We start from the raw sequence: 576716 nt of genomic DNA on the forward strand, positions 1-576716 counted from the left end.
ATGAAATAATAATATATAATATTTAATGCTATATTTATTACATATGTAATGTATGTATATGCAACATGCATAATTTATAATATCTGTAACGATAGTGTCATATAATATATGATGTTTCACAGTGATAAATGTGGTCTTTCCCATTTGTTGAAATCTATTTACTTAACAGATTTACTTTCCCCAAGAGGGAAGCTTCCACTAAGTTTAATCATCAGAAATTCTGAAGCAGAATAATCTACAAGATCAGTATTTTATGACTGAAAAGCAGCTTTGTTTTTGCCTTCAGAAGAACATGAACACAAGACCCAAGTTCTTACTTAACTCAAGACCCTAAAACTGTCCCAGTCTAGACAAATCACATACATGATAGGCAGACAAGACCCTTATAGACCAGAGTAAACCTGCAGAGAAGGTGAAACCAGTTGATGTAGCACACCTGCAGGATATTTGCTATCAAGAGCAGCTTGTATGAATACTGGCTCCAGTATATGGAGTGCCTGATAAATGTTATAATCAGCTCCATTGTGTCTATGCTAAGATTTCTTTATACCATGATATGGTGGAGCATAATTTAATAGATTTAAGAATTTGAGCCAGTTAAATAATATACATACACTTACAAATTAGAAGATAAATTGGGACAAAGGGATAATAAGAGTATCAAAGAATACTTTTGCTATTTGTGGGTCCTATTTGTTTTTATTTTTATTTCCATTGTTCTGAGAAGGATCCAAAAAGACATTGCTGTGATTTATGTCAAAGAATGTTCCTCCTATGTTGTCCTCTAAGAGTTTTATAGTGTTCAGCCTTACATTTAGGTGTTTAATCCATGTTTTCATTTATTTTTGTGTATAGTATTAGAGAATGTTCTAATTTCTATAGAACTGTCTAGTAGCTGCCTAGTTGTCCCAGCACCACTTATTGAAGAGACTATCTTCTCTCCATTGTATATTCTTTCCTCCTTTGTTGTAAGTTAATTGACCATAGTACATGGGTTTATTTTTGGACTCTCTATTCCATTCCATTGATTTATGTGTCTCTTTTTGTGCTGGCACCATATTATTTTGATTACTGTAGCTTTGTAGTATAGTCTGAAGTCAGCATAATTCCTCCTCCAGTGTTTCTCAGGATTTTTTTTGGCTATTTGGAATCTTTTGTGTTTACACTCTAATTGTAAAATTATTTTTACTCTATTTCTGTGAAAAATGCCATTTGATAGGGGCAGCATTGAATCTGTAGATTGCCTTGGGTAGTATAGTCATTTTAACAATATGGGTTCTCCCAGTCCAAGAACACAGTATATCAACTTTCCATCTGTTTGTGCCCTTTTTGCTTTCTTTTATCAGTTCTTATAAATTTCAGAGTATAGAAAACATCCTATCCATGAATGGTGAAGCAAACAGTATAAAATATCTTTGCATTTCTTATACAATAAGGCAAATGGAATTCATTTATTTAAACTTCATAGGAAAAGGCATAGCTGAGCCTTGGAAACAAGTGGTGATAAATGGAAATTATTTTGGTTCTATTACTACTTTGTTATGTAAATATGTTTTATGTTCTCTTTAGTTAATATCTTTATTGATTTTATTGAACAAAATGATAACATTTCATGGTAAGAGTAATGACCATGGTCCCTTTGGCTGAATATTTTCTATACAATCTGAAGTTCTTTAGCCTTAATGTTCCTTTATTGGATGTGTTCAGGCAACTAAGCCTTACTGTTGGAGAAGAATTACTGTGTTTGGAAATTACAGTGTTGTTTAATGGGGAGAATAGTATTCAATAGGTGAAATTTATTTGTAAAATTTATATGCATAGAGCATATGAATCCCATGTGATGAATGTAAGAGGAGATAACAAGGTGGTTTTGACTTCTTGTCCAGGGTTTTCTGTCACAAAATAATCCAGAATTTTATGATGAATCAGTAATTGTGTATAAAGCATTTTACAGAGAATAAAATTTCTTATATAAGAACAAAGCTGTGAATCATACAATGGATTTCTAATTTTTTATACTTTTGGCACAATTTTGTGATTAAAAAGCTTTCTGCCTTGCCTCAGTTTACCATATTTAAAATGTAGCTAGTTCTGGTTCCAACTCTACTGAGCTCCTACTGAGTTAGTGAATAGAAAGAATGAGATGAGATAGATGAAAGCATTTAATTTACTTGAGATGTTGCATTAAGAACCTTCTGCTTCACTCTGTATGACAGTCTCTCAGTCCATCCATGTCTCCAGATGACTCAATTTTGTTCCTTTTAATGACTGAATAATATTCCATTGTATATATGTACCACATCTTCTTTACCCATTCATCTGTTAATGGACATCTAGGTTACGTCCATGTCCTAGCTATTGTAAATGCTGCTGCAGTGAACATTAGGGTACATGTGTCTTTTAGAATTGTGGTTTTATCAGGGTATATGCCCAGAGTGGGATTGCTGGGTTGTATGGTAGTAAGTCAGAGAAAAACAAATATTGTATATTAATGCATATGTGTGGAATCTAGAAAAATGGTACAGGTGAATCTATTTGCAGGGCAAAAATAGAGATTCAGATGTAGAGAATGGATGTTTAGACACAGAGCGGAGGAAGTCGGCAGAGGGTGGGATGAATAAAGAGAGTAGCATTGACATACATATGCTACCATGCATAAAATAGATAGCTAGTGGGAAGCTGCTGTATAGTGCAGGGAGCTTAGCTCAATTCTCTGTGATGACCTTGAGGGATGGGATGGGGAGGTAGGAGGGAGGCTCAAGAGGGAGGGGATATATGTATATGTATAGCTGATTCACTATGTTGTAAAGAAAAAATTAATATAATTTTGTTAAGCAACTATTTGTTATTGTTGTTTGTAGTTGCTAAGTCATATCTGATTGTTTGTAGCCCCATGGACTATAGCCCGCCAGGCTCCTCTGTCCATGGGATTCTCCATGCAAGAATACTGAAGTGGGTTGCTCTGACCTCCTCCAGAGGATCTTCCCAACCCAGGGATCAAACCCAGGTCTCCCCCATTGCAGGTGGATTCTTTACCACTGAGCCACCTGAGAAGCCCAGAGAGCAACTATACCCCAATCAAGAAAAAAAAAAAAAGAATCTTATCCTTAATTCACATGTCCAAAGCAACTTGGACATATTTCTGGCTTCTGAGGATGTTTGGCTGTGCCTCTGTGACAAAAAGACTCAATGTTAAAGTGGCTTAAAGACCAGAAATGTTTATTTCTCTCTTAGTAAGCAGCTTGGTAGCTCAGCTGTTAAAGAATCTGCCCACAATGCAGGAGACCACATTCAATTCCTGGGTCAGGAAGATCCCCTGGAGAAGGGATAGGCTACCCACTCCAGTATTCTTGAGCTTCCCTTGTGGCTCAGCTGGTAAAGTATCCACCTGCAATGCAGGAAATGTGGGTTTGATCCTTGGGTTGGGAAGATCCTCTGGAGAAGGGAACAGCTACCCACTCCAGTATTCTGGCCAGGAGAATTCCATGGACTGTATAGTCTGCTGCTGCTGCTGCTAAGTCACTTCAGTCGTGTCCCACTCTGTGCTACCCCATAGACATCAACCTACCAGGCTCCCCTGTCCCTGGGATTCTCCAGGCAAGAACACTGGAGTGGGTTGCCATTTCCTTCTCCAATGCGTGAAAGTGAAAAGTGAAAGTGAAGTCGCTCAGTCGTGTCTGACTCTTAGCGACCCCATTGGACCGCAGCCTACCAGGTTCTTCCATCCATGGGATTTTCCACGCAAGAGTACTGGAGTGGGGTGCCATTGCCCTCTCTGTTGTATAGTCTATGGGATCACAAAAAGTTGGACACGGCTGAAGGACTTTCACTTTCAAGCAGTCTGGAATGAATAGGCAGGCTACTCTGCTCCATTTGGTCCCTTCAACACTTTGGCTACTCTCTTCTTATTTCTCTACTATTGTCCCTGATCATTGTTCTCATTGGCATAGTTGAAATTGGATGCAGGCATGTTTGTGTTCTGGATCATAGGAAGAGGAAGAGCATAGAGAAATTCACATGTGGTGTTTTAATGTTCAGACCTAGAAGTGACATGCTTTTCCCTTCCACTCACATGCAATCCCAACCCTACAAAAGAAGGGCAAAATGGCTGGCCTGGTATAAGGTGGGCAAGAGTAGATGAGTGCAGATAAGAAAAAAAAAATGTTAGGGAGGAAAGAGAGCAATTTTGCACTTGTTCACAAAACTGCTTAGGGCCTGGCTTAGTCATTCTGCTGTGCCATGGATACTGTCTTCCTTCTCTGAAGTGATCGTAAGTGTATAAGTGTTAGTCGCTCAGTCATGTCCTAGTCTTTCCCTTCTGTCCATGACATTCTCCCAACAAGAATACAGTAGTGGGTTGCCATTTCCTTCTCTAGGATTTCTGTATGGGAAATTAAAATTGGAGGCTTCAAGTTCAAGGAAGCTCCCCAGGCATGTTCATTATCAGAGTTCCTCTCCTTTGTAATGCACTTCTGATTGTCAGTTTGCTTAATTGTGAGCCATTCAGAGCCATTGTTCTTCTGATCTTAACATATCTGATATGCTAATCATAGATTATTTGCTCTCAAGTGCAGGTATTCTGAATTTTCTTCTTTAAAAACAGCTCTCAATATACCTGCAATATATTTTTAAAATCTGGAGGGAAAATGTATTTTTCTTTTCTGGTGAAATGAGTCATTTTCTCACTCTGGTTCTTGCAAGTTTGCTCAGTCCCCCTGTACATTTCCTGAGCAAACATATTTACAAAATGTTCAAGATTCTCACTGCCTCAGTTGGTTATCCTATGATGAAGTCAGGCAACGGAAGCTATTGTTTAATTAATGTTCCAAATTGTGGGTTATAAATTTTATGTTTCTCAACTATCATCCTAGTGGCTTTTACCATAAATATATTACAATATTTACATAAATTTAAGCTTTAAATTTGTGGGATTGCTGAAAATTTTGGAAGCCTGTATATTTTAATTGAAGTGTAGTTGATTTACAATGTTTCAGGTATACAGCAAACTGATTCAGTTATGTATATATACACACATATATATGTATGTAAATATAGGTATTTCAGTTTCTTTTCCATTATAGGTTATTAAAAGATATGGAATATAGTTCCCTGTGCTATATAGTAGGACCTCGTTGTTTATCCATCCTATATATAGTAGTATATATCTGTTAATTCCATACTCCTAGTTTATCCCTTCCACTTTCCCCTTTGGGAGGTGTTTGTTTTCTATGTCTATGGGTTGGCTTCTGTCTTATAAATAAGTTCATTTGTATTGTTTTTTAAGATACCATATATAAGTGATATCATATGGTATTTGAGAAGAAACTTTATTTTTAAAATGCTTATGCTCTTAAAAAATGGCTGATTTACAATAATAACAGCTTGAATTTTTCGGGTACATCAATTTAAATGCTATCCCACGTTGTAATGTTAGTTCAGCTTGACACTATCATGTGAAATCAATAATAATGTGTTGCTGATCTAGCAATATGGTGTAATGTCTGAGAGAGCATTGACAGCTTTCCAAAACCTTCCAGATCATACTTTTATTTTTTAAATATGCCTCTGCTGTCTGAGTTTGAAAGGGTTCTTTTGGCAGTTTGGCCATTAGTTTTCAAACTTTTTCCATGGACTATTTCTTCCTGCATTTCTTCCAATGCCTTGGTTCACAGCAGGAGTTAGTATAATTTGTCCTAATGTGTTTTTAGCATTTGCATGTTTATGAATTTTATCTTTTCAACTAGATGGTAAGGTCTTAGAAGTCAAAGGTTTATTTTTGTCTTTTTTTCTTCCTGTAGCATTTAATATATCCCTGAACATAGATCATTAAATGAACATATTTTATGTACCTGGGAATAATTGAATGAGTTAATAACCATAACCCAGGATTGTGCCTAGATATAGCAGACTGAGTCTATGAAGTCAGGCTTCCCTCTGCTTCTAAAAATATAGTCAAAATGAAGTTCAAATATACAACTGAACATCAAAGGGAAATCCACAAGTGAGAATGAGAGGAAGAATAAAACCACAACAGAGTAGGGGAAAGGTAATGATACTATAGTGACTCTTGTGACCTCCAGACATGCTGAAGGCTTTAGACCTAAGATGATGGGACCAGAGACTCAAATGACCCTGTACTGACAAGGAAAATGTCAGCATGCCTCTGTGAGAATAAATGGTTCTTGTTTGTTATAACTTGGTCAGAGGATTTTCCCTTCTGTGTTCATTTCTACACAAGGTGTCACAGAACTCCACTTTCTATTTGTGGGGTTTACATGCATGGAGAAGTATTAGGTGGAACCCTCTGCATGTAATGGCCTGGTGGAACCTGCATTAAGGTTAGCTTAATGCAGAGTCCTTTATACAGTATGAAATCACATATTTCATGAGGGTATGGGATTATTTTGTGCCTTCCCCAGTGGCACGGTGGTAAAGAATCCACCTGCAATGCAGGAGATGTAGCTTCGATCCCTGGGTCGGGAAGATCCCCTGGAGGAGGGCATGGCAACTCACTCTGGTATTCTTGCCTGGAGAATTCCATGGACAGAGGAGCCTGGCGGGCTATAGTCCACGGGGTCACAAGTAGTCAGAAACAACTGGGTAACTAAACAACAACAACATGGGATTATTTATTGATCATCTCCATTACTGCAATGTGAGATTCCCGAGATCATCTATATAAAAATTTGCATATAATTACAGGGTACAAACACTCTCCCAAGGCCATCCATTCACTGAAGAAATATCAAGTAACCAGGCACTATGTGGCAGGCACTCCATTGGGCAATGGGGTATAGAAGTCAACAAGTCAGGCCTAGTTCCTATCCTTTTGTCATTTCCCTTATTCTTATCTTATTAGATATAATTTACACACCATTATATGTCCACCTGTGATATGAAGAGTTGCTTGAGAGTTTTAATCTAGACCTGAAAGTTTCCTTTGTGGTTTGAAGGAAGGGGAAAATTGAGCTTTATTGTTTTAAAATTAGATTTAGTAGACTAATAAAATACTGACATTTCAAGTATATTAGCTATTTTTCATTTCCTGTGTGACATAAACTCCCCATCACACCCAGATGAGAAATGGGTGGTGTAATTTACTGCCCAAATAATTTAAGAAATCAGTGATAATGAACCATCCCTCTAAGAAGGTAGAAACCTATTTACATATCAACCTAGAAAACAGAGACCCAACAACCACACAATCTCACAGTGGTTGTCAGGGTGATAAAAACAAGGAAAGTTTTAGGATAGTACTTCACTGCAGAATTAGAGATTATAAGAAAAATAAGGAAGAAAAATATGTAAAATAGCAGGAGAAAAATGAATTTTTATGAATTAGTAAACAGTCATGCAATTTAACCAATACACAGATAGCAAAGGAGCAAGCAAGAGAAAGTGAGAGGGAGAAACTTATAGAGAATGCACCTTCTTGTCAAGCACTTCTGGGCACTGGCACAAACAGAGTATATATCAGGCCACCTGGGATGGTCAGTTATTTCCAGAGAATTGACATCAGATCAGAGCATAATTTTTTTTATTTTTATTGGAATGCAATAATATTAGATGTGAATAGTAAAAAGACAGCAGGAATAAAATAGGGATTATAAAATGCTTAAGAGTGATGATGAAATCATTCCATATAGAAATGTGTGAGATGCAATATGAGTTGTGCTTAGTGGGGATTTTTATGTTAACAAAAAATTTGAATACTAAGAAAAGGGCTTCTCTAAAAAGGTTAGAAAAATGACCACAGAAGAATACAAATAAAGTACAAGGGAGGAATAAATATACATAACAAGAATAAATGAATAAATTTCTAGAGAACATCAACAAAACTCAAAGCCTATTATTTATTTAAAAGAAAAACATTCTGATTTTTTTCTATGAAAAAATAAAGTAAAAATAAACATTAGGAAATAAATATAAACAAATACAGATATGCTAGGAATATTGTGTCATGATAATACTGCAAAAATTTGAAAAGTTACATACAAAAGATGTATTTCTAGAAAACATACATAACCAAGTATAAGAAAAATAGAAAATCTGAATAAATCTATAAATTATATATATTTAATCTGTAGTTAAAAATACTCCAGCAACCAGTACCACAACTCCTTGTAAAATAAGTGAAAAAAACAGAGTTTTAAAGTTGTGTTTTTGCAGATGTTTGAGGAACAGAGAATTTTTTTCTAACACAGCTCTTTCAGAGAAGAAAAGCTGCTCTATTCTTTATGAGAATGGAGTAACCTTGACATCAACACTTGATAGGAACAGTGCTATAAATAAAAATTATAGGCTTATCTCATTAATTAGAATACATAAATTAACCTCTATAAAATATTGATAAATCCATCAATGCATAAAATATATCATGCAGTATAATAAAGTCTTGTTTAACCAAGCATCATGAAGATGATTTCATATTAGAAAATCAATGATCACAATTCAAAATTCAATGCCAATTCCTGATGAGGCTATTAGAGAACTAAGAATGTAAGATTTTCTTTAATTCATAATGCATGTATTTTGCAAACCTGTAAGAAATATCATATTTAGTGTTATCACTTTCAAGGCTATCATATAGAAGTCAGGATCAAGTCAAAAATGCCTTTTATTATTGGTATAGTTAATTGTAGTATCAGACACCCTAGTCCTAAAGTAGGACACAAAAAATAATGATAAAATGATTGTAAAGAACATAAGAAAGTGGTAGGAATTTATAGATGATTTGATTGTCTAGATAAAAAAAATTTAAGAATATATCTATGCAAATAATTAGAATTAATAACAAATCCATTACATTCATTCTGTGCATGAAGATAATCATGTACTTTTACTTTGTCATTTCCATATACTTCAACTACAATTTAGAAATTATCATTAAAAATTGTCCATTCACAGTAGTAACAGCAGCAACAACAAAAACAGACTACTTAGGATTAAATATAGAAAAATATGTACAATACTTTGAGGGAGAAAGTTGCACAACTTGTTTTTGAAGGACATATAATTTGACCTTCCAAACTCCATAGAATGTAAAGCACTAAAAGTGAACCTTAAGGTAAATTATAGACTTTAAGTGATTTTGATTAGATTCATCCTTGGTTTAAAAAAGAAGAGTACTATTTTAGCAGAGGCTATGCAAGTGTAGGGGGGTAGGGAGTAGATGAGAAAGAAGTACCTCTTTCTCAGTTGTGTTGTAAACCTAAAACTGCTCTAAAAAAATAAAGTCTTAGGAAAAAAGGCACCCTGAAAATTAAAACTGACCTTAAAAATAAGGATCTTAGCATGTTTGTGTGAAAGTCTCAATATCATACTGATGTTAATTCCCTCAAAAATGATCTTCAATATAATGCTCTTATAAGAAAATTCCAGACAGGATTTAATGGAATTTAAGAAGCTGAGTTTGAATACAGTAAGAGTGGTAAGAATGACTGATATAATTGTGAAGAAAATATATGAGTTGGGAAAGCTTGCTCTACCATAATGAAGATATTAAAGAGGAAAAGCCACTAAAAGTGTATGATATAGCACATGCATAATTAGGTGAACCAGTGGGAAAAATATAAACTCCAGAAATAATTTTGTATATACATATATAAGAAGTGTCATTGAAGAGTGGTAATAAAACATGTAAAGCACTTTGCATACTGCCTAACATCTCATAACCCAAAGTAAATGTTATTATTAGTAAAGTATTGATATGAATAAAATATACTACTTTCTACATAAAGGTCACAATGAGTACAATTAGACTTAAATTTTCTGCAATGTTTTATTACAAAAATTCTCACATTGCAGAATCTTTACATTTGGGTAACAGTTAAATGGGTGTGCAATATTATCATTTGGATATTTCTTTATGGTTAATGTATAACTATAGAAAGAAAAGACAAAGTCAGTGCAAAATTTAGAATGTCTAACAGGTAATAGGGTTATATCAAAATGGTAAAACAACCACAATTATCAAAAATCCAGATTTTAATGTGGAGCTCAGCTCACTTCTGCAAAGCTCTACTCAGAGTCACAGAAACCATTTGAGGAACTTGAACTGGGTTTTAAAAAAAGGAGCAAAGCATTATGCATTGGGCCGAAAGTTGACAATAGATTCCAAGTTTACAAACCCAGTCATTTAATCTCTATGAGGGAAAAGGAAAAAAAAAGGCATTTTATCCCCTTAAAGAGACCTGAAGTGAAATTTACTTCAGTTCTCAATGAACAGTGAGAATTGGAACATATCTCTCTGTAGAGCAGATGAGGGTTGGGGAAACAGTAAAATGCAAATGTGTATATGTGGTGTATGTGTGATAAAACTGAGGAGAAAAGATATTCCTTTGGCAAAAGTGACTTGAGAAAGAAAGTATATATGTGGTCCATTCAGGTAGTTGGCTATGTTTGTTTCATCTTCCAATTCAATTTTCCTACCTCAGCATTACCCATTTTAAAAACAATGTGCATTATTTTGAGTATCACAATCATAATATTCTTCTTGTGTCTGAAATTCATGGCCTCAATTATGTAATCACTGTGACAAAAGACAGTGCAGTTTATCATCATTATTAAATATTTTATATTTCATGCACTTCTATAGACACTTGAAGCCAATAGTTTAACTAGTGCTTACTGATAGAATATATTGTAAAGAAAGATCATGAATTTATAAAGGAACATGCACATCCCATTTCAGCAATAGGGAAAAACCAGAAAGAAGGATGGGGAAAACAAATGAATTATGTTCACAATGAAGGAACCATGTGGACCAAGCTCTTTGATGTTGGCAAGGTGTTGGGGCCAAATGAATTTCATTCTTCAAAGAAATAGTTATGTCAACCATAAAATCCCTTTTAGTGCTCTCAAGATTAGAACAGGGGGGAAACATAGAACTTGTACATTAGCACTGATGCTCAGAGATACAGTTATATAATCTTCATTCTTAAATATGTTTGAAGGCACATAGTGGAATCAGCAATTGATGTTTGGAAAATTTATACATTTTTCCACAGTCTAAGACAGCAAAATCTGGTTGATCATTCCCTTTGCTCTGACCTCAGTCCCTGGCAAATATGGAGACCCTCTTTCCCAGAAAGTGAACTAATGACTGTGGGAACAGAGGTCTTTGCTGGTTCTACTTAACTGGTTCTGATCTCTTGAGTGCCTCAACCTGGAATCAAAGGAGAACAGAAATATCTTCAGAAAATTTCCTCTCCAGGAAAACACACAGAATTGTTGCCACTGAAATTATATTTGGGATTTATAGATGGAATTCATGTTGATTTAATTTTTTTTTATTTTGTATTGGGGTATAGCCAATTAACACTGTTGTGATAGTTTCAGGTGAACAGCATAGGGACCCAGCCATATATATACATATATATATATATATATATATATATATACTCCCCTCCCATCCAGGCTGCCATGTAACATTGAGCAGAGATTCCTATGTGATACAGTAGGCCCTCGTTGGTTATCCATTTTAAGTATAGCAGCGTGTACACGTATATCCCCAACTCCCTGACTCTCCCTTCCTCCCACAATACACTTCATTTTATTCTTTAAGTCTCTGAGTCTTTCTGTTCTGTAAGATTATGTGTATCATTTCTCTTTATATTTCATTTATAACAGATGACATATGATATTTGTCCTTCTCTGACTCCCTTCATTCATCCTGACAATCTCTAGGTCCCCCTATGATGCTGCAAATGGCATTATTTCATTCGTTTTAATGGCTGAGTAATATGCCAAAGCCTTTGACTGTGTGGATCACAATGAACTGTGAAAAATTCTGAAAGAGATGGGGATACCAGACCACCTGACCTGCCTCTTGAGAAATCTGTATGCAGGTCAGGAAGCAACAGTTAGAATTGGGCATGGAACAATAGACTGGTTCCAAATAGGAAAAGGAGTACATCAAGGCTGTATATTGTCACCTGCTCATTTAACTTATGCAGAGTACATCATGAAAAAAGCTGGGCTGGATGAAGCACAAGCTGGAATCAAGATTGCCAGGAGAAATATCAATAACCTCAGATATGCAGATAGCACCACCCTTATGGCAGAAAGTAAAAAAGAACAAAAGAGCCTCTTGATGAAAGTGAAAGAGGAGAGTGAAAAAGTTGACTTAAAGCTCAACATTCAGAAAACTAAGATCATGGCATCTGGTCCCATCACTTCATGGCAAATAGATGGGGAAATAATGGAAACAGTGGCTGACTATTTTTTGGGGCTCCAAAATCACTGCAGATGGTGACTGCAGCCGTGAAATTAAAAGATGCTTACTTCTTGGAAGGGAAGTTATGACTAACCTAGACAGCATATTAAAAAGCAGAGACATTACTTGCCAACAAAGGTCCATCTACTCAAGGCTATCGTTTTTCCAGTAGTCATGTATGGATGTGAGAGTTGAACTATAAAGAAAGCTGAGTGCTGAAGAATTGATGCTTTTGAACTATGGTGTTGGAGAAGACCCTTGAGAGCCCCTTGGACTGCAAGGAGATCCAACCAGTCCATGCTAAAGGAGATCAGTCCTGCGTGTTCATTGGAAGGACAGATGTTGAAGCTGAAACTCCAATACTTTGGCCACCTGATGCAAAGAGTTGACTCATTTAAAAAGACCCTGATGCTGAGAAAGATTGAAGGCAGGAGGAGAAGGGGACAACAAAGGATGAGATGGTTGGACGGCATCACTGACTCAATGGACATGAGTTTGGGTAAATAAACTCCAGGAGTTGGTGATGGACAGGAAGGCATGGCATGCTGCGGTCCATGGGGTTGCAAAGAGTCGGACATGGCTGAGCGACTGAACTGAACTGAATATTTCATTGTATATATGTATCACATCTTCTTTACCCACCTCTCTATCAATGGGCATTTTAGGTTGCTTCTATGTCTTGGCTATTGTAAACAGTACTGCAGATTAGAGAAGAATTAAATGAAATAGAGACAAAGAAAACAATAGCAAAGCTCAGTCACATTGATTTTTCTGAGCAAAATTTGAATCAGTAACTGCAGACATTTTTGCACGATGCTTCTTCTATCTGAAATATCCTTTGCTACAGAGTTCATATCTTCAAATTCTACACATTTTTAATAGACCACTTCCTTGGAAAGGTTATGCCTGATCCCTCCTTATTTCCCATTCTCTGGCTTCCCAGTTTTTCCTCTGCTACAGGAGCAGGATGGGAAGGAAGAAGAAGAGGAGAATAACAACAATATCAAATAGCTCTATTTACTGAGCATTTATTGTGTAGGAGAGTTGTGCTTCATAACTATGATCTAGTTTTAATTTTTACCACCATTCAGAGGAGGGAAATATTATTTATATTTTACAGATGGACAGACAGGCTCATCCTAGACTTTAATTATCCAAGGTCACTCATCTAATGAGTAATGTGATCTAAGTTCAAGCTCCAGGTCTGTTTGAATTCACTGTTCTAGGCTGCTTTACTATACTTTTCCTGAAGGTAGGGCCTATGTCTCATTAATCTGTCTTATCTGCAATGCTTTGCAAAGGATAAGTGCTAAACCCTTTTGAGGGGATAACTATATGCATGCATGTCAGGGAACAAAAGGAAATATGATATCATTTTAATATTAAAAAAATCAAGCTTAAAAAAGACTGTATTACATATGAATATTTTTTGGTTAACAAAAATAATAGTTTTCATAAGTCCCATCTTTGCAATCCGTTCCAATTCCCAAAAAAATCTTCCAATGGGATAAAAGATATTAAAAGCTCAAAAGGTAGGCCATTAGTTTAATTTTGATTATTAGTATACCAGTAGCTAGAAATTAAACATACTCTACTTTAAAATAATTTGTTAAAATAGTTTGCCTTGACATAGAAAATATAAGCTTTATATGTTAGGCTTCCAGATACTCAAATTGATATTAAGAGCTGTCTAAAACTCTAAAAACCTTTATGCTCTGGAAGTAACTCAGCTCAAAAGGGTACCTACATTAGTAATATCCACAATTATATGATCATTATTAAATAATAAGAAAGTATGCCAAGACAGAAATGAAAGATGTCACATAGAAAACCATCATTTTTTTCTCATTCGGTTCTTGTATTTCTCTCGTCCAGTTTTTGCCTTTGAAGAGAAAAACAGCTATTCAGTATATACTAGAGAAAAATAAAAAAAGTACTATTGCTTCAACAGCTGCTGTTGCTGTTTTCATAACCCAGCATCTCCTTGGCAGATACACAGCTGATCAGATTTGCTGATAAAATGTGAGGCATTGTAAGTTGTTAATTTATTGAATACTGTTCTTTAGTTCTTAATAGTTCAATCTTTAGTACTGAACACTGTACAATACTATCTTTAGTATTGAAAATGGAAGACTTACTCATACAAGTAATATGTTGAGTTTTAAAAATAATCGAAAATGGATGAATAACATTGAATGTTAAAGAACACCAATATTTTAATTGCTAACCTGATATTATCAGTTCTGATGTGAACAGTTGCACTTTTTAAACTGAATAAAGAAACTGACACAACTGAAATGAAAAAAAAAAAAAACAACACTTGGCACATAAGATCACCATTTAAGACAACAATATCAGCAAAGATAATTTAGATAAGAACCACTGAAATGGGATAAAATTCAAGGAACATTCTTAAGAGCTACACAAAGACTTTTGCTGGGGTTTTAGAATAGGGAAACAGATGGGGGGGAATAATTGTCTGATGTTTATGTTAATGTACCATAAAACCCCGATTATCTAGGCTGCTTGGGGAAATCAGGTGTTTGACTCCCCCCCCCTTTGGTTAGCTGAATGTTACTCTAAAACTCAATTGTATCTCAGCCACCATTGTTGAAAATTGTTCCAAAGTAACTGAATAATGTCTAGGGATTATAACTGCATTTTTCTTTGTGGATCATGAAATGCTTCAAGGTCATTATTCTTTGTGGATCTTACAATATTCTTCAATGTCATAAATTCCAGTTGTACACCACTATAATAATACATATTGAGTAACGGGTGAACATAGGATACTCTGGGAATAACTTTTAAAAATTAATATTTAATGTTAATTTATTTTACATTTATTTCCCTCTTTTAAAGCACTGCCCTCCTGTGTCGACAGTAATGGCAGTTGTCTTCTGGGAAAGGTTTGGGGGTTCTTATGGAGTCTCCTGACTTCCAAAATGCCCCTAGCCATATCTATCGTGGTTGGAGATATACAAATTTGAAAGTATAAATAACCATTTTAAAATACAATTATCACTGGAAGGGCTGACAATTGATTTATTTACACCACAGTTTAATCTGATGAAATTATTTTCTATCACATTTTATCCCTGAGTTCTCTAAACATATGGAATGGGAGTTTTAATTGGGAAACAAATTAAAGAATATATAGGATTTCCAGGGAATCACACAGTGCCTACATATTAATTAATGAAAGAAAAAAAATTCTTACTGGGAAGTATTTTTAAACCTCTCATCATTATAGATAATGTTAAATTATCACACTATTGGGTGACTGCCCTTTCTACTCAACATCATCCTTTAAAATACTACATATTCTATGTTGGTCGGGACTGTCTTCTTCATAGTGCTCATCATACTTGTATGATTAATTCATATAGTTAGGCTTTACCATTATATTCACTGTGCTTAGGATAGTTCCTGCTTCAGAGTAGACTTTCAATAAATATTTGTTGCAAGAATCAGTGTATGAATGATGTGAAACTATTTGTGAACAGTAAATGGAGAGAAGTGGTTTTTATGAATAGCAGTTGGTATTATGTGAAATGTACTCTGAATATTTGCAAATGAGGAAATTGAGACTCAGAGATGTTATATATATTCACAACACCCTGAACTTTTCCTTCATAAACATTTTTATACATATTATTTAATAATGTATGTTCATAATTTTTATGCTACACTCCAGATTACAGGTTCTAAGAAGGCAGAGACCATTTTAGATTTTTATGCTTCATCACAAAACCTAACTGAATACCTGCCATATAGTAACTGACAAATATGTGTTGAATAAATCAATGGTTACAATTTCATTGACAACATTTATCATTTTATTCAAGTTTTAAGAGTAAAAGGCAGAAATGTTTTAGGATGTGCAATGTTTATGATTAAACTGTCCATTTACAGATGAAAGTTTGATCCCATCCAACAGCAACCACATAACTGGTTTCCTGAGATGGTACTCTGTCTATAAGATATAATATACATTAGATGATTGATTGATGCATGAGGTTAATAATCATAAATTTTGAGCTACGTTGGAATATATATATCCTATACTTTGGAATATTTCAGCATTAATTTTACTCTATGTACAACAGACAGATTCTTCAATTCTTCACAAGGTATATATCTATTTACACCTCCATATTCTCACCACATGAAAGAGTTTATATATTTGGAGGAGTTATAGGAGATTATGGAATATGTACTACTGTGGCCAAGTTTTGAAGGGATATCAAGCTAAGAAGTTTGGACTTCATCCAAAGGCTATTGAAAAGTTACTAATTGTGTGAAAGCCAGATACTGACATAATCAGCAAGTTGTTTTGGTAAGATTACTCTGATAGTGTGCAGGATGGTTTGGGGAGGAGTGGAAAAACTGGATGGAGGACATCAGTATCCAGGTTCAATAACACAAATGAGAGATAAGCATTTAAATTGGGAAAGTAGCAGTGACAATAAAGAGGAAAAGAGAAATTAAAGATGTGAGAGTGTTTCAGTAGTTTCTAGAGATGGTTTCATTGGTTTCACTATAGTCAGGTCATATTTTATTCTAAATTCTGTGTTATACTATCTTTCAATTTAAATTCAATAAGCATTACTAATGGTTAGCTAATTTACTAAATTAGTTAACTAACTAATGGTTAGCTAATTTAGCTAAATACAAAGTTCTATGCATAACTGTAGGTAAATAGGCCAATAAAATGCACTTTGCCCTCAAGAAGCTCAAAGTACACTAGAGACAAACTATACAGGAGATAAACTGGAGGCCACAGTTCATATTGATCTAATAAATAAATGATATTCAGTAGAGTGTTTACTATAAGTTATGGTGACAGATGAAATATAGCAAGTAATCAGTTCAACTTGGGCTATCAGAGAATATTTAAAAAAGAAAATGCTTAAATTCCAGGAGTCTCTTGGGGAGAAAAGTTGAGGATGGCATTCCATACAGTTAGTGTAAAGAAGGAATGAAATAGATGAAGGTTCAGGGACATATTTTAAAAGACTTGTATTCCATGCTCAGGAATTTTGTTAACTTGCTATGAAAAATTGATGACTTTTAAGCATAAGATAGATTAGATCGGCTCTGGTTTTCAAAATATCTTCTGATTGGCGGGTGGAGTTCAAACTGAAGAGGTAATAATCCTGGAAACCCTGAGACCATCTAGGCAGTGGTTTTGGTGTTCCAGAAGAGAGATGATGAGGACTAGGATGTACACGAAAGGATGAATTAGGAGTTTAGAAAGTAAAAACTACTAGATTTGATATGGAAGGTAAGGGAGAAGGAACATTCTAGAATGACTCCCAACACCACAGATTTTCTAAAAATATGCAATCCTGGAGGCACCAACATGAAAGGAAGCCAAACCAGACTCAGAATGTATCATAATCTGTGTGTACTAATGGGTACAGTTTCTGTGAAATGACTCCCTTCTGTGGAATATGGCAAGCAGGCATATGACAAAATACACTGAAATATTATTTCTAAGTAGCATCATGATTGTGGCACCCAAACTGGACTTTCAATCTGAATCAGGCTATAGTCTGTGGATAATTTGTTGTAGCTGACAGACACATAATAAACAAATTTTTTACATATATTTGCTGAAATCAACTTCTTTGTTATCTTTCAGTTGGGTGTGAGATACCTAAAATAATGGGACCATCTACAGGACCTAAAATAATGGGGCCATTTATAGGAAATCTTACACAAACATTAAGTAGAGAATTCAGTTGACACGCTTACACTAAAAATGTCTACCACAAGTTGGTTCCTAAAATGCCACTTGTCATACAAGTGGCATAAGATAGAAGAAGAGATTCAGTGATCAGGAGTAGATATCTCTGAGTTGAGACCAAGGACTCTGCAGTTGCATATGCCTGGGTTTGGTGATGAGTTTGGGCCTTTGGCAAGTTACTTAGCTTGATATTTTTTAAAAGTATATTTTGTTAACTTTGACTTTATGAGCTTGATCATCCACATATACAGATTAGGATTGATGATGATGATTCTGTATCTAGAATTATAAGAAAACATTGTGGGGGGTACTTGTCCTGTTGTCATGTAAAAAAGCACTGAGACATAAGGAAAATGGGAGCACATACTCCTCTGGAGTGTGAAAAGAAGGAAGGGCACAGCAGGGCACTTGAATGCCCCTTTGGTCACAGGGGTAGGCAGTCTCCCAAGGAGAAGTCTCTTGCTTTGCCAATTCCCTTGCTGCTGGGCTATGGGACACATGTCTGTTCACTCTGACTGTGTCCATGACTGAAATCAACAAAGGATCATAGAGGGGTGGAAATCAATCTTTCAGGGCTCAGAAAGTGCTTTCCATAGCTGAATATGACTTATTTATCTTAGTCTTTCTGTGGTATAGATATGAAAGTGAAAGTGAAGTTGCTCAGTCATGTCTGACTCTTAGCAATCCCATGGACTGTAGCCTACCAGGCTTCTTCGTCCATGGGATTTTCCAGGCAAGAGTACTGGAGTGGGTTGCCATTTCCTTCTCCAGGGGATCTTCCCAACCCAGGGATTGAACCCAGGTCTCCTGCATTGCAGGCAGACACTTTACCCTCTGAGCCATCAGGGAAGGCATTGATTAAAGACTGAAGATGTTAAAGTCCAAAAGAGAGGGAGGGAGATAGAGGGAAAAAAAAAAAAAAGGAAGGAATCCAAATATCCTTGAATCTCAGTCCAGATTTTCTGAGGATGAGATAAGGGTAGTTTATCTTATTAATCATGAGATTAATGGGAAGTTAAAGGAAATAGGGAAAGTTTGGGGAAAGTTCTCACAGGGAACTTTTATGCTCTTCACTGGTACTACCTAATCCAGTCTTTTCAATGATGTTCCAAGAAAAATTCAGCTGAACTTCATTATGTGAGTGAAATGCATGGATTGCATTCCACAGGAGGTGGGTTTCTCCCCTCTCTCATGTAGGACAGGACCTGTGTCTGTAATCATGATGTACTTGACTCATTTGGCTTCTTTGACCATGTAGTAGCCAATACAAAACAGTTAGAAAGCTGATAATTGTGCCATAAAGATAGGGATATTGAGGATGTTTTATGTTTTATGCCTTTGGAAGACATCACCTGGATCAAGATGCCAGGATATTAGAATTCCTAATAAGTACTTGGCAAATTCTCCCTTTATCATTATGTTGTCTCATTCTAAACTGCACTGATTCAATCTGCCAAGCACTTACTCAGACTCTAGGAGACTTAGGGCTTCCCTGGTGACTCAGATAGTAAAGAATCCACCCACAGTATGGAAGACCTGTGTCCGATTACTGGGTTGGGATGATCCCCTGGAGGAGGTATTATGTTGTCTCATTCTAAAATGAGACAACATTTTAACTTAGACAAAATTTTAATTTGCCAAGCACTTACACAGAATCTAGGAGAGATGTTACACAAATGTTACTTCTACCATTTAAACATGATTCCAACGAATATTAAGCCCCTCTCATGTACATGACATTTTGGTTAGATTCTGGGTTTAGAGGAAAGTGAGAGTATGCCAAGGTCAGCAGGTATACATAACTATAAATATGATTAGTATGCTTACAAGAAAAATACTAGTATGTATGTTAATAAGTCAGGAGTAACCACTAAAATTGTAAAAAAGAATCTATAATTTTTAAACCAGCAAAATAAAATTTGGTGTTTCCAGTGGAAGGTATGGAAGAAAGAAACTGAAGTGGAAAAAAAGTAATTGAACAAAAAAAATATTAAATGTGTAGGTAAATTTCAAGCTACAATGATTACCTAAAGCAATAACACTGTTTTTTTTAAATTTATTTTTTTACTGAAATAGTGCTGTGTTAATTACTGGTGGCAATAATGATAAAGAATCTGTCAATGCAGGAGACACAAAATATGGTTTTGATCCCTGAGTCAGGAAGATCCCCTGGAGAAGGAAATGGCAACCCACTCCAGTAATTCTTGCCTGGAAGATTCCATGGACAGAGGAGCCCAGTGGCCTACAGTCCATGGGGCTGCAAAGAGTCCAACACAACTAAGTATATGCACACACACACACACTGTACAGCAAAGTGGCTCGGTTGCACAAATATGTATATAAATTCTTTTTTACAGTTGAGTAGTGTTCCACTACTGCCTGAAGAACTATGGACCGAGGCTTCTGACACTGTACAAGAGGCAGTGATCAAGACGACCCCCAAGAAAAATAAATGCAAAAAGGCAAAATGGTTGTCTGAGGAGGTTTTACAAACACCTATGGAAAGAAGAGAAGTGAAAGGCAAAGGAGAAAAGGAAAGATATACCCATTTGAATGCAGAGTTCCAAAGAATAGCAAGGAGAGATAAGAAAGCCTTCCTCAGTGATCAATGCAAAGAAATAGAGGAAAACAATACAATAGAAAACACTATTAGAGATGTCTTCAAGAAAATTAGAGATACCAAGGGAAATTTTCATGCAAAGATGGGCTCAATAAAGGACAGAAATGATATGGACCTAACAGAAGCAAAAGATATTAAGAAGAGGTGGCAAAAATACACAGAAGAACTATACAAAATAGATCTTCATGACCCAGATAATCACGGTGGTGTGATCTCTCACCTAGAGCCAGATACCCAGGAATGAGAAGTCAAGTGGGCCTTAGGAAGCATCACTATGAACAAAGCTAGTGGAGGTGATGGAATTCCAATTGAGCTATTTCAAATCCTAAAACATGATGATGTGAAAGTGCTGCACTCAATATGTCAGCAAATTTGGAAAACTCAGCAGTGGACACAAGACTGGAAAAGTTCAGTTTTCATTCCAATCCCAAAGAAAGGCAATGCCAAAGAATGTTCAAACTACTACACAATTGCACTCATCTCACACACTAGCAAAGTAATGCTCAAAATTCTCCAACTCAGGCTTCAGCATTATGTGAACCGTGAACTTCCAGATGTTCAAGCTGGTTTTAGAAAAGACAGAGGAACCAAAGATCAAATTGCCATCATCCGTTGGATCATTGAAAAAGCAAGGAAATTCCAGGAAAACATCAATTTCTGCTGTATTGACTATGCCAAAGCCTTTGGCTGTGTGGATCACAGCAAACTGTGGAAAATTATAAAGAGATGGGAATACCAGACAACCTGACCTGCCTCCTGAGAAATCTGTATGCAGGTCAAGAAACAATAGGTAGAACTGGACATGGAATAAGAGACTGGTTCCAAATCAGGAAAGGAATATGTCAAGGCTGTATATTGTCACCCTGCTTATTTAACTTATATGCAGAGTATATCATGAGAAATGTTGGATGGGATAAAGCAAAAGCTGGAATCAAGAGTGCCAGGAGAAATATCAACAAACTTAGATATGCAGATGACACCACCCTTATGACAGAAAGCAAAGAACTAAAGAGTCTCTTGATGACAGTGAAAGAGGAGAGTGAAGAAGTTGGCTTAAAACTCAACGTTCAGAAAACTAAGATCATGGCATCTGGTCCCATCATTTCATGGGAAATAGACAAGGAAACAATGGAAAGAGTGACAGACTTTATTATTTTGGGCTCCAAAATCACTGCAGATGGTGACTGCAGCCATGAAATTAAAAGACGCTTATTCCTGGGAAGAAAAGTTATGACCAACCTAGACAGTATATTAAAAAGCAGAGACATTACTTTGCCAACAAAGGTCCATCTAGTCAAAGCTATGGTTTTTCCAGTAGTCATGTATGGATGTGAGAGTTGGACTGTAAAAGAAAGCTGAGTGTCGAAGAATTGATGCTTTTGAACTGTGGTGTCGGAGAAGACTCTTGAGAGTCCCTTGGACTGCAAGGAGATCCAACCAGTCCATCCTAAAGGAAATCAATCCTGAATATTCATTGGAAGGACTGATGCTGAAGCTGAAACTCCAATAGTTTGGCCACTTCATATGAAGAACTGATTCATTGTAAGAGACCCTGATGCTGGGAAAAATTAAAGGTGGGAGAAGAAAGGGACAACAGAGGATGAGATGGTTGGATGGCATCACCAACTCAATGGGCATGAGTTTTAGTAAACTCTGGGAGTTGGTGATGGACAGGGAGGCCTGACATGCTGCAGTCCATGGGGTTGCAAAGAGTTGGACACGACTGAGCGACTGAACTGAGCTGAACTGGGAGAATGACCTAAGAAAACATTGGTACAATTTATGTCAGAGAATGTTTTACCTGTGTTCTCTTCTAGGAATTTTGTATGTTTAAGTCTTTAAGTCATTTTGAGTTGATTTATGTGTATGGTGAGAGGGTGTGTTCAAACTTTATTGATTTACATGCAGCTGCCAGCTTTCCCAACGGAACTTGTTGAACAGACTGTCTTTCTCCCATTGTATATTCTTGCCTCCTTTGTCATAGATTAATTGACTGTAGGTGTGTGAATTTATTTCTAGGCTCTCTACTCTGTTCCACTGATCCATGTGTCTGATTTTGTGCCAATACCACATGGTTATGATTAATGTAGCTTTTTAGTACTGTCTGAAGTCTGGGAGGACAATGACTCCTGCTTTGTTATTTTTCTTCAAGATTGCTTTGGCAATTCTGGGTCTTTTATGGTTCTATATGAATTTTAGGATTATTCTAGCTCTGTGAAAAAGGGCGTTGGTAATCTGATAGGGTTCTCGTTAAATCTGTAGATTGCCTTGTGTATTATGGGCATTTTAAGAATATTCTTGTAATCCAAGAGCATAGGATGTCTTTTCATTCCTTTGAATCATCTTCAATTTCTTTTTTTAATGTGTTATAGTTCTCGGCATATAAGTCTTTCACCTCCTTGGTAAGGTTTATTCCTAAGTATTTTATTTTTTGGGAAGCGATTTTAACAAGTATTGTTTTTTTTACATTCACTTTCTGATATTTTATTGTTGGTGTAAAGAACTTCAACCAATTTTTGTATGTCAATCTTATATCCTGCTACCTTGCTGAATTAATTTATCATTTCTAGTGGTTTTTGTGTGGAATCTTTAAGGTTTTCTGTATGTAGTAACATATCACCTGCATATGACAATTTTACCACTTCACTTCCCATTTGTACACCTCTTATTGCTTTTTCTTGACTGATTACTCTAGCTAAAACTTCCAATATTACGTTGAAGAAAAGTGTTGAGAATAGGCATCCTTGTCTTGTTCCAGATTTTAGAGGGAAAACTTTCAACTTTTCACCATTGAGTATTATACCGGCAATGGATTTGTCATAAATGTATCTTCTACTATTTTGAGATATGTTCCCTGTATACCAACTTTGTTAAGAGTATTAATCATGAATGGATGTTGAAATTTTTTCAAATGATTTTTCTGCATCTATTGAGATGATCATATGGTTTTTGTCTTTTATTTATGCAGTATATCACATTGATTGATTTGCATATGTTGAGCCATCCTTGTGAACTTGGGATGAATCCCACTTGGTCTTGCTGTACGATCTTTTTTATACGTTGTAGGAGTCAGTTTGCTAATATTTTGTGGATAATTTTGTCATCTGTATTCATCAAAGATATTGTCCTTTAATTTCCTTTTTGGTGGTGTCACTGTCTGGTTTTGGTATCAAGATGATGGTGGCTTAATAGAATGTCATTGAGAGTGTTTCCTCCTCTTCAACTTCTTGGGAGAATTAGAAAAGGATTGATATAAGTTCTTTGTATTATTGGTAAAATTCACCTGTGAAGCCATCTGATCCTGGACTTATGTTTGTAGAAAATTTTTAAATTACAGATTCTATTTCACTTCCAGTGGTCTGTCTGTTCAAATTATTATTTGCTTCTTGATTCAGTTTTGGTGGGTTGTATGTTTCTAGAAATTTGTCTTTTCCTTCTAGGTTGTCAATTTTGTTGGCATATAATTTTTCACAGTATTGCTTTATGGTTCTTTGTGTTTCTGTGGTATCAATTGTTATATCTCCTTTTTCATTTATTATTATTATTATTTTTTCTGTTCTCTTTTCTTTTGGTGAACCTGTCCAGAGGTTTGTCAAACTTGCTTATTCTTTCAAAGAATCAGATCTTGGCTTTCCTGCTGTTTTTTAATTTTTATTTATTTCCTCTCTGATCTTTATTATTTCCATCCTTCTGCTGACTTTCAGTTTTTATTTGTTTGTTTGTTTGTTATTCTTTTTCTAATTCCTTTAAGTGATAGGTTAGTTTGAGGTTTTTTTTTTTTTTTTGGAGGGTTTTTTTTTTTTTTTTTTTTGAGGAAGGCCTGTATTGCTATGAACCTCCCTCTAATTGTTTTTGCTGCATCTCATAGATTTTGTATGGTTGTGTTTCCATTGTCATTTGTCTCAATGTAACTTTTAATTTCCTCTTTTTTTTCATCACTGGCTGATTAGTTTTATCATAGCATGTTGCTTAATCTCCATAAAATCTTTTTTTTTTTTTTCATTACCTTTTCGGTGGTTAATTTATGGGTTCATGCCTTTGTGGTCAGAAAAGATGCTTGAAATAATTTCTATACTCTTTAATTTGTTGAGCCTTGTTTTGTGCCCTAGTATATGGTCAATCTTAGAGAATGTTTCATGTGCACTTGAAATGAATGTGCATTTTGTGGGGATTAGTTTTTGGATGTAATGTCCTAGAAATATCAATTAAGCCTAACAGTTCTATGGTATCATTTAATATCTTTGTTACTTTATTGATTCTATGTCTACAAGATCTGTCCACTGATGAGAGTGTGGTATTAAAAGTCTCCTATTATTCTTCTTTTCTGTCAATTTCTCCCATGTCTATTAGTATCTCTTTTATATTTAGGTACTCCTACAATAATAATAATATTACTTTGAAAAGTTAAAATATAGAATGAAAGTATAAGAAAACAATAAAAAAAGAAAATAAGCACCAGAAAATAAAGCAAAAAAGAAAAGAAAGGAAGCTTGTGATTATAGTGTTCTACAGATCTAGTTTTTTCATAATAAAGCAGTAATTCTTATGAACTTTAAAATTTACATATTAATATCAAAACATTATTGACCAGGGGGTTTTTGCAGAAACTAATGCATGTGGCCAGTGATTTTTTATGTGGTGAATATTGAAACATCTCTGCTCAATAATGTTTGGGTGACAAAAGATATGTTAATATATCTCTCTGGTCAATAAGTTGTTAATATATAAAGGATAATTTTTCAAAGTGTATAAGTAGACTGTGTGACTTCCAAAAGTTGCAACAGTGGGGAAAATGAAGCTTAAGAAACTCTCAAGCCATCACAATATAAAAAGAAGGGACAAGTAGTAATAAAAGCACTTAAGCACTCAAACAAATGCTAATAGAACACATTCCTGGGTAAAAGACAAAATATTTTAAGTTGCATTTAAAAATTCAGCCATACGCTGTTTATAAAATACATACCTAAAGTATAAGTTTTAAACTTATAAAAGAATATATGCATGTATTCTTATACACATCATACATATCTGTGTGTGTACATGTATATGTGTATGTGTAGCAAACACAAAGGATGAAGCCAACTACCTACAGACTTTATATTATACAGGATAAAAATTGAACCACTATTTGGTTTCTGTTACTTGCAGCAGAATTTAATCTCAGTGGATATATTAGAATTTTTTTTTGTTTATGGTATCAGATAGAGGCAACTTAGGTGTCCATTATGTATATAATAGATTACAGATGAATATGATGACATACTCTATAAAGCCAAACAGTTAAATTAGATGTTCATGCTACACCATGGGTTAATTATACAAATATAGTGTTAAGTGAAAATAATAAGAAATACAATGTCACCTATAGGACTATTGTTCATATCATTTAAAAATTCATGCTTACACAGAAGAAAAGCAAGCATTTATTGAGGACTTACTGTGTGCCTGGTGTTTTCCCAAGGGCATCATTATGTTCATTAAATCCACACAATAATACTAGAAAAGTGAAGAGCAAAGAGGTTAAGCATTTTTTTACAAGGTTATGTAGCTATTTAGTGAAAGACCCAGGATTTCAACTGAAGCAATCTGTCTCCGTATTTTTTACTCTTAACCATTATGAAATACATATGCATACATGCATGCTAAGCAACTTTAGTTGTGTCCAATTCTTTGCGATCCCATGGACTATAGCCTGTCAGGCTCCTCTGTCCTTGAGATTCTTCAGGCAAGAATACTGGACTGAGTTGCCTTGCCCTTCTCCAGGGGATCTTCCTGACCCAGGGATCGAACCTGTGTCTCCTGCGGCTCCTGCATTGCAGGCAGAATTCTTTACCACTGAGCCACTGGGGAATATAATGTTGCAAAGGGACATACATATCCAAGGACATATATTAGAAACATTATGACAATGGGGCAGGAACCAGAACAAAATGATAGAATAAGACAGTAAACTTACACAAATCAATAATGAAAGAGTATCTTGTCCTGGGGATTATGATTAACATGGAGTTCTCCATCTAAGGTCAAAAAACAGAAGCAAAAAGAGGGGAAGAGGGTACAGCCCATATTAGTGTAATTTAGAAGCTGGAATTGAACTTGTCATCTGTCTTCTTGCTGACAGATCAGCATTCAAAAACATTTCCATGATTATTACAAATGTTCCCCTGCTTTCTTAAATGTGTCTGATGTGTAGATACATCTAGAGATTGCTTGGAATATTCTTTCTGTTTTGCTGGTCACACTGCCAATATTCAACTGACAGGTAATAATAGAAATATGGTGACAAGCTCAGTGCTATAGCCACTATATTGGTCTTCTTCTGATGTTATTTTTATGTCTTTTGAGTTTTCTCTGCAAAAAGTGTAGCTGAAAACAAGCACAAAGTCAGGAGAGATATGAAATATTTTGAAATAAGTTTTACATAAGCAAAAAGCAAGGTTATAATTTTTGATAATGTCACTTACCAGTTCACTACAAATTTTATCTACTCAGCTACCTGTTTCAAAATAAATACAAAAGTGAATAAGTGACTAGTCCCTTGTCCTAGACCCATATATTATCTTTGTCAATAATAAAGGATCAATAATGCCAGAGGCTGCCAGGTCATTACATAAGAGTATACTGAAAAGGAAGAAAGGTCTAGATTGATGATCATATAAGGACTTTGAATGGCCACAGAGTAGCACCAAGTCTTCTGGGAGATAGGAGACAATGTGCACCATTCCTTGACTTGTTCAAACATACAATGTTATTCAAGGTCTTCTGAATAGCAGATATTAAGGATATTACACATAAAATAAAACTTAGTATAAAATAATTTTATATTACACATACTAAAGAAATTACACATAAAAATAACTTTAGGGGTATTGTGAGGGAAAATGGGGAGAGAATACTGGAAGAACCATCAGACAACACAAAGGTCTAACCCTTATGAAGAAGATAAGGAAAAAAGGAAGGTTGCATGGATGTGTCTTAGACTTACAGAGCAGTCCTAAGAGAGTTCAGCAAGGCGAGTGGAGAGTCCTTGAGGCAAAGTCAGTCATCACTGACTGAGAGCAGCCTAGAGGAAAGGAGGACTTCCTATGTTAGTCTCCTGGCGGATTCAGGGTTTAGTAGTGGGAACTGCTGGTCAACCAGTCAGAAACCTGAGAGCAGTTGGGTATCTGAAAGGTTGAATTTCAAGCTTCCAAGACTGTGACATACTCAACACTGTATCAACACTGTGCTAGACAATAAAGGACAAGTGGACAGGTGTTATGTATGGAATTCGTGTGTCCTCCCAAAATTGATATGGTGAAGCCCCAACTCTCAATATGATGGGATTAGGAAGTGGGAGATAATTAGGTTTAGATGAGGGCATGAGGGTAGGACCCAATGATGGGATTATTACCCTTATAAGAAAAGGAAAAGATTCCAGAGCTTTTTATCTCTCCTCTATGTGAGGACACAGGGAGAAGATGGCCATCTGCAAGCCAGAAAATGGACTCTCACAAGAAACAAAATACGCTAGCATCTTGATCTTACATGTTTCATAGTCCAGAGAAATAAATGAGAAATAAATGTGTTATTTAAACCTCCCAGTTTAAGATATTTTGTTATAGAAGCCCAAGAGCAGACTATGACACATGTCATGCAAAGGTAGGTAAGGAAGATACAAAGGTGAGGAAGATGCTCTAAAGATGCTAATATAATAACGAAAGCAGGTATAATCAGACAATAAGATACTGTACAAAAGTGAAAAATAATTTTAATAACATATGCATTGTGAAAATGAGAGCATTAATAATTTCAAGTAAGTGGATCAAGGAAAGATTCACAGAGGAAGTGATGTTTGGCTTTAGTCTTGGTGAAAAGTTTTTTTATAGGTGAAGTGCAGAAAGATATTCCATGATGCAGGAACATCATAAGCAGACAAAAGAAGACTTGGCACAGTGTAGAACTGGCAAATGTTAAGGCAATCCTTATGGGAGCATAGGTTATCTGGGGACACTAGGAGCAGATGGAAATATAGATTGGGGTTAATTATAAAGGCTGATGGGTTGTCCTGCTTAAGAGTATGTGCCTGTGCGTGCGCAGGCGTGTGTGTATTTTGTTTCTTCCTGCTGCTGCTGCTGCTGCTAAGTCGCTTCAGTCGTGTCCGACTCTGTGCGACCCCAAAGAAGGCAGCCCACCAGGCTCCCCCTTCCCTGGGATTCTCCAGGCAAGAACACTGGAGTGGGTTGCCATTTCCTTCTCCAATGCATGAAAGTGAAAAGTGAAAGTGAAGTCGCTCAGTCGTGTCTGACTCTCAGCGACTGCATGGACTGCAGCCTACCAGGCTCCTCTGTCCATGGGATTTTCCAGGCAAGAGTACTGGAGTCGGGTGCCATTGCCTTCTCCGTTGTTTCTTCCTAGAATACAGTAAAGAGTCATTGAAGATATTGCTTATGAGAGCTAGTGTGGCATGATACAATCAGACTTGATTACCAGAGAGATCCTTTAGACTGTAGTGGAGGGTGGATTTAAAAAGAATGAAACTAAAGATAGGAAAGATACTGAAGATAGAGAAAGCAGTTAGAATGGCATTGTTTCAGTTCAGGGGAAAACATGATGAATTAAGGAAATAGTAAAAAATTCAACATACATTTCAGCAGTGAAATTGACGTGACCCAACAAGTAATTAGGTGGAAGACAGGAACAGAATAAATGTTACTGTTATAGAAAAGTGTGCTTCTCCCCATAAGCCTCATTGTGATTGTATCTACAAAGTTATCTCCTTGCATATTAGCAGGGAAACCTCTGTGCAGATAATTGGATCCTGTTCTTGAGCCAAATATATACATGTGGATTCCTAAATTGGCATTCTGTTTTATTATTATGAGTTTGGTAAATGTTTTTCAGCCACATATAAATTGAACAATTCTGGCTAAAATACCATTGTTTTCCTAGACTGTGATATCCTTCCTCCAGCTTACTGCTCCCTTTTAAAACCCCGCCTGCAGCCAATACCTAACATATTTTTCAATGACATAGAAACTGAGTAATGAAAATGTGAAACATGTTTGTGAGCCTTTATTCTGTGTGCAAGGTCAAATCTATGTATAAAAAAATTGATATCTGTTGGAAAATAGAACAGATTAGCTCTATGGCTCCTCTCAGTTTATCCTGGTGTTCCAATCACTGTATATCTAACTTGGTAATTTTGGGAGCACTGGAAAGTTTTTTGTTTTTTGTTCTGAAGACATCTCAGAATAAGAGGGATAGCCAATTCAAACATGACGGTACTTTCATTCATTTGACAATTATTTTTGGTGCCTGCCATATGCCAGACACTATTGAAAGGTTGTTGCCTAACCACACAAAGACGCCAGGAGTCTTGGCCTCTGGAGGAGAAGAATTCAATCTGGGGCCAGAGACGATGCTTGATCGCACAGAGCTTTTGTGTAATAAAGTTTTATTAAAGTATAAAGGAGAGAGAGAAAGTTTCTGACATAGGCATCAGAAGGGGGCAGAAAGAGTACCCGCTTGCTAGTGTTAGCAATGGAATTATATACTCTCTAATTAGTTATTACAGTGGATCAAAAGAATGTCTGGAGGTTGCAAAGACCTCACTAAACCTACTCCATAATTTACACCTTAAGATAACAGGATTAACTACAAGGTTTTTTTCCAGAGACTGTTCTCAAGCAGTATATATTATTGTTATATAATCCTAAGGAATGTAGAGGAAAAAAAGTTTGTCCCTTTCTTCCTCCTTGAGAATTCCAGACCCCTCTCTCCTTGGGGACCCCTGGACTTCTTATCAATCTGCCTAGGAATTGACTCTCTCATTCCCCACTTTTCTTTTAGGAGAATTATGTTGCCAAGGGAAAGGGACGTCATTTTCTTTCCATAACTACTTCCTGCTGTTTAGGGGCGTGGTTCCTACATTGTTAAGGCAACATATTCTCCTAACCTTCATATTGAGGGTCTCTGATCCAGGGGCCCCAAGTAATAGTTGGAGGAGGCTGTGGCACTCATAGGAGCTCGGACAACCATCTGTAACTTAAAAGCCTTCGTGCGACTAGAAACAAATCTAATTACACAATTACAGAAGCAGGGAGCAAACAGCAAAAATAGAACAATCAGAATTATTGTAATTAAGACAGCTTTTCACCATGGGGAACTAGTTAACCTCTCCCAAAGTGAGGCAATTGAGGTTTCAGGAGTATTCATAGCCCCAGTCATCTTGGTCATGTGTTCAGTAAAATGAGTAACATTAGTGCTCATATTAGGTATATAAGTACAGCATTGGGTATGAATAATGGCACAAGTTCCTCCTTGTCAGCTGTCAGAATATCTAAAGCTAATCTGTTTTGTAAAACCACCTTTGCTAATTTGTGCTTGTTCAGCATTAAGAGCTGAAATCACTTTTTGAGAATCTTGTAATGCCTGTTGAGTAAAATTAGTCAAAGCATCCACTTGTAGCATAACATCTGTAGTTCCCAAAGAGGGAACAAACACTGCAGCCAAATAATCATACCAGTGAAATACAGACCTTGCCCACCGAGTTTTAAGGTGGGGTAAATTAGCAGGCTTTTCTGGAAGCTCTGAAAATATAAAGCCATGAGTAAAGGCTAGACCTAGGGTGCATCTCCCTATCCAACAGGGGGGAAGCCATGCCCATAGGTAAGAGCCACATATCCAATAAGTCCTGTTTGGAGCAAGCCAGCATGACTGAGATATACAGTCCCAATCAGTGTCTGGCCAGACAAAGGGAAGACCTGAATTGGGGTTGGAAAACATGGGAATGATTACATTGCATATTTCCTGAGGCAAAAATCCCAAGTGTTTCCAATCACTATAATTAAGTTGTTGACTAACTTCTGGGGATGGCTCTATTTGTTCTCAACATATAGGGGCAGTAGATATTAGACGTCCTTTTTCAGGAGTTAACCATATAACCTCATCATATATTTGATAAACGTCAGGTAAAAAAACCATTCGATCTAGACCTATTTGCCTTATGTGTAGCAAAATAGTCGTTGAACCGAGACAATATATAATCAAAACTAAAAGTCACATTAGGTCCATAGTTAAAGTACAATATGTTGCACCAGTCCATTTTAGGGTTGTTAGATGTCATCAGATGAAGAAGAGGCATCACATATGATTGTTGTCGAAGGTATTCGCAGACTTATAGAAAGTCTTTTCCTTGAAGTGGAGATGTCCACCATGGGAAGCCTTCCATTGATGAAGAGGGGAGCACTCCACAGACCCAGCAGTTAGGCTGATTGTGAAATGCTGTGTAGGAGTGAGCCCAGGACAGGAAGGCATTGTCTTGAGGATCAAACGGCAGACTCAGGATCTTTGGCATCAGCAGAAGTAGGCTCACATAGATTATCAGGCCCATCTGAAAAGTACAAAGTCAGAGCATAGAAAGTAAAGACATAAAATGAAGTTCCTTAGTTCTGGTCAGGGTGCCACCTCTTAACTTGAGTGTGATGTACCCACGAATCAATCCCTGGCACTTTGACAGCTGTGGGAGAAGAAAGAATAACGTGGTAAGGGCCTTCCCAGAGGGGCTCAAGGGGTGGGCCCCCAGACCCCAATGTTTTTATGAGGACCTCGATTCCTGGCTCTAAGAGAGGCTTGCTTGACTCAGAGGCTGGGTCAGGAGTCATCTCCCAGAGTTCTGTTAATGCCTGTTGAAAAGCTGAGAGCTGAGTCACATAATTAGTTAATTCCAAGGCTTCAGGGTCTATAACAATGTCTGTGTGTAAGAAAGGCCTTCCATAAATACACTCAAAGGGGGACAGTCCCTCCTTTTTGGGGGCAGTTCGAGCCCTCATTAAAGCTATGGTTATGACTTTAATCCAATTGTCCTGTGTCTCTTGAGTTAATTTGCGCAGATGTCTTTTGACAATGTCATTAGCTTTTTCAACCTTCCCTGAGGATTGGGGTCTCCAGGAACTGTGTAAGTGATATTCTATTCCTAGAGCTTTAGACACCCCCTGAGTTACAGCAGCTTTAAAGGCAGAGCCATTGTCACTCTGAAGGCTCTATGGCAGTCCAAACCTGGGGATAATTTCATGGATTAAAATCTTTACGACATGGAAAAGCCTCAATCCATCCAGTAAAAGTTTTCATTACATTTTTACCTTCAAAAAAACGAGAAGCCATCTGGTAAGTACTCTTTGCACCCAAATGAAAACTCTGGTGTAAACCCTTAAGGATTTTCCATTGAGCACTTTCAGGAGTTATTAATCGTCCATCCTCAGACTGTAACCATCCTTTATCAGTAATCTTTGCTACTCTTTTCTCATATCTTTCTAATATTGTGATTTTTCCTGTTCCACAGGACCCGTCCAGATCAAAGGCATCTGTAGTGAAGGGGTTTGGTAAAGTGCTGCTTTTCTGGCTTGACAGTCAGCAAGCTGATTACCTTCAGCTACTTAACTCCCATCTCTGTTGTGTCCTTTGCAATGCAAAACAGCTACTTCTTTAGGACAATAAATAGCAGTTAAACGTCTCTCAGTCTCTCTGAAATGTTTAATAGGTTCTCCTGTTGCTGTTTTAAACTGCATTTCTTTCCATATTGCAGCATGAGCATGTAAAGTCAAGTAAGCATACTTAGAATCAGTGTAGATATTTTCCCGCTGTCCTTTGCTTAACTCTAGAGCTCGGGTCAGAGCCACAAGCTCCGTTAACTGAGCACTGGTTCCCTGGAGGAGAGATTTTGCTTCTAAAACCTGTTCAGCAGTCACCGTTCAGCGTAACCTGCTTTACGCTTTCCATCCCGAACAAAAGAACTGCCATCTGTAAATATTTCCATGTCAGGATTGTCTAATGGGGTATCCATTAGATCTTCCCGAGCTGCATAGTTTAAAGTTAGGAACTGGGAACAATCGTGATCAGGTGTTTCATTTTCCTTCTCAGGAAGGAAAGTGGCAGGATTTAAATTTCCACAAACTTTAAGCTTAGTTACTAATCCTTCTAACAACAATGACTGATATTTAAGAAGCCTACTGTCTGTCATCCAAATATTAACCTTGGAATTTAAGATTCCACTCACATCATGAGAAGTCAGTACATTAAGGTTTCATCCATTAATTATTTTTAAAGCTTTATGTGCTAATAAAGCTGCTGCCCCAATTACTCTTAGGCAGTGGGGCCACCCACGTGAAATTACATCTAATTCTCTGCTTAGATAAGCAATAGGTTGCTGGTGAGGCCCTCCGGGTTGTGTCAAAACTCCCAAGGCCACACCTTTTCTTTCAGTGACAAACAAATTAAATTCTGACCCTTTGGGCAAGCTCAGAGCGGGAGCTTGCAGGAGAACAGTCTGAAGAACCTTAAAAGCCTTTTGAGCATCTGGAAACCCAACCAGTTTGTCAGTTTGAGTCTGCTGAGTTTCAGCTATAAGTTTATATAAAGGCTGGACAAGTTCCCCATAACCGGGAACCCAAATGCAACAGTAGTCTGTGATTCCCAAAAATCCTCTCAATTGTCTTAAAGTTATAAGTAGGGGATGGTTTAGTATAGGTTTAATTCTCTCGGGGCCTATGGCCCTAGTCCCTTCTGATATGATTAGGCCCAGATATCTAACAGATTGCTGACAAAGCTGAGCCTTTTCTCTTGATGCCTTGTAACCGCAGCCTGCCAGAAAGTTTAAGAAGTTTTCTGAGGTTCGTGAACAAGCTTCCTCTGTCTCAGCACAGAGCAAAATATCATCTACATAGTGTAGCACCACCACTTCGGAGCTATTAAAGTTTTGTAGATCCCGTGACAAACTTTGTCCAAATAAGTGAGGACTGTCACGAAATCCCTGGGGCAAAACTGTCCAGGTTAACTGAGAAGTTGGCTGCATAGGGTTCTCAAAAGCAAATAGAAATTGACTTTCCTCTGACAAAGGCACTGAATAGAAGGCATCTTTCAAATCAATTACTGAGAAATATTTGGCTCGTTCAGGAATTTCAGACAATAGAGTATAAGGATTAGGCACCATGGGGTGTAAAGGAACTACAGCCTCATTTATTATTTGTAAATCTTGAACTAGTCTCCATTTACCATTTGATTTCTTTATACCCAAAATAGGAGTGTTGCATGGACTGTTACAGGGAATTAAAATCCCTGCTCCTTTAAATTCTCAATAATGGGTTTTAACCCTTCCTTAACCTCAGGTTTCAGTGGATACTGCTTCTTATGTGGAAATAAGTGCGGGTCTTTGAGCTTGACAACTACAGGAATAGCATTTTGTGCTAGACCCACAGATTTTCCATCAGCCCATACTCTAGGATTTACATTTTGTTCAATTAAAGGGAGAGAAAAGAAAGGCTCCATATTCATGAAAATAGAGGCAAGGACCTTGCTCAGTATATCCCTCCCCAAAAGGGGTGAGGGAGACTCGGGCACAATCAGAAACTCGTGTGAAAGTAGCATTGAATCTCAGTCACAACTGACAGAAACACTGAAGTAATACGTTTTGGCTCATCCAGACAGTCCCATTATGGGAGCGGATCAGGAAGAAAGTGGATCAGGGGCTTCAGTAAGCATGGAGTAAGTTGCCCCAGTATCTAAAAGGAAATCGATGGATTGGCCCCCCACAGTTATTAATACCCAGGGTTCCTCAGGTGTAATTAGGACGAGAGCTTGTGTGGGGACCCCCGGGCACCTTCAGTCCTGATTTTCTTGAGAGTCCGACCCCTGAAACCTATGCCTCTGGGGGCAGCCTCTCTTCCAGTGTGGTCCTTTGCAGACCAGACATAGAGCAGGGGGCGGCTTAGATGCCTGAGGGCAATCCCACTTGAGGTGCCCCTCCTTTCCACAGCAATAGCAAGCCCATCCCTTTTCACCTGGGTCCCTCTGGGCATTTTCCTCAGGCTGTTTAAGAACGGTTTTCATAGCCATTTCGAGGGCTTCCCCCTGTTCCTTTGTCCTTTTCTGCCTTTCCTTTCTTCACATTCCCTACCATAATAGACTGTCTGAGCCAGTTGTAACAGAGTATCTAAAGACTGATTTGGCCCATACGCCCATTTTAATAGCTTACGGCAGATACCTGGAGCCGACTGAGTGAGAAATCTATCCTTTAAGATCACTTTTCCCTCTTCACTTTCAGGATCAATCTCAGTGAATCTGCGAAGGGCTTCTCTCAGTCTATCTAGGAATTTACCAGGAGCTTCCTTCTCCTCCTGTTCTATGTCTGCCAATTTGCCATAGTTTAAAGGCTTAGCACGCGCCTGCCTGAGTCCTTCAAGAATACATCTGACAAAATGACTCTGATCCCATCTTCCTTTAGCTGTGTTGTAGTCCCAGTTTGGTTCTGTAGTTGGGACCGCCTGATTCCCAGTAGGGAGGGCAGTTATCTCGTCCTCCCTCTTCCCTACTGATTCATTACCAAACCATTCATTTCCATAAGCAACCACTTTTCCCAAAACTCGAGTCTTTGAGTCAGGAGTCAGCGTTTGTCCCAAGATATACATCACATCCTTCCAAGTAAGGTCATAAAGCAGAGTAACACCTTTAAAGCTTTAATATATTTTTCTGGGTCCTCTAAATAGTCTCCCAGATCCTCCTTAATTTTTTGTATTTCTTGATAAGAAAAAGGCTTATTAACCCTCATAGACTGATTATTTCTCCCAGTGGGTGCTTCATGAAGAGGTAAAAGCTTGTGTGTCTGTTCCTCAGCCTCTCTGGCTGCTCTGTGCATATGATCCCAGGGATAGATTGGAGAAACCTGATTTTCTTTATCTCTTTGTCTCCTGTCCTCCATCCCATCTAGCAAAGTAGGAGGACAGGAGGGAGCTGAAGGTGTCACACCCAAATCTATACCCTTAGGACATAAGTATGGCATATTTTGCAGAGAGAAAAAGGGCAACACATATGCTACTTCTACCCATTTTCCTTGTTTTATACAGAATCGGTCTAATTGTAAAACAGTATTATACTTAAGAGACCCTCCAACTGGCCACCATTTACCATCCTCCAATGGATACCATGGCCATGCAGTATCACATAGGAAGACCAGGTATGTCTTCCTTAAGCCCTGGGGATCAAATCTACCCCAGATTTTTCAGGATACAGTTCAAAGGAGTGAGGCTGGAATTGTTAGCTCCCATCTGTAAGAGAGGAAAAAAAAAAAAAAAAGCGACCAGCACCCTCTTTCTACCAGAGGCATCCCTCCCTGCTCTAGATGGGGGTGTAGACAGACTTTACACCAAATCTTTTCTTTCCTGGTCGAACTTAGTCTGTCCCTTACTGATGCAGGTGACATACTCTTCCCTCCCGGTTCTACCACCAAGATGGGGTGGAGATGCACCAGGGGTAGACCTGATGGCATCCCTGACTGACGTCCAACTCCTCACCATTAAAACCTTGCTTGCCTCTGATGCCACCTGGGGTGCAATCAGAGTAACCTTCCAGAATGCCTCCCAGGCTAAGACTGCTGGGGGAAACATTCTCATCACCTGATGCATGACCCTGACCCTGAGTATATTTTTGACCACAATAAGACCGATATGAACATAAAACTGAAATGTTTTATGTTCCATCCAAGCATCACCACACCAATATAAGAGCCTCCTCTGGTCCACTAAGAGCCAGCATTACCAAAGGGAAGAAAAAAAATAATCCATTGTAGTTCCAATCTGAGTAACCTTTAACCTCAGAGATGCTCTTGCAGCTAGAGCTCCATCTAGCTTCCAAACTTTCCATGCCTAGCAAGGCTAGGCACTACTTGACTACCAATCCAAGTTTGGGACCTAAGGCATAGTACGCAGTAACAGCATAGATCACAAGTCCCTTGAAAGTCTATGATCTGACAAATCAGGTTAGTACTTCTAATTCCAAGGAGTTATAAAATGGTCAAAGAGACTGAAAAGTTTGACCAAGAAAGGAGAGTTTGGTCCACACACTTTTCCCATTTCTGGTCGGTCCCTGAAGGAGACATTGGGTGCCTCTTGGCATTGGCAGGTCGGTATAAACCCCTGACAGGTTTCTGCCATAAGACATATGTGGTCAACGTGGAACTGCTGAGCAAGGCTCCTCACTTGCTTTGCACAGGGCATGTTATTCATTCACACAAGCACACCGTAGAGTTAGTAAAGTACAGCAGAAAACGCGTTCACTAGGAGAACAAAGAACTAGAGCTCCAAGCATCCTTACCTTGTCCTGAAGAATCCCAGCATCTTTGTGTGGTTCAGCAACAACCTTTCACTATCACTACTACAACTACTATTATTACTACCACTAATAATGAAATGACTATATAAATGTAATGCTATTGATCAGATTATATCTCATTCCATTTTAAATGTCTCTTAATGCTAGGATACATCAATCCCAGGTATCCCTCTCTGACTTGAAGACTAAATTAACTTCTTTGGAAACCAAGATTATTAGGCATTCTCTAGAAATCTTCAATTCCTATAAATATTAGAGATTCATAAGCAGGTTCCAGCTCATTATAAAAATGGACTTACATAACCTGACCTCAAACACTGAATAGATGCACATGTCCTTCTAGAGGGCCTCTCTCACCATGCCAACAATTGGATTTTTCATGCGTTTGTTTTTTGTCTTACAATTTATAGATATACCAAGTTCATACTAAAATTTACTATCTCATTTAACAGATATATACTGGATCAACTATATGCTAGGCATTATTTGAGGTGCCCAGAATATACCTCTACACAAGACATACATAGTACCTTTACTCATGGAATTTATAAACTAGTAGGAGAGAGAGATAATAGACAAGTAAGTAGATAATTATTTGGAATGATACAACTCACAGATATAATAAAAGAGGAAAGGTGATGGAGTGTGACAAGTACAAATGCTAGACTCATAGACCAATTCTTCCATAAAATACTTCCTTTCCTTCTTTTTAGACATATCAAACTCATGAAACAATTAATTTATTTATTTAAACAACTATTTATTGAACACCCATTCTATTGAATTATTCTGGGCTATAAGGATAGAGAAACCACGAGAAGGTCATTGCCATGGTGGAACTTATATCCAAGTGGACATGGCATTTCTTGTCATTGGTTCCACTAATACTTAGTGTGTCCAGAGTTCACAGATAACGTGGTATCTATATCAGATCATTCAACTCACAGAGACATGTGGAGGAGGTGAAAACTCTGATGAGAGCAACAAATGTGATGAACCCTAAATTAATTTACATATAAGAAACCATTAGAATGCTGAAGTTGTATATTCCTGCTTTGTAAATATTATATTTGTAAGCTACGTGTAGCTTTTTACTATATACAACACAAAGCAAGGATCACAAGAAAAATTTTCTTCCAAATTACAGTTACTATAAAACAGATTATCATTTGGAAAATGGTTTAATTAGAGGAGAAAACTTGAACAAAAGGTTAATAAAGGCATGAGGCTGTTACTTGCCTGAGTATTGATTTTTTTAAATAGTAAAGCTCTACCCAGAATAAAATACATCATAAACATAAAAACAGAGCAGCTTTCTAATAAATGGCTTTTGAATTTCATTGGGGATGGTTTAAAGCAGTATCACAGAAGCGCCTATACTGAGAAATATGTTTGCTGTTGTTTTTTAAAAAAGGAAGTTAGTCATTTTTTTTTCTAGAAGCAGTGGAAGTTGAAAACACTGCACCATATCCTTGTTGCATTTCTGAGCCCTTACTACATGCAGAAGAACACTGAGAAACACAAAGATATACAACACAGCCTCTGCCAAGATTTCTGAATGGTCAACAGAAACACACAAGTCTAGGTAATGTTACAATTAGCAAGTTAACCACAAAGATATCCAGAAAAAAAAAATGTTAACATTGAATTAAGCAAGAGTGAGAAAATAATTATTTATAATCATGCCACTTGTAAACATCTAACACTATTAGCTTTCATAATCAGCATATTCAGTGGTAAATTCTCTACAACTTGTCACAAAATTTAAATTTACTGGCTTTTACACAAAATTAAGTTTTATCTGAAATTGCTTCCTTTTTTGAAGGTTATTTTCAATCATATCACTGTGCTTTATTAATGTGACATCAGATTACTTGTTTAATGACGTTTCCATTCTAGCTTGTTATTTAAATGGCATTATGCACACATAGCCACATCAGTGCTTGTAACCAATGCATGTCAGTTCTTTTAGAGAGTGCAAGCCCAAGCCGCTTACCATCTAATAAAACACCATGACCCTCTTACATGAAGAATTTACACTTCTTTGTGTATTTCATGATCTTTATTGTTGATAAGGATGCAAGTGTTTGATAATGAGTTTAACATTAATAAGCTTGTACTTAGAGGCATCTAAGATGTTGCTAATATTTTGACTGACTCTTCATTCACCATTATCCTGGTCTGTTAATCTGCACACAATTTTAATTTGTGATACCCTATGGTCATTAGAACATTAACTTGAGTTGTTTATTAATGTTGTTAAGAACTATGAAGTGCCTGGGTTTTCATCATGCTTAAAAGATAAAAGTTAGCCTGCCACAATTTCATATATGTCAACAGAAGACATAAGATTCCTGGGTCAGAAACAAAGGACTTATTATAAACTGAAGAGCAGGCAGAACGAGTTTCATACTTGCTTTAGTTCCTCTTGCCCATCCCAAGTCCCATGGGGATGACACACAATGGCCCAGATGGATGGTATCCAGACAGAAGGTCTGGGCCCCAACTGAGGAACCCTGTGCTTAAATAATTTTATAAAAATGCTGCTAATATTTGCCCCAGACAACAGCATTATTTTCACTATCCTGCTAAGAAAGCATACCTGTTCTCTGCCCTAGAGGGAGACACTGTCTCTATCTTCAAGGCAGATTGCTACACAGACATCCTTGAGAAGAGTCTGCAACAAAGATGTTAATGTTGCTCCATCAAACAACTTAGTGAATGAGAGACACATGGAGACATGTCTCCCATTATTTGAATGTGGATTGTACTAATTTATCTATGTATCTACATTTAAGTCAACAATTAACCTTGCAAACTGCTTGATAAGAGACTGCCAGTCCTCTGAGATTCTCTGCGGCCTGCTCATCTAAAGGTAAGTGAGCACGGGACATGCATTCATTTATCATTACATTTCTGAATATGGTTTCCTGGGTATGTTGTCAGGGTCCATATGTTTGGTAAAAACTGAAATGGATTCAATGGAGATGCACAAATAGATGTAGTCATGTATACTATCTTCATTCATACAATGTAAACTTAGAATGACTGAAATCCACGTCTAGACATTCTTTGATTTCCATTTCCTTTGCTAATAATAGGAGAGTGACAATACTATTTGAGGAATGTGATAGCATACACATGCAATGCTTATACTTGTGCCATACTTGTTACTAAAACATTCCATTTCAGGAGAGAAGAACTATACATATATACATTGAAAAGATTTTTCAGCTATATTGTCTAAAGGTTTAACTGTCAACTAAGGATATTTGCTAAGATTTTGAAAGGGAAAGGCTAATCAATTAACTGACCATATTTACTCACCATCAAAAGTTTACTAATGGTCTTTTCTTGACTGAGGCTTTGATATTTGTGTCAATAGATAATATTGACTCTTGGAATTGTGATAATTCAAAAGTGACTATAGTTGGTGATGGATGAACATGTACTAATTTATGTGTAATGTGTTTGAGAGCCTAATCAGCAAGAGGCCTGAGAAATTCAATTTCTATATTAATGGCAGTTACTCAAAAGTTACAACCTGGGAAAATCTTCCCAAAGCAGATGGACAAATTCACTCAGATTCCTGTGACCCATCAGAGGATAAAAACAATCTGGAGTCAAAGAAGATACACCATGGTTATAATTTAGAATGGGGATATTTCCAAAAAAAAAAAAAAGAATGGGGATATTTCAGATAGAAGAGAGACTGCAACTTTTGGAAAGAATACAACATGGATGTAAATGAGCTGTACCAAATATTGCCTCTAATAGGTTCTCAGGTATCCACATGAGGCCAATTTTGTCCTTGAAAATGTACAATATTTCATGACCAAAGTCACCGGTTCCTGAACAGGAACAATTATGAGCCCTAAGATTTGTGAGATCTTTGGAAGCATATAGAAGGCAGAAATTGTGTGTGTCTGTGTGTGTGTGTTGTATTTTTAGTATTTGATGAGTTCATGGAGTGAGATAAATTTGTGAGTGCTTTGGAAAGTGAACTTTTTATGAAATTGCAAGCATTTTATACAACATATGCATATTTTGACTTTAATATTACATTTTAAAATGGAACAATGATAATCAGTTCAAATTATTTTGTAAAGCAGGTAAGATAGAAGCTGATATATTAATATGTGAATAAAATATCTTTGGCATCATGGATTGTACAACCTCAGTCCTTATTTCATACAGTTTAAAAAATGTTCAAACATTCTTAGCGTGGCACACGACAACTCACAAGGTGATTTTGACTTATTTTCAGTCTCCTGCTACTTCTTCATATGCTTACCAAGCATTCATTTACTGAAAACAGCACACTTTTGCATAGCTCCATGAATTTACACATTTGTATGAATCTCCTATTCTCTCTTCTCATCTGCTGAAGCCTGCTTCATTCTTCAAGATTGACCACAAATATCTCATTTTTCATAAAGACATCTTTGGAACAACCCCCGTCCCCATTCTTCTCTTCTAGTTCCAATCTAGTTTCTCAAAAAAAAAATTTAAAAATATTACATGCATTTCTCATAACACTTGTTACATTGCTTTTCATTTTGCAGAGTAACTTGTTTTTTTACTTACCTGTAAAATTCTCAGGGGTGAGGAAGTGTTGTAGTCTTTACTGTGACCCCTAACACATATGTTGAAGGCCCAATTAACACTGAGTAGAGAAGATTATACATTTCTTGTTCCTTGTCTTACCTAACCTTTGACCAATCCATAAACACTCCCTTCTTTGGACTTCTATAATATCACTCATTTCTGATATTTCCCTCCACCTCTCTAGAAAATATTTCTCAGTCTCTTTGGTACTCCTTGGTAGGTTAAACCTTAAATATCATCATTCTCAAGGCTCTGGCTCTTCACTATGCTCTTCTTAATATTTAAGATTCCTGCATAGTCCTTGTCCTCTCACGATTTTCTTAACACCCACATACACGAATCCAAAAGAAATCTCTAGCTGAGACTATTCTCTCCTCCACAGGCAACCATACACAACCGCAGTGGTGGACCAAGGAAGGAGGAGTGGGGCAGGAGATAGGAAGAGTCAGCTCCAGTAAAGGAGAGTACTTTGTCTCTGGAATTGCTCGACATTACTAGCACACGGTGATAATAAAAAGCAGGTCCATTTTAGTAAATTTTATTATTGCTTACAAATTCCCTAGAGACCACTCGGAGGACAGCTTTTGAGGTCCCATTTTTGGTATGTGTACTAGTCTATTGACACATTTTGCTTAATTGTTTCCTTGATAACTCACACTTATAATGTCTGCAACTGGTCACAACTACATCCCAAACCTATTCCTTCTCGTGTGTTCTTTTTTATTTATTTTTTTTTATTCGTTGGAGGCTAATTACTTTGCAATATTGTAGTGGTTTTTGCCATACATTGACATGAATCAGCCATGGATTTACATGTGTTCCCCATCCCGATCCCCCCTCCCGCCTCCCTCTCCATCCCATCCCTCTGGGTCTTCCCAGTGCACCAGCCCTGAGCACCCGTCTCACGCATCCAACCTGGGCTGGTGATCTGTTTCACCCTTGATAGTATACTTGTTTCAATGCTGTTCTCTCTGAACATCCCACCCTCGCCTTCTCCCACAGAGTCTAAAAGTCTGTTCTGTATATCTGTGTCTCTTTTTCTGTTTTGCATAAAGGGTTATCATTACCATCTTTTTTAAATTCCATATATATGCGTTAGTATACTGTATTGGTCTATATCCTTCTGGCTTACTTCACTCTGTATAATGGGCTCCAGTTTCATCCATCTCATTAGAACTGATTCAAATGAATTCTTTTTAATGGCTGAGTAATATTCCATAGCGTATAAGTACCACAGCTTCCTTATCCATTCATCTGCTGATGGGCATCTAGGTTGCTTCCATGTCCTGGCTATCATAAACAGTGCTGTGATGAACATTGGGGTGCATGTGTCTCTTTCAGATCTGGTTTCCTTGGTGTGTATGCCCAGGAGTGGGATTGCTGGGTCATATGGCAGTTCTATTTCCAGGTTTTTAAGGAATCTCCACACTGTTCTCCATAGTGGCTGTACTAGTTTGCATTCCCACCAACAGTGTAAGAGGAGTCCCTTTTCTCCACACCCTCTCCAGAATTTATTGCTTGCAGACTTTTGGATAGCAGCCATTCTGACTGGCATGTAATGCTACCTCACTGAGGTTTTGATTTGCATTTCTCTGATAATGAGTGATGTTGAGCATCTTTTCATGTGTTTGTTAACCATCTGTATGTCTTCTTTGGAGAAATGTCTGTTTAGTTCTTTGGCCCATTTTTTAATTGGGTCATTTATTTTTCTAGAATTGAGCTGCAGGAGTTGCTTGTATATTTTTGAGATTAATCCTTTGTCTGTTTCTTCATTTGCTATTATCTTCTCCCATTCTGAAGGCTCTTTTCACCTTGCTTATAGTTTCCTTTGTTGTGCAAAAGCTTTTAACCTTCACTAGGTCCCATTTGCTTATTTTTGCTTTTATTTCCAATATTCTGGGAGGTGGGTCATAGAGGATCCTGCTGTGATTTATGTCATAGGGTGTTTTGCCTATGTTCTCCTCTAGGAGTTTTACAGTTTCTGGTCTTACACTAGTGTGTTCTTGATTTTGGTAATCATACCAATGTCCACCAGGCTCCCAATACAAAAATACAGAAGTGACTACGGATCTTTACCTTACTTTACCTCCTCTCCCTACACCCTGATAGTTACAAAGCCTTGCTGACTCTACCTCAAAAATAAGTTATCTACTCATCTACTTCTCTCCATTCTGACTGTTTCCTAGTCTAGGATATTGTGGTCTCTTTCGTGAGGAGCTACCCCTCGCCCAAGGGCAGGGGTGGCGACCGAGAGCGCCAGGCTACAACAGCACAGGAGCTGTACAGAGGAGCTTCCCCACGTCCAAGGTCAGGGGCGGCTGCCGAGAGGAGCAACCTCACCTCCAAGGAGCGGCGGCTGTATGGGCACAGAAGGGCTGAGAGGAGCTACTCCATGTTCAAGGTCAGGAGGGGCGGCTGTGAGAAGATACCACTCATCCAAGGTAAGGAGCAACAGCTGCACTTTGCTGGAGCAGCCGTGAAGAGATACCCAAGGTCCAAGGTAAGAGAAACCCAAGTAAGACGATAGGTGTTGCGAGAGGGCATCAGAGGGCAGACACACTAAAACCATAATCACAGAAAACTAGCCAATCTGATCACACGGACCACAGTCTTGTCTCACTCAATGAAACTAAGCCACGACGTGTGGGGCCACCCAAGATGGATGGGTCATGGTGAAGCAGTCTGACAGAATGTGGTCTACTGGAGAAGGGAATGGCAAACCACTTCAGTATTCTTGCCTTGAGAACTCCATGGACAGTATGAAAAGGCAAAATGATAGGATACTGAAAGAGGAACTCCCCAGGTCAGTAGGTGCCCAATATGCTACTGGAGATCAGTGGAGAAATAACTCCAGAAAGAATGAAGGGATGGAGCCAAAGCAAAAACAGTATCCAGTTGTGGATGTGACTGGTGACAGAAGCAAGGTCTGATGCTATAAAAATCAATATTGCATAGGAACTTGGAATGTTAGGTCCATGAATCAAGGCAAATTGGAAGTGGTCAAACAGGAGATGGCAAGAGTGAATGTCGACATTCTAGGAATCAGTGAACTAAAATGGACTGGAATGGGTGAATTTAACTCAGATGATCATTATATCTACTACTGTGGGCAGGAATCCCTTAGAAGAAATGGAGTAGCCATCATAGTCAACAAAAGAGTCCGAAATGCAGTACTTGGATGCAATCTCAAAAACGACAGAATTATCTCTCTTCGTTTCCAAGGCAAACCATTCAATATCACTGTAATCCAAGCCTATGCCCCAACCAGTAATGTTGAAGAAGCAGAAGTTGGACTGTTCTATGAAGACCTACAAGACCTTTTGGATCTAACACCCAAAAAAGATTTCCTTTTCATTATAGGGGGCTGGAATGCAAAAGTAGGAAGTCAAGAAACACCTGGAGTAACAGGCAAATTTGGCCTTGGAGTACAGAATGAAGCAGGGCAAAGGCTAACAGAGTTTTGCCAAGAGAACACACTGGTCATAGCAATCACCCTCTTCCAACAACACAAGAGAAGACTCTCCACATGGACATCACCAGATGGTCAACACCGAAATCAGATTGATTAAATTCTTTGCAGCCAAAGATGGAGAAGCTCTACACACTCAGCAAAAACAAGGCTAGGAGCTGACTGTGGCTCAGATTATGAACTCCTTATTGCTAAATCCAGACTTAAACTGAAGAAAGTAGGGAAAACCAGTAGATCATTCAGGTGTGACCTAAATCCAATCCCTTATGACTATACAGTGGGAGTGAGAAATAGATTTAAGGGACTAGATCTGATAGACAGAGTGCCTGATGAACTATGGATGGAGGTTTATGACATTGTACAGGAGACAGAGATCAAGGCCATCCCCATGGAAAAGAAATGCAAAAAGGCAAAATGGTTCTCTGAGGAGGCCTTACAAATAGCTGTGAAAAGAAGAGAAGTGAAAAGCAAAGGAGAAAAAGATATTCCCATTTGAATGCAGAGTTCCAAAGAATAGCCATTAGAGATAATAAAGCCTTCCTCAGTGATCAGTGCAATGAAATAGAGGAAAACAACAGAATGGGAAAGACTAGAGATCTCCTCAAGAAAATTAGAGATATCAAGGGAACATTTCATGCAAAGATGGGTTCAATAAAGGACAGAAATGGTATGGACCTAACAGAAGCAGAAGATATTAAGAAGAGGTGGCAAGAATACACAGAAGAACTGGACAAAAAGATCTTCATGACCCAGACAATCACCATGGTGTGATAAATCACCTAGAGCCAGACATCCTGGAATGTGAAGTCAAGTGGGCCTTAGAAAGCATCACTATGAACAAAGCTAGTGGAGGTGATGGAATTCCAGTTGAGATATTTCAAATCCTGAAAGATGATGCTGTGAAAGTGTTGCACTCAATATGCCAGCAAATTTGGAAAATTCGGCAGTGGCCACAGGACTGGAAAAGGTCACTTTTCACTCCAATCCCCAAGAAAGGCAATCCCAAAGAATGTTCAAACTACCACACAATTGCATTCATCTCACACACTAGTAAAATAATGCTCAAAACTCTCCAAGCCAGGCTTCAGAAATATGTGGATTGTTAAATTCCAGGTGTTCAAGCTAATTTTAGAAAAGACAGAGGAACCAGAGATCAGATTGCCAACATCCACTGGATTCTCAAAAAAGCAAGAGAGTTCCAGAAAAACATCTACCTCTGCTTTATTGACTATGCCAAAGCCTTTGACTGTGTGGATCACAATAAATTGTGGAAAATTCTGAAAGAGATGGGAATACCAGACCACCTGAACTGCCTCTTGAGAAGCCTGTATGCAGGTCAGGAAGCAACAGTTAGAACTGGACATCAAACAACAGACTGGTTCCAAATAGGAAAAGGAGTACGTCAAGGCTGTATATTGTAACCTTGCTTATTTAACTTATATGGAGAGTACATCATGAGAAGCGCTGGGCTGGAAGAAGCACAAGCTGGAATCAAGATTGCCAGGAGTACTATCAATAACCTCAGATATGCAGATGACACCACCCTTATGGCAGACAGTGAAGAGGAACTAAAAAGCCTCTTGATGAAAGTGAAAGAGGAGAGTGAAAAAGTTGGCTTAAAGCTTAACATTCAGAAAACTAATATCATGGCCTCTGGTCCCATCACTTCATGGGAAATAGATGGGGAGACAGTGGAAACAGTGTCAGACTTTATTTTTTGGGGCTCCAAAATCACTGCAGATGGTGATTGCAGCCATGAAATTAAAAGACGCTATTCCTTGAAAGGAAAGTTATGACCAACCTAGATAGCATATTAAAAAGCAGAGACATTACTTTGCCAACAAAGGTCCATCTGGTCAAGGCTATGGTTTTTCCAGTGGTCATGTATGGATGTGAGAGTTGGACTGTGAAGAAAGCTGAGCACCAAAAAATTGATGCTTTTGAACTATGGTGTTGGAGAAGACTCTTGAGAGTCCTTGGACTGCAAGGAGATCCAACCAGTCCATCATAAATGAAATCAGTCCTGGGTGTTCATTGGAAGGACTGATGCTGAAGCTGAAACTCCAGTACTTTGGCCACCTCATGCGAAGAGTTGGCTGATTGAAAAGACCCTTATGCTGGGAGGGATTGGGGGCTGGAGGAGAAGGGGACAACAGGGGATGAGATGGCTGGATGGTATCACCCACTCGATGGACATGAGGTTGAGTAAACTCCAGGAGTTGGTGATGGACAGGCAGGCCTGGCATGCTGTGATTCATGGGGTCGCAAAGAGTCAGATGTGACTGAGTGACTGAACTGAACTGACTGATGATTAAGTCTCCCCTCTTCTCTCCTATCTTCACTTTTGATCCCTCCAATCCATTCATCTTTATCACACTTTAGCCATTGTGATGTCTTAAACATATAAAACTGACACTGTAATTTCACTGCTTTGTTGTTGTTCAGTTGCTCAGTCATGTGTGACTCTTTGGAACCTCATGAATTGCAGCACGCCAAGCTCCCTGTTCTTCACCATCTCCCAGAGCTTGCTCAAACTCATGTCCATTGAGTCAGTGATGTCATCCAAACATCTCATCCTTTGTCATCCCCTTCTCTGCTTAATTTCACTGCTTAACATGCTATAATGTCTTCTCGTTGCCCTCAGGGTTAATTACAAAAGCATAAGACCCTGTATGATGTGTCCAGGATATCCCATACTACCCTTTCAGCTTCTTTCTCTCTTCACTAGCATACCACCTTCATGAGGGAAGGATTCTTTCTTAGTCACTACTGAATCCTCAGTGCCCAGAACATTTAGCATATAGGAGCCACTCGATAAATACTTTCCAAATAAATGAATTTTTGTGATCTTACCCTTCACTTCTTTCTGTTGGATTTAACCATATGAATATCTCCATTCCATCTGCTATAGACCTAATTTAGTTCCCCTAAAGGCTTCTGGTTTTTCCTGCCTTAGAGTATTGACAAATCTTCCTACAGTCTTAAGCAGCCTCCATGCTTTTCCAGCTCTTACTTACCATGTAGGTCTCACATAAATATCACTTCCTTCAAGTTTTCATGACTTCTTGGTCTAGATTAGGTCTTCCTATTGTATTTTTCTTTGCCTTCCTTATAATTTTCCTTATGTGACATACTGTTATATGTTTACTACCTGTAGGAAGCACTATAAAGACAGGGCTTACTTTATGTCCAGTAACCTGAAAGTATTCAGTATATGCTCAATACCTCTTGACTGAATGAATGACTTAATGAAGGGATATAGGTAGTATATGGAGACAGAGACCAGGGTTGGACATGTGTGTCCCTTTGATTTTAAGTATGTGAAGTATGTTTCATACTGAAGATAAAGGAGAAGTATAGAAAAGGAATTTAAAATGCGATAGAGGGGATAAACAGTAGAATAAGGTCCTTGAGAAGGGGGAATGGGATTCAGAGAGATTAAACAGCTATAGGCCTGTATAGCCAGCTACAGATTGGACGTTTCCACTTGGATAGCCCAGAAGGCTCTAAAGCTCAACACATCTAAAATGCAGTTTATATCTTTCCCTTGCCAAGCTAGAACACCAAAGCGACAAGTAAAAGATCTACCCTTCCTCTAGTACACCTTATCTCAGTGAATAGCAGCACCACCCACCCATTTGCCCAAGTCAGAAGCCTGAGTCCCACATAACTCCTTACTGTTCCTTAGTTCCCATATCCAATGCATCAACAAGGCCTTTTAGGTGCCTCCTCTATCAAACTTTGTTCTCAGTGAGGAAAAGAACCATGTTGGTCTTTTCATTACTGGGTCCACAGAACATAGGACAATGCTTAGTATATAATAAGCATTGAATAAATATTTGTTAAATGAATGAATAAAAATGCACCTACATTAAGTAAGGAGGAGATAATTAGAGGAGGCAGAACAGAGCTAGCTTCTACAGATAACAAGGTGTAACATAGCCTACAGTTAAATCAGTAAATAGTATCAAAAAAACTGGGCCTTTGCATACTCAGTCTGGTCATCTGAATGGCCAGTGTATATTGATTGTATTGATATATTACAAAACTCCCAAATATTTCTGTATAAACCATGTTGTTATGGATCCAATGATGACATTTAGAAGTGGCCCTTCTTGTTGCCAACCTAATCCGTTTATATTTAATCTAAATCCAACTGTGGGATTACTGACATCATGATCTTTGGTTAATGAATTTAGTCACATTGAATAGGGAAATGTGTTTTGTGTTACCTTTCTATGCAAGTAGGTCTCATATCACTAAATATCAATACTAGCTTACCTCTGTGACCAGGTCAGCTCACCTCTCTGCAGGCTCAATTTCTTCTTCCAAAAACTGGAAATGAATACAATAAAACAACCACCATAACAATATTCTGCTTGGACCACTCAGAAAATTATTTAAAATATATGCTAAAGCATGTATTAGCCTAAACTGATGTGAATTATCTTCACATGGAAAAAACATACTATATTAAAAGCAAATACTCCTATTTCTAACATTCTACCCAGAGAAATACATTGTTTTTCCCTGCTGCTTTAGTAGCAATATAGAGATCAATTCAAGGTTCCACCACACCATGGGTGTATTCTTCTTATATTTTGTTTGGAGAAATGTAAATCTTTTCTTTTTCCTTACATTTTTCTTAATAATATAAAGTCTGTAAAACTTAGAAATATTACCAGCTTTAAAGTTTCTTTGTTTTCCTTATGAGTCTAATAAGTGAATGTCAATAGGTTTAATTTTTTTAAGAGAAAGTGCCTAAGACATGAACTTCTAGCAGTCTGATTTCTAGGGTACATTTCAGTACACTTTCCATAGATTTCAAATGGTTCAGTTTCTCCTCCTTCAAAAGGCTGTACATGGAACCACTCAGTTCTCTTAAAAAGACATGTGTGTTCATCTACCACTAGAATGAGGAGACTACCCTCCCACACACCTAACCCCACTCTTGTTCCCAGGAGCTCTAGGTTTTCAGAAGTATTATTACACAATTCAAGGCATACTCACCAAACCATTGTCGATCTTTGCAGGCTTGGTTTCTGGCAGTCATCTTCCAGACTCAACTCACCATATGTTTACTTACCATTTTATAGATGCAAAGGACTTTCTGAAGCCTTTTACAGGATTCAAGAACTCAGGAAGTTGAAACTCTAGTATCATTCATGAAAGCTCTAAGTTATTCTCTCAATTGTGAGATTAAGGTAATCGCCACAACTTCAATTAGTAGCTAAGAGAAGTAATGATATTGCATTGATTCCATGGGGTTGTTATGAGGATTCAATGAGCTGATTCATGTAAACTTCTTGGAACAGTGTCTGGCATGTTGTCAGTCCTAAATGTGAGCCAGTGATTATCTATCATCCTATTTTACAGAGAGGAATCTGAGAGTCTTACAGCTTAAGGATCTTCCTGTGAGCCACATAGCTTTTAAGTAGCAGATTTAGGATATAAATTCCAATTTATCATACTCAAAACCTGTGTTATCCTTATTACCACACAACTCTGCACCCTGACCAATTAGGACATTTCTTAAAGATCCTTTTAGTAAAGATGAATTGAAGGAAACTTGACCTGTACTGTTACATCCATAAATCTTTAGTAAGGAAGATTGTACTCACACTAGATCATGTACTTTTCATGACATCCTGATGCTTTAGGAACTCTTTTTGTGCCCTTTGCACAAATGAGACAATTGAGGCACACAAAAGTTAAATATCTTCCCCAAGATCTCATAGTAAGTGATGAAGCTGGGGTACCAACTCAGTTGTGTCTACTTCTGAGAACCACATTTTGAACTGAAGGTTCTATGGCCTTTGGCTGTAATTCCAGGAGATAGTTGTATCTTGTGCCTCTCTCATGAAAGCAAGAACTGGTGTGTGCTCCCAGTAACAAAACAGCCCATTCTTCCTTGGCTCTTTACAGTTTTACACTCTACTCTCACACATTCTAGTTGTAATCCTGTGTGTATGTGTGTGTGTATACATATACTATACACATGTGTATGTATAGTATGTTTATGTGTGTATATACATATGCTATACATGTGTATACATGTATACATATTTGTACATATAGACACATATACACATATACTCACATATATATGTATATATACACATATACACACAAGATATGAGTTAGAAAAATCTTGGAGTGCATTCTATTATGAATGGTTCTACTCATTTATATCTATATGCTCTACTAGGTTTCTTTTAATATATATATATATGTTTTTCTTCCTGCTTTCCTTCTTGTTTTTTTCCTTTCTACAAATACTCATCAAGCCTTCCTAAAACACTCACTAAGACCCAAGAATATTAAGCAGTCATTCTGCCTCAGTGCTTTATGCCTCGAAACCTCCAAGTCTGACAGCAGAAGTCTGCTACCATGTTTCATGGTTATGTTATTGTATATTTACATGGACAGTGAAAGACCCATCGTGTTGCTCAACACATCCAGGAAGGACTGATCAGTGTGCCACCCTGTGTTGATGGATTAAGTAATCCCCATCACTATAGTTTTTGTTGTTGTTGTTGCTGTTAAATTGAGGTATAGTTAGTTGATTTACAATATTGTGTTAATTTCGAGTGTACAGCAAAGTGATTCAGTTATACATATATATATTTTTCATACTCATTTCCATTATGGTTTATCCCAGGATATTGAATATAGTTCCCTGTTCTATAGAGTAGGACCTTGTTCTTATCCATTCTATATAAAGTAGTTTGCATCTGCTAACCTCAAACTCCCAATCCAAACCTCCCCCCATCCACCACCCCAGCAATCACAAGTCTGTTCTCTATGTCTGAGAGTCTGTTTCTGTCTGGTAGATAAGTTCATTTGACTACTACCATAGTCTTGATGTGAGGAAGCCAAATTTCTGGAGCCCTCAGGTGAAAACTGTATGTTCCTGTTCTTTGAAAATGGTGTGTGGCTGCTGGAGTTAATTACCTAAAGAGGTTTGCACTGAATCCATGTAGCTGTGTCATGCTTCTCTTCTAAACTAGAACAATATAATTGTAACACATAAGAATAAGTCTTTGTATTTACTCTAATAAGCTTGCTTCTCAGTTTTGCTAGTGACATGAAAAACTAATAGCAGGGTCGATATAATGTCTCTATGGTAATTATCACGCCACTTCTCCTCTCTTCCTATATTCTTCTCATGTTACATTTTAATGTGTTTCTGCTCAAGTCAATTCAGTTTTATCAGTAGACAAGAGGCATGAAACAGGGCTGATTTGCTCTGTATCTACTTACAAGTAAACTGTAAAACTCAATTTTCAAGTTTGTTTTTCAGTCAGATACACATGAGAAGAATAGTAACTGATTTGGGGGATACCATTATTTAGAGGTTTAATCTGATGTAAATACAAAACAAAAATATGAAAGGGTGAGGCATATTTTCATTTGTGAAATCTCTGTGTTTCCTTCTTTCTTCCCCATTACAAAAGGATTTTAGGTTTCTAATGCATAATATGATAACCTACAAGTGATCACAGAATGATAAAATGTGAAGAGACCCAAGAGATCCTCCAGTGCAGTGGTTTTTTAAACTAGGGCATGCATGCATGTGTATAGATGTCCATAGAGGCTTTTTAAGGGATACCTGGGTGTGGTTAGTTCTGAGAGAAAGTGTTTTCAGTTCCCTAACTTCTACATGTTATCTTTTGGAAACTGATCTGCCTGGAAGCACCTTGAGTGCAGGCTCCAAGCAGGTCGTCCAGTCCTTTGGCCCATCTCTCACCATAATCCTCTTGCTTCCACTTTACAAAAGCATATCAGTGCTCCCAACTTGTCCCTAACACCGAAGCACCAGGTATTTCCCTGGGAGAGAAACCCCCAAGGCACCAGACACGGGCTCAACTTAAAACACTGTTGTAACTGTTGACAACATAAATCAAACTACTACTTGGTGACACATTCCTTGTCATTCATGTGGCTTCCAGTTCTTTCCTTCAAGCACGTTGGAGGAAGACCTAAACTAGTTAACAGCTGACAAATGTTTGACATATCAGTTCAAATGAGTGTGAAACATTACTACATTTCACAAAATGAAACTAGTTTCCCATCTCATAATGGTCACAAATAAGTTTTCAGGCTGAACATATATGCAAACACACACATGGAACAAAAGATTCTCCATGAATAAACTTCATTCAACCACAAAATAATATTTATCAAGGGGCAAAAAAAAAAACCCTCACTACAAAAATTATTCTTGTTCAATGCATTTAAGAAATAGATGTCTAAGAAATTAACTTTATGTTCTTAATATTCAAATGTGTAATGTATTTTATTTTGATCAATTGGATGCTACTAAATAAGTGTAATGATAACTCAATCCTGGGTTTTTTTAATCTGTAGAAATGTGTGGTCACAGGAAATGTTTAAGTGAACATTTTTATGTATATACATATTTTTGTGCCCAAGAGATACTATGATTCATAAAAGATTTAAACATAAAATATATTACACTAGAATAAAATACTGTGGAAATGGCTATATGAATTACAAGACAAAGGAACAAGGTTAAATTTCTGGCAGTTATAATACAGATTGTTCAAGTCCATTTTAATGAATAATGGTATGTATCTAATTGTTTGATAGATACTACTAGATGAACGTAAAGGAATGATGAATTATTTTTATTTTTAAAATTATATTTTAAAATGTAATGTTTGTAATATGCTCTAAAAGTACACTCTTTGTTATCATTTAAACATATAGTGAAAAATTTTAGCTTTCAATTTATAACTTTAAGGGAGTAAGTATAATGAAAGTTTTTCTTTTATAGTCTAAGAAAGCAAAAATATTTGAAGACTGTTCCAACACAGTGAAAGTCGCTCAGTCATGTCCGACTCTTTCAGACCCCATGGACTATACAGTCCATGGAATTCTCAAGGCCAGAATACTGGAGTTGGTAGCCTATCCCTTCTCCTGTGGATCTCCCCAACCCAGGAATCAAACCAGGATCTCCTGCATTGTAGGCAGATTCTTTACCAGCTGAAGTACCAGGGAAGCCATTTTTATAGTCTAAGAAAGTAAAAACTGTTTGAATACTGTTCCAATACAGCAACTGTTAAATAATTCTTACACTGGAAATCTTTCTTTCAGTGAAATCTTGCAAGGTATCTCAATATATACAACAGATGTGTTTGGAACAGCCGTGTAACCCATGTTCATCCCACCCAGACCCAAACCCAGTGGCAGTCCCTCCCTGAAGTATCTTCTTTGTGCCTCCTAGAAGATTTTCAAATAATTGTACGAGTATAACCTCTTATTCCACAGTTGGGAAGTAGTGGCTCAGAGCAAGTGAATAACTGAAGTGTAACAAAACCCAAGCTATCTGACTTCAAGGCAAAAACATAACATCACAAGATGCTATTCTGCTACCATAGGTCAACCCAGCCATAATAAATCATTGAGAAACAGATACTTAATACATAATTTTTGTTCAGTGTTTTTAAACACAGTGCTTTACCTCATTGTGAAAGCCTATATCACAGTTCTCTTTTCATTAAGAGATTTAGGCAAGCCAAAGGATAGAAGCAAACTTGAATACTGGTGTATTGTAAATGAAAGGCAAGTTTGATTAAGTGAATGTGCTAATGTTATAAAATGATTAAAGAAGTGAAGTTTTACTACTATTTAATCTGGGATTTGATATAAGTTAGAGCAAAATTAGTAAATTAAGTGTAAACAGAATTTGGTCTATTTTCAGGGTTCTGTAGCCTAAGCCCAGATCTTTCTTAGTGTAGAAGAATGAACTCCTAGACCAGAAGTAATAGGGAAGATGAATATGGCTCTAATTTCTTGCCATTGAAGTTTACAAAGCTTGATTTTCTACTAATATATCTACATATATATATTTGCTTAACACAGCTCATTTCAAATAATTGAATTTCAAGACATGTATATTTCATTTGTATAAGATGTGATGTTTTGACAGATTCATTTCTTTGTTGTTCAACAAGTCATTTTGATATCTTACTGAAAAGACTTTTCTTGGTGGGAATTACAGAAAACATAGATGACCCTCTTTAATACAGAGTCATCCTAAGCTTATCTCTGCACAGAAAGTTATGCCATGTATTTCTGATTTATTATACCAGTACTAACTTGAAATCTTCAGCTTTATAGAACAAAACATTAAATAACAGGCTACTTGGCTCAATAATAACAGTCAAATGAGCTAATCCCATTGCCTGCACAAATTGTCCAGTTAATTGGATGAACCCATAGTGTGGAGGCACTTACCCCTCTGACCTCTTCTACTACTTTCCTCCTTGCACACTCTTAGGCTCACTGGCCCCATTGCACTTCAATGCTACCAACCTACCTGCTTGGTGAAGCAGGCACACTCCTGTTTCATAACCTTTGCACTGATGTCCACTTTGCCTTCAATACCTTTGCCCCAGGTAAGTGTATTAGTCATTTTCTCACTTGCTTCAAGTCTATTTTCCAAAAGTCCCTTTGCCCATGAGGTCCACTGTTACTGTTATCTTGTTTTGTCCTTTTGGACTTATTACCATCAAACATACTGTATAATTTCTTTGTTTTATATTGTTGTTCTCTCTGCCCTCCAAATATAGCTTCCACAAAGGCAATGATATTTTTTTTTGTCTGAAAGAATACATGAATCTTGATTTCAAATATGGCAGAATGTAAAAAAAAAATCAATTTCAATATTCAAAGTTAGAGTATTAGATGGCTATGGGACCTCCTGCTTATGCAGGACACTAGTTTAGGAAATAATAATCTAGGAAGACAATAATAGTAACTGTATACAGGGGAATCTTTTATAATGATTACTTCATATTAACAAGGCAAACAAGAGAAAAGAAGTGGAATGAGTGCAGGCAATTCAGTACAGCTGGATCCAACATTATTTTGTAAAATACAACTCAAAACACAATGCTGCCTGCATGATCCTTTACTGTGACAAACTGAATTTTATCATCTGTGGTGCTTACTGGTCCTCAGAACCAGAAATAAATCTAGTGCTAATAGAAATACTATATCTTCCTTACAAGTAAAACTTGAATGTTACAGACAATGGAGAACTCGTGTTTTAAAATGTATTGTGTATTATCAGCCTAGTAGCAGTATTTAAATTCAATTCACAAAACCACTTTAGATTAAGGCAGCATAAAAAGAGGAACCTGTCAATGGCAATGCTGAGGAGCAACCCAAATTAAATTTTACTGTGAGCTCCAAATTTTAAGGTGGCCGCATGCAGTTTAGTAAGATAACTATATTGGTTTGTTACACAAATTCTTGTGCTAAGTGGGCTTAGTTGCTCAGTTGTGTCCAACTCTTTGTGACCCTCATGGACTGTAGCCTACCAGGCTCCTCTGTCCTTGGGATATTCCAGGCGAGAATACTGGAGTGGGTTGCCCTGCCATCTTCCAGGGGATCTTCCCAACCCAGGGGTCAAACCCAGGTCTCCTACATTACAGGAAGATTCTTTACCATCTCACCCACTAGGGAAGCCCAAGAATACTGGAGTGGGTAGCTTATCCCTTCTCCAGGGGCTTTTCCCAACCCAGGAGGTGAACCAGGGTCTCCTGCACGGCAGGTGGATTCTTTACCAACTGAGCTATCAGGGAAGCCCATACATCCTTATATGGTGTTAATTACTTGTAAATATGCTATATGTTCTCCATTAGAATGCTCTCTCATCACATTTTCACTTCCTAATACTGACCTAGATTTTGGGACACTGATGATACACGTGAGTAACAGAAAAATGTCAAACTACATTTACCCTTCAATTTAGGCTCACATATTCTTTCCCTTTCACAAGGGCTTCCCTTGTGGCTCAGCTGGTAAAGAATCTGCCTGCAATGCGGGAGACCTGGGTCTGATCCCTGAGTTGGGAAGATCCCCTGGAAAAGGGAAAGGATACCACTCCAGTATTCTGGCTTGGAGAATTCCATGGACTGTGTAGTGCATGGGTTCGCAAACAGGTGAACACGACTGAACGACTTTCAGTTTAATTCTTTCCCTACAGTACACTCTGAAAAGTGCTCTGAAGTAAATGTAACTTGCTTTGAGAATGTTAGTCTGTATTTGATATGATCCTGCAAAAATTTAACAGAATGCTTCCAAACAAGGATAAGATCAGCAGCAGCAGATAGATAATGAAAACCCAGAGTCAGGTAGGAAAACTGTAAAATTCAGATAAAGTCATTTCTTTCAATGAAGACAAGCAGCTGCTCTCAGGAACAGATTGCATTTCCAATTGGCAGAAGGGCTACTGTTCTAATAATGCTAACACATGGCAAACAGATCCTTGGATAAAAACTACTTTCTCAGAGAAGGAGCTGTCAAATTAAAGAACCAAACTTTACCTGTTTAAAAAGACCAATCACAGAACATGCATTAATGAATCCAGATCCAAGCAGCTTAGCCCCAGCCGGCAAGAGTACGAAAAAGTGAGAATGAAGCCAAGAGTCAGATTCACAGCAACAATCACTCACTACTCCTCTGTGTGCCTAGTGTTGCACTCACTTGTAAACAGCTATATTCCCTGCCCTGACACACTCACACTTCTCCTTCCTATCTGCTATTTTCTATATATTTTTTATTAATTTACAACTTCCCAGAATTGGATTCCAATTCTCCCTGCCTCCAATTTCTCCTCTTTTAATCTATTTTTTTTAACTGGCAAATAATTGATTTACCATGTTGTGTCAGTTTCAGGTGTACAGCAAGGTGAATCAGTTATACATATACATACATTCATTCTTTTTTTAGGTTCTTTTCCCATATAGGTTATTACAGAGTATTGAGCAGAGTTTCCAGTGCTGTACAGTAGGTCCATATTAGCTATTTTAGCTGTTTTATATATAATAGTGTGTATGTGTCAGTCCTAATCTCCCAATTTATCCCACTCAACTCCTTGTCACCCAGTAACCATAAGTTTATTTTTTGTATCTGTGACTCTATTTCTGCTTTGTAGATAGATTTATTTTTACTATTTTTTAGATTTCACTTATAAGCAATATTATAGGATGCTTCTCTTTTAACCTTTATTTTTAGCTTTTGTTCTAAAATCCAAATGTGACCTCACATTTAACCTTGCTTTAACCGTTCAGTGACTCTCTGCCTACAAATATAAGCTTCTGAAGCCAGGGGTCTTGTTCTCAGCTGTATCTCCAGTGACTAGAAGAATATTTGCAATGAATAGGCATAAAACCCTGGTGGCTCAGACGGTAAAGCATCTGCCTTCAGTGCAAGAGACCTGGGTTTGATCCCTGGGTTGGGAAGATCCCCTGGCGAAAGGAATGGCAACCCGCTCCAGTACTCTTACCTGGAAAATTCCATGGATGGAGGAGCCTAGTAGACTACAGTCCACAGGATCGCAAAGATTTGGACAACTGAGCTACTTCACAACAACTATTTATTGAATGAATTAACTACTTTGTTATGGTGACAAATTATATTTCACTTGGCCGGATAATGTCTTTAATAATCTAGTCCTAAACCACCTTTTCAGGCTCTTTCCCCATAATCTCTTCTATCCAATACTTTCTATGCTCAAACTTACTCTCACTATCCCAATAAGCACCATGTTCCAGAGGCTGCCCACAGTTCCTTGTGACATGGGCCTTCCCAACATGGCCACTTACTTCATCAAGAAAGCAAGAAGATTTTCTATAGTGACTTGGCTACCAAGACAGAGTCATATGATGTGACATTATTACAGGAGTAACATCCATCACTTTTGTCATGTTCTTTTAGTTAGAAGCAAGTCACAGATCCTGCCCATACTCAAGGAGAGGTAATTACAAAAAGGCATGGATATGAAGAAGTAGGTATTAGGCCCCATTAGAGTCTTCACAATGGTGACATTTTAGCTGAGTGAATGGTGATTCTGTTAACAAAGATTAGGAACAAATGAGGACAGACCAAGTTTATAGTGGGGCTAGAGAAAGATGGGTGAAGCTCATGAGTTTGCTAATGGAAATCTTGAATTTGAAGAGCCCCTGAGGCATCCATTTTCAGATATAGAAAGTAGGATATACAGATCTGAAATTTGGAATCGAATTTCAGGCTGGAGAAATAGAGATTGTCAGCATATATTGGCAAATGAAGAATGAGAGTATAAGAGATCACAGAGGGAGAAGAGGTCAGTGTCCAGAAGAACTACAGTATTTAAAGCCTTTGAACAAGAGAAGTATTCATAAAACAAATATTCAGTGTCTATTATGTGTCAGGCATTAAGTGTTGCCTAGTATATGTGTCTTGTGCTCATAAAAAATGTTTCTGCTGGGACAATAAATAGACTGAATTCTTTTTGAAGCAGTACCATATCTTAGTCATCACTGTATCAAAAAACATTGTTTGCATGTCAGTTCAGTTCAGTCACTCAGCCATATCCAGCTCTTCACGAGCTCATGAACTGCAGCATGCCAGACCTCCCTGTCCATCACCAACTCCCGGAGTCCACCCAAACCCATGTCCATTGAGTCGGTGATGCCATCCAACCATCTCATCCTCTGTTGTCCCCTTCTCCTCCTGCCCTCAATCTTACCCAGTATCAGGGTCTTATCCAGCATCAAATGAGTCAGCCCTCCACATCAGTTGGCCAAAGTATTGGAGTTTCAGCTTCGACATCAGTCCCTCCAATGAACACCCAGGACTGATCTCCTTTAGGATGGACTGGTTGGATCTCCTTGAAGTCCAAGGGGCTCTCAAGAGTCTTCTCCACATCATCCTGCCTTCTCCCTCTCCCACAGAGTCCAAAAGACTGTTCAATACATCTCTGTCTCTCTTGCTGTCTTGCATACAGGGGGCTGGTGCACTGGGATGACCCAGAGGGATGGGATGGGAAGGGAGGTGGGCAGGGGGTTCAGGATGGAGAACACATGTACACCCATGGTGGATTCAAGTCAATATATGGCAATATATAGCAATATAAGTCAATATATGGCAAAAACCAATACAATATTGCAAAGTAATTTTTTTAAAGCGTTTCTCCCACACCACAGTTCAAAAGCATCAATTCTTAGGCACTCAGCTTTCTTTATAGTCCAACTCTCACATCCATACATGACCACTGGAAAAACCATAGCCTTTTCTAGATGGACCTTTGTTGGCAAAGTAAGGTCTCTGCTTTTTATATGCTGTCTAGTTTGGTCATAACTTTTCTTCCAAGGAGCAAGCGTCTTTTAACTTCATGGCTGCAATCACCATCTGCAGTGATTTGGAGCCCAGAAAAATAAAGTCAGCCACTGTTTTCACTGTTCCCCCATCTATTTGCCATGAAGTAATGGGACCAGATGCCATGATCTTGGTTTTCTGAATGTTGAGCCTTAAGCCAACTTTTTCACTCTCCTCTTTCACTTTCATCAAGAGGCTCTTTAGTTCTTCTTCACTTTCTGCCATAAGGGCGGTGTCATCTGCATATCTGAGGTTATTGATATTTCTCCTAGCAATCTTGATTCCAGTTTGTGCTTCATCCAGCCTAGCGTTTCTCGTGATGTATGCTGCATATAAGTCAAATAAGCAGGGTGACAATATACAGCGTTGATGTACTCCTTTTCTTATTTGGAACCAGTCTGTTGTTTGATGTCCAGTTCTAACTGTTGCTTCCTGATCTGCATACAGGTTTCTCAAGAGGCAGGTCATGTGATCTGTTATTCCCATCTCTTTTAGAATTTTCCACAGTTTATTGTGATCCACACAATCAAAGGCTTTGGCATAGTCAGTAAACCAGAAATATATGTGTTTTTTTTTTTTTTTTTTTTGGAACTCTCTTGATTTTCAGTGATCCAGCGGATGTTGCAATTTGATCTCGGGTTCCTCTGCCTTTTCTAAAACCATCTTGAACATCTCGAAGTTCACGGTTCATGTATTACTGAAGCTTGCCTTGGAGAATTTTGAGCATTACTTTGCTAGTGTGTGAGATGAGTGCAATTGTGTGGTAGTTTGAACATTCTTTAGGATTGGAATGAATACTGACTTTTTCCAGTCTGTGCCTATTGCTGAGTTTTCCAAATTTGCTGACATATTGAGTGCAGCACTTCCACAGCGTCATCTTTTAGGAATTGAAATAGCTCAACTGGAATTTCATCACCTCCACTAGCTTTGCTCGTAGTGATGCTTCCTAAGGCCTACCTGACTTCACATTCCAGGATGTCTGGCTCTAGGTACGTGTAAGTGATCACACCTTCATGACTATCTGGGTCATGAAGATCTTTTTTGTACATAGAGCTTAAATCTACTATAAACTAAGGAATTAACTTCACTTACCTGTTATAAACACACATACACATACACATTCATAAACTAGTCCTAGGAATATGAAGCTATGATGTTCTAAATTGTGGTTCTTTCTCATTCCCTTTAAGATATTTAAACAGACTGGTTCCAGATTACAGAGTTAACCTTTCAGATTTAACCAAATCACAGACTTTATATTTATAAGGAATAAAACAAACAGTGCTGTAAAATCAATAAAATAACTCACCATGGCAAACATAAAATATAACTTCCAATACAAGCTTTGTGCAAACATAATTCTTTCTGGTTTTTTGTAACTTGTATGGTGGCAAAATTCAATACATAATTAGAAATCAACAGTTTCTCTCAAAGTTATCCATTCCAGAAGACATTTTTTTTACTTAACAGGAAAATGAATGTAGGTTACTGGGTAGTGACTGCCTAGAAGTTAAAGAGTGAAGAAAATAAAAAGATACTTTCTTAGGTGTCTCACTGAAAATATGTCTGAAGGGAATACATATGCTCAAGAAAATGCACTTAAAAATAATTCTAGATGGGTCAAAAATAATAGAAAGACAGCTAAACTAGAATAGTGCTTTAAATTCATTGTTTTCTTTACATAGTTGAAAAAGATACATTCAATAGTAGGAATATCTCAGCAAATTGTGAATGAAAAATGATCACAACATAGTAAATATTAATTCCTAATGTCTAAAGAATTCAGTTCAGTTCAGTTGCTCAGTCCTGTCTGACTCTTTGTGACCCCACGGATTGCAGCATGCCAGGCCTCCCTGTCCATCACCAACTCCCAGAGTTTACTCAAACTCATGTCCATTGAGTCAGTGATGCCTTCCAACCATCTCATCCTCTGTTGTCCCCTTCTCCTCCCACCTTCAATCTTTTCCAGCATGAGGATCTTTTCAAATGAGTCAGTTCTTCACATCAGGTGGCCAAAGTATTGGAGTTTCAGCTTCAACATCAGTCCTTCCAATCAGGACTGATTTCCTTTAGGATAAAGGAAACCAGTCTAAAGAATTAGAGGAGGCAAATAAAACTTGCAGATCAGTAACTCAAAGGTAAGTGAAAGAATAAGCCTCAAAAGTCAAAATAACCTGAGCTTTGCCTGCATTGAAATATTGACATTTCATGGATTCCAGACCTTGTCACTTTACCCTTCTTAAATGCAGTTTGATGATACATAAATAGATTTGCCATAATAATGAAAGATCATGTTCAACAACTTTTTGGGAGTAAGAGCTAAGTCTTAAGAGCTTCATGAAACACTTAGTTGACACTGGTATATGTTTTTCTCTAAGAAATGCAATATATGCTTAAAAAAGTCGATAAATCTTTCAGACTCATAATGTTTTATCTAGCACTTCATGAGCAGTGTTTTCAGCAAATTACATAGAGAAATTATATTTTTCTTGTTTCTATATAGAGCATATGGCTGGTTGGCTTGTCGATGCCAGAAATGTGAGCTACCATGAAATTTATTCTTCCTCTCTTTAGTCACAATTTTATTGCTTTTTTTTTTCTTTCTAAGGACTGTCACTTTCTTATACTCCACTGTTTGCTCCCTCCCTCCTTTAATCAAGAGAAATATCAGCTAACTTTCTTTCAGAGTCATTTTTCCCACAAAGAAATCACTGTTTAACTAGTTTATGGGAATTGGAGCATGGGTGTGAAAACAAGGAAAGTAAAGCCCGCAGAAATGCAGATACTGAGACTGGCTGCTCAAGTTCACAACCCATCATCATCAGTGTGAATCCTGACCTACTCTGGACTTTGTAGATACCTCCAAATAGCTGAACTTTAGTATATAAATGCTCCCAAAAGACACAGCTGACTGAAATTCTAGGGAAGAAGTTGATGACCTGATAGGTACAATTACATGCAGTGAGAGAATTTTTGTTGACTTTAGAATATGACTCTCTAGGAAAGAATATATCCTATGACAAATTAAAAATAGATAATAATATTTTAGTTTAAAAATTAAACTCTCATGTTAGGCACTAGAAATGAGTTCACAATTACCAGTCACTAGGAACACCGAAGAATTGATGCTTTTGAACTGTGCTGTTGGAGAAGACTCTTGAGAGTCCCTTGGACTGCAAGGAGATCCAACCAGTCCATCCTAAAGAAGATCAGTCCTGGGTGTTTATTGGAAAGACTGATGCTGAACCTAAAACTCCAACACTTTGACCACCTTATGTGAAGAGTTGACTCATTGGGAAAGACCCTTATGCTGGGAGGGATTGGGGGCAAGAGGAGAAGGGGATGACAAGAGGATGAGATGGCTGGATGGCATCACTGACTCGATGGACATGAGTTTGAATAAACTCCGGGAGTTGGTGATGGACAGGGATGCCTGGCATGCTGCGATCCATGGGGTCGCAAAGAGTCGGAAATGACTGAGTGACTGAACTGAACTGAACGGAGTAGAGTTTTCCTTTAAAGAGAAAATGCATGCTAATGTGTGATATATGTTTAAGGCACTAACAGAACTAAGTATTGCTATCGAAGGCTGGTTGGTTGGGATCTGTTGAAAACTTATTGCTTGGGAGCTATTGAATGCTGATTGGTTGGGAAGCTAAGCGATGAGCATAGATAACATATATAAGGCAGAATATGATAAGGCATGATGAGAAAGCATCACAAAATGCCATAAGAGGACAGAAAAATGGGACAGTTCTATGACTGAGGATGTTGAAAAAAATCTTCAAGAAAGACAGCTGTTTGGGTGGGACCTCATATGATGTGTTGAAATGGGAGTAACTGCATTCCAGAAGGAGAGAACTTTGTAAGTGAAGGTAGCAAGGTAGAAACATGTACACCTCAAACTCTTCAGTGTGGTTACAGCAAAAAGAGTAGAGAATGGGAAGTAATGAAAGATAAAGGCTACACAGGTAATATGAAATTGAAGTACAATTTAAATCATTTCTACCCTTTACCAATGCAGTGAACTTGGATAATTAATTTGAGCCTCTGTTTCCCTATCTCTACAACATGGATAATAGATTTTTTAAGTACAGTTGATTTAAATATTATGCTAGTTTCAGGTATACAGAATAGTTAAGTTACTTTTTAAGTTCTTTTGCATATTACATTCCATTATAGGTTATTACAAGATATTGGGTATGATTCCCTGTGCTGTACAGTATATCCTTGTTGCTTATCTGTTCTACATATACTAGTTTGTTAATCCCATAGGCCTATTTTGTCCCTCTCTCCCCACTCCCCTTTGGTAGAATTTCTTTAATATTAACACAAAGAATACATATGATATGCCTAGCATTACTTCTTGCACAGGAGAGTGAGTAAAGGTACTTACTTATCCACTTCTTTAGTTTTCTGTCCTGAAGCAATACTGTATCCAATTATCATTTATATAGATACAACCTACTCTGCATAATATATATAATTCTGAAATTTTCTATGTATACACTCACATTTTATAGCTAATATTTCATTTAAAATATGCTACTGTGGGTCAGTATTTAAAGAAATAGTATAGATAAAACTTCAGAAAAGAGAATAACTTCACCCCACTGCCTCAATTTTCCCCATTCTATAAATTCAGATTTTCAAACATCATGTTTTCTTTAACAAGGAGTATGCCTATACGAACTTGCCCTTCAAATGAACTTTGACCTCAGATAGATGTATGCAAATTCAGTCCCACAGCCTAGAATTTTGCTTCCTTATCAGAGATGTGTGATAAAAGGTTCAATTTGTAGCCACCACCAGGATACTTCACTGACTATGGGCGAGAGATAAAATATATAGGACAGTGTGAATTTCTAAACATTCATATCACTGGCAGGAGAAAGAACAGGTTAGTAGGCATGCAACAGTGTGTACTTTTTTTTTCTCTTATAATGGAAAAGTGAATATTGACATTTTCACACTTAGAACTCAAGCAGAAGAACCTAGTAACCTGCCTGGAATTCAACTTGGGGAAAGTCATTTTGAAAACACATCTAATGTGTCCCTTAGTCACTGTGGGAAGACAGCTTAAGAAAATATCCAAAATGAAGTTACTGAAACTTGGTAAGATTAAAACCTAGAGGCAATGGAGCCCAGGCTATGTTAGAGACACCAATTAGCTCTGAGGATTAAACATGGCGGGAGTACACTGACCTCATTTGCAACTTCAATTTCTTGACCCAGAAAGTATTGGATGAAGGAAGGGTAAAGAAATGTGATAACATTTTGTTGTAGAAAACAACAAAATTCTGTAAAGCAATTATCCTTCAATTAAAAGATAAATTAAAAAAGGAAATGTGACCAACTTGGTATTCAACTTGCTGAGAGGATGAAAGAAAAATATGGGCTTGAGGAAAATAGGGGCTAAAATGACACCTCTAATTATACTTTGTTAGAAATGATCAAATAAAGGAGATTTCAGTGCTCAATCCATGTGACTCAGAGACACAAGAAGAACTTGAACTACGAAGATAATAGTATATTTGTTCAGAAGAAGGAGTTCACAACATGTAGCCACCAACAAGGACTGAGGCTGTACATCAGACAACACAGTACATGCCTTAAAACCATCTGACCATCTCCATGAAATGGAGATTACCATAGTTTTAATGTTAGAAACACCAGGCTGACTTTTGCATTAGATAGACAGATAGATAATGCTTTACCATTATGTTAGAATGCTCTCCCACAGCTATTATCTGCTATGCTTTCTTTGTTATCTTATGTTGGTTGGGAAGGACCTATATTGGTATTTTACAAATAAGAATAAAGTTCAGAGGAAGTGGATAACTTTTCAACAGTTACATATCTATTAAGTTGTATATCTATCTCAGTTACTATTACTGTGAAGCTAAATACTTTAAAACTGAGTGGCTTAAAACCACAACTGTTTTATTACATTTTACATATACTGTAGTTAAGGAATTTAGGTAGATCTCAGCTGAATGATTCTTTTGCTATTCGTGGCATTGCCTGAGGTTAGATAGTGGTATTCATCTGGTGGAAGCATGTTCTGTAGGGTCCAGGACTGCTTTACCCATATTCCTGATGCCTTAAAAGGGATGACTGGAAGAAATCTGGGATCATCTCAGACTTTTGACCAAAGTGTCTACAGGTAATCCTCCCCCTCCCCGCTGCCTGCCCCCAGTATGTTGGTCTCAGGAAAATTACATGTCTTTTACTGTGGTTGACTTCCCCCAGAGAGAGGGTTCAAATAGAACCAGACAGAAGATGTCTGACCTTTTCTGACCTAGCCTTGGAAGTCACAGGGCATCCATTCTGCTACAATTTAGCAATTATAAGCAAGTTCTATCCAGTCTGAAACGGAGGGAAATTACACTGCCTTTTGATTGGAGTGTGTTAAATTGTAAGAGAGAAATTTAATGGGCCTTCTTTAGAAAATACAATGTATTTAAGTGCTAAGATTAAAACTAGTGTCTCATGTCTCTTAGAGTTTCCTAGTTCTTAAATTTCTATGTTTTCTGTAAGTGTAAGTGTGTAACCACAAACATAAACACAGACATAATGTTTATGCACAGACATAAACAGTGGCAAACACAATGTCCACATTTCACTGGATTTGTAAAATGAGTAGATCAGCCAGTGTGAGAATACTGAATGTGGGGAAAGTATATCTAGTACATAATTCATTTTCTATATAATATAAAAGATGATCATTTAAATTTGTATTCTAATTAGTTTAATTATAGCTACTTTTAGTTGCATTTTAGAAATTAGTTTGGCTAGTCTTGATTGATATTTCCATGCAATAATAAACAGAAATAAATTGAAATTCTAGAAAGTGGAAAATGATTGAGTACCTCTGCATAAAAATAGTCCAGGCATTAAATCTAGGCTGGGGTTCATTTACAAGGTAAAGATTTTGATGAATAACCTCTATGACCTTGTATAAGTGGTTTCCTCAATTTTCCTCAAAGATACATGTGTCCATGTGTATAGTACTATAAAGTCATTTATGGATTTTCCTAGAATTGTCACAACCCACTTTTTCCTTTATCATTGGTTGTGTGTTATGATTTCACAACACATAGTAATTCTCTTTGTATAGATTTTAAAGTTGTCTCCTAAACTAAATGAGAAATACCTGGAAGATAGCTCAGCTTCATTCATGATGAGAAGAGAAATATATATCCTGCCTTTTCTTCTAAGTATTTTTCCCTTGACTAAAAATATTCCATTTTGAAACTATAAAGTAAATAACGGACTGAGGGCAATACTGAAATAATTAACAATAAGCAGGTGTGCAAATACAGTGATTTCTTTTAGGGGAGAATTTGTCATTTATGGTGAAATTTGTGGATTATGTTTTCTAGGAGGAATAATTAAACCTGGCCTATATCCAAGATGCATATTCTTATACCAAGAACACATATGTCAGTTTCACAAATGAGCAATGGTCATTTCAAATGCACAAGAAACAGCTTCAAAAGGGCATACGTAGACAATGAATATGCATCTTGATTAATTTACTACAATTAGGTTCTTTGAGGCTTGAGTCAAACTTTTGTTCACAACTCATTCTGGCCCTTGATATACAGTACAGTAGTCAGCATGTTTGCAAGAGGCATGAAAACTTTTAGCTTATGAAACTTTGATGACACTGAAAACTCTAGAGTCCATGATCTCAAATTCCTAAGACTTGAATTTCCAATACGCAGGGGAAACATGGCATGGGGAGAGTGATTTAGCATTTATGGTCCCCAACCCATATTTTTCCAGATAGGGAAACCAGCTCAAACGGAAGTGACAGTCTAGGAAAATATAGCTAATTGGAACCACAATGGAGCTCATGTTTCCAAATTCATTCTGGGCTTATCTCGAGTCTGTCCAAACTAAAACAAGCTTTTGAAACCTGCTAAATTTTTCATTTTAATAGAGTGATCTCAATCACAGTAACATGGATTTCAATAATAATATGTTTGAAATAAGAAAACACTACATTGTGAAGTATGACATATTTTGTCAGTGTTTTGTTTGAGGTTTTGGTTAAAACTGTGACCCAGGCTTGTGGTTCTTTTCTGCTTATGCCGTACCATTAGAAGCATGAATGTCAGTGACCTAGGCAGCATGAGGGAGATGAGCAGCTGGCAAATAGGACACATGACAAGAATTATTGAACTGCACCAGACCAGGAAGGACTGATCAAGAGGAGAATGATTATTTATGAGCCAGCTTCCAAGTGCTCCAACTCTTTACCTACTGGTAGTAGAGTGTGGATTTGCTTGAATAGTTATTCAACAAAATGTATTCTAAGTTTGTGTCCCACAGACACTTTTAAAGGAGATTATAGGAGAGCTTCCTAAAAAGACTGTTATAAATAATTTTGTGTTTTTGTTTACAAAGGTAACAGCTGTTTATCATAAACTTAAAAATATACATATACTCACAATAAGTAAGATTGAGTTATTAAGCTTAATCATATTTTGGAGAGTTTATTTCCAGGCTTTTTTTTTTTTATAATATATACATAGAGATATGCATGAACACTCATGTGCTCATAAACACACAACATTTATATATCATTAAAATTTCATAACCTGCTATAATATCTAATATCATTGCATAATAAGCATTTTCCAGGTCACTGGAAATTCTTTCTAAATAATATTGTGATGACTATGTAAGAGACTGTACTGTGGATGCCACAGGTTCTTTAACCATTCTTCTGTTGAATATCTAAGTAATTTCCAAGTTTGCTATTATGAATAATATAGTGAAAAATTTGGTAGATTGTTTCTGATTATTTCTTTAGGTAGCTTCTTAGTGAATTATTGGATCAAACGACATCAATAATTTGAAGCTTTTCACACACTTTATTTTCACAAAAGCAAACACTGGTCAGTTTGCTTTTCCCAAATTGCTGTTGTAAACTTGGCACCTGATCAAACATTCTTTTACCTTTTCCTTAAATTATGATATTCACCATAGCCCAGCTCATACTATAGCAACAACAACAACAACAACAAGCAAGGGTTCTCTTTAAATAAATTAAATGACCCCGGAGCACACTTTTCTTTGTTCTGGTAGTAGCATATCATATAATTTAGTAAACTACTGTTCATCAGTGCTTAGTTGCTCAGTCATGTCTGACTCTTTGCAGCCCTGTGGACTGTAGCCTGACAGGCTCCTCTGTCCATGGGGATTCTCCAGGCAAGAATACAGGAGCAGGTTGCCATGTTCTCTTCCATGGGGTCTCGCCAACCCAGGGATTGAACCCAGGTCTCCTGCATTGCAGGCAGATTCCTTATCATCTGAGCCACTAGGGAAGCCCAAGAATACAAGATTGGGTAGCCTATTCCTTCTCCAGGGGATCTTTCCAACTGAGGAATTGAACTGGGGATTCCTGCATTGCAGGTGGATTCTTTACCAGCTGAGCCACCAGGGAAGAACAAATGAGAGCCTGCCCCCTCTCCAAGTCAAATGGAGTTGTTAAGTTGCCTATGGATTATGCAGGTGGCTAATGGCATTCCAGGAGCCAAATATGTGAGCAATATTGAGACCAACTTTTCGACTCCTGCCCAATTGCAGAAAGAAAGAGGGATAGGACTAATATCAGTGAGACTAAAACAAAGTCTGCATAAGAAAAAGTTGGTCTCTTAATATTGCTCACATATTTGGCTCCCAGAATGCTAACAATCAACTGTATAAGCCATAGGCAACTAAACAACTCCATGTGACTTGGGCATGCCACTAAACCTCCCCAAACCTTATTTTTCTGATATTTAATAAACAAGCGGATTTTATATTATTTTTTCCAGTTTAAAGTAACTTGATTAAATTCAGTATGATAAATATTTATTGAGAATGTATCATATGCTGCTGTAACATCAAAAATGGGGGCAGGGAGACAAGGATACATACATTCTTCATCTCTCAACATTAGAAATCTAATATAATATTTCAAGAAAGTGATGATATGCATATCAGAATACAGCATAGGAGCAATTCAGAAATATTTTAAACAAACATGTTTTCTAACAGTCAGAGGTGATTTTATCTAAATTAGGATTTGAGCTCAGCCTTGATGCTTGGTGTAAGATTTAGTGTAGATGACACAGAGGTAGAAATATGCCAAGTGAACCTAGAAATTAGCCTCAGTGTGGGTGAAGCAGAGGCTTCAGAAGTAAGAAAATCATTGGGAATCAGTTTTAAATGGTAGGTTAGCAAACAAGAGTCCATTATGTACCAAACTCAGACCCAAACAAAAAAATTTTGCCCAGAGTACCTAGAAGATTGATTGCAGGAGAGTAGGATTTCACATGATGAGGAACCTTTTAATAAGTAGGTTTGAGTAGACTTTGAAGATTGAATGGGTCAATCCATAACAATACCATACCCTCCTCCAGGGGATCTTCCCAACCCAGGGATGGAACTCGCATCTCTTAAGTCTCCTGCATTTGGAGGCAGATTTTTTTACCATTAGTGTCATCTGGGAAGCCCATCAATAAACTAACTGAAAGTGGTGAAAGTGAAAGTCACTCAGTTGTGTCAGTTGTGTCAGACTCTGAAACCCCATGGACTGTAGCCCGCCAGGCTCCTTTGTCCATGGGGATTCTCCAGGCAAGAATACTGAAATGGGTTGCCATGCCCTCCTCCAGGGGATCTTCCCAACCCAGGGATTGAACCCAGGTCTCCCGCATTGCAGGTGGATTCTTTACCATCTGAGCCACCAGGGAAACCCAGCAATAAACTAGTCCCTTATATTTGAGCTAACTCTGCTATTTAAAGTGTCTACCAATTTGTATCAATATGAATAAACATTTTCACAACGTTAATAATAGCTAGCATTTATCAAGTATGTCAACAAAGTTGGCCCTCAAAGCAGGTTTTCCCCATCCACTGCTTTGGCACAGAAACCCTGTGAAATGCTCCCTTCTACCATGGGTACCACTGATCTGCAGTCTCACAAGCTCCAACTTATTGTTTATTCAAACTGTGCATTTTGTCTTGTCTGTCCCCTTTTGCAGGATCACCACTGAGATAGCTTTTCTAGTCTCTTTCCTCCTTGGTTTAATGCTCTGATCTAGTCCCTGGGTCTCCAGTGTGGCTTCACTGAGGGTATTACAGTATTTTTTCCCCTTTGTCTTATGCTCAGTTCCTAGCTCAGTTCCTACTCTCAGCCCAAGAAAAGCCCCCTTACTCCCTTTGCTTGTGGACATTCAGACTACGACTACATTTTTTAGTTAACACTAGGCCTTCCACTAGGTGCTTTATGTAAATGATTGGTATTCATCTTCACGAGAGTTATTAATTTTATCACTTCCATTTGCCAGATGAGGAAATGAAGGTACAGAGAGATGAGTTAATCATTTGCCCAATCACACAGAAAGAAATAGGTTCCAAGTGAAGGTTGTCACACTCCAAAGCTGGACTCTTTTTTAAAATTATTTTTAATTGAAGGATAATTGCTTTACAATATTGTGTTGGCGTCTCTATATGTCAACATGACTCAGCCATGGCTACATGTATGTCCCTTCTCTCGGGAACCTCCCTCCCACCCCCTAACACCCCTCTAGGGTGTCACAGAGCACCAGATTTGAGCTCCCTGCATCATACAGCAAATTTCCATTGGTTATCTAATTTTACATCTGGTAATGTATACGTTTCAATGCTACAAAGTTGGACGCTTCCAATACATCACATTGCTTTAACATGCAAGCTCTTCCAACTTTAAGAATACTCATCTGAATTGTCTCCCTGGCCCAGTAGGCAGCGTGTCAGTCTCTTAAAGATGCTGATCATGTTGTCTTGTCCTCAGCTTAAGCCACTGGAGTCACTTCAACTACCTATCTTGGAATATGATTTCCTGGAGGCTTCCTATTTAGTTGCTCTCCTCTGGTTATGATCCATTATGACTATTTTATTTCTACACAGTGATAGATATATTTGGCTCTACATATTGTGATTTATGGGGAACTTAATATTGACTTTGCTAAAGTAACAGTGCTAGCAATTGTAATCGGTAACAACAGTATGGCTTATCTAAGGTACACAATGGTAATTTGGGACTATGAGTAAATAGGGAATATTTTAATGTAAGCATAATTCCCTCTAATGTTATCTTGATTGCTATGCTTTGGAATCAATGTGAAGGGAAGCAAACAAATAACATACAGGGTGCTCCATGGCAAAAAAAGACAAAATGTGCTATCAGCAAAGATTGCATATTTTAAAGCAGGGTGAAGGAGGCAATTTTCTTTAAAAGCTAATAATTTCCTACTAACTACTAAGGGAAGAAGCTGTTCCTTTGTTGGCCCGTCTTCATTGCCAATCTATTTATCTAAAATTGCAAGTACTTAAATAAAATTAAATACAAAATAGTTCAGGAACATTTTTGGGTTTCAAATCCAAAAGATAGCTTCTAATTTATATAATGATTTTTGTCCTGCAAGGTCACCCTGTAATTTTTTATTTTAGTTTTAAAATTTTAATTGAAAAGAAGCAGTCAGACTATTGAAAGACCTCCACTAGGCAAAATCTCTTTGGAAATTTGGCCATAACTCACAGCATGCAGCACAGTCTGTTTCAGACTGTCAAGAAAAGAGACCAATTGAAAAAAAAATGCTGATCAGATGCATGTTATGGAATACTCCTAATATAGAGGGGGAAAAATAAGAAAGAAATATACAAGGAAAAGGAAATCAAATCATCTAACCACCTACAGTCTAAAAGCTAGACTTTCTCTTGCTTAGAAACCAAGAACAAGGGTTTTGTACTTTATTTTGCTTGATATTATTTTATGAGAGAAATAAAAATCAACACAGCTGATGATGTAGTTAAGAAAAAGAAAATAGCATTGCAGTTCATCTTGTTTATTATAGACAACAGGAAACAAAGATCCTCTCTGAAGAAGGCATTTTACGAGGAGCATAGTTATTTAAAAAGTACCCTTGATAGTGAAGTCTGGCTATATCGAGTATCATTTGAAGACCAGAGCACTGGATTGAAATTGAGTTTAAAACCACCAGATTTGTTTTGACATTATTAAAGGTTGCAAGATGCAATATATAAATATTTCATATGATTCATGTCCTTAAGTAGTGGTTAATCTGTTTTTACTACTTTTTAACAATACAGTGTATTGTTTCTGAAATTATGTTTTTCCTCAAATGCTATAAAATAAATTTTGCATAATTGTTTATGAAATCTCATCAGGGGAAAATATATCTTTTCCCAACATGTTAAAGATCACTCCCACAAACTAGAGTATACCAATTACTGCCATGGTGTGTTTTGGTTTTTCATTATTTATCTTTAAAATTTAAACATTCAGCAATATAGTTCCCTTCATAATATAAACTTTTCTGACCTAAACACAGATTTAATTTGAATGTCATCCATTTCCAATATGAAACCTATTAATATAAATATATGCTGAATGAAGTTTATTGAAAATGAACTTTTACAGTACTTGATTTTTTTTTTTTTAATTTCCATTGTTTAATTGGAAGTAAGCCTTACTGGAATGCAATGCACTTGTAATTCACTGAAATCTTGGGGTCTTAAGTGATGAAACTTACTAACTTGTTGTGTGACCTTGCATAAGTCACTTAAACCCTCTGGGTTTCCATAGAAAATATTTAATATGTAAACCTTGATAACCCTTGCAGCTCTAATAGTCTATCTCTTCAATCTTGAGTACAAAATATGAGCTCAGAATTTCCTTCAGTTCAGTTCAATTCAGTCACTCAGTTGTGTCCAACTCTTTGTGACCCCATGGACTGAAGTACGCCAGGCCTCCCTGTCCATCACCAACTCCCAGAGTTTACTCAAACTCATGCCCATTGAGTCAGTGATGCCATCCAACCATCTCATCCTCTGTCGTCCCCTTCTCCTCCCACCTTCAATCTTTCCCAGCACCAGGGTCTTTTCCAATGAGTCAGTTCTTCACATCAGGTGGCCAAAGTATTGGAGTTTCAGCTTCAGTATCAGTCCTTCCAATGAATATTCAGGACTGACTTCCTTTAGGATGGACTGGTTGGATCTCCTTGCAGTCCAAGGGATTCTCAAGAGTCTCCTCCAACACCACAGTTCAAAAGCATCAATTCATCGGCTCTCAACTTTCTTTATAGTCCAACTCTCACATCCATAGATGACTATTGGAAAAACCATAGCTTTGACTAGACAGACCTTTGTTGGCAAAGTAATGTCTCTGCTTTTTAATATGCTGTCTAGGTTGGTCATAGCTTTTCTTCCAAGGAGCAAGCATCTTTTAAGAACTTCCTTGCTAAGTCACTTCAGTCATGTCCAACTCTGTGCGACCCCAGAGATGGCAGCCCACCAGGCTCCCCCATCCCTGGGATTCTCCAGGCAAGAACACTGGAGTGGGTTGCCATTTCCTTCTCCAATGCATGAAAGTGAAAAGTGAAAGGGAAGTCGCTCAGCTGTGTCCGATTCTTAGCAACCCAATGGACTGTAGCCTACAAGGCTCCTCCGTCCATGGGATTTTCCAGGCTAGAGCACTGGAGTGGGGTGCCATTGCCTTCTCCAAGAGCTTCCTTAGATATTGGTAAATAAAATGGAACCCATTCATTTTTAATTCTAGTACATTTATGTTTCTACCTTCAGTTAAAATGTACTCTAGGAAGAAAAGGAAAATGTTTATACAGTCAACCACAAAACAAAGGAGCACATGTGTTAATGGTACTGATAAAGAGCCATAAGAAGGTAGAATACAGAAACATCATACTGCCAAGGATGATGATGTCAAAATTACATGGAGGAAGTTGCACTTAGTGCTCAGTCTTTAAGAACAAAAAGCTTCAATATGAGGAACCAATAAAGGTAATTGTGGTGGTTCATTTTCGGTGTCAACTGGGCTAAGAGATATCCAGAAAGTTGGTAAAAACATTACTTCTGGGTGTGTCTGTGAGAGGGTTTTTGGAAGAAATAGCATTTGAATCAGCAGACTGAGTAAAGAAGATCCCCTCAATCAATGTCCGTGAGTATCATCAAATCCACTGAAGCCAAAAGGCAGAGAAAAGGTGACTTTGCTTTCTGCTTGAACTGCCCTTAGACATCAGTGTTCCTGGTTTTCAGGCCTACCAACTAGGGCTTACACCAGTGGGTTCCCTGGCTCTTCAGCCTTCGGAATTGCACTGGATGTACACCACTGGCTCTGCTGAGCCTCTAGCTTGCAGATGGCAGGACTATCTCAGACTCAATAATAGCATGATCTAATTCCTCATAATACATCTCCCATCTATTGATATATCTATCTATCTATCTATCCTGTTGTTCTGTTTCTTCAGTTGAACCTGATTAATACAACAGTGACATAGGCAATAATGCTGCCAACAAAAAAAATGCTGCTACATGTTTGTAGAAGGAGAGGATAAAGACAGGCATTCATTAAGAAGGCAATTCCAGTAATCAACACAAAAATTAGAAGAGGTGTTGATAGTAGAAAAGCAAAGAATATGGATGGTTCCATGGATATTTGGAAGAGAAGAAAAGATGAGTTTTGGTAGGAGACTGGAAAAAAGATCACTGAGAGAAGAATCAAGGATGTGTCTTAATTTTAAAATACATGTGATTTGGAAGCTGATAATGGCATTAATGAGCATAGGAAATCAAGAAGAGGATAAAATGGACAAGACAAAAAATGAAATGTGCTTGTATGCCATAATACAAGGAAAATTTGTCAGGATTTACAGCTAGAAATGTCTAGTAGGCAACTAGAAATGAGAGACAAATAGACACATGAGAAGAACTAGGTCAGAGCTTTGGAATCTGATACATATAAATGTTTACAGAAGGCATGGGAATAAATGGTATTCATAAGGGATAGGATGGCAGGAGAAAATAGTAGAGGCTTGAGGCCATTTGCGGGTATGTCTTGAAGTGATGCAATACATAACACTACTGACTATGCATATACATTCTCCTTCATGACTGATGGTAAATTAGCCATCAGTTAATTTGTTCTTTTGACAATCTGGTTAACCCAGTTAGGTAGATAGCAAATTAAATACATATGTGATAAAAGGAATTTGATCTTTTCATACTCTTTGCAATGTTCTTTTTTTTTTTAATTGAGATATAGCTGAGGTATGATATTAAATGTTGCAGGTGTACAACATAGTGATTAGTTTTTAAAGGTTATACTCCATTTACTGTTACTATGAAATACTGGCTATATTGCTTGCATTGTACAACATATCCTTGTAGCTTATTTTATACAAAGTAGATTTTGCCTCTACCCCTTTCCTCTCCCCCTCTCCTTCTCCCCCGTTGTAACAACTACTTTCTATTTCTGTGAGTCTGTTTCCTTTTTGTTATGTTCACTAGTTTGTTGTATTTTTTTAGATTCCACATATAAGTAATATATCAAATATAAAGCCTCAATAACAACAATACAATTAACTAATTTATACCTTTAAGATTGACTCAGTGAAATTCCATCTGTGCTAGGCCAAGCCCTAAGGAATACCAGGTAAATCATGGTTGTTGTCATCAAGGAGCTTATCTTCCAAGGAAAGGCAAAGGGATCTCTCTGCAGAACAAAAACCAAAATATTTTTTTTTCTTCTGAATCCCTTACTAGATATTTGATAGTCATAATTTTAGCATGTTTAAAGTAAAAGTAAAAACTTGCACCAGGAATCATGTCTTCAGCTATTTTGAATGTAACTAGATATGGATATAATAGAAATGTTCAGAGTAAAAGGGTCAAGAGGATTGGATTTTGCTTTGTTGAATTTTGAAGTTAAAATTTGGGGGAAAAGATTCATTTGTATTATTTTTTAGATTCCACAAATAAATTATATCATTTAGTATAAAATAGATAAGCAAAAAGATTTACTGTATAGCACAGGGAATTATAACCCAATATCTTGTAATAACCTATAACTGAATATAATCTGCAAAAGGACTTCCCTGGTGGCTCAGTGGTAAAGACTCCACCTGCCAATGCAAAAGACCTGGGAAGATCCCCTGGAGAAAGAATTGGCAACCCACTCCAGTACTGTTGCCTGGGAAATCCCATGGACAGAGGAGCCTGGTGGGCTACAGTCTATGGGATCACTAGAGTCAGACATGATTTAGCAACTAAACAACAACAACAAATCTACAAAATACTCAAATCACTATGCTGTACACCTGAAACTAACACAATACAGTAAATCAACTACTTCAGTAAAACACACACATACACACCAAATTCTAAAAAAAAAAAAAGAAGAATCCTAATTTTAATGGGTCTTAACATTATCCTAAGAAAATATATAATTCAAACTACAAACATTAAGCATCCCATGATAATTCTCACAATTTTCTAAGCAGTATCTGTATTGATACTATTTTATTGTATAAAATGTTCTCACAAATTCCATATTGCATTGTTATTAGAAACATAGCAAAAGTAGCTTAAAAAGTATTATCTTGGTTGAGAAAGCAGAAAATAATTAAACATTAGAGATTTCAGCCAATGAATCAGGTGGGTGCATAAAAATATCCCCAGGAAATTAATGTTGCTTTCAAAGAATACTAAAATATTAAATCCACTCCAATCTCTGAAAGAGAAATTCTCCTTATGCATTTTTTTAAAATAAAGACTTGGACTATATTTCTGTCTGCAGAGGAAGTAAAGAATTTGATGGAGTTCTCCAGCCCCCAAAGCAAATAAGACAAATCATTTCCTGCAATTTTTCTCATTTTGGCTATAAAACAACATACTTTTTCCTTTAAAAATACAGTCTTATTAAATCCACACTTAGGACCTGAACTGTGTGAATACAAAACCATTACTTTATATTTAAATCTAGTCCAATTATAAGACTGTGCAATCTTGTTATAAATCTTGCTCCCTTGTCTTCAAGATAAATGTTGATTTAAAGATTACAGTAGAGAATTAAACAAGAAATGATCCGTGTAAATTGCCCATAACTTTTATTTTTATTTAAGGACAGCTGTAAAAGAAGCCACTTTCAGTTATCCCCAACTCTCCATAATTGTTTAAACTCCCTCCTGTGTTTTGATGACTATGTGTCAAAAAGTTTGCTAAATAAGAATAAAAGAAAAGGTGGAATTTGACATCAGTATTTTAAGTTTCCTAATTAATTGTGTTATATTTATTGTTTATTCCTTTTTGTCTAATTAACAATTAGAATGTGCTATAGACTGAAATGGCAACCCACTCCAGTATTCTTGCCTAGAGAATCCTGTGGACAGAGGAGCCTGGTGGGCGGCTGTCCATAGAGTTGCATAGAGTCAGACATTAATGAAGTGACTTAGCATGCATGCGTGCATAGACTGAATATTTGTGCCCCCCTTGTATTGTTCATATTGGCATCTTTCCTCAAGTCAACCTTTCCTTTTTATTCATTTGCTGCTCAATTCTACATGTACTGAGCTCACCTCATATTATTTAGTGGGAAAGAGGCCTAGGAAAAGTCCCTCATCTAAGAACTTCAATGTATCCTGAAGATAGTTTCACACAGAATTAGGTATTTTGTAGGTGCAGGGACCTTCAGAGAACATTTTCTCCTATACCTGAAGTGAAAGACTACTGATTCTATATAATTTTCATTGATGTATATATAGTTGATTTTCTTGATGTATGTATAGTTGGCCTTATATTATTTTTTTCAGTACTATGTATATTTTCTCCCTCCATAATTTTTGAGCATATTTCAAACAGAAAACTTGCAGTCTACTTCAATTTTATTCCCATAGTACCTGTGATACACTAGGTTTTTAGTAAATATATGTTTAATATATACAGGAATCCATGCTCTTTCATTCTTATGAATAGTTTATATGATAAAGACTAAGAATGAACTGTTAGATGCTCTGAAAAGTAAAAGAATCCACAGATATGAACTTATAAAGATGGAAAGTTAATCTTCCCCTTTTGTGAAATTCTGAGTCTCTTTCATTTTATGTCTTTTCCTCCCTACACTTCTTTGCCTTTGCCATCAGATCCCTAGACAGCAAGAAGATCAAAAGCATCGATACTATCTTATGACATACCCTGCAAAATACAACAGGTATAAGGTTGAAATACTAATTTCTTTTAAATACAGCATATAAAAGGCTATGATACCTTTAGTGAAACAATATCATATTTACTAATAATGCCTTCATATATAATGGGACCTTAAAGGGGGATAAAGAACAATTCTACTGTGATGGTTATTTGGTGATACAAGACAATAGAATTATAAGAAATAAAGTTCTGAAATAACAGTGGTAATTAGAAGAGTAGAGAAAAATGTATAGTCAAAGCTTAATTATTTCAGGACCAGTAATTCAAATTGTGTGCTCCCTCATTCTCCATGGCTGCCTTTTGGTTACTTGCAGGAATCTTTGTCATCTTCACTAGTAGGGGGAAAGAGAAAATTACAGAGCAGAGTCTACTCTACACATGCCGGGAAATTTTAACCATTCTGATAAAGAATAGAGGGAGAAGAAACTGAACCTTTTGTTTCAAAGGAAGCCTGTACATTATGTATGCTGGTTTTCTCTGTTCACTAATAAACAAAATTACTAGGAGATACAGTACTGACACTTGTGTTGATCCTTTTATGTTAGAGTCAAAACTGGAGGAGTAAAGACCCTGACCAGTGGTTCACATTGTTCACCCATCCTGGCCAAAGCCCTGAAATGAATCTTCATTTTCAAACTGTAAATTCAAACGTTGCCTAAATAGTTCTGAACTGCCAGCAGGGCCCTGTCCAAAGAACAAAAAAATATTGGCAGTAATATAAAGGATATCATTTGTGAGTTCTTCCCCAAATCTTCCTCACATTAGCTTTCCACAGCAAGTGAAATTGGTAAAATCATGTTTGAAAAACGACAGCTTTTATCCATTAGGATATGAGTACCATTGACCCAAACAAAGCTAGTAGTCTGTTAGATTACTTAGCTGTCATGTTAGAAAGGAGGAAGCAGAGGGATAGCTAAGGCTTTTATGGAAGCAGATACAGTGACTATGTAGACTCTCAAACCTACAAGAATCTAGATGTGCTTAGTTCAGTTGGGCATATTTTCAAAGATTTACTTCCCCTATTTTAGTTTCTCATAGTCTATCAGTGTGCTGTAAACAATGACTTCCTAATATTGCAGCACCAGGCACCAGTCTAATGAGTTGTACAGTGATTAAAATTTCTGAACACTAAATTATTAATATTTAGAATATGTAAAGAATTAACTAATATATTCATTTAAAAAATATTACTATATTTACTTTCATACTCATTACTGGTGAAGAAAGTTGCTTCTGTGCTCCTCCTACTACCTCTTAAATTCTGCTGATACTTTGATTTCAGCAGTCCTGAACCCATGATTGAGGCAAGGCAAATAACAATGTACTCAGGCTACTGAAATATGGTACAGTATATATTTAAGAGCATGGGCTTAGAAATTAGATGAACTTGGTGTTGAATCCTTGGAATGTCCTTTGTGTGTGTGCTTTGCTAAATCATGTCTGACTCTTTGTGACCCCATAGACTGCAGCTGGCCAGGCTCCTCTGTCCATGGGATTCTCCAGGCAAGAACCCTGGGGCAGGTTGCCATTTCCTCCTTCAGGAGATCTTCCCAACCCAGGGCTCAAACCTGAATCTCCTGCATTTTTAGGCAGATTCTTTACCACTTAGCCACCTGGGAAGCCTCTCTATCAGTTTCTTTAATTTGGGGTGGGATAATAATAGTATTTACATCACAGAGTTCATATGAGGATTAATTAAAATAATCCATGTAAAACATTTTTCACAGTACCTTAACATTTGTTATAGTTATGGTTAAGATTCCAGTGGGGCAGGAAAAACTGTACCTGGGAATTTGTTATCTGGTCCTCTAACATAAGATATCACTATATTCAAGATATCATGATTAGGCCACCTCCAGGACCGCCTGTCATGAAAAGTCAAAGCCCCACATTATCTTGCTCTATCCTGGTCAACATAACTGTATATTTCTGTAGAATTTGTCCCTTGTCACTCACAAAAATCAGACATGTTTTCTATAGTTTTACCAAGTAGACCATGTTGTTCAATCCGAATTGAGGTACACTTTTAAATATATGATCAACATGTTTCGAGTTTAAGGCATGTTAATGTGTCACGTTAATTGAATTCTCATTCTGAATTAAGTTAAAGTAAAACACTAAAGTATAATAGAGAAAAATGAAAGATCCTGGTGCTAAAAACAACAGGTATAACAGTGATCATATTTTCAAACTGACATAGCAACGGTGGAAGAATATGTAGCTGCTGAAGACTCATGGCAATCTGAGCCTGCAGAATCCTTTTACTAGCTGCTGTAGCAGTATCCAGAAGGGCAATTAGGGATTTGAGCGGCATCACACAGGGTAATAGAGGGGGCTAGGAGGAACCACAGCATAGCACAATAGTATGTGCCAGTCAGAGAAAGGCTGTGCATTCAGTTTGAAAAATCAGTGAAAGGAAGAAAATGCTATTAGTGCCTGTGATTGTTGAAGGGCTGACTTCAAGGTGATGGGTGAAGCTGAATCAAGTTGCTGTGAAGGAATAAGAGGCTCACAAATCTTTACTTCCAAAAATACCATTTCAGGTCTGCCCTGATTTGCAGATCTACAAAATTTCAAAGGGACTTTGAATTGCATAGACATCCAGTTTGAAAATAGGCACTACTTTCCCTTCTGAGTCCCCACAGGTACCCTGGTAATAGCCTCCTAAATCACATATTAGTATCAGGCTATGGGTAAGCTATAAAAGTAAAGGAAAGGTTTACTAATAATCCAGAATAAGATGAATAAAATATTTAATAAAATTAACCACAAATAATAAAGGTAAAAGAATCCATTCTCATTTTTTTTCAGCATTTATTAAACACTTAATACATACACTGGTTTCCCTACTGGCTCAGTGGTAAAGAATCTGCCTGCCAATGCAGGAGACCCAGGTTCGATCCCTGGGCTGGGAAGATCCCTTAGAGGGGGAAATGGCAACCTACTCCAGTATTCTTGACTGGGAAATTCTATGGACAGAGTAGGCTGGTGGGCTAGAATCCATGGGGTGGCAAAGAGTCAGACACGACTGAGCAACTAAGCACAGCACAGAACTAAGCAATGTATGAGATACCAAGAAATCTGATAGTCGTAATATGAGAGAAACTCATGAAAAATAAATGACATTGTAGAAGATCATAAAACAAACAAGAATGATAGGTATCTTGCCAAAGGATATATGTAAATGTCAGTGATTCAAAAATTGAAACAAACAAATGCTCTGAGTGTAAGTTTTCAGAATTTAAAAAAATGTCATGGAAATTGTTAACTTGAAGTGGTTATCAAAATTTAATTTTAAAATGTATATGAAAGTCACTCCTTCCTCTAGAATATAGAATAGATATAATTTTGCCTCTTTATTCTGCTAAATACAACTAAAAGTGCTGGATATTATATATAAAACAAACATAAGAACATTTTAAAAGATTGGAAAAATCAGACTAGCTAGGGAGCTCAAGATACAAGGAACAATATGACGGGGAGTTCCTAGGTTTAATTGTTTTTATTCATCATGCATCCTAGACTTGCAGCTAAAGAATCCAGCAAATGACAATAGACAGACAATAAGAGCTCAAACAAATTCTGCTCTTTGTAATAAATGGACCAGGACAGAGGTAGCCTAGGAAGACAGCTTTTATAAAATAACCACTCTACTGCAACAAACCGTCACTGCCCTCAGAACAAACACACATACCTGTTCTTACACCCACCCATGTCACCTGAGTCTGAGTATGGATCCTAGACTTCTACCCTGACCAGGCTGTAACAAGGTGCCCCAATACGTGGGTAGATGTGGTATTAGAAAAGGTCAAGGAGCCAGTAAGGATTTCCGTTCTTGCCAGGTGGTACTGAACTCCAGCCCCTGGATTATCAAGATTACATTGAAAGTGCGGTTTTATATTCCCACTTGGCAGTAACAAGGCTCCTTTCAGGGATGTTTTCAGAAGATGCCTACTGGAGTGTGGGGACTTTTACCATTACCTAGAGGTAATGAACCACATCACTTCAGTGTTGTTAGTAGAGGTAACATAAGGAGCAGTAATAAGGCACTCTAATTCCCAAGCCAAGGAAGTGTTAGTAGAGTCCTAGTGACAAATTTATTTTTATTTTATTTTTTTTTCTAGTGACAAATTTAAACTCCAAACTCCACTCTTATCCCAAGATACATTCCCTCTTCAGTTGGCAATGGAGGCTGAGTAAGCCACCTGTATATCTGTGCACACCATAAGGAAGAAATGCCTGCACCTTTTCCTGCCAGACTAGTGTCAGAGAAAGTCCATTTAATCAAAAGGTTTAAATAAGGTCTAAAGTCACACAACACAATATATAAGATACCAATACTTTGATCAAAAGTCATTCATCATATGAAGAACTATGAGAAGCCCAAGTTAAGTGAAAATACATAATGAATATCATCACTATGAGGACAGAAATGCTAGAATTATCTGACAAATGTTTTAAAGCAGCTGTTATAAAAATGCTTCAACAAAAGTTTACACCCTTGAAACAAATGAAAAAAAAAAATGCCTTATTAAAGAAATAGAGGATATAAAAAAGGACCAAACCAAAATTTCAGAACTAAAAAATACAATAAATAAAAAAGCAGGATTAGTGTTCAACAGATGAACAGATAAAGAAGTGTAAATAATACATATAAATACAATGGAATACTACTCAGCTATAAGAAAGAATGAAATTTTGATCTTTGCAGCAAAATAGCTGGATGGACATGGAAGGCATTATGTTAAGTGAAATAAATCAGAGAGAGACAAATAATGTATGATTTCACTTATATGTAGAATCTAAAAATACAACAAACTAGCTAATATAACAAAAAAAGAACCAGACTCACAGATATAGAGAACAAACTAATGGTTACCACTGGAGAGGGATGGGACAGTAAAGGGGTGAGGGAGTGGAAGGTACAAACTTTTAGGTGTAAGATAGGATACAAAGATGCAGTATACAACATGGGAAATATAGGCAATATTTTGAATAACTGTAAATGGATTGTACCTTTAAAATTGTGTTAAAAAAAGAATGAATGGGCTCAACAGCAGAATGGAGGAAACAGATAAAACACTCTGTTCATATTAATACAAATTAATATGAACAGATAAAATAGACTAAAAAATGAAATAAAGGCTCAAAAACCACAATAAAAGACAAGGACAGGGAAATAAGTTCCTAAATTTGACAAAAGACATAAATAAACCTATAGAACCAAAAAGGTAAGCAAATCTCAAACAGGATAAATCCAGATAAATTCACATTATAGTCAAACATCTAAAAATGTAAGACAAAGAATGCAATTTCATAGCGGCCAGAGAAACAGGACACCATAAGTATACAGAAAAAAAAATTGTATGACAATGGATTTCTCATCAGAAACCAGGTAGACTGGAAAGATGCAGCATAGAGTGCTTCAAGTGCTGAGAAAAAAAAGAACCGACAACCCCAAAACCTGTGCGCAGTGAAAATATTCAGACACAAATTACAAACATAAGGAAGGAAACAGGTGATATTATTACAGAATGGAAAACACCAAAGATATAGTAAAAGAATATGAAAACATAAATTTGACAACATATATGAAATGGATTAATTCTACAAAAAAGTTAAAACTACTACCACAACTCATGAAAATGAAGTAATCTGAATAGCTCTCTAAACATAATGTATATTGAATTTATAATTTAAAACTACTCAAAAAAGAGACCTTCAGACCCAGATGGTTACACTGGAGAATTCTACAAAATCTTTAAAGATGATTTAACACAATAAAAAGAAAACGAAAAGTGGAAACTAACCAAATGTGCATCACATCATAAATAGAAAACAAAATGGTATATCCATATTGGAATACTATTCAGTCATAAAAAGCAATAAAATACCAGTATATGCTACAATATAGATGAACCATGAAAACACTATGTCAAGTAAATAGAGAAAGAAAGAGAAGTTGCTCAGTCTTGTCCAACTCTGTGACCCCATGGACTATAGTTGACCAGACTCCTCCGTCCATGGGATTTTTCCAGACAAGAATACTGGAGTGGGTTGCCATTTCCTTCTCCAGGGGATCTTCCCAATCCAGGGACTGAACCGGGTCTCCCACACTGCAGGCAGACTCTTTACCATCTAAGCCACCAGGGTAGCCCTATCAGATAAATAAAGTTAGGCACAATTTTCCAAATATTATATAATTACATTTATATGAAATTTTTAGAATACACAAATGCAGAAATAAAGTAGATTACTGGTTTCCAGGATTTTAAAGGAGGGCAGAATTAACAGTCACTACTAATAAGCACAAAATTTCATTTTTGAGTAGTGAAATAGTCTAGAATTACATAGGTGTTATGATTGTACAACCCTGTTATTAAATTATGTTACACATTAGATGAGTGAATTTTTTGGTGTACAAAATATATCTCATTTTTAAAATCCTAAGCTAACCTCAAGATTAATGTTGAAATTGATTTTTTAACCCCTATAACTGGGAACAGGGCAAGGATATCCACTCTCCCCAATGTTATTCTAAATACTATTGGATATTCCAGCCAATACAATATGAAAAGGTAATGAATGGCATATAGGTTGAACAGGAAGATATAAAATTGCCCCTATGTGCAAAACAAACAACAAAATAAATTAGAACAGCAAGTATGGTCAGTAAGGTAGCAGGAGATATATATATATATATAAACACTATATTATATATATACATATATATATAAACACTATATTATATATATATAATAAATATTAAAAATACAAAGATAGAAAACATACAAAAATATTTCTCTATTCCACAAAAACCCATGGATACTGAAATCTAAAATGCAATATCATTCTCATTTATAATTACTCAAAAAAAGAAACACTTAGGTAATATTTGTAAGTCTAAAAAAAAATCTGTGATGATTAAATTTATATCAACTTGGTAAGGCTATAGTTGCAAGATGTTTGACCAACTAGAAATAGTAGCCTAGAAATTACTGTGAAGGTTTTTTTTTTTTTTTTAAGATGTGTTAGTATTTAAGTCAGTACACTTTGAGTAAAGTAGATTGCTCTCCATAATGTGGGTGGGCCTCATGTACTCAGTTTAAGGCCTTAAGAGAAAAGACTGAAGTCCCTTAAAGAAGTAATTCTGCCTCCCTACTGCCTTTAGTCTCAAAACTGCAACATCCATTCCTTCCAAAATTTCCAACCTGTCAGCCTGTCCTGCATATTTCAGACTTGCCAGTCTCCAGTTTCTTCTTCCTTCCCTCTAGTCCCACATCTACCATATCACCAAGTCCTATCAATTATGCTTCTCAAATGCCTCTGAATCCTGTCATTTGCCTCAATTTCCCGTGCCTGCACCCTAACATCAAGATACCAAGGTAAGTACTGAACAGTAAGTAATTTGCAAGACATAACTCTCTGAGGCATATCACACAGAAAAGACTTTAAATTGAGTTTAAAATAAATATAGTAAAATAAGTTTTCTGGCAAACCAACCTCCACTCTAAACATGGGTTTTGTGAAGGTATTTGAAGCCTATGGTGCAATAAACATAGGCATAGCAACAATATATCCTAAACTTGTATTTATGTTAACTCAAATTCCCATAATTAAGACCTAAGAGAAGAAAATGCATCCTCCTTTTCAGACATAAAATGTTGTTACCTCAGTCTTTACTGTGTTATACAAGTTAACTGGCTTAAAAAAAGAAACACAACAAAAAAAAATGTAAAACACACTCCCAAGAGATAAAGAAATCATCAGGACCAGACACTAATACCTCACAGATGATTTTGGAAGCATCAGAAATGGATTTTAAAATAACTATTGCTGATATGCTAAAATTTCTAAAGAAAAAGTTGGACAATATGTAAGGTCAGATGGGTAGCTTCATGAGAGAAAATGGAAATGATAAGAAAAATGAACTGTCAAAGCTAGAAATTAAGAGAACAGTAACATCACTATATATAACACAATCAAGGTAAGAAGCCGTAAAATTGAAGATAGAGCTATAGAAATTACAGAAACTGAAACATGAGGAGACTATGGAACAAAGAAAACAGATCATCCAAGAGCTTTGGGACATATGCATATTTAGGAATAAAAATTATCTGAAAAAACACTAAGTATTCTATAAACTTAATGACATGCACAAGAGCCCATATCTAAGAAACTTAGAAAAAAGCAAATACAATACACACACATTCATACACCTGATTCATTTAAAAATTGCTAAAAAAAAAGGACAAGAGGAAAATATTAAAGGCAGTCAGTTTATAAAGAAATATTACATTATTACATACAGAAGAACAGGAATTAAACAATACCCTTTAGAAACTAAGCAAGTTAGAATAAATAATGAAATTAAAATAAGAGTATATTTTTTCCTATTTTAATTGGTCTAAAAGATAGTTGGATATTTAAAGCCAAAAATAGCAGCAAAATGCACCATGTTCATAGCATGTGAAAAAGTGATATGTTTGAAAACATGAACAAACATGAAGGATGGAAAATAGGAGTTAAGTTTATAGTGTAATTGGTTCCTCTTATTTCATGTGAAATAGTATAATATCATATGAAGATTAACCTTGATATTATAAATGATGTATACTGCAAACTCTGAGTGAGCCACTAAATTTTTTTAAGAGATATGAATAATAAGTCAATAGGGATTGAAAAGTAATGAACATGTTCTTTTTAGTACACATTTTAAAAAAATAGTACAAATCAAAATAGCTAGCAAGATGGTAAATTCTAATCCAATCACATCAATAATCACATTAAGTGTAAATGGTTTCAACTTGACAATGAAAAAAACAGGTATAAGATTGGGTAATGCTCAACATCACTCATTATTAGAGAAATGCAAATCAAAACCACAATGAGGTACCATTACACGCCAGTCAGGATGGCTGCTATCCAAAAGTCTACAAGCAATAAATGCTGGAGAGGGTGTGGAGAAAAGGGAACCCTCTTACACTGTTGGTGGGAATGCAAACTAGTACAGCCGCTATGGAAAACAGTGTGGAGATTTCTTAAAAAACTGGACATAGAACTGCCATATGACCCAGCAATCCCACTTCTGGGCATACACACTGAGGAAACCAGATCTGAAAGAGACACGTGCACCCCAATGTTCATCGCAGCACTGTTTATAATAGCCAGGACATGGAAGCAACCTAGATGCCCATCAGCAGATGAATGGATAAGGAAGCAGTGGTACATATACACCATGGAATATTACTCAGCCATTAAAAAGAATTCATTTGAACCAGTCCTAATGAGATGGATGAAGCTGGAGCCCCTTATACAGAGTGAAGTAAGCCAGAAAGATAAAGAACATTACAGCATACTGACACATGTATATGGAATTTAGAAAGGTGATAACGATAACCCTATATGCAGAACAGAAAAAGAGACACAGAAATACAGAACAGACTTTTGAACTTTGTGGGAGAATGTGAGGGTGGGATATTTCAAAAGAACAGCATGTATACTATCTATGGTGAAACAGATCACCAGCCCAGGTGGGATGCACGAGACAAGTGCTCCGGCCTGGTGCACTGGGAAGACCCAGAGGGATCGGGTGGAGAGGGAGGTGGGAGGGGGGATCGGGATTGGGAATACATGTAAATCCATGGCTGATTCATATCAATGTATGACAAAACCCACTGGAAAAAAAAAATAATAATAATAAAAATTAAAAAAAAAAATAAAAAAAATAAAGACCCAAAAAAAAAAAAAAAAGAACATTACAGCATACTGAAAATAAGCTAATATTTAAACTACATGCTTTTCCCTTTTAAAATGTTGTTCAAGATCCATTAAACTGTTTTCAAAAGTTAAACAAAAAAAAAAAAAAAGATTGGGTAAGAAATTAAGTTGCCCACAAGCAACCCACTTGAAACATAAAGATATACATAGGTTAAAAATAAAAGGATGGAAAAAGATATACTTAAAACACTAACCAAAAGAAAGCTAGAATAGCAATATTGATAACATACAAATTAGGCCTTAATTTTAAAAACATTTAACAGAGAAAAACAGATCACATAGTGATACAGAGGTCAACTCTCCAAGAATTATCCAAATAATTCTTTATGTGTTTTCACTTACTAGAGCTTCAATTTATACAGAACAACCTGATAGAAAGGAAAGTAATAGATATATCCAAAGTTATAATTGGAAGTTTCCACAGTCCATTCACATTAACTAATAGAATAAGTAGGACAAAATCAGTAAGGATATAGACAATCTGAACATGATCAACCAAATTGGCTTAATGAATATTTACAGAACATTCTACCTAATGACAACACAGTGCATAGTTGCAAATGCTTATCTCAAATTTGCAAGATATACCATATTCTAGACTACAAAATAATAGACTTAAAAGAATAAAGATAATATTAACTATGCTCTCAGAACATAACAAAATTAAACTAGAAGTCATAATAAAAGAGGAAGTCTTAATAGAAGTCTAAAGTAAATAAAGGAAAATACAACATATGAAAATCTGTTGATACAATTAATGTGGTTCTTAAACTTATAGCATTAAATGTTTAGATGACAAAAGGAATACAATTCAAAAAATTCAGTGATTTAATTTTCTACTTTAAGAAACTAGAGGAAGAAAAACAAAAGAAAAAAATAGAAGGAAGGATATAATAGAAGATGAGAGCAAGTAGGTCCTTCCCAGGTGGCACTAGTGGTAAAGAACCTGCCTGCCAATACAGGAGACGTAAGAGACCCAGGTTTGATCCCTGGGTCAGGAAGAACCCCTGGAGAAGGAAATGACAACCCACTCCAGTATTCTTGCCTGGGAAATCACATGGACAGAGGAGCCTGGCGGGCTTCAGTCCATGGGGTCACAGAGTCAGACATGACTGAGGGACCGAGTACGCACATGCACTCTGCCCTATAGAAAGAGCAGAATGCAATGCAGGAGACATGGGTGCGATCCCTGGGTTGCAAAGATCCCCTGGAGAAGGAAATGGCAACCCACTCCAGTATTCTTGCCTGGAGAGTCCCATGGACAGGAGCCTGGCGGGCTACAGTCCTTAGTGTTGCAGAGTCAGACACGACTGAGGCAACTTAGCACACACCCACAGAGAACAAGTATCAATTAAATTGATATATAAAACCACAAACAAGTCAAGAAAAAGCAAAAACAGGTTCCTTGGAGAAAACAAACAAACAAAAAAATTGGTGCCGTTAGATTGTCAAAAACACTAGAGAAAGACACAAATTATTAATATTACAGATGAAAGGGGCCATTACTATTGACATTCTAGATATTAAAAGAATAATAAGGAAATACTAGGGACAATTCTATCTCCACATATTTGACAACTTGGATGAAATAGTCTAATTACTTCAAAAGACAAAAACTACCAAAACTTAGTAGAAAATAGGTAAGCTGAATAGTTCTACATTTATAAATTCATCAATAGTTAAAACTTTCTAACAAAGGAAATCTCAAGGATGCATAATTTCTCTGGCAAACTTTACCAAACCTTCAAGGAAGACATAAAACCAATTCTACACAATCTCCTCTAAAGAGTAGAAGAGGAGGGAAAACTTCTAAACTCATACTGTGAGGCCGGGATTCTACTAGTAAACCCAAAGACAATTAAAGGAAAGAAAATTGTACAACACTATCCCTTATGACAGTAATTGCAAACATCTTCCACGAAAAATTAGCTATTAAATTCCACAATATAGTAAAAGGATAACACATCATGATTAAATATGATTTATCCCAGGAATACAAATTTGATTCAATATTGGAGAATGCAGCCAATATAATTAATCATATTAACAGACTCATGAAGAAAAGCCATATGACTGTATCAATAGGTTAGCAGAGTAAAGATACTCAGGCAACTAGGAGTAAAGGGGAAATTCTTCAAACTGATGAAGGGCATGTAAATAATCCTGGTATAAACATATAATGTAATGCTTTAAAGAAACAATGCTTCTCACTGAATTCATGAATAATGCAGTGATGCTCTCTTTCACTACTCTTATTCAAGAATTTACTAGAAGTCTTAGATAGTGACAGTGCAGTATGGTAATCAATCAATAAAGTGAAGGAAATAAAGTTTGGAAAGGAAGACACAAAACTGTTCCTCTTTGCAGATGACATGCTTGTATAAATAGAAACTTAAAGAATTTACCAAAAAAACTTCTAGAAATAGTAAAGTAACCTTTTCAAGGGCATATAATACAAAATCAATATACAAAAATCAACTATGTTTCTACTTACCAGCATTGAACAATTGGAACTTGATATTAAAAACAAACAAAAATGCCATGACAATAACACCCCCAAAATTACTCGTTTTGTATCTTACAAAACAAGTGCAGACTCTGTATTCTGAAAACTACTAAATATCAATGAAAAAAAATATAGAAGATTATCAGTTCTCCCCACTAAGATCTGTTTAAAGCAACCCCAATAAAACCTCAGCCGGCTTTTAAAAATAGATATCAACAAAATGATTCTAAAATTTTTATGGAAGGGCAAAGAAATTTAGAAAAGCCAAAACTATTCCAAAAAAGAACAAAGTTGGGAGACTTAGAACACATAAATTCAGAATTTACAGTGAAGCTACAGAAAGTAAGACAGTGTGGGTTTGGTGAAAGGATAAATCAATGTAATAAAACAAGAATCTAGGAACAGATCCATAAAATTATAGTAAAGTTTATAGACTACTTATCTTCTATATGGAGATATGATACAAGCATTTTTTAATTGAAGTATAATTGACATACAATATTATTTGCATATCAGCATTTATGTACAACACAGTGATTTAATATTTGTATATATTATGAAGTGATCCCCAAGATAAGTCTAGTTACTATCAAAGTATTTGTTTCTGACAGTAGGAACAAGACTCTAAAATTTCATTTTTTTAAGTACCTTGGGATGCACATCCTTTTGAAGGCAAGAACTGTTTCTTGTTCATTACTATTCTCCTTTGTTCTCAGGATAAAATTAATTCATCAGATTCCAGTTTTGCCACCTACTATGAACTTGAGGAGAGAGATTTCTAATTCTCAGTTCCCTCACCTGTAAAATGGAGGTAATATTACATACCCCGTAAGATTGTTCTCCAGGGTAAATAACATCATGCATAGAATGCAATCAGGAGCCCAAATGGCATGTCAGTAACGTCCTTAATTGTTAGCTGATCCCCCTTAGGCTGGGTGTCCTAGAGGGCATGACTGTTGAGGAAATGTTCTCAGAAAAGAAAAGGGGGGAATAAGAGAAGCAGGATAGGGCAGAGGAGGTTGCTAAACAGGAATACACTCTAATATTTAGAACAGATTCACATGATCTGAAGGAGAGCTCAGGAACACAAGCTGCACTGTAGAAACAGCCACACAGTAAGTGAGTTTCTTTTTTTTTTCTTCATTTATTTTTATTAGTTAGAGGCTAATTACTTTACAGTATTGTAGTGGTTTTTGCCATACATTGACATGAATCAGCCATAGATTTACATGTATTCCCCATCCTGAACCCCCTCCCACCTTCCTCCCCATCCCATCCCTCTGGGTCATCCCATTCCATTACACGTCAGTCAGAATGGCTGCTATCTGTAGGTGAGTTTCTTATATGCAGAGTCCATTCTTAGCTGTGGGTTTCTTGGGAGTGTAATTTGAGGTGACTTCTGCACTGCAGACAGGAATTCATTGGAGAAAGGGGTCAGCTCTGAGCAGCAAGCATTTACAGAAGCTGGAGGAAAACATGTGCCTGCCAACAAGAGGGATCTGGGCAGGGCACTGAAAACATCCTATAAATGTTGTCATGATCATCTGATTATTACACCAAGATATTAAATGTAAACTAAGACTTTAAAAGTAATATAATGTAATTCAGCCAACTATAGAATCTCTCTCCTGCAACTGTAACAAAAAGACCACATTAGCAGCAATGAAGGAGCATAATATTAAGTACTTCAAACACTCCGGGCAAAAGTGACACAGATTTAAGGAATTGGCCTAGCCTATAAAAATACTCCCTGTTCACTTTCTGTACTCTCAGATTTCAAAGTGCTATTATGGAAAATAAAAGTGAAACCACTTTTTTAGACAAAAGACACTCAGTGATGCCTTCCACTGTAGAGAAAATTTAACTGTGAGGTGTTTGGTCAGATGCAGAAAAGAAAGCAATGGCAAGGTTTATCACTTTTCTCCAGCTAGGAGGAAACCTTGAGAGTGAAAGTTGAACAATAAACACTAGTAGTGTGCTTCAATAAACAACGGTTAAGTAATTGAGATGAAAAATTAAAAAAAAAAAAGATCTCTCAAAGAACTAGTAAGTGTGGGAAAATAAAGGGCTTCCCTGGTGACTCAGCTGGTAAAGAATCCGCCCACAATGCGGGAAACCTGGGTTCGATCTCTGGGTTGGGAAGATCTCCTGGAGAAGGGAATGGCTACCCACTCCAGTATTCTGGCCTGGAGAATTCCATGGACTGTGGGGTCACAAAGAGTTGGACCAACTGAACAACTTTCACTTTCTAGTGAAGGCTGGTTGGAGTTCTGTTCTTCCTACCACCCACTACAGATTAATAAAATGGTTGCCAAACCTGCATATTTTGCTTTTTACTGTCATCAAGTGGGGTAGGATCGTCACTAGTGATTTGCAAGTGAATAGTGGGGAGTAAATCATTTGAGCTTGGGCCTGATTCTCTTAATTCAGAACAACTGCCTTAAAAATCAAAGTATAATTATAGATTCTACTTCTACCAAAAGCTAAACTAGTTTTAAAAGTTATTTCTATCTCCTTAGCTTTCAATCATTCTTGAATTTGCCATATCTCTTCCATTACCTTCATGCCAGTGAAGCTGCTCTTTTTAAGGGCAACATTAACTTTCCAGTCCCTAAAGCCAATCTTTGACTTCAGATAACTTGTCCTCAAAGCAGCAGTGGACACTGGTGACAACACCCTCCTCTTTACAAGCCTCTCTTCCAGTGTTTTCCATTTTAACATTCTCTCTTGATGTCCCTCCAGTCTCTCAGGTGCTACATGCCAGGTACTTTAAGCATTTTTTCTTCCTTTCCCAGAACCTCAGATCCTGGGAATTTCTCTGTGTTCCATCCTAAGCTCCTTCTTTTCTCACTGTCACATCAGGCATTCCCAAGGCCTCCATGTCCAGCTGAGATATAAAGTGTGGGTAACATGAGGTAGATTAAGAGCAGAAGGAAAGAGCAGTCTAAGAAGAAACAGCATGTGAAGGCAGCAAGGCATATTTGAAGAAATTAATTTATCGTAACAATCATTAACATTTACTGAATACTTAGTATGTACTAGGCATTATTCTAAACCTTTTCAATATATTAAATAGCTTATTTTTAACAATGATATAAGTATTACTTTATTATTTCCATTTACATATGAATAAACTCAGGCACAGAAAAGTTATGTAATTTGCCAAAATTATGCTTCCTGTGAGTGAGGAAAACAGGATCTTAACCTAGGTAGTCAGGTTCCCAAACCCTATGATTCCCTGTAGCTCCACCACTGGGGATGAGGGAAGAGTGGTTAGAAAGGAGTCTGGATAGGTCAGTAAAGCCCACAAAAGCCATCTCAAGAATATGGATCATATGTCTCTTCCTCTTCCTCACATTTCCTCCAGTTCCCCCTTCAGGTCTAGGTTCACATTTGATTCACTTAAGGAAGCACTCCCTGGTCACCTCAGGCTTGATTAACTTTTCACTGTTATTCATTCCTAAAGTTTTTTTTTTTTTTTTAATCTTCCTAGCAAACTACTTATCCTCTATAGAAATGTCATCTCTGGGATGCTTTCCCTGATCCTCTCCCAAATAGATTAGATTTCACAGCAACAACCTTCATCCCATCTACACCCCAGTTAGTGTCTGTTCCCCACTCAGTTCTATGCCTGAGTCAGGGATTTACTCTGGCTGGTTCACCATGCTATCATCAGCACCTAAATCATGACTTGAAGCAGATACTCAATAACTTCTTCTTAAATGAATGAAGTTCAACTAAGATACTAGTAGTAAAACAACATGGTTGCTATCATTAATAAGTACCTAATATGTGCCAGCATAAAGCAGAGAATTTTCATAACGCATTACTAAATTTCTTGCCTATCCAACAAGGGTGTGTCATGAATTCAATATTAAAAGAGAATAAAATGATACTCAGAGAAAGTAAATGCTTGCATAGATCAATAATAAAGATAATAGTTTCCAGCCATTTTGTGCTTATGTGCCATGCTCCAGACTAGACATAATTGTCATTTCTTACCTATGACAAAAATATTGCTATTGTCATATTACAGATAAAGAAACTGAAGCTCAGAAGTAAGGCAACCTGCCTAAGATCACACATTTGTGTATGTATCTATAGGAACAAAGAAATGAATCCAGGGTTCTCTGATCCTGAAACCTTGGCACTTTCCACTGCACAACTATTGTTACTTTTCTGTCAGTGAAGGAAGCTTAACAAGCTACTTTATGCTGATCAGTGTATATGGGCAGTTAGCTAGGTCTTTGATAAATTTCCTTTCCCTTTTTCTCCTAATCAAGACATAATGGATTAATGTGATATTTTTGTAAAGTATTTCATGACATGGCTACATCAGGCAAAAGTAATATGCTGCTACTGCTAAGTCGCTTCAGTCGTGTCCAACTCTATGCGACCCCATAGATGGAAGCCCACCAGGCTCCTCCATCCCTGGGATTCTCCAGGCAAGAACACTGGAGTGGGTTGCCATTTCCTTCTCCAATGCATGAAAGTGAAAAGTGAAAGGGAAGTTGCTCAGTCGTGTCCAACTCTTAGCGACCCCATGGACTGCAGCCTACCAGACTCCTCCATCCTTGCGATTTTCCAGGCAAGAGTACTGGAGTGGGGTGCCATTGCCTTCTCCAAAAAGTGACGTAATAGGTATTAATTAAAAAAAAAAAAAAACAACTTGGTGATCATTGGAGTAGGGGACAACTTTTCTACTGGGGAACTCAAATTTGTAATTTGAAATCTTCTTGAAAAGCCCACATCTCCCAACCAGTTGATCTTTAACAATGATATTTAACAGGAATCATTTGTCATATATACTGTCCAGCTACATAATTTCTTTGTGGATGTTATTTGCAGACAATTATGTAGTAAAAATAAATGTCACAGAGTATATATAGTATTAGAATATGTTGTTCATAACATACCTAGCAAAAGTTTTGATGAAAATGTTATGATTAAAGTTTTTAATCATTTCTTTTATAGATGATTACCTAATTATCATTCTCAAAGTCTTTGCAACGTTTAATTTAGCCTTATGCATTTTTAAAATGACAGCTAAAAGAAATCACCTGCCCCAGATACTAATAATGAAAGAAGAATATCAACTATCTTAAATAAAATGAAAATGAGAAAATAATTTACATTTTAGTATATTGTAAATGAGTGACAGAAAATTGATAGGAATGCATGTTTTGTCATTTTTATCTTCAAACCCAGAAAATATGTTTTCATTCAGTCAGGAATGACAAAAATGAAGTTGACAATTAATAAGAATAGCCGTTAAACTAGTAATGGTATGTATGTCAAATTGTAGAGGAGAAATTAAAGATTAATTAAGGTAGAAACAGTTCTCACCAGGGAATAGGGACAAACATGCATTTCCTTATCTATCAAGCATTTGTGTTTGTGTGAATATTAAAGAGGAAAGTATTTTAATGTGATGCTCTGAATCTTAGGAAAAGAGTCTCCAAATATAATGAACTATACTGATAGTTGGCAAAGGTGCACCTTGAATCACAATAAACTCTATCTGTTCACACCCACAATATCACCAGTAATTAAGTGCATGATATGCAGTTAGCTGTCTCCTAGCAACTCTTAGTTATTTAATTAACTCTTCTATAGGTTGATCAATGAGAGTGTAAGATTCCGGGGCAGAGAAGGTAGTGGCCATGCCTTCAGCACACAGCCAGAAAATTAGCTCAGTATTTGATAGTTAAGATAAGGGGGGAGAAATTCTTGCTGAAATGAAATATTTTATATATCTATTGACATTTGGAATTAGTTTCCTTCTAACCTTTCATGAAAGAATGAATCCAAGGAGCAAACAGGAATGACACACTCCACTCGTGTAACCAAATGAGGCTAACCAAATGGAGAAGCAAGAATGTACCCTAAGCAGTACCTATAGTGGCACAAATTCCTTATATAAACTGAGTTTCCTCAAAGAGGTAGCTACCAAGAGAGTGGATAAGGTCTCAGGCAAGTTTCTGGCTTCCATGTGTGTTAGCAGAATGATTCCATTGACGATATCTGGTGTTAACAAACAAAATGTAGGAATCTTGAAGCTTGTATCTTATCAAACCCTCTTGAGCCCCCCAACATACATGTGCACATACACACACACACACACATACACACACACACACACATTCTTTCCCTTACTCCTGCTAATTAACATTTTCCCCTTCTTTCTCTGAATGTCCTCTTCATTAGACATAAGTAAGAGTGGTGTCCTTATTAGGATAGATAGAACATGTAGCTCAGTTCAACACATTCTTCCTGATCAACTTTGGTGTAGCACAGGTGTTAGACACACATAAATAAAGTATGGGGGGGGGGGGGCGCTGGTCAAAGTCCTCTGTTCTTTCTGCTACAACGGGTGTCAAAGCAAAGCACTTTTGCCACAGTTCTTTAGGAAAATGCAATTTACTACCATCATGCTCACTCATGGAGCCTTTCTGTCTTCATTTAGAGGTCTGTATCGTCCCCAAGTGACCTGCATCAGACTCACCCAAGAACTTGTTAGACATGCCTATTTTGGACCCTAGCCAGACTGACTAAGAAGGTAGAGTTCATCAATCTGGAGTTAATCATGCCCTCCTGGTGATTCTGAGGCATACTCAAGTTTGAGAACCGCCATCTTGTTTCACAGTCTTAGGCATATTTGGTTACATCTTCTCTCTTTTAGTTCTCATGAACAGCCAAGGAGGTCTGGTGCTGAAGCAATTCCAGGTCCAGCTTCCTTAAGGATGAAAGACCACAAGGGATAAGGTCAAGTGATCCTAGCTTTCCTAGCTGAGACCAGCCTCAAGTTGATCCAGCAGCTAAATGTAGCCATAGGAATAAGGCCAGGTTAGAACAACAGAATTGCCCAAGCAACCCACAAGATCATAAGATAATATATGTGCCTTTAAGCCACTAAGTTTGAGGGTTCTTTTTAATGCAGTGTTAACTAAACCAGGGCACCTGGACTATATACTGAAAAATTATGAGGGAGCCATTGAAGAGTTTTAAAGATAGAAATAGATCAGATTACCTGGTGGCTCAGATGGTAATGAATGTGCCTGAAATGTGGGATACCTGGGCTGGATCCCTGGATTGGAAAGAACCTCTGGAGAAGGGAATGGTGACCCACTCCAGTATTCTTGCCTGGAGAATTCCATGAACAGAGGAGCCTGGTAGGCTATGGTCCATGGGATCGCAAAGGGTCAGACACAACTGAGAGACTTTCACTTTACATTGTTAAAATATTACTCTAGCTACAGTATATAATAAAGTTTGGAGAGAAAATAGATAGAAGACAGAACAAATATATACAAAGATATCAGGCCCTGAATCAGAGCTATATATGCCATTTACTTTTTATTGTATTACATAAGATCAAGGTGTTTTTTGCCGGGAGTCAGGAGATCCCTCCCATGACAAGGTCACGAGGAGAAAACCTGACAGGCAAGGTAGATCAGGTTTTCAGGGATTTCAAAAAGCTGCCCCCAGCACTCACCTTAAAGATATCTGTCTTTCTGATGCTTGCTTCAATAGACTACTCCCTAATTTCTGTGACACAGACAGAAGGCCTTCCCCGATCTCTTTCCAATTAAGAATCAATTTAGAAATTCAATCAATAAGTTTCCCGGGTGGTGGTATTTTATGAGATTGTCCAGGGTGAAAGGAGTGTTTTAATTTAAACTCCTTTGCTGGTATTTTAGTTTGTTTGGCAAATGCGTTTATGCCCTTGGTACTAATGTGCATGATTACTTATAATACCCTAATCATAAAACAGCATAAAGAACCTGATCATATAAATGCCCTAATAGACACAGAGCCTTTTTGAGGGGTGAAGGAGTCCTATTAGAAAACATAAGAAAAATTATGCTAAAGGTGGTTATTGGGTTAACATTTGCTTGCTGTGTTTTTATTCTTAATGTGCTAAGGTTGTGTTATAGAAACCATTGTTAATATAGTTATAGATCTAGAAAAATAAGAGCTTAGCCCTAGTATAGTAATAATGAGATCATTGTTAACTGTCAGCCAGGAGTGCTAGGCAGAGGCTGCCTCACCAAAGTCGTAGAGTCAGTGTGGGGTAAACTTCTTAGATAAACTCAACTGACAACTTCTGCAGAAGGATTAATTTTTGTGTTAACAAGGATATACTTCTACTCTGTACTGTTGCCCTGTGAGACTGCTACCTTTCAGTTAAGGTCACCATAGAAACAGAAAATAGGTTTACATTCACCTGACTTGCATAAAATGTTAATAGGCCCCAAGGCCAGAAGATAATATACAAGACCCTCATAAACAAAGAAGTATGCAGAAAACACCCTGGTTTCATGAAGAACAAGCTGATGTAATGTTAAACTATCTTCCCCTTAGAAATGTACTAACTTAGGGTATAAAAGCTATGGTAAAAAATAAAGCATTGCCAGACCCTGCCAGACTCTGCTGCACCACCCCCGCCCCCCCGGTCTGGTCACTCTCTCTCTCTCTCTTTCTCTCTCTCTTTCTCTCTATCTCCCACGCAGACTTGGCCCTATCAAGGCTGGTCTCACGTGTCTTCTCTTGCCGACGCTGTTCATCCTGAGGGTACCCCCTGGATCCTGCCGAGGCTGGACCCTGGCAGTTTTTATAACTCAAAATAACTGAAAAACGATGGGATGGGTCCATAAAGTTTGCTGAGGCAGGAAAGAGCATGTTCATCCCGTTTAAGGAACTGATTGCATCTTCCCTCCTGTTAGGTCGCTTAGGAAACTACATGGGTATTACCATGATGTAATATCTTTTACTTATTCATCCAGTTTTTCAAAGAACAGGTGTCAGTACTTTTATTGGCAGAACTATCTCAAAACCAAAGAAGAATTGGTTGATTTTTTTTTCAACACAGCCTATAGATTTGTGTTTCTTCTATCACATACTCTATATGTGAATTTCTTGAGTTAAGTGTGTAAACCCAGATAGTTATTGTGTTTCTCATAATTCAACGAGTAAAATAAATCAGTGGTGACATGGGGGAGAGCATTGTTGTTGTTGTTCAGTTGCTAAGTTGTGTCCGACTCTTTGAAACCTCATGGACTGTAGCACACCAGACCTCCCTTTCCCTCACCATCTCCCAGAGTTTGTTCAAGTTCATGTCCATTGAATCAGTGATTCCATTCAACCATTTCATCCTCTGCTGCCCTCTTCTCCTTTTGCCATCAATCTTTCCCAGTATCAGGGTCTTTTCCAATGAGTTAGCTATTTACATCAGTTAGCCAAAGTATTGGAGCTTCAGCATCAGTCCTTCCAATAAGTATTCAGGGTTGATTTCCCTTAGGATTGACTGGTTTGATCTCCTTGTTGTCCAAGGAACTCTCAAGAGTCTTCTTCAGAACTGCAATTCAAAAGCATCAATTTTTGGCATTTAGCCTTCTTTATGGTCCAACTCTCACATCCGTGCATGACTACTGGAAAGACCATAACTTTGACCACACAGACTTTTGTTGGTAAAGGGGAGAGTATAGTCAAGGAAATAATACTAGTCTGGTCTGGGCAAGAGATATATCATAATGACCCTAGCAGAGGCTCTGAAATAAGACAAACCCAAGCTTGACTCACAGGTCTGCATCTTTAAAAACTGTGTTACCTTGGGCAAGGTAAGCCTCTTTTAAGTCTTCATTCCCTGTGTGTGATGGAGTTAACAATAAGATAAAATTCTTTAAAGTATCTTGGCACAGTGCCTGGAAAAAAGTCAGAATATAGTCAACAGCATATGCTATTGAGAACTGTCTCTGATAATACACAATATTGTACAAATCATTTTTCCTCTTTGGCCCATAATTAACTTACCTGTACCTTGAGGATTTATGGGCCAATATTATTTTAAGGATTTAAGAATGTATTTACTTTGGGTCATTTTCTAAATTTTAATTGTTTCAAAATAAAGTGTAATACTTCACATTTCACAGTGAATTGCCATGTGAATAACAAGGGAAAGATAGAAACAAGTAAAATTGCCACATTTCTTTGAAAGCTTTTTAAAATACAATTGCAAAAGTTATATAATGTTTTACAGAAAATTTACTCACTGTTTCTTTGGACTGTAGTTTAAGTTTGCTTTGTTTCAAGAGCATTTCTGGGCTAGACATGATTTACTCTAGTGGAAAAGGTAGTGGCAGGTCCTAAAATTTATACTGAACAAGGTGCTTTTTAGAGATTTTCCTTATCTACTTTTACTAATACCAAAGACAGATGCCTAATCTACAATTCCCACATTCAGTCCAGCTTACTTTTTAAAAAATATCAGTAGTCAGCAAACATCCAAACCAATGCCTGAGTTGCTGTGGTAATAATATGTTGAATCTTTCTGTTAGGAGTCCAGCTGGGTCCCTCTACAGAACTTCACAATGAAGGCCATCTGATGCTCACACTCTCCTTGAAATTTAATTTCTTAAAATTGTCATCACTTGTTTTCAATAGACTTGCTGTATGAAATAGCAGTTCTCTACAACAAAATAGTCACATCTGGGCAGTTACTGTTAAACTTGAATGCATGGAACTTCTTCTAAATGCCTGTGATATCTGTAAATGCCTTGAAAGACCATAAAATTCCAAGACTTGGACCCCATATACAGGGTATTATATATCAAGAATGAAGAGTAATCAAAGAGGATAGTGCCTTAATCTATAGAAAACTCTTCAGGGAAACAGGATTTGAATTCTCTCTTTGGAAGACATTTTGGATTTATCACTTTGGTAACAGGGGATGTGTCTTATTTATCTTGGTGTCCCCAGCACCACAGGTAACCCCCAAAAGAAGTAATGAAAAGACCCCACATAAATTAGAATTGTTCATGAATATCCTAACAAGCTAGGGCTTATGAGAGTATACAGGGATAAGTACCAGGGAGGAATCAATCACAGAAATAAATGAAATAGAATAATTATAGATGGAGAATAAAGACTATGTGGAAACTAGAGTAGCAGATGTGGTTAAAAGGCTGAGGTTGGAACAACAATTAGTATACTAAACCCAGACATTAAACAGACAGACAAACCTTACTTACCTAACATGAATTTACTCAACATGGATCATAGGCTTAAATTCAAATCTCTTAGAAGATAATATAGGAGAACACCTAGATGAACTTGAGTACAGCAGTGACTTTGAAGATACAACAAAGATAGGATCCATAAAACAAACAACTGATAAGCTAGACTTCATTAAAATTAAAATCTGCTCTGTGAAAATGAAAATTAGAGGGGTGGTCCTAAGATGGCAGAAGACTAGGATGGGGAGACCAGTTTCTCCCCCACAAATTCATTGAAAGAACATTTGGATGCTGAGAAAATTCCACAGAACAACTTCTGAATGCTGGCAGAGGACATTAGGCACCCAGAAAGGTAGCGCATTGTCTTCGAACAGATGTAGGACAAAATATAAAAGATAAAAAGAGAGACAAAAGAGGTAGGGATGGAGATCCATCCCGGGAAGGGAGTCTTAAAAGAGGAGAAGTTTCCCAATACCAGGAAACACTCTCACCAGCGGGTGTGTGGGGAGTTTTGGAATCTCAGAGGACAACATAACCAGGAGGAAAAACAAATAAATAAATAAATAAAACCCACAGATTATGTACCTGACGGCAACTCCCATTGCTCGAATTCAACACCAGTAAGCGGGGTCTGAACAGGGAGGCGCAGGCTGCATTACTTAGGGTAAGGACCGGGCCTGAATGCCTGAGGGCAATCTGAGGGAACTAATGTGAGAAAGCAACCCAAACTGTCGGATAGCCAGAGAGAGAAAACAAATTTAAAAAGCTAGAGAGAGAGAGAGAACTATCCCATGAAAAGCCCTAACCTAAGGTACTGCCAGGCCCGCTCACAGAAAAAAGGAATAAGTGAATACCAGAGGAGAGCTAGCCAGCTGCAGACCGGCCCATCCCCTGCCAGAGACAGGGAGTCAAGTACGGGGGAGGGAGGGGCAGACAGAGCAGGAAAGGGGCAATCTCAGCCCCAGAGAGGCATCCTCTATCAAACTGCAAGCAGGCTCCCAGTTGCTATCCAAGACTTCTTGGGATTCTGGATGGTTAACATCTGCCAGGAGACTTGCAGCCAGAGATCAACTCACCAGAAGAGACACACAGCACACCTGAGACGGGCACGCTGGCCGCCACCCAGGAAACCTAGCAGATGGGACTGGGGAGGTGATCAGATGCACTCCCCACCTGGGGAGACTGCGCTTGCCAAGCACCTGGTCGCCTGAGCTACTCGGACCTGGGAAGGGCACAAAACGTAGGCCCAGCCAGGTCTGCGTCATTGTGGAGTACCCAAGAACCTGAGCCAGAGTGGTTCAGACCTGGGAAGTGCACGCAACCCAGGGCCAGCGTCAGAGAGTTCCCTGGCAGAGCAACCTAGAGACTGAGAAGTGTAGACTGGGAAACCGCACACACCGTGAGCGGGGCAAACCCAGTGTGGCTGAGACACTGCGAGCGCTCCCCACACACGCCATTGATATTTGTTTGCAGTGTTCCTCCCTCCCCAGAGCATGACTGAACAAGTGAGCCTAAGTAAGTGACCACTTTCGCCCCCTTGTGTCAGGGCAGAAATTAGACACGGAAGAGACCAGCAAACAGAAGAAGCTAAAATAAACAGAGGGAACCGCTTTGGAAGTGACAGGTGCAATAGATTAAAACCATGTAATTAGCACCGACTACATTGGAAGGGGCCTATAGATCTTGAGAAATATAAGCTGGATCAAACTATCTGAAACTGAACTGACCCCACACTGTCCGCAACAGCTCCAGAGAAATTACTAGATATATTTTTACTAGTATCATTCTTCAAACTTTTTAAATTATTTTTTTTTATTTTTAAGTCTTCTATTACTCCTTTAATTTCATTTTTATAACCTACTATTACCTTGCAAAAAAAAAAGACCCTATTTTTAAAGCAAATTTCATATATATATTTTATAATTTTGGGGACTTTGTATTTTTTTAATATTGTATTTTTGAGAGTCTAACATCCACTCTATATTTTTAATCTTTGCTTTTTGCTATTTGTTATCAATTTTGTCCCTTTAAGAACCCAATCTTCAGTACCCATTTTTACCTGGGAGTGTGATTACTGGCTTGATTGCTCTCTCCCCCTTTTGAATCCCCTTTTTCTCTACCAGTTCGCCTCTATCTCCTCCCTCCCCCATCTCTTCTCTACCCAACTCTGTGAATCTCTTTGTGTGTTCTGGGCTGTAGAGAACACTTATGGAACTAATTACTGGTTGGATCTGTCTCTCTCCTTTTGATTCCCCCTTTTCTCCTCCTGGTCACCTCTGTCTCCTTCCTCCCTCTTCTCTTCTATGTAACTCCATGAACCTCTCTGAGGGGTTCAGACTGTGGTGAGCACATAGGGATTTGATTACTGGCTAGCTTGCTCTCTCCCCTTTTGACTCCCCCTCTTCTCCTCCTGGTCACCTCTATCTCCCTCCTCCCTCTTCTCTTCCATGTAATTCTGTGAACCTCTTCATGTGTCTCTTACTGTGGAGAAGCTTTTCATCATTAACCTAGATGTTTTATCATCAGTGCTGTAAAGATGGAGAAGTCCTGAGGCTACTGGAAGAATAAGACAGAAAATCAGAGGCAGGAGGCTTAAGTCCAAAATCTGAGAACACCAGAGAACTCCTGACTCCAGGGAACATTAATCTATAAGAGCTCATACAAAAGCCTCCATACCTTAACTGAAACCAAGCACCACCCAAGAGCCAACAAGTTCTGGAGCAAGACATATCATGCAAATTCTCCAGCAACACAGGAACATAGCCCTGAGCTTCAATATACAGGCTGCCCAAAGTCACACCAAACCCGTAGACATCTCAAAACTCATGACTGGACACTTCATTGCACTCCAGGGAGAAGAAATTCGGCTCCACCCACGAGAACACCAACACAAGCTTCCCTAACCAAGAAACCTTGACAAGCTACCCGTCCAACCCCACCCACAGTGAGGAACCTCCACAATAAAGATGAACCACAAACTGCCAGAATACAGAAAGGCCACCCCAAATACAGTAACATAAACAAGATGAAAAGGCAGAGAAATACTCAGCAGGTAAAGAAACAGGATAAAGACCCCAAACAACAAACAAAAGGGGAGGAGATAGGAAATCTACCTGAAAAAGAATTAAGAATAATGATAGTAAAAATGATCCAAAATCTTGAAAATGAAATGGAGTTACAGATAAATAGCTTGGAGACAAGGATTGAGAAGATGCAAGAAATGTTTAACAAGGACCTAGAAGAAATTAAAAAAAAAAGTCAATCAATAATGAGTAATGCAATAACTGAGATAAAAAACACTCTGGAGAGAACCAACAGTAGAATAATGGAGGCAGAAGATAGGATACGTGAGGTAGAAGATAGAATGGTGGAAATAAATGAAGCAGCGAGGAAAAAAGAAAAAAAGAATTAAAAGAAATGAGGACATTATCAGAGAAATGCAAATCAAAACTACAATGAGGTACCATTACACTCCAGTCAGGATGGGTGCTATCCAAAAGCCTACAAGCAATAAATGCTGGAGAGGGTGTGGAGAAAACGGAATCCTCTTACACTGTTGGTGGGAATGCAAACTAGTACAGCCACTATGGAGAACAGTGTGGAGATTTCTTAAAAAAACTGGAAATAGAACTGCCATATGACCCAGCAATACCACTCTTGGGCATACACACTGAGGAAACCAGATCTGAAAGAGACATGTGCACCCCAGTGTTCATTGCAGCACTATTTATAATAGCCAAGACATGGAAGCAACCTAGATGCCCATCAGCAGACGAATGGATAAGGAAGCTGTGGTACATATACACCATGGAATATTACTCAGCCGTTAAAAAGAATTCATTTGAATCAGTTCTAATCAGATGGATGAAACTGGAGCCCACTATACAGAGTGAAGTAAGCCAGAAAGATAAAGATCATTACAGGATACTAACACACATATATGGAATTTAGAAAAGATGGTAACGATAACCCTATATGCAAAACAGAAAAAGAGACACAGATGTACAGAACAGACTTTTGGACTCTGTGGGAGAAGGCGAGGGTGGGATGTTTCGAGAGAACAGCATGTATATTATCTATGGTGAAACAGATCACCAGCCCAGGTGGGATGCATGAGACAGGTGCTCGGGCCAGGTGCACTGGGAGGACCCAGGGGAATCAGGTGGTGGGGGGGGGGGGGGAGGTGGGAGGGGGGATCAGGATGGGGAATTCAGGTAACTCCATGGCTGATTCATGTCAATGTATGACAAAACCCACTGCAATGTTGCGAAGTAATTAGCCTCCAACTAATAAAAATAATTGAGAAAAAAAAAAAAAAAAGAAATGAGGACAACCTCAGAGACCTCTGGGGCAATGTTAAATGCCCCAACATTTAAATCATAAGAGTCCCAGAATAAGAAGACAAAAAGAAAGGCCATGAAAAATACTTGAGGAGGTAATAGTTGAAAACTTCCCTAAAATGGGGAGGGAAACAGTCACCCAGGCCCAAGAAACCCAGAGAGTCCCAAACAGGATAAACCCAAGGTGAAACACCCTAAGACACATATTAATCAAATTAACAAAAATCAAACACAAAGAAAAAAATATTAAAAGCAGCAAGGGAAAAACAAAAAATAACACACAAGGGGATTCCCATAAGGATAAAGACTGATCTTTCAATAGAAACTCTTCAGGCCAGAATAAAATAGATAAAATGCAATCCTTATCAAGCTACCAACGTTTTTTTTCCAGAAAACTAGAAGAAATAATGTCACAACTTGTATAGAAATACAAAAAACAAAACAAAACAAAACAAAAAACCCTCGAATAGCCAAAGCAATCTTGAGAAAGAAGAATGGAATTGGAGAAATCAATCTGCCTGATTTCAGGCTATACTTCAAAGCTACAGTGATCAAGACAGTATGGTACTGGCAGAAAGACTGAAATATAGATCAATGGAACAAAATAGAAAGCCCAGAGATAAATCCACGCACCTATGGACACCTTATCTTTGACAAAGGAGGCTAGAATATACAATGGAGAAAACACAATCTCTTTAACAAGTGGTGCTGGGAAAACTGGTCAACCACTTGTAAAAGAATGAAACTAGAACACTTTCTAACACCATACACAAAAATAAACTCAAAATGGATTAAAGTTCTAAACGTAAGATCAGAAACTATAAAACTGCTAGAGAAAAACATAGGCAAAACACCCTCCAACATAAATCACAGCAGGATCCTCTAGGACCCACCTCCCAGAGTAATGGAAATAAAAGCAAAAACAAACAGATGGGACTTAATTAAACTTAAATGCTTTTGCACAGCAAAGGACACTATAAGCAAGGTAAAAAGATAGCCTTCAGAATGGGAGGAAATAATAGCAAACGAAGCAACTGACAAAGAATTAATCTCAAAAATATACAAGCAGCTTATGCAACTCAATTCCAGAAAAATAAACGACCTAATCAAAAAAATAGGCCAAAGAACCAAACAGACATTTCTCCAAAGAAGACATACGGTGGCTAACAAACATATGAAAATATGCTCAACATCACTCATTATCAGAGAAATGCAAATCAAAACCACAATGAGGTACCATCTCAAGCCAGTCAGGATGGCTGTTATCCAAAAGTCTATAAACAATAAATGCTGGAGAGGGTTTGGAGAAAAGGTACCCTCTTACCCTGTTGGTGGGAATGCAAACTAGTACAGCCACTATGGAGAACAGTGTGGAGATTCCTTAAAAAACTGGAAATAGAACTGCATATGACCCAACAATCCCACTGCTGGACATACACACTGAGGAAACCAGAATTGAAAGAGACACATGTACCCCAATATTTATTGCAGCACTGTTTATAATATCCAGGACATGGAAGCATCCTAGATATCCATCAGCAGACAAATGGATAAGAAAGCTGTGGCACATATACACAATGGAATATTACTCAGCCATTAAAAAGAATGCATTTGAATTAGTTCTAATGAGCTGGATGAAACTGGAGCCTATTATACAGAGTGAAGTAATGCAGAAAGAGAAACACCAATACAGTATACTAACACATATATATGGAATTTAGAAAGATGGTAATGATAACCTTATATGCAAGACAGCAAAAGAGACCCAGATGTATAGAACAGTCTTTTGGACTCTGTGGGAGAAATCGAGGGTGGGATGATCTGAGAGAATAGCAATGAAACATGTATATTATCATATGTGTAACAGATCACCAATCCAGTTTCCATGCATGAGACAGGGTGCTTAGGGCTGTTGCACTGGGATGACCCAGAGGGATGGGACGAGGAGGAAGGTGGAGGGGAGTTCAGGATGGGGAACACATCTACATCCATGACTGATTCATATCAATGTGTGGCAAAACCACTACAATATTGTAAAGTAATTAGCCTCCAATTAAAATAAAAGAAAAGGAAAAAATGTCAGACTGTCAGGCTTCCTTCCTGAAGGGAGTATAACAGTGCCTGTAACAGAGAATAAAACTATTTCTAAAAAATAAATAAGATAACAAATCCTTGTGAGGATGTAGAGAAAAAGGAACACTTTGTGCATTATTGGGAATGTACAAATTGGAATGTAAATTGGTGCAACCACTGTGGAAAACAGTATTGAACTTCCTCAAAAATTAAAAGGAGTGTTACCACATGATCCAGTGATTCTGCCTCTGATTATATACAAATGAAGTAAAATCACTGTCCTGAATAGATGTCTGCATCCCCATGCTCACTGTGGCATTACTTAAAATAGCCAAAACATGGAGGAAATGAGTGAAATTGGTCAAAAGGTACAAATTTCCAGTTATAAGATGAATAAGTCCTGGACATTTAACGTAGATCATGGTGACTATAGTTAACAACAATGTACAGTATACAAATGATTCTAGTTATATAAAAATTTAGAAAATACAAACCAGTCTCTTGTGACAGAGAAAAGATAGAGCAAGAGTGAGAAGGGAGACAGAAAGGATAAGGAGGGTGAGATTGCAAAGGAACATGAGGATAATACTAATAATTAAGAGAGGACAGGAGGAAATGGCTAGTGGGAAGCTGAGGTGAGCTCCGTTTAGTGCTCTGTGGTAACCTAGAAGGGTGGGATTGGGCAGGGAGAAGTGGAAAGAAGATCCAATTGTTGCAAGAAAGGGGACACCTTCCAGGGCCTGAAACTTGGCTCTTGTCTAACACTCGGAAATGAATAGTCTGAGGAGACACATCTGCTGGCAAAGCAAGAGATTTTATTGGGAAATGGCACCCGGGTGGAGAGCAGTAGGGTAAGGGAACCCAGGAGAACAGCTCTGTCTCATGGCTTGCAGTTTCAGGTTTTATGGTGATGGGATTAGTTTCTGGGTTGTCCTTAGCCAATCATCCTGATTCAGAGTTCTTCCTTGTGGTGCATGCCTTGTTCAGCCAAGATGGATGCCAGAGAGAAGGATTCTGGGAGGTGGGAGGACAGGTGGTGTCTCCTTTTGACCCTTCCCAAACTCTTCTGGTTGGTGGAGACTTATTGGTTCCCTGTTCCTTACCAGGACCTCCTGTCATAAAACAACTCACGCAAATGGTTACTATGGTGCCTGGCCAGGGTGGGCGGTTTCAATCAGTGTGCTTCACCTAACAACTCCCCCCTGAGAGATTTCATACTCAAGATACTTCTTGGGAATTGGGGTGGAGATCTCTATCATTTGTAACTTCTTCCTGCTGTGCATGGGCATAGGCCTGCCTAGCAGAGCAGAAGTCTCTCTCTACCTGATCTATGTCAAGGTGTTGGGTTTTTTTTGCCTTGACTGAAACCAACATTCACCCTTGTAATAACACCACTTTCGTTTGAAACTGTTGGCTCCTCTCAAAGATGAAAGAAGGGCCAAACAGGAGACCTAATAGGATGGTCATCACTGGTCCCCAGAAACAGGAGGCAACATTTGGGGTGAGGGCTGCAGGGTTTGTGAATTTTTTTATTGGTTGGTGGTGAAGCAACAGAGCTGTGTTCCAGGAATCTTCTGTTTAGTCTGAAGTTACCATCTTCCACCTGGGTGGGGGCTTCAGTTCTGTAGAAGAACTCAAAGACATTGTTATGCATATTTCTTTGTGTTGGAACCAGGACCTTGCCTCAAGGCTGTACCACCATTTAATTGTTTCTCCTCCTTTTCTGTATCCCCTCCCTTCCCTGATTAGCAATTGCTTGAATCCACCCTTTGGAACTCAGGGAAGGTCAAGGAGGCTGAATGAAGCCTATATCCTACAGACAAGAAGTGGAGAACACAGAACAGATCTGTATTTCAGAGCCCCACAGAGTCCTGTTCAGTTTTAATTTAGGGAACTGGGCAACTATGACTGTGATAACTTCCTGTCAAAATGGGGCATAGGACTGCCTCAGCTTGTAGAATAGACACTGAATTGGAAGTATTCCTGAGTTCTAAGTCCTAGATCTGAGCCTTGTATGATTAAAATCTCAATCTCTTGGTCTGTCATTTTGTTGTAACAGGCCCAATTAGAAGTAGCTGGAGGAGGGATAACTGGAACTTTAATAAACAAAATAAATCTCATTTCTTTTTAGAAGAATAGGCCTGAAACCCAGTCTGGACCTGATACTTCGGGGAGACTTGTAGCCAGGTAGCCAGTTGCCTAGTTTTATAAAAAGTAAGGTTGCAGTTGCTAGCTTCCAGCAGACAGTGTTTTGAGAATGGTGGCATCTAAGCCTGACACAACTCAGAAAACTCAAGTGTTTAGCAGTATAACATCTAATCTGAAATTACACCCATAGTATCACCTAGTTACTTCCCAGGATGTCTGAACCATAGCTACTTTATTTTGACTTTTAATTGTAAAATTGTCCTTAATAGTCAAAGCAGATATCACCATTAATGATGTCAGTGTTTCTCTAGGTATGAGAAGATGCAAGAATTGGAACTCATAAAATCTTCTCCTGAAAAGATCTAACTATCTGAAGGCCTGTTCTGTCAGTTTTTCCCAGAGCACAGAGTTCCTCATTCCTGGTTTTCACCCTGAACTCCTTTCAGGGGCGTTGAAAGTCAGCAGTTGCTGTGGCCATGATTTGATCTTTGTACATGTAGATGGCAAATGTCTGTTTTCAGTTGGCAGAGCCCCTTTTTGCTCATAAACTTGAACATGATTTTGAGGGGGGCATTTCATGACTATTTTATCCCATGGACCATTCTCTGGACCACCTGTCCTACTAGTTCTTGGTCCAGGAAAATATTCTCTCTTGTTGCTTTTTCTCATATCTAGAGTTACACTGTTACCATCATCAATCTCATATGGGACTATATATTATTCTATCAGAGGCCTCAGACACACATTTGGCAGTGTAACAAACAGCAATTTTATAAAACAGGTAAAATACAAATAACATAGCCAGCAGTATTAGAAAAGTCACAAGTAAGACTTAAGAGCTTCCATTAGATGTAGCCCAGTATATCTCAGGTCATCTTAGTCTACTCTGTAGAATCTTTATCTTTCAGGGAAATTATATATTGGCACCGTCTATAAGGTACATAGCCCAGTTTTCTAGTGTTACTACACTGATTATCTTTGGTATGATTTAATCATTTCCAACAGAGGAGACTTTAAACCTAAATTACCATAGCCGGGTGTTATCTATGTAAATCCATCCCATAATTGTGGGGGATTTTTTCCCTTTTTGTTGAAACTTTGCTTGTTGCTCTGATTGAGCTTGAGTAATAAAAGAAAGCTCAAGTTTATGGCCAGAGTCAGAGCAGGCATTATTAATTGGCCCGGTGAGGGGATCTCATCTAGTAGTATCACAGTGACATGAATATGACTATAATTGTTTTTTTAAGTAAATTTTCTCAGGACCAACAAATTAGAGTCTTGTAGTAGAGAAATTTGCCAAGGTAACCCAGAACTAGACACAGGCCACAAACCCAACAATTGGATTGATTTCTAAAACTAGCATAGGATCAGGCCTCTGATACAAAAGCAGTTGATTTATATGCAAAGGTCTAAGAAGTCAAGAAAACATTATAAATGATCACACGAATCAGGTCCAGCATCTTGGCAAGCTGTCTACCTCTGATGTCATCGTTTTCTCATCCTGGTGTAGTGTAGTTTCTCCTCTGAGCATCATTTTAAGGTGAGATCAGGTCAGCTGTCTTCTCTATAAACCAATCCAGTGTAGGGGCCTTTGGAAGTGGGAATTAACCTAAGAGTTAATTTCCCTTCAGTTTCATTGTGCATGAGCTAGTTAAGAGTGCCTGATTAAAAAGTCCTTCCATCCAGATTGGAGACAGTCCCTTAAATTATGTCTTTTTCCAGTCCTGGTTGCAGGTCATGAGGCATCTGATCTTCATCCAAAGATAGATTACTGAGATAAGCTTCAGAAACAAACTTTGGGTGTTCTTTAAGAATTCAATTAAATTTTACATTAATATCACATAACAGCAAAGAACTATCCAAGAAATGAGTCTTACTACATGCAGACCTCCTTTAACAAACTGGGATTTAACATTTATTGAAACATCTTTTTCTCCCTAAAATTACCCTCATTTTTATCAAATATAACCAAATTAAGGCTAGTTTGTTTGCAAAATAGGTCTGTTCTCGCTAATTTTGGTCTGACGATTTATATAACCATAATTGATCATAGACTTTATTTTGCTGAAATGTTTATAGAGTCTCAGACTGAACTTTTAAAATAAAACAGGGCTGGGAAACTCACACCGAAGGCTTATCACAGATTTTGTCTAACAAATCTAGGTGAATTCTTCCCTTATTAAGGTCTCAAAACTTCCTTGAGATTTTTGTACCTGCTAGTGAGATAGCCTTTCTAACTCATTTGATAAACTTACTGGAAACCTAAGAGTTTCAAATTTCTGGAGGAGTCAAATAGAGAGAAAACATAACTGTTTTGTTTATAACATAAAATTTTACCAAAATATTGTCATCATTAGTTTGAAGGGAAGGTTTTTCCTACTCCCAGAAAACATAAGATTCAAATCCATAATTTTTCAGATAGAAACCATAAAAGTTATAAGCATATTCACTGGTTCATTCAGTCCTTTTGTTAACTTTTGTGAAATCATCAGTTTTTCCATTAGAATACCAGGACATATCAGAATGTTAAGAACTCCATATAATTTCTAGGATATCTGCATTAGTAATTTTACTATACATTATAACATGAGTGGATTTATTACTCATTTGATAATCTTTTCACGTACTTTAACCAACCAAATAAACACAGTTTAATATCTCTCTTTGGGATGTTTCAGGGACCCTCTGAAGCACCCCAAAGTTAGCTAGAGGTCAAAAGAACTTAAAAAAATTTGGTTTAGGAAGTTTTATCAAAAAGATCAATTAAAAGGGTTTAGAACATTTGGTCAGATTTAGTCAATGTTGATGGGTGTATCATTTAGTTTGTTGATATGTCAAGACAGGCATATATATCAAGTGATAATTTCTAAAACCCTTGCTTTCTTAAAACATTTTAGGATGGAACCAAACATTCATTTATAGTCCCAAATCTCTTTAGTTTTTCTGTAAAAGGAAATCAGTGTTTAGTAGTAAATGTTTCAAAATCTTATTTTATTTGGAAATGACCTAATTATTCAATAGACTTCCAACACTTAGTTTAACACTACCCTTAGAAATTCAAGTTACCCCAATCTGGAGAGATGGAGAGACTATTTTAGACAGATATTCCTAAAGCATAATTATTTGTAATAGAGCTTATCTAAAAGCTCATATCTCATTTACACTTTTTTAGAAGTTTCTGTTTGTCCTTGTTGACAAACTTGTAACAAATATGATAATATTTAACTTATATTAAACCTAGGTACAATGAAAATATTTCCCTTAATGTTAATTAATCTAGACATGTCTATATTATATAGGTTAAGAGATAAACATTAATATCAGGTATCTAATACTGAATATTTACCAGTTCACATGAACCTGGAATTTATTGTTTAATTTAGAATTATTTGATTTGTAAGCACTTACCTTTCTTTAAGCCAATTAAACAAAGCTCATTTACAAATTAACCTCAAAAATGTTACCCAGATACAAAGACATACAAAGACATATTTAGACCGACACGGTGCAAGATCTAGCTCCATTTTCTAAGTTTAGTCATGAATTAGATATTACTATATAAAATTTACTAGTTTATAAAAAACAGTTGGAATAAATAAAAGTTTTAAAGGCTTTTTCCCATTCTCCCTCAGTCTCAGGAGTTACAGATGGTCTAGATACGTGTTCCTGAGAGCCTTGGTCTCAAGGCACAGGGAAAGAAAATCAAGTTCTAACAAAATGGCAGCAGGTCTAAACCAAATGGTGGTCAGACAAAGCAAAATGGCCATCAAAAATCATAACACAGAACACGGAGTTAATACATACATATAGACCTGGCAGTCCTCATCAGACACTCCCTTAAATACAAGAATACAGACTCTCAGAAAACCTCCTATAGAGACACAGAACTTCAGATCCAAGTGCTAACAGTAAATGAAAATATCTCAGGTCTTCAGAATTTCAAAGGGAGGAAAGGAAGCCAGGTTGAAAGAAGAAGGGGGAGGAGGTGGGAGAGGGGAGCAAACAGGGTGGCCTTATAGACGTCTCCTGCCACCTGCAGATACCCAGGCATTATGGGACTTTACCCTGGGCCTCAAGAGAAGGGAGGACTGGAACTCGGCCCTACCAGAAATCAGACCAGACCAGAACGAGAATTCGAGTTCTCAGCCAAGAGGAGGTGGTCAGTCTCCAACCCTCAGCTCAGGCTGAGGTCCTTCGACCAGATTCCTGCATCCAGGACCAGGGGACTAGAAAAACGGGGAAGGATAGGAAGGGTTAAGGGGAGGAAAGAGAGAGGGAAGGTGAGAGAGGTCAATAAAGTCTCTTTGTTCCTTACTGGTTGGGGCACTCTGGCCAGTTGTCTGTGTCAGGAGGAGACCAGGGACAAAAGGGTCCCAGTTTCAGCTGCTGGGTCTGGTCCATTGGCAGGCAAGCTGGCCCCTGAGTACCCCGAGTGGTCAGGATGTCAGTCTCAGTGAAGAAGAGTCCCACCAGAATCACCATTTGCTACAGGAAAGGGGACCCCTTCCATGGCCTGAAACCGGGCTCTTGTCTAACACTCGGAAATGAATAGTCTGAGGAGACACATCTGCTGGCAAAGCAAGAGATTTTATTGGGAAATGGCACCCGGGTGGAGAGCATTAGGGTAAGGGAACCCAGGAGAACAGCTCTGTCTCATGGCTTGCAGTCTCGGGCTTTATGGTGATGGGATTAGTTTCTGGGTTGTCCTTAGCCAATCATTCTGATTCAGAGTTCTTCCTTGTGGTGCATGCCTTGTTCAGCCAAGATGGATGCCAGAGAGAAGGATTCTGGGAGGTGGGTGGACAAGGGGTGCCTCCTTTTGACCCTTCCCAAACTCTTCTGGTTGGTGGAGACTTATTAGTTCCCTGTTCCTTACCAGGACCTCCTGTCATAAAACAACTCATGCAAATGGTTACTATGGTGCCTGACCAAGGTGGGCGGTTTCAATCAGTGTGCTTCCCCTAACACAATAGGGAGGGGATATATGTATATACATATAGTTGATTCACTTCATTGTACAGCAGAAAGTAATGCAATATTGTAAAGCAAATATACCTCAACAAAAATAAATAATTAAAAAAAAAACAACATGAGGAAACTTTGGGGGCTGATACATATGTTCACTGTCTTGATTGTGGTAATGATTTCAAAGGTACAATATGTCAAAAGCTATTAAATTGTATGCCTTTGAAAAAGTATAGTATAGTTTATTGTATGCCAGTTATATGTTTTTAGATGTGGAGAAAAGATCAAGGAAAACAATGAGCCACAGATCATAGTCACTATTGACTGAGTCAAAAGCTCATCTGATACTATCCAGGAGACTCACAAATTTCTGCTGCCTAGGACCTGCCCACAGGCACCACTCTCCCTGAAATCCACTTTTCTGTTCTTATGAGCCTGCTTTGTTCCTCACAGCTACATGTAATCTTATAACAAGGCTTTCTCCATTATCTAGAAAAAAAAAAAACAATGAAAATTAAAAAGAAAACAATGACAATTAGAAGACAAGCTACAGATTGGGATACAATATGTATCTGTGCAAAAGAGACATCTGATAAAGGACTGGCATCCAAAGTATACAAAGAACACTTACTACTCAACAGTAAGAAAATAACTCAGTTAAAAGATGGGCTAAAGGCCTTAACAGACACCAACACACCTAATAGGATGGGCAACACCCAGAACACTTACAAAACTGAATGCTTGCAAGGATGTAGAGCGACAGGAGTTCTCACTCATTGCTGGTGGAAATGCAAAATGGTACAGCCAAGAAAGTTTAGTGGTTTCTTATAAACTAAACATGCTCTTTAGTATATGTGCTGTAGAAAAAAGCACTGAGTTAAATATACTGTTAACATATGATCTAGCAGTCATGCACCATGGTATCTGCCCAAAGGAATTGAGAGCCTGTGTGTATGTGTGAGTCACTTAATCATGTCCAACCCTTTGATAGTCCATGGGCTGTAGCCCATCAGGCTCCTCTGTCCATGGTGATTTTCCAGGCAAGAATACTGGAGTAGGTTGCCATTCCTTTCTCCAGGGGATCGTCTCTTGCATTGCAGGTGGATCCTTTACCATCTGAGCCACCGGAGAAGCCCCACTGAGAGCTTATGTCCACACAAAAATCTGCACACAGATGTTTATAGCAGCTTTATTCATAATTGCCAAAGCTTGGAAGAAGCCAGTATGTCCTTCAGTAGGTAAATAGATAAAGAAGCTATGATATATCCAGGCAATAGAATATTAGTTCATCCCTAACAAGAAATGACCTATGAAATCCTGAAAAAACATGGAAGGACCTCCTTAACTGCATATTATTATACTAAGTGAAAGAAGCCAATCTGAAAAAAGCTACATACTATGTTTCCAAATATATAACATTCTGGAAAATGCAAAAGTATGGAGATAGTAAAAAGATCACTGTTTGCCAGGTGTTAAAAGCACAGGAAAAGATGATTGACTAGGTGAGGACAAACAGAGAATATGTAGGGCAGTGAAAGGATTCTGTATGGTACTATAAAGGTGGATACACGTCATTATACATTGTCCAAACCCACTGAATGTACAACAGCAAGAATTAACTCTGATGTAAACTATGGACATTAGGTGACAATAACAGTTCAATGTAGGTTCATCAGTTGTAACAAGTGTACCACTCTGGTGGGGGAGACTGATAAAGGGGGAAACCATGCACAACTAAGACCATGGCATCCGGTCCCATCACTTCATGGCAAATAGATGGGGAAACAGTGGAAACAGTGGCAGACTTTATTTTTTGGGGCTCCAAAATCACTGCAGATGGTGACTGTAGCCATGAAATTAAAAGACTCTTACTCCTTGGAAGAAAAGCTGTGACCAACCTAGACAGCATATTAAAAAGCAGAGACATTACTTTGCCAACAAAGGTCCATCTAGAAAAGGCTATGGTTTTCCCAGTGGTCATGTATGGATGTGAGAGTTGGACTATAAAGAAAGCTGAGTGCCAAAGAATTGATGCTTTTGAACTATGGTGTTGGAGAAGACTCTTGAGAGTCCCCTGAACTGCAAGGAGATCCAACCAGTCCATCCTAAAGGAAATTAGTCCTGGGTGTTCATTGGAAGGACTGATGTTGAAGCGGAAGCTCCAATACTTTGGCCACCTCATGCAAAGAGTTGACTCGTTGGAAAAGACCCTGATGCTGTGAGGGATTGGAGGCAGGAGGAGAAGGGGACGACAGAAGATGAGATGGTTGGATGGCATCACTGACTCAATGGACATGAGTTTGAGTAGACTCTGGGAGTTGGTGACAGACAGGGAAGCCTGGCATGCTGCAGTTCATGGGGTCATAGAGTCGGACACGACTGAGTGACTGAACTGAACTGATGCACATGTAGCAACAGGGTCTACATGAAAAATCTCTGTAATTTTCTGTCAATTTTGTGGTGAACCTAAAACTGCTTCAAAAATATAAAGCCCTTAACAAAAGACAACAACAACAAAAATATTAGTTGTATTTCAAAAATTAATCATAGCATATATTCCAATTTGGGACATGATAAAATAGAAACATCCAATCTATAGGAGACAGATTAGTCAATAAATTAAACACTAAAACAAAGGAAAGGTTTAAGAAGGAAATCCAGTTTTATTATATTTTTAGCATATTTTAATAGTTTCTATGCAAATCATATATAACTCCTATAAACAAAAAAAAGAAGTATTTCAAATGTTTTGTCCAGTCTTTGAGTTCTTTTCTTTCTGATTCTGTCCTGTTTTCACCATGTTCAGTGGAACCCTACATGTCCATACTCAAGCCTGTTGAGTACTCTGATAACTTCTTGTAAAAATTAAGAGGATATGTGTTTCAATTTTCAGTTACCTCATTTTTTATTCTAGTGAGTTAAATATTCTCTCCCCCAAATATTAAGATTTAACAATCATTGTATTTTGTATTTATGGAATTTAAAAACTTTTTCTAATGATAGCTCTTTTAATGTTTTCAAAATCTTTTGTGCAAGAATTTGAGAGACTAATATGTAGTACAATGAAATGTACTAGAGGAATAGAAAAATAATATATGTTCTCATGCCAAATTCTGGTGAAGAAAACAGCTACATTCACAAATACCTATAATATAGCACTAAAATAGAAATTACCACTGGACCCCAGGATTTGACCATTTTAGACATTTTTGGTAGTACAAAATATTGATTTAATAACATATAACAGTAAAAAAATGAGCTACATGTAAAAGCTGCTATATTTCTATTAGTTCCCTTGCAAGTCACTAAAGGAATCCTTTCTTCTTTTTGGTTGATATTACCTATTTGTCTTATATAATGTGATAAGAAAATTAAATGTGTCTCTGCTACATGTGACATTATCAAAGCCACTTCCCTTAGTGCAGTCCTGATCTGAGAATAGAGCAGTATTCCAGAGACTCAGTTCAATTGCTCCCTGCTCTCCGAAGACTCTGATTAAGCATTGAGGGATAATTAATCACTCTAAGGACTCTATACTAACTTTTATAAAAGTCCTAAAAATGTGCACATCCTTACCATCTGTGGCTTTGCTATCTTGGAAACTGCTGTCCACTTCTATGCATCCTTTCTTCCCTGAGAAATGTGGTCTTCTCACACACCATGGACTCTGATGCTCTGTTCTCCAGAGGATCCTCATGCTTATTGTCTTAGTTTCTGGAGCTCAATAAGGACTCTCCCTTTTAGAAGATAAATAGTGTTCTCCTTTGTTTAAGACATGGTTGATATTGTTGCTGGTTGCAGAGTAAGGGAACTTGGTCTGGTGTGAGACACTTCATGTGTTTGAAATCATAGGGGAACACTGACTCACTCAGGCAAGTACAGTAAAGCCTGACCCAAACTCTATCTGCTCTACCTGGCTTCAAAGTGCCTTGTTGGGGCTGTCAACTGTCACCAGGGCAGCCGACCTGGCCGCTTTGCCACATAACCTGTCCTTCCATCTCCTTTCCAAAAAGTGGAAGGGAATGGACATTCTGTGAAACTGGATGATTCCCTAGCCTCAACACACAGGCACAATGTGTGTGCATGTATATAATTCTCACTGACAGCTCTTTGTAAAGGTAATCACTGCTGTACAAAATAAGGAAACTGAGGCACAGAAAAAGGTGTGATGTAACAAGTCATGTGCCCTAGTTCTTATAGTGAGAAAGTGGTAGAATTACCCGTGTTAACCGGGTCTTTCTGACTCCAAAACCCTGTTCCTTTTCAAGGACAACTCACTCACCACTAGTTTACGTGAGGTGTCACAGAACAAGTGTAACAGTGAGTGCACAGGTGGGGGGGGCGGGGGAAGGCAGGGCTAAATAGCTTCCTGTCTCTTTTAGCATCTTGTGAATTTGTGGATGAATTTGCATTAGCTCTCATGGTTTTTCTCTCACACATCCGAACTATTTATTTTCCCGTGTAAATTACTTCAAAAAACTGAGGTGAATTCTGTGAGGGATTAGCCTTTGCGGCTTCCTCTTAGAGTTTCAAAGGACTCCACAACCATTAATTACTCACCTACATCTGGAAGGCAAGGCAAGAATTATTGCCTTCATTGAACCAAAGGAAACCGAGAGGTCAAGCAGTTCCCTGCAGTTCCCACAGCAAGCAAATGATGGAGAGAGTCAAGAATTGGAAAGCATGCTTCCTAATTTCAACTCTATATTTAGATATTGACTTAAAAAAAAAAAAAAAGAAATTCTGGTATAAAGAAGGGCAGAGCTGCAAACGATGCTGAGCTGTTATTCTGCCCATCACTCAGAGGAAGATATGTTTATTAGAGACAGGAAAGACAAGTAGCGAGGAAGAGAGACAGACAACACAGATGGGGCCGGAGAGATAACTTTTGAATAAAAAGAATGAACTGCCATATTCATCATGGGAGAGCTTTGTCAAGAAGAAGGAAAAGCTCAGGGTAAACAGGGAGAATACCAGCGGCAGTCCAGAATTTTCTTCATACCAGAGGTGCTGCTCCCCAGCAGACTTAAGCATAAAAAGGGATGACTGAGTAGGGTTCCCTGAGCTATACAGTAGGTTCTCATTAGTTATTTATTTTATACATAGTACAAATAGGTGACCTAAATGGGAAGGAAATCCAAAAAATGAGGGGATATATGCATATATATAGCTGATTCACTTACACTTAACTGTACAGCAGAAACTAACACCATATTGTAAAGCAACTGTGTCTGTCAGTCATTCAGTCATGTCCAACTCTTTGTGACCTCATGGACTGTAGCCCACCAGGCTCCTCTGTCCATGGAATTTTCCAGGCAAGGATACTGGAGGGATTGCCATTTCCCTCTCTAGGGGAACCTCCCGACCCAGGGATCAAACTTGAATCTCCCATATTGTAGGCAGACTCTTTACCATCTGAGCCAGCAGGGAAGCCCAAAGCAACTATACTCCAATAAAAATTAACTTTTAAAAGAAAGGGTAACTATGCAAAAAAGGCACAGATGTGAGATTTCAGAATTTTGAGTCAAGTACATCTTTGCTCATCATACCAGAGTATTCTTTGAAAATCTTCAAGATCTTTCCATAAACAACAATGAAAAAGATTCAACACTTAAGAAGGGAACAAATGATTCTGAGGGTCTATTCAGCAGGAAACAACCTGGCCACAATTAGGTAAAACTTAATTAGCAAATATGCAGAAAGATTATAATCTTCTTTAAGAGCTTATTTCAATGTCATTTCATAGTCTTTACATTCTTTCAGACATAAAGTGATTATTTCATATTCTAGAGCTAACTCTTGTCTAAGTGGTACAGGTTCATAGTATTCACTCATTAAACAGATTTATAACATGAAAGAATGTTTGAAATATTGAATAAATGAATCATTTTTGATATCCCCACATAAACCATATCCCAGAGTAATAGTTGCATTCTCAATTTTTTTCCATCTTCCCTGACTCCAGAAAATGGTATAGAGATAAATTTTGGAACTGTTTCATTGCAGCCATACTATGCAATGCAATGCAGCTACTAAATAAATGTGGTAAATCTGTATATATCTTGGGGGAAATGTCTGAAATATGCTGAGTTTTTTAAAAGTAAATTGTAAATTGTACGTTTAGTATGAGCCTGTTTGTAATTTTAAAGAATCCATATTCATTTTATGGATAGAATATGGTGGGCAGTCTATGTATGTAACTCAAATGGACATCCTGCACTGGCTGAAAATCCTACTGTACTTGCCTTATGGATTTGTTTATTAATATTGATCTTCAAATCAACTTTTTGACACTGAATCTCCTCAAGTATCTTATAATGTCTCACTGAGCTAATGACTTGACTTCATATTTTACTGAGAAAATAAAAGCCCATAGATGATATCTTACCCACAATCTTAGCTCACAATTAAGCCAATTATGTAGCCTCTCTGCACCCATTTTGTCCATCTTCCCTCTGTCTATTACAATGGAGGCAGTGTCCCTCTCACTTTCAAGCCTATCTTTAGCACTTGTGTACTAGAGTTCATATCTTCTTGTTTCTCAAAAATCGTATTTTTACTGTCATTCATGTATATCCTTTCCCTCTCCCACCCTCCCTACCTCCCTCCCTCACTGTCTGTCAGTCTTTCTATCTCTCAACAGTGAGATGAACCCTATATATGTGCTGATCTACCCAATCCTCAGTCCAGCAGACAATTCCATGGGGGGCAATGGAACATGGGGAAGTTTAGCTTCTTGCTTAAACTATGACAGCTGGTGACTAAAGATTTAGACTGTTACTTCTGTTGTGGTTGTTGTTTTAATCACTTACTCCATACCTGATAGTTCATCTCTCTCTAGTTGCCACACATAGAGTGATGGTCATAGCCATTATCATGTGTATGTGCTCAGTTGTGTCCAGCTCTTTGTGACCCTATGGACTATAGCCCACCAGGCTCCTCTGCCCATGGGATTTCCCAGGCAAGAATACTTAAAATTTCCTCCTTCAGAGGATCTTCCTGACCCAGGGATCCAACCTGCATCTCCTGTGTCTCCTGCATTGGCAGGCGGATTCTTTACCACTTGAATCACCTGGGAACCCCTAGTTCAGCTGAGTTCCTAACAAAAACATTAGATGGAATACAAGGGAAATAGAAGAACCAAACTACTTTTAAAATGAAGAATAAAGTTGGAGGGTGTAAGACTTGACATAAAACTATAGTAACCCATACAGAATGATATTGGTTATGGGAAAGACACATAGATCAAAGGAGCAAAAAGAAGAGTTCAGTAATGACAGAGTCTCTTTCCTTAACCAAGGTCAAGTCAGGCTCCTCTGAGCAGTTCTCCATTAGGCTTCAACCTTGATCTATAAGACTTGAAAAAATACTAACATAGTTTCTAATAGCTCAAGGCTACATCCCTAGGAATACTCTGCTGCTGCTGCTGCTGCTGCTGCTAAGTCACTTCAATAGTGTCTGACTCTTAGCGATCCCATGGACTGCAGCCTACCAGGCTCCTCCATCCATGGGATTTTCCAGGCAAGAGTACTGGAGTGGGGTACCATTGTCTTCTCCGAGGAATACTAGATCCCTTAAAGTACCTGCCTGCATGAGAAACTCAAGATAGCCCCCAAATTTACTACTTATTTTAGCCATACCTGAAGATAGAGCCCCTGTCTCCCAGCCTCTGTGGGAGGGTAGGAGTCTAACTTCAGTAAGCACCAGTCAGCAAACCCAGATGGGTATCACATATACCAATCCCTCTCCATGCCCTCTACTGAGGGCCTACTCACACATTTCCTGGTCTCTCACTCTTGCAAATGCCTAGTCACCTCTGTATAAATCAAGCTGAGTTTGTGTTGGGCTCTTTTCCCTATTGCAGTAGTGTATTACTGAATAAAATCTGTCCTTACCACTTTAATGTCTGGCTTTGTTTATTTTTGACAATATAGGCCTACAGGGATATGACAAATTATTTTTCTACAAATACACAAAAACATTTTAATGGAGAAAGTGTTGAAAAATGGCACTGGAAATATGAGACACCCATATACAAATCATGAACCTTATACTTTATATAAAAATTAACTCATAGGTTGAAATATAAAATGTTAAACTATAAAATCTCTAAAAGAAAACAAAATCTTTATGACTTGTTATGCAAAGAGTCTTTAGGGATGACAATACAAGTAAGATCCCTAGAAGAAAAAAAATGCTAAATTAGACATACTAAAATTAAGAACTTTTGCTCTGAGAAAAATACCATTAAGAAAATTAAAAGTCAAGTTACAGAAAAGTATATCACATATATATGACCAAGGACTTGTATCCAAAATACATAAAGAACTCAGTATACTCAAAAGTAAGAAAAAAAGTTAACAGGCAAAACACTTGAAGGGACAAGTCATCAAAGAGAAAAGCTGAAACAAGCACATGAAAATATGTTCAACTAGTTATTAAGGACATGCAAGTTAAAACCATGATGAGACAGTCTTACACACATATTAGAATACCTACAATTAAAAATTATGACAAATTCTGGTGAAGGTATGGAGAAACTGGACTTCTCATTTATAGCTAGTGGGAATGCAAAATGATACAGCCACTAAGGAAAACAGTCTGGCAACTTATAAAAAGTTGAACATGAATTTATCATATAACCCAGATATTTCATTACAAGATATTTACCCTAAAGAAAAAAAAATATGTTCACATGAATTCCTGCACTCAAATATTTATAGAAGTCTACTTATAATTTACAAACACTGGAAATATTCCAAATGACCTTTAAGGGGTAAATTGGTAAACAAATCACAGCATATACAACAAAATACTACACAGAAGCAAAAAAAAAAAAACAACAAAAAACAAAACTATTGATACACTCACACAGAACATATGTAACAATTCAGATAAATATCAAAGGAATCATGCTGAGTGAACAAGGCCAACCTCAAAATAAAACACATGTGACTCCAGCTATATAGAATTCTTGACCACACAAAGCTAGAGTGATGTAGCACAGATCAATGATTGCCAGAGGGTAGGAGCAAGAGGGGGATGTGACTGCAAAGGAGGAGGAAGAAGGAATTTTGGAGGTGAGAGCACTGTTCTTTATCCTGCTTATGCTGGTGGTTACACAAATTTATATGCACTTTAAAACCTATAGACATGTATATCAAAAATATTTTTATTGTATATTAATTTAAAAACAAAATATTAAAAGTGAGTTTTAAAAATGGTCTTCCTCATTCAACCAATATCAGTTAGATTTTTAAAATTTCTTTATCATGTTGTGTTAGTTTCTGCTGTACAACAGTGTGAATCAACCATATGTATACATTTATCCCCTCCCTTTTGAGCCTCCCTCCAACCATCCTCATCCCCCTGCAGGATGTTTCAGTATCATATTTAACCACCAATTATTATAGAACTCATTTTTTTCATAAATTCAGCTAAAATGAGCCAAACTCATGCCAGACTCATTCAGATCATTATTATATTCATTCTAATGGATTTTTAGGGAATAAAATCAACTAATCATATGAGCTTCCTTTTGAAAACTAGAGTCATTTCAGCAACTCCACACACAGTTACCACACAGCTCAAGCCAGAGTTGTTGGTCAGAAAGTATTAGTTACAAGGTCTCTTCTAAGAGTTTTGCATAGATATTTCACCACATAAGCATTTTTAAATCAATTTTCACCAGTAGTTCTTTGGCCTTCTCATTGTGCTATAAGCCCATACAGGCACTTGAGTGAACATAGTTTTTGTTTTTTTTGTAAACTTGAAGTTAACTGCCTCACAGCTTTCTCTTCTATACTACTGACTAGATAGTATTCTAAATTAAGGCTCACATTTCAAATTACACAATTTCTTCCCTTTGCATGAAATTCACATACCTAATGAATGGTTTAAAGTTAATAATTAATTCAATGAACATTTACCAATACCTACTAGCTGTCAGTTACTGTGTTAGGTGATCAGGATATAAAGATGAACAAGACATGGATCCTGGCCATAGGGATATCAAAATCTAATAGAGGGCATGAAAAATAGTGATATTAACAGAAACCACCAGTGAGTAAGCTATTCTTTGGGTATAATTTTGTTGCTAAGGGAAGAAATATTACCTTCTTTGAGTCTGAAAGGTCACTGGTGAGTATACCTATTAAATGCTTCTTGATGGAGTGTCTGTCAAATTCAAATAAGTTGTTCACGTGCTAGTTTTTACCAGGTTCATGATTTTTAAATCAAACTCTTCTGAAACTTATTACAACAGGACAGCACATCCCCAAAGCCCAGTAGGATGAACAAGTGAGAACAAAATGTCAATATAGTGCTTGACATATTGTCCCTTTAGTTTTGGACTCCTCCTTTCACCCATTTTGTTTTGTAAGCATTAGGAAATGCATAAATAGTAGTGCTATTTATTTTTTCTTTAGAAAATCATGTCCCAGAGTCAATTTCGTCTATTGACACATAAAGTGAACATAATTCATTTAAGATGATTTCAATCAGCCCTCTATTACATACCAAGCACTGTGCTTAACACTAGGGACATACAGAGGAACAAAATGAGAGATTATCCTTCAGATGGCTCAAAATCTAGTAAAGAAAGTTAGACACACATGTGGTTTATGACGAAGGAGTAAGCGTATGTATTACATGTTGTTGCTGTTTAGTCACTAAGTCATGCCCAACTCTTTTTGTGACCCCACTGACCATAGCCTGCCAGGCTCCTCTGTCCACGGGGATTCTCCAGGCAAGAATACTGGAGTGAGTTGCCAGTTCCTCTTCCAGGAGGTCTTCCCAACCCAGGGATATAACCCATGTCTCCTGCATTGGCAGGCAGATTCTTTACCACTGAGCCACCAGGGAAGCTCTATGTATGATATGTAGACATAACATAGAGGAAGTTGGGATCAAATTTGTTGGGTGAGAGGGACGCAAAATATGGTTAAAAAATTTACAGTCTAACATATTAAAAAAGGTTGTAGCACTTGACATCGTGGATCTCTTTATCACTGAAACTTTCTTTTAGTTTCTAGGTATCACAATCACCTGGTTTTTATGATTTTTATTGATACTCTCAGTATTCTCCTTTTCTCTCAGTCTCTGAATCATAAATGCTACTCTCTTGTACTGTATGGACTGAAATCTTGTGTTTCCCCAAAATTAGTATATTGAAATTATACAGACACCCCCACACTGCTAAGGTGATGGTATTAGGAGGTGAAGCTCTGTGGAAGATGACTAGGACATGGGGGTGGAACCCTTGTGAATGGGATTAGTGCCCTTAGAGACCCCAGAGAGCTCTCTTGATCTCTCGGTCACATGAAGATAATGTGAAGTCAGCAGTCTGCAACCTGAAAGAGGATCCTCACCAGAACCTGACCATACTGGTGCCCAAAAGTCAGATGTTAGCTTCCAGAACTGTAAGAAATAAATGTCTGTTGTTTATCAATCAGTTCATCTATGGTGCTTTGTTATAGCAGCTTGAAATAAGACATGCAGGGTTCCATCCTTTGTCTTGTGCTTTCCTCATTCCATAGGAATTTCCTTGGAAGCCTCAGCCAGTTCCATAGCCCACATTAGCACATCTATTACCTCCATCCCTAGATCCTCCATGAATTTCAGGTGTATATCTAATTGCCTGTTATATATCTTATACATTCATTCATTTATCTATTTGTCTGACATTATATATCTTAAGTGCCTACTATGAATCAAGCACTTTCCTAGATATGGAGGAATATGTTGCCTTATGAAGTTGTGTCCAATTCTTTGTAACCACATGGACTGTAGTAGCCCTTCAGACTCCTCTATCCATGGGATTCTCCAGGAAAGAACACTGTAGTGGGTTACCATTTCCTTCTCCAGGAAATCCTCCCAACCCAGGGATCAAACCTGTGCATCTGGCTTGACAGGCAGATTCTTTACTGCTGAGCCATCCGGGAAGCCCATGGAGGGAATACAGTGATGAGCAAAAACAGATCTTGGCACCGTCACATGGCAACCCCACAGACATCTAAATCTCAGCATAGTCAAACCTGAACAAACACATTTTCTCTCCTAAAGGAACAATAACAGTTAACATTTATATAGTACTTATAGAGAACCACCTTTCTGAGAATTTTATCTTCAGTAACTTATTCAATCTCAATAGCAAACCTACGAGATAGATACTATTATCTCCCTTTTAGAGACAAAGAAACTGAGGCAAAGGTACATTAAATGTCTTACCCAAGTTCACACAGAAAATAATTGGTACAGCTGGACTGTAAGTCAAGATGGTCTCTTTTTGGAGCCTGAGCTTATATCTGCTACATTATACCTCTTCTGGAACTTCATCCAGTGTTCTTTCTCAGGGACACCATTAGCCATCCTGTTGTTATTGAACTCTCCCTCCTACTTTCCCTTACCTTTTCCCTCTCCCTGTCCTTCTTCCTGTCTTCCCTCCCCCTTGCTTTCTCCTCTCTCTCTCTCCCCTATGTCACCCAAGCAATCAATCACAAAATCCTATACATGTGACCTCTCAGTAGTTTGTATCATCATATTGCACAGAGTCTATATTTCTACTGCATGTGCCACTTAACAGTCCTCATGATTTTTGTCTGGGACACTGCAGCTGCTTCTTCACAGAGTTTACAACATTGAGCATTTCTTATTTTAAATTCAATTTTCATGAAGTTGGTATCATAATTTATCTAAATAGTCACAATTACAGACCATACCATTCATTTGTTTTAAAGCCTCTACAATTTTCTCTTTCTCTGTAGACCCTCGGGATATAGAGGGAAGTCCCCTTGCTCCCCCTCCTGCCCCACCCCACCACTCAATCTGCTCTCTGACTTTCTCTCTAGCACCATCTTCTCCCAACTCCATCCTTCCAGGTCATCCATTCACAACTCTGAAATGACAGCAACTCCCCCTACAAGCCATGTAATCTCTGAGCCCTACCTTTTGGCCCATGCTCTCCTCTCTGCTTGACATGCTTTCTCCATGTAGTTCATTTCTGTTCATATTTTGCAAAGTTAGCTAAAGCATTCCTTTCTCTGATAGTCTTCCCTGGCCACCAGAGTGTTTGGTGGCTTCCCTCTGGGACCCGGCAGCATCCCATGCTTTCCTCAACCCTCAACTTATCACTGTGTCTCATGATTGTCCTTTGACCTGCCTTAGATTAGAAGCTCCTGAAGGTCAGAGATATATTATCTTCTAACCTTAACATCCCTACTTCATAACCCTTTCACACTGCAGTTTTAAATTCATCTGTGACTATTTAATTAGTCTCCCTGTTTGGATGTAAGGACTATCCGTGACAGCAAGAATTGTGCCTATATCTGCATCACATCATGTTCCTCGCACCTAATACAATGTCTGGCCTAGAACAGATGAAAGACATAATGGAAACTTCACTTGAATGCCAACTTTCTGCCAAATAGAGAGTCAAGCACTGGGAACCCAGAAGGAGCAGAAGTCATGGTTCCTGTCTTGTGGGAACATATTATTGGGGATATGAAACCAGAAGTATGTGAAACTAGAGCAAATATCTAAGTGGTAAATACTCACATATCCAATACTTTGGTACAGTCCATATACTCATTATAGGTGACAGGAGTGGAGAATACAAAGTAAAGGTAATACTTGGGTGCTGTTAGAGAGGAAATACTGAAGGAGCTGAGTCCTTGTATGGCACTCATTAGTATATGCTGAACACTTAAGCCCAGAGAAGACAGTGAAAGATTTTAAAGGTTATGTGAGATAACATGGTCCTTGCACTTCTACAGCCTGTTATGTCAAGCAGAGGAGTAAGAAAATACTATTTATCTTCTTTTTTCTCCCCATTTTCTCTGGCATCCTTTGTAGGCAAGAGGTGTCAGCTCTCCAAATTGGCCCTAGGTCACATGGCATTCCAAGACAGGCATGCATTTACATGTTGTAATGTTGTACTAAATGGTATATCTACAACATTTGTACAGCATTTCAACAGGTTTTCTAGTGTTAACATATTTCCCTGTATATTTTCTGTTCAGATAGTTAATGTGGTTTGTAAGTCCCTGAAAACAACCTTTCAAAAAGAGATGACATGTTTTTCTCCAGCCTCTTTACCCAGATTTCTACAGTGTGGGGACTGGCTGATTCCGTAGGATTCCATTCAGAAACAGCAGTCCAGATAGACTGAGCCCATTGACCACAGTCACAAATGTAGTAAGTAGCAGAGCTGTGATTCAAAAGGTTTGAGGACTGGAAAGATATTATGTGGGAAATGCCTGGTACACAGTAGGCACTAGATACATGCTAGATATTACTCTAATTAATCCTGCCTGGAGATAAAAGGCTGAACAATACAACCCTTTGAGGTCCCCTTCTGTGCTTTGAAATGTGATATTTTCACAAATAACAAAGGGTTATTAGAAGGATCATGGTTTATCTCTCTAAATAGAGCCTATTGTAAAGGATGAGCCATCCATGTGTTGGAACTCTTTTTCTCAGTTTTTGTGGAATAGATTTAGCACAACATAATGAGTCTCAGCATAATTTTTAATTTTTACTTTTCTTTATGATTTAATTAGCCTCAGTCTTTTCTGTTCTTTGTTTTGACTGGGGGCCTCTCAATCTCTACAGCTATTTATTATGAACACTTAGTAATAGACAATACATATTCATATGGCTGCCAAGCTTTGACCTGGGATATTAGAGCTTATTTTCCTTTCCTTATGCATCATAAATAAGAGATTACAGTTTTTATGATACTTAGTTGGGGGCTTGAATTTCATGTGCCAGAGTAAGAATTGTACAGATTTGTAAAACTACTTATTTTATACTTATGATACTGGAATATAATCATTAATGATTTTTTTACTCCTGTTATTTTTATTGAATTCTACCTTCTCCTGGGTCTGGGTACTATAAGTTTGGGTTTCTACTCTTATGGTTTAGTCCAGGGGTTGGCACATTATGTTACATGGGCCAAACCTGGCCAGTCACCTGTTTTACTAAACACAGTTTTATTGAACCACAGCCACAGCCATCATTTTCATATTCACGATGGCTGTTTTGTGTTGCACTGACAGATTTAAATAGTTGTGACAGAGACCTTATAGCTCACAAAGCTGGACAGGTTTGTCACCTAGACCTTTACAGAAAAAGTTGGTTGACCCTTGGTCGAATCCATACCACTTTTCCTCTCAGTCAATAGCATATAATCTTGTGTGAAACTGGAGAATTGAAACATTTTCCATTCTTATGACTGAGACCAATATTCTTACCACTTCAAGTGACCCATGTGCAAAATGACACAACATTCCATACTGGGAATCTCCTGAAGCTCTATTTTCCAGACATTATACTGAGGAAACTACCCGGTGCCTGTCTGGAAAATCCCAGTGCTGGACATTCCTGCAATAACTGACTGTTATTAACTGTTTTGCATTATGTCACCACATTTCTAAAGTCACAGAGTTATCTTGAAAGAAACCAAGGTTTCTTGACCTTCACTGAATTATAGAAAACCGGACTTCACTACTTCTCTATACTTTGCTGTTTCTGCTAGTTTGACTTTACTTTGAAATGTTATACATATTTCAACAAAAAGATTCAGAAAGCAGTTGCAGATGAATTTAATGAACCCATGAGGGAACATTTCAAACTTGTATTGCATGTGATAAATAAAGTCCAATACTGACTTTGAAAAGAAATCTAAAATTCTTAGATTAATCAGAAGACTTTTGGAAAATGTAAATAATAACTAGATAATAATTGTTTTCGTAGAAGTGAAAGGTTATGAGCGTGTTGACATGTCATATCTATCATCAACCTGTATTTTCTTAAGTTCACATTACCTATTACCTCAAACACTGCCTCTTGCTTAAAGTCTAGGAAAATATTTCCTTTATGTTGAGTCATACAAAGGTATAAATCTATAATGCACTTCCCTTCTAAAAAGAACCTTGGATAAGAGATACGCCTTTCTCTTAGTGCAGGTATATAATTCATGGTAATACTATACATACAGGATAATACACCTTCAGTTCAGTTCAGTTCAGTCACTCAGTCATGTCCGATCCTTTGCAACCCCATGAATCGCAGCACACCAGGCCTCCCTGTCCATCACGAACTCCTGGAGTGGACTCAAACTCATGCCCATCGAGTCAGTGATGCCATCCAGCTATCTCATCCTCTGTCATCCCCTTCTCCTCCTGCCCCCAATCCCTCCCAGCATCAGGGTCTTTTCCAACGAGTCAACTCTTTGCATGAGGTGGCCAAAGTATTGGAGTTTCAGCTTCAGCATCAGTCCTTCCAATGAACACCCAGGACTGATTTCCTTTAGGATGGACTGGTTGGATCTCCTTGCAGTCCAAGGGACTTTCAATAGACTTCTCCAACACCACAGTTCAAAAGCATCAATTCTTCGGTGCTCAGCTTTCTTCACAGTCCAACTCTCACATCCATACATGACCACTGGAAAAACCATAGCCTTGACTAGACAGACCCTTGTTGGCAAAGTAATGTCTCTGCTTTTTATATGCTATCTAGGTTGGTCATAACTTTTCTTCCAGGGAGTAAGTGTCTTTTAATTTAATGGCTGCAATCACCATCTGCAGTGATTCTGGAGCCCCAAAAAATAAAGTCTGACACTGTTTCCACTGTGTCCCCATCTATTTCCCATGAGGTGATGGGACCAGATGCCATGATCTTAGTTTTCTGAATGTTAAGCTTTAAGCCAACTTTTTCACTCTCCTCTTTCACTTTCATCAAGAGGCTTTTTAGTTCCTCTTCACTTTCTGCCATAAGGGTGGTGTCATCTGCATATCTGAGGTTATTGATATTTCTCCCGGCAAACTTGATTCCAGCTTGTGTTTCTTCCAGCCCAGCGTTTCTCATGATGTACTCTGCATAGAAGTTAAATAACCAGGGTGACAATATACAGACTTGACGTACTCCTTTTCCTATTTGGAACCAGTCTGTTGTTCCATGTCCAGTTCTAACTGTTGCTTCCTGACCTGCATACAGGTTTCTCAAGAGGCAGGTCAGGTGGTCTGGTATTCCCAGCTCCTTCAGAATTTTCAACAGTTTATTGTGATCCACACAGTCGAAGGCTTTGGTGGAGTCAATAAAGCAGAAATAGATGCTTTTCTGGAACTCTCTTGCTTTTTTGATGATCCAGTGGATATGGGCAATTTGATCTCTGGTTCCTCTGCCTTTTCTAAAAGCAGCTTGAACATCTGGAAGTTCTTGGTTCACGTATTGCTGAAGCCTGGCTTGGAGAATTTTGAGCATTACTTTACACCTTACGGTTAGGTATTCTGAGTGAGATAATTACACCCAAAATTATCTAAATTTCCTCCTGTTGCCTTAAATTTATAGGTTCTCCTATCTAGTTACATGAAAACTCACAATTCCTTAAGGTTAAACATTTTAAATAAAAAAACAGAACCAGGTTTTATTTATTATTTTTTTGGTCTGGTTAAGAGAGATGGAATCTCAGGAGTCAGCTTGTATAGCTTTCTCGTTTTCATTTGTTACCTTTATTGGGGTGGTAAGGAATGATCCAGTATAGCAGAATGATTCTAAGTTTAAAATACATTGTACACTTGATGCCAGCATACACAGCTGACCTGCTTTAGGTACTAAAGCAGTTAGGTGCATTTCCTCTTCCCAAAGCATGACTTACTGTTTCTGCAAAATAACAGGCTAGGCTACTCTTTGGCACATACACCATGTTGCCTTTAAAATAGCAAGCTTGTTTCAGATCTGGTTTCCTCATGTGTATGCCCAGGAGTGGGATTGCTGGGTCATATGGCAGTTCTATTTCCAGGTTTTTAAGGAATCTTCACACTGTTCTCCATAGTGGTTGTACTAGTTTGCTTTCCAACCAACAGGGTAAGAGGGTTCCCTTTTCTCCACACCCTCTCCAGCATTTATTGCTTGTAGACTTTTGGATAGCAGCCATTCTGACTGGCGTGTAATGGTACCTCATTGTGGTTTTGAATTGCATTTCTCTGATAATGAGTGATGTTGAGCATCTTTTCATGTGTTTGTTAGCCATCTGCATATCTTCTTTGGAGGAATGTCTGTTTAGATCTTTGGCCCATTTTTTGATTGGGTCATTTATTTTTTTGGAATTGAGCTGCAGGAGTTGCTTGTATATTTTTGAGATTAATCCTTGTCTGTTGCTTCATTTGCTATTATTTTCTCCCATTCTGAAGGCTGTCTTTTCACCTTGCTTATAGTTTCCTTCATTGTGCAAAAGCTTTTAAGTTTAATTAGGTCCCATTTGTTTATTTTTGCTTTTATTTCCACGTGCAACCCAATGTTCATCACAGCACTGTTTATAATAGCCAGGACATGGAAGCAACCTAGATGCCCATCAGCAGACAAATGGATAAGGAAGCTATGGTATATATACACAATGGAATATTACTCAGCCATTGAAAAGAATACATTTGAATCAGTTCTAATAAGATGGATGAAACTGGAACCCATTATACAGAGTGAAGTAAGCCAGAAAGATAAACACCAATACAGTATACTAACACATATATATATGAAATTTAAAAAGATGGTAACGATAACCCTATATGCAAAACAGAAAAAGAGACACAGATGTACAGAACAGACTTTTGGACTCTGCGGGAGAAGATAAGGGTGGGATGTTCTGAGAGAACAGCACTGAAACAAGTATACTATCAAGGGTGAAACAGATCACCAGCCCAGGTTGGATGCATGGGACAAGTGCTCGGGCCTGGTGCACTGGGAAGACCCAGAGGGATGGGATGGGGAGGGAGGGGGGAGGGGGGATAAGGATGGGGAACACATGTAAATCCATGGCTGATTCATGTCAATGTATGGCAAAACCCACTACAATATTGTAAAGTAATTAGCCTCAAACTAATAAAAATAAATGAAAAAATAATAAAGTCTAGAAAATGCTAAAAAAAAAAAATCATGCTTGTCTATTTTGACCTAATATGCATTAATACCTACTGATTCCCTCTTGTACTAGTTGGATCTTTGGGAGTGTAAAAAGTCTAAATCTAATAATTTGAAAGTTATAACCTTCTTATGATTTGATGGGTAACCCATCTTATTTTGATGTTTTGTGTGAGGTAAAGATATTATTTGGTTTTGTTTCAATATGCAGCAAATATCCCAAAACTACTTTTTAAAACAAGTCAGATATTTGCTGTTTTCGGATCCATTATTGAATATTTTCACTTTATTTATTAATATATCAAAGACATAAAAGGTACATATAGCATATGTACAGTTTAAAAATAACTTGAATACATGGACAGTTATGTACCCACCCTTCAGCCTAAGAAATAGCACATTAGCAGCGGCACATTTGAACACCTTTGGTGTCCCTTCTCAATTGCACAGTTTTTCCTTCCAATCCAGAAGTAACTGCTGTCCTGAGTTAATTAAGCACTTGCTTGCTAACTTTATGATCTGAATGTATTTGTATTACCTACTCCAAAAAGATATATGTTGATTGGTTTTGTCTGATTTGTTAAAAAATATTTAAGTAAAAATTGTATACACTTTTCTGGACCTTATTTTTCCACAAAACATTATTATATATATATATATATATATATGTGTGTGTGTGTGTGTGTGTGTGTGTGTGTGTGTGTGTGTGTGTTAGTCACACAGTTGTATCCCACTCTTTGCGACCCCATGGACTGTAGCCCACCAGGCTCCTCTATCCATGGGGATGCTCCAGGCAAGAATTTTCTGTTACTTTCACTACTGTATCAACAAGATAGACTTCACTTAACAAATTCAATGAATATTAAATATAAATATGAATTAAATTCCTCCAGACATAAATTTTTAAGATTTATACTTAAGATTTGTACTTAAGAAACAGGTATTTCACAGATTTCAGTAAATATCTTTTTATAAACTGTTCAAATCAACATTAGCCATTACAAAAAGGAAATTAAAAATCACAGTAAAATTCCTTTCCAAACCTAAAATTAAAAATGACAAGGCAAACTCACATACTACTGGTGTAGGAATTTAGATTAGTACAACAACAACATTGGAAAACATTTTGGAATTATCTAGCAAATGGGCAGATAAACATAATATACCCCACAATTCCACCTCTAGTTATGGGCTCTAGTTAAACACATGCCAGGTAACAAGTATAAAGAAGCTCATATCAGACTGTCTTTTTCAATTAAAAAAAGAAAACCTTACAATAGGAATAACACATATTTTATTCATTTATTCAACAAGTGTTTCTGATCACCTACAAAATATTGCTAAGCACTCCAAATATATTAACTCATTCAGCCCTCACAACAATCCTGTAAGATAGATACGATTAATATCTCCAGTTTAAAGGTGGGTAAAGTGAGATTTAGACAAGTTGCATACGTTGCACAAAGTCACAGCCACTAAGTGGAATAGCTACGACTCCCATCCAGGAAGCTTTAACTCTAGAGTCCAAGTTCTGAAAGATAATTTCTGAGCATGACAACTCCCAACAGTGTTTGTGAGAGAATTCCAGAGATAGCCAAGATGGCCTGAACTGTGATGCTTGAGTATTGAGTGAATCACTTTCAGTATATTTATCTATTATCTCACTGATATATTTTTATTTATCACACAATTATATGTAACGTGCTTTTTCAATGGCCCAGACCATCTGATTGTTCTTTGTTTAGGCACAATCTGAACTGAAATTCTCCTGCCAAGTAGGGTAAAGGACTGAATTGTCTCTAGAGGGCTATTCCAGCCTGAAAGTTTTGTGATTGAAGTTTTATATCAAGCAGATTCTTTATTCCATCAAAAATGAAGAAAGTGTATCTATTAACACCCTGCAACATCCCTCAGGCTATTTCAGTTTAAAAAATCATGAAATCAACTGTAGCTTCTAGCAGAGTCCTCATCAGTTTAGGTTTAGCAACTGAAACATAGGTGTGTCTCAGGACACATCAAAAGAACAATTTCCCTAAAAGGAAAACAAAATTCCTTTAACTTTTTCAACAATCATTCATCTTTGCCTGGTTAGACATGGATATGTAATGACTACGAACACATTTCACTATTATTGATTATTTCCATTTACATTTAAAATGGATTACAAAGTTTTCACAGTAATTTCAGCTGCATTAGCCCTTGAACCTCACAAAAATTCTACTAGCTTTTGAAAGGTTGCCGCTATGAGCCATGAAAGACTCCAGGATTCTTGGCCTCTGGAGGAGAGGAATTTGATCCAGGGCCAGTGACGGTGCTTGATTGCTCAGAGCTTTTGTGTAATAAAGTTTTATTAAAGTATAAAAGAGATAGAGAAGGCTTCTGACATAGACATCAGAAGAGGGCAGAAAGAGTGCACCCTCGCTGGTTTTTAGAAAGAAATCACATACCTATTAGCAAGCTGCAGTCCCTTGGACTGCAAGGAGATCAAACCAATCAATCCTAAAGGAAATCAGTCCTGAATATTCATTGGAAGGACTGATGCTAAAGCTGAAACCCCAATACTTTGGCCACCTGATGCTAAGAACTGACTTCTTAGAAAACAAACAAACAAACAAAAAAACCTGATACTGGGAAAGACTGAAGGCAGGAGGAGAAGGGGCAACAGAGGATGAGATGGTCAGATGGCATCACCAACTCTATGGACATGAGTCTGAGCAAGCATCGAGAGTTGGTGATGGACAGGGAAGCCTGGCTTGCTGCAGTCCATGGGGTTGCAAAAAGTCGGACATGACTGAGTGACTGAACTGAACTGAACAGAAACTGCTAATTAGAGAAAGGAAATGTCTCAAAACTGAGAGAGTGGCACCAGGCCCCTCACTCACATCATGCATTTTGAGATAGCATTGGCACAAGGTGAGTCATCCTGGGCCATAAAACAATTGACAGGAATCTTGAAGAAAGGCAGATTTCCAAGCAAATACATGGTTCATTAACATAGCTTAAGAAAAATATTTCCATAAGAAAAACTCATTGGTTAGCTCAAGGTTTGAGAGAAGTTAAGTTCAGGTGGAACCAGGTGGCAACACAGAATTTTAAAAGAAACCTTTTATTTTTGTATAGAAGGGGGGGGGGGGAAGTATGACACTTGTAGTTTGTTTCCTCCTGCCACTTAAGAGAGAGAAAAAAAAGTCTGACTCTTGCAGTCTATTTCCTCCGCTTGGGGACCCCCAGACTTGCCTGTTACCCTCTCGCTTTTCAGGGCAGGAGTTTTATATTTTGCTGTGTTTCTCACATAAGTATACTGAAATCCTTCATCTCATACTATGGACATCAGGAAGACTTTTATTATGATTTAATTATTACTAAATCACTAAATTGCAAAAAGAGTTCTAGGATCTTTCCAAGACAAAGGAGCTGAAAAAATATCTCCCCATTGGGCTGACAATCTAAGATAAGATAATTAAAATCTAAATCACCAGGTGATGCTAGGTGACGGACACTAAGGAGATATATTTGCACCTGGTGTTATTTTAATTACCACATCCTACAGAGCACACACTATTCATTCAGAGGGCAGAGAAATTGATGGTCCCAGAGGGTACAATGAAAGATTGTGTTTGAAGCAGGGATTTGCTCTTTGGTGATGATGGAACAGGTAGGCAGGGGTTAGTCATGAAACCGTGGAAGAGAGCAAAAACAGGGAGTGGGAGAGGGTCCAAAAATGGTTGACAGGGGGGTTCATTTGTGTAAAGATATATATATATATATATATATATATATATATATATATATATGGGTCTCTAATTATATATATATATATATATATATAATCTTTTGAGAATAATAATGACACATACATTTATACACTGCTGTTGAAATTGGCAAAACTATAGCATCTCTTATTTGCTCCTCACAAAAGCCTATGTGGACAGAAAAGTTTCTATGGTCAGATTACCAAAGAAGTTACACTGTAAAAGATCAATTTCACTTGGCAAGTGTCACAGAGGTCCTGATTGATGGGGTAGAGACTAGCATTCATGCCATCTGAATGCTTTTTCTGGGCAGTATCCACTCAACTACATTATTCAGTGTTCATTTTTTCTCTTGGGTTTTCAATTCTATAAAATGGCAATAACATCATCAACTTCATAGGGTTCTTATTAGATTTAAATAAGTTTAAAAACAACTATGTTTCACTCTCACACACACAAATGCATAGTACATTTGACTTTTTGTTCACTTAGCAAATACTTGTTGAGTATATACCAATGAGCTGGGCATGAATCCAAAGTTCTAGGAAAACAGTACCGAATAACAAAATTCTTTAAACGTAGAGAGAATATTGTGATGGGGGAGGGGAGTGAATGTAAATAAACAAGCAAAACATATGTTAAAATGCTCCAGAGAAAACTGAACATAGCAAAGTGAATCAAGAGAGCACTGGGGAGGAACGAGGAGCTATTATTTTCTATATGATTGCCACTGAAACAAAAATCAACGTACAGAGACTTAAAATCAAGAATTTTCCAACTAGAGGAAAAAGCATATTCAAAAGCCCTGAGGAAGGACCATTCCTTGGGTGTTCAAAGGACATCAACCAGGTCTACATGGTGAGACAGAGGGATGAAGTGGAAGTATCGTGGGAGATGAAATCAGGGAGGCAGATGAGAACTAGCGGCTTGTAGATCCTGCAGGACCATGTTCTTTACAGGTAGGACTGTGTCTGTTTCTGTCAGTGAAGTGTGGAGCCATTGGACAGTTATGAACAAAGCTGTGACAGGATATTCCCTAACTTTCTAAATGGTCACTGTTTTGTCTGTGTTGAAAAGAGACTGCACGAGTCAAAGGTCTGAAAGCAGGGGCAAAGCTGAGATGAGAGCTGATGGTGACTGGGACAATTTGCTCTCAGTGGAGGTAATACATCCAGCCTTGGATGCATTTAGAAGGAAATGCTACTGTTTCATACCAAACAGCAGACTTTTAAGCAAAACAAATGCTGTTATTGTTGTTCTAATGTTTTGCTGGCAGTTTAGGTGTGGGCTGTGAAAGAATGTGGAATCAAGAGTGACTCCATTGGTGTTGCCTGAGTGGCTAGAAGGATTGAGTTACCACTAAGATGGGGACGCTTATGAAAAGCCAGGTGTGGGGGATGGAAGGTAAAATAAGAAATCAGCTTGGTACAAATTCGGTTTGAGCTGCTGAAGACCTATTTGTTTCAATTATCTACTTTTAGGCAACAAACCATTCCATCTCTTTGGGGCTTAGAACAACAATAACAGCATTTGTTTTGCTGACTTTTAGTCTGCTGTTTGGTATGATTTGATGGGCACAGCCAATCTCTGTTCCACTGCATTCACTGGGTGATTAAAAAGCGGGACTGGAATGATCTAAGACTTCACTTACTCACGTGTCTGGTGCTTCTTACTGTCAACAAGAATCTTGCCTGTGAGGATTGCCTAGAGCTCTAGCAAGTGTCTTCTTCATGGGATGGAAGTTTCCTCACAACATACTTGCTGGGCTTCATGGACAAGCATGATGAAGAGACAGAAAGGCAAATCTCAGATTGCCTTTTATGACCCAGCCTTGACAGCTACATAGTGTCAATTAGGCCACATTCTATCACAGAGGGTATCACAAAAGCCTATTCAGGTTTAAGTAGACGAGAAACAGACGCCACCTCTGGATGAGGGAATGGCAAGATTCTAGCAGAGTGTGTGAGATTGCAACTATTGCTTATTACCATTTCTTTCACAATGTTCAAGTGGAGATTTTGAATAGGTAAATGAACTTGGGAGCCTGGAATTCAGGGTGATAATATTGCCAGAGATATAAAATAGGAATTCTCCAACAAAAATATATTTAAATAAGAAGGATTAAATGAGATCATCTGGGGAATTACTATGGATAGAAAAGAAAAACAGTGTAAGGACTGAGCTCTGGAGAATCCAATAAACACGGGTCAGAGAGATAGCAGTGAGGTATCAAAGTATGAACAAAAAGAGTGAGAAAAATGAAAAGGAAGGGGGGGGGTATCCTGGAAGTCAAGAAAAGAAAGTGGTTTGAGCAGGAGTCAAGTAAAATGAACCTGAGCATGTGGTGTTGGTTTCAGAAAGGTTTGTTCTTGTTGTTCAGAGCAAGTCTGGTGGAATGATGGGAAGTAAAGTCAGACATATGATCCCTGCATGTGACATGTGAGAGAGAATGAGGAGGGTGCTTGGTGTGGTGTGTGCAACATGCAGAAGCAGCCTCAGTATGTTTTCTGGGATTCAAGCATGAATGCTCTACAGGTGAGAATAAGAGTCAGAGAAGTTCAAAATGGAGAATAAAGATTTTTTTTTGAGCAATAACTTACTCTTATTGTCTAGAGAAGCTAAATTCAATTTTGCTAAACTCTTTTTAACTTGAAGTGCAAGTTGATATAAAAAGTTGTGTTAGTTACAAGTGTATAGCAAAGTGATTCAGTTATATATTATATATATACACACACACACACACGTATATAATATATATATATATATGCTTTTTCAGAATCTTTTCCCTTATAACTTATTATAAGATATGAATATAGTTCCTTGTGCTATACAGTAAGTCCTTCTTTATTAGTAGGTAGTAGTGTGCATCTATTAATCTCAAGCTCCTAATTACAAATATTTTTTTCTATAGATACATCTTAATCTTTTCCTTTATTTTCATATTATGTATTCCTTTCCTTGAGATGTTGCCTTACAATGTGAGTTTCCTATTGCCATTGTAACAAATGTCCATGCTTTTAGTTACTTAACATGATAGTGGTTCATTCTCTGGAAGTTCCTAAGATCAGCAGTGTGAAGTAAGACCTCCAGAGTCCATTTCCTTCTGGGGGCTTTAACAGGGAACATTGTTTCCTTGTCTGTTCCAGCCCCCAAATTCTGTGATGCAGCCACAAACCAAAGAATGCCAATCCCTGCTTCCATCATCATATTACCTTCTCTGTCTGGCCTTCCTGACTTGCTCTTATAAGGTCAATGGTGATTTAATGGGGCCCACCTGTGTAATCCAGGATACACTGCACATCACAGGAGTCTTAACTAATTGTGACAATAAAGAACAGTTTGGCATGTAAGGTAACAGTCACAGCTTCCAGAAACTAGAAGATGAACATTGCTGGAGAAACATCATTCAACCAACCACATTTATAAATTTTAAGTCATTTGCCTGCAGAATAAAAATGTCCTTTCTTTATTGGAAATTGTTTATTCTTTAAATTGTGAGATTTCCAAATATATACCCTTTTCTCTGGACATGGGACAACAGACTGGTTCAAAATTGGGAAAGGTGTATGTCAAGGCTGTATATTGTCACCCTGTTTAATTAACTATATGCAGAGTACATCATATGAAATGCCGGGTTGAATGAAGCACAAGGTGGAATCAAGATTGCCCGGAGAAATATTAATATTTGTTGATGTGTTTGATAACATCAGATATGTAGATGACACCACCCTTATGGCAGAAAGTGAAGAGGAACTAAAGAGCTTCCTGATGAAAGTGGAAGAGGAGAGTGAAAACTCTGGCTTAAAACTCCACATTCAAAAAATGAACACCATTCATCTGGTCCCATCACTTCATGGCAAATAGATGGGGAAATAATGGAAACAGTGACAGACTTTATTTTCTTGGGCTCCAAAATCACTGCAGATGGTGACTGCAGCCATGAAATTAAGACACTTGCTCCTTGAAGAAAAGCTGTGACCAACCTAGACAGCATATTAAAGAGCAGAGACATTACTTTGCCAACAAAGGTCTGTCTAGTCAAAGGTATGGTTTTTCCAGTAGTCATGTATGGTTGAGAGAGTTGGATCATAAAGAAAGCTGAGTGCCAAAGAATTGATGCTTTTGAACTGTTGTGTTGGAGAAGACTCTTGAGAGTCCCTTGGACAGCAAGGAGATCGAGCTAGTTGATCCTAAAGGAAATCAGTCCTGAATATTCATTGGAAGGACTGATGCTAAAGCTGAAACTCCAATACTTTGGCCACCTGATGCAAAGAACTGTCTCCTTAGAAAAATACCTGATACTGGGAAAGACTGAAGGCAGGAGGAGAAGGGGAGGGCAGAGGATGAGATGGCTGGATGGCATCACCGACTCGATGGACATGAGTTTGAGCAAGCATTGGGAGTTGGAGATGGACAGGGAAGCCTGGCATGCTGCAGTCCATGGGGTTGCAAAGAGTCAGATACAACTGAGAGACTGAACTGAAATGACCCTTTTCTCTAGTTACTTTCCTCTTGCTGGAAAGATAAATCACTTTCACATCTTCAATTTTTTTCCCTACTAACAGAAAAGAAAAAGGTCATCACTATAGGGCTGTTTAAAAGAGCACATGTAGTGACATCTTTGCCTTCATGAAGGCTTAGATGCCTGCATGTAGATGTCTGCAGAGAGAGAGGAGGCAGACCAGGCTGTGCCAGGTGCAAAGGCAGCAGGAGTGCATGTCTCATTTGACTGGAACATGGCCGCACTGCAGGTGACAGCAAGTGTTGACACTGGAAAACAGGGCTTTCCTTCCACACACTTCAGGTCAGTGTTAATGACAGCAATATGACAGGGTACTGCAGCCATCCTTCAGAATCTCTTTGCAATATGAAAACATCTCAATTGATTAGGATACATTTTAAAGGTCAATAAAAATTATGGCATGCATGACTGGAAGGTCTCTATTGTGCCTCCTCCTATAACGTTGTTGAAAATTAAACAGTGAGGTAAGGAGCAGCTCCTCATGTTACAATCGGTACTGCAAGTTACAATCAGTAAAGCATATTTGCACCTAGCAATATGGGAGGTCATTTTAGTTCAGAATTTGGAGGACAGATGGAGAAGAGTAAATCCTACCCAAATATAACATATGCCATGAAGTTCTATGATATATATTCAATGCATGCTTGAAGATATTCTCAACACTTGACCCATTTCAACAAAGTTAATCTTCACAACAACCCTATAAGATAGGGACCACTGTATGAACTTCAAGTATGAGGAAAACTGGCACTCAGGTAAAATAACCTAACTTCACAGGAAATACCAAGTGAAACTAGAGAGCAAACCAAAGCATTCTGAAATCAGACTCTGTGTCTTTAGTCACAATATTCTATAGTTTCCTTATCTTGTGCTAAATTTATTTGATTGCTTTGGGATATTTGATTCTAGGTTGATTTGTGCAAATTCCTATGAACAGAATGGGGGTGATTCATTACCTGAGTTGGTGTCTACACCAAACATAGGATTAAAACTACTTCTGACCATGGATCTAAATAAACATTTTTTTTAATGATCCACAAGGGCAACTACTGGTTAATAATTAAAATATTTTGTATTTATATCGAGATTTGTGATTTGCTATCACCGTATGCAATACCTCATTTATCCCTCATAACCACATGTGAAACGAACAGTATGCTCTTTTGAAAAATGAGTAACTGAGGCTTAGATAATTTAAGAAATTTGTTCAAGGTCATACGATAGATGGAAGTGGCCTCACTGCAAACTGAGTAGACACCAGTTATGAATCTTAGTATCTTAACGGAAGTTCTCCTCTACTATTTCTTAAGCAGCCTTATTCCTGACCTTGGCCTTACAGTGGCAGTTACATCCCCTAATCAAGATGTGTGTGCTTTGAGGTGAGATAAATGACTAGGTGACTATAAATGTTCATGCCTGGAGTTCTATGATTTTCTGTTCTCTGAGGATGTGACCTGATTGAGCACATGAATAGACGATATGAACTGTATTTTCCAGAAGCTCAATTAACCTTGGGTTTTCTATGGGGAAAACATTATCGGTGATGCATCCATCTGAGTTTTTATCAAGGATAGGGCTCCAACAATATAGCATAGACTATGAAGTTTGAGCATTTATATTCATCAGAGTAATAAACAGTATTTGGTGTAACAATCTAAAAATGTGTCTTAACCTAACAAATTTTCTCTTTCCCTCAACACAGATTCAAGGCTGTTCCTTGTGGGCAGCTCTTCTGAGTGGTAACTCATAGCTCTGCCATGTCAGACCCTTTACTTCCAGTCACAAGGAGATAGAGTTGGTGGAGAATGAAAGCATAGGAGGTTACACAGAAAGTTTTAGAAGCCAGAAATGGAAGTGGTGCACATCACTGCCATACATATTTTATTACCCAAAGTTCAGTCACATAGTCCCTTTTTAGAGCAAGGGAGGAGGGGGATGGCGTTCTGGATAGCATTGTCTTCCTGTGTTATAAGGAAGAAAAGAAGAATATGATGAAGCCCATGGCATTCTCTATGCCACCAGAGAGGTACATCAAGGGTTCTACCAGCCCCACATGTACCTTATACCAGCCCTTCCCACACGAAGGCAAATTTCCATGTTTAGAGTCAAACGTGGTTGAATAAGAGCATATATTTGTGTGATGGACCTGGTAGAAATCATCTTGGCTACCTCTGCCACCACTTTGGCTTGCTAGAGAAAACTAGCCATAGGACATTTATAACACTTATTGAAAGTGACCCCATATCATCACTGTTGCTGTGGTCCTCTTCCATCATCTTTAACAGTAGTACCCGAGGGCCAATACTAAGATATGGTATCTTACAATCCACAAAGAACTTGACCAACTTGATATCATTTAAATTTCACCATCTTCTGAAATGGTCAGGCAGGAAGCAGTTTATAGAAACCAGAGTTCAGAGAAGTCAGAAATTTTGCCTTATTGTTTCCCTGGTGGCTCAGATGGTAAAGAATCTGCCTGCAATGTGGGAGACCTAGGTTCAATCCCTGGGTCAAGAAGATCCCCTGGAGGAGGGAATGGCAACCTATTCCAGTATTATTGCATGGAAAATTCCGTGGACAGAGGAGCCTGGTGGGCTACGGTTCGTGGGGTCACAGAGTCAGACATGACTGAGCAAGTAACATTTTCACTTTTAGGAGGCATCCAAGTGGAAATTAGAACCTTGATCTCAGATCACTTGCCTCTAGTAAGGTCCTTTCCATTCTGCTGATTCTCCTGTCACACTTCTAGCATCTGTAGACAGATTCCTACATGAGGTCTAACCAAGAAGGAACTCTGAAGCAAAAATACTGAAATAGATTTTCTTTTTTTTTTTTAGTATGGGCTTCCTCACAGAGTCAAAAACTCTGTCAGTCAATAAGTGTTTACTGAGTACCCACACAAGGGAATGACACTGTTATGCAATGCCTTTGAAAGGAATTTATACTTTGTTAAGTGTTTGAAAATTGACTTTCACAGGGTGAAAAACTTTTGCCTTACATTTGAGCAGAATATTGATTTGAGAGCAACAGCTCTTTGGACAAATTCAACACAGCAAGATTTTATGCTGTTGATAAATCAGGCCAGGTTTTCTTTGAGCCTGACCTAGAGACAGTGACAAAAGAAAAAAAAATTAATTAGTGTGTTGGGAGAAAACTTCTACTGTCCACAAAAATAATCTTATCCTAGACTGTGATAAAAATAAGAATTCAAGTACATATGTTAGAAATAAGCAGATGAAAACAACTAGAGATGGTCAGCCTTGCATGACTATGATGCTTCTGGACTAGCATATGTTGGCAGTGTCATTCCAATGGAAGATCTCCCTGCACACATGGCTTGAAGATGAGTATGAATTGCCTACTCTCTGTCTCTGTATCCAGGTCTTACATATGAGATGATCTTCTGTGAGTTAAGCTGTGTAACTCCAAAACAACTTGCAAAGATTAGCAGTCTACAGAGTCACCTGAACAGAATAGATAACTAATACAAGGTTTGCAAGTGTTTTACTGTCAGAAGGAAAATGTGTCAGCTATATTATCAGATAACAGCTACATCATTTGTACACCTACAATGTGCCAGGCATATGCTAACCATGTTCCATGCATAGGTTTAGTCAGTCTTGGTGTGAGACCCAATGACTGAAGTATATCCCTTATATCATCTTCATTTCACAGATTATGCAACCAAGGCTTAAAGTCATCAAGTGATCCTTCCAAGGTCATGTAGCTAGTGAATTACAGAGTCAAAAATCAGGATTCAGATACATATGGGTCAGATTTCAGAACCAGAACAGAAGCTCAAGTGGCCTGCCAGCTACCTGCTCATCAGAATCACCTCTGGAGCCTGAAAAGAGAAATGGTTCTGTTCTGCCTTATATATGGCCTCTGAATTCTGAGCATTGGGTTTGAGAATCTGTAATTGGAAAAATCTTTAAGATGAGTCTATTCTGCAGTGGAGAAAAAACCACTCCACTAAGATATGCTGCCCAGAGAATGGAGAGTTACTATGGTTGGAAGAACACTAAACTGGCCCACATATTATACCTTTTCATATCATATCATACCTGAAAGTACGCACACCATCTAATCTCCTCCCTTGTGTATGAATGGAGCCTGTGAATATCATCAGAAGTGTACAACTTGATGAACTGACATGTCAGAGATGATGGAATAGTCACCTCTGTGTTTGTTATTTTATACAGACTCTATCTTAGATTGGATGAGAGATTCTGCTATTGCCTTGTAAAAGCAAAACAGTCATGTTGTGAAGGACTAGTTGCTGAGAATGGTCCTTGGCTAACAACCACTGAGAAAAGGGAAACTTACTCTTACAACCTGAAGTAACTGATTTTGCTACCATGATGTGACTTTAGAAAAGGACCCTGAGTTCCATAAAGGAAGCCAGATGATCCAACTTGCAGTTTTCAGCTTTGTAAGACCCTGATTTGAGGACCTAGTTAAGCTGTGCCCAGACTCCTGACTCATACAAACTCTGAAATAATAATTGTGTGTTGTCTTAAGCTACTAAGTTTGTATAGTTTGTTATACTGCCATAGATAACTAGTACACTTGTCAAGGAAAAATTATGTGTCATTCAAGCATAGTTCAGGAGAAGAGGCTGCACTGGTCCAAGAAGGCCAGCAGTGGTCGCTGTATTTGCAGTGAGAAGCTCATTGCTGATGGAGCTCTCTAGCTATACCCCTTCTTCGGATGCTATGCTAGCCACATATACTTCTGAATTGTATTTGAGTTTTCCCATAGGTGTACGTAAGATGTATGTTAACTAGGGGTGGGAGAGCTTTGGTCCCTTGACAATGTCATGTAACATGGCAAAGGAATTAACTGGCATTCTGGTTTCCACCTCACTGTCCGTGACCTTAGTTAGTATGTATCTCCTGGTGAGAGAGCAACCATTTGGGGTACAAGTCCAGCTTCTAAAGCTGCTTCCCCTGGAAAGACCCCTGTGCATCATAGCTCCTCACCTGAATAAAAATCAATGACATGCCTGCTATGTCCTAGACTCTATCAGCTCCCATTGTGGGTGTTCTAATTGAAACGTCTTCATCAAGAAGCTTCTTATTTGATAAAAGCAGCCAAGCAACTAAACAAGCAAACATACCAAGTAGAGTGGTATATAGAAGCAGAGAGATAAAAAATGTTTTGGGGGTGTATTGCCCCAAATGTAAAGCACCTATTTTCTTTCATGATAGAAATCTGTGCAGCATGGCATTCACAGGTTTGATATTTACTGTGTTTTATCTGGGATTTCCTCGCTGGTAAAATCATCTCAGCGAACATTGTGTACTGGAATTCTGTCTCCATTTGTTTTAATAGCCGGTATAATAGTGGAATGCTGGTGCCAACGTCCTCTAGTTGTCCTTTACTGTAATCTTACCTGGCGAGCCGCAGGAAGCAGTACAATAGCTAATTTCTAGATAAGTATATCTTAGGACACCACACAAAAATCAGCTGCAGGTTTGGACTGCCAGATTGAATTTTCTAAACATAATAGCTTAGCTGCAGCAGCAATAGAGTAGATATTTCTTCTCTGATGCATTTCTATCCACTGATACTGAAGATGGGCAGTTAAAGGAATGGAGCCTATTATTACCATCCTTTTGCAAGCACAGATTTATCACAGATTCACACATTTTCCTGCCTATCTTACGCTCAGTTACTGAGATGTTTACGAAATGTCCCTAAAGGAAAAGGGAGGTGGTTGAGTAAGGAGGAACTGGGGCTGTTTTTTCTCAAGCTTTGATTGATAACAAGTTCTACAGATATGAGTTCCAAGATTGTGCTGCTTGCTATAACAATGCTGCTGCTCTCCTTGACAATTATAGTTAAATTTCATAGGGAGCATCGGACCCAGATCAGCTCCATGTTAGATGGTGGGCAGACAGTGATGAACTCAAGTTAACACAGCTTCTGTCCTCATGGCAGCTAGAGTTACTTGACGAGACAGAGAAATAAAAAATCAGGTAAATACCATTTACCCTAAAATATGATAAAATTCTTGGACAGGACAAGTAATAATAAAAGACAAAAATTTGTAATTGCTCATATTTATATGATTCTTTTTAGTTTATCTTTATAACTCTAGAGGAAGTTGTGATTAACCTCCATATTAGCTCTGAGGTAAGATTCAGAGAGGTTAACTGACATGCTGAAGACCACTTATAGGGGCTTCCCTGGCAGTCCAGTGGTTAGGACACCAATCTTCCAATGCAGGGGGCACGAGTTCCACCCCTGGTTGGGAAACTTAGATCCACATGCTGTGTGGTATAGGCAAAAAAATAAAAAATAAAAATCACACACACTTTTAATTCACTAACTCAATGTTGTTCTCTTATACTTTGAATCCAGGGCAACTTCATCAATTCTCAAAGCAGAAACTTTCTATAGAGACAATGAATTATCATGTGGAAGAGGTCTCATGTGAATGAATGTAATGAGGGGAAATGAATGATCAAAAGGAGAACAAGGTGAAAAGCTCATAATTAGAGACCTTCTACTGTTGAAATGGAAGCCAAAGAATGAGTTAACTTGGGAGCGGGATACAGAGCTAAGTCAGCAGCATTACCAGTAACAAAGAGGCCCTAGCAGAATCTAACATACCCTCTGCTTTCACTGCATAGCCCTGTGTATAACTGTAGACCCACCTTCTTCAGTTATTTGAACACAGAATGCAATGCAGGAGACCCAGGTTTGATCCCTGGGTCAGGAAAATCCCCTGGAGGAGGGCATGACAACCTACTCCAGTATTCTTGCCTGGAGAATTCCATGGACAGAGGAGCCTGTTGGGCTGTGGTCCATGGGGTCGCAAAGAGTCGGACAAGACTGAGTGACTAATGCTTTCACTGCATACCCTTCAAGTAAAAATAAAGTTTATGGAGTTTGACGAGTGACAAGTGTCCCTCACCTGGGTCCTTTTGTCAAAAAGATAGTGTTTACAAAAGAGAGACAGTGTTTATCTCTCTTCAAAGGTACTATTATCTCTATGCCACGCACACTGTCATCTGGCTTCCACAGAGGCCCAAACGTGCTGAGGAATTGAGTCTGTGCCACTTGTGCTAGCCTATTAGCGATCTTAGTATGGGAAAGTATTAAGGGTCAAAGAACAGGGGGAGCACTCCTCTGTTTCTATACCCCATCTCCTTCCTGGCTGTGCCCCCCTATGGTGGGGGTGGGTAGCAGAAAGTATCACAGAGATAGTCCAAGGAGACAGACTTCACCTATTCACATGGGACTTGAAGGTGATGCTTATCTCTTATCTGGCCCTGGCTCAGGAGCAAGCAATATGCTTGCTAATGGTATGCTAAAGCATATGCTGCTAATGGGCCTCCATAAAACTCATCTTCTGGATCAAGGGTAATGCAAGAGAAAAGAAGGAATGTGTAGTCAGCCTTCCTTTGTGCTTCCCAGCTACAGGGAAGGATGCCAAGTCCCAACAATCCACAGACACTTATGAAATTGTTTTTAAAATATGGTAACACATGTATTGAGGGAGCTATTTTTTAGCATCAGCTTCTCATGCTGGACATTGCTCATGGCATCCGCATGGTCCATAAAGTCATTGGTGATACATTGGCTACACTGGTTTGGCATCTACTTTAAAGAAAAATATCAAGAATAGCTCTGAAATAAATATGAGAAGAAAAGCAAAAGATTACAGTTTCCTTAGAAGTAAGGGTTTAGACTATGTCATAGGAAAGTGGAAAGGTAAAGAGTAGTAGGAAGATGTACTAGATAGGGTCCCAAGAGAGAAAAGAGAGTATACTCAAAATGAGATAATTGAACTCACCCCAAAGGGACACTTCACTAATTTGTGGGTATAGGGGAACCTTGAGAGAGGACACAGTAGTAAGGGGAGTTACCAGTTGTAAGCAGTTACCAGAACTTAAAAACAGAAACTGTTATATATTTGCCTTAGGAGGCATAGTGACCTCTGGATTCAGATACACTTATTCAAGGTGACTCCTTAAGGGGAAGACGGGTACCGAAGAGAATTAAACTCTTCCTAGCAGAAGCATTTTTGATTTTTTTTTCCCAAATAGTATTGCTTAGCCTCAGGAAGCTTTTAAGAATATATTACTTTTAATCATTAAAAACATGAAATTTGAAATATCAATAACCTCAGATATGCAGATGACACCAACTTAATGGCAGAAAGCAAAGAGGAACTAAAGAGCCTCTTGATGAAGGTGAAAGAGGAGAGAGAAAAAGTTGTCTTAAAACTCAACATTCAAAAAAAAAAATGAAGATCATGATATCCAATCCCATCATTTCATGGCAAATAGATGGGGAAAACATGGAAAGAGTGAGAGACTTTATTTTCTTGGGCTCCAAAATCACTGCAGATGGTTACTGTAGCCATGAAATTAAAAGACACTTGCTCCTTGGAAGAAAAGCTGTGGCAAATCTAGGCAACATATTAAAATGCAGAGACATCACTTTGCCGACAAAGGTCCATATAGTCAAAGCTATGGTTTTTCCAGTAGTCATGTACGGATGTGAAACTTGGACCACAAAAAGGCTGAGGGCTGAAGAATTGATGCTTTCAAATTGTGATGCTGGAGAAGACTCCTGACAGTCCCTTGGACAGCAAGGAGATCAAAACAGTCCATCCTAAAGGAAATCAGTCCTGAATATTCATTGGAAGGACTGATGCTGAAGCTGAGACTCTAATACTTTGGTCACCTGATCCAAAGAGCCAACTCATTAGAAAAGACCCTGATGCTGGGAAAGATTGCAGGCAGGAGGAGAAGGGGATGACAGCGCATGGGATGGTTGGATGGCATTGCCAACTCAATGGACATGAGTTTGAGCAAGCTCTGGGAGATGGTGAAGGACAGGGAAGCCTGGAATGCTGCAGTCCATGGGGTCACAGTGAGCCGGACATGACTGAACAACTGAACATCAACAATTTATTGGTAAAGTACAGTATTTTGAGAGTATTGAAACTCACAGGTACATATTTGTAAGATTTCATAGTTTACTGAGGTGCTATGGTTTGAATGTGCCCTGTTCCTAATTCATATGCTGAAACCTTAATGCCAAATGTGATGGTACTCTGTATAGGGCATTTGAGAGGAACTTAGGTCATGAGGATGGAGGTTTCACAAATGGGATTAGTGCTCTTTTAAAAGAGAACCTACAGAACTACCTAGCCTGCTTCTATCATATACAGACACCAGTTATGAACTAGAAAGAGGGCTCTCATTGAAACATGACCATGCTGGAGTCTTGAACTTGGACTTTCCAACCTATAGAACTGTGAAAAAGAAATTTCTGTTTTTATAAGTTACGAAGTCTGTGGCATTTTGTACTAGTAGCCTGAACAGATGAAGACACAGGCTTAGGAAACATTTTTAAAACATCTACAACCCAACAGTATTAGTTTTGCACTTTGGGATTTTGAACAAGATGGATTCATTGCACAAAAGAGCACCACTGGTAGCCATTTAGAATTGGCAATGGCCAGAAACAGCCTGGAATATTCACATTAGGTTGTACAGTATCTCCAAATATTTCTTTCTTAAAAATTCTAAGGATGAAAAGAGAGTTCAAGTTAGATGACTGTTCAGTCCCAGCTGCTCTACAGAGAATGCCAATTAAGCCCAAATCACATCATGGAGGTGCAGCATGTGGGCCTCTAATCATTTATCTATCCCTAATGATGACCAGCTTTTACCAAGGAGCAGTTTCTCCTTACAGTCCAATGTGAATGATTGAAATCAAACCCTAGTTTGAATGTGATTATGCCAATGAATTGCACACTTCCTATTGGCTATAAATCACAGTAATGCTAGAAGTTTTGTTCTCGGTACAGTCTTAATTTGAAGCTTTTGACTTCCTGGATATGGGAAGTTAGGCCCTTTCAGTGCAAATTTAGGACGTACCATGCCTTTGAGAGTCAAAATCAACAATATGCCTCAACTTTCCTCCTTGTCTGCCAGTCTCCTGTGGGCAAATTTCTGTGGCAGCAGCTGGTGTGATTCAGCCCATCATAGAACCAACTTAGTCCCCTTCCTGCAGAGACCTTTCCTACAAGTTTGTACATGGTGATCAGGGTTACATTCTTTGAAAAAAGCTGCTCTGAATCTCCAAGGGCAAGTTCAAAACCTGGAAGCTCCACTTGGAAAGATTTAGATTCCTTGTTGAGGAATCATTCACTCTGAAACACCTTTACAGGGCTCAAAAGCTCAGGAAGTACCAAATGTGCTGGTGGTAGTTTGTTTTAATTTTATGCTATATTCCAGAACCTGTGTCCTTCATAAAATGAGAGTTCTGTTATGAAAACATAATATCCACCCAAAGCCATCTGAGCCCCACTCCTGATTGGTTCAAGTATGGCTCATCAGGATACAACCAATGATGAGAATCTGGCCATTGGGCTGATCTTTCTTTTACTTAGAAGAATGTGTGTAATAGATAAACATTATCCCTTCATTTCCATTTCTGCTCCTAAGTTGGACAAAGCTTCAGCTGGGTTATATGGTGATTCTACATGATTCCCTCCCCCTCTATGTACCTCTGTTTAAGAGCATACAGTCTATGACTCTAGTAGCTGCAAACCCTAGGAACTGTACAGTATCATATGATCCATGGCAAGATAAAGCAACAGACCAAGAAACCCAATGCTTTTCTTCAGTTACTGTCTATTCCACAGTGATTGCAAACCAAGGTTTGGAATATCATTTCCTTAAATCTTATGTGGTGTTGAGCTTCTTAGATTTGAAGACAAGCAGAATTTATTATAAATGAGGACTGTAAAACTGTGGGCACTATAGATATGACTTATACTCCAACCCACATTTGTAATATCATTGTGAAATGAATTGACCTGTCTTGCCATTCCTGATTGCCTATGAGAAGGAAACTATGATCAGCCCTGAATATTCACCTCAGAAAAAAAAAACAACCATCAGAAATGAACTAGCCACACCCTACATCACTGTTCAGGGCTTTATAAAGAGTATACTTTTCCCAGGGAATCCTTCAATTATCCAGATGTTACTCCACATACAACTCTGCCTGTCTCTAAGTCTACCTTACTTTCACATTCCTTTGCAACTACCAGGGACTCACTGTTTCCATTGTATCATTCAGGCTTTGTCTCCAAAGGCGGCTTGTCTCCAAATTGACCAATACATGCACACAAACCAAACAGATCCCAGTTGGCATTTTTGTAGAACATGACAAGCTAATTATAAAATTAGCATTGAAATGAAAAAGATCTAGAATAACCAAAATGATCTGCAAATAAAAAAGTTTGGAGAATTCACATTGTCTGATTTCACAACCTACTTTAAAAACTATAGTAATTCAAATAATGCAGTAGTGGCAATGAAACAGATGTGTAAACCCATGGAACAAAAGGGAGGTCTCAGACACAGAGCCACACATATATGGTCAGTTTATTTTCAATAAGTGCTTAGATAATTAATTTGGAAAGGGATTTTTTTAAGCAGCCAAAAACTATGTATCTACATACAAATATTTATACATATAAGTGCATATACAGATAGATACACATATGTGTATATACATATATGGATATGTGTATATATATATATAATAACATATATATATACCCCAAGCCATACAGAACAATCAAATTGAATTATGTCACTGACATAAATACAAGAATTAAAACTATAAAACTTGTAGGGAAAATATGGGGGAAATATATTTGTGACCTTGGATGGGTAACATTTCTATACGAAGTAGGAAACATTTAAAATAAAAACTTTTTATATAAACTGTCAAGAAATGAACATGCAAGCCAGAGACTAGGAAAAGCCCAAATATTCACCAACTAATGAATAGATAAAACAGTTGTGTGTTCTATACAATGGAGTACAATTCAGAAATGGAAAGGAATAAACTACTGATATATGTAGCCATATGGCTGAATCTCAAAAGCAACATAAGTGAAAGAAGCCAAACACAAAACTCTAACCACTGTATGACTGCATTTATATAAAATAATAGAAAAGACAAAATTATAGTTGCAGAAGGCAGATCTATAGCTTCCAGGGCCTGGAATTGGGAAGAGGAAAATGGCTACAAAAAGTCTAGAGGGAACTTCAGGAGACAATGCAAATATATTTCTGTTATGGTTGTGGTCAAAAGAGACTATACATTTGTCAAAACTCAGCGAATTGTATAGTTAAAATTGGTGGATTCATTTTATGGAGATTATATCTCAATGAAACTGATTAAAATATACTTGATGAAAAAGATGCATATGTATATTTGCACATATTTGATATATACATATATATTTTTTGTATGTGTATATACTTGATTTTTAAAAAAGATAAATGGCAGCTTTGTAGCCCCTTATGTATCAGTGGGTATAATAGCTAATAATTCAGCTATACAATAAATACCACTGGAATGAGTAAGTCAAAGTACTATTAATTAAAATACTAATGTTTAAAATTAAAAGTACATATCTACAAAAGAACATATGATTTGCATGAATGCTTTTTATTTTGACTAGTAGAGGCCCACTCCTCAGCACCCCTTTCATAAGAACAATTGTCAGCTGGGGCTTGGGAGAAGCCCTGTAGGAAGGGCAGTCATGTGCATAAGATATAGGTGAAGCAGGCACTGGTTGGGCAGGGAATGTACTGAGAAACCGAGGACAACTATGTTGAGTGGCTTGACCATACATCCCACCCCTATACACCCTGCATGACCCTTACAATCTTGGTCCACCCCTCTTTCACAATATCCCTGGGGTCAGGTATGTAGGGGGTGCTGCAACCAGATTCAACAAATATAATACAGAAAATAGCAGCCAAATATATTGAGGGTAAGAGACCTAGTGTGCTCAGAGAAGTCATTTATTTGCCAGGATGTGTGGGCCAATTTTTGAACCAAGCACTTACTGGGTCAATGGAGAGGTGGTCAACAGCAGCAGTGCCCTGTCCAGTTATAAGGGAGGTAAGGCCACACCTGGTTTTCACCAAACAAGGGGAAAGGAAGGCTTTAAAAGAAACATTCTCATGGCCTAGCCAGGAGTCAGCAGACATAGTACAGATATATCACCCCATGTTATGTTGAGTGCCGTTAGGGGTGGAATCATTAGGTCTTTCTAAACAAAAACCAGACTAGACAGCATATTAAAAAGCAGAGACATTACTTTGCCAAAAACTGTCCATCTAGTCAAAGCTATGGTTTTTCCAGTAGTCATGGATGGATGTGAGAGTTGGACTATAAAGAAAGCTGAGTGCCAAAGAATTGATGCTTTTGAACTGTGGTGTTGGAGAACTCTTGAGAGTCCCTTGGACTATAAGGAGATCCAACCAGTCCATCCCAAAGGAAATCAGTCCTGAATATTCATCGGAAGGACTGATGCTGAAACTGAAACTCCAATACTTTGGCCACCTGATGCAAAGAGTTAACTCATTGGAAAAGACCCTGATGCTGGGAAAGATTGAAGGTGGGAGGAGAAGGGGACGGCAGGGGATGAGATGGTTGGATGGCATCACCGACTCAATGGACATGAGTTTGAGTAAACTCTGGGAGTTAGCGATGGATGGGGAGGCCTGGAGTGCTGCAGTCCATGGGGTCACAAGGAGTCAGACACAACTGAGTGGCTGAACTGAAACTGAAACAAAAAAGCAGTCACTCCCACTAGTTGGACTTGGGTGTCTGAAGCCAGCCTATTCCACTCAACAGAGCATAGCCCAGGAGGGCTCATGGGCAGTTAGTTGTAATGTTTACCAACGGGCTCCTTCTGATGTTATTGGCGCGTGAGACAGGAAGATGGTGAGAGTCTTCCTTCCCCATTGCCAGTAGTCCCAATATAGTCACAGTAGCCAGGTCAATTTTGCCTGAGTGCATTTGTCGATTGATCGATTACCAGTGTGCCTGAGTGATTACCTTGAAAACAGATCTAGTTGTCTGAAGGTCATGCCATATGCAGGAGTTCCATGCTTACAAAATGGACAATTAAAATATCAATTAACTAAAATTCACATTCTACATGAAATCAACTAGGAATGAGCAGAAGTGACAGAAACAGAAGTTCAATCAATAGTTGCCAGAGCTTGAAATACAGCCAAAAGAAAATAATTAAAAAACTATAGAAGACCCAGGCAATAAATATGTTCAAATGTCAGGGAAGAAAAATAACATTAAAACTGTCTAAAGCACCCACACATGTGCACAACCTCATTTTACTTTACTTCAGTGACCACTGACCAACCAGTTATATTAGTTATAATCACTACGCAAGGATTTTAGCAGTGCATACCTGTGTTATAATGAAGCGTCTGTTTCTTCTTAGTCCCAAAAGATCTGCAGCTTGCAAAGACTCTGCCATATGGAAAATTGTGAAGCCAGCTGCCTTAAGGACTCCAAAGAATATGTCAGACTAAAAAATATAAATGATAAAACAAACAAATCAATGGTTATCCTAACTCATACGGCATGAGAAAGAGTTTATCAAGCCATATATTGTGGATGAAGAATGTCATGAATTAATCTGCAATCTCTTACTGCTCATCTATCAATAGCTCCTTTTAGCAGCTGTGTCCCTATTTGCCATATTAGGTAAACATTTCACATAAGGAGCAATGCTTCTCACTATCCATAAAACCACTTTCTAGATGATCTAACCAGACTTAACACCTTATACTTCCCTAAATCGAACTCTCCAAACCACCAGTTTCACAGTATTTTCTCTTATATAATTCTTACCATACCCCTGCCATGTAGTATGAGGTATCATCTTCTTGGTCTTAATGTTGGCTCTTCTCTAGGATGTTCTATATCCTACACCCCAGTGCTGCAATTTTGGGGAAGCACAGGTAAGGTTATACTCAACCTAACTACATAGGACGAAGGCACACAATTAGAGCAATTTTCTTTGTAGCTCAGTCAGCTCCTACAATGGACATGAATTACCGTGGTTTAAAGCCCTGTTTATGCTCCTCATAATGTAGTAGCCCAGGCTTAGAAGTAATAACTGTTCGACAGTCTAACAAGTACCTTCATCTAGTAAGCAGTGAAGTGGTACAGAAGTATTAATTCTTCGTAAAAGAAAAGCATGATATCACTGCCCAAAGAGGATTTGAAATTCTTCTTTCATTTGAGAAGCAGATATAGCTTGATGTAACCTATGTAGCTGTCATGTTGAACAAACACAGTGTAAACATAAAGCACATTTATTACTGTTATTTTTGGTTTCATTGAACTCATATTTATTTAGTTTGGCTATTTCTTTCTGTAGCTCTAGAAAAAAAAAAGATGCTGTAGGACTCATAGATCTTTAAAGTTATTTTTATGTAATACAGGTCCTCTGAGAACAAATTAAAATATTCAGCCTCATGTAATAATTAAAACTTCATATTTGTTAGGAAGTGAGAGTCCCTCTCCTCCCCCCTGACATAAGTGAAAGGAATGTTCCTTTCACACCTTGTCTCTCAATTCCTCTTCCCTCAACCTGGTAATTCAGGTTTATATTATAACTAAGGGAAGGAGGATAGGCTATGGAGTAGGAATATCTCTGTATGACCAAGACTAACCTGGGAATCTAAGTCTGCCTTTCTGGTAGGGTGATTCATGGATTCTGAAGCATGTCCAGAAAAGTGGCATGCCTCATCTGCAGTGTCCTTGATGAAGGCTGTACCCATCAGAGTCCCACAGGATACATACAGATGACATCCTCAGATCCAGATCACTTGAAGAAGGTTTACATTAAAAGGGACTATTTACAAAACTGGAGGTGGAGCATAGGCAGATGACAAGGGAAAGTGAAACTGGCTGGGGTTATTGACAGTGGGAGGTAATACCTCTAGGCCTGAGTGGATCAGGGGACGGAGTGATCACCAGAATCCCGAAGAAGAAAACCAGAGACCTCTGGTAAAGGGCTATGGCATATTGACGGACCTCAGAGAAAAAGAGCCAGGAAACAAATATCTGATCTGATCTCCTCCTACCCTCAGATGTTCTGATGTGGATCCCCATGGGGAAACCCAACTGCAAGCCAAAGGGCAAGGGAGCATCAAGGTTAGCCTTTCAGAGCAAAGAGTATATATAAAAGGGAAGAGAGAGGATGCAGAAGAGCTGATGGATGGCAGCCAAAATAAGTGCCAATTAATCTTTCTTCTGGCTCCTCTCTAACGCTGTCTTCATTCCCTAGCATTTTGTAAGATCTACGGTTTCCCTCTGCTAAGGTCTGTCACTACTATAGGTGTCCCGTCTTGCTCAAAACCAAAGATACTATGGACATAACCCTTTAGGTCTATAGGAAACTCTCATGGATTTTCACAACAAACTCAAGAAGTATCAGCAGCCATATAAAATGCCTTTAGTTTGGTTTACCAATGAGTAACCATCTTGTTTCATGCCTTTTAGATTGCTCTGGCATGAATGAAAATTAGTCCAAACTATAAGGGGCAAAAATTAAGACATCCATGTGATCCTCTTAAACTCTTTTCCATACACTTGAGGTGAGGGACAAAAGCACTCCTCATTCTGTTCCAGCTTGAATATAAAGAACATCATGGATAACCTTAGACTCACACTTTCAAAGTTTAGTATCTTCAGCTGAGAAAGACAACATATTTATTTTTTTCTGAAAGAAAAAATGTTGCTTACACTAATTGTCCCAGTTAGGATATACACTTGTAGCTTAGCAATAACCAGGGATAGAAGTCCTATGATTGGTCCAACTTGGGGGATGCTCTCCTTTCTGGCTGGACTTGAGGATTCATATAATTGAAAGAACTACAAGTACCACTGAAGATTCTCAAAGAAACGAGTCATATAATGATGGTAAAACCTGCTCATTAGACAAAAGTGTAGTTATTATTTCTTCCATTATATGAACCCAGAATCTTATAAATGAACTTGAGAATATTCCAAGATCAATAAAAATTCTAAACAGAATCCTGAATGGATGACATGTAATACATAATGCTACTTGACATGGGAGGATACAAGGGCATGCATAACTGAAACGCATGGTCAAGGACAAGTATAGTGCAGATCAAAAACTACAGGAGATGATTTACTGAAGGTGCTAGACAAAGACATTGCTTTAACACCTTGATCACAAAACCCCTGTGGTTCTCACAATTGCACTTTACAATAGACTTTGACACTTGGAAAAGTGACTCATAAGACTGAAAACCCCTGTCCACTTTATTATAAAGCAGTATTTTTCAAATTTTAGTCCTCCTAATCATCACCTGAGGGACAGGTTACAAAAATCTTTGGTCTTCCTTACAGAAATTCTGACAGAGTAAATATAGGGTGAAGCTCAGGAGTCAACATGTCAAATAAGTGTGAAGTGATATTAAAAGATGGCCCATATACTGATAAAAATTAAAAAAAAAATCACATCAAAAACACTTTTAAATTATTTGCCTTTGAATCAAGACACATTTTTAGCTTTCTAGAAATAAGTGCAGCTTATTTCTACTGCACTTCCCTTAATTTTCTATCTGTATAACCCAGTTTAGAAATCTCTTTATTTTCAGTCTCCATCAAAAGCCGTCTAACAATATCTAGAACACCAGCAATGGTAAACTTGTTGTCTGTAGTCACGAAGTAATGTCTGACTCTTTCGGGACGCCACAGATTGTAGTAGGCTCCTCTGTCCATGGAATTCTCCAGGCAAGAATACTGGACTGGGTTGTCATGCCCTCCTCCAGGGGATCTTCCCGACCCAGGGGTTGAACCCACGTATCCTGCGTCTCCTGCATTGCAGGCAGATTCTTTACCCTCTGAGCCACCTGAGAAGCCCCTATACTCTGACTCTTTGTTGTTGTTTGTTTAGTCACTAAGTCGTGTCCAACTCTTTGCAACCACGTGGACTGTAGCCCAGCAGGCTCCTCTGTCCGTGGGATTTCCCAAACAAGAACACTGGAGTGGGTTGCCCTTTCCTTCTCGAAATGGGAAACTTACTGCATATAAAAGCGGTTTATTGCAGAGTTCATATTAATTTATGCAATCTTGAGTCTGCAGTGCGTTTTACCATTTTCTTTTCTAGTTTCCACATAAGATAAAGCACTGGGTTTGTGAGGAGATGCATATTTGGCCAGATTATTCTGTTCTAGGTAATACTGCCATGCTGATACAGAGTATGCCCAATACACTCTGGGTGGGGGGGGGGGTCTCACCATTTATTTGCATGTGACTATCAAGTTATGCCTGTGTGCTGTGTGTGTGTATGTGCTCAGCTGCATCTAACTCTTTCCAACTCCATGGACTGTAGTCCACCAGGCTGGAAAACTGGAGCATGTTGCCATTTCCTACTCCAGGGGATCTCCCCAACCAGGGATCAAACCTACTTCTCTTATGTCTCCTGTACTGGGAGGAGGATTCTTTACCACTGTCCTTTGAATGACCTTGACATAATTATCTAAATTCAACTGAACACAGATGAGGCAGTTTATTTCTTGACTTTAAATTCTATTTCAGTAACTGATATTTTTTAATCTCATGCTAGTACCATACTGTCTTGGAAACTGTAGCTTTGTACTAAATTTTCAAATAGGAAAGGGTGAGTAATTCAACTTTGTTCTTTTTCAGGGTGACTTTGGCTATTCTTGGCTTGTCAGTATCTGCAAAAAAGGCAGCTGGATTATTGATTGGGATTGCACTGGTTCTGTAGATCAATATGTGGAGGATTTCCATATTAACAGTACTGCCTTCTGATCCATGAACATGAGATGACTATTTGTTCAGGTGTTCTTTAATTTCTTTCAACAATATTCTGTGATTTTTTAGAGTACAAGTTTGGGGCTTCTTTTGTTTAAGTTATTCCTAAGCATTTTATTAATTTTGATACTTTTGAAAATTGGACTAACATTAAGTTTACTTTTGAAATGTTCACTGCTAGTGTATAAAAATACCATTGCTATCTGTATATTGATTTGTATCCTGCAGTGTTAATGAACTTGTTTATTAGCTCTAATAGCTTTTTGTGGATTCTAAGTATTTTCTACATGCAAAATCATGTCATACATACTCTAATAGTTTTACTTCATCCTTTTTGTGATATAATAAAGAATATATTTAGACTTTGTCCCAGTTCCTGGCATAGTGCTCTTAAAACTTTTAGAATCTCTGGAGTGACAAGGAGTCTTTTATATGCTAATGAGATGACTAGTTGCTGAGGGATCTTAAATAGCTTCAGATGGGGGCTGGTTACCAGAAAAATCAAGTCGTGATTAGAGGGTTGGAACTTTCAGTCCCACTCCCTGATCTCCAAGGAGTATAGAGGGGCTGGGGATGGAGTCAATCACCAAAGGCCAATGATTTAATTATAAATATAATGAAACTTCTAACAACCCCTAAATGATGGGGTTCTGGAGCTTCTGAGTTGTTAAACACTACAAGATGCTGAGAGAGTGGCACACCCAGAGTGTGCCCCTTTTCCCACAATTTGCCTGATGCATCTTTTCCATTTGACTATTTGAGTTGTATCTTTCATAATGAACAGTAATAGTAAGTAAAGCATTTTCCTAAGTTCTGTGCACACGCATGCATGCTCAGTCATGTCTGATTCTTTTTGACTCCCGTGGACTGCAGCTCACCAAGCTCCGCTGTCCACGAAATTCTCCAGGCAATAATACTGGAGTGGGTTGTCATTCCCTCCTCCAGGGGATCTTCCTGACCCAGGGATCGAATCTGCATCTCTTAGATCTCCTGCATTGGAAGGCGAGTTCTTTACCATTAGCGCCACCTAGGAACCCTTAAGTTCTGTGCTATGTGCTTAGTCGCTCAGTCGTGCCTGACTCTCTGCGACCCCATGGACTGTAGCCCACCAGACTCTTCTATCCATGGGGATTCTCCAGGCAAGAATACTAGAGTGGGTTGCCATGCCCTCCTCCGGGGGATCGTCCCAACCCAGGAATCGAACCCAGGTCTCCCACACTGCAGGTGGATTCTATACTGTCTGAGCCATCAGGTAAGTTCTGTAAGTTGTTCTAATAAATTAGCAAATCCAGGGAGGGGGATTTATATCTGGTCAGTCAGAATCACAGGAAGTAACCTAGGACTTGAGAAGGGAGTCTGAAGTAGGAGCAGTCTTGTGGGAATGAGCTCTTAACATATCTGTGCTAACTCTGGCTAATCTGTATCAGAATTAAACTGAACTATAGAACACCCAATTTGAGTCTGAAGAGTTAGACAATTGGTTGGTATGGAAGAAAATATCATAAATTTGGTGTTAGAAGTTTTGCAGGTTAAAACAGCTCAGACTTTCCAATCTGGAGGCCTTTTATCACTTTTTCTTGCCTGAATGCCCTGAATAGAACTACCAGTACAATATTGAATAGAAGTTGTGAGAACATACATCTTTGTCTTGTTGCTAAGTCATACTGTTTGCTGTTTCTTCTTCCTCGAAACCCATTTTTCCTCCAGGTGTTTGTAGCACCAGCTTCTTCATACCTTTCAGATGTCAGCTCAAATATTCTTAATGGGAGAGTACCCATCCATTTCTAAAATAATTTTCAGTCTCTGTTCAAATTCCAATCATTCTCTATTCCATGCTCTTTTATAAATATGTGAAATTGTTGTACTTAAATTGTCCAATCCCCTTTCCACACTGTTGCTAGAATCTTAGATCAATGAGAGCTGATTCCTTCTCTAACTTGTTCAGTGTTGTGTCCTTCATGCTGATAACAGTATCTGACACATGATAAGCATTAAATATTTGTTGAATAAATGAACAGATAAATAAATGAATTAATCAATCAATACATTAGTATGTACTTGAAGCAGAGCTTCTCAACCAGAATGACACAGAATATCAGATGGTCTAAAAAGGGCATAGCTTATATATTGATGCTCTTGGCAGTGATCCTCCCCATCTTAAAGGCCAGGCTTTATCTTTCTAGGTAAATTGTACAAATAATATCTATGCATACCATGTTAAAAAAAGTTTGGGAATATTGGTAGGGATGAATTCTTTTGCTCTCTTTTTCCCCCTCCTTTTTAAAAAATAGAGGCCTTCATCTACCCAGGTGGAAATGACAGAGAGGCTTACTACTGACTACAAGAAAGGAGCCCAAATAGCCATTTCAAGGCAAGAATTAAATTTAATGTAACAAATGTTCCATGCCTGTAAAGAAAAGAAAGTATGTGTGGGCAGGTGTTGTGGTGGTGGTGGTGGAGGGGGTAGGGGTGACTGGCTGTGTACATGCATTCAGTGAGCTGGTGTTCCAAAACACCCTGGCCTAAAACATGTGGACTTTGTACATGTGTGTTCGGTCCTGAATGACTCTGTGACCCCATGGACCATAGCCCATCAGGCTCCTCTGTCCACGGGATTTTCCAGGCAAGAATGCTGGAGTGAGTTGCCATTTCCTTCTCCAGGGGATCTTCTGACCCAGGGACTGAACCCATGTCTCTTTCGTCTCCTGCACTGGCAGGTGGATTCTTTACCTGTGTGCCATCTGGGAAGCCTGGAAACCCACATACTCACCGTTTAAAACTCAGCTGAAGCATCTCTTTGCTCAAGAAGTTTTCTCTGAACTTCTGAACCACATTAGGTCAAATTAATCCCACTACATTTTTAGTGCCCCTGCTCCCCAGTGCTCTGTAGTTTCTCCATCATTGTAATTGTGGAATTTATAGAAATTATCTGTTTACATATCTATTTGTCCAACTAAACAGACAGTTCTGTGAAAATGGAGGCTTCACATTTGTTCTCTTCATTTCCGCAGGGTAACTAGCCCATTGTTTTCTTCTTAGTACATCGATAGTCAATATTTATTACTCTTTCTTAATGTTATGTTGGTATATAATCTGACTCTGGACTTTCTCAGAATTACTGAGGAAAATTAGATCATATTCTTAATGACCATGGGAATGTTTGGCCTTGGCAGAAAAAACAGCCAGGAAGTAGCATTTGCACCTTATTCTCAATGGTATATCCAGCAAAGCTAAAACCATGGGGAACTAGTAAGCTGACCTTTGGAGAGATGCCAAGATTTGGGGGTGAAGTAGGGTATTTTTGTACAAGCTAAAGAAAACCATGTAAATGAGGCTATTCGGACCTATGGGTTAAAGTGGGATAGGGGCAGCAGATGACAGAAGGAGAGGTCATTTAATATGCCTGGCAAAGGCCCAGGAAAAAGTTTTCAAATCCAGGAAAAAACATATGGGGTAACATTGATGTGAGTACATGCATACAGCATCAAAGTAGGTAGACAGGCATTTATTTTGCCACTGTTGGGGACTAGCCACTAAGACTGCTCTTGGGCATTGTTTTCTCTTAGTATACCTATAATTTCTCTCTGTATAGCTATCTTTCTCTTTTTTGTCCTCCACCCTGTCCCTCTGATCTCAGCTGCTTTGGGACTCTAGCCAAATACATTACTCTTTCTCAGCAAGAGCTCTCTTTTCTCTGTCTAATGTTGTGATAACAGTGCCTTTGTGTTCGTAGATCTCAACATGATATGTATCACATAACGTAAGTAGTGGTTACCACTTACTGGGCTTAGTGGGTGAGGGGAACTGACCCACTGGATGGGGCAGCAAGTGGAATAAAACAGGGGAGAGTGATAAGAAAAAAAGTTAAAAAGACTAGATAACTCAATAGGCTGATTTAGGGGCAGCAATTTTATACCAGAACCCTGCATTCTTATAGCAAATGGCTTGGTGATGTGAACATGATAGGTTTGGTTATGCCCTCCAGTTTAGTGGCTCAGTTGTGTCTGACTCTTTGTGACCCCATGCACTGCAGCACACCAGGCTTCCTTGTCCATCACCAACTCCTGGAGCTTGCTCAAACTTACGTCCACTGAGTCAGTGATGCCATCCAACAATCTCATCCTCTGTCAGCCCCTTCTCTGCCCACCTCAATCTTTCCCAGCATCAGGGTCTTTTCAAATGAGTCAGTTCTTCACATCAGGTGACCAAAATATTGGAGTTTCAGCTTCAGCATCAGTCCTTCCAACGAATATTCAGGACTGATTTCCTTTAGGATGGACTGGTTGGATCTCCTTGTTGTCCAAGAGATTCTCAAGAGTCTTCTCCAACACCACAGTTCAAAAGCATCAATTTGGCACTCAACTTTCTTTATAGTCCAACTCCCACATCCATACATGACTACTGGAAAAACCATAGCTTTGACTAGACGGACCTTTGTTGGCAACAAAGGTTATGCCCTTAGAGCATTTATTATGAGGTTTGCATAACACCTTGCAAAGTGCAAACAGATTTTAGAGATATTCTCCTATATTTCCTAAGGCATCGGTTCTGTAAGCCTTTGACTCCTCATCCATGACTACCCATGACTCAAGTCCAACTTTACTCTATTGCCTTTTCATTGCAGAAGTAGGCCTGAAGAAAGTAGTAACTTCACGTGTTCCTTCTGGCCCAAAGCTATTCAGGATGGCCATTTCCTATTTCCCCAATCATGACAAAGGTAATTATAGGTACAGGAAATCACAAAATTGCCCAAGTTGACAAAAATGTAGCTTCTCTAACTTGTGACTTTCTAAGGAGTAACCCCCTCTTACACACACACACAGCTCTCCCTACTACATAACATGGAAATATCTCTTTAAGTTACAAGTATCTACTCAGATGGCTTAGACCTGTTGTGATTTTATTCCTCCACCCCCTCCCTGCTCACGGGGAAACCAAACTTACATGACTTGGGGACTGCAGAGAAGAGATAAGCCCCATATTCTCAGGGATAATGTCTTCCACTGTCCAGGAGCTTCTTTTTACCCTTAAGTATATTTCTCATTTCCCTGAACATGTAGTATCATGCTATTCCCGAATTCTAAAATGTTTGGCTCATGCCCTCACATCCTGGCATTTTGGTTCTCGGTGACCATTTCTAACTTAGTAATTGGTCTGCCCCTCTGTTTGCACAGGTGGCTCAGACCCTTGAGTTAGAGATGGCACTCTGACACAGTCAATCTGCCCTGTAAGCACTTAGTTTCACAGCCACATCACCCCTACCTCTGTAGCCTTTTATTGCAAATTCTCTTGGAAGTACCGTTCCTTACTTTTTTGATACCCTATAAGGAAATTGCAAAGTTTTACATACTTTCTGCATGTGGGGACTGCAATTCCTGACCATATTGTACTACACCCTTTTCTCTGTCACAGCCTCCCTCCAGACTGGGGTGATACCAGTATGCAATGTATTGTCAGAGAAAATCATGGGGCTAAGCTTATCTGAATCTGGTATTCCTTTAAAATGATCTATTTATTTCAGAATCACACCCTCTCTATCCCCAGATGTGGGACTGAACATGTGAGGCAAAGACCTGATGAATCATCTCTTTGTTCAAATTCTATCTTCTCCTTTTTTCCTACAATTCTACAGGACTAGAAGGGAATAGATTTTTTTCTTAAACAAACACTGCTTTTCAAGCTGATTGGCTTCCTATTTTCATAATTAGAATCTTTATATCCAAACATTTTGTTTCTATTTTTGCCACAATTCTAACCGCCTCCCCCAAACTTAAGAACAAACATATTTTTGAATGACTAGGAAGAAGGTTCTATACATCGACAGACTTAAGAAATATGATCTCTATACTATGTGTGAGTGCTAACTTTATAAATGTTTTGACTGAAGACAAAGATAACATGTTGGAATGAGTACATACTGGTTGTGTACATCTCTTCCCAACTCTGTTAAGTCGAGTTGTTAATTGGACATCAGCCATGTCTGTTGTATTTACACAATGGAAATTAACAAATGCCACAGATCAGGTTTTTTTTTTTTTTTTAATTAAAGAACATCATTCAACATTTACCAGCATACCACTGTATTGGGTATACTGCAAAAACAAGTTTATATCCAGCCTTACCTTATGTGGACTAGTTACCAATCAGAATACTCAGGTCAGGCAGCCTAGAGAGTCCCAGATGTACCCTCCCCATCTCCTAAAGTCAAAGAATACTGTATGCAAGCTCTCATTGTCAATGCCAGTTTGACAAAGGTAATGGCAAAGTCCACAGGTACACCAGGCTCCTGGTATAACAACATTCCAGAATTAGCAGTACCACCTTGGAAATGCAATAGTTTCTCCAAATTTGCCCCAACACTGGTATCAGGGGCCTTATGTCTTCACCAATCCTTCAAACAAATTATGTTTTTACCATTTAAATTAGAAAGCCAGATTCAGAAAGAGTGCTACAGTTTGACATTGAAAAACAATGGCTACAGTGTATTTTTCCCAGCTATGTCAGGCCATAGTTTACATCATATTTTAAGGTCACTCCTGACATATGGCTAACAGCAAACAGTTTAATGAGAGTTTTTAAAGGATTGTTGGGGTTTTGTAGAATATATAAAAAGCCCTAAATTTATACTTCATTTTTAATCTTATGTTTTTCCTCTGTTAAAACCTAAAATACCTTATTGGTCATAGCTATGGGAGTGCTATGATATTAACAGCAGATTCTTCCTAACTTTTCCAATTTTATTAGACTGTGTACTTAAGAAAGGTCAGTAGCAACAACAGGAAACAACATTGATCCAAGACCAAAATTATAGACAGGATCATCTCAGAAGAAGATAAATGCTTTAGAGTCTATTATATCTCCCTTGTTTGATCAGTAAAGGTAAAGAAAAGATTTATTCTGGAACATTGCTTTTATTTTATCTTGGTTTGAGCATCTATATTATTTCTAGTGTGTTTCTTTTGGACATAGAGTATGAAATTGGAAAACCAGTTAGTTAAAATAACAATAAAAAAGAACAAACAAGCAAAGATTACTTGAACATGTATTGTTCAACTTATTATCCATGTGGATGGGGGAAGATAGTATAGAGCCCACAGTAGTGATGTGATAAAGGAGACTCATGATATGGTTTCAGAGGGATACATCTTAACTCAAATCTATCATCCTACGTAGCCCCACATGATCCCATGTATATGTGTGTGTATGCATGTTTTCAACATTTCATAGAAAAATATGTATTTCCTAAAATAAACAAGTAGGAGCTATTCACAGTAGATCATAAAAGGCCAACAGTCAAAATGCTGAATTCTCGTTTTAGCCAATTAATGTAACTGGAAATCTGTCAGCCACTTCAGCAAAGGATTGAGGTGCTTTGTCCAAAATCCAATCTTTTTCTTCAATGGCATCTCTTTAGGACAGGGTTTTTCACCTTCATCACTGTTGACATTTTACATTGGATAATTCTTTGTTGTGTGAGGCTATGCTGTGTATTGTAGGATGTCTAGCAACATTCTTGGCCCCCACCCACTAGATTCTATTATCATGCCCTCTTCCAGTTGTCACAACCAAAAATGTCTTTAGACACTGCCACCTGTCCCTTGGGGGCAAAATCTGCCCCAGTTGAGTATCACTGATTTAGTGGAAAAGAAAATAAATTCTTATGTCACATCAAGGAGATAAAATAATTCCAAGTGGATTAAATCTCTCATATGCTTAAAAAATCAAAACTACTAGAAAATATAATAGTTTCATAATGTTGTTTAAAATGTAGCCTTTGGGAGTTAACTAATTGAAGATGTTGTTCTTAAACAGGACATGACCTGCAAAACCTCTATGGGATTGGACTGTATGCAAATTTAAAACTTCTATAGGGTAAAAGATGCTAGTAGTAAAGCTAGATTATAAATCACATGGTAGGTGAAAGTATTTATAACATATTGTATATTCCCAAATATTAGATAAGGCTTATTTTGTTCACAGAAGAAATTACTGCTGAGAAAAGGAGAATCCATGTATGTGAGGCCAGATATAGCTTTCTTCTATTAAGAGTGTTTCTCAATGCTTTATTTAAAAAAAATAAAATGTCATTTTGAGAATGTACCAGAATGACCCTTATTCAGAGTTAATTTAAAATAATTGTAGGATGACTTGATATAATTTTCCAAAATTAAAAGGAAAAAAAAAACATGAATGTATTAATTACTGTGACTTAACTACCAAAACAGTTAAACACATTAAAAAAAAAAAAAACTCTTAAAAATTATATTGCAAACAAAAATGTGCTCTTGCTCTCTTTTCCACTTCTGTTCCCTTTTACCTTCTTTTATTTATATACTAATTCACTTTATATATTTTTTTTCTTTTTTTATGCTTCATTTTATTTATTTTGTAATATAAATTTATTTATTTTAATTGGAGGCTAATTACTTTACAATATTGTAGTGGTTTTGCCATACATTGACATGGATCCTCCACGGGTGTACATGTGTTCCCCATCCTGAACCGCCCTCCCACCTCCCTCCCCATCCCATCCCTCTGGGTCATCCTGGTGCACCAGCCCCAAGCACCCTGTCTCATGCATCGAACCTGAACTGGGGATCCATTTCACATATGATAATATACATGTTTCAATGCCATTCTCTCAAATCATTCTACCCTCGTTCTACCCCATGGAGTCCAAAAGACTGTTCTATACATCTGTGTCTCTTTTGCTGTCTCGCATATAGGGTTATCATTAACATCTTTCTAGATTCCATATATATTCATTGGTATACTGTATTGGTGTTTTTCTTTCTGGCTTACTTCACTCTGTATAATAGGCTCCAGTTTCATCCACCTCATGAGAACTGATTCAAATGTATTATTTTTAATGGCCGAGTAATATTCCATTCTGTATATGTACCATGGATTTCTTATCCATTTGCCTGCTGATGGACATCTAGGTTGCTTCCATGTCCCGGCTATTATAAACAGTGCTGCAATGAACATTGGGGTGCACGTATCTCTTTCAGTTCTGGTTTCCTTGGTGTGTATGCCCAGCAGTGGGATTGCTGGGTCATATGGCAGTTCTATTTCTGGTTTTTTAAGGAATCTCCACACTGTTCTCCATAGTGGTTGTATTAATTTGCATTTCCAACAACAGGGTAAGAGGGTTCCCTTTTCTCCATACCCTCCCCAGCATTTATTGCTTGTAGACTTTTGGATAGCAGCCATTCTGACTGGCATGAAATGGTATCTCATTGTGGTTTTGATTTGCATTTCTCTGATAATGAGTGATGTTGAGCATCTTTTCATGTGTTTATTAGCCATCTGTATGTCTTCTTTGGAAAAATGTCTGTTTAGTTCTTTGGCCCATTTTTTGATTGGGTCATTTATTTTTCTGGAATTGAGCTGTATGAGCTTCTTGTATATTTTTGAGATTACTTCTTTGTGAGTTACTTCATTTGCTATTATTTTCTCCCATTCTAAAGGCTGTCTTTTCACTTTGCTTATAGTTTCCTTCATTGTGCAAAAGCTTTTAACTTTAATTAGGACCCATTTGCTTATTTTTGCTTTTATTTCCATTACTCTGGGAGGTGGGTCATAGAGGATCCTGCTTCGATTTATGTCAGAGAGTGTTTTGCCTATGTTTTCCTCTAGGAGTTTTATAGTTTCTCGTCTTATGTTAAGATCTTCAGTCCATGTTGAGTTTATTTTGTGCATGGGGTTAGAAAGTGTTCTAGTTTCATTTTTTGACAAGTAGTTGACCAGTTTTCCCAGCATCACTTGTTAAAGAGATTGTCTTTTCTCCATTGTATATTCTTGCCTCCTGTATCAAAGATAAGGTGTCCATAGGTGGGTGGATTTATCTCTGGGCTTTCTATTTTGTTCTATTGATCTGTATTTCTGTCTTTGTGCCAGTACCATACTGTCTTGATGACTGTAGCTTTGTAGTATAGCCTGAAGTCAGGCAGGTTGGTTCCTCCAGTTCCATTCTTCTTCACAAAATTGCTTTGGCTATCCAAAGTTTTTTGTATTTCCATACAAATTATGAAATTATTTGTTCTTGTTCTGTGATCTCTATAGAACTTTCAGAATTTGTCCTCAGTCATGACAGAGCAAGTGAAGTGATGAAATGTTTTCCCTTCTTACTAGTCCTCAATTCCATTTGTCATTAAAAGGCAATTCATTTCTGAAGAACTAGCATGACTAAAATGGAAGACAGATTTCTAGTTTGTGATATATAATGTAGACATCAATATTTTTTTCTGCAGACTTCAGTCTGTTTTTAATTATACTGATACAACTACTGATGCATAATTTATTTTTCTATGTAGATCAATACTAAGAGTGATATTGATCCTTTCCATAATCTCATCCCCAACCTTTTAAACACTGCAGTTCTATACAGTATTGATAAATGTCTGCTCCAACCTGCAATTACACCAATATCATCAGTATATTCCATGATTTTCTGATTGAATATTTCTCCAAAGCTCTTAATGTAGGAATTTAATATGTGATAGTACTTTCCTATTTATAGAAGCTCCATAGCTAAACATTGATTTAAAAAAAATAGCTTTAGGTTTATAAAATGCTTAGATTCAGCTGTACAATGATACCAGTACTTGACAGACTTTGGACTGGCTGTCTTACAAAGAAACCCTGTCTATTCTGTAAATCAATAGTCGACTTCCCTGTATTTCCTTTATTAAAATTATTTTTCAGAGATAGGGTCCTTCTCAGAGAGCAAAACAAGTAGAATATTTTCTATAGATGTATCCTATATATAGAATGTAGTCTATGTATACTATTATGACTTACACAGAGATACTTATAAATTTATATATTGGCATATATGTGGAAAACCAAATGTACATAGCAAATGTAAAAATATCATATATTTCTAGAAGAAAGCCATACAAAAACTAATATTTCTCAAATTTAGGCTAAATTCATTGTATCTGAATGTGTAAACATAAAATATTAATAATTTGACATGTGCAAAACTCCAATAAATATAATTGCATGGAAACTAATTGGGAAGGAAAACCACTTATGTAAAACTCTATAAAGTCATCAAGTGAAAACAGACACTCATTAGAAAATGATCAAGATAATTGAAAGACTTGAACAAAAACGTGGCCAAATAAGTTACAGCAATGTCAAATAAGCACAGGAAAAGTTGTTGAGCATATTAGCTATGATGGAAATGCAAATTAAAACTATAAAGAGTTCTAACCACTCTATATCTATCCAAGTGGCTACGCCTTTTTAAAAAGTGACCACACAATAAACTGGCAAGGATGCAGAGAAACTGGATCATTCATACATTTCTTGTGAGAGTATAAAATGGTACAGCTATCCTGGAAAACAGTTTGACACTTTATTATACAACATGCTATAAACACACAAGTATATTTTGACCCAGAAGTTGTATTCCTGCATATTTATTCTACAGAAATGAACATAAAAGCTTTTACGTGAATTGTCATTGAAACTTTGTTTGTAATACCTAAAAATGTAGACAGGCTAGAGGTCCTTCAATGAGTGAATGGTTCAACTGTGGTTTAACCATAGTTACATAACCATACCACCATACCAGTCACACAGTTAACCATACCAGTAACACTCCTCATCAATAAAATGGAAGAAAATATTAATATATGTAACAGGCAGACAGCAAAGAGGAACTAAAGAGCCTCTTGATGAGGGTGAAAGGGAAGAATGGAAGAAGCTAGCTCAACTCAACATTCAAAAAACGAAAGTCATGGCATCTGGTCCCATCACTTCATGGCAAATAGATGGGGAAACAATGGAAACAGTGACAGACTTTATTTTCTTGGGCTCTGAAATCACTGCAGATGGTGACTGCAGCCATGAAATTAAAAGACGCTTGATCCTTGGAAGAAAAGCTATGACCAACCTAGACAGCGTATTAAAAAGCAAAGACATTACTTTACCGACAAATGTCCATTAGTCAAAACTAAGTTTTCCATATAGTCATGTATGGATGTGAGAGTTGGACCATAAAGAAAGCTGAGCACTGAAGAATTGATTCTTTTGAACTGTGGTGTTGGTGAAGACTCTTGAGAGTCCCTTGGACTGCAAGGACATCAAAGCAGTCAATCCTAGAGGAAATCAGTCCTGGATATTCATTGGAAGGACTGATGCTGAAGCTCCAATACTTTGGCCATCTGAGACAAAGAACTGACTCATTGGAAAAGACCCTGAGGCCGAGAAAGATTGAAAGCCAGAGGAGAAGGGGACGACAGAGGATGAGACGGTTGGATGGCATCACTGACTTGATGGGCTTGAGTTTGAGCAAGCTCTGGGAGTTGGTGATGGACAGTGAACACTGATGTGCTGCAGTCAAAGGGGTCTCAGAGAGTCAGAAACGACTGAGCCATTGAACTGAACTGATTGCAATAGGGAGAATGCTTTGACCAGAGTTCCTCACATGTCTCAAACTAGAACAGAAAAAGATGTTTCTTTAACATGGAAGGATGAGCAGGGCCAGCAGGAACCGAGTGTGTGCGTGTGTGTGTGTGTGTGTGTGTGTGTGTGTGTGTGTGTGTGTGTGTGATGGGACAAGTGGTGGGGATGGTTGAGCAGACTGCATGATGGAGCAGTTTAACAGGAAATGTTTGTCTCTGCAGTGAGCTGATTCTCAGAATGAGCCATTAAGGGAGACCGAAATGCTTGAATCTTAGGGCTTGCTCAAGCTTGGGGGAAAGCTGAAGTTCAGAGGAGAGAAGCTTGGCTAAAGTTTAGCCAAGTCAAGTCAGCAGGTATCTTATGGATAATTGTGAGCACTTGGCCAGTCTCTGCTGTTGTTTAAGAGAGGCAAAGTCTGTCCTTAGACAATACTCTTTTTACTGAAATTGCAAGTCCATGTGCCTGACACAGAATGAGGCCCATCAAACCTAAATGTTAGTGTTTGGAACAGGGAAAGGTTTGTTAAAGCTTCATATAACAGGATGGGTAGCTCATGCCCTAAGAAGCCAAAGTTCCTGAAAGTTTTCAGTAAGTGCGTTTACAAACAAATGTTAGAGTTGTGGTAAGTTGCTACAGACTTCTTGGTGTCACACGCTTTGTGCTTAAGGTTAGGTCATGGTCAGGTAATGATGTTCTTATGAATCTCAACAAAATGGATGTTATTCTCTGTTCTGACAAGGAAGGGCAGTCTCAAGCCACAGCTTTCACACTGCAGTGTCCCAGTCCTGATTAAGGGGAAGCAGATCTCAGTCAGCAGCACCTTCAGGGCCAGGTTCCCACACTCTGCCCAGCTGTCATCCCTGACGGACACAGGCATCCTACACAATAGGTCCTCAGTGTCCTCAGGGCCTCCAATGGGGAGACCAGTTCTCACAGACTGAGACCCAGAAAATAAACCACTGCTAGAAGGTCGCAGAGACACGGATGGGGGAGAGGTACACTGCTTCTCAAGGCTTCGGCCAAGGGTAGTGGAGAGCCTTAGTGAGGGCTCTGGAGTGCTACAGCATGTAGTCCCCAGTCTATTCCCTGAGCCCTCTAGCTCACCCACTGGCCCAAGTCTGCGTGAGCTCCAGGGCCTCCGGAAGAAGGCCTGAATCTGCCTCTAATCTCAGTCTCCTCCTGATTACCACCACACCACCCTTGACTTAATCACTTCCCCAATGGTCCCTCACTGACAGTAACCTGTGGGCATTGCCCACTGCAGTGCTGCCCAATAGCTAAGCAGGACAGCTAACAGTCACTCATTTACAACTGTTTGCTTGTGGATGGGGCCCTCTGAGGCACCAAGCAATGGTTGGGCAACACCTGTGGCCAAGGAACAGGGTGGGTTGAAAGGGAACACACCAATAGCTACCTGTTAAGGCTGTGCTCATCCTGCTCTGTTACACTGTAAATAGAAAAAGCATCACTGTGAATTTAAAGTTTGTGAAAGTAGTTTTCAACGTGGGCTGGCCTGCACATTCTTGTTGGCTTTGAACTATTTATACTATATGCTGAACATATGATCAAGTGGCAGCGGTTGGAGGGGCATAGAGATAAGTGCTGGTGAAAGGAATGCCTGGGAATATAACCAAAAGAATGATAGGCAAAAGTTAAATAAGTATGTGAAATAAAAATCTGAGGTTGGAAAGGAGTCAGTCCAAAAGATGCCGGCACACTGGACCCAAAGTGTCCTCATGTAACAGAGCAACATGGGCAGAGCCCTTCGTGGGTAGCCATTGCTGTGCCGTATTACTCCGCCTCCTGTTACTAGGCAACAGGACTTGCTCAGCCATTGGTCAGTCCCTCACTGGCCCCACCCACAAGCAACCAACTATCAGCGAGCTACCTACAGATACTTCTCCTGCTCAGCTATTGGTCAGCACTGCAATGGGCCCTACCTACTGATAATAGTCAAGGAGGAGTGACTGGGGAATTGATCCAGTCAAGAGTCAGTGGTGCACTGGTGAACTGACTCTTGACTTTGAGCAACTTCCTTTAAAAAAAAAAAAAAAAAATCAGGAATTGATTTCTGCTAGATGGGGCAAGTTGAGTTTCCCTACTCAATATGAGAGTTGAAGTGTCCCCAAAAAATTTAGTGGAGGAGACATTTAAAACTGTCTTTGCTCTGATGTGTAATCTTCTGGAGACTGTGTATTGAACTTTGGGCAACAGAGAGGATTCACCAAGTCTGGGGGTCGCTAAAGCTCATCACAGTAGATAAAACATCCAACCTGTTCTTAATTACCTTTGTCCACTTTAAGTGCTTGCTCTTAAGTTCCTTAAGCCCCTCAGGAACCCCCAACAGGCAGAAGGTGATCTAGAGATGAAGTGCTTAGAGGACTCTGAAGGGATGAAGTGGGACAGAAAGGGTTCGGCAGATGCTCATAGAGGGATGAAAGCGGCAGGAGTGTTGAAGTGGCACATATAAGTCAAAGGATAAAGAGAAAAGAAAGGAAGTTTGAAAGTCATGAGGAGAAGCACCATGCCCCTGAATCACCACTCCCCAGAATCAGACACACAGACATGTCAGCAGTGGGAAAGTTATATCACAGCCTCCCTCAGCATCCACTAGCCCATGCTGATGGGCACAGTGGTGCACTGTGATGTCTAAGCCCCCCAAGCTACTATTGGCTGGCGCAGTGCCTAACGGACCAATCAGATTGAAGGGTGTGGCTCCTCATTGTCCTCTAAGGGTATAAATAGGGAGGTCAGAGGCAGACAGTCTGGGTTAGGCCACTTCTTGGCACCATCATGACTAAGGCAACCAGGAAGCCACCGCAGTCAAGAAGAGTTGCAACGCGGTTTGCTTCAAGGAAGAATGGAAAAAAGAAGACCCTTTGTCACAGGAGGTGCAGAGGCAGTATGAAGGTAAGATGACTCCAACTAAGCTTCCCATGTTCTCCACTGACTTTGCTGCCCAAGACCTCTACCCTGCCCATGTCTGGCACAAAAGCCCTCATTAGCCCACATCCCTTTCTCATGAAATCTCCCTTCCATCTCAGTTTTTATGTCCTTTCCTCAAAACTAAGACACTTGTCTTGTCTTGCAGGCACGAAATATGACCATGAGGGTCAGAAGACCTCTACAAGGTGCCCTCAGAAAGAAAATCCGATCGTATGCCACTCAATCGACGAAGGTGAAGAAAACAAGAAAAGCAAACTGTTTCTTCTCTCGCTGTGGACGAAAGAAATTGAATCGAAGCCGAAAAAGGTACCAAAAGATGAGGCAGAGACAAGGAAGGAGGCAGAATCAAAGGAGAAAATAAGCTCAGCCGCCCCAAAAGAAGAGACTCTGGAGAAGTACAACCTGGGCAGCCAGTAAGTGAATAGCAAAAGTCAGACAGTTTAGAAATGTGCCTCCAGAGGTCTGCATGCTTAGCAATGGCCAACCAAGAAAAGACTCTCACACGAACATAGTAAGCTGATGGCTGCAAATAAAAGAAACATCAAATGGTGAAAAGATGATATTTGTGTGTGTGTGAATTTTCTGATGGAAGGGAGGGAGAGAAGAGAAGAGGTGGGCACTGGAAACGGGAGGGTATGGGGTCCCAAGAGGTTGGGGAACAGACCCTCAGGTCCCCAGTTGGCCAGAGAGTAGAGGTGTGGAGTGGGTCGGGAGTCTGCACTGAAGATGGATAACCCTGCTTAACACTTGATTTCAAGGGCCAGGAGTAGTGGTGTGGTGTTCCTGCCTTTGTCTGGGGTGTGGAAAGACATTAGCGTCTAGATGCCAGGCCCAGATGGGAAGGGGTTTTCACATGGGGGTGGAGAATGTGAAACTGCCCCTGAGACAGGCAGACCGAAATCACCTCCTGGCCACCTACCTCATAATGGGGTTTGTTGCATCACTCACCTATGCTGTCAGCTAAAGGGGCTCAGAAGGCACAAAGTGCTGATACAACTAAAACCCACAACCAGCACTCCCAGGGACTCAAATAATGTTTGGAGGGAACGAATCAAATATTGTTTAGGCCACCTATTTGCTGAGAAATTTTTGGGAGCATTGTATTCCCAAAGAAGGGCAGGTGTAGTGGCCCAATCCTGGTGCACATTACAAACGGAATCACCCTGTACATAGAATTTTTTTTTTTTTTTTTAGACATGAGGGGCACTATGTAGGTTGAAATGTGTAGTTCCCTGAAGAGGGGTTGAATCCGCGTCATTCTAATGTACCAGAGTTCTATCCATTGGACAGACATGGAAGTCTGTACAGAGAATTTTCACATAAGTACTAATATAAGACTGAGTGAAAATTGGTCTTGTAATTATCACCATATCCTAGGATTTCTAAACAACCACAGTCGTAAAACTTTCTTCCCCAATAAAGTCTTTTGTTAGTCCAACTTCTACAAGTTTATCATGGTTTAAAAGAAAGAGTATGCAATATCTAATTTGGTGTTAACTTTCATTTTGAAATATTTTAAAAATTCCAAGGAGAAGTTAAACAAATATGGAGATATATAAGTCAGAGGCTCTGACGATGAGAATCCTGTGTGTCTTCAGAAAAGTTTTTAGAAGCAACCAAAACACAGAGTTTCACCATCAGCATCCAAAGAGTTGAGTTCAAATTTTAACTCAATGATATGTTATCTTTGACCTGGACTGCAGCTCCCTAATTCAATCTTTCTAGCACTGTAACGCCGGGGAGACCCCACTGATGATTCAAAGTCAGTCACTGAATGTGATTTAAAATCGATAAGAGTGAAAGACCCCCTGGGTGTGCTGCCCTTTATTTTTTTTAAAGTTCTTTTATTTTAATTGATTTATTTCAATTGGAGGCTAATTACAATGTTATAGTGGTTTTGCCATACATTGTCGTGAATAAGCCGTGGGTGTACATGTGTTCCCCATCCTGAGCCCCCCTCCCCCCTCCCTCCCCATCCCATCCCTCAGGATCATCCCACCGCAACTGCCCTGAGCACCCTGCCTCATGCATCCAAGCTGGACTGGAGATCTGTTTCACATACATGTTTCAATGTTATTTGCTCAAATCGTTCCACTCTCGCCTTCTCTCACAGAGTCCAAGAGTCTGTTTTTACCTTTGTGTCTCTGTTGCTGTCTCACATATAGGGTCATTGTTACCATCTTTCTAAATTCCATTTATATGTGTTAATATACTGTATTAGTGTTTTTCTCTCTGACTTCCTTCACTCTATAATAGGCTCCAGCTTCATCCACCTCATTAGAGCTGATGCAAATGCATTCTTTTTAATAGCTGAGTAATATTCCATTGTGCATATGTAGCATGGCTTGCTTATCCATTCGTCTGCCCATGGACATCTAGGTTGCTTCCATGTCCTGGCTATTATAAACAGTACGGTGATGAATATTGGGGTACACGCGTCTCTTTCAATTCTGGTTTCCTCAGTGTGTATGCCCAGCAGTGTGATTCCTGGGTCATAGGGAAGTTCCATTTCAAATTTCTGAGGAATCTCCACACTGTTCCTCTCCAGCATTTATTCTTTGTAGACTTTTTGATAGGAGCCGTTCTGACCAACGTGAGATGGTCCCTCATCGTGGATTTGATTTGCATTTCTCTGATAATGAGTGATGTTGAGCATCTTTACATGTGTTTGTTAGCCATCTGTATGTCTTCTTTGGAGAAATATCTATTTTGTTTCTTTGGCCCATTTTTTGAATGGATCATTTATTTTTCTGGAATTGAGCTGCAGGAGCTGCTTGCATATTTTTGAGATTACTTCATTGTCCATTGCTTCATTTGCTATTAGTTTCTCCCATTCTGAAGGCTGTCTTTTCACCTTGCTTACACTTTCTTTGTTGTGCAAAAGCTTTTAAGTTAAATTAGGTCCTATTCATTTATTTTTTTGCTTTTATTTCCATTCCTCTGGGAGGTGGGTCATAGAGGATCCTGCTGCGATTTATGTCAGAGAGTGTTTTGCCTATGTTTTCCTCTAGGAGTTTTATAGTTTCTCATCTTACATTTAGATCTTTAATCCGTTTTGAGTGTATTCTTGTACATGGGGTTATAAAGTGTTTTAGTTTCATTCTTTACAAGTAGTTGACCAGTTTTCCCAGCACCACTTGTTAAAGAGATTGTCTTTTCTCCATTGTATTTTCTTGCCTCCTTTGTCAACGATAAGGTGTCCATAGGTGGGTGCATTTATCTCAGGGCTTTCCATTTTGTTCCATTGATCTGTATTTCTGTCTTTGTGCTGGTACTATACTGTCTTGATGACTGTAGCTTTGTAGTGTAGCCTGAAGTCAGGCAGGTTGGTTCCTCCAGTTCCATCCTTCTTTCACAAAATTGCTTTGGCTATCCAAAGTTTCTTGTATTTCCATACAAATTATGAAATTGTTTGTTCTAGTTATGTGATCTCTATAGAACTTTCAGAATTTGTCTTCACTCATGATGGAGCAAGTGAAAGGATGAAATATTTTCCCTTCTAACTAGTCCTCAATTCCATTTGTCATTAAAAGACTATTCATTTCTGAAGAGCTAGCATGGCTAAAATGGAAGACAGATTTCTAGTTTGTGATATATAATGTAGACATCAATTTGCTTTTTTCTGCAGATTTCAATCTATTTTTTAATTATACTGATACAACTACTGATGAATAATTTATTTTTCTATGTAGATCAATACTAAGAATGATATGGATTCTTTCCATAATCTCATCCCCAACATTTTAAACACTGCAGTTCTATACAGTATTGATGAATGTCTGGTCCAACCTGCAATTACACCAATATCATCAGTATACTCCATGATTTTCTGATTGAACATTTCTCCAAAGCTCTTAATGTAGGAATTTAATATGTGATAATACTTTCCTATTTATAGAATCTCCATACCTAAACCTTAATTAAAAATAGAAAAGCTTTAGATTTATAAAATGCTTACATTCAGCTGTACAACCATACCAGAACTTGACAGACTTTTGGCTGGCTGTCTTACCAAGAAACCCTGTCTATTCTGTAAATCAATAGTCAACTTCCCTGCATTTCTGTATTAAAATTATTTTTCAGAGACAGGGTCTTTCTCAAAGAGCAAAACAAGTAGAATATTTTCTATAGATGTATCCTATATATAGGATGTGGCCTATGTATACTATCTTGACTTACACAGAGATACTTATAAATATATATATTGGCACATATATGGAAAACCAAATGTACATAGAAAAAGTAAAAATATCATATAGTTCTAGAAGAAAGCCATGCAGAAACTAATGTTCCTCAAATTTAGGCTAAATCCATTGTGTCTGAATGCGTAAACATAAAATATGAATAATTTTACATGTGCAAAGCTCCAACAAATATAATTGCTTGGAAACTAGTTGGGAATGAAAAACACTTATTGAAAACTCTAAAAGTCATCAGGTGAAACGACACACTCAGTAGAAAATGATCAAGATAATTGAAAGACTTGAACAAAAACTTGACCAAAGAAGTCACAGCAATGGCAAATAAGCACAGGAAAAGATGCAGAGCATATTGGCTATGATGGAAATGCAAATTAAAACTATAAAGAGTTCTAACCGCTCTATATCTATCAAAGTGGCTACACATTTTGAAAAGGTGACCACACAATAAACTGGCAAGGATGCAGAGAGACTGGATTATTCATACATTTCTTGTGAGAGTATAAAGTGGTACAGCTATCCTGGAAAACAGTTGGACACTTTATTAAAGAACATGCTATAAACATTCAAGTATAATTTGACCCAGAAGTTGTATTCCTGCATATTTATTCTACAGAAATGAACATAAAAGCTTTTACATGAATTGTCATTGAAACTTTGTTTGTAATACCTAAAAATGTAGACAGGCTAGAGGTCCTTCAATGAGTGAATGGTTCAACTGTGGTTTAACCATAGTTACATAACCATACCACCATACCAGTCACGCAGTTCGCCATACCAGTAACACTCCTCATCAATAAAATGGAAGAAAATATTAATACATGTAACAACGTGGATGAATCTCAAGTGCATGCCAAAGTGAAACAGAGGCCAGCCTCAAAAAGGCATGTACTTGATGATTCCATGTACATATTATTCTCAAAATGACAAAATTAGAGACATGGAAAAGAAATCAGTGGTCATAAGGGATTATGGAAAAAGAATATAAGACTGTGGTATTAGGGAATTCCTTTAAGGTTACAGAATAGTTCTCTATCTGGATGTGGTTATGCAAATACACATATATTTTACATCAATATTCATAGAAAATATATTATAACCATAATACATAAGAGCTCTTAAACTCACTAATAAGAGAACAAATAAACCAATTAAAATGTGGGAAAATATTTGAATAGCAATTGTTGACATAAGATATGACATAAGTTGTACAGATGACACATAAACACGTAAAATTAATTAAAATAATTAGTAATTAGTACTGAAGGCATATTAAGTATGCAAATTGTATCTTGGATGAAAGGAATAAAATAACTGAGAACATAAACAACTCTCAGGAAAAGAGAGAAACTTAAACTCTCCTCAGTGACTCATAAGAATGCAAAATGATAAAGACACTTTGGGAAATGTTTTTCATCACTCATAAATATCTGCACACTGGAAAACTGTGTGATCCCATTCCTAAGTAACTCCCACGTAAAACATGAATTTCTGTTCACATAAAACCCTTCATGCCAATGTTTATTGTGGCTCTATTAATAATAGCCCCAAACTGGCAATAACTCAGATGTTATTCAACTGGTAAGCCAATATACAAATGGTGCATCCATCCGATGGAATACTATTCAACAAGGAAAAGGGACATGCTATTGATGATTGCAAGAACTTGAAAGTTTTTCAACTTAACTTAAAGAACCAGATCAGAAAGACTACTTACTGTATGAGTTAATAGGCACATGGAAAAACACTGACCATCACTAATACTTAGAGAAATAGAAATGAAAATCACTAGGAGATATCCCCTCACAGCTGTCAGAATGGCTATCATCAAGTCAAAAAGTCTGAAAATAACATATGGCGGCAAGGATGTGGACAAAAGGAAGCCCTTGTACATAATTGGTGGGAATGTAAATTTGTGCACTCACCTTGGAAAACAACGTGGAAGTTTCTTAAAAACACTAAACATAGAACTACCATGTGACCCAGCTATTCCACGCCTAGCTATACATCAGAAGAAAATGAACACTAATTTGAAAAGATACATGAACCCCAAAGTTTATTACAGCCTTGTTTATAATAGAAAAGATATGGAAGCAACCAGTGAGCAAGATGCACATGGTTCCTGTCTTCTTAGCACTTGCCTGGAGTATGAGATAAGCAAGCATTTGAACACCACAGTAATCCTCAGAAATACTGGTAGTTACATGTTTGTTGAGGTGGAAACATTCTCCCAGCATATGATATAGAAAAGGAAGGCTACAATACAGCATATAGATTGATTCAATTTGTATAAATTTAAAAAAAAATCACTGATGTACATATGTTCATCCAAAAATATATGTATTATATATATACCTTTAGCATTATATAACATATGTAATATATATGTCATAAACATTTAGCTAGAAAAACAAAGACAGAATATGAACAGTATATATGTCTATTGACACACTTATTGGTGTTCTCTAATTTCATTTGTATACTCCTTTTTGCAATTTCCATACTGCTTTGCCTTGAGTATATATTTACAATTAGAAAACATTAATAATGCTCTTTTGAAGCAGGGTAACCCAGACATTAAATTAGCATATGCCCAGGTGTCCCATCAAGTTCTTCCCTCTTCCTCCAAGGCCACGTTTCTTCACAGTTTTCCCATCATACCTTAGAATCCAGTTATATGCAAGGCATGTATAACCAGCTTTCTTGGGTCTCGGTGCCTTTGCAGGTTCTCCCCCACTGTCTGGGAAACACTTTCACAGCTTTCCACTTGGTGATCTATCTACTTTAGGTGGCTCAGGATTCATCTCAGGTGTCTTTACTGAAATGTACCCCTCCCCAAACTCCTTGCCATCAGGCTATGACAAATGCCTGTCCTCTTTACCACCACAGCCCAGTGTGGTTTGTGTATGGTGAACCAATTCATCATGTAAATGGAAAGATGTTTACTATTACATTCCTCCTTTTCCTGCCCTGTTCTCTCTCATCAGCAGCTCATCACTTTCTAGTCTTGTCCTCACTCACCTGGGCCCACTTGCACCAGCCTCCTTGTTTTATTGAAAGGACATAGACAATGCCTTTTGGGGGCTTTTGCCCTGGCCATTTCCTCTCCCCAGTCTTTATTGCCCAAGATAGCCACAAAGTCACTCCCTCTTTTCTTTAATTAAGTCTTTGCTCAAATGTCCTGGATTCATAAGGCCTTCCGTCATTATCCTCTGGGGAGGAAAAACTCCCCATTTCTCAAAACCCATAAGGTTCTCTCTATACTGTATAATTGACTATTTGTGGTTAGTATTAACCTTCCATCCTCACTGACTAGAATGTAAGCCCCATGAAACCAGGGTCCTGTGTATTGGCTCCCGATGCACGCCTAGCAACCACAACAGTGCCTGAAATTCCGCAGGGGGTGAATTAATACCTGTGAAGTGGGAAATAAGCATTACACCAAAGAATTTATGTCCATTTTTGCAATTAAATAAAACAAATCCAGACTAATGTAAGAAGGAACTTGATTTGACATGACTATGGGGATAGGGACATCTCACACACTACCTAATAAATGCTGAGAATTCTCCAAGCTAGGCTTCAACCATACATGAACCAAGAATTTCCAGATGTTCAAGCTTGACTAAGAAAAGGCAGAGGAACAAGAGATCAAATGGACAGCATCCGTTGGATCATAGAAAAAGCAAGACAATTCCAGAAAAGCATCTGCTTCACTGACTACACTCAAGCATTGTCCTGTGTGGATCACAACAAATTGTGGGAAATCCTTAAAGAGATGGGAATACCAGACCCTCTTATGTGCCTCCTGAGAACTCTGTATGCAGGGAAAGCAGCATTAGTTAGAACCGGACATGAAACATCAGACTGCTTCCAAACTGGGAAAAGGGCATGTTAAGGCTGTATATTGTCATCCTGCTTATTTAATTTATATGCAGAGTACATTGTGAGAAATGCAAGACTGGATGAAGCACAAGCTGGAAGATTGCCGGGAGAACTATCAATAACCTCAGATACGCAGGCGACACCACCCTTAAGGCAGACACAAAGAGGAACTAAAGAGCGCTACAGCATGTAGTCCCCAGGCTATTCCGTGGGCCCTCCAGCTCACCCACTGGCCCAAGTCTGCGTGAGCTCCAGGGCCTCCGGAAGAAGGCCTGAATCTGCCTCTAATCTCAGTCCCCTCCTGATTACCACACCACCCTTGACTTAATCACTTCCCCAATGGTCCCTCACTGACAGTAACCTGTGGGCATTGCCCACTGCAGTGCTGCCCAATAGCTAAGCAGGACAGCTAACAGTCACTCATTTACAACTGTTTGCTTGTGGATGGGGCCCTCTGAGGCACCAAGCAATGGTTGGGCAACACCTGTGGCCAAGGAACAGGGTGGGTTGAAACGGAACACACCAATGGCTACCTGTTAAGGCTGTGCTCATCCTGCTCTGTTACACTGTAAATAGAAAAAGCATCACTGGGAATTTAAGGTTTGTGAAAGTAGTTTTCAACGTGGGCTGGCCTGCACATTCTTGTTGGCTTTGAACTATTTATACTATATGCTGAACATGTGATCAAGTGGCAGCGGTTGGAGGGGCATAGAGATAAGTGCTGGTGAAAGGAATGCCTGGGAATATAACCAAAAGAATGATAGGCAAAAGTTAAATAAGTATGTGAAATAAAAATCTGAGGTTGGAAAGGAGTCAGTCCAAAAGATGCCGGCACACTGGACCCAAAGTGTCCTCATGTAACAGAGCAACATGGGCAGAGCCCTTCGCGGGTAGCCATTGCTGTGCCGTATTACTCCGCCTCCTGTTACTAGGCAACAGGACTTGCTCAGCCATTGGTCAGTCCCTCACTGGCCCCACCCACAAGCAACCAACTATCACTGAGCTACCTACAGATACTTCTCCTGCTCAGCTATTGGTCAGCATTGCAATGGGCCCTACCTACTGATAACGGTCAAGGAGGAGTGACTGGGGAATTGATCCAGTGAGGAGTCAGTGGTGCACTGCTGAACTGACTCTTGACTTTGAGCAACTTCCTTTAAAAAAAAAGAAATCAGGAATTGATTTCTGCTAGATGGGGCAAGTTGAGTTTCCCTACTCAATATGAGAGTTGAATTGTCCCCAAAAAATTTAGTGGAGGAGACATTTAAAACTGTCTTTGCTCTGATGTGTAATCTTCTGGAGACTGTGTATTGAACTTTGGGCAACAGAGAGGATTCACCAAGTCTGGGGGTCGCTAAAGCTCATCACAGTAGATAAAACATCCAACCTGTTCTTAATTACCTTTGTCCACTTTAAGTGCTTGCTCTTAAGTTCCTTAAGCCCCTCAGGAACCCCCAACAGGCAGAAGGTGATCTAGAGATGAAGTGCTTAGAGGACTCTGAAGGGATGAAGTGGGACAGAAAGGGTTCGGCAGATGTTCATAGAGGGATGAAAGAGGCAGGAGTGTTGAAGTGGCACATATAAGTCAAAGGATAAAGAGAAAAGAAAGGAAGTTTGAAAGTCATGAGGAGAAGCACCATGCCCCTGAATCACCACTCCCCAGAATCAGACACACAGACATGTCAGCAGTGGGAAAGTTATATCACAGCCTCCCTCAGCATCCACTAGCCCATGCTGATGGGCACAGTGGTGCACTGTGATGTCTAAGCCCCCCAAGCTACTATTGGCTGGCGCAGTGCCTAACGGACCAATCAGATTGAAGGGTGTGGCTCCTCATTGTCCTCCAAGGGTATAAATAGGGAGGTCAGAGGCAGAGAGTCTGGGTTAGGCCACTTCTTGGCACCATCATGACTAAGGCAACCAGGAAGCCACCGCAGTCAAGAAGAGTTGCAACGCGGTTTGCTTCAAGGAAGAATGGAAAAAAGAAGACCCTTTGTCAAAGGAGGTGCAGAGGCAGTATGAAGGTAACATGATTCCAACTAAGCTTCCCATGTTCTTCGCTGACTTTGCTGCCCAAGACCTCTACCCTGCCCATGCCTGGCACAAAAGCCCTCATTAGCCCACATCCCTTTCTCATGAAATCTCCCTTCCATCTCAGTTTTTATGTCCTTTCCTCAAAACTAAGACACTTGTCTTGTCTTGCAGGCACGAAATATGACCATGAGGGTCAGAAGACCTCTACAAGGTGCCCTCAGAAAGAAAATCCGATCGTATGCCACTCAATCGACGAAGGTGAAGAAAACAAGAAAAGCAAACTGTTTCTTCTCTCGCTGTGGACGAAAGAAATTGAATCGAAGCCGAAAAAGGTACCAAAAGATGAGGCAGAGTCAAGGAAGGAGGCAGAATCAAAGGAGAAAATAAGCTCAGCCGCCCCAAAAGAAGAGACTCTGGAGAAGTACAACCTGGGCAGCCAGTAAGTGAATAGCAAAAGTCAGACAGTTTAGAAATGTGCCTCCAGAGGTCTGCATGCTTAGCAATGGCCAACCAAGAAAAGACTCTCACACGAACATAGTAAGCTGATGGCTGCAAATAAAAGAAACATCAAATGGTGAAAAGATGATATTTGTGTGTGTGTGAATTTTCTGATGGAAGGGAGGGAGAGAAGAGAAGAGGTGGGCACTGGAAACGGGAGGGTATGGGGTCCCAAGAGGTTGGGGAACAGACCCTCAGGTCCCCAGTTGGCCAGAGAGTAGAGGTGTGGAGTGGGTCGGGAGTCTGCACTGAAGATGGATAACCCTGCTTAACACTTGATTTCAAGGGCCAGGAGTAGTGGTGTGGTGTTCCTGCCTTTGTCTGGGGTGTGGAAAGACATTAGGGTCTAGATTGCCAGGCCCAGATGGGAAGGGGTTTTCACATGGGGGCGGTGAGTGTGAAACTCCCCCTGAGAAAGGCAGACCGAAATCACCTCCTGGCCACCTACCTCATAATGGGGTTTGTTGCATCACTCACCTATGCTGTCAGCTAAAGGGGCTCACAAGGCACAAAGTGCTGATACAACTAAAACCCACAACCAGCACTCCCAGGGACTCAAATAATGTTTGGAGGGAACAAACCAAATATTGATTAGGCCACCTATTTGCTAAGAAAATTTTGGAGAGCATTATATTCCCAAAGAAGGCCAGTGGTTGTGGCCCAATCCCGGTGCACATTACAAACAGGATCACCCTCTACAGAGAATTTTTGTTTTTGGTGGGGAGGGGTGGAGGGTACTATGTATGTTGTGGAGGCATAGTTCCCTGAACAGGGATTGAATCCATGCCCTTCTAGTGAAAGCATGGAGTTCTATCCACTCGACAGTCATGGAAGTCTGTACAGAGAAATTTACATAAGTATTAATATAAGACTGAGTAAAATTTGGTCTTGTAATTATCACCATCCTAGGATTTCTAAACAACCACAGTCGTAAAACTTTCTTCCCCAATAAAATCTTTTGTTAGTCCAACTTCTACAAGTTTATCATGGTTTAAAAGAAAGAGTATGCAATATGTAATTTGGTGTTAACTTTCATTTTGAAATGTTTTAAAAATTCCAAGGAGAAGTTAAACAAATATGGAGATATATAAGGCAGAGTCTCTGACGATGAGAATCCTGTGTGTCTTCAGAAAACCTTTTAGAAGCAACCAAAACACAGAGTTTCACCATCAGCATCCAAAGAGTTGAGTTCAAATTTTAACTCAATGATATGTTATCTTTGACCTGGACTGCAGCTCCCTAATTCAATCTTTCTGGCACTGTAACGCCTGGGAGACCCCACTGATGATTCAAAGTCAGTCACTGAATGTGATTTAAAATCGATAAGAGTGAAAGACCCCCTGGGTGTGCTGCCCTTTATTTTTTTAAAAGTTCTTTTATTTTAATTGATTTATTTCAATTGGAGGCTAATTACAATGTTATAGTGGTTTTGCCATACATTGTCGTGAATAAGCCGTGGGTGTACATGTGTTCCCCATCCTGAGCCCCCCTCCCCCCTCCCTCCCCATCCCATCCCTCAGGATCATCCCACCGCAACTGCCCTGAGCACCCTGCCTCATGCATCCAAGCTGGACTGGAGATCTGTTTCACATACATGTTTCAATGTTATTTGCTCAAATCGTTCCACTCTCGCCTTCTCTCACAGAGTCCAAGAGTCTGTTTTTACCTTTGTGTCTCTGTTGCTGTCTCACATATAGGGTCATTGTTACCATCTTTCTAAATTCCATTTATATGTGTTAATATACTGTATTAGTGTTTTTCTCTCTGACTTCCTTCAATCTATCATAGGCTCCAGCTTCATCCACCTCATTAGAACTGATGCAAATGCATTCTTTTTAATAGCTGAGTAATATTCCATTGTGCATATGTAGCATGGCTTGCTTATCCATTTGTCTGCCCATGGACATCTAGGTTGCTTCCATGTCCTGGCTATTACAAACAGTACGGTGATGAATATTGGGGTACACGCGTCTCTTTCAATTCTGGTTTCCTCAGTGTGTATGCCCAGCAGTGTGATTCCTGGGTCATAGGGAAGTTCCATTTCAAATTTCTGAGGAATCTCCACACTGTTCCTCTCCAGCATTTATTCTTTGTAGACTTTTTGATAGGAGCCGTTCTGACCAACGTGAGATGGTCCCTCATCGTGGATTTGATTTGCATTTCTCTGATAATGAGTGATGTTGAGCATCTTTACATGTGTTTGTTAGCCATCTGTATGTCTTCTTTGGAGAAATATCTATTTAGTTCTTTGGCCCATTTTTTGAATGGATCATTTATTTTTCTGGAATTGAGCTGCAGGAGCTGCTTGCATATTTTTGAGATTACTTCATTGTCCATTGCTTCATTTGCTATTAGTTTCTCCCATTCTGAAGGCTGTTTTTTCACCTTGCTTACACTTTCTTTGTTGTGCAAAAGCTTTTAAGTTAAATTAGGTCCTATTCATTTATTTTTTTGCTTTTATTTCCATTCCTCTGGGAGGTGGGTCATAGAGGATCCTGCTGCGATTTATGTCAGAGAGTGTTTTGCCTATGTTTTCCTCTAGGAGTTTTATAGTTTCTCGTCTTACATTTAGATCTTTAATCCGTTTTGAGTGTATTCTTGTACATGGGGTTATAAAGTGTTTTAGTTTCATTCTTTACAAGTAGTTGACCAGTTTTCCCAGCACCACTTGTTAAAGAGATTGTCTTTTCTCCATTGTATTTTCTTGCCTCCTTTGTCAACGATAAGGTGTCCATAGGTGGGTGCATTTATCTCAGGGCTTTCCATTTTGTTCCATTGATCTGTATTTCTGTCTTTGTGCTGGTACTATACTGTCTTGATGACTGTAGCTTTGTAGTGTAGCCTGAAGTCAGGCAGGTTGGTTCCTCCAGTTCCATCCTTCTTTCACAAAATTGCTTTGGCTATCCAAAGTTTCTTGTATTTCCATACAAATTATGAAATTGTTTGTTCTAGTTATGTGATCTCTATAGAACTTTCAGAATTTGTCTTCAGTCATGATGGAGCAAGTGAAAGGATGAAATATTTTCCCTTCTAACTAGTCCTCAATTCCATTTGTCATTAAAAGACTATTCATTTCTGAAGAGCTAGCATGGCTAAAATGGAAGACAGATTTCTAGTTTGTGATATATAATGTAGACATCAATTTGCTTTTTTCTGCAGATTTCAAACTATTTTTTAATTATACTGATACAACTACTGATGAATAATTTATTTTTGTATGTAGATCAATACTAAGAATGATATGGATTCTTTCCATAATCTCATCCCCAATATTTTAAACACTGCAGTTCTATACAGTATTGATGAATGTCTGGTCCAACCTGCAATTACACCAATATCATCAGTATACTCCATGATTTTCTGATTGAACATTTCTCCAAAGCTCTTAATGTAGGAATTTAATATGTGATAATACTTTCCTATTTATAGAATCTCCATACCTAAACATTAATTAAAAAATAAAAGCTTTAGGTTTATAAAATGCTTACATTCAGCTGTACAACCATACCAGAACTTGACAGACTTTTGGCTGGCTGTCTTACCAAGAAACCCTGTCTATTCTGTAAATCAATAGTCAACTTCCCTGCATTTCTGTATTAAAATTATTTTTCAGAGACAGGGTCTTTCTCAAAGAGCAAAACAAGTAGAATATTTTCTATAGATGTATCCTATATATAGGATGTGGCCTATGTATACTATCTTGACTTACACAGAGATACTTATAAATATATATATTGGCACATATATGGAAAACCAAATGTACATAGAAAAAGTAAAAATATCATATAGTTCTAGAAGAAAGCCATGCAGAAACTAATGTTCCTCAAATTTAGGCTAAATCCATTGTGTCTGAATGCGTAAACATAAAATATGAATAATTTTACATGTGCAAAGCTCCAACAAATATAATTGCTTGGAAACTAGTTGGGAATGAAAAACACTTATTGAAAACTCTAAAAGTCATCAGGTGAAACGACACACTCAGTAGAAAATGATCAAGATAATTGAAAGACTTGAACAAAAACTTGACCAAAGAAGTCACAGCAATGGCGAATAAGCACAGAAAAAGATGCTGAGCATATTGGCTATGATGGAAATGCAAATTAAAACTATAAAGAGTTCTAACCGCTCTATATCTATCAAAGTGGCTACACATTTTGAAAAGGTGACCACACAATAAACTGGCAAGGATGCAGAGAAACTGGATTATTCATACATTTCTTGTGAGAGTATAAAGTGGTACAGCTATCCTGGAAAACAGTTGGACACTTTATTAAAGAACATGCTATAAACATTCAAGTATAATTTGACCCAGAAGTTGTATTCCTGCATATTTATTCTACAGAAATGAACATAAAAGCTTTTACATGAATTGTCATTGAAACTTTGTTTGTAATACCTAAAAATGTAGACAGGCTAGAGGTCCTTCAATGAGTGAATGGTTCAACTGTGGTTTAACCATAGTTACATAACCATACCACCATACCAGTCACGCAGTTCGCCATACCAGTAACACTCCTCATCAATAAAATGGAAGAAAATATTAATACATGTAACAACGTGGATGAATCTCAAGTGCATGCCAAAGTGAAACAGAGGCCAGCCTCAAAAAGGCATGTACTTGATGATTCCATGTACATATTATTCTCAAAATGACAAAATTAGAGACATGGAAAAGAAATCAGTAGTCATAAGGGGTTATGGAAAAAGAATATAAGACTGTGGTATTAGGGAATTCCTTTAAGGTTACAGAATAGTTCTCTATCTGGAGGTGGTTATGCAAATACACATATATTTTACATCAATATTCATAGAAAATATATTATAACCATAATACATAAGAGCTCTTAAACTCACTAATAAGAGAACAAATAAACCAATTAAAATGTGGGAAAATATTTGAATAGCAATTGTTGACATAAGATATGACATAAGTTGTACAGGTGATGCATAAACACGTAAAATTAATTAAAATAATTAGTAATTAGTACTGAAGGCATATTAAGTATGCAAATTGTATCTTGGATGAAAGAAATAAAATAACTGAGAACATAAACAACTCTCAGGAAAAGAGAGAAACTTAAACTCTCCTCAGTGACTCATAAGGATGCAAAATGATAAAGACACTTTGGGAAATGTTTTTCATCACTCATAAATATCTGCACACTGGAAAACTGTGTGATCCCATTCCTAAGTAACTCCCACGTAAAACATGAATTTCTGTTCACATAAAACCCTTCATGCCAATGTTTATTGTGGCTCTATTAATAATAGCCCCAAACTGGCAATAACTCAGATGTTATTCAACTGGTAAACCAATATACAAATGGTGCATCCATCCGATGGAATACTATTCAACAAGGAAAAGGGACATGCTACTGATGATTGTAAGAACTTGAAAGTTTTTCAACTTAACTTAAAGAACCAGATCAGAAAGACTACTTACTGTATGAGTTAATAGGCACATGGAAAAACACTGACCATCACTAATACTTAGAGAAATAGAAATGAAAATCACTAGGAGATATCCCCTCACAGCTGTCAGAATGGCTATCATCAAGTCAAAAAGTCTGAAAATAACATATGGCGGCAAGGATGTGGACAAAAGGAAGCCCTTGTACATAATTGGTGGGAATGTAAATTTGTGCACTCACCTTGGAAAACAACGTGGAAGTTTCTTAAAAACACTAAAAATAGAACTACCATGTGACCCAGCTATTCCATGCCTAGCTATACATCAGAAGAAAATGAACACTAATTTGAAAAGATACATGAACCCCAAAGTTTATTACAGCCTTGTTTATAATAGAAAAGATATGGAAGCAACCAGTGAGCAAGATGCACATGGTTCCTGTCTTCTTAGCACTTGCCTGGAGTATGAGATAAGCAAGCATTTGAACACCACAGTAATCCTCAGAAATACTGGTAGTTACATGTTTGTTGAGGTGGAAACATTCTCCCAGCATATGGTATAGAAAAGGAAGGCTACAATACAGCATATAGATTGATTCAATTTGTATAAATTTAAAAAAAAAATCACTGATGTACATATGTTCATCCAAAAATATATGTATTATATGTATACATTTAGCATTATATAACATATGTAATATATATGTCATAAACATTTAGCTAGAAAAACAAAGACAGAGTATGAACAGTATATATGTCTATTGACACACTTATTGGTGTTCTCTAATTTCATTTGTATACTCATTTTTGCAATTTCCATACCGCTTTGCCTTGAGTATATATTTACAATTAGAAAACATTAATAATGCTCTTTCGAAGCAGGGTAACCCAGACATTAAATTAGCATATGCCCAGGTGTCCCATCAAGTTCTTCCCTCTTCCTCCAAGGCCACGTTTCTTCACAATTTCCCCATCATACCTTAGATTCCAGTTATATGCAAGGCATGTATAACCAGCTTTCTTGGGTCTCGGTGCCTCTTCAGGTTCTCCACCACTGTCTGGGAAACACTTTCACAGCTTTCCACTTGGTGATCTATCTACTTTAGGTGGCTCAGGATTCATCTCAGGTGTCTTTACTGAAAAGTACCCCTCCCCAAACTCCTTGCCATCAGGCTATGACAAATGCCTGTCCTCTTTACCACCACAGCCCAGTGTGGTTTTTGTATGGTGAACCAATTCATCATGTAAATGGAAAGATGTTTACTATTACATTCCTCCTTTTCCTGCCCTGTTCTCTCTCATCACCAGCTCATCACTTTCTAGTCTTGTCCTCACTCACCTGGGCCCACTTGCACCAGCCTCCTTGTTTTATTGAAAGGACATAGACAATGCCTTTTGGGGGCTTTTGCCCTGGCCATTTCCTCTCCCCAGTCTTTATTGCCCAAGATAGCCACAAAGTCACTCCCTCTTTTCTTTAATTAAGTCTTTGCTCAAATGTCCTGGATTCTAAAGGCCTTCCGTCACTATCATCTGGGGAGGAAAAACTCCCCATTTCTCAAAACCCATAAGGTTCTCTCTATACTGTATAATTGACTATTTGTGGTTAGTATTAACCTTCCATCCTCACTGACTAGAATGTAAGCCCCATGAAACCAGGGTCCTGTGTATTGGCTCCCGATGCGCGCCTAGCACCCACAACAGTGCCTGAAATTCCGCAGGGGGTGAATTAATACCTGTGAAGTGGGAAATAAGCATTACACCAAAGAATTTATGTCCATTTTTGCAATTAAATAAAACAAATCCAGACTAATGTAAGAAGGAACTTGATTTGACATGACTATGGGGATAGGGACATCTCACACACTACCTAATAAATGCTGAGAATTCTCCAAGCTAGGCGTCAACCATACATGAACCAAGAATTTCCAGATGTTCAAGCTTGACTAAGAAAAGGCAGAGGAACAAGAGATCAAATGGACAGCATCCGTTGGATCATAGAAAAAGCAAGACAATTCCAGAAAAGCATCTGCTTCACTGACTACACTCAAGCATTGTCCTGTGTGGATCACAACAAATTGTGGGAAATCCTTAAAGAGATGGGAATACCAGACCCTCTTATGTGCCTCCTGAGAACTCTGTATGCAGGGAAAGCAGCATTAGTTAGAACCGGACATGAAACATCAGACTGGTTCCAAACTGGGAAAAGGGTATGTTAAGGCTGTATATTGTCATCCTGCTTATTTAACTTATATGCAGAGTACATCGTGAACAATGCAAGACTGGATGAAGCACAAGCTGGAAGATTGCCGGGAGAACTATCAATAACCTCAGATACGCAGGCGACACCACCCTTAAGGCAGACACAAAGAGGAACTAAAGAGCGCTACAGCATGTAGTCCCCAGGCTATTCCGTGGGCCCTCCAACTCACCCACTGGCCCAAGTCTGCGTGAGCTCCAGGGCCTCCGGAAGAAGGCCTGAATCTGCCTCTAATCTCAGTCTCCTCCTGATTACCACACCACCCTTGACTTAATCACTTCCCCAATGGTCCCTCACTGACAGTAACCTGTGGGCATTGCCCACTGCAGTGCTGCCCAATAGCTAAGCAGGACAGCTAACAGTCACTCATTTACAACTGTTTGCTTGTGGATGGGGCCCTCTGAGGCACCAAGCAATGGTTGGGCAACACCTGTGGCCAAGGAACAGGGTGGGTTGAAACGGAACACACCAATGGCTACCTGTTAAGGCTGTGCTCATCCTGCTCTGTTACACTGTAAATAGAAAAAGCATCACTGTGAATTTAAGGTTTGTGAAAGTAGTTTTCAACGTGGGCTGGCCTGCACATTCTTGTTGGCTTTGAACTATTTATACTATATGCTGAACATGTGATCAAGTGGCAGCGGTTGGAGGGGCATAGAGATAAGTGCTGGTGAAAGGAATGCCTGGGAATATAACCAAAAGAATGATAGGCAAAAGTTAAATAAGTATGTGAAATAAAAATCTGAGGTTGGAAAGGAGTCAGTCCAAAAGATGCCGGCACACTGGACCCAAAGTGTCCTCATGTAACAGAGCAACATGGGCAGAGCCCTTCGCGGGTAGCCATTGCTGTGCCGTATTACTCCGCCTCCTGTTACTAGGCAACAGGACTTGCTCAGCCATTGGTCAGTCCCTCACTGGCCCCACCCACAAGCAACCAACTATCACTGAGCTACCTACAGATACTTCTCCTGCTCAGCTATTGGTCAGCATTGCAATGGGCCCTACCTACTGATAACGGTCTAGGAGGAGTGACTGGGGAATTGATCCAGTCAAGAGTCAGTGGTGCACTGGTGAACTGACTCTTGACTTTGAGCAACTTCCTTTAAAAAAAAAGAAATCAGGAATTGATTTCTGCTAGATGGGGCAAGTTGAGTTTCCCTACTCAATATGAGAGTTGAATTGTCCCCAAAAAATTTAGTGGAGGAGACATTTAAAACTGTCTTTGCTCTGATGTGTAATCTTCTGGAGACTGTGTATTGAACTTTGGGCAACAGAGAGGATTCACCAAGTCTGGGGGTCGCTAAAGCTCATCACAGTAGATAAAACATCCAACCTGTTCTTAATTACCTTTGTCCACTTTAAGTGCTTGCTCTTAAGTTCCTTAAGCCCCTCAGGAACCCCCAACAGGCAGAAGGTGATCTAGAGATGAAGTGCTTAGAGGACTCTGAAGGGATGAAGTGGGACAGAAAGGGTTCGGCAGATGTTCATAGAGGGATGAAAGAGGCAGGAGTGTTGAAGTGGCACATATAAGTCAAAGGATAAAGAGAAAAGAAAGGAAGTTTGAAAGTCATGAGGAGAAGCACCATGCCCCTGAATCACCACTCCCCAGAATCAGACACACAGACATGTCAGCAGTGGGAAAGTTATATCACAGCCTCCCTCAGCATCCACTAGCCCATGCTGATGGGCACAGTGGTGCACTGTGATGTCTAAGCCCCCCAAGCTACTATTGGCTGGCGCAGTGCCTAACGGACCAATCAGATTGAAGGGTGTGGCTCCTCATTGTCCTCCAAGGGTATAAATAGGGAGGTCAGAGGCAGAGAGTCTGGGTTAGGCCACTTCTTGGCACCATCATGACTAAGGCAACCAGGAAGCCACCGCAGTCAAGAAGAGTTGCAACGCGGTTTGCTTCAAGGAAGAATGGAAAAAAGAAGACCCTTTGTCAAAGGAGGTGCAGAGGCAGTATGAAGGTAACATGATTCCAACTAAGCTTCCCATGTTCTTCGCTGACTTTGCTGCCCAAGACCTCTACCCTGCCCATGCCTGGCACAAAAGCCCTCATTAGCCCACATCCCTTTCTCATGAAATCTCCCTTCCATCTCAGTTTTTATGTCCTTTCCTCAAAACTAAGACACTTGTCTTGTCTTGCAGGCACGAAATATGACCATGAGGGTCAGAAGACCTCTACAAGGTGCCCTCAGAAAGAAAATCCGATCGTATGCCACTCAATCGACGAAGGTGAAGAAAACAAGAAAAGCAAACTGTTTCTTCTCTCGCTGTGGACGAAAGAAATTGAATCGAAGCCGAAAAAGGTACCAAAAGATGAGGCAGAGTCAAGGAAGGAGGCAGAATCAAAGGAGAAAATAAGCTCAGCTGCCCCAAAAGAAGAGACTCTGGAGAAGTACAACCTGGGCAGCCAGTAAGTGAATAGCAAAAGTCAGACAGTTTAGAAATGTGCCTCCAGAGGTCTGCATGCTTAGCAATGGCCAACCAAGAAAAGACTCTCACACGAACATAGTAAGCTGATGGCTGCAAATAAAAGAAACATCAAATGGTGAAAAGATGATATTTGTGTGTGTGTGAATTTTCTGATGGAAGGGAGGGAGAGAAGAGAAGAGGTGGGCACTGGAAACGGGAGGGTATGGGGTCCCAAGAGGTTGGGGAACAGACCCTCAGGTCCCCAGTTGGCCAGAGAGTAGAGGTGTGGAGTGGGTCGGGAGTCTGCACTGAAGATGGATAACCCTGCTTAACACTTGATTTCAAGGGCCAGGAGTAGTGGTGTGGTGTTCCTGCCTTTGTCTGGGGTGTGGAAAGACATTAGGGTCTAGATTGCCAGGCCCAGATGGGAAGGGGTTTTCACATGGGGGCGGTGAGTGTGAAACTCCCCCTGAGAAAGGCAGACCGAAATCACCTCCTGGCCACCTACCTCATAATGGGGTTTGTTGCATCACTCACCTATGCTGTCAGCTAAAGGGGCTCACAAGGCACAAAGTGCTGATACAACTAAAACCCACAACCAGCACTCCCAGGGACTCAAATAATGTTTGGAGGGAACAAACCAAATATTGATTAGGCCACCTATTTGCTAAGAAAATTTTGGAGAGCATTATATTCCCAAAGAAGGCCAGTGGTTGTGGCCCAATCCCGGTGCACATTACAAACAGGATCACCCTCTACAGAGAATTTTTGTTTTTGGTGGGGAGGGGTGGAGGGTACTATGTATGTTGTGGAGGCATAGTTCCCTGAACAGGGATTGAATCCATGCCCTTCTAGTGAAAGCATGGAGTTCTATCCACTCGACAGTCATGGAAGTCTGTACAGAGAAATTTACATAAGTATTAATATAAGACTGAGTAAAATTTGGTCTTGTAATTATCACCATCCTAGGATTTCTAAACAACCACAGTCGTAAAACTTTCTTCCCCAATAAAATCTTTTGTTAGTCCAACTTCTACAAGTTTATCATGGTTTAAAAGAAAGAGTATGCAATATGTAATTTGGTGTTAACTTTCATTTTGAAATGTTTTAAAAATTCCAAGGAGAAGTTAAACAAATATGGAGATATATAAGGCAGAGTCTCTGACGATGAGAATCCTGTGTGTCTTCAGAAAACCTTTTAGAAGCAACCAAAACACAGAGTTTCACCATCAGCATCCAAAGAGTTGAGTTCAAATTTTAACTCAATGATATGTTATCTTTGACCTGGACTGCAGCTCCCTAATTCAATCTTTCTGGCACTGTAACGCCTGGGAGACCCCACTGATGATTCAAAGTCAGTCACTGAATGTGATTTAAAATCGATAAGAGTGAAAGACCCCCTGGGTGTGCTGCCCTTTATTTTTTTAAAAGTTCTTTTATTTTAATTGATTTATTTCAATTGGAGGCTAATTACAATGTTATAGTGGTTTTGCCATACATTGTCGTGAATAAGCCGTGGGTGTACATGTGTTCCCCATCCTGAGCCCCCCTCCCCCCTCCCTCCCCATCCCATCCCTCAGGATCATCCCACCGCAACTGCCCTGAGCACCCTGCCTCATGCATCCAAGCTGGTCTGGAGATCTGTTTCACATACATGTTTCAATGTTATTTGCTCAAATCGTTCCACTCTCGCCTTCTCTCACAGAGTCCAAGAGTCTGTTTTTACCTTTGTGTCTCTGTTGCTGTCTCACATATAGGGTCATTGTTACCATCTTTCTAAATTCCATTTATATGTGTTAATATACTGTATTAGTGTTTTTCTCTCTGACTTCCTTCACTCTATAATAGGCTCCAGCTTCATCCACATCATTAGAGCTGATGCAAATGCATTCTTTTTAATAGCTGAGTAATATTCCATTGTGCATATGTAGCATGGCTTGCTTATCCATTTGTCTGCCCATGGACATCTAGGTTGCTTCCATGTCCTGGCTATTACAAACAGTACGGTGATGAATATTGGGGTACACGCGTCTCTTTCAATTCTGGTTTCCTCAGTGTGTATGCCCAGCAGTGTGATTCCTGGGTCATAGGGAAGTTCCATTTCAAATTTCTGAGGAATCTCCACACTGTTCCTCTCCAGCATTTATTCTTTGTAGACTTTTTGATAGGAGCCGTTCTGACCAACGTGAGATGGTCCCTCACTGTGGATTTGATTTGCATTTCTCTCATAATGAGTGATGTTGAGCATCTTTACATGTGTTTGTTAGCCATCTGTATGTCTTCTTTGGAGAAATATCTATTTAGTTCTTTGGCCCATTTTTTGAATGGATCATTTATTTTTCTGGAATTGAGCTGCAGGAGCTGCTTGCATATTTTTGAGATTACTTCATTGTCCATTGCTTCATTTGCTATTAGTTTCTCCCATTCTGAAGGCTGTCTTTTCACCTTGCTTACACTTTCTTTGTTGTGCAAAAGCTTTTAAGTTAAATTAGGTCCTATTCATTTATTTTTTTGCTTTTATTTCCATTCCTCTGGGAGGTGGGTCATAGAGGATCCTGCTGCGATTTATGTCAGAGAGTGTTTTGCCTATGTTTTCCTCTAGGAGTTTTATAGTTTCTCATCTTACATTTAGATCTTTAATCCGTTTTGAGTGTATTCTTGTACATGGGGTTATAAAGTGTTTTAGTTTCATTCTTTACAAGTAGTTGACCAGTTTTCCCAGCACCACTTGTTAAAGAGATTGTCTTTTCTCCACTGTATTTTCTTGCCTCCTTTGTCAACGATAAGGTGTCCATAGGTGGGTGCATTTATCTCAGGGCTTTCCATTTTGTTCCATTGATCTGTATTTCTGTCTTTGTGCTGGTACTATACTGTCTTGATGACTGTAGCTTTGTAGTGTAGCCTGAAGTCAGGCAGGTTGGTTCCTCCAGTTCCATTCTTCTTTCACAAAATTGCTTTGGCTATCCAAAGTTTCTTGTATTTCCATACAAATTATGAAATTGTTTGTTCTAGTTATGTGATCTCTATAGAACTTTCAGAATTTGTCTTCAGTCATGATGGAACAAGTGAAAGGATGAAATATTTTCCCTTCTAACTAGTCCTCAATTCCATTTGTCATTAAAAGACTATTCATTTCTGAAGAGCTAGCATGGCTAAAATGGAAGACAGATTTCTAGTTTGTGATATATAATGTAGACATCAATTTGCTTTTTTCTGCAGATTTCAATCTATTTTTTAATTATACTGATACAACTACTGATGAATAATTTATTTTTGTATGTAGATCAATACTAAGAATGATATGGATTCTTTCCATAATCTCATCCCCAATATTTTAAACACTGCAGTTCTATACAGTATTGATGAATGTCTGGTCCAACCTGCAATTACACCAATATCATCAGTATACTCCATGATTTTCTGATTGAACATTTCTCCAAAGCTCTTAATGTAGGAATTTAATATGTGATAATACTTTCCTATTTATAGAATCTCCATACCTAAACATTAATTAAAAAATAAAAGCTTTAGGTTTATAAAATGCTTACATTCAGCTGTACAACCATACCAGAACTTGACAGACTTTTGGCTGGCTGTCTTACCAAGAAACCCTGTCTATTCTGTAAATCAATAGTCAACTTCCCTGCATTTCTGTATTAAAATTATTTTTCAGAGACAGGGTCTTTCTCAAAGAGCAAAACAAGTAGAATATTTTCTATAGATGTATCCTATATATAGGATGTGGCCTATGTATACTATCTTGACTTACACAGAGATACTTATAAATGTATATATTGGCATATATATGGAAAACCAAATGTACATAGAAAAAGTAAAAATATCATATAGTTCTAGAAGAAAGCCATGCAGAAACTAATGTTCCTCAAATTTAGGCTAAATCCATTGTGTCTGAATGCGTAAACATAAAATATGAATAATTTTACATGTGCAAAGCTCCAACAAATATAATTGCATGGAAACTAATTGGGAATGAAAAACACTTATTGAAAACTCTAAAAGTCATCAGGTGAAAAGAGACACTCAGTAGAAAATGATCAAGATAATTGAAAGACTTGAACAAAAACTTGACCAAAGAAGTCACAGCAATGGCGAATAAGCACAGGAAAGAAAAGATGCTGAGCATATTGGCTATGATGGAAATGCAAATTAAAACTATAAAGAGTTCTAACCGCTCTATATCTATCAAAGTGGCTACACATTTTGAAAAGGTGACCACACAATAAACTGGCAAGGATGCAGAGAAACTGGATTATTCATACATTTCTTGTGAGAGTATAAAGTGGTACAGCTATCCTGGAAAACAGTTGGACACTTTATTAAAGAACATGCTATAAACATTCAAGTATAATTTGACCCAGAAGTTGTATTCCTGCATATTTATTCTACAGAAATGAACATAAAAGCTTTTACATGAATTGTCATTGAAACTTTGTTTGTAATACCTAAAAATGTAGACAGGCTAGAGGTCCTTCAATGAGTGAATGGTTCAACTGTGGTTTAACCATAGTTACATAACCATACCACCATACCAGTCACGCAGTTAGCCATACCAGTAACACTCCTCATCAATAAAATGGAAGAAAATATTAATACATGTAACAACGTGGATGAATCTCAAGTGCATGCCAAAGTGAAACAGAGGCCAGCCTCAAAAAGGCATGTACTTGATGATTCCATGTACATATTATTCTCAAAATGACAAAATTAGAGACATGGAAAAGAAATCAGTAGTCATAAGGGGTTATGGAAAAAGAATATAAGACTGTGGTATTAGGGAATTCCTTTAAGGTTACAGAATGGTTCTCTATCTGGAGGTGGTTATTCAAATACACACATATTTTACATCAATATTCATAGAAAATATATTATAACCATAATACATAAGAGCTCTTAAACTCACTAATAAGAGAACAAATAAACCAATTAAAATGTGGGAAAATATTTGAATAGCAATTGTTGACATAAGATATGACATAAGTTGTACAGATGACGCATAAACACGTAAACTTAATTAAAATAATTAGTGATTAGTACTGAAGGCATATTAAGTATGCAAATTGTATCTTGGATGAAAGAAATAAAATAACTGAGAACATAAACAACTCTCAGGAAAAGAGAGAAACTTAAACTCTCCTCAGTGACTCATAAGAATGCAAAATGATAAAGACACTTTGGGAAATGTTTTTCATCACTCATAAATATCTGCACACTGGAAAACTGTGTGATCCCATTCCTAAGTAACTCCCACGTAAAACATGAATTTCTGTTCACATAAAACCCTTCATGCCAATGTTTATTGTGGCTCTATTAATAATAGCCCCAAACTGGCAATAACTCAGATGCTTTTCAACTGGTAAACCAATATACAAATGGTGCATCCATCCGATGGAATACTATTCAACAAGAAAAAGGGACATGCTATTGATGATTGCAAGAACTTGAAAGTTTTTCAACTTAACTTAAAGAACCAGATCAGAAAGACTACTTACTGTATGAGTTAATAGGCACATGGAAAAACACTGACCATCACTAATACTTAGAGAAATAGAAATGAAAATCACTAGGAGATATCCCCTCACAGCTGTCAGAATGGCTATCATCAAGTCAAAAAGTCTGAAAATAACATATGGCGGCAAGGATGTGGACAAAAGGAAGCCCTTGTACATAATTGGTGGGAATGTAAATTTGTGCACTCACCTTGGAAAACAACGTGGAAGTTCCTTAAAAACACTAAACATAGAACTACCATGTGACCCAGCTATTCCACGCCTAGCTATACATCAGAAGAAAATGAACACTAATTTGAAAAGATACATGAACCCCAAAGTTTATTACAGCCTTGTTTATAATAGAAAAGATATGGAAGCAACCAGTGAGGAAGATGCACATGGTTCCTGTCTTCATAGCACTTGCCTGGAGTATGAGATAAGCAAGCATTTGAACACCACAGTAATCCTCAGAAATACTGGTAGTTACATGTTTGTTGAGGTGGAAACATTCTCCCAGCATATGGTATAGAAAAGGAAGGCTACAATATAGCATATAGATTGATTCAATTTGTATAAATTTAAAAAAAAATCACTGATGTACATATGTTCATCCAAAAATATATGTATTATATGTATACATTTAGCATTATATAACATATGTAATATATATGTCATAAACATTTAGCTAGAAAAACAAAGACAGAGTATGAACAGTATATATGTCTATTGACACACTTATTGGTGTTCTCTAATTTCATTTGTATACTCATTTTTGCAATTTCCATACCGCTTTGCCTTGAGTATATATTTACAATTAGAAAACATTAATAATGCTCTTTCGAAGCAGGGTAACCCAGACATTAAATTAGCATATGCCCAGGTGTCCCATCAAGTTCTTCCCTCTTCCTCCAAGGCCACGTTTCTTCACAGTTTTCCCATCATACCTTAGATTCCAGTTATATGCAAGGCATGTATAACCAGCTTTCTTGGGTCTCGGTGCCTCTTCAGGTTCTCCACCACTGTCTGGGAAACACTTTCACAGCTTTCCACTTGGTGATCTATCTACTTTAGGTGGCTCAGGATTCATCTCAGGTGTCTTTACTGAAATGTACCCCTCCCCAAACTCCTTGCCATCAGGCTATGACAAATGCCTGTCCTCTTTACCACCACAGCCCAGTGTGGTTTGTGTATGGTGAACCAATTCATCATGTAAATGGAAAGATGTTTACTATTACATTCCTCCTTTTCCTGCCCTGTTCTCTCTCATCAGCAGCTCATCACTTTCTAGTCTTGTCCTCACTCACCTGGTCCCACTTGCACCAGCCTCCTTGTTTTATTGAAAGGACATAGACAATTCCTTTTGGGGCTTTTGCCCTGGCCATTTCCTCTCCCCAGTCTTTATTGCCCAAGATAGCCACAAAGTCACTCCCTCTTTTCTTTAATTAAGTCTTTGCTCAAATGTCCTGGATTCATAAGGCCTTCTGTCATTTTCCTCTGGGGAGGAAAAACTCCCCATTTCTCAAAACCCATAAGGTTCTCTCTATACTGTATAATTGACTATTTGTGGTTAGTATTAACCTTCCATCCTCACTGACTAGAATGTAAGCCCCATGAAACCAGGGTCCTGTGTATTGGCTCCCGATGCGCGCCTAGCACCCACAACAGTGCCTGAAATTCCGCAGGGGGTGAATTAATACCTGTGAAGTGGGAAATAAGCATTACACCAAAGAATTTATGTCCATTTTTGCAATTAAATAAAACAAATCCAGACTAATGTAAGAAGGGACTTGATTTGACATGACTATGGGGATAGGGACATCTCACACACTACCTAATAAATGCTGAGAATTCTCCAAGCTAGGCTTCAACCATACATGAACCAAGAATTTCCAGATGTTCAAGCTTGACTAAGAAAAGGCAGAGGAACAAGAGATCAAATGGACAGCATCCGTTGGATCATAGAAAAAGCAAGACAATTCCAGAAAAGCATCTGCTTCACTGACTACACTCAAGCATTGTCCTGTGTGGATCACAACAAATTGTGGGAAATCCTTAAAGAGATGGGAATACCAGACCCTCTTATGTGCCTCCTGAGAACTCTGTATGCAGGGAAAGCAGCATTAGTTAGAACCGGACATGAAACATCAGACTGGTTCCAAACTGGGAAAGGGGTATGTTAAGGCTGTATATTGTCATCCTGCTTATTTAACTTATATGCAGAGTACATCGTGAGAAATGCAAGACTGGATGAAGCACAAGCTGGAAGATTGCCGGGAGAACTATCAATAACCTCAGATACGCAGGCGACACCACCCTTAAGGCAGACACAAAGAGGAACTAAAGAGCGCTACAGCATGTAGTCCCCAGGCTATTCCGTGGGCCCTCCAGCTCACCCACTGGCCCAAGTCTGCGTGAGCTCCAGGGCCTCCGGAAGAAGGCCTGAATCTGCCTCTAATCTCAGTCTCCTCCTGATTACCACACCACCCTTGACTTAATCACTTCCCCAATGGTCCCTCACTGACAGTAACCTGTGGGCATTGCCCACTGCAGTGCTGCCCAATAGCTAAGCAGGACAGCTAACAGTCACTCATTTACAACTGTTTGCTTGTGGATGGGGCCCTCTGAGGCACCAAGCAATGGTTGGGCAACACCTGTGGCCAAGGAACAGGGTGGGTTGAAACGGAACACACCAATGGCTACCTGTTAAGGCTGTGCTCATCCTGCTCTGTTACACTGTAAATAGAAAAAGCATCACTGTGAATTTAAGGTTTGTGAAAGTAGTTTTCAACGTGGGCTGGCCTGCACATTCTTGTTGGCTTTGAACTATTTATACTATATGCTGAACATGTGATCAAGTGGCAGCGGTTGGAGGGGCATAGAGATAAGTGCTGGTGAAAGGAATGCCTGGGAATATAACCAAAAGAATGATAGGCAAAAGTTAAATAAGTATGTGAAATAAAAATCTGAGGTTGGAAAGGAGTCAGTCCAAAAGATGCCGGCACACTGGACCCAAAGTGTCCTCATGTAACAGAGCAACATGGGCAGAGCCCTTCGCGGGTAGCCATTGCTGTGCCGTATTACTCCGCCTCCTGTTACTAGGCAACAGGACTTGCTCAGCCATTGGTCAGTCCCTCACTGGCCCCACCCACAAGCAACCAACTATCACTGAGCTACCTACAGATACTTCTCCTGCTCAGCTATTGGTCAGCACTGCAATGGGCCCTACCTACTGATAATGGTCAAGGAGGAGTGACTGGGGAATTGATCCAGTCAAGAGTCAGTGGTGCACTGCTGAACTGACTCTTGACTTTGAGCAACTTTCTTTAAAAAAAAAAATCAGGAATTGATTTCTGCTAGATGGGGCAAGTTGAGTTTCCCTACTCAATATGAGAGTTGAAGTGTCCCCAAAAAATTTAGTGGAGGAGACATTTAAAACTGTCTTTGCTCTGATGTGTAATCTTCTGGAGACTGTGTATTGAACTTTGGGCAACAGAGAGGATTCACCAAGTCTGGGGGTCGCTAAAGCTCATCACAGTAGATAAAACATCCAACCTGTTCTTAATTACCTTTGTCCACTTTAAGTGCTTGCTCTTAAGTTCCTTAAGCCCCTCAGGAACCCCCAACAGGCAGAAGGTGATCTAGAGATGAAGTGCTTAGAGGACTCTGAAGGGATGAAGTGGGACAGAAAGGGTTCGGCAGATGTTCATAGAGGGATGAAAGAGGCAGGAGTGTTGAAGTGGCACATATAAATCAAAGGATAAAGAGAACAGAAAGGAAGTTTGAAAGTCATGAGGAGAAGCACCATGCCCCTGAATCACCACTCCCCAGAATCAGACACACAGACATGTCAGCAGTGGGAAAGTTATATCACAGCCTCCCTCAGCATCCACTAGCCCATGCTGATGGGCACAGTGGTGCACTGTGATGTCTAAGCCCCCCAAGCTACTATTGGCTGGCGCAGTGCCTAATGGACCAATCAGATTGAAGGGTGTGGCTCCTCATTGTCCTCCAAGGGTATAAATAGGGAGGTCAGAGGCAGAGAGTCTGGGTTAGGCCACTTCTTGGCACCATCATGACTAAGGCAACCAGGAAGCCACCGCAGTCAAGAAGAGTTGCAACGCGGTTTGCTTCAAGGAAGAATGGAAAAAAGAAGACCCTTTGTCACAGGAGGTGCAGAGGCAGTATGAAGGTAAGATGACTCCAACTAAGCTTCCCATGTTCTCCACTGACTTTGCTGCCCAAGACCTCTACCCTGCCCATGTCTGGCACAAAAGCCCTCATTAGCCCACATCCCTTTCTCATGAAATCTCCCTTCCATCTCAGTTTTTATGTCCTTTCCTCAAAACTAAGACACTTGTCTTGTCTTGCAGGCACGAAATATGACCATGAGGGTCAGAAGACCTCTACAAGGTGCCCTCAGAAAGAAAATCTGATCGTATGCCACTCAATCGACGAAGGTGAAGAAAACAAGAAAAGCAAACTGTTTCTTCTCTCGCTGTGGACGAAAGAAATTGAATCGAAGCCGAAAAAGGTACCAAAAGATGAGGCAGAGTCAAGGAAGGAGGCAGAATCAAAGGAGAAAATAAGCTCAGCCGCCCCAAAAGAAGAGACTCTGGAGAAGTACAACCTGGGCAGCCAGTAAGTGAATAGCAAAAGTCAGACAGTTTAGAAATGTGCCTCCAGAGGTCTGCATGCTTAGCAATGGCCAACCAAGAAAAGACTCTCACACGAACATAGTAAGTTGATGGCTGCAAATAAAAGAAACATCAAATGGTGAAAAGATGATATTTGTGTGTGTGTGAATTTTCTGATGGAAGGGAGGGAGAGAAGAGAAGAGGTGGGCACTGGAAACGGGAGGGTATGGGGTCCCAAGAGGTTGGGGAACAGACCCTCAGGTCCCGAGTTGGCCAGAGAGTAGAGGTGTGGAGTGGCTCAGGAGTCTGCACTGAAGATGGATAACCCTGCTTAACACTTGATTTCAAGGGCCAGGAGTAGTGGTGTGGTGTTCCTGCCTTTGTCTGGGGTGTGGAAAGACATTAGGGTCTAGATTGCCAAGCCCAGATGGGAAGGGGTTTTCACATGGGGGCGGTGAGTGTGAAACTCCCCCTGAGAAAGGCAGACCGAAATCACCTCCTGGCCACCTACCTCATAATGGGGTTTGTTGCATCACTCACCTATGCTGTCAGCTAAAGGTGCTCACAAGGCACAAAGTGCTGATACAACTAAAACCCACAACCAGCACTCCCAGGGACTCAAATAATGTTTGGAGGGAACAAACCAAATATTGATTAGGCCACCTATTTGCTAAGAAAATTTTGGAGAGCATTATATTCCCAAAGAAGGCCAGTGGTTGTGGCCCAATCCCGGTGCACATTACAAACAGGATCACCCTCTACAGAGAATTTTTTTTTTGGTGGGGACGGGTGGAGGGTACTATGTATGTTGTGGAGGCATAGTTCCCTGAACAGGGATTGAATCCATGCCCTTCTAGTGAAAGCATGGAGTTCTATCCACTCGACAGTCATGGAAGTCTGTACAGAGAAATTTACATAAGTATTAATATAAGACTGAGTAAAATTTGGTCTTGTAATTATCACCATATCCTAGGATTTCTAAACAACCACAGTCGTAAAACTTTCTTCCCCAATAAAGTCTTTTGTTAGTCCAACTTCTACAAGTTTATCATGGTTTAAAAGAAAGAGTATGCAATATGTAATTTAGTGTTAATTTTCATTTTGAAATATTTTAAAAATTCCAAGGAGAAGTTAAACAAATATGGAGATATATAAGTCAGAGGCTCTGACGATGAGAATCCTGTGTGTCTTCAGAAAAGTTTTTAGAAGCAACCAAAACACAGAGTTTCACCATCAGCATCCAAAGAGTTGAGTTCAAATTTTAACTCAAAGATATGTTATCTTTGACCTGTACTGCAGCTCCCTAATTCAATCTTTCTGGCACTGTAACGCCGGGGAGACCCCACTGATGATTCAAAGTCAGTCACTGAATGTGATTTAAAATCGATAAGAGTGAAAGACCCCCTGGGTGTGCTGCCCTTTATTTTTTTTAAAGTTCTTTTAATTTCATTGATTTATTTCAATTGGAGGCTAATTACAATGTTATAGTGGTTTTGCCATACATTGTCGTGAATAAGCCGTGGGTGTACATGTGTTCCCTATCCTGAGTCTCCCTCCCCCCTCCCTCCCCATCCCATCCCTCAGGATCATCCCACCGCAACTGCCCTGAGCACCCTGCCTCATGCATCCAAGCTGGACTGGAGATCTGTTTCACATACATGTTTCAATGATATTTGCTCAAATCGTTCCACTCTCGCCTTCTCTCACAGAGTCCAAGAGTCTGTTTTTACCTTTGTGTCTCTGTTGCTGTCTCACATATAGGGTCATTGTTACCATCTTTCTAAATTCCATTTATATGTGTTAATATACTGTATTAGTGTTTTTCTCTCTGACTTCCTTCACTCTATAATAGGCTCCAGCTTCATCCACATCATTAGAGCTGATGCAAATGCATTCTTTTTAATAGCTGAGTAATATTCCACTGTGCATATGTAGCATGGCTTGCTTATCCATTCGTCTGCCCATGGACATCTAGGTTGCTTCCATGTCCTGGCTATTACAAACACTACGGTGATGAATATTGGGGTACACGCGTCTCTTTCAATTCTGGTTTCCTCAGTGTGTATGCCCAGCAGTGTGATTCCTGGGTCATGGGGTAGTTCCATTTCAAATTTCTGAGGAATCTCCACACTGTTCCTCTCCAGCATTTATTCTTTGTAGACTTTTTGATAGGAGCCGTTCTGACCAACGTGAGATGGTCCCTCACTGTGGATTTGATTTGCATTTCTCTCATAATGAGTGATGTTGAGCATCTTTACATGTGTTTGTTAGCCATCTGTATGTCTTCTTTGGAGAAATATCTATTTAGTTCTTTGGCCCATTTTTTGAATGGATCATTTATTTTTCTGGAATTGAGCTGCAGGAGCTGCTTGCATATTTTTGAGATTACTTCATTGTCCATTGCTTCATTTGCTATTAGTTTCTCCCATTCTGAAGGCTGTCTTTTCACCTTGCTTACACTTTCTTTGTTGTGCAAAAGCTTTTAAGTTAAATTAGGTCCTATTCATTTATTTTTTTGCTTTTATTTCCATTCCTCTGGGAGGTGGGTCATAGAGGATCCTGCTGCGATTTATGTCAGAGAGTGTTTTGCCTATGTTTTCCTCTAGGAGTTTTATAGTTTCTCGTCTTACATTTAGATCTTTAATCCGTTTTGAGTGTATTCTTGTACATGGGGTTATAAAGTGTTTTAGTTTCATTCTTTACAAGTAGTTGACCAGTTTTCCCAGCACCACTTGTTAAAGAGATTGTCTTTTCTCCATTGTATTTTCTTTCCTCCTTTGTCAACGATAAGGTGTCCATAGGTGGGTGCATTTATCTCAGGGCTTTCCATTTTGTTCCATTGATCTGTATTTCTGTCTTTGTGCTGGTACTATACTGTCTTGATGACTGTAGCTTTGTAGTGTAGCCTGAAGTCAGGCAGGTTGGTTCCTCCAGTTCCATTCTTCTTTCACAAAATTGCTTTGGCTATCCAAAGTTTCTTGTATTTCCATACAAATTATGAAATTGTTTGTTCTAGTTATGTGATCTCTATAGAACTTTCAGAATTTGTCTTCAGTCATGATGGAACAAGTGAAAGGATGAAATATTTTCCCTTCTAACTAGTCCTCAATTCCATTTGTCATTAAAAGACTATTCATTTCTGAAGAGCTAGCATGGCTAAAATGGAAGACAGATTTCTAGTTTGTGATATATAATGTAGACATCAATTTGCTTTTTTCTGCAGATTTCAATCTATTTTTTAATTATACTGATACAACTACTGATGAATAATTTATTTTTCTATGTAGATCAATACTAAGAATGATATGGATTCTTTCCATAATCTCATCCCCAATATTTTAAACACTGCAGTTCTATACAGTATTGATGAATGTCTGGTCCAACCTGCAATTACACCAATATCATCAGTATACTCCATGATTTTCTGATTGAACATTTCTCCAAAGCTCTTAATGTAGGAATTTAATATGTGATAATACTTTCCTATTTATAGAATCTCCATACCTAAACATTAATTAAAAAATAAAAGCTTTAGGTTTATAAAATGCTTACATTCAGCTGTACAACCATACCAGAACTTGACAGACTTTTGGCTGGCTGTCTTACCAAGAAACCCTGTCTATTCTGTAAATCAATAGTCAACTTCCCTGCATTTCTGTATTAAAATTATTTTTCAGAGACAGGGTCTTTCTCAAAGAGCAAAACAAGTAGAATATTTTCTATAGATGTATCCTATATATAGGATGTGGCCTATGTATACTATCTTGACTTACACAGAGATACTTATAAATGTATATATTGGCATATATATGGAAAACCAAATGTACATAGAAAAAGTAAAAATATCATATAGCTCTAGAAGAAAGCCATGCAGAAACTAATGTTCCTCAAATTTAGGCTAAATCCATTGTGTCTGAATGCGTAAACATAAAATATGAATAATTTTACATGTGCAAAGCTCCAACAAATATAATTGCATGGAAACTAATTGGGAATGAAAAACACTTATTGAAAACTCTAAAAGTCATCAGGTGAAAAGAGACACTCAGTAGAAAATGATCAAGATAATTGAAAGACTTGAACAAAAACTTGACCAAAGAAGTCACAGCAATGGCGAATAAGCACAGGAAAGAAAAGATGCTGAGCATATTGGCTATGATGGAAATGCAAATTAAAACTATAAAGAGTTCTAACCGCTCTATATCTATCAAAGTGGCTACACATTTTGAAAAGGTGACCACACAATAAACTGGCAAGGATGCAGAGAAACTGGATTATTCATACATTTCTTGTGAGAGTATAAAGTGGTACAGCTATCCTGGAAAACAGTTGGACACTTTATTAAAGAACATGCTATAAACATTCAAGTATAATTTGACCCAGAAGTTGTATTCCTGCATATTTATTCTACAGAAATGAACATAAAAGCTTTTACATGAATTGTCATTGAAACTTTGTTTGTAATACCTAAAAATGTAGACAGGCTAGAGGTCCTTCAATGAGTGAATGGTTCAACTGTGGTTTAACCATAGTTACATAACCATACCACCATACCAGTCACGCAGTTCGCCATACCAGTAACACTCCTCATCAATAAAATGGAAGAAAATATTAATACATGTAACAACGTGGATGAATCTCAAGTGCATGCCAAAGTGAAACAGAGGCCAGCCTCAAAAAGGCATGTACTTGATGATTCCATGTACATATTATTCTCAAAATGACAAAATTAGAGACATGGAAAAGAAATCAGTAGTCATAAGGGGTTATGGAAAAAGAATATAAGACTGTGGTATTAGGGAATTCCTTTAAGGTTACAGAATGGTTCTCTATCTGGAGGTGGTTATGCAAATACACACATATTTTACATCAATATTCATAGAAAATATATTATAACCATAATACATAAGAGCTCTTAAACTCACTAATAAGAGAACAAATAAACCAATTAAAATGTGGGAAAATATTTGAATAGCAATTGTTGACATAAGATATGACATAAGTTGTACAGATGACGCATAAACACGTAAACTTAATTAAAATAATTAGTAATTAGTACTGAAGGCATATTAAGTATGCAAATTGTATCTTGGATGAAAGAAATAAAATAACTGAGAACATAAACAACTCTCAGGAAAAGAGAGAAACTTAAACTCTCCTCAGTGACTCATAAGAATGCAAAATGATAAAGACACTTTGGGAAATGTTTTTCATCACTCATAAATATCTGCACACTGGAAAACTGTGTGATCCCATTCCTAAGTAACTCCCACGTAAAACATGAATTTCTGTTCACATAAAACCCTCCATGCCAATGTTTATTGTGGCTCTATTAATAATAGCCCCAAACTGGCAATAACTCAGATGTTATTCAACTGGTAAGCCAATATACAAATGGTGCATCCATCCGATGGAATACTATTCAACAAGGAAAAGGGACATGCTACTGATGATTGTAAGAACTTGAAAGTTTTTCAACTTAACTTAAAGAACCAGATCAGAAAGACTACTTACTGTATGAGTTAATAGGCACATGGAAAAACACTGACCATCACTAATACTTAGAGAAATAGAAATGAAAATCACTAGGAGATATCCCCTCACAGCTGTCAGAATGGCTATCATCAAGTCAAAAAGTCTGAAAATAACATATGGCGGCAAGGATGTGGACAAAAGGAAGCCCTTGTACATAATTGGTGGGAATGTAAATTTGTGCACTCACCTTGGAAAACAACGTGGAAGTTTCTTAAAAACACTAAACATAGAACTACCATGTGACCCAGCTATTCCACGCCTAGCTATACATCAGAAGAAAATGAACACTAATTTGGAAAGATACATGAACCCCAAAGTTTATTACAGCCTTGTTTATAATAGAAAAGATATGGAAGCAACCAGTGAGCAAGATGCACATGGTTCCTGTCTTCTTAGCACTTGCCTGGAGTATGAGATAAGCAAGCATTTGAACACCACAGTAATCCTCAGAAATACTGGTAGTTACATGTTTGTTGAGGTGGAAACATTCTCCCAGCATATGGTATAGAAAAGGAAGGCTACAATATAGCATATAGATTGATTCAATTTGTATAAATTTAAAAAAAAATCACTGATGTACATATGTTCATCCAAAAATATATGTATTATATGTATACATTTAGCATTATATAACATATGTAATATATATGTCATAAACATTTAGCTAGAAAAACAAAGACAGAGTATGAACAGTATATATGTCTATTGACACACTTATTGGTGTTCTCTAATTTCATTTGTATACTCATTTTTGCAATTTCCATACCGCTTTGCCTTGAGTATATATTTACAATTAGAAAACATTAATAATGCTCTTTCGAAGCAGGGTAACCCAGACATTAAATTAGCATATGCCCAGGTGTCCCATCAAGTTCTTCCCTCTTCCTCCAAGGCCACGTTTCTTCACAGTTTTCCCATCATACCTTAGATTCCAGTTATATGCAAGGCATGTATAAGAAGCTTTCTTGGGTCTCGGTGCCTTTGCAGGTTCTCCACCACTGTCTGGGAAACACTTTCACAGCTTTCCACTTGGTGATCTATCTACTTTAGGTGGCTCAGGATTCATCTCAGGTGTCTTTACTGAAATGTACCCCTCCCCAAACTCCTTGCCATCAGGCTATGACAAATGCCTCTCCTCTTTACCACCACAGCCCAGTGTGGTTTGTGTATGGTGAACCAATTCATCATGTAAATGGAAAGATGTTTACTATTACATTCCTCCTTTTCCTGCCCTGTTCTCTCTCATCAGCAGCTCATCACTTTCTAGTCTTGTCCTCACTCACCTGGTCCCACTTGCACCAGCCTCCTTGTTTTATTGAAAGGACATAGACAATTCCTTTTGGGGCTTTTGCCCTGGCCATTTCCTCTCCCCAGTCTTTATTGCCCAAGATAGCCACAAAGTCACTCCCTCTTTTCTTTAATTAAGTCTTTGCTCAAATGTCCTGGATTCATAAGGCCTTCCGTCATTTTCCTCTGGGGAGGAAAAACTCCCCATTTCTCAAAACCCATAAGGTTCTCTCTATACTGTATAATTGACTATTTGTGGTTACTATTAACCTTCCATCCTCACTGACTAGAATGTAAGCCCCATGAAACCAGGGTCCTGTGTATTGGCTCCCGATGCGCGCCTAGCACCCACAACAGTGCCTGAAATTCCGCAGGGGGTGAATTAATACCTGTGAAGTGGGAAATAAGCATTACACCAAAGAATTTATGTCCATTTTTGCAATTAAATAAAACAAATCCAGACTAATGTAAGAAGGAACTTGATTTGACATGACTATGGGGATAGGGACATCTCACACACTACCTAATAAATGCTGAGAATTCTCCAAGCTAGGCTTCAACCATACATGAACCAAGAATTTCCAGATGTTCAAGCTTGACTAAGAAAAGGCAGAGGAACAAGAGATCAAATGGACAGCATCCGTTGGATCATAGAAAAAGCAAGACAATTCCAGAAAAGCATCTGCTTCACTGACTACACTCAAGCATTGTCCTGTGTGGATCACAACAAATTGTGGGAAATCCTTAAAGAGATGGGAATACCAGACCCTCTTATGTGCCTCCTGAGAACTCTGTATGCAGGGAAAGCAGCATTAGTTAGAACCGGACATGAAACATCAGACTGGTTCCAAACTGGGAAAGGGGTATGTTAAGGCTGTATATTGTCATCCTGCTTATTTAACTTATATGCAGAGTACATCGTGAGAAATGCAAGACTGGATGAAGCACAAGCTGGAAGATTGCCGGGAGAACTATCAATAACCTCAGATACGCAGGCGACACCACCCTTAAGGCAGACACAAAGAGGAACTAAAGAGCGCTACAGCATGTAGTCCCCAGGCTATTCCGTGGGCCCTCCAGCTCACCCACTGGCCCAAGTCTGCGTGAGCTCCAGGGCCTCCGGAAGAAGGCCTGAATCTGCCTCTAATCTCAGTCTCCTCCTGATTACCACACCACCCTTGACTTAATCACTTCCCCAATGGTCCCTCACTGACAGTAACCTGTGGGCATTGCCCACTGCAGTGCTGCCCAATAGCTAAGCAGGACAGCTAACAGTCACTCATTTACAACTGTTTGCTTGTGGATGGGGCCCTCTGAGGCACCAAGCAATGGTTGGGCAACACCTGTGGCCAAGGAACAGGGTGGGTTGAAACGGAACACACCAATGGCTACCTGTTAAGGCTGTGCTCATCCTGCTCTGTTACACTGTAAATAGAAAAAGCATCACTGTGAATTTAAGGTTTGTGAAAGTAGTTTTCAACGTGGGCTGGCCTGCACATTCTTGTTGGCTTTGAACTATTTATACTATATGCTGAACATGTGATCAAGTGGCAGCGGTTGGAGGGGCATAGAGATAAGTGCTGGTGACAGGAATGCCTGGGAATATAACCAAAAGAATGATAGGCAAAAGTTAAATAAGTATGTGAAATAAAAATCTGAGGTTGGAAAGGAGTCAGTCCAAAAGATGCCGGCACACTGGACCCAAAGTGTCCTCATGTAACAGAGCAACATGGGCAGAGCCCTTCGCGGGTAGCCATTGCTGTGCCGTATTACTCCGCCTCCTGTTACTAGGCAACAGGACTTGCTCAGCCATTGGTCAGTCCCTCACTGGCCCCACCCACAAGCAACCAACTATCACTGAGCTACCTACAGATACTTCTCCTGCTCAGCTATTGGTCAGCATTGCAATGGGCCCTACCTACTGATAACGGTCAAGGAGGAGTGACTGGGGAATTGATCCAGTCAAGAGTCAGTGGTGCACTGCTGAACTGACTCTTGACTTTGAGCAACTTTCTTTAAAAAAAAAAAAATCAGTTATTGATTTCTGCTAGATGGGGCAAGTTGAGTTTCCCTACTCAATATGAGAGCTGAAGTGTCCCCAAAAAATTTAGTGGAGGAGACATTTAAAACTGTCTTTGCTCTGATGTGTAATCTTCTGGAGACTGTGTATTGAACTTTGGGCAACAGAGAGGATTCACCAAGTCTGGGGGTCGCTAAAGCTCATCACAGTAGATAAAACATCCAACCTGTTCTTAATTACCTTTGTCCACTTTAAGTGCTTGCTCTTAAGTTCCTTAAGCCCCTCAGGAACCCCCAACAGGCAGAAGGTGATCTAGAGATGAAGTGCTTAGAGGACTCTGAAGGGATGAAGTGGGACAGAAAGGGTTCGGCAGATGTTCATAGAGGGATGAAAGAGGCAGGACTGTTGAAGTGGCACATATAAGTCAAAGGATAAAGAGAACAGAAAGGAAGTTTGAAAGTCATGAGGAGAAGCACCATGCCCCTGAATCACCACTCCCCAGAATCAGACACACAGACATGTCAGCAGTGGGAAAGTTATATCACAGCCTCCCTCAGCATCCACTAGCCCATGCTGATGGGCACAGTGGTGCACTGTGATGTCTAAGCCCCCCAAGCTACTATTGGCTGGCGCAGTGCCTAACGGACCAATCAGATTGAAGGGTGTGGCTCCTCATTGTCCTCCAAGGGTATAAATAGGGAGGTCAGAGGCAGAGAGTCTGGGTTAGGCCACTTCTTGGCACCATCATGACTAAGGCAACCAGGAAGCCACCGCAGTCAAGAAGAGTTGCAACGCGGTTTGCTTCAAGGAAGAATGGAAAAAAGAAGACCCTTTGTCACAGGAGGTGCAGAGGCAGTATGAAGGTAAGATGACTCCAACTAAGCTTCCCATGTTCTCCACTGACTTTGCTGCCCAAGACCTCTACCCTGCCCATGCCTGGCACAAAAGCCCTCATTAGCCCACATCCCTTTCTCATGAAATCTCCCTTCCATCTCAGTTTTTATGTCCTTTCCTCAAAACTAAGACACTTGTCTTGTCTTGCAGGCACGAAATATGACCATGAGGGTCAGAAGACCTCTACAAGGTGCCCTCAGAAAGAAAATCCGATCGTATGCCACTCAGTCGACGAAGGTGAAGAAAACAAGAAAAGCAAACTGTTTCTTCTCTCGCTGTGGACGAAAGAAATTGAATCGAAGCCGAAAAAGGTACCAAAAGATGAGGCAGAGTCAAGGAAGGAGGCAGAATCAAAGGAGAAAATAAGCTCAGCCGCCCCAAAAGAAGAGACTCTGGAGAAGTACAACCTGGGCAGCAAGTAAGTGAATAGCAAAAGTCAGACAGTTTAGAAATGTGCCTCCAGAGGTCTGCATGCTTAGCAATGGCCAACCAAGAAAAGACTCACACGAACATAGTAAGCTGATGGCTGCAAATAAAAGAAACATCAAATGGTGAAAAGATGATATTTGTGTGTGTGTGAATTTTCTGATGGAAGGGAGGGAGAGAAGAGAAGAGGTGGGCACTGGAAACGGGAGGGTATGGGGTCCCAAGAGGTTGGGGAACAGACCCTCAGGTCCCCAGTTGGCCAGAGAGTAGAGGTGTGGAGTGGGTCAGGAGTCTGCACTGAAGATGGATAACCCTGCTTAACACTTGATTTCAAGGGCCAGGAGTAGTGGTGTGGTGTTCCTGCCTTTGTCTGGGGTGTGGAAAGACATTAGGGTCTAGATTGCCAGGCCCAGATGGGAAGGGGTTTTCACATGGGGGCGGTGAGTGTGAAACTCCCCCTGAGAAAGGCAGACCGAAATCACCTCCTGGCCACCTACCTCATAATGGGGTTTGTTGCATCACTCACCTATGCTGTCAGCTAAAGGTGCTCACAAGGCACAAAGTGCTGATACAACTAAAACCCACAACCAGCACTCCCAGGGACTCAAATAATGTTTGGAGGGAACAAACCAAATATTGATTAGGCCACCTATTTGCTAAGAAAATTTTGGAGAGCATTATATTCCCAAAGAAGGCCAGTGGTTGTGGCCCAATCCCGGTGCACATTACAAACAGGATCACCCTCTACAGAGAATTTTTTTTTTGGTGGGGAGGGGTGGAGGGTACTATGTATGTTGTGGAGGCGTAGTTCCCTGAACAGGGATTGAATCCATGCCCTTCTAGTGAAAGCATGGAGTTCTATCCACTCGACAGTCATGGAAGTCTGTACAGAGAAATTTACATAAGTATTAATATAAGACTGAGTAAAATTTGGTCTTGTAATTATCACCATATCCTAGGATTTCTAAACAACCACAGTCGTAAAACTTTCTTCCCCAATAAAGTCTTTTGTTAGTCCAACTTCTACAAGTTTATCATGGTTTAAAAGAAAGAGTATGCAATATGTAATTTGATGTTAACTTTCATTTTGAAATATTTTAAAAATACCAAGGAGAAGTTAAACAAATATGGAGATATATAAGTCAGAGGCTCTGACGATGAGAATCCTGTGTGTCTTCAGAAAACTTTTTAGAAGCAACCAAAACACAGAGTTTCACCATCAGCATCCAAAGAGTTGAGTTCAAATTTTAACTCAATGATATGTTATCTTTGACCTGGACTGCAGCTCCCTAATTCAATCTTTCTGGCACTGTAACGCCTGGGAGACCCCACTGATGATTCAAAGTCAGTCACTGAATGTGATTTAAAATCGATAAGAGTGAAAGACCCCCTGGGTGTGCTGCCCTTTATTTTTTTTAAAGTTCTTTTATTTTAATTGATTTATTTCAATTGGAGGCTAATTACAATGTTATAGTGGTTTTGCCATACATTGTCGTGAATAAGCCATGGGTGTACATGTGTTCCCCATCCTGAGCCCCCCTCCCCCCGCCCTCCCCATCCCATCCCTCAGGATCATCCCACCGCAACTGCCCTGAGCACCCTGCCTCATGCATCCAAGCTGGACTGGAGATCTGTTTCACATACATGTTTCAATGTTATTTGCTCAAATCGTTCCACTCTCGCCTTCTCTCACAGAGTCCAAGAGTCTGTTTTTACCTTTGTGTCTCTGTTGCTGTCTCACATATAGGGTCATTGTTACCATCTTTCTAAATTCCATTTATATGTGTTAATATACTGTATTAGTGTTTTTCTCTCTGACTTCCTTCACTCTATAATAGGCTCCAGCTTCATCCACATCATTAGAGCTGATGCAAATGCATTCTTTTTAATAGCTGAGTAATATTCCACTGTGCATATGTAGCATGGCTTGCTTATCCATTCGTCTGCCCATGGACATCTAGGTTGCTTCCATGTCCTGGCTATTACAAACACTACGGTGATGAATATTGGGGTACACGCGTCTCTTTCAATTCTGGTTTCCTCAGTGTGTATGCCCAGCAGTGTGATTCCTGGGTCATAGGGAAGTTCCATTTCAAATTTCTGAGAAATCTCCACACTGTTCCTCTCCAGCATTTATTCTTTGTAGACTTTTTGATAGGAGCCGTTCTGACCAACGTGAGATGGTCCCTCACTGTGGATTTGATTTGCATTTCTCTCATAATGAGTGATGTTGAGCATCTTTACATGTGTTTGTTAGCCATCTGTATGTCTTCTTTGGAGAAATATCTATTTAGTTCTTTGGCCCATTTTTTGAATGGATCATTTATTTTTCTGGAATTGAGCTGCAGGAGCTGCTTGCATATTTTTGAGATTAATTCATTGTCCATTGCTTCATTTGCTATTAGTTTCTCCCATTCTGAAGGCTGTCTTTTCACCTTGCTTACACTTTCTTTGTTGTGCAAAAGCTTTTAAGTTAAATTAGGTCCTATTCATTTATTTTTTTGCTTTTATTTCCATTCCTCTGGGAGGTGGGTCATAGAGGATCCTGCTGCGATTTATGTCAGAGAGTGTTTTGCCTATGTTTTCCTCTAGGAGTTTTATAGTTTCTCGTCTTACATTTAGATCTTTAATCCGTTTTGAGTGTATTCTTGTACATGGGGTTATACAGTGTTTTAGTTTCATTCTTTACAAGTAGTTGACCAGTTTTCCCAGCACCACTTGTTAAAGAGATTGTCTTTTCTCCATTGTATTTTCTTGCCTCCTTTGTCAACGATAAGGTGTCCATAGGTGGGTGCATTTATCTCAGGGCTTTCCATTTTGTTCCATTGATCTGTATTTCTGTCTTTGTGCTGGTACTATACTGTCTTGATGACTGTAGCTTTGTAGTGTAGCCTGAAGTCAGGCAGGTTGGTTCCTCCAGTTCCATTCTTCTTTCACAAAATTGCTTTGGCTACCCAAAATTTCTTGTATTTCCATACAAATTATGAAATTGTTTGTTCTAGTTATGTGATCTCTATAGAACTTTCAGAATTTGTCTTCAGTCATGATGGAGCAAGTGAAAGGATGAAATATTTTCCCTTCTAACTAGTCCTCAATTCCATTTGTCATTAAAAGACTATTCATTTCTGAAGAGCTAGCATGGCTAAAATGGAAGACAGATTTCTAGTTTGTGATATATAATGTAGACATCAATTTGCTTTTTTCTGCAGATTTCAATCTATTTTTTAATTATACTGATACAACTACTGATGAATAATTTATTTTTGTATGTAGATCAATACTAAGAATGATATGGATTCTTTCCATAATCTCATCCCCAACATTTTAAACACTGCAGTTCTATACAGTATTGATGAATGTCTGGTCCAACCTGTAATTACACCAATATCATCAGTATATTCCATGATTTTCTGATTGAACATTTCTCCAAAGCTCTTAATGTAGGAATTTAATATGTGATAATACTTTCCTATTTATAGAATCTCCATACCTAAACATTAATTTAAAAAAAAAGTTTTAGATTTATAAAATGCTTACATTCAGCTGTACAACCATACCAGAACTTGACAGACTTTTGGCTGGCTGTCTTACCAAGAAACCCTGTCTATTCTGTAAATCAATAGTCAACTTCCCTGCATTTCTGTATTAAAATTATTTTTCAGAGACAGGGTCTTTCTCAAAGAGCAAAACAAGTAGAATATTTTCTATAGATGTATCCTATATATAGGATGTGGCCTATGTATACTATCTTGACTTACACAGAGATACTTATAAATGTATATATTGGCATATATATGGAAAACCAAATGTACATAGAAAAAGTAAAAATATCATATAGCTCTAGAAGAAAGCCATGCAGAAACTAATGTTCCTCAAATTTAGGCTAAATCCATTGTGTCTGAATGCATAAACATAAAATATGAATAATTTTACATGTGCAAAGCTCCAACAAATATAATTGCATGGAAACTAATTGGGAATGAAAAACACTTATTGAAAACTCTAAAAGTCATCAGGTGAAAAGAGACACTCAATAGAAAATGATCAAGATAATTGAAAGACTTGAACAAAAACTTGACCAAAGAAGTCACAGCAATGGCGAATAAGCACAGGAAAGAAAAGATGCTGAGCATATTGGCTACGATGGAAATGCAAATTAAAACTATAAAGAGTTCTAACCGCTCTATATCTATCAAAGTGGCTACACATTTTGAAAAGGTGACCACACAATAAACTGGCAAGGATGCAGAGAAACTGGATTATTCATACATTTCTTGTGAGAGTATAAAGTGGTACAGCTATCCTGGAAAACAGTTGGACACTTTATTAAAGAACATGCTATAAACATTCAAGTATAATTTGACCCAGAAGTTGTATTCCTGCATATTTATTCTACAGAAATGAACGTAAAAGCTTTTACATCAATTGTCATTGAAACTTTGTTTGTAATACCTAAAAATGTAGACAGGCTAGAGGTCCTTCAATGAGTGAATGGTTCAACTGTGGTTTAACCATAGTTACATAACCATACCACCATACCAGTCACGCAGTTAGCCATACCAGTAACACTCCTCATCAATAAAATGGAAGAAAATATTAATACATGTAACAACGTGGATGAATCTCAAGTGCATGCCAAAGTGAAACAGAGGCCAGCCTCTAAAAGGCAGGTACTTGATGATTCCATGTACATATTATTCTCAAAATGACAAAATTAGAGACATGGAAAAGAAATCAGTAGTCATAAGGGATTATGGAAAAAGAATATAAGACTGTGGTATTAGGGAATTCCTTTAAGGTTACAGAATAGTTCTCTATCTGGAGGTGGTTATGCAAATATACATATATTTTACATCAATATTCATAGAAAATATATTATAACCATAACACATAAGAGCTCTTAAACTCACTAATAAGAGAACAAATAAACCAATTAAAATGTGGGAAAATATTTGAATAGCAATTGTTGACATAAGATATGACATAAGTTGTACACATGATGCATAAACACGTAAAAATAAGTAAAATAATTAGTAATTAGTACTGAAGGCATATTAAGTATGCAAATTGTATCTTGGATGAAAGAAATAAAATAACTGAGAACATAAACAACTCTCAGGAAAAGAGAGAAACTTAAACTCTCCTCAGTGACTCATAAGAATGCAAAATGATAAAGACACTTTGGGAAATGTTTTTCATCACTCATAAATATCTGCACACTGGAAAACTGTGTGATCCCATTCCTAAATAACTCCCACGTAAAACATGAATTTCTGTTCACATAAAACCCTTCATGCCAATGTTTATTGTGGCTCTATTAATAATAGCCCCAAACTGGCAATAACTCAGATGTTATTCAACTGGTAAAGCCAATATACAAATGGTGCATCCATCCGATGGAATACTATTCAACAAGAAAAAGGGACATGCTATTGATGATTGCAAGAACTTGAAAGTTTTTCAACTTAACTTAAAGAACCAGATCAGAAAGACTACTTACTGTATGAGTTAATAGGCACATGGAAAAACACTGACCATCACTAATACTTAGAGAAATAGAAATGAAAATCACTAGGAGATATCCCCTCACAGCTGTCAGAATGGCTATCATCAAGTCAAAAAGTCTGAAAATAACATATGGCGGCAAGGATGTGGACAAAAGGAAGCCCTTGTACATAATTGGTGGGAATGTAAATTTGTGCACTCACCTTGGAAAACAACGTGGAAGTTTCTTAAAAACACTAAAAATAGAACTACCATGTGACCCAGCTATTCCACGCCTAGCTATACATCAGTAGAAAATGAATACTAATTTGAAAAGATACATGAACCCCAAAGTTTATTACAGCCTTGTTTATAATAGAAAAGATATGGAAGCAACCAGTGAGCAAGATGCACATGGTTCCTGTCTTCATAGCACTTGCCTGGAGTATGAGATAAGCAAGCATTTGAACACCACAGTAATCCTCAGAAATACTGGTAGTTACATGTTTGTTGAGGTGGAAACATTCTCCCAGCATATGGTATAGAAAAGGAAGGCTACAATATAGCATATAGATTGATTCAATTTGTATAATTTAAAAAAAAAATCACTGATGTACATATGTTCATCCAAAAATATATGTATTATATGTATACATTTAGCATTATATAACATATGTAATATATATGTCATAAACATTTAGCTAGAAAAACAAAGACAGAGTATGAACAGTATATATGTCTATTGACACACTTATTGGTGTTCTCTAATTTCATTTGTATACTCATTTTTGCAATTTCCATACCGCTTTGCCTTGAGTATATATTTACAATTAGAAAACATTAATAATGCTCTTTCGAAGCAGGGTAACCCAGACATTAAATTAGCATATGCCCAGGTGTCCCATCAAGTTCTTCCCTCTTCCTCCAAGGCCACGTTTCTTCACAGTTTTCCCATCATACCTTAGATTCCAGTTATATGCAAGGCATGTATAACCAGCTTTCTTGGGTCTCGGTGCCTTTTCAGGTTCTCCACCACTGTCTGGGAAACACTTTCACAGCTTTCCACTTGGTGATCTATCTACTTTAGGTGGCTCAGGATTCATCTCAGGTGTCTTTACTGAAATGTACCCCTCCCCAAACTCCTTGCCATCAGGCTATGACAAATGCCTCTCCTCTTTACCACCACAGCCCAGTGTGGTTTGTGTATGGTGAACCAATTCATCATGTAAATGGAAAGATGTTTACTATTACATTCCTCCTTTTCCTGCCCTGTTCTCTCTCATCAGCAGCTCATCACTTTCTAGTCTTGTCCTCACTCACCTGGTCCCACTTGCACCAGCCTCCTTGTTTTATTGAAAGGACATAGACAATTCCTTTTGGGGCTTTTGCCCTGGCCATTTCCTCTCCCCAGTCTTTATTGCCCAAGATAGCCACAAAGTCACTCCCTCTTTTCTTTAATTAAGTCTTTGCTCAAATGTCCTGGATTCATAAGGCCTTCCGTCATTTTCCTCTGGGGAGGAAAAACTCCCCATTTCTCAAAACCCATAAGGTTCTCTCTATACTGTATAATTGACTATTTGTGGTTACTATTAACCTTCCATCCTCACTGACTAGAATGTAAGCCCCATGAAACCAGGGTCCTGTGTATTGGCTCCCGATGCGCGCCTAGCACCCACAACAGTGCCTGAAATTCCGCAGGGGGTGAATTAATACCTGTGAAGTGGGAAATAAGCATTACACCAAAGAATTTATGTCCATTTTTGCAATTAAATAAAACAAATCCAGACTAATGTAAGAAGGAACTTGATTTGACATGACTATGGGGATAGGGACATCTCACACACTACCTAATAAATGCTGAGAATTCTCCAAGCTAGGCTTCAACCATACATGAACCAAGAATTTCCAGATGTTCAAGCTTGACTAAGAAAAGGCAGAGGAACAAGAGATCAAATGGACAGCATCCGTTGGATCATAGAAAAAGCAAGACAATTCCAGAAAAGCATCTGCTTCACTGACTACACTCAAGCATTGTCCTGTGTGGATCACAACAAATTGTGGGAAATCCTTAAAGAGATGGGAATACCAGACCCTCTTATGTGCCTCCTGAGAACTCTGTATGCAGGGAAAGCAGCATTAGTTAGAACCGGACATGAAACATCAGACTGGTTCCAAACTGGGAAAGGGGTATGTTAAGGCTGTATATTGTCATCCTGCTTATTTAACTTATATGCAGAGTACATCGTGAGAAATGCAAGACTGGATGAAGCACAAGCTGGAAGATTGCCGGGAGAACTATCAATAACCTCAGATACGCAGGCGACACCACCCTTAAGGCAGACACAAAGAGGAACTAAAGAGCGCTACAGCATGTAGTCCCCAGGCTATTCCGTGGGCCCTCCAGCTCACCCACTGGCCCAAGTCTGCGTGAGCTCCAGGGCCTCCGGAAGAAGGCCTGAATCTGCCTCTAATCTCAGTCTCCTCCTGATTACCACACCACCCTTGACTTAATCACTTCCCCAATGGTCCCTCACTGACAGTAACCTGTGGGCATTGCCCACTGCAGTGCTGCCCAATAGCTAAGCAGGACAGCTAACAGTCACTCATTTACAACTGTTTGCTTGTGGATGGGGCCCTCTGAGGCACCAAGCAATGGTTGGGCAACACCTGTGGCCAAGGAACAGGGTGGGTTGAAACGGAACACACCAATGGCTACCTGTTAAGGCTGTGCTCATCCTGCTCTGTTACACTGTAAATAGAAAAAGCATCACTGGGAATTTAAGGTTTGTGAAAGTAGTTTTCAACGTGGGCTGGCCTGCACATTCTTGTTGGCTTTGAACTATTTATACTATATGCTGAACATGTGATCAAGTGGCAGCGGTTGGAGGGGCATAGAGATAAGTGCTGGTGACAGGAATGCCTGGGAATATAACCAAAAGAATGATAGGCAAAAGTTAAATAAGTATGTGAAATAAAAATCTGAGGTTGGAAAGGAGTCAGTCCAAAAGATGCCGGCACACTGGACCCAAAGTGTCCTCATGTAACAGAGCAACATGGGCAGAGCCCTTCGCGGGTAGCCATTGCTGTGCCGTATTACTCCGCCTCCTGTTACTAGGCAACAGGACTTGCTCAGCCATTGGTCAGTCCCTCACTGGCCCCACCCACAAGCAACCAACTATCACTGAGCTACCTACAGATACTTCTCCTGCTCAGCTATTGGTCAGCATTGCAATGGGCCCTACCTACTGATAACGGTCAAGGAGGAGTGACTGGGGAATTGATCCAGTCAAGAGTCAGTGGTGCACTGCTGAACTGACTCTTGACTTTGAGCAACTTTCTTTAAAAAAAAAAAAATCAGTTATTGATTTCTGCTAGATGGGGCAAGTTGAGTTTCCCTACTCAATATGAGAGCTGAAGTGTCCCCAAAAAATTTAGTGGAGGAGACATTTAAAACTGTCTTTGCTCTGATGTGTAATCTTCTGGAGACTGTGTATTGAACTTTGGGCAACAGAGAGGATTCACCAAGTCTGGGGGTCGCTAAAGCTCATCACAGTAGATAAAACATCCAACCTGTTCTTAATTACCTTTGTCCACTTTAAGTGCTTGCTCTTAAGTTCCTTAAGCCCCTCAGGAACCCCCAACAGGCAGAAGGTGATCTAGAGATGAAGTGCTTAGAGGACTCTGAAGGGATGAAGTGGGACAGAAAGGGTTCGGCAGATGTTCATAGAGGGATGAAAGAGGCAGGACTGTTGAAGTGGCACATATAAGTCAAAGGATAAAGAGAACAGAAAGGAAGTTTGAAAGTCATGAGGAGAAGCACCATGCCCCTGAATCACCACTCCCCAGAATCAGACACACAGACATGTCAGCAGTGGGAAAGTTATATCACAGCCTCCCTCAGCATCCACTAGCCCATGCTGATGGGCACAGTGGTGCACTGTGATGTCTAAGCCCCCCAAGCTACTATTGGCTGGCGCAGTGCCTAACGGACCAATCAGATTGAAGGGTGTGGCTCCTCATTGTCCTCCAAGGGTATAAATAGGGAGGTCAGAGGCAGAGAGTCTGGGTTAGGCCACTTCTTGGCACCATCATGACTAAGGCAACCAGGAAGCCACCGCAGTCAAGAAGAGTTGCAACGCGGTTTGCTTCAAGGAAGAATGGAAAAAAGAAGACCCTTTGTCACAGGAGGTGCAGAGGCAGTATGAAGGTAAGATGACTCCAACTAAGCTTCCCATGTTCTCCACTGACTTTGCTGCCCAAGACCTCTACCCTGCCCATGCCTGGCACAAAAGCCCTCATTAGCCCACATCCCTTTCTCATGAAATCTCCCTTCCATCTCAGTTTTTATGTCCTTTCCTCAAAACTAAGACACTTGTCTTGTCTTGCAGGCACGAAATATGACCATGAGGGTCAGAAGACCTCTACAAGGTGCCCTCAGAAAGAAAATCCGATCGTATGCCACTCAGTCGACGAAGGTGAAGAAAACAAGAAAAGCAAACTGTTTCTTCTCTCGCTGTGGACGAAAGAAATTGAATCGAAGCCGAAAAAGGTACCAAAAGATGAGGCAGAGTCAAGGAAGGAGGCAGAATCAAAGGAGAAAATAAGCTCAGCCGCCCCAAAAGAAGAGACTCTGGAGAAGTACAACCTGGGCAGCAAGTAAGTGAATAGCAAAAGTCAGACAGTTTAGAAATGTGCCTCCAGAAGTCTGCATGCTTAGCAATGGCCAACCAAGAAAAGACTCACACGAACATAGTAAGCTGATGGCTGCAAATAAAAGAAACATCAAATGGTGAAAAGATGATATTTGTGTGTGTGTGAATTTTCTGATGGAAGGGAGGGAGAGAAGAGAAGAGGTGGGCACTGGAAACGGGAGGGTATGGGGTCCCAAGAGGTTGGGGAACAGACCCTCAGGTCCCCAGTTGGCCAGAGAGTAGAGGTGTGGAGTGGGTCAGGAGTCTGCACTGAAGATGGATAACCCTGCTTAACACTTGATTTCAAGGGCCAGGAGTAGTGGTGTGGTGTTCCTGCCTTTGTCTGGGGTGTGGAAAGACATTAGGGTCTAGATTGCCAGGCCCAGATGGGAAGGGGTTTTCACATGGGGGCGGTGAGTGTGAAACTCCCCCTGAGAAAGGCAGACCGAAATCACCTCCTGGCCACCTACCTCATAATGGGGTTTGTTGCATCACTCACCTATGCTGTCAGCTAAAGGTGCTCACAAGGCACAAAGTGCTGATACAACTAAAACCCACAACCAGCACTCCCAGGGACTCAAATAATGTTTGGAGGGAACAAACCAAATATTGATTAGGCCACCTATTTGCTAAGAAAATTTTGGAGAGCATTATATTCCCAAAGAAGGCCAGTGGTTGTGGCCCAATCCCGGTGCACATTACAAACAGGATCACCCTCTACAGAGAATTTTTTTTTTGGTGGGGAGGGGTGGAGGGTACTATGTATGTTGTGGAGGCGTAGTTCCCTGAACAGGGATTGAATCCATGCCCTTCTAGTGAAAGCATGGAGTTCTATCCACTCGACAGTCATGGAAGTCTGTACAGAGAAATTTACATAAGTATTAATATAAGACTGAGTAAAATTTGGTCTTGTAATTATCACCATATCCTAGGATTTCTAAACAACCACAGTCGTAAAACTTTCTTCCCCAATAAAGTCTTTTGTTAGTCCAACTTCTACAAGTTTATCATGGTTTAAAAGAAAGAGTATGCAATATGTAATTTGATGTTAACTTTCATTTTGAAATATTTTAAAAATACCAAGGAGAAGTTAAACAAATATGGAGATATATAAGTCAGAGGCTCTGACGATGAGAATCCTGTGTGTCTTCAGAAAACTTTTTAGAAGCAACCAAAACACAGAGTTTCACCATCAGCATCCAAAGAGTTGAGTTCAAATTTTAACTCAATGATATGTTATCTTTGACCTGGACTGCAGCTCCCTAATTCAATCTTTCTGGCACTGTAACGCCTGGGAGACCCCACTGATGATTCAAAGTCAGTCACTGAATGTGATTTAAAATCGATAAGAGTGAAAGACCCCCTGGGTGTGCTGCCCTTTATTTTTTTTAAAGTTCTTTTATTTTAATTGATTTATTTCAATTGGAGGCTAATTACAATGTTATAGTGGTTTTGCCATACATTGTCGTGAATAAGCCATGGGTGTACATGTGTTCCCCATCCTGAGCCCCCCTCCCCCCGCCCTCCCCATCCCATCCCTCAGGATCATCCCACCGCAACTGCCCTGAGCACCCTGCCTCATGCATCCAAGCTGGACTGGAGATCTGTTTCACATACATGTTTCAATGTTATTTGCTCAAATCGTTCCACTCTCGCCTTCTCTCACAGAGTCCAAGAGTCTGTTTTTACCTTTGTGTCTCTGTTGCTGTCTCACATATAGGGTCATTGTTACCATCTTTCTAAATTCCATTTATATGTGTTAATATACTGTATTAGTGTTTTTCTCTCTGACTTCCTTCACTCTATAATAGGCTCCAGCTTCATCCACATCATTAGAGCTGATGCAAATGCATTCTTTTTAATAGCTGAGTAATATTCCACTGTGCATATGTAGCATGGCTTGCTTATCCATTCGTCTGCCCATGGACATCTAGGTTGCTTCCATGTCCTGGCTATTACAAACACTACGGTGATGAATATTGGGGTACACGCGTCTCTTTCAATTCTGGTTTCCTCAGTGTGTATGCCCAGCAGTGTGATTCCTGGGTCATAGGGAAGTTCCATTTCAAATTTCTGAGAAATCTCCACACTGTTCCTCTCCAGCATTTATTCTTTGTAGACTTTTTGATAGGAGCCGTTCTGACCAACGTGAGATGGTCCCTCACTGTGGATTTGATTTGCATTTCTCTCATAATGAGTGATGTTGAGCATCTTTACATGTGTTTGTTAGCCATCTGTATGTCTTCTTTGGAGAAATATCTATTTAGTTCTTTGGCCCATTTTTTGAATGGATCATTTATTTTTCTGGAATTGAGCTGCAGGAGCTGCTTGCATATTTTTGAGATTAATTCATTGTCCATTGCTTCATTTGCTATTAGTTTCTCCCATTCTGAAGGCTGTCTTTTCACCTTGCTTACACTTTCTTTGTTGTGCAAAAGCTTTTAAGTTAAATTAGGTCCTATTCATTTATTTTTTTGCTTTTATTTCCATTCCTCTGGGAGGTGGGTCATAGAGGATCCTGCTGCGATTTATGTCAGAGAGTGTTTTGCCTATGTTTTCCTCTAGGAGTTTTATAGTTTCTCGTCTTACATTTAGATCTTTAATCCGTTTTGAGTGTATTCTTGTACATGGGGTTATACAGTGTTTTAGTTTCATTCTTTACAAGTAGTTGACCAGTTTTCCCAGCACCACTTGTTAAAGAGATTGTCTTTTCTCCATTGTATTTTCTTGCCTCCTTTGTCAACGATAAGGTGTCCATAGGTGGGTGCATTTATCTCAGGGCTTTCCATTTTGTTCCATTGATCTGTATTTCTGTCTTTGTGCTGGTACTATACTGTCTTGATGACTGTAGCTTTGTAGTGTAGCCTGAAGTCAGGCAGGTTGGTTCCTCCAGTTCCATTCTTCTTTCACAAAATTGCTTTGGCTACCCAAAATTTCTTGTATTTCCATACAAATTATGAAATTGTTTGTTCTAGTTATGTGATCTCTATAGAACTTTCAGAATTTGTCTTCAGTCATGATGGAGCAAGTGAAAGGATGAAATATTTTCCCTTCTAACTAGTCCTCAATTCCATTTGTCATTAAAAGACTATTCATTTCTGAAGAGCTAGCATGGCTAAAATGGAAGACAGATTTCTAGTTTGTGATATATAATGTAGACATCAATTTGCTTTTTTCTGCAGATTTCAATCTATTTTTTAATTATACTGATACAACTACTGATGAATAATTTATTTTTGTATGTAGATCAATACTAAGAATGATATGGATTCTTTCCATAATCTCATCCCCAACATTTTAAACACTGCAGTTCTATACAGTATTGATGAATGTCTGGTCCAACCTGTAATTACACCAATATCATCAGTATATTCCATGATTTTCTGATTGAACATTTCTCCAAAGCTCTTAATGTAGGAATTTAATATGTGATAATACTTTCCTATTTATAGAATCTCCATACCTAAACATTAATTTAAAAAAAAAGCTTTAGATTTATAAAATGCTTACATTCAGCTGTACAACCATACCAGAACTTGACAGACTTTTGGCTGGCTGTCTTACCAAGAAACCCTGTCTATTCTGTAAATCAATAGTCAACTTCCCTGCATTTCTGTATTAAAATTATTTTTCAGAGACAGGGTCTTTCTCAAAGAGCAAAACAAGTAGAATATTTTCTATAGATGTATCCTATATATAGGATGTGGCCTATGTATACTATCTTGACTTACACAGAGATACTTATAAATGTATATATTGGCATATATATGGAAAACCAAATGTACATAGAAAAAGTAAAAATATCATATAGCTCTAGAAGAAAGCCATGCAGAAACTAATGTTCCTCAAATTTAGGCTAAATCCATTGTGTCTGAATGCATAAACATAAAATATGAATAATTTTACATGTGCAAAGCTCCAACAAATATAATTGCATGGAAACTAATTGGGAATGAAAAACACTTATTGAAAACTCTAAAAGTCATCAGGTGAAAAGAGACACTCAATAGAAAATGATCAAGATAATTGAAAGACTTGAACAAAAACTTGACCAAAGAAGTCACAGCAATGGCGAATAAGCACAGGAAAGAAAAGATGCTGAGCATATTGGCTACGATGGAAATGCAAATTAAAACTATAAAGAGTTCTAACCGCTCTATATCTATCAAAGTGGCTACACATTTTGAAAAGGTGACCACACAATAAACTGGCAAGGATGCAGAGAAACTGGATTATTCATACATTTCTTGTGAGAGTATAAAGTGGTACAGCTATCCTGGAAAACAGTTGGACACTTTATTAAAGAACATGCTATAAACATTCAAGTATAATTTGACCCAGAAGTTGTATTCCTGCATATTTATTCTACAGAAATGAACGTAAAAGCTTTTACATCAATTGTCATTGAAACTTTGTTTGTAATACCTAAAAATGTAGACAGGCTAGAGGTCCTTCAATGAGTGAATGGTTCAACTGTGGTTTAACCATAGTTACATAACCATACCACCATACCAGTCACGCAGTTAGCCATACCAGTAACACTCCTCATCAATAAAATGGAAGAAAATATTAATACATGTAACAACGTGGATGAATCTCAAGTGCATGCCAAAGTGAAACAGAGGCCAGCCTCTAAAAGGCAGGTACTTGATGATTCCATGTACATATTATTCTCAAAATGACAAAATTAGAGACATGGAAAAGAAATCAGTAGTCATAAGGGATTGTGGAAAAAGAATATAAGACTGTGGTATTAGGGAATTCCTTTAAGGTTACAGAATAGTTCTCTATCTGGAGGTGGTTATGCAAATATACATATATTTTACATCAATATTCATAGAAAATATATTATAACCATAACACATAAGAGCTCTTAAACTCACTAATAAGAGAACAAATAAACCAATTAAAATGTGGGAAAATATTTGAATAGCAATTGTTGACATAAGATATGACATAAGTTGTACACATGATGCATAAACACGTAAAAATAAGTAAAATAATTAGTAATTAGTACTGAAGGCATATTAAGTATGCAAATTGTATCTTGGATGAAAGAAATAAAATAACTGAGAACATAAACAACTCTCAGGAAAAGAGAGAAACTTAAACTCTCCTCAGTGACTCATAAGAATGCAAAATGATAAAGACACTTTGGGAAATGTTTTTCATCACTCATAAATATCTGCACACTGGAAAACTGTGTGATCCCATTCCTAAATAACTCCCACGTAAAACATGAATTTCTGTTCACATAAAACCCTTCATGCCAATGTTTATTGTGGCTCTATTAATAATAGCCCCAAACTGGCAATAACTCAGATGTTATTCAACTGGTAAAGCCAATATACAAATGGTGCATCCATCCGATGGAATACTATTCAACAAGAAAAAGGGACATGCTATTGATGATTGCAAGAACTTGAAAGTTTTTCAACTTAACTTAAAGAACCAGATCAGAAAGACTACTTACTGTATGAGTTAATAGGCACATGGAAAAACACTGACCATCACTAATACTTAGAGAAATAGAAATGAAAATCACTAGGAGATATCCCCTCACAGCTGTCAGAATGGCTATCATCAAGTCAAAAAGTCTGAAAATAACATATGGCGGCAAGGATGTGGACAAAAGGAAGCCCTTGTACATAATTGGTGGGAATGTAAATTTGTGCACTCACCTTGGAAAACAACGTGGAAGTTTCTTAAAAACACTAAAAATAGAACTACCATGTGACCCAGCTATTCCACGCCTAGCTATACATCAGTAGAAAATGAATACTAATTTGAAAAGATACATGAACCCCAAAGTTTATTACAGCCTTGTTTATAATAGAAAAGATATGGAAGCAACCAGTGAGCAAGATGCACATGGTTCCTGTCTTCATAGCACTTGCCTGGAGTATGAGATAAGCAAGCATTTGAACACCACAGTAATCCTCAGAAATACTGGTAGTTACATGTTTGTTGAGGTGGAAACATTCTCCCAGCATATGGTATAGAAAAGGAAGGCTACAATATAGCATATAGATTGATTCAATTTGTATAATTTAAAAAAAAAATCACTGATGTACATATGTTCATCCAAAAATATATGTATTATATGTATACATTTAGCATTATATAACATATGTAATATATATGTCATAAACATTTAGCTAGAAAAACAAAGACAGAGTATGAACAGTATATATGTCTATTGACACACTTATTGGTGTTCTCTAATTTCATTTGTATACTCATTTTTGCAATTTCCATACCGCTTTGCCTTGAGTATATATTTACAATTAGAAAACATTAATAATGCTCTTTCGAAGCAGGGTAACCCAGACATTAAATTAGCATATGCCCAGGTGTCCCATCAAGTTCTTCCCTCTTCCTCCAAGGCCACGTTTCTTCACAGTTTTCCCATCATACCTTAGATTCCAGTTATATGCAAGGCATGTATAACCAGCTTTCTTGGGTCTCGGTGCCTTTTCAGGTTCTCCACCACTGTCTGGGAAACACTTTCACAGCTTTCCACTTGGTGATCTATCTACTTTAGGTGGCTCAGGATTCATCTCAGGTGTCTTTACTGAAATGTACCCCTCCCCAAACTCCTTGCCATCAGGCTATGACAAATGCCTCTCCTCTTTACCACCACAGCCCAGTGTGGTTTGTGTATGGTGAACCAATTCATCATGTAAATGGAAAGATGTTTACTATTACATTCCTCCTTTTCCTGCCCTGTTCTCTCTCATCAGCAGCTCATCACTTTCTAGTCTTGTCCTCACTCACCTGGTCCCACTTGCACCAGCCTCCTTGTTTTATTGAAAGGACATAGACAATTCCTTTTGGGGCTTTTGCCCTGGCCATTTCCTCTCCCCAGTCTTTATTGCCCAAGATAGCCACAAAGTCACTCCCTCTTTTCTTTAATTAAGTCTTTGCTCAAATGTCCTGGATTCATAAGGCCTTCCGTCATTTTCCTCTGGGGAGGAAAAACTCCCCATTTCTCAAAACCCATAAGGTTCTCTCTATACTGTATAATTGACTATTTGTGGTTACTATTAACCTTCCATCCTCACTGACTAGAATGTAAGCCCCATGAAACCAGGGTCCTGTGTATTGGCTCCCGATGCGCGCCTAGCACCCACAACAGTGCCTGAAATTCCGCAGGGGGTGAATTAATACCTGTGAAGTGGGAAATAAGCATTACACCAAAGAATTTATGTCCATTTTTGCAATTAAATAAAACAAATCCAGACTAATGTAAGAAGGAACTTGATTTGACATGACTATGGGGATAGGGACATCTCACACACTACCTAATAAATGCTGAGAATTCTCCAAGCTAGGCTTCAACCATACATGAACCAAGAATTTCCAGATGTTCAAGCTTGACTAAGAAAAGGCAGAGGAACAAGAGATCAAATGGACAGCATCCGTTGGATCATAGAAAAAGCAAGACAATTCCAGAAAAGCATCTGCTTCACTGACTACACTCAAGCATTGTCCTGTGTGGATCACAACAAATTGTGGGAAATCCTTAAAGAGATGGGAATACCAGACCCTCTTATGTGCCTCCTGAGAACTCTGTATGCAGGGAAAGCAGCATTAGTTAGAACCGGACATGAAACATCAGACTGGTTCCAAACTGGGAAAGGGGTATGTTAAGGCTGTATATTGTCATCCTGCTTATTTAACTTATATGCAGAGTACATCGTGAGAAATGCAAGACTGGATGAAGCACAAGCTGGAAGATTGCCGGGAGAACTATCAATAACCTCAGATACGCAGGCGACACCACCCTTAAGGCAGACACAAAGAGGAACTAAAGAGCGCTACAGCATGTAGTCCCCAGGCTATTCCGTGGGCCCTCCAGCTCACCCACTGGCCCAAGTCTGCGTGAGCTCCAGGGCCTCCGGAAGAAGGCCTGAATCTGCCTCTAATCTCAGTCTCCTCCTGATTACCACACCACCCTTGACTTAATCACTTCCCCAATGGTCCCTCACTGACAGTAACCTGTGGGCATTGCCCACTGCAGTGCTGCCCAATAGCTAAGCAGGACAGCTAACAGTCACTCATTTACAACTGTTTGCTTGTGGATGGGGCCCTCTGAGGCACCAAGCAATGGTTGGGCAACACCTGTGGCCAAGGAACAGGGTGGGTTGAAACGGAACACACCAATGGCTACCTGTTAAGGCTGTGCTCATCCTGCTCTGTTACACTGTAAATAGAAAAAGCATCACTGTGAATTTAAGGTTTGTGAAAGTAGTTTTCAACGTGGGCTGGCCTGCACATTCTTGTTGGCTTTGAACTATTTATACTATATGCTGAACATGTGATCAAGTGGCAGCGGTTGGAGGGGCATAGAGATAAGTGCTGGTGAAAGGAATGCCTGGGAATATAACCAAAAGAATGATAGGCAAAAGTTAAATAAGTATGTGAAATAAAAATCTGAGGTTGGAAAGGAGTCAGTCCAAAAGATGCCGGCACACTGGACCCAAAGTGTCCTCATGTAACAGAGCAACATGGGCAGAGCCCTTCGCGGGTAGCCATTGCTGTGCCGTATTACTCCGCCTCCTGTTACTAGGCAACAGGACTTGCTCAGCCATTGGTCAGTCCCTCACTGGCCCCACCCACAAGCAACCAACTATCACTGAGCTACCTACAGATACTTCTCCTGCTCAGCTATTGGTCAGCATTGCAATGGGCCCTACCTACTGATAACGGTCAAGGAGGAGTGACTGGGGAATTGATCCAGTCAAGAGTCAGTGGTGCACTGCTGAACTGACTCTTGACTTTGAGCAACTTTCTTTAAAAAAAAAAAAATCAGTTATTGATTTCTGCTAGATGGGGCAAGTTGAGTTTCCCTACTCAATATGAGAGCTGAAGTGTCCCCAAAAAATTTAGTGGAGGAGACATTTAAAACTGTCTTTGCTCTGATGTGTAATCTTCTGGAGACTGTGTATTGAACTTTGGGCAACAGAGAGGATTCACCAAGTCTGGGGGTCGCTAAAGCTCATCACAGTAGATAAAACATCCAACCTGTTCTTAATTACCTTTGTCCACTTTAAGTGCTTGCTCTTAAGTTCCTTAAGCCCCTCAGGAACCCCCAACAGGCAGAAGGTGATCTAGAGATGAAGTGCTTAGAGGACTCTGAAGGGATGAAGTGGGACAGAAAGGGTTCGGCAGATGTTCATAGAGGGATGAAAGAGGCAGGACTGTTGAAGTGGCACATATAAGTCAAAGGATAAAGAGAACAGAAAGGAAGTTTGAAAGTCATGAGGAGAAGCACCATGCCCCTGAATCACCACTCCCCAGAATCAGACACACAGACATGTCAGCAGTGGGAAAGTTATATCACAGCCTCCCTCAGCATCCACTAGCCCATGCTGATGGGCACAGTGGTGCACTGTGATGTCTAAGCCCCCCAAGCTACTATTGGCTGGCGCAGTGCCTAACGGACCAATCAGATTGAAGGGTGTGGCTCCTCATTGTCCTCCAAGGGTATAAATAGGGAGGTCAGAGGCAGAGAGTCTGGGTTAGGCCACTTCTTGGCACCATCATGACTAAGGCAACCAGGAAGCCACCGCAGTCAAGAAGAGTTGCAACGCGGTTTGCTTCAAGGAAGAATGGAAAAAAGAAGACCCTTTGTCACAGGAGGTGCAGAGGCAGTATGAAGGTAAGATGACTCCAACTAAGCTTCCCATGTTCTCCACTGACTTTGCTGCCCAAGACCTCTACCCTGCCCATGCCTGGCACAAAAGCCCTCATTAGCCCACATCCCTTTCTCATGAAATCTCCCTTCCATCTCAGTTTTTATGTCCTTTCCTCAAAACTAAGACACTTGTCTTGTCTTGCAGGCACGAAATATGACCATGAGGGTCAGAAGACCTCTACAAGGTGCCCTCAGAAAGAAAATCCGATCGTATGCCACTCAGTCGACGAAGGTGAAGAAAACAAGAAAAGCAAACTGTTTCTTCTCTCGCTGTGGACGAAAGAAATTGAATCGAAGCCGAAAAAGGTACCAAAAGATGAGGCAGAGTCAAGGAAGGAGGCAGAATCAAAGGAGAAAATAAGCTCAGCCGCCCCAAAAGAAGAGACTCTGGAGAAGTACAACCTGGGCAGCAAGTAAGTGAATAGCAAAAGTCAGACAGTTTAGAAATGTGCCTCCAGAGGTCTGCATGCTTAGCAATGGCCAACCAAGAAAAGACTCACACGAACATAGTAAGCTGATGGCTGCAAATAAAAGAAACATCAAATGGTGAAAAGATGATATTTGTGTGTGTGTGAATTTTCTGATGGAAGGGAGGGAGAGAAGAGAAGAGGTGGGCACTGGAAACGGGAGGGTATGGGGTCCCAAGAGGTTGGGGAACAGACCCTCAGGTCCCCAGTTGGCCAGAGAGTAGAGGTGTGGAGTGGGTCAGGAGTCTGCACTGAAGATGGATAACCCTGCTTAACACTTGATTTCAAGGGCCAGGAGTAGTGGTGTGGTGTTCCTGCCTTTGTCTGGGGTGTGGAAAGACATTAGGGTCTAGATTGCCAGGCCCAGATGGGAAGGGGTTTTCACATGGGGGCGGTGAGTGTGAAACTCCCCCTGAGAAAGGCAGACCGAAATCACCTCCTGGCCACCTACCTCATAATGGGGTTTGTTGCATCACTCACCTATGCTGTCAGCTAAAGGTGCTCACAAGGCACAAAGTGCTGATACAACTAAAACCCACAACCAGCACTCCCAGGGACTCAAATAATGTTTGGAGGGAACAAACCAAATATTGATTAGGCCACCTATTTGCTAAGAAAATTTTGGAGAGCATTATATTCCCAAAGAAGGCCAGTGGTTGTGGCCCAATCCCGGTGCACATTACAAACAGGATCACCCTCTACAGAGAATTTTTTTTTTGGTGGGGAGGGGTGGAGGGTACTATGTATGTTGTGGAGGCGTAGTTCCCTGAACAGGGATTGAATCCATGCCCTTCTAGTGAAAGCATGGAGTTCTATCCACTCGACAGTCATGGAAGTCTGTACAGAGAAATTTACATAAGTATTAATATAAGACTGAGTAAAATTTGGTCTTGTAATTATCACCATATCCTAGGATTTCTAAACAACCACAGTCGTAAAACTTTCTTCCCCAATAAAGTCTTTTGTTAGTCCAACTTCTACAAGTTTATCATGGTTTAAAAGAAAGAGTATGCAATATGTAATTTGATGTTAACTTTCATTTTGAAATATTTTAAAAATACCAAGGAGAAGTTAAACAAATATGGAGATATATAAGTCAGAGGCTCTGACGATGAGAATCCTGTGTGTCTTCAGAAAACTTTTTAGAAGCAACCAAAACACAGAGTTTCACCATCAGCATCCAAAGAGTTGAGTTCAAATTTTAACTCAATGATATGTTATCTTTGACCTGGACTGCAGCTCCCTAATTCAATCTTTCTGGCACTGTAACGCCTGGGAGACCCCACTGATGATTCAAAGTCAGTCACTGAATGTGATTTAAAATCGATAAGAGTGAAAGACCCCCTGGGTGTGCTGCCCTTTATTTTTTTTAAAGTTCTTTTATTTTAATTGATTTATTTCAATTGGAGGCTAATTACAATGTTATAGTGGTTTTGCCATACATTGTCGTGAATAAGCCATGGGTGTACATGTGTTCCCCATCCTGAGCCCCCCTCCCCCCGCCCTCCCCATCCCATCCCTCAGGATCATCCCACCGCAACTGCCCTGAGCACCCTGCCTCATGCATCCAAGCTGGACTGGAGATCTGTTTCACATACATGTTTCAATGTTATTTGCTCAAATCGTTCCACTCTCGCCTTCTCTCACAGAGTCCAAGAGTCTGTTTTTACCTTTGTGTCTCTGTTGCTGTCTCACATATAGGGTCATTGTTACCATCTTTCTAAATTCCATTTATATGTGTTAATATACTGTATTAGTGTTTTTCTCTCTGACTTCCTTCACTCTATAATAGGCTCCAGCTTCATCCACATCATTAGAGCTGATGCAAATGCATTCTTTTTAATAGCTGAGTAATATTCCACTGTGCATATGTAGCATGGCTTGCTTATCCATTCGTCTGCCCATGGACATCTAGGTTGCTTCCATGTCCTGGCTATTACAAACACTACGGTGATGAATATTGGGGTACACGCGTCTCTTTCAATTCTGGTTTCCTCAGTGTGTATGCCCAGCAGTGTGATTCCTGGGTCATAGGGAAGTTCCATTTCAAATTTCTGAGAAATCTCCACACTGTTCCTCTCCAGCATTTATTCTTTGTAGACTTTTTGATAGGAGCCGTTCTGACCAACGTGAGATGGTCCCTCACTGTGGATTTGATTTGCATTTCTCTCATAATGAGTGATGTTGAGCATCTTTACATGTGTTTGTTAGCCATCTGTATGTCTTCTTTGGAGAAATATCTATTTAGTTCTTTGGCCCATTTTTTGAATGGATCATTTATTTTTCTGGAATTGAGCTGCAGGAGCTGCTTGCATATTTTTGAGATTAATTCATTGTCCATTGCTTCATTTGCTATTAGTTTCTCCCATTCTGAAGGCTGTCTTTTCACCTTGCTTACACTTTCTTTGTTGTGCAAAAGCTTTTAAGTTAAATTAGGTCCTATTCATTTATTTTTTTGCTTTTATTTCCATTCCTCTGGGAGGTGGGTCATAGAGGATCCTGCTGCGATTTATGTCAGAGAGTGTTTTGCCTATGTTTTCCTCTAGGAGTTTTATAGTTTCTCGTCTTACATTTAGATCTTTAATCCGTTTTGAGTGTATTCTTGTACATGGGGTTATACAGTGTTTTAGTTTCATTCTTTACAAGTAGTTGACCAGTTTTCCCAGCACCACTTGTTAAAGAGATTGTCTTTTCTCCATTGTATTTTCTTGCCTCCTTTGTCAACGATAAGGTGTCCATAGGTGGGTGCATTTATCTCAGGGCTTTCCATTTTGTTCCATTGATCTGTATTTCTGTCTTTGTGCTGGTACTATACTGTCTTGATGACTGTAGCTTTGTAGTGTAGCCTGAAGTCAGGCAGGTTGGTTCCTCCAGTTCCATCCTTCTTTCACAAAATTGCTTTGGCTATCCAAAATTTCTTGTATTTCCATACAAATTATGAAATTGTTTGTTCTAGTTATGTGATCTCTACAGAACTTTCAGAATTTGTCTTCAGTCATGATGGAGCAAGTGAAAGGATGAAATATTTTCCCTTCTAACTAGTCCTCAATTCCATTTGTCATTAAAAGACTATTCATTTCTGAAGAGCTAGCATGGCTAAAATGGAAGACAGATTTCTAGTTTGTGATATATAATGTAGACATCAATTTGCTTTTTTCTGCAGATTTCAATCTATTTTTTAATTATACTGATACAACTACTGATGAATAATTTATTTTTGTATGTAGATCAATACTAAGAATGATATGGATTCTTTCCATAATCTCATCCCCAACATTTTAAACACTGCAGTTCTATACAGTATTGATGAATGTCTGGTCCAACCTGAAATTACACCAATATCATCAGTATATTCCATGATTTTCTGATTGAACATTTCTCCAAAGCTCTTAATGTAGGAATTTAATATGTGATAATACTTTCCTATTTATAGAATCTCCATACCTAAACATTAATTTAAAAAAAAAGCTTTAGATTTATAAAATGCTTACATTCAGCTGTACAACCATACCAGAACTTGACAGACTTTTGGCTGGCTGTCTTACCAAGAAACCCTGTCTATTCTGTAAATCAATAGTCAACTTCCCTGCATTTCTGTATTAAAATTATTTTTCAGAGACAGGGTCTTTCTCAAAGAGCAAAACAAGTAGAATATTTTCTATAGATGTATCCTATATATAGGATGTGGCCTATGTATACTATCTTGACTTACACAGAGATACTTATAAATGTATATATTGGCATATATATGGAAAACCAAATGTACATAGAAAAAGTAAAAATATCATATAGCTCTAGAAGAAAGCCATGCAGAAACTAATGTTCCTCAAATTTAGGCTAAATCCATTGTGTCTGAATGCATAAACATAAAATATGAATAATTTTACATGTGCAAAGCTCCAACAAATATAATTGCATGGAAACTAATTGGGAATGAAAAACACTTATTGAAAACTCTAAAAGTCATCAGGTGAAAAGAGACACTCAATAGAAAATGATCAAGATAATTGAAAGACTTGAACAAAAACTTGACCAAAGAAGTCACAGCAATGGCGAATAAGCACAGGAAAGAAAAGATGCTGAGCATATTGGCTACGATGGAAATGCAAATTAAAACTATAAAGAGTTCTAACCGCTCTATATCTATCAAAGTGGCTACACATTTTGAAAAGGTGACCACACAATAAACTGGCAAGGATGCAGAGAAACTGGATTATTCATACATTTCTTGTGAGAGTATAAAGTGGTACAGCTATCCTGGAAAACAGTTGGACACTTTATTAAAGAACATGCTATAAACATTCAAGTATAATTTGACCCAGAAGTTGTATTCCTGCATATTTATTCTACAGAAATGAACATAAAAGCTTTTACATCAATTGTCATTGAAACTTTGTTTGTAATACCTAAAAATGTAGACAGGCTAGAGGTCCTTCAATGAGTGAATGGTTCAACTGTGGTTTAACCATAGTTACATAACCATACCACCATACCAGTCACGCAGTTAGCCATACCAGTAACACTCCTCATCAATAAAATGGAAGAAAATATTAATACATGTAACAACGTGGATGAATCTCAAGTGCATGCCAAAGTGAAACAGAGGCCAGCCTCTAAAAGGCAGGTACTTGATGATTCCATGTACATATTATTCTCAAAATGACAAAATTAGAGACATGGAAAAGAAATCAGTAGTCATAAGGGATTGTGGAAAAAGAATATAAGACTGTGGTATTAGGGAATTCCTTTAAGGTTACAGAATAGTTCTCTATCTGGAGGTGGTTATGCAAATATACATATATTTTACATCAATATTCATAGAAAATATATTATAACCATAACACATAAGAGCTCTTAAACTCACTAATAAGAGAACAAATAAACCAATTAAAATGTGGGAAAATATTTGAATAGCAATTGTTGACATAAGATATGACATAAGTTGTACACATGATGCATAAACACGTAAAAATAAGTAAAATAATTAGTAATTAGTACTGAAGGCATATTAAGTATGCAAATTGTATCTTGGATGAAAGAAATAAAATAACTGAGAACATAAACAACTCTCAGGAAAAGAGAGAAACTTAAACTCTCCTCAGTGACTCATAAGAATGCAAAATGATAAAGACACTTTGGGAAATGTTTTTCATCACTCATAAATATCTGCACACTGGAAAACTGTGTGATCCCATTCCTAAATAACTCCCACGTAAAACATGAATTTCTGTTCACATAAAACCCTTCATGCCAATGTTTATTGTGGCTCTATTAATAATAGCCCCAAACTGGCAATAACTCAGATGTTATTCAACTGGTAAGCCAATATACAAATGGTGCATCCATCCGATGGAATACTATTCAACAAGAAAAAGGGACATGCTATTGATGATTGCAAGAACTTGAAAGTTTTTCAACTTAAATTAAAGAACCAGATCAGAAAGACTACTTACTGTATGAGTTAATAGGCACATGGAAAAACACTGACCATCACTAATACTTAGAGAAATAGAAATGAAAATTACTAGGAGATATCCCCTCACAGCTGTCAGAATGGCTATCATCAAGTCAAAAAGTCTGAAAATAACATATGGCGGCAAGGATGTGGACAAAAGGAAGCCCTTGTACATAATTGGTGGGAATGTAAATTTGTGCACTCACCTCGGAAAACAACGTGGAAGTTTCTTAAAAACACTAAAAATAGAACTACCATGTGACCCAGCTATTCCACGCCTAGCTATACATCAGTAGAAAATGAATACTAATTTGAAAAGATACATGAACCCCAAAGTTTATTACAGCCTTGTTTATAATAGAAAAGATATGGAAGCAACCAGTGAGCAAGATGCACATGGTTCCTGTCTTCATAGCACTTGCCTGGAGTATGAGATAAGCAAGCATTTGAACACCACAGTAATCCTCAGAAATACTGGTAGTTACATGTTTGTTGAGGTGGAAACATTCTCCCAGCATATGGTATAGAAAAGGAAGGCTACAATATAGCATATAGATTGATTCAATTTGTATAATTTAAAAAAAAAATCACTGATGTACATATGTTCATCCAAAAATATATGTATTATATGTATACATTTAGCATTATATAACATATGTAATATATATGTCATAAACATTTAGCTAGAAAAACAAAGACAGAGTATGAACAGTATATATGTCTATTGACACACTTATTGGTGTTCTCTAATTTCATTTGTATACTCATTTTTGCAATTTCCATACCGCTTTGCCTTGAGTATATATTTACAATTAGAAAACATTAATAATGCTCTTTCGAAGCAGGGTAACCCAGACATTAAATTAGCATATGCTCAGGTGTCCCATCAAGTTCTTCCCTCTTCCTCCAAGGCCACGTTTCTTCACAGTTTTCCCATCATACCTTAGATTCCAGTTATATGCAAGGCATGTATAACCAGCTTTCTTGGGTCTCGGTGCCTTTTCAGGTTCTCCACCACTGTCTGGGAAACACTTTCACAGCTTTCCACTTGGTGATCTATCTACTTTAGGTGGCTCAGGATTCATCTCAGGTGTCTTTACTGAAATGTACCCCTCCCCAAACTCCTTGCCATCAGGCTATGACAAATGCCTCTCCTCTTTACCACCACAGCCCAGTGTGGTTTGTGTATGGTGAACCAATTCATCATGTAAATGGAAAGATGTTTACTATTACATTCCTCCTTTTCCTGCCCTGTTCTCTCTCATCAGCAGCTCATCACTTTCTAGTCTTGTCCTCACTCACCTGGTCCCACTTGCACCAGCCTCCTTGTTTTATTGAAAGGACATAGACAATTCCTTTTGGGGCTTTTGCCCTGGCCATTTCCTCTCCCCAGTCTTTATTGCCCAAGATAGCCACAAAGTCACTCCCTCTTTTCTTTAATTAAGTCTTTGCTCAAATGTCCTGGATTCATAAGGCCTTCCGTCATTTTCCTCTGGGGAGGAAAAACTCCCCATTTCTCAAAACCCATAAGGTTCTCTCTATACTGTATAATTGACTATTTGTGGTTACTATTAACCTTCCATCCTCACTGACTAGAATGTAAGCCCCATGAAACCAGGGTCCTGTGTATTGGCTCCCGATGCGCGCCTAGCACCCACAACAGTGCCTGAAATTCCGCAGGGGGTGAATTAATACCTGTGAAGTGGGAAATAAGCATTACACCAAAGAATTTATGTCCATTTTTGCAATTAAATAAAACAAATCCAGACTAATGTAAGAAGGAACTTGATTTGACATGACTATGGGGATAGGGACATCTCACACACTACCTAATAAATGCTGAGAATTCTCCAAGCTAGGCTTCAACCATACATGAACCAAGAATTTCCAGATGTTCAAGCTTGACTAAGAAAAGGCAGAGGAACAAGAGATCAAATGGACAGCATCCGTTGGATCATAGAAAAAGCAAGACAATTCCAGAAAAGCATCTGCTTCACTGACTACACTCAAGCATTGTCCTGTGTGGATCACAACAAATTGTGGGAAATCCTTAAAGAGATGGGAATACCAGACCCTCTTATGTGCCTCCTGAGAACTCTGTATGCAGGGAAAGCAGCATTAGTTAGAACCGGACATGAAACATCAGACTGGTTCCAAACTGGGAAAGGGGTATGTTAAGGCTGTATATTGTCATCCTGCTTATTTAACTTATATGCAGAGTACATCGTGAGAAATGCAAGACTGGATGAAGCACAAGCTGGAAGATTGCCGGGAGAACTATCAATAACCTCAGATACGCAGGCGACACCACCCTTAAGGCAGACACAAAGAGGAACTAAAGAGCGCTACAGCATGTAGTCCCCAGGCTATTCCGTGGGCCCTCCAGCTCACCCACTGGCCCAAGTCTGCGTGAGCTCCAGGGCCTCCGGAAGAAGGCCTGAATCTGCCTCTAATCTCAGTCTCCTCCTGATTACCACACCACCCTTGACTTAATCACTTCCCCAATGGTCCCTCACTGACAGTAACCTGTGGGCATTGCCCACTGCAGTGCTGCCCAATAGCTAAGCAGGACAGCTAACAGTCACTCATTTACAACTGTTTGCTTGTGGATGGGGCCCTCTGAGGCACCAAGCAATGGTTGGGCAACACCTGTGGCCAAGGAACAGGGTGGGTTGAAACGGAACACACCAATGGCTACCTGTTAAGGCTGTGCTCATCCTGCTCTGTTACACTGTAAATAGAAAAAGCATCACTGGGAATTTAAGGTTTGTGAAAGTAGTTTTCAACGTGGGCTGGCCTGCACATTCTTGTTGGCTTTGAACTATTTATACTATATGCTGAACATGTGATCAAGTGGCAGCGGTTGGAGGGGCATAGAGATAAGTGCTGGTGACAGGAATGCCTGGGAATATAACCAAAAGAATGATAGGCAAAAGTTAAATAAGTATGTGAAATAAAAATCTGAGGTTGGAAAGGAGTCAGTCCAAAAGATGCCGGCACACTGGACCCAAAGTGTCCTCATGTAACAGAGCAACATGGGCAGAGCCCTTCGCGGGTAGCCATTGCTGTGCCGTATTACTCCGCCTCCTGTTACTAGGCAACAGGACTTGCTCAGCCATTGGTCAGTCCCTCACTGGCCCCACCCACAAGCAACCAACTATCACTGAGCTACCTACAGATACTTCTCCTGCTCAGCTATTGGTCAGCATTGCAATGGGCCCTACCTACTGATAACGGTCAAGGAGGAGTGACTGGGGAATTGATCCAGTCAAGAGTCAGTGGTGCACTGCTGAACTGACTCTTGACTTTGAGCAACTTTCTTTAAAAAAAAAAAAATCAGTTATTGATTTCTGCTAGATGGGGCAAGTTGAGTTTCCCTACTCAATATGAGAGCTGAAGTGTCCCCAAAAAATTTAGTGGAGGAGACATTTAAAACTGTCTTTGCTCTGATGTGTAATCTTCTGGAGACTGTGTATTGAACTTTGGGCAACAGAGAGGATTCACCAAGTCTGGGGGTCGCTAAAGCTCATCACAGTAGATAAAACATCCAACCTGTTCTTAATTACCTTTGTCCACTTTAAGTGCTTGCTCTTAAGTTCCTTAAGCCCCTCAGGAACCCCCAACAGGCAGAAGGTGATCTAGAGATGAAGTGCTTAGAGGACTCTGAAGGGATGAAGTGGGACAGAAAGGGTTCGGCAGATGTTCATAGAGGGATGAAAGAGGCAGGACTGTTGAAGTGGCACATATAAGTCAAAGGATAAAGAGAACAGAAAGGAAGTTTGAAAGTCATGAGGAGAAGCACCATGCCCCTGAATCACCACTCCCCAGAATCAGACACACAGACATGTCAGCAGTGGGAAAGTTATATCACAGCCTCCCTCAGCATCCACTAGCCCATGCTGATGGGCACAGTGGTGCACTGTGATGTCTAAGCCCCCCAAGCTACTATTGGCTGGCGCAGTGCCTAACGGACCAATCAGATTGAAGGGTGTGGCTCCTCATTGTCCTCCAAGGGTATAAATAGGGAGGTCAGAGGCAGAGAGTCTGGGTTAGGCCACTTCTTGGCACCATCATGACTAAGGCAACCAGGAAGCCACCGCAGTCAAGAAGAGTTGCAACGCGGTTTGCTTCAAGGAAGAATGGAAAAAAGAAGACCCTTTGTCACAGGAGGTGCAGAGGCAGTATGAAGGTAAGATGACTCCAACTAAGCTTCCCATGTTCTCCACTGACTTTGCTGCCCAAGACCTCTACCCTGCCCATGCCTGGCACAAAAGCCCTCATTAGCCCACATCCCTTTCTCATGAAATCTCCCTTCCATCTCAGTTTTTATGTCCTTTCCTCAAAACTAAGACACTTGTCTTGTCTTGCAGGCACGAAATATGACCATGAGGGTCAGAAGACCTCTACAAGGTGCCCTCAGAAAGAAAATCCGATCGTATGCCACTCAGTCGACGAAGGTGAAGAAAACAAGAAAAGCAAACTGTTTCTTCTCTCGCTGTGGACGAAAGAAATTGAATCGAAGCCGAAAAAGGTACCAAAAGATGAGGCAGAGTCAAGGAAGGAGGCAGAATCAAAGGAGAAAATAAGCTCAGCCGCCCCAAAAGAAGAGACTCTGGAGAAGTACAACCTGGGCAGCAAGTAAGTGAATAGCAAAAGTCAGACAGTTTAGAAATGTGCCTCCAGAGGTCTGCATGCTTAGCAATGGCCAACCAAGAAAAGACTCACACGAACATAGTAAGCTGATGGCTGCAAATAAAAGAAACATCAAATGGTGAAAAGATGATATTTGTGTGTGTGTGAATTTTCTGATGGAAGGGAGGGAGAGAAGAGAAGAGGTGGGCACTGGAAACGGGAGGGTATGGGGTCCCAAGAGGTTGGGGAACAGACCCTCAGGTCCCCAGTTGGCCAGAGAGTAGAGGTGTGGAGTGGGTCAGGAGTCTGCACTGAAGATGGATAACCCTGCTTAACACTTGATTTCAAGGGCCAGGAGTAGTGGTGTGGTGTTCCTGCCTTTGTCTGGGGTGTGGAAAGACATTAGGGTCTAGATTGCCAGGCCCAGATGGGAAGGGGTTTTCACATGGGGGCGGTGAGTGTGAAACTCCCCCTGAGAAAGGCAGACCGAAATCACCTCCTGACCACCTACCTCATAATGGGGTTTGTTGCATCACTCACCTATGCTGTCAGCTAAAGGTGCTCACAAGGCACAAAGTGCTGATACAACTAAAACCCACAACCAGCACTCCCAGGGACTCAAATAATGTTTGGAGGGAACAAACCAAATATTGATTAGGCCACCTATTTGCTAAGAAAATTTTGGAGAGCATTATATTCCCAAAGAAGGCCAGTGGTTGTGGCCCAATCCCGGTGCACATTACAAACAGGATCACCCTCTACAGAGAATTTTTTTTTGGTGGGCAGTGGTGGAGGGTACTATGTATGTTGTGGAGGCATAGTTCCCTGAACAGGGATTGAATCCATGCCCTTCTAGTGAAAGCATGGAGTTCTATCCACTCGACAGTCATGGAAGTCTGTACAGAGAAATTTACATAAGTATTAATATAAGACTGAGTAAAATTTGGTCTTGTAATTATCACCATATCCTAGGATTTCTAAACAACCACAGTCATAAAACTTTCTTCCCCAATAAAGTCTTTTGTTAGTCCAACTTCTACAAGTTTATCATGGTTTAAAAGAAAGAGTATGCAATATTTAATTTGGTGTTAACTTTCATTTTGAAATGTTTTAAAAATTCCAAGGAGAAGTTAAACAAATATGGAGATATATAAGTCAGAGGCTCTGACGATGAGAATCCTGTGTGTCTTCAGAAAACTTTTTAGAAGCAACCAAAACACAGAGTTTCACCATCAGCATCCAAAAAGTTGAGTTCAAATTTTAACTCAATGATATGTTATCTTTGACCTGGACTGCAGCTCCCTAATTCAGTCTTTCTGGCACTGTAATTCCTGGGAGACCCCACTGATGATTCAAAGTCTGTCACTGAATGTGATTTAAAATCGATAAGAGTGAAAGTCCTCCTGGGTGTGCTGCCTTTTATTTTTTTTAAAGTTCTTTTATTTTAATTGATTTACTTTGATTGGAGGCTAATTACTTTACAATATTGTAGTTGTTTTACCATACATTGTCTCGAGTATGCCATGGGTGTACATGTGTTCCCCATCCTGAGCCCCCCTCCCGCCTCCCTCCCCATCCCATCCCTCAAGGTCTTCCCACCGCAACTGCCCTGAGCACCCTGCCTCATGCATCCAACCTGGACTGGAGATCTGTTTCACATATGATAATATACATGTTTCAGTGCTATTTGCTCAAATTGTCCCACTCACCTTCTCTCACAGAGTCCAAGAGTCTGTTTTTACCTTTGTGTCTCTGTTGCTGTCTCACACATGGGGTCATTGTTACCATCTTTCTAAATTCCATATTTATGTGTTAATATACTGTATTAGTGTTTTTCTCTCTGACTTCCTTCACTCTATAATAGGCTCCAGCTTCATCCACCTCATTAGAACTGATGCAAATGCATTCTTTTTAATAGCTGAGTAATATTCCATTGTGCATATGTAGCATGGCTTGCTTATCCATTCGTCTGCCCATGGACACCTAGGTTGCTTCCATGTCCTGGCTATTATAAACAGTATGGTGATGAATATTGGGGTACATGTGTCTCTTTCAATTCTGGTTTCCTTAGTGTGTATGCCCAGCAGAGGGATTCCTGGGTTGTAGGGAAGTTCCATTTCAAATTTTTGAGGAATCTCCACACTGTTCCTCTCCAGCATTTATTCTTTGTAGACTTTTTGATAGGAGCCATTCTGACCAACATGAGATGGTCCCTCATCATGGTTTTGATTTGCATTTCTCTGATAATGAGTGATGTTGAGCATCTTTACATGTGTTTGTTAGCCATCTGTATGCCTTCTTTGGAGAAATATCTGTTTAGTTCGTTGGCCTGTTTTTTGAATTTGTCATTTATTTTTCTGGAATTGAGCTGCAGGAGCTGCTTGCATATTTTTGAGATTAATTCCTTGTCCATTGCTTCATTTGCTATTATTTTCTCCCATTCTGGAGGCTGTCTCTTCACACTGCTTATACTTTCTTTGTTGTGCAAAAGCTTTTAAGTTAAATTAGGTCCTATTCATTTATTTTTTGCTTTTATTTCCATTCCTCTGGGTGGTGGGTCATAGAGGATCCTGCTGTGATTAATGTCAGAGAGTGTTTTACCTATGTTTTCCTCTAGGAGTTTTAGAGTTTCTGGTCTTATGTTTAGATCTTTATTCCATTTTGAGTATATTTTTGTGTATGGTGTTAGAAATTGTTCTAGTTTCATTCTTTTACAAGTGGTGACCAGTTTTCCCAGCACTACTTTTTAAAGAGATTGTCTTTTCTCCATTGTATATTCTAGCCTCCTTTGTCAAAGATAAGGTGTCCATAGGTGTGTGGATTCATCTCTGGGCTTTCTGTTTTGTTCCATTGATCTATATTTCTGTCTTTGTGTCAGTACCATACTCTCTTGATGACTGTAGCCTTGTAGTAGAGCCTGTACTCATTCACTTTAAATTTGAAGTATAATTGACATATATACAGCCATGATGGAAGACAGTATGGAGATTCCTTAAAAAACTAGGAATAAAATCACCATATGACCCAGCAATCCCACTCCTAGGTATATACCTTGAAGAAACCAAAATTGAATAAGACACATGTATCCCATTGCTCATTGCATCACTATTTACCATAGCTAGAACATGGATGCAACCTAGATTTCCATTGACAGATGAATGGATAAAGAATTATGGTATATATGCACAATGGAATACTACTCATCTATAAAAGGAAACACATTTGAGTCAGTTCTAATGAAGTGGATGAAGCTAGAACCTCTTATACTGAGTAAAGTAAGTCAGAAAGAGAAAGATAAATATATTCTAATGCATATATATATACAGAACCTAGAAAAATAGTACTGAAAAATTTATTTACAGAAGAGCAATGGAGAAACAGACATAGAGAATAGACTTATGGTCATGGGGAGAGGAGAGGAGAGGGTGCAATGTATAAAAAGAGTAACATGGAAACTTACGTTACCATATGTAAAATAAGTAGCCAACGGGAATTTGCTGTATGCCTCAGGAAACTCAAATAGGGGCTCTTTATCAACCTAGAGGGGTGGGATGGGGAAGGAAATGGGAGGGAGTTTAAAAAGGGAGGGGATATACGTATACATATGGCTGATTCATGTTGAGGTTTGACAGAAAATTATAAAATTCTGTAAAGCAATTATCCTTTAATTAAAAAATAAATAATTTTTTTAAATGCAAAGAAAAAATGATATGTTATCCTAACATAAATAAAATGCTTGAGTACAAAAATACTAGTTTTAGGAGTAAGATACAGTGATTTGAAATTTATCTCATCAACATGATATAATTACCATCTGTCACCATTTAAAGTTATCACAGTATTATTGACTATATAACCCTTTCCATGTATTAGATCTCCAAGATTATTTCATGAGTGGAAATTTGTGCTGCTTGATTCCCTTCACCTGTTTCACTCACCCTTCTTACTCATCTCACCTCTGGCAACCACCAGTGTGTTCTTTGTATGTATGAGTCTATTTCTATTTGATTATGTTTATTTGTTTTGATTTTTAGATTCCATATAGAAGTGAAATCATACAGTATTTGTCTTTCTCTGTCTGATATTTCACTTAGCACAATACCCTCTAGGTCCATCCATGTTGTTGCAAATGTCAAGATTTCATTCTTTTTTATAGTTAATTCATATTTCATGAATATAGGTTCCACGTTTTCTTTATCCATTCATCTACTGATAAGCACTTATGTTGCTTTTACATCTCCAGTTCAGTTCAGTTCATTTCAGTTGCTCAGTCATGTCTGACTCTTTATGACCCCACGGACTGCACATGCCAGGCCTCCCTGTCCATCACCAACTCCCGGAGTTTACTCAAACTCCTGTCCATTGAGTCAGGGATGTCATCCAACCATCTCATCCTCTGTTGTCCCCTTCCACTCCCAACTTCAATCTTTCCCAGCATCAGGATCTTTTCAAATGAGTCAGTTCTTCACATCAGGTGGCCAAAGTATTGGAGTTTCAGCTTCAGCATCAGCCCTTCCAATGAATATTCAGAACTGATTTCCTTAGGATGGACTGACTGGATCTCCTTGCAGTCCAAGGGACTCTCAAGAGTCTTCTCTAGCACCATAGTTCAAATGCATCAATTCTTCAGTGCTCAGCTTTCTTTGTAGTCCAACTCTCACATCCATACATGACTACTGGAAAAACCATAGCTTTGACTAGATGGGCCTTTTTTATATCTTAGCTATCATAAATAATACTGTCATGAATGTAGGGGTACATATATCTTTTTGATTTAGTGTTTTAATTTTCTTTGAATATATACCCAGGAGTGGAATTTTTGGACTTCAGAGTAGTTCTCTTTTTAATTTTTGGAGTATTCCCCATACCATTTTTAATAGTGGCTACACCAATTTACATTCCCAATAACAGTGCACAAAGGTTCCCTTTTCTCCACATCCTTACCAAAATTTGCTATTTGTAGACATTTTGATGATAGCCATTATGACAGATGTGAGGTGATAGCTCATTGTGGTTTTTATTTGCATTTCTATAATAATTAGTGATATTGAGCATCTTTTCATGTGCTTGTTTTCTAGTCTTCCCAACACCATTTATTGAAGAGGCTGTCTTTTGCACATTGTATATTCTTGTCCTTGTTTTAGATCAATTGGCTACATAAGTGTGAGTCAATTTCTGGGATCTCTACTCTGTTCAATTGGTCTATTTTTGTCCCCATACCATACTGTTTTGATTACTGTAGTTTTATAGTATATTCTACAATCAGGGAGCATAATACCTCATAGCTTTATTCTTTCTCAATATTGTTTTTGCTGTTGATATCTTCTATATTTCCATACAAATTGTGGAATTATTTCTTCTAGATCTGTGAAAAATATGATTGGTATTTTGATAGGGACTGCATTAAATCTATAGATTGCCTTGGATAGTACAGTCATTTTAACAATGTGAATTCTTCCAATCCATGTGCACAAGCTGTCTTTCCATTTTTTGTATTGTCTTCAGTTTATTTAATTAGCATCTTATAGTTTTCTGAGTACATGTCTTCTGCCTCCTCACATTTCTTCCCAGACATTTCATTCTTTTTGATGAAATTATAAATGGGATTGTTTTCTTAATATCTCTTTCTGATTGTTGTTAGTATATAGAAATTCAAGATTTCTGTATATTAATTTTGTATCCTGCAACTTTACTGGATTCACTGCTGAGTTCTAATAGTTCTTTAGTGAGAACTTTAGGTTTTTCTATATATAGTATCATGTCATCTGCAAATAATGACATTTTTACTTCTTCCCTTACGATTTGGGTGCCTTTCATTTCTTTTTCTTGTCTTATTTCTGTGGCTAGGACTTCCAATACTATGTTAAATAGAAATGGCAACAGTGGACATCCTTGTCTTAGTCCTGATCTTAGAGAAACTAGTTTCAGCTTTTCACCTTTGAGTAGCCAAGTATTACATTAGCTGTGGGCTTATGTGAAGGTTGCCCATTGCTGGTGAGTCATCTGTATGGCCCAGGACACCCTGTGTCTGATGCCAGCCTGCTAATGAATAAGGCTGGGTCTCAGGGTGGCTGGATGCAGGTTCCAGAGCTGAAGTGGCTCTGCTGGTGAGTAGGACCTAAACCCAGATTTACAGCTAGCCCATAGGTGGGTGGGGTTGAATTCAGGGTAGCTGTATGAGGGGTCCAAGGTGACCCAGAGTTACTCCCCATGCACAGATAGTAGAGGCTGTGTCTGGGGCTAATGCTAGCCTACTGGTGAGTGGGGCTGGATCCCAAGGTTTCTGACCATAGGACTCTGGCAGTCCTGGAGCTGGTGTCACCCTGCTGGTGGGTGTGGCCAAATCTCCATGCCAATGGCTGCAGGGGCCATAAGGGTGTGTCCCAGGGCTAGTGCCAGCCCACAGGTGGATGGGGTCAGGTTCTGGGCCCTCTGGTTGCCAGGTCTGTGTTCAGGGATATGAGGGGTCTCAGGGGGACATATGGAAGCTGGCCTACTAATAGGTGGAGCTTTGACTGGTAGGTGGGGCCAAGTCCTAGTGATAGTTCAAGGTGGCATTGGCCAGCACCAGTATCCTCATGGTAGAATGTGCTCCCCAAAATAGATGCCACCAAAGTCTGTGCCCCCAGGACACCAAAGTCTGCCTCCTACTTCTTTGGTCTGTCTCCTCCCTATGTCTCTTAACATCCTCTTTCCTCTTTGTGTGGCACTGTGACCAAATGCCCCCCTTTTATAAGGATACCAATTATATTGGATTAGGACCCACCCTAATAACCTCAGTTTAACTTGATTAACTCTATGAAGACCTAATCTGCAAATAGGGTCACATTCTAAGCTACTAGATCTTAAGACCATCACTTATGAATTTGGGGGGTGGAGGCACAATTGAACTTTAAGAGTACCCATCAATTTTTCCCTTTCTTTTGTTACAATAAAGTACATATCTTTCCTGCTATCTAAGAGTGATCATCTTATGATGTTCTGGACAAATGCCATCCTGCCATTTTAATAGGATTTATCATGTCCTTTCTTTTTTGTATTTTTATGTATTCCTTCCCAACTGGATTGCTTCCATTTTTATTTAAACATAGTCAATCTCCAGTGGCTAGTTAGATAAGAAAGAAGGCCCCTATTTAACTTTTTCTTAGAAATTGAATTACTTTTTTTTTTTACTCCTTTGCCACCATTCAGGTCCAAGCTACTGTTAGTTTCACCTGCATCATTGAAATCCCTCCAACTGATCTCTGATCCATAGTGTCCTATCCATCCTAAAATAGGTTCTCCATGAGACATCTAGAGTGATTTTTCCAAAACATAATTTTGACCAACTCTCTCCCCTGCTTTAAGCCCTAAAACTATTTCCCATTGCCTTTACAATGAAATTGCAACTCCTTAACATGACATATAAAGCTCCCCGCCCCTTGCTGCCATGATCTAACTCTTGCAAACCCCTTCAGTTTCATTTCTCACTTCATTTCCTTTACATTCTATATGCCAGGCAAATTAAGCTCTTTCAGCTGTTGACTGTATCCATTTTTCTGTCTCCTCTTAAGGCCCCTGAACGAGCTGTTCTATCTGTTTGGAATAGAAATCGAATAGAAATCCTCCACTTTTCACCTAACTAACACCTATTCATCTCTTGGATCTCAATGTCACCATTATGTCCTCTGAGAAACATTTCCTCACTCCACAGACTGTTTGGTTTCCTTGGTTATATGCTTTCCTATCACTCTATATGAAGACTTATCACACAGTTGTAGGTAACTATGTATTGGTGGCATACTCAGTGTCTGTCTCATCCACTTATCTCTAAGCCATATGAGCTTAAGGAATGTGTCTGGCCTCATCACTATGTGCTCCAGTTCTTAAGTCTAGTATCTGGCCCAGAAATTAAACTCAGTGAATTGTTGTTGTTTAGCCAGTGAGTTGTATCCAACTCTTTTGCAACCCCATGCACTGTAGCCCACCAGGCTCCTCTGTCCATGGGATTTCCCAGGCAAGAATACTGGAATGGGTTGCCATTTCCTTCTCTAAAGAAGTCAATGAATACTTACTCAATAAATATCACAACTGCAATTACATAATATTAGATTCTTCTTTAAGCAGTTTGCAAAGTACAACACCTGATATAGATGTTTAATAAATATCTCTTGAATGAATAATCAAGTAAATATTACTCATAATAGTGATGTTAAAAGGGAGGCATAATAAACACAGAAATTTGGACAGCATATTTTAGGATAAAGAAACAGAGGAAAAAGATACTTGTTCAAAAATGCACTCTGTCATATGAGTTTCACATATTAGCCCCCGGATTGCTTTTGCTCTTCTCAGTTTGTCCATGGGAGCTTTAGAACTCAGAAATGTCTAAATTTTGTGTAATCATATTTAAAAATACTTTTCTGCATAAGTTCAGGAACTGAATATTAATCAATTTCAAATTCTTCTTCCACAGAGGAATCTATATACCAAATTTGGTAAGAAACTAAGACATTCCTTAAGAAAGAAAATTTCTGTACTCTGATATTCCAGTTGACATGGGCTCCAGTTTCTGTCAAACGGATAATTAAGAGGTCATAAAATCAGGAGGATGTCCATGATTATCATTATTTTTGTCCTCAGGACATTCTCATATTACTGGTACTCCCTGTTGTCTTCAAGCATTGTGCATATTGCCAAGCAGCAATCCCTTCAAAGCAGAGAGCAGTGGAAGAAATTATGATGCTTTGTATCCCTTTCAGAAGTCAGAGCAGTGCTATGAATTAAGGCCAGATATGAAAAAAACCTAGAATCAATTTGTGTGATACCTGACCAGTTGCAAAACATGTTCACAAAGAAGCAGCAGCAGCTTTCCCTAAATAATGATTTCTAGCATTCCTGAGTAAGCTGTTGTTTTAATTAACACAGATATATAAAGGAAATGAACAAGGCCAATATCTTCTTTTAAAATCTGCAAGTCTGCTGCCAGCATAGAATTAAACTGCAGAACAAATTTAAATTTACATGCTGCTATTCCTTAGTATTGGGACACATTTAATTCACTTCTTTATCTATGTATCATGGCAACCCATTCCAGTATTCTTCCCTGAAGAATCCCATGGACAGAGGAACCTGGCAGAATACAGTCCCTAGGATCATGAGGAGTCAGACACAACTGAAGTGACTTAGCATGCACGCAGTCCATTTTTTGTTTATAAATGATCTCATTTAAATTCATTAAATTCACCTATCTACACACACACACATATATACTGGGAATAAAATCATGTTACCCTAATATCCTAGGCCTTCTATCCCTTCATTACTGTAAGTCAAGGCCAAGTTGGGGCTTACACAGCCAGAATAATATTTGACCTCCCTTGATAACCTTAATTCCATCAATAGGTGTCAAAAAGAGAGCCACACAGACTTGGAATAAATCTGCTTTTCCTCTGATGAAAGTGTTAGTCACTAAGTCATGTCTGACTCTTTACGACCCCATGGACTGTAGCCCATCAGGCTCCTCCATCCATGGGATTCTCCAGGCAAGAATACTACAGTAGGTTGCTGTTTCCTTCACCACGGGATTTTCTTGACTCAGGGATCGAATTCAGGTCTCCTGCATTGCATGCAGATTATTTACTGTCTGAGGGAAAAACTTTTTCTCTGATAGGGATACATTATGAGCTTTGCCCAACATGACTTTCTCACTTTCACTTGTAGGAATCCAAAGACAGCCCCAGATACCCCTGCCTTGGAACCCACACTCTCACCTGCCTTGAATCCACTCAGTCTCACTGAGTCCCTTATCTGTGTTTATGTCAGTTACTGCAAGGCCCTGGGCAAATATCACCCCTAATCAGTGAAAGTTGGACCATAAAGAGGGCTGAGCACCAGAGAATTGATGCTTTTGAACTGTGGTGTTGGAGAAGACTCTTGAGAGTCCCTTGGACTGCAAGGACATCAAACCAATCAATCCTAAAGGAATCAGTCCTGAATATTCATTGGAAGGACTGATGCTGAAGCTGAAACTCCAATACTTTGGCCACCTGATGCAAAGAACTGGCTCATTAGAAAAGACCGTGATCCTGGAAAGATTGAAGGCAGGAAGAGAAGGGGATGACAGAGGCTGAGATGGCTGGATGGCATCACTGACTCAATGCACAGGAGTTTGAGCAAGCTCCAGGAGTTGGTGATGGACAGGGAAGTCTGGAGTGCTGCAGTCCATGGGGTCGCAAAGAGTTGGATATGACTGAGTGACTGAACTGAACTGAATCTGCACTAAATCTTTGCACATCTCTTATTTTAGCTTTGTTAACTCCTCCTTTACTTCTGAAAAACAGCCACTGGGCCTCGTCTGTCAGGCCCAAAATGTCTGACATGCTCAGTTTCTCTGACTTTTTCCATCCTCCAAGGAAACTGCAGCAGCCTTTTCAAGAAATGGCTGGTTCCTCTTCTATACCTATCTTACTGCTGGTGTTGGAAGTGGAATAGGTGTCCTCCTTGTTCCACATCTCTGGTTCCTAACAGATCATTCTGTTTAGCTCTATTAGCCCAGCTTTGCATTTGATGTTACACTATTGTGTTGCCTACAGCATCTTCTTGCTGCTGTCATCCAGTCTCTTACTCGTTTTAGATGGTGATTCCCTGATACGCTCTCTAGCACTACTCCTGCCTTAATCAGGGCAACTTAAATATGCATGTACAGAATTCTTCCAGGCCCTTAGCTTTTAACTTCCTTTTCTGCAACAATATTACCCATCAACCTACCACAATACCCTCCTCTATGATCATACATGTGACCTGTGCTGTTGCATATGTTGGTCACTAGACACATGTGTGTAGTGCTGAAAAAGTGGCTAGTTCGAATTGAGATGTATTCAAAGTATAAAACACACGCTGGATTTCAAAAATTTAGTATAAAAATGTAAAACATCTCAATATTTTTATATTAATGTTTAAATAATAATACTGGGATATTTGCAGTAAATAAATATTTCTTTAAATGCAGGTAGTAGAAGTTTGACAATTATCTATCTGACTCATATTTCTAATGAGCAGTTCTGTTGTAGATATGCCCATGACCAATAACTGCGAACCTTCTATGGTCTCAGTTTAACACTTGATCTTCTCTGACAACCACCCACTACCTGTCCAGCTTTGTCCCTCTAATATACCACCAGGACCTCTGATCCACTGATCCTATTCCTTTCCCACTTTTTTTTTTTTTTTTTTTTTGCTGCACGGGGTCTTAATTGTAGCCGGTGTAATTCTAATTCTCCAGTCAGGCGTCGAACTCTGGCCCCCTCCATTAGGTCTGCTGTACCCATGTACTTTTCCTCTAGTCTATGTTTAGAGATGAATTTTCCTTTCTCCTACCTAAAACCAGTTCTTTTTCATATGAAACAAGTCCTATTTTTTCTCATTCCTTAATATATGGTTTCAGCCATTCCTCCTTTTTTTTTTTTTATCAACAAGTCTCCTTTCTTTTCCCAAGAGTATACAAATGTACCATTTTTCACATACTACAACAAATACCTCTCTTTATCCCATTTTTCACCAGCTTCTGCTCCAGTTCTCTGTTTCCATTTATAGAAAAATCTCAAAAATGATTGCTTATATCCATTGTCTCTATTTTTTCCCTCTAACTACTCTTAAGCTTACCTCAGTAAAACTTCCCCCCTCCATATACAACAACTATTTTGTCAAGATCATCAATAACCACCAACATTCACTTTTGGGTCCTTATGTTACTTGACCTATCACCATCATTTGACTCTGTCATTCATTTCCTGGTGACTTGATACAAATTCTGTACTTCTTTTTCAGGACTATACACCTTCTTGGTTTTCTTCCCATCTTACTCATTGCTCCTTTTCAGTCAGGTTGTCAACATGAAGTACCAGAAGGGTCATTTCTTGGTGTTCTTTTCCTTGCTATCTATACTTAATTCCTTTGTGATCTTATCAGTTTCCATGATTTAACTGCCATCTAAATGTTTGTGACCCCCAAATTCATAACAAATCTTCAGCCTAAATATCTTTTCTGAATTTCATAAACATTTCTCTAACTGCCAAACTGACATTTCCTCTTGGATGTCTAAGAAGCATCTCAAACTCAACATGCCCAAAGCCGAATTTGTTATCTTTCTTCAGCCAAAACCTATTCCTACTACTGTCTTATTATGAGTTGATGATGACTTCATCCTTTAGATTTCTCAGACCAATAATGTTGGTGTCATCCCTGAATCTTTTTTTAAATCTTCCATCCCACATTCTACCTTACTGGAAATTTTATTGCCTCTACTTTCAAAATGTGCAGAGAAGCACTACTTCTCAACACCTCCACTGTCCCCCCACTGGTTTAAGCATCATCATTATTTGCTTGATTTACTACCCTGTCCTAGTAACTAGTAACTGTCCTGCCTAGTAACTAGGCAGTACTCCCCTGCCTCCACACATATCCCCATGTAGTCCATTCTTTACAGAGAAATCAGACTGAGACTTTTAAAATACCTAGTATGCATTATACAACTTTTTTACCCCAAATCCTTCAGTGACTCCCCTGTTGATGCAGAGTGAAAACCAGCATTCTTATAATGAACTAATGAGAACCTATGTGTCAGAGTGCTTCCCTAATGCCATTACTTATTCTGTGACTACATTCCCTACTCCTTGTCCCCCATTTTCACTGTGTTCCAGCCACACTGACCTCTTATTTGTTCCTTAAAAAATCCAGGTATTTGCTACTCCAGCAATTTTGTTCAATCATATCTCAATCAGCTATAACACCTGATGCACAATAAACACAATAAATATCATTGTGTTATAAATATATATATATATGTATGTATATATGTATATAAATGAAGAGCTGAGTTAAAAGAAACAGCATTCTGAAAGTTTTTAAAGCCAGGAAATAGCTTGGCTTTTCTAAAAGGGCAGGTGGGAAGAGATGAAATTGTAGTAACAGATCTCTAATTTAAAGGTTCTCTTAATTGGTTCTCATTGATTAATAGAGTTTTTGAAGTGACTTGGATGAAATTATTCCTGTCCCAATGAGCCATTTTTTAATCATTTCAATTCCTACCATATTAGTTAACTGTAGAATAAGGACTGTACTGATTTTCCAATGTAAATGAAGTCCAATATACAGTTTTATTTTGAAATTATTCTGGGAAATGCTTTAAAACTTTCACCTGTTTAAGACTGTGGGAACTTTCTTTAAATCTGCCCTTCTTCACTACACAGAATCTCGATGCCACTGAAGGTTTTGGAAGAAAATAGGAGCGATTTCCTCCTTCTGTATAATAATAGCTACCACTTATTTAGCATTACGTACCAGGTACTGTGTGCACTTTACTTTTATTATAACATCTACTTTTCTACCACAGCTTTATGGCATAGGTATTATCACTATCAACATGTATTGGACAAAGAATCTAAAGCTCAGAGAGAATAAGTAACTTAAACAATCTAGATGGTGGATTTGTGATTTGAATCCAACTCTAACTAGGACTGTTTTGTTCTCACAATGGACATCTTCATAAAATATTACAATTCAAAAACCTTTCCTTAAGTATACTTTCATGTATATGGGAAACATAATTTATCTAAATTAGAAGGAATCATCATATTTTGTAGCTTCCCTCTGTAGATCTTTCCTGGGCAGATAGCCACCTATCCTAATCTTTGAAAATATTATCTAATGCATTTTTCTCTCTTGATACTGCCTTACTCCCCTGTGGTTCTTTCATCATTAAAATTAGACTTTGAGACCAAGGGTGATTTTTCTATGGAAGGAAGAACAAGAATGAACTCAAATAGAATAAAGAGTCAAAATCTTTCTGCCCTTTGAAGATTTTCCAATTATTCAAATGCAACAGAATGAAAGATGCCTTCCTTCGATAATCTTAAGTCATGTAATATATGATAGATACCTAGACTCTCCTTGCCGGTTATATCATAAGAAATAGCAATTGTATCAGTCTAAATTCTACTATCAATTTTCAACATAATATCATCCACTAGTGGTAGAATGAAATTTATGATGGTATCTGAAAAATAGAAGGAAATACTTATGAGCCTGTATATGGTCATAAGGTCAAACCAAACCCTAGCAAATTAATAGCCACTGAGGGTGTGTGAAACCCCAAATCAGATATAAATTTTACAGTATATTTATTTTACTCAAGTGATTAGCAAAAAAGGATAACCATTACATTGTGATCTAACTATTAGTTTCAATTTTGAGGTAATTTTGTAATACAATGATAAAAATCTGAATGGAAATTGGTAACCTAGAGTTCTAGCTGGAGTTCTAACACAGAATATCAAGTCAATCAAAACTTCCCTGAATTTCAACTGTTTCTAATGGATGGTGTAAAATCCCTGGTGGAAGAAAGGACAATTCTCTTGAAACTTTTTGAAGGAAATATACCCTATAAAAATATTGTCTTATATCAGTATTACTTTTTAAAAATATTTGGTAATGCAGAATAATGTTAGATTTCCAGCTGCTAAATTTCAGAGCACTTTCTGAGAACTATAATCAATCAATATTTCTTTTCAGGAAGAGTATTCATTAGCTACTAATCAGTTAAAATGGCATCATCTTCCAAACAAAGTTTAAAAAGGCACATATGCCAAAAGTTCTTTAGTTTTCTCTTTTTACTGGTGGCATTACACATAACATGTAAGAATGTTGGGTAAAGAATTTTTTTCAGACAATGTCCTGTTCATCATAAACTGAATTCTAGTTCACTTTATAAACTCTATTTACAAAAATCTATTATTTTGAACAGCATGCTGCAAAATTAATCATAATGGGATTAACTACTTTTCTGGGTGGCTATTATAATTATTTCTCTTATAAATATATTCACTAGCTTGATACACCAGTGTTTTATTCCTCACCATTGCTGTCTCTTCAATGTATATTGGACATAAATTGGAGAACCAAGGATATAGGGACCCATGACCTGTACTGTCACTGGCCATATTGCTGAAATTTTATACCTGCTCTTCTATCTTTGCACCAGAAGTGAGACATGGCAGTTCCTACAGTCAATTGCCTAGAACTAGTTGTATAACCCTGCCTAAATTGTTGAATTTTGAAAAGTATGTTGGATGTTGAAAAGTATAGTATTACATATGTCACAAAGGAAACAGGAGCTGAACATTAGTGAACTCTGTGATGTCTATCACAGGCACCTTTGACATATTACAAAATCAAAGTAATTTCTCCAACATTTAGTGTGTACACAACCTAAAGTATAGCCCGTACTACTGCTGAAACCACGAATGCTGCAACATCTCACACTCACTCATTCAACAAATTCTTATTATTCAACAGTTACTATGTGCCGGGTGTGGTGCTGTGTGATAGGGATACAGCAGTGGAAAAACACAATCCTTATCCTCATGGAACTTAAAGTATGGGACGTGAGAAAATGAAAAACCATTACATGGGCCTGTGAAAATTCTGAAGTGAAAGGGATGGGTATTTTGTGTTTAAATTTCAGAGTGCAAATTTATTGAGGAGAAAATTTTAGATGGCATCCACTAGATAAATTGACATTTCAGTAAATGATGTAAATGAAAGATGAGCTTAAAAGAGAAGAATTGAAGTGGAATTAGATGAGGCAGACAAGATGCAAAGATAGCTGAGGAACTTCTGGTTTAAAATGGTACCTGCCTAGCAAATTTGAGGCAGCCTCTCAAATCTCTTTACTCAAATACATATGAAATGTCTCCAAAAATCCATAAAAATCTCAAAACAATACTTAAGCATAAGATTAATGGGCAAAGGATTATTACGCTTACAGGAATTTTCACCAACTATAAGTCAGATGGACTCATCTTAGAACAAAAACAATAAAACCTAACCAAGTTTTACCTCATAAAATAGTGTCTGCTTAATGTGCTTAATAAAACATAGAAAGCTCTTCTTCCCTCCATGAATGACTGACCCTTGTTCAGAATCATGGGGTCTGTACAACCAGCACCTTAAGCCACAATCACTTTATTACACAGAAAAAAATTTGAGGCAATAAGGAACATAAAATATCAATCACATAAACCTACCAGCCATGTAAAACGCAGGATAAAGATACTCAAGTCTGACTGCAGAAGAAAAGGATGGAGGAAAAATTATGGAGAACATAGTAGACATGTGAAGTAGAGGACAGAAATATATCCTACAGATACTGTTACTAAAGAAGCAAACAAAAACCCAGGTACCAGGTAAAATGGAAAGGAATTAACAAACAATAAAAAAAAACCCACAATCCAAGTAGAACACTTTCTGAAGTCACAAAAACAAGCAATAAAAACAACAAAAGCAGAATATAGAGATTGAAATGTTTAATCAAGTTTCTGGCAAAATCAATGTAAAGGTTCTGCACATAAACAGAGTTTGACATGAAGCTGAAATTGAAATGCTTCAGGAAAAATATAGGTTGCCCACAATTGGACATAAAGCACACACATTCCACCTCAACAAGCTAGGGATATTTCTGAATAGTTTGAGGATAAAGCTTTGTGATCTAAGAATTAAATATATGATTAGGTTTTGTTCCATGACTGAGGGGGAAAATGTTTAGATAAATAAATGCTCAGAAATCATGCTCCTCATATACACACTGGAGAAAAGAAAAAAAAAAAAAAAACAAAAACTCAAAGGTGTGCTACACCTGACCTAAATGTGAAACAACATTAAGAGTGCAGAAACTAAAAAAAAAAAATAATAATAATAAGGGTTTCCAAGGGGCTGGTTGTGAGCTCCAAAGCCAGAAAATAAGGAGGAAAGTCTAAACTGATGTAAATCTTTTTTAAAAAGTTAGGTATAAATGTTAAACATTATCCTCGATAATATAGATGGTCCCCAACTTATGGTGGTTTGACATGATTTTTCTAGTTTATGATGGTGTGAATGTAAGATAAATTTGGTAGGAACCATACTTTGAATTCTGAATTTGGTATTTTCCTGGACTAGTTATATGCAGTCAGATACTCTCTGTGATGCTGGACAGCGGTCCCACCTCCGCTCAGTCATTCATGAGATCATGAGCATGAACCACTCATTTGCTTACAGCCATTCAGTATCACACAACCATTTTGTTGTTCAGAATTCTACCTGATAACCATATTGCCATATTCCAATATGCCTTGCTCTGTTTTTAAGTGATTCAGACCTATCACTAGCACTTTATTCACTACATTCCTAAAGTGCCTTTCTTTTCTGGCTGTGAGACAACAAATATGTCTGGTTTTTTATCTACCATATGGAACTTGATTTGTTTTCTAGAGCTGCCATGTAAAATATCACAGCCTAGGTGGTTTAAACAACAAAAATTTATTTTCTCACAGTCTGGAACCTAGAAGCCTAAGATCAAAATATCATCGGGTTTGTTTTTTTCTGAGGTCCTTCTCCCTGGCTTACAATTTGCCATTTTCTCACTGTATCCTTACATAGTTTTCCTTATATTGGATTAGAGCCCATCCTAATGGCCTCATTTTAACGTTGTTGTTGTTCCATTGCTGGGTTATGTCCGACTCTTTGTGACCCTGTGGACCACAGCACACCAGACTCCACCGTCCTCCACTATCTCCAAGAGTGTGCTCAAATTCATGTCCATTGAGTTGGTGATGCTCTCTAACCATCTCATCCTCTGTAGCCCCCTTCTTCTCCTCCCCTCAATCTTTCCCAGCATCAGGGTCTTTTCCAATGAGTCAGCTCTTCACATCAGGTGGCCAAAGTGTTGGAGTTTCTGTATTAGTCCTTCCACTTCTTAAAATGTCCTATCTCCAAACAGAGTCACAATCTGAAGTACTCGAAGTTAGGGCTTCAACATAAGCATATTGGAGGGACACGAATCAGTCCACTACGGAGAATGTTCTGCTCTCAAACTTTTTTGCTACTTTTTATTAATCTTTCATACCTATAGGTGCTAAAGTGCTTTAGAGTTATTATTCATCTGCATTCATTCCTTAGATGACTTCATCTAGTCCAATTACTTTAAAAAGCATCTGTATGCACATGATAACTCAAATGACATCTCTACCATATGCCTCTCTCTGAAAGCCCAACTGCCTAATTTTTGTCTACATCTGGATATTTAATAAAGAGTTCAAAATTAATACAGCCAATGATCATTGAAGAAAAAACACTAATATTGTGCTTGTGTGCATGCTAAATTGCTTCAGTTGTGTCCAACTCTGCAACCCTGTGGACTGTAGCCTGCCAGGCTCCTCTGACCATGGGATTCTCCAGGCAAGAACACTGGAGTGGGTTGCCATTTCCTTCTTGGGGGGATCTTTCTGACCCAGGGATCAAACCCACACCTCTTATGTCTCCTGCATTGGCAGGCAGGTTCTTTACCACTAGTACCACCTGGGAAGCTAATATTGTTCTTACCACATGCCAATCACTTTTCAAAGACTATACATAAACTTATGAAGCAGTTAGCATTTTTCTCACTTTACATTTGAAAATACTGAAGCAACAGCTGGATATATAAATAACCAAATTCACACAGAAGATAAATAGCATCCCAGATTTGAATGAAGGGATATTGGTTCCGGAACCCACATACTTCACAGTACATCAAATCACCTCTTCTAATCAGTCTATGTTTTCATTATCTGGGTATATATCGACTCCCTTTTATTAGAAGAGAAATGTCTTGAAGGCATATTTACCCCCAATCCATCTCTAGAACAATATAAATTGTAGAGAGAAAAGAACATCAGACTGAACACCTCCATTTTCTCTGCCCTGCCCAGCCCTCTACTAGATTCTTAAAACATATTGTTGAATAACCTTAAGAGGAATTTTATGCAATGTTTGGAAGTTCATGTTTATCAATAGAAACTGATGTTTATCAATTCCTACCTTTCTCCTGAATGCCCACTTTCTAAAGAAACCTATAAAATCTTAAAATAGAAGAGTATAATAAGCAATCTTCTTTGGATACAATTTAAACATGCTGACTCCCAACTGATTCAACATGGAGTGCTAGAACTCAGGATCTAGCTGATATCAGTGATCCCTTTTGTTTGTTGAAAGCACTGAAACTAGAGACATTTGAGGCCCTTTCTCTATCACTCTTCCTTTTTAAGAATCATGGCATGATATAACTGCAGGCTTTCAAGATGTCATTCAGTTCTTTATATGTGCCAAGATCTCTCCCACCTATAAGTTGTTTCCCAACTTCTCTGTTGCCTAGAATTCTCATCTTCTTACTCACAGGGCCAACTCTACTTAAACTATTTTTTATAATTATTGGCTATGTTAATCAGTAACTTCAGGTGTTTATTCAAAGTTTACCTTGCCAGATGACCTTATCTAAAGTTTCAATCCAACTCCTCCTCATGCCCTCAACACCAATATTTCTTATGTCCCTTTCTGGTTTAATTTTTATTTTTTAGTAATTATTATACTCAAACCCATTAAATTGTTCTTTCTTGTTTGTGGTTTGCTCTCCACACTTTGAAGTAAACACCATGATGGCAATGCTTTCTATTTCCTCTGTTTCTACTGTATCAAGTGTCTAGTACATAACAAGTATGTTATAAATATTTGCTGAACTGAATATCAAATACATTTCTAGCTCATTCATTTATTCAACAAATATTTAGTAAGCATCTATTATACTCCAGACAATATTCTAGGTATTGAGGATACAATGGAGAACAAGACTGATATTACTTCACTCAAACCACTTATATTTACATGTGCAAATAAGTCAGGTAAACAGACATTTACAGGATAATACAATATAAGAACATGATAGGTAGTAGTAAACAGAAGTAACTGTGGAGGTGCATTAGGGGAGAATTTGATCCAGTTTATGGGATCAAGGGACACTTCTAAGAGCTGAAGTTAGTTAGTAAAGAAGTTAAGCACGTGGATTTCTAACGTAGATCATGTGAATTAGAGGTCAGTCAACTTTTATCTGTGAAGAGCCAGAGAGTAAATATCTTAAGCTGGTGAGTCACATATGGTCCCTCTCACAACTATTCAAATTTGCCTCCTAGCAAAAGCAGTCATAGACACTGCAGGGACAAATGGGCAGGGCTCTTCGCCAATAAAACTATAATGACAAAAACAGGTGGAAAGAAAAACTGAATTTTGATGACTTCTAATCTGAAACCCATGGATTTCAAACTATTTTTTTAACTAATAGAAACTTTTTTTTAAATACAAATTTTATGTGGAATACCAATAACTAATGAAACAAAATTGGAGTGGTTTTGATTGAAACTAGGTTCAGAATATAAAGACCTTTATCTTCCTTTCCAGGTGAATAGAGAAATAAGAGTAACTCCCAGCTACAGGATAAGAATTATCCACTTCATCTTTTTTCTTGCTTGACTTCCTCCCCATCTCTTACATAAACAGTTGGGGCCAGTAAGGTTGTTCTCTATGAAATAATCAAACCTAGTAAATTTGATGTTCAAAAAGAGTAACCTGGATCAACTTACCAGGATATTAAAGATGATGCTATGGATTGAGTTGTGTCCCCTAAAATTCATATGTTGAAGATCAAACCCCAAATGTGACAGTATTTGGAATACAGCCTGTGAGGAGATAATTAAGATTAAATGAGGCCATGAGGGTTCGGCCCTGATTAGTGTCCTTATAAGAAGAGACACATGTCCTTAAGAGACACATGAAAGAAAGGCACATTAGTGTCCTTATAAGAAGAAGACACACTTCTTTTAAGTTTCCTTATAAGAAGAGACACATATAGAAGAGACACTCTTTCTACCTGTGCATTCACCAAAAAAAAAAAAGCCATGGAAGCATACAGCAAACTAGGATGAGTGGTCTCACAAGAAATTAACCATGCTGGCACCATGATCTCAGACTTCCATCATCTAGCACTTTGAGAAATAAATTTCCATTATTTAAGTCAACCAGTCTATAGTCTAGAGTTACACAAACCTAAGTAGACTAAGACAGACACTTGTCAAAGAAACACTGAGCTGGAGTTCTCTGTCATTTCAATATCAAAGTCCATCTTTGACTTTTCACAAGTCTTTTTTGTCCAGCTGCTCCCTCAATACCAGAAACTCTTTTCAAGGCAGCACTTACTGTTTTTATTTTCTTGCTGAGTCGTTCAATTAACCCAAATGGTTTCTGACTACTTACTGCTGCTCTAGCTTTGGAGGGGAACTTGTGTAAAAATGAGCAAATGTTACCTCAGGGATCACCATTACTCATCCTGATGTCGTAAGAGGTATTCTTAGTCAAGGAAGTCATCCTTAAACTACTGCCTCTCCAACATGTCTCTCTTCCCTGGGCCCATGCTGTTATTCTCTGGGGAAGGTGATATAATGAACAGGCAAGGCACATGCATGACTGCTGGCTCTGACTAAGAAATTAGCAGAGCTGAACGCTAAGTAGAAGTATGTAGCAGAAGAGCTTTTTAACAGCCCAGAAGTCACACAGAGGACGCTGTGAGGACTGTCTGGGAGTTGCTTGGTAAGTATGCACAGCCTCTTGCTTGTCTTGACATTAGAGCTGCTGTGAATGATCCACTTAATAATACTCTTGGGGAGTCTTTGATAAGCATCCTGGGCTCTCTAAGGGTTACCTCCATTAAAACTACAGAAACATTCTCAGCCAGATCTGAATGAGTGGGAGATGCCTTTTCTCTGTGATCTGAAAAGTGTTTATTATAAAGTCATTCATCCAAGGTCCTCATGACACATAATTTCTTCACAAGAGGCATGGGATATGGGTAGCAACTTTGATGACAACATAGAAATCCAGATTTCCCACCTCGGCTTGTCCTGTTCAGGGTAGGAATTGGAGACCCATTGTCCTGGCCGATGCTGAGGAATAACTACAGGAAGGTACAACTGTGACCACCAACTCTTTTTATAATGGGTCCTCAAACTGCTGAGGAATTCAAAAGTTGAAGGTGGCACAAAAGACCTGGTGGTAAGGTTATAACACAGAGTGCCTACCAAAAATGAGAAATCACATGCCCAAGTAAGGTATTTCCTTTTCCAAAAGCAGTCTCCTCGAAGTTCAGACTTCTGACACCAGTGTTGAAAGTGCACAGATAATTTTCTGGAATCCCTTTTGGAAATTAACTTACATTCTATTGAATATTCTCCATGTTAGACATATGTCCTTCTTAGCTTTCAATTAGATTGTTTGTAGCAGCCAACATATAATTGGAGCCTTTTTTCAATGAATTTGTCAGCTAAGCTAATTAATAATACTTTAGAACTCAAAACCATATGAGACTGGAAAGTAATGAAACATTTACTACAGGGTCAGAGAATTCACTTTGATGGAACTTTCCAAAGAGACATCCAAGGAAGTTTGGAGCAAAAGCAGTATAACCAAGATGTATTTGACCTTGAGGTCTTGTCCAAGTAGTAGATCATGTTGGGGAGATTAGAAGCAGCCAAATCTAATGACCATTGAGGTCACAGTAGGGAATTTAGATTTATTCTGAATATAAAGGAAGCTCTTGGCATGGTTTATGCAGAGGAGTGGCCTACCATGGATTACTTTTATGCTCTGGTCAAAATGGATGAGAAGGGAGCTGAGTGATTCTGAATCACACAGCTGTTGCCATTGCCCAGGTAAAATGTGGACGGTAGTTGGGTTAGTGACAACAGAGACTGAGAAAAGTGACCAGAATTAAGAGCTATGTAGGACATAAAACTAAGAGGTAACACAGGCTAGCATTTACAGCACTCCGGCTTATATGTCCCTCAGTATATACTTGTTGCATTATGCCAAAATGCAGATGAATTTGCTGATTAGCTGGCTTAACAGGGGCTTCCCCTGTGGCTCAGCTGGTAAATAATCTGCACATAATGCAGGAGACCTGGGTTCGATCCCTGGGTTGGGAAGATCCCCTGGAGAAGGGCAAGGCTACCTACTTCAGTATTCTGACCTGGATAATTGCATGGACTGTATAGCCCATGGGGTCTGAAAGAGTTGGACACAACTGAGCAAGTTTCACTTTCTCTTTGGCTTAACAGAAGGGTAAACCCAAGAGAATGGTTGAACTGCATAAACTGTATATTTCTAGGATTAATGTACTTGTTTATACCCAGTGGTGAACAACTAGTGATTTTACAACAGTGATTCCTAAAAGAATATGACTTAGGATATTCTTATCTGAGCGCTGTAGTTATATCTGAATAGATGGAGCCCGTCATTCCTGATCATTTATGTGTGCAGTCAGATTCAAAGTGAGTTTCAGCTTCCATCTGAGCAGAGTGCTTTTTATAGTGATTGCTAATTTGGCAGGACTCACTTTTTGGTGGGAGTGCTTGATAAATTGTTTCTTTGAATGGAAATGGTCCTAATTAATTTCTCTGTGAATTATTCTTCCCTGGTATCAGCTGTTGCTGTGGCACTGATTCCTTCTCATTACGACACACTGACCTGTTATTAATTATTTCTAGTTAGAAATGCTAACGCTATCTCTTGGAACTTTGTTCTGGAAGAGGGAGCCCCGGTTGGAACACAAACCAGCAGATGAACATGTCATCTGCATTGGAAGATGTTTTGGAGAGGCCCCAGCAGCACGGGTCTCATTGTCTATGGGACAGACCCATATGCCTCTGTACCCTGTCCACACTGGCCAGCTGCAGCGCCAGAATGAATCCTGTCCCTTCAGAAAGCAGCCAGGCTCAGTTGCTGATTGGAAGGGTATTCTTAGAGATATCCTCCACAGCAAGGTCACTTCATATTAAGACAAAAATCAATTCCAAGGTTGAAAGGACCTTCACAGGGAAACCCACTTGTGAGATTTCAGCTGAGTGCTACATCAAAGATGACAAAACTCTTGTTTGATTCCACGGAGAAAGGAAATGAGGTGAGATAGTCACTTGCAACTGGATAACAGAGCAAGTGGTTATTATTGCTGTTGTATAGATATCTACTTGATTATCAATATAAAGAAACTATCTGTGGCAGGAAAAAAAAAGTATGTTTTGAGCCCACCCTTGCCTCTTCCTTGACATGAAAGAAGAATACATTTCCCCAGTCTCCAAGGAGTTTGTGGGGACCATTTGGCTGAGTTCTGGTTAGTGGGAATACGTGCAGAAGTGATGAGATGTTTCTACTGTGATGCAGATAAGAGTGAAGGCGTCCTTCTCTAGGCTGTCTCTCTCTCACAACTTTAGGCAAAAATGGAAACAAAGCACTCAGTGATGACGGTAGTGCAAAATGGTCATGCAAAGGTGTCTCAGTCACTAATTAAAAGTGAACCATTGAATGATGGTGTGAGAAACATCTCTTTGAACCACTGATATTTGGGAGGCTGGTTTTTTTTTTTTTTTATCTTAGCATATCCTGGGTAAAACAGTACCTTTAAATAATCATAATGCTATTAGTAGCAGCACCATTTGTAGACCACACAATTATGTGTATGCATTGTGCTGAGCACTTGACAAAAGACATTTCATACTATCCTCACACAGAGAATTTTCCAGGTCAGTATTACACTCTGCATTCCATAAATTAAAAAGTAGACAAATAAAAGTTTTGGTTCAAGGTCTCACACCTAGTAAGCATGTCACAATCGACTTGCCTGGTTCTAAATATCATTTTCATTATACTATAGTTGGCCCTGAGTGCTCACATTTCAACTGGTCGCTACCATATTTTATAGGCACTTTTGCACTGTTGGAACTTCCTAATGGTAAGGGTTCTCATAGCCTTAGGAAGATAATGGGAATAATTTGAAATAAATTAATGGATTAAAAAATACTGATCCAAATATAAAGGAACATAGTACCATATATCTTTCCAATATAAATGCCACTAAAATCCATTTCAGAAACCTATGACCAAGATCAAAATTCTGGATGGTTCCCTCAGCTATTTTCATCTTAAAAACCACAGCAGCCCAAAGCAGCTATTCTCAATAGACTGAAGACCCAACAGACCACTTAATTTCTAGGAAGCCATCATAAAGGCACGTGGTTGCCAAATTAGCTTTCTGGTGTTCTTGTCACGTAGATGAGATGTGTACAAGTAGTACAACAAGTCGAAATGGATTTTTAAAAATTCACATTTTTCAGAAAGGGCTATTGTTTAATTTAGATAATATTTAGTATTCACAATGGTCATCAACTATAGAAGATATTAATTTTTCAGCCTGTTTTAAGAGAAAGCTCATGGGGTGTGAGTAATTAAAAAAATGTATCTAACTAGAATGTTACCTTAAATTGTGTAGATGCCGTCTAAAGAGATTTGTTTTTATACAAAGTGTGACTATAAACTAATAAAATAGAATTTCTTGTATGGTTTTTCCAAATCTGTTTTAGAAATCACTTCCCATACAAGAGTTCCTAAGGCACTTTGAGCAATGGCACCATCAATGGAGTATAGGTGTATTCTCCCAGGGGGGCCACCTAGAAGGATAGCACTCATTTAGATGTATAAATTCTAGTTTGTTTGCTTTTAAAATGTCCAATTATTTTTATTCTGCCTCGTCTATGCTCTTATATATCTTTGTAATGCCTATCCACAGATTTTTCTTAAAATAAATGTAGTGTTGGAAAAATGCCTTTGAAAGATCAGGTTGGAGATAGTCTTTTCGAATTAATGGAAAGCAGAGTATTAAAAGTTCCTGCTTATTAGAAGTGTATAAGTAGGATTCATGCTGAGTGCTGGCAGGCTGATATAATGGAAAAAAAAAGTTTATTTTAGGACTCAGCCACCTTGGTTCTAGAATTGGTTTGGCCATGTAATATTAATAAAATATGAATATACCACTTAATGTCATTCATTCATCCATTCTTCATTCACTCATTCATTCACTTACCATCCTTTTTATTTAACAATGTGAAATCCTCACTAGGCTCCAGTCACCTTGGAAGTTATAAAAATTGGTAAAATGTAGTTCCTTCCTCAAAAGTGTTTTCAATTAAGTAGATAAAATTCCCAACTTTTTAAACCTAAAAAATCTGCCCTATTTACCTCACCAGTGTATTGTGAGAATTTCATGAAAGGGCTTATTTAAAACTTTTATCAATTTGCTAAGCTGTTATAGACATATACAGATATTAAAATGAGATCCTCTATAAAAACATGTATGGCATTGAAACGGCTACATTGATATAAATTGTTTTTTCCTTAAATGGGCATTTTGTTAATTTCACTCAAAGTACTTGGCAGCATTGAGGTGGGACAACAGAAAAGCAGAAATCAAAATTTGAAACAGAGGCTGTGGGTGAAAAGAGAGGATTGGGGTTGAGAGGGAGTCACATTGAAGTCTAGAAGAGGAGTGCTGTGACAATCAGGAGACTCTGAATTCAAGAAGGTGGCCTCTAAGCAGGAATATGCCAGAACTGGTAGTGAAAGGAAAGGAGGGTGGAATGGATTTTAAGAGTATGAGTGGTATAGTTTTACTCTCTGTCCTTTCTCAAAGACATCTAGAAATCATCCTTAACATGAAGGAGCAAACTTCAGTTCCTATCCGTCTTAAGGATTACTCAGTTGCAAAAAACTAGGAACAGAAATCTACCCCAAGAAGATCAAAGGAAAAAAAAAGACAGATTTATTATAAGGATATGGGTAATCTCATAGACATCAATGCAGGAAATAAAGTTGGAATTCACAGAAAATAGGAAATTATCAGGCTATTTCTTTCCAGCATTTTTCCTTCCCATACCCTGTCTTTTTCTCTTTCCCCATCTCCCCACAACATCCCCCCATCCTCTACTTATACTGAGGCTACATTTCTATTTCTGCTCCTCTCCCCATATCAGTCTTGTCCTTTCCTCTCCGTAGACTGCATTACCTGTTTGCTCATGCCTGCTCCCAAGTCTGTGAGCTTTCGTCCATAGTTAAGAGCCTGGATTCTAGAACCAAGATGCTTGGTTGAAATCTTGAATCTGTTGTTTCGATCTGTGTCACTTTTACTGAAGGGACTTAATCTCTATGTACTTCCATTTCTTCATCTGTAAAATGGAGGTGATGAATAATATCTCCCTTCTACTGAGTTGAGGTGAAGATGAATTCCAGTTGACCCTTCAACAATATGGATTTGAACTGTGCAGGTCCACTCATACGGCGGATATTTTTCAATAGTAAAACTATAATACTAACATGAACTGTAGCACATACTTGGTTAAATCCAAGGATGCAGAACTGCACCAGATACAGAGGAAGGGAGGATAAGGAGAGCAGACTGTGAAATTATAGGCAGATTTTCAATTGCAAGGGAGTGGACACCCTAACCCCCAATGTTGTTTACCAGCACAATATTGTAAAGTAAAAATAAATTAATAAAACTGAAAAAAAAAGAGTTAACTATATACTGATTTATTTAAAAATATTTAAAAGACTGCCAGACTCCTAGTAAGCACTTTAGACAATCATGTGGTCAGTCAGTCTTCTCACAGATAACTCACTCAGGGTCTTTGGCCAATTCCAGCTTTCCAAAGGAGAGACAATTACTTCAGTTCTGACACAACTTTGATTTTTGAGCTTGGCCAACGCCTTTCCATGTTAGGCATTGTGGTTTCCTTTGAGAAGGCTAGATTGGATACATTCCAAAACTCCCTGATAGTCTCAAGATTTTGTGACTCTATAAAATGGCTATAATTTATTTGACAAACACAGACATGCATTATATCTCATTTACTGTGTAGTTCCTTTATAAACATTATGCAGCAAACAGCTAAGTTCCAACACTAAAGGTAAATCTAAATCACAACAGATACAGATATATTCTTAAGGTCCCCCACTCCCTGCTACATTTCTGTAAGGCTCTAAAACATAAGTCATTAATTTGGCACACCAAATACATGCTATAATAAATATGCATTTGCTTAGAAGCTGAAACAGTTTAAATAGGAACTGGCTGGAAGTACTAAAATGGAAAGGGAAATTAGCAAGAATAAGTGAGAGAGAAAAAAAAAAAAAAAACATTGACAATCTGCATGGCTTTCTGTAGTCTCCATTATGAGAGCAGAATCTGGCCATGTGGTGATATTATTCAATGAGTTGATGAGATTAGTAGAGAGGGGAATAAGTATAAATAAACAGGACTGTGTTTTTCACTTTGCACTGTTTTGTTTCCAAAGGGGAAACATTCCTTCTGAGTAACACCCTTTCTTGCTGTACATATAATACTAAAGCATATTACCCACCTTGGCAAGCTGGGAAGCAGCATACTAATTAATAAACTGATTAGTGCAAGACCCCACAGTGGTGGGAATTTCTGAGCTTCCAAACTGAAAGCTTTGCCAGTTAATCAAAGGAGATGTTTTACTAGCTAAAACTAACAGAAGATCCTTTCTCCAAATAAAGCTTCTAGCTCCACAGAGAAATGAAAGCTGCCCATCTAGGTGTTTGGAGGATGTGTATGTCTGTGCATGCATGCGTGTGTGTGTGTGTGTGTGTGTGTGTGTAGGGATAGTTGTGTATTCTGAGTGCTTTCAAAAGTTTTCTAAACTAGAAAGCTTAAGAAGTATTTGAATTTTCTATAATGCTCTTATTGTGAGAAACTGATGCTTAACTGTGCTTTTTTTTTTTTTTGGCATTTAGTTACTCCGTGATTAGTTGTTATCTTGTCCAAATGAAACAGAACTCTAAACACATGTATAAAAGAGTTCATTAAAAGGTCATGGTTAATGGCTATATTAAAAAGGAATTTGTTGCAACCATTTCAAAAATCTCAGTCTAGTTGTGTCTCCTCCTAAATATGTACATAGTCTAATTACCGATCACATATTAAAGTTTACTGTGTTAAAGTATGTGTGAAGAGTGACTGCTTTGTGGGAACAGGCTTTTCTCTTGGAGGGATAAAAACGGTTTTGGAACTAGATAAAATAGTAGCTGCACACCATTGTGAATGTATGAAATACAACTGAATTGTAAACTGTAAAATGGTAAATTTCTGTTACACCTTAATAAAAGCAAAAGTGTAAATGGACGGTTTTAAGTAGTTAACAGTTTCTGTTTTTAGTATAATGAAACTAAAGTTTGCAGTTCTTAATGAAATATAAAACTATCACTCTTTTGGTCCCTCTGAAAACTATATCTGGTCCTTGATGAACATCTGCCTACAAAGCACACTTTAAAATGTGCTCTCTATAATGTTGCTAATGTCATGGAGCAACTTCCTTTGAAACTGGCATCCAAAAATACACGTAGGATATCTTGTTTCAAACCTGATCTTTTAATGATTTGTTTGGTGATGGATGCTAGCTTAATCCAGCGGTGCTGAAGCAACTCAGACAGTATATTAGACTCAAAGTACTAATTCTGTGACTGACTAGTAGTAAAGGCCAGAGCAAGTCTTCTTTTGTTATTCAGTCACTAAGTTGTGTCCAACTTTTTAAGACCCCATGAACTGCAGCATGCCAGGCTTCCCTGTGTCCTTCACAGAACAAGTCCTATTCCTTTTCTAATACCCAGTTGCCTTATTTGTGTACACGAGATGATTTCAAGAACTTCCCTTTTTTCTAAAATGAGGGGATTCTGTGGTATTTATGAACAGCTTTTTAATAACAAGTATTAGAGTACACTTATTGTAAATATTGACTAGATGTTTGGTACAGGGCTTTGGGTCCTAATTAATCAAAAGGCATGGTTCCTACTCTTGTTGATTCCAGACTGCTTTTGCAGAACTAAAGTAAACTTCTGGGTTGTTTTAGAAACTACAGTGCTGTGCATGGTTGTAAGAGATAAAGATGAATGCTGACTATAGTAATGGATCCTAGAGGGTCTGGAACTTGAGCCAGAATTGGGATGAAACAGAAGTAAGTGATGGAGGCAAGATTTTAACCTTTGTCGATATAATGCAATAGGCTATTCACTTAAGACATTCTCTCTTGTGTTCTTTCAGTCAATCATTCATTCAATTTAGAAATATATTTAGAATTCACTATGTGTCAGATACCAAGATAACCTCTGAGACAGAACAATATGTAGGACATAAGTGATCCTGTCCTGATGGAGCACACAGTCTACTGGAGGGGATGGAAAGTAATAAATAACTATAAAAATGAAAAATGAAAAGTAGAGAGATGTGTTGTGGAGAAACACTAGAGGGTGTCAGGAGATAATAACAGTGCTTATTTCATTTACATCTGGAGTTCTTGGGGACTTTCTTAAACAAAGCACATTTATGTGGAAATATGAAAAATAGATATGAGATAGAAGGCAGCCAAGGAAGAAAGTAGTGGGGAAAATGTTCCAGATAGAAAGAACAGCATGGATAAAAGCACTGGAACAGATTATTCACTCCTTTGAGAAAAAAAAAAAAAAAGCAGTGTAGCTCAAGTGCAAACACCTAGGGAACTAGTAAATAAGAATAAATATGGAGTGATTCACATCAACATTTTGAGGCTACTTTTCATTCTGATATGCTGATAGATACAAAATAAATAGAAGTATATACCATATTCATGGATTAAAAATCCCAATGCCTAGATTCTCACAAATATCAATAAAATTTCAATAAGAGTCCTAGCAAAGTGTGTGCGTGAGGAAAACAACACTGTTCATTTTAGAACTATTTATCATAGTTAAAAATTGGAAATAGATTGAATGCTTATCAATATGGAACTAGGTTAATAATTTGCTGCATATAATAGAGTATTATACAGCTGTGAAAATAGAAGAATTACGATGCATTTCAACATAGATGAGTATCATAAACATACTGAGCTTTATACTAATAAAGCAAGATGGTGGAATAGAAGGACATGTGCTCATCTTCTGTGAGAACACCGGAATCGCAAATAGCTGCTGAACAACCATAGACAGGAGAATGTTGGAACCCACCAAAAAAAGATACCCCACGTTCAAGGGCAAAGAAGAAGACCCAACAAGATGGTAGGAGCAGTGCACTCATGTTTAAAATCAAACCTCATACTTGCCAGAGGTGCTCAGAGGACACAAACAAAGCCTTGTGTGTACGAGGACCCAGGGAAAGGAGCAGTGATCCTCACAAGAGACTGAGCCAGACCTGCCTTTGAGAGTCTGAGTGTCTCCTGTGGAGGCATAGGTCAGTAATGGCCTGCCACAGGGACAGAGGCTCTGGCAGCAGCAGACCTGGGAGGCACGGTATGTAGCATAAGTCCTCTTGGAGGAAGTCGCCATTAATGAGCTGCCAAGCTGACAACCCACAAACTGGAGAACAATTATACCAAAGAAGTTCTCACACTATTGCAAAAGTTCTAGGCCCCACAAAAGACTTCCCAACCTGGGGATCTGGCAAAGGGACAGAACCCCTGGGGAATATACTTTGAAGGCCAGTGGGATTTGATTACAGAACTTACACAGGACTTGGAAACAGAGACACTTGGAGGGCACAGACAAAACCTTATGTGCACCAAGACCCAGAAGAAAGGAGCAGTGAGCCCAAAAGAGAAGGAGCCAGACTTGCCTGTGAGTGTTCAGGAGTTTCCAGCAGAGGCGTGGGTCAACAAAAGCCTGCCGCAGGGTCAGGGGCACTGACTGCAACAGTCCTGGGAGCCCCAGTGTGCTGGCAAAAGTCCTTTTGAAGGAGGTCCCCATTAACTTTGTCATAGTTTGGCATTAAATCAAACTAGAGGGAGGGAGAAGGGTTCAATCCCTGGGTTCGGAAGAGCCCCTGGAGAAGGAAATGGCAACCCACTCCAGTACTCTTGCCTGGAAAATCCCATAGACGGAGGAGCCTGGTAGGTTACAGTCCATTGGGTTGCAAAGAGTTGGACATGACTGAGCCACTTTCACTTTTCACAGTGGGAGGAAACACAGCCCCAACCATCAGCAGAAAACTGGATTAAAGATTAACTGAGCATGGAGGAGGAAATGGCAACCTACTCCAGTATTCTTGCCTGGAGAATTCCATGGACAGAGGAGCCTGGTGGGCTGCTGTCCATGCGGCCGCATAGAGTCAGACATGACTGAAGAGACTTAGCATGCACACATGCTTTGGAGAAGGAAATGGCAACCCACTCCAGAATTCTTGCCTGGAGAATCCCAGGGACAGAGGAGCCTGGTGGTCTGCCATGTATGGGGTCACACAGAGTCGGACACGACTGAAGCGACTTAGCAGCAGCAGCAGCAGCAGAGCATGACCATGCCCATGAGAGCAAGACCCAGTTTTTCCCACAGCCAGTCCCTCCCATTAGGAAACTTCCACAAGCCTCTTATCCTCATCCATCAGAGGGCAGACAGAATGAAAACCACAATCACAGAAAACTAACAAAACTGATAGCATGGATCACAGCCTTGTCTAACTCAATGAAACTATGAGCTATGTTGTGTAGGGCCACCCAAGTCAGATGGGTCATGGTGGAGAGTTCTGACAAAACGTGGTCCACTGGAGAAGGGAATGGCAAACCACTTCAGTATTCTTGCCTTGAGAATCCCATGAACAGCCTGAAAAGGCAAAAATATATGACACTGGAAGATGAACTCCCCAGGTCAATAGGTGTCAAATATGCTACTTGAGAAGAGCAGACAAATAGCTCCAGAAGAAATGAAGAGATGGAGCCAGAGCAGAAACAATGCCCAATCATAGATGTGTCAGGTGGTGAAAGTAAATTCCGATGCTATAAGAATAATAGTGTGTAGGAACCTGGAATGTTAGGTCCATGAATCAAGGTAAATTGGAACTGGTCAAACAGGAGATGGCAAGAATTTTAGGAATCAGTGAACTAAAATGGGCTGGAATGGGTGAATTTAATTTAGATGATCATTATATCATTATATCTACTACTGTGGGCAAGAATCCCTTAGAAGAAATGGAGTAGCCCTCATAGTCAACAGAAAAGTCCAAACTGCGGTACTTGGGTGAAGTCTCAAAAATGACAGAATGATCTGTTTTTTTCCAAGGCAAATCATTCAGTATTACAGTAATCCAAGTCTATACCCCAACCACTAATGCTGGAGAAGCTGAAGATGAATGGTTCTATGAAGACCTACAAGAACTTCTAGAACTAACACCCCCCAAAAGATGTTATTTTCATCATAGGGGACTGGAATGCAAAAGTAGGAAGTCAAGAGATACTTGAAATGACAGACAAGTTTGGCCTTGGAGTACAAAATGAAGCAGGCAAAGGCTAACAGAATTTTATCAAGTGAATACATTGGTTATAGCAAACACCCTCTTCCAACAAAACAAGAGACGACTCTACACATGGACATCACCAGATGGTCAATACTGAAATCAGATTGATTATATTCTTTGCATCTGAAGATGTAGAAGCTCCATAAAGTCAGCAGAAACAAGACCAAGAGCTGACTGTGACTGAGATCATGAACTCCTTATTGCAAAATTCAGACTTAAATTGAAGAAAGTAGGGAAAACCACTATACTATTCAGGTATGATCTAAATCAAATTCCTTACAATTATACACCAGAAGTGACAAATAGATTCAAGGGCTTAGATCTGATAAACAGAGTGCCTGAAGAACTATGGACAGAGGTTTGTAACATTGTACAAGAGGCAGTGATCAAGAAAATCCCTAAGAAAAAGACATGCAAAAAGGCAAAATGCTTTTCTGAGGTGGTCTTACAAGTAGCTTAGAAAAGAAGAGAAGTGAAAGGCAAAGGAGAAAAAGATTGCACAGGTCCTTCCTAAATGAATAATACAAAGAATTAGAGGGAAACAATAGAATGGGAAAAACTAGAGATCTCTTCAAGAAAATTAGAGATACCAAGGGAACATTTTAAGCAAAGATGGGCACAAGAAAGGACAGAAATGGTATGGACCTAATAGAAGCAGAAGAGAATAAGAGGAGGTGGCAAGAAAACACAGAAGAACTAAACAAAAAGGATCTTAATGACCCAGATAACCACGATGGTGTGATCACTCACCTAGAGCCAGACATCATGGAGTGTGAAGTCAACTGGGCCTTAGGAAGCATCACTATGAACAAAGCTAGTGGGTTATGGAATTCCAGCTGAACTATTTCAAATTCTGAAAGATGATGCTCTGAAAGTGCTGCACTCAATATGCCAGCAAATTTGGAAAAGTCAGCAGTGGCCACAGGACTGGAAAAAGTCAGTTTTCAATACTATCCCAAAGAAGGACAATACCAAAAAATGTTCAAATTACTGCACAATTGCACTCATTTCACATGCCAGCCAAGATTATGCTCAAAATCCTTCAAGCTACACTTCAGCAGTACATAAACTGAGAACTTCCAGATATACAGTTGGATTTAGAAAAAGCAGAGGAACCAGAGATCAAATTGCCAACATTTTTGGATCATAGAACAGGCAAGGCAATTCCAGAGAAACATCTACTTCTGCTTCACTAACTACACTAAAGCCTTTGACTGTGTGGATCACAGAAAACTGTGGAAAATTCTTAAAGACAGGGGGATACCATAACACCTTACCTGCCTCCTGAGAAATCTGTATGTAGGTTAAGAAGCGACAGTCAGAACTGGACATGGAACAATGGACTGTTTCATAATTAGGAGTATGTCAAGACTGTATATTGTCACCCTGTTTATTTAACTTATATGCAGAATACATAATGAAAAATGCTGGGCTGGATGAAGCACAAGCTGGAATCAAGATTTCTGGGAGAAATATTAATAACCTCATATGTACAGATAACCCCACCCTTATGGGAGAAAACGAAGAGGAACTAAAGAGCCTCTTGATGAAAGTCAAAGAGGAGAGTGACAAAAGGTGGTTTAGAACTCAACATTCAAAAAATGAAGATCATGGCATCTGGTCCCATCACTTTTTGGCAAATAGATGGAGAAAAAATAGAAACAGTGACAGACTTTATTTTTGGGGGCTCCAAAATCACTGTAGATGTTGACTGTGGCCATGAAATTAAAAGACACTTGTTCCTTGGGGGGGGGGGGGGAGAAAAACCTATGACACACCTAGACAGTAGAGACATTGCTTTGCCATCAAAGATATATACAGTCAAAGCTATGGTTTTTCCAGTAGTAATGTATGCATATGAGAGTTGGACCATAAAGAAAGCTGAACCCTGAAGAACTGATGTTTTTAAACTGTAGTGCTGCAGAAGACTCTTGAGAGCCCTGTCTTGGGCAGCAAGGAAATCAAACCCATCGATCCTAAAGGAAATCAACCCTAAATATTCCCTGAAGGACTGATGCTGAAGTTGCAGTAATTTGGCAACCTGATGTGAAGAACGGGCTCATTGGAAAAGACCCTGATGCTGGGAAAAATTGAAGGCAGGAGGAGAAGGGGATGACAGAGGATGAAATCATTGGATGGAATCATTGACTCAAAGGACATGAGTTTGAGCAAACTCCAGGAGATGATAAAGGACAGAGAAGCCTGAATGCTGCAGTCCAGTGGTTCACAAAGTGTCAGATAAGACTGAGTGACTGAATGATGCCTGAGTTTTAAAAAGGTAAATTGAAGGATTTTTAAAACTTGTTATTTATGTGTTATTCTAAAAAGTGCAGTATATTTTCTATGGCTGTTTATGTAAAAAGAAAAACTGAAAAGAATACCTTTCTAATGCATAGCAGTGCTTATCTGTATGGTGAGTAGGAGAAAAAGAAAATCAGGACATGGATGGAAGTGAAACAGGATATGGTTTTTATCTGTAATATTTTAACAGATAAAATTTAGTCTATATAGACTATATTTTAATATAGTCATATTTCTTTTGCAACTTCCAAATACAAAGGAGAGAGAGACAGAGGCTGGGAGGGAGGAAGGGAAAACAGATAATATTCATGTGCTTTTTTCTGGATTGTAGATGTATCATTGGTTATTTTACAATATATTGTTATGTTTGTTGTTTTATTCTTTTAGAGAAGGAGGAAGAAAAGGAGACATTAATGATTAATAAAATTATTCTTCCCTCTAGTAACTCTTTATCCTATTTATTACTCACATATACTCACACATGATTTTTTTTTGTAGGTGGAGCAATATTTCAACTACTGTGGCTGATAAGTTATCAATTGCTGGAACTAAAACAATCCATGTGATCATCATTTTGCACCTATTAATAGAAACATTCTGGGTGGTTTTCCATAATGGAGGGGCATAGGCAACTTCCTATTAAATACTATGCACAGTTGTCAACCAAGGAAAAATTATTTGTGCTACCTTATACATCATAGTATATAATATTTTGTTGTTCAGTTGCTAAGCCATGTCCAATTCTTTGTGACACATGGACTGCAGAACGCCAGGCTTTGTGTCCTGAAGTTTGCTCAAACTCATGTTCATTCAGTCAGTGATGCTATCTAACTATATCATTCTATGCCACCCCGTTCTCCTCCTGCTTTCAATCTTTCCCAGCATCAGGGTCTTTTCCAATGAGTCGGCTCTTCACATCAGGTGGCCAAAGAACTGGAGCTTCAGCATCAGTCCTTCCAATGAATATTCAGGGTCAATTTCCTTTAGGATTGACTGCTTTAATCTCCTTGCTGTCCAAGGGACTCTTAAGAGTCTTCTCCAGCACCACAATTCAAAAGTATCAATTTTTTGGTCCTCAGCCTTTTTATGGTCCAACTCTCACATCCATACACAACTACTGGAAAAACCATAGCTTTGACTATACGTATCTTTGTCAGGAAAGTTATGTCTCTGCTTTTTAATACTAGGTTTGTCATAGCTTTCATTCCAAGGAGTGTGTGTGCTGCATGCGTGCAAAGTCGCTTCAGTCCTGTCTGACTCTTTGCAACCCTATGGACTGTAGCTCACCAGACTCCTCAGTTCATGGGGTTCTCCTGACAAGAATACTGGAGTGAGTTGCCAGTAGGATCTTCCCAACCAGGGGATCTTCCCAATCAGGGATCGAACCCATATCTCTTATGTCTCCTGCATTGGCAGGCAGCTTCTTTACCACTAGCGCCACCTGGGAAGCAAGGAGCAAGCGTCTTTTAATTTAATGGCTGCAGTCACTGTCTGTACTGAAGCCCTCAAAAATAAAGTCTGTCACTGTTTCCATTCTTTCCCCAGCCATTTGCCATGACTGATGGGACCAGATGCCATGATCTTAGTTTTTTGAATGTTGAATTTTAAGCCACCTTTTTCACTCTCCTCTTTCACCTTAATCAAGAGGCTCTTTAGTTCTTCTTCACTTTCTGCCATTAGAGTGGTATCATCTTCATATCTGAGGCTGTTGATATTTCTCCCAGCAATCTCAATATGTATATTTACATATACAACTATTATGTGTGTGTGTGTGTATATATATATATATATATATATATATATATATATATATATATATATATATATATATATATATATCTGAAATCAAGAGTCCATCACAGTGGTTACATTTGGACTGGAATACATCTATGAATACAACTATGACTACAAAGAAGAATTAAACTATCACCTAAAAAGCAGACAGATTGCTGGAATGCTGCCATAGGTTAATTGTATTTTAATCCAAATGGCCTGAACATTTTAACTCATCATTAATGACTGATGATGTGGTCATGTCATCTCAAACTACACTGATAGAATATTTTGTGCTTTTGTGCAAATGCAAATTATGAGCATTTTGATGGCTTTTAAGAAATAAAAAGTCAAGGTTGTGTGTTACAAAATAAAAGTTGTACAGTGAATAACAGCAGAAGGAAACAATAATTAGAAAATGAACCTATCCTGTATGTTTCTAAGTAAGGGTTTCTGCCTTGCTTAGGATTACTATAACATGGAAATACTCTAGCTCAGATGGCTTCCCTGATGTGGATTGCTTATTAAACATGAATCCATTTCTCCCATGCAAATCACTTAGGTCACATCATAGATTATCAAGTACATAATCAAGGTATAACTATTTGCTTATAATGTCTATAGTTTGTTAAAACTCATTCCTAAGTATTATACTTTAACAAATCACAGCAATTGAATAGATTATCAGACCTGTTTTATACTATGTACTATTAATATGTATTTAATTAAATAATTATTTTCAACAATGAATTCTCTGAGCTTAATGTGATTTTGAAAAGTTTTATGTAAATGTTATTCAATCTAGGATATTTCATGCTTTTTGCAAATGCTGTTATGACTTCTGTGATCTTTTAAGAAAAGTGAGTGATTTGAAAACATAATATCTTTTGATCTTTTCTGATTAAATGACTTTTTTCTTTAAATGGCTGACCTTTAAAAGGTCTGCTACCATGATGCCATTTTCCATAATACTTGCTTGACCCCATTCTAGTTGTTTTAAAAATGTTAAATACTTAGAATTTTGTAAGCACAGCATTTGTGGAATTTATAATTTAATACTGTAAATTGAGGTCAGCAGGAGAGATGCTGCTACTTAAATTGTAGTGCACTTTTGTGTATACCCTTATCTTGACTATCCAGATGTTTTTGAATGTCACATAATAGTGAGATATATCTCTGAAAAATTCTAACTAAAATCTGATGCTGCATCAGTCTTGTGAAGGTTACATTTTTATAGAGAGGAATCAATCACCTCAAGATCAGTAAACTGAGATTAAACTGTGGATTTTAAAAATTAACATGAAGTAGTATTCAAGTCTCTGTAGAACACAAAGGCCAATTTTGTTACAATAATTGATATCACATGTTTCATAAATTATATTATTTATGATTTTTTAATTCCAACTTATTTGGGATGAATTTGTATTTAAAATATACCGGCTCATTGACCTTCTATTTCTTATTACATAATTTAAATATGTATATGAATAAATATTACTTATTTTAAATAATTTAAATAGTAAATAATTTATATGCCAAAATGAAATTAAAAGTTAATTTTTGAAGGACTTAATTATCAGAAATAGGGTTCAAAATATTAAAACACATATGTTTGTCTTCTAGTTAATATCTTTGCATCCTCAAATTCAACATTATTCTTTTTTTTCAATGTTATAAGATTAAACATCAATTACAGGGGAAAAAAACTGTAAAAAAACACAAACACTGCAGGCTGAACAATATGCTTCTAAATAGCCAAGAAATCACTGAAAAAATCAAAGAGGAAATAAAAAATACCTAGAAACGAATGACAATGAAAACATGACAACTCAACACCCATGGGCTGTAGTAAAAGCAGTGCTAAAAGGGAAGTTTATAACAATACAAGTCTACCTCAAGAAACAAGAGCAATATCAAATAACCAACCAAAACTTACACCTAAAGCAACTAGAAAAAGAACCAAAAAAATACCAAAGTTAGTAGAAGGAAAAACATCTTAACATCAGAGAAGAAATAAATGAAAAAAAAAAAATGAAGGAAACAATATCAAAGATCAGTAAAACTAAAAGCTGTTTCTTTAAGAAGATAAACAAAATTGACAAGCCATTAGCCAGATTCATCAAGAAAAAAAAGGAGAACATTATTCTTCTTGGTTTAAAAAAATGATTATCTATTGGAAGGAACTTTGGAGAACATTAAGCAAAGGTATCACAGAGCTTGTACTATGATTTGAAAAAATATCTCCCAAATTTTTATTTCCTGACTAAATTACATAGTTTGGTAAAATGCTATAATTTGACAAGCAAAACAACAAAGAATGCAGTGTGATGTTATGAGTTGGTAGAACATGTCATTAAAGCACAAATTTAAAATACTTCCAGGAGGAAATAGTTTATTATAGAATGCAGTGTTTTCTGTCAAAACTTTAAAGACATTCAAGTATCCTAATTCAGATAAATTAAGTCAAGCTCCCCAAAGGAGCTTTCATAAGTGAACACAAATCTTCTTCAGTGATACTAAAAGATGTGTGTTGAGTCAGAGGAGTGCAAGAAGGCTGGATACAACTTTTAAGAGACCTTAAGGTCAAGGCTATGGTTTTTCCAGTGGTTATGGATGGATGTGAGAGTTGGATTGTGAGGAAAGCTGAGTGCCGAAAAACTGATGCTTCTGAACTATGGTGTTGGAGAAGACTCTTGAGAGTCCCTTGGACTGCAAGGAGATCCAACCAGTCCACCCTAAAGGAGATCAGTCCTGGGTGTTCATTGGAAGGACTGATGCTGAAGCTGAAACTCCAGTACTTTGGCCACCTCATGCGAAGAGTTTACTCACTGGAAAAGACCCTGATGCTGGGAGGGATTGGGGGCAGGAGGAGAAGGGGATGACAGAGGATGAGATGGCTGGATGGCATCACTGACTCAATGGGCATGAGTTTGAGTAAACTTCGGGAGTTGGTGATGGACAGGGAGGCCTGGCGTGCTGCGACTCATGAGGTTGCAAAGAGTCGGACATGACTGAGCGACTGAACTGAGCTGAACTGAAGAACCAATGAAATCATTATGTCCACTGCTCCTATTTATAATGAAAAACAAAATAGGCATACTGGATGACAAATTAATTACTAAGGAAATACAAAATAAAATCTTGAGGATTTCCTTGGTAACCATTCTGATGCTGTTCTATCTTCTGAAATAGAGATTTTTCCCCCCCTAAGGTTTTTTTTTTTTTTTTTCTCTTCTATCTCTGCTTTGCTAGTGGCCTCTGTCTGAGATCTGCCCAATAGATAAACCTTCATACACTGACAGAAGACTAAAGATAGGCAATATTTTATCTCTTCTTTCCCCAAAATGTTGTAACCCAGAAATTCCAAACCTACAATCTTAATATAAACACAGAAAAATCCCAGACAGACTGCCAAACAGATGACTTCATAGCACTAATAGAGATTAGCAGCCCCCAAAATAGGTTAAATGATACTAAATCATGTTAATAATATTACTAGATTAGTTAATGTGTTAGAAAAGTGTGTGCGCGCATGTGTACATATATTTTTCTCTTGGCCTGAGTAAGTGAATTGATAGTATGTTTTCATATATATTTAAATAAAAAAAGAAGCCAAACTAAATGACATTAAAATCAAATGGATTTTTAACTGCTTAAATGAGCTGCTAAACACTCATTTGTCCATTTATTCATTCATTCAAGGACTAATTATTTAGAGTCCTAACACTATACCAAGCACTGAAATTCAGAGATTAATAAAATGAAGTCTTTTGTCTTACAGAGCTTACTTCTGAGTGTGTGTGTGTGTTGTGTTGTGTGTGTGTGTGTGTGTGTAGTGGTAGCAGTAGTAGTGGTAATAGTGATGTGTATGGACTTTGCAGTTAGTAAAAGGTGGATTGGATTGCTAGGTCAAACATTTAGAATACATACAGTTTGTCCTTGTTCCCTAACTTCTCTATACCTTAGCTCTTCATGTTTAATGAAGGAATAATACTAGTACTGAATAAGGTTGTGTGTGGATTTGAGATCACATGTCACAGTAGCTACTAGCTGTCCATCAAAATCCAATGAACTTTTCATTTAATCACTTATATCCAAAATCAATAACATTCTGAGGTGCTGGGGACTGGACTTTAATATATAAATTTGGGAGACACAATCCATCCCATAACAGTAAGTGGCCCCAAATCACCAAATAAAGAACTTTCCAACAATTAGAGATGTGAAAAGCTGGCACGGACTGTCTTGATAGCTCTCTGTTATTAGAAATGATCGAGCAAGCTATAATTGATGTTTAAAAGGGATTTTTTGTAATTGGGGAGAGAGGTTTGGCTAAATTATATTCCTATTTTATATAATGATAAATGAGTAGTTTGAAACTATCTACATACATTATATGCTCTGTTCATAGTTATAGTTCCTTAATCAACCAATTGGTAACCAACATATTAATCAAATAAAGCTGTCTGGGTAAATTGATCAGTACATGAGTACATCTGGATATTTTTATAGTACTGTATAATTTCCAAACTCTTTTTATAACATTTTTAAATTTCACAATAACACAATTGGTATGATAGAGGAATTATTAGTATCTCATATTTACAGATGCTGACAGAGACAGAGAGATCAGGAAAATTGCCACAGATCACTCTAAAGCTCAGACCCACAGAAACGTTATTTTTCTTCCTACCATTCAACCCTGGTTCTATGCATTCTACACCAGAGCATCTTGAGCCACAGCACAAGAGTAATGCATATTTTTGAAAGAAAGAAAGCAAGTGAAGTCACTCAGTCATGTCCGACTCTTTGCAACCCCATGGACTGTAGCCTACCAGGCTCCTCTGTCCATGGGATTTTCCAGGCAAGAACACTGGAGTGGGTTTCCATTTCCTTCTCCAGGAGATCTTCCTGACCCAGGGATTGAATCCCGGTCTCCCACATTGTAGGCAGACGCTTTACCATCTGAGCCACCAGGGAAGTATCTTTTTGAAGCAAACTTTTTTTTTTTTAATGGTAGTGAAAAAAATAATTTTGTTCAAATCAAAATGGCTTCCCCAATGGCTCAAAAGGTAAAGAATCTGTGCAATGCAGGAGACCGGGGTTTGATCCCCAGATCGGGAAGATCCCTTGGAGAAGGAAATGGCAACCCACTCCAGTATTCTTGCCTGGAGAATTCCATGGACAGAGGAGCTTGGCGGGCTACAGTCCATGGCGTCAGAAATAGTCAGACACGACTGAGCGACTAACGCTTTCATATCAAAATAAACATCATTATGTTATGAAGTGAAATTTTCTATTTAAATTTTTAAAATAAAACAGATTTACTGAAGTTTTTGTTAATGGGAGACTATTGTGGACAAACTTCATTTGTGGTACTCATAGACCCTTTCTACACCTTTAGGAAGTTTCAGTAGAAAAGTTTATAAAATTCTGTCACATAATGCTGTCACCTTGCTATAAAGTAACACTGGACCTACCTGAAGAAGTGATTTCTGTATGCAAGTGATCATCCATCTAATAGAAACTGCTTATAAAATACAGTTTACTGCAAGCATTTGCTTCATTCACAGCTAATTAATCCATCAGAGAGAGCCTCCGGTAGTAATTACTTTCAATCCTCTCCAATCAACCTGCGACAGATTTACACCCCTGACCCTGAGAGAAGACTCTAAACTCAAAACTGTGGGTGTGATTTTTATAATATCTCTTAGCATGTTCAAAATAGGGATACCCAATTAATGAAGGATATTCTTTTATTTTTAATCTAGCACTAGAAAACACAAATTTGGGTTATGTTGCCAAAGGGGTTGCATTTAATTATGATGAAAACTCTCTTACTTTAATTCTCACAATGAACAAATTTCATCCTTCTGAAGTGAATATTATTTATTTGTTGGATTCTGAGATCCTGTTTCTGAAAAAGGATGGTTTCAAATGACCAATTCTGGACTTGTGGACACAGTGGGGGAGGGAGTAAGTGGAACAAATGGAGAAAGTAGCATCAACATATATACACTATCATGTGCAGGATGGATAGCTGGTGAGAAGTTCCCGTGTAGCACAGGGAGCCAAGTCTGGTACCTTGCGGTGACCTGGAAGGATGGGAGGGGGGCTCCAGAGGGAGAGGATGTATGTATAATTATGCCTGATTCACGTTGCTGTATGGCAGAAACCAACACGACACTGTAAAAATTTAAAAAATTTAAAAAGGCCAATTCTACATGAAAATTTTGATTCTGGGGATATTTTGATATGACAGTATAAACAGCTATGGTAAATTACAAAATATTTTTTTTCTAATTATCAAGGGATACATACATTGCATATCCTTGGCTTTCATCTCATCCCTGAGATTTGTGACATTTTTGAGGGTTATGGATGAGTTAAGAATGCAAGTGATGAGTATAAATTGATTGTGCTATGCTGTGCTTAGTCGCTCAGTCATGTCCATCTCTTTACAACCCCATGGACTCCAACCTGCCAGGCTCCTCTGCCCATGCGGTTTCTCCAGGCAAGAATACTGGAGTGGGTTGCAATGCCCTCCTCCAGGAAAAATTACTTGTATGTAAAAAAAGAAAAAGAGAGAGAGACATATTTGATGGGGCTCTTTTGACTCCACTAAAATTTTCCCAATATCTAATAGTCCTTTTGCAGAATGTGGTTTCAGCTCGGCTGGGCCGTGGGTCCCTTAGCTGCCTCCCATAGCTGCCTCCCTCTCAGCAGCTTCCCCTCCATCTCTAGAAACTCCAAGATTTTCAGATTCACTAGGTCTTCCAGGAGAGTGGGACAATTATTTGCATTTCTCACAAGTTTCTGAATGATCCTAATGCTGCACACTGACACATCAAGGACAACGATCCTCAAACTAGACATTGCCTCCAACCTCAGTCCATGGGCTCTAGGAAGTCCTTAGAAAGATGCAAGATCTCACTGTTGAGGATATATAAACATCTTACAATGGGAATTATAATGAGCTTCTCTTCTTTAGTTCATCAAAAGCCTCTGTCAATACTTGACTATGCACTATTAAGGAACGTTCTAAAAAATTCTATCCCTAGATCTCTGCATAGAAGATGGTGTATATCAGCCCTGGAAGGCAAGACCTCACTGTACAGATCTGCCTTGTGGTTTTCCTTAGAAATCTTCACTCAATTCTTCTGCCCCAGATGTGACACCAGCCTAGTGGCCATTCCACTCTAAAAATGCCCCTTCCCCACAAGCCACTCTGGGATTAAGATGCATGTACCTGTTGTAAATTTTCATCCACGTAGAATCCTGCTTCTTTTGAGGTGTCACTGACACTCCTGTTTCCTCTCTGTATAGTATTTCCAATGTTAGATTTCCTTCTCTATCATCCTGGTAGCTCATCTTAACAGTATTGAGAGACAGTGATGTAAAGTGGTTAAGATCCTACTTAAAATGCTTAAAGTGTGTGCATGCTCAGTCGTTTCAGTCCTGTCTGACTCTTTGTGACCCTATGGACTGTAGCTTGGCAGTCTCCTCTGTCCATGGAATGGAATTCTCTAGGAAAGAATACTAGACTGGGCTGCCATGCCCTTCTCCAGGGGATCTTCCTGACCCAGAGATCAAACCAGGGTCTCCTGCATTGGCAGGTGGATTCCTTACCACTGAGCCACCTGGGGAGCCCACAATACTTAAGTGCCTAGTTCCAAACCTTATTTTATCATTTACTAATTGAGTTAGGTTGGGCATGTTATTGAACCTCTGTGTCTCAGTTTGTTACATGTAAAATATGAATGAGAATAACACCTTACCTCATACAGTGGTTAGGAGGTGTGAGGATTAAATTAGTTATCATTTGCAAATGGTTTTGTGCAATGCCTGCCAAATGTACAGCAAGTACAGTGTTTGTTGGATAAACTATAACTTACTATTTATTTCCTCCTAAACCTAAAATACTTATCCATCAATATTTCAGAAAATACAATTTTATCCTCAGTGTTCCTTAGAAATTAATTTGTTCATATTTTATTGATTTTTTTTAAGCAGGCTAGCTTCTGTCACTAAGCTCTTTACCTTCTCAAGGTTGCCTTCAATCTTTTACCCTCAAATCTAAAGGCTTCTTCTGGTACTCACTTTCCATCTGTGCATTTTCAACACTAGGAAACAATCCATCTTTATGAATTTTGCCATAATATGGATTCATCTTTTCTTTTTAAAGTGTACAATATTTCCATTGTTTAAATCATATTTTTCGTCCTCATTACAAAGGTAGCCTGTGCCAAACACCAAATAAACAAATCTGAAAAGCAGAAATAAAGATCAAACCCACATCTCTTATGTCTCCTGCATTGTCACGTGGGTTCTTTTCTTTACCACTAGTGCCACCTGGTAAGCCCCAAAGCCCTGTGGGGAAATGAAATCAGCAAATTAAAAGTCATACAATTAACTGGGCATACTCAAAAGAAAATTGCATGACCATGTTTTAGTGCTGGAGTATGGGCTCACCACTCCAGATCCACTGTAATGGCTACATTGAAGTATCTATTCTCTCTAAAGAGTGCTCTTCTGAAAAGGTGCTCTGAGAAATATGCTTTTCTCAGTCTTATTATTTTCCCAGATATACTGACATCTACGGAGCTTCCTGGCTAGTTTGCCCCTTCGTTTGGCTCAGACATATTTTAGGCATTTTATAAAATGGTAACTTGTTGGAGCATTTTCAACAAATATTGTCTTAATAGAAGAATTTTTAATGGATGAGCAGTAGTCTGTGGGACCAAAGTGTCACAATTTATTTAAAGAATCCCATAATGTTGGCATTTCTATTTTTCCATATCTTGATAATATTCACAAATATATTGTGCTACTTATATACCTCTGCCCAGAAATATTTACATTTAGAATGGGCTGTTTCCTTGGGAGGAATTATTAGAAGGAAACTTGAAAGTTCAGATAATATTTTAGGCATTTCATGCACAGTCCCTTCCAAAAGACACTGTCAATTAGTGTATCTTGCAGATATGAACTTTAAAACAGGAAAATATTTGACAGAAGAATGTTCTCAGGAAATGGAACCTGAGATCATCAAGAAAGTACATGTTTGGTGTATTCTAGGAGAGATAAGGTAGACAGTGTGGCTAGAAATGTGTGAAAGGTAAGCGGTAGGAAATAAAGTCATAGAAGTAGCAAGGGACCAAATGGGGTGGTGACCTCACAGGACATTGTAAGAACCTTGGCTTTGTCTCTGAATGATATGGAGAGTCAATGGAATGTTTTGAACAGAAAAGAGATAGGATGCAACTGATTTAACAATTACTCTGGCTGCCATGTTGAGAAGAGACTGATGGGGCTTAAGGACAGAAGCAGTTAGACCCCTTAGTAGACAAGTACACTAACAGAGAAAGGAAACAAGAGATGGCATTGACCTGGAACACAGTAATAGCAGTAGGTAAGAGATCTTACATTTTAAATACATTTTAAGGGTTGAACTGATGTGAGTTGTTAACTGACTGAATATGTCGTGCTGAAGAAAGAGAAGGATTAAGAATGACTAAGCATCGTAATTGTGCGGTAGTTTGAGCATTCTTTGGGACTGCCTTTCTTTAGGATTGGAATGAAAACTCAACTTTTCCAGTCTATGGCCACTGCTGAGTTTTTCAAATTTGCTGACATATTGAGTGCAGCACTTTCACAGCATCATCTTTCAGGATTTGAAATAGCTCAACTGGAATTCCATCACCTCCACTAGCTTTGCTTGTAGTGATGCTTTCTAAGGTCCACTTGACTTCACATTCCAGGATGTCTGGCTCTAGGTGAATGATCACACCATCGTGAATATCTGGCTCGTGAAGATCTTTTTTGTATAGTTCTTCTGTGTATTCTTGCCACTTCTTCTTAATATCTTCTGCTTCTGTTAGGTCTATACCATTTCTGTCCTTTATCTAACCCATCTTTGCATGAAATGTTCCCTTGGTATCTCTAATTTTCTTGAAGAGATCTCTAGTCTTTCCCATTCCATTATTTTCCTCTATTTCTTTGCATTGATCACTGAGGAAGGCTTTCTTATCTCTCCTTGTGATTCTTTGGAACTCTGCACTCAAATGAGAATATCTTTCTTTTTCTCCTTTGCTTTTCGCTTCTCTTCTTTTCACAGCTATTTGTAAGGCCTCCTCAGACAGCCATTTTGCTTTTTTGTACTTCTTTTCCATGGGGATGTTCTCAATCCTTGGCTCCAGTACAAAGTCATGAACCTCCATCCATAGTTCATCAGGCACTCTGGCTATCAGATATAATCCCTTGAATCTATTTCTCACTTCTACTGTACAATCATAAGGGATTTGATTTAGGTCATACCTGAATGGTCCACTGGTTTTCCCTACTTTCTTCAATTTAAGTCTGAATTTGCCAATAAGGAGTTCATGATCTGAGCCACAGTCAGCTCCCAGTCTTGTTTTTGCTGACTGTATAGAGCTTCTCCATCTTTGGCTGCAAATAATATAATCAATCTGATTTTGGTATTGATCATCTGGTGATGTCCATGTGTAGAGTCTTCTCTTGTGTTATTGGAAGAGGGTGTTTGCTATGACCAGTGCGTTCTCTTGGCAGAACTCTATTAGCGTTTGCCCTGCTTCATTCCATACTCCAAGGCCAAATTTGCCTGTTACTCCAGGTGTTTCTTGACTTCCTACTTTTGTATTCCAGTCCTCTATAATGAAAAGGACATCTTTTTTGGGTGTTATATCTAAAAGGTCTTGTAGGTCTTCATAGAACCATTAAACTTCTGCTTCTTCAGTGTTACTGTTTGGGGCATAGGCTTGGATTACCATGATACTGAATGGTTTTTCTTGGAAACGAACAGAGATCATTCTGTCGTTTGTGATATTGCATCCAAGTACTGCTTTTCGGACTCTTTTATTGACCATGATGGCTACTCCATTTCTTCTAAGGGATTCCTGCCCACAGTAGTAGATATAACGGTCATCTGAGTTAAATTCTCCCATTCCAGTCCATTTCAGTTTGCTGATTCCTAGAATGTTGATGTTCACTCTTGCCATCTCCTGTTTGACCACTTCCAATTTGCCTTGATTTATGGACCTAACAGTCCAGGTTCCTATGCAATATTGCTCTTTACAGCATCAGACCTTGCTTCTATCGCCAGTCACATCCACACCTGGGTATTGTTTTTGCTTTGTCTCCATCCCTTCATTGTTTCTGAAGTTATTTCTCCACTGATCTCCAGTAGCACATCGGGCACCTACCGACCTGGGGAGTTCCTATCATTTTGCCTTTTCATACTGTTCATGGGGTTCTCAAGGCAAGAATACTGAAGTGGCTTGCCATTCCCTTCTCCAGTGGACAACATTCTGTCAGAATACTTTATCACAATAAACTGTGGAAAATTCTGAAAGAGATGGGAATACCAGACCACCTGACCTGCCTCTTGAGAAACCTATATGAAGGTCAGGAAACAACAGTTAGTACTGAACATGGAACAACAGACTGGTTCCAAATAGGAAAAGGAGTACGTCAAGGCTGTATATTGTCACCCTGCTTATTTAACTTATATGCAGAGTACATTATGAGAAACGCTGGGCTGGAAGAAGCACAAGCTGGAATCAAGATTGCTGGGAGAAATATCAATAATCTCAGATATGCAGATGACACCACCCTCATGGCAGAAAGGGAAGAGGAACTAAAAAGCCTCTTGATGAAAGTGAAAGAGGAGAGTGAAAAAGTTGGCTTAAAGCTTAACATTCAGAAAACTAAGATCATGGCATCTGGTCCCATTACCTCATGGGAAATATATGGGGAAACAGTGGAACAGTGGCAGACTTTATTTTTTTGGGCTCCAAAATCACTGCAGATGGTGACTGCAGCCATGAAATTAAAAGATGCTTACTCATTGGAAGGAAAGTTATGACCAACCTAGATAGCATATTAAAAAGCAGAGACATTACTTTGCCAACAAGGGTCTGTCTAGTCAAGGCTATGGTTTTTCCAGTGGTCATGTATGGATGTGAGAGTTGGACTGTGAAGAAAGCTGAGTGCTGAAAAATTGATGTTTTTGAACTATGGTGTTGGAGAAGACTCTTGAGAGTCCCTTGGACTGCAAGGAGATCAAACCAGTCCACCCTAAAGGAGATCAGTCCTGGGTGTTCATTGGAAGGACTGATGCTGAAACTGAAACTCCAATACTTTGGCCACCTCATGTGAAGAGTTGACTCATTGGAAAAGACCCTGATGCTGGGAGGGATTGGAGGCAGGAGGAGAAGGGGACAACAGAGGATGAGATGGCTGGATGGCATCACCGAGCCGATGGGCATGAGTTTGAGTAATCTCCGGGAGTTGGTGTTGGACAGGGAGGCCTGGCGTGCTGCGATTCATGGGGTCGCAAAGAGTCGGGCATGATTGAGCGACTGAACTGAACTGAACTGATCAGTGATCCCAAATCATTTATATAAATTGTAGGTAAGCTTACATACATAATTGTACTCAACATTCATATCTTGTCTCTCTAGACTCCAGTTCTTTTTTGATAAAGTCTATTTTACTAAAAACTATTTTCACTGCTTACATGTTTTATTTTGAATTTCAAGTAAAAGTCGTTTGTGCATATCTTCTGTCTCCCGCTTTCAGTTCCTCTATCAGAAGTGAAGGACTCACTGTCTTCTCTTCACCACGCCTGGGACGAATGAGCTCCATGTTGTTTTCCCTTATGAAGAGGGACAACAAGGTTGCTGTGTCTAGGAAGTCTGCTCCAAGGTCAGGGAGCAGTGACGAGACGTAAATGTCTTCCTGCTCTGCCACCTGTGATACCAGAAGCTCTGCTCTATGTCATATCTCTTAGGAACAACTGCTTGGGCTCCACTCTCAAGTTCAACATTGACACAGTCATGTGGGTGCCAGGAGGACTGGGTGTGAACACACAGACTCTGCTCCTTCTCTTCTACTTTCAGCTTTGGTCACCCATGGAGGAGAAACAGCTTGGGGTTCTTCATGAGCTCTCCAAAACTCTTGGGATAATTGGCCGCCTCTTACTTTATACTGAATTCAAGAGGCAGAAGAAAAGAGTTTTCTTCGGATTGTGTGCACTCCATATGTTAATACTAGGGTTCAAGTTCTTAACCTCATGAGTCTAAGTTACCAGGATACCCAGTCTTCAGGCCACTGTGAGAAGATAAACCATGCTCCAGGCTCAAACTCCTTGACTGCAGCCAAAACATCCCTTGCAATAGCATTTTTCTCTTGTTTACCATTGCAGGAATTGTACCAAATCACAGGAAGACATCTAATCAGCTAATTGAACAAATTCAGACAGGATGCCATAGAATTATTCCCAGATAGATTAGTATTTATCTTCTTTTTCAATGTCTACAGGGCAGGTAATTCCCAAACCTTCTTAAGTTTATGGTAGAATTGAGTGAACTTCACCATCAAGAAATGCTTCTTTATTTCAAAACTATCTCCCTCAGTCTGTGCTTGTTCTTTTCTGTTCTCTCCTTTTTTGACCATAGAAATGTCTATTTTGCAAAGCCTTTTAAAATCCATTCTACATTAATTCCAATGGAAACTTAGGTAACAACTGTGATTTAAAAAAAAAAAAAAAGGCTTAGTGTTTTCTATGCAAATCAGCTCCTTTTTATGTTTATGAAATATATCAGGTAAAAACCTCAAAATGATGACCTTTGTACATTCGTAAGCCAGTTACAGATCTTAATTTATTTTATTTTTTTCACAGATCTCAATTTAAATTGCAACCGGTTATAATGAGAATCCCATTCACCACAACTCGAGAGTAGCCCCTGTTGGCTGCAACCAGAGAAAATCTCACCCAGGAACAAAGATCTAGCACAGCCAAAAATAAATAAATAACATTACAAATTGCAACAGTTGCTATTTTTTAATTAAAAAAGGGATAATTAAATGTATTTATATATTTACTTGTTTAGATATTTAGATCTTCCCTCATAAAAAAAGCTGTGAGGTGGCTAGAAATTTAGAGTGTTACTTACTCAGTGTTTAATAAAAGTCAGAGAGCAGTATAACTATATGTGGAATAAATTAAACAAAAAGAATAAAGTGCAAAATAGTTAGTATAACCTAAAAAATAAAAGTAAAACATCAAGAAAATAAACAATTAATTAGAAAAGCTAAATATTACAGATGGGTTCAGTCATGAAACACTGATAGAACAACTAAATAGAGAAACCTAAATGAGAAAGGTCATGAGGAAAGTAGAGAATGAAATAGATCCTAGGATTCTCATGGTTGTCTCAATTTTAGTTCATATTTATATAATTATAAGTGACTAAAGTTCAAGACATTTTCAATTTCATGTTAAACAAGTGTTGCTGTTGTTTTTCTTAAATATATTATTTTGATCAACCTTTAAGTCAGGCTGTGTGCCCAAATGATGGAAATCTAAAATGCCTGGCTCAAATGATCACCTAGGGATGAGAAGTTCATGGAAATGAGCAGGGTGCCATTCATTAGCATGTCAAGGATGCTTCTTCAACAGGATGCCATTAAATTATTGTGGTGATAATTGAGACACTAAAAAGAGACAGATGCTGGGCCTGTAGTTCCTAAGATCTTATAACCCATTAGCAATTAAATTTCAATGAACGAACATAACTTTACTCTCACTAAATTAACAACTGGGAATATTCTTTTTGAAGCTGTCTTTTTTCAGGCATGTTTTTGCCTGATTTTAAAGGCAAATTGCAACTCCATTATAGTACAGGATTCAGGAGACAGAGCATCTAGGTATTAGGGATGTTCCCATATTCTCTGAATTGGAACCTGGGTGGCAGCCAACCAAGGCAGGGCTGGAACTGGCAGTCCAATTAAATCAGAGCAATCTGATGGATATTGCTGATGTAAAGAGCAAAAATGTGTGGTTAGGTCAGTTCTTTCAGGGAAGACGTGTGAAAACTCCCAGTGAGAAAAGATGCTCCCATCTCAGGTGCTAGGTGAATGTGAGACTGAAGGGAATACAGGAAGGCAACACAATTCCAATCTGACTGGCCTGAATTAGCCAGGGTAGATGAGTATATGCTGTGGTAACAAATTCATCCAGAATTTCACTGGTATAACACCATGGCTGTATTTCTTACTCCCTCAATTCCCAATGCAGTACTCTGATCTAGGCAGATTTGATCTCATAATATTATTATTTCAATGTACAGCAGGGGAAGAGGGAGTAGAGTGGAAACTTGCAATAAAAATGAATAATAGGTGAAGAGTGAGGACACATCATTTCCATAGATAGACCACAGCCTAGAACCAACAACATGGCCCCACATAACTGTAAGAGAGCGGGCAGATATAGGAAAGTACTTGCATATGTGTAAGCAGTAAGTACATCTGAACCAAGGTCTGAGCTGAAATAGAGGAAAATTATTGCAAGCAGAGCAAAACTGATAAAACAAAACAAACAAACAACAACAGCAACAACAACAACAAAGAAAACCCTTAAAGCTATAATCAGATAGACAAAGTCAGAAAATCAAGCAGTGGGTCTAGAGAACACTGGGACTAAAACCACCCTATTAAAAAGGAAGTGGCAGGGGATAAGGAGCAAGATCCAGATTAGGTAGTTTTGTAATAGAGGTTGGAAAGGCAGTGCTATTGTGTAGAAAGAATATGAACTTAAGACTTCTACAAACGTTAGATTATAACATAGTCTACACCTTTCTTACTAAGAAACCTTTTCAGGTTATATGACTTCTCTGATGCTGAACTTTCTTGTTTGACGTCATGGGCTGAGCTTTGTCTCCTCAAAATTCCTATGTTTAAATTCAACTTCCAATACCTCAGAATGTGACTGTATTTGGAAACAGGTTATATCAAGGGGTAATTAAATGATAAATAGGTGAGCAAATCCTCATCCAGTATAACTGGTGTCCTTATAAAAAAGAGGAGATTAGGACATGGAAAGACACAGAAAGAAGAGCATATAAACATAGCAGCAGCAGAAAGCCACCCACCAGCCAAGGAGGGTGAGGCCTTAGAAGAAACCAACCCTGCTGACATCTTGATCTCAAGAATTCTACCCTCCAGAACTGTGATGAGATAAATTTCTGTTATCCAATTCACTTTGTCTGTGGTAACCTGCAGACACCCCTAGCAAACTATTAATACATGTGCCAAAGTGAAATAATATCAATAGTTGCCCAACATATACTTCCTCCTGTGAAAGCACTTTAATAAATGGTAAAATGTTCTAATACAGCTGATTGTCTTTGTGCTATGCTTTTTTCAAAAGAATGATTGCTCCTCAAATATGGCACTGACACTTATTACTGAATTCCCAGTGTTTCACACAAATCCTGGGCACATACGGGTGTTCTAAAATAGTTTGTGGGAGGAAGGAAGGATGGAAAGAAGGCCAGCCTATGGGAACTTATTATCAGGGATTCAGACAGAAGAAATAATAAAAGTTATAACCTAGGTAAAAAGTCTGGGGGAAAAACTTAAGACATCAGTAAGAATGGTCATGGTCACTGAGCCAATTTTTACTAAAGCAAGTATCCTAATATGTCTCATGCTCAGCGAAGGAATCAGGATTCATGTAGGAGATGGATTATCTTTTGATAATAGATGTGTACAGCTATGAGGATCCAGGCATGTGCTAAAAACAAACAATATTGACTTTACCATCTAATGACATTGTAAAATACTCAAGAACCTTGTCATGAAGTTTTCCTGTGTTTCAAATGACATCAGTGCATTTAGAACCTTAGTGGAAGGGTTTCAGTGGAAAGAGAGCATCCTTATCTAGGAAACCTCAGGTGTAAAGAATGATTCAGTGTGACACACATTTACTGAGCACCTCCTCATACATGGTGTCTGCTCAGTCACCAGGGAATAGAAAAGTGACAAAGACCAAATTCCTGGTCTCAAGAGCATGTAAAACTCTGCTATTTTGGAAATGATTCCTATTTTCTCATCCAAATAAGCAAAATATCAGCAAAAACACACCTGTGTTTGTATAGTTAACATAAAAATAAATAGCAGCACATCCATGCTGGAAAATAAAAATTACATCTTAAATAATCTCCCTGAAGCCTAAAATAATTTATTTGCATTTTCAGAAAAGGAACTTGAAGTTAAAAATGCACACAGGCACTCAGTAAATGCCTATTGAATGGAACAGAATTAATTCTTGTTACAGTCAATAGAAAATACCTGTGGGTCAGCTAGCAGAGGTAGGTCAAGGATGTAGCTTGTAGTTCAAAAGATTTTTTAAAAAGCAAAAAGTATAGAAGACTCTGTCATGGATTGTGAAGATGTCAAAGGTCAGTGCATGACCAGAGCATCTGTGATTGTCTCTTATGGAAGGGATTAAATACGCAATTCCAAACTTTCTCAAGAGAACTTTCAAGATATTTGAAAATGTATCTCTCTGGCATATTTGGAGTGTCTTATCTGTTACTGTTCCCCATTGTATCTTTCTCCTGTGAGAACGTGTATGTATGTACTGGTATGTGTGTGGCAGGAACAGGGTAACATTTTGAAGTAGGAACCGATCCAATGAAGTTTATCATCCTGAAATTAATTTCATTCCTACCTTCACCCTTCATTCTATACTTCTAATTGCAGTGCTGGAGAAGACTCTTGAGAGTCCCTTGGACAGAAAAGAGATCAAACAGGTCAGTCCTAAAGGAAATCAACCCTGAATATTCATTGGAAGGACTGATGCTATAGCTGAAACGCCAATACTTTAGCCACCCGATGATTCATTGGAAAAGACCCTGATGCTGGGAAAGATTGAAGGCAGGAAGAGAAAGGGGTGGTAGAGGATTAGATGGTTAGATAGCAAAACTGACTGAATGGACATTAGTTTGAGCAAACTCTGGAAGATAGTGAAGGACAGAGGAGCCTGGAATGCTGCAGTCCATAGGGTCACAGAGAGTTGGACATGATTTATTGACTGAACAGCAACAACTATGCTGCAAGGGAGCAGAATGTCTTCCAGTGATCTGAGAGCAGTTGTACATGGTCTTCTTAGTTAGTGATCCTAGAGAGGCCCTACAATCAGAATGGGGACGACATACAGTGAATTGTATGGACAGATGCAGGAAGGTGGGCTGCTGCTGCTCCTAAGTTGCTTCAGTCGTGTTGATTCTGTGCGACCCCATAGATAGCAGCCCACCAGGCTCCTCTGTCCCTGGGATTCTCCAGGCAAGAATACTGGAGTGGGTTGCCATCTCCTTCTCCACAGGAAGGTAGGAGAAATAGTCAAAATATTTCAGCAGAGACCTAGTTATTCAATCCAGTTTAGGCTTGAGCTAACATCATTGCTTCTATACACTATGCATTTAAGCACCTACAATGTGCCAGCACAATGTAACATAACTTACAGAAGTCATCCACAACAGCCATACAGGTCTCCCAGGAATTCATGCTGTTATGCACATTTTTTATTGTCAAATTGAATCTTAGAATAAATTCTGAAACATCATGAAGCTAGGCAGTTAAAACAGCACAATTTGTACCAAGGTCAGGGGGATTCTTGAGGTGCTACAGTACTTGATGGAAAAAACAAAAGCACATGATCTGAGAGAATGGCATTGAAATATGTATGTTATCAAGTGTGAAAGAGATCACCAGCCCAGGCTGGATGCATGAGACAAGTGCTCAGGGCTGGTGCACTGGGAAGACCCAGAGAGATGGGATGGGGAGAGAGGTGGGAGGAGGGATCAGGAATGGGAACACACGTAAATCCATGGCTGATTCATACCAATGTATGGCAAAAACCACTACAATATTGTGAAGTAATTAGCCTCCAACTAATAAAAATAAATGAAAAAAAAGGCACAGATTAAAGCAACCAATCTCAATGTCAGTGTTGTAACACATCATCACGTCACAATCAATTTTTATAATTGTAGTTGATTTATAATGTTATATTAACTTTATCTGTTATATTAATTTGCTTATTTCTGTGATGTTGATCCTGGAGGCATATTGGGCTACTTATGCAAAGGTGCTGAATCTGCCTTGGAAAGAGATGTTCCCAGCCAGCTTTCCTGAGATGCACGGGCCAATTTCAGCATCATGGCTGCTGCACTAAAGTTTGAAGAATGGTTTCTATTTTTATATGTGCTAGAGTGGATTCAGGATTATCCTTAAAATATCATCATGCTTATGCACTTGCAATCAAATACATTTCCTTTATTAGGAGAATATGCCATACATGTGTCATTATTATACATATTAAAATAAAAAACAAAAAGCCAAGGACTGTATTTTGTGTTGCACATCAGCAAATCTGGTATTCTTATGTAGCAGTTTATTGAAAACTATGTTTTCACATGCTGGTCAGTAATCTAACCACATCTGAGTTAGGTGAGATTCTGTTAAATTATAGATTCCTGTTCCATCCATAAGAAAAGGAAAATGATCTGAAAATGGGACCATGAGACTGCAACATGGCAGCATGCTTCAAGCGTGCAGAAGTCATGTTGAATGTGAGATTTCATCAAACTAGTGTCCCATTTTCAAGAGCTATGTCAGTCACCTATCAATCAGTAACATGAACAGAAACTTGACTCCAAAAGAACTTGGTGTCCTCAACAGCCAATTGCCTAGTTACAGGGAAGATGGGTTTGTTCCAGGACTCTTGGCTTTGCTCATATTCTATATCCCTATGAAGATTTCTCAAGAAATGGATCCCTGCAAGCCAAAAGGGAACTATTGGGTATTTAGAAAAGAAAAATGAGAAGGGGCTCCCACATCTATAATATATCAAGATGGTCATGGATTTAACTAAGCTTATTAGAGTACCCTGAAGTAGAGTGCTGGGAATGTATCTACCAGTCACACACATGCATGGTATGTCAGTAGATGTTAATGTGTAAACACAAAGGTCCCATGAAAAACCTAGCATTTGGAGATGTTGTATTAACTAGTCAAAAATGAATTATTGAAGGACTTCTCAGAATATTTATTATTCAAATAAGTTCTGAATTTCCAAAAAGGGGATACGATATGTGGTGCTTCTGATTCACCTTGGAATCTTTTCTTGTGTGTACATCTAAGATTAAGGTTCTGTGGTTTGGGATATGCAAAAATAAGGAGATCTCGAGATATTTAGTTTTAGGCATCATTACATTAAGTGGAAACATTAAAGGTCTAGCATCCCATGATGCTCAAACTTCTACCTGGGAAGAAAAACAATTCTTGATCCATGCACATATTTCCTTTCAGACAATGTAGCAGAGTTTAAACTTCTACTTTTTATTAGACATTTTATAGGTATTTGGATGATCTTTAATAGGAGTTGCAATTTTTTAAAGGGCCACTTACTAAATATTTTAGACTCTGCAGGCTACATATGGTCTCTGCCTCATACTTCATATATCCACCCACCATCTATCTATATACATACTTATTTTATACTACTTTCAAATTGTAAAAAATCACTCAGCTTACTTACATATAAAAACATGCTGCAGACCAAATTTGACCCACAAGCCACAGTTTGCTGACCCCTGATCTACAATGACAGTTTCAAAGATCATTGAAGGATTCAACATCAAACTGAATGACAAGCTTTCAATGTTCTCAAAGAGGTTTTCCACTCCTCCTCACCCAAGCTCTCCTGATACGACTGTTAAGGTCTCTAAGATCAGATTTATTTTCTCTATGCTTCTGGGAATATGCAGTCCCTTGTGTCAGCCAAAACCAATCATTTTTCCTCCCCTTGGATTGATAGATTTGTGTTTTCTGCTCCCAGACTATTATGCATAATCAAGAGAATGTGACAAAAGTATGTAATATTTGAGGCTAAATTATAAACGACATTGTGCTGCCTGCCTCAGTTTCACTTTCCTTCTTGATCACTTGTTCTGCGGGAAGGCAGCTGTCATATTGTGAAGACACTCAAGTGGCCCTATGGAGAGGTGCACGTAGTAAGGAACTAAGATTTCCTCCCAGTAACCAGCAAGGAACTGAGGCGTTTTGCCAACAGCCACGTGAGTTAGCCATCTTGGAAGTGAATCCTCCAGCCTCAGTCAAGCCCATGGATGACTCTGCATCCCAGACAACAGTTTGATGGCAACCTCATGTCACACTCTGCATCAAGACCGCTCACCTAAGTGATGCCCATATTCCTCACCCACAGAAACTATGAGGTAATAAATATTTGTTGTATTTAAATTGCTAACTTTGGGGATAATTGTTTACACAGCAATAAATAATACCCTCCTTTAGCTAACCATTCTGACACAACCAACCTGATGGCAAAATTATGTTTTTTCAATCACTTTCCCATAGTCATTTTTTGTAGGGATATTTTGATGTATATTTTGCTAGAAATAATGGATTATACAAATTCAACCTCTGTTTCTAGCTCTCATCTAAATGGTTAGAGATAGGTGAGATAAGGGATAGGGTGAAGCTTAGAATTGAGGTGAAGCTCAGTTATTCCTGAATAAAACTTAGGGATGGGCCAAGGATGGGATGCAGATCAGATATGGGTTACAAACAACAAAATTAAGGTAAGTCTACTTACATCTTTTAATATTTTTTCACATCAATTATTTTTTATTCACAATATTATATTAGTTTCAGGTGTACAACATAGTGATACAATACTTTTATAAATCATATTCCATTTAAAGTTATTATGGACTTGGACTTCCCTGGTGGCTCAGATTGTAAAGAGTCTGTCTGCAATGTTGGAGACCAGGGTTCGATCCCTGGGTTGGGAAAATCCCCTGGAGAAGGAAATGGCAACCCACTCCAGTGTTCTTGCCTGGAAAATTCCATGGACAGGGGAGCCTGCCAGGCTACAGCCCATGGGGTCACAAGGAGTCGGACACAACTGAGCAACTTCACTTTCACTTTCATGGACCTGGAGATTATCATACTAAGTAAAATAAGTCACACAGAGACAAATACCATATACTAATACTTATATGTGGAATCTAAAATAAAAGATACAAAAGAACTTATAATTCTAAAATGACTGTTATTTTTGGATAAGCCTGTCTTGATTCCTTCTGCTTCATTTTTTGAATAACCAAATTATTATTGTACACTGACAGAACATCAGACTTTACACATGTCAATTATAAATAATTTAGTAATTTTTTCTATACCCCTACCATCCCTTTCTACTCATAATTACTTATTTATATATTCATGAATGTTTATCAAGTGAAATAAATATTGGGTTGGCCAAAAAGTTCATTTGAGTTTTTCTATAAAATGCCATGGAAAAACCCAAAGGAAATTTTTGGCCAACCCAATAAAAGATATTTGTAGGCAAGTGTCCTTAGTTTTCAATCTTACTATCCTTCCCAATGCTTAATGAAGCTAGGCAGAACAAAGTACACATAATATATGACTGTGCATTACAACGTATCACTTCTAGTCCCATTTGGTAGCTTACAAGAGTCATTTTGATTCTTTGAGTCTTCATGACCTTATAGGAAAGCCAGAATAATAACTTTCTCACAGGGATATTTTGAGATTAAAATGGAATGATGAATGTGAAAGAGCTTTGGTAACTTGGAATCTATGGAAATGTTATGTGTTATTAAAACAGCTCAATAAATACACACTGAGTTAATCTATTGAAATGCTTTAGGGATTCTGATATTTTTTTTCTAAAAATGAGTCAAGTTTCTTTAAATGTATCAGTTAACAATTGTGTTTTTCTATTAAAAGAAAGTCTTGTCTACATTTTAAAGAAGAAATAAAGCATATGGAAATTCTGATATAATCCATCTATATCACCATTAATATATAAGGAGGAAGTATCAACATCTTATGTATGCTTTGTTTTGTTGCTTTTTAAAATTTTTGCTCTATAGAAATTAGGATATATCCCCACCTGTGGTTAAAATGCATGACTGAAATTTAAAAACTTATTTCAGTCTCTTCAAGAATGTGATTTTAAATATGTTAGCTCTCCCAATCATATGGTGAGATGCCTGAGACAGTGCATTTTCTTTCATTGCAATTCAGTACTCTTGCTCCAAATTCTTCTTTGTTTAAGTTTCTTAAATTATAAAATCAGGGCATGCTGCTTGGTAATGGATTTTCTATTTCTATTTTCTGGCACAGTAGTAGCTTAACTAAACCATTCACAGTTCATCAGTCTAAAAGAGATCACACTCCAGCATTGCCATAGGTTGTAAGGAGGTGATTAATTTAGAAAATATACAGATTTCTTATATGCGAACCCATGTGTTTTAAATCCAATGAGAACAAGAGGGTTTTTTGATACTGAAAAGAAAATTTGATCTTACAGAAAAACTTCGCCAGTAGCCCCATTCTCAGACTAGACAGACTACATTTCACACAATTGAACAGATTTTGGCATCAATGCATGTAAAAAAGAACCCTTAATGTTTTCAAATAGAGTTGAAAATGTTACATGTTATCTGATTAAATGCAATAAACATTTCTGTGTTCAATTAATGTAGTCATGTTTCTGTGTACTGTGTGAGTGTAGATGTGATCTTTGGAAAGGCGATCCTAAGATGGCAGAGGAATAGGATGGGGAGACCACTTTATCCCTCATAAATTAATCAAAAGAACACTCGAACGCTGAGAAAATTCCACAAAACAACTTCTAAATGATGGCAGAGGACATCAGGCACGCAGAAAGGCAGCCCATCGTCTTCAACATGAGGTAGAACAAAATATAAAAGATAAAAAGAGAGACAAAAGAGGAAAGGACTGAGATCTGTCCCAGGAAGGGAGCCTTAAAAGAGGAGAAGTTTCCAAACACCAGGAAACACTCTCACCAGTGGGTCTATGGAGAGTTTTGGAATCTCAGAGGGCAACATAACTGCAAGGAAAAATAAATAAATAAAACCCACAGATTAAGTGCCTAACAGCAACTCCCAGCACTCATAGCCACCACCAGCAAGCGGGAACTGAACAGGGAGGCATGGGCTGCATTGCTTAGGGTAAGGACCAGGCCCGAATGCCCTGAAGGCAGTCTGAGGGAACCGACGTGAGATAGCAACCCAAACTGTGGGATAGCCAGAGAGAGAGAGAGAGAGAGAAAAGGAGAGAGAGAGAACTATCCTGCAAAAAGCCCTAACCTAAGGCACTGCCAGGCCCTCTCACAGAACAAGGGACTGAGTGAATACCAGAGGAGAGCTACCCGGCTGTGGACTGGCCCAAGCCCCACTGGAGACAGGCAAGTGGGGGCAGGGGTGGGGGTGGGCAGCCAGAGCTGGAAAGGAGCAATCTCGGCCCCACAGAGGCATCCTCTACCAAACTGCAAGCAGGCTCCATTGCTAAAGAAGACTTCTTGGGATTCTGGAAGGTTGACATCCACCAGGGGCGTCGCAGCCAGAGATCAGCTCCCCAGAAGAGACACACGGCACACCTGAGAGAAGCACGCCTGCAGCCACCCAGAAAACCAAGTGGCTCGGATGCAGGAGGTGATAAGACGTACCCCCCACCTGGGGGAGACTGTGCTCGCCACGCACCTGGTTACCTGAGCTGCTCGAACCTGGGAAGGGCACAAAACACAGGCCCAACCGAGTCTGTGTCATTGTGGAGTACTTGAGAACCTGAACCACAGTGGCTTAGACCTGGGAAGTGCACCCAGCCCAGGGCCCACCTCAGACAGTTCTCCGGCAGAGCAACCTAGAGCCTGAAAGTGTAGACCATGAAAGCACATGCGCAGTGATCAGGGGCAAACCCAGTGTGTCCGAGACACTGCGAGCACTCCCCACACATGTCAGTGATATTTGTTTGCAGTGTTCCTCCCTCTCCACAGCAGGACTGAACAAGTGAGCCTAAATAAGTGACCACCACCGCCCCCTTGTGTCAGGGCAGAAATTAGACACTGAAGAGACCAGCAAACAGAAGAAGCCAAAATAAAGAGGGAACCACTGTGGAAGTGACAGAGGCAACAGACTAAAACCCTGTAGTTAGCACCAACTACATTGGAAGGGGCCTATAGATCTTGAGAAGAATAAGCCAGATCAAGGAACTATCTGAAACTGAACTGACCTCACACTGCCTGCAACAGCTCCAGAGAAATTCCTAGATATATTTTTACTATTATAATTTATTTTTTTATTTTTAAGTCTTCTATTACTCCTTTAATTTTCATTTTTATAACCTACCATTGCCTTGCAAAAAAAAAAAGACTGTATTTTTAAAGCAAACTTCATATATATATATATATTATAATTTTTGTGACTTTGTATTGTTTCTTTAATATTGTATCTTTGAGAGTCTAAACTCTACTCTAGATTTTAAATCTTTGCTTTTTGGTATTTGTTATCAAATTCTGTACCTTTGAGAACGCAATCTTCAGTACCCATTTTTACCTGGCAGTGTGATCCCTGGTTTGATTGCTCTCTCCCCTTTTGATTTCCCCTCTTCTCCTACTAGTGACCTCTATCTCCCTCCTCCCTCTTCTCTTCTCCATGTAACTCTGTGAACCTCTCGAGGTGTCCCTCACTGTGGAGAAACTTTTCATCATTAACCTAGATGTTTTATCATCAGTGCTGTATAGGTGGAGAAGTCTTGAGGTTACTGGAAGAATAAGATGGAAAACCAGAGGCAGGAGGCTTAAGTCTAAAACTTGAGAACACCAGCGAACTCCTGACTCTAGGGAACATTAATCGATAAGAGTTCATTCAAAAGCCTCCATACCTACACTGAAACCAACCACCACCCAAGAGCCAAAAACTTCCAGAGCAAGACAAACCATGCAAATTCTTCAGCAACACAGGAACATAGCCCTGAGCTTCAATATACAGGCTTCCCAAAGTCACACCAAACCCATAGACATCTCAAAACTTACTATTGGACACTTCATTGCACTCCGGAGAGAAGAAATCCAGCTCCACCCACCAGAACACCGATGCAAGCTTCCCTAACCAGGAAACCTTGAAAAGTCACCTGTCCAACTCCACCCACAGTGAGGAACCTCCACAATAAAGAGGAACCACAAACTGCCAGAATACGGAAAGGCCACCTCAAACACAGCAATTTAAACAAGATGAAAAGGCAGAGAAATACTCAGCAGGTAAAGGAACAGGATAAATACCCACCAAACCAAACAAAAGAGAAGGAGATAGGAGGTTTACCTGAAAAATAATTCAGAATAATGATTGTAAAAATGATCCAAAATCTTGAAAACAAAATGGAGTTACAGATAAATAGCCTGGAGACAAGGATTGAGAAGATGCAAGAAATGTTTAACAAGGACCTAGAAGAAATAAAAAAGAGTCAATCAATAATGAATAATGCAATAAATGAGATCAAAAACACTCTGGAGGGAATGAACAGTAGAATAATGGAGGCAGAAAACAGAATAAGTGAGGTAGAAGATGGAATGGCAGAAATAAATGAAGCAGAGAGGAAAAAACAAACAAACAAAAAAGAATTAAAAGAAATGAGGACAACCTCAGAGACCACTGACACAATGTCAAATGCCCCAACATTGAATCATAGGAGTCTCAGAAGAAGAAGACAAAAAGAAAGACCATGAGAAAATACTTGAGGAGATAATAGTTGAAAACTTCCCTAAAATGGGGAAGGATATAGTCACCCAAGTCCAAGAAACCCAGAGAGTCCCAAACAGGATAAACCCAAGGCAAAACACCCCAAGACACATATTAATCAAATTAACAAGGATCAATCACAAAGTACAAACATTAAAAGCAGCAAGGGAAAAACAACAAATAACACACAAGGGGATTCCCGTAAGAATAACAGCTGATCTTTCAATAGAAACTCTTCAGGCCAAAAGGAAATGACAGGACATATTTAAAGTGATGAAAGAGAAAAACCTACAACCCAGATTACTGTATCAAGCAAGGATCTCATTCTAATATGAAGGAGAAATCAAAAGCTTTACAGATAAGCAAAAGCTGAGAGAATTCAGCACCACCAAACCAGCTATCCAATAAATGCTAAAGGATCTTCTGTAGACAGGAAATACAGAAAGGGTGTATAAACTCGAACCCAAAACAACAAAGTAAATGGCAACAGGATCATACTTATCAATAACTACCTTAAATGTAAATGGGTTGAATGCCCCAACCAAAGGACAAAACAGGCTGAATGGATACAAAAACAAGACCCATGCATATGCTGTCTACATGAGACCCACTTCAAAACAAAGGACACATACAGACTGAAAGTGAAGGGCTGGAAAATGATATTCCACACAAATAGAGACTGAAAGAAAGTGAGAGTAACAATACTCATATCAGATAAAATAGACTTTAAAATAAAGGTGGTGAAAAGAGACAAACAAGGGTGCTACATAATGATCAAAGGATCAATTCAAGAAGAAGATATAGCAGTTATAAATATATATGCACCCAACATAGGAGCACTGTAATATGTAAGGCAAATGCTAACAAGTATGAAAGGGGAAATTAGCAGGAACACAATAATAGTGGGAGAGTTTAAGAGCCCATTCACACCTATGGATAGATCAGCTAAACAGAAAATTAGCAAGAAAACACAAAATTTAAATGATACACTCTATAAGACATTTCACCCCCAAACAATGAATTTCACCTTTTTCTCAAGTGCACATGGAACATTCTCCAGGATAGATCACATCCTGGGCCATAAACGTAGCCTTGGTAAATTCAAAAAAATTGAAATCATTCCAAGAATCTTTTTTTTTTTTAACCATAATACAGTAAGATTAGATGTCAATGACAGGAGGAACACTATTAAAAATTCCAACATATGGAGGCTGAACAACACACTGCTGAATAACCAATAAATCACAGAAGAAATCAGAAAAGAAATCAAAATATGCATAGAAATGAATGAAAATGAAAACACAACAACCCCAAACATATGGGACACTGTAAAAGCAGTGCTAAGGGGAAGGTTCATAGCAATACTGACTTACCTCAAGAAACAAGAAAAAAGTCAAATAAGTAACCTAACTCTACACGTAGAGCAACTAGAAAAGGAAGAAATGAAGCACCCCACGGTTAGTAGAAGGAAACAAATCTTAAAAATTACAGCAGAAATAAAAGCAAAAGAAACAAAAGAGACCACAGCAAAAATCAACAGTCAAAAGCTAGTTTTTTGAGAAGATAAATAAAATAGACAAACCATTAGCCAGACTCATCAAGAAACAAAGGGAAAATAATTAAATCAGCAATATTAGAAATGAAAATGGAGAAATCACAAGAGTCAACATAGAAATACATAAGAGACTACTATCAGCAATTATATGCCAATAAAATGGACAACATGGAAGATATGGACAAATTCTTAGAAAAGTACAACTTTCCAAAACTGAACCAGGAAGAATTAGAAAATCTTAACAGACCCATCACAAGCATGGAAATTGAAAGTGAAATCAGAAATTATCCAGCAAACAAAAGCCCAGGACCAGACGGCTTCACAACTGAATTCTACCAAAACTTTAGAGAAGAACTAACACCTATCCTACTCAAACTCTTCCAGAAAATTGCAGAGGAAGGTTAATTGCCTAACTCATTCTATTAGGCCACCATCTCCCTAATACCAAAACCAGACAAAGATGTCACAAAAAAAAAAAGAAAGAAAGAAAACTACAGGCCAGTATCACTGATGAACATACAAGCAAAAATCCTTAACACCATTCTAGCAATCAGAATCCAACAACATATTAGAAAGATCATACATCATTACCAAGTGGGCTTTATTCCGGGGATGCAAGATTCTTCAATATCCACAAATCAATCAACTTAATACACCACATTAACAAACTGAAAGATAAAAACCACATGATTATCTCAATAGATGCAGAGAAAATCTTTGACAAAATTCAACATCCATTTATGATAAAAACCCACCAGAAAGCAGGAATAGAAGGAACATACCTCAACATAATAAAAGCTATATATGACAAACCCACAGCAAACATTATCCTCAATTGTGAAAAATTGAAAGCATTTCCCCTAAAATCAGGAACAAGACAAGGGTGCCCACTCTCACCACTACTATTCAACATAGTTTTGGAAGTTTTGGCCACAGCAATCAGAACAGAAAAAGAAATAAAAGGAATTCAGATTGGCAAGAAGAAGTAAAACTCTCACTGTTTGCAGATGACATGATCCTCTACATAGAAAACCCTAAAGACTTCACCAGAAAATTACTAGAGCTAATCAATGAATATAGTAAAGTTGCAGGATATAAAATTAACACACAGAAACCCATTGCATTCCTATACACTAACAGTGAGAAAACAGAAAGAGAAAGTAAGGAAACAATTCCATTCACCATTGCAATGAAAAGAATAATATACTTAAGAATATATCTACCTAAAGAAACAAAAGACCTATATATAGAAAACTATAAAACACTGATGAAGGAATGCAAAGAGGACACAAATAGATGGAGAAATATACCATGTTCATGGATTGGAAGAATCAATATAGTGAAAATGAGTACAATATCCAAAGTAATCTATAGATTCAATGCAATCCCTATCAAGCTACCAATAGTATTTTTCAGAGAACTAGAACAAATAATTTCACAATTTGTATGGAAATACAAAAAAGCTCGAATAGCCAAAGTAATCTTGAGAAAGAAGAATGGAACTGGAGGAATCAACCTGCCTGACTTCAGGCTATACTACAAAGATACAGTCATCAAGAAAGTATTGTACTGGCATAAAGACAGAAATATAGATCAATGGAACAGAATAGAAAGCCCAGAGATAAATCCATGCACCAATGGACACCTTATCTTTGACAATGGAGGCAAGAATATACAATGGAAAAAAGACAACCTCTTTAACAAGTGGTGCTGGGAAAACTGGTCAACCACTTGTAAAAGAATGAAACTGGAACACTTTCTAACACCATACACAGATAAACTCAAAATGAATTAAAGATCTAAACATAAGGCCAGAAAGTATAAAACTCTTAGAGTAAAACATAGGCAAAATACTCTCCAACATAAGTCACAGCAGGATCCTCTAGGACCCACCTCCCAGACTAATGGAAATAAAAGCAAAAATAAACAAATGGGACCTAATTAAACTTAAAAGCTTTTGCACAATGAAGGAAACTATAAGCAAGATGAAAAGACAGCCTTCAGAATGGAAGAAAATAATAACAAATGAAGCAACTGACAAAGAATTAATCTCAAAAATATACAAGCAACTCCTGCAGCTCAATTCCAGAAAAATAAATGACCCAATCAAAAAATGGGCCAAAGAACTAAACAGACATTTCTCCAAAGAAGACATACAGATGGCTAACAAACACATGAAAAGATGCTCAACATCACTCATTATCAGAGAAATGCAAATCAAAACCACAATGAGGTACCATTGCATGCCAGTCAGATTGGCTGCTGTCAAGAAGTCTACAAGCAATAAATGCTGGAGAAGGTGTGGAGAAAAGAGAACACTCTTACCCTGTTGGTGGGAATGCAAACTAGTACAGCCACTATGGAGAACAATGTGGAGATTCCTTCAAAAACTGGAAATAGAACTGCCATGTGACCCAGCAATCCCACTCCTGGGCATACACCCCGAGGAAACCAGAATTGAAAGAGATACTTGTACCCCAATGTTCATCACAGCACTGTTTATAATAGCCAGGACATGGAAGCAACCTAGATGTCCATCAGCAGAGAAATGTTTAAGAAATCTGTGGTACATATACACCATGGAATATTACTCAGCCATTAAAAAGAATACATTTGAATCAGTTCTCATGAGGTGGATGAAACTGGAGCCTATTATACAGAGTGAAGTAAGCCAGAAAGAAAAGCACCAATACAGTATACTAACGCATATATATGGACTTTAGAAAGATGGTAATGATAACCCTATATGCAAGATAGCAAAAGAGACACAGATACATAGAACAGTCTTTTGGACTCTGTGGGAGAAGGCGAGGGTGGGATGATTTGAGAGAATGGCATTGAAACATGTATATTATCATATGTGAATCAGATCGCCAGTCCAGGTTTGATGCGTGAGAAAGGGCACTCAGGGCTGGTGCAGTAGGATGACCCAGAGGGATAGGATGGGGAGGAAGGTTGGGGAGGGGGGCTCAGGATGGGGAACACATGTACACCCATGGCTGATTCATGTCAGTGTATGGCAAAACCACTATAGTATTATAAAGTAATTAGCCTCCCATTAAAATAAATAAATTAAACAAAGACATGTGATCTTTGCCGTTTATGGGCTTGTATATTAGAAGACATATAAATACTTTGTTTTATATAAGGCATAATAAATGTTAAATCCAGGTATAAGTTTGTTTTCTGGATGCAGAAGGACAAATGATTGATTATGAATAGAGAGACTAGGGCACTGAATATGTGCCTGAGGGAAGAGTGAATCTAGTAGGCAGAAACCAAAGGGGGCATATAGCCATATAAACAGAAGAACAATCTAAAAACAAATGCTGAAGTAGAAAAGTGTTTAGGATCCATAGAGAGTTAAGTCCTTTATTAAGGATTGAGTTTCATATCCAAGGAAGGGTAAATTTAGATTTGGAACTGAAAAAGTGGCTTGAAAGTCCAATTGGGGAATACCATGCTAAGAAATTTGGAGTTTATTTTGAAGGAAATTGGGAGTTACTGACAGATTTTGAGAAACACTATTTAAGATGTCACCTTTGCTTTATAAAGACAATTCTGAAATGAGTATAAGGATTGATCTAAGGAAAGAAGAGACTGAAAAAAGGGGGTGCTAATAAGCCCAGAAAAAAGAAGTGTGTCTGGACGGATGTAGTGGCAATCTGAATAGAAAGGACTGGGGCTGATATGGGAGACATTGTAGAGACAGGATCACTGGGATTTAAATGACTGGGTAGATAGGATAGTACAGATATGAAGTGATTTAAAATGAATCTGAAGTGTCCACCATGGGTGATTAGGGATTGTGATATCCTGGTGATCTGGAAACTGAACAATCCAGTTACAGCAATGGTGTTTTCAGAGATGTTTACATACACAAGAATCTACTTGTGGATTGGAAAAAAAAAAGAAGGCTGGAAGTGATTGATCGTCCTTATAGAAAAGGAACATAGCAAGACATATCCAAAAGTCAGGTGCACATAAGTTAAAGATGGTGACTTCTAGTAAAAGGACATTAGTTCACTTTCACATGGAGAAATGAGGAAGAAGTCAGCACTTAGCATATAAACCATGGTTTCCGCTTAGGTGAATCAGGCTTACAGTCAGAATGATGGCCAGGCTTCCACATGGTCTACCTAGAAGAGTAGAATATACCCAAAAGAGTAGAATATAGAATCATCCTAAAGGAACGGGCAGTTAAAAGTTATAGGAGGGATTTTAGAGACATGGAAACAGCACAGATGGAACGACTTCTTAGGTATTCAGCAAAATAATAAAAGCTACAGCTAGCCTTGATTGAGTATCTATTATGTGCTACATACTGAGCTGGGTAGTTCACATCTATCATTTCATTTGACCCTCACAACAATCATATGCAGTGATGATTGATACTCCAAAATCTTAGATAAGAAAATCGAATGTGAATTTAAGACATTTTCTCAGAGTCGCAAAATATAATTGTTGCAGACAGAAATTGAACACATATCTCTTTCATCTCAAAGCTCATTTTCTGCTTTGACTTCAGGTTACTATTCAGGAAACTTCTATATAAAACTGAAGAAGGAAAGTTAGGGAATTACAGATATTAGTCAGAAAATCTCTGGGAAGAGGCAGACTGTGATTGTGGAAGCAGACAAGAAACTTGAACTGGCAGAAGTTTTTCCAGTTTGATGTGTGTGAGGGAGAGAAAAGCACAAGGAAGGGAAAGGGGAGCAGAAAACATCAGCCAAAGCCATATTGAAAGGTACACAGGGCTTCTCCTTTTTAGAAGAGTGACCCAACTTCAATCAATGAAACTCTGGGATCCTTAGCTGGGATATAGCAAGGTCCCGTGGGTGATTTGTTCCTTCAATCTCCACCTCTGCCCAAGAGTTTAATTAGCTGAATGCTCCTAGAAATCTGTGCAAGTGTAAACAGGCTGGAGCATAATATATGTGGAAGCAACTTCTAGCTGTGAAAAGCTTACCCAGTGGGCAACTAGTTTTCAGGTTGCTGCTAAGAACAGTGCAGCAGTTTCAGTTCTGAAGCCCTGCTGGAAGGCTGCAGCTACAGATGTGTGTGTCAGCAGACAACAGTCACCTAACCCAGTGGGAGGTTACCTGAATGACAATGCCCACTGAAGTAGCAGTGTCCTAGGGCTGAGCTTCAGGTGGATCTGACTTTAGTCTAAGATTGTTATCTCATATCCCCTATTGTATCCTTTGATGGCATGCCTTAATGAGTCCATTCAGGACCAAAATAATGGAAGACACCTGTTACTAAAAGCAATGGGCCCTGGCGTGCTGCAGTTCATGGGGTCGCAAAGAGTCGGACCTGACTGAGAGACTGAACTGAACTGAAAATCAATGGGCTCCCAACAATTTGTCTGATCCAATATCTATGTTTTATATTAAGGAAACAGAGACTATAACATTCATTCATTAAAACTTTTAACTCCATCTCAAAAACTGTAGTAATCACTGAGAGCAGGATACAAAAATTAATGTTAGTCTATGCTCATTATAAATTATAGAAAGAAAGATTGCATATCTTGATATAATCGTATATTGTCTTGCTTCTCAAAAGAGGGCCTGGGGACATATTCTTAGGGTTCAGAGATGAATCTATCAGATAGTGTATGTGCAGATGTGTGACAGAAACTTAATGAGTAATACAATCCTATTTGGGTATCTGGAAGCCTACTTTATTATAACATGTTATATATGCTATTTTATGCTATGATATGTTGGACTATACCATATGCTATAACAATGTAACTTGAAATTTCAGAGCCCAGATTTGTGTTTTTGTTTCAAAGGAGGTCAGTGCCAGATTTGTGCTCTTTTTTTAATCAGGTTGCTGCCAATTAGTACCCTTTTTGCTGTCATAGAAATGAAAGGAACAGTTTTTATAGTACAGATAATGAGTTCAGGCCCTGAAAAGGTCAAATCATAGCATGATGTGACGTGCAAACAAAAGTAAGATAGGAGATTACGGAAGAATTGAGTCATTACAAAGTTCAAACAATTTGACAAGGTACTTTATAAAACTGTAGATTAGCTCTGAGATGTACTTTGATTTCCATACAATAACATCATTACATTAAATTATTTGAATTGTGTATTTATGATTTTAAATACTTTTTTGGTCATAGCATATACATAACTGTAGGTTTGGAAATATTTGAGTAACAGGATAAAAATAATTTGTTATACGCTAATTTTTCCTTTAAAAGTTGTACATATATTACCTAAGATTAGAAAACATTGTTATACTGTTCAATATTATCTATCCTGCCTGCCTCCATCCCCAAGTCCCAAGTGCACTGATAAAGATCATGAGATATTGATTTCCTAATAACCCACTTTTATGGCCTCTCACTAGTCCTCATCTTTATTGACTCTTTGGAGGTATTTGGTAGTGTTTTTCATTTCCTTCCCCTTGAACTCCTTTTTACTCTGACTACTGAGAAATTACTCTTTTCTTCTGTTCCCCTGGCCATTCTTTCTTAGTCTCCTTCTGGAATTAATATTCTTGTCAGCCTAATGGATATTGACATGTCTAAGAGTTTTCCATAGTTTATCACCTCTTACACTTGATGTGGGTAAATGTTCCTAATGTTTCAATTACTAGCTATATAATAATGACAAAACTGAAATATTAATAGTGTAGCTAAATCTCTCTCTGAAGCACCATACTTGTACAACTGTCTACTGGAAATCTTTATCTAAATGGTCCACAGCCTTCTCAAATTCAAGATGGACAAAACTGAACTCATCAGCTACACTCTCTCGCTCTCTTTCTCTCTCACACAACCACTCACTTCTTACTTTAATGTCCTCCATCTTGTGAACGGCAGCCATTTTGCATTCCTTATCTATTTCTACCATGTATCTGAGTCAGAAATCTTCAAGTAAACTTAAGAAACTATGCTACATTGTAAAGCAACTATACTCCAATAATTAAAAAAGAAGAAGCAGCAGCAGCAGGAGCAGCAGCTATGGTTCATCAAATGCAAGCAGACAGAAAAGTCATTCTTTTCTTTTTCTATTTCAACTTTACACTTATAACTTGTTTTAATACAGATAAATTAGGCAGTTCCAATTGCTTTTTCATTTACTTTCAAATTCAAGTGAGAACAGGGTTATTCTGTGGGTTTTGTTTATTTTGCTCACTGCTAACTACTAGATGCTGGAGAAAAAAAATGGCAGTCCACTCCAGTGTTCTTGCCTGGAGAATCCCATGGGCAGAGGAGCCTGGTGGGCTTGTCATCACAAAGAGTTGGACACAACTGAGTGATTGAGCACAAAAAATCTTTCTGCTGTATAGTGGTTTACACTTTTTCTGGGATCACCTAGTTCTCTGATCGTCCTTTTGGACAGAGTCCCTACCCAACAGGATTCAGCCTGCCTCTCTTCCTTGTTGTTGTTGTTATTCAGTTGCCAAGTCTTATCTGACTCTGCAACCCCATGGATTGCAGCATGTCAGGCTTCCCTGTCTATCACCAACTTCCAGAGCTTGCTCAAACTCATGTCCATCGAGACAGTGATGCCATCCAACCATCTCATCCTCTGTTGTCCCCTTCTCCTCCTGCCTTCAATCTTTCCCAGCATCAGGGTATTTTCCAATGAGTCTATTCTTCACATTAGGTGACCAAAGTATTGGAGCTTCAGCTTCAGCATCAGTCCTTCTAATGAATATTCAGGGTTGATTTCCTTTAGGATTGACTGCTTTGATCTTCTTGCTGTCCAGGGAACTCTCAAGAGTCTTCTTTAGCACCACAGTTCAAAAGTATCAATTTTTCAGAGCTCAGCCTTCTTTATGGTCAAACTCTTATATCTGTACATGACTACTGGAAAAACCATGTAGCTTTGACTATATGGACCTTTGTTAACCTCTCTTCCTATGGACTCCCCATCTGGCCCACAGGAAAACAAAATTCCATGTTTTTTACCACAAACTCTAGAAGTGCACACCAGTCACCATGCAGCCCTATGTCTACATTCTGCATAAACACAATTAATTTAAACCATAGCATTTTTAGTTGCAACTCTTCAGATATGAGTCAGATGACAAACCCTGAATCCCTTAAAACTCCAAGGAATTCATGTCAAATTCTTCCTGAAGCATCCCTGACTTGATTTAAGGTAGGTGGAAGCTTGCTCCTCTCCTCACCCAGGGGAAACAAAATACATCCACAACTCTGCCCAAATAAATTTGAATCCCTGACTTTTTCAACCTTGCATAAATTCTTAGCCTTTTTCTGAGAATATGGTTGGTGGGCTATTGCTGGCAGTTTGTGGCTATCCCTTTAGAAGAGCTGTGAAAATGACTAGTGTCTATCTTTAAAATACTGCTTTTATTTTTATTTGACAACAACTGCTTTTTCCTCAAGATTTGATGACACTTCTGAAATTTACTGATGTTGCAATAATTCAAATATGACTTCTTATAATGCAAGCTTGACATTCCATTTCCCTTATCACTGAAAGTGATGTCTTATGTTTTATGCCCAATTAGTCTTCTATTCCTTCGTTGCTAGCTTTTAATACCTGACTTTCATTCAGTCTCATATGCTTTCTTTCGCACTATTTTCATATTCTAACTTACTTATCTCCACTGCTACCATCTTCCCTCTATATGCTAATTGCAAACCACTATCCACATATCAAATGTGTTGTTGGTGGTGTTTCTGAAATGCCAGTTTGATAGAATCAGATTATTACCAGTTTCTTGCATAATATACTCAAAATTCCTTAAAATAATATATGAAGCCACTTAAGATCTAACCTATGCCTCCATCTTAAGCCTTCTCTCTTAAACTAAAATTTATGAAGGTTCCACCTCCAAAATCTGATATGTCAACCATTCTGAAAAATCTACACTTCCTGGAAATATTTGTTTGAAATATCTTGACATTACCTATACAATTTCCTTTTTCTAGAATGTCCCTCCCACTCACACTATGTCATTTCATTGCCACTCTTGTTGAAAATTTTCCATTTGTCTTTTGCAAATCAACTCAATGGTGACCTACTCTATTAAGCTTTTCCCCATTTTTTCAGAGGCTTATGAATTTATCTATTATTATTAGAGGTCCCCAATGTTATTATCGAAGGGCTGTCACAAATATAAGTTGTTCTTAACAGTCTACAATGACATACTTGATTTAATCTCTGTTCATTCATATTCTTAATCTAACTATGGCTCAAGATATCAAGTATCATTCATTCAGTCAGTTCAGTCGTTCAGTCGTGTCTGACTCTACAATCTCATGGACTGCAGCATGCCAGGCCTCCCTGTCTATCACCAACTCCCGGAGTTTACTCAAACTCATGTCCATTGAGTAAGTGATGCCATCCAACCATCTCATCCTCTGTCGTCCCCTTCTTCTCTGCCTTCAATCTTTCCCAGCATCAGGGTCATTTTCTTTGCATCAGGTGGCCAAAGTATTGGAGCTTCAGCTTCAGCATCAGTCCTTCCAATGCATGGACTGGTTGGATCTCTTTGCAGTCCAAAGGACTCTCAAGAGTCTTCTCCAACACGACAGTTCAAAAGCATCAGTTCTTCAGCACTCAACTTTCTTTATAATCCAACTCTCACATCCATACCTGACTACTGGGAAAACCACAGTTTTGACTAGATGGACCTTTATTGGCAAATTGATGTCTCTTATAATATGTTGTCTAGATTGGTTATAACTTTTCTTCCAAGGAGCAAGCATCTTTTAATTTCATGGCTGGGGTCACTATCTGCAGTGATTTTGGAGCACCCCCCCCAAAAAAAAATAAAGTCTCTCACTGTTTCCACTGTTTCCCTCCCTATCTATTTGCCATGGAGTGATTGGATTAGATGCTACAATCTTAGTTATCTGAACGTTGAGTTTTAAGCCAACTTTTTCACTCTCCTCTTTCACTTTCATCAAGAGGTTTTCTAGTTCCTCTTCACTTTCTGCCATAAGGATGGTGTCATCTGTGTATCTGAGGTTATTGATATTTCTCCCAGCAATCTTGATTGTAGATTGTACTTCATCCATCCCAAGCATTTCTCATGATATATTCTGCATATAAGTTAAATAAGCAGGGTGACAATATATAGCCTTGATATACTTCTTTCCCTATTTGGAACCAGTCTGTTGTTCCATGTCCAAGTCTAACTGCTGCTTCCTGACATGCATACAGATTTCTCAAGAGGCAGGTCAGGTGGTCTGGTATTCCCATCTCTTGAAGAATTTTTCAGATTGTTGTGATCCACACAGTCAAAGGCTTTGGCATAGTCAATAAAGCAGAAGTAGATGTTTCTCTGGAACTCTTTTGCTTTTTATGATGATACAGCAGATGTTGGCAATTGGGTCTCTGGTTCCTCGGCCTTTTCTAAATCCAGCTTGAACATCTGGAAGTTCACAATTAATGTACTGCTGAAGGCTGGCTTGGAGAATTTTGAGCATTACTTACTAGCACATGAGATGAATGCAATTGTGCAATAGTTTGAGCATTCTTTGGGATTGCCTTTCTTTGGGATTGGAATGAAAATTGACATTTTACAGTCCTATGGCCACTGCTGAGTTTTCCAAATTTGCTCTCATATTGAGTGTAGCACTTTCACAGTATCATCTTTTAGGACTTGAAATAGCTCAACTGGAATTTCATCACTTCCACTAGCTTTGTTCATAGTGTTGCTTCCTAAGGCCCACTTGACTTTCCATCCAGGCTGTCTGGCTCTGGGTGAGTGATCACACCATTGTGATTATCTGGGTCATGAAGATCTTTTTTGTATAGTTATTCTGTGTATTCTTGTCATCTCTTCTTAATGTCTTATGCTTCTGTTAGGGCCATACCATTTCTGTTCTTTACTGTGCCCATTATTGCATGAAATGTTCCCTTGGTATCTCTAATTTTCTTGAAGAGACCTCTAGTCTTTCCCATTCTATTGTTTTCCTCTATATCTTTGCATTGATCACTGAGGAAAGCTTTCTTATCTCTCCTTCCTCTTCTTTGGAACTCTGCATTCAAATGGGTATATCTTTCCTTTTCTCCTTTGCCTTTCAATTCTCTTCTTTTCACAGCTATTTATAAGGTGTCCTCAGAAGACCCTTTTACCTTTTTGCATTTATCATTCTTGGGGATGGTCTTGATCCCTGCCTCCTGTACAATGTCAGGAACCTCCATCTATAGTTCTTCAGGCACTCTATCTATCAGATCTAAGCCCTTGAATCTATTTCTCACTTCCACTGTATAATCATAAGGGATTGGATTTAGGTCATACCTGAATGGTCTAGTGGTTTCCCCTACTTTCTTCAATTATGTCTGAATTTGGCAATAAGGAGTTCATGATCTAAGCCACAGTCAGCTTCCAGTCTTGTTTTTGCTGGTTGTATAGAGCTTCTCCATCTTTGGCTGCAAAGAATATAATCAATCTGATTTCGGTATTGACTATCTGGTGATGTCCATGTGTAGAGTCTTCTCTTGTGTTGTTGGAAGAGGGTGTTTGCTATGATCAGTGTGTTCTCTTGGCAAAACTCTATTAGCCTTTGCCCTGCTTCATTCCATACTCCAAGGCCAAATTTGCCTGTTACTCCAGGTATTTCTTGACTTCCAACTTTCAAGTATCATGGATGTTTGACTTAGAAAATGGAGGGATATTTATCTTATTTTGTTTGGCATGATACTAAGGTGTGTTTTTTTCCAGTATTTTGGCAAATTCATAGATAAAAAAAATCACAGGGTAAAAAATTCATAGGATAAATTTGCTTTCGTTTCTTCCTTATAACATTCTACTGGAATATATTAATAGCAGAACTCTCTGTCCTATTTTGCTCAGGTCCCTCACTAATACAGTAATGTGAATCTTCAAGTATTTTATAGGCTTTATTACTAAAAAGTCAACTCCAAATATATATATATTTATCTCTCTTACCTTAAACTTCAGTTCAGTTCAGCTCAGTCACTCAGTTGTGTCCAGCTATTTTCAACACCATGGACTGCAGCACACCAGGCCTCCTTGTCCATCACCAACTCCTGGAGTTACTCAAACTCATGTCCATTGAGTCAGTGATGCCATCCAACCATCTTATCCTCCATTGTCCCCTTCTCCTCCTGCCTTCAATCTTTTCCAGCATCACAGTCTTTTCCAATGAGTCAGCTCTTCACATCAGGTGGCCAAAGTATTGGAGTTTCAGCTTCAACATCAGTCCTTCCAATGAATATCTAGAACTGATTTCCTTTAGAATGGGCTGGTTGGACCTTAACCTTATTTATCACTAATTCCACTTTTAAACAATTATCATCAGCAAATTCAAAGATAAAGATATCTCTAAATGAAATGGATGAGTCAGATATGGTATCAATATGAACCAACTGCACTGTGACAGAGAGCAGATTAGTGAAGTCCTCTCTAGGTTCTATCGTAATTATCTGGTGCAGCCTAATATCAAATGCCGTCTGCTGCTTATTGTCAGTGGTTATTATTACAAAGAGTTTTTCATGGTGCTATGCAAACAAAAACAAATATATACTTTATCAACACATCACTATCTTCTATATCTAAATTTTAACACTACTAAAAATGTGACAAAATCTTGGAAAATGTTAAAAGATTAAGACAGAGTCAGCAATTACTGCTTAACAGTGTAAGTAGATAAGATGTGTCATGGTTACTTTTCTTGTGTCAGCAGTGCTCTGAGTAAGATTAAAGATTTCTGGGTATATTTTGTTACAATTACTTATAATTTGTTATGAAGTGCATTATCCTATTAATGACCTCATTTTTCATAATTAATTTCTGAATAGATAATACATCCCCATATTCATTTGCTCAGGCTGCTATAACAAAATACCATAGATTGGATGGCTTAAACAACAGACACTTATTTTTAAGTGTTGGGTGCTTGGAAGTCCAGGATCAATGTGTCAACCAACCTGATCCCTGGTGAGGACAATCTATCTAAACTGTTCAAAGATATCTAAAGGCTGAGTGATTTAGATTTGTCCAATAGAACTTTTTTTGTGATGATGGATTCTATGTCCGCACTATCCAGTATTGCGGTCACTAGATATTCATGGATTTTGAGAACTTGAAATGTGCCTAGTATGACTGTGGAACCAAATTTTTAGCATAATTTAATGTTTATATGTCCACATGAGGTAAATGGCTATTATACTAGATAACACAGGTTTTAAATCTCTAGGATTGCCCTAAAAAGAGATATTATTATCCACAAAAACTATTTCCCATAGGTTTAACAAGTGTTTGCAAGAAAGATTGGGCTTGGGTCAGGAGATCTGTTAGAACTCTCTCTGTGAGAAAACCCACTGGTTTCTGGGAATTAATCTGAGTATGAGGCAATGGCTATCTATATACAATGGAGGGGCAGAAGGGTTAAGAAGCCCCCTCTGCAATGGATAGGCAATTAGGTTCTACTGAAGGCTAAGAACAAGGTAGATATATGGGAAAAAAGCCACCAGGCAGACACAATACTGCCAAAAATATTTGTGATCCTTGCATCCAACATTAAGTGAAATCTCAAAAATCAAAACCCAGATAAGAACCAGCTTAAGCAGAAGCTAGTCATATTCAAAACTCAATACTAATTACCTGACTAAATGAGATGCATGCTTTTTATTTGATCTAAATATTACTTGCCTTAAAGAATACTATTCGTTCACAGTAAATATTCAACATTTAAGAAAATAAACTACACTTGACCCAAAGAGTAAGACAAAGTGATCCATCATCAAGAGAATAAATCATTTATATGCCCAAACTCAGAGATTCTCCAAGGATATATCATGAAATTATTCAACAGCTAGTTTAAAATAACTAAGAAAAATAAGTCAGAATATCTAGTGAGAAGACTGTACAACATGTTTAAAGAATTAAGACATTTCAGCAGAGGGCAGGCAACTATAAAGAGGAGTCAAATGAAAATACTTCGAAGAAAAACTATGTTACTGGATACAAGAAATGTTTTCAATAGGTTTATTGTCTGAGTTGTACAGAAAAAGAAAAAATAGTGAAATTGAAAGAAGGTCAGTAAAAATTATCCAAAGTAAAATACAAGGAGGTAAATGAGAGAAAATAATAGAATATAGCATGAATATCATGTGAGACAAAGTTAAACAGTCTAACATATGTATAGTTGGACTAGCAGAAGGAAACAAGAGTGAAAATGAAGTAGAAAAATATTTGAAGAGATACTAACCAACCATTTTTCAAAATTTAAGGTATCAATCTATAGACCCAAGAAGCTCAGAGTAAGCCAAACATGATAAATACAAAGAAGCCAAACACAGTATCATCACAGTCAAATGGCTGAAAATTGAAGACAAATAGAAAATATTTTGAAAGCATCTAGAGACAGAAGACACTTTAAAAAAAGAGTAACAATAATAAAAATGACACATTTCTTATCAGAAACAAAGGGGTCCAGGTAACAGTGAAATGAAATTTATGTGCTAAAGTAAATAATAAATCATCAGTCTATAATTATATATCCAAGAAAATTATCTTCAAAAATGAAGGAGAAATTAATTCATTTTTTTCAAGTGACAATAGCAGAAATAATTAATTTGCACTAGAGTTAAGCTATAAGAACTCCTAAAAGAGATTCTTTAAGTTAAAATAAATTATTCCGGATAGAAATCCACTTCCACAGGAAGGAATGAAGACCATCTGAATATACAGGACATTTTATAAATTATCCCTATTATATATAAAATACATTATTACATACACACATGTACATATCTTTTAAAAACTTAACTGTTTAAAATAATAATGTAACTTATTACATTTGTAATTTATTAATGTAATGATTATAGCATATGTAGAACCTAAATATAGAACTGAAAGAGGACAGAGACTAAGAGAGGTCATTAAGCACACATAATTGCAAAGCTCTAAATTATTGGTAAAGTAGAATAATGCTTTAAGGTAAGAGATGTAAAATACAGATACATATTATAGTCTGAAATGTATTCAACAAACACACACATTACATGTACATGTACACACACACAAACACAGGAAATATGATGGAATACTACAAGATACTTGATTCACTCCTGCAATGAAAGCAGCAAAGGAGAAACAGGTACAAAAATTCAGATAGTACTAATGAAAATAAAACACCAAAATAATAGACTTAAACCCAAACAAATAAATTATTATATTAAATATGAATAGACTAAAGACTTCAAATAAAAATCAGAGATTGTTAGACTGACTAAAAAAGCAAGAACCTACTGTATGTTGATATAAGAAACACATTAAATACAGAGAAACATACAGGTTAAAAATAAAAGGGTAGGAGGATATGTATCATGGAAATACTAAGCATAAGAAAGCTGGTATGGCTATATTTATGACAGGCACAAGATTTCAAGATGAAGAAGATTTACCAATATCAAACAAAAGTATTCTGCAATGCTAAAAGGATTAATTTATTAAGGAGAGAGTTATCTTATCATATTCACCTAACAATAAATCTGTAAGACACATCAAGCAAAAATGACAAAAGTAAAAGTAAAAAAATTAAACTCAAGATTATAGTTGCAAATATTGATCATCTTCTTTCAGTAATTGATAGATCAATTACACAGCAAACTAGCAAAGATATAGAATATACAAATAACACTATCAACAAAGTTGACTTAATTTATGTTTGTAAAAGGGACATGAATTTGAGCAAACTCCAGGAAACAGTGGAGGATAGATACAGAGGAGCCTGGTGTGCTGCAACCTATGAAGTATCAAAGAGTTGGACAGGACTTAGCAACTGAATAACAACAACAATAAAATACTATGCCCAAGAAGTACTAAAGGTAAGTGCTAAATACAACTGCTAAGATACACACAGACAAATCAAAACAATAAAATATATATAGGCCATTAAACAAGTCTAAATAAATTTAAGTGACTTTAAATCTTATGTATTATTTTTCCTCATTAAAGCTACAAAGCAAAAGAAGCCAGAAAAAAAGAGTACAAGATGTATAATTCTACTTATCAAGTTGAAAAGAAGCAAATCTCATCTATGGTGACACATCAGACTAGTTGTTGCTTCGAGGTGGCAAGGCAGGTGATGGGCTACAAAGGATCATAAAGGAACATTCTGTGGCAATATGAGTTCCTCAGCCATATATATTTGTCCCAATTTATTTAACTAATTACCCATTTTAAAAGGTTTCATTTTATTATACATAAATTATGCCTTAATAAATATTTTATTTTAAATATTTTAAAAAAGAAAAAAAAAATCATGTCTCTCATGTATAGTGCCAGAGTAAATACTGGGGAAGGAGTTTTACCATGTGAAAGAGTAGGTGGTTGCCTGAAATCATCCTATGCATTGTGATTAAGACAATCTGGAAGGCTGTGTCAGAAGAGAGTAATAAGGGTTGTTCTCTGGTCTCACCTTCCTTCTAAAGGGTCTCCTAAATCCACTAGTGATACCCATTTAGGTTGATTCTGGTTGTGAAAGCTGAGTAAATATGTCCCTGTAATCACACACTTCTTTCAGGTTTTATCACCTCTCTTCTCCTGGAAATCTGCTAGAATAGGCGCTTCAGTCGAGTCCAACTCTTTGCGACGCTATGGATTGTAGCCTGCCAGGCTCCTCTGTCCAAGAAATTCTCCTGTCAAGAAAACTGGAATAGATTGCCATGCTTTCCTTCAGCGAATCTTCCCAACCCAGGGATCAAACCCACATCTCTTGCGACTCCTACATTGGCAGGATTCTTTACCATTGCACCACATGGGAAGCCCCTGTTAGGATATGCATCCACCAAATTTCCATAATTCTTTACTATTTCACTCTCCCTAAATTTAGACCAGATCACTTTCTCATTTCCTAATACTAACCTTCCTCATGATATTCCAATATCTCAGGATATATCCCACTTTTACTTCTATTCCTTAGGGACTGTTTTATTTACTATGTTGTAATCTGGGTACATTTGCATCTCTCTTTTTTATATTTCCAACAGAACTGCTGCTACTTATGTTATTTCTACATTTGGCATTGAAGTTGCTGAAACAAAGTGTCTCATTACAGAAGTTGTATTTGCTTTAGAACTTATAAAGAGCTTTCTTCATATGTTGATGAAGAATTGAAAAAAAAAAAACATTTTAGGTGGGGGAAAAGGCATGTGTCAAAGGACAGAGATGGAAAATCTCAGGTTGTTTATATAGTATAATGAATCTTTTTATTTCCCTGGATCATGAAAGCTTAAGGGCAAGTGATGATGTTGCAAAGATAGTTAGGGGCAGTGTTATGCTGGTAAACGCATAGTGATTGACACTAGGAGTCAGAGTTGGGACAGGAATTCCTCATTTGTAGCATTTGCCAGTTCCCACCATGATCAATTTTAAACTGTCAGTGTGCCTTCACTGCATACAGAGTTGCAAAGAGATAGGAACAACCAGCTCATACAAGCTGGTAAGAGCTACTTCAACCATGTTGCTGGCTGGCTCACTTCTAGAAGATCATCTTACAAGAACCAGTAACAATCTCAGTATCTAAAATAAGGGGTCCTTGGGGACTTCCCTAGTGGTCCACTGGTTAAGATTCCATGCTTCCTGGATCACGGAACTAAGATCCCCATGACACATGGTGTGGCCAAATAAATAAATAAAATAAGTGGTTCTCATTTCCAAACACATACAACTTCATTCTTGTTCTCAATGGATGCTTCAAGAGATGCAGTTAGTTTCAGAATTTTTTGAAAGTCTCAATTCAATTTTTTTCTGATAAATGAATGCCTGTATTCATTATGGAGAATGTAAAAAACCAGCAGTTTCTTCTGAACCTTCCTTTTAGATAAGCATTCCATCGAACACTAAATCATAGGAAAAATGAAGAGAAAATGCTTGGGGTAAGAATTACATAAACCCTTAACTGAACTGAACTGAACTGAAAGCAAATGTTTTTTGCTTATTTCGATAAAAAAGATTTAGGAACCACTTTGATGAGAAAAACTAATTACTTGAGTCAAGAAGGAAGAGTTTCTACAATTATTGAAAGCAACTCAGTATTTATATTATTACTAGACTTTAATTATTTTCAATAGTTGTTCTACTCAGTAATGGTCATTTCTTAATGTTGTTTGGCACAGGCTCATTTCATATAGAATTGTTTTATAGGAATGCTAATAAATTGGTACTTATTTAACCTTTTTCAGTGGGGCCTATGATATCACTTGAAACTGCTGCTAAGGCTTTAGGAGCTATCTCTCAGAAATAACACTCACTCTCACTCCATAGCAACGGAACTTGCTGATGCTAAAATCTGGTCCAGCAAGCAGAGTATATGTGAAAGAGATCTTATTAGGACTACTTTCAAATCTTAGCTCAGACCACTCATATTGTGGTCCCATAATTTGGTGTACTGTTTGGAACCAAAAGCAGATTTGCCCCCCTGAAATCATATCATTATGAGGACTTCGGAAGGAAGGATGGTGTTATGGGTTGAATTCTGTCCCCCAGAAAGAGAGTTTAAAAGTCATAACCCCTTAAAAATGTGAGTGTGGCCTCATTTGCAAATAGACTCTTTACTGATATAACCAAGTTAAGCTGAGGTCAGAGGGTGGCCGTAATCCAGTATGCCTAGTGTTCTTGTAAGAGGAGAAAAAAAGAGATAGACACTGAGACACAGGAACAATGTGACAATGGAGTTCTGTTGCCGCAAGCCAAGAAACACCTGGAGCTATCAGAAGCTAGAAGAACCAAGGCAGGTTTTTCCCCTAGAGGCTTCAAAGGGAGTTTGGCCCAGACAACACCTTAATTTTGAATTTCTAGCCTACAGCTGTGACAGAATAAATCTCTGTTGGTTTAAGCCACTAAACTTGCAGTACTTTGTTACAGCAGCCTTAGGAAACTAAGACACATAGCAAAACCTATTTGTACTTTAATGGAGTTCAATTTTAGAGCTCCAGTTACTACATTATGTAACTCTCCCCTACCATGCCCAAAAGTGCATTTATTGAAAGGTGTCTCTTAAGGTTTTACTTCTTCAGGTTGCAATGGGATATCAGGGTTCTTCCCCTGAACTGACCAGTGGGTACAAAGATAGTGACTGCAGAATGAGGAATCTGAAAGAGATAAACACTCCAATATTTAGAGTGAATAAGCCATGGAGTGGGGTTTCCTGGCGTTTTAAACTCCTGTGAACATTACTCAATCCTCGCTCACTCTTTTTAACCTATTTATTGTCTACTGAGTGCACCTAGGCCTGGAATGACTCTATACCTTACATAGTTTGTAACTTCTAATCAATGGAATGGAAAATGTAATTAGAATCTTTGATATTGACACAGTGGCCATAATTAAATAGGATTCAAAGATGGTAACATTACTTCCTCATAAAACATTTGGAACACGGTGTCTTTTTATTTGTTTTCTGGAATTAATCAGAACTGTTGTGATGGTTTAAGGTCTAGAGTTTCCAACTTTCCTAATAGTTGCTTTTAGATGGATTCCCGCTGTTCAATTTGCTATCTTTTTTCTTTTTCTTGGCCAGAGCCTAAACTTTTCCTTGACCTCATTTCTTTCTTCTTACTTCCTTTCTGTGCACGTCTATGTTCTTAAGTTATTTTGGTATCCTTCCTTCCACACATCAAGACAAAGAACACACTAAATGACTCAACCTCTGATGGTGACCCCTCTCCACCTCCTTTACCTTACAAGTGCATCTGTATTCACCACACTAATCATTTCCATTGTGTTGGTTTTCTTCTAAGAAAACTGACAATACTCACAATAATTTCTAAGTAAGATCCAGAAAATTTTATTCAACAGAGAAAATTGGGAATGCATACTATTAATGTATAGTTATAGGACAACAAAATAATAAGGCTATTTTGACATTCTTATAATATTGATGACCATATAGTTGTTCCATTTATTTCTGGGTGAGAGCTGGCTGCACTTGACAGTCTTATTCTTTATGGATATTAATTTTTCATGTGAATTTCTTTTTTTACTACTAGAAATGAGGACAATATTAATAAAATGAAATCAGAGAATTTGACATGAGACTACATATTCTGTAATTTTCTTAAAAGGAAAGAAATATTGTATTTATTTTTACAAAATGCTTCTGCATTTGGTAGGCACTTCTGTATTTTGTATAGTCTGTTAGTAGCCTCCCCTAATTCAAGTTTTTTTTTTTTAATTAATGTTGCTCTAATGTAGCCAAAATACTATTGGGGTTTAAGCTCTTATTTTTGAAAGTGGAAGTCAAGGATTCATAACAGATTAGCATGTTTTCATGAGATGTTACATAAATCACATATCATCAAAATTGTGGTGTGAGCATGATCATGTTCTAGCAAAGGCCCTCTTCTGAGTTTCAGCCTGCCTATTTGTTGTTGTGTCCTCATATGGTAGAAGGGGTCCAGGGAAACTCTGTGGAGTCTCCTTTATAAGAAAAGTCCTCACGTTCATGAGGGCTCCACCTTCATGACCTTCAGTTCAGTTCAGTTTCTCAGTCGTGTCCAACTCTTTGTGACCCCATGGACTGCAGCATGCCAGGCTTCCCTGTCCATCACCAACTCCTCGAGCTTGCTCAAACTCATGTCCATCGAGTTGGTGATGCCATCCAACCATCTCATCCCTCAGTCATCCCCTCTTTGTGACCTCATGGACTATACAATTCATGGAATTCTCCAGGCCAGAATACTGGAGTGGATAGCCTTTCCCTTCTCCAAGGGATCTTCCCAACCCAGAGATCAAACGCAGATTTCCCACATTGCAGGTGGCTTCTTTATCAGCTGAGCCACAAGGGAAACCCAAGAATACTGGAGTGGGTAGCCTATCCCTTCTCCAGCGGATCTTCCTGACCCAGGAATCAAACTGGGGTCTCCTGCATTGCAGGCAGATTCTTTACAACTGAGCTATCAGGGTATTATTGATCTTAGCATGTCCCTAAGACCCCACCTTCCAATACCATTATCTTTAAGGGCTAGGCATTCAACATATGAATTTTAGGTGGCCACAAACATTCAGATCATAGCAACATGACACCACTCTCCTGTACATATGCCCAAAGAATTTATCCTCAAGGATCATGCATGCCATTTGACAGCTGATCCTTGCTCACTGAGCCTTCATTCTGGAATACCTTTTCCCATCTATACAGATAATATTACTCCTTAAAGGCTTCTGCATATTCATACTGCCATCTTCAGTAAGGAAGAACAGAGACTTCAACCATTACACTAGACATGCTTATAATAAATAATTTCATGGGTTCTAACAAAAACTCTGTAAGCTATTATTTCTGCACTTTACATAAGAAACTGAGTCTCAACAGGTTAAGTATGTTACTCAAAGGTACACAGCTAATTCTTGTAGGAATCACCAGCTGCCATGTCCAATTCTAACTACAAAGTTTGCTTGCTTTCTATTCTTCAGTGTTCTCTCTAAAGCATCATACTCATACTATAAAAAAAAAGATGTTTTCTCCTCTCTGTAATGTGAAGTGGATTCAAGAAACTAGTTCAAGGGTGTCTACTCCTGTGCTAAGCAATGGCAAGAGAATGTCAAAACAAACTGTGTTTATCACTGTCCTCCACAAGATAAGTAAAGCCAGTTATTTATCTGGTAGACCTTGACTCTATAGCTAGGTTGACCAACTGCCCCAGTGTCAGTGAGACAGTATAGTTTTAGACCTTAAAATGCCCCATGTCATGAAACAAGTCAGTCTTAAGCAAACTGGAAAAGTTGGGTTGTCACAACTCCACCTGCAGAGTACAAACACCATGGGTTGTTTTTAACACTAATAATATGATCAATTAAATAAGATGGAGGCTCAAAGATCAGATTTTTTTAAGTTGATGGAATTAGGAAACACCATTCAAAAGCAATAGTTCTTTTTGAACCAACAGCATACACATCATCTGGATACTTGCTAGAAACACAAAATACTCTGACCCCACCCCAGATCTAGAAAATCAGTCTCTGGGGGTGTGGCCCTGAAATCTGTGTTTTAATAAGCCCTCTGAGTGATACTGAAGCGCACTCCAGTTTGAGAATCACTGTTCTAAAGAAATGAGGAAAGCACGCATCCCCTCCCAGAGTTTCGAGTACCATCTCCCCTGAACCCCTCTGTGGTCAGTCTGCCGTCACACTGTGGTTTTCCTCTGTCAGTTTCTACTGCCATTTCAGTCTCCTTCTGAGCTTATTTCCCGCTGCCTTGAATGTGAATAATATCAACATTGTGAAATGCATATAGACTAGTAAATCTTTCTCAGATTTCAGTGATACCCAAAATTTTTTTTTCCCCACTGAAATACCCATAAAGTAGAGGGGAGGGAAAGCACATTCCTTCAGGGCTCCCGGAAGTGCTGCCTGAAGTAGCCCCCTACAAAAACAGCATGACTGAATGCTGAAGATTCGTCATTCAGCCTCAAAATTCATGTGGACTTTGCTGTCTACTTCTAACTATATCCGTGTCTGTTTTATCATAAAAAAAATATTTCCTCCCATTTTCAAGTAAAAGTGACTCTGCAATAGGACCTCTGTCCCCAGTTTGTTATCCTTTGGCTTTATGCCCATGGAGTGTATGTATTTCTGGCTGCAAAACACAAGAGAGGTGACTCCATTTCATTCTAACAATGACTGAGAAGTGTTAAACCTCACCATTACTAGAGAGGATATGAGGGCTCTGAAAGGTGGCCAAGGTCACAGTATGGAGAAATGTCTGAATCACACATGTATGACTAAAGGTCTGTTTCTCTCATAGGTTATATATTTATCTGACATTTTATTTTATTATTTGTTTTTAATTTTTTTTTGGCAATACTGCATGGCATTCAGAATCCTAGTTCCTGGATCAGAAATCAAATCTGGGCCCCCTGAGTGGAAGCTGGTGTATCAACCACTGGACCACCAGGGAAGTCCCTCTGACATTTTAGACTATAAATTCCTGAATAATAAGGACTATTTTATATTCTATACCTAATATAATACTTCATACAATGCCATATATATGTATAACATTATATTAATGAGTTAAGGGAAAAGGGAAAGTGAAAGTCACTCAGTTGTGTTCAACTCTGTGTGACCCCATGGACTGTAACACACCAGGCTCCTCTGTCTCTGGGATTTGCCAGACAAGAATACTGGAGTGGGTTGTCATCTCCTTCCCCAGGGGATCTTCCCAACCCAGGGATCGAACCTGTGTCTCTTATGTCTAGCCTCCATTGGCAGGCAGATTCTTTACCATCTGAGTCACCAGGGAAGCAAGTGTATTAGTAATTTAAGAAGCTGACTATTTTTTTGTTTTTATTCCCTAACACACTGCAAATCATGGAAATATTTGGAAGGACATTTTCAGCTCCACATATATAGGTTAAAATGGAAAATAAAGTCATGAAAAAGATTATGGGTTTTGACTACTAGATTAAGGACTCATGAGTATTAGAATTCAATATCCCACCATGGCCATCCTCTCCCACAGGCTCCCTGAAACATAGATGTATGAGGTTCAATGGCAAAGCACACACAATTTATCAGTGTAATGTGAGCCTGTCTTATATATGCAAATTCAGGGAATGTGGGCACATAGTTTAGGTCAAAACTCACATACTAGGATCTTACCAAACTCTAGCACAGCCAAAAGAGAACAGAGCATGAGACTGCCAGGGTGGTCCAGGAAAGAAGGTTCTACTTCATTGTACCACTGTAGAGGAAGGACGATTTAGAAGACAACAGGGGACATATGTGCATCACCTTTTAACACAGCATCCCTGCTAATGGGTCAAGAATCCATTCATGGAGGAAGGAATTTGGAAACGAGAGACAGATACTGAACTTTCTTCATCACCTACCCCCAACTCCCATTTGGAATACTGGAGTTAAAAATAAATATTAGTTCTATATTTAGGCAGGAAGCCTAGCATAATGTAGCATTTCTCAAAATGTTTTCTTTGGAATAAAGGTTTCTTTTGTCAATTAAGTTTGGGAAACCCTGGGCTCTATGGTTTCTTTACTGAAAGTCTTATTCAGAGCCCTTAAAATACTACAAGGATCCCAAATCTTTAAAAAGGGTTATAATATGCAAGATTTTTGAAACCTATTTGGACATTTTCCCCCATTGAAACACCCACTTTATTGAATACATTGTAGGGATGACAATAGAGAGGAAAGATTATGGGATTTGGCATTTCATTTCATGCTACAGTACTTTCTAGTTGCATTAACATGATCTCATCTTGCAATGCATCAGAGTTTCTGTTTTCTCACACATGAATCTGCCACAGAAAATAACTTGCATGAACAGGGAGAATACTACACTAAATGAAATAAGCCAGACTCAGATGGACAAATATTGCAGGATCATACTTACACCTGGAATCTACAACAGTCAAACTCATATAAGCAGGGTACAATGATGATCACTAGGGGTAGGTGGTAGGAGAAATGGGGAGATGTTGATCAAAGGATACACACTTTCAGTTATAATATTGAAAAGTTCTCAGGATCTAACATACAGTATGGTGTCTAAAGTTAATAATACTATACTACATAATTGAAATTTGCTAAGTTAGTAGATATTAAGTGTTCTCACCACAGGATAAAAAATGGTTATGATGTGAAGTGATGGATGTGTAAATTAGCTTGACTGTGATAAGCATTTCACAATATACAGCTAAATATATTCTATTATCACTTTGTACACCTTAAATACATACAAGTTTTATTTGCCAAATACTGCTCAACAAAGCTGGGAAAAAAACAAATAAGGTTCCTGCTCAAAAAACTCTCTATCCTCTGTCCATGGAATTCTCCAGGCAAGAATACTGGAGTGGGTAACCATTCTCTTCTCCAGGGAATCTTCCCAGCCCAGGAATAGAATCTGGGTTTCCTGCATTTGGGAGGACTCTTTACTCTCTGAGCCATCAGGGAAGCCCCTATTCATAGTAAGGCCGACATATCTGTGTAACTAGTTATAGTACAGGGCAGAGATCAACAAATTCTAAAAGTTGCTGTATACATATTCTCAATTCTGACCAAGAGTGTTAGGGAATGTTCCTTTAAAGGAAGTGGTATTAAAGCTAAGTCCTGAAGTCTGGTTGCAAGTTTGACACTCAAATAATGCTAGGAAAAAAAATGTAATTTAGGACCCTGCATATTACGAACTTTAGTATAGGCTGACTTAGGGGTTTAGATTTGTCTAGAATAACTTTGTGATCATGGACAAGTTCCATGTCAGTGCTGTCCAACATGGCAGCTGCATCCTGATGTGCCTGCTGAGATCCTGAAATGGGGCTGGTGAGACAGAGGAAAAAATTATTTTATTTAAATTTAAATAGCCATATGTTTCTACTGGCTACCATATTGGATAGCCAGTTTTAGGAATTATTGACAGTTCTCTATACCTTCTCTTCCCCCAAACAAAAACAACCTCAAGACTTTTCTAAATCTCTAATCACACAGCTGTACTTGTGAAGGACATTCTTGGGCTCCTTGCTTTTACTTGCAACTCTTAGAGAAAATTATTTCCGTGGATAAAAACTCCCTTGAATTTTTTCAAGTTCCAGAATGTCTTGATATGGCACTGTCTTGAAAACAATACATTTTGGGAGCCAGCCTGGGCTGAGAAATTCAGAATGACAGTATGGTTTAAATACCATGGTGTTTGTAGCCCCTCAGGTCAGAAGCCCAGCTTATTTCTTAGTTTTTGCCTTAATGAGCAAGTGTACCTGTTAGAAGGTATTTCTTTTTACACCATCCCTGTGAATGTAATAACAAAGGCCAAGTAAAGGAGACAATTAATAGAGCCAGAATCTGTGTTTTGACTGTCTCCTTGAACTTCACAAGATTCCGTTTTAGGATTTGTGGGGTTTAGGGGAACTGACTGGGGATGGGGCCAGGGACCTGTATTGTTGCCTGTCTCTACAGCAAGACAGGTATGACTTGTATAGGTAGATTCTTCCCTTAGTGGAAAGACTATGCACTGAGCACTGGTTCCTCTCAGGCCTGCCATCCCTGTGAGTGGGAGTGGCTTCAAAGCAGGTTATGAATAGATGGTGCCTGAACACATAGACATCTCAGATAGATTCAACAACCAGGTGATTCTAGCCCCATCCTTTCACAAATCTTGATGAGCTATGTTAATAGACAGAAATTAGAAACTGTGTTCACAATGATGTTAATATCTTAAGTATTTTGTCCAACGTTCTTTCTCAAAAACTTGGCTTTAAAAAAATGAGATGATCAAGATCACAGTGGTGGAAATGACAAGGCAGACAGATTTCAAGCTCAAACTTCTGTGTGCCTGACTTTAAGCCAATTGCATATGACTACATAATGCAGGTGTATACATTGATCCTTGAAGGAAAAACCCTGCTGGATTTAGTTCCCAAATCTCAGAAAGGCAACTTGTATAACTGATGTTGTGCCCTAACATCATATCTGTTGATTAGAAATGTATTTGCAACCCCCTTTTTCTTTCTCTATATCTACATATCACATCTGCTCCTTATACACTCTTAGAGCTGCATGATACCAGGATAAACTCATTCTCTCTCACCCAATCCCCCAAGCAGGAAACATATTTTTGTGCTGGTAACTACGGTCAACATGGACATGACAGGCAATCTTTTTTGTTTTTAATTTTAATTGGAGCCTAATTACTTTACAATATTGTGGTGGTTTTTGCCATACATTCACATGAATCAGACATGGGTGTACATGTGTTCCCCATCCTGACCCTCCCTCACGCTTCCCTCCCCTTCCCATCCCTTGGGGTCATCCCAGTGCACCAGCCCTGAGCACCCTGCCTCATGCATCGAACCTGGACTGGCGATCTATTTCACAGATGGTAATATACATGTTTCAATGCTATTCTCTCAAATAATCCTATCCTCACCTTCTCCCACAGAGTCCAACAGTCTGTTATTTACATCTGTGTCTCTTTTGCTGTCTCACATATAGGGTTATCATTACCATCTTTCTAAATTCCATATATATATATATATATATATATATATATATATATACACACACACATACTATATTTGTGTTTTTGAAGGAGCAATAAATCGCCAGTACATGGACACAAGCAGGACAGTGGGAGTATGGAGGGAACATTCTAGGCAATTGGCCTTAATTTATCAGCAATAGCACTTAAGCAAGATCCCTTTACACATTTCTAACTTTTAATACAGTCCACATGAACCTTCAGTTTATGTTGTAAATGTACTCATCCTTTGTAATCCATTAGCAGTTAGCCAACTGATATTTATAAAACACTTGCTAAGCAACAGGTACCTGTTAGATGCTAATGCATTTCATAAATCTGACTAATGAATATGATTTTAGGACCAAAGGGATGAAAGAAAAAAAAAAAAACAGTGTCATATTAATAGATGCTACCTTTGATGCAGGAGAGTGTTTCTGGCTGGGGAGAGACTGAACTGGGATCAATTCTAATTTCTTCTGCTATAAGAGTTGGTGGGAAAGAGATGGAACTAAGACCTGCTGTGAGTTGGAAACTGACAAGCCCTTGAGAAATACTGTGTCCTGTAAGCTTCCAACAGCCTTATGAGGTAAACATCATTATGGTCTTTATTTTATGGATGAAGAAACTTAGGCTCAGAAAAATGGTTACTTGTCCAGCATCACAGAGTTAGTGAAGGGATGAACCTGATTCTGATGTTTGTGCTCTCTACCACTGTGATCCACTGTCTACTTCTCTAATTAGGGGCTCCTGTAAACTCTTTTCCTTTTCAACTTCTCTGCCTTGCAAATTTAGAGGAGTTGTGTTCAGAATTGGTAGGAATGCTTTTGACCTGACAAAGACTGGGGATATTTTTTTTTTTCCAGATTTGACCAATAATAAAACATGAAAAAGCAGAGACATTACTTTGCCAAAAAAGGTCCATCTAGTCAAAGCTATGGTTTTTCCAGTAGTCATGTATGGATATGAGAGTGGGACTATAAAGAAAGCTGAACACTGAAGAATTGATGCTTTTTAACTGTGGTGTTGGAGAAGACTCTTGAGAGCCCCTTGGATTGCAAGGAGATCCAACCAGTCCATCCTAAAGGAAATCATTCCTGAATATTCATTGGAAGGACTGATGCTGAAACTGAAACTCCAATACTTTGGCCACCTCATGCAAAGAGTTGACTCATTGGAAAAGACCCTGATGCTGGGAGGGATTGGGGGCAGGAGGAGAAGGGGACGACAGAGGATGAGATGGTTGGATGGCATCACCGACTTGATGGACATGAGTTTGAGTAAACTCCGGGAGTTGGTGATGGACAGGGAGGCCTGGCGTGCTGCGATTCATGGGGTCGCAAAGAGTCGGACACGACTGAGTGACTGAACTGAACTGAACTGATACATGCATGTGTGCATATGCGCTCAGTTGTGTCTGACTCTTTGTGACCCCACGGACTGTAGCCCATCAGGCTCCACTGTCCATGGTATTTCTCAGACAAGAATACTGGAGTGGGTTGCCATTTCTTCCTCCAGGGATCGAACCCAGGTCTCTACATTGGCAGGCAGATTCTTTACCATCTAAGCCACCTGAGAAGCCTTTACATATGCATCCACATATACATATCTGAACATACACACTTGTATGTGTTTCCATTTGGTTATATTTCTCTGGAGAACCCTGACTAATATATCCATCCCTTAATGGTTACACCCTTTCCCTACTCCAACACCTTGCTACAACTAGTTTGTTTCCCATCTCTTTAACTATACCATTTTAAAATGCTGTGTAAATGGGATAATACAGTATTATAATGTTTAGGATGGGCTTTTTTCCTTCACCATAGTGCCCTTGAGAACCATTCAAGGTATTGCTTGCACCAATAATTTGTTATTTTTCATAGCCAAACAGAATTTCATTGTACAGATGTGTCATTTGTTTATGCATTCACCAGTTGAAGGACATTTGGATTGTTTCCAATTTGAGGCTATACCAATTAGGGCTGTTATGAACAAAAGTACACAGGATTTTTGCAGACATTAGTTTTTATTTCTATGTGATAAATGCTCAGGAGTATAATTACTGGATTGTATTTTAATTGCAAGTTTAATTTTTCTTAAAAAAATTACTTTTCAGCATGGTTTTACCATTTTACACTCCCACCAGTAATACGAGAGACCTAGTTTCTCACATCCTTGCAAGCACTTTGTATGGTCACTATTTTTTTATTCTAGCTGTTTTGCTAAGTGTATAGTCATATCACATTGTGGTTTAATTTGCATTTCTGTAATAGCTAATGGTATTAAACATCTTATTTTTCATCCATATATTTCCTACAGTGAAATGCCTCTTCATGCCTTTGCCCATTTTCTAATTGGATTATTCATTTTCTTTTGTTGAGTTTAGAGGTTTTAACAATATATACTGTAGATACGAGTCCTCTGTCAGATTTGCAGTTTGCAAATATTTCCTTCCAGTTTATAGCTTGCATTTTATCCTTCCAACAGGGTCATCTGTGAAGCCAATTTTTTTTTGAGGTCTACTATATTTGTTGTTTTTGCTTTGCTGGACTGTGCCCTTGTTGTTATATGTATGAACAACTCTAGCCATAGGTCATGAAGATTTTCTCCTATGTGGTCTTCTATTTTTTTTTCCTTTTTATAGATCTATGTTTCACATTTAGATCTATAATCTATCTTGAGTTAACTTCTGTATAAGTTTGGGGTTTGGGTAGTAGTTAATTTATATGCCTATGGATTTCTTGGATCTAAGAGTTTGAATATGTTTAGTACATATCAAGATTTGAATAAAGCAAAAATGACAGAAAAAAGAAAGGTATAGGAGAATAACTAGGGAAGCAGGAGTTAAAGGAAAGTGTTCTTTAAAACATAATTTACCTAGAATAGTTTTGGTATGTCAGTTCAGTTCAGTTGCTCAGTCGTGTCCAAATCTTTGTGGCCCCATGAATCGCAGCATGCCAGGCCTCCCTGTCTATCACCAAATCCCGGAGTTTAATCAAACTCATGTCCATCGAGTCAATGATGCCATCCAGCCATCTTATCCTCTGTTGTCCCCTTCTCCTCCTGTCCCCAATCCCTCCCAGCATCGGGGTCTTTTCCACTGAGTCAACTCTTCACATGAAGTGGCCAAAATATTGGAATTTCAGCTTCAGCGTCAGTCCTTCCAATGAACACCCAGGACTGATCTCCTTTAGGGTGGACTGGTTGGATCTCCTTGCAGTCCAAGGGACTCTCAAAAGTTTTCTCCAACAGCACAGTTCAAAAGCATCAATTATTCGGTGCTCAGCTTTCTTCACAGTCCAACTCTCACATCCATACATGACCACTGGAAAAACCATAGCCTTGACTAAACGGACCTTTCTTGGCAAAGTAATGTCTCTGCTTTTTAATATGCTATCTAGGTTGGTCATAACTTTCCTTCCAAGGAGTACATGTCCTTTAATTTCATGGCTGCAATCACCATCTGCAGTGATTTTGGAGCCCAAAAATATAAAGTCTGACACTGCTTCCACTGTTTCCCCATCTATTTCCTGTGAAGTGATGGGACCAGATTCTATGATCTTAGTTTTCTGAATGTTGAGCTTTAAGCCAACTTTTTCACTCTCCTCTTTCACTTTTATCAAGAGGTTTTTTATTATCTCTTCACTTTCTGCCATAAGGGTGGTGTCATATGCATATCTGTGGTTATTGATATTTCTCCCAGCAATCTTGATTCCAGCTTGTGCTTCTTCCAGCCCAGCGTTTCTAGCAATGGCTAATAGTTTGCTGCTAACGTCCATGAGATTTAGCAAAATTGCATATTGTGCCTTTACTGAAAATTTCTTTGCAAATTCAGGGCTGACTCCAAGTATTAGCAGAAGAGTCACACTGGACATCCCTCATGCTGAGAAGGGACCTCTCACTGCAGTTAGTTTTCTGAAACTCTGACTCATTAGATCTTTGAGTTTATATTCTGTAACTGAAGTCTGATGGCACAAGGAACGTGTTGCCCAGGTTGAAGTCTCAGCCAATGTCTGGTTCTGTCACCCCAACCACACAGGATAACTTTACCATTGCTGGCTCACCTACCCTATATGGCAACGACGGTCACTCTTTGCACTTGAGAGCAGCCTAGGCCTGAGAGGGTTAAGTTTGGGTGCATGTACTCTGTTCACTAAGACACAAGGTACCTGGAAGATTCTGTACTCATCTCTTGAGAGTCACAGTATTCAAGGCACCACACTATTAAATGCCAATAAAAATCACCAGGACAGGTTGAAAGAGACAACACACAAAAATGTTTTTCCTGTTTTTAAAGCAAGGGACCCTACATTTAACATCCACAAAATATACATTTAGCCTAATGCTAAAATTGCAACTTATTTATGTGCATAGGAATTCTTAGAATATCAGAATTACAGTCAATAAAAAAGAAGCAATACACATCTATGAGAAGCTCATAAACATACATAATCCCCAGTTGAGACACTTCCTGATTTAATATAGTAGACAAAATTTCAGTGCCTATACCTGCTTATTTCAAAAGTTACCCAAAAGCTAAGGCAAAAAATGAAAAGAACAATATAAAGCACATGTTCAAAAAAAGAAATTAAAGACACTTTTGAAGCCTCAACAGAAAAAATAGAAGGAAAAACTGCCAAGAGTAAAGAAGGTCAAACATATGAAGGAAGATGCACACAGAATAAGCCCATGAATGTAGATACCCCCCCCCCAAAAAATATTCAGAGCACACTATTCCATGGCGTGTGGTACACCTAGTGGTATTAAAACCTACCCATATTCCTGTTTGCAAAACTCAACTGAAGTAAAAAACTGGCAAAGGATAGTTTTTCTAGACTTTATTTGGTTCTGCACAGTAGAAATAGGGATGAATGAGAAATCAAACAGGCAAAGTGATATTGACAAAAAGCAGTGAGGTAGTAAGATAACAGATGAAGGAGATTATGTTGCCAGATGCCCTTCAGTGCAAATTGTGAGTAGAAACTTTAAGACCTCACACACACACACACACACACACACACACACATAAACTGTGACAAGGAAAAACCTTCCTAATAAGAAAAGAATACTACCTCTTCTTTGGTACAAATTGCCTGCATTTAATTTGTCCAAAATGTAACCACATGTCTGGACAAAGATAAGATATAAAAGGAGGAACTGAAGATTCAAAAGAAAAACAACCAACCAACCAACAAACAAAAAAACAAATATTAGGCAAAGAACATTCAAGAAAAGAATGTTGCCATGGAGCTGATAAAAGTTGTAAACAAGCATGCTGTCAAGAATTTTTTTAAAAAACCAGTAGTCCAATTATCTCTATTAAAAAGATCTCAAAGAAGAAATACAATAATCCAAAAAATATGGTTAGGCAACAACGACAATAATAAAATAAAGTGCAGAATTCAGGAAGGAAATTAAAGAAAAACAGCAAATGTTAATATTAAAAGGAAAACATGGACATTTTTGCATTTTGTGGTGAAATGTGTGAGGGTAATCAAAAGGTACAAATTTCAACTTCAAAGGTAAATAAGTCGGGGAGGTCAGGTACAACATGATGACTATATGTAATAATACTACATTGCATATTTGAAAGTTGCTAAGAGACGTGGATCTTAAAAGCTCTTACTGCAGTAAAAAGAACCCCAACTATATGTGGTGATAGATGTTAATGAGACATTGTAATCATTTTTCAATATATATATATATATCAATTATGTGTACACCTAAAACTACTATAATGTCCTATGTCCATTATATGTATATGTCTATTATATATTAATACAAAACTAAAATGTGAAATTAGAACAAACACAAAGAATAATAGATATTACTGAAAATAATGCAAGAGATATGTAAAGCCAAGTTAGCAAAAGCTTGCAAAATAATAGAAACAACCGATTTAAAAAGGTAGACAAATATAAATATACAATATATTATATTTAGCACATATTATACATATATGCAAATACCAAAGAGATCTAACATGTATGTTTTAGCTTGTTTTTGCAGTGTAACACATTTCCTCAAATCATAGTAGCTATAGGAGCAATAGACATTTATTTTCCTCAGATTTTGTATGCTGAATTCAGAAGCATCTGAATTGTAAGAAATTTGCAGTTAAGATGTCATCTGAAGGCTTGCAATGGGCTAGAATATCCACTTCCAAATTAACTCACACAGTGTGCAAAAGTCTGAGAGGGAGGGACACACTTTTGTGCATTTTACCTCCAGGAGCCCTACCAGGTTTTCACAGTGAAGATGGGAGAAAAATCCCCCTATGCTTCAGGCAGGAAGGGGATAAAAGGAATTGTTTTGAAAGATGCCCAGAGCATTCTGTTCTTCCTAACAAGTCCTTCCTCAAGAGAAACAAATTTACCAGAGTTTAAACTACTGAGATTTTTTTTTACCAGAGCCTAACTGATATGGGGGACAGGAAATATCCAACTCCTGTAGTATTCTCCAGCCTTCATGTGGGGAAGAGGAATACCCAATTCAAGCCCCACGTAGCTTTCCTTTCTTACCTAGGTGGGAAAAGGAACTGAGAAATAGCTCAGTATGCTCAGTATAACAATGGCCATAGTCCAGCAGCACAGGTTTACTAAAATACTAATACTTCATAGGACCGTAGAAAATATTCCCTCCACATATGCCTTACCAGCACATCAATGGGGCTCCTGTATAATAACCAAGGAAGACAACGGAAGGAACTGCATGTCCCAGATTTTATTTAAGTTTCTAGGGAAACCTAAAGAAAACAGAGGAGAGGAAAACAAGCATCTGATAACATTAGCAGATAACATCTGATAACATTAGCAAATAGGAGAAACATAGCCAAACTCCTAGTTAGATAAACACAAATCCTCATTCTAAATCCTTTTTTACCACAGTTCCTTTTGCACAATACTTCATATTTGCCTTTCAAAAATTAACAAAGTATATTACAGTGCAAAAAATATAGTGTGAAGAGACAGAGAAGGCATGGAATGCATACTGAGATAAAGCAGAGATGTTGGAATTATGAGATCAAGAATTGAAAAAAATAACCTGATTCACATGCTAAGGGCTTAATGGACAACGGGGATAACAAGGAAGAACAGATGGATAATGTAAACTTAGAGGTGAATATTCTAAGAAAGAATCAAGTCAAAATGCTAGAAATAAAAAGCAATTATAAGAGAAATAAAGAATGCCTTTGATGGGCTTGTTAATAGGCTGGATATGGCCAGGGAAAGAATTAGTGAGCTTGAATAAAAGTCATTAGACATTTCCAAAACTTAAATACACAGAGGAAAGACAGAACAGAATATTTATGAACTGTGGGACAATTACAAAAGATGTAAAGTAAAATCAAAGGGATAAGAAGGGGTAATGCAAAATATATAATGTACTATAGAAGGGGCTTCCCAGATTAATAGAAAATGGAAAAGCAATTGAAGCAATGATACATACAAGACTTGTTCTCAAAAATTTCAGTAAAACAATAGAGTAACTGACTGACAATAAAGTCAGTTACTTTATTATCAACAATAACAAATATACAAAATGAGGATTAATAATTGGAAAACAAATATCATATGAAATAAATTAAAAGAAGCCTAAATGACTACTTTTGTAAATCCCATACAAACACATGTGGACACAAATTAAAAACATATATCTAAAGAGGTAGAATATCTAAACACATCAAATATCACAGAAAAACAAAACTGTCAAACAGCAAATCTCCCTAAACCACATGAGGTAGAAATGATTTCACAGGTGACTCTTACACAAAATTTTAAGGGAGAGATAACTATAGCACTATATAAACTGTTCCAGAGCTTAGAAAAAGAAGAAATTTCCAACTAGTTTTATGAACTATCCTTTACTTTGATGTAAAGGAAAAAGTCCTAACAGGTATTGCTCAGAAAGAAAAATATGGACCAATGTTACTTATCAACATCAAAGTAAAAAGTTAGTGCTCAAGTATTAGCAATTGAATCCAGCAACACATATGTGATGACCAAGTTGAGTTGATTACCAAAATGCAAGGAGTGTTTGGTATTAGGAAATGTTGCTATCAGTTTAATAGATTACAATCAAAAAATCTTGTGTACACATTTTAAAATGCTGACAAGACATTTCAGTTCAGTTCAGTTACTCAGATGTGCCCAACTCTTTGTGTCCTCATGGACTGCAGCACGCCAGGCTTCTCTGTCCATCACCAACACCTGGAGCTTGCTCAGATTCATGTGCATTGAGTTGGTGATGCCATCCAACCGTCTCATCCTCTGTCGTCCCCTTCTCCTCCTACCCTCAATCTTTCCCAGCATCAGGGTCTTTTCAAATGAGTCAGCTCTTCGCATCAGGTGGCCAAAGTACTGGAGTTTCAACTTCAACATCAGTCCTTCCAATGAAAACCCAGGACTGATTTCCTTTAGGATGGACTGGTTGGATCTCCTTGCAGTCCAAGGGACTCTCAAGAGTCTTCTCCAACACCACAGTTCAAAAGCATCAATTCTTTGGCACTCAGCTTTCTTTATAGTCCAACTCTCACATTCACACACTACTATAAGAAAAACCATAGCTTTGACTAGATGGACCTTTGTTGGCAGAGTAATGTCTCTGCTTTCTAATATGCTGTCTAGGTTAGTCATAGCTTTTCTTCCAAGGAGCAAGTGTCTTTTAATTTCATGGCTGTAGTCACCACCTAAAATGGTTTTGGAGCCCCCAAATATAAAGTCTCCCACTGTTTCCTTTGTTTCCCCATCTATTTGCCATGAAGTGATGGAACCAGATGCCATGATCTTAGTTTTCTGAATGTTGAGTTTTAAGCCAGCTTTTTCATCTCCTCTTTCACTTTCATCAAGAGGTTCTTCAGTTCCTCTTCACTTTCTGCCATAAGGGTGGTGTCATCTGCATATCTGAGGTTCTTAATACTTCTCCTGGCAATCTTGATTCTAGTTTGTGCTTCAACCAGCCCAGAATTTTGCATTTATGAAATTTATAAAAAATACATTTAATAAAATTCATTTTCCATTCTTGATGTAATATCTAATAAAATATATAACCTCTATAGCAAAAAGACTCAAAAGTTACCACTCATGATACTCATTTCCTAGTGTTGCTTCTAAAGACCATTATGTCAAAAGTAAAGGGATGTCTTGCCTGTGATTAGGCTATGTTGTATAAGACCTCCTGGAAGACCCTTGAATGACTCTCCTTTCTGGCTAGATGAAATAAGTAGGAAAGCCTATGTGGCAAGGAAATGTGGACAATCTCCAAGTCATAATCAACATATCCCAGGGCCCACTAACCCTATTACGACAAGGGAATGCCTTTTGACAAAAACCTGAATGAGCCTAAAAACATATTTTCCAATTGAGCCTCTAAATGAGTAAATACCCTGGTCAACAACTTGATTTCAAACTCATGAGATATTAAACAGAGTACCTAGTTAAGTCATATTGAGAATCATAATCTATATAAACTGTAAGGTAATAAACATGAGTTTTAAGTCAATGAGTTAATGTTTCACACAATAGTTGGTAACTAGCACAACTCCAAAGCCAGAATCTGATTAAACACTGAATGATTTTCCATTAGAGAAAGGAAAAAGAGAAGGCTGTCTCATATTGCCACTTTTATCAAACATTGGTCTGGAAGTACAATCCAATGAATTTATGTAACATAAAGTAAAAACACATAAAATTTGGAAAGGAGCATTGGGAACGGTAAGTAGCTGAGTAAATTTTTTTTAAAAGATTACTTACTTCTCTTAATTTCTTGCAAATACAGAGTACTGTTTAAGATAAAATTTATAACATTTTTTTCATGGAGTTTCTTATGTATGTGTATGTAATACCTATGACAACAATTACATAAAGTCACAAAGCAAGGGTAGAAATAATCCTATACAGTTGTTAGTTTTCCACAATTTAGTTGACATGTTCAAATATGAACTCTGCAAGACATCTGCAAAAAGTTAAAGATGAATATTTGAAAATAGAGCAAATACTAAAAAAAAAAAAAAAAACAGACATACTGTTATAAGGTTTTGTAATTTGCTTTACAGTAGAAACTAACACAATGTTGTACAGCAACTATACTCCAATTAAAATTAATTTTAATAGGCCATTGAATAAACATATAATAAATAGTTAAATAATGAAAGACAAGGCCAGAATAACAAATGACAAGTAAGAACATTATTAATTAAGCTGTTATCAACAATTACATTAAAAAGCAATTATTTTAGGCAGGGTTTGGCTAAATTAATTTAAAAATCACAATGCTTAACTATATCCTGCCTACAAGAGCAGAATATAAAGACACAATTAAGTATAAAGACACAAACTGAAAGTAAATGTTTGCCCAAAGTTATGACATGCCAAAAAAAAAGTGCATGTTGGATGGCTGGGTTAGTTATGATGTCAAGAATAAAATTATTACCAAGTATAAAGAAGAAGAGGGATTTGCATAACTCAATGGAGCTGTGAGCCATGCTGCGCAGGGCTAACCAAGATGGATGGGTTGTAGTGGAGAGTTCTGACAAAACATGGTCCACTAGAGGAGGGAATGGCAAACCACTCCAGTGCCATGATAATCCCATGGACGGTTAGGTCCATGAATCAAAGTAAATTGGACGTGGTCAAACAGGAGATGGCAAGAGTGAACATCGATATCTTAGGAATCAGTAAACTAAAATTGACAGGAAGGGGTGAATTTAATTCAAATGACCATTATATCTACTACTGTGGGCAAGGATCCCTTACAAGAAATGGAGTAGCCCTCATAGTCAACAAAATAATCCAAAATGCAGTACTTGTGTGCAGTCTCAAAAATGACAAATGATCTTAGTTTGTTTCAAAGGCAAACCACCAAGTCTATGCCCCAACCACTAATGCCAAAGAAGCTGAAGTTGAATAGTTCCGTGAAGGCCTGATACTTGGGGTTACTCACAAGTTTGGCCTTGGAGTACAAAAATGAAGCAGGGCAAAGGCTCACAGAGTTTTGTCAAGAGAACACACTCATCATAGCAAATACCCTTTACCAAGAACACAAGAGACGACTCTATATGTGGACATCACATGATGGTCAATACTGAAACCAGACTGAGTATATTGTTTGCAGCCAAAGATGAAGAAGCTCTTTACAGTCAGTAAAAACAAGACCTGGAGCTGACTTTGGCTCAGATCATGAGCTCCTTCATTGTAAAAATCAGGCTGAAATTGAAGAAAGTAGGAAAAACCAGTAGACTATTTAGGGATGATCTGAATCAAATCACTTAATTATACAGTGGAGGTGACCAATAGATTCAAGGATTAGATCTGGTAGACAGAGTGCCTGAAGAATTATAGATGGAGATTCCTAACACTGTACAGGAGCCAGTGACCAAAACCATCCCCAAGAAAAGAAATGTAAGAAGGCAAAGTGGTTGTCTGAGGAGGCTTTATATATAGCCAAGGAAAGAAGAGAATCAAAAGCAAGGGAGAAAGGGAAAGATATATCCAACTGAATGCAGAGTTCCAGAGAATAGTAAGGATAAATAAGAAGGCCTTCTTAAATGAACAGTGCAAAGAAGTAGAGAAAAATAATAGAATGGGAAAGATTAGAGATCTCTTCAAGAAAACTGGAGATATCAAAGGAACATTTCATGTAAAGTGGGCATGAAAAAGGATAGAAATGGTAAGGCCCTAACAGAAGCAGACGAGATTAAAAAGAGATGGCAATGATTACCCTATGTGCAAAACAGAAAAAGAGACACAGATGTACAGAACAGACTTTTGGACTCTGGGAGAAGGCGAGCGTGAGATGTTTCAAGAGAACAGCATCGAAACATGTATATTATCTAAGGTGAAACAGATCACCAGCCCAGGTTGGATGCATGAGACAAGTGCTCGGGCCTGGTGCACTGGGAAGACCCAGAGGGATCGGGTAGAGAGGGAGGTGGGAGGGGGGATCAGGATGGGGAATACATGTAAATCCATGGCTGATTCATGTCAATGTATAACAAAAACCACTACAATATTGTAAAGTAATTAGCCTCCAACTAATAAAAATAAATGAAAAAAAAAAGAGGTGGCAAGAATACACAGAAGAACTATACAAAAAAGATCTTAATGACCCTGATAACCACAATGGTCTGGTCACTCACCTAGAGCTTGACATCATGGAGTCTGATGTCAAGTGGGCCTTAAGAAGCACTACTACAAACAAGGGTAGTGGAGGGATGCAATTTCAGCTGAGCTATTTCAAATCCTAAATGATGATTCTTTTAAAGCACTGCACTCAATATGCCAGCAAATTTGGAAAACTCAGCAGTGGCCACAGGTTTGAAAAAGATCAGTTTTCATTCCAATCCCAAAGAAGGGCAGTGGTAAAGAATGTATAAACTACCAGCTAATGGCACACATTTTGTATGCTAGTAAGGCTATGCTCAAATCCTTCAAGCTATGCTTCAGCAGGACTTGAACTGAGAATATCCAGGTAGACAAGCTGGGTTTAGGAAAAGCAGAGGAACCAGGAATCAAATTTCCAACATCCACTGGATCATAAAGAAAGCAAAGAAATTCCAGAGAAAAACATCTACTTCACTGACTACACTAAAGCCTTTGACTGTGTGGATCACAAGAATGTGTGCAAATTCTTAAAGAGATGAGAATACCAGACCACCCTACCTGTCTCTTGAGAATCTTATATGTGGGTCAGGAAGCAACAGTTAGAACATTACATGGAAAAACAGACTGGTTCAAAATCAGGAAAGGAGTATAACAAGGCTGTATGCTGTCACCGTTTTTTTAATTTCCATGCAGAGTATATCATGAGCTGTACTGGATTTCACAAGCTGGAATCAATATTTCTGGGAGAAATATCAACAACCTCAGATATGCAGATGATACCACTCTAATGGCAGAAAGTGAAGAGGAAATAAAGAACCTCTTGATGAGGGTGAAAAAGGAGAGTGAAAAAGTTGTCTTAAAACTCAACAGTCTATGGCTGATTCATATCAATGTATGACAAAACCCACTGAAATGTTGTGAAGTAGTTAGCCTCCAACTAATAAAAAAAAAAATAGAAAAAAAAAAAAAAAAACTCAACAGTCAAAAAACTGAGATCAAAACATCCAGTACCATCACTTCATGACAAGTAGATGCAGTGACAGTTCATTTTCTTTGGCTCAAAAAATCACTGCAGATGGTATCAGTAGAAATTAAAAGGCACTTGCTCCTTGGAAGGAATTCAATGACAAATCTAGACAACATATTAGAAAGCAGAGTGATAACTTTGCTGACAAAGTTACAAATAGTCAAAGCTATGGTTTTTCTAGTTGTCATGTATGGATATAAGTGTTGGACCATAAAGAAGGCTGAGTGCCAAGGTTGGATTCTTTGGAATTGTGGTGCTGGAGAAGACTCTTGAGAGTCCCTTGGACTACAAGGAGATCAAACCAGTTAATCCTAAAATAAATCAAGCCTGAATAGTCAATGGAATGACTGATGCTGAAGCTCAAGGTCCAATACTTTGGCCACCTGATGCAAAGTGTCTACTCATTGGAAGGATTACATGCCGAGTCATTGGATGCTGGGAAGGACTGAAAGTGAAAGGAGAAGAGGGCAGCAGAGGATGCAATGGTTGGATGGCATCACTGACTCAGTGGACATGACTCTGAGCAAACTCTGGGAGATAATGAAGGAGAGGGAAGTCTGGTGTGTTGCAGTCCATGGGGTTGCAATGAGTCAGACACGACTGAGTGATTGAACACCAAGAATCAAGAAGAAGACTTCATATGGATGGAAATATCAATTAGTCATGAAGGCACATAATTAATAAATAATAATTATAAATAATTATGTACCTAATAACAGAGCTTCAAGATATATGAAGTAAAACTAACACAATGAAAAGAATAATTCTATAATCATGCTTAGATTGTTCACACCAATTTTCAAAAATTGATAGAATAATTAACAAAAGAAAAAACTAAGATCAATAGAACCATAAATGATCTGTAAAACAGTATCAACTTTTCTGACTTAGGTTATATTTATAGAACAGTATGTACAACATCTGTAGAAAATCCTTATTTTCAAGTATACATGGTACCCTCCCAAAGATAGACCTTATGTTTTGCCATAAAATAAGTCACAATACATGTGAAAGGATCCACATCACATAGAGTAAGATCTCTAACTGAAAATGAATTAAATTAAAAATAAATGTAAGATATCTAGAACAACTCTAAATATTTGGAAATCTAAGAGCAGACTTCTAAATAACCCATAGTTCATAGAAAAAAATCATAAAAGAAGTTAGAAAATATTTCTGACTATATGATAATAAAAATACATATTAAAATGTGCAGGGCACAGAAAATGCAGGGGAAAACACATAATTATCACATAATTATGATGCTTATGTTAGAATATAATAGCCTAAATTCAAAGACCTAAAAGTCACCTTAAGAAGCTAGAAAAAGAAGAATGCAATGCCAAAGTAAGTGGATGGGAGGAAATAATAAAGATAATAGTAGATATAAGTGAAATTGAAAACAGATAACCAACAGAGAAAATTAATAAAGATGGCTAATGCCTATGCAAGTTTCTTTCAGGAAAATAGGACCTATTCCAAAATTAGATAGTTATTGTTGCACACTCCTACAATGTCCTGAAAATATGAATTCTACATTCTAAATAGGTAAAATTATGGTATGTGGATTATATCTCAATAAAGCTTTTTTAAAAGGTTGGTTATAGTTATTTGGAAAGATCAAAAAAGTTTGACAAACCCATGGATTGACTAACCAAGGAAAGGAGAGAAACAAATTACTAACATCAGCAATGAAAAGGATTGTAAATACAGATCCTACAGACATATAAAATAATGCTATTGGATTTGACAAATAGATCAAATAGACAAGTTTCTTCAGAAATCCAACTTGGCAAAAGTGACATGATGGAACAGAAAATCTGAATAGCCCTCCATCTATGAAATGAATAATTTCGTTATTATAAAACTCTTCACAAAAAAAATCTAAAGCCAAAATTATTTCAAAAGTGAACCCTATCAAACATTTAATGAGGAAATAAAACTCATCTTGCTCCAACCTCTTATAAAAATGAGAAAAGAATGCTTCCAGACATGTTGAGACCAGAATAACACCAATACTGAAAGCAGACAAAGATGTTACAATAAAAGTATTGACTAATACTCTTTTGAACACAACAGAAAAATTCTTAATATTAGCAAAACAAGTCTAATAATGTACAAAATTTATTAAAATATACATATTGACCATGTAGTATTTAGCTCATAAAAACAAGACATGTATAACTTTTGAAAAAAAAAATCAAAGTTATTCACAATTTAATAATATTCTAAATCTTGATATTTTTGCATTTGTTGAACAGTTAGGATGTATGTATTTCCTATTATGTATGTTTTACCTCCCATTTTAAAAAATCCCATAAATAATACTGAAGACTAGTTACTGCTACCCATACTGAATACTTCAAAGTTTATTATGTCTGCAACTTATTTTGCAATGCATTAAATAGTCTTAGATTGCTAGAGAAATATATAGATAGGCATTTGATAAAGCAAATATAGTAAAATGTACATAGTAGCATATATGTGGCTTACCTATGGGAGTTTATTGTATAATTCTTCCAGATTATAGGTATGTTTGAAAATATTATTAACTATATTGGGGAAAAGAATGACACAAATCTTTTAAAAACACTGTTGAGAAATATAAAATAATACACAAGTGATTCAAAAATTAAGTTGAATCTCTCATCTCACACTTTAAACAAAAATAAATTCCACATGGAGCAACTATTTAAATGTAAATAATCAAACTGTAAACATTCCAGAAGCACCTATGGAATCTTTTTTTTCCTAATAATTACAGGTTAGAAAAGGCTTAAAAGAGTAACAATAACTGAAGTTATCAAAGAAAAGACCCTTAAAATACCATATCTTTTAAATTACATGAAAAAGAACACAGTAAAACTCAAGAAATTTTAAAACAGTAAGAAAACGCATTTTTAAATATTTGTAATTCACATTGTTAAATGCTTATTTCCTTACTGTATACAAAGCTCATGCAAATAAAGGAAAGCTTAAAAACTCTAGAAAATTAGGCAAAGGAGTCTAACAAACAAGATAGAATTTTAAAAAGAAGTGGAATTGAATTATTTCAAGGTGTTCTCAGAGCCTGCTTTGCAATCTTTTCTGGATTTACTGCTGATGCCCTGTATCACCTGGATAGGTATGTCCATCTTAGCAAGGTTCTTTGCTTTGTGCTTCTATCTGAAATTGTGTAAATCCAAATGTTGGCCAATGCCTAGGATCGTGCTGTCTAATAGGGCAACCACTAACCATATATAACTTTCAATTGAAATTAAATTTGTAATTCAGTTCTTTTTCATACTTTGTTTCACTCAAGAATTTAGCTAGGGGCTTCTGCATTGGATAATGCAGATATAAAACCTTTCCATTATCACAGAAAATTATGTAGTGCAGCTCTGTTGCAGAGTCCAGACTTAAATTATTTTTTCCTAAACCTAAAATATGTAAGATTTGCCAGAGAAGCTTTTTAAAGTATGTACCATCTCTCTCATACATAAATCACACACACATGCATGCATGCTAAGTCGTTTCAATCGTGACCGACTCTGTGCAACACCATGGACATCAGCCCACCAGGCTCCTCTGCCCATGGGATTCTCCAGGCAAGAATACTGGGGTGGGTAGCCATTTCCTTCTCCAATTTAATCGCTAAGTCATGTCTAACTCTTTGGAACCCCATGGACCATAGCCCACTGGGCCCTGCTGTCCATAGGATTTCCCAGACAAGAATACCAGAGTGGGTTGCCATTTTCTTCTCCCATAAACCACACACTACTGATTAAAACTTGCTCCTGATGGTTCCTTATCACTAATATCAAGGATGGGAAGACTATGGCCCTGAGGTCAAATCTAGCCCACTACCTTTTTTGTCAAAAAGATTCTACTGGAACACAGCTCTCATCACTCATTTACATATTATTATTATTCACCCTGCTTTTGCATACAAAAGCAAAACTGAGGTAGAAATGAATAGTTGCAACAGAGAAAGTGTGGCTCCAAAGCCATCTTTACCATATGGCAAAAAAGAAAAAAAAAATTGCTAATCCCTGACTTATGGGACAAAGTCTAAGCTTTGGCTTGGCCTACATAAGTGGTACCTATGGTCCTCCAAAATCTAGCTTTTGCTTAACTCCCCAGCATCATCCTTCCATGTCATGAGCCAGCAATAACTAACCTGTTTTTTCTTCTCGAGCATGGCATCCTAATTCCTTCCACTGTGCTTCATCCATACCATGTCTTTTGCCCAGGATGTCTCCCCTGATTCTGTTTCTTTTGCCTCCTTTCCAGTACATCTCAACTTTGTTCTCACTTCCTTTGTGAAGCTTTCCTAACCCCAGTCAGAGAAGGCAATGGCAACCCACTCCAGTACTCTTGCCTGGAAAATCCCATGGATGGAGGAGCCTGGTGGTAGGCGGCCGTCCATGGGGTTGCTAAGAGTTGGACACAACTGAGCAACTTCACTTTCACTTTTCACTTTCATCCATTGGGGAAGGAAATGGCAACCCACTCCAGTGTTCTTGCCTGGAGAATCCCAGGGACAGGGGAGCCTGGTGGGCTGCCGTCTATCGGGTCGTCTGGAGTCGGACACAACTGAAGCGACTTAGCAGCAGCAGCAGCCTAACTCCAGTGCTAGGTGACCAGTACCTGCTATGTTACTATCCAACGCCGACTCTCCTTCTGTCCTACACCACAATGTAACATAATACACAGGAGGACAAATAGGAAAATCACACTCTTCAGTCTTCATTCTCTGCCAAGGGCCTACCAACATTTTAATGACCCTGATCAGTTGTTAAGGACAGAGAAAAAAGATTCCTCACCAGTACGGATTCAGAACATAATTTGTTTCAAGCATCCCCGCTTTTCTCTGTTTATGATTGCGCATACTTTGCCTATCATTCCCATACATATTTTGGTCACTCCTTTACCATAATATTGCAGTTGCCTGTTGACTTGTCTACTTCCTTCAATAGACTGGGAGTTCCAAAAGGAAGGAAGCCTCATATTCATCTCTGTGACTCCAATACCCAGGACAAGGCCAGCATTGAGTCAGTGTTCTGAGAACACCAGTGAGATAAATTTCCTTCACGCACAAGAATTCATCTTGTGGAATGAGAAATCAGAGGGAAGAGACAGAGGGGCTAGATGTTGATCATTTTTCCTATCTCCTGTGAAGCTAAAATCCAATTTCTGGTGCCCTCAAGGCAGTAAAATGTCTTTTAAAATTAGCATATTATTGACTTTCTTTTATCATGGTTGTTTTATCTAGTTCAATGTATTTTAATTATTTGTTGTAAAATTCATACCTTGAGGTAACTTCATATAGCAAATGCAAGTTTCAAAGTCTAATATATGGAAAAAGATAGAGTGTTTATATCTCTAATGTGTCACCCATGGAATAAAAACAACTGATGTGATTCCAGATATTAATACTTTTGGAGTTGAATTTGGATCAGATGTAGCTGGTAAGTGGGGCTTTGCATGAAGCTCATTTATTAGAGGTTTCCATATAATACCAATCCCTGTATTTTTACAGGATTTTCAAGGCTTAATTTTGTTCTAAGTATTCGGGACACCAAAGCAGAATAATCTGATAGCCATCTCTTGCTGTGTAAGCAAAAGGAAGATGGGATTTGAGACAGGCTGGGACCTGGGACATTTGGCTGCAGTGCTTGCACTCTGAACAAATATCTCCTCCAGCAAGAAAACACAAAGAAAACTATAAGGTACTAAAAATAACCGTGCATGGGCAGTTGGGAACAAATTATGGACAAGATACAAAAAGACTAAAAAAAAAAAGAAAAATCCAACTGCCACTTCTAATGAACTGGGAGCAAAAACAGGGTGTCAGGAACAAAAGCACCATACTGTGTATGCACCCCCAACCCCTGCACTCAACAGCACCTAAGGGTGGATAATCCACCTAAACCACCCCTCTGGCCTGACTGCTGGACACACCCCACCCTCATCCCATATAAAGAACCAGCTCGCCTCCTTCAGCCCAGTGACTAAGGGAACATGTTACTTGTTTTTACTCCCCTTTGCTGCAGCAGGGTCCCCAATAAAGCCTTGCGTGAATTTGTCTAGACTCTTATCAACTTCTATTGATGGGGAAGAACCAGCCCAAGAACCTTGGTTTATATCAGGTTGATTGGTGGCTGGTAGGGGAGGTTTTCAGGTTACCAATACTGGAATCCTTAAGCTCTACAAAAATTCAGATTGCGCAAAGCTTTAACAGATTTCATCTCAAGATATGTTTTTCACATGAATTGTAGAACTATGAATTTGGCTTAAATCTATATTATTGTCTCCATAATATTGAGTTCAACCATCTAGAATCAATGGCTCTTCAATGTTGCCATATCTACCTACATAATTGAGTTCAGTTCAGTTGCTCAGTCGTGTCTGACTATTTGCAACCCCATGGGCTGCAGCACACCAGACTTCCCTATTGATCACCAACTCCTGGAGCTTGTTCAAATTCATGTCCATTGAGTCAGTGATGCCACCCAACCATCTCATCCTCTGCCGTCCCCTTCTCCTCCCGCCTTCAATGTTTCCCAACATCAGGGTCTTTTCAAATGAGTCAGTTCTTCACATCAGGTGGCCAAAGTATTGGGGTTTCAGCTTCAGTATCAGTCCTTCCAATGAATATTCAGGATTGATTTCCTTTAGGATGGACGTAATTGAGAGCACATCTTCAATCCAAGAGAAAGCATCTCCTCCCCCAAGAAATTTGCACTAAGATGCTATGTGTCATGAAAAACTTTGCCTTGAGACCCTGCTTTCACATGCAAGAGCAAAATTGCCACACTTTACATCATGGCTTTGATTTTGAATTCTCTTGAATTTCTTCCTTTGCTCAAGTCAATGAAACATGTTTTAAATACAAAGTTCATATACAACATGATTAAAATGAAGTAGAAAAAAAAGAGTAGCTTTCTGGCAACTTTGATCCATTCCCAAGAGAACTCAATTAAAAAAATCTACTTAGTATTAATAAACCATGCCTCCACTAAACACTCAGAAAGGGTCTACTGCTCCTTCAGCGCTCAGCTCAGACTGGCTCACCAGTATTGTTGCGAAGGCCTGCTCAGTTTCATTGCTCATCCTATACTTTGTACACATTATGTTGCCTTTTCCTCCATTTGTTGTTTAATTATATAATCTAGGAGAGATAAAAACTATATTTTTAAAGCTTATCAGCCGGCATCTTCTTAGGAGAGTATGTTTTTTTAATTTTATGGTTACTGAATGTGTAAAAGTAAAGCCTTCCTCCCCAGCCCTTGGCCACCTTAGAGCATTTTGGAAATGAACTAGGAGGAAAAAAAAATTATGAGCCAAAACATCCTATTTAATAAAGTTGTAGAGGTTGTTCTTGTTCTGGAACAATCTAAAAAAGACATGGCAAAAGTGCTAATAATCAAAAGAGAAAAAGGACAGAGAGGGTTTAGCAACAGACAGACAGGAATCCTGAGGAGCTGAGTCAACCAGCACAAGGGTCTGTGTGATAAGAATGACCATGGGACTTAAAATCTACAATCATACCTTCCTATGTAAGTCAACGTCTTTGCTTTTTCTAACTTTGCCTCCATTACCAACGAATCTATATCTGATGCACATGTGACTCTGAGTGGGAGGTGTTAATTAAGGGTAAATTAAGGGAAAGATGGTAAGGTCAGAGTCACCAGATCACATACAGGATAATCATTTAAATTTGACTTTATGAAATTCCAATTTAACTGGATGTCTTTTTTAATTTGCTAAATCTTACAAATCTAATGAGGTTACATGTCTAGATCAATATAGGGTGGATAAAAGAGAACAGTCATGAGAAAACAAGACATGGGGAAGACAGAGAATTCAGTCCATGTAAGCCCTCTGAGGTGTTGGGCTGGGATGGGGCCTCTGTTTTCCTCCACAGTGAGTGAAGTTTTTAAATTAAATATTCAAGGGAAAGGTAAGTGCATGGGGCTGGAGAACTTGGAGATACCTAGCCAACAGAAAGTCCAGTTAAAATTCCTTCCATTTTGTGTATGTGTTATTACTTTACAAGCATACTTCTCACACTAGAGGGAATTCCAGAGGGTTGAGTACCACACAACTGAGTGGGACATTGTATGTGGTTGTGACATCAACAGCACTTAGGGTAGGCAATTCAGATAACTCCATTTCCCCTATATTTTAATTTTCCTTTTTCTTTCTTTTTTTTTTTGGCTGTGTGGGGTCTTCATCACTGCTCAGGCTTTTCTCTAGTCGTGGTGACCAGGGGCTTCTCTCTAGTTGTGGTGTGCCAGCTTCTCATTGTGGTGGCTTCTCTTGTGATGGAGCACAAGCTCTAGGATGCAAAGACATGGTTGTAGCACACAGGCTCAGTAGTTGCAGCTCCTGGGCTCTAGAGCGCAGGCGAAACAGCTGTGGCCACAGGCTGAGTTACTCCATGACATGTGGGATCTTCCCGAACCAGGGATCAAATCTGTGTCTCCCGCATTGACAGGTGGACTCTTTACCACTGAATCACCAGGGAGGTCCTCTCCTATACTTCCTCTTCTGAACAAAGCCAGAGTCCTGAAGCCAGAACAGAGATATACCCCTGGTCCCTCAGTGAATGTGATCTTGTGGAAATCAGAGAGAATCAAAACTGTTTCTGGAAAGGACTCCCATAACTGGCAACAGCAGTGTTTGGGCTAGAAGTTCCTGAGCACAAGGACATACCCCTCATGGGGTATCAAGAGTAGTTTTATTCATTTTATTTACATAATTATTTATAAATAGATGTGCAGATGTGTACTGCTGGTTTCAACACCTGGCTATAGAATAGATTCTTTTTTTGTTTTTTTCTCCTAAGGTTGGTTTTACTCGTTTTTTCTCCACATCCTTTGTTATCTTGTTTATTCCTTTTGCCGTGTTCCAAATGGAGAGATTATGTCAATAACATAAGCTCAAAATTATGTAGTTTCTCAACCAAAAAGCTTTATTACTATCTTTCCTTGTATCTATTATATGTATGCTTTTGCTGAGGCCAGGATTTGACTTAATATATTGCCAAGCTTATGTAAAGGGACACATTGCTTAGCTAGTAAGTCAGTCCAGCCATCTGCCCAGTATATCCTTCTTGATTTAGCTCTTTCCTCATGTCAGAGAGTGCAAATTTTTGTGGTGGAATGACAAAGTCCTAGTATACTTTTCTTGTGAATGCAATGATTTAGTATGCGATACAATGATTGAGACAGACAGATGTCCTCATTCCTGTGAATGAGAGGCACACCAAACTCAGGCTGAACCAGACAGTGTCCAGGAACTTCCCCAGAGGAGAGGATGCTTCTGTCAAATCATGAAGCTACCTTTAGGGGAAGTAGCTAGAGAAGGAGGGGAGAGGGGAGTGGAGGGGGAGGGGAGAGGAGGAGGGGGAAGAAGAGAAGGTGGGAGGGGGAGGAGAAAAGGGGAGAAACTTTCAGGCAGAGTGGACAGCATAAACAGAGAAGCAGAATGAAGGAACATGCTTTGTTTTGAGAACTAGTAATTGCTATGACTGTGGCCGAGAATGTGAAGGGGAAGATGAGTGAAGGCATGGCGGATGTGGGTGATATCTAGAGATAGTACAGACGGAAGGAGCCAGGGATAGAAAAACTGACACAGTATGAACATTTGCACCAAGAAATCAGAGCCCACCTTTCTTTTACTTCAATTGCTTTATATACAGGTAGCTACTGGGACAGTGAAGCTAGAACAATAAAGCTATACCAGGCCAAAGTGGAGGCAGGGGCACGGGGAAGTATCCTTTCCCTCTCAGCAGCAGGTTTAGTTTAGTCCTGAAAGATCTAAACTTTCATAACAATTTTTTAATGTCCTATGCTTTTTGACTGACTAGATCAAAGTTATATTTCACACACTGAAATGAAAAGTGTCTGCATTGAATCTACAAGGAGGAACCCCTCCCCATCACAGTCCTGCTGGTATCATAGATGACTAGCAATGGTTGACATGGATCAGAGGTTATGACACTCAAAGAGATTAAGTAAACGTCTCTTGTCTCTTATACATTTCATGCACAAATGATCTAATCTGTGACCTAATAATAAGTACTTAAAGATTCATCAGTTAAATTAACGATATCAAATGTAAAAGCTTCTTTGAACTATTTCAACTTGTGTTCATCTGAAAGTGGGTGATGTATGATGTTGATTAAGAGGATATCAACTTAATAAGTCTTGCCACATACAAAGTTCTCCATTGCATGAAAATCTTTGAGCCACAACATATTAGAGACTAATTATGAAAATCAACTTTTCAATTTGCTTCTCACTATAATTATCCAAGTATCGTACATTATTTGCTTGCAGTAATTTCTCCTATGTAAAATGGTCTTTTTATTATCACCAGAAAAGGAGTCAGGTGTGACTAGTTAAGGGATCTATGTCTTTTTTATATTTACTTCAGTATAAAGATGTCTGGGTGAAAAGAGAGAGGGTTACATAAATAACAGACTCAAAAAAGCTTTCTAAATAACTTATTGAAAGAGTTAGTTATTCAGTCATGTCCGACTCCTTACGACTCCATGAACTGCAGCCCATCAGGCTCCTCTGTCCATGGGATTCTCCAGACAAGAATACTGGAGTGGGGCTGCCATTTCCTTCTCCAGGGGATCTTCCCTACTGAGGGATTAAACTCAGGTCTCCAGCATTCCAGGTGGATTTTTTACCATCTGAGCCACCGGGTACCAGTAATATTATACATAATGATACATATCTTTCAAAGTCAAGTCATTCAATATGAATGATGTACCAAAAAGCCTGAAATCAAAACAATGTAGGGATGAAAGGAACTATTGCAATCACTCTCCTCACACTCCCACTTGCTGCAGCATCCATAAACACTAAACCCATATAATTGCCCTGCAAGGTAGATAGGATTTTCTTCACTGTGCTCAGGATAGAGTTGAATGTTGAAGAGTTTATATACTTTATTCAATATTTTACTGAGAAGTTACAGATTCAGGCTTTGAATCTAACTCTCCTGTTTCATTGGATTGCTGGCCACCTCCATATACACTTATTCTAACCTTGGTCCAGGCCTTAGGATGAAATGAAGAATTTGGTCAAATGTGCTATGAATTAGAATTCCCGTCTTTAACTAGCTCATAATGCTATTAAAACAAAAGGGCAGCTAGTTTGCATGAATTGTTCTTAGTTAGCCCAGACCTATTTTTAGTAAACATTACTTTTCTTTAAGTACTTTCTAAATATATATATATATAATGTATACATACATTATATATATGTATGCATATATATATTTAGAAAGTACTTGAAGAAAAGTAGTGAAGATAAAATATATAAATAAATAAATAAATATATTTGTATATTTATACATATACAATTTGTATATGTATAAATAAATAAATATATTTGTATAAATATATATTTATATTTTATAATATAAATGTAAATGTATATAAATAAATAAATAATATATATGTATATATATATTCATTTTTATATAAAAGTACATAGCACTTTCTACATACCAGGCACTGTTTTAAGCATTTTATATTCATTCATTCATTTTATCTTCACAACAACCTTATAAGACAGGTAATATTATCATCTTTATTTTAGAACGAGGATTCAAATCCAGCAACATCGATGCTCTTAATTGCCATGGTAGACCAACTACACTTACCCATACTTTTGTTGAATAATTCATTTTTAAATCTTACCACCAATTGCTCTCACACTTACTGATCTCTGTTTTCTAAACTCCAACATTTTCCCTTTTAATAAATCGAGCAATATGTGTTTATCCCCAGTCTGCTGGTTTTTCCCTAATTTTCTACAGCTTCTCAAGGGTAAAATTTGTTATTGTTTTTGACCTTGATAATTTATCTGCATAAAGAGCCTTCAATACCTTTAAAGAGTTTAGATACTCAGAAATGTCTGGCTTGGATCTCAATTCCCTTTTATCCATGTTTCCCCACTCTATTCAGTTTTAGGATTATCCTCTTTGATGTAAAAAAAAAAAAAAAAAAACTGAGGACTTGAGCAGTTCTGCTTTTTAAATTCTATCTCCACATGCTTTTATTACATACAAGGAGGGCATCACTCCCTCACTCTCTGCCTGAGTATTGCAAAGTTAGATCAGGATTTTGTGGTTATGAGATATAAAAACTTGGGTTTCTATGAAATTCAGTCAGTACTACGGTCAGGGGTCCAGGAATGTCTGAATCACCCATTGCCAGGCACCCTTCTTCCCTATGGGGAAACACACATTCACACATGATATTAAATGAATAACAACGTGCTGCCTTATCAGTAGCTTTACAAGTGTCTGACTCCCCTGTACACAACTCCTTTAAAAAGTTTTGTTGGAGTAGATGACCTTGCCCAAACATCCATAAGGGCCTCTCATGCATCTAAGTTTAAGATTCAAATCTATGCCTCTATCTCTCTCTAATTGCCACCAAGGACAAGAAATTATATTGATTCAGCAGATCACAAAAATGTTTCTTGAATAATGACTATTTTAGTGAACAAGGAAGGAAACAAATCATGTGTAGGGAAGAGAGCAAAAATTCCCTTCACCATGGAAGGATTTTCTGCAAGAGCTAGTTAAACCATTCCCTAAGTGGTTTCTAGAAGTCCCAAATCCATTCTTCATCACATACCAGAAGTTTTTAATTCTAAATTACATCAGAGTTTGTAAGTCCTCTTCACTAGAAACTTCCAGGGTGCTCTATCTGGTCACCAGTCTTATGGATAGGAGAGAACATAGTTACAGAAGCAGTGGTGACAGGAGTGACAGCCCCCTGACGTCTTGATTGCAGTTATGATGCTGTAACCCTGAAATCAATATCTCATCATGGACCCTCAACCTCCATTCTTCATGCTCTTACAATAATTTGTAAGTATGTAGCTTCCTGTATCAAATGTATTCCTGCTTTAAATAGCTAGAATGTTTTGTCTGTACTGACTTACACACATGTATTAATAGAAACAATGAACTAAGATAAAGGAAATTATAATGGAAACCAAATGTTCCAACCCCAAACCTCTCTATCCTTAGACCTATGCCAGAAGCAATCTGTGATGGACATTTGTGTTTAGTTCTCATGCTTACCTCCACTGCATTATATAACAGCTCTGTGCTAACAATGTCTCGATTTATGAACTTAAGACAGTGAGGACTACAATCCTTTACACCACTTGAACTTTTTCATTAAATCCTACCCCAAAACGTGGATAAACTATCCACACTTTAGTTTTCTTATTATAATTGTAACTTTCCTAACCTTACATCAAATGCACAAGTCTCTCTCTCTTCATTCCATCACCTTTAACAGTAGTTCTGGATGTTCCATCATGCAAAACTGTGATATGACTGCCCTCCACTCTTTTTCTCCTGGTCTCATTTCTGTCAGTTAGCCTTTGCAGTGCTGTAGAATCAACGCCCCCATCTCTCTAGAGAAGAGCATTCATAGCATTTGTTTAAAAGTGCATTCAGGATTGCCTGTTCCTCTGTCACTTATCAATCTGCAGGGGTAGGCAAGTTGACACTGAGGCAATTCTCCAACTTATTCTGTAAACAGTTTAAAAGAAACCCCCTGTTTTCAGCACCACTAATAAACCCTGTTACCTGTAACTGTCAACTCCAAGACCAGACCTAGAAAATCGATTGGCACTTGCCACAGTCTTCCCCTGGGCTGTTTCTTCTTCCATTCAACTTCATTTGCCAATGTTTCTATTTTCAGTCTTCCAGAAATGTGTTGAAATACCTTCATCACTAGAGATGCCCTTCCCAATCTCTTCCCTGATATTGATTCCTTCCTGTTTCAATTATCTATCAACTCAATAACAATGCATGACAATAAAGCACAAGCCCTCAGTGGCGAACAACCATACACATTTGTTCAGCTTATTTTCCCCTGATGTTCAGCTAATCTGAGCTGGGCTGATGCATGCATCTGTAGTCAGCCTCAGAAGCACTAGGTGCTAGTCGTAGCTAGGTTCCCTCAGGTGTCAGCTGGGGCAATTCTGTTCTGCTTTATGTGTCTCTCATATCTCTCCAACAGGCCAGCCCAGACAAATTCTCATGGCAAAGGCAGAGAGATAAGAGCAAGCAAACTCAATTCTGCAAACACTTTTCAAGTCTCTGCTTGTGTCACATTTGCCACAAATGTGTCACATCCTGTCAAAAAAAATCATACTCTAGCTGACTTGAGTCTGAACAGGTAGGTTTCCAAAAGTTTCATGGCAAGAGGTGTGGATGGGTGAAGAATTAATACCATGAATGGAATCCATTGACCACATATTATTTTTGCTTTCTTTATTCTCATATTCATAGTGTTTCTGGAGAGAAGGCAGGCATATGGGAATGATGAGTGCACCAAATACAATGGGAAACCTTCATGCTCTTCTAATCCACACACCTTTACCCACATCATTTCCTGAATCTAGAATGACTCTTTCTCTCCTTTCATCTGTTAATATTCTAACCATTTTTCAAAGACCAGATCACGTGCCATCACTTCTTGGAAACCTTCTGTAGATGATATCAATTTTTTCTTCCTACTTAGCTATTCTCTAGTGTTCTAATAATAGAACTTCAGTTTCACTTTGGAGAATTGACATTTCATGTCAATTTTTTAGGGTTTCCCACATCAGTTTTTAGGGTTTCCCATGAGACAGAACTCATTACTCAACTTAAGCAGTGGGTGTCTGATTTGGCCAGTCAGCATATGACACACTGTGGCGGTAGTGGTTGGTTCGGTATAAGCATATGGATCAAACTGGTCCAAATCAAATAATAATACTGTGATTTATGCTAAAACAACAGGACAGAGGCTGATGCATTTCACTAGAATTGCCAAGTTATTAGCATAGAACTCTAAACCTTCCAGTGATCACCTTTCTGACAATATGAATAGAGTGAGTGAAGTGAAGTCGCTCAGTCGTGTCCAACTCTTTGTGACCCCATGGACAGAGTAGATAGTGAGTAAAGACAACACTACAAAAAACAGAGCCGGAAACCGAGAGATAAACATCTAGATCTAGATTTAGCTGATATATATATTTTTTCATTTACTTTTAGTACTTTTTAAAGCCCCTGGATGTTTCAGTTACTTGAATCAATAAATTTCATTTTAACTTGGACCCATCACTTACAGTCCAACACATTCTGATGAATAAGATTTTACAAAACCTAACCCCTGCCTACACTTTACTATGACTATCAAGTGCATGGATCTTGAGCCTTATTCCATCCCCTACTCTGTACTTTGGAGTTTCTTAGTGGAGGAACATATCTAGTGGAGACATACAGAATCACCAGAGGAGAGAGCTTTTTCTAACTACAATCCCTGATCTGAAGATTCAGATATGCCTTCCAGTTGCCAATTAATTCTAAAGTGAACTACTATGAAAGTGAGCTTGTTGAGTACCTAAGGTGTCTTGTGATAGAAGTAGGTAGGTTGTATCATAGTGTGCTCTTTGTAAATTACTACTTATTTCTATGCTTGATAAATATCTTTTACACTACACTGTATGCTTTATTATGGCAGTGCCCAGATATGTTTGGTTCATCTGTACTGTACATTGTACAGTAGAGTACATGTTAGGGACTCTGGAGATTTTTGTTGCATTAATAAATGTTGAAAATAAATTATGTTTCTTGTTTATCTCTATACCACAACAGCAATGAACTCACTAAGTACTTGCTAAAATAAAATGAAAATTAATGACACAATCTGTTCCAAGCCATTGGTTTATTTTACAGTTCACAACCATCATTTCATCCTCCTCTTCATCCTCATCTTCTCTCCACAAGGTCCTTTCTGTTCATACTTAGCACTTAAATAGTTTTAGAGATTCTTAAAGTTAGCCTTCCTAGAGATTTTCCATGTTAGTCCTTGGTTATGTGCCTCTCCTTATATTTTTTACATGACTTTTTAAATTAGAGATCTTTCTTCCTGTGAAACTTACTTCATTTTCTTTAATGCCTTCCCTTTTGCTTTTACAATGGTTATAATGTGGGTAGCCTAAATTGCATTTTTCCAGTTTCCTTCCTGTGCTATAGCATTCTTTATATATTTTTCCAGTTTCAGCCCATTGAATTATAACTACCTTTCCTACGACCTTTTGAATCTAAAAGTCAAAGGTAAACACTACCTCCACCCTGTTTCTAGACCACCATCATTAGGAGACAAGAGGGAACCCCAGAGCTACTCATCTCAGGATTAAAACATCTTTCACCTGGTTTCCTCATATCATTTATTGAAGCAGAAACTCTAAGCCCCTGTGTGCTCCAGAGGAGACTCTTCCTCTTCTAGTCCAAATTTCCATTGAATGGAGTTAAATAATGAGCACCTTCCTCTTGTATGCTTCTAGTAAGATGCTCATTCATCCCCTCACTCCCATCATTTTACCTTTAGACAACCAGAAGTCATCTTACTGTACTCTTCATTTACTTAGATCAAATTATGATAAGCAGCTAGATCTGCCAGGGCATTCTTTATCCTCTGGATTATAATATTTATATTCTTCAGAATAAAATCCTTTTCTGACCCCATTGCTTCTCCCTTTGAACTTCTGAAGACATACTACTGTGCTCCCTGAACCTCGTGGTACCTCTTCAGTGAAGAACCCCCATGTCTTTAATCTCTTCTCTGGAAGTTTCCTTGAGCTTCTTGCTCTAAAGAAAGGCTGGCTCTCCCCTTAGGACCACAGCCTCTACAGTATTTCTTTTGATGACTGTTCTATACTCCTTATACATTTTATTCAGAAAGTGAATTCCTTGTTGTCATTTCCAGAACATGAAATACATCCCTCCATATACATGGGCTCTGCACTCACAATTAGACCAAACATGACTAAGCTTATTTGGGGGGGGGGGTGGAATGTAGAAATTTCCAAAAAACAACACTGGAATTTTCCACATACTGGTAACTATTTACATATAATTTACTTTGCATTAGTTATTACAAGTAATTTAGAGATGATTAAAAGTAAGTGGGAGGGTGTGTGTAGGTTATATGCAGAGACTGACATTTTACATGAGGGACTTGAGCAACCACTAATCTCAACATCCATGAGGGGTGGATCCTGTAACCAATTCCCTGCAGATACTTAGGGGAACCTATATTCCTTTCACTTGCCTAAAACCCCTGAATTTGTCTCAATTTACCAGACTATACCACCTCTGCCCTTTTTTGTAACAGACACGTGTTGATATTCTAGGTCTTTATCTTAGAACTGAGTTTAGCTCTTGCCTCTTTCAAGTTTTCTCCAACACTGCTATTGTCACAATGTTTGGTGATTTCAATATCCACATAAGTGATAATCCTCATAAAAATGTACACAACTTATTGACTTTTTCTTATCTCCTCAACCCTGTTTTAGCCACTTACTTCCATGGTTGTACTCTGTATCTTGTCATTATTAATCAATACAACGCCTCCATAATACCATTTCAAACACTCTGCTTCCCGACCAACACATTCCTACTGTCAAGATTACTCTCCCTAATTCAACTCCCTGATTTCAATAATCCTTTGACTCACCGATATCTTCAATCCACTGATACAAACAGCTTCTCGCTGCCTTAATTCCTTTGATATCCTCACTTTCTTCCCTTCCTACCTTTAAATTCTACAGTCCATCATTATGATCACTTTCTCACTCAGTCTTACAGTCCTGTAATGTTCTTAGTTTTCTCTTGATTCATTGTATTCTCATGGAAGAATCACAAGCTTGGCAAGCCAGATCACTACTTACTCTATGCCTAAATATGTACAGCAGAATGTAGCTGTGGAAAAAACACAACTATGCTGACTTGTTTCACTTTAAATTTGTGACAATTCACCTCAGTGGAGTACTTAATTTCTACATTTTCTCATATTCATATTCCCATTCTCTTAACATTGGAGTGTCCCAGAGATCAAAGCTTGAAATAGTTTTATTTACTTTGACTTTCATTTAATTATTTTATAAAATTTAATGACCATAAATTAAGATTTCTACACTGTACCAAATGCATATTGCCAAGAAAGTCCTTTTGCCTGAAATCTCGACTCCTATATCCTACTAGATACTTGTCATCTATAGTATCTGTGACCATAAACTTAACATATCTAAAGCAATTTCCTCATATTTGCTCCACACCTACTTCTGATATTCTCTCCCATCTCAGTTGATGGTAACTTCATCTTTACATTTGAACAAACCAAATCCTTCTTTCACATTCCTTTATTGAGTCCATGACCAAAAACCATTGGTTTTAAATATATTCAGAATTGAACCAGTTCTCAATCCATTCACCACTCTCATTCTTAACCACAACATGATGGTCTTTTGTTTTCGTATTTTTGATAGCTACCTTGATGATATTCACTCCATCCTTGCCGCAACCAATATATTTTCAGCGTATCAGCCAGCATAATCCTGTTTGAAAATATAAGTCAGATCGTGTCATACCTCTGCCCTAAACCCTTAGTGACTTCCCATCCCACTCAGAACAAAAACCAAATCTTTAAAATGGACTCAAGATTCAATGTGATCTAATCCACCATTTCCTCTATAACTTCATCATCTACTAGTTTTCCCCTGCTTATCACACTGCTCACCTACTTACTATTCCTCAAGTATCCCACAAAAACTTCCACCATAAGACCTTTTAACATATTCTTACTCTTCCTGAAATGCTCTTCTCCAAGGTATTGGCATTACTTGCTCTTTTACATCTTCCATTAGCTCTTTGCTCAAATATTACTTTTGAGGCTTTTCTTTATTGTCATTTTAATAGTTATAGTCTCCAATCTAGCATTCCTTATTCCTCTTTTACAATCTCATTTTCCATCCATGGCACTTGCCATCATTTTACCAGCTAAATAATTTAATTATTTGAGTTTTTCTTGACCCTAAATTACAACCTAAGGGCCAAGAGGGTAGATCGTTTTTGTTTTATACACTAATATGTCCCCATCACCTAGAACACTGCATATCATAGAGTAATTGTTCAATAAAATTTTCTAAAGTGTATGAGTAAATCCAGCTATATATGGGTGTCTTCCTTCATTTAATGCCATAAAATGTAATAAAATAATACTTTATTTTTGTTGTTTCCAAACATATAAGCTGTACTTCTTTATTGGTCAGAATTCAGACTTGGGTGGTGTAATTCCCTTTTTGTTATCTTTTGAACAGGTCAAGTCAGTAATTCATTATCTGACCCTCTCCTAGCTGATAAATGCTTCAGTAGATATTTCCTATCATTGGTATATTTTACAGAATACTTTTAACATCTGTGACCATAAAAAAATTCCATTTTTGTATCCTCAAACACCAAAATGAGTCCTGCTTTATATTTTATTCTTACTGAAACTATCCCCCGGGTGGTCCCAAGATGGTGGAGGAATAGGACGGGGAGACCAATTTCTCCCCGACAAATTCATCAGAAGAACATTTGAATGCTGAGCAAACTCCACAGAACAACTTCTGAATGCTGGCAGAGGACACCAGGTACCCAGAAAGGCAGCTCATTCTCTTCAAAAGGAGGTAGGACAAAATATAAAATATAAAAAGAGAGACAAAAGAGTTAGGGACAAAGACTCATCCTGGGAGGGTGTCGAAAAGAGAAGTTTTCAAACACCAGGAAACCCTCTCACCGGCGGGTCTGTGGGTAGTTTTGGAATCTTAAAGGGCAACATAACCAGGAGGATGGATGGATAGATAGATAGATAGATAGATAGATAGATAGATAGATAAATAAATAAAAACCCATAGATCATGTGCCTAACAACAACTCCCAGCAGAGAAGTAGTTCAGACGCTCCCATCCACCACCAGCAAGCTGGGGCTGAACAGGGAGGCACTGGCTGCATTGCCTAGGGTAAGGACCAGGCCTGAATGCCCTGAGGGCAATCTGAGGTAGCTAATGTGAGATAGCAACCCAAACTGTGGGATAGCCAGAAGAAGAGAGAGAAAAAGAGGGAGAGAGAGATTTCCCGCGAAAAGCCCTAACCTAAGGCACTGCCAGGCCCGCTCACAGAACAAAGGACTGAGTGAATACCAGAGGAGAGCTAGCGGCCAAGGGACTGGCCCATCCCCCGCCAGAGGCAGGGAGACAGGCGAGCAACAGCCAGAGACAGAAAGGGGCAATCTCGGCCCCAGAGACAGCATCCTCTACCAAACTGCAAGCAGGCTCCCAGGTGCTAACCATGCCTTCCTGGGATCCTGGATGGCTGACATCCACTGGGAGGGTCGCAGTCAGAGATTAGCTCCCCAGAAGAGACACATGGCACACCTGAGACAGTGCTCCTACTGCGCACCCAGGAAACCAAGTGGCTGGGACAGGGGAGGTGATAAGATGCACTACACCTGGGGAGTGTGTGCTTGTCAAGCACCTGGCCGCCTGAGCTGCTCGGACCTGGGCAAAAAACGCAAACCCAACTGAGTCTGTGTCTTTGCGGAATACATAAGGACCTGAACATGAGTGGCTTAGACCTGGAAAGTGCCAACCCAGTGCCTGCTTTAGACAGCTCCCCTGCAGAGCAACCTGAAGCCTGAGCAGTGTAGACTGGGAAAGCACACACACCGTGAGTGGGGGCAAACCCAGTGTGGCCCAGACACTGCGAGCACTCCCCACACATGCCAGTGAGATTTGTTTGCAGTGTTCCTCCCTCCCCAGAGCATGACTGAACAAGTGAGCCTAAATAAGTGACCATATTCGCCCCCTTGTGTCAGGGCGAAAATTAGACACGGAAGAGACCAGCAAACAGAAGAAGCTTAAATAAAGAGAGGGAAACACTATGGAAGTGACAGGTGCAACAGATTAAAACCCTGTAGTTACTAATGACTACATTGGAAGGGGCCTATAGATCTTGAGAAGTAGAAGCTGGAACAAGGAACTATCTGAAACTGATGTGACCCCACACTACCTGCAACAGCAGCAGAGAAATTCCTAGATATATATTTACTATTATCATTTTTAAAATTTTTTAAAAATATTTTTATTTTATTTTTAAGTCCTCTCTTACTCCTTTAATTTTCATTTTTATAACCGACTATTACCTAGCAAAAAAAAGACCTTATTTTTAAGCAAACTTCACATATATTTTTAATAATTTTTGTGATTTTGATGTTTTTTTTAATTGTATTTTTGAAAGTCTAACCTCTAGATTTTTAATTTTTGCTTTTTGGTATTTGTTATCAATTTTGTACCTTTAAGAACCTAATCTTCAGTACCCATTTTTACTTAGGAGTGTGATTACTTGCTTGATTGCCCTCTATCCCTTTTGACTCTCCTTTTTCTCCCCTATATCATCTCTATCTCCTCCCTCTCCCTTTACTTCTCTACTCAATTCTGTGAATCTCTTTGGGTATTCCAGGTTGTGGAGAACACTTAGGGAACTGATTACTGGCTAGATCTGTCTCTCTACTTTTGACTTCCCCCCTCTTCTCCTCCTGGTCACTTCTATCTCCTTCCTCCCTCTTCTCTTCTCTATGTAACTCTGTGAACCTTTCTGGGTGTTCCAGGCTGTGGAGCACACATAGGGATTTAATTACTGGCTAGACTAATCTCTCCCCTTTTGATTCCCCCTCTTCTCCTCCTGGTCACCTCTATCTCCCTCCTCCCTCTTCTCCATGTAACTCAGCAAACCTTTCTGGGTGTCCCTCATTGTGGAAAATCTGTTATCCAATAACCTAGATGTTTTATCATCAGTGCTATATGGATGGAGAAGTCTTGAGGCTACTGTAAGAATAAGACTGAAAACCAGAGGCAGGAGGTTTAAGTCCAAAATTTGAGAACACTAGAGAACTCCTGACTCCAGGGAACATTGATCAATAAGAGCTCATCCAAAAGCCTCCACACATACATTGAAACCAAGCTCCACCCAAGAGCCAACAAGTTCTAGAGCAAGACATGCCACACAAATTCTCCAGCAATGCAGGAACATAACCTTGAGCTTTAATGTAAAGGCTTCCCAAACTCACATCAAACTTACAGACATCTCAAAACTCACTACTGGACACTTCACTGCACTCCAGAAAGAAGAAATCCAGCTCCACCCACCAGAACACAAAACCAAGCTTCCCTAATCAGGAAACCTTGACAAGCCACTCGTCCAACCCCACCCACAGGGAGGAACCTCCACAATAAAGAGGAACCACAAACTGCCAGAATACAGAAAGGCCATCCCAAACACAGCAATCTAAATAAAATGAAAAGGCAGAGAAACATTCAGCAGGTAAAGGAACAGGATAGATGCCCATCAAACCAAACAAAAGAGGAGGAGATAGGGAGTCTACCTGAAAAAGAATTCAGAATAATGATAGCAAAAATGATCCAAAATCTTGAAAATGAAATGGAGTTACAGATAAATAGCCTGGAGATAAGGATTGAGAAGATGCAAGAAATGCTTAACAAGGACCTAAAAGAAATAAAAAAGAGTCGATCAATAATGAATAATACAGTAATTGAGATAAAAAAACACTCTGGAGGGAACAAACAGTAGAATAATGTAGGCAGAAGATAGGATAAATGAGGTAGAAGATAGAATGGTAGAAATAAATGAAGCATAGGGAAAAAATAAAAGAATTAAAAGAAATGAGGACAACCTCAGAGACCTCTGGGACAATGTCAAACACCCCAACATTCGAATCATAGGAGTTCCAGAAGAAGACAAAAAGAAAGGCCATGAGAAAATACTTGAGGAGATAATAGTTGAAAACTTCCCTAAAATGGGGAAGGAAATGGTCATCCAAGTCCAAGAAACCCAGAGAGTCCCAACAGGATAAACCCAAGGTGAAACACCCCAAGACACATATTAATCAAATTAACAAGGATCAATCACAAAGTACAAACATTAAAAGCAGCAAGGGAAAAACAACAAATAACACACAAGGGGATTCCCATAAGGATAATGGCTAATCTTTCAATAGAAACTCTTCAGGCCAGAGGGAATGGCAGGACATATTTAAAGTGATGAAAGAGGAAAACCTACAACCTAGATTACTGTACCCAGCAAGGATCTCATTCTAATATGAAGGAGAAATCAAAAGCTTTACAGATGAGCAAAAGCCGAGAGAATTCGGCACCACCAAACCAGTTCTCCAACAAATGCTAAAGGATCTTCTCTAGACCGGAAACACAGAAAAGGTTTATAAACTTGAACCCCAAACAACAAAGTAAATGGCAATGGGATCATACTTGTCAATAATTACCTTAAATGTAAATGGGTTGAATGCCCCAACCAAAAGACAAAGACTGGCTGAATGGATACAAAAACAAGACCCCTATATATGCTGTCTACAAGAGACCCGCCTCAAAACAAGGGAAACATACAGACTGAAAGTGAAGGGCTGGAAAAAGATATTTCACACAAATGGGGACCAAAAGAAAGCAGGAGTAGCAATACTCATATCAGATAAAATAGACTTTAAAATAAAGGCTGTGAAAAGAGACAAAGAAGGACACCAGATAATGATCAAAGGATCAATCCAAGAAGAAGATATAACAATTATAAATATATATGCACCCAGCGTAGGAGCACCGCAATATATAAGGCAAATGCTATTAAGTATGAAAGCAGAAATTAACAATAACACAATAATAGTGGGAGATTTTAATACCCCACTCACACCTATGGATAGGTCAGCTAAACAGAAAATTAACAAGGAAACACAAACTTTAAATGATACAATGGATCAGTTAGTCATAATTGATATCTATAGGACATTTCACCCCAAAACAATGAATTTCACCTTTCTCTCAAGTACACACGGAACCTTCTCGAGGATAGATCACATCCTGGGCCATAAAACTAGCCTTGGTAAATTCCAAAAAATAATGAAATCATTTCAAGCATGTTTTCTGATCACAATGCAGTAAGATTAGGTGTCAGCTACAGGAAAAAAAAAAACTATTAAAAATTCCAACATATGGAGGTGAAAAAACACACTGCTGAATAACAAACAAATCACAGAAGAAAAAAAAATCAAAATATGCACAGAAATGAATGAAAATGAAAACAAAACAACCCAAAACCTATGAGACACTGTAAAAACAATGCTAAGGGGAAGATTCAGAGCAATACTGGCTTACCTCAAGAAACAAGAAAAAAGTCAAATAAATAACCTAACTCTACACGTAAAGCAACTAGAAATGGAAGAAATGAAGAACCCCAGGGTTAGTAGAAGGAAAGAAATCATAAAAATTAGGGCAGAAATAAATGCAAAAGTAACAAAAGGGACCAGAGCAAAAATCAACAAAGCTAAAAGCTGGCTCCTTGAGAAGATAAATAAAATAGATAAACCATTATCTAGACTCATCAAGTAAAAAAGGGAGAAAAATCAAATCAACAAAATTAGAAATGAAAATGGAGAGATCGCAACAGACCACACAGAAATATAAAGGATCATAAGAGACTACTATCAGTAACTATATGAAAATAAAATGGACAACTTGGAAGAAATGGACAAATTCCTAGAAAAGTATAAGTTTCCCAAACTGAACCAGGAAGAAATAGAAAATCTTAACAGACCCATCACAAGCACGGAAATTGAAACTGTAATCAGAAATCTTCCAGCAAACAAAAGCCCAGGATTAGATGCCTTCACAGCCGAATTCTACCAAAAATTTAGAGAAGAGCTAACATCTATTCTACTCAAACTCTTCCAGAAAATTGCAGAGGAAGGTAAACTTCCAAATTCACTCTATGAGGCCACCATCACATTAATACAAAAACCAGACAAAAATGCCACAAAAATAAATAAATAAGTAAATAAATAAAACTACAGGCCAATATCACTGATGAACATAGAGGCAAAAATCCTTAACAAAATCCTAGCAAACAGAAACCAACAACATATTAAAAAGATCATACATCATGACCAAATGGGCTTTATCCCAGGGATGCAAGGATTCTTTAATATCTACAAATCAATCAATGTAATACCCCACATTAACAAATTGAAAGATGAAAACCATATGATTATCTCAATAGATGCAGAGAAACACTTTGACCAAATTCAACATCCATTTATGATAAAAACCCTCCAGAAAGCAGGCATAGAAGGAACATACCTCAACACAATAAAAGATATATATGACAAACCCACAGCAAACATTATCCTCAATGGTGAAAAATTCAAAGCATTTCCCCTAAAGTCAGGAACAAGACAAAGGTGCCCACTATCACCATTACTATTCAACATAATTTTGGAAGTTTTAGCCACAGCGGTCGTACACATATGCAATGGAATATGACTCAGCCATCAAAAAGAATACATTTGAATCAGTTTTAATGAGGTGGAGGAAACTGGAGCCTATTATAAAAAGTGAAGTAAGCGAGAAACACCAATACAGTATGCTAACACATATATATGAAATTTAGAAAGATGGTAAGGATAACCCTATATGTGAGACAGCAAAAGAGACAAAGATGTATAGAACAGTCTTTTGGACTCTGTGGGAGAAGATGAGGGTGGGATGACCTGAGAGAATAGCATCTTCAGTTCAGTTCAGTCACTCAGTCATGTCCGACTCTTTGCGACCCCATGAACCACAGCACACCAGGCCTCCCTGTCCATCACCAACTCCCGGAGTTCACCCAAACTCATGTCCATTGTGTCAGTGATGCCATCCAACCATCTCATCCTCTGTCATCCCCTTCTCCTCCTGCCCTCAATCTTTCCCAGAATCAGAGTCTTTTCAAATGAGTCAGCTCTTCGCATCAGGTGGCCAAAGTATTGGGGTTTCAGCTTCAACATCAGTCCTACCAATGAACGCCCAGGACTGATCTCCTTTAGGATGGATTCGTTGGATCTCCTTGGTATCCAAGGGACTCTCAAGAGACTTCTCCAACACCACAGTTCAAAAGCATCAATTCATCAGTGCTCAGTTTTCTTTATAGTCCAACTCTCACATCCATACATGACCACTCTAAAAACCATAACCTTGACTAGACGGACCTTTGTTGGCAAATAATATCTCTGCTTTTTAATATGCTGTCTAGGTTGGTCATAACTTTCCTTCCAAGGAGTAAGCATCTTTTAATTTCATGACTGCAGTCACCATCTGCAGTGATTTTGGAGCCCAGAAAAATAAAGTCAGCCACTTTTTCCACTGTTTCCCCATCTATTTGCCATGAAGTGATGGGACCAGATGCCATGGTCTTAGTTTTCTGAATGTTGAGTTTTAAGCCAATTTTTTCACTCTCCTCTTTCACTTTCATCAAGTGGCTCTTCCGTTCTTCTTCACTTTCTTCCATAAGGGTGGTGTCATCTGCATATCTGAGGTTATTGATATTTCTCCAGGCAACCTTGATTCCTTAAAAATCTCATTAAAACCCCCCATATATTAGAATCTAAGCAATTTGACTATATCTCCTTCTCCATGTCACTAGTATTATTGTTTATGTGCCTGTCAGGTATTTTCCTAACTATTCAAAAGCTTTTTCTCTCAATTATGTTGCTCCTGCTGCTAAGTTGCTTCAGTCGTGTCTGACTCTGTGCGGCCCCACAGACGACAGCCCACCAGGCTCCCCTGTCCCTGGGATTCTCCAGGCAAGAATACTGGAGTGGGTTGCCATTTCCTTCTCCAATGCATGCATGCATGCTAATTCACTTCAGCCGTGTCTGACTCTGTGCAACCCCATAGATGGCAGCCCACCAGGCTCCTCTGTCCACGGGATTCTCTAGGCAAGAATACTGGAGTAGCTTGCCATTTCCTTCTCCCTCTCTCAATCATAACTTCTGACAAATGGACGGCTTTCCTTAATAACCATGAATACAAACTTCTAAGATTCAGGCTTCTAGGCCCTTTGACCTCAGTGGAAATTTTAGTCTATCATAACTTCTTCTCTTTACCCCTTCTATATTTGCCTTCAATTCTGTGGGTCTTCATGTCAATAATATTTTCATTAATACTCTAAATTAAAAGGTCACTCTGCCCTTTAAATTCATATTAAAAACCGATCCCTGAAAGAACTAAATTATCTACTTTTTCTGTGACCTCACCCACAAAGAACAATACTACTAAAGTCCAACAACATGGCAGACCCATTCCACTCTAAGAACAAAACCACAGACAGTGAATGGGCTCATAGCACTAATAGCAATCCTATTTCATGCTGTAAATTCAAGCTCCCTTTACCTACAACAAATGTAACAAACTTTACTCATCAAACATTCAATGTTGTACCTCCCCTCTGACTGCAAAGGTAGGATCTTGCTTCTAACTTACAAAGAGACAGAAAATAACAGAAATACTTTGTCCTCTTTGCTTATTTGCAGCCAGACTCTCAATCTAAACACTGTATCTAATCCCTATACCATTTCTAAGGAAACTGACATTATTGATAATCCCCTTTCTTTTATCTGTATTAAACCATTCCCTCTCTGTCAATTATTTTTCTTATATCACTATTGAGACAAGTTGAAAGCTGTAGAAACTGTGTTAAGGTGTGATCATGTTTTTTTAATAAAAAAAAAAATTGTGTGAGTGCATGTACACACAGATGTATGTAAAGATACACTCCAAATTTTAATGGGAAACTTGAACATTTTGCTTCATAATTTTGTTTTCACTCTTTAAAAACTATCTCAACAACTTATTGCTAATATTTTTTTAAATATAAACTTGAAGAAGAAAACGTAAGTCAGATGTACCCTCACATCTAGTGAATCAGTCCCCAGGGATGAGACTGAGCAAGTGTGTTTTTTTAAAGCTCAAGAGGTGATTCTGATGCACAGCAAGAATCAAGACTGTAGAAAATAGTCTGGCACCCTTTATAACATTAAAGATAGAATTACCATATGATTGATCCAGGCATTCTACCCTTGGGTGTATACCCCAAGAACTGAAGGTAGGCATTCAAGCTGGTACTTATATAAGCATGTTCATAACAGTATCACAATAGCCTAAGGGTAGAAAAAAACCCAGGTGTCCACTGATGGATGAATAGATAAACAAAATACAGTATAAGATACAATAAAATATTATTCAGCCTTAAGAAGAATGAACTTCTGACATCTGCAACAATGGGGGTAAACAATGAAGACATTATATTAAGTGAAACAAGCTAGACACAAAGGGACACGCATTGTATGATTCGTCTTATATGAAGTACCTGGCGCAGTCAAATGACACAGAAAGCAGAATGGTTTTTGCCACTGCTTTGTGGAGGGACAAATGGGTAGTAGTTGTTAAATGGGTACTGAGTTTCAGTTTGGGAAGTTTTCCAAATAATTTGACCTCATAAGTTTAGAGTAAAAATACAGAATCTGAAATTTTGAATATACATATATAAAAATCTGAGCACCTTATTCAATGATGCCTATGTCAAACATTCTTTAGAACTTTCCTTGTTCAATTACACATTGTCTGGTTTGTGAGTTGGTGAGTTTAAGGAACAATGAACTAATGAACAAAGTCAAGTAATAGGTTAATGTGGTCAGTTCAGTCACAGAAGTTCACAGTTTGGGAGAAGGGAATGGAATCAGGTCAAATTCTCCTGTCACCCAAATACCCTGAGTAATTTGTATTAAGGCAAGGTGATTTTATTTAGCTTTCTGAATAATTTTTATTCTGATGACTAAGCTTGAAGAATCTATTATATGTTGTTATCATCAACTGGTCTCTCAGTATTGCTTTGGAGTAGAAGAAGTTATATAACTTAATAGACTAGACTTTCAGCATCTGAAAACATCCCAAATATAAATACTCCACCACTTCTGAAATTTCAGGGTTTTACATTTTAACCTATTCCAGGAATAGTCAACCTCTAATCTTAGCATATAGTCAATTAAAATGGCTTCTTAGGCATTTTAGTGTAAAATGCAGAGATTTAGAGGGAATTTTTTTTCATGGTTTCCTGTAATTCTCTATTTGCTCAGAAACCAAATGCAAATCAACTTTAGCTAGAATATTATATTTATAGTTTCTAAACATAAATTACAACTACATTTTGATTAAAACAGAGGTACATGCAGTATTAAAAGCTCCTTCTCCCCATGGCATAGAGTGCCAATTTCCTTCTGTCCATAAAATACAGCCGATTTACTGTGGCATATATGAAATATTCAGTTTTCCTGATTTATCTTCTGTTGTATCTTCTGAGTGACACCTAATAAGTAGGAAGGAAGTAGGGATGCAGATGTCTTGCTGTGCTCTAAGTGTAGCTACTGGGTAAAGGGTGAGGGTCCAGCGGTGTTCATGCAGGGATGACAATTTCTTCTTGGACTCATCCTCGGCAGGAGGTGGGCCAGAAGCAAGCTAATGTTCTCATACAAGTCACGTTGACTGACACCAAGGTCCATTAGAGACAGGTTCTCCAAGGTATTTTATATAAAAGGCAATGTACTAAGGGTTGGGTACCTAAGTAAAGTGAATGCCGGGCACCTAACCTTACAGCAGGAATGAAAAGAGCCACAATGATGTCTTAGGATTTTCCTAGCCTGTGTAGAGATGTCCAGACCTGAGATTGTTAGGCTCAGTTGGTTGAAAGTTACATCAGTACCATTATCTTCTGTCATTAGAGCTTTTCAGTCATTGGCATCAGCACTACTGGATGATTACATATCATATCAGAGTAGGTGCCCCATTTTCTTTGTGGAAGAACTGTTAATTAACATTTTGTAGAGGTTAGTAGATTTGCAGCTAAGTAGGATCAGAGCAATACTATTGATCCTTAGTAACTGCCAGAGTCTTATCTCTCACTTCTCTGCTACACATATTTTAGGTTCAAACCAATCTGACTTTTCCCTGAATATGCCCCCATAATGTCATAAAATCACACCTTCCTTCATGATAAATCTACGTAGAACCCATGATTGCCCTCAATCCCCACCGAAAATTGTCAATAATATACTCATTCTTCAGACCTTCTACCTGATAGGATTCCAATTATGGTTCTTATTTAATTCAACATTTTAAAATAGTTACCAGGTGTCTTCCTATGTGATGCAGATCCTTTCTTTGTGTCCACATTTATCATGAATTGCCTCACATGACAAAGACAATTGATGTAAAATCTTCAGCTATACTTTTCTAACCCTTATTTAACACTAACTACCCACGGGCAAGGACAAATCCACACTTTAACCAACAAGAACTGAAGGCAGGGCATTAGCATTCAATAAATGCTTATTGACTAGAACAGCACAAAATGATGACTGCTAAAATCATAAAAGTATTTTCATTAACAGTTATATCCACAATGTACTTCCCACTTTTTAAAGGATACTTTGTGAGATTTCTAAAATAGTGCATAGTAGAAATATTTATAGCATCTCCTATATGAAACAAACTGATGGGGAAAAGAATAAGGCTGAAAAAATAAAAGTCCAACATCAATTAAACTAGGAAGTAGTCTTTCTCTCAAACCTAAAATATGAAGAATATATGCCAAGAAATTGAAATGCAAAGGACTTTTCTTTTCCAGTTCCACATGTAAGGAGCTTGGAAATCATAACTCTATCCTAACATGTAAAAAGCTGAAGACTGAAAGATTGGTAACTCTTCTAAGATCCATAAGAAAAGGGGAGGACTGCACAAACCACTCCCTGTTCGCAAGATGGCAGAAAGGCAGGTGAATACAGGGAGTCCTGGCTTAAACAGAATAGAGACACATGAGTAGAAGCCTTCAGAAAAAGCAGAGCAGGGGCAGAAAAACCTGAACTGTAACTGACAAATTGTTGCAGGTTTAGTGAGGAAACTGACAGCTAAAGACTCCAGGGGCCAACTCCATCAAAAGGGCATCCCCACAATTTTGTGAGATTTACCTCCATAGATTTGACCAGATTCCCACAGTAAATGTCAGGAAAAAATTCTCTCATGCTTCCAGCAGGGGCAGAAGAAAAGGAACCATTCTGAAAAATAGACTCCAAGGCCAGCCCTCAGAGGAAACTAGTTAACTAGAGCCTAACCTGCTTGCATATTATAAGAGCCTGCTAGCATATTATATAGGGGAAAAGAGATTTTCAACTCAAGTCTCCTCTAGCTGTCCTTTGACACCTAAGGATAGAGGAAAAGACTGAGAAACATTTGAGAAGTTCACAATTCAGAGGCAAACATCCAAAATACAGGAAAGAGGGGGAAAGTCATGTTCATGTACTAATGAGTGGAGCTTAAATTTACACTGCTTTTCTTTTTTTTTTGCAAGGGAGTAGAGACAGAAATAAATTAGGAGATTGGTATTAATGTATACACATTACTATATACAAAACAGATAATCAACAAGGACCTACTGTATAGCACAGGGAACTATACTCAATATTTTGTAATAACAGATGAGGGAAAAGAACCTGAAGAAAACATTATATATACATGTATGTATGTATGACTGAAAAGTGAAAGTCTCTCAGTCGTGTCCCACTCTTTGAAACCCCATGGACTATACAGTCCAAGGAATTCTCCAGGCCAGAATACTGGAGTGGGTAGCTTCTCCCTTCTCCAGGGATCTTCCCAACCCAGGAATCAAACTGTGGTCTCCTGAAAGGAAGCCCTTGTGACTTCAGTGTAACTGAATCACAGTGATATATAACTGAAACTAACACAACATCACTGATGCGATGGACGTGAGTTTGAGTAGGCTCCAGGAGTTGGTGATGGACAGGGAAGCCTGGTGTGCTGCAGTCCATGGGTTCCACAGGGTCACAGAGTCAGACAAGACTGAGATACTGAACTGAACACAACATTGTAAATCAACTATACTTCAAAAATTGTTTATACAAATTGATATGAATGGAAATTTAAAAATATTCAAGATAAATTAAGGTAATCATGTATGTTGTAGAAACTGTACGGTATGATCTCATTTATTTTCTTAAAAATACAAAAAAAATGCATGTCTCTGTGTAGACACATGTATGTAAAGATAAGCTTCAAATGTTAATGAGAGATTTTTACTTTTTGCTTCATATCTTTTTATTTTCACTCTTTAGAAACTACCTCTTAATAACTTGTCACTATTGTTTTTTTTAAATATGAATTATAAAAAGAAACAGAAGTCAGATGTATCCTTACATCAACTGAATCGTAGTCTCCAGGGGTAAAGACTGAGCAAGTGTGTTTTTTAAAGCTCAAAGGTGATTCTGATGCACAGCAAGAACAGGGACTGAAGAAAATAGTCTGGCAGCACCTCATAACATTAAAGATAGAATTACCATATGATCCAGCAATTCTACCTCTAGGTATATGCCCCAAAGAATTGAAAGCAGACACTCTAACAGATATTTGTACACCCATGTTCATAATAGTGTTATTCACAATAGCCAAAGGGTAGAAAAAATCAAGGTGTCTACTGAGGGATGAACAGATAAACAAAATATGGTAAAAGATACAATGAAGTATTATTCAGCCTTGAATGAAATTCTGACATCTGCTACAATGTGAATAAATCTTACAGACATACACTAAGTGAAACAAGCCAGACACAAAAGGACAAGTATTTTATGATTCCTTTTAGTACTTGAAATAGTCAAATTTAGACACGGAAAGTACAATGCTTTTGCCACTGCCCTGTGGGGGGAGAAATGGTGAGTTATTGTTAAATGGATACAGAGTTTCAGTTTGGGAAAATGAAAATGTTCTAAAGATGAATGGTAGTAATTGTGGTGCGGCAATGTGTGAGTGTACTCAGTGCCACTAAACTGTATACCTAAAATGGTTAAAATCTGGTGTTATATCAATATACTTATTTTTACCACAATAAAAAATTTTAATGGAAATCAGTTCAGTTCAGTTCAGTCGCTCAGTCGTGTCCGACTCTTTGTGACCCCATGAATCGCAGCACGCCAGGCCTCCCTGTCCAACGTCAACTCCTAGAGTTCACTCAAACTCATGCCCATCGAGTCGGTGATGCCATCCAACCATCTCTTCCTCTGTCGTCCCCTTCTCCTGCCCCCAATCCCTCCCAGCATCAGGGTCTTTTCCAATGAGTCAACTCTCCGCATGAGGTGGCCAAAGTATTGGAGTTTCAGCTTCAGCATCAGTCCTTCCAATGAACACCCAGGACTTATCTCCTTCAGGATGGACTGGTTGGATCTCCTTGCAGTCCAAGGGACTCTTAAGAGTCTTCTCCAACAACACAGTTCAAAAGCATCAATTTTTCAGCACTCAACTTTCTTCACAGTCCAACTCTCACATCCATACATGACCACTGGTAAAACCATAGCCTTGGCCAGACCAATTCAATAAAGAAAAAAAGGACAGATAAGTATCTTTACAGCCTCTAGTAGATAAGAAATTCTCTAAAACCAAAATAACTTGGTTGCTGAAAATTCTGATCAACAATTATTTGTTTGGAATAATGATATCCAGAGGCTTAGACAGACTCATTAAGAAATGGAGTCTCTCTAGTGAGTGTCCTTTCTAAATCCAACACTACAAGAGGAAATTTAGTGAAAAGAGAGAGTGCATGGGAATTCCTGCTTTATTTTTTTGGCAGTTTGTCCTGAAATCTGTAGAAAAGGCATAGTGGCAATACAGTTTGGAGGACACAGTGGAATGTGGAATCAGATTTGTAACTGTTGACCAAGGTTAATTGAGCAGAAAAAAGTGAACAGGAAATTACACCAAAAAAACCACAGTGAGATACAGGGAAAGGGACAATGACATTCACCTGAGTTTATTTGCTGATTTCAAAAAGACAAATAACTTAAAAAAAGGGACATATATTCCTGGGTAAAGAAAGACATTTATAGACAAGGTCCTCTGAGAACACATCACCAAACCCCAAGTCACTCTGCTCAGTTCTTCCCACACTGGTTTAAGTTGTCAGGAGAACTGACAACAAGATAGAGGAATAGCAGAGAGGGTCACTGTACCTATGAATAGATACTTTCTCCAAAAGGAACAAATTCTGATCAAAACCCATAAATAATACAAAACAGAGGAAAGATGCAATTCCCTCTAAAAAGCTGTCTCTTGACTCCACTCACCATTTTTTAACTCCAAATTTCTAAAAGAAAATGCCCAGTTTCACTGTCACCAAAATCTTGGATCCTTTCTTAAACCTGAGCCGATCAGACTTACCTCCTACGACAGCTCTGAAAGTGTTCAAGTGATCATGGTTACCAAGGAAGCTTTGGTTGGCATATATACTGATCATTTCTCTTATTATCTGACTATCAGAGCATCTGATACAGTTGATTAGCCTCTCTTCACTGACATTCATTTCCCACTTGACCTTCAGGATACTCATTTTTACCTAGTGGCAAATTTGGTCTATTCACTCTTTGCTCTTTTCCTAGACTTCCAAAGGCTGTAAAAGCCCAGGCCTCAGTCATTTTACCTATTCTCTCTTATATTGTACTCACTACTTTGGTTGATTCATCCTTAATACCATCTATACATTGATGACTCACAAATGTCTATCTTCAGCACAAGCCTCTCTTTGGAAATCTAGTTTTCTATAGCACATTTTTAACTTAACATCTTCATTCACTTGGCTGATGGAAACGCTAAACCCATAAAGTCCAAAACTGAGCTACTAAACTGTGACTTTAAATCTGTTCTTATTTAAACAGCATGTATATTATCCATGGTGAAACAGATCACCAGCCCAGGTGGGATGCATGAGACAAGTGCTCGGGCCTTGTGCACTAGGAAGACCCAGAGGAATCGGGTGGAGAGGGAGATGGGAGGGGGGATCGGGATGGGGAATACGTGTAAATCTATGGCTGATTCATATCAATGTATGACAAAACCCACTGAAAAAAATAAATTAATAAATAAAGGAGAAAAAAAAAGGAAAAAAAATAAATCTGTTCTTATTTAAATATTCTCCATCTTAGTGGATTTCTTTCAGTTACTCAGACCAAATACCTGGGTATCCCTGCTTAATGCCCCTCTCTTTATCATTCTACACCTGATATATATAATAGGATTTATAAGATATAAATCCTATCAGCACCACCTTCAAAATATACTATATCCAGAAATGAAACACTTCTCCCCATCTCTACCACAACTACCCTGGTCTTTGCCATCATATGATCTTACTTGGATTATCGCAAAGGCTCATTGCTTGTTGTACTGCTTTTACACTTGCCTCATTTCAGCCAGTTTCCATACAGCAGCCAGAATGACCCCGTGTCATTAGAGAATAAACTCGTTTTTAAGTAATCATGTGCCCCATATTAAGATATGAACAAAACCTTGAAAATGCTCCCAAAGTAGAAAATGTGCAGGTAAGACTATTCAAGCATAGAGCTATAAGACCAGAGGTTTAATTAAATAAAAACAGAAAAAAATATACCGATGTAGAAATTACAAGAAGTACACAAATTCTTATGTCTCATAGGAAACTAAAGGGAAATTAGAGTATCTGGAAAATTCAGAGAGTGAAAAGAATATATATCACAGGTTTTGACCAAAGCTACGTCAGCAGTTAACATTGTTATACAGAATTATACCTTTATGTATGAAAGGATAAAAATTAAAACAATTCAATAACTAAAAAAAAAAAAATGAAGTTAAGGTAAAGCAGAAATAAGTGATTGATAATGAGAAATAAAATATTAATGATTTTGAACATTAAAAAGTGGCAGAGCAATTAAACACTCTCAAGAATTTATGTGAAAAATCAAGAAGATATACAAATCATTAGCTAACATAATCAACAAAGAATTGAGAAATCACAAAAACAGAAAATTGCAAATTACATGGGGAAAATAATTTTGGATACAAAAAGTGTTTTAAGTAAAATCTAACAACTGGCATAAATTTTATGCAAATAAACATTAAAATAAGGAATAAAAGACTTTCTGGAAAAATATAAATTACCAAAATTGATTCATGATGATAAATAAAACCTAAGCAATCCACTAACCATTATCCATGGAAGAAACTGAAAATATTTTATAAAGAGCAAATCTTCCCAAACATTTCACACCCATATAATTTCACAAATGATCTTTGGGAAACAGAGAACAAACATAATTCCAAGGCTATTTAGTCAGGTACAGAATACAGAAAAATAATTCAAACTTCAGGTCAGCACTATATAGACAGCAAAATTTTACAACACAATGAAAACTGTAGAGAATAATACTGACCTAATCTCATGTATTATTGATTTCAAAAACTTCATAAAATATTGGGTGGATCTTCCTGTAGCATATTAAGAGAGTAGTATCAAACAGTCCTTGTGGTCACAAAAGAGTAGGACAGGACTTAGCAACTAAACAACAACAACCAACCATATTATACCTCAGTGTCCTCACTTAGACAAACGGTTCAGTTCAGTCACTCAGTCGTGTTTGACCTTTTGCAACCCCATGGACTGCAGCACACCAGGCCTCCCTGTCCATCACCAACTCCTAGAGAGCTTATTCAAACTCAGGTCAATTGAGCCGGTGATGCCATCCAACCATTTCATCCGCTGTTGTCCCCTTCCCCTCCTGCTTTCAAACTTTTCCAGCATCAGGATCTTTTCCAAGGAGTCAGTTCTTCTCATCAGGTGGCCAAAGGATTGGAGTTTCAGCTTCAACATCAGTCCTTCCAATGAACACCGAGGACTGATCTCCTTTAGAATGAACTGGTTTGATCTCCTTGCAATCCAAGAGACTCTCAAGAGTCTTCTCCAACACCACAGTTCAAAAGTATCAATTCTTTGGCACTCAGCTTTCTTTATAGTTCAACTCTCACATCCATACATGACTACTGGAAAAACCATAGCCTTGACTAGATGGACCTTTGTTGGCAAAGTAATGTCTCTGCTTTTTAATATGCTGTCTAGGTTGGTCATAACTTTCCTTCCAAGGAGCAAGCATCTTTTAATTTCATGGCTGCAGTCACCACCTGCAGTGATTTTGGATCCCCCCCAAAATAAAGTCTGTCACTGTTTCCATTGTTTTGCCGTCTATTTGCCATGAAGTGATGGGACTGGTTGCCATGATCTTAGTTTTCTGAATGCTGAGTTTTAAGCCAACTTTTTCACTCTCCTCTTTCACTTTCATCAAGAGGCTCTTTATTTCTTTTTTCTTTTTCATTTATTTTTATTAGTTGGAGGCTAATTACTTTACAATATTGTAGTGGTTTTTGCCATACATTGACATGAATCAGCCATGGATTTACACGTGTTCCCCATCCCGATCCCCCCTTCTGCCTCCCTCCCCATCCCATCCCTCTGGGTCTTCCCAGTGCACCAGCCCTGAGCACTTGTCTCATGCATCCATCCTGGGCTGGCGATCTGTTTCACCCTTGATAGTATACTTGTTTCAATGTTATTCTGTCAGGACATCCCACCCTCACCATCTCTCACAGAGTCCAAAAGTCTGTTCTGTACATCTGTGTCTCTTTTTCTGTTTTGCATAAGGGTTATCGTTACCATCTTTTTTAAAATTCCATATTATATACTGTATTTGTGTTTATCTTTCTGACTTACTTCACTCTGTATAATGGGCTCCAGTTTCATCCATCTCAATAGAACTGATTCAAATGAATTATTTTTAATGGCTGAGTAATATTCCATTGTGTATATGTACCATAGCTTTCTTATCCATTCGTCTGCTGATGGGCATCTAGGTTACTTCCATGTCCTGGCTATTATAAACAGTCTCAATAGAGGAAGTGTCAGAGCTCTTTATTTCTTCGTTTTCTGCCATAAGGGTGGTGTCATCTGCATATATGTGGCTATTGATATTTCTCCCGATAATCCTGATTCCAGCTTGTGCTTCATCCAGCCCAGCATTTTGCATGATGTACTCTGCATGTAAGTTAAATAAGCAGGGTGACAATATACAGCCTTGACGTACTCCTTTCCTGATTTGGAACCAGTCTGTTGTTCCATGTCCAGTTCTAACTGTTGCTTCTTGACCTGCATGCAGATTTCTCAGGGGGCAGGTAAGGTGGTGGTCTGGTATTCCCATCTCTTGAAGAACTTTCCACAGTTTTTTTGTGATCCACACAAAGTGCTTTATTGGCATAGTCAATAAAGCAGAAGTAGATGTTTTTCTGGAATTCTCTTGCTTTTTCTACGATCCAACAGATGTTGGCAATTTGATCTTTGGTTCCTCCACCAACTTGAACATCTGGAAGTTCACAGTTCATGTACTGTGGAAGCCTGGCTTGAAGAATTTTGAGCATTACTATGCTAGCATGTGATATGAGTGCAACTGTGCAGTAGTTTGAGCATTCTTTGGCATTGCCTTTCTTTGGGATTGGAATGAAGACTGACCTTTTCCAGTCTCGTGGCCACTGATGAGTTTTCCAAATTTGTTGGCATATTGAGTACAGTGCTTTCACAGCATCATCTTTTAGAATTTGAAATAGCTCAACAAATTCATATGTTGCTATGCACTTAGACAATGAGGAGGTTAAATAACCTTAGAGAGATTTTATGAGGGTCAAATGAGTCAATCAGTGTAACAGACTTAGAAAATAGCCCCTGGTTCATAATAAGTGGATGGATGAATCGATGATGGATGGATGCACAGACAGAAAGATAAAGGTAGAAAGATACAGATAAATATTCATTAAAATTTATATTTGATTTATAATTAATGTATTTACACACCCACACATCATACCATATTGCGAGTCCCCTGTATTCGTATATCTCCATCCCCAAAGATGTTACTATCAGAAGAACATAGATCTGCAGTCAAAAATCAATTTGATGAAAGCCAGTGTTTAATTTATTTCTTTAACATTGTGCTAAGGACAGAGGCCCAAGAAATACTTTTTTCAAATCATTTTTCTTCCCTTCTCTTATCCATTCCCCTCATATTTGAAAACTATTTCCATGACTATGTCCTCATAAAACCCTGAAAAGTGAACAAAGTTCATCAGTCTTGAAATTCTTCCCACCTCATCAAGACCCCTCTCAATATTACAGTGCTGGCTTAATCAATTGCACTTAACCCTCTTCCCTCCTCCTTTAGCCTTTCCAACCATGTTTTTCTCTTCACGTACTTAAATTTAAAGCACACAAACTAGAAACATGCTCTTGTCAGACAGATCCTCTTTCACAGGTCCAGGGAAAGCAAGAGTAGATTTCCTTAGAACCCAGATTTTCTTAATTCAAGAGAAGCACCACAAATGCTGAGAAAACTCAAAAAATTGTAACTTTTATCTTGTTTCCATATTATGCACTTTTATTCATGTGTACATGTACACACACACAGAATCCATACACATTCTGATAGAGCTAGGCATCATTCCATAGCAGTGTAAATAGGATTACCATCTTCTTTTAAAAGGATAGACAATATTTCATTGTTTGGCCAAAACATTATTTGATTCCTCTCCTATTAATAGATATTAGTTGCTTATAGTTTATTTTTGTTTGAATATACTACACTGAACATCCTTATAAGTACCTTCAAATACCTTTTTAAATTTGTGAAAATGTTTATGTGCTTGTGTGTGTGAATGTGTGTATATGTTTATGTCTGTGTGTGTGTGTGTGTGTATATATATATATATATATATACATATATACATATATATATATACATATTTAGGATAAATCACTGAAGTAGAACTGCAGGGTCAAACAATATGTGATTTTAACATATTGATAATGCTGGACTGATTTACATTACATGGCAAGTGCTCAATAACCCCCATTTCTGCCTATCCTCACCCATTTAAACTACTTTCCAATTTTATACTTAATAGATGATTTTTCATAGTTATTTTACTTCATAGTAGCTCAATCATGATTGAGATTCATCACATATGTTTATTAGTCATTTGTATGTCTCTTTTCTGTGACCTGCTTATTCACATTCACGGGCCATTTTCCTTTTTCTGTGACCTGATTATTCACATTCATGGGCCATTTTCCTATTGTGTTATTTTTTATTGTTATTAATGCATTAAGTCACTTTATCCATCAAAAATGTAGTAATTTGTCATAAATGTCAATATTTTCCAGTTTGTCATTTTCTTCTTGACTCTTTTTGTGAATACAAATTTGAAATTTTTACAACATAGTTGATCTTTAATGTTTTAGACTTTCTATCATTCTGAGAAAAGTCATACCCACACAATTTGTTTTCAAAAGTCTTATTTTGGTCTTGACTTTTTCTTCTCCTTTTTAAACTTCTTAGGCAATGCTTTCCTAGACAATTGTCCCAACACACTCACTTAAAAAAAAAAAAAACCCTCCATATTTTCCCACAGACTTGACATGTAAAATTTATGCTATGACCCCACGAATATTTGGGTCTATTTCTTGATCCTCCATTCTGTTGCTATTTCCTGCACTATTATAAAACTCTGCTGTTGTTCAGCCATTAAGTCATGTCTGTCTCTTTGTGACCCCATGGACTCCAGCATGCCAAGCCTCCCTGTCCCTCACTATCTCCTAAAGTTTGTATTGATAACTAAACTTTTGTAAGATATAGATCTAGATACTCCTCATTAATCTTTTATTCATAGTTTTCTAGTTGTACCTCTCTAGCTCCTGCCCCTTTATTTCCTCTACTTCCTCAAAAACTCCTCATCAAATATGCTTATAGTCAGATTTCCTCACCTCCAATGCATTCTTGAGCCCAGTGGCTTCCTATCACTCTAAAATTAATTTCACATGCCCAAATCTCTTCTCCAAGTTCCAGCACAGTATATATAGCATGATTCTGTTTGCACGTGTGTGTGTGTATACATGCATGGAGTAGCATAAAAGTTATTAATGTATGAATGCAAGACCAACCATTGTTTCCTTAGTACCCAGTACTAATATATATTTATTTATTTACATATTGTCTGTCTTACTTTCTATACCACAAGATGCATATGCCAAGGACTCTGTCTTGTACCATGCTGCATCTTTGTTCCTAGAGGATATTTTCACTGGGTATGGAATGGCATTATGTCTTACACTTATAAAATTGCTGACTTCCAGTGAATTCTGTAAACCAACTGGTAGAGAAACAAACTTTGTTTTTGCTGCCAGCTCCAGCAGATCTGAACATGACAACTTCCTGATTCCCTGTGAACCTGTGGATCACTTTAGTTTAAGAAGGATTGCTTACATGAAAACCACCTCTTGGAGATGCGGGTTAGCTTATTTTGGCAGGTGTGACATCATTTCCTAGAATGCAACTAAGACTGCTTGAGGATGGGGGGAAAATGTATTTTCCAGGCTCTCCTCAACCCAGGACCTTCAACTGAGTACTACAGGGCACTAGAGTACTATTTTCTCACCTGACAGGATCTAACCCACTTTCTCAGAGCCAGAGTTGCTGGGTTAGTAAGTCTCCTCCTGGGTATGTATGTGCTTCATTGAAATCCATTGGAGCCACTCATCAGAGAACTTAATTGTGTGTCCCTGTGAGGCTGTCAGCCATAAGAACTGTGTCTTTGATTCTAAAGGCAAAAAAGTGATGGCCTGAAGCTGTTCCATTCTTAATGGGTGGGGTGGCTATGTCATCAGTGACATTACTAAAACTCATGCCTGTGTAGGGAGAATAGAGTGTCCTATTTATAATTATAGAACTTCATTAGGGCATCCACTCCTTGATATTTCACTTTTCAAAAAGCTTTCTGCAATTTGTCATAATCAGGCCTATAGGTCTGACTTTGGCAAGCCTAAGCTATCTGAAGGGTGGATTAAGCTTCAAAAGCAAAGTCAATCTAGACAGCATCACAGTTAAGACACCTTTAAGATCACCTCCTCCACTTACAACATTTTGCATTAAAAAAAAAAAAAAAAAAAAGAATGAGAGCCTGGAAAGGCAATGCATTTTCTCCAGCATGCCGGCATACTTCCATGCCTATCTTCAATAAACACATATGGATGATAACCATAAAATGAAGATGCACTTAATAATCAGTTCCAGCTGAGTGATACCAAAGAAGCAGCCACATTTATGAAGGATGTGTCACATTTAGAACATCAGGAGAAATTCTGATCTGAAATGGCATATAAAATATTGTAGTCACTTCTGGAAAGGCAGAAGAAGGAATTTCAGAAATCTATTCTCCCAGAAAAGCAAGAGAAATACCAGCAAAATTTGTCAAAATCAATCCTTTCAGGATTATGGAAATTCACAAAAAGCTTACAATAATTCAATAAATGTTTATTGGAGAAAGGCAGCTGAAGTTCAGTAAGAACAGTAAGCTCTATTGCATTTTAATTGTTCTCTCTCCACCCAGCCATGCTCTATACCCTTAAATACTCAACAACCTCACAACCACAACACTTCTTAAAGTCACCAACCTAAAAACCACACTAGGCAGAATGTGTTTGGAACTCCCCATATCACCCAACCACTAAAAGAATTGTTATTATTTGACCTGTTTGGCAATTCTCTGGAAAAGCCTCATCTACAATGCTTCTCTTCATTTGTGTGAGTTAGAGTTTCCTCAGGTGGAAAAGCCCATCCCCATGGTGTTTGCCAAAATCAACCAACAACTGTTTAATACTGCAGCTATAAGAAGTAGTAGTGATACCAGTTAGATCAAAGGAGAGACTGGCCAAAAAGTAAAACAAATACTAGGTAAAACGATACTATCTATCAAGCACTTTGAGAAGCAGTATGTTTTCTGAAAATCTAAGAGTCAATTCACACCTGCAGAGTTGTGTGAGTGCCCAACAGATACCTGAAAAGACTCAAAACGTTCACCACAGATTGATCTTAGGGTTCTACACAGGTAGGAAGTGAAAGCTAAGATAGAATTGTCAAATGTCTGCCTGAGAGTTGAAGGCATGCCTAAGCACACATATAGGGACCCCTGGGGGAAAAATCAAGGAGAAATATTCATTCAGACATTTACGTAAACCTCTATTCAATCACCCTATTTGCTTGGATTGTCAGAGAACAAAACTGTGAAGGTAACATAAAAATAGTAAATCAGTATAGCAGATAAGCACTCAATGAAAGATGCTGGAGAAAAGGAATCAGGTGATCTGTGAGTGGGGATCATATTTTGACAGGGCATTTCATTTGCAAAATCACTAAAGGTGGCTTATATTGCTATTGGATGTAGTTCTTCTCAATCACCTGGATGCCATGGGTCAGTATAGGATAGGAATGTAAATACAGCCCTAGAGAGCAATCTACACAATGGCCAACACCAAAGGAGCTCTAACTGCCCTTTCTGTTGCCTCATATTTCTCTGGAGTTCCACAGGACTCACCGTGGAAGCTAAAGGCACTATCACCAAACTGAAAGCAGTAGGTGAGGCTCATGTTTGGTCCAATTTCCTCCAAATAAAATGTCTACTGCATCTCCAATCTATACAAATGCATCTAATCCTTTTCCAGCAGTTTTCAAGCATATAGGTAAAAAACAAGATTACATGACTTCATCAGCATGCAAAACCCATGCACTTACTTAGATTAACTGATCTTTTATATCTCCCCAGAGAACAGTGATAGGTACACAATTAAGGACCTGGGTTTTCATGTTTTCCAGGACAAAAGGGAGTTTCAATTTGGTTCAATCGCTCAGTCGTGTCTGACTCTTTGCAACCCCATGGACTGCAGCACTCCAGGCCTCCCTGTCCATCACTAACTCCCGGAGAGCTTACTCAAACTCATGTTCATTGAGTCAGTGATGCCATCCAACCATCTCATCCTCTGTCATCCCCTTCTCCTCCTGCCTTCAATCTTTCCCAGCATCAGGGTCTTTTCAAATGAGTCAGTTCTTTGCATCAGGTGGCCAAAGTATTGGAGTTTCAGCTTCAGCATCAGTCCTTCCAATGAATATTCAGGACTGATCTCCATTAGGATGGACTTGTTGGATCTCCTTGCAGTCCAGGGGACTCTCAAGAGTCTTCTCCAACACCACAGTTCAAAAGCATCAATTATTTGGCACTCAGCTTTCTTTATAGTCCAACTCTCACATCCCTACATGACTACTAGCATAAACATAGCCTTGACTAGATGAACTTTTGTTGGCAAAGTAATGTCTCTGCTTTCTCCATGAGGGAAAACAGAATTCACAGAAACTTTTAGAAGACAGATTACCACTTTAAAACCAAAGACATAATTTGCAATGAAGAAAAGAAATAATGCCTATCTGTGTTTCATTAATGCACCCACAACATTTCTATCTCTCCCCTCTCTCTCACACACAGTTACCTAACTTTTAAGAACTATATAAGAAGATTAGTAGAAAGCTAGTTTGTATTCAAGGACTCTTACCTTTCATTTATGGAAAATTCTCCTCCAAATCCCATGCACTTCCATTTAAACCAGGAGGTTCTAGGTTCTAGTGAAACCTTCTATGTTTTCATATCACTTTCTACTCCATCATGGTTGATTGGTTTTGCATGGTTGACCAAAGTAGGGGAAATTTTAATACCATGACTGCACAACTACATGTTAATTGATCCAGAGTTATGAACATGATAGGACCTTAGTCAAACAATTCCAGCTTGATCTTTCTTTTTAATTTATTTTTTTTTATTGAAGGATAATTGCTTTACAGAATTGTGTTGTTTTCTGTCAAACCTCAACATGAATCAGCCATAGGTATACATATATCCCCTCCCTCTTGAACCTCCCTCCCATCTCCCTCCCCATCCCACCTCTCTAGGTTGATACAGAACCCCTGTTTGAGTTTCCTGATCCATACAGCAAATTCCTGTTGGCTATCTATTCTACATATGGTAATGTAAGTTTCCATGTTGTTCTTTCCATACATATCACCCTCTCCTCCTCTCTTCCCATGTCCATAAGTCTTGATCTTTTCATTTTCAAAATGCGGTGGAGGAAAAGAAATGGAGTCCCCTCCTGAGGATAATGCAGAATTGTGAAGCATGAGAACTGCTGGTGGATATATTTTCTATAGTGTGGGGAAAAAATCAGGTAGGGTGAATAAAACCAGCACAGAAAGAGTAGATATGTGTGCTTCTGTGTTTGTGTGAGATAGAGAGAGAGAATGAATGAATGGACGAATGAATCCAACTGATATTGGAGTTTATTGCTCTAGGTACCTTTGATGTCATGTGAATCACGGTCATTTGTGTGGTTACATGAGCCTTAGAATAAATCCACCTGCTTACTTCAGCTGTTTAGAAATCAGTTTCTGTCATTAGCAACCAAAAAAAGCCCTCGTTAATATGCAAAGAAAGTTAAGTATAGCCAAACATGGAAAGCATTAGGTGATGAAGACTTTAGAAAGATGTGCTACGTAGATTTTGAAGATAAGTAGACCATCACCTGTCAGAGAAGGAAAATAACATTGAAGTCAGAATGACATCAGTAGCCAAGACAGATGAGAGGAGGAAAAGGTTTTCTCAGTTTTGTGGGACATAGAGGCAGATAAGTCCAAAATAAACTTCAAGTATAACTCAGGAGAGAAAACTGGCCTACACATATGACTCCAGTAGTTAAAACACCCAGTTGCTATTTGAAGCCATGAGAGAGAAGGGGCCACCTAAGGAGAGAGTGAAATATGAAAAGGAGAAACTTCAGACAGAACACTGAGGAGTTCCACATTAATTGATGAGGAGACTGAAGGGAGCCAGCAAAGGAGCTAAAAAGGAAAAAAAAAATCAAAGATGGTAGGATAACCAAAAGAAATCAATATCTCAAAATTCAAGAGAGGAAAAGCACTCAGTATGTTACAGGATAGAGAATTAACATAAGAAACAAATGATGAAGGAAGGGAGATGTTAGTATTGTGCTGGTCTTGGCAAGAAAAAATAAGGGAGCAATTGTATGTATGTAGTGAAAGTGTTACTAACTCGGTCGTGTCTGACTCTGTGACCCTATGCACTGTAGCTCACCAGGCTCCTCTGTCCATGGAATTCTCCAGGCAAGAATACTAGAGTGTATGGCCATTTCTTTCTCCAGGGGATCTATCCAAGTCAGGGGTTGAACTCACGTCTCTTGCATTGGCAGGTAGATTCTTTACTGTCTGAGCTACCAGGGTAGTGGGAAGGATATATTAGGTAAATATTTAGGAGCTGATATTGTCGAGACTCAGAATTACCTGGATTCAAAAGGTCAGAAAGGAGAAGTCATGGATCTTGCCCAGATTTTCAACTAGGTCTATTGGGTACATAATTAGTGCCAATCACTGAGACAAAAAACATTGAGAAGCTGTTTGGTAGAGATAATGAAAAGTTCAGTTTGGGATATTTTGATTTTTAAGTGCCTATTCAAGTGTGTGTGTGTGTATGTGTGTGTGTGTGTGTGTGTGTGTGTGTGTGTGTGTATTTATTTATTTATTTATTTATCAAGTAGACAGCTGAATACGGTCAACCCTCTGTATTCACAAGTTACACACTCAAGGATTCAACTAATTGTGGATCAAATTGCCATTGGTTGAATCCTTGGAAATGGGACCTGTGGATACCAAGAGGCGATGGTACTACACCATTTCATGTAAGGGACTTGAGCATTCATGAATTGTGGTATCCACAGGGGATCCTGGAACCAATTCCCTGTGGAAACTGAGGGATGACTGTATACAGTTGTGGAGTTCAGAGAAAAGATCTGCACTGGATAAACAATATTGTGAGTCTTGTTGTTGTTCAGTGGCTAAGTCGTGTCCAACTCTCTGTGACTCCATGGACTGCAGCACTCCAGGTTTCTCTTTGCTCCACTATCTCCCAGAGTTTGCTCAAATGCATGTCCATTGAGGATATTGTGAGTCGTCTGCTTCTAACTGAACTCAGGAACTTTATAAGACTGCCCAAGGCCAAAGTGACAAGAGGGACAGGGAAAGGTTCCTCAGGAATGCCAACATTTAAGGGTCTGCTAAAAGATAATGAGTCTGCAAAGGAGAATTTTAAAAAAGCAGCTAGAGAGGCAGCAGGAGATCCAGAAGTATGTGGTTTCTCAGTATCCAAAAGAGTGTTCATGAGAGAATAGTCAATTCTGTCATATGTAATAGAACTGTTGGTGGATCAGGGCTTCCCTGGTGTCTCAGTGGTAAAAGAATGCCTCCTGCAACGCAGGAGATGCAGGTTTGATCCCTGGGTAGGGAAGATCCCCTGGAGAAGGAAACAGCAACCCACTCCAGTATTCTTGCCTGTGAAATTCTGTGGACAGAGCAACCTGGCAGGCTACAGTCCATGGGGTTGCAAAGAGTCAGACACAAGTGAGCTATTGAGCACACTGTGAAAAGAAGACTACAGCTATGAACTGGACAAACATGGAGGTCATCAGTAACCACAGACTAAGACATTCTGTGGGGAGATTAATGGTGGAGAAATAGAAGCACACTGGAAGGGCTTTAAGAAGTTAATACATCATCATAATCAAGAGAATAAACACAGGCAACTCTTAGGAAGTTTGCCTCTAAAAGAAAAGAGAAACAAAGAATTTGTTGAAGGGGGAAACTTTAAGTGCAATCCTGAAAGCATCTATTTTTTTTCATATGCCTTCTTATCGATAGTAATGTGAGGCTGGGGTCAGATTACCAAGTGTCTTAAATGGCATTCTAAGGCATTGAAGGCTTTTTTTCCTGTAGCCAATGTGGGACCATTGGGAATGACACAAACAAATCTAGAATTTCCTGAGAGTAAGAGGGTTTTTAAGGATAAGATTAACAAAAAAAGACAAACTAAGTGCCTATTATAACAGTCCAGGTGAGAGAGATTGTCCTAAATAAGGCAGTGTTAGCATATTTAGGACTGTTAATGAAATGTAACAGGGTGTGGATATAAAAATGAAGAAAATACAAGAATGACTTATAAATATTAATCCTGAGTAAATGACTCAATAGTGTTGTCACATACAGATGTGGGAACCCAGGAGGGATAAGCTTATGGGTAAAGTAATGGTGGGATTTGAAAATATTGGACTTGTGAAATAGCCAAGTGGAAATGTGTAGTAAATGTATGGGAGATAGAGAGAGAGCATGAGGTGAAGGAATAACTGCTTTTAAGGTGTTTTACCACATAGAAGTCAAGTGTAAATTCTTAATTTAAAATAAATACTTTTTATATAGCTTGAACCTATATTTATATAGTTTGAAGCTTTATTGATATAGTTTGAAGCTATTTTTATATAGTTTGAAGCTATATTTATATTTCCATTTTCCTCAGTTGAATATATATAATCATAAAATGTACAGTTTCATTAACTTAAAACATGGTTGATCTCTAGGAAACTCTGTATATCAAGAGCTCTATAAAATAGTTGTGTAACTCAATAACATCCCAAAGGATACTTAGGGGGAGAAATAGCTACCAAAAAAACCCAACTTTAAATAATATACTTTTGTTTTCACTGAAAAATAAACAAATATTTTGATTATTATTAATAAGGTCTCTCTCATATATGCTTGAAAATTACCCACCAAGCAGTATCACTATTTTGAATATATAGTACCCTCCTTTACTTGATAGGTTGAGGTTAGTTGCCTTTAAGGAACACTGGAATGTGCAAATCTTTCAAATCAATGTCAGTTCATTTTAATTGGAAGCAGTGTTTATTAGCAATTTCAATGAAATTGGGGGAAGATATATCACATTTTTTTACTGAGTCAGTGTGACAAAGAAGTCTGTAAATGTATTTTACTCTAACTGCCACCTCCGAAGTTAAGGGAATCCAACTTGGAAACTTTATTTTCCATATGTGTACATGTGTGCTAAGTCACTTCAGTCGTGTCCAACTCTTTGTCACCCTATGGACTTGTAGCCTGCAGGCTCCTCTGTCCCTGGAATTCTCCAGGCACAACCACTGGAGTGGGTTGGCATTTCCTCCTGCAGGGGATCTTCCCGACCCAGGGATCAAACCTGGGTCTTCTGCATTGCAGGTGGATTCTTTACCACTGAGCCCCCTGGGAAGCCCATTCTCCACATACTCTCTGCTAAATTTTGATACCTGGCACAGACACAGTTTAACATATACCCATTTTCCCCAGGATATGGTAAGTATGGAACTCTCCTCATCTTACAAGTAAGGTATTTTTCAAGTTTCTTTCTTGCACTAAAGATATTTGCTCTTAAATGTATTATGTTGTATAAAGATTCTGCTGTAGTTGTGGTTTTATTAATTCCTGGCAATTATATATATATATATATATATATATATGTTATATATATGTGAGTGTATATATATATATAATATATATATATATATAGTGTGAGGAGGACAGTAACATTTAATAGAGTAGACAGACTGACTAGAGATGCAAGTCTATGGATGCCATGCAAGCTGTCTCCATGTGTAGCCTTGGGCAAGTTACTGAACCTCTCCAAGCCATAAGCAGGAACTATTTGGAAACATCCAGATAATTAACTACATTCAGAAACTCTCACCATATGTCCTGGCTCTGGGTGAAGTTGACCTTTCCCAGATTCCTGGAATAGTCTGAGCAACTGTTACCAGTCATAGTAGTGTTAGTCGCTTAGTCATGTCTGACTCTTTGAGACCACATGGATTGTGGCCCACAAGGCTCCTCTGTCCATGGGATTCTCCAGGCAAGAATGCTGGAGTGGGTTGTCATTCCCTTCTCCAGAATATCTTTCCAACCCAGGGATCGAACCCGGGTCTCCTGCATTGCAGGTAGATTCTTTACATCTGAGCTACAGGGAAGATCCTTACTAGCCATAGTACGTTATTAATAAAGGTTCTGTGCACAGGCCTGAACCATGACGTTTTTACCATGCCTTCATCTGTTTATCATCCACACACAACACAGGACATGGAGCTAGAGTAAGTGCTCAGTGAAGCTATTTTACACCGAATTGAATATTTTCCCATTTTAATCCCAATTATCTCACTGATGTAGGACTAACCACTAGTTTTGGCAGCTTCACTATCAAGGAAGATGTGTCATTAGGAATCCATTCAGAACAGCAACTGCTCTAATGGTCAGAAGCGTTCTCAGACAGTCAGATTTTGTTGAATTATAAAATACTGAATATAATTTGCAGTATAAAGACCCCATTATGATTGTTATTTATTCTGTCTGATTATATAGCTAAAGCCAACCATGAATAACGAATTTGCTTTCTGATGTAAAATCTATGAAGTATATAAGTGATGGGAAGAAAGGGTCAAAGTCTTCCAGCCTCTAGACAATAAGAAACTCACTCAAAGTCAACCTTAGTGTAGACAAGTTAGCAACTGAAGGATGATTTTATATAAAAATAAGTATAGATGTACCTAAATCAAAGAAAAAGTGGGAAAACTTCATGCCTTAGAGCAGTTTTGCAGGCGTAAATACAGGCTATTGATGTACCAAGCTGATATGGGAAAAAGATTAATTATTCAAATTAATTTTAAGTCAATAATTCAACAAGAATATATTGTACATATGGCAGAATCCTTGGTACTCTGTTGGCAATGCAAAGCTATAACTGATTCAGTACTTAACCTCACAACACTGGTTACCTAGAGAAATGAAGACATAAATTCAGGTCATTACAATACCAAACAGACTATAATGGATGCTAGAGCAGACATTCAAAAATACTTTAGGAACATAGAGCAGGAGAAATTCATTTGACCAAGGACTCACAAAGAAAGGAACATTTAAACTAGCTATTTCCTGGAAGGACAGATACTATTTTGACAGGAAAACATAAGGAGGATGGTAGAAGAAATGGCTCAAAAGTGGGAAGAAGCACATTAGAAAATTGCAAGCAGCTGATCTAAGCAAGGCTAAAGCACAGAGTACAGGATGTAGCTGGTGTTTACTGTTTGGGCTTGCCAGCATCTCTTTTTCTTCTAATAATGGCACTCCCAACACCTTTTGGAGTTGCTATTTTATATTCTGTTCCTTTAGTTCAATTGGAAATGAAAGGAGTCCAGTGATGGAGCAGAAGACCCAGGTCTGGGCAATTGAGTCACAGAATCCCCTTTGCCACGTTGTTTATTCAATGAGTGCACATGTGACCTCAGCGAGTCCAATTAGACTGAAACCTTGAACTTTTACACACTTTACCAGGAAAATATATACTCTCTTTTCCAGTGTACACAAATTTGGGAAGTCAAAAGTCTGAAGATTCTGCAGGTCACCATGTGGGGCCTGATAGTGAAACAACACAGGTGAGAGAAGAGTTAACAAGTGGAGATGAATCCAGCCAGAATAACACTGTTTGGGCTCTTAGCTTGGTGTCATTCAAGATTTATTTTTTAACATACACTAACAAAATCTCCTTTTAAAAAGCCTGTTTGTGTTAAGTTTTCTATCACTTGTATCCAAGGGTTACTGTCTAACAGTTGCAGGATGAGAGGATGAAGAAGAGAAGAAATGTCTAGAAAATTAGGGTATAAATGACATCAGATACTTGCTAGGTTGGCCTCTTTTGGCTCCTCCCCCACCCTCCTAAACACACAGGCTGGTTTCTCGAAGATTCAAACACTGCCAGTGGGCCAGTAAGCGAAGTATGAAACGTCCGTGCAGGGGCCTCAGTAGCTCATTGGTCTGACGGTGGGGCTCCTAATTTTCCCCATCTTTGTAATAACCACTTAACAAGCAGCTATTCACAGAAATCCCAAGTGCCTCACTACTTTCCTTCAAAAAGTAACAGAGCTGGTGCCCTGACTGTCCAGAATCTCCGCAGGAAGTGATTTGCAAAGACAGTTTTAATATAATTTTCTGTCTTAGAAAACTGTGCCATTTTATAGGTGTACATACAGAAGTACATGACCTTGTTCAAAATAGGCTTCCCCCAGTCATATTTGAAAATATAAAAGGTCTTAGAAAGAAAGGTGAGGTGGATGGAGATGATGACAAATTTCTCTTAGTGGAGGGTGGCAAGAGCCTTTAAAATGCTAATAACAATAATCCTCACTGATTTTTATAACATTCTATTTATTACTTCTTAAAATATTCACTGACTGCCTACTGTGCTAGATGTTTTGCTGATAGAGATGAATCTGTTCTTTCAGGCCTCAAGGAACTCAGAGTTCTAGTAGGAGAGAGAAGACCATCTTTCCTGCCTTTATTCATTCAGCCAAAATGCCTCCTATGTGTCAGACACTGCTAGGTGTTGTGGGTTGAACAAGAGCAAATATTGAAGGTAGAAATCTGGCCTGATTTGGGAAGGCTAGGCCTTGACAAAATGCCAAAGAGCTGAGTGAAGTGACAGATTCATCACAGGTGGTAGTCAAAATGCAGGCAAATCAGACAATGCTAGTTCTAGAAGAAACAGGCTCCACACTGCTTAGGGTTGTTGTTGTCTAGTGGAGACTCTGACAAGGAGCTTCTTTTTTAAGCTTTTTTAGAATTTTTTGTACCATGAAAACTTAGTTTTATTAGCATTACTTTTATTGGAGTATTTTATGCTTTGCAGTGTTCTGTTAGTTTCTGCTGTATAGCAATGTGAATCAACCACACATTTACATACATGCCCTCTTCCTTGGACTTCCTTCCCATTAGTACTCAGCCATGAAAAGGAACAGAATTGTGCCATTTGCAGACATGGATGGACTCAGAGACTGTCATACAGACTGAAGTAAGACAGAAAAACAAGTATTGTACATTTACACATATGTGAGGAATCTAGAAAAATGGTACAGATGAACTTATTTCCTAGACTTTTTTTGAAATAAAGGTTCAGAGAAAGGAGCAAAGATAGTATAGACAGGTCCCTTGTATCCTTCCCCCAGCTGCCCTCAATAGCTACCGCTTATATATTAATACTATCAAAACCAGAAAGCTGATACTGATACAATGTAGGGCTACCATTCTATGTCCTTTGATCACGCATGTAGATTGGTGAAATGACCACCTTCTCCATTACCATAAAGATCTGCTTCGGATAAACCTTTTATAGTCACAATCACCGCCCTCCCTGCCGCCCCTCCTGTCTACCATCTCTAACTTCTAGCAATCACTAATATGTTTTCCATCTCTGTGGTTTCTATCCAAGACATTTAAAAATCTTCCTGACCTTCAAAATTCATCCATGAATCCATGTTTCAGCAAAAATGTTAGAAACCCAGAGGTCTCCAGGTGAATACACTGCCCCCAATTTCTTAATCATGAAGGAAGGCAGCAGAACACATGCTTCCAGGGTGTAGTTAGTATGCAACTTAAAAATAGAAACAACCAAAAGGACGCCAGTGGAGTCTGAATATCTTGTGTTGGCAGTGTTATTTTAACATGTGAGTTTTGGATCATCATTCAATACAGCTTAAGATACTGGTAAGAAGTTTTAATACAGAGGCTTTTTTCTTTTTACAAAGATGCAGAATCATCATCTCTGTATCCATCATTAATTAGTATCCAGAAAGAAGTTACTTAATCCTCAGTGTTGGGACCAAGTAAGAAAACATTTAGTGATGAAATCAGTGAACAGTAGACAAAAGGAGGTAGAGATAGAGTAAGAAGTGTAGAAAAAGCAGATATACTCGTTTAACTTACTTAAAGAAATTATATCTTTCATATAATGAAGCATCATTTGGGGAATACCATCAATGGATGTTTGTTTTTTCCACAATTTTCCATGTGGTCAGTGATCTGGGTCACACTGTGTGCATTATACATGCAGGATCCTCACAGGGTTTTTAGTGAGTTAGAACAATTTTCTGGCCAATTCTCAAGGCAAATGGTCTAATCTTCAGGATACAGTTCTCCTGTGGAAAACCATTGTCTTGGACATCTGCTGAGTATAGAGGACATCTTTCTAGGCCAGAAAAAGCACATGTTAAACAGAAAAGAAATCATTATGAATTGGATTAATAGATGTGTAGAGAAAGAGGTTGAGAATCTGCCATTGGTAAGATTTGGCAACAGGTGCAGGATATTCAAACCCTAATTTCTCATGAATGAGGAATGAACATCTGTTCAGAATAGCAATGGAAGAGAATATTCAGCTCTCTACCAAATACATTTGCAAAAACAGGAGCCATGGGACCATAACCAAGCTATTTTTTCTGTACCCATTTATGTGCTAGTTAATATGTCACTAACTCTACCCTGAGCAATATTCTACAACAAAAGTTGCAATTCTGGTTCTGCATTCTGATCCCCATTAGAGTTTATTTAAAATGACTACACCTGTCTTGCACCAAAGGTGTACTGATTCAGAAAATCCAGGAGTGATGTTCTAGAATATGTACTGTTGCAAAGCTCCCCCACTGATTCCAATGTGCACCCAAGTTTGGCAACAATTGCTCTAAACATTATTCAGTAGAACATGTCTAGAACTAAATTTCTCATTGCCCTCCTTGATTCTTAGTCAATGAGCCAGCCAATCCATTCCAACTTGTATACTTGTATTTCTTAAATCTATTTCCTCCTCTCAGGGCTTACTGCTACTGCCATGATTTCAGGCACATGAACTTGGCACATTGCAATTGTTAGATAACTTGTCTCTCTAGCTTCAGTCTTGCACATCTCCATTCTATCCTCCACAACTAGAGAGTGTGTCAACACATGACATCTCTAGAAGAACCCATCCACCAATGGATGGGCTTCACAAGAGCCTTGCTTGGATGCAACACAGGTATACCCTGCTGTTCAAAGTTTGCTTTATACCCCTTTTGCTTTTACAAAAGCTCTACAATACTACCTGTTTTCACTTACCAAAAGAAAGCTAAAGAGGATTTTTTGCTTTCAGGAAAAAAAAAAAGGCAAAAAGTGAAAATAGTCTTTAGCAAGTCATTATAGTGGCAGTGTAGACCCCAAGCAGTGAGAAGGTCATGGCAAAGCTCCTTCCCCCGGAACTGCACTCAGCATCGTAGCATCCATAGCTTTGAACTGTGCCGCCGAGTGTCTGTGCTTTGTCTCCACTTATTTTTTGTGACTCCATTAGCAAGATATGTTCTAAGGTAATTGCTTCTTGGTTTTATGCCACTTAGGATAAGGAAGTTTCATAGAACACTCTACTTTTGGATAGTGGGGGAAACCTGTATATAGCATCTGTTCTACTCCTGATGAGAGGCACTATTTTAGAAATCCTAAAGGGGAGAAGAAATGGGTGTAATGAGACAGCTGGTAGACAAGAAGTGTGTTGTGGAAGAACATTCAAGAGTAAAGAATTTTGTTATACTGGGTATCTGATTTTGACTTTCCCCAAAGAAATACTTATTTCCTTGCAATGCATGAAGATACGAGGATTATATTCAAATCTGACCATGCCCCTAGCAAAAATGTTTCACCAACTCCCCCCGCCATTGACTTGTTATAAATTCTAGTTCTTCGTATGACACTTTATGAATTGTGCACTACCTACCTCACTTTCCTCATCTTCATCTGTTTTTATACTTAGTGCTTCAGTGATATGAATTTTCTAAAGTTTCATCAATATACCAGGATGTTCTAAACCTTGGCACATGATGTTTCTTCTGTTTCAACCTTTCCTAGTCTTCCTTCGAATGTTCAATTCAGATGCTTTCTCCTGAGAGACTGCCCCTAAAGCCACTCTAATTCTAAACATATTTAAGCATTTATTCTTCTGTTTATATATTTTGTACATGAATACTTCTACTCTGAGCTTAATTATTAACTTTTAATTATTTGTTTATGTGCCTATATCCTACTATATGAATAGTTCCCTATGACAGGCTTTATTTTTCTCATAATCTTAAATATTTTTGGAACAGTTAAAACTTAATTGCTGCCAAATATTTCATAGTTTATATAACCACTCCTCCGTTTCTGGGATTTTAAGATTATTCCCAAATTTTCTTTTATAAATAACACCACAAAGGACATCTTTATCTATAAATATTTGAGTGTTAGAGTGTATATTTCTTTTGGAAATATTTCTAGAATTTGGATTAATATTTCAATCAATATGGACCATAATTCAAATTTGATTCAGATTTGTCAAATAGCACTACAGAAAAATTGTAAATTTTGAACTCCCATCATCAAGCAGTATGTCGTGTTTCCTTGCACCAGAACACCAATGCAAGCTTCCCTAACCAGGAAACCTTGACAAGCCAATCGTCCAACCCCACCCACTGGGTAAAACCTCCACAATAAAAAGGAACCTCAGACCTCCAGAATACAGAAAGCCCACTCCAGACACAGCAATCTAAACAAGATGAAAAGGCAGAGAAATACCCAACAGGTAAAGGAACATGAAAAATGCCCACCAAGTCAAACAAAAGAGGAGGAGATAGGGAATCTACCCGAAAAAGAATTTAGAATAATGATAATAAAAATGATTCAAAATCTTGAAAACAAAATGGAGTTACAGATAAATAGCCTGGAGACAAAGATTGAAAAGATGCAAGAAATGTTTAGTAAAGACCTAGAAGAAATAAAAAAGAGTTAATTAAAAATGAATAATACAATAAATGAGATCAAAAACACTCTGGAGGGAACTAAGAGTAGAATAATGGAGACAGAAGATAGGATAAGTGAGGTAGAAGATAAAATGGTGGAAATAAATGAAGCAGAGAGGAAAAAAGAAAAAAGAATCAAAAGAAATGAGGACAACCTCAGGGACCTCTGGGACAATGTGAAACGCCCCAACATTCTAATCATAGGAGTCCCAGAAGAAGAAGACAAAAAGAAAGGCCATGAGAAAATATTCGAGGAGATAATAGCTTAAAACGTCCCTAAAATGGGGAAGGAAATAGCCACCCAAGTCCAAGAAACCCGGAGAGTCCCAAACAGAATAAACCGAAGGCAAAACACCCCAAGACACATATAAATCAAATTAACAAAGATCAAACACAAAGAACAAATATTAAAAGCAGCAAGGGAGAAACAACAAATAACACACAAAGGGATTCCCATAAGGATAACTGCTGAACTATCAATAGAAACCCTCCAGGCCAGAAGGGAATGGCAGGACATACTTAAAGTAATGAAAGAGAATAACTTACAACCCAGATTACTGTACCCAGCAAGGATCTCATTCAGATATGAAGGAGAATTCAAAAGCTTTACAGACAAGCAAAAGCTGAGAGAATTCAGCACCACCAAACCAGCTCTTCAACAAATGCTAAAGGATCTTCTCCAGACAGGAAGTGCAGAAAGGTTGTATAAACGTGAACCCAAAACAACAAAGTAAATGGCAACGGGACCACACCTATCAATAATTACCCTAAATGTAAATGGGTTGAATGCCCCAACCAAAAGACAAAGATTGGCTGAATGGATACAAAAACAAGACCCCTATATATGCTGTCTACAAGAAACCCACCTCGAAACAAGAGACACATACAGACTAAAAGTGAAGGGCTGGAAAAAAATATTTCACGCAAACAGAGACCAAAAGAAAGCAGGAGTCGCAATACTCATATCAGATAAAATAGACTTTCAAATAAAGGCTGTGAAAAGAGACAAAGAAGGACACTACATAATGATCAAAGGATCAATCCAAGAAGAAGATATAACAACTATGAATATATATGCACCCAACATAGGAGCACCGCCATATGGACGGCAAATGCTAACAAGTATGAAAGAGGAAATTAATAGTAACACAATAATAGTGGGAGACTTTAATACCCCACTCACAACTATGGATAGATCAACTAAACAGAAAATTAACAAGGAAACACAAACCTTAAATGACACAATGGACCAGCTAGACCTAATTGATATCTATAGGACATTTCACCCCAAAGCAATCAACTTCACCTTTTTCTCAAGTGCACACGGAACCTTCTCCAGAATAGACCACATCCTGGGCGATAAATCTGGTCTTGGAAAATTCAAAAAAGTTGAAATCATTCCAGTCATCTTTTCTGAACACAGTGCAGTAAGATTAGATCTCAATTACAGGAAAAAAAATTGTTAAAACTTCAAACATATGGAGGCTAAATAACACGCTTCTGAATAACCAACAAATCATAGAAGAAATCAAAAAAGAAATCAAAATATGCATAGAAATGAATGAAAATGAAAACACAACAACCCAAAACCTATGGGACACTGTAAAAGCAGTGCTAAGGGGAAGGTTCATAGCATTACAGGCTTACATCAAGAAACAAGAAAAAAGCCAAATAAATAAACTAACTCCACATCTAAAGCAACTAGAGAAGGAAGAAATGAAGAACCCCAGGGATAGTAGAAGGAAAGAAATCTTAAAAATTGGGGCAAAAATAAATGCAAAAGAAACTAAAGAGACCATAGCAAAAATCAACAAAGCTAAAAGCTGTTTTCTTGAAAAAATAAACAAAACTGAAAAACCATTAGCAAGACTCACTGAGAAACAAAGAGAGAAGAACCAAATTAACAAAGTTAGAAATGAAAATGGAGAGATCACAACAGACAATACTGAAATACAAAGGATCATAAGAGACTACTACCAGCAGCTCTATGCTAATAAAATGGACAATTTGGATGAAATGGACAAATTCTTAGAAAAGTATAACTTACCAAAACTGAACCAGGAAGAAATAGAAGATCTTAACAGAGCCATCACAAGCAAGGAAATCGAAAGTGTAATCAGAAATCTTCCAGCAAACAAAAGCCCAGGACCAGATGGCTTCACACCTGAATTCTACCAAAAATTTAGAGAAGAGCTAACACCTATCTTACTCAAACTCTTCCAGAAAATTGCAGATGAAGGGAAACTTCCAAACTCATTCTATGAGGCCACCATCAACCTAATTTCAAAACCAGACAAAGATGCCACAAAAAAAGAAAACTACAGGCCAATCTCACTGATGAACATAGATGCAAAATCCCTTAACAAAATTCTAGCAAACAGAATCCAACAACATATTAAAAAAATCATACACCACTACCAAGTGGGCTTTATCCCAGGAATGCAAGGATTCTTTAATATCTGAAAATCAATCAATGTAATACATCACATTAACAAATTGAAAGATAAAAACCGTATGATTATCTCAATAGATGCAGAGAAAGCCTTTGACAAAATTCAACACTCATTTATGATTAAAACTCTCCAAAAAGCAGGAATAGAAGGAACATACCTCAACATAATAAAAGCTATATATGACAAACCCACAGCAAGCATCACCCTCAATGGTGAAAAATTGAAAGCATTTCCCCTGAAATCAGGAACAAGACAAGGGTGCCCACTCTCACCAGTACTATTCAACATAGTGTTGGAAGTTTTGGCCACAGCAATCAGAGCAGAAAAAGAAGTAAAAGGAATCCAGATAGGAAAAGAAGAAGTGAAACTCTCGCTGTTTGCAGATGACATGATCCTCTACATAGAAAACCCTAAAGACTCTACCAGAAAATTACTAGAGCTAATCAATGAATATAGCAAAGTGGCAGGATATAAAGTCAACACACAGAAATCCCTTGCATTCCTATACACTAACAATGAAAAAACAGAAAGAGAAATTAAGGAAACAATACCATTCACCATTGCAACAAAAAGAATAAAATACTTAGGAGTATATCTACCTAAAGAAACAAAAACCTATACATAGAAAACTATAAAACACTGATGAAAGAAATCAAAGAGGACACAAACAGATGGAGAAATATACCGTGTTCATGGATTGGAAGAATCAATATTGTCAAAATGACTATACTACCCAAAGCAATCTATAGATTCAATGCAATCCCTATCAAGCTACCAACGGTAGTTTTCACAGAACCAGAACAAATAATTTCACAATTTGTATGGAAATACAAAAGCCTCAAATAGATAAAGTAATCTTGAGAAAGAAGAATGGAACTGGAGGAATCAACCTACCTGACTTCAGGCTCTATTACAAAGCCACAGACATCAAGACAGTATGGTACTGGAACAAAGACAGAAATATAGATCAATGGAACAGAATAGAAAACCCAGAGATAAATCCACATACCTATGGACACCTTATGTTTGACAAAGGAGGCAAGGATATACAATGGAAAAAAGACAACCTCTTTAACAAGTGGTGCTGGGAAAACTGGTCAACCACTTGTAAAAGAATGAAACTAGAACACTTTCTAACACCATACACAAAAATATACTCAAAATGGATTAAAGATCTAAATGTAAGACCAGAAACTATAAAACTCCTAGAGGAGAACATAGGCAATACACTCTCTGACATAAATCACAGCAGGATCCTCTATGACCCACCTCCCAGAATATTGGAAATAAAAGCAAAAATAAACAAATGTGACCTAATTAAACTTAAAAGCTTTTGCATAACAAAGGAAACTATAAGCAAGGTGAAAAGACAGCCCTCAGATTGGGAGAAAATAATAGCAAATGAAGAAACAGACAAAGGATTAATCTCAAAAATATACAGGCAACTCCTGAAGCTCAATTCCAGAAAAATAAATGACCCAATCAAAAAAATGGGCCAAAGAACTAAACAGACATTTCTCCAAACAAGACATACAGATGGCTAACAAACACATGAAAAGATGCTCAACATCACTCATTATCAGAGAAATGCAAATCAAAACCACAATGAGGTACCATTACATGCCAGTCAGGATGGCTGCTATCCAAAAGTCTACAAGCAATAAATGCTGGAGAGGGTGTGGAGAAAAGGGAACCCTCTTACACTGTTGGTGGGAATGCAAGCTAGTACAGCCACTATGGAAAACAATGTGGAGATTTCTTAAAAAACTGGAAATAGAACTGCCATATGACCCAGCAATCCCACTTCTGGGCATACACACTGAGGAAACCATATCTGAAAGAGACTCATGCACCCCAATGTTCATTGCAGCACTGTTTATAATAGCCAGGACATGGAAGCAACCTAGATGCCCATCAGCAGATGAATGGATAAGGAAGCTGTGGTACATATACACCATGGAATATTACTCAGCTGTTAAAAAGAATTCATTTGAATCAGTTCTAATGAGATGGATGAAAATGGAGCCCATTATACAGAGTGAAGTAAGCCAGAAAGATAAAGAACATTACAGCATACTAACACATATATATGGAATTTAGAAAGATGGTAATGATAACCCTATATGCAAAACAGAAAAAGAGACTCAGATATACAGAACAGACTTTTGAACTCTGTGGGAGAAGGCAAGAGTGGGATGTTTCAAAAGAACAGCATGCATATTATCTATAGTGAAACAGATCACCAGCCCAGGTGGGATGCATGAGACAAGTGCTCGGGCCTGGTGCACTGGGAAGACCCAGAGGAATCGGGTGGAGAGGGAGGTGGAAGGGGGGATCGGGATGGGGAATACGTGTAAATCTATGGCTGATTCATATCAATGTATGACAAAACCCACTGAAATGTTGTGAAGTAATTAGCCTCCAACTAATAAAAATAAATGAAAAGAAAAAAAATAGTATGTGTAGATCCTCTCTTTTCTATTGACAAACATTAATCCTGGTAAAATCATGTAGTGTCATACCTCTACATGTAAAATATATAATAAATGTAAATGTAAGATATATAAAATATAAATAAATATATATATATGTAGACACACACACCCATTTATAAACTTACTTATAAATCTGAATCTCTGACAGTCCGTACATTTTCTCTAGAACTTCAAACATATATATTCAAGTGCCTATTTGACATCTCCAGATAGCTCCCGAAAAGATATATGAAATTTAACAAAGTAAAAAAGAACTATTTATTCCCCCATCAATCAACTTTTGCTTTCCCAGTCTTCTCCATTTCAGTAAATGACATCTCCCCACACCACATATTGCAAAATTGAGGAGTTACGCTCAATTTTCCTTGTTTCCTTAGATTTCCATAATCAATTCTTACCATATGCTATGGATGTTACCTCCAAAACCTATCACAAATTTGTGAATGGATCTCCATCTTCCCTGCAGTCACTGTGGTCCCAATCATCATCTTTTCTCATCTGGACTGTTGCAAAGCTTTCTAACAGATCTCTTTGCTTCTAACCTTGATCCTTCCTGCAAACAATTCTCCAAAAAAGCAGCTGGAATAATTTTTTGGTAAACTCAACACATATGATATTATGTTCCTGTCTAAAACTCTAAAAGGGAATCTCAAATGTACTTTAAATAAAATCTAGTTCTTACCATACTATTACCTTACCTTATCAACTTTCCAGCTAACTTTCCCCCTTACTGTAGTCCTCTTCAATCTTTACGTGATTGACTTGTTAATCAGACCCACAATTAAATACCTTCTCTTCAGGAATCTTCCACAACCACTGTTAAGAAGTCATCCAGTTATATTGATTATCCTACTTTAAATCTTTGCATAGCATTTATCCACATCTCATACTTAATTTCTTGTTTGGTTAGTCTAAGCTCTTCCCACTGAAAATAATTTCCATGGAGGCATGGCTCTTACATGCTTTGTTCTATAATACATTCCCAAAATCAAAATATACCTGACACATAGTAGTTTTTCATTGTATTTTAGTTAAATACATATTTTGGTAACTTTACCCAACTGGATGAAAGGTATCATATTGCTTTAATTTGCATTACTTTGTTTTCTGACAGGATTGAATATTTTTCATATATGTAACAGCTATTTATGTTCTGTCAGTATTCTGTTTCTAAAGCAAAATAAGTTCTGTAAGTCATTTAGTTTTTCTTAGAAGTTACCAGTGCTGTTACTCATAAGGCTTCTTAAATATTAAAGATACTTAGTACTTGTCAAATACGTTGCACATATTTTACTAGTTTGCCATTTATCTTTAATTTTACTGATTTTTGGCACACGAAATATTTAATCCTGATGTAGTCAAATATACCAGTCTTTTCCTTTGCCACTAACTGTATAAAGTTATAGTTCATATTACATTTAAAAATTAGAGGGCTGATGAATCACTAATATGTTCTTTAAGTTTAAATGATTTTACTTTCTATACTAATCTGCTGAACTTGTTAAAAAATATAAGAAAATGATCTGTATTTATGTTTTCAAATAGTTCATTTGATTAATAGCCCCTAATTCTCCAGGACTTTTAATATATTTCTCATAAATTTCACCCATGCACACCTGTGTATGTGTATAGTAATAGTAGGGGTGGTGGTAGTTACATTAGTGCTTATAGTACTAATGATGTACATGGACTCTGGAGTTAATAAACTGGATTGGATTACTAGGTCAATCTGTAGCTATGTGACTCTGGACATGTCCCCTATATTCTTTGCATCATAGTTCCTTGTATATAATATGTGAATACTAATAGTACTGGATTATAATATGTGTGGATTAAAAGAGATAATGTGTAGCACAAGCTGCTCGTTGCCCCACAAAATCCATCTTCCCCTTCTTCAAGCCCACAGTTAGATTACCTTTTTCCCAGCTACCCATCCAGTTAGGTATAGCCACAGAACTAAGTGATATATGAAACTTCAAAATCTGGCCTACATAAACCTCCTCCATACTCTTTCTGCATCTGGCTGATGGTGTTGGTGGTAACCATGGGAACCTTGGAAGGCACTTATGACATACTTTGAAAGAGACAGAAACTCTGACAAGCTGAACCCCCAAATGATTTACACAGACTACAGTAACCACTAATCTGGAATCTCTACTCAAGACTATTACATAAACAAGATACAAACTATTCTTTCAAGCTATCATATGCCTGGGTCGATTTGTTACCACAGCCTAACCAGCTGTAATATCACATATAAATTGATGAATAGAGTAACTTAATTACTCTAAATAATTAAACAAAAAAAACAAAAACCAAAAAAGTACATGATAAGAGCCTAATGGCTTCCTAGGTGGCACTAGTGGTAAAGAGCCTGTCTGCCAGTGCAGGAGACTTTAGAGATGCAGGTTTGATCCCTGAGTCAACAAGATTCCCTGGAGGAGGGCATGGCAACCCACTCCAGTATTCTTGCCTGGAAAATTCCATTGACAGACAACCTTGGTGGGGTATGGTCCATAGGGTCGCAGAGTCAGACATGACTGAATCAGCTTAGCACAGCACACATAGGAGCCTACATCATATAGATACATAGCCAGATAAGAAATATACAAATACAGGTAGATATTAGGTACCAAATATTTGTTGTTTGTCTGTCTGTTCTGCTTCGTGACCCTGCCAATTCTCATAACATCAAAATATTTTGAATACTGTAAATTATACTGTATTCCTTAATATTTTCTAGGCTGAGTGCCACTTTGTTACTTTTCTATATATATATTGAGTTGTTTGTCCAAATGGATTTTTGAATCATTTTGTCAAATGGAAAGAATTACAAGGGATTTTTTTTTATTGGATTGCTATTGAAGTAAAGAATTACATTGGGGATACTTAATACATTTACTTTATTCATTTTTACTGTATTGTTTATATCCACTTAATATGATTCTTTAAAACAAAGAAATAAATGTATGCTTTTATTAACTTCATTCTAATGTTTTTATAATTTTCAAATGTTTTGTAATTATTTTAAAATTTTCTTATATTGCATGCTCTAAAAGATTACTGCTCATTTAGAATTACCAATCATAATTATATAAAACCACATATGTAGCAAAAGCTGCTAGCTATCCATCAAAATCCCTAGCTGCTCATTCAGTCAGGCATGGCCGTGAGACTAAGTTGTCTCCAAAGGACTAGAAGTGGATGCTTTATATATATATATATACATATATATTTATACACACACACACACACACACACACACATACATATATACATAAATATGTACACACACACATACACATGTGACATGCTTAGTTGCTCGGTTGTGTCCAACTCTTTGAGATCCATGGATTGTCATCTGCCAGGCTCCTCTGTCCACTGAGATTCTCCAGGCAAGAATACTGTAGTGGGTTGCATGCCCTCCTCCAGGGGATCTTTCCCAACCTAGGGATTGAACCCAGGTCTTCTGCATTTCAGGCGGATTCTTTACCTAACCTGAGCCATATGTATCTCCGAAAGAGATATAGAAATACAGCTATAGATATATCCATGTCATGGATGTGTGTGTGTGTGCATGTGTATGACATTACCACTTTAGTGCACTTTCACTATTTCTATTAATTTATATATTACTATAGTTCTTAATTGGCTATCTTTGCTTCACTAAATTGTGATATGATTTTTCAATAAATCATCTCTTCTTTTCCTATAATGTTATGCTCTTTTTGCAATGGCTACAACTTATAGAATACTAAGTATTAAAATTAATACATGATACTGTTATATAGGTCCAGATTTTATGCAATCACCTCTATGGTTTCAGCGTTTTGCTGGCTTTATGAGTCATATATTTTTAACCTTACTAGGAACTGATGTATGTTTCCTATTTAGGATCCTACTTTAAGAGTGATCTAATTTTTTGTGCTTCTTTTTAAAAGAATTTGATGCCAAGCTTATAATTTTAAAACAAACTGAGAAATTGTATATATTTTCTACCATTTGAAACATTTTATAGAGCAAAGCACAGGTGAATCACTCAGAAAAGTGTCTATTCTAAAGCTTTTTGGTTTCAGCTTTGTGATTACTTTCTTTGAACTGTCTTTTTTTTTTTTTCTCTCCCGGAAGCATGTGTTTATTAAAGTCACTGGGGCAGGACACCAGATGCTCCATCCTTCCTGTCTCCCCTGTTCAGAGCGTCTCCTCTCGGGGTGCCCGGAGCTGCTCTCCATGCAGCCTCCTCCTTTTTGCTCAAGGGACGAAGAACACACATCACAGCCTTGCCTCCTCTGATGGGCTGTGGCCGGGATGAGAAGGTTGCAATTCCAGACATGGTCTGGACGATTCGATTACACATCTCCTCCATTTTGTTCTCGGGCTCGTCTGCACTCTTTGCTTTCTTTACTGTAATCTGGACTTTGTACTTTTTTTCGATCCACTGCTGAATCTGTTTGCTCTTTGTGTCCAGATCATGTTGTCCAATATTTGAAGAAAAGGTCAGCTCCTTGGTCAGGGTGGGTCCCGGCTTGGGCGCGGCCCTCTCCGCCTCTCGGAGCTGCAGCCGCTCCTGGTGGATCTGTGCGCCCGTCAGGAGCTGATACTGTGGGGGCTCCGCGTGGGGGTCCCTCTTCACTAGCCGCAGGTCCCGCTCAGCCATGAGCCTGATCACATTCGCCCGGTGCATGTGGCCCAGGTCGTTGCCTTGCTCGTCCAGCACGTGAATGATGCGCTCGTTGATTTTTCTCCCAACGCTACTGAAAGCCGTCTCGTTCTTTTTTTTCTTTGTCCTCTCATCCTGGGTGTCTTCAGTGCTAAAAGCTTTTGCGTGAATGAGGCAGGACGGTCTTGGGGACAGCTGTGTGGGCGCCGGCCCCTGTAAAATGTATTTGCCCAAATATCTTCTAATGTAGTAATTCTCAGTCTTTATGGTTTGTGATGTTAACTTCTTGAGGAAAAGAGCAGCCATCCTTTTAGGGAGAACTATAATCATCCCCAGTCAATGAAGAAAAGTGTTCTTTAGAGGGGAATGCCAGCTAATACTTGAGACAGGATCACTGAAAAACTCCACATCCTCTGAGCACCAGAGGACAGACTGACAGGCATCCCCAGGGCCTGTCTCCTATGTTTGTGGCTCCTCTTCTGCAGCTCCTGCTACTTTCTGTCCTCACTCCACTTCCCGGGGCTCTTCTGCATCATCATCCCTGACTGTCCTTCCAAGGACGACGACAGGGCCGAGCGCCAGGCCGCATGCCCCGCAGGCCCGCTCCTACGACCCCGTTTTCCCGCCGCAGGTCCCCTCACTCTCTCAGCGCCCCTGGCCTTTAGCTTTACCTGTACCGAGCCGCCGATTCTCTTTGAACTGTCTTTACTAGATAATGATGTATTATTATTTTCTACCTTTTGAGAATTTCAGTCCTTTATATTTTCAGAGAAAATGATTGATTTCAGTTATATTTTATAATTTGTAAGTGTACAATTGAACACAACATTCTCTCCCATTCGCTGCCACTAGTAGTCCCTTTCCTTCCCTCCCTCTCTTTCTCTCCCTATTTTCATGTCTGTGGCTATATGCCATCCAAACGACTTTCCATACATTTTATATCTTTTTTCTTCATCATGATACTTTTCAGAGTTTTTTTTTTAATTTATTGCCTTCCACTCCAAACTATCTCAATTATTCATTCACTAAATTTGTAATTATCTCTTCCTGTTTCTGGATGATTTACTTCCTCAACATGTTTGAGGAAAGGATTTGAGGAACACTAGCTTCTTTTCCTCATCTCTACAGGTTGTAAGCAACTGAGAAACACTGTGAGCATACAAATATGGATGGAGTCACAATATTGGAAGCTGAATGCAGCTAGTTTCTAAGTTTCTTATCCTTTTCCTGATGTGAGCTTCAGGGACAGTCATATGCATGCATAAAGGGTAGATAGTGACTGAAGGGTACGAACCAGCTCCTGTAGTGGGCTTGCATTATCACGTGGTAGACAGGAAGCAGAGAATACACTTTCCAGGGCATCCCTGTGTAGGGTGAAAGAGAACAAAGGGGAGACGTGCTCACAATGTCTGACTTTTCTCCAGTGACTATCACTGAGTAACAACCACCTGGGCATTTGGACCTACGTGTTTTCACTAATCAGACACATACCTCTTCCTCTGGTGGGGAGGCCTGTTCTACAGGGACCTGAAAGGATAACTCCAATACTTCATCCTCCTGGGAAGTGCTATGGGCTTGGGAATCTGACTGTGTGTGTAGTGTTGATGGCTGACAGCTTAGACCTGAGTGCCTCCTGGAAATTCAATTAAGTGGAAAAGAGCTTCCATTCCCAAAGTCACACTCATTCCCCAAAGGCAGCCCACATATAGAGCTGTATGGATGTAAGGGTACAAAGATGTTCAGCTACCTTTCCTCAATGTGGGGTACCTACGGAGGGCTGTCCCAGCTCCAGACCTCCCTGCGACAGAGATCTCTGCTGTGACCACTGAAATTCAATGTTGCCCAATCTGCTTTCTTCACAGGGGTTACTACTGAGAACTTTTACCAAGAAACATTCTCTATTCAAATCTCTGTCACAGAGTGTTTCCTGGGGAACTCAATCCAAGACAAATGCACACTAGATATACTTGGGAGCTTTTTAATAACACTAGGCCCCAACCCCAGAGATTTTGATTTAATTGGTCTAGGGCAAAGCTTAAGTATTTTAAACACTCCCCAGATAATTCTAATGTGCACAGTCTTAACCCATTGAGCTTAGTAATAAAGCATATGGTGTGGCCATACCCCTTGGGAAAGTAAACTAGTAATATTTCAGAGCGGTACTGTTCCAACCCTGATGAGGTACTCACCCCTACATTGCTAGTATCAACCACTTCTACTTTATATATCCTCTTGGGACTAGCTATGAAGACAGTTCAAATTTTTGCCCTCAGAAGACTATAAACTAGGTCAAAATGAGACATTAATAAAATTACTTCTATTCTGCATTATACCCCAAGCAAAATAGTTTCTCTTTATTCTATTTTCCATTCAAATTAGGCCCATCTGCATTGTTTAACATAGTTCACCAGAGATTATGCAATTAGCCCAAATAATTACAACATGAACGATGTCCCAAATTTGAACACTCTGAATTCCCTTCAATTCTTTCTTTCTCAAGGAGAAATTAAAGAACAAAAATGAAATCCCATCAAATTAGAAGTCCAAAGAAATTAAGGTTAGAAATGTTTGCCCTGCCAAATTTTTTATTCCTCTAGGTCTCAGAGGACTCTGGTGCAAAGGCATGTATACAAGTGTATATTGTGTATATGGCTTTCCTTCTTCATCTGTAGCTAATCCACTGGAAATGTGTAAATCCTTTAGTTCCATCTCAGAAGGTGAAATAATCCAGCTTTCTATTTCTCAATGTGTCTCTCTTTTCCAAAGCAGTGCAGCACCAGGCTAACATTGAGAAGATTTGGGAATCAGGAATATTGATCCAGCTGCCTGTAAAGTCTCTTCAGCAACATTATATTCCTATAATCTGGGATTTTGCGTGTTACAAGTGCCTGTTTTTGTTAGCAGCCAGACAATAGCAAACACAGTTTGGTATAAAACAAGTAGACAGAAAAAGCATGAGAGAGAAAATGGGTAATGGAATTGTTGTTTTAATTGTTATGCTTTTCTATTTGATAACTGATGATATTGAATATTTTTCATGCATTAATTATTTGAAATATTTATTATATAACAGCCTGTCCAAGACTTGAAGAACTTAATTTACACATGGAGTATACTTAGGTTCCTTGTAAGTGTGGGACAATGAGAAAATCATAATAACCTTGTAAGTGGCTGGTTGTTGATTAAAAAAATAGGTCTAGTTTTCAATATGAAATTAGCCTGATATAAGAGCTTTCTGCTCAAGAAATGGATAGTGGGATTCTAATTATAATTGCATTGAACTTATATATGAATCCCAGAAATATTTTTGGATTCCAATTATAATGGCATTAAATTTATGCACTAATTTAAGAAATTAATATTTACTGGTTTTAAATGTTCTACATGGAAATATTGATATAAGGGGTATCTATTCATAAAGCTGATTACAGTTTAAAGTATGAACTAGATCTATATCTAGCTATCTAGTTGTCTAGTTATACTTTAACCTAAATAAATCCAAAAAATTTAAAAAAACAAATATATAACATACAACTTTGTCTATTTAAAAACATGAAACAATGTATATTTATAAACACACACACATCTATATATATATATATATATGTATACAGTAAAATATTTTTAAAAATAAGTAGAAAAGATGCATATCAACTCAGGAAGTCCTCAACTCCACAAAGGGAAAGAAGAGAAGTAGGATGGTTGAGAGGAGTTTTAGTCACATGAAATTTGTATTTTAGTTTAAAAAATATTTGAAGCATATAACAAAAATACTAATATTTGTTCAACACAGATGGTGGGTACACAGGTTATGAAATTTTCTCTAAGTTTGAAATACAATTTACTCTCATTATTTGTTAAGTATATCTTCTTAAATTTTGAAGTTCAGAAATCTCACTGGTGTATGGCGAAATATTTGCTGGTTTTCTTTCATTCTGCTGGTCCTTGCTGTGCCCTACTGAACCAAAAACACAAGATTTTAATGTAGCCTAGGGGTCCTTCTATTCCATGGTTTCTCCTCCATTCATTTTTTCCTCTCTTGTCATTTCCATGATTACAGATTATCCTGTTCTGTCATTTATTTATCTTTTCACTCATTATTCCCATTTTAACATTTTAAAAAATTTGCTCTGGGTTGTAGAATACCTCTTCCAGTTTATTAGGTTGGTGTAAATGCAATTGTGGTTTGTGATCTTGAATTTTAAATCATTCTAACTAGGCTAAAACACACCTTTGTGAATCAACATAGGAATCATTACAATCAAGACATTTTTGCCAATGAGAAATAAGTTTGTTTATTCCTATGGCATAAAAATCCATGCTTCAGGATTTGATAAACTCTTGGAAAGTATTTTCTGTGCCCTACTGGTTGTGGAAGCATTTTCCCTGCAAAAAGTTGTTGAGATGCTAGAAAAAGTGGTAGTCGGTTGGTGAGAGGTCAGGTGAATAGGCAGATGCGGCAAAACTTTGTAGCCTAATTCATTTAATTTTTATTTTCCATTTATTTGTATTGGTTGGAGGCTAATTACTTTACAATATTGTAGTGGTTTTTGCCATACATTGACATGAATCAGCCATGGATTTACATGTATTCCCCATCCCGATCCCTCCTCCCACCTCCCTCCCCACCCCATCCCTCTGGGTCTTCCCAGTGCACCAGCCCTGAGCACTTGCTCATGCATCCAACCTGGGCTGGTGATCTGTTTCACCCTTGATAATATACATGTTTCGATGCTGTTCTCTCAAAACATCCCACCCTCGCCTTCTCCCACAGAGTCCAAAATTCTGTTCTGTACATCTGTGTCTCTTTTTCTGTTTTGTATATAGGATTATCGTTACCATCTTTCTAAATTCCATATATATGAGTTAGTATACTGTATTGGTCTTTATCTTTCTGGCTTACTTCACTCTGTATAATGGGCTCCAGTTTCATCCATCTCATTAGAACTGATTCTTTTTAATGGCTGAGTAATATTCCATGGTGTATATGTGCCACAGCTTCCTTATCCATTCATCTGCTGATGGGCATCTAGGTTGCTTCCATGTCCTGGCTATTATAAACAGCACTGCAATGAACATTGGGGTGCATGTGTCTCTTTTAGATCTGGTTTCCTCAGTGTGTATACCCAGAAGTGGGATTGCTGGGTCATATGGCAGTTCTATTTCTAGTTTTTTTAAGGAATCTCCACACTGTTCTCCATAGCGGCTGTACTAGCTTGCATTTCCACCAACAGGGTAAGAGGGTTCCCTTTTCTCCATACCCTCTCCAGCACTTATTGCTTGTAGACTTTTGGATAGCAGCCATCCTGACTGGCGTGTAATGGTACCTCATTGTGGTTTTGACTTGCATTTCTCTGATAATGAGTGATGTTGAGCATCTTTTCATGTGTTTGTTAGCCATCTGTATGTCTTCTTTGGAGAACTGTCTGTTTAGTTCTTTGGCCCACTTTTTGATGGGGTCATTTATTTTTCTGGAATTGAGCTGCAGGAGTTGCTTGTATATTTTGAGATTAATCCTTTGTATGTTGCTTCGTTTGCTATTATTTTCTCCCATTCTGAGGGCTGTCTTTTCACCTTGCTTATAGTTTCCTTTGTTGTGCAAAAACTTTTAAGTTTAATTAGGTCATGTTTGTTTATTTTTGCTTTTATTTCCAATATTCTGGGAGGTGGGTCATAGAGGATCCTGCTGTGATTTATGTCAGAGAGTGTTTTGCCTATGTTCTCCTCTAGGAGTTTTATAGTTTCTGGTCTTACATTTAGATCTTTAATCCATTTTGAGTTTATTTTTGTGTATGGTGTTAGAAAGTGTTCTAGTTTCATTCTTTTACAAGTGGTTGACCAGTTTTCCCAGCACCACTTGTTAAAGAGGTTGTCTTTTTTCCATTGTATATCCTTGCCTCCTTTTTCGAAGATAAGGTGTCCATAGGTTCGTGGATTTATCTCTGGGCTTTCTATTCTGTTCCATTGATCTATATTTCTGTTTTTGCACCAGTACCATAATGTCTTGATGACTGTGGCTTTGTAGTATAGTCTGAAGTCAGGCAGGTTGATTCCTCCAGTTCCATCTTTCTTTCTCAAGATTACTTTGGCTATTCGAGGTTTTTTGTATTTCCATACAAATTGTGAAATTATTTGTTCTAGTTCTGTGAAGAATACCGTTGATAGCTTGATAGGGATTGCATTGAATCTATAGATTGCTTTGGGTAGTATAGTCATTTTGACAATATTGATTCTTCCAATCCATGAACACGGTATATTTCTCCATCTGTTTGTGTCCTCTTTGATTTCTTTCATCAGTGTTTTATAGTTTTCTATGTATAGGTTTTTTGTTTCTTTAGGTAGATATACTCCTAAGTATTTTATTCTTTTTTGTTGCAATGGTGAATGGTATTGTTTCCTTAATTTCTCTGTTTTCTCATTGTTAGTGTATGGGAATGCAAGGGATTTCTGTGTGTTAATTTTATATCCTACAACTTTACTATATTCATTGATTAGCTCTAGAAATTTTCTGGTAGAATCTTTAGGGTTTTCTATGTAGAGGATCATGTCATCTGCAAACAGTGAGAGTTTCACTTCTTTTCCTATCTGGATTCCTTTTATTTTTTTTCCTCTTCTGATTGCTGTGGCCAAAACTTCCAAAACTATGTTTTCATTTAACTTTTGAAGTGCTGGTTGTACAATGTGCACTCAGGCATTGTCATGGAGAAAAACTGGGCCCATTCTGTTGACCAATGCCAGCTGCAGATGTTGCAGTTTTTGGTGAATTTCATCAAATTGCTGTTAGTCTCAGATGTAATAGTTTTGCTGAGAGTTAGAAGCTGTAGTGGATCACACTAGCAGCAGACCACCAAATAGTGACCATGATTTTTTTTTTTTTTGGTACAAATTTGGCTTTGGGAAGTTCTTTGGAGCTTCTTCTGGGTCCAACCACTGATCTGGTCATCTCCAATTGTCATATAAAATCCAATTTTCATCTCACATCACAACCTTATTGATAAACGGTCCATTGTTGTTGTGGAGAATAAGAGAAGACTGCATTTCTAAACAATGATTTTTTTTTAAAATTTTTGTTTCTGGTCAGTTCCTGAGGCACTCAGTTATCCAGTTTTTTCACATTTCCAATTTGCTTCAAATGCTGAATGATCGTAGAATGGTTGACATTGAGTTCTTTAGCAATTTATCATATGTTCAGTTCAGTTCAGTCACTCAGTTGTGCCCAACCCTATGGACTGCAGTATGTCAAGCTTCCCTGTCCATCACCAACTTCTGGAGCTTGCTCAAGCTCATGTCCATCGAGTCAGTCATGCCATCCAACCATCTCATCCTCTGTTGTCCCCTTCTACTCCCTGCCTTCAATCTTTCCCAGCACTGGGGTCTTTTCCAATGATTCAGTTCTTCACATCAGGTGGCCAAAGTATTGGGGCTTCAGCATCAGTCCTTCCAATGAATATTCTCATGTATTAGGTCATTGCAAAATTGCAGTTTTGAATCTATAACAACTTTTTGCAGAGAAAACACTTCTACAACCAGCAGAAGGCAGAAAATGCTTTCCAAGAGGTCGTTGAATCCTGAAACATGGATTTTTATGCTACAGGAATAAAACTTATTTCTTATTGGCAAAAATGTGTTGGTTGTAATGACTCCTGTTTTGATTCATAAAGACGTGTTTGAGCCTAGTTAGAATGATTTAAAATTCACAGTCTAAAACTGCAATTACTTTTGTACCAACCTATTAATAGTAATAGACTTATAAGATAGGTCACTGAGATTAAACAAGTTAATACAAGTAAGAGGTACTTGGAACATTTCTTGGTACACAGAAAGCACTTGATAAGTGTTAGTTATTATTACCATACTACCCAACTACCTATTAGCTTAATAGTCTACCTGTATATAAACAGTGATCTCAGGCCTCCCACTCATGGTGCACCTTGGATATTTCTGGAAGTTCTCAAATAAAGATGTCTCACATGTAATCACAACCAAGTCTGACTGTCTGACATCTGTAGTCACTACAGAGAATCCTCCTTGATCTTGTTTTCTTGTTCTGTTTCCTTCAAACTCACTGATAGTAAAAACCTCCTGGAGAAAATTCACTCACTGATTCCACTACTTTCCATGGGCATATGAGTGTCCATATCAAGAGTTGTTATCTCAGGAGACTCCCATAGAAAGAAATCCACCAGGTGCCCAAGTGTTGCTGGGTTCTATTTTGAGTACTTTGGGGAGGGAGATCAACTTGGAGATACATTTTTTAAACCTGATTCTTGCAGGAGCTCTTCTTATATTCAGCTTCTCACAAATTACCTCTTAAATTAGTGTCATTATTAGCCTATGTCTTTACCTTTCTCCATTAAGGATGATCTAAGAATCTGCATGTTAAATGTCCACTTTTTAATCATGCAGACAGTTCAATAAAGTTTGATCTACCTGCTGAGCTTCTTCTCTGTATCTTTATAGATATCATCCACCAAAGGGTAGGTTCTATTTCACTCTTTATTATAGTGGAGGGGTGGAACAAGAATGGGAAATGTGTTGTTTGAGAGGATACCTATCTTGGAGAATCTGGAGGAAGTCTACTACCCTGAAGTTGCTAGGTGGGGATCAGCATATGGCCAGAGTATGCCTGTTCAACACAGATGGTGGGTGAGAATTGACCTTGACCACCATTAGCTTCCAGCCCTAGAAGAAGCCATGTTGATGCAAGCTGGTCTTGAGGGGGCTTGCCAGATGAATTGAACTAATCCTTTATATTACCATATGGAGAGCTATTCTGCTTGTACTCACAGTGCCTCAACAGCTACTGACTCACTACAGCCTATGAGACTCCAACAGTCCAACATGTAGAGACACTGGGAAACTCATTCCAGTGATTAATGAGTAGGCAGGGCTGTTTATGCCTACAACTGGGTAGGCAATGTAATTGTTTCGCATTTAAGGGGAATCAATAGCTTGGAGGAGGGGGGATCAAACTGAACACTCAGTACAGAATTGAAACAGATGCAATGGATAACAAGTGAAACACACTAAGGTAAATTCTAGATTAGAATTCAAAAGTTACCACAAAAGTATAAATATAAAGATTTCTTTGATAAATGCTTGTTGAAACAGAAAATTTGTTAGCATCAGGATAAAAGAATGAGTATACTTGATCTAGAAGATAATAATATCATACCCTGTTTTACAGGTGAGGAAATAGCTGTAAAACATAAAATGACTAGGCTAATATAAAAAAATCTTCAAGACCTGTGAAATCTTTAATCTCTGTATTCTATATTATGTGTATTAGAACTATACACTTTACATTGGGAAAATATTGATGCTCATAACAACATCTGGTTGTGAACTAATAGACACAAAGAGTTTAAGGGCACAGAAACTTCTAAGAGAGATAAGCCATCTAAACAAGGCACAAGTTGTCAACATGTTGACCAAAGGGTGCTACAGCCAGAAGCCTATCACAGAAGGCCTCAGGATCAGATTTAAGTGACATCTGTTAAATATACTACCAACATTATTGAAGACACACCTGTGAAGATTTATTGAAGGCTCTTTTGGCTCAAGATAGTGAACTGATCCAGGAATTAAACTCACATTTCATCAGGCAAGTATTTTAACATGTGCCTCAGATTCAACTGAAAATAAACTTATGAGTTATCACAAGAATAGAATGACTAGACTGAAGCAGAGATAAATTGTACAAAATATGTGAAACAATACATTTTCAATTTTTTTTTTCATTGTGGGGATAAAGGGACAACTTCATAGGAAATGCATCTAGCTCCTTGAAAACTTTGTAAGAAGGTCCTTAATGAAAATTTAGAAATGCTACTTTGGATGAGCTAAACTATGCAAGTTCCAGGATTCAGGATTTTGAACAGGTCTGAATTCTCTGAACTGTTAGAGTCAGATAACCAATTGCTCTTTGTGCTTATATGAGGATTTTTATATATAAAAAAAGTAAATTTCAGATCTCAACACACCACCAACGTTATTAACTGTAAGGCCTGTCAAACAGAATGAATGAGAATCAGTCTGTAAACATTTTTAGAGTTTACAGTAAAAATGAGTGACCAACAATAGACCCAGATGTCTTTCTTCATGATTAGAAATGCAAGTAGAATGTTTCAGAAAAGTTACTTTTCACCAAAAACACAAACAGGAAAATGGATACCTAATCTCACCTGGGGTTTGTTGCAAGCAAGTTAGTATTTAATATGTGATATATCAAAGGTTTGTATATAAAATATTGTTAATATATGTTTGACTGCTTAGTTTGTGATCAATTGTATGGTCTTCCCATGATAGTTATAAAATCATTAGAGCTATAGAAATAGGTTCTTACCGTTTCTGTCATTTATCATGCCCATCCTTGCATGAAATGTTCCCTTGATATCTCCAATTTTCTTGATGAGATCTCTAGTCTTTCTCATTTTATGGACATGAATATGAGCAAAATACAGGAGATAGTGAAGAACAGTGAAGCCTAGTATGCTGCAGTCCCTGAGGTCACAAAGAGTCAGACATGACTTAGCAACTGAACAACAATAACACAGAAACAAGAATGTAGTATAGGCTTCTTGTATTTGATTTCACTAATCATTAAAGACTTTGAACTACAACTCATCCATGTATTCACCATGCATTCATTCACTTAAGCATTTATTGATCTCCTACTATGACATGAAGATTATTGTTGTTTAGTTGCTAAGTTATGTCCAACTCTTTGCAGCCCCATGGACTTTAAGCCCTACAGGCTCCTCTGTCTATGGGATTTTTGAGTCAAGAATACTGGAGTGGGTTAACATTTCCTTCCCCAGGGCATCTTCCCGACCCAGGGATTGAATCTGTTTCTGCTGCTTGGCAGGCAGATTCTTTTCCACTGAGCCACCTCAGTCGATGGAGATAGAGCACTTAAAAAAAATCTTTCTAGCTAATACTGCAAGAATTGCATTTGAGGAAAACAATTTCTCTTTTCCTTATTAGTGTGTGGCAGTTCCATGGCAGCTTCCTAAGAGTATCATTATGAATACATACAAAGCAAATTCCAGTAGCATTGACCAGGAGTTAGTAAACTTTCTCTGAAAATGTTCTGATGGTAAATATTTTCATCTTTGCAGATTATATATTCTATGTTGCAAATATTTGACTTTCCCCTTTTATTACCAAAGCTGTCAAATGTTCCAATATAGCTTTTAAAAAAATAGCTGTTTGCCTGAATTGGCACATGGGTCTAGTTTTTTAAGCCCTTATCTTGACCATTTTCAAGTTAAAATGAAAAATATACATTAGAAGTGGATTTTCAGATAAAAATGAGTTAATTGTATAATTAAATTGAATATACAATCCTAAAAGATGGTGCTGTGAAAGTGCTGCACTCAATGTGTCAGCAAATTTGGAAAACTCAGTAGTGGCCACAGGACTGGAAAAGGTCAGTTTTCATTCCAATCCCAAAGAAAGGCAATGACAAAGAATGCTCAAACTACCACACAATTGCACTCATCTCACATGTTAATAAAGTAATGTTCAAAATTCTCCAAGCCAGGCTTAAGCAATACATGAACCGTGAATTTCTAGATGTTCAAGCTGGTTTTAGAAAAGGCAGAGGAACCAGAGATCAAATTGCCAACATCCACTGGATCATCAAAAAAGCAAGAGAGTTCCAGAAAAGCATCTATTTCTGCTTTATTGACTGTGCCAAAGCCTTTGACTCTGTGGATCACAATAAACTGTGGAAAATTCTTCAAGAGATGGGAATACCAGACTACCTGACCTGCCTATCGAGAAACCTGTATGCAGGTCAGGAAACAACATTTAGAACTGGACATGGAAAAACAGACTGGTTCCAAATAGGAAAAGGAGTATGTCAAGGCTATATATTGTCACCCTGCTTATTTCACTTATATGCAGAATACATCATGAGAAGTGCTGGGCTGGAAGAAGCACAAGCTGGAATTAAGATTGCTGGGAGAACTATCAATAACCTCAGATATGCAGATGACACCACCCTTAACAGCAGAAAGTGAAGAAGAACTAGAGCCTCTTGATGAAAGTGAAAGAGGAGAGTGAAAAAGTTGGCTTAAACTCAACATTCAGAAAACTAAGATCATGGCATCTGGTCCTGTCACTTCATGGCAAATAGATGGAGAAATAGTGGAAACAGTGGCATACTTTAGATTTTTTGGCTCCAAAATCACTGCAGATGGTGATTGCAGCCATGAAATTAAAAGACAATTGCTCCTTGGAAGGAAATTTATGACCAACCTAGACAGCATACTAAGGAGCAGAGACATTACTTTGTCAACAAAGGTCCATCTAGTGAAGGCTATGGTTTTCCCAGTAGTCATGCATGGATGTGAGAGTTAGACTATAAAGAAAGCTGAGCACTGAAGAATTGATGCTTTTGAACTGTGGTGTTGGAGAAGACTCTTGAGAGTCCCCTGGACTGCAAGGAGATCCAACCAGTCCATCCTAAAGGAGATCAGTCCTGGGTGTTCACTGGAAGGACTGATGTTGAAGCTGAAACTCCCATACTTTGGCCACCTGATGCGAAGAGCTGACTCATTTGAAAAGACCCTGATGCTAGGAAAATTGAGGGCAGGAGGAAAAGGGGATGACAGAGGATGATATGGTTGGATGGCATCACCTACTCAATGCACATGAGTTTTGGTAAACTCTGGGAATTGGTGATGGACAGGGAAGCCTGGCGTGCTGTGGTTCATTGGGCCACAAAGAGTCGAACACAACTGAACAATTGAACTGAACTGAACTGAGGTGTTCTGTGTAAATTAAGATACAAGATTGTGTAATGTTACAATCTACATGTTTATGCATTATAAATTGATTAAAGTAGTGACAACAATTGTAGCAGAAAGCTGTTGAATTGTACTGCCAAAACCTATAGAAAATTTGTCTTTAGATCAAGTTCATATTTGAAGTGATTTTTCCCAGCAAGAAGATATAAAAATCACCTCTAATAGCAAAAATCCAAAGAATTTTGTTCACATAGAGCAACTGAGCCATCAAAAAGTTCAAGTGTGGTTATATAATATTCTGATTTGAAAGTTGCAAATCAGAGTTTGCAGAGTGTAGTTCCACAGAAGGAATTAAGTTTTTTACTGATAAAATGTCATAATATAAGAACTCTACCCTAAGCTAGTACATAAGCAAAAACTCAGTCTTAGCAATACTATTATTGAAACTTCATTACTAAGTATGAGTGGGGCAAGAGCACTAGCACACATAAAATAGAGCTTATATGAAACCATATCCCTTCTTTAGACCATACTGATTAAGGGTTATTAGAAATTCCTTTCTGAAGAAGAAAACAGGGAATGAGAATGAGAACTCCCTCTACCTTCCTGTATTTCTCATTCCAGAGCATGACATAGTCATTCTCAATTTATGCTTTTATAATTTTCATTAAGTCTTGAGTCAAAAATCTACCTTGAGTGCAATTAAATATTTATATCTGTATTTTTCAGGCCTACCTGATTATTAAAGTTAAGCCCCTGTTGCCTGCAAAAGCCAATTCTAATGGGCTTCTGCTGATTCAGGGTGGTACAACTTGATTATCAGGAAGGATAATAAGTGCACTGGATTGATACATAGCAAATAAACAAACATCTTTGAGTTCATAATAATACTAAGCAATTATTCATTGGACAACACTGGAGGTTGTAGACACCCACCAACTCATTATTATAAAATATAATAAGGGAAAGCAGCAAGCATTTACTTTACTTTTTAATACCACCTCAGAGTATTGAAATATTTGAAGAAGGACAAATTTATTTTTTATACAAGCATTCTAGATAATAAAGGCAAAATGAAAGATGGTATTAGGAAAAACATTTTTGCAACCCTGAATATAGTAATAGGACACAGCCATTATCATCCTGGTTGTTAAAATAATCAGAAGAAATATTGATGGGAACTCAAACAAGTTGGAGGAATCAGGTTGCTATACCTGAAGGCACTGACCAATCTTGACATCACTAAAAATGAAGCCACGTATTATATGTCTTATTATTTTTTGCAAGATAATACATAAAACCATATATGAAGTACTCATATAAAATTCAATTTAACTTGAATTTAATTATGGCCCCAGATCTAACTCATAGCTTAAAGGAAAGACAAGCTGAGCATAATACAAAATATCAGCCAAAGTTAGAATGTGAACCATTCTATAGGACAAAGAACCTATGTTTTCTAACAAATCAACTGAATGATAAAGAGGGACTTGGGGATTATTACAGAATGGTGGTTTAGTTGCTAAGTCGTGTCCAACTCTTGTGACCCCATGGACTGTGGCCTGCCAGGCTCCTCTGTCCATGGGATTCTCCAGGCAAGAATACTGGAGTGGGTTGCCATTTCCTTCTCCAGGGAACCTTCCCAACCCAGGGATCGAACCCAGTTCTCCTGCATTGCAGGCAGATTCTTTACCAACTGAGCTACAAATGAGACTTAAGAAACAGATCAAGTGCAAACCAACTGTAAGAAGAAATTTTGAGATAATCATGGGAATCCAAACATGGTCTGTGGATTAGATGATTTAAATTATTAATTGTAAGATATTATAATGACATAATGGGTATGCAAATAAATATCCTGATAAGTTAAAGATGCATACAGAAGTATTTGTGTCACATGACATATGTATGGATTTAATTTAAAATACTCTAGGGGGTACTCAGTGACAAGATATACTGGTAAATTGTTGAAATTGTTGATACATGGGAGTTCACTACAGAAATATCATTTGTTCTAATTTTGTATCTATGACAATTTGGGGGATAAAGAGTTTAAAATGATGTTACCCAGACTGGCAAAACCAAGTAAAGCACTCTCAAGAAAGTTAAGTGGGATTGGTTTTGAACTGGATAAGCTTGTGTGCTATGTTCACATACAATCAAGTATGCTATTTTTAATTTGAAATTACCCAGTTTTTGGCTCAGCTTACTAGTCATTAATTACTTAGTATTCAATAAGCTAGCCTTACATTCAGTAAAGTCATTTCCTGTTTTCCCATTATAAAGAAAAGGATCTGTGTTTCATTCTGTGTTTGGACATTCATGTTAATCAAATTATCAATATCTGTTCAAATCTCAAATACTCAACATCATACAAAGACAAAGAGCTGTTGATTATCAAGAAGTCAGAGACAGGTCAATGCATTGAAGAGCATGTTTGTGCAGACATATAGCCAATCAAGCTTTTATTACCAAAACCTAAATATGTAAGTAATGTCAATGGCATTTTTAAGCAGAGGCATGACAGATACAGGGCAGTGGAAATATGGGGTCCAATCTCTAGGCAATTCAAAAGATGATGAGAAAATATACCAAATGTCAAGTTTAGTATTCTCTTCATTGAATAGTATTTCTTTATACTGAGACAATAGATACATTTTCTTCTTGAATGTCCTTTCATTTAATATTTTCTTCAAAGATATATCATCTATGAAATCCAAGTTAATTATAAGAAAATAAATGTAAAAACAGGAAGATGTATGATGCCTAGGTGATCTCATGAATGTGAGTTTAGTCTATGTATATAAAACACAGAGAAAAGGTGATCAAGAAAAAATGTCCACCAGGTTTGCAAAGATTCTATTCTTTAAAGATCTTAAGAAATAATATTGTGTAGCTACAGACAATTTTTCTAGATGGGAATAAGAAAGCTTCACTTGTTGAAATTGTATTATGGACCAAGATATATGCAAAGAACATGAAGTCAGGGACTTTTGCATGTTTTTCTTCATTGCATCATCCTGTAGCTGGTATTTAAATATTTGAAGAGTGAAGGAATAATTGAATGCATTTTCTCAGTCTTCCAAATAATCCTTTGAAACAGATGATGATAGAAGGAAGGTTGAGAGGTCAGATAATTTGCACAAGATCACACGGGCAATACAGACTGGAACCAAAAGTCTCTGACTCCAAAAATGCTTGTATTGTCCACACAAATTCACTGAAATTGTGTGTCTTGTCTTGTAATATTATTTTATGTGGTGCTAGTAAGATTAAAGTGCACTAGTAGGTATCATTTGGAATCTTCAACCTACAATGCACCCAATAAACACTATAAAAGTCAGTCTCACTGTTCCAAGTTGTAACATATTACAAGATTATGTGGAAATAGAGAAGGTTAAAGTCATGATAATGAAAGAGAGTTAGTCACTTGGTTGTGTCCAACTTGTTGCAACCCTATAGGCTGTAGCCCACCAGGCCCCTCTGTCTATGGAACTCTCCAGGCAAGAGTACTGTGTCATTCCTTTGTCCAGGGTATCTTCCTGACCCAGGGGTCGAACCTGGGACCTGCATCACACACAGATTTTTTTTTTTACCATCTGAGCCAACAGGGAAGCCCAAAGAGAACAGTCAGCAAAAGATTTAGAAAATAAGTCTATATAATATGACTGTAGTTGTGCTAAAATTGGGTGATATGAATTTTAAGGCTTTTAAAACTGCAGAGAAGGGAAACAGGATCCCATGATGTTGAAGGGACTGACCTTGAAAGTCATAGTGAAGAATAAAAAAGAAATTTCAGGTGAGGGGAAGAAAATGAGTAAATACAGGCAGGCAGGCTAAGAAGAGACCACTCAGCTCCATTATTATAGAATAATCTTAGTGAATTCTTGTCCTTCTCTAGATCCCAATTTCCTTGCATTGAAAGAGCTGGTTATATTAGTACAATAGACACATATTTATTGGCTGATCTATTTTACAAATCTATTTTCTTAAAATTTCCCCTTCTCCCTGCCCCTCACTCCATTTTCTAGCATACAAGATTACAGAGGGAGTAGCCATGTTAACACAAGTTTACCCCATCTTCTTTTACCACAATTTTTATCCCAGAATTGGGGGTGCCTGAACCAAAAATGAGAATCTTTCTCTCATCAACTTGAACTAGAATTCTGAAATTCCAGTCTCAGTATGACAGGTCTTCAGAAGAAAGGGGATGTAAAACCCAAGATATGTGTAAAATGAAAGTTAGTCTGTATCAAGATTGATGAATCAGGCAGACAAGCAATGCAGCAAAAAGACAAGACGATGAAAAAGACAGTGGCTGGTTCTATAAGATGTTCCACTATCCTTACAATAAATCTTTCTCACTTTTCTTAAGCTATATAAAGCAGAACTTAGTTATCTACTGCAAAATTTCAGTCCCATACAACTAGAAACTTTTAAAGTCACTTTTGGCTTTCCTATTCTCAAACTGCACAGGTTATGACAGTATTGCTCAATCGTGTCTGAGTCCTTGCGACCCCATGGACTATACAGTCCATAGAATTCTCCAGGCCAAAATACCAGAGTGGGTAGCCTTTCCCTTCTCCAGGGGATCTTCCCAACCCAGGGATCGAACCCAGGTCTCCCACATTGCAGGCAGATTCTTTACCAGCTGAGCCCAAAGGGAAGCCCAAGAATATTGGAGTAGGTAGCCTATCCCTTCTCCAGCAGATCTCCCTGACCCAGGAATCAAACTTGGGTCTCCTGCATTGCAGGTGGATTCTTTACCAACTGAGATATTAGGGAAGACCATACTGTGCTGAAGTAAGCACATAAAACTGACTCAAGTGTGGTTAGACTGCAAGCTCCATGGTACCAGAGATCTTTGGTGCTCTCACTGATGTACCCTAAGTCCCCAGAACAGTCCATGACACACAGTGGGTAGGTGCTCAATATACCCTGAATTAAAACAAAGCCATATAGGAGATTAGTGAGCCATCTGTTGCCATTGTAAAGGGAGCCTTAAGAATAAATGTTATCTAGAGAGACTTAGGGAGTGTATACTGAACCACCAATATAACAAAAGTCAGGTTTCAGAAAAATATTTCAAAGAATTCCCATTGGTCTTAAAACAAATTTTAAAAAATCCTTGTAATTGACTTTAAAAGCATATGTGGACTGGCCCCAAAACATATCATCCACAAAATGCTCAGCAAGCTTCTTTTCAAGTCAATGCTTAAGCTGCACAGCTTTCCTTCATTTTTTTTTTAAATGCCAGGTGCAGTTATACCACAGAGAATTGTATAAATTATTCCACCTACCTGGAAAAGTATTCCCTCCTCAGCCTCCACAACTTTCCTGAATTCCAACCTTACTCACCCTTCATATTTTACCTCAATTATCACTCCCTCAGAAATGTTTCCCTTGTCATCATTAAGGTTGAAAGTGAATACCTGTTTATGTGATTTGAAAAAAACTAGCCACTGTCTTTCTTACTGGCGTATATCAGAAAGATAATCAATCTTTGTTTACTCACCAGAGGATCCTCGGCTTCTAGAATATACCAAATATATGCTGTTCCTCAATAACATTTTAATTAACTAGTGGATGAGGAAACAATTCCTGCAATTGTATTCAAAAGTAATTAGAAAAAGCAAACTAAGATGAAGGTGCCAGATGAGAGACAGTGTTAATACCTGAGGTATGAGGACATTAACTTCTAGACTAGGGTTATGACACTGATAATGCAAAGAAATATAACTGTGGTGTTAATTTTCTTTTTCTTTTTTTCTTTTAATAGAGAAGCATGGGTGGTGGTGGTTTAGTTGCTCAGTTGTGTCCAACTCTTTGTGACCCCAAGAACTGTAGCCCGCCAGGCCTCTCTGTCCATGGGATTTCTTTGGCAAGAATACTGGAGTGTCTTGCCATTTCCTCCTCCAGAGGACATTCCGAACCCAGGGATTGAACCTGTATCTCCTGTATTATGGACATATTCCTTACCAATTGAGGCACCAGGGAAGTCCAAAGAAGCAATACAATTCAGATGCCCAGTGATGTCTGATTCTTTGTGACTCCATGGACTGCAGCACACCAGGGTTCTCTGTCCACCACTAACTCCCAGAGCTTGCTCAAACTCAGGTCCACCGAGTCGGCAATGCCATCCAACCATCTCATCCTCTGTTTTCCCCTTGTCCACCTGCCTTCAATCTTTCCCAGCATCAGGGTCCTTTCTGGTGATTGAGTTCTTCAGCACTCAGCTTTCTTTATGGTCCAACTCTCACATCCATATATGACTACTGGAAAAACCATAGTGTTGACTAGACAGACTTTTGTCACCAAAGTAACATCTCTGCTTTGTAATATACTGTCTAGGATGGTAATAGCTTTACTTTGAAGGAAGAAATTCAGTTCAGTTCAGTTCTTCAGTCATGTCCTCTTTGGGACTCTTTGTGACCCAATGGACTTTAGCACACCCCACCTCCCTGTCCATCACCAGCTCCCAGAGCTTGCTCAAAATCATTTCCATAGAGTTGCTGATGCCATCCAACCATCTCATCCTCTGTTATCCCCTTCTCCTTCTGCCTTCGATCTTTTCCAGGATCAGGGTCCTTGCTGGTGATTCAGTTCTTCACATCAGGTGGCCAAATTATTGGAGTTTCAGCTTCAGCATCAGCCCTTCCAGTGAATATTCAGGACCGATTTCCTTTAGGATTGACTGGTTTGGTCTCCTTGCAGTCCAAGAGACTCTCAAGAGTCTTCTCCAACACCACAGTTCAAAAGGACCAAAGCATCCAAGAAGCAAGCATCTTTTAATTTCAAGGCTGCAGTCACCATTTGCAGTGATTTTGAAGCCCCCCCCCCAAAAAAAAATAAAGTCTCTCACTGTTTCCACTGTTTCCCCATCTGTTTGCCATGAAGTGATGGGATTGGTTGCCATGATCTTAGCTTTATGAACATTGAGCTTTTTCACTCTCCTCTTCCACTACATCAAGAGGCTCCTTGGTCCCTCTTTGCTTTCTGCCATAAGGGTGGTGCTACCTACATATTTGAGGTTATTGATATTTCTCCTGACAATCTTGATTCCAGCTTGTGTTTTATCCAGCCCAGCATTTCCCATGATGTACTCTGCATAGAAGTTAAATAAACAGGGTGACAATATACAGCCTTGGCATACTCCTTTCCCAATTTGGAACCTGTTCATTGTTCCATGTCCGGTTTTAACTGTTGTTTTCTGACTTGCATACTGGTTTCTCAGGAGGCATGTAAGGTGGCCTGATATTTCCAACCCTTTAAGAATTTTCCACGGTTTGTTGTGATCCCAGATAACCATGATGGTGTTATTACTCATCTAGAGCCAGACGTCTTGGAAGGCAAAGTCAAGTGGGTCTTAGAAGCTAGTGGAGGTAATGGGATTCCAGTTGAGCCTTTTCAAAACCTAAAAGATGATGCTCTGAAAGTGCTGCACTCAGTATGCCAGCAAATCTGGAAAACTCAGCACTGGACACAGGACTGGAAAAGGTCAGTCTTCATTCCAATCCCAAAGAAAGCAATTGCCAAAGAATGTTCAAACTACCACACAATTTCGCTCATCTCACATGCTAGCAAAGTAATGCACAAAATTCTCCAAGCCAGGTTTCAACAGTTCATGAAATGTGAATTTCCAGATGTTCAAACTGGATTTTAAAAAGGCAGAGGAACCAGAGATCAAATTGCCAACATCCGCTGGATCATCGAAAAAGCAAGAGTTCCAGAAAAACATCTACTTATGTTTTATGGACTACAGCAAAGCCTTTGACTGTGTGGATCACAACAAACTGTGGAAAATTCTTCAAGAGATGGGAATACCAGAATACCTGACCTGCCTCCTGAGGAATCTGTAGGTCAAGAAGCAACATTTAGAAGTGTACATGAAACAACAGACTGGTTCCAAATCAGGAAAGGAGTACATCAAGGCTGTATAATGTCACCCTGCTTATTTAACTTACATGCAGAGTACATCATGGAAGTGCTAGACTGGATGAAGTACAAGCTGGAATCAAGATTGCCAGGTAAATATCAATAATCTCACATATGCAGATGATACCACCCTTATGGCAGAAAGTGAAGAAGAACTAAAGAGCCTCTTGATTAAAGTGAAAAAACTGGCTTAAAACTCAACATCAGAAAACTAAGTTCACGACATCTGGTCCCATCACTTCATGGCAAATAGATGGGGAAACAATGGAAACAGTGAGAGACTTTATTTTGGGGTGCTATAAAATCACTGCAGATGGTGACTGTAACCATGAAATTAAAAGACACTTGCTCCCTAGAAGAAAAGCTACTACCAACCTAGACAGCATATTAAAAAGCAGAGACATTACTTTGCCAACAAAAGTCCATCTAGTTAAAGCTATGGTTGTTCCAGTAGTCATGTATGGCTGTGAGAGTTGGACCATAAAGAATGCTGAGCAGCAAAGAACTGGTGCTTTTAAACCCTGGTGTTGAAGAAGACTCTTGAGAGTCACTTGCCCTGCAAAGAGACCAATCCAGTCAATCCTAAAGGAAATCAGTCCTGAATTTTCATTGGAAAGACTGATGTTGAAGCTGAAACTCCAATCCTTTGGCCACCTTATGTGAAGAACGGGCTCATTGGAAAAGACCCGGATGCTGGGAAAGATTGAAGGTAGGAGGAGAAAGGGACAACAGAGGATGAGATGGTTGGATGGCATCACTACCTCAATGGACATGAATTTGAGCAAGCTCCAGGAGTTGGTGATGGACAGGGAAGCCTGGCGTGCTGCAGTCCATGGCGTCGCAAAGTGTCGGACACAACTGAGAGACTGAACTGGACTGAATTGTTGTGATCCACACAAAATCTTTAGTGTATTCAATGCCTAAGAAGTAGATGTTTTTCTGAAATTCTCTTGCTTTTTCTATGATGCAACGGATGTTGGCAATTTGATCTTTGTTTCTTCTACCTTTTCTAAATCCCGTTTGAACATGTGGGAATTCTCCATTCATGTACTGTTGCAGCCTGGCTTGGGGAATTTTGAGCATTACTTTGCTAGCATGTGAAATGAGTTCTATCGTGCTGTAATTTGAATATTCTTTGTCATTGCAAAATCGTTATTATAAAATATAGAAGCCATAGTTATTATTAAAAAAAATTCACACTGACTAGAAGTTTTTTTTTTTTTGTTATTAAACTGTTCACTTTTATTTTTTTAATTTTTTTTTATTTTTTTATTAGTTGGAGGCTAATTACTTCACAACATTTCAGTGGGTTTTGTCATATATTGATATGAATCAGCCATAGATTTACACGTATTCCCCATCCCGATCCCCCCTCCCACCTCCCTCTCCACCCGATTCCTCTGGGTCTTCCCAGTGCACCAGGCCTGAGCACTTGTCTCATGCGTCCCACCTGGGCTGGTGATCTGTTTCACCACAGATAGTATACATGCTGTTCTTTTGAAACATCCCACCCTCACCTTCTCCCACAGAGTTCAAAAGTCTGTTCTGTATTTCTGTGTCTCTTTTTCTATTTTGCATATAGGGTTATCGTTACCATCTTTCTAAATTCCATATATATGTGTTAGTATGCTGTAATGGTAAAAGTAAAAGTTCCCAATCCTAATCACCTGAATCCCATGTTTCCTTATAGTCATGTTAAATTTTCTGGTTTCCTTCTAGAACAAAAATATAAATATGTATGTACACAAACATGTATGTTTTCCTTTCATTATACATATAATATGTACATATTGCCTCATATGTGCCTTTTGCCCTAATATATTCATTTTTTTTTTCTCTTCCACCCTGCTCTTTTCCTGAGACTGAAATGTATGGATTACATCACACTTGGTCTCTTGCCCTCTGGCTTTCAACTGGGTTAGGCCAGTGGGAGGCTCTGGCAGAAGGTTAGGCAGGAGGAAGGCAAGTTATGTAGAATAGCTATCTTTCTGCTCCCAACTCACAGGGGTGCTTCACACTTGCAGTGTCTCTCCACTGAAGGAAATTCTCCTCTCAAAACAATGTGCTTCCCATGATTCACTCTCCTCCCCATTTCTGCTAAATTTTTCCTTTTCTCATCACTGTGACCCTGGGAGTAGAACCAGCTCTACTGCCAGGAGATGCAGGCTCCTACACTATTCCTTATAGCTACCCCATGACCCACCCACATCTTACTAATTAACTGCTTTATAAATAAACCTTCTTCACATTACCCTAATTTTGGTGGATCATCAATTTCCTGCTGGGATCTGATTGATATAGGTATCATGCTCTATATAGTGTAGTGTCCTTGATTTTTCCACTTGCTTCATTTTACTGATTCTGTGATGCACATTTTTCACATTTTAACATCCCTGTAATTGGGATGCATTTTACAATTAATGTTGCATCACAGCTTAACTGGGTGTTTTTATTTCCTTAGTGGTACATAAACTAGCAGTGTCTCTCAGAATTGATGAAACATAGTAACATATCTTGGAACTGTGCATCTCAATAAAAAGAGATACAATACAGAACATTTGGAGAAGAAAAATAGTTGTGGGGGGGCTTTTGAGAGATGAGGCAAACATAATGGCATATTCAAGCTCAGACACCTGGGAGAATAGTGGTGTAACTGACACAGCCCTGTCAATTCTTTAAAGCCCAGAGCAGGGATACCTGGTGTATAGAAGGTAATAGTGAGTTTACAAGCAGTGCCTCCAGAAGCATTGACTGCTTTTACACTTCGAGGAAAGAGTCATAGGCTTCTGGCTTATATATAAATATTTTTTTTTATGTAAAGTAATTAGCCTCCAACTTATAAAAATAAATGAGAAAAAAAGTCTAGGTACTTGGAGGGAAAGCATGAAGGTTTAGATTAGAGGACATCACCAGGGAGCTAGATGAACTTTTGAGAAAAAGCCAGAGTCTTTAGTGTGAAGTTGTCTTAATCAGTTCAGGCTGCTACAACAAAATACAACAGACTTTTATTTTTTTTTTTATTATTATTTTTTTTTTCCAGTGGGTTTTGTCATACATTGGTATGAATCAGCCATGGATTTACATGTATTCCCAATCCCGATCCCCCCTCCCACCTCCCTCTCCACCCGATTCCTCTGGGTCTTCCCAGTGCACCAGGCCGGAGCACTTGTCTCGTGCATCCCACCTGGGCTGGTGATCTGTTTCACCATAGATAGTATACATGCTGTTCTTTTGAAATATCCCACCCTCACATTCTCCCACAAAGTTCAAAAGTCTGTTCTGTATTTCTGTGTCTCTTTTTCTGTTCTGCATATAGGGTTATCGTTATCACCTTTCTAAATTCCATATACATGTGTCAGTATGCTGTAATGTTCTTTATCTTTCTGGCTTACTTCACTCTGTATAAGGGGCTCCAGCTTCATCCATCTCATTAGGACTGGTTCAAATGAATTCTTTTTAATGGCTGAGTAATATTCCATGGTGTATATGTACCACTGCTTCCTTATCCATTCATCTGCTGATGGGCATCTAGGTTGCTTCCATGTCCTGGCTATTATAAACAGTGCTGCGATGAACATTGGGGTGCACGTGTCTCTTTCAGATCTGGTTTCCTCAGTGTGTATGCCCAGAAGTGGGATTGCTGGGTCATATGGCAGTTCTATTTCCAGTTTTTTAAGGAATCTCCACACTGTTTTCCATAGCGGCTGTACTAGTTTGCATTCCCACCAACAGTGTAAGAGGGTTCCCTTTTCTCCACACCCTCTCCAGCATTTATTGCTTGTAGACTTTTGGATAGCAGCCATCCTGACTGGTGTGTAATGGTACCTCATTGTGGTTTTGATTTGCATTTCTCTACTAATGAGTGATGTTGAGCATCTTTTCATGTGTTTGTTAGCCATCTGTATGTCTTCTTTGGAGAAATGTCTGTTTAGTTCTTTGGCCCATTTTTTGATTGGGTCATTTATTTTTCTGGAATTGAGCTTCAGGAGTTGCTTGTATATTTTTGAGATTAATCCTTTGTATGTTTCTTCATTTGCTATTATTTTCTCCCAATCTGAGGGCTGTCTTTTCACCTTACTTATAGTTTCCTTTGTAGTGCAAAAGCTTTTAAGTTTCATTAGGTCCCATTTGTTTAGTTTTGCTTTTATTTCCAATATTCTGGGAGGTGGGTCATAGAGGATCTTGCTTTGATTTATGTCGGAGAGTGTACACAACAGACTTTTAAAACAGACATTTATTTTCTTCCATGTCTGGAGGCCAGAAGTCTAATAAGATCAGGTGCTAGCAGGAGCTGGTCCTGGTGAGGGATGTCTTCCTGGGTTACAGATGGCTATCTTCTCACTGTGTGCTCCCATGGCCTTTCCTTGATGCATGCACACGAAGAGAGGGAGAGAGACAGAGATCTTCTACAGAGCCACCCTTTCTATCAGGTTAGACCCCCATCCTTATGATCTCATCTAAGCCGAATCAATTCCCAAAGACCCCACCTCCAAATACCATTACGTGGGTGGCTAGGATCTCAAATATATGAAATTTAGGGGGACATAGTTCTGTCCATACATTCTGTCCCTGCCCCCAGAAATTCATTTTCTTCTCACATCCAATAGCCTAAAGAGTCTTAATTCATTCCAGCATCAACTCTAATGTCTAAAATTCAAAGTCTCACTTAAACATCATCTAAATTGGGTATGAGTGAGATTCAAGGTAAAATTCATCCTGAGACAAAATCCCTCCTATCTGTGTACCTGTGAAATCACACAAGTTATGTGCTTGCAAACTACAGTATTAGGACAGGTATACAATACACATGCCCATTATGAAAATGAATAAATTGAAGGAAAAATGTGTCAGGTCTAAAACCTAGGGAGACAAATAACCATGGCATTCAAAATATTGAGAATAATTCTCTTGGCTCAGTGTCCCATCTTCCAAGCCCACCGTGGTGGCAGCATTGCCCCATAGCTCTAAGTGGGAATCTGCCCCGACAGTTCTGCTCCGCTGGAGTCCTATTGAGTGTTCCAGCCCCTAGGCTTGCTCCAGACCTTTTAGGTGATAACATTTTGCCACAACTGCAAGATATATATATATATCTCTCTATCTCTATCTATATCTATATCTATATATCTTTCTCAATTACCAAATAATCTGGGAAATAGATACCATCAATCAATTTCTAATTCTTACACTATTCCCTATATTCACACTGGTAGTCAGAAACAAGAATGTATGGAATCAGAATTTAAGAAAAGGAAAAAAGGTAGATCAAGAGTCAACAATGAGGAAGAGTCAGAGTCTTGTTGATCACTTTGCCTAGTACTTCAGAGGTGATTTTGTATGTTGACATTTGGTGTCTTACCAAAATGATTGTGAAAAATCAGCACAACAAATTGTTGTTATTCAATCCTGGCCAACCACTTTATTCCCTGTTATCCTTTCATCCATATAATTATCAGTTCAACAGGGATATTCTGACCAGCAATTTTTGTGCCAAGTAAGTCTAAACTTTTTCGATACAGTGAAGACAGGGGCTATCCTCATGAAGCTCAGACACTAGCCAAGGGTAAGGACACATAAACAAGGCAATTATAATAAAGTGTCATTTGTACAAGATGGGAAATGACTTGGGTGCTATGAGAACATTGAGAGGCAACCACCCAGAGTGAAAGTGCTGGAATGCCAGATGTTGGGTTGACTCAATCAAGGAAGGAGTGGAGTGTTCTAGAAGAGGAAACTGTGCGTGCACAGATTTTGAGTTAACAAAAAAAAAAAATGTGGCATGCTGGAGAAAATTAGATACTTGACTTCTAAATCAATCAATCAATGTTAATCTTGGTATAGAACAGTGATTGTCAACTGGGAGTAATCCCCGCCTCTCCCTCTCCAGGGACACTGGACAGCATCTGTAGACATTTTTGATTATCATAAATCAGTGACAGGTGCTCCAGGCATCTAGTGAGTAGGGGCTATGGATGCTGTTGAACACCCTACAATGTGCTGAACTGTCCCCCAAACAAAGAACTATTTGACCCAAAACACCAACAGTACAAGGCTGAGAAACCCTGAGCTAGATTCTACTGTACTCCAATAGTTTCTTTTTACAAGTTTAATTATGTTATTAATACTAGAATACTTTTATGGCTATCTGCTCTGATACACTGAAACTCCATGAGGTCCCAGACTACGTCCTGTTCATTCATTTACATCCTGAATACCTAACATAATTTTTAGCACATAGTACGTATTCAATAGGCATCGACTAACTAGTTTAAAAGGTGACTGATAACTGAGCAGGGATGTGTGTGCTCATTCATTCAGTTGTGCCTGACTCTTTGCAGACCCATGTAGCCCCCCAGGCTCCTTTGTCTATGGAATTATCCTGGCAAGAAAACTAGAGAGGGCTGCCATTTTCTCCTCCAGGGGATCTTCCTGACCCAGGGATTGAACCCACACCATTTGCATCTCCTGCACTGGCAGGCAGATTCTTTACTACTATAACACCTGAGAAGCCCAGGAATGAGTGTGTTGAAGTGAAATTCATTTTAAAGAGGTGCCAGTGATGTTGGGTCATGTCTTAAGCAATATATCCAAAGGGTGGCTTGGAAGAGGGGCAACATTTTCAGCAATATATTGTTAGGCATCTTCCCAGTACTTGGTATGGAAAGTTGACATTTTCTCAAAGTTTCAAAGTGTGAAAGTCACTTAATTGTGTCTGACTCTTTGTGACCCCATGGACTATACAGTCTTTGGAATTCTCCAGGCTAGAATGCTGGAGTGGGTAACTGTTCCCTTCTCCAGGGGATCTTCCTAACCCAGGGATTGAACCCAGGTCTCCCACATTGCAGGCAGATTCTTTACCAGCTGAGCCACAAGGGAAGCCCAAGAATACTGGAGTGGGTAGCCTATCCCTTCTCCAGCAGATCTTCCAACCCAGGAATTGAACCAGAGTCTCCTGCATTGCAGGCAGATTCTTTACCAACTGAGGTATCATGGAAGCCCAAGTGTTGCAAAGTCATCTTAAAACTGATTTTGTAAGTGTTGCAAAGTACCATACAAAATCAGTTTTAAGATGAGTTCACTAACTCCTGATTCTGAGCATGTTTATCACCATAATCCCCTTCTATAACTGCAAAAACACTTGTTTTCTGTATATGGTTTCTGGACGTGTGACTGCTATTGTATCAAGGGGCTTAGAGTTTTTCATGGGGAGAATGGGCAATAACATGATCAAACATTCATTTTAGAACATTACCTCTTGCAATAATGTTAAAATGGTTTGATGGAGTAAAGATTGTATACAAGAAGGACAGTTAGCAGATGGCACTAATCCAACAAGAGATTGTAGAAGCTAAGACAAAAAGAGCTGAGAAGTGACAGATATAAATTTAGATCTATTTAAAAGGATTAGGAGGAGGCAAAAAAAAAAGGAACAAATGATCCCAGATTTTTGCCCTGGGAAATTGGGGAGATGGGACAGGAGAGAAAAATGAAAAGGAACAGATTTGAAGGTGAATATGATTTTTATTTTAAACATGTTGAGATTAGGTGTACTTAAAACAGCAAAGAGAGAGTGGGACATGACATAGTGAGTGAACAACAACAAAATATCTGAGTAGTGATGCCTGGTATCCTGTTGCCCACGTTACTATGGAGTTCAGAGGCTGATCTGAGCTGGAAATACAACTTTGTAATTCATGAGAACATTGGTTATTTGAGCACTGGGAGTGTCTAAGACCACCCAAGAAGTGCTGTGCATACTGGGACAAGAAGAGAGCATACAAGAGAACCCTGAAGTTCTGATATATAAATATTAAAGCAGTTGTTGTTCAGTCCCTCAGTCGTGTCCAACTCTTTGTGACCCCATGAATTGCAGCACGCCAGGCTTCCCTGTCCTTCACCAACTCCCAAACATTGTTCAAATTCATGTCCATTGAGTCAGTGAAGCTATCTAACCATCTCATCCTCTGCTGCCCACTTCCTCTTTTGCTTTCAATCTTTCCCAGCATCGTGGGCTTTTCCAATGAGTCAGCTTTTTGCAAAAGAGACCGAAAAAGACTTGGACCAGTCTGCAATGCACAAGGAAAACCAAGAGAGTGTGCTGTCACAAAATCCAAGCAAAGAGATTTTCAAAACTAAGCCCACAGTCAAGTGTGCAAGGTAAGTATGGGCTGAGAAAAGAGTTGGGAATTCTCTGGTTACTGAAGAACAGTCGAGAACATTTTCAGACAAATGATGAACCAGGCAGGAGTGGGTTGAGATATGAATAAGAAAAGGAAGTTGAAAAGGTACTCAAACTTTAAGAAGATTCACTTTAATTAGTGAGGAGTAAGATAGGGCTAAGGTTGAGAAGAATCTGATGTTGAGAGGGGATTTTTTTTTTTTAAGATGAAAAATACTTATTAAAAGAGTGTCTAAATGGTAATAAAAGAAGCCAGGAGAGTCAGTGGAGACAGAGCATTCAATGGTAACCAATGGAAATGGGACTCTTCAAGCCAGAACTGGCAGAAATTTGGAAGCACAGTCTCATGAGAGGGTATCTACTGCTGCCATTTCAAATGTCCTACACGTTCCTCCAACCTCTCACTTTATTACCTGCCCTTTCACTCGAGACAGATGGTGTTCTTTCCTATTTTACATGGGGGGAAAAGGCTTTGCTAAAAATAACACCTGGACCGGAAACCAGAAAGGAAAAGACCTGGCTGCAAAATAATTCCAATGTTTGTTTAGAAGAGGTTGGTGTCGTAGTTAAGTGCAAGGCAAACAGATTTGGTTTAGCACCATGTGTCTGCCACTTACCAGCTACAAGATCTTGAGCAAATGACACAGCCTCATGTTTGTCATCTATAAAACTGAATCGTAGCACTGCCTACTTACCCCCTGGTGTCTTTTAGAGTCTTAAATTAGATAGCAAAGTATTTTGCACAGTGTCTGGTATGTAGTAAGCATGTAATCAAATGTTTGACCAAAAAAGAAAAATGTGATATAGAAAAATGGGCAAAGTCCAATTTGCAGCAACATGGATGGACCTAGAGATTATCATACTGGCTGAAGTAGGACAACTATCATATGATATCATTTTTATGTGGAATCTAAAACATGCTACAAATGAACTTATTTACCAAATAGGTACAGATCCACATACATACAAAACAAACTTATGGCTACCAAAGGGGAAAGTGGGTGGATGAGGGGTAAATCAGGAGTTTGCAATTTGCAGAAATATACCACTATATAGAAAACTGATAAATAAGAACCTATTGTATAGCCCAGGAAATGATCTTCAATATCCTGTTATAAACCATAATAGAAAAGAATATGAAAAAGAATATAGGTGTATGTATAACTGGCTTCCCTGTTGGCTCAGTTGATAAAGAATCTGCCTGCAATGCAAGAGACTGCCTGCAGGGCATGAGATCCAGGTTCAGTCCCTCGGAGGTGAAGATCCCCTGGAGAAGGGAATAGCTAACCACTCCAATATTCCTGCATGGGAAATCCCATGAACAGAGGAGCCTGGTGGGCTACAATACATGGAGTCGCAAGAGTCAGACACAACTTAGCAACTAAACAACCACTAAATCACCACCACCACCACCAAGGGGAAGGGGTGAGGGAGCTCTCTGGGGTCACTTTGATGAGGGCTCTAATCCCATTCATTTTGGGGCTTCCCTAGTGGCTCAGATGGTAAAGAATCTGCCTGCAGTGCAGGAGACCTGGATTCAAGCCCTGGGTTGGGAAGATCCCCTGGAGATGGGAATGGAAACCCAGTCCAGTATTCTTGCCTAGAGAACCCCATGGAAAGAGGAGCCCAGAGAACTACAGTCCATGGGGTCGCAAAGAGTCAAACATGACTGAGCAACTAACACACATACATAACTGAATCATTCTGCTGTATAGAAGAAATTAATGCAACATTGATGCAACAATTTACTTTATTTAAAAAAAAAAAGGGCAAAGCCTAAAGAGAAACTGCAATGGCCAATGTGTTCAAGAAAATTCGTCTAACTGGTAATCTCAGCGACTTCAACTTCAACTGATAATCAAATAAATGCTTAGGAAAATATCCATGAGAGGTTTTCCCCCTGAGATGGAAAGTTTCAAAAATTAATGCTAATAGCTGGCAAGGGTATGGGAAATCAATACAGTCATACACTCACTTTTCACTGGAGCAAAAACAGAACATACCTAAACAGATATGACATTATCTGAAGGTCAAACTAATATAATTCTGAAGTCCTTAACTGAGGCCCTTTGACCCACAAACTCCTCTTCATGGACTTTATCCTAAGAAAAAGCATCTCATAACCACATAATTGCATACAGATTTATGAAAATTCTATTTATTGTGTTGTCCATGATACTGGAAAAAATGCAACCAATCTAATATCCTTCAATGGCAGATTGAAGGATATATCCATCTATATATATATCCATCATATATATATATATATATCCATATAAAATATATATCCATCAATATATATATCCATCATATATCTTCTATGGAATACTGTAGAACCATTATAATGATGATGCAATTCAAGCATTGAAATGTATTTAGTATATTGGAATTTTAAAAAGCAGGTTATTAAAGTATATGTGTATATTATATGAGAATTTCCTATGAAAGTAAAAGCACATTTGTGAGTGTATTTAAATATTTTGTTAAAGGTCTGCAAGAACCAAAAAGTTAATAGAAGATGGCTCTGGATGATGAGATTAGGAATTCTATTTATTTTTATGACTTTTCTGTCTCTTCTTCACTGAAAATACATTAATTTTATAACTGAAAAATAAGACATTTTAAAAAGTGAGATATATTCTTCATTATCTTATTATTTCTCTGTATGGTGACAAAAGTAGATTGAGGTGTTTTTTTTTTTTTTTCATTATGAAAGCATAACACGTTTACAGGAGACTTGAAAAATACAGAGCAAGGTTACATATAGTTCTACTACATATTACAGTTTTTTTTAAATAAATTAAGATTTTTAGCTGGAGTTTTGATATCAAACTCTCAAAAACTAATAAAGAAGAAGGATACAGTAGACCTGAAAAGCCAATTCAACATACTTAAGATTTATACAATTTTCACACAAAAGTAGAATACAAATTATATTCAAGTTCCCACAGTCTATAAACTAGGAGACACTGGAACATATCCAGGGACATAAAACAAGGTGCAAAAATGTCATGGTCTAAAGGTACTGAATTCATAGTCTGTCCTCGTATCATTGTGGAATTATGTTAGAAATCACTATCAAAAGGTATTTGAAAATAACCTATATATTTTCAAGTGCAATGTGACATTTACAAAGAGAGATCTTTGACTTAGCCATTGAAAGCCTCAATAAAGTTAGAAGACTGAAAAACCATGGAAGGTGATTGCAGAGAAGAAAGCATTTAAATGAGAAGTTAATATCAAAATGAGAAATAAATATCAAAGATATTTTTAAAAACCCATGTATTTGGAAAGTAAATGTTCACTTTTAAATGACTGGTGTATATAAGAAACCATAACAAGGAAAATTAGAAAGTGTTTGTAATAGGATAAAAATGAAAAGAGAATTTACCAGAACTTATTGTATGCAGCTGAAGCTGCTCAATGCAACTAACGCAATATAGATTCTTGAATAAGATATGAATACAAGTAATGGACACTAGAATACAATTTTGTGAAATTTGAACAAAATCTGTACTTAGCTAACAATACTGTATCATATGTTAACTTTATTATCTTAGTGGTTTTAAAAAATTGAATGAGGCTTGAAAATTCTAATCCAGTTCTGAGAATATAAAGAAATATTATGCTGTTAAAAAAAGTAGATTAGTTTTTAATCAAGGTGACATTTTTTTTTTATCAAATTCTACCTATGGACTCAATTAACTGCAACAGTATAGACTGACAGAGACAAATTATTTTCAGAATTTAACTGTCTCTAGATTTTAATACCAACTAAAACTAGTTTTATATAATATGAATTCCTTATTTCTGTCCCTCCCCCTCCCTCTCTCTCACGTTAATAATACTCCTGAATCTCTACAGTATTATAGACTCACACAATGTAATAGAGATTTGGGGATGTCTTTAATGTATAAATAATTGATTTTGAGGAATGATGGTTAAGCTTCTTCCTGGTTTTTATAGTGTATCTCGTCCTAAAATGCCTTTGATGAATTTGGAGTCTACCACATATCCTGGGTTGACCGAAACTGCTTTCAAAGAGCTACATACCATCAATGAACTACTTTATTTGCCTTTAACCAGAAAGTTCATCTGAAGTTTCCACAAATGAGTGGGACAGCAAGGACATCTTGAGGATGCCAACTTTGCCTACTTGGACAGAACTAGGCCAGTTTTACATGGAGATCTACTCCATGGACACCTATTAACTCTGGACACCTCATTCTTTTATTTTGGTCACAACTGCATGGCTTGTGGGATCTTAGTTCCCTGACTAGGGATTAAACCCTTGGCAATAAAAGCACAGAGTTCTGACCACTGGATAGCCAGGCAATCCCCTGGAGATCTCATTCTAACTCACTGTGTGACCGAGGGTAAGCTTCATCCTTTCCTAGGGCTTCAGCTTCCTTATCTGTTAAATAAGATAGGTGAATGAGATGATCTGCGGTTTCTTACATCCCTTATACAGGCATATCTTGTTTTACTATGCTTCACATTTGTTTTAGAACAAACTGAAGGTTTGTGGCAAGCCCGCATGGAACAAGTCTACTGGTGCCATTATTTCAACAGCAATTACTTGCTTTGTGACTGTATCACATTTTGGTAATTCTCACAATGTTTCAAACCCTCCATCAGTGAAAAAAAATTACAGCCTGCTGAAGGCTCAGATGATGGTTATCATTTTTAGCAATGAAGTATTTTTTAATTAAAGTGTGTACATTGCTTTTTTAAATATGCTATTGCATACTTAGAAAAGTACAGTAAACGTAACTTTTATATGCAGTGAAAAACCAAAAAAATGGTGTGACCTGCTTTGTGATATTCACTTTATTGCACTGATCTGGAACTGAATCCACAGTATGTCTGAAAGATGCCTATACACTCAATTCTTGCTAAACTAATTTGCACCAAAATACAAATGTGTGATGGACTACTATGTCTAATTTGCGAATACAGGGATTTGTGAAGTCTTAAAACAGCTACAATTTCTCCAGGAATCCTGAGTGACGAGCTTGGCAAAGCCAAGGCCATCTTTTAATACAACAAGCACTTCCAGCCCCTGGAGTGCCAGGGTCTTTGTTCAGATTTATGCTATTCAACTTGCATTGTCTCCTTTTCAAAATTAGCATTAACTTTCTTGAATGTTAAAAATTTGGGACACAGTTACTTAAATATTTGCAGTAGCTATCAATAGCTAAATCCACCCATTCATATGCGTGTGTGTGTCTATGTGTAAGAATGTAGCATATGCTACCTAGAGTCAGTGCTTGGAAATTCAGAGGCAAACAGACTTGGCTCAGTAACATGTCTGTTTAGGTGTTCTTTCTTTTCCTATGATGGAGTGTAGAAGTGCCTCACTCTACAAAATCCTGTGATATGAAAATCCAAACACATGGAACATGCAAACTAGCAAGTGATTATAGATGCGGTCAAAAATTGTTTTTTCCAATTCCTGCAAACATATACTCAAGCGTGTTGGTCCCATTAAGACTGCATCTTCACAGCACCACTGAACACTCAGAGATGAGGAGGACTCTCACATGCATAGATATATGGCTTCCTTTCTCCCCACATATTTATGTGTGTGTACGTCCATGTGTGTGGAGGGAGTGTTTTAGCTTTTTTTTCTTTTCTGAGCTACTTTTTGCCTGTTGAGAAACAAGAAGAAACTTTAAAAGACTATCACCTAGGAATTAGTCACAACCAATGTTCCCCCCCTAAAAAAAAAAAAAAAACACTCTTAGCAAGACAAAGCTGAACCTTCTACCTCTGACTCATCTAATATGCCTTATGACTCACTCCTGACAGCGTTCCCCCCAAAACAGAGAAGCAACACATCCAACATCACTGAACTGAGTGGTGCTGTGCCTGATTACTCTTTCTCACCCGGGCAGCAAACTCACAAGAACAAATCACCAAACCATGATGCAGGATCACCCTTCCAGTAATTTATGAAGAGAACTAGGATCAGGAGATGAAAGCCACTATTTTTCTATCTCAAATCCAGTAAAGTAAATAGGTTAGCTTTGTCTTTCAGCTAGGTGTCCCATTCACCTGATGTCCTATAGATATGGAGAGAAATTAATCATCTATTACCCCAGCACAAAATTTGAAAGAATCACCGATATCCTTTCTGACTAATCAGGCCCAATAACTGCCTCAAGCTCAATTATTTTTTTTTCAGAAAGTGTTAGTTGCAACGCAATAATTATTCAACAGATAAAACTCATTCCAATGTAATTAAATCAAACATGAAAAAGCCACGTGAATGATGACGCTACTTTAATTCATTATCATTTTAACAAATGTTTAATTTTTTTCATTGGTATTATCAAGATATTAAGTTGAATTTCAATTAAAAATCTAAAATATCACTTAGTAAGCAATTAAGACATTCACTATTTGATTAAGTCAGTAAAAATATTCTGTGTAAATTACAAGTCTAAGTATCTTTCTGAAGTGTATACAGTAAAAAAAAAATTCTGAAATATTCAATTTCAAGATAAGAAAGAGAGTAGATGGAATTTAGAAAGATGGTAACAATGACCCTATATGCAAGACAGCAAAAGAGACACATATGTAAAGAACAGACTTTTGGATTCTGTGGGAGAAAGGCGAGGGTGGGATGATTTGAGAGAATAGCATTGAAACATGTATATTATCATATGTGAAATAGATCACCAGTCCAGGTTCGATGCATGAGACAGGGTGCTCAGGGCTGGTGCACTGGGATGACCCTGAAGGATGGGATGGTGAAGGAGATGGGAGGGAGGGTCAGGATGGGGAACACATGTACACCCATGACTGATTCATGTCAATGTATGGCAAAAACCACTACCATACTGTAAAGTAATTAGCCTCCAATTAAAATAAATAAATAAATTTTAAAAAATAATAGAAAACAGAGAAACAGAGTAGACATACAAATAGAAACATGGGTAGGTCTTAAAAATACTTCTGAGTGAAATAGTAAGAACAGTGATATATAACAGATAAACTTAAAATGCATGCCGTTAAAGCATAATGTGCATTTTATTAACACTCAAGCAAGAGGGAGGATGTGCATAAAATTGATTAGAATGACTAATTGTGAGGAAAAGTAGAATGAAGCTGGGGAGTGGAAACAAAGGAGAATAAATGAGTAAATAAACAGCAGAGAGTCCTGAACGATTAATTAAAGGAATACGATTAATTCAGTCCTCTATACTTCATGTCAAAACCTCGAATACCACACCAAAAAAAGATTTTTGGAGACAGTTGAATATTTAATAACTGGCATTATTTAGATGTGTTGGCATACAGAGAAGATAATAAAAACAGGACTAGGTTTAAATTGATTTTATTTTCTTTTAAAAATTCTTGTAAAGATAAACAAGATCTGAATATATAGCACAGGGAAGTATATTTAATATCCTGTGATAAACCATAATGGAAAAGAATATGAAAACAAATGTATATATGTGCAGAACTGAGTCACTATGTTATACAGAAGAAATTAACACATTATAAATCAGCTAGCCTTCAATAAAACACTAGATTAATTAAAAATTTTTAAATGATCAAAATTCTCAGTAGAAAAGTCTTGTCATTATCACCTGCACCCTCCGACTGCTCCACCCTCCACTGGCCACTGCTCTTCCCCAAGGTTCTAGGCAAGAAAGTACCCTAATTCATGTAGGGATTATGGCCTACAAATACCATCATTTTAGTGTTTATGGATGCTGCTGGTGACATTCAATAGGAGGAAGTTTTGGGGGTTTTAATTTTTCTGAGGGACTTTAGTGGGTTATAGCATATGATAACATGCAACACACACCTCTGTGAAGTATGTGGCCTGGAGGTAATTTGTCTGCTTTTATAGGGGGTGTTCTATTGTCTCCCATACACATCATATCTCAACTCATCTAGAGGCCCTCCACCACAAACACACACACAAACACACACACACACAGAAGCAGAAACTCCAAATCCTTTTCTTCCTGCAAATGGGATTAAGTATTTAGGAATCTGTCTTTAGTTCTGAGTCCTCACCTCATCCTTATGCTCGGTGTCTGGCTAACTATGGCCCTGCAGGTCTGGCCCCTGACCCCACAGGACCCTTCTCCCACCCCTCTGCCACACCTGCCCCGCCCTTCCCTCCCTCTCACCCCAACAAACCAGAGAACTGGCAGGTACACACACACACATACAACACACACAGTCTCTCCTTCAGATCTTGTTGATTTCGACCATCAGCTCCTGTGTGTCCTCTTGGCGCACCCTTTGATCTCTGCAAGGATGGCCCTTTCTCCACGGGCTCCTCTGGGGATGCAGCAGATGGCTCCTGGTGTCCAAGCCTCTAGATACATAGGGCATTACTTGGACGGGATGGGTTCTCTGGGGTGTTTTGGTTCTGCTCCAGCTGGAGCTGTGGTCTCTTATTTTGATTCCCTCTTCTCATCAGCTGGAGGGAATAGTCGGATGTCACAGGCCTTGTTTCTCTCATGTTTTCTTCAACAGGTGATACATGATTCAAGGATCTTGGGGCTGCACACTCTTGCGGGGACATTTCTCCTCACTGGGGAACAGGGAGCACAACATTAGTTTGGGGGAAGAAGATGGAGACTGGATGGAGAAGCTCTTCACATCCAGTGCTGGCTGAGCGGGGGAGATCGGGGGAGGTTGGTGCCAGGCATGAACAGCATAAGCATCTGGGGTGGGGGAACCATGAGCAAGAATTGGATGGAGCAAGCGTAGGGTCATCTGACATTGGCACTGTCTCTGCACTTCGACTGACAGGGGGTCATCCTCTCCTTCATGTCCTGAGTGGTTGTTCTGCACTTGTGGTTGGTTGTTTCATGCTAGATGACTGTTCTTTGCCATAGCTGACTGTTCAATATGTGTGCTAGTCTCATCTCATTTACAAGGTACCTCATCCATGTTGAAGCCAAGCAGTGATCTCTCCCAGGTCTCCTAGCCTTCCTATGTATACACCTCCTAAGTCAAGGAAGATCCCCTGGAGAAGGGAATGGCAACCCAACTCCAGTATTCTTGCCTGGAAAATCCCATGGACAGAGGAGCCTGGCAGGCTACAGTCTATGGGGTCGCAAAGAGTCGGACACGATTGAGCAACTAACACACACACACCCAAGTTAAAGAGAATCCATTACCCTTTGTTTGGTCAGAAAGTTACTGCTCCAGCCAGTGCTAGCCCTCCTACCACTCATCTCAAAGCACTACTCCCAACTCCTCCATGGTTCTGGTGGTGGAGGGACTGATGTGAAGGGGAGGCCAAAAAAATCTGCTTGGATGAAGGGGGTTTCTTTAGCACCCTTTAAAGATGCATCCCAAAGTGACATCCCATCTCTTACCTCCCTTGGTTCAATTCTGGTGGCAAACACGGCAGGGAAAGAATGTCTCCTCCATGCCTTTCCCCATGGCCATCTACACTAGTGGTTCATTCTGTTCCCTCCCATCTGTCGCCATTATCTACCAATTTAGGTGTCTTATCTAAAATCCCTTCAAGGTAAAGTGGCCATATTTAAGTGGAAATTTGAATCACCCAACTGAACTGAACTTACCTTTTACAACTCCTTTTGTGTACCATGATGAACCTCTTGGTTCCTAACAGGGAACTTTTCTATGCCAACTCCTTTTCCACCTGCCCATATAGCTCTCCTCAGTTTTCTGTTTCCAGATTGAAATCTCTCCAGGCTATCAAAGTTTCTAGTGAATATACTTGTTCAACTGGGTATTCTCATCTTGTTTCAAGTCTAGGAGATTGAGTTCATTTAAAGTGTAACACTCAGACTTGAATTTTACCACTGAAGGTGAGTAGAGCAAAATATTCCCATGCTGGAAGTTGTACATGGTGTTTTCTTAAAGGAAACCACAACCTGAGACTTTAGAATGAACCCAGGGAAGGGCTTAGCTTAAACATAGTCATGAAAACCTTATGTGAAAACCACTTCTCAGTATGGTTCCTCAGTCACCAGACACTTTTCCTACCTTATGTTACCGCTGGTACTGTGAATATCCTACCTCCTTTCCATCTCCTGGAGAAATGGCACTTATCTCACTCCTATGAGGAGGAACACTAGGAGGGGTGTCGCATTCATGAAAAGCTATATAATAAGCTTCCAGCTCCTTGGAAGAGCATTTGTAAGTAAGTCCTGTCCATTTAAGCTCACTAGTAAAGGCCTCTACTAATTCCAGATCTTGGCCTTGGAGGAAATGTGTGGTAGTTTTAGCCATAGGTCATAGGTTCCTAGGTTTCCCTGGTGGCTCAGTGGTCAACTCAGGTAGACCTGAGTTCTAACCCTGTGTCGGGAAGATCCCCTAGATAAGGGAATGGTTACCCACTCTGGTATTCTTGCCTGGGAAATCCCACAGACAGAAGGAGGCTGGCAGGCTATAGTCCATGGGATCTCAAAAGAGTTGGACATGACTTAGCAACTAAAACAGCAAATATCAATAATAAATAACTATAAAAAACAATGAGACAAAAAAAAAAAAAAAACAATGAGACAAAGGATCCCAAAACTGATAGAAATATGTGAAAAACACATGGACTGAAAATTTATAAGACAGGCATAGAACTGACTGTTAGCCACCTGAAATAATGCTTAATCTCACTAAATAGAAATTCACATTAAAACAATGCTGAGGTATGGAGATGAACTCAAAACTGACATAAGAATTTGAGTTAATGGCCAGGACATTTAAACAGTTATTCTAACTACATTCCACATGTTCAAAATGTTAAGTGCAAACATTGAAGACATAAAAGGGTCATAAAGAAGTTTAAGAGAAGGAAACTACAGTACTTGAGATGATGTAAGCACTGGATGGGATTACTGGCAGATGAGACATTATAGTAAGAAAGGTTTCTGTGTTTGAAGACATATCAAATGAAGCCATCTGGAGTAAGACAAGGAAAATGACCTAATATGTAAAATGGACAATATACTATGGAAGGTTAGTGTTTCCCCAAGGAATGTAGTCTTGATTAAATATTCAAATATCATCTACACCTGAAACTAACATGATATTGTAAATCAACTATACGTGAATAAAAAACAAATATAGGACATATTAACAAATTTTAAAAACATAATTTTATGTTCAATCATATTCAATAAACACAGAAAATATATTTGACCAAATCCAACAATTTTTCATGATAAAAACACATAGAAAACTAACAATAGAAGGCAACTTCCTCAACCTGATAAAGGGCATCTATGAAAGACTGGTAGTTAACAGTATAAATTGTAAGACTGACTTATTTCCCTCTTGATATTAAGACAAGCATTTCTACTTTCTTCACTTCTGGTCAACATTCTATGGGCAAGTCTATCCAGTGGAAAAAGTCAATAAAAAGAAATAATTAACACTTACTTTGGAAAAGAAATAAAACTGTCTTTATTCACAGATGACATGATTATCTATGTAGAAAATCCAATGGTGTGGTACATATACACCATGGAATATTACTCAGCCGTTAAAAAGAATTCATTTGAATCAGTTCTAATGAGATGGATGAAACTGGAGCCCATTATACAGAGTGAAGTAAGCCAGAAAGATAAAGATCATTACAGCGTACTAACACATATATATGGAATTTAGAAAGATGGTAACGATAACCCTATATGCAAAACAGAAAAAGAGACACAGAAGTACAGAACAGACTTTTGAACTCTGTGGGAGAAGGTGAGGGTGGGATGTTTCGAAAGAACAGCATGTATATTATCTATGGTGAAACAGATCACCAGCCCAGGTGGGACGCATGAGACAAGTGCTCGGGCCTGGTGCACTGGGAAGACCCAGAGGAATCGGGTGAAGAGGGAGGTGGGAGGGGGGATCGGGATGGGGAATACGTATAACTCTATGGCTGATTCATATCAATGTATGACAAAACCCACTGAAATGTTGTGAAGTAATTAGCCTCCAACTAACAAAATAAAAAAAATTAAAAAAAAAAATGTTTGCCTAACCCCCAAAACAAACAAACAAAAAAAGAAAATCCAATGGAATCACCAAAAAGATACCAAAACTAATAAGTTAGCTGAGCAAGGTTGCAGAATATAATGTGAAAATGAAAAAATCAGTTATATTTCTATATGCCACTGAAGAATAATTGGAAACTAAATACACAATACCATTTACAAAAAAAATACCATTTACCAGAGCATCAAAATTATGAAAATATCTAATGAGAATTCTGACAAAGATGTGAGATCCTGTACACTGAAATACACTGCTGGGTTTATTAAAGAAGGCCAAAATAAATGGGGAGGCATATCATATTCATGGATGGGATGATTCAACACTGCTAACATGTCAGTTCTCCACACACTGATCTATAGACTCAATGCAATCACATTCCAAATACCAGAGGGTTTTATTTTAGAAATTAACAAACTGATTCTAGAATTTATATGGAAGTTTAAAGAACCAGAGCAACTTTGATAAAGAGGAATAAAGAAGTAAGATTGCCATTACCTGGCTTCAAATTTTATTGTAAAGGTGCAGTATTCAAGAAAGTGTGGTGCTGGTGTAAATAATAGAAAAATAGATCAATGAAACAATATAGTTTCCAGAAATAGACCCACACATACGGCCACATAATTTTTGACAAAGTGACAAAAGAAATTCAGTACAGATATGACAGAGGGCAGCAGTAGGAAAGGATTCGAAAAGGACACAAACTTCAGTAGGTGATGGGTATGTTAACTCTCTTGATTGTGGTGACAGTTTTATATATGTCAACTTACAAAATTATATAACTTTAATACATGTGGTATGTTGTGTATCAGTTATACTTCAATGGAACTTTTCATTTCATTTTAATATATAGTTTTTAAGAGACATTTCTTTACTCAAATCTTGTTTTTGTCTTAACTATCTCTGGTGAAGTGAGTATCTCTAATCCTTTATCTTCATTTCTGAAATAGGAGTGATTACATTACCTACTCACAATGTTCATTCAATTAACTGAAATAATACATGCAAATCACATAGCAAATGCTCAACAAATGGCAAATAATTGCACCGTCTACAGCATCTTGTTAAATGTTGCATAAAATCACATTTTAAACGTATACCAAAATGTCTTTAACTCACCCTGATTATTACCTTCAAGTTCTTTAGCATTAAATACTACAATGACCATCCTTACATCTCCTTTGCCCACATGCATGCTCATCCACTTACAATAAATATCTGTAAGGGAAATCTTTATTTCAAATCAAAAAGCATGCACACTTTAAATGTCTGACACATGTTGCCAAGTTTACTTCCAGAAAGCTTTGTGTTAATTTGTATTCCCAGAAGCTCTATATTAAGGGTGTTGCTTTCTTTTTCCCCCTTCATATCCTAGCTGGCATGGAGTATTCATTCTTTTTTCTTTAATCTCATCTGATACATGAAAAAAAAATGTATTTTTAAAATCTTTTACAAAGTCCTTTTAACTTTTAAGAGAAGACTGAAGATATTATTACAAAAATGCAGATGCTACTAAGAAGCAATGGAGATCATTTCATAAAAGGATAGGGACCAGTTAGCTTCAGATTTTGCTAGGCACTGTTGATCATCTACCCCATCCTGTTCATCATCTCTTCTTCTTACTGATAGAACTTTGCTTCAGCTAACCCCATCCACCATGTGGCCCTTTGACCTAAGGGGCAACCAAACAAAGGTGGAAGATGAGAACAGCCAAGATAAATATGAAAGTTTATAAGAATCTGCCCCACACAGCTTATTGAGGATCCACAGAGCTCAATTTCTTCCTCCAAAGAAACATCCCAGTGAGAGGTAAATAAACCTGACCTGGAAACTTCACAAATTACCCCCCAAATTCAGAGTTTGGCTGAAGGGGAGAAATCATAAGCAAATCTGTTCAAAGATGCAGACAGTACTATTACTGAAAAACCCAAATCCCGAACCTCTCTTCCTCTAACCACGATCTGGAAAAGCTGCTAGAATTTGCTATGATTCTCAATTCCCTGCTGGGAGGAGAGCTGAAGGGGACAACAGAAGGATCATAAAAACCCAGAACTCATTAGCATCAGCAATGAACAGAAAGTTAGTCAAACAGAAGACCAAGAAGAAAAGGAACAAAACCTGGAGGAGTGGGAGATGTGAGAAATGACATCTGAAAACACTGACTATCTCCTCCAATGCAATGAATCCTTAACACACAGCCGCCTTCTACTTGGCCTCTTATCTTCTTCTTGAGAGAGTGAAGTACTGCTTGAGAAGGGTAAAAATGCTCTTTGTGAGAAAAACAGCAAAAGGGAAACTAAACCTGGCTGACTCTGACACAGTTAAGACTTAATGTTCCACTACTGACAGGGTAGCCTATCTGATGTGCTAAGGTCTCTCTCTCTCTCTGGAAAATCTCAGGAAAAGTTTCAGGACATTTACCAAGATCTTAGAAGACAAGACAAAGCCCAAGTGTGGCAACCAATTCTGCTTACAGACCCAACTGATGCTTTATTTATTTATTTTTTTTCCCATATTCACTCCTGTAATCTGGAGGAAACTCAGCTCTCAAATTATGCTTAAGAAGGAAAATAATTTCCCAACAAGGTGAAATGAGAGTCAAGAGAAATTCATTCAAAATATATCAAAAGAAACAAATGTACTGGTTAGAACTGTATATTTTTAGTATAATTAATATTTTTTTTCAATTTTTTTGGCCATGCCACCCAGTATGTGGGGTCTTGTTCCCCTGACGAGGGATCAAACTCATGCCCCCTGCAATGGAAGAATGAAGCCTTCCCCACTGGACCACCATGGAAGTTCTAGTAATTAAAGATTTTTTTAAAGTCTTAAAGAGCCAAGAACATACAATGGAAAAAGACAGTCTTTTTGATAAGCAGTACTGGGAAAAGTGGACAGCTACATGTAAAAGAATGAAATTAGAACGTTCTCTAACACAATATGCAAAAATAAACTCAAAATGGATTAAAGACCTAAATGTAAGGCCAGACACTGTAAAACTCTTAGAAGAAAACATAGGCAGAACAGTCTTTGATATAAATTGCAGCAATGATGGTACCTAATTAAACTTAAGTTTTTGTAAAGGAAACCATAAAGAAAACAAACAAACAAAAAATCAACCCTCAGAATGGAAGAAAATGTTTGCAAATGAAGTGACCAAAGAGAAATTAATCTGCAAAATATACAAAGAGCTTACACAGGTTAGTATCAAATAAAAAAATCAAAATACAAGCAGAAGATTTAAATAGACATTTCTCCAAAGAAGACATGCAAATGGTCAAAAAGCACATGAAAAGATGCTCAACATCAGTAATTATTAGAGAAATGCAAATCAAAACTGAAGTGAGAAGCAAATCAAAACCTCACACTAGTTAGAATGGCTATCATCAAAAAGTCTACAAATAAAAAAAATCTACAAATAATAAATGCTAGAGATGGTGTAATAGAACCCTCCTACACTGTTGGTGGGAATTTAAATTGGTACAACCACTATGGAGAATATGGAGGTTTCGTAAAAAAACTAAAAATAAAATTACCATATGATCCATCAATCCCATTCCTGGGCAGATATTAGGAGAAAAAAACTATAATTCACAAAGGTGCATGCACCCCAATGTATGCTGCTGCTGCTGCTGCTAAGTCACTTCAGTCGTGTCCAACTCTGTGCGACCCCATAGATGGCAGCCCACCAGGCTCCCCCATCCCTGGGATTCTCCAGGCAAGGACACTGGAGTGGGTTGCCATTTCCCTCTCCAATGCATGAAAGTGAAAAGAAAGTGAAGTCGCTCAGTCATGTCTGACTCTTAGTGATCCCATAGACTGCAGCCCACAAGGCTCCTCCATCCATGGGATTTGCCAGGCAAGAGTACTGGAGTGGGGTGCCATTGCCTTCTCTGACCCCAATGTATACTGCAGCACTATTTACAATATGCAGAACATGGAAGCAACCTAAATGTCCATCTACAGAGGAATAGATAAAGATGGGGTACATATATACAATGGAATAGTACTCAGCAATAAATATAACAAAATAATATCATTTGCAGCCATTGGATGGACACAGACTATCATGAATGAAGTCAGTCAGTCAGAAAAAGACAAATAACATATCACATGTGTGGAATCTAAAAATATGGTACAAATTAACTTACAAGACAGAAGTAGAGTCACAGATGTAGAAAAAAGAGTTAACAAGATGGTAAGGGGGGATAGATAAATTGGGAGATTGGGGTTGACATATATACACTATATGTATAAAATAGATAACTAATAAGGGCCTACTGTATAGCACAGGGAACCCTACTCAATACTCTGTAATGACCTACATGGGAAAAGAGTCTAAAAAAGAGTGGAGAGATGTTTATAACTGATTCACCTTGCAGTATACCTGACACAACATTGTAACTCAACTATACTCCAATAAAAGTTATAAAAGACAAAACAAAACAAAAAATGGTAAAGCATCTTTGTGAAGAGTCTATAGAAGACGATGGAGGAAGACGGAAAAATAGCAAGCAAAGCAGATAAAGATTTTATTCAAAAGGAAATATAAAGGACAATCTCTTCAGAAAATACTGCTTAAATAGGAGGTAACTTAGTAAGAGCTCAAAATGAGATGATAAAACATCAAAATGAAACTTAAAAGGAATGGTACAAAGCCAAGGAAATTGAGGACTAAAACATCATTATTGAACTAATATACAGTGTAGAAATAGCAAGTAGTTGAGTATTCACTGATGAAAACCAAATATAACCAGTATCCTTGAGGCAAAATTTCTAACTAGAAATGGAAGTATAATCAAATACATAATTAAAATAAAATCAGAACCTGAAGATCAAAATGTCATGCTGCACTTAAAAGATGGGTACAAAATTATCACCATTCTATTATTATGGTTATACTATTTAATTTTAAGGGCTAAAAGATAATTTTTTAGTCTTCTAGGCAGAAACAGCAAGGGAAGGAGGATAAGACAGACCTCAAAGTTCTCCACAACAACATTTGTCTGATAAAAAAGCAATATCTACAAAACGTCAAAACATTATAAAAAAAAGTTTCGTGCAAAAGCAATTGCAGCTTTTGCAGTGTTGACATTTGCCTTTGATATTGGCATACATTGGCAAATAAATGTGGTTATGTTAAACATCATTTTAATGCACATTTCTTGCTTTATTTTTTGGCAATGACATTACTTCTGTTTATGTGTATTTTAGAATATGGAATTGATGTTTGACAAAAAACCAATTCAAGTGATTTTCTTATTAAAGTTCAAAATGGGTCATAAAGTAGCAGAGACAATTTGCAACATCAACAACACATCTGGCCTAGTAACTGCTAAGGAATGTACAGTGCAATGGTGGTTCAAGAAGTTTTGCAAAGGAGATGAGAGCCTTGAAGATGAGAAGTGCAACAGCCGGCCATTGGAAGTTGACAACGATCAATTGAGAGCACTCACTGAAGCTGATTCTCTTACAACTACACGAGAAGCTGCCAAAGAACTCACTGTCAGTCTTTCTATGATCGTTTGGCATTTGAAGCAAATAGGAGAGGTGAAAAACTCAATAAGTGGGTGCCTTGTGAGCTGACTGTAAATTTAAAAAAAAAGTCATTTTGAAGTGTCATCTTGTTCTGTGTGACAACAATGAGCAATGTTTTGTTTGGATCTGATGTGCAATGAAAACACATCAGACATATGACAACCTGTGATGACCAGCTCAGTGGTTGGACTGAAAAGAAGCTCCAAAGCATTTCCCAAAGCCAAACTTGCACCAAAAAAAGGTCATAGTCACTGTTTGGTGGTCTCCTGCCCATACGATCCACTTCAGCTTTCTGAATCCCAGCGAAACCATTACATCTCAGAAGTATGTTCAACAAATCAATGAGATGCACTGAAAACTGCAATGCCTGCAGCCTGCACTGATCAACAGAAAGGGTCCAATTCTTCTCCACAACAACACCCAACTGTATGTCACACAACCAATGAGTCAAAATTTCAACAAACTGGGTTACAAAGTTTTGCCTCATCTGCCATATTCACCTGACCTCTTACCAACTGACCGTCACTTCTTCAAGCATCTCGGCAACTTTTTGCAGGGAAATACTTCCACAACTAACAGGAAGCAGAAACTGCTTTCCAAGAATCTGTTGAAATCCAAGGCTTGGAATTTTATGCTACAGAAATAAACAAACTAATTTCTCATTGGCAAAAATGTCTTGATTGCAATGGTTACTATTTTGATTAATACAGATGTGTTTGAGCCTAGTTATAATGATTTAAAATTCATAATCTGAAACCACAATTATATTTGTACCAACATAATATTTATTTAACTTGATATAAAATGGCTAGTTTTCCATGAATACATATTCTCCCCCTCTTATAACTGAATTTTGAGTTGAGCATATGGGCATAAAACTAAACAATAGCATTTCAACCTTCTCTTTTACAGATGAGTGTGACTTTAAAACTAAGATTAAATAGTGGCCAAATGGATGTGAGCAAAGTGTTATGTTTCATCCTATATTATGTTCTTCAAGGCAATGAACATTCCCTATATAATTTTTCCCTTTATCAAAGGCTCAGAGTGGTCATGATGTTGAAATCACATTTTGAGTTCAACTGTGACACTCCAAAATGTACATCTTCAGAAGGAAACAGACATAAATCATTATGGCATTGGATTTGGCCATGTATTCTTATATGTGACACAAAAACATGAGCAATACAAGGAAAATAGATGAATTGGATGTCATCAAAATGAAAAACTTTTATACAAAGGACATTATCAAGAAAGTGAAAATACAATCTACAAAATGAAATGAAATTATTTGTAAAGCATATCTGATAAGTTTAAGTATCCAGATTATACAAAGAACTTCTATCTAAACAAAAGGACAGACAACTAAATATTTTCAATGGGCAAAGTATAGACAGACATTTATCCATGGGAGATACACAAAATGCCAAATAGATATATGTAAAGATGCTCAATATGATGCCAAAGTAATTATGGAAATGCAAATCAAAATGATGAAGTACTACTTCACACCCATTCACTTCAGTTCAGTCTCTCAGTTGTGTCTGACTCTTTGTGACCCCATGAACTGCAGCACGCCAGGCCTCCCTGTCCATCACAAACTACTGGAGTTTACTCAAAATCATGTCCATTGAGTCAGTGATGCTATCCAACCATCTCATCCTCTGTCATCCCCTTCTCCTCCCACCTTCAATCATTCCTAGCATCAGGGTCTTTTCAAATGAGTCAGCTCTTCTCATCAGGCGGCCAAAGTATTGGAGTTTCAGCTTCAGCTTCCAAAGAATATTCAGGACTGATTTCCTTTCGGATGGACTGGTTGGATCTCCTTGTTGTCCAAGGGATTCTCAAAAGTCTTCTCCAAGACCACAGTTCAAAAGCATCAATTCTTCAGCGTCCAGCTTTCTTTATAGTCCAACTCTCACATCCATACATGACTACTGGAAAAAACATAATTTTGACTGGATGGACCTTTGTTGGCAAAGTAATGTCTCTGCTTTTTAATATGCTGTCTAGGTTGGTCATAACTTTTCTCCCAAGGAGCAAGTGTCTTTTCATTTCATGGCTGCATTCACCATCTGTAGAGATTTTGGAGCCCAAAAAAATAGTCTCTCACTATTCTCACTGTTTCCCCATCTATTTGCCATGAAGTGATGGGACCAGATGCCATGATCTTAGTTTTCTGAATGTTGAGCTTTAAGCCAACATTTTCACTCTCCTCTTTCACTTTCATCAAGAGGCTCTTTATTTCTTCACTTTCTGCCATAAGGGTGGTGTCATCTGCATATCTGAGGTTATTGATATTTCTCCTGGCAATCTTGATTCCAGCTTGTGCTTCATCAATCCCAGCATTTTACATGATGTACTCTGCATATAAGTTAAACAAGAAGGGTGACAGTATATAGCCTTGACCTATTCCTTTCCCTATTTGGAACCAGTCTGTTGTTCCATGTCCAGTTCTAACTGTTGCTTCCTGACCTGAATACAGATTTCTCAAGAGGCAAGTCAGGTGATCTGGTATTCCCATCTCTTTCAGAATCTTCCAGTTTGTTGTGATCCACACAGTCAAAGGCTTTGGTGTAGTCAATAAAACAGAAGTAGATGTTTTCCTGGAATTCTCTTTTTTGATGATCCAACAGATGTTGGCAGTTTGATCTCTGGTTCCTCAGGCTTTTCTAAATCCAGCTTGAACATCTGGAAGTTCATGGTTCACATGTTGTTGACACTTGGCTTGAAGAATTTTGGGCATTACTTTATTAGCGTGTGAGATGAGTGCAATTGTATGGTGGTTTGAGCATTCTTTGGCATTGCCTTTCTTTGGGATTAGAATGAAAACTGACCTTTTCCAGTCCTGTGGCCATTGCTGAGTTTTCCAAATTTGCTGGCATATTGAGTACAGCATTTTCACAGCATCATCTTTTAGGATTTGAAATAGCTCAACTGGAATTCCATTACCTCCACTAGCTTTGTTCATAGTGATGCTTCCTAAGGCCCACTGGACTTCACATTCCAGGATATCTGGCTCTAGGTGAGTGATCACACCATTGTGATTATCTGGGTCATGAAGATCTTTTTTTGTATAGTCCTTCTGTGTATTCTGGCCACTTCTTAATATATTCTGCCTCTGTTAGGTCCATACCATTTCTGTCCTTTATTAAGCTCATCTTTGCATGAAATGTTCCCTTGGTATCTCTAATTTTCTTGAAGAGATCTCTAGTCTTTCCCATTCTATTGTTTTCCTCTTTCTTTCCATTGATCACTGACAAAAGCTTTCTTATCTCTCTTTGCTATTCTTTGGAACTCTCCATTCAAATGGGTATATCTTTCCTTTTCTCTTTTGCCTTTCACTTCTCTTCTTTTCACAGCTATTTGTAAGGCCTCCTCAGACAACCATTTTGCCATTTTGCATTTCTTTTTATTGGGGATGGTCTTGATCCCTGCCTCCTGGACAATGTCAGGAGCTTCCATGCATAGTTCTTCAGGATGGCTGTAAAAAAAAAAAAAAAGAGAGAGAGAGAGAACAGAATACAAGTGTTGACAAGACTATAGATAAGTGGAAACCCTAGTTCACTGGTGGTGAGAATGTAAAATGGTTCATCTGCTTTGGAAAACATTTTGACAGTTTCTCAAAAAGTAAAAGAATATACCATATGACTCTGAATTCCACTCAAAAGAACTGAAAACACCAACTCAATTATATGTGTGTGTGTATATAAATATGTGTGTATGTGTGTGTGTGTGTTCAAAGCAGCACTGTTCTTAATTTAGAAAGCATCCCAATATCCATTAACAGATGGATAAACTAGAGTAAGTCCCCTACATACAAATGAGAACCATTCCAAGAGTGTGTTCATAAGTCCAATTTGTTCTTAAGCCCAACAATGTTAGCCTAGGTACCCAGCTAACATTTTGTCCTATACTTTAATAGGCTTATAACACTTTTCACAAATACATAAAAAACAAATACAAAAAATAAACATTTTTAATCTTACAGCATATTACCTTGAAAATTAAAATAGTACAGTAGTATAATAAACCATCTGGCATCAAGTGAACAGGGAGGAAGAGTTACTGACTGGAGGTGGGGGGAAAGAGGCAGGAGACGGCAGAACCAAAATTGGTATTCAGTCGCTAAGTCATGTCCAACTATTTTCAACCCCAGGGACTGCAGCACACCAGGCTTCCCTGTACTTCACCACTCCCTGAGTTTGCTCAAGCTCATGTCCATTAAGTTGGTGATGCCATCCAGCCATCTCATCCTCTGTCCACCCTTTCTCCTCCTGCCCTCGATCATTCTCAGCATCAGGGTCTTTTCAAATTACTCTATTCTTCATATCAGGTGGCCAAAGTATTGGAGCTTAAGCATCAGTCCTTGCAATGAATATTCAGGGTTGCTTTCCTTTAGGATTGACTGATTTGATCTCCTTGCTATCCAAGAGACTCTCAAGAGTCTTCCCCAACACCACACTCCAAAAGCATCAATTCTTCAATGCTCAGCCTTTTCTATGGTCCAGCTGTCACATCCATACATGACTACTGGGAAAACCATTAGCTTTGACTAGATGGACTTTGTCGGCAAATTGATGTCTCTGCCTTTTAAAATGCTGTCTAATTTTGTCACAGTTTTTCCTTCAAGGAACAGGTATCTTGTAATTTCATGGTTCATTGAAACTCAACATTAAAAAAACTAAGATCATGGTATCCAGTCTCATTATTTCATGGCAAATAGATGGGGCAAAAGAACTGAAGGGTTATCAACAATAGGAGCTAGAGGGCAAGCTGCAATTTCACTCACGCCTGAGTTGATGACACAGGTTCCCATTCCTTGCTGTGTTCAGTTCTATCTTGCAGTAATCATGTATGGATGTGAGAGTTGGACTATAAAGAAAGCTGAGCACAAAAGCATTGATGCTTTTGTACTGTGGTATTGGAGAAGACTCTTGAGAGTCCCTTGGACAGCAAAGCAATCCAACCAGTCCTAAAGGAAATCCTAAAGGAAATCAGTCCTGAATATTCATTGGAAGGACAGATGCTAAAGCTAAAACTCTAATACGCTGGCCATCTGATACAAAGAATGGACTCATTGGAAAAGACTCTGATGCTGGGAAAGACTGAGGGTGGGAGGAGAAGGGGGTGACAGAGGATGTAGATGGTTGGATGGCATCACCTACTTGATGGACATGAGTTTGAGCAAGGTCCGGGAGTTAGTGATGGACAGGGAAGCCTGGCATGCTGCAATCCATGGGGTCACAAAGAGTCGGACATGACTGAGGGACTGAACTGAATTGATCCCCTTAAAAAAAAAAATGATCCAGTGATGTCTGGGTAGTAGCTTTTTTTCCCCCCTCATCATAGATAAGACAGTAACATTGTATTGCATTCTGAACAGTTGCTGCAAGCTTTGTATCCTGTTCTATGTTCAGGTCCTGTGCATCAAAAACTAACAGTGCCTTCCCAAATAGACCTAAGCTATGTGACTGGACAAATGAATTCACGTTCACCTCTTTAAACGTTCATCACTTGATGACTCATATGTAGGGGACTTGCTGTACAATGGATATTTTCCAGCCATCAAAAGTATTGATATATGCTCTAATGTAGATGAACCTTGAAAATATGCTATGTGAAGAAACCCAGATGCAAAAGATCACGTGTTTTGTGATTTCACCTACATGAAATATTCAAAATAGATAAATCCATAGAAACAGAATACAGATTGGTGGTTGCCAGGGGCTAGGAGAAATTGGGAGAAACTGCTGAATGGTAAGGGGCTTTACTTTGGAGTGACAGAATTGTTTTTGAACTAGACAGAGATGGTGGTTGTCCACTGTGAATATACTAAATGTCACTGCATTGTTCATTTCAGTGGTTAATTTTACATTATGTGAAATACACCTCAGTGAAATATTTAAGTTTCAAAAGAAATATTTAAGGTCTAACCCCTGGTGCCTGCTAATGTGATTTATTTGGAAATAGGGTCTTTAGAGACCTAACTAAGTAAAAAGAAGTCATGGCAGCTTGTGTGAGCTCTAACCAATGGCTAGTGTCCTTATAAAAGGAGAGAAATTTGGATACAGACCCAAGAATAAGGCCATGTTACAACTGGGGCAGAAATCAGAGTAGCTGAAGCAGCAAGCCAAGAATGCCAAGAATTTCTGGGTAACCACCAGAAGCTGGGAAGAGGATAAAAAAAAATTCTTCCCTAGAGCCTTCAGAGGAAGGGCGATGATGCAAACACCTGTATTTCAGGTTTCTAGCCTCTGGAACTGTGAAAGGATTAATTTCCATTGTGTAAGCCACCTAGTATTCCTAAGAGATGAATATACATGTGGAGCAGTGATCATGGCCGACAAGGTATAAGCCTCATGATGAGAACTGCAGAATAATAAGCTGTAGGGAGCCTGGGCATAAGCATTTTCTATGCAAATAAAGCAAATCTGTGTCCAAAATATATAACTTAAGACGTCTTCAGAAAACAAACCATTGTAAGACATAAGACTGGTGTACAGAAAAGATGTGTGATGGAAGGCTTAGTAAACTGGAAAAAGGGACTGCAACTTTTTTTTTAATGCAACTGAAATAAGTAACACCACTGTGAAAGGCTGTTAAGTGAAAAAATAAAATCACAGGCATCAAAATATACAGATGGCAAGTTTACAAAGGAGTGCCTATCAAGCATGGCAGAAATTATGTGTCTTCAACAAAAATAAGCTATTGCAAATTTCAGTTTCACCAGTAACACTGCTGCTCAGCATGTTAAATAAAATGACTGAGAGCTTATAGGAAAGGTATATGAAATGTTAAATGATGTGTGAAGTTTTCCAGTTTAATACATAAATGTGGATGTGAAGACAAATGCTTTTAATTCTTTAATTTCAAACTCCATGAAAATAAATTTATATTACTCAGTTTTATATTTTTCAGTTCATATTAATAATATGAATCAGATACACATAGGTTGTTGAAATACATTATAATACTATCCTATAAATTAAAAAGATTCCCTGGTGGCTCAGATGGTAAAGAGTCTTCCTGCAATGCAGGAGACCCAGGTTCCATCCCTGGGTCAGGAAGATCCCCTGGAGGAAGGCATGGCAACCCACTCCAGTATTCTTGCCTGGAGAATTCCATGGACAGAGGAGTCTGATGGGCTATAGTCCAAGGGGGTAACAAAGAGTTGAACATGATTGAGTGACTAACATTTCACAAATTAAAAAGATAATTAGAATAGACAAAGTCTACAAATATCTCAACTAGTAACCCTAAGTATAAAAAATACTATTCTATTTTATAGAATCAAATGCAGATTCTATCCACATTTGGAAGAACTTATACATGTGTAAATGGATGAACTCAACATCATCAAGCTGAGTCTGTGACTTCCTCTGAGGTAAAACACCACAGTCCCTAGGCCACTGTTAATGTTAATGGGCTCCAAAATTTGCCTTCTTTCCAGTTCTTCTTTTATATCACCTCAATGTAAGGACTTCTGCTAGAGCAGAATTTCTTTACCTGCTACTTATGAATTTAGATAGAAACCATTTCATATTTCCTTTCATTAAACTTTAACTGAAATTCCACCTTCTCTTACATTATGAATGGAGACCAACAGTATTAGGAGTAGCTGTGACTCTGTCACTAATAGGAACCACAGATATTTAAGATCACATTACTGTTGTTAAAAATTGCTTCAAATGTTTCCCAGATTTAGACAAGCTGCTAGACCTTGTTATATACTTCACAGGGGAGAAAATACATTTATAGTACTCTATCAAGCATTTGTTTTCTCTTAGATAGTTCAGGGCTGAGGACTCCACAGATTTCCTCAGTAGCTATTTCACTCACCATGAGAGTGGAGAAAAAAAAAAAAGTTTCTTTATATCCAAATAGCATCTTTACGTATGTCTCATAAAATTTGACGTTACCTTGAATATAGTAGAACAATATCAATAATACGGTCATCATTGAGAGATAATACAGAATAAAAAAAAGTCTACAATGAAAAATGACACTACTTGAACAAATTTTCCTTCAGAACTACACAGTCAGTAACACTGGGATGTCTTACAGGCTAGCTGTGATAATTAGATGGGATAACATACACCCAGGATGTTATTTGGCATACAGGACAATTCAGCACCTATTATTAAGAAGATTGTTACATCATAAATGTGGTGCAAATTAACAGTAGTTCCTAACTTATTCTCTTTAAATATACCTATTTTTTTAAAATTTATCAGTCCAAAATGAATTTCTAAAACATGAAAGGCCACATCTCTTATATTTCAAATTATTTCATAATTAAACTACCAATATTTTGAAAGCCAAAGTACAAAAAGATTTGATAAGGACAATATTCAAGACCCAGATAACTATGATGATGTGATCACTCACCTAAGCCAGACATCCTGGAAGTGGGGCTTCAGCAGGATCACTGTGAACAGAGCTAGTGGATGTGATGGAATTCCAGCTGAGCTATTTCAAATCCTGAAAGATGATGCTCTGAAAGTGCTGCACTCAATATGCTAGCAAATTTGGAAAACTCAGCAGTGGTCACAGGACTGGAAAAGGTGTTTTCATTCCAATATCAAAGAAAGGCAATGCCAAAGAATGCTCAAACTACCACACAATTGCACTCATCTCACACGCTAGTAAAGTAATGCCCCAAATTCTCCAAGTCAAGCTTCTACAGTATGGGAACTGTGAACTTCCAGTGTTCAAGCTAGATTTAGAAAAGGCAGAAGAACCAGAGATCAAATTGTCAACATCCTTCGGATCATCGAAAAAGCAAGAGTTCCAGAAAAATATCTACTTCTGCTTTATTGACCACGCCAATGCCTTTGGCTGTGTGGATCACAACAGACTGTGGAAAATTCCTAAAGAGATGGCAGTACCAGACCACCTTACCTGCCTCCTCAGAAATCTAAATGCAAGTCAGGAAGGTTAGAACTGGACATGGAACAACAGACTGGTTCCAAATCAGGTAAGGAGTACGTCAAGGCTGTGTCTTGTCACCCTGCTTATTTCACTTATAGGCAGAGTACATCATGAGAAACGCTGGGCTGGATGAAGCACAAACTGGAATCAATATTGCCAGGAGAAATATCAATAACCTCAGATATAGAGATGACACCACCCTTATGGAAGAAAGTGAAGAGGAACTAAAGAACCTCTTGATGAAAGTGAAAGAGGAAAGTGAAAAAGTTGGCTTAAAACTGAACATTCAGAAAACTAAGATCATGGCATCCAGTCCCATCACTCACTTCATGGCAAATAGACTGGGAAACCATGGAAACAGTGAGAGACTTTATTTTGGGGGGCTCCAAAATCACTGCAGATGGTGACTGCAGCCATGAAATTAAAAGACACTTGCTCCTTGGGAGAAAAGCTATGACCAACCTAGACAACATATTAAAAAGCAGAAACATTACTCAGTCAAAAAAGATCCTTCTAGTCAAAGCTATGGTTTTTTCAGTAGTTATGTATGGATGTGAGAGTTGAACTATAAAGAAAGCTGAGTGCTGAAGAATTAATGCTTTTGAACTGTGGTGCTGGAGACTCTTGAGAGTCCCCTGGACTGCAAAGAGATCAAACCTGTCAATGCTAAAGGAAATCAGTCCTGAATATTCACTGGAAGGACTGATCCTAAAGCTGAAACTCCAATATTTTGGTCACCTGATGTAAAGAACTGACTCCTTGGAAAAGACCCTGATGCTGGAAAAGATTGAAGGCAGGAGGGGAAGGGGATGACAGAGGATGAGATTATTGGATGGCATCACCAACTTGATGGACATGAGTTTGAGCAAAGCTTGGGTGTTGGTGGTGGACAGAAGCCTGGCGTTCTGCAGTCCATGGGGCTGCAAAAAGTTGGACACGACTGAGTGACTGAACTGAACTGATACTGGGATAGAGACACATTTTGGTTTATAATAACAAATTCTGGGCCTCTAAATTTGTACTACTCTCCAGTTGAAGACATGCCTAAAATCTTGTTGAGAAAGAAAAATTGTTCTGAAACTTTCAAGTACCTTTTCAGGATTTTCATGGTTGTATACAATTTTGTTGAGTAAGAACTTTTTTTTTTTTATTTTTTTTTATTAGTTGGAGGCCAATCACTTCACAACATTTCAGTGGGTTTTGTCATACATTGATATGAATCAGCCATGGATTTACACGTCTTCCCCATCCCAATCCCCGCTCCCACCTCCCTCTCCACCCGACTCCTCTGGGTCTTCCCAGTGCACCAGGCCGGAGCGCTTGTCTCATGCATCCCACCTGGGCTGGTGATCTGTTTCACCATAGATAGTATACATGCTGTTCTTTTGAAATATCCCACCCTCACATTCTCCCACAGAGTTCAAAAGTCTGTTCTGTATTTCTGTGTCTCTTTTTCTGTTTTGCATATAGGGTTATCGTTACCATCTTTCTAAATTCCATATATATGTGTTAGTATGCTGTAATGTTCTTTATCTTTCTGGCTTACTTCACTCTGTATAATGGGCTCCAGTTTCATCCATCTCATTAGGACTGGTTCAAATGAATTCTTTTTAATGGCTGAGTAATATTCCATGGTGTATATGTACCACAGCTTCCTTATCCATTCATCTGCTGATGGTCATCTAGGTTGCTTCCATGTCCTGGCTATTATAAACAGTGCTGCAATGAACATTGGGGTGCACGTGTCTCTTTCAGATCTGGTTTCCTCAGTGTGTATGCCCAGAAGTGGGATTGCTGGGTCATATGGTAGTTCTATTTCCAGTTTTTTAAGAAATCTCCACACTGTTTTCCATAGCGGCTGTACTAGTTTGCATTCCCACCAACAGTGTAAGAGGGTTCCCTTTTCTCCACACCCTCTCCAGCATTTATTGCTTGTAGACTAGAACTTTTAAGTGAATCTGGAAAAGTAAGGTTTTGGTGATGTCAATTGCGAAAAATAAATTCTGGCTTCCACAGACAATATTGGAAATGAATTTTTTTAAACTTTCACAAGACCCTGTCCCAATTGGCAGGGATCCAATTTATTCATCTTTTTATTCTCAGCACCTACAGTGATATATGGCCCAGGATGCTTAATACATGCACACTGAACAAACACTGCTGATTTCTAGAGAACAGGGAAGATTATTGTGAATTCCTTCACAAAAATAATATTTAAAATACACAGATACAACTAAATGGGTAATTTGAGAAAAGTCTGGACATGGAAAGAGTTTACCAAAGGAAAATGTATTTCAGTTCAGATATATTATACCCCTTTGCATTCTCTTACCACATCAGCCTGGAAATGAAGAGGTAGGGAACAAGAGGGGGCACCGAGGCACTGCTAGATGGCCAGTGAAGGGAGGAAGAGTGGTGAAAAGAAAGAAAATCAGTAATTTCGAGTTCTTTCTTCACAAAAGTCACTACACTTTGGATACTTTTATAATTTGCAAAGCATTTTAATATTACATATCCCAATTTTATCATTCTCATTATCTTTTTTTTTTTAAAAGAGAGACCACATAGATGCTGTCTTATGTACTCTTCAAGTAACTTAGTTGACACAGAAAAAGAAAAACAGTGGTGCGGGAAGGGAGAGGAGAAGCAAAATCTGGACCTGACAGAGTAGCACATTATGTGTATCCTTTGTTGTGGAATTTGCCAGCCCCACCTGGGCAGCTCTTAAGTCTCTGCAAAACCAAGGAGAGCCTTCTCCTTCCTGATACGTTAAACTATGAAACAGCTATTCTTATGACAACTGCAGAAGGGTGAACTACAGACTGTATTTTGAGTTCCCAAGTTATGATAAGAAGCACCGATAAAGGCTTTGATCAAAAGCTGTGACTGCTATTATCTATACAACTCAATCTCTGTGGCTTAATTATGTGGATTCTGCTAAACCTTCTGAGTTCTTAGGTAACCTGACAGCTACATTTCTGTTTCTTTTCAGGTTTCACCTCACATATACCGCAATTTCCTGGGAACCACAAGGGGCCCCTTTAGCAGTTATTGCTATCCTACTTTTACCTATTGTGTTGAAGTGAAGTGAAGTCACTTAGTCGTGTCCGACTCTTTGCGACCCCATGGACTATAGTCCACCAGGCTCCTCCATCCATGGGATTCTCCAGGCAAGAACACTTGAGTGGATTGCCATTTCCTTCTCCAGGGGATCTTCCCAACCCAGGAATCGAACCCAGGTCTCCCACATTGCAGGCAGAAGCTTTAACCTCTGAGCCACCAGGGAAGCCCTACCTATTGTGTTAATTTCATGCATTAACTTCAATGGACCATAGAATGCTCAGATTTCTGGTTAAATATTATTTCTGTTTGTGTCTATGAGGGTGTTTTTCAGATGAAATTAGCATTTAAGTTGATAAACTGAGTAAAGGAGATTGGCTTCCCTAATGTGAGTGGGCATGAATATAGAACAAAAAGGCTGATTTTCCCCCAAGTAAGTGAGAATTCTTCCTATGTGACTTCCATTAAACTGGGACATCTACTTTTTCCTGCTTCAGATTCAAAATTAAATACTGGTGCATTTTGGTTCTCAAGCCTGCCAACCTTCTGATTGGAACTACACCATTGGCTTTTCTGGTTTTCAGGCATTTGGACTCGGAATAGATCTATATCATTGGTTTCTAGGGTCTCCAGGTTGCCAACTCACTCTGCAGATGTCAGGACTTCTAAGCCTCCATAATCGTGCGAGTCATGATAAATATATATTCATAATACACACACACACACATAATATATATCTCATTTCAGTTCTTTTTCTCTGGAAAACTGGCTAATATACCTCTCTTCACACTTTGTCAGTGAGTGTGTTGGTCTACAAATAACTTGGCCTTCTCCTTAGGTTTCCTCAGACTATACTCTCCTCCATCCCTGGGGGCTTTCAATGTCAGCAATCTGACATAAATTATCTGAATAAAATAGTAGCATTTCAATGTAAAGAAATCTTGCATGTCCTTCTTTCCTTCAACAAGGAAGCTTCAGCTTCTGTGTCACTATCTTTTTCCTACACATGCCCTGAAACAGTAGGGGTCACATTATTGTGCAAAAGAAAATTAGAATTCAATGTTAAAGCAGTGAATGAGCAAATCTGTTAATCAAAAGATAAAAATCATAAATCTTTACACAGTTGAATTTGATTGCACTGAAATATATAAAATTATGTCAAAAACATGAAAAATTGGCAAAAACTTAACTATGGTATAAGACTTTAACATATTTATCTCATTTTATAACCAATTAGGCAAAAAATAAAATTACAGAAGATGCAAGCAATAAAGTTAATAAAGTTAATTTAATAGTTGCATAGAATACTACACGCCAAGTAAATAGAAAATATAGCTTCTTTCCCAAACCCTCATGGGTCATTCACAAAAATAGATCAGTATTAAGCTAGAAAAATATCTCACTTCAATAAACACCTGAATTCAGAAACTGTATACAACATATAATTTCATAATATAATACAAATAGAAATTAATATAAAGATTTAAACAACAAATAAACAACACAATAAAACTTCCTGAGTTTTAAAGCTACTATTGAAAATATACTATGTCAGAGTCAATGGAAGCTACAATTATGGAGAAATACGTGAAAATATATTAAAATTGGTGAAATGTAATGCTTTACTTAATAACAGAGACTGAATGAAAATAAATAAACATGCAACTAAGGTGAGAAAAAAGGAGTCTATATCTAAGATGAGAGTGAATAAATAAGACAAAAAAGCCGAAATTACAAGCTATGAAAATAGAAACTTGAATAATAAGTGCAAGAGCTATTTCTTGAAAACCACAATAGAACAGAAAAAGTTCAGCTAAGTCTTAAATGTTATCTTCATGAACTATTTATGTTGCTCTGCTTCAGTTTTAACGTGTTATGTTTTTCTATATACACCCACATATAAATATAGATAATACATACAATGCCTTATGAAAAGGTTACATCCTTGAGAAAGAAATGTAATCTAAAAACATGTATGTCAAAGCTATTTTCCCTTATGAAATAACTGCCAAAAGTATTATCACATCCTTCCCAGAAAGCTAGCAGTTGTGGGCTATTATGAATTGCTTGCTCTGGCATTCCCATAGGGAGCTGCTGAGGCCTGTCTTGTTCTGCCATACTGATGAAGAGTAAGAGTAACTGCTATTTAAATCGTGGGGAAGAAACCAAATGTCGCTATTTGTCGCCCTTCTCTGGCTAATGCAAAAGTCAATAAAAAAAAATCACTTACATTATAATCCCAAAATAGAGTGGCCAAAGGAGGTTTAAGAACAGTAATGCTTAAATAAGCCATGTTAGGTTGTTTGCTTTGTTATAATATAAACATTTTGAGACATTCCCCAGATATCCAGGAAAATCTACTGAACACACAAATGGTTTGTGTGGCAATTATAGGACTAAATTCCACATTTGGGATGTCCCAATGCAGATCAAAGATATAACAAAGGGTGTGGTAAGATGGCCTTGAAGCAGAACCAAATCAGTAAGGAGGGATACAAAGTCAGGGGGGAACCATGTAAAAGGAAGCCACAGACATCGTCAGGAAACCATGGGGCTTTTCGCTAGGTATAGATTGTGGTTCAAGCCCAGCCTGAGACGCCTGTAAGGGTCAGTGATAAACAACTAATCCTTGGGCTATCTATCAAAGTAACTGAGATTATTTTTCATTCTATATCCCACACTGTTTATCATGGATGGAAGTACTTCAGGGAAATTAATCTCTTTAGTATTCTATTTACTCACCAGATTTATATTCTATAGACAATATCCTAGCTATCTATCCTGAAAGTTATTGATATTAGATAGAGTTCCTTAGTTCTACTACAAATTAAGTCAAGGGTGCCCAAACTGTTCATATCTATGTATTAAAACCTAATAGCTCAGATGGTAAAGAATCTGCCTGCAATGCTTGAGACCTGGGATTGATCCCTGGGTTGGGAAGTTCCCCTGCAGAAGGGAACGGCTACCCACTTCAGTATTCTTGCCTGGAGAATTCCATGGACAGAGGAGTCTGGCGGGCTACGGTCCTTGCAAAGAGTAGGACACGACTGAGCAACTTTCACTCATTCATGTATTAAAGCCTAAGCCTACAGCTTCATTTAACTGAAACTGAGAATATATATTTCCCCTCTGTGCCACTTGGCTCATCACATAGAGGATATTTTACAACTATTTTGAACAATGTTGGAGGTTTCTTAAAAAAACAAAAATAGAGCTACCATATGTACATCAAACCCACTCCTGGACATATATCTGGAGAAAACCAAGATTTGAAAGGATGCATGTGCCCCAATGTTCAATGTAGCGCTGTTTAAATACAATAGCCAAGACATGGAAGCAACCTAAATGTCCATCAATAGATGAATGGATAAAAGAGATGTGGTACATATATATTAATACAAGGAACATTACTCATCAATAAAAAGAATGCCATTTGCAGCAACATGGATGGACCTAGAGATTATCATACTAAGTAAGGCAAAGACAAAAATCATATCCTATCACTTATAGGTAGGGCCTTGAAACAGGTCACCAGCCCAGGTGGGATGCATGAGACAAGTGCTCGAGCCTGGTGCACTGGGAAGCCCCAGAGGAATCAGGTGGAGAGGGAAGTGGGAGGGGGGATCGGGATGGGGAATACGTGTAAATCTATTGCTGATTCATGTCAATGTATGACAAAACCCACTGAAAAAATAAATTAATTAATTAAAAAAAATGATACAAATGAACTTTTTTACAGAATGAACAGACTCACAGAAAAAAACCTTATGGTTACCAAAGGGGAAAGGTGAGAGGCAGGGATATACTAGGAGGTTGGGATTAATGGATAAACACTACTATAATAAAATAGATAATCAACTGTATAGCACAAGGAACTGTATTTAAAATTCTGTAATAACGTATATAGGAAAATAATCTGAAAAAATAGACATATGCATAACTGAATTAGTTGGCTGTATACCTGAAACTAACATTATAAATCAACTCTGTGCATGTACTTCGTCACTCCAGTTGTGTCCAACTCTTTATGACCCCATCAACTACAGCCCACCAGGCTCCTACTACAATATAAAATTAAAATTAAAAAAAAAAGATTGATCATACATCTGCCATTTCCCACAAGTTTCTCCATCCATTTTCTTTCTGTTAAGGAGTTTCCATAACATTCAAAGTGCCAGAGATTACTTATTTATGTTAGAATTTTATTTAAAAATTCCAATCATAAAAAAAAAAAATTCCAATCATAACTACCTTAACGTTTTTCAGAAAATGAAATGACCTACCTTCTTATGCAGCACTTTCAAGGTAACATTAATTTTTCCCATTAAATTCATCCACTCAAAAATGGACAATGCAAGACTCCTGTAAGCATAATCTTTCCTAAATTGTCACCATTATCTTAGAGCCTAGGATATGGACATCACTATAGTGAGACTGGTTGTTTGCTAGTGGCTGAAATTCTAAATGATACTTAATTGCTTGAAATAACCTTGATTATCTAGGCACTATGGGCCTAAATAGTCTCTAAATTATTTTGCTTCTTAAAATGAAGAAAATTAGGCAGTCTTCTACACTCTGTCTCACATGGTTTTCTTTGACAATAATGCATCACATGGAGACAAGTTGCAAAAGATGAAAACACAATTGTTCTTTGGTTAGAGCTAATTCAAAATTCATATCAGCATTAGCATACTTGATATATTTCAGTGAATTATTCATGCTTAAACATATTCAGCATCCAATATTTCCATGACATAGGTTAGAATGATTTATCAAAATCTGTTGGATGATCAGTTTGTAACAACTGAAGATGCTATCTTTGTTTGCCTACTGCAGTGGTACTAAATCACTTCACACATGAAGCAAGGAAGGCCATGTGAGATAAAGTTCAAAGAACCTTTTCCTTCCACACAAATGTGAATTACTTCTAATTACCAGCTCAAGGGTCATAGGTAAAGAAAGTGGATTCCTATTTGGATTTGCTTCTCAAAGTCCCTTTCCTTGTTGCTGACTTTAGACAACCAAAGCTGTGGACTTGATTCTAGCAGCACCATTTATCCTTATTTCTTACAGGTATTTACACTCATCAGTATCTACTGTAGCACAAAGTAGCCTGCTCCAAGGGAAATGCATCACATTTGCCACTTTCCAGGGGAAATTATAAATATATTGAATGAGAAAATAAAATAAATTTTCCAGGATAATAAGGATAAAGGCAAATTTCACTTAAAAAAAAAAAACAAAACTAGTGAACACTTAGTATGCACTTTTATTGTCATTTGGGAGACAGTCATTTAAACTCACAATAGTTGATTGAATGCCAATTCTGGCTGTGTCAAAGGTCTGGTTTTCAAACATACAGATGTTTGGCTTGACTGTTGTCCTCTATTAGGTCCCAAACACTATCAAAGTACATAGCCCTCACAGATTTGACTGAGAGCCTTGGGATAAATGCTCCAAGAGGTATTTATACAAATTAAAATAAAAAGGAGATTAATTTTGATAGGGAGAGCTGCAAGGATTATTAGAGCAAGTATGATCAAAGTTCATGTGGAAAGGATGGATAGATTTCAATAAGTGGAATTGAGGAGGGTGGTAGTAACCAAGGATCACAGAGTAAAGGACACATTCTGGAAAGTAAGGAAAACTAAGAATGGAGGTGACAGAGTATCATGTATATGTGTGTTTTGGAAAGAAGTATATTGTACAGATATAGGAAAGAAAAATGCAAATGGCCAGGTTTTTGAGAATAAGGGCAAACCAGAGCAAACCAAGAACTATCTCTACCTGAGTCACATCATCCTAGGCCTATGGATAGATGCTCTCTCTAACCAAGTTTTAGCTCTCTCCTCCATAGTCATTACTGGATGGAAAAGAATCAAATATCCATGATCTCTAAAGCACATACCTCTCCAGTGCCCCAAATGGTTGATAAAGACTACTAAAACTTGGTATACCATAGTCAGATGATAATCCTCTGGGGATTACAGCAAACAAGGATCAGTGATTGGCTATCTGTGAGCCGTGAGGAAATGGCGGAGATAAAAGAAAACTAACAGAGAGAACAAGAAGTGATAATACAAATATGTTGTAGCCAATTCCTACTACTGTGATTCCCATCTTATTAAATTCACTAATATCAATCTAGTTCCCAAGTCAGAATCTAATAGCTATATTTGATTTCCTACTTTCCTTCTCCTTTACATCTAAGTAACCAACAAATCTCATCCATTTTTCCTTTAAAGTATTTCTCATTCCATCCATTTTGCTCAATCTCAATCGCCACTACTCTAGTCCCAACCACCATTGACTCTCAGTTTGGGCTACTTCAACAGGTTCCCCTGTTAACACCGCTACCCATTCCAAGCTACCCTCTGCACTATAGAGGTAAGATGGTAATGATAACCCTGTATGCGAGACAGCAAGAGAGACACAGATGTATTGAATAGTCTTTTGGACTCTGGGAGAGGGCGAGGGCGGGATAATATGGGAGAATGGTATTGAAACATGTAAATTATCATATGTGAAATGAATCGCCAGTCCAGGTTCAATGCATGATACAGGATGCTCAGGGCTGGTGCACTGGGATGACCCAGAGGGATGGGATGGGGAGGGAGGTGGGAGGGGGGTTCAGGATGCAGAACACAGGTACACCCATGGTGGATTCATGTCAGTGTATGGCAAAACCAATACAATGTTGTAAAGTAAAATAAATAAATTAATTAATTAAAAAAGAGGTATTTTTCTAAAATGAAAATCTTTATCAAGTTACTTCCCTGCTTAAAAACTCGATTTCATTTTCCATTTCCCCTAAAGATGAAAGCAAAACTCCTCAACACGGTTTTTAAAGCCCTCTTGAACTAGTACCTACCTTTCAAACTTTGTCTCCACCTTGCCTTCAATGTGCATTCTGCAGTTTAACTACAACCCGCCATTTGCTGTTGTATGGACAGGCCTTGAGTTTTGTTGCTGCAGCCTTTTTGTCCCCTGTGTCTGGATTCCCTTCCTACCATATGTTGCCATGAGGATCTTATAAGATGAAACTGACGCCTCTGCCTCTGTTTCTGTTACTGTGTCTTCCATCTGTGAAGGACACCATTATCCAAAATTCTGAAAACTCAGAAGTCAATAATGATTCATCTTAAAATGTTCCTTATTCCTCACCTCACATTTTCCAAAGATTTCCACATCCTGTGGGTTTTTAACAATGTAGAATCTAACATTACCCCCCCCCCCTTATTTTCATGCTCATTTCCCTACCCTAGTTCAAGCTCTCATCAAACGTCACACCTGGGTTCTAGAAACAGCCACTTAACTGGTCCCGTGAAATCCCCATGCCCTTCTAGTACTCTCCATATCCTATAAACACAGAATTGTAGATTTCTTTACATCAAAGCAGCCTGGCAGGATCAACTACAGAGCAGCTGGGATCAAAGCAGTTGGACTTCAAAGGTCTTAAGCCTCATCAGCTGCAACTGCAACCAAGGAACCAAACAAGACTTTTTCAGACCTTCATTACGATGAGTTCTGCACTCCTCGCTGCAGGTAGGTTGCAAGGCTACACATCTTGCAATTGCTATGATTCCATTCCTTAGCAATTCGGATTGATGTGAAAGAATGAGAGATCAGCAAAGTATAATCCATTATTAGGACAATAGAGAAAGGCTTCCTGATGTATGGGAGACTAAAGGGAAGTGGATAACAAGAGGACATAGTAAAAGACAGTGGATCAGCAAAAATTCAATCTGTTAAGTGTACCAGGGTCAGAATGGAAGTGTTACTTTTGCTTTGTTTTTCCTGCTGTCTCTGTCACTGAAGAGCTGTATGTCCTTAGGAAAGTAATACAACCTCTCTGAGCCTATTTCCTTACTCATGAAGTTGAGATAATTCTAAAATCTACCTCACAGGGTTTCTCTGAATCTAAAGTGAGGTAACATGAGTGATACACATAATTTGACACATAATCAGCATTCAGTAACCATTTCCTTGGCATTCATAAGCCCCTTGCCATCACTCTTCCCAGGTTTATTTCTTATTTTATTCCTTCTTCTTGGGCAACGAGAGTCAATAGTGAGAGATGACCAGGCCTTCAGACACAATATGCTTCTAATTTGTGTTTTGCTTAAACAGTGGCAATGCATCAATCTATCAGCTGGAAAACCAGTTTAATTAATTGTCCTCCCTGAGCTGTCCTGCTGAAGTAGATGAAGATTTCTTAGGACACCAATATCCATGGGTAAGCAATCAAGCACTTTGTCCAGAACAGGCAAACAGCAGCTTTTGCGGTAACGAAGGGACCGGCATGCTTTAGTCAGGCCCAAGGGATTCCAGGAGCCCTCCACAGAATCCTTTAAAGCTCCACACATGCCTGCAAATTCTTAACAAAACCCTTGTTCCCTAAAAATTGTTCAGATGATAGAAGATCTGTGGTGGAAATAATATGTGGTGCAAAGAGCTTGGTGTAAGGATCTTATTCTGGCTTTCCTTGAGCTGTATCTCATGGCCATGAGGTTCCTCCCAGCCTGATTTGCAAAATGATTTCCATGATTAATGAGTGGTCATGACAAGACAGCCACAAGGAGAAATGGGAAAGAAAATAGAGCGTTAGTGAAGTGGAAACTCCCAGGAGGTGTGTGGAAATGAGTGGTAAATTTGAAGTGAAAGGCTGTAGGGAATAGTCAATTGACTGGAAAAGGAGAATGAAGGGCTAGTTTCCAAAAAGAAAACAAAAACACAAGCAAGTCAGCCAGTTGTCTTCGAGAGCTGCTCATCTCCATTTAGTCAGAAGAAATGTCAAAAGTCAAGAGGAGATTCTCAACAGAATTTCTAAAATAACCAAGGAAGATCTAACTTTTTCTAGGATCCCATTTTGTATAAGAAACAAGGTCTGTCAGTAAGGATACTCTAGAGAAAGAGAACCAAAATGAGACACTACACAGTTGACCCCAGAACAACAGAGGGATAAGAGGCATCAATCGTACACCCAGTCAAATATCAGAAATCCCCACATAACTTACAGTTGGCCCTCCACATCCACCGATTAAGCCAACCACAGATTTTGTAGAATTTACTATTGAAAAATATGTGCACATAAATGGACCCATGTAGCTGAAACTGGTGGTGTTCAAGGGTCAAATCTGTTGATGTTATTTAGTCGCTCAATCATGTCCAACTCTTTGCAACCCCATGGACTATAGCCCTCCAGGCTCCTCTGTCCATGGGATTTCCCAGGCAAGAATACTGGAGTGGGTTGCCATTTCCTTCTCCAGAGAATCTTCCTGACTTAGGGATTAAACCCACATCTTCTGCATTGGTGAGTGGATTCTTTTGCCACTGAGCCACCACCCAAGCCCAAAAAGGTCACCTTATATTATATTATATTATATATATTTACAGATTTTTATTAAGGAATTGACTCATGGGTTTGTGGGGTGGGGGCTGGAAAGTCCAAAATCTCTAGAGCAGGCTGGTAGATTGGAAACTCGTGCAAGACTTGACATTGCAGTCCTAAGTTTGAATCCCATAGGGTAGGCAAGCAGGCTGCAAACTCAGGCAGTATTTGTATGTTACAGTATTTTTTTTTCTATGCTACAGTCTTAAGGAAGAATTCCCTCTATCTTCAAGAAGCCTGTTTTTGCTCTTAAGACCTTCAGCCAATTAGGCAAGGTCTACCTACAAAGTTGATGAACTCTCCTTTAAGTGATTAACATTTGCAATCAATCGTACATTAACAAAACAGTCTGAAATGCAGTACTTGGGTGCAATCTCAAAAATGTTATAATGATCTCGGTTTGTTTCCAAGGCAAACCATTCAACATCACAGTAATCCAAGTCTATGCCTCAACCACTAATGCTGAAGAAGTTAAAGTTGAATGGTTCTATGAAGACCTACACAACCTCCTAGAACTAACACACAAAAAGATGGCCTTTGCATCATGGGGGATTGGAAAGTAAAAGTAGGAAGTCAAGAGATACTGGGAGTAACAGGCAAGTTCGGTCTTAAGAGTACAAAATGAAGCAGGGCAAAGGCTAACACAGCTTCATCAAGAGAACACACTGGTTATAACAAACACCCTCTTCCAACAACACAAGAGACAACTTTACACATGGACATCACCAGATGGTCAATACTGAAATCAGATTGATTACATTCTTTGAAGCTGAAGATGGAGAAACTCTATACAGTCAGCAAAAATAAGACGTGGAGCTGACTGTAGCTCAGATGATGAACTCCTTATTGCAAAATTCAGGCTTAAATGGAAGAAAGCAGGGGAAACCACTAGACCATTGAGGTATGACTTAAAATTCCTTATAATTATACAGTGGAGTTGATGAATACATTCAAAGAATTAGATCTGGTAGACAGAGTGTCTGAAGAACTATGGACAGAGATTCATAACACTGCAGGAGGCAATGACCAAAACCATCCCCAAGAAAAAGAAATGCAACAAGACTAAGTGGTTATCTGAGGAGGCCTTACAAGTAGCGAGAAAGGTCTAAGGCAAAAGAGAAAGGGAAGATATACCCAACTGAATGCAGAGTCCCAGGCTCCTCTGTCCATGGAATTCTCCAGGCAAGAATATTGGAGTGTATTGCCATTTCCTTCTCTGATCTTCCTGACCCACGGATCAAACCCAGGTCTCCTGCATTACAGGCAGATTCTTTACCACCTGAGCTACAGGGATCCTAATATATATATATTAACATTAAATATAGCAATATAATATTATATATGTATAACATTGACTTGTTAGATCCTATTAATAGTTCTATGACATAGGCACTGACATTATGTTTGCTTTGCACATCAAGATTCAGGCTTAACCTTGTCTATACAGCAAGTAACAAGAACGTTCAGAAGAGAATGACAAACTGTGAAAATATTTCTTTTGTTACCCAAGCTCTCACATCTGCCCCTCTTGCCTAGAACTTTTGAGGAGAGCATTAGCCTATGGAAAACCCCAGCCTGGTCTGTCCTATATGGCCCTAATGGTAAGAGGACAAGACTGAATGTCAAAAGTCCTCCATGCGAGCCTCTGCTCCACCACTAAATAACCGTTCTCTAAGCCCCAATTTCCCAGTCCTTAAATCATAGATGCTGACTGCTTATTATCCTGGGTTCCAAGCACTTTGTCCCTGAGGAGCTGACAGCTGAGACCAAGGACAGGATGGTAACTATTACAAATAAACAAGATGAAAGACAGTATGAGCAGGGTTTTGTCTCTATAGATCTCACCAGAAAATATGTGCTAAATAAGTTTCTGGAGGTTTGAATCTTAATGTATCAGTTAGAATTGGGTTTATTGTGCATAACAGAAACCAACGTACAATGACTTAAACAAACAGTGATTTTCTTTAATTCAACCAAGTCTGGAAATTCATCCTCCACGGTTGGTACTGCTTCTCACAAGGTTCATTCCAGCTTTCACCTCTGACTTCTACCATATTTAGCATGTGTGTATTATTTTGCTTTCTAGTATCAAGATGGTTGCAAAAATGGCTATTCAACTTTTAGGCAGTATTTCTGCAGCTAAGTCTAAAGAAGGGTGTATTTCAGCAGAGACTGGCCCTTTTTTTATCAGGTTAACAGCTTTATTGGAAACCCTATCCAGTATATTTATGATTGTATTAAGTTGCACAGAACTGTGTCACATACATAACCAAAGCTCCAGGAAATTCAAGAAGCTGAATTTTTCAGCCAGCCACATTTCTGGACTCAGTCATATCTGACTCTTTGTGGCCCCATGGACTGTAGCCCACCAGGCTCCTCTGTGCATGGGATTTCCCAGGCAAAAATACTGAAGTGGGTTGCCATTTCCTCCTCCAGGGGATCTTCCTGATCCAGGGATTGAACCCACATCTCTGGTTTTTCTTGTATTGGCAGGTGAATTCTTTACCACTGTGCCACCCAGAAAGCCCCCATAATACATTTGAGCTTAGCCAAAATGTCAAGAACACAGTTGTACTCTGGGGGAAGAAAATCATTCTTTGGTAAGGAAGTCAAGGAGAACATATCTTAAGTAGCTGAGGGGCAGCATCTGCCACAGCCAATTTCATAGCCAAATAGGCTTGCAATCTCAGATCACTTGTGTGAACACAGGCATGAAGTCAGTCAGCCCTGTCTCAATCATGTCTAGTTTTGTGGTGGTTTAGTCTCTAAGTCGTGTCCACTCTTGCGACCCCATGCACTATAGCCCGCCAGGCTCCTCTGTTCATGGGACTCTCCAGGCAAGAATACTGGAGTGGGTAGCCATTTCCTCCTCCAGGGGATCTTCCCAACCCAGGAATCAAACCCAGGTCTCCTGCAATGCAGGCAGATTCTTTATCAACTGAGCTACAATGGAAGCCCCTGTCTAGTTTTGTAAACCTAGACAAATGGCTAATCTTCTCATGTGTAATAATTACAGAGGCAGAACCTATCAATATCCTCATTTTACAGTAGAGGAAACTGAGCCTCAGAGGGCTTAGCAAATTAGCTCAGGGCTGTGCAATTCATTAATGGTGCAACTAGAACTCAAACCAAGTTCTATGTTACTTCAAAGCCTTTGATTGAAAGCACCACCTATATTGCACCAATCTCAGATCAAATCACAAAGGGTGCTGAGGGAGTATATTGCTATCCTTTCCCTACTAACCATATCCTTTGCAAAGCCCAGTTGACCAGGTAAAGCCAAGTGCTTACAAAAACACATGATTTCTCAATTGCACAGACATGACCAGTCAGTGGGAAAGAGACGGGTCTCAGGTAATGCTGAAGTTCTCATAGGCAGTTATGTAATAACTTTGTTGTATTTTTTCCTTTATCTTTGGACTGCAGGTAGGTTCCCAGGCAGTTAGTTCTATATTCAGGACAGTCTCACAAAACCAAATTAGGCTTATAAAGACTCGCCATAAGATTAATACTGTGGGTTGTGGCTGGGCATTCTAAAGTCACCTTGTTTGGGAGTCCACTGCTGTCCTTCCTGAGTGATCACCCTCACGTTAGTTGGCTTTCTTCCAAGGGCATGCTGCAAACCATATTTTGCTTTCTGTGATCAAAACTATGCAAATGACCAGTTGTTTGTTTTTCCTTATAGCTTATACACACCAGTGGGGATTAAATTGACTTACCTTTTCATGGCCACTGTATTTGTGATTTTGCTTTTTGCTGTAAGCCTGTATTTTCTCAGATTTTATTTCAAATGCACTATGTGACCTTGTGCACAATGTATTTTATCATTTTTTTCCTATAATTTTTCTCTCCAACACAGGCAAGTAAAGTGACTCACTCAAGCTAATACAGCTTATTAGTGGCATTGTGGGAACTGGAAAGCATTTCTCAGATTCCCAGGGTTCTTCACACTGTTTTACACAGTATTCTTAGTGTAAAAGCCAATTAATCCTTACAGTTTATTGATCATTTACAGATGTCTCGTACAAATTCCTTAAGAATTCTGCAATGCCCTCTGTGTTTTAATGCTACTCTACTAGAAAATTAGTGAGAGACCACAAATATATTTAGTATTGTTAATATCACTCGTCTTTGAAATCTTCCATAAACAACATAGTTTTCTGGGTTCTTTGGCCATAAAGAAACACAGCCTTTGACTGTGCAACACAAAATAAGTCATCAAATAAGAAAAGTGAATGAAGTCATATGCACTAAGGCTTCTATAAGTGCCATAAAGTGGACTGAACCTGATGAAATGGCCACTTTCAGTGTGTTTACATAAAATGATGCAGAGAAGATGGAGAACTTGGCCTTCTTGATTTGGTCTCATGACTCTCACTTAGCAATTTGTTTTCATTAGCAGAAGAGGCTAATGAAAGAGTTTTTTCTCCTTCAGCAATAGACCCAAAAGACTAGGGAAATCACATAAGATTTCAGTGGAGCATCCAGATGGATGCAATGTTGACAATTTTTAATGCAATCACCTTTTTTTTGTCAAAGTATCCACATGTATATTTAATACATAGTGAATAAATGTCAGTGCTAAGACTCGTTTGTGCTGTTACTATACTTTAGTTTACCTGTTGAGGATATCTTCAGCAATGTATGACTGAATTTAAAATGAAAATGAGATACTTATCAGTGATGATAAGTGGAATTCACTCAAATTCAGGTCCAGAAGAAAAATGGCACTGCACCACAGCCAGAAACCTTCAGAGAAAGACAATTTCCAACAATATGACTTACGCTCATAACGTCCTAGAACTCTCTTTTCCAACAAAGCTTTGCAATCATTTGAGGGTGGCAAACCTGGAAAGCACATTATTCTCTAAACATGGCGTTGCCCACTTGCATGTCACTGTAAATAAAGGAGCCTTTGCAAAGTCTGACATGTAGGGCACCAGAGGGCAAGTTACCTCAAAATTAACTTCTGTCTAATATGATTAGCAGTCAGCCGCTGCAGGTGACTCAATGCCTCTGACACTCTAGGAAGACCTAATTGCTTCTCTTCAAGAATAATATGCAGAGACTTTGAGCATGAAGTTATTTTTTAGACTCTTCTCAAGATTTGACTCTCGCAGTTCTTTTAAAGGACAATAATTTAACAAAAATAACCTCATTACAGTAAGTTGGCCATAGGGGAACAGATATATCCTACAATGTTGAGTGGGGAAAAAAAGCATGATATTAAATTGCATGTGCAATATGATCTCAAATAGCTAAGATATACACACATACTCAAAGCATAGAGGATAATAAATCAAGATGCTAGCCATAGCTTGTCTTCAGGCAGTGAGATTATAGGAAATTGTCATTTTATTCTTTGCAACTTTTTAGGTTTTTACCTTTTTTATAGTTTTAGCATGTGCTACAATTTTTTTAGCAGAAAGAAAAAAGGTCACCATATTAGAATGATCAGTTGGGAACATTTCTCCAGAACTGTTGCCTGGTATGTCCAATCATAGGTTAAAGATCAATTTCTCTAGCCTAACTAAATAAAAAGAGAAACATTCTTTCTTTTTACTTTTCTAGCTTGAAGATGACACATGCATTCCTGAGAAATTCTTTTTTCCTTTGTTGGCTAGGTGCAGGATAGCCCACAGAACCACCTGGCTCCTACCTCTGATCTGCTGAATCAGAATCTCTAGAGGCTACACCCAAGAATACACAACTAAGCAAGTGTCCCAGGTTATTTTAAGATATGCCAAAGCTGAAGTGCTATCACAATAGTTGTCAGAGAAATTGTAGCTACTTTTATCACTGCAGCTACTATGGGTGGGGTCTCCTTTCAGAATCCCATACAAAACTAAGAAGATACAAAGGCTCACTTGGGAGCTATCACTTACCGTTCCCTTTTCCCTATATTTATGGTCATGGCTCATTGGGTCAAGAAATATAGATAGTTTATGGTAGAGGATGAGGGTAGAGGATGAGGAGAGAGCCTTTTCCTTCCCCATACCCTAGTTTACTGACTCTTTCTTCATAACATTCAGATCATGAAGTGATGTTCTATAATTTTCATTTTTCCATGTAAACAATTTCTTAGTACCTGTTATGAGCATGCTTGGTACTTTGCTAGTTATAAGAAACAACAGTGATTGAAATGGTACCTACCTCTTAGTTTGTGATTACTTCTGTTAACAGATTATACCATAAGCTTAGTAACTTTAAACAACACACATTTCTTAAGTTGTGGAAATGAATAGTCTAAAATGAGTCTAGCTAGGCTAAACTCAAGGCACCATGCTGAGAGAGCTGTGTTTCCTTCTAGTGGCTGTAGGGGGGGAAAAAATCTGTGTCCATACTTTTTCCAGCTTCTTAAGGGCACACACTTCTTGGCTCATAGTCCACTTTATCCATATTCAAGGTCCACAAAGTTCCATCTCTCTGACCCTTCTTCCTTCACCCTCACTGGTCTTTAACCACAGCCATGAAGGATTCTTTGATTTTAAGGGTGCATGTGAATAGACTGGGCCCATCAGGGTTTCCAGTGATTAGGATGTAAACATCTTTTATGGGGGCATTATTCTGCCTACCACACTACTCAAAGAGATTCAGTTCTGGCAAAGAAAATATATTTTTAAAAAAATCACAGAACAATGTGCTGCATCCCATAATAATGACATGTGCAAACACCCATGGCAGCATTAAAAAAAAAATTAAAAAAGGAACAACAAATTCACCTTTGGGAAAAGTCTGTGTAGGTTTACCCAAGAAGGTATTGCTTGAGTTGGTTTTGGATGATGATCAGGGAGAGAGAACAAGGAGTGATACACACTTAGATTTCAATCCAGCTGTACCACTCATGAGCTCTATGACCACGGGCAAATTTCTTACCTCTTCTGAGCCCAGTGTCCTCAGTTATGGAGTGAATAATTTATTTCTCATAAGTTTGCTACATGTATTAGCTAAGTTAAAGGTGGTTTAAGTGCTATGCAAGCTGCAATGTTCAGTAAATGGAATGGGTTCCATTCATTAATATGGCTTCTAAAGAAATAGAGTTTCTAGATATTACAAATGAAATACAGGGAGCCAGTAAAATTTGAATTTCAAATAAACAAATAAATTTTTGGTGTAAGTATGCTCCATGCAATATTTGGGACGTACTTATAACTAAAATGCTATTTGCTGTTTATCTGAAATTCAAATTGAACTAGACATTTCATATTTTATCTGGCAACTCTTCAAATGGGGTTGTAATCACTTTCTGCTACTAAGAGGGCAATTGCTACGTGCTCTTGGTCTTTTGTGAAAAAAATCTAGGAATGTCGTTTTGTTCTACAGGAGAAGCTACTGAAATTGATGCTGTATAAGATTCAGGGGCACTGGCTTTAGAGTCAAAAGGTCATGAATGTATCCCACAGCTCCCTAAAATGCCAGCAGAGCAATTCTTCCACTTCAGAGCTGGAGACAGTGGAGTGGAGAATGGATCATAGACTTTGGAGTAAGAGACACCTGGATTTCAAACATGGTTTATCCATTTAGAAGCTTTGTGACCTTGGAAAACAAATTCACCTCTGAGTCTTAATGTCCCCACCTATAAAACTGAAATAATCATAAAATAGCTCTATGAAGTAGATTCTAAGGATTCAATGAAGTCATTCTCTTAGAGATGTCCCTTAACACACGGCCATGCACAGACATTGTGCAATCAATATAACAGAAATACTACGGGCTTTATATTCTTAGGACAGAATCTGCACTGTAACTAACTTTCATTTTATAAACAATAATGTCCCTAGTAGATCTAACAGCCTCATTATTGTGTGAGATATAATGGCCTCATTACTCTTTCACTACATCAGGACTCATTGGGCCAGGCACTTGGATAGGTCTTGAGGGTAAATAAGACAGAAACACATAGAACTTATTCTCACAGTGCTCAGTTTTGCTAGGGTATCAGGTAAAAAAGAAAATGGTCACAGTGAATATCGGAAATTGGTACAACTTTCAACCCATTCTTTATCCCGAATTACTCCTTTGAATTGTGGGGACTGAAAGACTGGAACTACATTTCCCAGATTTCCTTGCCAGAAGGCTTCAAGATAGTTATGCTAGTTTGAACCATAACTTGACATTTATAAGGCAGAAGAGAAGCAGAAGCCAAGCTACCCTTTCTCTGAAGCCACAGGCAGACACCTGGGCTTCAAACATATTCAAGACTGGATAGCAGCCTGTAGGCATTTCCACAGGGGCTGGAGGAAGCACAAGCTGGAATCAAGATTGCTGGGAGAAATATCAATAATCTCAGATATGCAGGTGATACTACCCTTTTGGCAGAAAGGAAAGAAGAACTAAAGAGCTTTTTGATGAAATCCAAAAAGGAGAGTGAAAAAGTTGACTTAAAGCTCAATATTCAGAAAACTAAGATCATGGCATCTGGTCACATCACTTCATGGCAAATAGATGGGGAAACAGTGGAAACAATGTCAGACTTTATTTTGGGGGGCTCCAAAATCACTGCAGATGGTGACTGCAGCCATGATATTAAAAGACACTTGCTCTTTGGAAGGAAAATTATGACCAACCTAGACAGCATATTAAAAAGCAGAGACATTACTTTGCCAACAAAGGTCCATCTAGTCAAGGCTATGGTTTTTCCAGTGGTCATGTATGGATGTGAGAGTTGGACTACAAAGAAAGCTGAGCACCAAAGAATTGATGCTTTTGAACTGTGGTGTTGGAGAAGACTCTTGAGAGTCCCTTGGACTGCAAGGAGATCCAACCAGTCCATCCTAAAGGAGATAAGTCCTGGGTGTTCATTGGAAGGACTGATGTTGAAAGTGAAACTCCAATAATTTGGCCACCTGATGCGGAGAGCTGACTCATTTGAAAAGACCCTGATGGTCAGAAAGATTGAGGGCAGGAGGAGAAGGGGACGGCAGAGGAGGAAATGGTTGGATGGCGTCACCAACACAATGGACATGGGTTTGGGTGGACTCCAGGAGTTGGTGATGAACAGGGAGGCCTGGCATGCTGCAGTTGATGGGGTCACAAAGAGTCAGACACGACTGAATAACTGAACTGAACTGAACCTCCCTCGATGCCACATAGCAGTTGTGGCCATATACACCAGTGCCTTGCTATTTCCTGATCTGGAAGAAGTTTTCGAAGGGGTCAGAGGTAGCAAGCAGCAACTTCTAGACTCCTGAGAGCTAGACCTGAACCTGAAATCTAGTAGTGGCTTCCTTGACATTCTTTCACCCAGTTCTTCCAATTGTTTTTTTTTAAGCACTTCATTTTCCATGTTGAACCTTTTTCTTGAAATGTCTGTAAAGGTGTCCATTTTCCTGACCAACCCTGACTAATAACAAGCAACTGCAGTACCATACCACAAGAACAAAGTGATCTGGATATACGTGATATGGACACCTAATAGAACTTTTAATGGAAATGGGGAAGTTTCTTTCAAATCAAAATGTAGCTCATAAGAGGAACATTAACTCTTACTGCATGGCTGAAATCACAGACAAAGGAGAAGAGTGGTGAACCCTATGGCTAGAGAAGTAAGGGAGGAAGGTGGTGGTTAGAATGCAAAGGGCCTTGTAAAATTATGCTACTGGATGATGGTAGGGCAAGTGGGATTGAAGGAATTTATACAGAGGAATGATACAATGGGGTTTGAGAAAAATTCTTCTACTTCTACTGTATGGAGATTGGTCTGCACAGTCTAAAAACAGAAACAGGCACTGGTTAAGATAGCACTGTGACAAACCAGATGAGAGAACATGGGGGCTTGGACCACAGACACAGAAATACAGATGTGGAAAGTGGTTAATTTCAAGATTTCATTTTCCTTTAGATTTGACAAGATTTGGTGATGGATTAAAATGTGGTTGGCGAGGGAGATAAAAGAAGTCTAGGATATGACCAGTTTCTAGCTTTGGGAACCAGATAGAGGTGTCATATACTGAAATGCACAAGTTTGATGAAGTACTCAGTTTGGGGGGAAAAACAGACTTTTGACTATTAAACATGATGAAGAGAAACACTTTTTTAAGTGTCCAATTAGAGATAGCTAGCCAGCAGTTGGATAGAGGCCTAGAATTCTAACAGAGGCATTTAAGAGGTATTTTCAGTATTTTCACTGTAAATGAGATGCACTGGCATATATGAGAGTTTAACCTAAAGTAGACGTGTAAAGTAAGAATAAAAAGATGACTTAGTAGAGATGTCTAAGGAACTTCAAATTTAGAGATTTCAAAAAAGTATGGTAAGCTGAACTTAAAAGCTCTATAGGTATTCAGGAGAAGTTCTCAAGAGAGATCCACTGGATTTATCCACATACATGTCAGTCATCATCTTAACACAAACCTTTCCTGGTAATGTGATGAAGGTAGAAGACAGACTATAGCAAACTGAAGAAAACATCAGAAGGAAGGGAAAAGAGCCAGCAAGTGCAGAAAATTCTGAAAAAATCTGAGAAGAGTCATAAATCAAAAGGTCCATAACTGGTGAATGAAGTGGTAATGCAGTGAAGGGTGATTTTTACAAATTGAGCTTTGATGCTATTGTGTTGGGGCCAATAGTGAGGTTGCAGATAGAGGAGAGATAGAGGATGCTTGAATAATGATCCCAAGAAATGAGGAGGGAGTGGAATCTAGAACTGTGGTGCAAGATCAACCTCAGACTGGGTAAGAACTTTAAGAAGGATGCATGACAATGTAGATATCTCTTGGCTAGGTGACAGAATATTGGGAAAATTACCTCTGAAGAGCATCTATCTTTACTGAGAAGTAGCAGGCCACTGAGGGAGAAGGCAATGGCACCCCACTCCAGTACTCTTGCCTGGAAAATCCCATGGATGGAGGAGCCTGGTGGGCTGCAGTCCATGGGGTCGCTAAGAGTCGGACACGACTGAGTGACTTCGCTTTCACTTTTCACTTTCATGCATTGGAGAAGGAAATGGCAACCCACTCCAGTGTTCTTGCCTGGAGAATCCCAGGGACAGGGGAGCCTGGTGGGCTGCTGTCTATGGGGTCGCACAGAGTCGGACACGACTGAAGCGACTTAGCAGCAGCAGCGGGCCATTAAATCTGTTGAGAGTGAGAGAGATGGCAGCATTTTGAGTAGACTAGAATCAGTTTGAATTAGCCACACTTTAAAATTCATCTAAAAGGATAAATACCTTATCAGAAAAGAAAAGGACTAATAGGAAGTGTTGCAGGCCCAACATCCATAGCATCTGAGAATCCAGAAGCTAAATCCCAGCAATTGTTCTTATGATCGTATGACCGCTAGCATGCGAGCTAACTTGTATGAGTCAGTTTCCTTGTCTGTGAAGTTAATAAAAAATAGCCACCACACACAGCTGTCATACATATTAGATTGATAACTGATGTAATGGATATCTGCACTTGTGCCCTCCCAGTATCCCCCTTTCCCCTTCTTATATCAGAACACTTCTTTGCCACCGGGTATACATTTCATGAAATTTGAGAGGGACTTAACCTGTCCCCACTGTGGATATGTGATCCACACATGGCCAATAAGAATACTGATACCCCACCAATCCCAAGACCACCGTGATCAATTCAGACATCTATGTCTATCTTTAATCCAAGCAGAGACAACCATTTTTCTTTGAGATTCCTGTTTAAAAGGAAGCATATTGCAATATACACCCAGTTTCTAGAGACCACCTTTGCCACCATATTTGCCAAGAAAGGGGCTTCCCTCATGGCTAAGACAGTAAAGAATCTACCTGGAACACAGGAAACATGAGTTTGATCTCTGGGTTGGGAAGATCCCAAGGGGAAGGAAATGGCAACCCACTACACTATTCTTGCCTAGAGAATCCCATGGACAGAGGAACCTGGCAGGGCTACGCTCCATGGAGTCACAAAGAGGCAGACACAATTGTGCAATTAACAGTTGCCAAGAAAAGGCTCAATCTTCCCTGATACTAAAAGTAATAGAGTAGAAGACTTAGCTGTGAAATGGAAAAAGGAGCAAAGCCATTTTTTTTTTTTTCATTTGAACATGCAGATGAAGTCATATTTGTAGAAAAAATCAACTTCTGGGCTTTAACTTCATGATCCAAGTAAACTTTTTTCTTACTGTAGTTAAGGTTATTTTTCTGTCACAAACTAAAGAACTCCAAATACATGACAATATAAAGTGCTTAGATGTTGTGTCTGGGACAAGGGTTTGATTAACAATAGGTATTATTATTACTGGAGTAGTCATGCTTCCCCCCTTGGTATCCGTAATTTGCTCTCTTTTTCTGCTTTGTAAATAAGCTCATCTGGATCTTTTAAAAAACCTTTGATGCCATTTTGCTTTTTTAAATGTCGCCACAGAGAAAAGGGACAAAGTTGCTAGAAGCTTCCTTAGTATAGTGGGACAGTGCAACGAAGGTACGGAGAAAGGGTTGAAGATGTGTCCCTGATGTCCTATCTAGATTTCAATCACCACTGGAAGATGTGACCCTTTCTGATAGTGGCAAGGATATAAAGTTATATGGTTTATGGAAAAAGAAATCCATTTCAGCCTATAGTGACTCATAAATGAACCAATATAATGAGCATGAAGTAAATCAAGAGTACATTTGATATGATCAGACAAATTTCAAGGTTAAAAAAGGATAACTGAAACAGACAACATCCTAAGAGTAAACAGGAAACTCAACCAGTGCTGGTAAAGGCTGATTGGCACAATAAAAATTATCCCAGAGAGAGGTTAAATACAATAGTAAAATGGCACAGCAGGAGTGCCAAGAGCTCTGGATAGGAAGAAAACAAGTACATCAGAAAGACAGTATCAAAGAGAAATGACTGACGGAGCAGTGGGTCTATATGTGCTCACTGGTCTTGGCAGGATCTAGATGCAAGCTGAGTCAGATAATAAAAGTCTAATAGTTGTCTGAAGCTCTCCCAAAACATTATAGAGCTCACACTGTTAGCTTCTTTCCATTGGATGGTTGTCATTACAATGATTTTTATATGGTCTGTCCATTCCCAATTCACCTAAGGAGCCCATGAAGAATGAGAACACTTCTTCACTATTACAGCAACTAAATAGAGTCACCATGAATGCTGATTAGTAGGATACTGGAATTTTTTCTCTACATTCACTACATTATTTTTCCAATCAAATCTTCCTCTTTTGCATGCTGGGCTCCTATTGATTCCATTTCAGGAACGCATAATCCTCAAGAAACTTATTTTGTCTTTACTTGGTAAGTTTTTAGATTGTTCTAGATCTGTTTTGAGCTAAAAATCAGGAGAGGTTGAACCACAAATTTCTAAGAAGATCCAGACACAACTGTGTGCATGTTCCAATGCAGGACAGAAACCAGGAACTCAGTGCTAAAAAGAGTCACTTCATTTTATCTCAATTAACAGTTTTACAGTAATACTTTAAAAGCACTACTGGGTCAACCAGCATCCCTCCACCTCAACTTCACCTTTTGTGATGCTGATCCCTTCTGAACACTGTTGATGACTTGTCAAAAATTCATCTGTGTTTCAATATGAGATGCAGGGAACATACAGATTGACTTATGTTTTTGAAAAACAGTAATAAAGAGAAAAACAAGTACATCTTCCAAATCTCTAAAGAAAAATCTCAAAGACACACAGTCCTTACAAGAAAAGCCAGGGAATCAAGATTAACGTAAGCATACAAACATGAATGCAAGCAGAATACCTAAAATCACAGAATTCAAGTGGCAGTGATGACAGAGAGATGGTTTGCAGTGGGCAGTTTTACCAAAATTGTATTCTCTCTGTTCTTCAAAGCCACCCCAAACTCATAACAACTGCAACAATAAGCCATATTTACTTGATTTCAACTACTTCACATAAAGTATCAAAAATCTTTAGAAAACTTTGACCTTTATTGATTTCTAAATTAAGTGAAAACCCTGTCTTACATGGCTTCCCAGGTAGCACAATGGGTAAAGATCCTGCCGGCCAATGCCGGAGACATAAGAGATGTGGGTTCAATTCCTGGGTCAGGAAGATCCCCTAGATAGGAAATGGTAACCAATTCCAGTATTCTTGCCTGGAGAACTCCATGGAAAGAGGAGCCTGGTAGGCTATGGTCCACAGGGTCTCAAAGAGTCAGGCATGACTGAAGCGACTTAGCACACATGCACATGTCTTACTACACAGACACAACTTCCCAACCTTTCTTACAACCAGATACTGCCTTTGGGACTTAGAACCTACTCATATTGAAATTATGGAACAGAAAAAATATTGTCAATTATTAAAATTCAAAGGCTCATATTTAGGTGAAATATAGAATTAGATACCATATCATTAAAAAATACAAAACTAATGTCACTTGCCATACAACTTTTATTGGAAAAGGAAAGTGGAGCTAACAATGTTTACTTCTCATAATTATTGTGATACTGATATAAGAAAGTTTATGTAAAAATAATGCTTTCTTGCATAGTAGTTGACCAACAAATGGAAGGTGCTTTCCTTTATGTCTTAAAGCCTTGGTTTCAATAGCTGCTTTCTTCTGAGGTGTATTTTTTTTTCTGACAGATCTGGGAAGTTCTTGAGTAGTCATAGAGCACTAAGGGGCAAACACAACAAAAGATACTGTATTTTACTATAAATAGAAGTTCATGCTTGATCTACACCTTGCTCAAGATTGGTCTCAAGGAATTAATAATGACAATTGGAGAACTTGATTCCCACTGATATTTAATCTTATTCATCTTGCCTGGGGAGGCCTTCAGACATATATAGACTTCTTTTAGAGCCATATCTATTGAGAGTTCAGTTCAAACAAATGTAAAAGTATTTTTTGGCAACTGTCACTTGATTTCACCCATATTCTTTATTGTTTAACAATTATTTTTTTTTTTCTGTACTACTCTTTCAAAACAAGCAAGGGATCTATTATTGTATTATTCAAATATATACTAGACAGGATGGGCTAGGCTCTGCAGCAGTAGCAAAGAATCTATAATCCTCAGAGTTTAAAAGAATAAAGGCCTATTCATGGTTTGTACTCCATGCTCTCCTTGGATTGGCCAGGGGCAGGATGCAGGGGCAATCTGCTCTACATTATGTTCACACAGCAACACAGACTGAAAAAGGCTCCATCTCTTTGCTTCTGCCATTAAAAAAGCAAATGTAATGAAAACTGAATTAGCTTATGGGGATTCTGCAAAGAAGCTCTTATTTCCTGAACTAAAACCGGTAATTTGACTATGTGCTTAGTCACTCTGTCACATACAACATTTTGCAATCCCATGGACTGTAGCCCACCAGGCTCCTCTGTCCATGGGGATTCTGCAGGCAAGCATACTGGAGTGGGTAGCCATGCCCTCCTCCAGGGGATCTTCCCAACCCAGGGATCAAACCCAGGTCTCCCACATTGCAGGCTGAGTCTTTACTGTCTGAGCCACCAGGAAAGCCCAAGTTTTGGGTGGAATGCCATTTCCTACTCCAAGGGATCTTTCTGACCCAGAAATCAAACCTGAGTCTTCTGTATTGACAGGCAGATTCTTTTAACCACTGAGCCACCTGGGAAGCCCCATTTGACAATGCCTATCTTCAAAAGTGATGGAGAAGTATAGACTGACCATGAACCTAGAAGGAAGAGAAATGAAATCTTTATGGAAGAGCTTTAATGACTATTAGGGCTTTCCTGGTGGCTCAGATGGTAAAGAAACTGCCTGAAATGTGGGAGACCCAGGTTTGATCCTTGGGTCGGGAGGTTTCCCTGGAGAAGGAAATGGCAACCCACTCCAGTATTCTTGTCTGGAGAATTCCATGGACACAGGAGCCTGGTGGGCTACAGTCTGTGGGGCCACAAAGAGTCAGACACAACTGAGTGACTAACACTTTAATGACTATTAGAGAGACAAATTTTGTTCTGTATCACTTCTATGTATATGAGTTTCTAACTTACCTAATTATTTTTAAGATCAAACATGCATAACTGCCACGACATTGGAGATCTCCCCTTACAGTTAAGTAAGCATTCAATATTTCTCTCATGGTTTAAGATAGTATCAGAATCAACAAGACAAAACCTGTCAGGTCAGGTGGGTCATATAATGCAACAACTACAGCCAAACCACTGGTGAATTTTACATCTCATATTTCCCTGTAGGCAAAGAAACCTATGTCTAATTAAAGCTCTGAGAAATTTATCAAATTCTTACTCTGTGTCATAGTAAGATTTATACTGAAAATAAAATAGCCGACAGTTCTAACTGGTATACTCTTTAACACTCTTAGCCAATGTTATGAGGCAATGTATTCATAAAACATTTGCAAATTTCAAGATAAAAATGTCTTCCTCTAATTTACAAATGAGGGTTTAAATCTGATTCAGAATGAGTTTGAAATTTAACATAGGAAAAAATGACTCCATTGTAATTACATGTCAATCTCTACCTTTTTATTTAACCTGCAGAATAATTTTACACATGTACACATATGTTTTCCCACTAGGTAAATGATACAGACTCTTTTGTGTGTGTGTGTGTGTGTGTGTTTCTTTTTTTTTAATTTTTTTTTATTATTTGGAGGCTAATTACTTCACAACATTTCAGTGGGTTTTATCATACATTGATATGAATCAGCCATAGAGTTACACGCATTCCCCATCCCGATCCCCTCTCCCACCTCCCTCTCCACCCGATTCCTCTGGGTCTTCCCAGTGCACCAGGCCTGAGCACTTGTCTCATGCATCCCACCTGGGCTGATGATCTGTTTCACCATAGATAATATACATGCTGTTCTTTCGAAACATCCCACCCTCACCTTCTCCCACAGAGTTCAAAAGTCTGTTCTGTATTTCCGTGTCTCTTTTTCTGTTTTGCATATAGGGTTCTCGTTACCTTCTTTCTAAATTCCATATATATGTGTTAGTATGCTGTAATGTTCTTTGTCTTGAAGCTGTGGTACATATACACCATGGAATATTACTCAGCCATTAAAAAGAATTCATTTGAATCAGTTCTGATGAGATGGATGAAACTGGAGCCCATTATACAGAGTGAAGTAAGCCAGAAAGACAAAGAACATTACAGATACAGACTCTTGGAAGTGGAATCATGGATCAATACAATGCCATGTAGAATCAGAGGAAGTATTTGGACCATTTTTCAACTGTGCTATTTTATATTTTCATATTTGTGTGACTAATTGCTTTTGCATTCTAAAGTATAGCAAAGTAGAAATTTCACAGGATGAAAGCCAGCCATCTCTACTTATATGACATAGCCATGTGATATTCCTTTGTGAGCTATTGTAGCTTAAAAAACATCAAGAATTCAAACACAAGGAGCTGCTATAATGATAATAAAATAAGAATCAAGAGTGCCACTAAATATCAAGGATGAACTTAAGGAAATAACTTAATATTTGCAGAATAAGTTTTGGAAGAGAATTTAAAGGTCTTGTAACAATAGAGAATATATCACAGAATGCTATACTTATCAGATTTTTTTAAAGCAGATGTTTTACTTAAAAACATTTCTAGAGCAACAGCTGTGTACCAGCTACTTGCAAGAAGTTGGGAATATCATAGACCTCCACCTCAATGGACAGGGAAGCCTGGTGTTCTGCAGTCCATGGGGTCGCAAAGAGTCAGACACGACTGAGCGACTGAACTGAACTGAACCACCTCAAAAACTTCATCTTTTTGTCAGAAAGGAACAAAAGAAAAAAGTAAGATGTTTATAATCTAATTGAAGTGTTTATAAATATGTTTGGGGAAAACATAACTGATTGGTGGTCTGCAGGTATGGGAGATGCTGGATAACATGTTCTTCTTGAAGAACATGAAGGAGTTTGTTCAGGGGAGAAGAGGGGACAGGGAACAGAGAAGCAAACTCAAATTATGGAATCCCCAAAGAGTATGGTATGAAAAGAAAATGGCAAGAAGCTTGGTGTAACTGCAACACAGTAAGGGGGATAGGAGGGGCAGAAAGAACGGTTCAAATAAAAACTGGAGCCAGTTATTAGATGGGATTACATTTGAGACTATGATGTTTCAATGGTAGCTCATAGAAGGTATGATCTTATTTATATTTTGGAAAGCACCCTACTACGTAGGAAGCCCTTGTATTTACCATATTGCCAAAGAGAAATCACCATCCTCCTGACTTTCTGAAGTTGAATTTTTTTCATGATTAATCCAAATAAACAGATCACCTTCCACAATTTGTATCAGCTGAAGGTAAGAACAAAAACTGGGGTTCTCAATGAAGAAATTCTGCCTCAGTACTGCACCATTAACTCCTACAGCAATTTCTAGCCCACTGCCTGCCCCGTGAATTTCAGAACTGCCAAAACTGTCAAAATCACATGAAATAATTACTTGAATACACATGCACACACATACTTCACATGCTTATTCACATTTTATTTTTTTTCAAATTACATAAGTTTTCAACTTTTCTAATCATTTTAGGTATAATACAATCAAAACCAAAATTGATATGTTTTACACATAAACCCCTTTTCTATTATCCTATTACAACTGAAATTGCTTTCTATCTGTAGGAGAGCAGGAAAATTCATAGATTTTCAGATTCAGAGCGATTGCTTGGAGCTTGGTAAAAGACTTGATTGATTCATGTCAATGTATGGCATAAACACTACAATATTGTAATGTAATTAGCCTCCAATTACAATAAATTATATTTTTTTTCTTTTTCAAAAGACTCTCTTTGCTAAATGGTAGGACTGGTCAGATGGTCCAACTTTCCAGGAGGAAAATCATTCTTCCATTATTGAGAATGTCTTGAAATAAAGATAATTTTCCTTAATCATGGGCTAGGATGACACGACAGCAAATATTTCAAAGTCTTTTTGGCTTAATAGAAAATGTGCACAAACACACAATTTCTTCTTCTTGCTATCTGACCACTGCAGGTTGGCAGGGGGCACTCTTCATTATAGTCATTTATGGAGCCATTCTGATGGAGCAGCCAGCACCTAAAAAGTTATAGATACCTGGCCATAGGGAAGCTAGATCTGAAGGGACAACTTCCCCTGGCTGCAGCATTTAAACTCACCAAGTTTCATTTACCTACCCAACTGTATGAGGGCCAGGAAGTACAATCCCAGCATGCCCATAGGAGATGGATAATTGGTGAACAGTACTAATAACAATCACACTTGCTAAAACGTTCTTCCTTCCTCCAACTACCTCACCCAGGAACCAGAGCAATCCAGAGACCCTGAAACTGGAGCATGGCAATAGTTTTGTATCACTGATGGTTGACCATGTAGAGGTAAAAGCTGGTAAAATTGGTTTCTGGTCTGGGTCATTATTCTTCTTCCAACTTTTGTGTATAATAACAAAAAGATCGTCCACTTACATTTCACAACACCTTCTAAAGTTCCAAGAGTGTTACTGGTTTGAGACAATTTATCTCCATTATAAACAAGTTGTCCATTACCTATGTTTGTCAAACTGGATTCACAGTATTAGATTGTTGGTTTGATTTTTGTTTTTTTGCCCATTTTTGGTTATTGTTCTTTTTTTTCAAATCCCACTGCCATGATCTTAAAAAAAAAAAAAAAAAAAAAAACCCAGAGATAAATCCATGCACCTATGGACACCTTATCTTTGACAAAGGAGGCAAAAATATACAATGGAGAGAAGACAATCTATTTAACAAGTGGTGCTGGGAAAACTGGTCAACCACCTGTAAAAGAATGAAACTAGAACACTTTCTAACACCATACACAAAAATAAACTCAAAATGGATTAAAGATCTAAATGTAAGACCAGTAACTATAAAACTCCTAGAGGAAAACAGGAAAAACACTCTCTGACATAAATCACAGCAGGATCCTCTATGACCCACCTCCCAGAGTAATGGAAATAAAAGCAAAAACAAAAATATGGGACCTAATTAAACTTAAAAGCTTTTGGACAACAAAGGAAATTATAAGCGATGTGAAAAGTCAGCCTTCAGAATGGGCGGAAATAATAGCAAACGAAGCAACTGACAAAGAATTCATCTCAAAAATATATAAGCAGCTCCTGCAGCTCAATTCCAGAAAAATAAATGACCCAATCAAAAAATGCCCAAAGAATTAAACAGACATTTCTCCAAAGACATACAGATGACTAACAAACACATGAAAAGATCCTCAACATCACTCATTATCAGAGAAAGGCAAATCAAAACCACAATGATGTACCATTTCACACCAGTCAGAATGGCTGCTATCCAAAAGTCTACAAAAAGTAAGTGCTGAAGAGGATGCGGAGAAAAGGGAACCCTCTTACACTGTTGGTGGGAATGCAAACTAGTACAGCCACTATGGAGAACAGTGTGGAGATTCCTTAAAAAAAAACTGAAAATAGAACTGCCATATGACCCAGGAATCCCACTGCTGAGCATACACACCAAGGAAACCAGAATTGAAAGAGACACGTGTACCCTAGTGTTCATCGCAGCACTATTTACAATAGCCAGGACATGGAAGCAACCTAGATGTCCATCAGCAGACGAATGGATAAGAAAGCTGTGGTACATACACACAGTGGAATATTCAGTTCAGTTCAATCCAGTTCAGTCACTCAGTCGTGTCCGGCTTTTTGCGACCCCATGAATCGCAGAACACCAGGCCTCCTTGTCCATCACCAACTCCCGGAGTTTACTCAAACTCATGTCCACTGAGTCAGTGATGCCATCCAGCCATCTCATCCTCTGTCGTCCCCTCCTCCTCCTGCCCCCAATCCCTCCCAGCATCAGGGTCTTTTCCAATGAGTCAACTCTTCACATGAGGTGGCCAAAGTATTGGAGTTTCAGCCTCAGCATCAGTCCTTCCAATGAACACCCAGGACTGATCTCCTTTAGGATGGACTGGTTGGATCTCCTTGCAGTCCAAGGGACTCTCAAGAGTCTTCTCCAACACCAGAGTTCAAAAGCATCAACTCTTCAGCACTCAGCTTTCTTCATAGTTCACCTCTCACATCCATACATGACCACTGGAAAAACCATAGCCTTGACTAGATGGACATTTGTTGGCAAAGTAATGTCTCTGCTTTTTAATATGCTATCTAGGTTGGCCATAACTTTCCTTCCCAGGAATAAGTGTCTTTTAATTCCATGGCTGCAATCACCATCTGCAGTGAGTTTTGAGCCCCCCCCCCCAAAAAAGTAAAGTCTGACATTGTTTCCACTGTTTCCCCATCTATTTGCCATGAAGTGATGGGACCAGATGCCATGATCTTAGTTTTCTGAATGTTGAGCTTTAAGCCAACTTTTTCACTTTCCTCTTTCACATTGATCAAGAGGCTTTTTAGTTCCTCTTCACTTTCTGCCATAAGGGTGGTGTCATCTGCATATCTGAGGTTATTGATATTCCTCCCGTCAATCTTGATTCCAGCTTGTGCTTCTTCCAGCCCAGCATTTCTCATGATGTCTCTGCATATAAGTTAAATAAATAGGGTGACAATATACAGCCTTGACGTACTCCTTTTCCTATTTGGAACCAGTCTATTGTTCCATGTCCAATGGAATATTACTCAGCTATTAAAAAGAATGAACTTGAATCCATTTGAATGAGGTGGATGAAACTGGAGCCTATTATACAGAGTGAAGTAAGTCAGAAAGAAAAACACCAATAGAGTATATTAATGCATATATATGGAATTTACAAAGATGGTAACGATGACCCTTTATGTGAGGCAGCAAAAGAGACACAGATGTAAATAACAGACTTGGGCTCTGTGGGAGAAGGCAAGGGTGGGTTGATTTGAGAGAATAGTATTGAAACTTGAATATTATCATATGTGAAATAGATTGCCAGTCCAGGTTCAATGCATGAGACAGGGTGCTCAGGGCTGGTGCACTAGGATGACCTAGAGGGATGGGATGGGGAGGGAGATGGGAGGGGTATTCAGGATGGGGAACACATGTTCACCCATGGCTGATTCATGCCAATGTATGGCAAAAACCACTACATATTGTAAAGTAATTAGCCTCCAGTTAAAATAAATACATTAATTAAAAAAAATGTTTTTATTGTGCCAAGTTACCAGGTTAACTGTATTCTAATGTGTGAAAGGCTTGATGTTGCACCCTTGTGATAGAGTATTGATTTCCCAAAACAGATCAGACATGGCTGTAGTGATGTGTGGTATTGAATTTCACAATTGAATTTATTTGTACATTTTGAGCCATTTAGTTTGTGAGGTTGCATAATCATAAATGCCAGGGAATACCTATCCATCCAGGTTCTTATACGGTTTTGGGGTTGGACTTGAGATTGCCCATGACACCATGCAAAATTTTTACCTCTGCAGTCTACTTTTCCAATGGCATTCTTCCCAACCATAGAGAAGCAGCAGAGAGGAGCCAATGGCAACACTGCTGAACTTATAAAGCAGTTTGAGACAGAATAAGTCCCCAACATGGAAGCAGACAGACTTTCTCTAAGTGTGGTGTCTGCTTAGTGTCAGAGCTCTCTATTTCAGTGCTTCTCAAACTCTAGTATGTATATGAATATCTTGGGGATCTAGTTACTTATATAGATTCAGACTCATTAATCTGGGTTGGAACCTGACAGCCTGCATTACTGCAAGCTCTCAGGTGATGCTGGTGTTACTGGTCAATGCATCACACCTAGGACTGTAAAGCTCTCACTCCCCTAATATCTTCTAGTTTACAATCTATTTCTGAGCTCTGTATGGGCCTCCAAATTTCTGTGGCAGATCAAGTTTTCATTATCAACACCTTTCCTCCTGAGTATGGGCTGCAGGATGCCTAACAGCCACCTTTAAGTGTTTTATAAATAACCACTTAAAAAAAAAAAGTTACTTTTATTGAGCACTTATGTTGTGCCACTGGTAAATGTGTTGATACAATTTCTTATTTAGTGTTCCAGTATGTACTACTCTGAGATAAATAGTCTTATTTTCCACATTTTATAGGAAAAAAGAGGAAGGTTCTGGGAGATAAAATGACTTGCCTAGGGTTCAACAATTACCTGTGCCACTGGGCTTAAAACTTTACCCTGAAATAATCCAGAGTCTAGGTTATGACTCCTGCATCACACTGTTGCTAAGTGGAGATTTCATTTATCTATCCACAGAAAGCCCCCAACGAACCCTCCTTTCAAGTCTGCAAATGTACTGTGGAAGAAAAGCAAGGATGCCATTAGCTTATTAGAAAAAGTTACTCTTTCCTTAAGCAAAATATTCATGTTGTTTTTTTTTTTCTTATTTATTGCTTTAATGTCTCATTTTTAATAGAAATGGTCACTACTGTGATTTATGTTTCTTATGATGTTATAATACTTAAATCAGTTTTAGGAAATTTAAGTTTTGAGAGACTATCTTCTGTTCTGTCTACTAATATTGGCTTAGTTAAACATACCCACAGTGATAAGTGTTTGGAAATATACCTGGTAAATTATTGCCACAAAAATGTTGTGATACATTAATAGGAGCAACACTGAATTTTAGGAAAGTTTTCATTTACACATACATCAATGCCCAATCAATATTCTATTATTACTATGCACAGTCTATTTTAATTGTAAACTTTTATATAGTTGCAGAAATTTGGTTATTATGACTTTTCAAATTATATATGTCATTTAGAGCACTAAAAAGGTTATGTTAAAATTTTGTCATAAACTTCATTTAAAGATTACATTGCTATATTTTCATTAATCTATAAGGGAAAAGAATCTGGAAAAGATGATATGTGTGTGTATATTTATATAATGCATAATTGAATCACTTTGCTATACACCTGAAACTAACACAACATTGTAAACCAACTATATTTCAATTAAAGAATTTTAGTCATAAAAAAAAAGATTATATTGCTATACCCAATATGAAAAAATAAATATCAAAATCAGCTTAAGAACATATAGGAGCCAATTGTGATGTTTAGAATCAAATTGATTTCCCTCATTTTCTAGAATTTTCTACAGTGGAAAACTTGGGGTTGATTATCAAGAGACTCTAAATTCTTAGCATCCATAATGTATTTTCATGAATACCATAAGCTATCTTTTCCTCAAATAACTTTAAAAACCCTTTGGTGCATTTCAGAAAATTATGTATGTAGATTTTTCCTTGTGTTTGTCCTTATGACATTAATTTTTAAAAAGAATGTAACAAATTAGTACTGAATAAATAAATTTAAAATTAGATATTTTTCTTTTTTTTAATTTCTTTTTCATTTATTTTTATTAGTTGGAGGCTAATTACTTTACAATATTGTAGTGGTTTTTGCCATACATTGACGTGAATCAGCCATGGATTTACATGCATTCCCCATCCTGATCCCCCATCCCGATCCCCCCTCCCACCTCCGTCCCCATCCCATCCCTCTGGGTCTTCCCAGTGCACCAGCCCCAAGCACTTGTCTCATGCATCCAACCTGGGCTGGTGATCTGTTTCACCCTTGACAGTATATTTGTTTCAATGCTATTCTCTCAGAACATCCCACCCTCGCCTTCTCCTGCCCATCAGCAGATGAATGGATAAGGAAGCTATGGTACATATACACAATGGAATATTACTCAGCCATTAAAAAGAATTCATTTGAATCACTTCCAATGAGATGGATGGAACTGGAGCCCATTATACAGAGTGAAGTAATCCAGAAAGATAAACACCAATACAGTATACTATTAGTATACTAACTCATATATATGGAATTTAAAAAGATGGTAATGATAACCCTATATGCAAAACAGAAAAAGAGACACAAATTAGATACTTTTAAAAGGATACTTTTCGTTTGCAATCTGCAATGTATATCACTATTAATAGAATCAAAAGTGTCTAAAAAACCACTATATATAGCCTCTAATTGAAACTTTAGTGACATGAATATCTGACCATTGAGTATTTGACAAAAGCTTCAGATTTGAGATTAAATGTTTTTCAATACACTCCCAAATCTCATTGAAACTAAGACGATATCATTTGGCTTTTGTTCTACATTCTAAAAATCAGTGGTGTCAAAAGGTATTTTATGCATTATTTACTCTAAATAGAAAGTACATAACAGGGAATATAGAAAGTTTTAAAATCTAAATTTTGCCCAAAGTATAGTATATTGCAACCCCTTGCTTCCTATACACAGTTGAAAAATTATTGAATGGTACCTCCCCACAATAGAGTTTATCTCGATTTAGTCTTTGTAAGTAGTCCTAAAACATGTGCATTATCTTTCTACAGATGTGTCATTCCGTGGGCCAAAAAGAATTCCAAATATCTACAGATATAGAAATATGTGCTATTGGGAAATTCACAAATTTAACAAAAATGTTATCTGCTCAATATGAATTGCAATAATGCATTACATACAAAAATAATGAAATAATATCTAAAATTTATTATATTATTCAAAGTTATTTCATTAATCTACTCTTACTTTACTGCTTACTATTTCATTTTTACCTAAGCTTCTAAATAAAACATATTATATGTCATTTAGTTTTGTGCTATGTATTTTGCCATACTGTTATAAAATGAGTCTATGGTTTCTTCCAATATAGAAGAAAACTTCATATGACATGTGAACATTCTCTGAATGTTAGACTTTTTATAAAAGTTGAACCATCAACCAAGATCAAAAACAAACTCCTGAGTGTAAAGAATCACTATCCAGAATTGCAATATTACTTAAGATGTCCAGGTTTTGAAAACTCAAAGACCTGGAAAGAAATGGAAAAGTATAACTCCCACACAGAAAAACAAAACAAGGCAACAGAAAGTACCCTTTGGGAAGGTCCTGAAGTCAAATTTAACAAAGACTAAAAAGCAGTTATTATAATTATGTTTAAAGAACCAAAGTAAAACATGTTTAAAGAAGGAAAAAGAGCAGCATAAGCACCATGGTTGTGTACAATATTCATTATTTTATCCCTCATTTTTAACAACAAATTAGACATCCATTCACAAACAAGAGTGTCTCTGATGGAGTTGGGGGTTTCAGCACCATATGCCAAAGGGCTCAGGAAATGGAGAGACCTAGGTATGGGCTGCGGAATCAGCACAGCCAGTTAACTTGCCACATGGTTAGGAAAAATCTTTCGCCATGGTTAGGAAACATCATGGAGTGTGCTGACCTGGGAAGATACCACAGAAGAGAGAATTTTCAGAATCTCAGCCTTCTCAAGGGGAAAGTCTGTTGGAATCCATGTCACTGAAGCAAAATATATGTTTTATATATATAAAATTGGAATGATTTTGGATGCAAAGCATACAGAAAAAGAATGTTGCCAAAACCACCCCTCCACAACTCAACTCTGCTTGGGACTGAACTATCCAGCAATGGCATCTCTCCCACCGGGGAAAGAGAGCAAGGAGTGAGTGTCAGGCTATCTCAGCTGTGTGGGACATGCCAGGAGAAAACCATTTCTCTCCAGCAGTATTAACTCCACAGTATTAATACCAGCAGTTTTAACTCCACCCACAGTATTAACATGGGGACCTCCATGACTAGGGGGCTTCCCTTGTGGCTCAGCTGGTAAAGAATCTGCCTGCAATGTGGGAGACCTGGGTTCGATCCCTTGGTTGGGAGGATCCCCTGAAGAAGGGAAAGGCTACCCACTCCAGTATTCTGGCCTGGAGAATTCCATGGACTGTATAGTCCATGGGGTCACAAAGAGTTGGACACAACTGAGTGACTTTCACTTTCCCTTTCCATGACTGGGAAAAGGGCCATCAGGAAAGAGGTAAAAAAATATCAAAGGGGATTAAAAGAACATCATTCCTGCTAACTCTGCTCATGACTTCAGCAAGAAGCCTGCTCATAAGCCTCTGCAAGGACCTCACTGTAAGGTTTCTAAACAAGGTCCACAGGAAACCCCCTAGAACAAGGTCTATGGGAAACCCCAATGCCACCAGTACTAAATTCATATCTCTTCCCACTCTGCAGTTTATTTATAATAACCAAGATACAGAAACATGAGTGTTGTCAATAGATGAATGCATTAAAAAAGTTGTGGTGTACACACACACACACACACACACACACACACACACACACACATTAGATTATCATTCAGCCATGAGAAAGAAGGAAATCCTGCCATTTGTGAGAACAAAGATCAATGTGGAGGGCATTATGCTAACAGAGATAAGTCATACAGAGAAAGACAAACACAGTATGATGTCACTTAATACATGGAAACTAAAAAAGCTTAACTTATATACACAGAGAATAGAATGATGGTTATCAGGGGCTGAGGGATAGAAGAAAGGGGAACTGCTGGTCAAAGGGTACAGACTTCTAACTAGAAGATGATCAAGTTCTCAGGATCTAATGCACAGCATGGTAATCAGAGTTAACAGTATATTGTATATTTGAAAGTCACTAAGAGAATAGATCCTAATTGTTCCCCCCTAAAAAAAAACAGATGGTAATTATGTGATAGAAGTGTTAGCTAATATTGTGGTGGAAATCATACTGCAATATATTAATATATGTATTAAATCAACACATGGCACATCTTAAACTTACACAGTGTTATTATATGTCAATTGTAACTCAGTAAGATTTTAAGACCTCTTTAGCTTTTTAAATAATATAGCAGTATTTTCATGTATAATAATTTCTTAGATGCTATTGAAGAGTGGAGTAATTTTTTGTGTGCCATTAAATCGGCCATTACTATTTCTGGGGTTTAATTTTTAAAGACTGTTCATTGCTTCCTCAAGATCTACTGTCACTTTTTGATCCTATTTTAATTTCTTGCCTCAGATTTTCTTCTTTACACTAGACACAGCTGGCTATAGTAAGTCCACTAATGTTTGATAGTCTCTGTGACACTTACATTCTTCTGGATTCATTATAGTTGTATATATTCTGAGAATGTCAAAATCCATACTCTGTATTTCTAATGTTATATAGATAGTACTCTATGCATTTATCTATTCTCAAGCTATTTCTTTAACTATTCATCTTTTAAAATGTATTTGTTTAACTGTAGTTACATTAAATGTATATATTTATTGATTGCCTTGTTTTTAATATCTTTTCAATTAGATTAAACATGTTACTGAGTAAAACTGACTAAAAAATATTTGTAAAAAAGTAAAGGAAGTTATGGTGAGAAAGACTCATTCAATAGAGAATAAATTAACAACTTATGAAAAAGAGCCAAATGAATTTCTGGACTTTAATTAAAACAACTAAAATGAAAAAAATCAGTGGAGAGTTCAACAGATTTCAACTGGCAGAAGAAAGACTCAAAGCTGTAGATTCATCAAAAGAAGGTATATAATTTGAACATGATACACACAAAAATAAAGACAATATAATAGAGCCTGCGAGAAATGTGCAACACCATTAAGTGGAAACTGTGGCAGATTTTACTTTCTTGGGCTCCAAAACCACTGCAGTTGGTGACTGCAGCCATGAAATTAAAAGACGCTTGCTCCTGAGGAGAAAAGCTATGACAAACCTAGATAGTGTATTAAAAAGCAGAGACATCACTTTGCTGATAAAGGTCTGTATAGCCAAAGCTATGGTAATCATGTAGTCATGTACAGAAGTGAGAGTTGGACCATAAAGAAGGCCAAGTGCCTAAGAATTGAGGCTTTCAAATTGTGTTGTTGGAGACTATTGAGAGTCCCTTGGACTGCAAGGAGATCAAACCAGTCAATCCTAAAGGAAATAAAGTCTGAATATTCATTGGAAGGACTGATGCTGAAACTCCAATACTTTGGCCACCTGATGTGAAGAGCTGACTCACCGGATGTCATAAAGATCCTGATGCTGGGAAAGACTGGGAGAAGAGGGAGACAGGATGAGATGGCTGGATGGCATCACCGACTCAATGGACAGGAGTTTGAGCACACTCAGGGAGATAGTGAAGGACAGGGAAGCCTGGTGTGCTGCACTCCATGGGGTGGCAAAGAGCTGGACATGACTTAGTGACTGAACAACATTAATCTGCACAACATACATGGAGTGGCAGTACCATGATGAAAAGAGAAGATATGAAGCAGAAACTAGCATTTGAAAAAATAGCTGAAAACAAATTCACAAATTTGACTTTAAAAGATTAATTTAATATATCTACAAAACAAAAAGCTCAGTAAACTCCAACTAGAACAAACATAAAATAAATTCACACAGATACATTACAGTAAAAAAAAAATCTAAAAGCTTAGAAAGAATAGCCTCTTGAAAGCAGCAAGAAAATTACTTAACATGTAAAAAGGAACACCAATTAGATTAACAGCTAGCTTCTTATCAGAAATAGTGTAGGTTGGAAGACAGTGAGATGGTGTTTAAAATGATGAAAGAAATAAAACAGACACAGAATCTTATATCCAGAAAAACTATCTTTCAAAAATGAAGGTGAAATAAACACATTCCCATATTAAGAAAAAAAATGTGTTATTAGCTGATCCACCTTACAAAAGAAGAGCTTGCTGAAGGAAGTTCTTCAGGCTTTACATGATCCGAGATTATAAACCAAATCTATAGGAAAAACAAAAGACATCAGTAAATATAATTATAAAACACAGGATAAATGTATCTTTTTTCTCTCTCCTCTATTAACTGGTTTTTAAAAATAGATACAAGCATACATATTTTCACATATATTCATATGTATATGATTGCATATGTATATGTTTGCATTCTTAGACTAATAACATAGAGACATAATATACTTCACAAAAGCATAAAAGAAGCCTTTGGGAGCAAAGCAAGGAAGTGATGCCAAGATAACATGAATTCACAAAAACAAATGGACAATCAACAATGGTAGAAGGTTACTATAAAAGAGGATTACTATAAAAATTCTATAAATATAGATGTTCTTTCTTTGTACAACTTTATGCCAAAGCTGAGAAAATAATTATAACAATGTGTTCTCTGTAATATATATAGATATAATAGGTATAATAGCAAAAAAGAGGACAAGTGAATACAACTATAGAGAAATAATGTTTATATACATCACTGGAATTAGTTAATATAAATCTGAAATAGAATCTGAAACATTATATAGTAAGAACTAGAACGACAAGAATAGGGACTAAAAATACATAGTAAAAAAGATTTAAAAGAATTATTACACTAGAAAATATTCACCTAATACAAAAGAAAGTAGTAAACCGGAATAGAGGGGGAAATGCATGAGACAAAGCACAAAAGTAAAATTGTAGATATATAGCTAACCATCAAAGACATACAGCCACAGAGTATATCAATAATAATATAGTATTAAAGTGAATAAACAATCTAATCAAAAGGCAGAGATTGTCAGATAGGACCCCCCCCCCTAAAACACACACACACACACACACACACACACACAACAACAACCAGATGCAACTATGTGCTATCCACAAAAGACACCTTTTTGTTTCAAAGACATAGACAGGTTGAAATGAAAAGAATGTAAAAATAAATATCATATAAACAGCAACATTAAGAAGACTGAAGCAACTATACTAATATCAGATGAAATAGGCTTTAATAATTTGTTACAGAGGTAAGAAGAGTGTTTTACAGTAATAAATGTATAAATCCATCATTAAGATAAAGTAATTAAAAATAGATGTTTATCTAACAGCAAAGGCCAAGAATATCAAGTAAACCTGACAGAACAAAATGAGAAATAAACATTTCACCAATAACATTTGAAGTCTTCAACATTTGAAATTCAGTAATGGATAGAATAACTAGGCAGAAAATCAATCAGGAAATGCAAGTCTTAAACAACATCATAAACCAACTAGACTTAGCAGGCATTTAAAGAACACTCCACTCCCAAAACAGCAGAATACATACTTTTGCAGTGCACATGGATCATTCGCCAGGCTAAATCATACATTAGCCCATAAAAGAAGCCTTAGTAAATTTAAAAGGATTCAAACTGTACAAAGTATTTTCCCCAGTCACAATGGATTTGAATTAGAGGTTAACAACAGAAAAAAATGTCTGATTAATTTGCAAGTATGTGGAAATTGAAGGACAGTTTTTAATAGTCAGTGAGTCAAATAAGAAATCAAAAATTAGTCAATATATTGAGATAAATGAAACTAAAGACACAAAATAACAAAACTTATAGGATGCAGCTAGATTAGTGCTTAAAGGAATCTTAGAGCTGTATATGTCCACATTATAGAAGATCAAGTAAACAGTCCAACATTTACCTTAACACACTGAAAAAAGACATTAAACCTAAAAGCAAGGAAAAGGAAGAAAGTAAGAATTAGTGTAAAAATAAATGAAATAGAAAAAGCAATGTGTTACAGAAAAAACTGCAACAGGAATTCAAAAATATTTTGAGATGAATAAAAATGAAGATGCAAACTTATGAAATGCAACTAAGCCAGTGCTTAGAGAAATTTATAGTTACAAATGCTTACATTAAAATTTATACTTCAAATTGAACACCTAGCTTTTACCTTAAGACACTATAAAAAAATAACTAAATCTAAAGCAAGCACAAGGAAAAAAATAATAATTAGATCAAAACTAATAAAATGGATGATAGAAAAAACAGAAAAATTAAAAATGGTTCTTTGAAAGATCGGTAAAATTGACAAACTTTAGGGAAACTGAGTAAGTAAAAAAAATATTCTAATTACTAAATCAGAAAGGAGGACATTACAATATGATTTACAAAAATAAAAGGATTGAGTGAACATTAACAATACATAGAAACAAATTAGAAACATTTGATGAAAACAACAAATTTCTAGAAAGACACAAAGTACTGAAACTGATCCAAGGAGCAATATAAAACTAAAGAGGCATATGAAAAGTGGAGATTGAATTAGTAATTTAAAGATTATCTACAACAAAAGCTCTGACCCAGATAGCTTCATAGGTGAACATTATCAAATATTTAAAGAAGTAGTACCTATTTTCACAATAATTCCACAAAGAAAGTATATACATAGTGGATGTTGACCAATTACTATACAAACATGAATCATTTAATCCTGACAACAGTCTAGGATTGGGAAGATCTTATTCCAATTTTTTCAATAAATGGCAAAAATAATTAGAGCTAACAGTGGTCTGAATGTACTAAACATTGATCTATGTTTTATTCATATTGTCTCATCTAACCTTCATCACAATGGTCTAAAGTAGGTATTACTATCATCTCATTCCCATTTTAGAGAGGGGCAATTGAGGCACACAGCAGTTTCACAGCTCAACAAAGTAATTTATTAAGCCAGCATGTGAACTTTAAGCCGCTGGTTCCAGATCCTTCTCTTAGTCATCACACTACTGTACCCATTGTTTCAGAGGAAGTCAGTTATAGGGATTATAGATTTAATCCAAAACTTCTAATTCCATATCCAGTGCATTTTCTACTGTGAATACCTAGTGCCTTACACATAGCAGACAGTTTAAGTATTTGTCTCTACTAAAACCCCCTCCCTAGTTCCTGGCACCTACAGCTAGGTTTCCTGGTTTCACAGGCCAGCCATTCTTCCTCTTCCCTGGCCCACTGTTAACCGCTCTAAATTCACCCAATCACTGAGCTAGAAAATCAAATAACTCTGAATTATAAAGGTAATGTTTGGGGACTAAAGTAAAATGTCTGGTGTCTGCATCCCTGAAACTGAGAACTTCATAGGCTACCCAAATTTTAATTTTCATTTGTAAATTCCTAAAGCTCTAGAGCAGAAAGGATGATTTAGCATCACCAACCTTGTTGAATGGTAGGCGACCCTGGCTACATATCACAATGGCCTGCAAAGTGTGTTAAATAAAAATTCCTGGACTTAAACTCCGGGAGTTGGTGATGGACAGGGAGGCCTGGCGTGCTGCGATACATAGGGTCACAGAGAGTTAGACACAACTGAGTGACTGAACTGAAATGAACTGACTGAATCAGATTTTGACTTATATTCCAGTTCCTATCACTGCCCAATTACTTACTGTACCAGATAATCCCTTGATTTCAATTTAAATTAAAAAGTAAATTCATTATGATATACATTCTGGCTTACAATTTTGTATATACAATCTGGTGGGCATCATACAAGACACAGTATTGCTCTATAAAGATAATGCAGAAACACCCTCAAGAAGCATACAATCTGGTATGGGATATGAGTATACAAAATAAATGAAAACTGTATGTAGAAAGTGACCATGTTCTAAAACAGGTACAGATGACATACTTCAAGAGGTCGGGGAAAGAAATGATCACTTCCCACTAGAGCCATGAATAGGAGTTGGATAGATGCACTAACATTTACTTCAGGGCCTAAAGGGAAACTAGGACTTGAAGGTGAAAGATCTAGAGGAAATACAAAGCCATTCCTGATGAGCAGGTAGTGTGAGATGAAGAATTTAAGACTAGCCCTGTACATAAAACCATCATCAACAGCAAAGTGTTCATCACTGCATTTTAAGTCTTTAATCTCTTGGCTCTCACAGAAAGACATTCATATACATGACTGCTTTCTAAGACAAATAGTGAACCACGGAATCTTGCACAATGATTTTTGCAAGACAGCTTAGGCTTGTTCATGAAGCATACTCAAATAGAAACAGTATGCCGTCAACCCAGACCTAACCCGGTTTGCCTTTGTTAACTGGGCCAATTCCCACAGTACAGGATGGGGTGAGAATCTGCTGATCTGCGTGCTGGCTGTCACCCACTCTGGCACATGAAAGGACGGGCATTCGTTTTCAGTATTCCTAGCTGAGCTGCAGTTCACGTTAGAGATGAGAGGAAAACTGCAGCCACTGTATTTCTTGGCAAACTGCTTGAATAAAAATAGAGATCTGCTGACTAAGTATTCACTAAATCTGCAGACATTCCCCAGCTGGGAAAATAGGCTTTTTCCCCTAATTTTTTCCCTTTTGAATGTTTACTTAAATTAGCCCTCCCACCATACCTCCTCCATAAAAAAGATAAATTATTTTTCTGAACTAGTAGTTTAAAAATACATTCTAGTTAGATTTTTAAAAGTTGGTATCTGTTTCAACCATTCTTTTATGTTTTCATTTTTGTTGGAGTATAGTTGCTTTACAATATTGTTAGTTTCTGCGCTACAGCAAAGTGAGTCAGCTGAGTGTATACATAGATCCTCCCTTTTTTCATAATTTATTTTTATTTATTTTTGGCTGTGCTGGGTCTTCATTGCTACAGGAGCTTTTGCCTAGTAGTGGTGAGAGGGGGCTACTCTCCAGTTCTGGGGCCAGGGCTTCTCATTGCAGTGGCTTCTCTTGTGAAGCACGGGCTTTAGGTGCACAGGCTTCAGTAGTTGCAGATCACAGGCTCTGGAGCTCAGGCTCAGCAGTTGTGGCACACAAGCTTTAGTTGCTCCCAGGCATGCAGAATGGGGGCTTCCCTTGTAGCTCAGTCGGTAGAGTCTGCCTGCAACACAGGAGATCGGGGATCGATGCCTAGGTCAGGAAGATCCCCTGAAGAAGGAAATAAAAACCCACTCCAGTATTCTTGCCTAGAGAATGCCACAGACAGAGGAGCCTGATGGGATACACGTGAATGCTGAATACTCCCAAACCAAGGATCAAGCCTCAGCACCAGCAGGAGGACTCTCATCTACTTTCCCACCAAGGAAGTCCCTAGGATTCACTCTTTGGGGGATTTCCTTCCCATTTAGGTCATCACAGAACACTGAGTTCCCTGTGCTATAGAGTAGGTTCTCATTAGTCTATTTATACAACATAGTGTATATACGTCAATACCAATTTCCCAATTCATCCCACCATCCCTTCCTCCCTACACAGACCTAGAGACTATGATACAGATTTAAGTAAGTCAGAAAGAAAAACAAATGTATAATATCACTTGTATGTGGAATCTAGAAAAGTCATACAGGTGAACTTGTTTCAACTGTTCTTAACTGTTAATTCTAAATCATGTTTTCCTTTTGGAGATAATAGGTCTTCATGTGTGAGTCTTTGAATCTACATATCAAATTAGCTTCTTTTTTATTTTTATGAGAAAACAAATCTTAGCCCATGATGCCATTATTTAATAAATTTATGCTGGAACCATTGAATTTATAACTATCTAGGGATATTTTAGAAAGTATGATATTTTATTCATTCAAACACTGCTAGGCCCTGTTCTAAACACTGTGTGTGTATTAAATTCCTTAATCCTTAAAGCAACCCTGTGAGATTAGTACTATTATTATGAATGATTTTCCATTAAGGGGAATTGAAGCACAGTGAGATTACACAATTTGCCCAAGGTCAGTCACTCGGCCAGACTGGAAAGCCAATGTAGAAGTCATACCCAGGCAGGCAGTCTGTGTGCAGGGCCATCTTCTCCAACATTATAGTATACTACTTCTCTGTGTGAATAATGATTTCCAGAACTGATATATTTTCACATCTAAAAAAAAAAAACAATTCCAAATGGAACTATAATTTTAGGCTTTCTAAATTTTTTCTCTTGTCCTAATTAATGACAAGACCATTCATCTTTCTGTTTAGTGATAATATCAGGCCCCATAAGAGAGATGTGAAATGGTCTTGCCTCCATGTGAAGCTACTATTAAACACACTCTAGAGCAATACCCAAGTGGAGGCAATGGAATTCCAGCTGACCTATTTAAAATCCTAAAAGGCAATGTCGTTAAAGTACTACATTCAATATGCCAGCAAATTTGGGAAACTCAGCAGTGGCCACAGGACTGGAAAAGGTCAGTCTTCATTCCAATCCCAAAGAAAGGCAATGCCAAAAATGTTCAAGCTGCTGTACAGTTGTGCTCATTTTACATGCAAGCAAGGTTATGCTCAAAATCCTTCAAGCTAGGCTTCAAAAATATGTGAACCAAGAACTTCAAGATGTACAAGCTGGATTTAGAAAAGGCAGAGGAATCAGAGATCAAGTTGCCAACATCCACTGGATCACAGAAAAAGCAAGGGAATTCCAGAAAACATCTACTTATGCTTCACTGACTACATTAAAACCGTTGACTGTGTGGATCACAATATATTGTGAAAAATTCTTAAAGAGTTGGGAATACCAGAACAACTTACCTGCCTCCTGAGAAACCTGTATGCAGAACAAGAAGCAATAGTTAGAACTGGACATGGAACAACAGACTGGTTCCAAAAAGGAAAAGGAGTACGTCAAGGCTGTATATTATCACCTGGCTTATTTAACTTATATGCAGAGTACATCATGTGAAATGCAGGACTGGATGACTTACAAGCTGTAATCAAGAGTGCCAGGGGAAATGTCAACAACCTCAGATATGCAAAAGATACCACCCTAATGACAGAAAGTGAAGAGGAACTAAAGAGCCTCTTGTTGAAGGTGAAAGAGGATAGTGAAAAACTGGCTTAAAACTTAACATTCAAAAACTAAGATCATGGCATCTGATCCCATCACTTCATGGCAAATAGATGGGGAAAAAAGCATAAACAATGACCAATTTTCTTTTCGTGGCCTCCAAAACCACTGGGGATGGTGACAAGATTAAAAAGACACCTGCTTCTTGAAAGAAAAGCTATGACCAACCTAGACAACATATTAAAAAGTAGGGACATCACTTCACTTTGCCAACAAAGGTCTGTATAGTCAAAGCTATGGTTTTTCCAGTAGTCATGTATGGATGTGAGAGTTGGATGATGAATAAGGCGAGTGTCCAAGATTTGATGCTTTCCAATTGTGGTGAGGGAGAAGACTCTTGAAAGTCCCTTGGACAGCAAAGGCATCAAACCAGTCAATCCTAAAGGAAATCAACCCTGAATATTCATTGGAAGGACTGAAGCTGAAGCTCTAATACTGTGGCCACATGATGTGAAGAGCTGATTCACTGGAAAAGATCCTGATGCTGGGGAAAATTGAGGGCAGGAGGAGAAGGGGGTGACCGAGGATGAGGTGGTTGGACGGCATCATTGATTCAATGGACATGAGTTTGAGCAAACTCCAAGAGAGAGTGAAGGACAGGGAAGCTTGGTTTGTTACAGTTCATGGGGTCACAAATAGCTGTACACAACTTAGTGACTGAACAACAATAACAAGGGTAATCGCAACCCCTAAATTGATAACAACACTGTAGCTCAGAATAGAGTTGTTGCACAGATTCAACGAGATAACACATGGGGACGTTCTTGCTATATAGCAGGCAATTCATTCACATGAACTGAATTAAAAGGGGCAGTAGGAGCTTCCTTGGTGTTTCAGTGGTTGGGAGTTTGCCTTGCAGTGCAGGAGATGTGGAGTAGACCCCTGGTTGGGGAACTGGGATCCTCCATGCTGCTGACCAGCTAAGCTTGTACATTGCAACTGCTGAGCATGTGTGCCACATCTGGAAAGCCCATGGATCACAGTAAAAGTTCTCACATGATGCCATGAGGATCCTACATGCCACAACTAAGACCCAACACAGTCAAAATAAATACTTTAAAACCAGGAGGGGGGTAGTAATGCATGGTTTTCTTAGTCTCTTCCATTATAAATATCTTTTATATGTATTTATTTATTTGGCTGCAACAGGTTTTAGTTGCAACACGTGGGATCTTCTTAGTTGCAGCATATGGGATCTAGTTCCCCGACCAGGGATAGAACCTGGGCCCCCTGTATTGGGAGCACAAAGTCTTAGCCACTGGACCACCAGGGAAGTCCCCCCAGATATTCTTGTCTCCAAAAAAACCTTCATTTACACAAACATTTATATTTGGCTGCAATATATTTAAAGTGTCTTTTAATCAGAATGAAGGATCCTGGACATACTAACCTTATAAAATTAGAAATATTTCATTTTGTTGATTAGTGAACATGCTTATGACTATGGTATTAAAGAAAACTTAATATAGTTCTTAAGAGTATGGACTCCAAAACTCAATGGCCTGGATTCAAATCCAAGCTGTATATACTGAGCAGTTTAACCCAAGTTACCTGACTGCCTCAGTTGCCTTGTCTATAAAATGCGGTTGATAACAGGACCACATCCATGGGTTTATCATGAAAATTAAATGTAGTGATTCATGTGGAATGTTTGGACCATTGCCTGGTAAATACTAATGGCTATAAATGTTTTCTATTACTCTAAATAAACACACAGTGCATGGATCTATAAACCATCTGAGTATATACCACCTATTCAAAGAAGAAAACTTGGTGATGAGCTGTGTGCCCGGCATGGTGCTAAGTACACACACTTAAAGAACAATGCAATAAAAGTTCTGTTCTTTTCTAGTACACAACCTTTGAGGGAGGGCCATGAGCATGTACAACAGAGGAGCAGACAAGCTACAGTTACTTTTAAGGAGGCAGCTCCTCTTAAAATGAAGGCCCTTCTATTGAAGGTTATTAATGGGATATACAATGGTGGGCTGGTAGAGTACAGAGCTGAGAATGTAAAAAAACATACTTATGCTGTGTTCCAGAGTGAAAAGAACATGTGAATCCAAGGAATATAAAAAGAGAGAAGACAGAACAAGTTGCAGAAATAGTCATTTTTATAAGAGCATGGATAACATGACCTGCACCTCCTGCAACATTTGGTAAAGCCTGCTACACACACACAATTGGCATTTGTGTATGTGCTTTCTTGGTTCATTTTGAAGAAGTTATGAGAAGGGCTGAATCCCACCATCTAGGATGATTTGTCACAGAATAGGGACAACACATATAGGACAATGACACAATCCCAAGCTTGAATTAATTCAGTGGGAATATGATATCAAAGCCACAGTTGACCAAGAAAGGTCCCATGAGTTTGTAGGACTATCAGGAGAGTATTTTGGACTTCATATAATCAGTGGAAGTATACTGTTTACTCTTCACAACACCCCTTGGAGTGGTTATATATTAGTTTTATTTTATAGATGAGGACACTGATGAAAAAAAGAAGTTAAACAACTTGCCAAATTTTATCTAAATTATTATTCAACCTCCACATCTTATAGTTGAGGAAAATGACAGTCAGCGAAATTAAAACAGCTAGAGTGTGGTAGTTGAGTTAGTAAACCAACTAGAATTTTGTCTGACCTTCAGTTCCAAACACTTGCCACTGCACTATGCTTCATCCTCTTGAAGAAAAGACTTGTAATTTACTGACTCCCCCAAAAACAAAAGTTGGGGGAGTCAATACTGAACACTATGAAATGCATGAGATGGTAGCAGATGGTTTAAACAATTCAAGAGAAAAAGGGAGAAGAGGGAAACAATCTTCATTTCTAGCCCAGACGACTTTCCCAAATGCATAGCTGGCTAAACTCGAAGCTCAAAAGCATGTAAAATAATGTTTCTTTACTTTGTTTGCCAAGAATGAAAATCCAGACAACCAGAAGTGTCCAAGATAACCAGCCAGTCAGACAATCCCACTTTTATTTATTGTTGGCCAGACATACATGCATGTGAGCATGCACAAAGCCATCTCTTAAAATTCAAGTAGGTGATATGCTATTGGTTATAACAAAACCTAAAATTGCCTGCTGGGTTTGTATATGAGAAACTGTACCTCATTAGTTCACTTCAGAAAGTCCTTCATGAATTACGAGAACCTCCTTATAGTATTAGAGCAATAAAGCCATTGCTTCCAGATGAACAATACAGTATACAGTGTGGACTGGTCAATTTCCCATCTCATGACATTCTTTAATATAAGTATTTGGTCAGAAAGAATGAGCATCTTGACCATCAAAGTAGGCCCTGAGCATATTTTTATTGCTTAACTCAATGAATGAGTCAATGAATCATATACCTTTTGCATATAGATTCTTAAAGAAAATATTGTCTATTATTTAGAAACGTATATATTTAGAGCCCTTGATTCATAAATATGATGTAAGAACAGACGTGCATGTGAACTCTGCAAGAGCTTCAAGAAACAAAAACATCTCTTCAGTTTCTATTTTAGTAATTAGAAATGTTTCCAAGTAGTTTATAGAGTCCAACAGTCCATTAGGACCTGATACAAAACAAAACAATGAAGGCAAATCATATTTTATCCAGTCATCATTTTGGGGTTATCTATCCTTGAATCATTCATTCCAAACTGGCAGATAACAGTGAATTACTTAGGTCAGGCCCCACAGTCAAAATTTAGCAGGAGGCTGAAATGGGAGTTTGGGACTTTTGACTAGTATAGACAATCAATTTGGATAAGATTACAGCTGAATGTGGCTTTTGCTCCGAATTTATGAAAGTAGGCTAGGTCAGTACAAATTCCAAACTGGTAAATTAATTGAATAGTAAATCGGGCAAACAGGATGTTTTATTGATCTACTAAAATCTGTAAAAATATGAGTTCTATGGAGACACAGGCCACTGTAATTGAAGTAGTCAAATCAGAGCTAAGGTCCTGGTTTTGCAATCTACTTGTTGCAGGACCTCAGATGCAGCTCAACCACTTTCTTATCATTATTCTCATGGGGAAAACTAAGACTATTTCACAAATACATCCCAGGTTTGTTATCATCCTTCTATCAAGCTCGGCTTTACCATTTGACAGTATAAAGAAAAGACTAAGAAGTACTGTGTTTAGAATCTTTCAGAAACTGGGTTTGTAACCCTGGTTCAAAGCATGATGACTATAACTGCAAAAAAAAAAAAAAAAAGATATATACAACATGCAAATGTTGTTTGAGAATGAAGTCAATGGACTGCTACAGGAAACAAACCTTTAATATCTGTTTGTTTGGGGGTTTTATTTTATTTTTTGGCGGCACTGTGTGGCATGTGGGATCTTAGTTCCCCAACCAGGGATTGAACCCATGCCCCCTGCAGTGGAAGCACAGACCACCACTAGACCACCAGGGAGGTCCTGACCCTTTAATATGTGTATGAATTTTTTTTTAAATCTGTATTATCTACTACACAGAAGTAGTAAAACAATTTTGATTCTGGGCCCACATGACTTAATACATGAGGCATCCAGCATACTGTCAATTGATCCCACTAACAACTAATGAAAGACAGACATTAGCCAAAGTTTACTTTTAGCCACTTAATGCAAAAATTATAAACACTAAAGAAAACTGCAGAAATGTTTAATTATAATTTATAGTGCACCATTTTCCAAACTGTGATTTGTTCATCTCTTTCCCAAGCTTTATTTTTTGTTTTCCCAATAACTTCCTACATGCTACAGTCAGAAATAATTATAAATCCATCCCTGGGAACTGTATGAAAATTCATATATTCATTTCTTATATATTCACTGCTGTCATTCAGTATAAATATTTGGGATCACTATGCAAAATGCACACCCCACTCCAGTATTCTTGCCTGGAAAATCCCATGGATGGAGGAGCCTGGTAGGCTGCCATCCATGGGGTCGCTAAGAGTCGGACACGACTGAGCGGCTTCACTTTCACACATTGGAGAAGGAAATGGCAACCCATTCCAGTGTTCTTGCCTGGAGAATCCCAGGGACAGGGGAGCGTGGTGGGCTGCCGTCTATGGGATCACACAGAGTCGGACACAACTGAAGTGACTTAGCAGCAGGCAAAATGCTTTTAATTCTTTTATTTTGGATGCTTTTCTATTCATATTCAAATTAATCAAATACCATAATACAAAACAATACAATAATTATATAATTAGGTAGCATATAAGTTGTGGAACTTATGTGTGGATGTATCTAACTTGAGGTCTCTGATTTGTAATATGGACACCAGATGCTTTAACTCTCTTGGCCATCTGGCTTTATAAGAAAATCATCCGTTTTCCTACTTCTTCCCTCAGAATGCAACTCATAACTAAAACCATTCCCATCATACGTGTGTGTGTGTGTGTGTGTGTGTGTGTGTGTGTGCATGTGCGCACATGCTCAGTTGTGTCTGACTCTTTGCCACCCCATGGACTATAGTCTGCCAGGAAATCTGTCCATGGGATTCTCCAGGCAAGAATACTAGAGTGGGTTGCCATGCTCTCCTCCTCCAGGGGATCTTCCTGACCCAAGGATCAAACCCACATCTCTTGTGGCTCCTGCATGGGCAGACAGATCCTTTACCACCCTGAGAGGCCCCCAGGAACTATGAAGACTGACACATCATAGCTTTTGGTAATTAATACCAGATACCACCATGGAAAGTTATAAAGTAAAAATGCTAATGTAATATGTTACATATACTTAAGCATAGTATACAGAATATACCAAGATTCCTTCTTTTATTATAATTCACAGTGAAAGCTTGTCCATATCCCATTACAATGGTCATAGAGAAGGATAGAACCTGAGAGATCTATTTCAACCCCTTCATTTTACTGGTCAATAAACTATGACCTGAAGCTACAACTGGCCTTCTATTTTTCAGTGCACCTTCCATTGCTCCTTGCCACAATGATTTATAGAGAAAATGCTCAAAGATTTGACACAGTTAGAGTTTTTCAATGAAACACTGAACTTTCAAATATAAGGAAAAAGGAATGCTCACTAAAACGAGAAGTTCCCTGCATTTTTAAAAGTTACTCTTTGAGAGCCTTCTTCTCCTGTTCTACCAGGAATGTTGGTTCAGAAGAGCAAGCAGAAAGATCTGGGAACAAATTAGTTCTTCCAATGAAATGCAAAAGACATGAAAGGTAGATTTTACAGCATGCAAGTATTTTACAAGTGTGATATCCAAAAGTCAAAGCCACGCTTTTCTGAAAAGAGTATTCAAGCAATTCCTCCACATTTTCCTGTCTCAATCAACCTCAGCTGTAGTTACACTCCACACTAGCATCCAATAGCCCCATTCCTAGAGTGAGAGCAAAGCTGTGGCTGACTGTGGCTCAGGGTAAATAAGCAAAAGACAAAATTGACCTAGAAGATTCTACAGATGAGAAATTTAGAGGTTGACACCTTATTATCCAGCAGGAAGAAGGAAACTTCTTTCCACTCTGACTGCCCTCCAATCTGAGCCTGCAGCAGCAGCTCAACCAGCGAGAAGCCTCCAGCTTCCTTCAGGGTACTCTGGTGATTACAGCCCCTCCCAACTCCTTTCTTTTCCCTATAAAAGCCAGCTCCCTTTCTTTGTTCTCTGGATTTGCCTATGGTTTACAATAGTTTGCATATCCCGAATTGTAATTCTTCTAGTTGTTCCCAAATAAATTTGCTTTTGGTGGTAAAAAAAGAAAGAAATAAAGAAATTTAGAGGTTGAGAAAAACCCCACTGAAGGAATATCAGGTCTAAAACTAATGATTAAATTCTAAGTTGTTGGCAGCACCTTTTTTTTTTTCCCTTTTTTTGGCCACACTGCATAGCATATGGGATCTTAGTTCAAGTTCCCCAACCAGGGATCAAACCTACACTCCCTGCACTGGAAGCTTGGCGTCTTAACCTCTGGACCACCAGGGAAGTCCCAGCAGCTCTTTTTAATTGTTAATTTCATTACATTTTATCTGCATTGGCATCACCACTGTTGTTACCCAGTGGATGGTGATAAGCTGCTGTGGGTGATGTTAGCCCATTGCCACCTTAACAGCTGCTCAGCTGCCTGAGTGTGCTGTCATCTTATTGGAAACAAATCTCTCATTACAAAGCAAGGAAGAAAACAGATTTTGCTTTATTCAGCTTCTGGTAGTGAAAGACTAACCCTCCCCAGAGTGTTAACAGAAGAGCCAACGTGGAGGCCACTGCAGTGCCTCTATGCAGGAGTATTACCATTCATAGGAATTTGAGGGAGTGATGATCTACCAAGCTTGGGACATACAGGTAATGGCTGAAGAAAATGTACATCAGTTTTTAATCAAAAGAATTGTTGACCCTACGTAGGAGTTTGGGGTTCACTGATAACAAGTCATTAACAGTGCAAGATATTCCAGATCGGTGCAAGATATTCCACAGTTTATCCATTTGAGGTTTTTTGTTTTTGTGGTTTTTTGCCCTTGGGAATGTTGAGATCTAGTAAAATACATACAGAAAAGTAATAGAAATGAAGTTTCCAGTGAGGTAAACAAAAGAATAGTTTCAAAAGATTAGGTTCATCAGGAAAACTCTCCTAGAGGAGCAGCTATCAAGCGTAACTAGCATTTCCATGAGGCTAAGCCAAACAGGGAAGCAGTCAAGGCAAGAAAAGTAGCATAAAGACATTGAAGATGAGAGGACAATGAGATACAGTGAATAGACTTGTTATCAGGAGTGGATAATTCCTGGAGGGAAGCAGTGGGAGCCAGGTGGGAGTTCAGCATGAAGCAGTGGGCTTCATACTGGATTGTGGAAGGCTGGGACTGCCAGGTTGGGTTTGGAATAAGAAATTATCCAGACATATTTTAAGCCTGGGGGCTCTGTAAGCCTGTTTAGGTAAATTTGGTAGTTGCCAAAGGATGGATTAAAACTGAAGACAAACAGAACACCTATAAATGCAAAGCTTATATTTGATTTATAGATAAAAGTTTCTTAATAATTTTGAAATGTGATTTCTCCTGATGACGATACTTAGAATTATAAACATATGTGTGTTTGCATATATATATATACACACATATGTGTGTGCATGCTAAGTCACTTCTGTCATCTCTGACTTTTGCAACACATGAACTGTAGCCCACCAGGCTCCTCTGTCCATGGGATTTCCCAGGCAAGAATACTGGAGTGAGTTGCCATTCCCTCCTCCTGGGGATCTTACTGACCCAGGGATCAAACCTGTGTCTCTTATGTCTCCTGCACTGACAGGTGGGTTCTTTACCACTAGCACCACCTGGGAAGCCCCCATACACATGTGTGCTTGTTATATATAAATATATTTATATAACATACATGTACTTGTTAATTCATCTAAATCATGTAAAATGCTTTCTTCTTCAGATACTTTAATGAAATACCATTTACAGAAACCAGCTGATTTATATGCATTGGTTAGTATTCTAAGTAAAACCATCTTAAATCTTTAAATTTTAAGGCCTATCTAATAACAACACAATCAGAGAGAGGAAAATTAGTCATTTAAACTAAGTTTGGGTAATTATTTAGCAAAAATGAAAATGTTTATGATATAAATTTAAATGAAAATTCAACAGAGCATGACACATATGCACCCATGTTAAACACTGACATAGACACGTATTAGCAAGTAATGTGCACATTTATCATTATGGAATTATGGAAGATCATTGTATTTAAATATGTATGTAAATTGTAATTCTTTCTAGAAGTTCAAATGATAAATCCAGACAAATATGTTAACAATTTAAATCATGTTGGAAATGGGCAAAACCCTAGACTAGCCTCGAGTCTAGATACTAGCTTAACATAGTTGACGTGACAGTCCTCTGGCCTATATACCACTGTTCCTGAATCTGTTCCCCTAACAGATTCATAACTAATCAAACTTTGTCTTTCCCTATGTATATAGAATCCCCAGGAACCACTATCAATAATTCTGAATCTTCACCAAAGATGAAATCTCCATGCCATCTACAGCCAACAAACAGCTTTCTGTAGCAGATACTCAATGGAGAAAATCTTCCATAAAATAATTAATAGATAGATGAATGAATAAATGCAACAGATAACCAAAACCCCATTTCTCTCTGGACCCAGAGCTTCATTTCCTTTCGGCCAAGATGTGTCCCAAAATTTTGCCAAATTCCTATCTGGGCATAATGAAACTGACCAAGATTTTAGCAAATTCAAGTCTATTTGCCATTTAAGCATTTTGGAGAAAATTTAAAGAAAATATTAAAACAACATAGTAAGGGCTACTTGATTAATTCTCTGTATTTGCTTTGTCTACACAGCTTCCAATACTTCAGTGAACAGTTCATTCAGATAAAATATGCATTTGCAGACACCATTGGCAGAATATTTAAGGAACATCTGAAAATTGCTTCCAATGTGGAAACATCTGCTAACACACTTTCCCCCAATGTTAGGCTACAAAAAACTTCTTTTTGTTCTTGTTTTTTTTTTTTAAACTTTAAAAACAGCTGTGGTACATTGAACATTTTCTTTTAAGTCTCTTGAGTTGCTTCAGCTATCCCTGAGCTGAAAACCTCATCTAGAATGACAAGAAGAAAAAGTTTATCATGACCAGGAGACACCTTTGTGAGAAAAACACCTGATCACTGTCACCTCCACCCCCACCTCACTGCTCCCAAAGTGTCCTCTCTGGCCATGTTCTAGCAACATATGTGGATGTTCTAACAGAAAGGTAAGGTCTACATACAGCTCAGTGAGAAGAAGTAAGGGCAATACACCTTTGCTGCATTAAATCTCTTTTTTCACAGTAAGGAAGAAACACCAATTTGGCTTCAAGGACCAAACACAGCCAGCACTGAAGAACAATAACTGTTTGAAACATATCTGTGGATATGCTCTTTGAAATGCCCATGCTGACTGGTCACTCTTGAGTGTCAGATCAATACCTACTCATCTTCCTTGACTCAGCATACTTGCTATCTCCTCTATGCTACATTCCAGGAACTCCAAACACAGTTAATTCTTCTCTTGCAAGCTTCTATCTCTTGGTGTTTGCTTCTGATAGAGCACTTATCTCAGTTCATTAATCTCTCGTGTGTGAACACCTTGAAGGTAGGGCATCAGTTTCAGTAACAGTTTCTGTAACCCCAGCAATGTGCATAATGCTAAGCACACGGTAGACACTCACATTTTTTGCACACTGACTAAGCAAGTATATGTCTGGGTCATATATAAAGTTAGGGAGGGGGTCCTCTAATGAGATATACAGGACCCAGGACACACCATGCAGTGTTCATCAAATGTTTGTACTCAGATGAAATCAGAACTGTGAAAGAATATCAAGGGAAACCCCTTGAATAGCACATAGCAAAAAAAGAAAGAAAAGAAAAAGAAAAGTGTTCAAATAAATATTTGGCTAGCTGGAGTTGTGGGATAGAGGGTAAAGTGGTGACCTCTGTGATGGTCTGAACAGAGGTCATGTCAGAATTACATTAAATGAGCTACCCACTTTTCCACCACATGCTACCTCCCTGATTGCCTGGTTCCTACAGGCACACATGCTTAAGTATGCATGCACAATTGCCTATAAGATTCAGGACAAAGGGGGAAGTTGGATATCAGCCTAAGGAATTTGGACTTAATTACATGGGCAGTGAAGAGGTTGTGAAAATTCCTGAGCTGGAGAATAATAAACTCAGACCACACTTTAGACCATCGGTTCTTTAAACAGGGAAGATTTTTCCTCCCCTCACTCCAAGGACATTTGATAATGTCTGGAGACATTTTTGGTTGTCAAACATGGGGGTGCTGGTGTTCCTGGGATCTAGTAGGTAGAAAGCAACAGGCTGTTAAATATCCAGCAATGCACAGGATAGGCCCCCCTGCCACAAAGAATCATCAGGCCAAATTTCATTAGTGCCGATGCAGAGAAACTCTACTTTAGAGCCATGTTTCAGAGAAAATATTTCATAGACATTGTTCCCCTGAGATGTTACTTAATTAAAATGTTCTTATATTTACATTAAAGTGGAAAATTGTGTTTACGATAGACCCATCTTTCATTCTTTTATTCTTTCAAATTATATTGAGCCATATACTATGTGATGGGCACCACGAGAGTATTCTGGAAGTATATCAATGAAAAAAGCAAATAAATCCTTGTTCTGATGGGATTAAATCTTATATTGAAGATTCATAAAATAAATTAACAAGCTAGAGACTCTGAAAAGTCCTGTAACAAACATATTTTACTTTGTTTAGTTCAGCATTCCCAACAATATTTGACAACTCCTTTCTCAAGAAAAGCATACTCCCGATTGATATTCCTCAGAATTATCATTTGAAACAGTGTGAGAAAGACAGGTTTAATCTGATGAAGTGAGTACCAGTAAACAGGATTACTGGACAGCTTGAAGTCTGGATTCAGAATGGCCACATAGATTATTGTTATTCAAAATAATAATGGCAATAGAATGAAACAGAGCATTATTGGTGAAAATGGAGAGGAGAAGATGGTTCAAAAAGATATTTCAGAGGTAGAAGCAATAGAATTGAATGGGGTGGGTGGCAAGTTAGGGGGATGAATACAAGATAATTCTTTTTCTCAGAAGATGAGTTCTGATTTCAACATTTTTATATAAAAAAATACACAGGCAGTAAAAAAAAATAAAATAAAATATGGGCTTGGATGTTAGAACTAGAGATTTTGAGAATATACATAAATCAGCTTTAAATTTGATTTCAAGGGTAACTGTGTAGAGGGCTAGAGAAAAGGAAAGCATGGGCAGAAATTTTAGAGGCATCCACACTGAAGGAGTGAGTCAATAAAAAGAAAAATTATTGAGGAGGTAAAGAAATGGAAACAAAGGAAGAGGTTCAAGAAATCCTATAGGAGTCAAAGGAGCCTCTCAGTGGATTCCCATCCCTGATTTCTATAACGATGACATGACCAGAGGAAGGCTGCTATGTCTGATATGGCCTCCACTGTATAAAGCAAATACCCCTTGGGCCCTGCTGTTGCATGCTACTGTTTTTAGAGTGTACCCTTCAGTCCTCCACAGTTCCTCACCATGGTGTTTGTCTTAGTCTTTGGACCTTGATATACTCTGTCCCACATCTTTCTTAGGACCAGAATGAATATGTACCCAGGAGGTCAGAGCAGTTTTCCCAATTGGGCTACTCTTTTCTTCAACATTCCTGTTTCATGCCTGTTTTCACTTTCTACAATTTTGAATCTTCAGTTTTCCCTTAGTCAATTGAGCTCTAAAAGGACTATCTCAGGCTTATCAACTTGATGCCTATTCTATCTTCACAGCCTACACCTAAGGGGAAAAAATTAAGCATGACTGGTATCTTTGGCCTCTGTTGAAAAGGTCATAATTATGTAGGGCTTGCTGGAACTCTCACCGTATTATTTTTATTATGCTTTTGGCAATTCTCTTCACTGCCTAGGTCCTGAGTCATATCTACTCTTTTAAGTTAGGTTCGTCTTGTTACTATTTTTTTTAAACTATCAAGTCTAAATTTGTATTTGATCATCAATGAACTTCAGTGATCTCATCTATAAAACAGAAACTGGGGATTGATATTAGTACCTACTTCCAAGGTTTGTAGACAGGATCAAATGAAATGACATTTTAAAATTCTCTACAAACAAACAAACAAAAAAAAACATTGTAAAGCATTACTTATTAACATCTCTATCATTATTATCACCATAATTCTCTATCTTGACTGCAGTTACAGTCACATAATCTTCCCAGTGGAAAGAATTTAAACTTCACCCAGTACTTAGTGTAGACCCAAAATCAAGCAAACTCAATTCCTGGGTTCACTCCCACTTTATCTTTTTGTCCCTAAACTTCTCTATATTAAAACAAAACAAACAAACAAACAAACAAACAAAAATCACTGTGTTGTAGGTAGAGACTTGGTCCTCTATAGACAGAAACTGCCAGGTCTCTACAAACTAGTCCTGACTTCCTTGGAAACTTGGAAGGGATTTTTTTTTTTTTTTGTAATGTTTACCGTATCTGTCTCTTTTTTTTTTTTTTAATTATTATTATTTTTTTTTCCAGTGGGTTTTGTCATACATTGATATGAATCAGCCATGGATTTACATGTATTCCCAATCCCGATCCCCCCTCCCACCTCCCTCTCCACCCGATTCCTCTGGGTCTTCCCAGTGCACCAGGTCCGAGCACTTGTCTCATGCATCCCACCTGGGCTGGTGATCTGTTTCACCATAGATAGCATACATGCTGTTCTTTTGAAATATCCCACCCTCACATTCTCCCACAAAGTTCAAAAGTCTGTTCTGTATTTCTGTGTCTCTTTTTCTGTTCTGCATATAGGGTTATCGTTATCACCTTTCTAAATTCCGTATACATGTGTCAGTATGCTGTAATGTTCTTTATCTTTCTGGCTTACTTCACTCTGTATAAGGGGCTCCAGCTTCATCCATCTCATTAGGACTGGTTCAAATGAATTCTTTTTAATGGCTGAGTAATATTCCATGGTGTATATGTACCACTGCTTCCTTATCCATTCATCTGCTGATGGGCATCTAGGTTGCTTCCATGTCCTGGCTATTATAAACAGTGCTGTGATGAACATTGGGGTGCACGTGTCTCTTTCAGATCTGGTTTCCTCAGTGTGTATGCCCAGAAGTGGGATTGCTGGGTCATATGGGAGTTCTATTTCCAGTTTTTTAAGAAATCTCCACACTGTTTTCCATAGCGGCTGTACTAGTTTGCATTCCCACCAACAGTGTAAGAGGGTTCCCTTTTCTCCACACCCTCTCCAGCATTTATTGCTTGTAGACTTTTGGATAGCAGCCATCCTGACTGGCGTGTAATGGTACCTCATTGTGGTTTTGATTTGCATTTCTCTAATAATGAGTGATGTTGAGCATCTTTTCATATGTTTGTTAGCCATCTGTATGTCTTCTTTGGAGAAATGTCTGTTTAGTTCTTTGGCCCATTTTTTGATTGGGTCATTTATTTTTCTGGAATTGAGCTTCAGGAGTTGCTTGTATATTTTTGAGATTAATCCTTTGTCTGTTTCTTCATTTGCTATTATTTTCTCCCAATCTGAGGGCTGTCTTTTCACCTTACTTATAGTTTCCTTTGTAGTGCAAAAGCTTTTAAGTTTCATTAGGTCCCATTTGTTTCAAAAATCTTCCAGCAAACAAAAGCCCAGGACCAGATGGCTTCACAGCTGAATTCTACCAAAAATTTAGAGAAGAGCTAACACCTATCTTACTCAAACTCTTCCAGAAAATTGCAGAAGAAGGTAAGCTTCCAAACTCATTCTATGAGGCCACCATCACCCTAATTCCAAAACCAGACAAAGATGCCACAAAAAAAGAAAACTACAGGCCAATATCACTGATGAACATAGATGCAAAATTCCTTAACAAAATTCTAGCAAACAGAATCCAACAACATATTAAAAAAATCATACACCATGACCAAGTGGGCTTTATCCCAGGAATGCAAGGATTCTTTAATATCCGCAAATCAATCAATGTAATACACCACATTAACAAATTGAAACATAAAAACCATATGATTATCTCAATAGATGCAGAGAAAGCCTTTGACAAAATTCTACACTCATTTATGATTAACACTCTCCAAAAAGCAGGAATAGAAGGAACATACCTCAACATAATAAAAGCTATATATGACAAACCCACAGCAAGCATCACCCTCAATGGTGAAAAATTGAAGGCATTTCCCCTGAAATCAGGAACAAGACAAGGGTGCCCACTCTCACCACTACTATTCAACATAGTGTTGGAAGTTTTGGCCACAGCAATCAGAGCAGAAAAAGAAGTAAAAGGAATCCAGATAGGAAAAGAAGAAGTAAAACTCTCACTGTTTGCAGATGACATGATCCTCTACATAGAAAACCCTAAAGACTCTACCAGAAAATTACTAGAGCTAATTAATGAATATAGTAAAGTTGCAGGATATAAAATTAACACACAGAAATCCCTTGCATTCCTATATACTAACAATGAAAAAACAGAAAGAGAAATTAAGGAAACAATACCATTCACCATTGCAACAAAAAGAATAAAATACTTAGGAGTATATCTACCTAAAGAAACAAAGGACCTATACATAGAAAACTATAAAACACTGATGAAAGAAATCAAAGAGGACACAAACAGATGGAGAAACATACCGTGTTCATGGATTGGAAGAATTAATATTGTCAAAATGGCTATTCTACCCAAAGCAGTCTATAGATTCAATGCAATCCCTATCAAGCTACCAACGGTATTTTTCACAGAACTAGACCAAAGAATTTCACAATTTGTATGGAAATACAAAAAACCTCGAATAGCCAAAGTAATCTTGAGAAAGAAGAATGGAGCTGGAGGAATCAACCTGCCTGACTTCAGTCTCTACTACAAAGCCACAGTCCTCAAGACAGTATGGTACTGGCACAAAGACAGAAATATAGATCAATGGAACAGAATAGAAAGCCCAGAGATAAATCCACGAACCTATGGACACCTTATCTTTGACAAAGGAGGCAAGGATATACAATGGAAAAAAGACAACCTCTTTAACAAGTGGTGCTGGGAAAACTGGTCAACCACTTGTAAAAGAATGAAACTGGAACACTTTCTAACACCATACACAAAAATAAACTCAAAATGGATTAAAGATCTAAATGTAAGACCAGAAACTATAAAACTCCTAGAGGAGAACATAGGCAAAACACTCTCCGACATAAATCAAAGAAAGATCCTCTATGACCCACCTCCCAGAATATTGGAAATAAAAGCAAAACTAAACAAATGGAAGGGATGTTTTATTTCCTCTCAACCCATGAATCTGTGATCTTCTCAGATGCAAAAGGTAGCTTGCTCTTTACTCCTGTCCCACTAAGAAGCACAGGTTGGGGAGACCAGAGATCAGGACTAGAAGTGAAAAAGAAATCAGGATATTCCATAACATACTAGCTGAGTGACCCTAAACAAGTAACTCAACCTCTCTATGTGTCAACTTCTTCATGTACTGTAAGCATGATGACAATACCTACCTCACTGGGTCACTGGGGATGTCCAAAAAACTTTCTGTCAGGTATGTAGCACAATTTCTGCACAATGCAAATGTTTTCTATTTTGGAACAGTGAGGATTATTTTTAAAAAATATTTGACTGCAGAATCTTTCATTACCTGCTCAAACAAAATACTAAAATAGAAGTTTTATATCTGCCACATTACCCTTTCCCTCCTTTTTCTCTCTGTGCACATGCTCAGTCATGTCTGACTCTTTGCAACCCCATGGACTGTAGCCCGCCAGGCTCCTCTGTCCATGGGATTTCCCAGGCAAAAATACTAGACTAGGTTGCCATTTTCTTCTCCATCCCTCTTCCTACCACTTAGCAATTCCTCCCAGATTGAATATCTATCATACACTAGACCTGACTTTACATATAAATATACCTATATTTAACCCATGTCTGGCCCAAAGCATCTCTACCTTGTGAATAAGTAGGGCCCAATTCTTGGGTAATGGAGTCTCTAGTCTACTAGCAACTTTCCAAAATAGCTTGCTTCTCTCACACATAGTTCAGTTTCTCTCTTTTCTCTGTACTTTCAGCAATGTATTGGTGACCATCATGGAAAAGGCATATTTTACAAAAGGACATATGTCGAAGGCAACTTCAGTATTGCAAGGGGAATCTATGTATTTGTCCACTAGGTTTGTAAGTATTATCACATGAGACCAGTTAGCAACAATTTTATTTAGGAACTGTTGCTGTAAGAACTAGAAGCACATTTTAAACCTCCAGAAATATTTGCCCCTGGGAACTGCAGGAGGTGTTTCCAAGAGTAGAATCTCTGTGTGTTTTAAAAGTTCTCTTAAAGCTGAAGAGAAAGATTCCTTTCAGATTTAGTTTTTAAGCAAACAGATATACGCCCAAAGACACTGAATGAACCTTTCAGAAATGTCAAATGTTAAAAAAGTTACAGGGGATGAAATACTGAAGCACATCATTGCAAGACACTCAACCATGCAATTCTGATTTGTTTTTTCCAAAGTAAGAAAAAAGGATTTGGGCTTATAAAATATCATTTCTGTATCCTATGGGCACCTTCTGAATTATCAGTGGTACGCTTAATACTAAAATCAAGTTTATTTTTCTATTTAATGAATCAGTCACCTGTTACATATTGATGTCATTTTATAACTCAGCGATAATGGTTTTTAAGCTTTGCATACTTGAATGGTTAGACCAGTTATGATATAATGCAATGCCCATTTTAAAGGATATGACAGTGGATAATAGAATATATGGATATTTATATGTGAATTAATGTCCAGTTATGGAAATAAAACATAATGCACAAATACTGCATACATAGCCTAAAATATATTCATATTACTAAAGAATGGAAGATGATGCAGGAAAAGTTTTGCATTTGACTCACATAATTCTTTTTATATAGACCACTGCTTAGCTACACAATTTATAAGTGAAAAACAATTTGCAATTTCTGTATAAAATTGAAAAATCATACAGTTTAAAAGGCAACTTCAAGACCATCTGGTCAAACATCCTCTTATCCACCTGAAAGTGAAGTTGCTCAGTCATGTCTGACTCTTTGCAACCCCATGGACTGTAGCCAACCAGGCTCCCCTGTCCATGGAATTTTCCAGGCAAGAATACTGAAGTGGATTGTCATTTCCTTCTCCAGGGGATCTTCCTTACCCTGGGATCAAACCCGGGTCTCCTGCATTGCAGGCAGTTGCTTTTACTGTCCCACGTGAAGTCACTAACAATTTTAATACCTTAAATGATATAGACGATACGTGCACATGAACACTGAGACAAAATATACCAAATAATAATAATAATAATAATGTCAGACCCCATGACAGGAGAAAGAAACTTTATGTTCTGCTCTTAGGAAGAAATAGATACAGATACATTTGAGGGAAAATGCAAAAGAAAAAAGAATCCCTAAAACCATGGACATTGAGTGGCTGTAGGAATTAACTTAAGAGAAAAGATCAAAGAAATAATAGGTGCATTTGACTAAATAATGTCTAAGGAGTTGCTGTCAAGAGACACGTGCACCCCAATGTTCATCGCAGCACTGTTTATAATAGCCAGGACATGGAAGCAACCTAGATGCCCATCAGCAGATGAATGGATAAGGAAGCTGTGGTACATATACACCATGGAATATTACTCAGCCATTAAAAAGAATTCATTTGAACCAGTCCTAATGAGATGGATGAAGCTGGAGCCCCTTATACAGAGTGAAGTAAGCCAGAAAGATAAAGAACATTACAGCATACTAACACATATATATGGAATTTAGAAAGATGGTAATGATAACCCTATATGCAAAACAGGAAAAGAGACACAGATGTACATAACAGACTTTTGGACTCTGTGGGAGAATGTGAGGGTGGGATATTTCAAAAGAACAGCATGTATACTATCTATGGTGAAACAGATCACCAGCCCAGGTGGGATGCATGAGACAAGTGCTCAGGCCTGGTGCACTGGGAAGACCCAGAGGAATCGGGTGGAGAGGGAGGTGGGAGCGGGGATCGGGATGGGGAATACGTGTAAATCTATGGCTGATTTATATCAATGTATGACAAAACCCACTGAAATGTTGTGAAGTAATTAGCCTCCAACTAATAAAAAAAAATAAAATAAAACATCAACTTCACTAAAAAAAAAATGAAAATCCTAATAAGATGGAAATTATAGGGATGATTTGAAGAGTATAATTAAAAATAATGGGATTAAATTGAGAAAAGGAAAATGTACCTAAATGGAAAAGAAGCCCCTAATTTTCAATGGATGGAATGTATTAGAGCAGGGAGTAACCTTCAAAAGGAAGCAGCAAAATCTTTCATTATTCAGCACATGGCAGCATCATACAGGTCAAAGCCCCCAAAACAGAAGCATTGCCCAAGTCCAAGGGTGGATAAAATGGCCTGAGGTGTGTGTGATCTCCCTTTTCTCCATTTCTCTTTAGTAACCTTCTTTGACCAAAGTGATGATGGCTGTCTTTTTACCTCATCTTTTTGTTTCTCAACCTATCTGGCAAGGGCTGATATCTGTGAACAAACAAGAGAAAACAGTTCAGTTCAGTTCAGTCATTCAGTCGTGTCCAACTCGTTGCAAGCCCATGAACCGCAGCACGCCAGGCCTCCCTGTCCATCACCAACTCCCAGAGTTTACACAAACTCATGTCCATTGAATCGGTGATACCATCCAACCATCTCATCCTCTGTTGTCCCCTTCTCCTCCTGCCCTTAAACTTTCCCAGCATCAGAGTCTTTTCAAATGAGTCAGCTCTTCACATCATGTGGCCAAAGCATTGGAGTTTCAGCTTCAACATCTGTCCTTCCAATGAACACCCAGGACTAATCTCCTTTAGGATGGACTGGTTGGATCTCCTTTCAGTCCAAGGGAATCTCAAGAGTCTTCTCCAACACCACAGTTCAAAACCATCAATTCTTCTGCACTCAGCTTTCTTTATAGTCCAACTCTCACATACATACATGGCTACTGGAAAAACCATAGCCTTGACTAAACGAACTTTTGTTGGCAAAACAGGAGTAGAGAAACCATAAAAATTAAAAAGTAATTTGAGTTTTTGCTTTTAATAAGTCTGACTTTCTTTACTCTGCTATAGTGGTCCTTTCTTCCTCTGCCATCTAAAAGAAGGATATATATTTGTCATATAAACTACATTTACATATTTTTTATTATTGCATCACTATTAAAAGCACATGGAAATAATAGTCTGTCAAGTGCAAAATGGTACAAAATTAAAAGGTATGGCTTTTATATCTGCTCCGCTAAAGCCTGTATTTCCCAGTTTTTCTTGCAGATAGGTGCAGTTATATGACTAGTTCTGTGACTAAAATGGTGTGAGAAGAAGGGATGTAAGTGTTTCCATGTCATGCCCTTAAAGTAAAGGAGTGTGTCTTCCCCTTTGAGTTTTACTTATTCCATAGCCTGAAATGAAGTTATGATGGTTGAGCTAAAACATTCAGATGGATATATATAGATATAGATATATATGCATATATATAAACAGGTGAAGGTATCACAGCAACATAATCAAAGGAGGCTAGATCTCAGACCCCATCAAACCAAGATATCAGCCAAGACCAACTACTTAAACTAATACATGAAAGAGGAAAAAACAGTTTGGTATTTCTTTGCTCTGGCAGCCTAACTTGTATTGTAAACAAACACAAAAGTACTTATTTGGTATCCCCCATGAAAGATAATTTAATTCATCCCACTACTACATGACACTTTCTCTCCCAATTTTTATAAATTTCATGTTTTGAGTTATTCTCCTTCCATATATTATAACAATATATTTAATGATTGTTTCTTGATCCATCAACTCCAGAAAGTTATCTCTCAACTCCCCACTGTATATGTTACCATTTTATACCCCCTGCTATAATACTTCCTCTACTGCTAAGTTGTATTATATTATAGTCTGTTTTCACTTATGGTTTTCTATACCTTGTTTATAGATTTATTTGCAAATTTAAAAAAATCAAACTGCTAATCAATATCTCTTATGAGAATGATGCAAATAACCTCAACATACTATTAGCAAACTTAATCCAACAATGTGTTTAAAAACCATATGCACTGCAACAAACTGAGATTTATCCAAGATATGCTAGGCTGATTCACCATTCAAAAATCAATGTATTTCATCACATCAACAAGCTAAAGAACTCACATGATCATGTCAATAAATGATGAAAACCCTTTTGACAAATTCCAACACCTATTCATGATTAAAAAACAACAAAAAAGGAAACCTTTCAGCAAAATAGGAATACAGTGTAACTTCCTCACCTTGATAAATGATGTCTACAAAATACCTACAGCTAACATGGTACTTAACAGTGAGAAATTCTAACTTTCCCACAAATATCTTGTAAAAGCAAGGATGTCCCCTCTCACCACTCCTTTTCAACACTATACTCAAGTTCTAGCTGATCCTCCAGGTTCAAATTCAAAGAAGTTCTCTTTTCACTATCTCTGCATATTTCCTAAAATCATGGTTTTTTTTCCCATTTATTAGTTGGAGGCTAATTACTTTACAATATTGTAGTGGTTTTTGTCATCCATTGACATGAATCAGCCATGGATTTACATGTATTCCCCATCCTGATCCCCCCTCCCACCTCCCTCTCCACCCGATTCCTCTGGGTCTTCCCAGTGCACCAGGCCCGAGCACTTGTCTCATGCATCCAACCTGGGCTGGTGATTTGTTTCACCATAGATAATATACATGTTTCGATGCTGTTCTCTCAAAACATCCCACCCTCGCCTTCTCCCACAGAGTCCAAAAGTCTGTTATGTACATCTGTGTCTCTTTTCCTGTTTTGCATATAGGGTTATCGTTACCATCTTTCTAAATTCCATATATATGTGTTAGTATGCTGTAATGTTCTTTATCTTTCTGGCTTACTTCACTCTGTATAAGGGGCTCCAGTTTCATCCATCTCATTGGAACTGATTCAAATGAATTCTTTTTAATGGCTGAGTAATATTCCATGGTGTATATGTACCACAGCTTCCTTATCCATTCATCTGCTGATGGGCATCTAGGTTGCTTCCATGTCCTGGCTATTATAAACAGTGCTGCGATGAACATTGGGGTGCATGTGTCTCTTTCAGATCTGGTTTCCTCAGTGTGTATGCCCAGAAGTGGGATTGCTGGGTCATATGGCAGTTCTATTTCCAGTTTTTTAAGAAATCTCCACACTGTTCTCTATAGCGGCTTTACTAGTTTGCATTCCCACCAACAGTGTAAGAGGGTTCCCTTTTCTCCACACCCTCTCCAGCATTTATTGCTTGTAGACTTTTGGATAGCAGCCATCCTGACTGGCGTATAATGGTACCTCATTGTGGTTTTGATTTGCATTTCTCTGATAATGAGTGATGTTGAGCATCTTTACATGTGTTTGTTAGCCATCTGTATGTCTTCTTTGGAGAAATGTCTGTTTAGTTCTTTGGCCAATTTTTTGAATGGGTCATTTATTTTTCTGGAATTGAGCTGCAGGAGTTGCTTGTATATTTTTGAGATTAATCCTTTGTCTGTTGCTTCATTTGCTATTATTTTCTCCCATTCTGAGGGCTGTCTTTTCACCTTGCTTATAGTTTCCTTTGTTGTGCAAAAGCTTTTAAGTTTAATTAGGTCATGTTTGCTTATTTTTACTTTTATTTCCAATCTTCTGGGAGGTGGGTCATAGAGGATCCTGCTGTGATTTATGTTGGAGAGGGTTTTGCCTATGTTCTCCTCTAGGAGTTTGATAGTTTCTGGTCTTACATTTAGATCTTTAATCCATTTTGAGTTTATTTTTGTGTATGGTGTTAGAAAGTGTTCTAGTTTCATTCTTTTACAAGTGGTTGACCAGTTTTCCCAGCACCACTTGTTAAAGAGGTTGTCTTTTTTCCATTGTATATCCTTGCCTCCTTTGTTGAAGGTAAGGTGTCCATAGGTTCGTGGATTTATCTCTGGGCTTTCTATTCTGTTCCATTGATCTATATTTCTGTCTTTGTGCCAGTACCATACTGTCTTGATGACTGTGGCTTTGTAGTAGAGACTGAAGTCAGGCAGGTTGATTCCTCCAGTTCCATTCTTCTTTCTCAAGATTGCTTTGGCTATTCGATTGTTTTTTTAATATATTTCCATACAAATTGTGACATTATTTGTTCTAGTTCTGTGAAAAATACCGTTGGTAGCTTGATAGGGATTGCATTGAATCTATAGATTGCTTTGGGTAGTATAGTCATTTTGACAATATTGATTCTTCAAATCCATGAACACGGTATATTTCTCCATCTGTTTGTGTCCTTTTTTATTTCTTTCATCTTTTTAAGTTATTTCATTTTGTTTGTGGGCCACAACTTTCACGTATAACCTCATTCTTCCTGAAATTGCTAAAAGCCTTTCTATGTCTAATTTATAAATATGCCTTCTTCATCATGAAATATCATAGAGTGTCACAGTTATGCCATTTGTTAAGTACAACGAATTGCTTCCAAGTCATGTCAGAGATTGCTAGTTGCCCATCACATAATCTGTTTTCTTCCAGGTCCTATTTGAATACAATCCCCTTGCAGCTAGGTTTGGCCAATGACATTTAAGTCGAAGTTGTACAGTGGGACTTACAAGGATTGACGTTATAGGTAGGTACTTTTTTAACCCTTTCCCCTATTGGTTTACCTAGAATGCCAATGTAGTGGCTACAGCTGCAACAGCCATTTGGGAACTTTAAAGTTGTACTTTTGACACAGTGCCAGCAACCCACTAGCTCAACATTGTTCATAATATGAGAAAGATACTTGTGTATTTTAATCATCACAGTCAGAACTGTCACCATCAGCCAAATACAACTAGAAACTATTATTCTAGGACTACTACACAGTTATCATCCTGGAAATTATTTCTATTGTACTCCTTAGTTCCATGTTTCTTAGATCCTATTTCTACTCTTTTCATTTTGATTGGTGTATAACTACAAAAACTTTTTAATCTTTGAGAAAATAATTTATGACAAACTCTTTGCATTTTTTTTTAAAACTGCTCACTCTTATTTGGCTGGGTATTGACTTTTAAATGCAAAATCATCATCTCTTGAACTGTAAGGTATTGCTCAGTGTCTTCCAGATGCATGTCTTATCAAATCTCTCTGAAAGAACAAACTAGATATTTTTAGTTCTTTTCTCTTCCCTAAACAATACATACTTATTCTTGAATCAGATGTTGTTTGCTGATCTTTGTCCCTTTCTTCTGTTAGTTTTCCTAGAATTTTTGAAAATTCAGGTTTTTCTTTTTAAAGAATAGTTGATTAAACTAGATAGTTCATAATACCCTCCACTATTAACAGTCCTTATTATGAATAAGTTGACCAAACTGCCCATCTTTCTGCAAGCATGTCTTTCAAAGTCCTTGACTTAGTAAAATTGTCATTCTATGCAGATGACATACTCTATATACATAACTCTAAAGGCTCCACACAAAAACTATTGCAACTGATAAATAAACTAGGCAAAGTATCAGGGTACAAGATTCAAAGAAATCAATCTGTTCATTTCTTTACACTAACAATGAAATATCAGAAAATAACAAATGCTACCATTTAAAATGGCATCAAAAATATACCTAGGAAAAAACGTAACATAGGACGTGAAAGATTTATACACTGAGAACTGTAAGACACTAGTAAGAAAATAAAAAATGATTCAAGGAAATGGAAAGATATCCCATGATCTCAGATTGGAAAGAATTAGATAGTCAAAATGGCCATACTACCCAAAGCAATCTACAGATTTGATGTGATCCCTATCAAGTTATCTACAACATATTATACAGAACTGGTTCAGTTCAGTTACTCAGTTGTGTCTGACTCTTTGTGACCCCATGAAGTGCAGCATGCCAGACCTCCCTGTCCATCACCAACTCCCAGAGTTTACCCAAACTCATATCCACTGGTTTGGTGATGCCATACAACCATCTCATCCTCTGTCGCCCCCTTTTCCTCCTGCCCTCAATCTTTCCCAGCATCAGGGTCTTTTCTAATGAGTCAGCTCTCCGCATCAAGTGGCCAAAGTATTGAGTTTTAGCTTCAACATCAGTCCTTCCAATGAACACCCAGGACTGATCTCCTTTAGTTAGGATGGACTGGTTGAATCTCCCTGCAGTCCAAGGGACTCTCGAGAGTCTTCTCCAGCACCACAGTTCAAAAGCATCAATTCTTTGGCACTCAGCTCACTTTACAGTTCATCTCTCACATCCATTATTGACTACTGGAAAAACCATAGACTTAACTAGATGGACCTTTGTTGGCAAAGTAATGTCTCTGTCTTTTAATATACTGTCTAGGTTGGTCATAAAAAGTTTCCTTCCAAGGAATAAGTGTCTTTTAATTTCATGACTGCAATCACCATCTGCAGTGATTTTGGAGTCCAGAAAAATAAAGTCAGCCACTGTTTCCACTGTTTCCCCATCTATTTGCCATGAAGTGACAGGACTGGATGCCATGACCTTAGTTTTCTGAATGTTGAGCTTTAAGCCAACTTTTACACTCTCCTCATTTACTTTCATCAAGAGGCTCTTTAGTTCTTCTTCACTTTCTGCCATAAGGGTGGTGTCATCTGCATATCTGAGGTTACTGATACTTCTCCCGGCCATCTTGATTCCAGCTTGTGCTTCTTCCAGCCCAGTGTTTCTCATGATGTACTCTGCATATAAGTTAAATAAGCAGGGTTACAATATACAACCTTGATGTACACCTTTTCCTATCTGGAACCAGTCTGTTCTTCTATGTCGAGTTCTAACTGTTGCTTTCTGACCTGCATGCAGGTTTCTTAAGAGGCAGGTCAGGTGGTCTGGTATTCTCATCTCTTTCAGAATTTTCCACAGTTTATTGTGATCCACACCGTCAAAGGCTTTGGCATAGTCAATAAAGCAGAAATTGCTATTTTTCTGGAACTCTCTTGCTTTTTTGATGATCCAGTGGGTATTGGCAATTTGATCTCTGGTTCTTCTGACTTTTGTAAAACCAGCTTGAACATCTGGAAGTTCACAGTTCACATATTGCTGAAGCCTGGCTTGGAGAATTTTGAGCATTACTTTACTAGCATGTGAGATGAGTGCAATTGTGCGGTAGTTTAAGCATTCTTTGGCATTGCCTTTGGGATTGGAATGAAAACTGACATTTTCCAGTCCTGTGGCCACTACTGAGTTTTCCAAATTTGCTGACACATTGAGTGAAGCACTTTGACAGCATCATCTATTAGGATTTGAAATAGCTCAACTGGAATTCCATCACCTCCACTAGCTTTGTTTGTAGTGATTCTTCCTAAGGCCCACTTGACTTCACATTCCAGGATGTCTGGTTCTAGGTGAGTGATCACACCATCATGATTATCTAGGTCATGAAGATCTTTTTGTACAGTTCTTTTGTGTATTTTTGCCACCTCTTCTTAATACCTTCTGCTTCTGCTAGGTCTATATCATTCCTGTCCTTTGTTGAGCCCATCTTTGCATGAAATCTTCCCTTGGTATCTCTAATTTTCTTGAAGAGCTCTCTAGTCTTACCCATTCTGTTGTTTTCATCTATTTCTTTGCATTGATAGCTTAAGAAGGCTTTCTTATCTCTGTGTTTACAGATTTGATGTGATTCCTACGAAATTATCTACGACATTTTTCACAGAACTAGAATAATCCTAAAACATATACTGAGCCATAAAAAACTCAGAATTGTCAAATAAATCCTGATGAAAAAAACAAAGCTAGAGGTATAACCCTCCTAGATGTCAAACAATACTAGAAATCCACAGTAATCAGAAGAGCATGGTACTGGCACAAAAACAGATATGCAGTTCAGTGGAACAGACTAGATAATCCAGAAATAAACCCACAAATTTGTGGTCAATACATTTTTTGACAAATGGGGCAAGAATTTACACTGGAGAAAAGACCAGCTTCAGCAAGTGGTGTTGGGAAAGCTGGATAGCTGCATGTGAATCAATGAAGTTTGAACACTCCCACACACCATACACAAAAATAAACTCAAAATGGCTTAAAGATTTAAAGATAAGACATGACACCATAAAACTCCTTGAAGAGATCATAGACAAAACATTCTGACATAAATCATACCAATGTTTTCCGAGCTCAATCTCTCAAGGCAAAAGAAACAAAAACAAAAATATACAAATAGTCAAACTTATAAGCTCTTGCACCACAAAGAATACCATAAACAAAAAGACTGCCTACAGAGTGGGAGAAAACATTTGTGAATGATGTGACCAGTTGAGGGCTTAATTTCCAAAATACAAAAACAGCTCACACCATTCAATTAAAAAAAAAAAAAAAGGACAGCATATCTAAATAGACATTTCTCCAAAGAAGACATACAGATGGCCAACAGGCACATGAAAAGATGCTCAACATAGTTAATTATTAGGGAAATACAAATCAAAACTACAGTGAGGTACGACCTCACTCTGGTCAGCTGGCTGTCATCAAAAAGTCTACAAATAATAAATGCTAAGGAGGATGTGGAGAAAAGGGAACCCTCCTACACTGTTAGTGGGAATGTAAATTGGTGCAGTCACTATGGAGAACAGTATGGTGGTTCCTTAAAAGACTAACAATAGAATTGCCATATGCTCCAACAAACTCACTCCTGGGCATGTATCCAGAGAAAACTAATTCAAAAAGATATATGCACCCAAATGCTCATAGCAGCACTATTTACAACAGCCAGGACATGGAAGCAACCTCACTATCCATATCAACAGAGGAATGGATAAAGATGTGGTACATATATACAGTGGAATATAGTCATAAGAAGTGAAATAATGTCATTTCCAGCAACATGGATTGACCTAGAGATTACCATACTAAGTGAAGTAAGTCAGAGAAAAGCAAATATCATGTGTTTCTCAGCACTTATATATGGAATCTAGAAAATACAAATGAACTGATTTACAAAATTAGACTCACAGACATAACAAAATACACTTATGGTTACCAAAAGGGAATGGAGGAAGGGATAAATTAGGAGTTTGGAATTAACAGAAAAACACTACCATATATAAAATAGGTAAACAAGAAGGATTTACTGCATAGCACAGGGAGCTATAGTCAGTATCTTGTAATAACCTGTAATGGAAAATAATCAAATTTATACAGATTATATATACACACATTATAAATACTTCACAGTACCTCTGAAACACAATACTGTAAAACAACTATAACACCATACACAAAAATAAACTCAAAATGGATTAAAGATCTAAATGTAAATCAACTATACTTCAATTTTTTTTAAAAAAAGGTAAACAACCTGTAAACAAACCAAACAAACAACAACAAAACTTATATTCTTCTCGCTTTCACTCTCCATACCTGCTGACTCTGGAAAATTGCACTGGGAAGAGTTTTCTTTACTTGAACCTCCACGTGTGGGTGCTCTGTGCTTTGTTTTACTCTAAGCAGGGTCATCTGTTAATGACTTCCTGACCTATTCTCCCAGAATTCAACACAATTTTCATCCACTGATTCCCGATCTCGATCAGACTACTCACCATATTTTTATTACTTTCTCCTCCATATTTTTGTTTTTAAAATGTCATTTCAGTGGGTTGGGGGAGGGAGAGAGTAGGTGAAACTGTCTTCCATCTCAACTCAAAAATCACATATCTCTACTTTTAAGAAATTTTCTTAGCATAAGCATACTTTTGTATCCAGTTATTTGTGTCTTCAAATATATCAGAAAACATACCCAAAGAATGAACTTACTAATTCTATTAAAGAAAATCAGTTATCTGAAGCTCTTTTACTATATTAGAGATTATATTTACTAAAACATTTATATAATCTTTGTATTATACAACATATTTTAATGCTTTGTACCATTTTAAATATTTCATTCTCACATCTTTTGAAATAGCTTTCCAAGAGCAAACAACAAATCCTCTATACAGCAGCCTACACAAAGTTTCCAAAATAGCAGTCAGTACAAGCTCAAAATCAGACCAAACACTAAAATTGACAAAGGCATTTTCCCTAACATTTACCTCATTAACTCTAAACTTCATTGAGGAATAAATCAATCTGGAAACTTCAGTGAATAGCTATTAATGCTGTTTCTCTAGACACAGTAATTGGCAAGGTTAGACCTCTGAACTGAAATGTCAACAGAAAAAAAGGAATTTTTAAAAGCTAACTACCATATATTTGGTGAGAGAGGGAAGAGGAAATTTGTTTTCTGTGTTTCTTAGACTCCAATAGGACAAAGGAGTAAAACTAGCCCATTCCTCCACACTTGAAGAATTCCTTCAAATGGCAGGTGATTTTTAAAGCCCCTGGCTGAATTCAGTCAAATGCCCATGTGTGTCTTTATGATAACATATATCTCCACCTTTACCATGAGTGATGATTATAATACCGTGTATAGGTTAAGTTTAGTTCCCAGCCTAAAAGCCAATTGTCTAGAGAATGAGGCTTTAACACTATGCATATCAAGGAAGGAAGCAAGACACAAAAATCACATAAATCATCAAAAATTACTGAAATGTAACTTTTACCTTAATGTTTTTAATGGAGGAAGGAAGATGGATCTTTGAAAATGTCTTAGTTCAGGTGAACAAAGTTAAATTCTAAGAACAAAAAGTGACACTGAACCACTTGAAAGTACAAAGAGCTGAAATGTGAACATCTCGAGGAGTCATTTTAAGAACATCTTGGGTGTGCTGCAAGCATTCTATTCTTATCTAATTGGGGACAGAATCTAAAGATTAACCACATTAACCTTTGCTGCAAGCAAACTTAATTGCTTTGATTTGTATCTCATTGTGATGTTTCCTGGCTCTGGGTAAAGGTTTTAAACTTTTAACATATCAGCATACCTACAGGAAGAGGATATTGTTTTTAGCCATCTTATTTCTCATAACTGTGTAGCAATTACCAGAAAGTGAATTAATTCATCACACTCTTACATTGAATTAATTAGACACTATAGAAAGACTACAGATTCATTTCCATTATTGAAAGAAAAATCTAGTTTTATCTGATGTATTCCAATCATTTTCTCTTTGGGGGTCTACTAAGTAATACCTAGTGAGACAGCAATTATCTTTGATGTTAATGGCCTAAGAAATTCCAATAGGCACTCAAGATAGTAAATGCATCAGCATATATGGTACAGAGAAAATTTCCTGCAAAAGCTTATTATAGCTCCATTAATCATCAACTATGTAAATAAAGTTGATGAGAAAAAGCAAAGGGGGACTTATTTTGCCAAGACAAACACAGCTCTGTAAAAGAAGGTAATAAGCATTAAATAGCAGTTCTCAGGTAGAGGAAAGAAATTTCATTTGCAGAATCACATACTCCTGTTATTGCAGATGAAACAAAATGCATGTTCGAAACATATGAAAAACTTATGTGAGATGTAATTCAATTTCATTGGTATTTAGTAAGGTCATATAGGAGACAGAAGATAAACTACAAAGCACCTTGACAATAGGGTTAAGTGTAGAAGAACAGAACAAGACACCATTGACACAGGTAAAAACAAAAGAAGAGTGTTTATTTCCTAAGGAGTTGCCAGAAGACTGCACAGCTAGCTGGGCATAGAGAATAAACAGAATTTGTATTAGTGAAGAGGAGGAGCATGAACAATCCAGGAAGAATGAACAGAACTATGAGATAAAGGATAGATACCAATCTAAATGGGATATATCTTAGGATGCAATGGAAGACATGAGATTCTCCTATAAAACCTCCTATAATTTCTAAGTATCTCTATAATGTATGAAAATACACTCATATATGTAATCCCATGTTACCTTACTACTAGAATTTTACCCACTTGGCAAATAAGGAAAGGACATTTCAAAGAAGAGAAATTATTTAGCTGAGGCCTCATTGTTAGCATGAGCAGAAATAAGACTCTAATTTTTTATTCTCTAACACAACATGACCCTATTATGGAAGCTTGGAAAGTCTGTGAGAGTAATTTGATCCTACAACTGCTGATGCCTTGTCAAAAATATAAGATACTTATGCTGGAAAATGAAGATTTTTACTCATGTCAGTAGTTGTCTCTCATCTCCTTCCCTAAAAATATTTAGCCATTAGCCAACTTTTATATGCAGTAAGTTACCCATTTGGAGAAGGAAATGGCAAACCACTCCAGTGTTCTTACCTGGAGAATTCTATGGAGAGAGGAGCCTGGCAGGCTACAGTCAATGAAGTCACAAAAGAATCAGACATGACTGAGTGACTAACACTTTCATACATTCATACTTTCATTTACTATCTCTATGATTTTAGTAAAGTTATTTAACCTCTCTAAAATGCATCTTCACCATTAATGAAATTAAAGTATTAACATTGTAAATGCTGGACTTCTGGGTGGATTAACTGAGATAATGAGGTAGAGCACCTACCCTGCTATGATTGTAGTAAGCTTCTAAAAGACACAGACTCTAATCTGACCCTTCACAAAACTATGATATAGGCTGTTTCAGTTCAGTTCAGTCACTCAGTCATGTCTGACTCATTGCAACCCCATGAACCACAGCACGCAGGCCTCCCTGTTCATCACCAACTCCCAGAGTTTATCCAAGCTCATGTCCATTGAGTCAGTGATGCCATCCAACCATCTCTGTCGTCCCCTTCTCCTCCTGCCTTCAATCTTTCCCAGCATCAGGGTCTTTTCCAATGAGTCAGTTCTTCACATCAGGTGGCCAAAGTATTGGAGCTTCAGCTTCAACATCAGTTCTTCCAATGAACACCCAGGACTGATCTCCTTTCGGATAGACTAGTTGGATCTCCTTGCAGACCAAGGGACTCTCAAGAGTCTTCTCCAACACCACAGTTCAAAAGCATCAATTCTTCTGCACTCAGCTTTCTTTATAGTCCAACTCTCACATCCATTCATGACTACTGGAAAAACCATAACCTTGACTAGATGGACCTTTGTTGGCAAAGTAATGTCTCTGCTTTTTAATATGCTGTCTAGGTTGGTCATAACTTTCTTTCCAAGGAGTAAGTGTCTTTTAATTTCATGGCTGCAATCACCATCTGCAGTGATTTTGGAGCCAAGTAAAATAAAGTCAGAGACTGTTTCCCCATCTATTTGCCATAAAATGATGGGACCAGATTCCATGATCTTAGTTTTCTGAATGTTGAGCTTTAAACCAACTTTTTGACTCTCTTCTTTCACTTTCATCAAGAGACTCTTTAGTTCTTCTTCAATTTTTGCCATAAGGGTGGTGTCATCTGCATATCTGAGGTTATTGATATTTCTCCCGGCAATCTTGATTCCAGCTTGTGCTTCTTCCAGCCCAGCGTTTCTCATGATATACTCTGCACATAAGTTAAATAAGCAGGGTGACAATATACAGCCTTGACGTACTCCTTTTCCTATTTGGAACTAGTCTGTTGTTCCAGGTCTGAGTTCTAACTGTTGCTTCCTGACCTGCATACAGGTTTCTCAAGAGGCAGATCAGGTGGTGTGGTATTCCCATCTCTTTCAGAATTTTCCAGAGTTTATTGTGATCCACACAGTCAAAGGCTTTGGCACAGTCAATAAAGCAGAAATAGATGCTTTTCTGGAACTCTCTTGCTTTTTCAATGATCCAGTGGATATTGGCAATTTGATCTTTGGTTCCTCTGCCTTTTCTAAAACCAGCTTGAACATCTGGAAGTTCACATTTACATATTGCTGAAGCCCGGCTTGGAGAATTTAGGCTGTTTACTATCATCATATTAGCTTGACAAATGAACTATAAATACAGAGATGCTAAGTATCTTACCAAAAGTCACTTTAAAGCCTTCAATAACAGGGTTGGACCAAAAAGTAGCCTTGTGTGAAAACCCTAAAGATGGTGGTGTGGTGTTAGCTCTTCAGTCGTGTCCGACTCTTTGCAACCCCATGGACTGGAGTCCACCAGGCTCCTCTCTCCATGGAATTCTTCAGGCAAGTATACTGGAGTAGGTTGCCAGGTTCTCCAGAGGATCCTCCAACCCAGGGATTGAATCCAGGTCTCCTGCATTGCAGTCAGATTCTTTACTGTTTGACCTATTTGGGAAGCTAAAGATGGTGAATAAACAGTAAATAACTGCATACAGAGAAGGGTTTGTACAAAGTGAAAAATCTCACTGAGCACTTACTATATGCCAGGAATTTGTAATCATATATCATTCGGTTCTCTCAACGACTCTAGGTTTGGGACTATTGGTTTCTCCATTTAATGGATGAGAAACTGAGGTTCAGAAACTCAAAATAATTTTGGCCAATTTCACACAATTATTGTTTGGCAGAGAGGAGACTTTAACCTGACTCTATCTTAGCTATTAGAAGGAACTGTTTTTACACTATATGTAAAACAAATCTTACATACAAAATTGTTTCTTCAATATTGCCTCTAACTGCTGAGACAGATAATTCAAAGTAAGAACATACAAATAAACTGTAGTTATAAACATCTATGAAGAAACCCCTGGAAGAAACTAGTTTTATCCAATGTGCCATTATACAAAAGGGCAAAGATCCACAGATCAAGAGATCAAGAATTCTGTATCCATCAATCGTTCCTGAGCACACGGACTATAGACAAACTAATAAGTCAAGTATTGGCCACATGCCATCGTTACATGCTTCAGTCAGTTCATTTCAGTCACTCAGTCCTGTCCGGCTCTTTGCAACCCCATGAATCGCAGAACACCAGGCCTCCCTGTCCATCACCAACTCCCGGAGTTTACTCAAACTCATGTACATCGAGTCGGTGATGCCATCCAGCCATCTCATCTTCTGTCGTCCCCTCCTCCTCCTGCCTCCAATCCCTCCCAGCATCAGGGTCTTTTCCAATGAGTCAACTCTTCACATGAGGTGGCCAAAGTATTGGAGTTTCAGCCTCAGCATCAGTCCTTCCAATGAACACCCAGGACTTATCTCCTTTAGGATGGACTGGTTGGATCTCCTTGCAGTCCAAGGGACTCTCAAGAGTCTTCTCCAACACCATAGTTCATAAGCATCAATTTTTCGACACTCAGCTTTCTTCACAGTCCAACTCTCACATCCATACATGACCACTGGAAAAACCATAGCCTTGACCAGATGGACCTTTGTTGGCAAAGTAATGTCTCTGCTTTTTAATATGCTATCTAGGTTGGCCATAACTTTCCTTCCAGGGAGTAAGTGTCTTTTAATTTCATGGCTGCAATCACCATCTGCAGTGATTTTGGAGCCCCCCAAAATAAAGTCTGACACTGTTTCCACTGTCTCCCCATCTATTTCCCATGAGGTGATGGGACCAGATGCCATGATCTTAGTTTTCTGAATGTTAAGCTTTAAGCCAACTTTTTCACTCTCCTCTTTCACTTTCATCAAGAGGCTTTCTAGTTCCTCTTCACTCTCTGCCATAAGGGTGGTGTCATCTGCATATCTGAGGTTATTGATATTTCTCCCGGCAATCTTGATTCCAGCTTGTGCTTCTTCCAGCCCAGCATTTCTCATGATGTACTCTGCATGTAAGTTAAATAAGCAGGGTGACAATATACAGCCTTGATGTACTCCTTTTCCTATTTGGAACTAGTCTGTTGTTCCATGCCCAGTTCTAACTGTTGCTTCCTGACCTGCATACAGATTTCTCAAGAGGCAGGTCAGGTGGTCTGGTATTCCCAGCTCCTTCAGAATTTTCCACAGGTTATTGTGATCCACATAGTCGAAGTCTTTGGCATAGTCAATAAAGCAGAGATAGATGTTTTTCTGGAACTCTCTTGCTTTTTTGATGATCCAGCGGGTATTGGCAATTTGATCTCTGGTTCCTCTGCCTTTTCTAAAACCAGCTTGAACATCTGGAAGTTCTCGGTTCATGTATTGCTGAAGCTTGGCTTGGAGAATTTTGAGCATTACCTTACTAGCATGTGAGATGAGTGCAATTGACAAATTTAAATAAGTAATCACTTGTTCAAATGATGTTGCTTCACCTAAAGGCAAAAATAATCAGTCATTTGTCATTCTCCAGAAACCCCCTAAGATGTGAGTAAAGAGCTCCACAGAGTCCCCCCCCTCAACCCCCATGCTACTGCTTTAATCTCAGAGTCCCACACAAAGAGGTGCAACCCTTAATTATCCTCAAATGTCTTTACTTATTATGAAAAAGAAAATTAAGGTGGTACTCCATTTAATTGTCCCTCCACACCTGGAAATTAAACATGGGAAAAGTAATTTATTTCTTAAATATCTGAGCATGTATGATTTTTAAAATACTAACTGTTCCTATATTCTTGGCCAAAACATCCAGAAAGAAGGTATTATTTGCCACTAAAAGTCCCTGATGACTTGGATAAATAACCCGATCTCAAGTGGTGCTTATCCCCACAGTGTCACCATGAAAAATTATAAGAATGGAGCAGGGGGCAATTTGTTCGCAAACTGTACCCAATCACATGATGTGACTTGAAACCCTAATTGAGGACTTATCTCATACTCGTTTGTGTACTTTAGTAAAACAACCACAAATATAACCCTATATGTCCTCATGTCAGCTCAGTCTTCGGAACACCACTTGAAATCTGTAGTTGTGGCCACAGTCTGCCATAGACACTACCAAGTAAGGCCACATCCCTGCCCCCTACCTCAGAACATCTCTGTTCAAATGGAGAAACACTCAGTAAGGATGTATGTATACCAGTAAACCCTCAGCTAGTTAATCCCAAGCAAGGAGTTCTGTCCCCAGTCAGTATCACACATGAAACAACTTAAATTGTCCCCAAAACATCACCATACACAAAGCCAGGAAACCCTGCATGAGAAATAGTTCCTAAATTTGCTTTCATATATAGGCAAAGAGGCTAAACAGTTGTCCTCTAGCTTTTCAATGAATGCTACATCAGCAAAATCCCAGCTTGGATTTACTCATTCTCAATCTGCCCCTGAATACATAGGAAAAATATTACTTCATAAGGGCTGTTTTGAGTGAAGGAGGTGTTCAAACTATCATTACATTCTCAAGCAATGAGTCCTATGGAAAAAGCTATTTGTCACCAAAAAAATCCTTGTATTCAAAAAACTGCAAAACAGTTCAGTTTTCATGAAGACAGACAATAAGGTTCAAAATAACACACACACATATACATACAATATATCCAAACTCACCTTGTATTGGTTGACAAACATCCACTCATTTGTCTTCCCTGTCAAATATAAGTATTTGTTTTTCTGAACAAATATAAAGGTTTGGTTTTACTTCAGGTCAGAAAATATCACTTTTCTCCATAGCTGAAAAGTATCTATAGATCCTATTTCAACGCTCTGATGTCAAATGTTTGCTTCTGATGCCAGGGGTAAAGGATCAAGATCCTCCCTCAAAATTTTAAAGACACAAATCTGCCTTTAATAGATTACTACTAGTAAATCCTCTTTGCTTGATTGATTTCTCCAAGTCTTTTGAGGAACAAGAGCCTACCCTTCTGGCTCCCCCAAATTAACATTACATATAATCTACTTACATAATATGTGATGAAGAAGAAAGTCCTCTCTCTAAACCTGAATCAGTTGACCAGATTACTGTAACACCTGATATCAACTAACTTAAATTGCCTCCCTCCAAAAGTCCCACTCCAATGAGCAAAACAACATACCAAAACTAAGTGAAATAGGTATCCTCGCTGCAAAATTTTGTCCAGGTGCAAATAGATTGCACAAAACCCTGCATTCAAAGCAAACACCTGTCTGGGGAATAAGTGGAAGAAAACCCTAGAAAAAGCCCACTAACACTTCCAAATTCTGATGGCAGGTACTATAGTCAAATGTAAGATGAGGGACAGTTGTTTCAGAATAAATCTTAAACCTATAAGTATATCAAAATGTGTATATGGAACCAGGTTGATAAAACAGCCACAGAATTCACTCACATCTTGGAATCTGTGTAAGTGGTGCCATAATTAAAAGTGAGCACACTTTCTTGCCTGGCCTATAAGCACGACTGTGTTTCAAGGATACAAAGGAGTGAAAAAAAAGCTGAAAGCAAATTAAATACAAAGGAAAATTTATTGCAGCTTTCCTTTCCCAGCCCAAAAGGGAGAAGAAGGTACAGCATAACGAGAAGTCATGATTGTGGAATGTATGAGTTCTATGTTTCTGTGTAACAAATTGCCTAGAGGTGTAAAAAAATCAATTTATCAACTCACAGTTTCCATGTGTTGTGAGTCCAGAACTTGTTAGCTGGGTTCTCTGCACAGAGCTTCATAAGTCTAAAATCAAGCGTTAGCCACCTGTGATTTCTTCTGGATGCTTAACTGGGGAAGGGTCTGCTCCCAAACTCCTTCGAGTTGTTGGTAAAATCACTTCTAGTGTGGTTGTGAGACTGATGTCCTGGGTTTGTTGCTGGTTGTAGGTTGGGGACTGCTCATGGGTCCTAGGACACACTCAGGCCCTTGTTACCTGGCTCCTTTCACAAGGCCCCTCACTCTTCAAAGCCCTCTCACCAGGAAGGACCCAGAAACTTTTTAAAGTCTTTGTGATTAGATCAGGTCCACCTGGGTAACCTCCCTAGTTAAAATCAAGAGATTTAAGACTAATTATATCTGCAAATTTCTTCACAGCAGCACCTCTAAATTAAATAAATGGCCAAAGGTGGGTTTACAAGACATGAGAATCTTGGGGACCATCTCAGAATTCTTCAGACCACAATGAATTAACTGAAAACCATGATCCTCCTGCTAATGAGTGGCTCAAACTAAGGTACCTTTCCTTTCATTAGTAGTTGAGCACTCCTCATTTCACCTTAAATATGCATTCTCTGTGGAGGCAATATTGCCCAAAAAGGGATGAAAATTAGTTTGGGTAAAGGGATGAAGTCTTAGATAGTACAATGGTTTGGGAGCCTCTGAAGTACTATCTGATAAACTTTTATTTGTCAGTATAAACGAAAATTATTTTACATCATTCATTTAATTCATGGAATGAATTAAATTGATTAATTTATATTGAATTTAAATTTATTTTTTCTCTTAGAAGACCAATAATAAAAGAAAGGTTGAGTAGCTCAGCTTCCAGGGACCCCCCTGAGTCTACTTCTTAGACAATGTTCTATTCTAATTTCTGAAACTGTCACAGTTGCCTCTGTAACTTCCCTTCTTTTACAAAGGGAGAAAATTTACTTGCTGCCACAAGTATGAAGTGTAGATGTCATGATAACTTAAACTTACTTAAACATTGGTCAATTAGCTTCAGCTGAAATCCTCAATTATCTCCTCAGTAAAAGAGTCCAGGACCACACATCAATATCACTAGAAGCCAAAGGAGTCTAATCGTTCTCTCAATAGTCCATAAAGCAAAAAGAAATATCACCTTAACCTTTAAATAATAATTATTTTTTGGCCAGGAATATTAAAATTTAGGTGCCCTCTACAAATGTGTCATGAGATTTAAAATTGGTCATAACTTCAACAAAGAAATCTACATTTCTTTGTCAAAGAAATCTAAGGAAGGAAATTGTCAAAGGTATGGACAAAAATTTATGTAAAAGTATATTTATTTCAATATTGCTTATGTTAAGAAAATATATACATAAATAGTAAAATGGTTCAATATCTTACATGATATCCATAGGATGACATATTAATCTAAATTGATATTTACAAATGATATTTACAAAGATATATGAACATGTCAGAAAATGTGTAAGATATGCTAAGAAAAAACTGAGGATTGCAAAAATGTAAGGACTGTTTTATCATAATGTTTTATTTGCATGTACATGGAAATAAAAACAGAATGTCAATAGCAATGTGATTGTGGGTATTTTTTTTCTTTCAAATTTCCTATAATGCAAATGTCTTACTTTTATATTTATAAAAAGAAAACTTAAAGCAGTGAGGAGCCCTAAGTTGAGAAACAATATAACTTCAGCATGCTTATTGAATACAGAGACTCATGTTATCCTATTAAACACCTTCTGTTCTTCATTGCTGGCATCCACCAATCCCTGTTTGCTCATGAAAATAGTATAGTCCCTGGACCACTGTCTTCCTTTTCAACACTTATTAGCATGTCAAGGACATTCAATATCCAAGATGGTGACCCATGCAACAGCTTAGACTCTCAACCTCCTTACCCCCCAAATAACTTTACCTTCAACCTACTGAAGATGTGCATGCATGTTAAGTTGCTTCAGTCATGTCCAACTTTGCGATCCCATGGGCTGTAGCCCACCAGGCTCCTCTGTCCATGGAATTCTCCAGGCAAGAATACTGGAGTGGGTTGTCCTTTCCTTCTCCAGGACATCTTTCCGATCCAAGGACCAAACACAAATCCCCTATGTCTTCTGCATTGGCAGGCGGATGTCTTACCACTAAAACCATCTGGGAAGCCCCTACTGAAGACACCCACTTGAATTATTACATTCAGTCAGACATGACTTGGCTACTGAACAATACAGTCTTGCTTGTCTCTGGTAACAGTGTCACTTTTGAAACTGCAATTTTAAGCATCCCTCTTTCTAATCTCCTATGTTTTCAGCACACATTCTAGTAACTCAATGTGACAACACTTTAACATCATTGAAACCTTCATATTATTGAGACACATACTTTTGCCCAAATTCCATTGATAGATGAAACCAAAAAGACATACATATGGCTAAGAAGTACATGAAAATGAGTTCAGCTTTACTAATAATCAGTGAAATACAAATCAAAACCACAATGAGGGATCACCTCACCCCTGTCAGAGTGGCTATTATAAAAAATACAAGGAAAAATAAATGCTGCCTAGGATGTGGAGGAAAAGGGAAGTCTTGTACATTGTGAGTGGGAATGTAAACTGGTACAAACATGGAAAATAGTACAGAAAGGTGTCTCAAAAAAATTAAAAATGAACTAAATATGACTGAGAAATTCCATTTCTGAGCCTACAGCTAAAGGAAGTGAAATCGGTATCTCTCTAAGAGATATCTGTACTCTCACATTCATTGCAACATTATTTGCAATAGCCGAGATATGGAATCAAGCTGACTTTATGTATTTGTATGAAGAAGAGACTGGGAAGAGTTGGCAAGAATACACAGAAGAACTGTACAAAAAAAGATCTTAATGATCCAGATAACCACAATGGTCACTTATCTAGAGCCAGACAACCTGGAGTATAAAGTCAAGTGGGTCTTAGAAAGCATCATGACAAACATAGCTAGTGAAGTTGACAGGATTCCAGCTAAGCTTTTTCAAATCCTAAAATATGATGACGTTAAAGTGCTGTACTCAATTTGCCAGCAAATTTTGAAAACTCAGAAGTGGCCACAGGACTAGAAAAGGTCAGTCTTCATTCCAATCCCAAAGAAGGGGAATGTCAATAATTGTTCAAACTACCATAAAACTGCACTCATTTCACATACTAGCAAGGTAATGCTCAAAATCCTTCAAGCTAGGCTTCAGCAGTATGTAAACCAAGAAATTTCAGATGTACAAGGTGGATTTAGAAAAGGCAGAGGAATCAGAGATCAAATTGCCAACATTTGTTGGATCACAAAGAGAGAAAAGGAATTCCAGAAAAATCATCTACTTCTTCAATGACTATGTGAAAGTCTTTGACTGTGTGGATCACAACAAACTGTGGAAAATTCTTAAAGAGATGGGAACACCAGGCCACCTATCTGTCTCATGAGAAACTGTCTTTGGATCAAGGAGCAACACTTAAAACTGGACACGGAACAACGAACAGGTTCAAAATTGGGAAAGGAGTACATCAAGGCTGTATATTGTCACCCTGCTTATTTAACTTATATGCAGTGTACATCATGCGAAATGCGTCTGGGTGAATCACAAGCTGGAATCAGGATTGCTGGGAGAAATACCAACAACCTCAGATATACAGATAATACCCCTCTAATGACTGAACTGAACTGAACTGAATGGCAGAAAGTGAAAAGTAACTAAAGAGGCTCTTGATGAGGGTGAAAGAAAAGACTTGAAAAGCTGACTTGAGATTCAGCATTCAAAAAACTAAGATCATGGCATCAGGTCCCACCACTTCATGGCAAATAGAAGTGAAAAAAGTGGAAACACTGATAGATTTTATTTCCCTGGGCTTCAAAATCCTGCAGACTGTAACTGCTGCCATGAAATTAAGACACTCACCCCTTGAAAGAAAAGCTATGACAAACCTAGATGGCATATTAAAAAGCAGAGACTTCACTTCGATGATAAACAAACATCTGTCTAGTCAAAGCTATGACTTTTGCAGTAGTCATGTACAGATGTGAGAATTAGACCATAAAGAAGGCAGAAAACCAAAGAATTGACACTTTCAATTGTGATGCTGGAGAAGACTCTTAAGAGTCCCTTGGACAGCAAGGAGATCAGTCAATCCCAAAGGAATATTCATTGAATATTCATTGGAAGGACTGATGCTGAAGCTGAAGTTTCAATACTTTGGCCACCTCATGCGAAGAGCCAACTCACTGGACAAGCCCCTGATGCTGGGAAAGATTGAGGACAAGAGAAGAAGGAGGTGACAGAGGATGAGATGGTTGGATGGCATCATTGACTCAGTGGAAATGAGTTTGAGCAAACTCCGAGAAACAGTGAAGGACAGGGAAGCCTGGTGTGCTGCAGTCCATGGGGTGGCAAAGAGTTGGACATGACAGAGTGACTGAACAACAATTTGCCATGAAGTGATGGGACCAGATGCCATGATCTTAGTTTTTTTAATGTTGAGTTTTAAACCAGCCTTTTCATTCTCCTCTTTCACATTCATCAAGAGGCTCCTTAATTCCTTTTTGCTTTCTTCCATTAGGGCAGTATCATCTGAGGTTATTGATATTTCTCCTGGAAATCTTGATTCCAGCTTGAACTTAACTTCATCCAGACTGGCATTTTGCATGATTTACTCTGCATATAAGTTGGATAAGTAAGGTGACAATATACAACCTTGATGTAACCCTTTCCCAATTTTGAACCAGTCCATTGTTTTATGTCCAGTTCTAAGTGGTGCTTCTTGGCAGGCATACAGGTTTCTCAGGAGGCAGGTAAGGTGGCCTGGTATTTCCATCTCTTTAAGAACTTTCCAAAGTTTGTTTTGATCCACAGAGTCAAAGGCTTTACCATAGTCAATGAAGCAGAAATAGATGTTCTTCTGGAATTCCCTTGCTTTTCTATGATCCAATGGATGGTGGCAACTTGATCTCTGATTCCTCTGTGAAGACTGTGAAAGTCATTCAGTTGTGTCCCACCCTGCGACCCCATGGACTATACGGTCCATGGAATTCTCCAGATCAGAATACTGGAGTGGGTTGCCATGCCCTCCTCCAGGGGATCTTCCCATCCCAGGGATTGAACCCAGGTCTCCCGCATTGCAGGCAGATTCTTTACCACCTGAGCCACTAGGGAAGTCCAAGAATACTGGAGTGGGTAGCCTATCTCTTCTCCATGGATCTTCCTGACCCAGGAATCAAACTGGGGTCTCCTGCATTGCAGGCAGATTCTTTACCAGCTGAACTACCAAGGAAGCCTTTTCTAAATCCAGCTTGGAATTTACATCTGGAAGTTCTCAGTTCATGTACAGTTGGAGCCTAGCTTGAAGGATTTTGAGCATAACCTTGCTAGTATATGAAGTGAGTGCAAGTGTGTGGTAGTCTGGACATTCTTTAGCATTGTTCCTCTTTGGGGTTAAAATGAAAACTGAGGTTTTCTAGTCTTGTGGCATACATACATAAAATATCATAATTCCAGATATGCACTGAAGGAAAGCTAAGAATTAACTCAGATGTATGAAATATTAGCGTCAGATATAAGTAAAGTTTCATGGAGTAAATGAGTTTTAAATTGTCATTTCTTTAAATAGTAAATAATCTGACAAAATGTTAAATATAAATCTTTTAGGAATAAAATGCGATATTAGCTTTGTCTTAGAACTGGTGCATTGAACCAATAGATATTTTGTAAATAAACAGTATTCAGAATAAGTGTGTGAATCTTAGAAAGAAAAAAATTACTGTTTTTCTCAATAAGTCAGTATCTCAATACATAAAGATCTGATTATTGAAAACTAAAGAAGACTGACACTCTGTGAACTTCTGAGCTAACCTGTTAGTGAAAGATGCTTCTCTGCATCTGTATCAACTGACTTTATAGATTTTAGTCTGGTGCTAGTTTTTGGTTCTATATATGTCTATAACTTTTCATTCTTTTATCTTTACAAGTAAATATAATGAAGAAAGTTTAAGCAAAAATACATTAAAAACACTGGACCTTAAAAAATCAAGAACATAGCATTATTGGTGTTGTGAATGCTAATGATTTCTATTCTTATCTATTACTCCTTGTTTCTATTTGGTTTCATGCCATAATTTTGTCCTTTATGGAAAAGACTATGATTGTTAAATCACAATTCTGCACCTTGGGCAACCTCTTACTTTAATTTTTTTTTTCATTTATTTTTATTAGTTGGAGGCTAATTACTTTACAATATTGTAGTGGTTTTTGCCATATATTGACATAAATCAGCCATGCAACCTCTTACTTTTAAAGTCTCAGTTTTTTCATCTGAAAAAAATGGTATGATGATAGCATTGCTTGCATTCAAAATGGGCTTTATAAAAAATTTCAGGAGACAATATACATGAAACTGAGCACAAGGCATCTACAATGCCTGACATGTAGAAAGTATACAAAGAAGTTAACTGTTATCATAGTAGTATCAATAGCAACTGTAGCAATAGACAATTGCCAGCTACACAGTCAGAGTGTGCCTCTTTTCTGCATGGGCTGAGCATAGTTCTATGTATTCAGGTACAGAAAGGCAGGTAAGAATAACCTGCTTATGTCCTATTCATTGATGGAGTAGGTATTTGCATTCGACAAAAAGTTTGTTTGGATTTTTCCATAAAATGTTATGAAAAAAAAAAAAAAACAAAAACAAATGAACCTTTTGGCCAACCGAATAGAAGGCAGGAGATGATCAGATTCTTACTCTTCCAAGTCAAGTTGAAAGCAAATCTTCTCTCTCTTTTTTTTTCTGTATTACAAATCAACAGAACTAAATTCATTAAAAACTATTAAGTGGTAACAGGATACTAGCTTCTCCTACTAATTCATTCTCACTTCATCATTTATCTGAAAGGTTGAAGCTAAAATTATTTTCTGAGTCTAGTATCTCGGCAAAGTAATGTTGAGTGAGCACAGTGTATGGCCCTCCACCAGATTTCCAGGATAGATATCAAATTAGGAGAAAAGTGCCTCCCTTCTGTGACCAATGAAAAACTCTTTTTAAAAGGATGAGGACATTTTTAAAAGAAATCTTTCTAAAGGTGAGAAATTTGCAAAGCTACTGTTGTGTCTCAAGTTTTTGATGCTGAGATCTTTGAATTAATACAGGGAGGCACAGAATGTAAACACCTTTATTGAGCATACCCTATTGAGCTAAATGTCTATGTAAGTCAAATTCTCCCTTAAGTCTTTTTTTTCAGGTAAGAAAGTATTTTGTTGTTGTTTAGTCATGTCCGATTCTTTTGTGACCCCCATGGACTATAGCCCACCAGGCTCCATGGAATTTTCAGGGCAAGAATAGAATACTGGAGTGGGTTACCATTTCCTCCTCCAGGAGATCTTCCCAACCCAGAGATCGAACCTGTGTCTCTGGCCCTGCAGGTGGAGCCACCAAGGAAGCCCTAAGAAAGTATTGAGAGTTTATGCTCAGTCATGGGGCTCTTTGCCACCCCATGGACTGTAGCCCACCAGGTTTCTCTGTCCATGGAACTTTCCAGGCAAGAATAGAATACTGGAGTGGGTTGTGATTTTCTCCTCCAGAGGATCTTCCCAACTCATGGATAAAACCTGTGCCTCCTGCATCTCCTGGATTGGTGGTGGATTCTTTACCACTGAGTCACCTGGGAAGCCCAAGAAAGATTAGGTGTGTGCAAAATGTGGTGTAGCATCCAGATGATGTCTTATCCTTGGGTAAAATTTCTCGTTAGAGGAGAAGGGAGAATAAGTTGGCTTGGAGACTGTGCTGAAGACACAAGAGGAAAGTGTTGCAATTGGACAGCCAGGGTGACTGCAGGGAAGGGGGGGGGGATTATGAAGACACTGAAGGAAAATGGATGAAAGGCCTAAGAGAGTGATCTTCTCTCATTCCAAGATAAAAAAAAAAAATACTGGAAGAAAATGTCTCTTGACAACACTTCCCACAAAAATCCAACAATGCATTTATCAAATGTTAGTACAGCCACTCCAATAAGAGGCAAACTGGAGGAGGGTGGGGAAGGATGATCCTGACAAGGAAATATGGATACTGCTGAAGGGGTTCTGCTCAGCCAACAATTTTGCCTCTCCAATATTCTTGATTCTGGAAAAAGAGACAGTCTGACCCTGTTTTGGACTTGGAGGGATCTGAATAAGATAGGGGTGCTTGTTTTCCAGGGTTTCCTTGGAAGCTCAAACAGTAAAGAATCTGCCTGCAATGTGGGAGTCCCAGATTCCATCCCTGGGTCAGGAAGATCTCCCAGAGAAGGGAATGGCAACCCACTCCAGTATCCTTGCCTGGAGAATCCCATGGACAGAGGAACCTGGCAGGCCACATTCCAGGGGGTCACAAAGAGTCAGACATGACTGCAGCAATTTAGCACACAGGCACACATGTTTCCCAGGAGGAAAATTGTTCAAACACTTTTTTAAAGGGAAATCAGTTCAATCAGCATCTTGATACCATATAGGGCTTCCAAAAGCTATTTGCTTCCCTGAATTACTTCATTGAAAATTAACTAAACCATTTTGTCAGAAGGTAGACCTTATCCTAAGACAGGTCTACATCAATTCTATTATGTGGAAGTTGCTCAGTCGTGTCCAACTCTTTGCGATCCCATGGTCTATACAGTCCATGAAATTCTCTAGGCCAGAATACTGGAATGGGTAGCTGTTCCCTTTTCCATGGGATCTTCCCAACCCAGGGATCAAACCCAGGTCTCCCACATTGCAGGCAGAGTCTTTACCAGCTGAGCCACAAGGGAAGCCCAAGAATACTGGAGTGGCTAACCTATCCTTTCTCCAGCGGATCTTCCTGACCTGGGAATCAAACTGGGGGGTCTCTCGCATTGCAGGTGGATTCTTTACCAACTGAGCTATCAGGGAAGCCCCAGTTCCATTACAAATATTGTAAATATGTAGACTAACAAAGGAAAAAAATGAGCATTTCTTTGGCATTATGTTTCTTTCAGTGGCTTTCCATATGATTCATTAAAGATATTTTTAACTTTTTTCCCCTCAGTTGAAAAATTACATATATAAATCCTGACTGTGGAATTGCACAAATGTGCACAGCTGCTGGTTTAAGCTTATAAAAACACCAAACAAAACAAAACACAACTTGGAATAGAGCCATGGTTAAACCTCTTGCAACTGAATTTGAGGGGAATGGAGGTAGAAATCCATTTTATATACAGAAGAAATCATTTTATTCTAATTATATAGAAAGGACTCCATAATGATATAAATGATTTTCCATGTCATACTGCAAGAGTACGTTATTCTTAATCTGATACAATAGGAAGGAAGTTCCTACATTTTTGAGAGCACATTGCCTTGATGGAGATATTTACTACTCACAATAAATGATAGCTATCTCATTGTTTAGTGATATTTTGGGAGGCCCTTTGTTGTTTTGCATTCTGGAACATCTCCAAATTTATTTCTACTTAATTGACTTTTTGCTAATTTCTGCAATAATCAGAAAACAGCCAGTCCTCTTATAAAAAAGCTACTGGCTCGGTTGAATTTTGGAAGAACAAAAAAGGTTTGCCTAAGGTCCTAGGTGGAAAGAAGTGGGAGAGTCCAGTTTCTGTATTATAACTTGGTAATAGGCTACAGCATTTCATATTCATCCATGATGACTGAGGCACCAATATCTGGTTTTCTTTTCAATTAGATTTGCTAAGGCAATCCAGCTTCTTGTGCCCATCTATCATGTTACAAGGTCTATGGTCCAAATGTCCCAAACATATCTGTATAAAGAGGGCCAGGGTCTGCTTTTCTGTGGGGTGGGGATGAACAGGGAATTGTCAGGAAGACAAGACTGAAAGAAAAACATCCCCCATATAATCATGGACAAATTCTCCTGCATTTATTCTAGACTTCATAATAAGGCAGCCATCCCTTTTCAAAATTCTAGTAGGTATCATCCACTCTCATAAAGAAAGATATCAATACATAAGATATGAAAGTTAAAGAGTTTTATCCACTTCCAAACCCTTGCTCCCAAAATAAATTTGGTTTTGAAATAACAAATACACATGGCAAACCTGAAGCCCATCAATTATTAGGTTCAATTATTTAATCTCACCCAAACACCTCAGTGGGGCTTCCCCAGTGGCTCAACAGTAATGAATCCATCTGCAATGGAGGAGACGCAGGAGATGTAGGTTCAGTATCTGGGTCAGGAAGATCCCCTAGAGGAGGACATGGCAACACACTCCAGTATTCTTCCCTGGGAAATCCCATAGACAGAGAAGCCTAGCGAAATATAGTCCATGGGATCGCTGAGTACGAGACAAAAGACCTCAGTTAATGACAGATGGTTTGCATCACTGATCTCAAGAGACTGTCAGTAGCTCCTCCCAGGCATTTTGACAACTACATGTCCCAAAACACTTCTGAGTACCCACTAGGATGGGCGTATATCGTCAATTTGAGAAACACTAGGCCATGTGGTCCAGTGTTTCCTTCCTAGAAGCTTCTTGATTGTATAATTTCTCTTGCCTTGACTACATTCTTCTACATTCTCTCTCCTAGTCTTGGTTTCCACATAAGGTTCATAAGGTTATTCTCCTTTCTGTCATTAAACTCCCAGAAGCTGGTTCACAGTGATCCACCATCAGTCCCATCATCCCTAAATTCTTCCATTTGCTGTTGGTTTGCCACTTAGTGTGGACCACTGTGTGGTGTTTTCCTTGCATGTGAATATCCTACATTCTCTATGAGACTGAGAGTCAGCTGAGGGCAGAGGTCTTCCTTGACTCTGAATGGCATGCATGTTTTAGCTTCCCCCGTGAGGCTGGACTCTCAACATTTTTTAGGCTATTATGCTGCTCTGGAACCTTGCCTATCGTTTTCTACTATGAAATGCCTACAAATAAGGTAAACCTTTATCACTCCCTTACAAAATTTTTTTAGGAGTAGAAGATTGTAAGGTGCTAAATAAAACTAAGTCTCACGATCATGTACCATGAACCAAGTATTACCATATACTTTTACAGATCATAGCAACACGCACACAGACATATGCAGCTAACAACAAAAACAACGATAAAATGCAACACAATCTTATTACCTCTCTAAAGAGAAAGTGAGGCAGAGACAGAGAGCTTTTAAGGAATTGGCTGATACAATTTTGGAGGCTGGCAAGTCTGCAATCTGCAGAGCAGAGTAGTCAACTAGAGAACCAGAGAAGAGTTAATGTTGCAACTCAAATACAAAGACAGTCTGGAGGCAGAATTCCTTTCATTTCAGAGGGACCTCAGTCTTTTTCTCTTAGGGCCTTCAACTGATCCAATGAGGCTTACTCACATTATGGAGAGTAGTTTGCTTTAATGATTTAAATGTTAATCTTATTTTAAAAAATGACCTTACAGTAACATCTTAGAATGGTGTTTCAGCAAAGATCTGGGCAGCATGACCTAGCCAAATAGACATATACAAATTAACCTTCGTACTCGATAATACCAAAGAGCAAACCCTAGCAACCTCTTTGTTTTATAGGACCTCTTTTTCTGGAAACCACCTTTATTGTTTGACCTTAAAAACAAAGATATTGTAAAATGAGTCCACAGATTCTGGACCTTCTCTTGGTCTGAGATAAGGAGTTTTTCACTCAGGCGAGAGAGAGAGAGAGAAAGACACATAAGATAGGAACCCTGTGAGTTGGAGGTGAAAACAGAATGGGAGAACTCCCTTTCATCCCAACACACACACACAAATTCCTAGAAATCCCAAATTTGTGGGCCTCCTCTTCTATTTCCTCTCCATGCCCAAGGGTCATTTGATATTTCCCAGCCCATTAGGGTACATTTTGAATATCAGTATCAGTTCAGTCACTCAGTTGTTTCTGACTCTTTGCCACCCCATGAACTACAACACGCCAGGCCTCCCTGTCCATCACCAACTCCCGGAGTCCACCCAAACCCAAGTCCATTGAGTCAGTGATGCCATCCAACCATCTCATCCTCTGTCGTCCCCTTCTCCTCCTGCCCTCAATCTTTCCCAGCATCAGGGTCTTTTCCAATGAGTCAGTTCTCTTCATCAGGTGGCCTAATTATTGGAGAACTAACTCATTGGAAATATTGAAGGCAAGAGGAGAAGGGCATGACAGAGGATGAGATGGTTGGGTGGCATCACCAAGTTGATGGATGTGAGTTTGAGCAAGCTCCAGAAGTTACTGATGGACAGGGAAGCCCGGCATGCTGCAGTCCATGGGGTTGCAAAGAACTGGAAATGACTGATTGACTGAACTGAACTGAAATTCAGGGTAGATATCTAAATGACAGTCTTTCATAGGAGAGACTTAATAGATAATCTTTATTTTTAAAATAAATTGCTTTGGTATTATTAATTTTAACACTATGTTTGTGTTTAATAGTAGATCCCAAGGTTGTTGGAGAATTGATGGTTGGAGGGAAAGATTAATGGTATGCTATCAGAAGTGACTATCAATGACATGAAATATGGAAGAAATATTTCAGGTGGTTTTCTAACTGTGCAATTGCTTTCATTCTAACAAATTGTCAACAAAAGCAATAATACCTCCCACCACCACCACCACCATCTTTATATGACCTGATAGGTATAGTAAAGAGAAAATCAAACAAGAATAGAAAAAGAAGCCACTGTGAGATGCTTTAGGACTTCCACAGGAAGTGCAGGGAGTGCATTTGCAAAGAGTATATCCCATTTGGGAACAGCATTTTATATATGGTAGAAGCAGTAGATAAATTTATAGAAAGAGTTGAACAGTTGTACAAAGAAAGAAAGAAAGAATCTTCTGCAAAATCAATTCTGATACATCGATGTCCATAAAAATGACAACCAACATGGGGCATGGAATAGCATGCAACCAAGAAAAGCATACACATACAATACAAATATAAGTTAACACTATATACTTTATATAATTCTCATTCCAAAATCATACTCGAGAAATAGCTTTGTGGTTTGTATAAAATTGCAATTTAAATAAATTATCTAGTTAATGTTAAAGATAGGAATATGGACTGGGTGGATACTAACTAAAAATAAGAGTTAAGATTTTGCTGTTCAAAGAGGGCAGACCAGGTACCTAGCTAGGTAGTACTGATTACTGATACCTAGACTCAGCAAAATCCTACCTTCAGGATCTGTATGTTACTATTGATAAAGCAATAAAATAATGCTTTAGCTTAAGGTTAAAATTAAATCTTCATTGACAAAATTACTGTGTTTACCTGCTTTCCAATAAATTCCAAAAATATGGTTTACTAGCTATTCATGAGGACTTCCCACAGTAAAGGGCCTATGTACAAGCAATGTGTATATATACATATATATATATATAGTTGTTTTGCTAGACTCATGAGAATTAAGAGAAATACCCAAAGAACCAGGAAGAGTAAACAGAAAAAAATGAGCTGAAACCTAATCAAAGAGCAATGAGCAAATACAAAAGATCTTGGGTTATCAACAAGAGAAGTAGAAAAGGATAAATGAGCCTGATTAAATTGGGGAACTTAGTAGAGGCTTAGAGTGGTGCTAGTTTTAGAGTGGCATGTCCCTTGGTGATAGCAGAAATAAGAAAACAAAGACTTAAATAAAGACATACCATGTTCATATACTGGATGAATCAAAATAGTAAAGATGTTGATTCTTACAAAATTGATACAGTATGGCTGAATTTTTCCAAAATTAGTGGCAGACACAAAAGCACAATTCCAGGAAGCTCACATAACACCAAGCAGGATAAATACAAAAAATTAAGGCTACACTTAGGCATCTCATATTCAAACTAAAGAAAATCAAAGATAAAAGAAAATCTCAAAAGAAACTGAATGGCAGGGAGTCAAGACACCTTGCTGTAGATAAACAAAGGATAAGAATTACATAGGATTTCCCTTCAAAATCATGAAGGCAAGAAGAGAATGTTATGAAATATTTAATATGTTGAAAGAAACTACCAACTTAAAATTATGTGTTCAGTGAAATTATCAATTAGAAGTGAAGAAATGACTTCTCATACAAACAAAAACTAAAGGCAATTGTCACCAGGGGCCCTGCCTTGCAATGCATGTTAAAAGCAGTTCTTCAGTGGAAAAAAAATGATAAAGTCAGAAACTCAGGTCTACATAAAGAAAAGAGGATCAGTAGAGAAGGAATAAATAAAAGTAAAATAAAATATTCTATTTTTATAATTCTTAGTTGATCTAATAATTGTTGGTTCAAAATAATGATACTAGCAATGTATTGGTTGATTACAGCTTATGTATAAGTGAAGTGAACAGCAATATTTAAAGGGACAACAGGGAGGGGCTAGGGATATTTTGTTATAAAATACCTGTATTACTCATGAAGTGGTACAGTACTATTTGAATAAAGACTTACATTAGCTGCAAATGTGTACTGCAAACCCTAAAGATAATTTTTGAAGTACAATTGATAGACAAAGGAGAAGAGAATATTAAATCATAAAATTTTCAAAACCAGACAAGATGGAAAAATCGGGGTAAAAATAAAAACAAAGAACAAATACAGATAGAAAACAGATACAGATATAATAGCTAATAATCCAATATTATCAATAATCACTTTCAATGTAAACAGTCTAAGTAAACAATTTTAAAGAAAGAGGTAGAGGCTTACAGTGGACTAAATAATTAAAAACTAAGACCCAACTGTAGGTTGTCTACAAGAAACCCATTTTAAGTTAATGACACACATAAATTAAAAGTAAGGGATGCATAAAGATATACCATGCTAACACTAATCAAAGGAAAACTGGAGTACCTATATTAATTCCAGACAAAGCATACTGAAGTACAAGGAATGTTATTAGGGATAAAGAGTGATACTATATAATAATAAATTCTCCTAGAAGATACGACAATTCTTAATGTGTATGTGACTAACAAAAAAAGCATTAAAATATGTGGGATACAAACTAATAGAAGTGCAAAGAAAAACAGACAAATACATTATTTTAATTGAACACTTTAATACCCCTCTATCAATAATTCACAGATTCAGCAAGCATAAAATCAGAAAGGATATACTCAGAGTACCATAAGTCAACAGTTTCTAATTGACATTTATAGACTACTTCATCCAACAACAGCAGAACACACATTTTTCTCAAACTGACATGGGACAATCACCCCAGATATACCACATTGTAGGCCCCAAAACACACCTTGGCAAATTTAAAAGAATAGAAAGCATATAAAGTATGCTCTCAGACAACAGTGAAATTTAAACTAGAAATCAGTAACAGAAAGATAGCTGGGAAATGTCAGGATATTTGCAGGTTAAACAATTCACTTCTAAATAATACATAGGTCAGAAAAAAGTTGCAGGGGAAAATTTTTAAATGTATTAAACTAAATGAAAATACACCTCTTTACAATTTGGGGAT

General features: G+C 38.2%; 9 protein-coding genes and 1 pseudogene across 9 annotated transcripts; 8 read left to right on the forward strand and 2 right to left on the reverse strand.

Moving 5' to 3' along the window:
* Nucleotides 1-31145: 31145 nt before the first annotated feature.
* On the reverse strand, nucleotides 31146-253041 carry LOC133052041 (endogenous retrovirus group PABLB member 1 Env polyprotein-like). Its single transcript, XM_061136784.1, has 3 exons — nucleotides 253014-253041; nucleotides 158333-158452; nucleotides 31146-31963 (listed from the first exon to the last, which is right to left on the reverse strand). Exons 1-3 carry the CDS (start codon nucleotides 253014-253016, stop codon nucleotides 31748-31750), a joined length of 339 nt encoding a protein of 112 aa, XP_060992767.1. The 5' UTR covers nucleotides 253017-253041; the 3' UTR covers nucleotides 31146-31747.
* On the forward strand, nucleotides 177958-178471 carry LOC133052088 (spermatid nuclear transition protein 3-like). Its single transcript, XM_061136858.1, has 2 exons — nucleotides 177958-178074; nucleotides 178256-178471. The coding sequence occupies exons 1-2, from the start codon at nucleotides 177958-177960 to the stop codon at nucleotides 178469-178471; spliced, it is 333 nt and encodes a 110-aa protein (XP_060992841.1).
* LOC133052016 (spermatid nuclear transition protein 3-like) lies at nucleotides 187963-188615 on the forward strand. The gene is made up of 2 exons (XM_061136737.1): nucleotides 187963-188218; nucleotides 188400-188615. Exons 1-2 carry the CDS (start codon nucleotides 188102-188104, stop codon nucleotides 188613-188615), a joined length of 333 nt encoding a protein of 110 aa, XP_060992720.1. The 5' UTR covers nucleotides 187963-188101.
* LOC133052017 (spermatid nuclear transition protein 3-like) lies at nucleotides 198110-198762 on the forward strand. Its single transcript, XM_061136738.1, has 2 exons — nucleotides 198110-198365; nucleotides 198547-198762. Exons 1-2 carry the CDS (start codon nucleotides 198249-198251, stop codon nucleotides 198760-198762), a joined length of 333 nt encoding a protein of 110 aa, XP_060992721.1. The 5' UTR covers nucleotides 198110-198248.
* On the forward strand, nucleotides 208396-208909 carry LOC133052087 (spermatid nuclear transition protein 3-like; annotated as a pseudogene).
* Nucleotides 218546-219059, forward strand: LOC133052086 (spermatid nuclear transition protein 3-like). The gene is made up of 2 exons (XM_061136857.1): nucleotides 218546-218662; nucleotides 218844-219059. Exons 1-2 carry the CDS (start codon nucleotides 218546-218548, stop codon nucleotides 219057-219059), a joined length of 333 nt encoding a protein of 110 aa, XP_060992840.1.
* Nucleotides 228694-229207, forward strand: LOC133052084 (spermatid nuclear transition protein 3-like). The gene is made up of 2 exons (XM_061136856.1): nucleotides 228694-228810; nucleotides 228992-229207. Exons 1-2 carry the CDS (start codon nucleotides 228694-228696, stop codon nucleotides 229205-229207), a joined length of 333 nt encoding a protein of 110 aa, XP_060992839.1.
* LOC133052083 (spermatid nuclear transition protein 3-like) lies at nucleotides 238842-239355 on the forward strand. Its single transcript, XM_061136855.1, has 2 exons — nucleotides 238842-238958; nucleotides 239140-239355. Exons 1-2 carry the CDS (start codon nucleotides 238842-238844, stop codon nucleotides 239353-239355), a joined length of 333 nt encoding a protein of 110 aa, XP_060992838.1.
* Nucleotides 248989-249502, forward strand: LOC133052082 (spermatid nuclear transition protein 3-like). Its single transcript, XM_061136854.1, has 2 exons — nucleotides 248989-249105; nucleotides 249287-249502. Exons 1-2 carry the CDS (start codon nucleotides 248989-248991, stop codon nucleotides 249500-249502), a joined length of 333 nt encoding a protein of 110 aa, XP_060992837.1.
* A 166856-nt stretch (nucleotides 253042-419897) lies between the features above and the next one.
* Nucleotides 419898-420987, reverse strand: LOC133053011 (translation initiation factor IF-3, mitochondrial). The gene has a single exon (XM_061137783.1). The coding sequence runs from the start codon at nucleotides 420769-420771 to the stop codon at nucleotides 419926-419928; it is 846 nt and encodes a 281-aa protein (XP_060993766.1). The 5' UTR covers nucleotides 420772-420987; the 3' UTR covers nucleotides 419898-419925.
* Between the last annotated feature and the right edge of the window lie 155729 nt (nucleotides 420988-576716).

The sequence above is a fragment of the Dama dama genome, chromosome X (assembly GCF_033118175.1).
Source record: "Dama dama isolate Ldn47 chromosome X, ASM3311817v1, whole genome shotgun sequence".
Lineage (NCBI taxonomy): Eukaryota > Metazoa > Chordata > Mammalia > Artiodactyla > Cervidae > Dama > Dama dama.

What these genes read in the sequence shown, in the direction of transcription:
- LOC133052088 (XM_061136858.1), top strand. Translation starts at nt 177,958, where the DNA reads ATGACTAAGGCAACCAGGAAGCCACCGCAGTCAAGAAGAGTTGCAACG. An exon ending in GGTGCAGAGGCAGTATGAAG is followed by an intron (nt 178,075 to 178,255) that starts GTAAGATGACTC and finishes CTTGTCTTGCAG; the next exon opens with GCACGAAATATGACCATGAG.
- LOC133052016 (XM_061136737.1), top strand. Translation starts at nt 188,102, where the DNA reads ATGACTAAGGCAACCAGGAAGCCACCGCAGTCAAGAAGAGTTGCAACG. An exon ending in GGTGCAGAGGCAGTATGAAG is followed by an intron (nt 188,219 to 188,399) that starts GTAACATGATTC and finishes CTTGTCTTGCAG; the next exon opens with GCACGAAATATGACCATGAG.
- LOC133052017 (XM_061136738.1), top strand. Translation starts at nt 198,249, where the DNA reads ATGACTAAGGCAACCAGGAAGCCACCGCAGTCAAGAAGAGTTGCAACG. An exon ending in GGTGCAGAGGCAGTATGAAG is followed by an intron (nt 198,366 to 198,546) that starts GTAACATGATTC and finishes CTTGTCTTGCAG; the next exon opens with GCACGAAATATGACCATGAG.
- LOC133052086 (XM_061136857.1), top strand. Translation starts at nt 218,546, where the DNA reads ATGACTAAGGCAACCAGGAAGCCACCGCAGTCAAGAAGAGTTGCAACG. An exon ending in GGTGCAGAGGCAGTATGAAG is followed by an intron (nt 218,663 to 218,843) that starts GTAAGATGACTC and finishes CTTGTCTTGCAG; the next exon opens with GCACGAAATATGACCATGAG.
- LOC133052084 (XM_061136856.1), top strand. Translation starts at nt 228,694, where the DNA reads ATGACTAAGGCAACCAGGAAGCCACCGCAGTCAAGAAGAGTTGCAACG. An exon ending in GGTGCAGAGGCAGTATGAAG is followed by an intron (nt 228,811 to 228,991) that starts GTAAGATGACTC and finishes CTTGTCTTGCAG; the next exon opens with GCACGAAATATGACCATGAG.
- LOC133052083 (XM_061136855.1), top strand. Translation starts at nt 238,842, where the DNA reads ATGACTAAGGCAACCAGGAAGCCACCGCAGTCAAGAAGAGTTGCAACG. An exon ending in GGTGCAGAGGCAGTATGAAG is followed by an intron (nt 238,959 to 239,139) that starts GTAAGATGACTC and finishes CTTGTCTTGCAG; the next exon opens with GCACGAAATATGACCATGAG.
- LOC133052082 (XM_061136854.1), top strand. Translation starts at nt 248,989, where the DNA reads ATGACTAAGGCAACCAGGAAGCCACCGCAGTCAAGAAGAGTTGCAACG. An exon ending in GGTGCAGAGGCAGTATGAAG is followed by an intron (nt 249,106 to 249,286) that starts GTAAGATGACTC and finishes CTTGTCTTGCAG; the next exon opens with GCACGAAATATGACCATGAG.
- LOC133052041 (XM_061136784.1), bottom strand. An exon ending in GACGCTTCATTATAACACAG is followed by an intron (nt 31,964 to 158,332) that starts GTATGCACTGCT and finishes TGTACTTTTCAG; the next exon opens with ATGGGCCTGATAATCTATGT.
- LOC133053011 (XM_061137783.1), bottom strand. Translation starts at nt 420,771, where the DNA reads ATGATTATAGTTCTCCCTAAAAGGATGGCTGCTCTTTTCCTCAAGAAG.